The 541,041-nt window shown below is 36.5% G+C and overlaps 72 protein-coding genes, 2 long non-coding RNA genes and 2 other non-coding genes across 129 annotated transcripts; 39 read left to right on the forward strand and 37 right to left on the reverse strand.

Moving 5' to 3' along the window:
• Positions 1 to 1,335: 1,335 nt before the first annotated feature.
• On the reverse strand, positions 1,336 to 3,768 carry LOC140785601 (phosphatidyl-N-methylethanolamine N-methyltransferase). Its single transcript, XM_073133514.1, has 2 exons — positions 3,470 to 3,768; positions 1,336 to 1,708 (listed from the first exon to the last, which is right to left on the reverse strand). The coding sequence occupies exons 1-2, from the start codon at positions 3,724 to 3,726 to the stop codon at positions 1,459 to 1,461; spliced, it is 507 nt and encodes a 168-aa protein (XP_072989615.1). The 5' UTR covers positions 3,727 to 3,768; the 3' UTR covers positions 1,336 to 1,458.
• A 2,318-nt stretch (positions 3,769 to 6,086) lies between these two features.
• LOC140787093 (serine carboxypeptidase 24-like) lies at positions 6,087 to 10,532 on the forward strand. The gene is made up of 9 exons (XM_073135845.1): positions 6,087 to 6,456; positions 7,755 to 7,862; positions 7,975 to 8,070; positions 8,142 to 8,234; positions 8,347 to 8,432; positions 9,348 to 9,757; positions 9,838 to 9,933; positions 10,035 to 10,140; positions 10,225 to 10,532. Exons 1-9 carry the CDS (start codon positions 6,192 to 6,194, stop codon positions 10,366 to 10,368), a joined length of 1,404 nt encoding a protein of 467 aa, XP_072991946.1. The 5' UTR covers positions 6,087 to 6,191; the 3' UTR covers positions 10,369 to 10,532.
• Positions 10,533 to 10,740: 208 nt separating this feature from the next.
• LOC140787094 (uncharacterized) lies at positions 10,741 to 15,654 on the reverse strand. The gene is made up of 3 exons (XM_073135847.1): positions 15,327 to 15,654; positions 11,763 to 12,281; positions 10,741 to 11,174 (listed from the first exon to the last, which is right to left on the reverse strand). Exons 1-3 carry the CDS (start codon positions 15,564 to 15,566, stop codon positions 10,917 to 10,919), a joined length of 1,017 nt encoding a protein of 338 aa, XP_072991948.1. The 5' UTR covers positions 15,567 to 15,654; the 3' UTR covers positions 10,741 to 10,916.
• Positions 15,655 to 17,204: 1,550 nt separating this feature from the next.
• On the forward strand, positions 17,205 to 25,016 carry LOC140786504 (eukaryotic translation initiation factor-like). Its single transcript, XM_073134986.1, has 9 exons — positions 17,205 to 17,490; positions 18,628 to 18,699; positions 19,579 to 19,674; positions 19,981 to 20,166; positions 22,046 to 22,143; positions 22,506 to 22,593; positions 22,687 to 23,037; positions 23,129 to 23,371; positions 23,704 to 25,016. The coding sequence occupies exons 1-9, from the start codon at positions 17,344 to 17,346 to the stop codon at positions 24,742 to 24,744; spliced, it is 2,322 nt and encodes a 773-aa protein (XP_072991087.1). The 5' UTR covers positions 17,205 to 17,343; the 3' UTR covers positions 24,745 to 25,016.
• A 1,755-nt stretch (positions 25,017 to 26,771) lies between these two features.
• LOC140787388 (probable phospholipid hydroperoxide glutathione peroxidase) lies at positions 26,772 to 31,079 on the forward strand. Its single transcript, XM_073136286.1, has 6 exons — positions 26,772 to 27,217; positions 27,395 to 27,471; positions 27,597 to 27,658; positions 28,947 to 29,065; positions 29,150 to 29,317; positions 30,798 to 31,079. Exons 1-6 carry the CDS (start codon positions 26,948 to 26,950, stop codon positions 30,825 to 30,827), a joined length of 726 nt encoding a protein of 241 aa, XP_072992387.1. The 5' UTR covers positions 26,772 to 26,947; the 3' UTR covers positions 30,828 to 31,079.
• A 1,759-nt stretch (positions 31,080 to 32,838) lies between these two features.
• On the forward strand, positions 32,839 to 35,349 carry LOC140787505 (uncharacterized). 5 transcript variants are annotated; one of them, XM_073136456.1, is made up of 4 exons: positions 32,873 to 32,904; positions 32,987 to 33,075; positions 33,211 to 34,854; positions 35,135 to 35,349. In XM_073136456.1, exons 3-4 carry the CDS (start codon positions 33,544 to 33,546, stop codon positions 35,156 to 35,158), a joined length of 1,335 nt encoding a protein of 444 aa, XP_072992557.1. In that variant the 5' UTR covers positions 32,873 to 32,904; positions 32,987 to 33,075; positions 33,211 to 33,543; the 3' UTR covers positions 35,159 to 35,349. The 5 variants fall into 5 exon arrangements, with proteins under 5 accessions (XP_072992559.1, XP_072992555.1, XP_072992558.1 ...); XM_073136458.1 differs by having other exon boundaries at positions 32,839 to 33,453; positions 33,542 to 34,854; XM_073136454.1 differs by having other exon boundaries at positions 32,840 to 33,075.
• Positions 35,234 to 38,879, reverse strand: LOC140787504 (putative leucine-rich repeat receptor-like serine/threonine-protein kinase At2g24130). 4 transcript variants are annotated; one of them, XM_073136452.1, is made up of 3 exons: positions 38,287 to 38,879; positions 36,223 to 38,064; positions 35,234 to 35,919 (listed from the first exon to the last, which is right to left on the reverse strand). In XM_073136452.1, the coding sequence occupies exons 1-3, from the start codon at positions 38,768 to 38,770 to the stop codon at positions 35,504 to 35,506; spliced, it is 2,742 nt and encodes a 913-aa protein (XP_072992553.1). In that variant the 5' UTR covers positions 38,771 to 38,879; the 3' UTR covers positions 35,234 to 35,503. The 4 variants fall into 4 exon arrangements, with proteins under 4 accessions (XP_072992553.1, XP_072992552.1, XP_072992554.1 ...); XM_073136451.1 differs by having other exon boundaries at positions 36,223 to 38,190; XM_073136453.1 differs by having other exon boundaries at positions 36,223 to 38,143; positions 38,287 to 38,594.
• Positions 38,880 to 41,820: 2,941 nt separating this feature from the next.
• LOC140786193 (serine carboxypeptidase II-2-like) lies at positions 41,821 to 48,067 on the reverse strand. 3 transcript variants are annotated; one of them, XR_012108574.1, is made up of 10 exons: positions 47,596 to 48,057; positions 47,149 to 47,256; positions 46,664 to 46,759; positions 46,452 to 46,544; positions 46,278 to 46,363; positions 45,929 to 46,195; positions 45,575 to 45,708; positions 44,857 to 44,952; positions 42,039 to 42,351; positions 41,821 to 41,952 (listed from the first exon to the last, which is right to left on the reverse strand). XR_012108574.1 is itself a non-coding variant. In XM_073134449.1 (9 exons), the coding sequence occupies exons 1-9, from the start codon at positions 47,984 to 47,986 to the stop codon at positions 42,309 to 42,311; spliced, it is 1,314 nt and encodes a 437-aa protein (XP_072990550.1). In that variant the 5' UTR covers positions 47,987 to 48,057; the 3' UTR covers positions 41,975 to 42,308. The 3 variants fall into 3 exon arrangements, 1 of the variants encoding a protein (XP_072990550.1); XR_012108575.1 differs by lacking the exon at positions 41,821 to 41,952 and adding an exon at positions 44,265 to 44,370 and having other exon boundaries at positions 41,975 to 42,351; positions 47,596 to 48,067; XM_073134449.1 differs by lacking the exon at positions 41,821 to 41,952 and having other exon boundaries at positions 41,975 to 42,351.
• A 1,759-nt stretch (positions 48,068 to 49,826) lies between these two features.
• Positions 49,827 to 52,036, forward strand: LOC140786143 (protein HEADING DATE REPRESSOR 1). Of its 3 annotated transcripts, none has more exons than XM_073134368.1 (4): positions 49,867 to 50,060; positions 50,133 to 50,267; positions 51,157 to 51,506; positions 51,590 to 52,036. In XM_073134368.1, the coding sequence occupies exons 2-4, from the start codon at positions 50,207 to 50,209 to the stop codon at positions 51,797 to 51,799; spliced, it is 621 nt and encodes a 206-aa protein (XP_072990469.1). In that variant the 5' UTR covers positions 49,867 to 50,060; positions 50,133 to 50,206; the 3' UTR covers positions 51,800 to 52,036. The 3 variants fall into 3 exon arrangements, with proteins under 3 accessions (XP_072990468.1, XP_072990469.1, XP_072990470.1); XM_073134369.1 differs by having other exon boundaries at positions 49,944 to 50,060; positions 50,133 to 50,557; XM_073134367.1 differs by having other exon boundaries at positions 49,827 to 50,267.
• Positions 52,037 to 53,176: 1,140 nt separating this feature from the next.
• LOC140787742 (probable steroid-binding protein 3) lies at positions 53,177 to 53,848 on the reverse strand. Its single transcript, XM_073136836.1, has one exon. The coding sequence runs from the start codon at positions 53,777 to 53,779 to the stop codon at positions 53,477 to 53,479; it is 303 nt and encodes a 100-aa protein (XP_072992937.1). The 5' UTR covers positions 53,780 to 53,848; the 3' UTR covers positions 53,177 to 53,476.
• A 741-nt stretch (positions 53,849 to 54,589) lies between these two features.
• On the reverse strand, positions 54,590 to 61,139 carry LOC140786192 (monogalactosyldiacylglycerol synthase, chloroplastic). Its single transcript, XM_073134448.1, has 8 exons — positions 60,342 to 61,139; positions 60,099 to 60,271; positions 58,158 to 58,319; positions 57,799 to 57,940; positions 57,480 to 57,704; positions 57,104 to 57,166; positions 56,950 to 57,024; positions 54,590 to 55,064 (listed from the first exon to the last, which is right to left on the reverse strand). Exons 1-8 carry the CDS (start codon positions 60,852 to 60,854, stop codon positions 54,828 to 54,830), a joined length of 1,590 nt encoding a protein of 529 aa, XP_072990549.1. The 5' UTR covers positions 60,855 to 61,139; the 3' UTR covers positions 54,590 to 54,827.
• Positions 61,140 to 66,374: 5,235 nt separating this feature from the next.
• LOC140786939 (VQ motif-containing protein 11-like) lies at positions 66,375 to 67,186 on the reverse strand. The gene has a single exon (XM_073135661.1). The coding sequence runs from the start codon at positions 66,948 to 66,950 to the stop codon at positions 66,519 to 66,521; it is 432 nt and encodes a 143-aa protein (XP_072991762.1). The 5' UTR covers positions 66,951 to 67,186; the 3' UTR covers positions 66,375 to 66,518.
• Positions 67,187 to 68,465: 1,279 nt separating this feature from the next.
• LOC140787255 (uncharacterized) lies at positions 68,466 to 73,019 on the reverse strand. Its single transcript, XM_073136071.1, has 2 exons — positions 71,912 to 73,019; positions 68,466 to 69,923 (listed from the first exon to the last, which is right to left on the reverse strand). Exons 1-2 carry the CDS (start codon positions 72,626 to 72,628, stop codon positions 68,859 to 68,861), a joined length of 1,782 nt encoding a protein of 593 aa, XP_072992172.1. The 5' UTR covers positions 72,629 to 73,019; the 3' UTR covers positions 68,466 to 68,858.
• Positions 73,020 to 75,991: 2,972 nt separating this feature from the next.
• LOC140785784 (uncharacterized) lies at positions 75,992 to 79,146 on the forward strand. Its single transcript, XM_073133784.1, has 3 exons — positions 75,992 to 76,444; positions 78,500 to 78,649; positions 78,744 to 79,146. The coding sequence occupies exons 1-3, from the start codon at positions 76,220 to 76,222 to the stop codon at positions 78,816 to 78,818; spliced, it is 450 nt and encodes a 149-aa protein (XP_072989885.1). The 5' UTR covers positions 75,992 to 76,219; the 3' UTR covers positions 78,819 to 79,146.
• Positions 79,147 to 80,874: 1,728 nt separating this feature from the next.
• LOC140785787 (uncharacterized) lies at positions 80,875 to 84,319 on the forward strand. Its single transcript, XM_073133788.1, has 6 exons — positions 80,875 to 81,058; positions 81,138 to 81,377; positions 82,115 to 82,226; positions 82,322 to 82,496; positions 83,494 to 83,734; positions 83,823 to 84,319. Exons 1-6 carry the CDS (start codon positions 80,875 to 80,877, stop codon positions 84,101 to 84,103), a joined length of 1,233 nt encoding a protein of 410 aa, XP_072989889.1. The 3' UTR covers positions 84,104 to 84,319.
• Positions 84,320 to 85,465: 1,146 nt separating this feature from the next.
• Positions 85,466 to 92,139, forward strand: LOC140785785 (histone-lysine N-methyltransferase ASHR3-like). The gene is made up of 10 exons (XM_073133785.1): positions 85,466 to 85,751; positions 86,414 to 86,560; positions 87,678 to 87,839; positions 88,732 to 88,849; positions 88,978 to 89,074; positions 89,375 to 89,468; positions 91,039 to 91,117; positions 91,375 to 91,546; positions 91,648 to 91,757; positions 92,007 to 92,139. Exons 1-9 carry the CDS (start codon positions 85,539 to 85,541, stop codon positions 91,724 to 91,726), a joined length of 1,161 nt encoding a protein of 386 aa, XP_072989886.1. The 5' UTR covers positions 85,466 to 85,538; the 3' UTR covers positions 91,727 to 91,757; positions 92,007 to 92,139.
• A 1,044-nt stretch (positions 92,140 to 93,183) lies between these two features.
• LOC140785786 (peroxidase 46-like) lies at positions 93,184 to 95,663 on the forward strand. Of its 2 annotated transcripts, none has more exons than XM_073133787.1 (4): positions 93,184 to 93,766; positions 93,850 to 94,029; positions 94,821 to 94,965; positions 95,072 to 95,663. In XM_073133787.1, exons 1-4 carry the CDS (start codon positions 93,512 to 93,514, stop codon positions 95,485 to 95,487), a joined length of 996 nt encoding a protein of 331 aa, XP_072989888.1. In that variant the 5' UTR covers positions 93,184 to 93,511; the 3' UTR covers positions 95,488 to 95,663. The 2 variants fall into 2 exon arrangements, with proteins under 2 accessions (XP_072989888.1, XP_072989887.1); XM_073133786.1 differs by having other exon boundaries at positions 93,198 to 93,766; positions 94,800 to 94,965.
• Positions 95,664 to 100,395: 4,732 nt separating this feature from the next.
• LOC140787393 (S-adenosylmethionine decarboxylase proenzyme-like) lies at positions 100,396 to 102,027 on the reverse strand. Its single transcript, XM_073136289.1, has one exon. The coding sequence runs from the start codon at positions 101,834 to 101,836 to the stop codon at positions 100,649 to 100,651; it is 1,188 nt and encodes a 395-aa protein (XP_072992390.1). The 5' UTR covers positions 101,837 to 102,027; the 3' UTR covers positions 100,396 to 100,648.
• Positions 102,028 to 121,853: 19,826 nt separating this feature from the next.
• On the forward strand, positions 121,854 to 127,843 carry LOC140787639 (eukaryotic translation initiation factor 3 subunit C-like). The gene is made up of 4 exons (XM_073136670.1): positions 121,854 to 121,995; positions 122,127 to 122,204; positions 122,297 to 124,126; positions 126,572 to 127,843. Exons 2-4 carry the CDS (start codon positions 122,181 to 122,183, stop codon positions 127,571 to 127,573), a joined length of 2,856 nt encoding a protein of 951 aa, XP_072992771.1. The 5' UTR covers positions 121,854 to 121,995; positions 122,127 to 122,180; the 3' UTR covers positions 127,574 to 127,843.
• Positions 127,844 to 128,531: 688 nt separating this feature from the next.
• LOC140786857 (uncharacterized) lies at positions 128,532 to 133,229 on the forward strand. Of its 2 annotated transcripts, XM_073135552.1 has the most exons (6): positions 128,557 to 128,646; positions 129,637 to 129,670; positions 130,204 to 130,288; positions 131,702 to 131,815; positions 132,804 to 132,905; positions 132,989 to 133,229. In XM_073135552.1, exons 3-6 carry the CDS (start codon positions 130,226 to 130,228, stop codon positions 133,031 to 133,033), a joined length of 324 nt encoding a protein of 107 aa, XP_072991653.1. In that variant the 5' UTR covers positions 128,557 to 128,646; positions 129,637 to 129,670; positions 130,204 to 130,225; the 3' UTR covers positions 133,034 to 133,229. The 2 variants fall into 2 exon arrangements, with proteins under 2 accessions (XP_072991652.1, XP_072991653.1); XM_073135551.1 differs by lacking the exon at positions 129,637 to 129,670 and having other exon boundaries at positions 128,532 to 128,646.
• Positions 133,230 to 135,227: 1,998 nt separating this feature from the next.
• LOC140785768 (zinc finger protein CONSTANS-LIKE 1-like) lies at positions 135,228 to 136,397 on the reverse strand. Its single transcript, XM_073133754.1, has 2 exons — positions 135,741 to 136,397; positions 135,228 to 135,658 (listed from the first exon to the last, which is right to left on the reverse strand). The coding sequence occupies exons 1-2, from the start codon at positions 136,359 to 136,361 to the stop codon at positions 135,395 to 135,397; spliced, it is 885 nt and encodes a 294-aa protein (XP_072989855.1). The 5' UTR covers positions 136,362 to 136,397; the 3' UTR covers positions 135,228 to 135,394.
• Positions 136,191 to 136,680, forward strand: LOC140785769 (uncharacterized). The gene is made up of 2 exons (XR_012108516.1): positions 136,191 to 136,328; positions 136,421 to 136,680. It is a non-coding gene; the product is annotated as an uncharacterized lncRNA (long non-coding RNA).
• Positions 136,681 to 138,624: 1,944 nt separating this feature from the next.
• Positions 138,625 to 146,050, reverse strand: LOC140786584 (putative lipase YDR444W). Of its 4 annotated transcripts, XM_073135116.1 has the most exons (11): positions 145,577 to 146,050; positions 145,428 to 145,495; positions 144,679 to 144,749; positions 143,866 to 144,114; positions 142,383 to 142,546; positions 142,245 to 142,300; positions 142,087 to 142,139; positions 141,863 to 141,980; positions 139,447 to 139,544; positions 138,845 to 138,936; positions 138,625 to 138,754 (listed from the first exon to the last, which is right to left on the reverse strand). In XM_073135116.1, exons 1-10 carry the CDS (start codon positions 146,002 to 146,004, stop codon positions 138,865 to 138,867), a joined length of 1,377 nt encoding a protein of 458 aa, XP_072991217.1. In that variant the 5' UTR covers positions 146,005 to 146,050; the 3' UTR covers positions 138,625 to 138,754; positions 138,845 to 138,864. The 4 variants fall into 4 exon arrangements, with proteins under 4 accessions (XP_072991217.1, XP_072991215.1, XP_072991218.1 ...); XM_073135114.1 differs by having other exon boundaries at positions 138,625 to 138,936; XM_073135117.1 differs by lacking the exons at positions 138,625 to 138,754; positions 138,845 to 138,936 and adding an exon at positions 138,962 to 139,104.
• A 628-nt stretch (positions 146,051 to 146,678) lies between these two features.
• Positions 146,679 to 151,195, forward strand: LOC140786189 (la protein 1). The gene is made up of 10 exons (XM_073134440.1): positions 146,679 to 146,891; positions 147,000 to 147,078; positions 147,179 to 147,331; positions 148,105 to 148,247; positions 148,595 to 148,743; positions 148,884 to 148,964; positions 149,073 to 149,475; positions 150,223 to 150,370; positions 150,539 to 150,617; positions 150,740 to 151,195. Exons 1-10 carry the CDS (start codon positions 146,841 to 146,843, stop codon positions 150,849 to 150,851), a joined length of 1,398 nt encoding a protein of 465 aa, XP_072990541.1. The 5' UTR covers positions 146,679 to 146,840; the 3' UTR covers positions 150,852 to 151,195.
• Positions 151,196 to 152,663: 1,468 nt separating this feature from the next.
• On the reverse strand, positions 152,664 to 160,753 carry LOC140786387 (calmodulin-binding protein 60 B-like). Of its 3 annotated transcripts, none has more exons than XM_073134776.1 (9): positions 160,519 to 160,753; positions 160,298 to 160,433; positions 158,286 to 158,361; positions 156,584 to 156,642; positions 155,249 to 155,742; positions 155,002 to 155,162; positions 154,712 to 154,915; positions 153,730 to 153,958; positions 152,664 to 153,502 (listed from the first exon to the last, which is right to left on the reverse strand). In XM_073134776.1, exons 2-9 carry the CDS (start codon positions 160,384 to 160,386, stop codon positions 152,931 to 152,933), a joined length of 1,884 nt encoding a protein of 627 aa, XP_072990877.1. In that variant the 5' UTR covers positions 160,387 to 160,433; positions 160,519 to 160,753; the 3' UTR covers positions 152,664 to 152,930. The 3 variants fall into 3 exon arrangements, with proteins under 3 accessions (XP_072990877.1, XP_072990879.1, XP_072990878.1); XM_073134778.1 differs by having other exon boundaries at positions 160,298 to 160,495; positions 160,627 to 160,738; XM_073134777.1 differs by having other exon boundaries at positions 160,298 to 160,524.
• Positions 160,754 to 164,382: 3,629 nt separating this feature from the next.
• LOC140787754 (uncharacterized) lies at positions 164,383 to 164,829 on the forward strand. Its single transcript, XM_073136848.1, has one exon. It carries the CDS (start codon positions 164,383 to 164,385, stop codon positions 164,827 to 164,829), a length of 447 nt encoding a protein of 148 aa, XP_072992949.1.
• A 3,207-nt stretch (positions 164,830 to 168,036) lies between these two features.
• LOC140787641 (exocyst complex component SEC3A-like) lies at positions 168,037 to 185,068 on the forward strand. Of its 12 annotated transcripts, none has more exons than XM_073136672.1 (26): positions 168,037 to 168,503; positions 168,942 to 169,012; positions 169,329 to 169,409; positions 169,570 to 169,637; positions 169,737 to 169,839; positions 171,148 to 171,293; positions 173,642 to 173,759; positions 174,456 to 174,560; positions 175,481 to 175,582; positions 175,686 to 175,823; positions 176,242 to 176,370; positions 176,441 to 176,521; positions 176,611 to 176,685; positions 176,808 to 176,981; positions 177,067 to 177,193; positions 177,304 to 177,368; positions 178,183 to 178,353; positions 178,443 to 178,522; positions 178,913 to 178,994; positions 179,254 to 179,351; positions 179,569 to 179,677; positions 180,910 to 180,978; positions 183,690 to 183,755; positions 183,844 to 183,933; positions 184,272 to 184,424; positions 184,541 to 185,068. In XM_073136672.1, the coding sequence occupies exons 1-25, from the start codon at positions 168,323 to 168,325 to the stop codon at positions 184,380 to 184,382; spliced, it is 2,640 nt and encodes an 879-aa protein (XP_072992773.1). In that variant the 5' UTR covers positions 168,037 to 168,322; the 3' UTR covers positions 184,383 to 184,424; positions 184,541 to 185,068. The 12 variants fall into 12 exon arrangements, 8 of the variants coding, with proteins under 8 accessions (XP_072992773.1, XP_072992774.1, XP_072992775.1 ...); XM_073136673.1 differs by having other exon boundaries at positions 184,545 to 185,068; XM_073136674.1 differs by lacking the exon at positions 174,456 to 174,560.
• An 811-nt stretch (positions 185,069 to 185,879) lies between these two features.
• LOC140787640 (pentatricopeptide repeat-containing protein At1g19720) lies at positions 185,880 to 189,011 on the reverse strand. Its single transcript, XM_073136671.1, has one exon. It carries the CDS (start codon positions 188,854 to 188,856, stop codon positions 186,181 to 186,183), a length of 2,676 nt encoding a protein of 891 aa, XP_072992772.1. The 5' UTR covers positions 188,857 to 189,011; the 3' UTR covers positions 185,880 to 186,180.
• A 5,323-nt stretch (positions 189,012 to 194,334) lies between these two features.
• LOC140787451 (E3 ubiquitin-protein ligase AIP2) lies at positions 194,335 to 199,915 on the reverse strand. Its single transcript, XM_073136367.1, has 5 exons — positions 199,575 to 199,915; positions 196,759 to 196,972; positions 195,685 to 195,944; positions 194,841 to 195,050; positions 194,335 to 194,705 (listed from the first exon to the last, which is right to left on the reverse strand). The coding sequence occupies exons 1-5, from the start codon at positions 199,719 to 199,721 to the stop codon at positions 194,556 to 194,558; spliced, it is 981 nt and encodes a 326-aa protein (XP_072992468.1). The 5' UTR covers positions 199,722 to 199,915; the 3' UTR covers positions 194,335 to 194,555.
• Positions 199,916 to 200,419: 504 nt separating this feature from the next.
• LOC140787711 (uncharacterized) lies at positions 200,420 to 205,668 on the reverse strand. Of its 2 annotated transcripts, none has more exons than XM_073136798.1 (8): positions 205,531 to 205,668; positions 203,219 to 204,201; positions 203,037 to 203,129; positions 202,699 to 202,866; positions 202,458 to 202,523; positions 201,553 to 201,618; positions 201,401 to 201,469; positions 200,420 to 201,045 (listed from the first exon to the last, which is right to left on the reverse strand). In XM_073136798.1, exons 2-8 carry the CDS (start codon positions 203,933 to 203,935, stop codon positions 200,641 to 200,643), a joined length of 1,584 nt encoding a protein of 527 aa, XP_072992899.1. In that variant the 5' UTR covers positions 203,936 to 204,201; positions 205,531 to 205,668; the 3' UTR covers positions 200,420 to 200,640. The 2 variants fall into 2 exon arrangements, with proteins under 2 accessions (XP_072992899.1, XP_072992900.1); XM_073136799.1 differs by having other exon boundaries at positions 205,497 to 205,601.
• A 4,256-nt stretch (positions 205,669 to 209,924) lies between these two features.
• LOC140785790 (ethylene-responsive transcription factor 1-like) lies at positions 209,925 to 212,685 on the forward strand. Of its 2 annotated transcripts, none has more exons than XM_073133790.1 (3): positions 209,925 to 210,390; positions 211,370 to 212,303; positions 212,405 to 212,685. In XM_073133790.1, the coding sequence occupies exons 1-2, from the start codon at positions 210,147 to 210,149 to the stop codon at positions 212,254 to 212,256; spliced, it is 1,131 nt and encodes a 376-aa protein (XP_072989891.1). In that variant the 5' UTR covers positions 209,925 to 210,146; the 3' UTR covers positions 212,257 to 212,303; positions 212,405 to 212,685. The 2 variants fall into 2 exon arrangements, with proteins under 2 accessions (XP_072989891.1, XP_072989892.1); XM_073133791.1 differs by having other exon boundaries at positions 209,965 to 210,390; positions 211,370 to 212,297.
• A 5,515-nt stretch (positions 212,686 to 218,200) lies between these two features.
• Positions 218,201 to 229,183, reverse strand: LOC140786555 (phosphoinositide phosphatase SAC3-like). Of its 2 annotated transcripts, none has more exons than XM_073135059.1 (16): positions 228,612 to 229,183; positions 227,494 to 227,698; positions 227,228 to 227,393; positions 226,477 to 226,699; positions 226,225 to 226,301; positions 225,863 to 226,050; positions 225,679 to 225,776; positions 225,396 to 225,529; positions 225,169 to 225,297; positions 223,865 to 224,276; positions 222,612 to 222,733; positions 222,359 to 222,472; positions 220,641 to 220,835; positions 220,124 to 220,264; positions 219,421 to 219,520; positions 218,201 to 218,711 (listed from the first exon to the last, which is right to left on the reverse strand). In XM_073135059.1, the coding sequence occupies exons 1-16, from the start codon at positions 228,705 to 228,707 to the stop codon at positions 218,592 to 218,594; spliced, it is 2,520 nt and encodes an 839-aa protein (XP_072991160.1). In that variant the 5' UTR covers positions 228,708 to 229,183; the 3' UTR covers positions 218,201 to 218,591. The 2 variants fall into 2 exon arrangements, with proteins under 2 accessions (XP_072991160.1, XP_072991161.1); XM_073135060.1 differs by having other exon boundaries at positions 227,127 to 227,393; positions 228,612 to 229,148.
• An 8,253-nt stretch (positions 229,184 to 237,436) lies between these two features.
• On the forward strand, positions 237,437 to 237,509 carry TRNAA-CGC (transfer RNA alanine (anticodon CGC)). The gene has a single exon. It is a non-coding gene; the product is annotated as a tRNA-Ala (tRNA).
• Positions 237,510 to 238,556: 1,047 nt separating this feature from the next.
• On the reverse strand, positions 238,557 to 245,371 carry LOC140786849 (KH domain-containing protein At4g18375). 2 transcript variants are annotated; one of them, XM_073135541.1, is made up of 8 exons: positions 245,231 to 245,371; positions 243,928 to 244,570; positions 242,880 to 243,380; positions 242,549 to 242,788; positions 242,179 to 242,460; positions 241,988 to 242,043; positions 241,695 to 241,785; positions 238,557 to 239,923 (listed from the first exon to the last, which is right to left on the reverse strand). In XM_073135541.1, exons 2-8 carry the CDS (start codon positions 244,501 to 244,503, stop codon positions 239,792 to 239,794), a joined length of 1,878 nt encoding a protein of 625 aa, XP_072991642.1. In that variant the 5' UTR covers positions 244,504 to 244,570; positions 245,231 to 245,371; the 3' UTR covers positions 238,557 to 239,791. The 2 variants fall into 2 exon arrangements, with proteins under 2 accessions (XP_072991642.1, XP_072991641.1); XM_073135540.1 differs by having other exon boundaries at positions 245,197 to 245,353.
• A 1,475-nt stretch (positions 245,372 to 246,846) lies between these two features.
• LOC140787761 (pollen receptor-like kinase 3) lies at positions 246,847 to 249,307 on the reverse strand. The gene is made up of 3 exons (XM_073136855.1): positions 248,235 to 249,307; positions 247,880 to 248,150; positions 246,847 to 247,574 (listed from the first exon to the last, which is right to left on the reverse strand). Exons 1-3 carry the CDS (start codon positions 249,159 to 249,161, stop codon positions 246,847 to 246,849), a joined length of 1,926 nt encoding a protein of 641 aa, XP_072992956.1. The 5' UTR covers positions 249,162 to 249,307.
• A 7,621-nt stretch (positions 249,308 to 256,928) lies between these two features.
• Positions 256,929 to 259,216, forward strand: LOC140785669 (protein TIFY 10b-like). The gene is made up of 6 exons (XM_073133626.1): positions 256,929 to 257,025; positions 257,183 to 257,408; positions 257,696 to 257,747; positions 257,941 to 258,146; positions 258,696 to 258,753; positions 258,856 to 259,216. Exons 1-6 carry the CDS (start codon positions 256,993 to 256,995, stop codon positions 258,977 to 258,979), a joined length of 699 nt encoding a protein of 232 aa, XP_072989727.1. The 5' UTR covers positions 256,929 to 256,992; the 3' UTR covers positions 258,980 to 259,216.
• Positions 259,217 to 267,723: 8,507 nt separating this feature from the next.
• Positions 267,724 to 282,819, forward strand: LOC140787212 (G-protein coupled receptor 1). 3 transcript variants are annotated; one of them, XM_073136014.1, is made up of 9 exons: positions 267,724 to 268,193; positions 270,358 to 270,389; positions 271,518 to 271,687; positions 277,608 to 277,702; positions 278,713 to 278,814; positions 278,967 to 279,023; positions 280,282 to 280,425; positions 281,935 to 282,005; positions 282,188 to 282,819. In XM_073136014.1, exons 1-9 carry the CDS (start codon positions 268,014 to 268,016, stop codon positions 282,288 to 282,290), a joined length of 954 nt encoding a protein of 317 aa, XP_072992115.1. In that variant the 5' UTR covers positions 267,724 to 268,013; the 3' UTR covers positions 282,291 to 282,819. The 3 variants fall into 3 exon arrangements, with proteins under 3 accessions (XP_072992115.1, XP_072992116.1, XP_072992117.1); XM_073136016.1 differs by lacking the exon at positions 267,724 to 268,193 and adding an exon at positions 270,075 to 270,123; XM_073136015.1 differs by lacking the exon at positions 281,935 to 282,005 and having other exon boundaries at positions 267,777 to 268,193.
• A 1,153-nt stretch (positions 282,820 to 283,972) lies between these two features.
• On the reverse strand, positions 283,973 to 286,626 carry LOC140787162 (serine/threonine-protein kinase RIPK-like). The gene is made up of 5 exons (XM_073135944.1): positions 286,076 to 286,626; positions 285,845 to 285,980; positions 285,565 to 285,701; positions 284,877 to 285,000; positions 283,973 to 284,775 (listed from the first exon to the last, which is right to left on the reverse strand). The coding sequence occupies exons 1-5, from the start codon at positions 286,469 to 286,471 to the stop codon at positions 284,234 to 284,236; spliced, it is 1,335 nt and encodes a 444-aa protein (XP_072992045.1). The 5' UTR covers positions 286,472 to 286,626; the 3' UTR covers positions 283,973 to 284,233.
• Positions 286,627 to 290,223: 3,597 nt separating this feature from the next.
• On the reverse strand, positions 290,224 to 290,331 carry LOC140787824 (U6 spliceosomal RNA). The gene has a single exon (XR_012108897.1). It is a non-coding gene; the product is annotated as a U6 spliceosomal RNA (small nuclear RNA).
• A 2,391-nt stretch (positions 290,332 to 292,722) lies between these two features.
• On the reverse strand, positions 292,723 to 301,856 carry LOC140785481 (uncharacterized). 3 transcript variants are annotated; one of them, XM_073133316.1, is made up of 5 exons: positions 299,805 to 301,856; positions 298,765 to 298,831; positions 295,896 to 296,241; positions 295,475 to 295,544; positions 292,723 to 292,878 (listed from the first exon to the last, which is right to left on the reverse strand). In XM_073133316.1, exon 1 carries the CDS (start codon positions 301,632 to 301,634, stop codon positions 300,069 to 300,071), a length of 1,566 nt encoding a protein of 521 aa, XP_072989417.1. In that variant the 5' UTR covers positions 301,635 to 301,856; the 3' UTR covers positions 292,723 to 292,878; positions 295,475 to 295,544; positions 295,896 to 296,241; positions 298,765 to 298,831; positions 299,805 to 300,068. The 3 variants fall into 3 exon arrangements, with proteins under 3 accessions (XP_072989417.1, XP_072989418.1, XP_072989416.1); XM_073133317.1 differs by lacking the exons at positions 292,723 to 292,878; positions 295,475 to 295,544 and adding an exon at positions 295,594 to 295,634; XM_073133315.1 differs by lacking the exons at positions 292,723 to 292,878; positions 295,475 to 295,544 and having other exon boundaries at positions 295,707 to 296,241.
• A 4,326-nt stretch (positions 301,857 to 306,182) lies between these two features.
• On the forward strand, positions 306,183 to 309,533 carry LOC140786454 (uncharacterized). The gene is made up of 2 exons (XM_073134902.1): positions 306,183 to 306,674; positions 308,840 to 309,533. The coding sequence occupies exons 1-2, from the start codon at positions 306,427 to 306,429 to the stop codon at positions 309,330 to 309,332; spliced, it is 741 nt and encodes a 246-aa protein (XP_072991003.1). The 5' UTR covers positions 306,183 to 306,426; the 3' UTR covers positions 309,333 to 309,533.
• A 583-nt stretch (positions 309,534 to 310,116) lies between these two features.
• Positions 310,117 to 315,844, forward strand: LOC140786455 (uncharacterized). Its single transcript, XM_073134903.1, has 4 exons — positions 310,117 to 310,400; positions 311,371 to 311,523; positions 314,729 to 314,904; positions 315,259 to 315,844. The coding sequence occupies exons 1-4, from the start codon at positions 310,248 to 310,250 to the stop codon at positions 315,353 to 315,355; spliced, it is 579 nt and encodes a 192-aa protein (XP_072991004.1). The 5' UTR covers positions 310,117 to 310,247; the 3' UTR covers positions 315,356 to 315,844.
• A 715-nt stretch (positions 315,845 to 316,559) lies between these two features.
• LOC140785631 (uncharacterized) lies at positions 316,560 to 318,991 on the reverse strand. Its single transcript, XM_073133568.1, has 2 exons — positions 318,788 to 318,991; positions 316,560 to 317,273 (listed from the first exon to the last, which is right to left on the reverse strand). The coding sequence occupies exons 1-2, from the start codon at positions 318,861 to 318,863 to the stop codon at positions 316,693 to 316,695; spliced, it is 657 nt and encodes a 218-aa protein (XP_072989669.1). The 5' UTR covers positions 318,864 to 318,991; the 3' UTR covers positions 316,560 to 316,692.
• Positions 318,992 to 325,335: 6,344 nt separating this feature from the next.
• Positions 325,336 to 328,576, reverse strand: LOC140787501 (mechanosensitive ion channel protein 10-like). Its single transcript, XM_073136447.1, has 5 exons — positions 327,081 to 328,576; positions 326,862 to 326,985; positions 326,419 to 326,712; positions 326,133 to 326,335; positions 325,336 to 325,886 (listed from the first exon to the last, which is right to left on the reverse strand). The coding sequence occupies exons 1-5, from the start codon at positions 328,388 to 328,390 to the stop codon at positions 325,610 to 325,612; spliced, it is 2,208 nt and encodes a 735-aa protein (XP_072992548.1). The 5' UTR covers positions 328,391 to 328,576; the 3' UTR covers positions 325,336 to 325,609.
• A 2,095-nt stretch (positions 328,577 to 330,671) lies between these two features.
• LOC140787538 (mechanosensitive ion channel protein 10-like) lies at positions 330,672 to 334,223 on the reverse strand. The gene is made up of 5 exons (XM_073136513.1): positions 332,721 to 334,223; positions 332,497 to 332,620; positions 331,836 to 332,129; positions 331,550 to 331,752; positions 330,672 to 331,238 (listed from the first exon to the last, which is right to left on the reverse strand). Exons 1-5 carry the CDS (start codon positions 334,040 to 334,042, stop codon positions 330,962 to 330,964), a joined length of 2,220 nt encoding a protein of 739 aa, XP_072992614.1. The 5' UTR covers positions 334,043 to 334,223; the 3' UTR covers positions 330,672 to 330,961.
• Positions 334,224 to 343,515: 9,292 nt separating this feature from the next.
• Positions 343,516 to 352,082, forward strand: LOC140786457 (nuclear transcription factor Y subunit A-5-like). Of its 2 annotated transcripts, none has more exons than XM_073134905.1 (6): positions 343,516 to 343,675; positions 344,808 to 345,190; positions 348,312 to 348,418; positions 349,268 to 349,339; positions 350,879 to 351,046; positions 351,393 to 352,082. In XM_073134905.1, exons 2-6 carry the CDS (start codon positions 344,890 to 344,892, stop codon positions 351,771 to 351,773), a joined length of 1,029 nt encoding a protein of 342 aa, XP_072991006.1. In that variant the 5' UTR covers positions 343,516 to 343,675; positions 344,808 to 344,889; the 3' UTR covers positions 351,774 to 352,082. The 2 variants fall into 2 exon arrangements, with proteins under 2 accessions (XP_072991006.1, XP_072991008.1); XM_073134907.1 differs by having other exon boundaries at positions 343,518 to 343,675; positions 344,811 to 345,190.
• Positions 352,083 to 353,510: 1,428 nt separating this feature from the next.
• LOC140786456 (probable protein kinase At2g41970) lies at positions 353,511 to 355,732 on the reverse strand. The gene is made up of 7 exons (XM_073134904.1): positions 355,604 to 355,732; positions 354,995 to 355,248; positions 354,783 to 354,909; positions 354,426 to 354,699; positions 354,181 to 354,313; positions 354,009 to 354,095; positions 353,511 to 353,845 (listed from the first exon to the last, which is right to left on the reverse strand). Exons 1-7 carry the CDS (start codon positions 355,686 to 355,688, stop codon positions 353,723 to 353,725), a joined length of 1,083 nt encoding a protein of 360 aa, XP_072991005.1. The 5' UTR covers positions 355,689 to 355,732; the 3' UTR covers positions 353,511 to 353,722.
• Positions 355,733 to 358,539: 2,807 nt separating this feature from the next.
• LOC140787537 (uncharacterized) lies at positions 358,540 to 361,469 on the reverse strand. Of its 4 annotated transcripts, none has more exons than XM_073136511.1 (4): positions 360,669 to 361,392; positions 360,250 to 360,329; positions 360,050 to 360,152; positions 358,540 to 359,235 (listed from the first exon to the last, which is right to left on the reverse strand). In XM_073136511.1, exons 1-3 carry the CDS (start codon positions 361,284 to 361,286, stop codon positions 360,059 to 360,061), a joined length of 792 nt encoding a protein of 263 aa, XP_072992612.1. In that variant the 5' UTR covers positions 361,287 to 361,392; the 3' UTR covers positions 358,540 to 359,235; positions 360,050 to 360,058. The 4 variants fall into 4 exon arrangements, with proteins under 4 accessions (XP_072992612.1, XP_072992610.1, XP_072992609.1 ...); XM_073136509.1 differs by having other exon boundaries at positions 360,414 to 361,391; XM_073136508.1 differs by lacking the exon at positions 358,540 to 359,235 and having other exon boundaries at positions 359,820 to 360,152; positions 360,414 to 361,469.
• Positions 361,470 to 366,172: 4,703 nt separating this feature from the next.
• On the reverse strand, positions 366,173 to 367,953 carry LOC140786790 (homeobox-leucine zipper protein HOX11-like). The gene is made up of 4 exons (XM_073135446.1): positions 367,607 to 367,953; positions 367,193 to 367,434; positions 367,028 to 367,107; positions 366,173 to 366,866 (listed from the first exon to the last, which is right to left on the reverse strand). The coding sequence occupies exons 1-4, from the start codon at positions 367,872 to 367,874 to the stop codon at positions 366,542 to 366,544; spliced, it is 915 nt and encodes a 304-aa protein (XP_072991547.1). The 5' UTR covers positions 367,875 to 367,953; the 3' UTR covers positions 366,173 to 366,541.
• Positions 367,954 to 377,441: 9,488 nt separating this feature from the next.
• LOC140786878 (cytochrome P450 76M5-like) lies at positions 377,442 to 379,501 on the forward strand. Its single transcript, XM_073135582.1, has 3 exons — positions 377,442 to 378,039; positions 378,127 to 378,549; positions 378,752 to 379,501. The coding sequence occupies exons 1-3, from the start codon at positions 377,470 to 377,472 to the stop codon at positions 379,352 to 379,354; spliced, it is 1,596 nt and encodes a 531-aa protein (XP_072991683.1). The 5' UTR covers positions 377,442 to 377,469; the 3' UTR covers positions 379,355 to 379,501.
• A 37-nt stretch (positions 379,502 to 379,538) lies between these two features.
• Positions 379,539 to 384,913, reverse strand: LOC140786879 (non-functional NADPH-dependent codeinone reductase 2-like). The gene is made up of 5 exons (XM_073135584.1): positions 384,385 to 384,913; positions 383,491 to 383,734; positions 383,235 to 383,402; positions 381,987 to 382,213; positions 379,539 to 379,652 (listed from the first exon to the last, which is right to left on the reverse strand). Exons 1-5 carry the CDS (start codon positions 384,711 to 384,713, stop codon positions 379,613 to 379,615), a joined length of 1,008 nt encoding a protein of 335 aa, XP_072991685.1. The 5' UTR covers positions 384,714 to 384,913; the 3' UTR covers positions 379,539 to 379,612.
• A 5,341-nt stretch (positions 384,914 to 390,254) lies between these two features.
• LOC140787529 (protein Barley B recombinant-like) lies at positions 390,255 to 393,559 on the reverse strand. 2 transcript variants are annotated; one of them, XM_073136498.1, is made up of 2 exons: positions 393,041 to 393,559; positions 390,255 to 391,505 (listed from the first exon to the last, which is right to left on the reverse strand). In XM_073136498.1, the coding sequence occupies exon 2, from the start codon at positions 391,344 to 391,346 to the stop codon at positions 390,537 to 390,539; it is 810 nt and encodes a 269-aa protein (XP_072992599.1). In that variant the 5' UTR covers positions 391,347 to 391,505; positions 393,041 to 393,559; the 3' UTR covers positions 390,255 to 390,536. The 2 variants fall into 2 exon arrangements, with proteins under 2 accessions (XP_072992599.1, XP_072992598.1); XM_073136497.1 differs by lacking the exon at positions 393,041 to 393,559 and adding an exon at positions 391,832 to 391,956.
• Positions 393,560 to 394,513: 954 nt separating this feature from the next.
• Positions 394,514 to 395,477, forward strand: LOC140787071 (uncharacterized). Of its 2 annotated transcripts, none has more exons than XM_073135824.1 (3): positions 394,514 to 394,734; positions 394,828 to 394,986; positions 395,072 to 395,477. In XM_073135824.1, exons 1-3 carry the CDS (start codon positions 394,684 to 394,686, stop codon positions 395,285 to 395,287), a joined length of 426 nt encoding a protein of 141 aa, XP_072991925.1. In that variant the 5' UTR covers positions 394,514 to 394,683; the 3' UTR covers positions 395,288 to 395,477. The 2 variants fall into 2 exon arrangements, with proteins under 2 accessions (XP_072991925.1, XP_072991924.1); XM_073135823.1 differs by having other exon boundaries at positions 394,538 to 394,734; positions 394,825 to 394,986.
• A 409-nt stretch (positions 395,478 to 395,886) lies between these two features.
• LOC140786961 (probable transcription repressor OFP9) lies at positions 395,887 to 396,730 on the reverse strand. Its single transcript, XM_073135685.1, has one exon. The coding sequence runs from the start codon at positions 396,606 to 396,608 to the stop codon at positions 396,078 to 396,080; it is 531 nt and encodes a 176-aa protein (XP_072991786.1). The 5' UTR covers positions 396,609 to 396,730; the 3' UTR covers positions 395,887 to 396,077.
• A 3,941-nt stretch (positions 396,731 to 400,671) lies between these two features.
• LOC140786993 (uncharacterized) lies at positions 400,672 to 402,503 on the forward strand. Its single transcript, XM_073135719.1, has 3 exons — positions 400,672 to 401,679; positions 401,754 to 402,030; positions 402,164 to 402,503. The coding sequence occupies exons 1-3, from the start codon at positions 400,789 to 400,791 to the stop codon at positions 402,298 to 402,300; spliced, it is 1,305 nt and encodes a 434-aa protein (XP_072991820.1). The 5' UTR covers positions 400,672 to 400,788; the 3' UTR covers positions 402,301 to 402,503.
• A 791-nt stretch (positions 402,504 to 403,294) lies between these two features.
• Positions 403,295 to 404,201, forward strand: LOC140787764 (uncharacterized). Its single transcript, XM_073136858.1, has 2 exons — positions 403,295 to 403,992; positions 404,096 to 404,201. The coding sequence occupies exons 1-2, from the start codon at positions 403,295 to 403,297 to the stop codon at positions 404,199 to 404,201; spliced, it is 804 nt and encodes a 267-aa protein (XP_072992959.1).
• A 6,700-nt stretch (positions 404,202 to 410,901) lies between these two features.
• LOC140786683 (uncharacterized) lies at positions 410,902 to 413,237 on the reverse strand. Its single transcript, XM_073135294.1, has 5 exons — positions 412,784 to 413,237; positions 412,520 to 412,663; positions 412,097 to 412,420; positions 411,878 to 411,991; positions 410,902 to 411,736 (listed from the first exon to the last, which is right to left on the reverse strand). The coding sequence occupies exons 1-5, from the start codon at positions 413,123 to 413,125 to the stop codon at positions 411,098 to 411,100; spliced, it is 1,563 nt and encodes a 520-aa protein (XP_072991395.1). The 5' UTR covers positions 413,126 to 413,237; the 3' UTR covers positions 410,902 to 411,097.
• Positions 413,238 to 420,556: 7,319 nt separating this feature from the next.
• LOC140787242 (uncharacterized) lies at positions 420,557 to 426,744 on the forward strand. Of its 2 annotated transcripts, XM_073136053.1 has the most exons (6): positions 420,557 to 420,898; positions 421,357 to 421,484; positions 421,561 to 422,246; positions 422,332 to 422,421; positions 425,477 to 426,217; positions 426,318 to 426,744. In XM_073136053.1, the coding sequence occupies exons 2-6, from the start codon at positions 421,376 to 421,378 to the stop codon at positions 426,423 to 426,425; spliced, it is 1,734 nt and encodes a 577-aa protein (XP_072992154.1). In that variant the 5' UTR covers positions 420,557 to 420,898; positions 421,357 to 421,375; the 3' UTR covers positions 426,426 to 426,744. The 2 variants fall into 2 exon arrangements, with proteins under 2 accessions (XP_072992154.1, XP_072992153.1); XM_073136052.1 differs by lacking the exon at positions 420,557 to 420,898 and having other exon boundaries at positions 420,996 to 421,484.
• A 2,317-nt stretch (positions 426,745 to 429,061) lies between these two features.
• Positions 429,062 to 429,606, forward strand: LOC140787187 (uncharacterized). The gene is made up of 2 exons (XR_012108766.1): positions 429,062 to 429,200; positions 429,401 to 429,606. It is a non-coding gene; the product is annotated as an uncharacterized lncRNA (long non-coding RNA).
• Positions 429,607 to 432,485: 2,879 nt separating this feature from the next.
• On the forward strand, positions 432,486 to 436,218 carry LOC140787814 (lysM domain-containing GPI-anchored protein LYP6-like). The gene is made up of 5 exons (XM_073136921.1): positions 432,486 to 433,318; positions 435,215 to 435,332; positions 435,423 to 435,584; positions 435,661 to 435,692; positions 435,772 to 436,218. The coding sequence occupies exons 1-5, from the start codon at positions 432,667 to 432,669 to the stop codon at positions 436,023 to 436,025; spliced, it is 1,218 nt and encodes a 405-aa protein (XP_072993022.1). The 5' UTR covers positions 432,486 to 432,666; the 3' UTR covers positions 436,026 to 436,218.
• A 1,139-nt stretch (positions 436,219 to 437,357) lies between these two features.
• LOC140787731 (aspartic proteinase nepenthesin-1) lies at positions 437,358 to 439,070 on the forward strand. Its single transcript, XM_073136824.1, has one exon. The coding sequence runs from the start codon at positions 437,643 to 437,645 to the stop codon at positions 438,927 to 438,929; it is 1,287 nt and encodes a 428-aa protein (XP_072992925.1). The 5' UTR covers positions 437,358 to 437,642; the 3' UTR covers positions 438,930 to 439,070.
• A 3,199-nt stretch (positions 439,071 to 442,269) lies between these two features.
• LOC140786077 (beta-1,3-galactosyltransferase 7-like) lies at positions 442,270 to 448,927 on the reverse strand. 2 transcript variants are annotated; one of them, XM_073134267.1, is made up of 11 exons: positions 448,480 to 448,927; positions 448,190 to 448,286; positions 448,052 to 448,110; positions 447,731 to 447,933; positions 445,790 to 445,853; positions 443,741 to 443,813; positions 443,511 to 443,631; positions 443,346 to 443,433; positions 443,132 to 443,257; positions 442,951 to 443,060; positions 442,270 to 442,871 (listed from the first exon to the last, which is right to left on the reverse strand). In XM_073134267.1, the coding sequence occupies exons 1-11, from the start codon at positions 448,578 to 448,580 to the stop codon at positions 442,723 to 442,725; spliced, it is 1,191 nt and encodes a 396-aa protein (XP_072990368.1). In that variant the 5' UTR covers positions 448,581 to 448,927; the 3' UTR covers positions 442,270 to 442,722. The 2 variants fall into 2 exon arrangements, with proteins under 2 accessions (XP_072990368.1, XP_072990369.1); XM_073134268.1 differs by having other exon boundaries at positions 448,574 to 448,760.
• A 2,194-nt stretch (positions 448,928 to 451,121) lies between these two features.
• On the reverse strand, positions 451,122 to 456,560 carry LOC140787193 (uncharacterized). Its single transcript, XM_073135988.1, has 4 exons — positions 456,338 to 456,560; positions 456,138 to 456,234; positions 451,547 to 451,699; positions 451,122 to 451,468 (listed from the first exon to the last, which is right to left on the reverse strand). The coding sequence occupies exons 1-4, from the start codon at positions 456,471 to 456,473 to the stop codon at positions 451,432 to 451,434; spliced, it is 423 nt and encodes a 140-aa protein (XP_072992089.1). The 5' UTR covers positions 456,474 to 456,560; the 3' UTR covers positions 451,122 to 451,431.
• Positions 456,561 to 457,175: 615 nt separating this feature from the next.
• Positions 457,176 to 462,445, forward strand: LOC140786078 (gamma-glutamylcyclotransferase 2-3). Its single transcript, XM_073134269.1, has 8 exons — positions 457,176 to 457,424; positions 457,531 to 457,607; positions 458,599 to 458,652; positions 461,630 to 461,686; positions 461,763 to 461,803; positions 461,887 to 461,958; positions 462,039 to 462,118; positions 462,212 to 462,445. Exons 1-8 carry the CDS (start codon positions 457,316 to 457,318, stop codon positions 462,283 to 462,285), a joined length of 564 nt encoding a protein of 187 aa, XP_072990370.1. The 5' UTR covers positions 457,176 to 457,315; the 3' UTR covers positions 462,286 to 462,445.
• Positions 462,446 to 462,793: 348 nt separating this feature from the next.
• On the reverse strand, positions 462,794 to 463,463 carry LOC140785690 (uncharacterized). The gene has a single exon (XM_073133652.1). It carries the CDS (start codon positions 463,440 to 463,442, stop codon positions 462,984 to 462,986), a length of 459 nt encoding a protein of 152 aa, XP_072989753.1. The 5' UTR covers positions 463,443 to 463,463; the 3' UTR covers positions 462,794 to 462,983.
• Positions 463,464 to 464,759: 1,296 nt separating this feature from the next.
• On the forward strand, positions 464,760 to 469,381 carry LOC140787603 (uncharacterized). Its single transcript, XM_073136610.1, has 6 exons — positions 464,760 to 465,375; positions 466,361 to 466,470; positions 466,565 to 466,936; positions 467,013 to 467,794; positions 468,865 to 468,910; positions 469,000 to 469,381. Exons 1-4 carry the CDS (start codon positions 465,129 to 465,131, stop codon positions 467,691 to 467,693), a joined length of 1,410 nt encoding a protein of 469 aa, XP_072992711.1. The 5' UTR covers positions 464,760 to 465,128; the 3' UTR covers positions 467,694 to 467,794; positions 468,865 to 468,910; positions 469,000 to 469,381.
• A 1,014-nt stretch (positions 469,382 to 470,395) lies between these two features.
• LOC140787706 (RHOMBOID-like protein 10, chloroplastic) lies at positions 470,396 to 475,395 on the reverse strand. Of its 2 annotated transcripts, none has more exons than XM_073136790.1 (9): positions 475,133 to 475,395; positions 474,006 to 474,262; positions 472,456 to 472,510; positions 472,294 to 472,374; positions 472,131 to 472,227; positions 471,956 to 472,023; positions 471,157 to 471,255; positions 471,038 to 471,079; positions 470,396 to 470,956 (listed from the first exon to the last, which is right to left on the reverse strand). In XM_073136790.1, exons 1-9 carry the CDS (start codon positions 475,292 to 475,294, stop codon positions 470,813 to 470,815), a joined length of 1,005 nt encoding a protein of 334 aa, XP_072992891.1. In that variant the 5' UTR covers positions 475,295 to 475,395; the 3' UTR covers positions 470,396 to 470,812. The 2 variants fall into 2 exon arrangements, with proteins under 2 accessions (XP_072992891.1, XP_072992892.1); XM_073136791.1 differs by having other exon boundaries at positions 474,006 to 474,265; positions 475,133 to 475,369.
• A 1,611-nt stretch (positions 475,396 to 477,006) lies between these two features.
• Positions 477,007 to 482,437, reverse strand: LOC140785468 (uncharacterized). 2 transcript variants are annotated; one of them, XM_073133295.1, is made up of 7 exons: positions 481,928 to 482,437; positions 481,473 to 481,614; positions 480,976 to 481,077; positions 480,038 to 480,150; positions 478,425 to 478,687; positions 478,228 to 478,318; positions 477,007 to 477,615 (listed from the first exon to the last, which is right to left on the reverse strand). In XM_073133295.1, exons 1-7 carry the CDS (start codon positions 482,036 to 482,038, stop codon positions 477,223 to 477,225), a joined length of 1,215 nt encoding a protein of 404 aa, XP_072989396.1. In that variant the 5' UTR covers positions 482,039 to 482,437; the 3' UTR covers positions 477,007 to 477,222. The 2 variants fall into 2 exon arrangements, with proteins under 2 accessions (XP_072989396.1, XP_072989397.1); XM_073133296.1 differs by having other exon boundaries at positions 481,448 to 481,614; positions 481,928 to 482,161.
• A 4,892-nt stretch (positions 482,438 to 487,329) lies between these two features.
• On the forward strand, positions 487,330 to 491,419 carry LOC140785663 (uncharacterized). The gene is made up of 6 exons (XM_073133622.1): positions 487,330 to 487,910; positions 488,098 to 488,223; positions 489,565 to 489,716; positions 489,858 to 489,972; positions 490,700 to 490,849; positions 491,189 to 491,419. Exons 1-5 carry the CDS (start codon positions 487,440 to 487,442, stop codon positions 490,745 to 490,747), a joined length of 912 nt encoding a protein of 303 aa, XP_072989723.1. The 5' UTR covers positions 487,330 to 487,439; the 3' UTR covers positions 490,748 to 490,849; positions 491,189 to 491,419.
• A 1,452-nt stretch (positions 491,420 to 492,871) lies between these two features.
• Positions 492,872 to 498,287, forward strand: LOC140786897 (probable BOI-related E3 ubiquitin-protein ligase 2). Its single transcript, XM_073135605.1, has 4 exons — positions 492,872 to 493,054; positions 493,130 to 493,194; positions 493,295 to 493,569; positions 497,629 to 498,287. Exons 1-4 carry the CDS (start codon positions 493,008 to 493,010, stop codon positions 498,154 to 498,156), a joined length of 915 nt encoding a protein of 304 aa, XP_072991706.1. The 5' UTR covers positions 492,872 to 493,007; the 3' UTR covers positions 498,157 to 498,287.
• A 1,434-nt stretch (positions 498,288 to 499,721) lies between these two features.
• Positions 499,722 to 505,010, forward strand: LOC140786444 (bZIP transcription factor 46-like). Of its 4 annotated transcripts, none has more exons than XM_073134890.1 (6): positions 499,726 to 499,807; positions 500,150 to 501,172; positions 501,584 to 501,655; positions 502,025 to 502,054; positions 504,167 to 504,264; positions 504,631 to 505,010. In XM_073134890.1, the coding sequence occupies exons 2-5, from the start codon at positions 500,246 to 500,248 to the stop codon at positions 504,239 to 504,241; spliced, it is 1,104 nt and encodes a 367-aa protein (XP_072990991.1). In that variant the 5' UTR covers positions 499,726 to 499,807; positions 500,150 to 500,245; the 3' UTR covers positions 504,242 to 504,264; positions 504,631 to 505,010. The 4 variants fall into 4 exon arrangements, with proteins under 4 accessions (XP_072990989.1, XP_072990991.1, XP_072990988.1 ...); XM_073134889.1 differs by lacking the exon at positions 499,726 to 499,807 and adding an exon at positions 499,861 to 500,066; XM_073134888.1 differs by having other exon boundaries at positions 499,722 to 499,807; positions 504,167 to 505,010.
• A 3,231-nt stretch (positions 505,011 to 508,241) lies between these two features.
• On the forward strand, positions 508,242 to 518,068 carry LOC140786797 (zeaxanthin epoxidase, chloroplastic). Of its 2 annotated transcripts, none has more exons than XM_073135453.1 (16): positions 508,242 to 508,889; positions 511,636 to 511,798; positions 511,994 to 512,068; positions 512,160 to 512,260; positions 512,391 to 512,506; positions 513,584 to 513,795; positions 514,015 to 514,106; positions 514,318 to 514,432; positions 514,571 to 514,674; positions 515,196 to 515,241; positions 515,369 to 515,433; positions 515,525 to 515,611; positions 515,703 to 515,757; positions 516,156 to 516,244; positions 516,339 to 516,426; positions 517,718 to 518,068. In XM_073135453.1, exons 1-16 carry the CDS (start codon positions 508,381 to 508,383, stop codon positions 517,796 to 517,798), a joined length of 1,998 nt encoding a protein of 665 aa, XP_072991554.1. In that variant the 5' UTR covers positions 508,242 to 508,380; the 3' UTR covers positions 517,799 to 518,068. The 2 variants fall into 2 exon arrangements, with proteins under 2 accessions (XP_072991554.1, XP_072991555.1); XM_073135454.1 differs by lacking the exon at positions 508,242 to 508,889 and adding an exon at positions 510,185 to 510,759.
• Positions 518,069 to 519,700: 1,632 nt separating this feature from the next.
• LOC140787364 (glycoprotein 3-alpha-L-fucosyltransferase A-like) lies at positions 519,701 to 526,435 on the forward strand. Of its 3 annotated transcripts, XM_073136253.1 has the most exons (8): positions 519,701 to 519,785; positions 519,852 to 520,180; positions 521,193 to 521,353; positions 523,178 to 523,419; positions 524,305 to 524,409; positions 525,021 to 525,177; positions 525,455 to 525,682; positions 525,937 to 526,435. In XM_073136253.1, exons 2-8 carry the CDS (start codon positions 519,869 to 519,871, stop codon positions 526,190 to 526,192), a joined length of 1,461 nt encoding a protein of 486 aa, XP_072992354.1. In that variant the 5' UTR covers positions 519,701 to 519,785; positions 519,852 to 519,868; the 3' UTR covers positions 526,193 to 526,435. The 3 variants fall into 3 exon arrangements, with proteins under 3 accessions (XP_072992354.1, XP_072992352.1, XP_072992353.1); XM_073136251.1 differs by having other exon boundaries at positions 519,740 to 520,169; positions 521,179 to 521,353; XM_073136252.1 differs by lacking the exon at positions 519,701 to 519,785 and having other exon boundaries at positions 519,892 to 520,169.
• A 1,379-nt stretch (positions 526,436 to 527,814) lies between these two features.
• LOC140785703 (mitochondrial uncoupling protein 3) lies at positions 527,815 to 530,648 on the forward strand. Its single transcript, XM_073133665.1, has 2 exons — positions 527,815 to 528,204; positions 529,785 to 530,648. The coding sequence occupies exons 1-2, from the start codon at positions 527,833 to 527,835 to the stop codon at positions 530,325 to 530,327; spliced, it is 915 nt and encodes a 304-aa protein (XP_072989766.1). The 5' UTR covers positions 527,815 to 527,832; the 3' UTR covers positions 530,328 to 530,648.
• An 867-nt stretch (positions 530,649 to 531,515) lies between these two features.
• LOC140787170 (galactoside 2-alpha-L-fucosyltransferase-like) lies at positions 531,516 to 534,637 on the reverse strand. Its single transcript, XM_073135954.1, has 3 exons — positions 534,266 to 534,637; positions 533,364 to 534,177; positions 531,516 to 532,309 (listed from the first exon to the last, which is right to left on the reverse strand). Exons 1-3 carry the CDS (start codon positions 534,456 to 534,458, stop codon positions 531,670 to 531,672), a joined length of 1,647 nt encoding a protein of 548 aa, XP_072992055.1. The 5' UTR covers positions 534,459 to 534,637; the 3' UTR covers positions 531,516 to 531,669.
• Positions 534,638 to 537,314: 2,677 nt separating this feature from the next.
• Positions 537,315 to 537,815, forward strand: LOC140787566 (uncharacterized). The gene has a single exon (XM_073136556.1). It carries the CDS (start codon positions 537,351 to 537,353, stop codon positions 537,642 to 537,644), a length of 294 nt encoding a protein of 97 aa, XP_072992657.1. The 5' UTR covers positions 537,315 to 537,350; the 3' UTR covers positions 537,645 to 537,815.
• The last annotated feature ends 3,226 nt before the right edge of the window (positions 537,816 to 541,041 follow it).

Consider the following 541,041-nt stretch of genomic DNA (forward strand, 5'->3'; position numbering starts at 1 on the left):
TATCGAACAATGGTAGTGGATTAAGTATGTATCATTGTTAATTTGTTCTATATACAGTAAAGTGCAGGTTACATAGGTAATACACAGATTGAAGATTATGTATATAATATTTTAAGACTGCTGCATATTGATGATATTGTTAAACTAGTGAAGCGTTTATATGAGTTTTGGTTGGTGTAGGTGGAAAAAGAGTCCTATCTAGGCTGTAGGTTATTGAATGATTATTAAATGATTTCAATTCTGCAAAATAACATCAAATAAACAAACTATATGCATATATTTATATATATATACTAAAAGAAATTGAAGTAAATATATGATGCCTTTAAATTAGGTCAAAGATTTGGAAGAGGTAAAAGATAGGCCACTATTTGGTGGGCACTTGATACCTCCAAAGCCTTAATGGAGCAACAACTTTAGTATGTGCTAACTAGTGTCGAAAGTGGTGCAAAAGATTAGGGATACATGCACATGTGTCATGATGAGGCATCACATTTTCTTTGCAAGTTGGTAGTTGGAATCCTACTTTTCCGTGTAAAGAAAGTTATTTTATTTTAAGTAGCACCTGCCTATTATCTTCTAGCTGCTTTCTATTTCGTGCTCGGTTCCCTGCAGCAAATTGGTAAGGAAATTAACAGCTTATGTGTGAGTTACCATTGTTGCAATAAGTGGTGATATCAAACTATGAAAGTCCATGGGAGAAACTTGGGAAGTGAAGGTCATTGGAACTTCTTCCTGAAAGCTTCTTGTCTTCCTGGCATGGAGAAGAGAGATGAGTGGGAGTATGGGAAACCCCAGTAGTCCTACCTCTTGCCTAGCTCAAAATCGAAGAAGAGTTGTTTACTTCATATCAAATCACTGTCCTGAGAACACTTACTGGAAGTTGATGATCCAGTATTCGAGTTTTTAGTTTCTGTTGAACTCTTATTAGATTTACTGACAAATCTATGTTGAACTGTTTGTGTTTTGGAAGCAAACACTTGTTCTATATTCTTCTTTTTGACATCAGAAATGTTTTGAATAATGGACCAGTTGTGTTTGAGGTCAATTCTTGACGAGTGACATTTCGGAAGTACATCAATTCTCCATTACTGCTAAATAATATCCTTTTCAGATAAAGAAAGATGTTTGTATATTTTTAGCTTTGCATGTCTCAGCTGTGCCTTGGTGTTCCACGCTTCTTCCACAGATTTGAGACAAAACATCTGAAGGAAAGACGTCACAGATTGATCTGTTCGAAAGAAACTTTCTATGGAACAAGATAGAAAATATCCCAGGAGCTCAGGAAAGATTGAATCAGACACAAACTAGTTGCATGGTAACCGAAAGACTATGTTTATGGGTCTAAGAAAAATGGATGATGTCAAACTGAATTAAAGTTCAGCGGTCATGATCTCTAAAGGGTTACTCCAAAAAGGAGAAGAAATATCTAACACTAAGATCATCTCAAATAACTAATCATGTGAGAAATTTAGCCCGAGTTGCAGGATCTTCCTTGGATTCCACCCATATCATAAAAATATAACCGAGTACCCAGAGAAGCACATACTGAAATGGAACCCAACATAGAACTGCCAAAAGACTCATGACGCTTCCAACGTACTGTGGATCCTTGATGTAGCCAAAAGGAAATTCCGTCACCCATGGCACATTCTTTCCGAAGCGAACCCCGTAGTAGGTTCCAGGCTTGCCAAGCAACTGGTATACCCTAGTACAGAAGAAAATTTCAGCATTGCAGAAATAGTTAATAATCTTTCCACCAATTTGAGTGGGTTTTGTTGGAGGAAACATCAGAAGGTGAGTACATATTGATGCATAGATTACACCCTAGCTACATTTTCAAAGTCCACGATTTTCCCTTGGCTTTGCTCAAGGCAATATAAGAATTTCATAGTAGCAATTTGCATGGGTAAAATATCAGGTAATTCCCAAATATAACATATTTTATGGCCCCTGGTAAACTAGGAACTACATGGCGGTTTTAAAAGTAGACAAACTCCACATGAAACAAACTATCATACTTCAACAAAAGCATCTCCTTGAGTACTATGATGCGAAAAGAGCTCGTATCAGTTCAAGACAAACAATATAACTCCTAAAAAGCATACCTTTCTTGGCACATCTATCATTTGCATTTTGCTCAATAGATTAGAGGAGTCAGACCCCCTTTGCCACCTACCGGATTGTGGTGGTGTGACTTGGACTGTTTCACAAGCCTATGATACTAACATGGGCACAGCAATATATACTGCAAGGGAAGGTTAAATATTCTTGTACTACTATACAATCTCCATGCAGGCAATTGACAAGGTTTAAAATAAAAAATATACCAGCAATTTTTGGAGAAGCGAGGAGTAGAACTAATAACTTCAAATGATATGCATGCAAGCACATTGATGAAGCTGTTATAGAGAACTAAATCTTGGATACTAGCAAATTTCTTCTCTTTTTGAAACAAGTGTAACTTGAGGCTGCATTAGAATTGGCTGATGAGAACTTCTAAATGTTTCCTTGACGTCGCTCTAAAGATGGGCAGAGCAACACAGTTGTTACATGAATGAAAGGCTGCCTTGAATCTTGACAACTAGAAGGAAAAAATGAAGAAGCTTACAACATAAGAGGGGGCAGGGGGCCCTTACACAACTATAGAATCAATTCTCAAGTGGGCATCAAGTAAATTTACGTAGAGTATATTTATACAAGAGCCTCGCATGCTGGAGTTGCAAAATTAAAAATGGACAAGAAGTGCTAGTATTGTTCCAGCATAAATATCATAGGACAGCCTATTACGTGAAGATCTCTAATTCAAGTTAAAAGAGCAGAAACTGAAAATGTTAAATAACGCATACAGAAGTGTTTCCATTCTGGAGAACAGGATTGCTATACTACTTATGTTATGCGTCTACCGCTCCTTTGTCCTTTGCTATAGTTTCCCATTAAAAATTGCTGAGATGAAAGCTAATCGAGCCTAAATTTAACTTGAGACTGGAGCCAAAAGCAAGAGTTCATGTAAAATATTACTCCACGGTACGATCCTTGCGGTGGCCACACTATACCAATACATATAACTGTCTGTAATATTCCAACATAACACGAGTAGCAAAGATCCAATTGTTCTCCAACCTTAACAAATTCCACCTTCCAACACATGCATAACCAAATACCGGAATGGACAAACATATGAAACCATTTATGACATAGGAATTGCATTGTCTACCGTACAGGATGCTACTACGGTCTTCACAATTGGATACCATAAGACTCACACGTATCAAAGATAAGGTACCCATATGCGAACACATATTAAGATCTACAATAAGAAGTAGGAGCATCCCCAAGATACAATCTTTCTTCCATTACAATCTACTAGTTACCCATTAAAACAAAGCCTTGATAATTTCCCAAAACAATGAAGTAATTAAGAAGGAAAAAAAAAAGCTCAAAGGAACAGAGGAAAAAGAGAACTCACTTGAAATTAAGGTACTGACCCACAGAGAAGAGGAGGAAGGAGTACCACGGCGGCCACGAGAAGCGTGCGACGGAGAGGAGAGAGACGAACTGGACGGCCTTGATGGCGTGAGAGATCTGAGCCATTCGATGGCATGGGTCGACCCCTTTCCCGCATAGATCAACCCATTTCTGCGGGAAGTTCCACAAGCAATAGTAGAAGGGGAAGGGGAGGAGTACTCCTACGCTCACCAGCGCCGCCGCCATTATTCCACTCATGCTCACCTCCTCCTCCCAAGCTTAACTGAGCCAAAATGGTCTAATTAAATCCTACTTCTTGCTCAGGATTATGACCCAATTGGTCTTGTAATCGGGAGGACCGGCCCATTCTACTTAGCCCACGAGCTTCTTGTCAAGTCGGGACCTATGATAAATGTAGGAGTTATAAGATAAAAATGAGTTCAAAAATAATATTTAAATCAATATTTGCATATCATTTAGTATAAAGTATTATAGAAATAACGACATAAAATATTTGTTAATATATTCTTATATGAATCTCTAATCTACTTTTTGCATATTTTTAATGATTATCTATAAATTTTAGTAATTATCTTAAAATGAGTATATATATATATATATATATATATATTTGTTAAGTTCATTATGTATCCGAATCCCTATCCCCCCAAAAAAATATATATATATATGGACACTCATACGATTCTATGTCTCTAGTAATTTTAACAGTTTAACTAATGCCATATATTTGTTAGGATCAAATAGCTAGACCGAAGTAGCAACACTTAGTCAACTATTAACAAAAATATGAAAAAGACTTACCTTCACAAAAAAATATAGCCAAATTTGGTGACGGCAGAAATAATTTGGTAATTTATACACCAATAGTTTTCAGGAAAAAAAAAATCTAACAATATAATTTCAAGTACTTAATAAATTTCAACACTTAGATTATATGTTAAGCGAGTTATATGAACTAGTATTTCGGGTCATTTTTTGTGTTTGAGTTTGATAAATTTAGTTTCAAACTAAACATAAGCAAAACCTAGCCTGCTCACATCCGGCAATGCATTGCCACCCTAAATTTAGATCTAAGGAAGTTGTAGGTATAATTAACTTGGAGCTGAGTCAAAAAGCATAAGGAGGTAAAAATGAAATCTATCCTATTAATTAGTTAAATAATTGAGCTATTAAAAATAAAAAGCAAAAGCCTAAAGAAATGACAGATCGAGTAGAGTAATGGAGGAAGCCTACAAAAATGGCATCTTTAAAGGGAGAGACTGTTGGTTTTCTTTCTATCACTACCATCTTAAAAGGTTAATGGAGAGGTTCGATCACTACCATTTAAATACGACTCTCTTTTATTTTAGTAGATAAGAAATAGAAGAGATGCTTATATATGCATGATTTACTGCACTCGATCCACTTGTATGGCATAGTAGTTATCTATCTGTTGCTAGGATCCAAAGGCAAGAACTGCCATGGAATAAAAGTAATATTTTGTTAGGCCAAGTGGTCGAACACTACTACTGCCAAGAGGTGGAAACTTTGAAGGAGAGGGGAGGGGGGGGGGGCCCGCTACGTGTTTGATGTAATGACATAACATAACATCACGAGTAATGATATCCTTACAATTTGCAAATACTTCTGCAAACCTGTCTTCTTCTGCCCTTTTCAAAAAAAAAAATGTAGAATATTTGTTAAGTGCTTATAGGCATGCATGCAATTTAGTACCATGGAATATTTTTCTTTTGAAAAAAAAAAGTTATAGATTTGCATCAATATTCCTCGGAATCTCAAGAGGCATATATATATATATATATATATATATATATATATATATATTTATGTTAAAAAACTTAGTTAAAAGTGAGTTAAATTTCTCATCCAAAATATATCATTCATCCTCTTCCTCGTAAAGCTCCTCACTCACAACCCTCCTAATCACCAAAAAAAAAAAAACCTAACCACTAATCTAAGCCAAGCAACCCTATCCAAAATATATCATTTATCTTCTTTCTCATATTATTTTAAATCGTTGCACTACTTAGTTGCTCCTCTAAACTATTATACTGTCAAATAATTAAATTATCAATTAATTTTCTTTATAATAATTACTTGGGTACAGTCGGCCGGTCATATTACCTCTCTAATCGTAGGAAGTTATTTATCAAGTTTACTAAAGTTGGTCGGAGCTAGGCTTTGATGACCAAAGAGTGACTTCCAAAAAAACTAGTCACGTAATTAAGAGCGGATCCTTTGCCATCCCAACCATAGGCAGCCAATCACAATAACCAACTGTACTGAATTCCTGCACACTAGAACTGCAGAGAATCCTCTTCCATCTTTACTTTCTTCTTTTCATCTTAGTGGATTGGTCAAGACAAATTTCCCCTTAACTTCTGGGTCTCCAAAACTCCATCATATATCTTAGAGAGAGAGAGAGAGAGAGAGAGAGAGAGGCAGTCGCATTAATTGCGTTTGTGAGCTCGTCATTTAAAAGGTTCCAATCCAACCCCAACCCCAACCCCATAAATGAAGGACACATTAATGCATCGATATGTAGGTAACACCCAACCTTCACTTAAACAGGCCTATATTCACCTACATACATGCAACTCTAGCTTTATTAACGCATCTCATTGTCTACAAGTAATGTCGGGTCATCATACCTGCCAAGACTCTGGAATCCCATATTAACTAGAAACCTCACTTACCTTGCAATGGGAAGCCAAAGGAGTAGTACTGCTTCATTTGCTTCCATCTACCTTCTACTACTGCTTTTCACCAAAATTTCTGCCGGTTTTTTCCGCGACGACCAAGCTCTCGATCGGATCTCGGCGCTCCCCGGACAACCTCCGGTGTCCTTTGAGCAGTTCTCCGGGTATGTGACAGTGAACAAGGAGCACGGCAGGGCTCTCTTCTACTGGCTCACTGAGGCCAAAGTCGATGCAGCTAAGAAACCCCTACTTCTTTGGCTCAATGGAGGTTAGAACAACCACAGCCTTACTCGCTTTCCTTCTCCTAAGTTGTCATCAATTTCCAACATCAGTTCTTTTTAACTTTGCTCATTACAAAGGTAATTAATTAAGTTTGAGATGCAACTTTACCTCATCGATCAGTTCCTTAGGACTTCATACATCTTCTTCCTCTCCTGTCTATGTATCTTTTTTTTTCCTTCTTTCTCTTTTCTAAATGGACATGCAAATATTAAGATATTTGGGGAAATCACATTATTCCAAAATGATGAGCAATTGAGGAGACCCTATTGTTTACTGTTTGGGTTCACAATAACTACCACATTAACTGAAGACACCACTTTTTATGACCCTGTCCTTAATAGTAAGGCCAATAAAGTGGGTGCCTTGCCTTATATTACTATTCATTGGTACATTACTCCAATTACTATGGTTGATACAATCAATTAGATGCGAAATCTTTTCTTTCTATGATAGTAGACTCATGTGAGTGTATACTTAGGCAAATCTTATGTCTGTCTTATCTGGTACCCAAAGAGATCCAAATTAAGCCTGCACTCCTTGTATATATATATCACCACCACTAGATCTAGCTTTATTCCCTTTGTTTCTTCCTGTGCCATTATGATCACATTGAGGTGGAAAAGATGCATAAAAACAACAACAACACACAAGTCCACCAAATTCTTTTGCAGCATAAACCCAGAGCCTGTGACCTTTCTTTGGCTTTTAGACTGACCCAAAAGGCTGGGAGAAAGGAATCAGTGGTACTGTGCTTTTGCTTCACTGCTCTTGCCCTTCATCTTCTTCAATCTTCTTTCTCACTCTACTTTGAGTTTGACTAGGCTGTGTGTGTGTGTGTGAAGAGAGAGACAAAGAGATATATATATATATAGAGAGAGAGAGAGAGAGAGAGAGAGGTAGGCGACCGGAGAAAGGGAAAAGTCATGTAGCTTTTCCTCTCTCGACCATTAATTTTAACAAAATGTGAGATCCGGAATTTTAGGACCTCCATTCTAAGTGTATAAATCATAAATTCATAAAAGTATAGGTGAGAAATATACTTCTCCCACTAAGAAGCTGAACTAAATATTGGTATCTCGTACTCTTCAGGTTTACAATGATCATAAGTCAAAGGTTAAAAACTTCCAATAATTAAACGAAGCTCATCTAATGATATCATGATGAGTAACCCCTTAATAGGTAAATCCAATCTAACTTACCTTGATGGCGTTGACTAGTTTAACTTGAATTCTCATGCTTAAATTAGTTTTGACTCTTTTTTTCACCAGTTTTTCTATTTGGCAGGTCCAGGTTGCTCTTCGGTAGCTTATGGAGCATCAGAAGAAATCGGACCATTTCGGATCACCCGAAATGGTTCGTCCTTGTATCACAATAAATACTCATGGAACAAAGGTAATTATTTGCATCAAGTAAATATTATTCATAATTATCATCTAATGCATATATACATTCTACCCAAATTTCCTTATGAAAATTGTGATACATAACTATACTAATTTTCCAGAAGCAAACATTTTATTTCTGGAATCGCCGGCAGGCGTCGGCTTCTCCTACGCAAATACTAGCTCCGATCTCAAGACTTCCGGCGACGGCCGTACCGGTAGGTTATAAATTATTTATAAATATTCAAAATAATTATATGCGTTTATATTTATATATGTAATGATGCAGCTCAGGATGCTATAGTTTTCCTAATTGGTTGGTTCTCAAGATTCCCGCAATATAAATACCGAGATTTCTATATTTCTGGGGAGAGCTATGCTGGTGAGTATAATGCATCATGAGAAGTTTTATTTTATATAAATACTTCAACTAATTAATGTTAGCATTTTTACTTGTTATGGTTGATATTGCTTGTTAATTTCTTGCATGTTAGGGCACTATGTACCTCAGTTGGCAAAGAAAATAGTTGAGTGCAATAAAGCTTCATCAAAACCTTTCATCAACCTCAAGGGAGTTCTTGTGAGTATTTCTCGGAAATATAACCTTTAAAATTTTTAATCCTTTTACTGTCGTTCCTTTTGTCTCCTATTAGGATTGTAACCGGATCTAAATTAATTTTCGATATCAAATTGGTTCTAAATCTGACTAGCTCGAATATTAATTTTAATTTTTTGATTCATCTAATAAATGGGACTGGTTTGATATAGGTAAATTCAGATCCGGATATAACGAATATCCATATATTGAAGTTCCCATGAATATTTTTTTCTTTTCTAATCTTTTTTTTTTGCTAAAAAAAAATTCATAGACAATAGTTATGTAGTCGGATATTTAAATTATATAATAAAAGTCTTAGATTACTCTAATTACTATATAATATCAATAATTTAGAGTCGAAAAATAACTTTCACATTACTGTTATATTTGCTTAATACGTTTAGCTTGTATCATTTTTAGTGAGATAATAAAAAAAATTGTGCTCCATTTTTTAGCTATTAAATTATTATAGTTGAGTTCAGAAAGCAGTGATTTGTTTCTTTAATAATTTTTTTTACTTCATAGTATGTTGGTTATTCACGAAGAATTCAAATCCGGTCCATTGGCCAATTTAATGTGAATCCGATTTGAGTCTGAATGACAAAATTAAACCAATATGAATCCAATCTTTGGACATATTTAACCGAATCATATTCAATTACGCCCCTATTAGCTATATCACATTTATATAATGCATAAAAACTATATCGGATAAGTTTAAAATATTGTGGGGTTGTCAACATAATCAAGAGCTCGCCTCGTTTACAATTGAAATTAAGCTTGATTCATTAGTTTAGGCTCGAAATTAATTTCAAGCTAAGCTATGATGCATGCTAGATTGCACCCCTAATTATGTGCTAGTTAGTCTCATGCATGCCACTTTTCCGGCCGGCGCAGGTCGGCAACGCCGTCACCGACAACTACTACGACAACATCGGCACGGTTTCCTACTGGTGGACTCACGCCATGATATCCGACCGGAGCTACCGGTCCATCCTCGCCTCGTGCAACTTCGCCGCCGCCAAGACCTCCCGCCGGTGTGATCACGCCGTCGACTATGTCATGAACCACGAGTTCGGCGACATCGATCAGTACAGCATCTATACCCCTTCCTGCGCGGCCTCCAACTCCACCGCCGCCGCCGCTGCCCTGCCATTGAGGCTTAAGAACACCCTAATCCGCCGCCGATCGTACGGCTACGACCCGTGTATCGAGAACTATGCCGAGAAATACTACAACCGGCCGGACGTACAGAAAGCTATGCATGCAAATACGACAGGGATCCCCTACAAGTGGACTGCATGCAGGTCAGTTCTTGAGGATAAGTCATGTAACAACAAGACCCCACGTGTACGGTGATCACCATTTGATTGATTTCTAATTGCAGTGATACACTAATCAAGGAGTGGCAAGATTCTCAATTCTCCATGCTGCCCACGTACAAGGAGTTGATTAGGGCTGGCCTAAGGATATGGGTGTTTAGGTACTATATATATATATATAAAAGAGTCTCGTGCATTAAGCTACTCTTTTATAATTAAAATATCGGAATGTAATAATTTGACACGGTGATTCGGATTGCAGTGGAGATACAGACTCGGTGGTTCCGGTCACTGCGACCAGGTTTTCGGTCGGTCGCCTTCGTCTCAATGTTAAGATTCCATGGTATCCATGGTATGCAGGCAGACAGGTATTGTATATGCTCACAAAGCTTGGTGGTGGTTAATTGCAATCTTTGTTCCTTTTTAATATTTGAAGGTATAAATTTGTGTAGGTTGGAGGATGGTCAGAAGTGTATGAAGGGCTAACGTTCGCCTCAGTGAGAGGAGCAGGGCATGAGGTGCCACTGTTTCAGCCTAGGAGAGCATTGAGGCTCTTCCAGTCATTCCTAGCAGGGAAGCCACTTCCCAAGTCTTAGGAGCTGTTGATGGATGGAGAGGGCACTTTGGTTTGGAATTGATTAGGGGATTGATGTCGCTCAAAGCTATCTGATTAGTATCAAGATGTATAACTAATTCATTGGAGCAAATTCTTCCCATAGAAACTATGGGGTCAGCAATTGAAAAGCAAATTAATTGTGCATTCTCCCTCTTTTTTGAAACTTGTGGCCAATTTCAAACCAGTTCAGCAATCTATCCTCATGCAAGAAGGATGTTGTCGAACATAGTTGGAGATAATAATGCTAAGAAATCATGTTTAGAAAAAGTGCTATGGCTTTGCACTATACTTAACAGATTGAATAAGGTTTACAGATAAAAGCTCACTTTAGCGTGCAAGAGAAATAAGCTCATTGGGAAAGTATTTATGCAATTAAAAATAATAAGAATGTGTGTGATTACTTCCAAGGATAATCGCCGCAATGTTGAATATCTGCTAAGCTACAAACTTGTGGCAAAATTCTGAAAAAGCTTCAGAATTTCTGGATCTCTAACAAAATTGACTCATGAAACATATAAAGAAATGAATTTACTCAGAATCTCCACTTTCATCACTGCTTTCCTCACTCGTTTCTCCGCTGTCTTCATCTCTCTTTTTGTGAAGTCCGCTGTCTTCATCTGCTGCTATGTCTTCATCTTCAATCTTTGCAGGGCCTGGTCCTGCAGATACCTTTACCATTGAAGGTCGTAATAACCGCTCCCCAAGTCTGAAACCTTTACGAAATTCTTGAATGATAATGCCTTCTTCGAATTCTACCGAGTCTTCGCGCATTATTGCCTCATGAAGCTTAATTTTCAAGAGAGAAATGAAAGCTTGTGAGTTATGCTATTGACATGCACCAGTGATGAATAATGATTCTAAGGACCTTTCTTCACAAAGGAAACTAAAGGAGAAAAAAATTCTCCTATACAAACATTTTGGTCATTTATATACAAAAGGAATTAAATCTATATGGAGTTTCTGTTTTTAAATAATATCAATGTCATTTGTCCCAGTAACCATCTTCTAACTCTAGGAGAACCCAATTTGATTGTTCCTACAGTGCATGAGCTTAAACTGGACGATTATGCTCTTTCTGAAGCAGTTCCTTTGCATAACTAATTGTAGCAAAACGTATCAGAAATGTATGTGACAATCTCAGGAAGGGTATAATAGCAGCTGGATTGCAGGTCTCAGAAAGTACTCAAATATACATATAAGTATATTAGTTTAGCTTTAATCCCAATTAGATGTAATTGTAGATGCAAGTTAAGGCAGGATAGTGTGCATGAAACATGGTCCCTTGAGGTCTACCATCTATGAAAAATATGAAACATCTAAATTAAAGTACTTAACCAGCAACAAATTTTGTTTTTGCAGCATCAAACAACTTACCAGAGGATCAAAAGCATTGCCAACAGTTTCCAAACCTTCAACACCCAAGGAGTTCAGAATCTCAATGAACTGCTTATATATGCTTTGGTAACTGTTGTTTACTTTCTCTTCTCCTTCTGTCTCCACTTTTATTTGAGTTTTAGCTCTTTCAAAGTTGTCAAGAACAGGCAATAGGCTCTCTATAACCTCTCCTTGCACATTGGTCATCAAAGAAAGCCTTTCTCTCTCCGTCCTTTTTCTAAAGTTATCAAAGTCAGCACTGATCCTCAGAACTCGGTCACGTTCAATTGTCAATTCTTCTGTCAAAGTAGAAATTTTCTTTTCAAGAGAGTTCTTCTCATCCTCGATAGACAGCAGAAAGGCCTCTATATCAGCAACTCTGGCTTCATCATTATTAACCAAAGCTTCTTTGTATGATTGCAGCAACATCATTAAAGCTGAAGTAACCTTTTCTTCTGTACCAACAGTACCATCATCACCAGCATTACTTTCTATAGAGACTTCCTCATCTGAATCCTCCTATAGTACAAAAATTTCAGTATGAATATGACAGACATACAACTAATGACTCAGTAAATAATAAAGCAAGAAAATGGCAAAAATAGACCATCAAAGTATAGAAACTAGTATGCATCAAGGAACAATACTAGTGCATTCACTAAAGACATTCTACAAAGTATCACAATGGACTGAAAATGAATAGGAAATGAGCTTCATAATTTAATTACAGGATAGCACTTAGGTTAGAGAATGAAACAAATATTTATACTTCAATTGCAAGATAATAGTATAGAGTCCTTTTGGCCAAGGAATCTTCTACAAGGATGATAGCATCTTTCATGTTTGCTTAATAATATTTAAATGTGATTCTGTAAATGGATATATATCTGTATAAAAATAAAGGTACAAACAACAGAAACAAAACAAAAAGAACAGATTGCAAAACAATAGGAGGGATACGAAAAGCAAAGATAAAGCAACATGCAGAAAATAATGGCAGTAGTTAGTTAATATCACAAATGCCAGGATTTCGTGGACAGAAAAGCAAGATCTCTATTATTTCTTCTTCCATGAACTGAATATCAAGTTATAATTACCATTAACCACTTGTGACAAAGGAATTGAAATAGGGACAAATTTCTACAACTTCAGAAGAAGTAGAAAGAGGTTGACTTGCAATAGGCACTTATTAAAGGCAGAATGAACATCCAAAAAGTACAACTTTTGAATACCAAAAAATGTAAGTTGTGAATAGACGTGATCAAACGGCCCAGCCCGCCCGTGCCCGGCCCAGTTTGGACCGGTTTAGGCCCGGCCCGGCCCGAGCCCGAACTACCCATAGGCAGCATGGGCCAGTTCTTTGCCTGCCCGACTCGGCCCAAAAACCCGCCCGTTTGGCCCGCAACTAGGCCCGCCCGTTCTGCTACAGTATTTACCCGTTCTGCTACAGTAAAAAACCAACTAAAATTTTGAAACTATACCATTTTACATTTTTTTAAGCACACATTTAAATTTTTTTAAATAGAGGAATATAAATAATTAAAAAAAAGCTAACAGTAAATTTTTTTAAAAAAATAGCTAAAATATGGGTTGGGCCGAATGATTGGTGGGTCGGGTCGGCCCGGCCCGACCGGCTAGCCCGATCTCTCACGGGCCGACGGGCGGTAACGGACTAGACTATTCTAGCCCGGCCCGAATGATTGGTGGTCAGGCCATGAACAAATACTTAAGTCCGGTTGGCTCGAAAAGTCCAGCCCGAAGCCAGCCCAGCCCGCTCGATGATTATGTCTAGTTGTGAGTTGTGACCCTCTGCAGCTCTTCCATCACATGTCCAATTGTCAGGTTGTCCATATCTACCTAAAACTAGTAAGGCCTCCTAAAGCACAAGACTCCCACCATATCTTGCATTCTTTTTTTTTTTTTGCTACCTAACCTTAAGATTTGTTTCAATTATCCCACAAGACTTTGCTTAGATAAGTCATGACGCATTCAGTAAGCACAGTTGCTTTCTCAGAATTTTCAGTAAGGTTATCAATATGAGGATCACCATGCTTCTACCCTGAATTCTTCTATATCCCTCAATTCTTTACAAAAATAGGTTCATGAATGTATAAGAAATTTCTATTTCCTCAAGCTTCTTCTGTTGGTATACCTGCTAAGGTGAAAAATAAAATGTACGACAAATTAAAGTTTTCAAGAATACAATGTGATGGAAAAATACCCCCAGAACTTTGTTAAAATTAAGACTTCCATGCTTATATGAAAGTCATTATTAAGAGTCCTACACAAAGTTGTTGGCGGAAAAGCTAACAGCTAAACCTACTCTAAGGATCAATAGTAGACGTCTCAATCACTATTCCATCTATAAAATATATGGCTCAAAGTCTCAGATTAGGACATCACCCGTCTGTTCCATGGTCGAACTTGCTTATTTTCTCAAATCAAAGAAAAATGAGATTGATTGATACGAGCCTGAATCTGTAAAACAATGAGTTTAAACACCTTAGAATGACAGGTGTCTTGTGTGCTAGTTATGTGGTATGATAGATTTTCCAATAATGTTTGTGTAATAAAATTTAAACCATGTGATTATGAATAAAACTTATTGTGACCATAAATCGTTATGACTAGTTACTGTATTTTGGCGAAATTCACTCCTTTAGAGTTTAATAGGTGAAAGTTTGATTCTATTTATTCCAGAATGATTAGCATTTCCTATATTAGGGTTCCACAGCTCTGTTCCAAAATTTCCTACATACAAAAATTCATTTTTTCCCCCATATTAAGATGAAAGTCAAAGATTCTCTTTAAATCCTTCGAGCTAACCATGTAAGTTTAAACTCATGTAAGTTTGAATTGAGATTCTTTCACTCAAAATGTTCAGTTTGAATTGAGATTCTTTCACTCACTTGATTATTCATTTATTTCATTTGATGATGCGTTTGATATGGTATTCATTTTGAATCAACGGATTGGAGAAGGGTGTGGTTTCTGGTATTCATTTGCGAATTAACAGAATTGAGACTACAGTTCTTTGTGCATACTTGCATGATTGCACATATTGAATATGTCTATTAACTGCATTGCATTCAAGCCTTGAACAAATAATTGATCCTAGAAACAACAAACGCCCATATTTAATCATCCAATTTTTTATCACATGGGTAATTTTCGGCAAGAAGGTTAACTACAAGCTAGAGTATACATTGCAATTATCACCGCCGAAATTGAACTCCTCTTCACTCAAATGCAATTTTAATACCACTATCTACCAAGGGTTTGCCCTCCATAATGTCGGTGTCCTCCAAATGTAAAAGACAGCAAATGATACGACATCAATAAAAACCTTATCCAATCTAATCAATAATTATAGCAATCAAATTCAATACTAAGAAAATAACATTAAATCCAAAATCATACCACCAAGTGAACCAAATCATTTCACTTCTTTCCACAAAATCCAAAGACCCATATAAGAAATAGCAACAAAATAAATTCCACCAAAACCGGTGCACCACAGCAAAATTCAACAAGTACTCTTAGGGGTTTTCACCAAAATGGTACCTGAGCGGCGGTCTTCGCGACTTCCTCGGCCTCCGTTGCCTCCCCGTAAGCAGCGAAGGGTAGAAATGTTGGGAATCTTTTGATGCTCTTGGGGAAAGGAGACAACTTTTTCAGCTGCAACGGACCTGAGGGCCTTCGCTTGAAGGCGAAGCACGGGAGATTCCTAGTAGGTTCCGGCGATGCGATGCTCGAGGCCGGCGGAGGAAGGAGGAGAGACGCAGTTCTCAAGATTGAAGCCATCAGAGAGAGAGAGAGAGAGAGCGAGAGCGAGAGAGCGAGAGAGAGTACCCGAGACTGCAAGGAGCTTTATCGGAAGGTTCAGGAATTCCGGACTTCTATCTATCTACCCAGAAAAAAAAAAAAACACCGCCGGTTCAGGATCCGGTCCGGTTGAAGTAATTTCCCGGTCCGAGTTATTCTAAGATGGGTTGGTTGTTGGTGATGGGTAAAGCTCAGCTGCTGCCAATTTAATTTCCATCCAATGATTCAAACCTAATATGATTACATGAGTTATGATGAGCCTAAATTTTTGAACAGGATTTGGATTTACTATAAAACTCTATCTCTTTTCTCCTTTACCTTAATACTAAATTGTTTAATTTTCGAAATTTATAATTAACACTTTCTTTTGCATTATTAATGTTTCTTCGAAGAAAGGGGTTATATCGTTGTTCTGATTGCTAATCATCATATTTAAGAATAATTACCATCTTCCATAGTAGTTTCTCAAAGCTCCGTGTGCCAATTTATTTCTAGCTACTTGTGCAAATATAATTTTCCATAATAACAAAATTGAACCTGACATTATATCATATATATAATGGAAATTATTCTATTTGTTGCATGCAATACAAGGCCATTAGGTCATGAATGAATTTATCAAAGAAATGAGTGTTTTAATATTAGCTGAGACTATTATTATTATTATTTTAAGATATTATGTAAGAAGATTTTTAGGGGCATATTAGTCATACTGTAAAGGGTTTGATGATTTTGAATAATTACGGGGGTGGGTGAACTAATAAAGGGCCAAAAAGGGGTGAAAGTGAAAATAACATATAGTTGAGGGGGTCAAAGGGTTTTTTTTTGCAATTAACGGGTGCACCAAAGCCAGATGAACTATGGTTCAAGTCTAGATAATGCATAGGGCCGCAGGAAATTCCTATAACCTGGAATGTAGGGGATCCACGCTCCACTGATGCCATATACATATGATAGATCTTGTAATGGCAATCCATGTCTCTCCCCTATTTCTCGGAGGCATTGGTCATGAGACTAGTTCAGAGAACGGTGGATTTTAGGTCCAAAGTGGAGGTGGAGTCAGATTCATGAACTCTTGTAAGAATTTTGAGAGGAGAATGTGACTGCGCATGGCAGATTAGAAATGGCGTCAGCGAGGATTAGATAGTGTGGTAGCTGATTGAGCAGTGGACCAAAGGTATGATATATGTCATAGAGATCTTTATATAGTCGAGCACTGTCAACTTTTTCCATAAGGGAGGGGCAATACTAATTACTAAGTGAGCAAATATTAGCTAGGGGGGGGGGTTGGTCAATTGAGCTGAGCTGAGCCGAGCCGACTGTTAATTTATTTGACGAAATTCCATCTCTATAGACTATAGATAACGTCAGGATTGTAGCTGTCTCACTTCATCAGTGACGACGATACGCAATAGTTGTCCAAATTGTCATGTCCAATTTCGTCAATTCACTTGATTAAAAATAGCTGAGAGGATCCATCGTGTGGGTTACACCTAGGCAACTAACTCACGTAATTCCCCTGCTATATAATCTCAAACATTTAAAATACCCGTAATACCCTTCACCAATTCTCAAATCCCAATCCTATTCCATAGAAAAGCCCTTCTCCGTGCCCTCGCCTTTCCCTCTCTTCGCCCTTTCCCTTTCTTGAGAGAGGGCTCCGCCGAAGCCTCCTCCTCCTCCTTCTCCTCTCTCTCTCTCTAGATCGGACGGTCGGCGTCAATCCGTCACTGCCACAGAGAGGTTTGGTCGCGTTATGCAGTCGGATCAGATGGTGATTAGCTTGAGGCCTGGAGGTGGAGGTAATCGAGGCGGTAGACTCCTCGCCCCGCGCTTCGACTCCGCCGCTGGGTCGCCGGCCGAGCTCCCGTTCCTTCGCCACCATGGCGGTGCAGCCGCCAAGGTATTCCGTTTGATATTGTTAGAATTAGGGATTTTTTCTGGTTGTGGTCTTGGCTGATTGAGGATCTGGCGTTTTTGGTGTCAAGAAGTGTGTATTTTGGTGAAAGTTGGGATCTTGATGGGCCACGATTCGACTTAGATGATAAATTTTGCTTTGCTGGCCTTCTTTTAGGCATTTTCTCACCTTTACTTTAGGAGTCGTGAAAATGGAGTTTGATCACTCATTAGAAGTTAGTATTAAGCAGAGAGGGATATATAAAAATCCTTTTAATCTTTGCTTGATTGGGTTCTTCTAATATATGTTCATCATGCTATGAGGATCTGTAATCAAGTCATGATTTATTCAGCCATTAAAACTTTTGAGTGTTTAGAGTTAGTTGTCAAGTAGATTATTGATGTTATCTTGTATGCTATTAGCTGAAAGAACAGGTAAAATTTATTTCAAACAAATGATTAGTGGCCCTCTAGATAGCTAATGTTCATGGAGAAGGTATCCAGTTTTTCATTTGAAAATCAAGTTGCTAAATATTAATTTTGTTATCATACTAAGTTGGTAAAGATAACGGCATAAATTATTATTGTTGCCAGGGCCAATAAATAATATTTTTTTTCAAGTTTCCTACTTTCCCATCCATATTGTTTCTGTTATCGAGGCCACATTAATTACCTTCATGCATTAATTATGGTTAGAATTTTTGTAATTAGTTTACCAAATACTTATTTAAATGTATGGCCAATACAACTACTGCCTGTTAGTCACTAAAGCTATAACCAATGTGAATTGAGGTTTTTGTAATTAGTTTACCAAATACTTATTTAAATGTATGGCCAATACAATTTCTACCTGTTAGTCACTAAAGCTATAACCAATGTGAATTGAGGTTTTTGTACCATTATTATTGTTGCCAGGGCCTTATCCAGTACTCTTAATTTTATTTATTTTTTAATGATGTTTTATTCTATTTATTCTATTCTCTCCTTAGAGATCTCTTTTAGGATTCTTATTTGATGGTCAGTATCAGTAGAATACTTACTCATGTGTTTATTCAATCTATCTTGTAGTTTTTCAGTTTTATCTTTCTCTTAGCATGTTATCTCATAGCTCATTCTATGACTGCTTTGATGATTTTGTTTGTAGATTGGAGATTCACGCTTTGAGGCTCGTGAGCCAATCCGTTATACAAGGGATCAGCTATTACAGTTCCGTGAGGTATCATAGATGTTTTATTCTATTTCTCTAATAGAAAGTTTTCCTATGTTGCTTCTCCTGCCTACCTCGTAGTTTGTTAGGATACTTGGAAATATATCTAAATTGTAGCGAATAGAAGCCTGAGGGGAAGCATAGTTGTTTGAGAGAACTTATGGAATAGGATGATCAATAACCATCATTATTTGTATATAGTACTCTTATGTGTGTTGTTATTTTCTTTCTTGAGTTTTAATCTAAAACTTGCAAGTCCTGAAACGTGGTTACAACTTACATGATTGTACTGTTAGTCTTAAGCAAAAAGGCCTTTACAATTATTTGAAAGTAAACTCTCACTGAACAATTTTCACAGTTCTAGCTCACCGTTAGTTTGATGTCACCATAGTCAATTATAATATGAAATTTTGGAGCATGTGTGATAGCATTTTGTTGTGCTCAATTTTTTATTTTCTTAAGTTGCCAACATGTTTGTTTTTTTACCCTCTGTAGACAAAGCCTGCTTGTTATCACCTTTTCCTTTAGTTTTATGAAGAGGTCTAAGGGTAGAATGGGGACTTCGTTTCTAGGGAATTTAAATTGGCCAGACCACGACCCATCAAGCTAGGCAACTTATCTAGTCTACAAGAACATCTTGGATCAGTTTTTGCACATAAAAGGTTACTAGCAGAGGGCATCCTAATGCACGAGGCTCCTACCTACTTGGGAAGCAAATAAAGGCTCTTACAAAATTATTCTTACTAATAGTAATATTTGCAGAAACAACATCTATGCTTATTGCACGTATTGTATGCAGATGATGATACACTTTATAAGAATTATTTATTCTTAATTTCATATTATCTTTTAGATTTTGATGGCTTGATTGTTCTTTCTTCATGACAGGTTGTTGATATAGCTGAAAATATTTTGAAACTCAAGCAAGAGTTTGAGGCAGAACTTAATGGTGAAGATCAAGCATGGGGTCGCACTGATTCAAATGTGAATTCTTATTCTTACCTAAAGAATTGTGTGCATCATTTTTAATGCTTTTTGCTAAGATTTTGGTTTCTCGTGTCAATATATATGTTTGCAATTTATCGGATAATATTATGGGTTGCAGTTTTACTTCCATTATTATCAAGTGGCTATATACGATTACTGCTATTATATAATGGACTTCTTTGAATAGTATATTTATTGCCATATTTATAGTTTTGAGATAATTGTCTACGGTAATTGTGCCTCTTCATTTGTTGTATTCTGAAATATTATCTCCCCCTGATAATTCTCTTCTCACATTCTTAGCTGCAAAATCAATCACATGCTCGTTATTCCGAACCAGACAATCGTGATTGGCGTGGCCGATCAGGACAGTCATCAGTTGGAGAAGAGAAATCTTGGGATTCTAAAGAATCATATGGATCCAATCCAAGGCAGCAAGATCAGTTGAGCTCCCAATTTTCTTCAAGAGTTCAAGTTTCTGCAGGCCAGGTGGTAATTGAACTAGTATCAATGTTCTTCTTAGAATTTACATTTATCTTATTCTCCAATTTGAAATGGATAGGTAGCTTGCAACTCGCTAGAGTGAGTCTGTGGATTCTACTGCCTCCTGTCTTGTCATTAGTTATATTGTACTTCAGTTTTTTGCATTATAGCTTTTGAACATATAAATTGTCTCCTCTTCTTGATGTATGATAAATGAAGGAAATCTGACTAAATGGGTGGTAGTCTGAAAGCCAAGAAAATTGGAGTGATGTTTGAGAATTGAATTTGAAAATTAGATTGCTAAAACTTTCTCATGGGAACAGTTGGTATATTAGGAAATTATTGTTCCAGTTTGAATCATGTAACTCTAAAGATTTACTCTTTGAGCATCTATTTTAGTCAAATGCGCGGCCTATCTTTTTTCCCATTTGTTTTTTTATGCAAAATCGTTTGTATGAATCAGGGACAGTAGATCTGGCTTATGAATAGTATTGGATGTGAAGATGCTGATAAATCTTGGGAAAGGCAAAGCTGTTAGTTAGATCAAGATACAAACTGACATTACATTAATTTGTGGACCATATTATAATATTTTGCAAGTGACAAAATATTGGTAGAAAATATAATACAACTTCATCAAGAAATCTAATTCAGATAAGTAAATTGTTACTAACATGATGGTGGCTAAACAGCCTAAACTTTTATAACTATATGGAAACACAGACTCAAATGATTTCTTCGCAATGCTTAGTTTGGTGATATTGTGAGTGAAATGGAGCCTGTCTATGATAATGCTCCATCCTTTTCATATGGTTTTGATATTCACTCGGCAAATATTATGGAGAAACTTGAGCAACACCACAGGATTGCTCCCATCTATGCAGACCACAATAGTTTGTTCCAATAACATGTAATTGTTCAACATACCCTGTTATCTTAGCTTGACCTGAAAAGTAATCTACAGTGATCAGTAATTAGGCATTTAAGAAACTTAATTCTTGCTTATTACCTTGACTTGTAAGTTACTCTCTAGTATCTCAGATCGTGGGTTTTCTTGCAGTATCTCGTTGTCATAGAATAATGGTTCAGTTTTAAGATCTTTGTCATAAGAATAATTGCAAATAAAGGATTAATCAAATATAGTGTTATTAGTTTGCATTATTCTGCTGATGAGATCATTCAGTTTATTGGAAATTTGACTCCCAGATTACCTTTCAAATAAAAAATAAATTGTTAGATTGTTTGGGGTAGGTACTTTGTATTTTCTTTTCACTTGATATGTGTTTGATTAGAAAAAGACCGTTCCAGTGAATGAGGTCCCTATACAATGCAGTCTGAGGAAGGAAGAGGTATGCAACCGTACCTCATTATTGGCGAGGTTATTTGTGTGACTTGAGCCTGCAAGTTCTTCCCTCTAAATCAGATAAATTCATATCAACCTTTTGGTTGGAAGGGACAAACCTTACTATCAAACTAAGTGACATGCTCATAAGATTAATCAATTGTAATGATTGATGAATTCTGAGGACATACTTTCCATAGACTGATGAATTATAATAATTCATGTTACTCTTTTAGATTTGCTTTTCCTATAAAATATAATTGCAATGTTAGCAACTTTTACCTAAATACTGATGCAAATATTTTTGGACAATTATTGACATTAATATGCTTTACTCAAAAGGAAATATGTATCGTTGAAATCTTGAATGCAGTTCTTATTTAAGTGCGTGAACTCAAAGTTCTCATGTAGCCTCAGTTCTTTATTTATCTAATTGGTGTGTTCATTTGGTTGTTTTACATGTCAGATGATGCATGCTTCTCTTTCTTAATTTTATTGTTGTTATCATATATTCTGATACTTGATGTTCTTACAATTTATTAGGTGGGAAGTACTCCTGCTCTAATTAAGGCTGAAATTCCATGGTCTGTCCGAAGAGGCAATCTTTCTGAGAAAGAAAGGGTGCTGAAAACAGTAAAAGGGTAATAAATCTGGATTGGGTTCTGGAAAAGTCTCTTAGGAAATTGTTAAATGAACTATATAGCTCTTAGATTTTTAAGAGAAGTACTTTTCTTTTGTTCTTTTGTCCACCAAGTATGTATCTCATTGAATTCATGTTAGTGTATATTAATGCATATTCAAGTTTCTCTCATATCGAAATGTTCAAATATTTGTTCTTCAGTTTTGAAACCTTTCTTGTTGTCCCTTGTTGCGTCAATGTCTCAGCAAATTTTCCCTCCTTAAATATCCATTTTTAGTTCATCCCATACTTTTTTTGTAATTTATCACTTATTAAAGAGTCAAGTTTCTAATTTAACATGCTGACAAGAATTTTATTGCACAGTATATTAAACAAATTGACACCAGAGAAATTTGATGTTCTCAAGGGTCAACTGATTGATGCAGGAATCATTACACCTGATATCTTGAAGGTTTAAATGTTTTCTTTGTTCATCTGTATTAATAGTGCAACCTTTGTGTAGCCCATTTGTAGATCATCTACTTTGAACATACTGTTGTTACAGGGGGTCATCACTCTCATATTCGAGAAAGCAGTTTTTGAGCCTACATTTTGTCCCATGTATGCTCAACTGTGTTATGATCTAAATGAAGGACTCAGACCATTCCCTGCTGAAGAACCTGGTGGTAAAGAGATAACGTTCAAGCGTATTCTCTTAAATAATTGTCAGGAGGCATTTGAAGGTGCTGACAATCTGAGGGGTGAGGTTCGAAAGTTGACTGGTTCAGACCAAGAAATTGAACGGAGGGATAAAGAGAGACTAGTGAAGCTACGAACGCTTGGAAATATTCGCCTAATTGGGGAATTGCTAAAGCAAAAGATGGTACCGGAGAAGTTAGTTCATCACATTGTTCAGGTTGATATATCATATAGTATTAAGTCCTTATGAACTTCTGATTTTCAAGGAGCTATTATCAATAAATTCCTGATATAGCTGCTACTAACAGGAGCTACTGGGACATGATGGCAAGACTTGTCCTGCTGAGGAAAATGTTGAGGCAATCTGTCAGTTTTTCAGTACTATTGGTAAGCAGTTGGATGGAAGCACCAAGTCTCGTCGATTCAATGATGCCTACTTTAACCGGCTGAAGGAGCTGACAATAAACCCCCAGTTGGCACCACGCTTGAGGTTCATGGTCCGTGGTGTCCTTGACCTGCGTGCCAACGACTGGGTCCCTCGACGTGAAGAGGTATATATTTTTCATTATTTCTCTGGTGGTTGTCTTGGGGTTTTCATCCGAAAGGCCTGTTTGAATTTGGTCTGGTTTGGTTGTGAAACAATTGAAGGGAGGAAAGGTATATTACAGTAACAGACAATGCTGAATTTATTGGTGTAGAATTTTGTTTTAAAGGATCACATCATATGTAAAATGTTGAACTGTACTTAGAAATTAAAGGTTCTTTTCATTTTAACTGCATTATGTGTGTCCAATATTCTTGTAGCTGATCATAAGTTGGAAGTTCATCTGAGAGTGTCTGGTGTATCTATTTTTCCTGAGCTTCTTGCCTTCTGGAAATGCAGATCAAGGCCAAGACTATCACTGAAATTCACACAGAAGCAGAAAAGAATCTTGGATTGAGACCAGGTGCAACTGCAAGCATGAGGAATGGACGCAGTGCAAGTGCTGTGGGGCCCCTCTCTCCTGGACCTTTTTCTATGAATCGGCCTGGAGCTGGAGGTATGATGCCAGGAATGCCAGGGACAAGAAAAATGCCTGGAATGCCAGGGTTAGATGCTGATAACTGGGAAGTTCCGCGTTCGAAGTCCATGTCAAGAGGTGACACATTTCGCAACCAGAGTTCTATGGTTGGTAAGGTATCACCTACTAATTCCAAGCTACTTCCTCAAGGTAGCAGAGGATCAGTAAGTGGAAAGACCAGCGCACTGTTGCAGAGTGGTGTTAGCGGGATGGCAGCTCGTCCTAGTGTTCTTTCAGGTACAGTTGACTCACCAGCTCAAAATTTTGCGCAACTGAAACCAACTGGTGGTGCATCAATTACACCCCCAGTCACTGAGATAACTGAGAAGGCATCATCTGCTCCAAAAATGAGCCCTGATGAACTAAATAAGAAAACTGTTGCTCTTTTAGAGGAGTATTTTCATGTCCGTATACTTGACGAAGCATTGCAATGTGTTGAGGAGTTGAAGAGCCCTGATTACTACCCTGAAGTTGTTAGCGAAGCAATCAATCTTGCCCTTGACAAAGGCTCAAGTTGCATTGATCCTCTTGTGAGGCTTTTGCAGTTTCTGTTTATGAAGAACATTCTCAAGCCAAGAGACTTGGGAACTGGATGCTTGCTTTATGGTTCAAAGCTGGATGACATTGGTATTGATTTGCCAAAGGCACCATATTATTTTGGTGAAGTTGTTGGAAAATTGATTTTGACTGCTGGCTTGAGCTTCAAAGTAGTGGAAGATGTTTTAAAGAGAATGGAGGATGTCAAGTTCCAATCAACATTTTTTGATGCTGTGATTAGAAGCATTGAAGAACATCCATCTGGTCGAGCTATATTAGGCATGCAGGCAGCTGAGATCAGCTCTTGCAAGAATATACTCTCCTGAGCACACAGCCTTGCTATCTTTTACTCCTAGTTGCTGCTATTTATTTTTTGATGCTAGTTGTTTCCATGTATTCCCCTCTTTTTCCCCATGAGGTGAGCAAACTAGTCTTACAATTTCTGGAGATGTGAGAAACAGTAGTCTATGAACTGTATGTTTCTGCAAGGTCAGATGAGCGATTAATGTTGTTGCAATTTATTTTGCTCATCGGCTCGGCTACTTGGTTTACTTGAATCTTGAGAAGTACAAATATTAACATGAATGCTATTAAGTTATATAGTGTGCCACTTATGGTTGATTTTGATTTTGTTTTCTGTTTTTGCGTTTCTCTTGGATTTCTAGAGGAGGTATGGTTTTCAAAAGAGGCTTCTTAAAGTTGGAAATCTTTTATATGTCATGTGCTGAGAAAATGGCTTGAAATTATTTAGCCTCCCGTTCACTTATAGAATAAGAATAATTCTCGCATTGCAGGCTTAGGCTTAAACTCTATATTATTCTGCAATGTATACTTATTTTACATAAAGTAAAAAATTATTTTTTATAGTGCAGACTTATAATTCTGGATTATTTTGTAATACATAACTATTTTTTTATAATACATGATTATTTTATATATAATGTGAGGTTATTTTTTCGTAGTGTAGATTTATAACTTTGCATTACTCTGTGGTGCCTCCTTATTTTCTTATAGTGTATGGTTATGCTACATAAAGTGTGAAGTTATTTTTTTATTATTCGAGCTTATAATTCCACGTTACTTTACAATGCATGATTATTTTCTTATAGTGCGAATATATAGAGTATTTTAAGTCTTCAGTTGTAATAAAAATATTATAATTTTAGATAAATATATATATTACCAATCAAGCATATTTTTGTCATTTAATATAAAATATCATCAATTCCTAATATAAATTTATTATTCTTTAATACTTTAAATTAGTTTTACGTCACATCAAACATAATTATTATTTCATATTCTAATATTGAACTAAATATTCCTAAGCATTGTCATTAGGGCAAGAGTGTGCTGTCCTTATCTCCAATACTTAATGTATAACTAAAGGTTCTAGAACAAAGGGTATAGTGCCCATGCAAATATAGAAAAAAATCTTATGGCAAGTTAATTTGCAAGCTGATTTGACTTATCTTTTTCCATTGTTCAATAGCAGCTGAAGGCTAGATATAAGTTGCATAAAAAGCTAATCCTCCTTGCGTAGAAATGTACTAAGATTTCATTAAGTTTTAGCTAATATATTAAGTCGCCTAGTTTAGATTTTAAGTTATATGCATCGCCGAATAATTGTGCAATGCCGCTGAGACATTGCTTCAAATCATTACGTTGCTGAGCTACTCCTCTAAGTCAATCACACCGTCGAGCCATTAATCGAGTTAAGTCATTAAGCCAAATAACCACCAACCACCGACCAACAAATAATTTTCTCTAGAATAATTATTTGGAGTTAAAGTCAATACTATAAACTCTATAACAACTGATTTGACTCTTTAAATAATGGAAAACATAGGCAAAAAAAAATAATAATAATAAGAAAGGAGACAGCGTAATCTGAAATCGGGATGCAGATTCGAACTTTTCTAAACTTTATCAATGTTTGGAATCAGTTGATTTTATTTAGAAATAAATATCGTTTTAAAAGGAAAATATTTTGCCTTTATACATCAATAAAAGAAACTAAAAGTTAGTTTGAAAAGTATTGGAAAGTTAATTTACAAATCTAAACTTAAATGATGGGATTTGAATAAAATTCTAAACTAGAATTTCAAATCAATTTAAATCGTGGATTTGGAGTTTCGAATCAAAGCAATCCCTCTGTGCCTTCTCACTTGAAACTTCTTCTATTGGCCGAGAAATAACTTCTTCCAAGTTCCAGCCAAATGCTGGCAAATACCCAAATGTAAGCAATTTCTACAACTATATCTGCATACAATCATTCTGCACCCAAGCTTAAACAGCCACCATCGACTAGATATCCGTTAGTTGGACGTGTCCTGCGTCCATCCAAAACCCACGTGGATCCACTGCCCGCCATCTCCTCCGAACATATCTCTTCTCCTTCCACCGCTCCAATCTAAAAATCCCGAACCCCACCAAAATCAAAATCCCCCCAATCCCAACTCCCTTTCCCTAATCTCCTCTTTGCTACTCTTCTCATCTCCAGAAACACTTCTATCTATCTATCTATCTATGGCTACGGCCTCTTTCTTTCTCTTCTCGGCCACCAAACCATCTCTCTATGGCTTCTCCCATGGCGGTAGACCCAGCTCTTCGCCCATGGCGTTCGTGAGCCTCTCGGCCAAATTTTCGTCTGGGTCTTCGAAATCTCCCTTCTGGAATCACGGTTTGGCCACCCGGTTCCCGAAAAGTCCCAGCTTTGGGTCGAAACAGTTGAGAACCCCCGGTGTAGCCTATGCTACTGCGGCCACGGAGAAGAGTATCTATGATTTCACCGTAAAGGTACGATTTTGATGCCTTCTCTAGGTTTTTGAATTTTTTGATTTGGTTAAGCGAGTTTGATTTTTGGTGGATACATGTCTTATTTGAAGTAGTCGGAGTTGTTTTCCACATGGGTAATTCTAGCGAGGTTTTCAGAATAAACTTGTTTCTTCTAACAGTAGAAGAAACTTGATGCAGGATATTGATGGGAAGGATTTTTCTCTTAGCAAGTTCAAGGGGAAAGTTCTGTTGATTGTAAATGTTGCTTCAAGATGGTAATTTCTCTATTGCAATACACATGAACTACTTTATACTCTCTACTGCTTCTTGTATCTATATGGTTTTCTCGAGAATTCTTGGTGTCCTATTTCTAAATTAAGCATTTGGTTGTTCCTGCCAGTGGGTTAACATCATCAAATTATACTGAACTCTCGCATATATATGAGAAATACAAGACTCAAGGTAAATTACATCCCTGCAAAGTTGGATATTCGACTTTGCATTCCTTTTTCTTCCTGTATTCAATTCTGAATTTTCTTCACCTGCTTGCATCAGTGTCTTGTTTCAGAGGATTCGGATCACTATAGCAATTTTAGGTTTCCAAAAGTTGCTGGTTGTTTACATTCTTGAAGTGCTATATCCTTTTATCATATAAAACGAAGAAACTGATGATAGAATAGTTATGCTTAAGACTTTCATCCTCGGAAGGCAAGCTCATAACCTAGCATTCTCCTTCAAGAGTGTGAATATCACTTTGTGTTTGTTATATTCTGATCCTTCATGAATATAAAATATTAACTAGGTTTCTTGATTTAACTTTTGTAAGACAAAATTGTAGAAGTTGTCTTAGTTTTAGAAGCCTTGTTAGACATGAATACATGATGATTCAATATATAGATAAATGTATAATGCATGAACTTGTGCAATTTTCGCATCTCTAAATCTCAGGCACTCGCCAGCTCTATTTTGTGAAAAATAATAGAACAATTTAGTTTCTTACATAGCTGGGATTACTAGGCACTAATGAGCATCTTAACGAAGTGAGATACTTCCTTTTCATATAGGAGCTTGCTTGGTTCTCAAATATCTTTTGTTAGCTGTCAATAATGCTAGAATGCTCAGTGAATGTCTAGTTAGGTGGTAGTTGTTCAAGAATATTAATACTTTAATAGTACTGCTTGAAGTTCCCTGTGAGGAAGCAGTACAAAAATGGTGGGGTTTTTTTTTTTCCTTCATCCTTGGGTCAGCCCATTATCATGGGATGACAGATACGGTTGAATTCCTATTTGGATGCAATGATGATTGCAACTTTTACTATTCACGTACTAAAATCTTGTCGGCCTGTTCTTTTGGCTGGAATTTGTTAAAAATAAGTAGTAAGTGATCTGACATGCAAACTTCACTTTTAAAGTCTAAAAAACATATAGTTTTCTTATTACATCATATATTTTCTTCACCTTCTTGCCTAATAACAGATCTAAAATCGCAATAATTGAAATCTCAAAAGGCATATGAGCATGTGAAACTTAAGAGGATGACTTCAGGATTTTGCAGAGGTTCGAAGTTGGGACAACCTTATTAATCATAGAAGAACTTGTCGTGTAACTTGATTAAAGGGTGTTCACAGTCGGAGTCTATGACAAAAGCAAGTATAAACAAAGTGGGATGTTCTGGTTGCTTGTGTAATGCAAAATATTTGTTAATACTGGCGTGTCTTGTCCACTAATTGGTTACTACATCTAAAATATAGGATTTGAGATTCTGGCTTTTCCTTGCAATCAATTTGGAGGACAAGAGCCTGGTTCAAATCCAGAGATAAAGCAGTTTGCTTGTACAAGGTTCAAAGCAGAATTTCCTATTTTTGACAAGGTATATTATCTGAAATATGTCAACCAGATAGTGCTACACATATGTGTGGTTGGTAGAACTTTCTAACTACTCCACCATTGACAGGTCGATGTTAATGGACCAAGTACAGCTCCTGTTTATAAGTTTCTTAAGTCAAGTGTTGGAGGGTTTTTGGGTGATCTGATCAAGTGGAACTTTGAAAAATTCTTGCTAGACAAAAATGGTAAAGTTGTGGAGAGGTACCCACCAACAACTTCTCCTTTCCAGATCGAGGTAAGTGGATTGACTGTACTCTTATTCGTTATTATATCTTTTCTGCAATATCTTAATGTGTGCCATGACCAGAGAATTTATTTTTGTTCACAAGTTGCTTCCTGTGGCTGGAATATATATTGTTGTTAGTACCTTCTGCTAGTTACCGTTGCTTACAAATTTTATTAAATCATTCTACAATACTCGTAAGGCTGTGCTTCTAGTGAAGCTTTCTTTATCAAATATGGAAGGTGTTCAAGCAACTTTTGGAATAGGACTCCATAGTGACACTCTCTTTAACACTGTCTGGGCTTACCTTTTCTTTTTCTGGTGATAAGAACCAAATATTTTAGCATATTCTTCTACATTCCTAGTATGTTATTGTTAGCTCTCTTACTTATGCTGACACGCAAATACTTTATGTTCTGTTTGGATTTTCACATATTCATATACCTTAGAATCATAATTTATGCTAGCATATCATCATTTTCTGACTGTTTCTGTTGCTTTATTAAGTCATTTCCAAACCCTAAACTCTAAACCATAAACCCTAAACACTAAACCCCAAAAAATAAATGAAAAAGTTAGACTAAAGAAAAAAGAAAATAAAGATATGGTTTCTAATTTTTTTTCCAATTTAAGCTCATAATCAGGAAAAGAGCAGATGTAAGATTATTATTTCAGTGTTTACATATTTAGTTAGATGAGGGTATTTTTGACTGCATTTGACTTTGTTCTATAAAGCAATTTTCTACTGAGGAATATTAGGTTACCGAAATATACCTTTTCTTCAGAAAATCTGCTCGTCCACATACAGGGACTGCACTAGGAAATATAGGTACTTGTTCATTTAATAAATTATAGGTGAAGCCTTGACCTAAAACCATACTCCTAAACCCTAAACCCAACTTCACATATATTCCTAGATTTTATCTATTTGATAGGATAGAAACACATGACCAGCCACAAATGTCTGTTGTATTCCTATATCTAATCATATCTTAGTAGGGAAACTTGGAACTGTCTGAGATATATTCTTTTTCATGCTATTGAACTTTTGTCTAAAGTGAATCTGACACAGACTACCTGGAGCGGACCTTACCTTTTGTTTTACTTTTTTTGTGCGTGTCTGTGTGGAGAAAATCTATTACCTTGGCTGGATTGTCGTCTCATACCATACTTCCTCAGCATGGCCATTCGTGAGGCTTGATGATAATGCTTGCATGGAAATGTGCATTATATGATCAATAATAGGTGATTATGTTTTATGCTCAATTTGCAGAAAGAGACACTAAGCACACTTCTGAATGATGTTCCATCTTGCAGATGTTGATTCACTTTTTTCTTAACCAGCAATTATTGCATTGTTGCCATTCTGGCTTCAGTTTTATAATAGTTCTATACTTTAGCTTGCTGTTGAATTTTTCTATGATTGTTATACTACAAGTCTCATAACTCTCGGTATTCATCTCATAATTCATGTTTTATTTCTCTATTGCAGAAGGATATCAAAAAGTTGCTGGCTGCCTAACATCATACATTTTCCCAGTAGATGTAAATAGAGCATATACTACTCTTTTCCAAATTCCAGTGACGACCGTGGATGCATCTCTGAAAATTCTGCCATCACATAGATGGATTTTTTTTTTTGGGTCAGCCTTTGTCTAGGAACTTCTTTGATGTATTATTTGGTCTACAATTGCTTCAATTATCCACAGGGATATAAATATGTTTTGAGTTCGGTTTGCATGAATGAAGTTCTTTGTAGATTCGCTTATTAAAATTCCAAATTGGTACTATGGAAGTATACCTATTTAAACTGATCGATCTAATTCCATTTGATTCGTTTCATGAATCTTTTCTCTAGTTCTGAAGTCTCAACCGATCTCGGTCGAATTACCTGTGTTTATGTATAATTTCAGGGATAAACCTATTGATTTTTAGTAGAAGATCCATGGATTTAGTTTGGTCAGCATTTCTAGTGGGTTTTTGTGACTGTTTTTAATTTTTTTTCCTTTTAATTTTTCGTTTTCTTTAACATTCCAAATTGGTACTATGGAAGTCTGATCGAAGTAACTCTTTTGCTAGTATAAAGAAACGAACTAATTTGAATTTATCTGGCACTGTTCCTAAACAAAACCCAAAAGAAAAACACTGTCATTTAAATCACTCATTAAAATTCATCTGTAACTTTCCAGGAGATGTTCAAATCAGTATGGTCTAGGGCAAGAAAAACCTCATATTGGTCATTGGATATTTAAGATCATCACTGTAGTTAACTTGGAAGAATAGATTAAGATTCATGCATTTTAAGTAACTGAATAAATTAAATCGTTGCCTTAGTCTAACAACTGCAATAATCTTCCAATAATGTGAATGGTGTATTTATCCGTAGATCTCTCTAAAGTACCCAATGATAATTTACTCATTGCTGTACTATTAATCATTTACTGACACGACATCCTCATGCGTGATTAGTTATTCAGTACATAGGAACATTTTTCTCCTCAGTTTGGAAAATATCTTTCCAATGATCCATATTTAAGTCTTGAAAATTTTACCTAGTGTTTGGAAAAGCTAATCATGTTTTCCGATGTCTTCTAGTTTTTGTTCTCCTATAGTTTTATTGAGGAGAGATTTTGTAGGCGAGAAACTTTATTAATATCATCCGGATGATTACATAAAATTGGTAGTAAACACAATTTAGTGAACATCAATAGAACAACAAAGAAATACATTATATTAACAGGCGCAAAAGGCCTAGCTTTCAGTGTCTCTCAATGGCGACCACTGTGAACTTAGGTACGCACAATTCTATGGAGCTCGAAAGGGAAGCTTATAACGAGAACTATTAGTAAAAATATGGATAAACACCAGTGATAGAGCCCAATCAAGAGAGGGAAGAGGATGATTCGAATAAGCGACAAACACAAAGCATGCCGGAGAAAGACAACAAACATAGAAGGGCACAAAACAAAAACCTCCATCGAATCCAAAGGAGACCCAACGGAACAACAAGGAAGGGACAAAAAAAAAGAGCCTAATACCCTCTAATTCCCTTAGGTGGAAACCGAGGAGGATGAGAGGCAACGGTCGAGCTCCCTATAGGAAGGGAGGAGCCTCACCCACCTTTCGCCGGACTCTTTGATCGGAGGTCGGTGATGATGGGCACTCATGGGAGAGGGAAATAACAAACCTTAGCAGGACTATCACCTAGGGCAGGTGTTGAGACAAAAAGATAGGACTTCACTTTTTCTTCTTTGGCCTCTCACATAATCCAAATTTACTACTATCCTTTCCTTTTTTTATTAATCGTGTATACAAATTTTAGTTAATACATTATAAATATCAAATATATAACGAAGCTCGATAATGCATCGATTGAAATACCAGGGTAGTAGAGCAAATTCCTACAGCCGGGCTTGCAGCCAATCTGCACTCCCATGCCTACTCGCAGGAAACGTGGTGGCTTCCCTCTCCTCCCCAGTCATTTAAAACCTGACACAGTGGGCCGTGGTTGATATCGGACGTCCTTGCAAGGGAAATCCAAAGTTCCTCTCCAAAACAATCGAATATTGGTTGGGATTGGAGGGCCATTGGATGCCTTTGTAAATGCTCTTCCTCTTTGGGTACTCTTAATTCATTTGGTTCTCCTATTTTCTCTCTAATTTCTCCCCCACTCTTTACAAGGAAAACAAGAGAAAAAGTGAAACAAAATTTATCAGATGGGTCAAGTGTGCGCATCTATCGTTGATCATAAACATTTTGATTTAAGTAAAGTAAGTTGGTTTCACATCAATTTTCTTGCATCCTGAGTGACTGCTTTCTGATTGCTTCAAGCCATTTATTTTACCTCAATCTATATGGACTTGTCTATTTTTGATGTTTCCTTTCTTTTCTGTTTGAGTGCATAGGTTTTGATCGGATTTGCAATTGCATTTGCTAATGGTAGGAACTTTTCTTCTGCTTCAAACTATGGCTTCATGGGCTTCAAGTTCTTGGGTTCTTTTATTCAATTTATTAAGCTTGTATAATAGAAATAGGATACATAAATGTAGAGATTATCTTCATATTTATCAACAGACATTAGCTGCTTGAGAAGAAACTCCTTGTAATTGGGAACTAAATGAGCCATCTCAAGCACATCTGAGACTGAGGTAAAGTGTTGGATTGCGACACAGCTGGAGGAAAGTATCGTATAATTCTTGGAGTGAACACTAACTTGGGTGATTCTTTAATCTGAAGAGATGGCGGAACGCGAGGTAACTCGGTTAAAGGAAGCCCTTTTCGACCAATATATAATAATGAAGAAGTTATACATGGAGCTAGAGGAGGAAAGAGAAGCTTCAGCAAGTGCAGCCACTGAAGCTTTATCGATGATCTTGAGACTTCAGAGAGAGAAGGCGGCGGAGAAGATGGAAGCGAACCAGTACAAGAGATTGGCAGAGGAAAAGATGCATCATGATGAGGAGACACTGGCAATCTTCGAAGAATTAATGCAGCAGAAAGAGCTGGAGATTTCTTTCCTCAGATTTCAGTTGCAGGGATATAAACACAAGTTGTCAGGTATTACTGCTAAAATTCTCGATGTTGGCAAAGAGAGAACATCTAATAATGTATCTTCATGCGGAAGTGATGCTTCAACAGACAAGAGTAACCTTCATGGTCTTGTTAGAAGGAATGTCTCATTGCCTATTCTGAGGATGGATAAATTATATTGTGAGATGGATAACATAGATGAAAACAGCCCTGTTGCACAATTTATGTGGAGGAAACTTGGTGAATGCAATAACCGTCATACGAAAAAGTACAAAGAAAGAGAATTGATAGACTTAATCGAGGAATCCTCTATTGAAGATGGAAATTCTGATGGAGAGAACATTAAGTGCAATGAGTTTATCCAGAGGAATGCTACTCTTCATCCCGTAAGTTCAGGAGAAGCGTTGTCAGCTTGTTCATGGCACTCAGCAATGAGTAATGAGATATCATACGACGGATGCATGGAATTAAAGACAAAGGGTACAGATTCACCTTCTAAATATGAAGATCCAGGGCATGTATCAAATTGTGATGATGAGTTAAATAGAACCAAAGCGCACTCTACTCTTACTCATGACATATTTGAAGTTCCTGGTAATCTGGAAGAATCCAATCTGGAAACCAAGAGCATGATTGCAGAGTCTGACCTAACGTCACTTGAAGCTGCAGAATATATATTCACAGATGATCACTGGTTAAACAATGCATTCATGAACAGATACCAGTGGAGCAAGTTCTCCAGTTCAGATGAAGGGGTTTGTGCGCATAACAATAGCATCATGGATCCTACAATTGAATGTTCGACGTCTCAGACCGACCTAGAACAAATCAAAAGACGGTTACAGCAGCTCGAGAAGGACAAGATCATGAAAGTAGAGGATTCTCAAAGGGGAAACGAACAAGTGAAATTGTTAAAAGATATTTACGATCAGCTCAATGTGATAGAGTCAAATATGAGAACATCTAACCACCAGAAGTACTCTCAACAGGACGATGCCCGATTAGTGTCTGTTATGGAGGTATATCTTGGATATCTTTTAACCTCTAGTATTTCGTCTCAATAATTGGAACTTTGCATGTCTATGGACGCTAATTCATATTTCTGCCTTGTCTCAAAAGAATCTTTTAACTAAAATAATGTATGAAGGTGAGACATAATACCTAAAACTAGCATTCTCGAGTCCTAAAATAGACATACTACGAGTTACTCACTTTCTACTTGAGGTGGTATTGGTTTCACTACATAAGCAGCGTCTTTATTCTGATAAAATTGTTTAAGTTGATTTAATTGATCCACAGGCAGTGCTGTCTTTTTCAATTTGATACAGCCAAACCTGCAGCATGCAAGCAACATCATGTTCCCTTCTCACAGCCAACTTCAGATGTGGCACCACGTCAAGAAAGAAAAGCAAATCATTAGATGCTCATACATTTTTAATGTTACATGTTATACTACTTACAATGTTCAAGTACCAACTTTGTTAAATAAATGCCATGTTTTGAACTCATCTGAATCATGAACACTTCATCAGAAGCTTTACTCTAGTTGCCATTTGGATAATGGGTCTTCCACACTGTGTTGCCTATTCATCCGGATTGCCTCATATGAACAAACTACATTATAACATCTTATACTTCCCTTTCAAGGCATTCAAGTGCTATCACTTCTTATTCTATACACACGTTCATTTCTTCTCTTTCTCCACGCGAAGAAGTAAAGGTTGTAGCTGTCTCACCTCCGAGATAACGTTTAATCCTATCCAAATCATCAGCAGCATCAAGCATGGTGGGCCTAGAAGAAGGATCCTCTTGGGTGCACACAATTCCCAGCTCAAGAAGCTCATCAATGGCAACTTCCCACATGTTTTTGATCTCCAGGTTCTGATCCCAATAGTGATGCATTAGAGATGGATCAACGGCTTTCTCCCATTGCTGGTGGTACTGGAGCTTGACCCACCTCTGCAATCTTAGGCCATCTTTGAACATGTCATCTGTGGGTCTTTTGCCAGTGACCATTTCAAGCACAACAATGCCAAAGCTATAGACATCACCCTTTGTTGATGCTTTTCCACCATATCCATACTCTAGATGAGTTGTTGCAACACACAAAGTTTCAATGAGATTGTGCATTCAAATGATATAATAATTAGTAAATGAAGCATATATTAACATTCAATGGACCAACAAGAAGATCATCATCATATTTGTGTTTAAATCAAATTAAACTTTCATGTTACTTTCGATTCGAATATGCATGTCAACTCAAAATGCAACTTGTTTCGAATTAGTCTGATGTTATTCTCTTCATTCTAAACTTAGCAAATGCAAGTTCTCTCCATTAACTATTAATATGCTGTAACTGGGAGGAAAAAAACAAAAAATGGTACCTGGAGCAACATATCCAATTGAACCGCATAGCATGTTGGCTGTTGAGTTTGTCGCCATTTCCCCCGCCATGTTTCCTTCTTCAACTGTCATGACAAGTCTGGAGATCCCGAAATCCGACACGAGAGCTGTCATGTCGTCATTGAGTAGAATGTTGCTTGGTTTCAGATCACAATGGATGACCTGCACTGGAGAATGGTGATGCAAGTAGGCCAACCCTTCTGCAACATCGCTGCAGATGTTAACTCTTTCAATTAAGCTCAACTGCGAGGAATCTAAGCAATTGTCTTCGGTATGCAGATGGCTGTCCAGGCTCCCATTGCCCATGAATGGTAGTACCAAAGCCTTGAAGTCTGGAAGACTGCAAGCTGTTATGATCCTCATTAAATTCCTGTGTCTTATCCTCTTCAGAACCTGGCACTCTCTGTTGAAGCTTCTGGTAGAGTTGCTGCTCTGCAGCTGCAAAACTTTTACTGCAACTACACTGCCATCACCAAGGATTCCTCTATAGACATGTCCAAAGCTACCAGATCCTATCAGGCTGCGGGGCTCAAATCCTCCAGTTGCTTCTGCGAGTTCTCTGTATGTTATTCTTGGGAAATTTGATGAGAACTCTATAGAAAATTCATTCAAGTTCTCATCTTTTCTTTGAATCACCCCCGTTCGGACACTCCTATAGCTGACTACACATATGATTGTTAGAAGAAAAGCTGAGACAGAGGTTACACCTACAAGAAATAGCAAGTACTGGGAAGAATGTATAATGCTTCTTTTCTTAGGATTGCAAGTAGGAAGTCCTGACAGTGTCCCACAAAAGTGATTTCCTTTGATGAATTCGACCGTTAGAGAATCGAACAGACCACCTTGAGGTAGTGGGCCGCTGAAGTTGTTAAATGAGAGATCGAATAGTCTGAGGATGTTGCATTTTTGCAGTGTGACTGGAATTTCACCAGAGAGATAATTATATGAGAGGTCTAATGACTGGAGGCTTAGTAGGCTGCCCAAGGACTCAGGAATTGATCCTTGAAGATGGTTGTGAGATAGATTCACCAGCTCAACTACGTCGCAGCTTCCCAGATTGTTAGGAATAGCCCCAGTGAGATTGTTTGACGAAAGATCGATTGCTCGAACCATCTCCATTTTGCTTAGCTCCATAGGAATCTGCCCATCCAATAAATTGTCTGACAGATTCAAATATATTGCCATTGAGCTCAAGCTTGCAACCTCAGATGGAATTACCCCAGTTAGCATGTTGTGAGATAAGTCAAGGAGCTCTAATTTTGTATTCCCTAGTGTTGAAGGTATAGACCCTGAGAGTGAGTTTCCATTAAGTATGAGCATCCTCAGCTGAGTAAGATTAGCTAGAGTAGGTGGAATGGAACCATAAAGCTTGTTTCTTGATAGGTCTATTAGTCCCAAGTTATTTAGAACACCAGGAGGAGATGGTATTTCGCCATGCAACAAATTGTTAGCTATCCAGAGTCTTTGTAAATTTGGCAAGAGGATTAATTCCAAGGGCATAGACCCATCAAAATGATTGTTTGACAGGCATAATGACATCAGTTTGGAAAGGTTGCTGAAGCTGGATGGTATTGCTCCATGTAGGAGGTTATTCTGGAGATGTATCTCTGAAAGATTAACTCCAAGGAGGCCCACTGTTGAAGGCAATCTACCTCCAAGATAATTTCCAGCAAGCTCAAGCTCCTCCAGATGAGTTAAATTCAGAAGGGCATCAAAGAAAACATTGAGATTCGTGTTCTGTTCATCACTTGAGAGATTGTTGTTCGAAAGGTGCAGTATCTTCAAAGATGCCATATGCTTCAGAGTTTCTGATGGCAAAATACCTACAAGAAAATTGTCTTCGAGATCAATCTCTTCCATCCGTGTGCAATTGGAAAGAGATCTTGGAATGCTGCCTGTTAGCTGATTTGAATACAGGAGAAGGTTCTGTAAGACAGGAAGATGGTTTCCTAGCAGTGGAGGAATCAAACTACTCAACCAATTGTTAGACAGGTCTATGTAGCTTAAGTCAGAGCAATTGTAGAAGAGAGAGCTAGGTAGCCTACCACTGAGTTGGTTGTTGCTAAGATCAACGTAACGAAGTCGCGTAAGCATGCCAAAACTCTCAGGGATTTCATGCTGGATGTTGTTTCCTTTCATTCCTAGTAGCTCAAGGCTAGGCAAAGCTCCAATTTCGCCAGGGATAGACCCTCGCAGAGAATTATCAGAGAGTTCAAGCAACTCAAGGAAAGAAAGATTTGACAAAGATGGTGAAATTGTTCCTTGCAAAGATCTGCTCTTGAGGATGATTTTGATCACTCTTTCAGGATTCTTGCCACAGAAAATGCCGTTCCACTGGCAGACGTCGGTTGTCTCGTTCCAGTTACTGAGAGCATTCTGGGGATCAGCAACTATTCCTTCTCTGAATGCCAGGAGTGCTGCTTGATCTGAACTGATGTTGCTGCTCAGAGGAAAGGACTGTGCAGTAGAAAGGAGGAGGAGGAGGAGGAGGATAACAAGTTGGTTGAAGGCACTGGTAGAAGAAACCATGTTGAAAGCTTTGTGTTACTGTGAGTTATGGATTCTTCTGCAAAAACTCATGTGATAAAGCTGTGTGAGACTTCATAGAATCTTGGTAAGAATTGACTACTCAAGAAGCAGGAGGAAATATCTTGAGTGAATGATTTGATGTAAGAAATATCATCATGAAGTCAACTGGGATGGTGCAATGTAAAAATGTTTCTGTGAAGTTGGTGTGGGATTGCGCCTGAGCTGGAAGTTGAATGTTAGTGCTAGTGCTGTAGATGTCCACTAACTTTTCTCATTCTTGGACTCTTGATTGATGATGAACATATGACAAATAGCATGGAAATAAAGGAATATCTTTGTAATGTAGGTAGGCTCTTCTTCCATTAGTGTAAACATCAACAGCAAATTGTTCCCTTTATGTAGTCTTGTCACCATCTGAGCAACCCTTCCCTTATTTATGTGCTCACTATCTCTTAGCAAATATATATTTTTTTCTTTTATTTTTAGTAGGATGAAGAGGGAATTTGGGATTACAATTAGAGAAGATGCAATCTAAGATCATGTGCAAACTCAACAAATTCTGTTACTAGTTTACTGTGTTCAAAGCATTGAGGAACTGCTTAATTCAATGTAGTTGCCAATAGATTAGAAATTCTTTTGAGTCAAACATTAATATCATTCATCTCTCTGGTTTAGAGGGGTAACCTCAAGAAGCTCCAACTAGTGAGTAAATCCACATACAAACATCACCTAAAATTTCCATACTACATGGTTTGGCATTACAAAGTTTTGGTATGATTACTGTGAGAAAACTTCTCCTTTTTACAAGTAAATCAACTTTAAGACATAATACCACAAACTTTACTCCAAAATGTTATCTGAGATATCAAATTACTTCCACCTGGAGATTAAAGATGCTTCTTTCTGTCCATTTGTATCTAGATCTCAAACTTTTAGTAAGGACAGCTGGAATTATTATTGCAAAGACAGAGCCAAGCTACATTTTACACACAATCTGCTAAAAGTACACGACAATATTCAATCAGATCATACAAGCTGCAACTCATATGATCATATCCTGGTGTTATATTTGTCCACAAGGCTTAGTGGCAGTTGTTTGAGAGTCTATTATGTTAGCACTATAATGCATTGCAAGCACAACGTGTGTCAATATTTTTTCTCTCTTTTGAGTATGTTAGCAGCGAAGGGAAACTATACTATATCCCACCGTGCTCTTTTTTTTTCTTTTTATCATTCAAACAATTTTTTTTTAGCCAACATAGCCTTCTAATCTAAGTTAGCTCTCATTTATTGGTGTGCTGAGGCATCACTTTAAACCGTCGTACCACCGAGCTATTGCTCCAAACTAATGCACCATTGAGCCATTTGAATAAAGTTGAGCCTAAGGTTGAACCCCACTATGTTCATAGTGCTGGCCTGCTGGGACGCCAAAATTTCCTATCCATTAGGGAAGTGGATCCTCTGCTGCTTAAGATTGCAAGAATTTCCTCTAGTGTAGGTTAGTGGCAGTCCTTGCTCTGTCCAAACCATGTGCAACAGTTTTGACCTAAAAGACAAAGATAAAAAAAAATTGTTTGGTAAGGGATTGACCCAAACCATGACTTCGCTTAGAATTCCTAGAGTAAGTGGTGAAGTAGAATGTCATACAAACAGTTTAATTGAATCTCAGCTGAGAATCCAGAGTTTAATTCAAGAAAGATATAGATAAAAGTATTATTAAAAGAAACATTTAGAGTATCGTAAACTTTGTTCAAAGTTATTCATCTTAGTCGTAAGAATATACATTGTAAAAATATAGCAGGGACCTAGAGATAATAGCTTAGCTAAAAAATAAAGACGATAATTCCTCTAAATTTTAATTACAAATTTGTATATAAGAATTTATAATTATTTTTCCGCAAAGCATTTTACATTGGAAACAATGGTTTTGCAGCATATTGGTATATTGGCAAGTAAATTGCCTTTCCAGAGAATAATATATAAGTTGATCTTCCGAAGAGTAATTTCTAATTCACTTTCTATGAGAGCGTATATAAATATAACAATTTTCGTGAAAGGAATGGTTTTTATCAATCACCTAAGAATCACTATTTTAGACGGCGATTTTGATAAAAAATTTATTAGTTTAGAAAATAGTTTGAATAGTGTTGTGCTTTGAAAAATATTTTTCCTTGCAACAACAGTACTTTGGAAGAAAAAAATCAGAATATTTTCTAGAAAATGATAGAAGCCATCAACAACAGGAGGTGAACTTGTACAATTATACATTCAAGTGGCAAAAGTTACATATAGATAAACCTGAAATGGCTTAGATTTATAAAGAAAGAAGATTTATATCGTTACATAACTTTTGCACTTTAAGAGAGAAGAAGAGATGAGATCAAGAGGAATATGGTGATCCTCTTAAATATCTTTTTTCTAAACTCTTTCTTTGACAATTTAAGAACAACCAAAACAACTTCTCTTCAATAGTGTATCATGAAATCCAACGAATGCTGAGATTAGATCCAAAAAAGAAAAGAATATAGACATATACCTGCTATATCCATTTCATTTCAAAATTTGGCAACAGAAACTGTCGAGATACAATCTGTGGCCCGATCATCTGCACCAGAAAGCAGAACATGGATTTGTTTTTCAAGTTAAGCATAGTCTATAGCTCTCTCAAAGTCTCAAGGACATGGAAGCTCTTAGTGGAGATCTTTCTTTGGCTTGCTGAGTTCACTCAGGGATCTCTTAGCTAGGAAGGGGCTATTCAGATGCATTCCCCTGTCCTCTGCCCTCTCTACGGAGACATTTCAGGTTCTCTGTAGCACTTGCTTATCGAGTGTGTCTTTCTCCAATCTCAGAGAACAATATCTCTCCGGCCGAGGCTTAGGAAAGCCAACCATCACCTCTTTGATCTACTTTCATAGTTACTATGGAAGGAAAAGAAGTGCAAGATTTTCAGGCGAGAGGCTCGAACAAACAACTGCTTACCTTCTTCCTTGGCTGGCATTTGGAAGATGGGGAGTTCCACCTTTCCCTCTTCTCAAATTTCTTTTGACTCCTTTTTTTGCACTCATCCATGATCAGTAAATTTCACCTCCCCCTCTCGCTCCTCTCTTCTTCCCTCGGATACTTTCACTTCTTTATAACCGGGCTTCGCATAAAAAAGAAGAAGAAAAAAAGAATGGAAGCATCTGCATTAACAATACAGGCAAGTTGAGAGCTCATAACTGCATACTAAATAATGCCACATAATTGTACATTGATGACAATGCTTTACTTTTGCATTTGGACAAAGCACCATTCTTGGGGACAAACAAATACACACAAGTCTCTTCTAAAATGGCGTCCAGTATACAGGCCTGATTGGATGACATGAATTATTACTTGGTTGCCTTTAGCTAAACAGCATGTCTCTGTTCAAGAATGACTTAGGAATCATCTAACTGGGATAATCCAGCCATTGGGTGACCTGACAAGAATGATTTGAAGAGAACGAGAGCCTGCTTAGGTCGATGCAATGGAACTTCATGACCAGCTCCCCTTATGGTCACAAATGTGAGCCCCTCATAAACTTGACTCCATCCAGCAACCTGTTTTAACAACAGAAAAGTTTTTAAAAAAAAAAAACATAAATATGTATAACAGATTGTGATATTAGAATTGTGTTCTTTTTATTAGAGGTACCATATGAATTTCAAGTGCTTAAGAAATTTTGTCGAATAAAAAGTTTTCCTTCTCCAAAAGTGTGCAAGCAGAAAAAATAACTCAAAAAAGCATATTGGCAAGAATTGGATTATGAAATCATTTTATCAAGGCAGCCTATATTATCTTTCATCAGAAGGTTTGAGTCCAGCTATCACTTCCCTGCCTTCGATAATAAATTGTGTACTTATATTTTAATAAGATCTTCTGAGGACCCATTAAATGTGAATATTGACTTGTATCTATATGCTACAATGTCACTATACATTATGGCAGTATTTGGTTGGTCCACAAAGAGTATTTATTTGTGAATTAGGCATTTCTTATACATGTGTTGTAAATGAACATTCACTTATACACAGTTTATTCATGTGATAATACGAAATCCTATCACAGGTGGAGGGATGTGACACAGTTATATGCATAAGGATAAGAGAAGTAATTATCAATTTACCCCTCTACACTATCCAAAATAATGAATATCTCCTTATAAAATAATTAAGTATAATATGTTACTATGAACTAAAAAAATATGAACAAAAATAATATATTGTAAAAAATTAATATTCCCTTTACCAATATAACCTTTTTAACATTTTTAAGCACAAAAATATCAAAAACTAATATATTAACACTTTTTAAGTTATATCAAATATATTAAAACTAATACATCTCATAGCAGCAATATGGTAATTGACATAGAAAATAACCAACCTCATCTCTTTATCCAAAGTAATCATTACTTTGTGTCAAACCAAACACTAGAATACACATAGTTTTAAACATGTAACTGATTTGCATATAAAAGTTGTCCTTAAATGCATTATGGCACCAAACAAACGAGGCATTTATCTTTAAACGATTGTTTTACTATACAGGTATTCATAGAAAATTATGATTCTATTATTAGTTTCACGTAGCAACTATGAGGTATTCATAGCATAATTGGATGTACTTTCCATTTATGGAATTGCTTTTGATTACCAAACCAGCATGTCCATAGCAAAGGGTAAAGCTGTGTAATCCATATTTACATATCACTGACATGAAAACCAATAGAACTATAAACGCACAAATGACAATAGATGATTGAAGTACTTGACCTAAGACAAGTATAACACTACAACCATGACATATAATTGACTATAACATTAAATAATATGTTGAATTCCACTAGAATTTTTAGTAACACAAATTAGCTCAAAGAAACATTATTATCTTACACATGGCTTGGTGATGGTGGTATTCTGTTGTTGTCTTATAAGTGATGTACCGTCTTTATTTTCTTACTGATGTAATTGTTGTTGTCAGGTGCTGGTGGTAACTAGTAGGTGGTAATGTTGTCTGCTAAAGTTTTTTCTTACCTTCCTCTTCTTTTAAATGCTGTTGACGATGTTGCTATATTGGTGACAGTCGTGTTACATGTCATGTGTTATCTCTCTTCTTAATGCTGTTGTTGCTTATTACAGTGATTGTTCTTGGTGGTAGTGATATCGATGTTGTTTTCTCATAATGATGTGACCTCCTCTGTGTGTGTATGTGGAATTCCCAGCACTGATGTTTAATAGGTTGGGTTTTGGTGCCAACTAGATCACCTGGCATGGAAAGTGCCAAGCCGAACATAAATCATTGATCTGTTTACGCGATATGCTAAAAAGCTAAGATATAATATCTTGAAGACCACTGCTAATATGTTTTTGTTATTTAATAAGTCAGGAATAGTGCTATTCCCACTGAAGAATACAGTTGCAGCTGATCTTTTGACTCAAGAAAGAAAAATGCACAGAGCCGCCTAACTTACCTGACCATCATCATACCACGCATGCCAAGGAGCTATAGTAGGAAGCTTGAGAGAATCAATATTATATCATGTGGATGTCACTGGAATCACAGCATCCGTGTCTCCACTGAACAAGTTAAAGTGATATTTGCATTAGAAAGACAAAAAGAAAATTTCTTAGTGGCAGAATACCATTGGCCACTTCCATCAGTCTTGCAGCCAACAGATTGAATTTGCATGCTCACAAAAGATTGGCCAGACATTTACGTAGATATGATATGCCTTAATCTAGTTCAGCACACAATAACAGGGAGATGGTCAGGATGAATAGGTTATTTACATCTGTTTCACTTTCTTTTCCATTTCAGAGAAATTAAGATTCCCAGAAACAGAGTTTCTGCCCAAAATACCAAAAACATTTGCAAAATATATGAATCACATGCATTCAGCAATCTAGATACAAGAAAAATGTTGATATGTGAATGTTTAATTTAGATCAAAGAAATCAAGGAGAAAGAATAAAGTTGCTAGTTATGATGTTTACACTTATGGAACTACAAGTGTTTAAGCAAAATGTTACATAGGATTCTAGTGAAAGTAATGCTTGAATCACCTGAACATCCATATGCGAAGTCCAGAGGGTATAAGTTCACGGTATATATGCAGCACAGATGTTGCGGAGTCCTTCCAATTTTCATTAACTGTATCACTGCAAATAAAGTATGCTGCAACACATCAGAATGGTAAACCTCCTTATTGTGATTAGGTAATTAGATGAAATTATTGCTTTAAAAAAGAATTGAATTATACATGGTGCATCCATGTCCTTTCTTATCTCAAATGCAGATATTCTAAACTAAGTCCAAATGCATGCTTAGTAATGCTAGTTTGCTACCATAAAGTTAGTGAATTTCACCGAGTAAATGAACTGCAGATGTTTCATCTGTGACATCAAATAAGATACTCAATAAAAGAAAATATTCAAGATGGTATATCTCTTCAAGCATAAAATAACATTTGCAGTGACCAAATAAGAAGGGAGAAAGATGGACATCAAACTAGATGGTTCACATTCCCTCTTATGATATAGAACACCTCATATCATGGGCAAAAAGAAATAACACTGTAAATTGATTCTTCTTGCAGGATAATGCAAAAGATTATCCATTCATATTTTACAAAACCAGAGTGGAGCAAAAGATCATCAAAGCTTGAAAACTAATTGGTTGAAGTAATTAATACTTAATAGAACAATCTAGAGATGAAATTTATAAGAAGAAATTATAATAAATATATCAGACACTATTAGATAGCAGTTCACAAGCTGTTACCTGCAGGTTTCCCACTTAGTTGGTGCAACTTTTGGATTAACATGAAGTGCCTTTTGAACCTCAGGCAAGTTAAAATAAACAGTCGAGTGCTTCTCAGTGCATGGATCATAATTCTCACCAATTCTTCCAACTGACTGAAAATATATAAAGACTTGTTAATACACAAATGGAATCAATTAAGCTTCATAACAAGACAAACAAAATCGATTTTCCTTTGTTCTTGACTTTTTCTAGTGTTTTTACATGTATTTACTGAAGTAAGGGCTAATAAGCATTTTCCCAAATGCAAAATATTATTCTTATTAAAAACCAAAAAACACTTGAAGTACAGAGCTTGGAGAAGTAAAAGCTCACACGCAATCTTTTTAGCAATCTATTCTTTGAGGAGACAACAGCAGCAGTGCAGGATGGTGTAAAAATGCTGTAGGGATCAATATTCCCGAGTTCACTGCTAGCAATATCAAGAATCTTTTCACATTCAGAAGAGGTATGCACAAATGATTGAAAGTCGCAGAAGACATTCAGCAGCTTGTATGTCTGATCCGAGATCAAGCCACTTGCCCACATAAATTCAAAAATACCATAGTGGTCATGGAAATCATCAGTAAGAGCATTTCCCACCTGCAGAACACATCGCTAATTAGCTACACAGAAAGGCCCATATTTAAAAATCTTGGAATCAATGGACATTTTAAAGCTATACCATATATCCTATTAGATTGATTGAATTTTCTCCGGTACGCATATTATACCTCACGATGGCTTGAGCCAATTGGGGAACATAATGCCCTAAAAAGCAAGTACAATAGATGACAATTAGCTTTAGGAAAAAGTAACTCTAATCTCTCACAGACATCTTATTTAATAAATTTCTAACCTGCGTAACTCTCTCCAGTCAAATAAAATTCCCGTCCCTTATACTGTGGAAACTGATCAAACCACTTTTGCAGGAATACCAATGAATCGGAAGCTTCAACACAAAACAACATTATCAAAACTTGAAATGATAATACATAAAATATTGACCAACTTCATTGTGCAGATAAAATCATACGATTGAAAGGATGGAACAAGAAAAGTATGTTTTACCGGTCCTTTTGTCTCCATTGCTTGACAAATCTTCGGAAGTGTTTGAGTATGAGTAACCAACGCCAACAGGAGAGTCAAGAAATAACATATTTGCAACTGCAAAATTTATGTGACCCAAAAGTGATTAATTGTCTATCATCTCAAGTTCCCAAAAGGTACTTGGGGCCCTGCAGTTTGAAAAACTTTCAATAGCATACAATGTCGGTAAACAACTAAACACATTGAATGAAGATTCTAGATCAAGTCATCAAATACTACAGAACAGCAGCATAAAGTTAAAAAGAAAAGGGAGCTAAACTTTAACTATTTCATAATTTCTGCTTATCTAGATGAGAAAGACATGTCTGAAAGATGAAGAGTATACTAAACGTTTTGCAGATGCATAGGCTGCAATCGATTCCCTAAACATGATGACATTCTGCTTTATGTTATCCATAAAAGTATACAGAAAGGAGATAAAATAATGCCAGATCCGTTGGTTTTACCTTGATTCCATGAATAAGGATTCAGATATACACCCTTTCCGTCAGCATTGATATGAAAAGGCCCCACTTCCTCCGCCACTCCAAAAGCAATAGAAGAACACCCAGGCCCTACAAAACCAACTCCCATCAATAAGAATCATAAAAGCTCTCCAAGATTGGAAATGGAAATTTTTCTTAAAGAACCATTCTATTTAGTCAGAACTATTAATCGGAAACTTTTGTTGAAGCAATAAAACAAACACTAGGTACGCCAAAACATTTCAAACAGCTCCCTAATAAAAAAATTACCAACTTGCTACTAATAAGGTCAGAAATAGAAAGTGTTCATTCTTAAAAATCCAACTTTTAATCAAAAATTACATATCTTGAGCTCAACCCATCTCGATTTCCAACAGAACCACACCAAATACGACGACAAGCATGAGAAAGGGACAAAGGGCAGCAGACCTCCGTTGAGCCAAAGAACAAGGGGCTTGGAAGCTGGGTCATCGACGGCCTCAAAGAACCAGTAGAAGAGAGCTCTCCCAGACTCCTCGTTAACGGTCACGTAGCCGGAGTAATGGGCAAAGCTGACGTTAAAGGCCTGCCCAGGTAAAGTCCTCACCCTGTCCTTCGCTTGTAGCTCGAAGGGAGAAGCGGCGTCGATCGTGAACGTAGGGGAGGAGAGGAGGTAGGCGAGGATGAGAGAAATTGACAGAGATCGGAAGCCGCTCTTCTCCATCCTCTCCCTCTCTCTCTCTCTCTCTCTCTCTTGCTCTCTCCCTCTCCAATCCAGTGGCTTCAGAGTCACCTTCTTGGGCGTATGGCGAGGAAAAAGTTTGCTACGAGACTTTTGCATTCATTTCTCTGACATGCTTCCTATTAAATTATCCGGCATGGGGACTGCATCTGATGATGTTCTGATCCAATCATGTGATTCACTATCTTGCATTCATACAACCTAATAACTCTTATTTGTTCATAATCTTATTGTTGTTTGCTCATGGAAAACATATTAATTTTATTATTGCCCCTGAATTTCTTAATTTTACTTTGGCCAAAACTTTAGCACACAATGGTATAAATTTGATTATCTCCGGAACTTTAGATTTGATATTTAGTGAATTTTATATACGCATAATTTACTCATTCGCCCATTTTATAAGAGAATTATCCTAATTATTTAATCTATATATTAGAGAGAACTAATTTATTTGTCTGGCTTATAATTACTATACAGGCTCGATTAGTTAGTCTTATTTTTTAGTCTTAAAAAATATTATTTTCTTTCTTTCATATCCTTTCATTTTCTCCTATAACAACTTATCTGAATATCGAACTCTAAATCAATTTTTTTAGATTCTTTCAAAATCCACTTTTAATATAAGTGGAAAAAAAAAAGAAAGAATTTTTTTGTCCATCAAATTAATTAATTAATTTTTGTAAAAATTGTTAACATTTTTTTCTAACGCCAAGGGCTCAGTAATATAATTAAATAACGCAGGGGTGTCTGTATTCTTTTTTAATTGAGGGTTAAAATATTAATTAACCCAAGAACCCTCTCCGCAAAATAAGCCCCTTGAACTTGGGTATTAAACTATTAATTATAGAGGTCAACCATAAACCCAAACTTTGAGATATAAAAAACAAATTAGTTTGAAGTAACTCTTTCACGTGGATATCTAATCATATTGAATAGACTCAGGAAGCGAATTACATCCAACGGATCTAGTTGAATTACATCCAAGTTTAAAGGAGAAGAAAGAAAAAGACAAATTACAGTTAACACAATGTAGTTATGTGTTATGTATTATATCTCGACACATGAGTTAGAATTTTAATAGCTCTAGTTTCACCTAAATAGGATAGGTCACAATAGGACAAAACGGCATATATTCGACGTTGCGACGGTCGTCGGAGGGTAGCGGACGGCCATGGGTGGTGGTGGTGGTCGGCAGTAAGGTAGAGTGGTTGCTGGAAGGAAGTGGTAGCTAAGGTTTGAAAGCATTAGAGGTTCTACGGCTATGATCTAATCCTAGAAAGATAACGACGATCTAACGGCTACGATAAAAAATAAGGACGATAAGTAATGTAAGGTAAATAAATTTAACTTAACTCAATATTCATTCCATGATAATAAATTAGGGCTGCACTCCACATTGCTGACTCTATACCGACTTTCATTAAGATTTATCTTATTAGCTTATATTAAAGATAAATATGACTTAATTAATCCTTCGTTTCGCCAAATAAATTCCGAATCTGGAGTAGTGACAACCAAAATTGTATATCTAAAGGTTTGATATTATTCTACGCCTGTACCAAAGTGCAGGATTTAGTTAATTAAATAAATCATAACCTACTAAGGCTCTAATTAAACAAAATAAGCAAATAAGACAACTAGACTCAATCCATTGAGCCCAATATCTCCATGATGTAATCGGATCTGACCCAGATTGCATCATTATACCTGTCATTAATAGACCCATTAAATTGCTAAAATACATGTTTAATAATATTAACTATTATATTATTTGAGTAAATATAAATCTTCTACTAATGAACTAAATACCACTATTTCAGTGGGGCCTTTCTACAGACAGTTGGTGGGCATACTCGTCTTCCAAGTTCCACCAGATATTTAGAATACGAACTAAATAGTAAAATAGTAAAATAGTAAGGTGTAAACCGTAATATTCGTGTTAGCTTAGAAACAAAAAAAGTAACCTCCATACGACCGTGACCGTCCCTTTGTCATCGGTGCCATCGCGATAGCGAAGAAGCATAATAAGTGACACAAGTAGCCTCCAAAGGGCGACAGAAACATTTACACGCGCCGAGAGAGACGGAGAGAGATTTCTTCCATATGTCTTCTCTCCTCTGATAAGCTTAAGCGACAAAGGGCAAGCAAGAAGAGCTCAACAACAACCAAGGTCATAAATAACTCTTCACCGGATCTCTTTATCACCTTCCTTTTGTGATTCTCTTTCTTTGTGGATCGGCAGCGGGGAGAAGACGACAAGGGTTTGGAGGATTCTTCTTGCGTTCTTGGCAAAGAGGAGGGAGTAAGAGTTTTGGGATGGATGGGTTCTCCCCAGCTTCTCCTCCCCGGATCTTTTGGAATTCTCGCAAGAGATCAGGTAATCGGTAGTTCTCTTCTCAAATCTACCACACCCCAATTAGGATTGAGGAGAATTCTGAAAGAAAGAAAGAAAAAAAAAAAAAAAAAAAAGGGAAATCGACCGTTTTTTATTTTTATTTTTCTCGATTTAATTTTGGTTGGATAATTTTGGGCTTCGAGGGGGGGTTGGGGAAATAGAGTATTTGGGATCCGAGCGGTGTGGAGAATGCAATGCTGCCGCTGACCGACAGATGCCTGTTTATTTGCCTATATTTTTCAAGTTCGCGTGGCTTCACCGGCACGTTACGGGTATATATGCTTTGGATTCCATGCTTTTCTCGTTTCATATTAGCGCTAAATTTACGGGTGTAAACGAGCCGAGCGGCTCGAAATTGATTGGAGCCAGGGCTTGAGCTCGGCTCGCTGACATTACCGACCTGGCTCGGCTCGAGATAACTAATCAATTCGAGTCGAGCTCGAGCGAGCCAAGTTCAGCTTGAGCCCAATTTTTTGAGGTCGGCTTGTTTAGAGCTCGAGCTGGGCTCTATATGATGCAACGAGTATAATATATATGAAGTCAATTCCAACCATTTTGTTTTATTTTGGTATCAAACAGTTGCTTCCAACCACACATTGAGAGATATCATCCAACTATTTGATGCGACTTAATTCTTAGTTTTTTTTCTTTTCTTTTCTATTTTCATATAAAAAGATTCCCCATACTGCAGCTTGAAGGCATTAAACCTGGATCATTGTAGTGATATGATAGCTATTAATTCCTGCTTACTTATTACGTGTGAGAAAGAATCGGACATGGACTATAGATCTAAGTAGGGGGAAGAAGGGATTTTTTTTTTTTTTTTTTTTGATATGATCTCTTTATCCCTATTGTGATCAATTCATTTTAGCCAATGGCCGGTGCTTGGAAAATGCACTCAAGGAAGAGAGCTCAGATAGCCAGCCAGAGGACTCAGTGAATAGAGAAAACAACCAGGTGGTGAGTGCCGATGACCATCCAATGCTGGACCCGAAAGCCAACACTCTATCTGATCGCCGGAAGGCGCTCTTCGAACCGTTGGAACCAACCATGGGTGGCTTGAAAGGCGGACGCAACCCTGCAGAGATCTTACTCCCTCCACCGGACTTCGACACCACGTCGTACCCTAAGGGATGGCTAGTCGGTAAGAAGCGCAAGCTTGTCAATGTCGACGTCGTGGAGAGCATGCGCAGGATTGCAATCCAGGAGATGAATAGAAAGGTCTGGTTTCATATGTTCTTTTTCGCCGCAGCTGATGATGTTGTAGAAAGAACCTTTTAACCTAGTTGATATCAATGGAACAGGACCGCGAGATCAACGGGCTCAATGAGCAGTTGGAGGAGGATTCGCGGTGCCTGGAGCATCTCCAGGTTCAATTGCTTCAGGAGCGGAGCAGGCGGGCCGAGGTGGAGAGGGAGAATGCCATGCTTCAAGATCAGATCTCCATGCTGATGAACATGATGGAGGAGAGCCAAGAAGTAGATGAGGTTGAAGAACCACCAGCAGATTCTTGATGATCTATATACTGTTATGAGTAATTCAAGTGCAGGAATATGATGTCTGAATGCCCATGCAATTGTATGTTTCAGTCCATAGCATCAAATGGAGATAGTTGTCTCCTCCCATATGTAGATCTAGTGTGTGACCTTTTATTCTATAATTCTTTTTAGATACTCCATGTATAAGAAAATATGTAGTTCAGTACACATGAAAGGGAATTGAACCTTCCTCTGTTTCTTGCATTGTGCAAAGCATTGCTGTTCATCTTATCACTTTTCTTTAGCATATCAATCAAACAGATAACTTAATCAGAAAAGAAAGATGAAAAATACCAAAGACAATCTCACAATGGCATCTCCCTTTTTCTTTAAGACTTTCCCTTTTATACCCCAATGTACAAACTCAGGCAGAAAAACAAGTGTACAACGATTGAATTTAATCTCTTCCATACAACAAATCATGTTCTGCCCAGAAAGCTATTCATTTGCCAAAAGGACAAGCTTCAAGATAGAACAGAGAAAAGAAACAATATTTTCTTATCAAAATTATGGGATAAACTTTGGGAAGCATCTTGAAAAATCAAGAATCAGCCAAAACACCGTGTATCATTAATGAATAATTGAAAATAAAACTCCCAAGAGCATTTATGACTCCATAGTTCCACTGCAGTCTTATTCACTATGTGTCAATATCAAGCCAACCTTTGTCACAAAAAAATAAAGCCTACCTGCAGAAATTATCCTTGCAGTTTACATTGCATATAATAAGTTGAACGAGACTAGTTAAAATGATGATGGTATACCATTGCCAAATATTAAGAATATCTATATGAAGCATTCCCTCCCATAATATTTATAGAAATTTAGGTTAGATAATTCATCCCTTATCTTAGAATGAATAGTTTTTTTTTTTTTTCCTTCTGACTATTAAGTCATGCATTTCTTTAGCACAGGCAAACACATCCAAGATAAGAACTTTTCATAGTGTTTACCAAACTACTTAATCTCTTTCACTAGATAGAGCAATTTCTACATTATTAGTTAACATCTTCCACCAAATGAGCAAACAATACATTACTTAATCTATTGCGATACAAACATTTCAAACTCCCAATATGAGCAGAAGAAAGTAGTACTCAATTCATCAGAAAAGGAAAACCTCTCTCCTTAAACATCTATGTTTAAAGAAAGGTATAATCTAACACATCAAAGCACTCCTCTAGAACATCTAAAAAAAGTCTAATATGTTGACAATATAGATCCACTCACTCCATATCACCAATTAAAGCATAATTTACTGAAAAGCATAAACCCAGATATCAAGATAACAACTGATCACTAATTAAAATATTTTAAGTCATAAATAAAGTGTCCACCTTTAACACACAGATCGGCATAAAAATCTCATCTTTAAGAAAGGATTCGTCACATTACAGGGCAATTCACAACAACATTAATCCACTAAGATCACTAATTTATACGCAAACAAACATAAATCAGGATACCAACACGACCGCAGATCACTAATTTAACATCTTTAACCCATAGATAGATCAGTACTGTGATGGATACATTACTAAATTCACACTCTTATTTGCATCACTTACAGATGGATCCAAAGATACCCACATATGAATCACTCCCCAATCGGATCGGCATAAAGATCCCATCTTTAGTACATGGTCGACGGATTTAGGAGGCGAGGCGGCCGACAACGGGGTACTTGGCTTGGAACTTCTTCTCCCAGTCCTCGAGTACGCCCATCTCCTTTTCGGAGAGGCCGTCGAGGTTGCCGTTGACGTCTTCCTCGCTCTTGCTCATCTTGCCCAGCGCGCGGCTCGCCTCGCGGCCGGCGAAGACGGCGTAGGAACCGCCGGGGCCGTAGAACCCCTTGCCGGAGGAGACGTCGTAAATCGTGCCGCGGATCGACACGTAGATGGGCTTGCTCGGGTCTGTGCCATCGAAGGCACCCAGCTGCTGCGCCGTGAGCTCCATTAGAGAGAGACAGAGAGAGAGATGAGTAGGTGAGAGAAAGAAGTATGAGGTTGGGAATTGATGGGCCTGCATATTTTATGGATGCGGCATTTATTATCCAAATTACTGTTTACATGGGACAGTATCGTCTCCGTAAACACTTGATATGTATGTACGATTCCTACACAGGTACCTGCATTAAATCTATTTGGCATAACTTGGAAATATTATATATTTTATAGAATTTTTGGCGTATATGCCCACCTAAATACCGTACTGATGTTTGTTTTAAAAGGTTTGGCATGGGAAATGCAACTATAGAAATAGAATAGGGTTAAAATAGAAATAGTAATTCTTAAAATAATAATTTATTTTAGGAATAATTATTCCTATATTCACTAGTATTTTAAAATAAAAGTAAAATAATTAATTTTGATACAATATTAAAAAAATGCTGTACTTTATTTTTTTTGTAAAATTATAATAAAAATTTTTAATTTGATATAAAATAAATTAATGTGATAGATATTAATAGTAAATTAATAATTGAGTTAGTGTCTGATTATAGTGTTTGTATTTTTAAATAGAGCTATTACGATGATGATTAGTTGTTATTCTAAAATAAAAGATTATATTCTAGAATAATAAAATAGTTATTCTTAAAGATCAAGGAGGCCAAAAGTTGAGCGGCGTGTATCTTTCTTTCTTCTCTTCTTGTTTTCTGAGCGTCAGCTCAAGATAATCTCAATGCTGTCATTGAAGATCAAAGGATGCCAACAGAAAGTATAGATGTGCATTGAGGAAAATGTCATCATAGAAAGATATGAAGACTGATAAAATTCTTCGAATATTAACAAGGAGTCTGCTATCACACAAAAAATTGCCAATAGATGTGGATTATATCTGAAACATTGCCAGAAGAAAAATGGCACTCATGCATTTTGATAATCTTCTTTTGTCGGAATGAAGCGCCTCACAAAACCAATAAATATTACCGAATAAATTGTCAAGGAACAACAATACTTGCTGTATCAGAAATAAAAGATCAGCTCAAAATTTCCATGGTGAATTAAGTTGCACAGGAGAATTGTGGTACAAGACTTCGTTGTCTGACCAACTCATGAAGATCTTGAACAATTTTGAACACTGCATCAGGTCGTGCTAGCTTTAAGGCATTCTGCGACATGATTTTAAGCTCATCCGATTTTGGACCAAACCAGTTAGAAACTATCTTCGCGATCTCTTTTGGTGATTTCGAGAACTTCCCGCATCCATTTTCCACCACAAAAGGAACATTGCCAACTTCCTGTCATGCAAACAGTTGATACTACTAAGTACATGTATTAAGCAGATACTTTATAAGCACAAGAAAAGAATAAAACTAATTTACATATCTATTGGCTTGAACATAGCAAGCTTCAGAAATATAAATGCTACACTTAGATTTGAAAGTTCACTACATCTTTTAAACTTTGAAAGACAATGGGGAACTCAAGGATCCCAACTGATCTCCAAAACACCATTTAGGGGACTCAAAATAACAATACCAGAACAAGTAATTAATTTTTTTAACAACTAAATTACAAGTCAAGATACTACTTACCATTTTTTCTCTATGCATGTGAGTTACAAAAATCCTTTAATTAATATAGATATCACAGAACATGTCATCAGACTACAACAGAATGAGTAGGCAGAGCACATATTTGGATGTTGTCGAGAAATCAGTTAGAGATTTAAACAATTTTTTTTATAATGCAGTACAACAGAATGAGTAGGTAGAGCATGTACTTGGACATCGTCAAGAAATCAGTTAAGAGATTTAAACATTTTTGCTATTATGCTGTGCATCTTATTCAGAATTCAAATTTAGTGTTCTTCTGTGCATTAGAATGGTTTTGCATACTAAATTAATGTTGCTCGCTTTAGATTTCGTCATCTCTAACCTCTTCCTGCTTTCTTACTAGCAAAGCTAGTAACACCTGAAAGTTTTGAAATTAGATGTATGTCTTCATGCTTTCACTTACTCTCACAATCACCAAAAAGACAACCCCTTTCTTCACGAAAATTTTGTTCTCCAAGGCATAGGCATCATGGACACTTCATTGAGCGGACAGTCAGAATAGTGGTGATACCCCAAAGAGATAGATCGTTCAAAACATAAGAATTAAGTTCAATAAGTGGCTAGTAAAAGATATTCTACAGCCTGAATTTGCCTTGAGATCTTGGACACATCTAGCTACTTCTTTCAGAAGTTATGCATGCCAAAGTTTTAAGTACCACCAGTAGTGGATGTGCTGACGTCTCATCAGTGTGGTATGTGTTAGATGCTGCTCTCATTGTAGGATCAATGCTATTTTCTCTGTGTAAGACCTGCATGAATCTGGCCTACATTTTCAACTCAGTTAGCAAAGTGTTTCATACTTCATCAGTTTGTTCACCTCAGTGCCTCCAACAATCCACTCCCAATCAGCATTACTAGTTTCAGGGCATCTCCACCTGCATTTTACAAACTTTTAGGATACAATTGCTTCTTTCATTTTGGCCTGGGTTGAGCCTTCTCATGCCCTTTTCTGTTGGCTGGGATCGAGCTTGGCTCCGCCCAAAAGAACCTAGCAAATCTCTAAACCTCATGATGTAGGGCAAGATTCCTATCAGTGGTTGCCCAATAGGATATAAAAGTTTAGGGCTTAGAGCAGATTATTGGTTTGCTATCCTATTAAAAACAAAGTGCCAGAGTGCAAAATTTCAAGTACCTGAATGAACTAAAGGCTATTTAAACCTCCTCCATCGAGTAGATGCTCCTTACGAGTATGAAAACATTATCTAGAGATTTTAAAGTAGTTAATTAGGTTCATAGAAGCCTAATATAGGCCCTTCCATGATGCAGACCTAAACCGCTGCAGCTACAACAATATTTTAACCAATCCATCATTTGTATAGAAGTTTTGTATCATAGATAAAATACCAAATAGTGAGTCTATAAAAGAGAGAAACATCTGGAGCAGCTTTTGGGAAGTATCTTCACGTCTTATTATTTTAAATTAAGAGTATGTGTGCTTTGTATTTAGCATCCTATGGAAGACCAGACTGCTGAGCACCTTGAAAGAATTATAAATATGTTTTATGTGTCATATATATGCCATAAAAACAAGTGGAACTTCCAGTGAATATTCACTGTACATCTGTACCTGTCCGGCAATATAGTCATTCAGAATGATAGGGAGACCACGAATCATGGCTTCCGCAATAGTACCTGGTCCTGCCTGCACATAAGAATTGAACATATGTAACTAAAATTTCAATGAAAGAGCATCCCACATATATATCTGAAAGAAATTTTACCTTTGTAATAATGCAGTCACATGCACCCATGCAGTTTTCCATCTTAGAGATGAAGCCCTTCACCTGATTTGATGAATTAAAATAGAGGTCAAGCATAGCAGAAATCTCTGGCGGAAATTCAGATATTATCAAAATTATCAAAAGCAGCAACCAATACAACGGAAATTGAAGATAAGTATCATTACAAGAAGTATAATCTAAACTATGGAAATAAGAAAGCATATCTATGCTTTCTATTATATTTCCACTGGATAAGAACTCTTAGCCATTTCTGTTATAAACTATCTGCCATCTATAAAGTAGAAACAATATGCAACTACTGTCAAAATGGTGCCGAAAAACAAGTTTTTACTTCAGTTTTGGACAGTGTAGATACCTGAACAGGAATTTTCCAATTGATTGACTGCAATTTGTTGGCTAGCTTTTTATTGCGGCCACATATGACAAGGATCTGACCAATAGGTTCTCCAAGACTTTCATCATATAATGAATCTCCAAGTGCTCGAGCAGTAGCTTCAATGGGACCCATCCCTTCCCCTCCTCCCATCAGTAAGACAGCTGGTAAATCCTCATCCATACATAACTCCCTTCTCAATTCATCCTATTGGAAAAATGATAGGAGCAAAAATTAATAAATTAAATGACGGATGGACAGATCAACTCAAAAAATGATTGTGCTAAGAAAAATCCAATACCTTTGGTCGGACTGGTTTAACAAAAGAAGGACGTACAGGAAGGCCATAGACCTTTATTTGGGAAGGCTGCAATCCAGCTTTCGATGCCCTTTTGGCCACCTCTGTGGATGGGCAATAGCATCTTGTTACTAGCTTATGAAACCTGAAGTCATAGCGATAAAAATTCACTGGTAAGATGTATAATCATGTTTGTCAGGAAAAAAGGAAACAAAAAGAAGAAAGAAAGAAAGAAAAAAGAATAAGAATAGACGTATAAACATGTGCATCAGATATTTATCTGAAGAGAACAAAAAACAGAAAGCCCAATTTATATTTACTAACATCTGTCAAAATAAGACAAAATTACAAAAGTACGGTACCATGTGGGATGGCAAGTGCTCAGGTCTGTGATAACTGTAGTAAATACAATCTTCTTTAGCAGACCTTTGGCCCTAAGGATTCGGAGGGGAACGTGTTGCATCAAAGGATGTACACTGATGATAATATCTGGTTGGTACTTCATCAGTCCTTTTGCAACCTCTCTGTACAGATAACAGAAATTTTCCAAGGTTAGAGCTAATAATATTTCCTTCAGGGTTGCTGATAAGGTCTAAACAACTCTGCACTAATCCTAAGATACAATAGAATTATTGAAAAGATAACATCAAAGACTGTTGTATTGATATTGTTTCGAATTTGGGAACAAACAATTATTTATTGTTATCTACAACATAACCAAATTGCAGTGCAACCTTTCGAAACTTCTATTATAGTGTAATTACACTCTCTATTGTTCTTTTCTCCGCACACACTGAGCTAATCACTACTTGACAAAGTTGTGCGTTACTCTCATTTGCTATTTCTTAAAAAGCAATTCATAATTATATTGGAAGACATTCCTCACCTCCCTCTGAAGAGTTTTGACAAACTTATATACATACTCAAGTATATAATAACGGCTTAAATAAACATATAAATACTCAAGTAACAAACATTAACTTGACTTATTGTTAAAATATTTTGTCAGGTTAAATGGTACTAGTTAATTTCTGATGGCATCATTTTACGTATGAAGCATAAAGAAAGATTTATCATGTGGAGAAGTGCTTATCTCTGTCTCATTTGATACTTGCATAAGTGAATGACATTAGTAGGTAAGTGGTGCTACTACAAAAGATTGAGTAAGGAGCAACTGGTGATTAATGATAGAGGATAAGAAAATGAGAAGTCATTCAAAATAGCTTAAACATGTCCAATAAGGAAAACATATTGCATCATTAAGGAGAACTCATTTTATTTCACAGAAGATGCCAAAAGAGCGTAATGATTAAAACGCAACTGATAAAAAGAACTAAAATTTATACAATTGTCCTTAAATTCAAAGAGGCAAAGACCTCTGTAAAGCTGAATTCCTGAAAAATTAGCAACAAAATTAGGACATAATGCTCTAAAAATAGTTAATGCCCATCTAGTTTTCTCCAACTACACTACATTCTCTATGTCAAGCACAAATCAAAGATCCTCTCAACATCATTGGCCATATGCATGGTGGTTATCCAAATTTGGATCCATCTTCAGATCAAAGAATGATGGTATAGGAATACAAGGACCAAAGAGACGACTTATAATTTATCTAAATTAACTGATACTCTGATAGTTAACTGAAAGAGAGATAGAGGAATTAGGAGGAAGAACACATTTTCTGAAATAAAGACTGCATGCTTATGTCTTGTCTCTTAAGCATATGTGGTATGTGGTACCTTGCCTTCGCTCTTTGGGGCTTGAGAAGTCCTCAGAAGCATTCGGACTGCATAGTAATTTTCTAAGAGGCTTCTATGTATAAGTGCTTGCACATACACGTTCTTGCAAGCAGATGGGCAGAAGAATAGACAAATAAAAGTGTTTTAGGTGCAGAATGCATGTCACTCTGTTTAGACACTATAAGGAGAAGTTATAGATACCCTTACAAAGAGCTGTATTATTCTTTTTATGTGCTTGATTCTTTCAGCTTTTACATGTTCTGGTGTTTTTCAGTGAATAAACTTAAAATGTATTATATTCATTTTTGTAGTTGGGATTTGACTGTTATAGTTAGTAACTAGTCCCAGTAAATAATCCAACAAGAACAAACAAATGAATTGATTACTAACATGTTATAATATCCTTATCAGGCCAAGTTCAAAGCTCTTAGTTGAATCGCTTCTTCCTATAACTATCTTAACAGGAAATTTCCCAGCTACATAGCATTTGCATTGAATATGGTCCTATAATTATATAACAGGAAAGTTAGGAACTTCATAAGAGAGGCAAAATGGACATACCGAGCTATAAATGTCGAAGTCGCTGCGAAATGGGGCTGATGCACCAACCTAGGAGCGCTACCATAGTATGTCATTTTCCAGAGAGGTCCATGTTTCACCAGAAAATTATAACTCCTTGGCAATTGATTAAATGGCCAGGGCGTGTGATCTGTCCACAAATCTGTAACAAATACCTGCATAAATCCACTTCTATCAAGACCAACTAATCAAATACCAACTAAAAAGTAAATCAAAAATTTTGACCTGGTACTCATCGCCGAATTCTTGATTGAAAGCTGCCTTTAAAGCTTCCGCCGAAGCCCGATGACCCCCGCCCGTGTCGCTCATCAAGATCAAAACTTTCTTCGGCGTCTCCATCTCCACGCCATTAATATGCATTCCATCATCCTCCACGACCCCAGAACCGTCGTCCTTTGCTGGAATCTCCCCATTCTCCACACCGGAGATCCCAATCGATCCGAACCCGATTGGGATTCGGCTAGTATGAAGCCGGATAAACCGATTGAACTCGTTCCCAAGCCTGAATAGCTTCGAAGAGCTCCCGGAGAGCACACAGGAGGCGGCAGACCTCTGGCTCCTTCTCCTCGGGCGCGAAGGAGAGCAGAATACACTAGTGTGAGTGGAATTGAGCGGGACTAGAGAAGGCCCAACTGGGGAAATCGGGTGCGGCGGCCCGGAATCGAGGGAGAGGCATCGAAGGTGCGAGAGGAGGTCGAGGAGGTTGATGGGTCCGTGAGTAATCGAAGAGGAAGGCATGGTTTTGGGGTCAGCGTCGAGAAATTGGACATGGGTTTTATTCTACTCGTGAAAGCTTCGTGTGCGTAAGAGAGAGAATCGAAAGCAAGGAAGACATGAGAGAGAGAGAGAAGGGTTTAGCCGTTGCGGTTGGAGGATTTTGAGGTGGAAACGAAGCCAAGCCAGAGTAGTAAATCGAATCCTTTTTAGACTTTTTTGTTGCTTGAAAGAGATATAGGATCTCGGGGGTTTCCTCTGAAGCTTAAACACTATTAGAAATGTACAAAACTCCAAAAACTAATGGATGCTCATACTTTTTACACCCTGTCTTTAAAGACTCCAAATTCATACAATACAACTAAACTTAAACTTCTCTTTATTCTTAGATCTGCTGTTTGAAATTAAGTGATGCGAGTTCAATTGTTTTTTTTTTATAAATTCCAATGGATTCCTAATAATTGGAGATTGAATTTGAATGTAATTAATTTCCACTTAAAAGTTCACTTTTTCATATCCCAAATAGAACCCTTTTTTTTTTTTTAAAGAAAGCCCTTAAGCAAGTTAATTCATTTAACTTCCAAGAGTTATATCAATACAACCTGATATACAATAGAGATGAGGAATAGAGAGACGGCTCTTTGACACAAGCTCCATACTTGGCCTATGAAAGTTAGTCCAGCAATTTGAAATAGAGCATCAAGCCCGGAGTACAATACAAAATTAAAATGAAGAACAACCCCAGAAATTCCTATGAGCGAAGAGCCTCGGATCAGTTTGAGAATTCTCAAAAGCAGGAGAATTGAAGATCACCCACCAAGAAAAATAAGCTTATAGATATACAACACCTTAAATCAGCAGCAGGGCAAAACAAAATAACACCGCTATAGACCCTCAAAAGGCATGACATCTGGGACCAAATAGATATTGCTAGAAACACAAACACCAACGAGCACAGGCTGCTACTATGAACGGGTCTGAACCGTCTCCCCGTCTAGAGTAGCCTCACCCACACGGCATGGTTGTGATGCCAGTAGGCAGCTGTGCACCAAGGAGCGAGAGAGGTCAGCAGCAACGGATCAACTATTAAGCAGCAAATCGAGCACGGAAGGGGAAGAGAAGGGGGAGTGATGCAAGAGGGGGAGATGCAGCAGCTGATCTAACTCCTCTGAGAGCCAAGGAGGTGGAATGGCAAGATGGTCGGATCCGGCAAGGGGAGCTGTGAAGGGCAGGTGTAGCGGGTTTAGATCCGATGAGGGTAGGGAGAGGATCTCGAGGAAAGAGACGACTACAATAACATCAAGGGGATTTCATGCGGTGGTGAGGGGCAATTGTGGGAAGCGATGGCGGTGGGGGTAGTAGGCATGGTGGGGAGCGTCGGTGGGCGCAATGGGGAGCGTCGGTGCGCCGTGAGGAGCAGGGATGAGCGCGGTGAGAAGCGACGATGGGCACGGTGAGAAGCAACGATGGGCGCGGTGAGGAGCGGCGGTGGACATAATGAGGAGCAGCGATGGACACAATGAGGAGCAACGGTGGGCGCGATAGGGAGTAGTAGCGGTGAGCTAAGGAAGAAGAGGAAAAAGAGGAAGAAGAGAAAGGGAAAAAAGGATCTCCCCTCCCTTAGCCAGTCAGCTCGGGGAGGGGAGAGAATAAACCTAGCCGGCGACGACGATGAGGGAAGAATCCCTTCTAAAGGGAGGGAACACCTGTGCCAAACCTTATCAGATTTAGGGTCGGCGCAGAGGAAAACTTTCAAAACCCAAATCGAACCCTTATTTTACTACATTCTAATGAAATGAGTTCCTACCCTATTTACTTGGATAAATTAGGGTTAAGGTGTAAACCATCAAGCTTGAATTGTTCTCTTTCACTTTGAGCCTATTTACTGAGCTTGACTTAAGCTTTTGTTAATAAAATCAATAATAATATGTATTAACCTACCACCTCTCTATATTTATTTATCTAAATTTGCTAACCTCTCTTCTAGGGTTCGGTTCTACATGCATGAATATAATTTGAAATGTGGAAGAAGAATAAATTTTTATGGATTCCTAAGTGCACGAAAAGCACGTGAAGGCCAACATTATTCCATGTTTCATACTAGCTAGCATATGCCCGAATATTTGGTAGGAGTCCATGACAATGATATGCCAACAAAATGCGACAAGCATTGAAATCAAAAGAGAAATCCATTAAAGGGACATAAAATTGTAACATTTGCAAGTGGGAGATTTCTTCTTTCTTAGTCTAAGTTTGATCATCTTCCATTTAAATGAGATTTAATTCCATGTGTTGCAAAATAAGATTCCTAGGGGGTTTTATATAATTGATTGAAAGAGAGAGAAAGGAAAAAAGAAATATGGATTTATTTATTTATTTTTTGATAGATTCAGGTCAGATTTGATTCCACTTAAAGTAGAATAATATAGGGTAGAATATTAATGTATGCTAATTGATTCACAAAGCACGTGCTTAAATATTTTAGAGTTGAATTGGATTTTAATACAATCATCAGTTAGGGCTCAATGATTTCAGAACAAGTTTGGGCCGGATCCTCTGGGCTGAGGCCTAACTCCTTAATTAATATTCACTGGAGGAGATTCTTGGGGAGAGAGAGAGAGAGGTGGTGGCTTTGCACTAAGAGTAGACCATTAATTCAAACATAGCAACCCAACTAACCTAAATTATATTTAGACCTACTAAATTATGATACAGTATCACTTACATCCTCTAAAAAAAAGAAAAAAAAAAAAGCCTGAGGCCCCTGAATTATTTAAATGTTTTAGAATGACTCATTTGTTAACCTATTGTTTTATTTTCTGTCTAAATTTGACATGTGACTAATTTTTTTGCACTCATTTGTGCTGACATTGCTCTCCTTACTTCCCAATCTTATACTAAGATATTTATAATTATATTGTCTCGCTCTCTATCTTTGTTAATTATCCCTCTCCCTTCTCTTAATATCTATTATTCTCCTTGCTCTCAATTTCTTCTTTTTTTCCATTCACACAATATTTCTCACTCCCAATACCAAGTTCTACACTAATATTACTTCCAATTACTCATTTCCTCTTAATCTTTATCTTCTTTGTTTTGAGGGATTCATAACTTTCAAATATTACAACAATACAATTTAGTACACAAAAGAGAGAGTGATAGAGTGACAACTCTTTAACACAAATCTCATACTCGACTTACATTAGACAGCACTACAAATAAAACAAAACATTAAACTCAATAGCAGGCTAGGAGAGGGGAGCGGAGGAAGACATAGGCGAATACTAGGAAGCTCTCTAGAAGACCTAAGAAAAATGCTGTTGAAACCCTAATCTCTTATCAAACTTAGTCCTTTCTCTAACAACCCAGATGTGTATATAAGAAGAATTAAGGCAATTTTATAAAATTAACTTTGTCTAACAGCATAATCTCCTATAGAAATTATGATAGTTTAGGAGGTTCTAATGTCATGTTTTTATTTTCTTCAAGGGAATAAGTGATATGAAGTCTTAACTCAGGGGGATGAGATGTAATATAGCCTAAATTTAACTGATAGCTTAGTTGGTTTACCATTTTTTAAATTCAAATAAGAAAGCTATTTAAAAAATGGTAATGTGCTCATAATTGCATATACTAGAATGTCAAAACGAGTCATATGAGATATACATCTTAGAAACCTGATCACAAGAAAGACACGTGAAATAGATTTTGAACTCAATTTAGCCTGACACATGCTTAACTAGAATGATCTTTTTGTTTTTCTCCTTTCCTCACAAGTTCTTGCTTTGAAGCAATCAGCTTGCTTATTGTTGTTGCACACCCTTGTCCTTTCTCTACCAAATATTATAGGATCAATGAGTACACAATTGCTTCTTCTCCTTTCAATATTTAAGATTCTCAAAATAGTATTAAGCATGACAAAATCATGGGGACCTTTTGGCTCAATCATAAAGTAAAAGAAAAGGATTAGGCAAAGGCGTGCGAGTCTAGTTATTATGTTTAACTTTTGAACGCAATTAAGACTTGTGGAGCAGTCTAGATTATTCCTAATCATGACCAATTAGTGGTTAAAATATTACACGTTTCGGTCTCTTGATGGGTCAAGATAAGATGGAATATGACCCACATTGAATGGTAATAATCCAAATTATTATAAGGCTCCAAATGTGTCAATAGGTATGAGACTATGATGTGCTTTTAGTCGTTTGCATCCAGGCATTCACAAGCATGTCCTTTTCTCACCTTACTTCCTATCAGTCAAAGGGAAGTTCTCATAGTTTCCTATAGTTGATTCCTGAATGATAAAAGTATGAAAGCAACAATTTGAAAAATGAGTAAACTTTTCATACAGACTCCACTATAATGAGATGAGCAAACTTTGAGCTGTTTATATTTATCTAGCAATGATATCAAATAACAAGAATATGAGAATTATAACTGAAAAATAAATACTACGTACCATCCTGAACTGGTCGTATATATTCACTTATCCATCATGCTGGTGTGACTACTTCGTGGTGTATGAGTGTGCATGCATGAACATTCTTGTCTCTGAATGCCGGGTTCATTGTATCATGCCTTCAGATCTTTATCAATTTCTTTCCATAGAATGGAATATTAGTGTTATAATATAACAACTTGGGACTAAAAAAAAGGAAATAAACAATCATCATCATCGTGTGGTCGGCATATTTCCACTTTTAGAATTTTTTTTTTTTGGGGGGTTGATGTTCCCTTTTTACCTGGGGCGGCTATTTAGTCTAAAGAAAGGTTAGCATCGTCCACCAATATCCTTATTATATCCATTAAATTGCATGACCCAAATGACTATCTATGTATGCTCTATGAAGCAAAGAAGAAGATTAAAGCAAGCCAAGTTGCACAACTAGAAATAGCTTCTCCCTCACAAGTTCAAAAGAGAAGTTAAGACATCGCTATATATCCATCAACTTGTGTGAGATATAAGTTATTGAGAGAAAAAAAAAAGTATATATGTATAACTTTAGAAACTAATTGTACTCATGGAAGAATCGGATATAGATATGTTCAATGGAGTGGAGACCTTAAATAGAGATGATATACTTATATTTCCAAGAGGGTAGCAAATCTATCCCATGGTCAAGCTAAGCCTTCTTAGCATGCATGCATGCATGCATGCATGGAGTAGTTGAGAGTGGAAAGAGGAACAAAGATGACGTAAATGATAAGATGAGCTGCAATACTTAAAATAAGAGTTCGAGTACTGAAGATCGTGTTTGTCTCTGGCTCAGCCCACGGTGTTGAGAAGAGGTTTGCCAGAAAATGGAGTTGGATTGGTACGAGAAAGAAAACTTATTTGGTGGATATATATATATATATATATATATATATATATATATATATTTATCAGAGACTACTTAGGATTAAATAGGACAGAGTTCATATCAGAGACTACTTATGTAAACCCTGTAACCTTTTCTTTTGATCTCTTCTAAATCCCAGATATAGCTATCCTAAATCGCATATTAATAAGTTTTTTTTTAAAGAAAAAGAAAAAAGAGCACATACTAAATTTAAAATCATTTTCTAGAAAACATGAGAAGAAAATTCCTTGTCATCACATTGAGATTCGTGCCCAGATCATTCGAAAAGGACAAAAATTTGGCAGCCCTCGGATCATTTCAGACATACCCCCTCGCGGAGTTTCTCTCACTCCCCCCGCTGCTTCTGCTTAGGGGAGCAGAGCGGGAAGAGCGGGAGTAGCTCCGGCGGCGCGGCGGCACTCCGGGGAGACGGGTGGAGATAGAACCCCTTCTCCGCGATCGCCCTCTCCTCCTCCGATGCCGCCGGCGGCGAGAAGAGCGGCTCCGATCCCAAGGGGGTGACAGGACTAGGGATCGGCGACTTGCCTGCGGACCGGTGGTGGATGTCGAGGTTGCGCAGGGTGGGGCCGCGGCGATCCTGGAGCTTGAATGCTTGGCGGCGGGGGGCGACGGCGGCGGGGGAGGGGAACGGCGGATGGCGGGACTCGACCGCTGCGGCGCCGGTGAGGCGCTGGACGAGGTCGCGGAAGGTGTGAGCCTCGGCTTGGACGTAGGTGGTCGGGGAGACGGAAGGGTTAGGGTTAGGGTTTCGGTCCATGGTGGAGTTTGTTTTGATCTCTAGTAGATGCTTAGGGTTTAGCGAGAAGAAGAAGAAGAAGAAGAAGAAGAGATAGAGAGAAGGATTTGGGAGGTGACAGGGGATTTTAATTTAGATGTTGCGAAGAAGTGAAGAGGAGAAAACGATGGGAGAGGAGAGGAGAGAGAGACTGACTGGTGTGAGCGTGAAGTATTTTGACTTAACTCATTAGTTATTCTGAATGAATCTATAAGCAAAATTTATTCATTAAGTTTACTCTTTTCTTTTCTTTTGAATAGGGATAAATATATTTTCTAACATTAAAAAAATATATCCAATTTTATGAATAGGGCATGGAAAGTGGTACCACACTAAGACTATTACTAGTAGGATATCATGAGTTATCAGTGATGGCTAGTGAGAGATAACACTGTTGCAGCGCTAGGGTTGGTATGTCAGAATCAATAATTATTTGTCTCATCATCTAACTTCGAAATTTGAAGACAAATTAGTTCCATATATGTGTACCAATTTAGAGCAGTTTGCAATGAAAAGTAATCTATCAGTTTTCTTTTTGCGTCAGTACTCAGTTCGTTGTAGCTTCACTAAATCCGTAGATAAAATTGTTTTTAAATTCGTTTGATGTCAGTAAGTTCACAGCAACTTTAACTGTGCAAAATTATATGTTGATTTTTTTTCTTTTAAAAAAAAAACGGTATGTTTATTTAATTTCTGAGGTATTTGCGCTAAAAGCATGATTTTGATTTTTGTTTCTTTTAATTTTTTAGGCTCATCTTGGTTTTCCTTACCAGTGGGGGGTTTTTTATTTTTATTTTTTTAATTTTGATCTTCGAGATGGGTCCGATAGTTGAAATCTGCAATTAATGATTTTAAATAAAATATTAATTCTATTTTATAATTTTATTAATAGATTTTTTTGTTGTAATTTACAGTTATTAAATATTAATAATTTTATAAGTTTTGTAGTTTTATTATGAAATTTATAGTATTGAACACCTTATTTTTTGTTTTTTTATATTATAAATTGTATTTAATATCCACGTCAGAGTGATATAATAATACGAAAAGATCAGATTGTATTAAATAGTAGGCTTCTCTAATCTCTCTTCACTACGGGCAAAAATTAGAAGAAAAAATAAAAATAAAAACTTGGGATGCAAACAAAAAAAAAATATCAAAATAGATCTGACCAAAAATAAAAACAAAAATACACTGCATTTTTAATGCAAAGCACTGTTAATTTTTCGTTCTTTCTTTTTTGTTTTTTGGGTGGGTAATTTTAGAGGAAAAGAAGCCCGTCCTCTGCACTACCCTATACAAGAGAATCCTGTCTTGTCTGTAGTAGTAATATTCTTCATTCCTTCATATTATTTTTCTTAAAAACTCTCATATTATAGCCTCGACAGATTAAGTTTTTTAATCCAAATAGTACAAGAAAAATAACATTTCAATTTGTCACAGAAGTATCAACAAAACAGGTGGGAAGAGCACTATTTTTCTTGTACTGGGAATTGATTGATCTCTAATGACTAATGAACTAACTCTTATTAATAACCAGTCTTCCCCACAATAGAGATGAATAAAGTTGAAATGATATTTTCCTTGCAAACAGAGCACAATCTTGAAAATCATCCTGAGTTTAGGATTGCTAGCTTCTACAGTACAAGAGGCATTGAACTTGAAAACATGCAAAAATTATTGCTAAATACTTTATCCCATTATGTTTCTGACTGCTGCTTATCTGAATGATATCAAAATCTTCAGATATATAATTAACAGGAAATCTGAGCGTTTGATCACATGCTAACTGCAGGCAGGCAGCTGCTGTAGAAGCTAGAACAGAAGCTTACAGAGACTATCGGAGTTCAGAAAAAACTTTGTTATGACCTGAAGTAGAAAGGCTCACTATCATGCTTTACCACCCCTCCGGCTCACTGATCTTTGGCGAGGAATTGACTGCGCTGCCATCAGCGCAACCCTAATGGGCTCTGACGGAGAAAAACCTTGTGCTTGCATCAAATTGTGCATCCTTTTTGCATCTTCTACAAGCCCACCTGCCAGAAGACCACTTACTATCCTTTCAATCTGATCAGCTCTCAGCAACTTCTTCCTGCCTTCCAAAATCTTCAGCGATTTGCGAGCTTTCTCAGCCTGTTGTGCCCTGGAGTACATATCACAGAGGCTGACATGAATTTCAAAAGGTGCTTCTCCCATCTCGGCTATCTTGCTTAGAAGTCGTTCTGCCTCTTCCACTAGCTGTAGCCTACCCAACCAATCCACCAGGACAGTGTTCGTTGCAATCCCAGGTTGAAAGCCATCCTTCTCCAGCGTCAGCAGCAGGTCTAAGGCCTTGTCTAACAGGTTCCTCTTCACGTATGCCATCATCATGCTAGCAGTGCACCGATCATCTGGCTTGTGGCCTGATTTCATCATGTGATCAAAGTGGCCACGGGCTTGATCAGGATCGCCTGCCTGCCCATATGCTTCCACAAGCAACGTGAATGACTCCAAGGTCGGCTGTATTCCGGCAAATTGCATTGTGTTCATGATCCTTTGTGCCCCGTCAACCTGGCCACGCTCGGCAAATGCCTGTAGTAGCTCCATGTAAATTTCCTTGGTAGGTTTGATGTCCCTCACCTCCATTTCCCTTATCAACATCTCACCTTGCTTTGGGAGGCCGGCCTTTACATAAGCAGTGATAATTGAGTTATAAATCTTCAAATCTGGTTGGAAACCTTCTTTCCTTAAGTTATCAAATGCATCCTTTGCACGATCAAGGTTTCCTGCCTTGCTATACATGTGGAGTAAAGTGATGGATGTCAGGATGTCGGGCACAAGACCCCCTTCAGTCATTTTATGAAGAACCCTCTCTGCATCCTGAATGTGATCTGCTTTTGCATGGAAATCTATTAATTTGAAGTAATCATGAATGCTAGTCTCAAAAGATTCTTCAGTTAGCAGGATTTCAGCAATCTGCAAATTAGGTAGGCACATTAGAAAAATCACAAGTGAAATTAATCTGGCATGACCAAGGGCAAGTATATATGTACTATATGAAGCAAAATCATGCCTAAGCTAAGAAAATGAGATAGGATATTTTGTTAATTAAGAATTTCTTTTTAATGATCAAAGTAGCTAGAGTAGATCCAAGTATTCAACAATTTATGTAAAGGACAAAAAGAAAAAAAATATTGCAACAGTATTTAAAAAGAAAAATCTGAAACAAGTAAATTAAGTTTGCCCTGAACATGCCTATAGGTAAGGTGACCTGAATCTACAAGCTTTTCTATTGAGACAACACCATGATATATTTGAAAGAAAGGAGAATTTTGGGAATACCAAAGTTATTGACAAAAGAAAGAATAACTGCATTTATACTTCCATCCTGGAAAGTCATAAGATTGTTGCTGAAGTGCTGGAAAAATGGGTAGCTTGATAACCTAATCCGAATGTAAAATGGACAATTGGACATTTATTTTGCTAACGTGGCATATTTACCAAGCACATCCCATACCATACCATTTCAAATATGAAAGGGAATGATAATAGGAATGCGTGAATCATGGTACCTGGACAATACTCTAAGATGTAAATTTAAGGCTAAACGAACTTCCAGACACGTGACAAGCGACAAGTGACAGCAGGACTTGAATCCTAGACAAGTACATAAATTTAATGGCAGCTAGCACACAACTGCTGCAAATTTATACATTAAAGAGCTTTAGTGACAGCACTTGCTCTCTTTTCAGGTTATCTAGGCAAACAATTATTAGCTCTCACTTGCTTCTTTCTCCGTTTCTTTTTTCAAATCTACCATAGCATTTGAAGATTCTCCTGAAGTTGAGATTTTTCACTTCTGAAAAGTTTCAAAATGCTCCCCATCCTAGTAACTCAAATTTACTCATTGATAAAAATAAATCTCGTGTTGTATAAAATCACTTTCTTTCTGATTATGAGAAGAATGATATTATTCAGAGAACCACAATAAGAAGTATAGTTGTCAGGGGTTTATTTTCTCCTGGTACACAAGGTCTGAACCATTGCACACTATCACTGTGGAACAACAAGGTGCAGGCTACATATAGGATCATAATATTCTATCATATTGCGCATCTATAAATCATTTGCATCACACTTGCTGACCAGTAGCCCCATTCAGCCATCTTTTTTCCCATGCATTTACTTTGTTCCCTTCTGATCATAGCAGGATTCAGTATTCACAGAATGCAACTGACTAACAGATGGCTTATGGAGACACATAGGATCACACTTACAAACATCTAGCTAAAAGAATCACAACAACATTAGACATGCTTCTTAACAGTTATAAACCACAAGTGACAGATGTCTGTCTTATAAGCAAAGCAGTCAAAAAGAATCGAAAGGCTTCCTTCATGAGACAACAAGATGATGGTTGGATTTGTTTGAAATTAGATGACTATCAAAGATAAGGAAACCGAACAAAACTTCAAAAATAAATAAATTTGGTACATAGTAACTCGTTGTGTTTGACAAGATAAAGAGGCACTTTAGATTGTGCAACGTGGTTGATGGAGCATTAGCTCTCACTAAGACTGTCAGATGTCTGCAGTGGATTACTCATATCCTACTGAGAAAATGCTAAGTTAGCTAACTATACATTAAGTATGTACTAGTCATTGTTTTGGGAAGGCAGGTAGTAATTCATGTTCCACTCTATGATATAAGAAATATCTAAGCTTTCATCTGCCATTTCCTTCAATCGCAGCTCTCGAAACTTCACAAGTTAAAGAAGTTGTTTGAGTGAAGGGTCTTTGCCTTTAGCCAATATAAGTTTAATATTGTCCTAATCCCTGAGTATAAATGTTAACTGACACTATCTCCATGGATCCACATAAAAAGACGAGTGCTCCAGTAATTTGCAAAGATAAAACAATAAATTTGTGGAACAGATTTAACAAACAGCAATTAGCAAAACTGACCTTTGAATACAGATTCAAATTCTTCTCTTTGATCCTATCAAGCAATGCAAGCCAATCAACTCTCTTCGGCCCTAAGAGCTCCTTCCATTCTGCTAGCACAGGCACTGGATCATCCTTCCTCGCATTCAAACCAAGCATCATCTCCTCAACCTTCTTGCATTTTCCCTCAACAGGCTGCGGCTCCTCCGGCACAAAGTGCTTCTCCGCCTGCTCAGCCCTCTCAGCCACCTCCGCCCACTTCGGATCGGACAAATCTAACCCATATATCTTATACTTGATCTTCCCCTTCCTCTGTGGCAAAGCTGTCACCTTTGGCCCTCCATTACTCCCTTCCGTCAAATAGGAGCCCGAACTCACGTCCTTCTCTTCTTCCTCCAGTTTCCGCCCCTGCTCCAGCATCTGATCCAGGCTGCGGTAGAACTCGACCTCATCAAGCTTTTCTCTTGCCCACTTAAAGCGGAGCTCGCGGAGGAGAGGACCGCGCATCCCAACATCTGCGGCAAAGCGGCACATTTCTTTAACCTCATCGCAGTGGAGGTACTTCCTCAGCTCGGCGCGTATCCGATCCCTCCGCATCGCCTCGTGGACCGAATTGCTCACTTCCCAAATGGTCTTCCACAGATCCTCGCTTAAATCCACCGTCGAGTCCATAAAAGCTGCGTCCGAGCCGGAACCGTCCAATTTGGAGACGACCTTTTGGCAAACTACAAGAAGCATTCCATCGAGCACATCACGGGTAATGCCAGGGAAGGCGTCGGAGAGCTTACCACGGATGGCCCAGACGAAGCGGGAGAGGAATTCGTTGGTGGGTTCGTCGTCTTCCTCCGAGATGGGAGTTTGGTCGGGCTCGGATTGGAGGATTTCCGAAGGAGGAGACGGGGACGGGATTGGGGGCCGGGGCGGGGTGGGAGCGGGGTAGTAGAAGATTGCCCATGGAGCAATCGGATCGGGGAAGGAGAATGTGATGGAGAAGGGGCGTGGTTGGGAAATAGGCGATGGAGGAGAAGGTAGATTGGAGGATTTCTTCTGGGGTGGGATATAGAGGAAGAAAAGAGGGCTCTCATGGTGAGAGAGAGAGAGAGAGAGAGAGAGAGAGAGAGAGAACCCTAAACCCAGAGAGAGAGAGATGAATACTAGAAATAGGAACAGAAATGGATTGGGCCTGGATCAGGTCACTCATGGCATGACGGCACCAGTTAGGACTTGGGATAGCATTTTCATCATATATGCTTATGGAGAATAAATCCCAACCTCGCGTTATGAGATTTTTCGTTCTCAAATTAAATCTATTTTTTAACTTTTTTTTCCTGAGGAATATGTAAGTTTCTACTGGACAAGGAATATGGCTTCCGCTTGACAACTTCGACCTCGAATCAAAAAAGAAGATTGAGAGAGATTGAGAGATCGAAGAAGGTATAAAATATCAATATTCTTCCATATGGGTGCCCTCTAAATATTAAATGCTAACTAAACATTTAAAAATATTAAAGATAATCCTAACACAACATGACTTCAAAGTTTGAAATTTTCGTCGAAACTCCAAATATGTTCTTTAGTTTGAGTGTTTAAATGCTATTGAACAAAGGCTACTCTTGGATTCAAGCATTCAAATATCATCGGTCGAGCATTTAAATGTTTTGACGAAGATTGCTCTTGAGTTTAGGCGTTCAAACGTTGTTGGCTTAGCATTCAAATGCATTGAGAAAAATTGCTCTTGAATTATTGCATTCGAATACTATTGCTCGGATATTTGAATACCTCAATGAAGGTTGTTCTTATGTTTAGCCGTCTAAATGTGGTTAGCCAGGTATTCGACCACACGAGCCTTAAGATAGAAGTTCTCTAAAAATAATAAACAACTAATATTACGATAAATAGATTTGACCTAGCGAGCTCAATTTCTCTCATTAGGTAACTTGATCGAACGCGAATGACATAATCTTTTAGTGTAGAATTCAAATTTTAATTTTGTTTATTCCAATGCGCTTAGTTTAACTTAAAATAAAATTTTATGAATCTAGGTCAAAATTTTCTATAAATAAAAGTTTGATTTTTTTATCGGATTAGGGTTTTGAATTTTTTTTGTTTAGTCTGTAAATAGTTATGGATGGTTCTCGCCAAAGGGATAATTCAATTTGATTTATTTTCTTAATAAAAGCTCGAGAGTTATCATACACTAATCACCGAATTAAAGTTTGACCCATCCCTTTAGAAGCTTCACTGCATCACTAATCCAACCCAATTACCACTCAGAATTGAGAGTACGAAATACCAAAGCCAATAGCCATTAGGATTGAATATTTGCACTGAGTATTTTTTAGTAAAATTTCAAGGCAGGTTAATTGGACATCAAGTCACACCATTAAATTTCCACTTGTCTCTCAAAAATATAAAAAACAAAAACTTTTCCAAATAGTCCAAAGCCTTATATATATTCCTCTAATCTATATATATATAGACCTAATTAACACAATAGTCCATTTAATGATATTTTGAAGACCTTATACTTATGCATAAAATTACTTTATTAAAAAAAGTCTCAAATTAGTTCTTAGTATGACTAAGTAAGACTATTAATTTTCTCATCCAACTTAGTTAAAAAAATATTTAAATTACTAAAATATTCTAACTCATCTCACTTCAACTCATTGTGTTCTCTATACCACCATCCAACCTTTACCGGAAATTACATTGTCGCTCTTTCTCTCTTCCTTCTCCATACTCATTCTCTCCTTCGAGTGGGACGAAGGAGGAAGGTGATGAGAAGAAGGGAGAGTGGAGAGAGGTGAGAAAGAAGAGGAATTTTTTTTTATTTTTGTCGGAGAAACCAACAAGTTAATTATTACAAAATGTAATCGATTCATTAAAACATTCTCTTTCTCTTTTAGGGTAAGGAATAATGAGGGTATATCTGTCCATAAAATATAAGAAATTGAAGGAGAAACTAATTCTAAAAATTATTTGGGTATTTTCAATTAAGTTGGATAGAAAATTTAATAGTTACACTTTAGTTGTAAGTATAAGAATTTATTTGAGACTTTGTAAAATAAAAAGATAAAGTGATTTTAGGCATAAATATAGTTATAAAATTAAAGGTGATCATCGAGCATGATTTAGGTAGGCCTACAAGGCCAACCGAGATGAGCTGTGTTCACCAGCTCGCTCACAAGTGGGTTGGACTAGGCCTAATTCATGCTGGACTAGAATAATCTAGCTCTATACCACCCACTAGCACGTGGAAAAGCGAGTTCGGGGCTATGCCGGATCAGGTGGCTTGGGCTCTACTAGGTTCTTCTTCCACGGTTTCTCCAAATGAGTTCATCTTCTCTGGTTTCTCTAAATGGGTACACAATAATGGAAGAGCTACGACAAGTCTACAAGACTACAACCAAGGGTGTTCTGGTAGAGCAAATTCAACTGTGGCGACTGCCTCGTCCTTCTCAACTCCTATAACTTCTAAACTCCTATAACCTCCAAATCCAACGACGGTGGCAGCCATTGGAAGCAGATGTAGCAAGGTTGGATGAGGAGAGGAAGAGAAGTTGGAGCTACGGTGGCAAGGAAGATTTCCAGTCGGGGAAGCCAGCGATGACAAGGAGGCCTTCTCGGAGATGGATTGGAGCTTGGGGGAGGAGAAAGAAGAGGTCTCCTCGATCGCAGCGAGATCGAAATCTGAGTGGCTAGTACTGACGACCACTATGGTGGCAAGTAGGTGGGAGAGCGTCGCCTTGCTGTATGCGGCGAAAGAGAAGCACGGGGGTCGGGGGGGGGGGCACAATTTGCGTCGATGTCGGAGCGGGCTGCAGGGGAGTTGAGGAAGAAATGAAAAACGAAAGATTGAGAAAGAAGTCAAAGGAGCTAACGTACTGAGCTTTCGGGCCGAGCCGGGTGAGCAAAGCGCTGGGTTGGGCCCACGTAAAATATAAAGTTTCGATACAAAGGCTGCAAGATTTGTAGTCCGTGGGCCATCCGTTCTTCGAAAGGAGGGGATAGTCTGCAGTCCGGTTGCAAGGCTTTACTACATTCAGGTACTTTGCAGCCTTCTACTTATAACCTAACAGTGTATACAATTGCAGCAAATTCCCACACTCCGCTGCATAGATCCGTCGCCTTCTCTAGGGAACCAATCGGAACACGCCAACCTTCTTTTCCACGAATCCGCGAGCCACCAGAAGCTCTTCCGTAGTTGATCGAAACCCGATTCTATCCGGAGTCGGAGAACGATCAAATCTCGAAGAAGAGTATAAAAGAGATAGAAGGGGAGAGAGAGAGAGAGAGAGAGAGAGAGAGAGAGAGAGGATAACCACAATGGCAATCTTATGCTGTTCCTCTTGCCGCGGTCTCGTGTTCTCGCCCAAATCTCTTCTTCCTTGTCCTCTCGCGGGAGGGAGAGGAAGAGGAAAGGGGGGAGTTACAACTTCTAGAAGCTTCTGGAAGGGCTCTGCCCTCGTCGCCAAAGCTTCCATGGTCGACTCTTCCGAGAGCTCCTCCAGCTTCGCCAAGCGCGCGGAGCTGGCGTGGCTCATATCTCAGGTATCGGCCTAATAAATCCTAGTTTCCCCCTTTACATGGCGATTATTGCGAAAAGGAGAGATTTTTGTTGTTGTGCTTGTGGTTTTGAGGTAGATTTGGGAATGAATGTCGTGAATTTGTTCTGGCTGCTTTATTGGATCCCAAACATTTCAACGATCTGCGTTTAGGTTCGGTTCATGTGATGGAGTCATTGGAAGTCAATTGAGTGATTCCCGTTGGTTCTTATTCTAACTGCACCTACTGCGGCCAAATATCTATTTCCTGGCCTATTTTGTTGATTAGAATTTACATGGCGTATTAAATAATCTGCATGTTTATCTGATCAATATTTTCCAGTGCAATAATTTGTAAAAAATAATTAGTACATTATTTGTAGGATTTTGGTGATTAGATGTCAAACCGCAAGAGGCTGTCAGGGATGAGTTTTTGTTTCCCTTTGCATTGACATGCATGTATTCATCTGAGAAATCAAAGGCTTTCTACAAGTTTAAATCTGTCAGTATCTTGATGAGAGTTGATTATTGTTAAACATTCATTATAGTAAAACTAATTTGCATTCTTAGCAAAATTTATGAAAAGCATGTCTAATAGCTATTTTGTTTTGTGCATGATAATGGATTAATCAATGATTTGATGGACAGAAAGCGGATACCAAATTATGCTGAAATATATGCCCTAGTATCACTGATACTTGGAGAGGTTTATGTCTCAAACAATGCATGCTTATTGCCTATCAGCACCTTTGACTTATGTCCAACTGAACCACATGGCAAAGCTGACCATTGCTAAAAGTATATGATCATAGTGTGTTATTTACGTACAGTTACTTGGTCACCTTTGTTGATATTTAATGCTAGATTTCCATAAAGTGATGGTCCTTTCTGTACTGCACAGTTTTTCTGTTATACTTCATTATATTTGTTATAGTCCTTCACCTTAAACTTGTAGTTGTAAAACCTACCCTTTTCTTAGTATCCTACTTTCCTTCTCTGTTGTGACTAGCTTTTCTGTTAAGTTGTGATAAAAAATATGGGAAACTTTCTTTCTATTTAAAAAATTGATTAGAAGATTGGAAAAGCCTTTTTCTTCTTGCCTTTTCGTGGAGATTAAAGGGCCAATTGAAATATTTGCCATCTAGCGATACTGCTTTGTACATTTCCTTGATCATCTTTCAATTTTCTTGATGTTGTGATTGTTGATGTCTGCCACCATCATTATGTGTTAGGCGCTGCTCTCTACTTAATATGTCTAATTTATGCCTATGAAGGGTTGATAACTTGCATATTTCCTTGTCTCTATTTAGAAATCTGTTCCTTTTATTTATCTGGATCAAGATATGTTTAGTTGAAGTACTGCTGTCACGATGACAATGCTTAGATGGAGTGGTTGTATCATTGAGACAAGACATGGTAGAGGAAAACTTCTCAAACTTGGCATGAACATTTAGCTTCTCTTCTTAGAGAAATTTACATGTAAAAAGTTAGAATGGACAGATGACTATGATGATAGAGAAAACCTAAAGAAAACTATATGGTGAATTGTGAGGACAAGTTTGTGTTTGACATAGAATTCCTGAAGTTTCACTTCTGAATTCTGATAGATATACGGTATTCAGCTTTTGCAGTGACATAAGTGGCAGAGGAAATCATGCTATGGTTCAAACTGGTATTGCATCTTATGTCGTTACTTTTGCAATATTTCCTTGTGTAATGATCTTCTTGTCAAATATTAGTAGCACTTCTAGAAATCCACTTCTGCACGGAAATTCCTTTGTAAGTGTGCCCACAGATCTAGTTCAGTTTTGCTAGACCTGGGCCAGATTTTGCTCTAAGACTTTAGTTCCATGCCAAGGCATGTATGATATTGCTTGGCTGGGCAAAGCTGCATTGTTAAATATGACCAATTTAATCTGTTTGAAGTTGTTTCCTCCATCTTTTTATCCATGGATTGATTGTCACCCTGCAGTAGAATTTCATTGGTTGTAGGCATTCTTCATAGGTTGCATTGTCGAAGAATCTTTTACTAATATAGTAACACCATCCTCTCTGTATGCAGCAACCAATACCAATTGCTTGTTCATCTTGCAATTCAAAAGGCTATGTGGAATGCAATTGGTGTGGTGGCACAGGCTTCTTTATCCTTGGTGACAACATGCTGTGTGAAGTGCCATCAAGGAATACTAAATGTGTGATATGTGCAGGGAAGGTAACATGATACATAGACCTTAAATTAACTGCGATATCCTTCAATTTGGTGCAATCTGAGAGTTCTAAGCAAACCTTTTATGTGTTCAATCCAGGGTTCTGCATGCTGTGCTGATTGTAAAGGCACAGGATTCCGCGCCAAATGGTTGGACAATCCTCCCCCTCACTGATGAAAGCTCGCACTTAGTCCAGTTGTAACATTAGCTTTATTTACACCTGCTATTTGTTAAATATAAAAAAAATTAATTATTTTTCCACCTTAAATGTGAGTCCAATATGTAAGTGGTGTTATAGTGTATGGAATAACTAATGTTCATAATCCCACTAACCATAGTAGTACAATTCAATTACGGGTGTAATTTTCTTTCTTTTTTATTTCCTTCGTGTCCTTGTTCTAAGTTACAGGCAAATGGAACTGCGTAACGTCATAGTAGTTGTCCACAATCTTGTTCTTTTGTGCATTTTATGACAATGGAAACATAAGATTGTTATCCTGCAGTGTTTTTGGTACCAAAACTTGAGGTGCAAAACACCAAACTCTTACTCACTCCCCCCAAAAACAAAACAAAAGAACAAACAAAAAAAAAAGGAAGAAGCTGTGATCATTTTTTCCATTATAAATTAACAAATACTAGTCTATATTTATAACCAAATATTAATTCTCTCTAGATTAAAAATACTATTCAAATTATTCCATGCATAATTAAAGTTATTTACCCTCCTACGGGACATCTATCTTATTGATGCTTAACTTTTTTTACCTCTGTTAATTATCCATCCATCTTAATAAAGTAGGTATGTTATGCATAATTATAAAAAATAAGAACACTTTAATTTAAATTTATATATTTTATTTGAATCAATTTTTATTTCTTATTTATACTTTTACTGTAGATATTATCAAAGATAACTATTATGTCACTATTCTAATTTACAACCAAATATTAAATTAGATATACAATTAAAAAAAATAAGAATTTAGAATAAGAATCATTTTTAAAGTTGGTTCTCAGACTAATTGTGGAGTAAAATGACTTGCTGAAGACAAACATTCTACAAACAAATTACAAGCAATTATGTTCGGATGGTCAAAGTGGCTGGTGATATAAGCATTTTTAGATTTGAAGCGTTACCAATTTAATTATAAAATCATTAAATTTCCACCTTTTTTTCCAAAAAAAATAAAAATCCTTAAGTCACTAAACTAATTTGGTTCCAAGTGTAATTTTCAGTAAAGCACCGGATAATTTGCATTATAAGCATCGCTCCATTATAAATAGTACAAACTCTTTTGATTTGTAACAAAGTAGAATTACCTTTGACTTTTTAATCAAAATTTGAGTGTTAGTGGGAAGCATCATTACCTATAAACTTGTATTTATTTCTAATTAATGATCTTTGGTGATGGCAAACTGCAAAACAATCCGGCTCGACTCGTAAAATCCGACATCAGACCAAGTTGTTTCGATCCGACCAATCTGACTCACTGAAGAAAGACCAATGAGCTACATAAAACCCCAAATGGAATCCGAAGGACTCAAGAAACCCTAACAGCGAAGGACCTTAGAGGCGGAGAAGGAAAGAAGACGATGAGGGTGGTGACGGCATCCGTGGCGCAGGCGAAGCGGATCAAGCTCTCGAAGGCCTCCGCCATCGTTTCCCGCTTCGCCGCCTCCGGCGGAGGCGCCGACCCCGAGGTCGCCGCGTACTTGGGGCGCGCCGCAATCGCCTTCGAGGAGCTGGTGAACTTCCACAGAGGAGTCGCCGGCGGCGAGTGGGTTCATCAGAAGAAGGAGGAGGAGGCAGAAGACGGCGATGACGTGGACCTGACGGACGTAGGAGAGGAGAAGAGCAAGAAGAAGAGGAGGAGGTAGATCGGAATGGAGGATAGGAACTTGAGAGTTGAACGCGATTTTCTTTTTCTTTTTCCTTTTCCATCAGGATATTTTTCAAAAGTGTAGCTTACTCAATTTCAAATTGAATTAATATCTCTTTTTTTATATATATTTAGAGGTAAATAGTTACGGACGTAAGCTACTAAAAGGGTCGGATTCCTACACGGATCGGATACATGAACGCAATCCAAGGGATTACCTATGTAAACTTTTTCCTCGTTCGAATCCTGATTCCTTCACACGTGGCCCTTCGCCTTATAAGAGCAAAAAGGAACTCACCGTCTCTCCGATCGATCTCCTCCTACTCCGATTCCTCTTCGTCGAGATCGAGATGTGGGCCGCTACATGCCTCGCCTCCTGCTGCGCCACCTGCGCCTGCAACGCGTGCCAGTCCGCCGTCTCCGGAATCGGCCGCCGCTCCGCTCGCATCGCCTACTGCGGCCTCTTCGCCCTCTCCCTTGCCGTTTCATGGCTCCTCCGCGAAGTCGCCGCTCCTCTCATGGAGAAACTCCCTTGTAATCCTCTAATCCCTAATCCGTACCCGTCTCTCTTTTTGTGCCTATTTAGGTCACTCTTTGGGTTTTTTTTTTGCAGGGATTAATCACTTCCACCGGACGCCGGATCGCGAGTGGTTCGAGACGGATGCTGTGCTTCGTGTTAGCCTGGGAAATTCCTTGTTTTTTGCGGTGTTGGCGATCATCATGGTGGGAATTAAGGATCAGAAGGATCCAAGAGATGGGGTGCACCATGGTGGTTGGATGGCGAAGATCTTTTGTTGGTGCGTGCTGGTGTTTCTCATGTTCTTCGTGCCCAATGGTGTCGTCAGCTTCTACGGTAAGGTTCCAAGGGTATCTCTTTTTGTGGTACTGAAAGCTGCCTTGTCTAAGTATAAATTCGGATTCCTAACTTTTGTGGTACTGAAAGCTGCCTTGTCTATGTATAAATTCGGATTCCTGTTAGGAGGGCTATAAATTAGTTTACTGGTTACCCCGGATGAAAGTAAAAGAAAATGATATGAATTTTCTCTTAATTTTAAAAGGTAATCTTAAAATTATAGTAGAAAGATAGAGTTGTTTAGGACAATTTGAAGATTAGTGTTCACAGGCGCTCCTTATCTAGATTTGTTAGGACAATTTGAAAATTATTGCTTTACTCCTTATCACTCCATATCCTACTCTCTTGTCTCTTATTGGGGCAGAGCTGTTGGGTGAGAAACCTTGATAACTTCCCTTGAACCAACCCAGATATAGTGGTGTCGGCTCCAAAGAAAGGGTTTGTGCACTGATGAAGGCCCTTGTGAGTGAACACAACAGGTCCGTGAACTTACTTTCTTTGTCGACCAAATGGGGAAACGAGGAATTTTATTTCATGTAGTTGGTGCAATGAATTCTTTGTTTATTTGTAGGCTCTTAATTTACAATTTCGCTAGTAATTCACCAATCACCATCTTAGATAAATCTGACAAACTAAGTGCATATCCAGACTATTCTTGATGTGTCTATAAGGTTGTGCTGATTTGAACTATAGGCCTTTCATTCTCTTTCATTGACATTAAAACCTTTTCTATGTAGAGACGGCATCAAAATTTGGGTCGGGATTCTTTCTTCTGGTTCAGGTTGTTCTCTTGTTGGACTTTGTGCATGGATGGAACGAAAGCTGGATCTCAAAGGATGAAAATTTTTGGTTTGTCTAGTGATGCCTTCTTTAATTTTGTCTTGTTGGTTGTGAATTTTTGGTGCTGAATATCCTTAATTTTCTTTACTCCCTCTAAACTACAGGTATATGGCATTGCTCATTGTTTCGCTTGTCTGCTATATTGGCACATTCTCCTTCTCAGGACTGCTCTTTCACTGGTTTACTCCATCAGGACATGATTGTGGGCTCAATACATTTTTTATTGTCTTAACATTGATTTTTATATTTGTTTTTGCGGTTGTTGCCTTGCATCCGAAGGTAAGTTCTTGCCATGATTGTCAACTTTTACCTGATCATTTACAATGCATACCTTTTTCTTTCTTAAAAAGAGTATATCTATTCTACAAATGTTTATTTATGACCGATGTAATATATAGAATTTCCTGATTATTGAGTCATTGACTTTATAATGCTGGATCTACTGTCAGAATGGCCATTTGTTGCCTTCTAGTATGTCTTCTTGTTGTCTTTTAATGTTTGAAATGGTTGATGTACTTGCCATCATTTATGTTATTGTCTGTTTACAATGAGGATGATCTGATTTAAACTAATTTTATTTAGGAAAAAAACTGGTAGAAACTTTCTTGTCTTTGGAGTCATCATCAGTCACATTTTTGAATTAAAGCCTTGGTTCCTGGATGATGGTGTATTTAGCATATTATATCTAAGTGATGGTGAAGATTGTTGAAATGTTAAACCTATCAGTTTGATCCAAACTGTAGTTTATTGGTGGATGATTGCCTCATTTATTGGCTTATTATCAGTAGAATAGAGATGTAGATATTTTGCTCGGTGCATTTTGCTAGTTTGAATAAATTCTTTTTGCAATAGAAGTATGTCCACTTGGGAAATTCATGCTGCTATGGGACATTGTTGCAACACCTAGGTCATATTTTCACAATGCTTGTCTCTTAAAACCATGTCTAGTCTTGGGCCTCTTGGCATTAGAGAAGAATGGTGTCACCTTTTGTCGTAGTATAGCTAAGTTGCTGAAAATATTCTTGAGAAACTGATGCCTATTATCTTTGATTTACTCACGAGCATAGTCTTGTTGTTTGTATCTGAATGTATCAGTCTCTACTTGTGCTTACTGCCTGTTTAGGGTGCTGTGCAGCTCAAATTGACCATTCTTTGTTCTGTTGATTTTATTGGTATTGAACTTTTTATAGTTCCTGCTATCAGCAGCAGGAGTTGGGTCCCATGATTCCATTAATTTCTTATTTATGTGCATAAGTTTAGTTGGCATTTTTTTCAGGTGAACGGCAGCTTGTTGCCTGCATCAATAGTCTCCCTTTACTGCACCTACCTATGTTACAGTGGACTTTCCAGTGAACCAAGGGATTATGAATGCAATGGTCTCCATAATCATTCGAAAGCTATCTCAACTGGAAGTCTGACCTTGGGCTTGTTCTCTACCATCCTCTCTGTGGTCTACTCTGCTGTCCGTGCTGGTTCTTCGACAGCTCTGCTCTCACCACCAATCTCACCACGTGCCAGTAAGTATTCGCTCTTTGATTTTAGAACTCAACTATTGCAATAGACAACATGTCTCTGAGTCCCTTTCCCTTTTTCTACTTGCTGTAGGTGTCGACAAGCCCTTGTTGCCCTTCAACAAGGCAGATGAGCAGGAAGTGGCAAGCCCTGTTACCTACTCGTATTCCTTCTTCCATCTCGTCTTCTGTCTAGCCAGCATGTACTCGGCAATGCTTCTGACTGGCTGGTCAACTTCGGTTGGCGAAAGTGGAAAGCTTATTGATGTGGGCTGGCCATCGGTGTGGGTTCGGATCGGTACTGGCTGGGCAACAGCAGTTTTGTACATCTGGTCCCTCATCGCTCCCATCCTCTTCCCGGATAGGGAGTTCTGAGCCTGTCCAACTGCCAAGACCTGCATTCATACAAAGCTTATAGGGCCAACTGTCTAGTGTAAATATTTTTCTTGTGTTTAAATCAAACTCAAACATGGATGGTGAATCATTCTGAGTGCGGCACCAAGTGGTGATGATTTTCATTAATTGTGTTGGACTTATAGTAAGTGTGGTGCTTAATAATTTATAGAATGCAACACTTGGTCTTATCTTGAACTTTACAATCTTATTGCAGGCTATTACTGGAAAAAGTAGAATAATTTGAAGCATAAATGGTGCATGGTGCTTGTCTGTATGCTTTTTAATTTTTTACTTCCTTTTCTTGTGACAAGCTCAAAACTGTTATCAGGCTGTTCAATTTAGCTATTTTTTCAACCTTTTTAATGGATAGGCTTCATCTAGTAATTTCTGTTGATATACCTGAATCCAATCAGGATGTAAACATTTGACAATTTTTTTAGAGGAGGTTCTGCCGAGATCGATGAAACTGAGCTCCATTTTGCCACCGCAGCCTCTCGATCCGCATGTACTTGTTATCGGAGCATTAAGGCTTCTCCAGCTTGGCCACGTTGAGAGCACTAAACTGCCTGTTGCGGCTGCGACAAGATGGAAGGGGAGGCAGAGTAGTAGTGACGGTGGGGGAGGAGGGAGGAAGGAGGAGAGAGGCGCAGATCTCGAGGGAGGGAGGTTAAGTTAGTTATTAGTTGTATTGTGTCACCGTTCATTGCTATTTCACTTAGATCTAAAGTTTAAAGGGGATATTGTAACTTAAAAAATGTATGACATTTTATAAAAATTAGGTATAATTCACGGATGTTGACGATAAATAACTCTATAATAATTTATGTAGTAATATGTCTTTAAAAAGAGTCATACACTCACTATAATAAATCAACAAGCCCAAAGTTATTTATAATAGAAATTTTTTTTTGCATATAATCTCCTATCTTTTTAAGAAAAAATTACAGTTTACAACATATATTTTAACTATATACAAATTAAGCTCTATAATTTAGCAAATTTCAATAAAAAATACTCTGGTGTTACTGTTAGATCTATTAATTAAACTTAATTAAATATCTAAGTTAAGTTAACTATATTATAAAAATTATAAAAATATCTCCAATCAAGTCATACTAAAGTATTTTAGTTATTTTAGAAAGCGCTATAGTATTTTATGCACATATTCGCTAAACTACGAGATTCAATTTTAAATACTAAAAGTATAGAGTGTAAATCCTAATTTCATTAAAAAGCAAGGTGTTATATGTAAATTTCCCTAAAAAGTCGTAATCACCCCTGCTTCAAGTTCCCATCTCTTCCTACTCTTCCCGCCCGCGTCGCGCTTCAATTCGCTTCCATTTTCTCTCCCTTCCTCGCCCACGGGGAATCCGACCAATCTCTCCGGAACCGAACTTTCATATCCTCCCCCACCATGAGCTCCCCATGGAACGACCGCCTCAGATCATCGCTCTCTGCCTCCACCACGACGAGCTCTGCTCCCAAGAGACGTCGAAGAAGGAACAAGAAGGAAGCGGAAGGCCCATCTCTCGCTGATCACGTCAAGGTTTGGGTGGAGAAGAAGGTAGCGTCTGGGGATCCTGAGAAGGAATGCTCCTTGCCTTTCCTCACCAACGATCCTAAAATGGTAAGTTTCTTGCTTCCGTGGGGTTCCTTTTTTTTTCGTATCAAGGTTGGTCTTTTATCCCCTTACCCCACCACCCACCCCCCGCCCCCCCGATCTTTTTGTTTGAAGATCGGAAAGTGGTTCTCTTTTACCTATTGAAAAGGTCTTAGCGAAAAGATTGATTTCTTTTGTTCTTGTTGCCATTTCCCGTTCCCCATTTCTTGGTTCTTTTCTTCAATCTTGTTCTTGATTTAGAATGTTATGATCAGTTCTTTTATTGCATCTTGTGAACGCCCCTTCTTTCACAAGTTCATGAATAAACCTTGTGTTTCCTCACCACCGATCCTAAGATGGTAAGCTTATGTTACCTTTTTTATGTTTCTTGCTTTCTTGGGGTTGGTTGTTGTGTAAGCACTGGCCTTTAATCCTCTTCGATTTCTTCCTTTGCATCTTTTTTCTCTTGGTTAGGTATTGGCTATCATATTCACTTTGGACATCATATCTACACAATTAAGATTATGTAACTGTCGCCAAATTCTTGCTTTGATCTTATCGGGTCTAGATCTGATATTCAGATCGTATACGGCCTTGCCTCAATCTGACCCCGTTTATAGTGTTATTAAAATGGCATTTTGTTTATATTACAATTTTTTTTCTTATATTTCCTTTGCCATCTATTATAGCTCAACTGTAGGTTATGCGCTAAAAGCATCTGCCTTGGTGAGGAAATGCAATGCTCAGTTCTCCATTGTGAAGAAAACTTTCATCAGACTTGTGCTAAGGAAGTAGTTGGATCTTCTGTTGCTAAACCTTTTAAGTGCCCTCAACATGTATGTTCTTTTAAACTGACTGTAGATGTCATTTGTTTTCACCAGATTTTAGTTTCAGTATGTGAAATATCAGCATTTGAGCACATTCAGAGTGCTCTAGATGCTTGTAGACTTGTAGATTTATGCATGATGGTCTTTATTTTCTGTTAATTTTGCATGTGCTATGCCAAAGCCCTTAACTTTTTGAAGGAAGATTCTTTTACAGTTTATCGTTTGTTTTTAATTTCTGTGAATTGATATTTGATGGATCTAACTGGACTTTGAGACCTTATATTACTATTATCTAAAACAGGTAGCATAATGTTCTTTATTTATTCAGAGAATTGTTTTCTCAAAGTGACTAGTCCTCATCAGCGTGTAGACTAACAACGGAAACCATCTTTGTCAGAAACTGTTAAATTTTGAGATGGCTTTTCATCCTGCCAAGTTTTTTTTTTTCAAAATTTAGCTTCAAATATCCTCTTATTTGTTGATAGTTGCTTGTTCCTGTTGTTCATCTGCATCATCCATATGCTGCTTCACCGATGAACAAGGTTAGCTGTGTACTTCAGGACACATTCAGAGGTGAGATAAATCATGATGACAAATTTCGATTCGTGACCTCAAAGTATGAAGGTCAGTGAAGCACTGAAGCAAAAGATGTGTTATAGGACATTACTAGTCAACATATGTTAGGAAATATCTGCGAGAAAATGGTCTCTAGTGCATGAAACTTTGCCAGATTGATCTGCTCCTATTTGCTGTGACAGATGCACATATGAGTTAATTAAAACATCAGTATGTTGTATGTTATTTATTTTCAAGTTTTCCCCCAAGTTTCTGCATTTTTCATGTTTGCCTTGACTTTCCCTGAAACTAATGCTATATGATTCTGGCTGAAGATGAAACCAATGCACTCAACCTTGACATCCAAATAATTATAACTACTCATGTAACATTACTTGTAATTGGCACTATATGTTCTAACATTTTTTCATACTCAATGAAAGTAGGAATGTATTCTTCTCATGCTTTTGCAATTATTTTCATCTGAAATAGGAAAAGCAGATTATAGAATATCAATGCAATACCTGACTTGAGCATGAAATATTAATCCTTTTTCTATTTCTTCTAACAGACCTGTTACAATTGTAAAAAGAAAGGCTGTTGGCGGTGTGTACGATGTACAATTGCAGCTCACACAAAATGTACACCATGGCCAGATGGAATAACATTTACAAATCGGCCAGGGCAAGCAGTTTGTTGGAGGCATCCTTCAAATTGGTTACTAGACAAGGAGGTTAAACTCTTTTCTTTCTTTAATGATCTTTTCTCTCTAAAGTCTGGAAGAAGTGATGATTTGATGGTTTACCTGGTCTGGGATATAGATAATTTTTCTTTGCATGCAATGAAACATCAGTATATCATTTGGTAGTTACATGACTTTTATATTGCTTATTGATCATCTCGATTGTACTGTAGCAGCTCACTTATTTTTAATCTAGTCACCTTTTGTTCTTATACCTGATTTATAGTGTGTTTATTCGAAGTTTACATTTATCTATCAATATTTGTTGCTCAGATTAGATGAAGAACTAATCTCTTTGATGTGATAACAGCATGCAGGTCAAACGAGTGATATAGAGGTCCGGGTGACACTTCTGGTTATTGTTATTGTATTATTTTACATTCTATATTTCAATAAATATGGGCTTTTGATGCTTCTCAGATTTGGCAAAGCTTGTGATATAGAGACTTTATTGCATATCTTAGGGTTGTTAAGAGAGAAGTGGTAGGAAACTCAAGAGATAGAGAAGATCAAGAGACACTTCAAGACTAAAGCACCAATGCTAAATTATTCTTGAACTCTACACTCGTTAATTAATCTAATTGACTAGTCAAATGGGGTAGCTTATTATATCAGCAAGGGTTACAAGTCATGATTGGTATATGAATGTGCTGTTTCTACTAAAAGTCAAAAGGTTACAAGTCATGATTAGGGCGGCGAGTATTTGGATTATCTAAGATTTTTATCAATGATAACTCTCTTTTTTCAACCAATGATAATTCAAGTATTTGGAGTAAAAATCTTCAAGAGCGAACGAGCTATTTTGGAGAGATTTATTAGAAAGGTCTTTTTATGTTTTCACGTGATTGGTACATCATTTAAGACTTGCATTTTCCATATACAGGAAGGCTTTCACCGCCTACCTCTTCCATACATTGAGGAAGATTTCCAGATTGACTCCATACTGAATGATGTTAGGGAGAACCAAACTGAGCCAGCTCCATATGTACCTATAAGGCGCAGTATCCTTTATTGATTTCAGAATCATGCCAAAATTCTTTTTCCAAAACTTATTAGATGTCAGGGAACATATGTTTTTCTTTTTGAAGTTACCCTAGATTTCTGTCGCAGTTATCTTTAATAAAAGAAGATGTTTATCTAATCAAGAAGATACGTGATAGTGTTGATGCCGGTGTTGGATGTGATTGCAGCACCAAGTCCATGTGTAAGGGCAATTGTGAGTGCAGGTATTATTTTCTTTAGTATCATTTTAGTTATGATTTGTTTTATTTCATTAAGAATTAATGATTGTACTCTATATGCGATCCTTTCAATCGATTCTCATTTCTCAAGGACTACCTATCTACCTTGTTTTTCTTTTTTTCCCTTTCTAATGTATTAGATTAAATATTAAGTAGTTAGATTACATCACCATTTCCATTTTGTCCATTTTTCTTCCTCTGAGTATACCTTTTGCTTGCTAGATTCTGGTTCCTGTTGGGGTTCTAAAGTATTTTGAAGCTAGTAATGTGATTGCATTTTATTAGGAGTCTTTCAGTCTGCTGTTCCAAAACCTGTCGTTGCTTGGATAGGTGTACAAACAAAGCCTTCCGCAAAGAAAAAAAAATCGAGGTTGTCAAGGTACTTCACGTTGATACTAAAACAACCTCTATTTTTCAATCATGCCTGATGTTGGTATGGCAAGTTCAGTTGCACCTACCATTCTGCTGGCTGATCACAATGCCCCATGCCATCAGCTCAATAATTGTTGTTTAGCACATCGTTCAATCTATCGTTTATTCAGCTCCATTGTTTGGATGCTACAATATACTTGGAATTTCACAATTTGTAGTTAAGTTTTCCACTTCTTTTTCTTGGTCTGCGGATCTTTTAGTGATCTAGTTTTGACTTTTATATTCATAAACGAGTTCTTTTTGGTACCTATCACTATTATCCAGTAGAAAACTCCTATAAATGTCTCTCATTGTTGCTTTTTTACATGTACTTTGTTGGAACTGTAAGAACTGCTCTTCTTTTGATGATATATTCAGGGAAAGAGTTCTTTTATCTTTCTCTGGTGAGATATGTGTTTCCATTGGTTGAGCAATTTAGGTCAAATACTATTGGCCTCTTGGGTTCTGTGATCACTTCAAAATTATCAAACAGTCATCTACAAATGCTGTATTATGAGTTTTTGGACGTGAAATTTTCATAAACTAAAAGAGAGGAACATGTTGAATTTATGGACTGATCTTGCCTGTTGTTGTATTTGAGGACATGAACTTCAAATTTATGGAGGTTTGGTATTGAATTTTAAACTTGCCAAGGTCATAATGTCATATGATGGCCAGAGAGGACAAATGAACCACCAACCAGCAAAGAAATCCCTAAATATCCTCATAAAAAGAAACCCTTGAATATCATGGCGAACCTTTCTTTGCAAAACTACTGCAGAGGCCTATATGTTCATAGGTACTATGAGAAGTATCATTTCTGCAGATGTTTTTGGTTGCAGAGAACTGTAAAATTATTAAGGATTGAGGTATTCATTCCTTCAGGGAGATAACAGCAAGGGACACTCCTTAGGTCTAAATTATGAGGAGGGCCATCTTGATAATCTTATTTCTTGGTCGTGTGACCTAGGTTTGAGTTATCTTGGTGAGAATTAGTCTTAAGCCCTCATCATCATAATAGGAAGCCAGCATTAACTTACACACTGGATCAACTAATCTGGGCCATGATTGGTCTATCCTGTTATTATGTTGTTTTCATTTTGATGTTCTTTTAGTTACTCATGAAGTAATGTTGTTAAGTTTGTCATGGGAAGGAAATTTAGGAAATAGCGTCTCTAGTAGATGCTAATTTGTGGAGTAGTTAGTCATCGTACTAGGAGGAGGATCCTCTTGTTCTGAGCTGATTAGCTCTCTTCTGCAGCCTGAACATCTCATTAAATTTTCTAAGGTAAATACTTCTTACATATGACAGAGACCTTTGTCCCACTTCTCATGCATGTCATGTGAAGAAAACATACTTGACTGGTGAAAATGCTATGCTTTTTAAAAGTGATGTCCTGAATGAAGCCATGTACATTGTGGTGAGCTGGTGATGGATAACACAATGTTTTGCTGCAAGGAGATATTCTGTCAATGCATTATGAGGTTTTTTTTTTGACATTTCTTTTTAATCACAGTATGTGTTATATTCTTTGCAGACAGAATATTGTGGCTGGGGAGCTGTTGCATCAGAAGCCCTGGAAAAGGGTGATTTTGTGATCGAGTATGTTGGAGAAGGTATAATATTTGCTTCACTTTTTTTTTTAACAATTTGGTTGCATATGTGGCAACTTTTCTGGTAATTGGACACATATTTTATATATACATATGCAGTTGGAATGGATTTTATATCTCCTTTTAGTTTTTGCTCCATAATCTTTCTCCATTTTCCTCGTTACTTACTATGCTGTTACCCCTACCATTTGAGAGAACCTAACTATGAAGTAATGTTATTCATGTCATCTGCTTTTGTTTCCTTCCGTTTCTGTTTTCAGTTATTGATGATGCCACGTGCACACAAAGGCTTCAGGACATGAAACACAGAGGTGATCAGAATATCTACATGTGTAAACTTAATAAAGACTTCATAATTGATTCAACCTATAAAGGAAATGCTTCGCGGTTCTTCAACCATGGTTGTAATCCCAACTGTAAATTAGAGAAATGGTAATAGCACCTACTCAGCAATTGGATTCATCCAAATATTCAAGCTATGAATCCTTTAAAGCATGTCAATTTCTATATATAATGGACAATTTTACGTGCAGCATGCTTCCGTTGTTTGTTGTTGTCTTAGGCGAGTTAATGGCGAGACACGTCTTGGCATTTTTGCTTCTCGTTCCATAGAAGTTGGAGAGCCCTTAACATATGATTACAGGTACTTGAAGAGCAGTTATCTGCTATTCCACTTATTAATATCTCATCAATTTCTTTCTAAATTTAACTTTTAGTTTGCTTCAAAATTGTTAGTAATATATATTGTTGCATATAAACTGACTTATATCTCTTCCAACTCATAACATGATAGTTCATCTGAAGTTACTAATATGTTAAGCTCCTAATTGAATTCTTGTTCCACATACATTAAGTTGGACGATAGGACAAGTCATGTACTCGATTCTCTCAGGTTACTGCTTTTTGGTCCCATGATTAAGTGCTACTGTGGAGCTCCCAATTGCCGAGGATATATAGGGGCCAAGAAAAAAGCAGCTCAAGTGGCCTCTTTCAAGATATACCGAAGGAAGGAAAGCTCCAAAGCTTTCAAGATATACCAGAGGAAGGCAAGCTCCAAGCTATGCCATCATCAAATAAATAACTCTACATAAGAGCATAACAAAGGTACAAATTTGATTAGTTGACTGTCTTCCTTCTACACATTTTGACGTGCATAAGAAAAGACGTCCCTCTTTCATTCAATTGTACATATGATATCCACGACGCATTAGTTCATAGCAATTCCAATTCCTTCAAATGAGTCTTTCTGAGCCTTGGTATACGGGCAATGCAGTTGTAACATTTTTTTTTAACTCATTGATTTAGTGTATCAGTTGTATCTTCGTAATTGAAATAAAGCATCAGATGGAAATAGTTTTCATACTTATTATGTCATTCGACGCTTTAATAAAATTAGGCCATTAACTTCCAATTAGCTAACTTTTCGCATAAGGACCATTCATCTTGGTGACTTCTTTTGTGACCTTTTACCCTCTGGCCTGCTCAACTTCTTCTGCAGAGTGGCTCATCTAAGCTTCACAATATATTTAGTTTTCCAAAACCTACTGCTAGAATCATGCGTAAAGTGTTTAAAACGTTTACCACAGTCTGTTGATTAGTTATAGCAACAAATATGCTGAACTTATTCTGTAAGAGGGATTCATTGTAGTCTTTCACCTTGTGGCCCTTCTCTATATAGTTCACAGATAGATTTTTCTACCTTGGGGGAGTCACAACACTGCAGGCCTGCTTCTTTTTTAAGTTTTAACAAAGAAAACTATGGTCCACATTGATGAGGACACAGAGAAAGTCCATGCATTGGAAATCCACAGTGGATCCCAGACTTAATTACTCTTCAAACTTACAAAAGAGAGCATCCTATCTTCCCCTCTATTAGTAATGGGACATTTGAATATGTGGTGACAAAATCAGGACACCACCTACCACCCAACTTCCTAGAGTTGGGACTCCAAGAGGTCATAAGTACAGTTTTAATTCTAATTATATTTATTATAAATAAATTACTTGGTAGTTGGTTGTTTAGTTTAATTTGACGGTTCAATTTAATCTTCCTATGTGTTAGCTTAGAAGAACAACTTTTTATATTTTGACTAAAAATTAGTAGAGGTTTACCTTTATATTAAGAAATGATTTGTTCCACGTATATCTAAAGTTCAGGTTTTTGAATGATTAAAAAAAAATTCAAGGCTACGTTGGAGATCTCAATCTTTCCTCTTCCTAGCTGTCAACAGAGCAACACAACTAATGCAGCCATAAATACACCCTCCTCCCACCTTCCTCCCTCCACCATAAATGCTCACAAGAACCACTGCAGCACCATTGCACTTAAAAAAAGTTCGTCTTCTCCTTGTCTCAAATCTCTCACATGACATTGCTTGAGTTCCTATTACCTCCTTGATGGACATGAGGCCAATGACACCTCCTTGTTGCTTTCTCTCCAGTGCCCATCTCACATTCTCCGCTCTCCTTGCACTCCTCCTCTGCTCATCTCTGCTCCCTTCCTCTTCCTCACAGCTCTCTCCAGATTTCTACACACTCTCCTGCCCCACCGTTGAGCTGCTGGTAAGGAACACTGTGCGCTCTGCTTCCTCCTCTGACCCCACTGTCACAGGCAAGCTCCTGCGCCTGCTCTTCCATGACTGCATTGTTGAGGTCTGAGTCAAATTCTACAAGCTTACTTTTCTCAACTTAAGAGGCAGCCAAATTGTTCATGATTAGTCTCTCTTTTGTGCCAGGGTTGTGATGGGTCAGTGTTGATACAAGGGAATGGGACGGAGAGGAGCGATCCTGCTAACAAATCTCTCGGTGGGTTCCACGTCGTGGAGACGGCGAAGAGGGTGCTTGAAGTGCTCTGCCCTGGGACTGTGTCTTGTGCTGACATTCTAGTCCTTGCTGCAAGAGATGCAGTAGAAATTGTAAGTTGGGTCGTATTTTGTTGATATGAATGTTCAAATCCATTGGTATTGCTTTAGTTTTTTTTTAAAATTAAATTCTAGACTTAAGCACACACAAGCCATCATGTGAACTTCTGTTGACAAATTCATCAATTTGCAAAACCAATGCAATTGAAAACCTTTATGACACCACCATTAGTTGGGGAGATGCGCATTTTGGGGAATGAGAACTTCGTATGATCTTATTCAAGAAAAATCTTGTAACACTAATTTAGCTTGAGCAAATATATAAGCAATGTCCTTATGTTCTCCCGCAAGAAAGGCTAGGTACGATTGAGCATATATATACTAGTTTTTATAGGCAGTGAATATTTGATTAGGCCCATCTAACAATGAAAGAAGCTACAATGTAGAAGTCCCTAAATGAAATTGAGATAGTATGCTTTTGGTCTTGTGTTGAATGAAACAATGTGGAATTGTTTCTGATGCAAGATCTATCTATGCATGGTTATGTTAATCTTATGGGAGAATTAGGTTTATTATATTAATTGGATGGCGTAAGAAATCCGCAGGTCTCACAATTTACAGATGGATATGAAATATGATGTTTGACTATTGTTACCGTCATACATTGTTATTCCTCTCACAGCATCTGAAAGATTATAAGAGAATTAGATTCTCTTACGTTGTGATAGATTCTTCAATCATGTAGCATGATAAGAGCCATTATTATTGCACCATTTGTTCAGGTTCCATTACTTATGCATGCTTTATAATCAATTTGATCACAGGCTGGAGGACCATTTGTTCAGGTTCCATTGGGACGAAAGGATGGTCGGATCTCATCAGCTTCAAATGTAAGGCCAAACATGATAGACACGAGCTTTTCGCTTGATGAGATGACTAAGCTCTTCTCCTCCAAGGGGCTTTCCATAGATGATCTAGTAATCCTTTCAGGTAATAACTAGGTGTGTACATGTTTTTTCCTTCACATCTAATGATGTCAAAATTAATTTCAGAAAGAAATTTTCACCACTGAACATATCTTACATCGATATTGTAGGAGCTCACACAATTGGCTCAGCTCACTGCAGTTCATTCAGCGAGCGATTCCAGCAAGACTCGAAAGGAAGTCTCGTGCCAATTGATCGCTCCCTGGATAAAAACTATGCGACCGAGCTGATCAAGAAATGCCCAGCTGATGCTAGTCCTACAGTTAGTGTCGACAATGATCCCGTGACCGCTTCTTTGTTTGATAACCAATACTACATTAATCTTGTTAATGGTATGGGCCTCTTCCAATCAGACTCTGTGCTTGCAAATGATTCTAGAACAAAGGGAATTGTAGAGGATTTCTCTGTGAGCCAGGACAGCTTCTTCAGTAGCTGGGCTGAGTCGTTCGTGAAGCTTACCAACATCGAAGTGAAGACAGGTGACGATGGGGAGATTCTCAGTTCTTGCAGTAGCTTAAATGGTTGATGCAATTAGAGTTTGTGAGGAAACTTGTGTGTTTACGGTTCTGTTGGATTTGCTGTATTAACCTAAAGCTTTGATATTTTGTTTGTTCAGACCATAGAAAATGTACCTAGAGAAGAAATTGTAAGAGAATGTTGTTTATAATCAAAGAATTCAGCAAGCATTGTTGCTAGTTGCCACCTCTCTCTCCTTCGAGGTCTCAATTTGTATAGTTTTTGCTCTCCAAGAAGATTTTCTTAATGGATCATGAGCGGTACGCAAATTATAGGTTAGACAAAGATATTCGAATAATAGAACCAATCATTACAATAAAAGAGCCACAATGGACAAATTGTGTGCATATATTAATTTAATAAAAAATCTACTAAATATCAATTCTAATGTTAACGGGGAATTAAACCCGCGATATTTTTCATGTCGGCTCCGGTCATCTCATACTTCATCAATGGGATTTAAGACATAGACGAACTAGAATTTCCATTTAGACTAGAACTCTTCATAAAAGTTCAATAAAATGGATTTGGTGCAAGTCGATTCCGATGTGTTGTCACATTAGTTATGTACATCCGGTGTATCAACTCTAAAACATAAGGTTTTCCTGTAGAATGTATTGGCCTGCACTCCGTCTCTGCCTCAAAGATGTCATAAAAGACTATACTAAAGTTGGGATTCGATAAACCCCTATAATTTGTTTTGAAACATGGTTAAAGTTATTTGATGCATAAGATTAAGACATTGACGTGCATCGGACAGACACCAAAACTGACCCACACGAATCGGCTCGGACTAAAACACTGCTCACCACAATGGCACTACTCTACTTCAGTCAACTTTTTCTCTTCTTAGCCTACTAATAAAAGAACAGCTTACTCTCGTTTTACTCCACAAGTTGCCTGTGATTAGTTGAAAAAACGAACGGATTTATAATTTAGAGATTTTATAAACCACATCCTATATTTTATCTATTTTGTGATTCATACCCTGTCTTTAAGAATTTTGTAATCCGACTCCTTTTCTCCTATTCTCCTATGATTCTCACTTAACATCCTGGGTTAATTTAAACGGTACTAGAAAATGAATATTTTATTATAATATATAAAATAATTTATAAATACTTAAATTATTCCTATCTTTTTCATCCTCTTTTTTTTTTCCAAAAGAAAAGAAGAGAAAAAAAAGAAGGTAGATAGGGAAGATGGTAAAGGGATATAGAAAATAAGAGAGAATGATAGGAGTATTTTAGTAACTTGGTCGATGTTGGTTAGGGTATTAAATAAGAATTATAAGAAAACATAAAATGTCGGATAATAAAATCCTAAAATATAGAATATAAATCATAAAATAGATAAAATATATGGTGTGATATGTAAATATCTATATTATTTATTACAACTTATTCGATCCGAGCCAACCGCCGATATTGTTGGGATATTGTGGGATATTTTGGGGAAGTTGTGTCACGGGGTACCTGCTATAACTGCTGCCTCTAATACCAAACCCACCCAATGCTCTCAGATGATATCCCATTATATCAAGACCAATAAAATTTATAAGAATAAAACTAAAAATATAATCAGAATACTACATGTCAACTGAAATTAGCGAATGATTGTTTTTAAATAACGAATGGATTAGTGAATGGTTCCAAAACACTGTCAGCACTGGCAAAGTGGCAAGTTGACGTCCATCTATAGTGACAAAACTGCATGCGTTGATGAGATTTGTCCAAGTATGAACATTGCCAATTTGCCATACTCTATCTATCTAAGCCTAAAGTTCATATATATATATATATATTTCAAATATTATAACTTGATATCAAAAGGCATTAATACTTGGTCGACATACAAACCGATCAATTGAAGAGCATAGTCTCAAGCACAAAGAAAAATACACATTAACAGCACCATAAGAAGAATCATCAAAAAGCTAATTTATGTTAACGTGAATTAACCTTTTCCACTCAAACCAGCTTGTCACAACCTGGGGGCATACGTCTTTTTCCTCCTCCACTTGGCAGTCCACTTGCTCTCAAGGACTTAATTAGTAGAAGAAGCCCATTTTGTATAGGGACCCTGTGAGTGTACATAAAGATACCCTTTAGTTTAGTAGCTAATTTTTCATGGCAGTGAATACTTCGAATTGCTCAAATGATGTCCACTCCCTCTCTGGTCGACAACCCAACCTCCACCCTTCAAATGGATCCGAAAAATCCGGAGTTGCTCCTCGACCTCCAATCGTCCATATCAACTTCGGACGGAAAAGGGCATTCCGGTCTTTTCACTACACATACCTAGGTTCATAGTATCATAGTAGTATTCATTGGAAACTATTTCATTTCGCCTGTGGATTATAACAGCACGGCAGAGAAATAAATTTAATAGCAGAAGGAAACAGTAGAGGGAGGGAACGGTTAGTGGGGCCAACAACAGAGAAAGAAGAAGAAGAAGAAGAAGAAGAAGAAAGTAAATTTAATTACTTGGGCTTCTTTCTTTCTTTCTTTTTGGTCTTTCAGGATAGGAGAAGATGAAGAGAGCCATGGAGATCAAAGAGCAAGTGCTCCAAGCTAAGGAGAAGAAGAGGAGGAGGAAAGGTTCGGTTCCAAGAGGAGGGAGAGAGGAAGAGAGGCATCATCATCATGCATTGCTCTTGGGAAGAGGAGGAGGGTAAGAAGAAGTGGTCAGCTTTTGGTGGTGGTGAGTTCTATAGGAGAGAGAGAGAGAGAGAGAGAGAGAGAGATTCATGGTGTCTTCGTGTGTATGTCCACTTGTGATAGTGGGAGTAGTACTGCGATATTGGCGAATTAGGCTCAATCATTAGTTCTCTTTTTGGCCTTTTGTTTTTGATTTCTTTAAGACTTATGGTTAACCTTCTTGTTTCAAATTTTGCATTATTTTCTTGTACCTCTTATCGGATTGCAAAAAAGAATATCGACGTGCTTTTTTGTCCTTTTCTTTGATTACTTTGATCATTCTCCACGGCTGTTTGTGGGACTAGACTAGAGATGCTTTCGTCTTCCTTGATCTTCTAATAAAAAATAAATAAAAATCTCTGATCTCCTCCTATAAGATGCTCAACTAGCTTGGAAAGGGTACAGTTTAGGGTTGAACAATGGGAATAAACCTTAATTTAGCCACAAAGGCTATACAAAAGAATGTGATTAGTAAATTGTCCTTCTATTTGTAGAATAATTTGTAAATTATTTATGAGCATATGATTAAGCGACTAATGATAGAAAGATTATACTTCGGCAGAACACATGAAAGAGTTTTAATAAGTGGAGGAAGTTTGGCATGCCTTGAGCTCATTACTTGAAAATCTTTCAAATTGAAGCCAGCACTGCTAGTAAGAGGGAATACTTAGTCACTGGTACCAGGCTTGTTTGGCCACATCTTTGAAGATTATATGTATATTGCGTAGCTCTAGGCTTGTGACCACCTTGCAATTATCTTCTAGAAAGATAAAAGACTAGAAATTTTGTAAACGCTAAAAATGAGATAATAAATGCACAAGAATTTGATGCTATGGGAGTGTAGAATAATCCCATGTCACACATTTGAGCCATCAGAATAGCCTTTCTTTTTTCTTTTTCTTTTTTTAATCAAGACAACAGTGCCTACAACTTATCCTCAAGATACCTCTAAAATTGAAGAAAAACTACATATATAAAATATAATAGAATGAAGCTAAGAGCGGCAAAAATTGACCTAACCCAATAGTTCAACTCATAATCAGTTTTGAGTTTAGTCTAATCAGGTTTTGATCTAAAAAAGGTAAACACGCTTAACCCGATTAATAATCAATCATGTTTGGATTTGTACTATTGACCTAGATTGACTCTTTTGGCCCGTTTAAGCATACGAGTCGGGTAATATATATATATAAGCCTAACCCTAAGTCACTTACACCCTTACCATCTCCAAACGTCTCGGATTTTGTCTCCTACCTCTTCCTTGCAACCATTGTCCACGACACCTTGTCTAATCCCTCATCCTCAACTCCTCATCCAATCTTCCTCTCTCTTCATTAGCCTCTCGTGCCACTGTTTATTGTAGTCTTTCTCATTGTTGCCGCTCACCACTCCTAGAGTTTCAATAAGCTCTTCTTCTCCTACCTAGGGTACATCTTTCCTTCTCCGAGACGGAGAGTTGGATCCTCTGGTCCTCTCAACCACTCCTTGTTGAAGGATTTTAGGCAAAGGATCAACCTCACGAGGCGGAGTCGCAGTATTCATCGAGGCATTTACAACGATGCGGTGTTCACTGAGCGGTAAGAATCGAATTCACAGGATCAATTCGTTGATCTTGCCCAATTGACTCCCCTCACTTATAATAACACGGTGTAGATTGCCAAAACTCTGAGGGTCTATGATGGTGAATAATGCTAGTGGTGAATGTTAGTGATGAATCTGACGATGGTGAACAGCAGCAATCTCATTTTTTTTAATTATGTTTTTATTTTGTATTGAGTTTTGTCTATGTTATTTTGTGAATCAAGCCGCACCAAATTCCAGAAGATTTAGATTAATCGTATACAAAAACCAAGCAGACAGAAAAAATACACTATAAACTAGATAGCCACAATTCAATTATTATAGAGCTCCAGGAATGCAAACTTGTGGTGGCCTCCAAAGTGGCCACAAAAATTCAATTGCTTAAAAGGGTAGAGAGTAGAGCACATTCATGATCATTACTAATTTGAGACGTGTGCACAACCCCACCAATTAAGCATAAAACTAATTGGATCATGGCTTTTATCATGACACAATCATAAACGCACAAATGGAGGACAGAAAGGAATTTCTATCAGAGTCAAATCATGTTATGTAAAAAAAAAAACTGTAATCATATGTCATGCATCAATCATTGTCCAAATGAACAGTCGTTGATTACTAATGATTAAAACCAAATAGACCATGAAAGTAGTAATTTTATTTCAATGTCAACTTCATAAATCATAATTACTCTACTAGAAGAACAAACTGAAACTCATTGTGGCAGACGTACGTAGCAAACCACCTAGAGTTTTTATTCAAATTCCACATAGCAAACCATCATCTATAGCGGCGATACTATTAACCTGGCTGGCTGCTTCACTAAATAAACCAAAAAGAACAAACACACAGCAGAAACTTCCGTCAAACTTCAATATCAGAACATCCCTCTCAGAACCTCATTTCGTATCTCTCTTCCTTCTCCTCCACCACCTCTTCCTCTCCTTCCCAGCAGATACCCAACTTATTAGCTTTCACAGTCTTCACATCCTCTCCATTCCAGTAATACAGGATGGACCTAGGTGACACCGCACTCTCAGTAGCAGCAGTAAAACTCTGATACATCAGTATACCACCGCCAGGCAGCTCCTGCTCCACCGTATTGTTGCAGGTATATGCATCAATACCAACCTTCTTCCCCCATGATCCTGCCAACCCATGCCCACCAAAGATGGTAACCGCAACAGAGAATTCCGAAGGGCCAAAGCATCTCAGAACCCTCTTGACCAGTCCCGCATAATCCAATGAGCCAGAGTCGAAACCCATAGCTTCATAGCTAGCATAGCTGAAACCTTCCTCTGGAGTCACATGGATTGTGGAAAGAGCAGATCCATAGATGCCGTTCATTGAATAACCACAGGGATCGAACTCAAAATCACAAATATCCATTTCAGGGATAATATCAGAGATCCCAGATAGTTTTGTCATCTCCTTGGCAGAAGAGTGACCATCAGCTGAATTCTTGAAGAAGATGGATGCTCTTTTACTGTCCAAACCAGTCATGCACATCTCAAGAGTGACCATGGGCATCTCCGGTTTCTGGGTGGCATAATAAATGTACCATTTCTGCTTGGGTTCTGCAGCATCTCCAATCACATAAGCATTACCACCTGATGTGAGACTGCCGAAGAAGCAATTAAGGCAGGAAACCTCCTCCGAGAAGCTGCGGTGGGGAGATGGCTGGGCACCGGGGAAAATGAAGGTTCCACGGGAGTACTTTGCAGCTAAAACAGAGAGTGACAGCTCCTCAGCAAGCTCAAGAATTCTTGGAATGGAGTTTAGGAGCTTTGTAGTCCCGCAGGTTTTGAGAATAATCTTGTATGGGAACACAAAGAGGCTTGATTCAGAAAGGACATAGGAGTCAAAATCCTTGTTCGAGAGCTGAGACACAATGGTGCACCGTGCAAGATCCAGAATAGAGTCAATTTGAGCCCGTGAGAGGGCACGCAAGCCCCGGCCGTGGGGGTCCACGAAGACAGATGCCCCAGAGAAGGTGATCTCTAGGCGCTTCTCATAACCCTCAAACCCAATTGCAGAGACTGGGGGAGGGTTCATGGAATCAACTGCTAAGGGCGCCATCGGATCAAGCACGAAAAAGAGTGTAAGGGGTCAAGGAGAGGAGAAAGGAAGACAGAGACGAGATCGAGAGAGGATTGGTTATCAGAAAGCAGCTAGCCAGAGAGTTTCTTCAAAGCAGAAGGCAAAACGAAAATATAGGAAATCCTACACTAGTGAAGAGGGCATCCAAAGACCTATCAGGATGGCTTCCTCGCGCACTGCAACAAGTGAAACAAGAAAATAGATTAGAAACCAAATATAAAACATCAAATGCATAAATTTGAAGGAAGATTGATGCCTTTCTTCTACTTACGTTGGAGTATGCAGCAGATTGGAACTTCTTAATTCCTCCGGCAGGTCGAACGTCCTCAATGCTGTATCCAAGGGGAGCTTCGTACTGTAATGAGCCACTACTACTACTAGACTTCTTCTTCCCACCTTTAGACTCCATTAAAACATCAACACTTCCTGCAATCAAAAGAAGAACAAAACAGTGTGAACAAAAAACTTATCTTTGTCCAGGATAGTAACCATCTATTAAATTCCAAAGATGCACACAGTAGTCAGAATCAACGTAAATACCCATTTAGAATGATTTCAACAAACAATTCATATATAATAACTATATGGATTCGGTCAAATTTTTATCACATTTTCATTAACTTCAAGACTAAAAATTAGAGGACTGATCATAAAATAATTTGAATAGCTAATATAGATTAACAGGAGATATATTAGAACAAAAAAAAATGATAATCCCAGTTGACAGATAATGATTTATAGCCATTAAAAACTATTTTCATGCCTATATATTAAAAAAAATTCAAAATACAAAGACACATAACAAAGAAAAGTACATACATGTAGAAAAGAATCGTAAAGGTAAATCAGAAAGAAAATGAAAGGGAAAGGGAACAAAAAGTATCAAACTACCAAAAGAGCTACACGAATTCTCATGTAAAAATAGCAACAAATAAATGATGGACGCTGATTCTTCACCGAGATCTACCATCAAGCATCATCAGATTGAAAACAATCTCATGAAGGATTAGATAACAAAAAAAAAAATTTAATTCAATACAACCTAAATCCAGAAATCTTAGACAATAATCCCCGACAAGAAAAACAAGAAAAGAATTCAAATCAAAAGAAGATAACAGGGAAAAAAAATTAAAAAAAAAATTACTTACACGGTTGCGAATAAATCACAGAAACAACAAGTATTCACCTAAAATGAATTCATAACGCAAGTCATGTTCCTCATCCAAAATTAACAAGGGAAAGAACTCATCAATCTATAGGAAATATATCCAACCAAACAGTACAATATCAGATCATTGTTTTTCCGTTTAATCTATCCAAAACGTTCCTTTATGCATTAAGATCAAATGTTCGAAAGAAACCCTAAATACCAAGATCATTAAGAGAAACATCAAAGAAAAAGGCCAAGGAAAAAATACGTTGTGAATAAAACATCCAGATCTACAAACCCAATAGAAAGAAGAGAAGAAAACTTACACAACACCGGGAATAGTACTTTGTTCCGATGGCGTCAAAGAAACCCGAAGCTCTGAACGATCCCCCGCAAGCTTATTCGAGAGGGAGAGGAGAGGAGCCAACGAATCTAAGAACCCTGAAAAGAGAGAGGAGAACAAAGGGAGGAGGAGAAGGCTAAGAGCTCTCTGTTCTCTTTCAGCGGCCAAGGTATTCGATGCTATGTTCGAGAGAAACTAGCCGTCCATTGCCTCCTATTTATAGCCCCGTGTGAGACCCATTCACCACGGAAACCCTCGGAAAGTTTCATAACCGCATCCCAAGTCCTAACCCTAGAAGGAAACGAATCGCGTTTTCCGGAAACGGGTGGGGACCCGTGACGTCGAGATTCGCATCCAAAAAAGTAATCCACGGCTCACGGCTCACGGGGTTCCAGTACGTTCTTCCGGTATTTACGCACAACGGGTGCAGACCCGTTAACTACTAAGTAGGATTTAGCGGATCCGAATCTTTTCTCGATCCGACAAATTGTGTGGCCATAAAAGAACGGATGGTGTGAAGGGGTTGGTCAAAAGGTATGGGCGGGAGTAACTACCTTCAAAGGACAAGTGGATTGCCTGCTACAAAGGATGCATCCTCTATGACAGGTGTTCGGCCCTGGACCAAACACGTGGATAGCGTTTGCTGATTCCGATTTGCTCCTCGCGAGCTGTCGGCACGTGGCATCCACGCATTATTTTTATGGCACATGTGAATAGTAAGTAGGGTGTAAGTTGCCGAATGGGATTCGTTCCGATATGTATAAAAGTTAGATTCATATCCATTTAATCTTATTAAATTTGAATTTGAATTCGAATAATATTTTCAATGGATAATTGGGATCTATTTATTTTCGGATCACGTCGGACTCAAATCAAATTCAAATTCAATTAGATAATGAATTGAATTTGAAATCTCACAAATAATTGTGAATAGGAAAAATATATATGTTATAATTTTGAAACCCAATTATGATAGTTTTGCAGATAAAAATTATTGCACAATATTTTAATTATTTTAATATAAAAAATGACAAAAGTTGGATATATTAAATAAATATAATAGAAGTAAGAAGATTATTTTTTAAGAGACTCAATTATCATAACTATTCAAGTATATGATTACATAACTATTCACGAAAAGCCTTGCTAGAAAGTGAAGGAAGAAAAATAATTTCTTTCAAAAACATCTTTATTTTTTATGTTTTATTTTGACTTTTTTATTTGAAAAGAGAGAGAGACATTTTATTAAAGTCAATCATTTGATTAAACTCCACTTTGTAGTTAGGGTGAAAAAGTAAATATAGAAAATTACTAATGACCGAGGCTGTCTATTGATTACAAATATATGATTATGACATTTCATGGTATCAAACCATTTGTGGCATCAAATTGTATGTCTAATATTTTATTAACAGATTTGTGATCAATCATCATAATCATAATATTATAAATATATATCCTCTTCTTATATTAGTCTGTAAACCTCTTGGTTAGAGAGAGTACATGTGTCACCAAATAATAAATTGTGGCAGATCCTCCATAGGTTGCTTGTGTGGTGAGAGAAGCATATCATATGTAGCTGCTCTCAAATATCACATGATGCTGACTAGTGCCTCACAAAACATTTGGAAGACAAGGAGAAAGACAGGAACTATTGGTCTCAATCTACCTCTGTTGTCTATACCACATAAAAGGAGGAGGAAAAATAATGGAGGGATAGGTGGAAAAGAAGAGGGAAAGGATAAGAAAAAGCTTTAATGAGATAAGAGAAGTGAAGTATTGGCCTCAGAATTTTTATTTTTATTTTTATTTTTATTTTTACATCACTGTCCTTTTGATTTGCCATAGTTTCTGATCACATAATCTTGACAAAATTTGATGAATAAGATTACAATTGCATGTGTGGTGGTGTGAGGATAGATGTTTTATAAGGACATTGGAGTAAATTTATTTAGTAAGAAGGTTAGGTTAGAAAGTGTCTTAGTGTATTATTTATAACTGTATTTATAGAGTTAAAAGAAATTATAGTCTAGGATTACATAGTAGTCAAAATAACAACAGGATGTTATATATATATATATATATATATATATATATATGAGATCGAGATCGAACTATAAATGTAGAGTGTTATTTGAGAACCTCTCAGCAAAAACAAAAAACAAAAGCAAATGATGGTTCCCCAACTTCTCATCTTTGCGAAGATTTCAAAGGCCATGACAAAGCAAACAAGATAGTCATTGGGCAGATTAAAGAACTCATGTACAACATGGTGGAGAATTTATTAAAGATCCCAATCTTTGTAAGCTTTGACGTGGATCTCCGTCATCCCACAAGAAAAAGAAGGAGGAAAGAAAAAGGAGGTTGTCTTCTTATTATATATTCTTATTCAAAAATGGTGGTACCAAAGACCAAAGACCAAAGACCAAAGGAGGAGCTAGCTCCTATCCTTTTCTTAGTCACGATTTTTGTATGTAAGCTTCGCTTTGCTTTGCTGTACATGCACCAACGCAGTATGTAGCTCTCTTCACTTTTGTTGATGGAATTGTATATTTCCTTTACTAACTTTCTCTTATTGCTAACTTTCCATTTGTACTATTCTTTATTCCTTGGGGTTAATGACTCTAACATAGGGGTGGCAAAATTTGACCCGACCTGATAACCCGACACGATAACCCGGCTCTTAATCGGGTTTGGGTTTAGTATAATCGGGTTCGGGTCGTAAACGGGTCAACCCGTCTAACCCGTTTAATAATCGGGTCGTGTTCGGGTTTATACTACTGACCTGTTTTGACCCGTTTGACCCGTTTAAGCATACGGGTCGGATCGGATCAGGTCGGGTCAACCCGCTAACCCGTTTAACCCGTTTAACCCGTTTAATATATATATAAACTAAAACCCTAGATCTAATTACATTTCCCTAACACCACCTCTCCACTCTTCACTCCTCTCCAGCCGCCTCAACAAAAAGGGGGGGAAAAAATTCGCCCGCCTCCACCTTCGCCGCCTCCGCCTTCGCCCCCGTCTCTGCCGCCTCTACCTTCGCCTCCGTCTGCTGCCTCAACCTTCGCCTCTGTTTGCCGCCTTCGCCTCCGTCTGCAGCCTTCACCTCCGTCTGCCGCCTTCGCCTCCGTTTGCCGTCTCGACCTTAGCCTCCGTCTGCTGCCTCGGCCTTAGCCTCCATCTGCCGCCTCCGCCTTCGCCCCCATCTCTGCTGCTTCTGTCTACTGCCTCTGCCTTCGCTTCCGCCTCCGTCTACCGCTTCTGCCTCCGTTTGCCGCCTTCGCCTCCGTTTGCCGCCTCAGCCTTAGCCTCCATCTGCCGCCTCCGCCTTCGCCCCCATCTCTGCCACCTCCGTCTGCTGCCTCTGCCTTTGCCTCCGCCCCGGTCTGCCGCCTCCGCCTTGTTAATCGCATAGCTGGGAGCTCTGTTCCCTTCTCCCCGTCGACTTCAAATCTAGCAACTCCTCCCGGTGGCTGTCGTCGGCACTCCTCTCGAAGCGGCGGCTGCCCTTCTTTTTGCTCGGGATCTAGCTAAAATTAATAGAACTGTAATTTTTATGTTTGAATGAGTTTGATGATGAAAGTAGGTTAATTTGTTTCTTAAAAGCATTATTTTTATAGAATAAAATTTAAATTTTATATAGGGTAATCAGGTTAGACGGGTTGTGTTATCATGTCATGTTAACACGACATGTTTATTAAACGGGTTAGACGGGTCGTGTTACCGTGTCGTGTTAACACGACCCGTTTATTAAACGGGTTAGACGGGTCGTGTCGTGTTACCCGTTTAATAATCGGGTCGTGTTCGTGTCTAATAAATGCAACCCGTTTATTAATCGGATCGTGTTCGTGTTAGGATAAAGTTGACCCGACCCGAATCTGACCCGACCCGAACCCGCTTAACCCGACCCGATTGCCACCCCTACTCTAACACCCTATGAAGTATACCCATTTTTTTCTAGGATTCTCTTTTTTTTTTTTTAGGTTACAATGTCAATCCTAAATTTTGGAACAAAGTAAAACGAGTAACGGTGATGACGAAAAATACGTAATGACCAACTATATACCGCTAATAAGTTAACAATTTTATTAAATTTAGAAAAATAGTTAATTGCCAAATCATCTCAATGTGTCTCTTCTATCAAACCCACGCCGATCACCTCGTAGGAGTATGCGGGACAACGCCGTCGGGTTCGAGGAAGGCTTGGACGAGGCCAGAGAGCACGGCCCCGCTCGCTACCGTTGCCGAGGCTGCTCGCTTCCTCGCCGGCGCACATGTGCAAGCGCCCGATCAAGAAATCGGCTGGCTTGTGCTTGGCTATCGCAAGTCGACGGCAGGGAGGCGAGGTCGATGACTAGCAATGGTGAAAGGGTGGTTGGCGACGGTGAATGGGTGATCGACGATGGTGAAGGAGAGAAGTCGATGACGATGAATGGGGGAGGAAGATAATTATTTTTTTATAATAAGTTAAATTTAATTATAATAATATATCTTTTTATCCTAATTAAATAGTTTATAAGGGCATCTATGTCATTTTTGGGTTAAGTCGCCCAATTTTTCTAACGATAGACAATAGAAGGGTCACATTGAAATTTTCTAAAAGTTTAGCGGTCTCCGTCAAAACCGAATTTAGTTCAAGGGGTGTTAACCCTATTCCTTGCCATTTTATATCTATTGTTTGGAATACAATGTTAGAATAACCATATATTTGAACATAAAATTTATATAAACTTTGAGTCCACACATTATTAACGATGAATAGAAAGAGCTTAAAAATATTTTAATGTTATATCATATATTTGTTGTTAATTTTAGAATTTTAGTAAATTTGAAATTAGTAATTAAAGAAATTTAAAACTTAAATGTTACAAGAATTTTTTAAATTTTTGTAAAAGTCATAACGATCATTTTAAAATGATTAATGAGCTGAATTTATTTGGGGATTACAAGTTTTGAAGAAATTCAAAAGACCTCAAATATCTATAAATACCTCATTTGTTCATGAGAAATATAACAACAACACAATAATTCGAAGTCAAGTTTTAGCTAATTTCTCTCTTAATTTTTTTTATCTATTATTTTGATCAAATTAGAGGAGTGCAGTTCTCATAGAGAAACATCGAAGAACTGTGCTATTCGGTGACGCAGCAACGAGATTCTAAGTTGTACCTTAGAGGAAAGAGAGGTAAGTAACCCTACATAGAGGGCACCATTTTCTTTTAGGGCAGCTATATTTTGGTGTGCCTCATAAGCTAGAGTTCCCAAACTTTTAATTCTTATTTATATTAAATAATATTTATTTTACTTTTCAAATACAAAACTAGATTTTTTTTCATGCATAAATATTTTATGTTAAAAAAACTAACAATTTTCACTCACTCATTCCAATCTATAAAACGAATTGAATGAAAATTAGTTTTAAAATACCTCATTGATTATTTGAGAAATATTTATAAAAACTATAAAATACCAAATTATGCATGGGCTTTGAGCCTCAAGGGTATTCATTTTAATAAGTAATAGAATCTATAACTACTCATTTTCATAAGTAATAGAATTTATAATTCACACATGCGCGTGCCGCCCGACTTTATTCAATTTTGATCTAAAGATGTGCATCTCGTCATATGAAATGGTTAATATATTGCGAGAAGCAACAGGTCATTTGGCTTGAAGAAGTGCATTATTTCGTGATCTAATGAGTCATTTTGTTTGAATCGAAATTTTGCATTTTTTTGTCATAATTATTCATTTTTATAAATTGATGTAAAGTCTGCACCTCAAATAAAGGCTTTCTTTGGTGCAAAATAGTTGTTATAACTTAGGGAGTAGATGGTGAATTGGTCTTAAACATATAATTTTCAACGCTAGAATTAATTTATACAGAATATTACATTGTAAAAAAATTAAATTTATTATTATTATTGATCAAATTTGTGACGGCTTGAATTAAATTATTATTACCACCATAATGTAGAAAAGATTAGAATCTATCATTTGTTTTTTTTTTTCCAAGAGGAGGTTCTGACTTCAATTTTATAATTTACAACTCACGAGTTTTGATAGAAACCTATTTTAATAGGAACTTAGTTTGACTATTCTTTTGACTTGGGCAAACTTACAAATAGATTAGACGCCTTCTTGGAATTCTCCTTTCTTTTATGTTGCCGGCAAGCTGAAACAAATTGACCATAACTTTTCTTTTCAAAGTCACCCAAATCTAGCCATGTCTTTATCTCTTAATCCAATTAAAACGGAAGACTTTTTTAGATCACAGTACTACTAAAACACTATAATCATCTTTCATTTCAACAATCAAATCTTTTGTACTTCGCCAATGAAACGATTCAAATCAGCGTACTGTTTTGAGCACTGAGAGTTTTGAGTAGTTGACAAGCTATTTTACCTATGAGCAGATGCAGTAGGCGAAAGGCTGTCACTTTTGTCAACTTACGTACTAACACTACTTATTCACAGCAATAGTCTTGTTGCACTAAGTGAAGACTGAAGAGCAGTGAAACCCAGAAGACAAACTTAACTCTGGATCAAAGTGCTTAGAGAGGTCGAAGAACTTTTGCAGCAGAACTTTTGAATTAAATCGGATAGATTTTAACCCTCTTTTATCACTTTATGACATCACTTCTCCTCTTATCTACTGTTATATATGATCTCTGTAGCATAATGCTCATAGCTGCGGTGATAGCAGGGAACGAAAAGATGTCAGGAACTATCAAATGGGTGATTGTTATGAACCTTGCAACTAACATGTCATATATTAATTGGAATGTTTCATTACTCAAAAAGTTAATTATCCTCCGTGATTGCGCTCCTTAACCCCAAGAAACTTTCTATCTGGAGTGGATGAAATGCTGCAAGAATATGTTTAGACGATGAGCAGGCAAAATCATCTACCAAAGTATCTCTTCTTTCTTTCCCAGTTTTATGTTTTGGTCGCAGAGATCATAAACTAAATCACCATAAAATTAATTGACAGAAAAGAAAAATAAGCATAGTCTATCAAACAATATTATATCATTCCAAATTCGTCCAAAGTCGTTTGTTACAATATTTTTCCACACAATACAATGTAATACTCAAGCTCAAGAGGGATAGATGGGGAGATAGAAGATGGAAAAATTAACAAGAATGAAGATAAAGTTTATGAAATTAAACGGGAGTAGAGAGCGGCCATATGTATTAACTGTAAGATAAAAAGTCTTGCAAGGTCAAGAAAAAAAACTTACAACATCGACCTATTAAATTAAAAAAAGAAAAAGAAAAAAGAAGAAGTAAAAGCTCAGCAAGGATAGCACCATTCACAGATAGCACAGCACGCACAGTGGCCCTTCAACCTTCTCCTCTTAAACCATCCGAAGCTGCTTTCAAGAATGACATCCCATAAGCATAGATGATCAAAGAGGAAGGCAAAAGGCATGGTAGTCTTGGACATTTTAGATGTAGATGTAAACCCTAAGCTAAAGTACTTGGGAATTAGAAAGACTCTGGTGCATGTACTAAGTGTTGGAGAGGGGGAGGCTTCTTATATAGAAAGAAAAAGGCACTGTGGGAAGAGTTAATGTGATGAGGTGAAAAAGGGAAGTAGGCTGACAATCCAATGCATGCACCTGTGTGTTTCTCCTCTCTGCTATCAGAAGAGAAGTTGAACCCATCACTCAACTCCACATGTAAATTGATACAGAAACCAAGGCCATAGGATGGCAAACTAGGAGAAGAAATGGCAAGGAAAATGGATGGTGACTGTTCAAAGACTTAGCTTGTGTTACATTCACATCACAATATATATCACATCTCTTCTCTCCCAACTCACGCAACTTAGGGAGCAAAAGGTATTGGTTGCTGAGATAAAACGAGTGAGTAAGAAATAAATCTCCCCCTTGTTTCAGAAAAACAAACACCTAACAAAAAATCGTGTATTTCTTTTATGTACTCCAGTTCTGAAGAAAGCTATAATAAAAAGAGAATTTATCCTATTTTTGCAGATTATTTGTTTGCCCTTCAATCTTTTTACATGATGAATGGAGTTAAAGCTACAGAAGGACTAAACTAGGTGAGAAGAGGTAGATGAATTGGTCACCTCTCATTAATGTTGACTTATACTTCTTTGGAAAAAGGAGCAGTTGCTAATAAATAGGCTATGATGAATGCCTTTAACTAGAAAACCACTCATGCTTTTACCAAGCAAAAAAAACAAAATACTCAATGCATGGTTTTCTTATATATATATATATATATATATTTAATGTAACCTACAACTGAGCCACGGTGCATCTAAATTATATATATAATGCTATAATAAATACTAAATATTAATCTAATATTTATGGGAAGAATCAAATTAATACCCTTTGTAATGTCGTGATAAGAATGTCACCTGAGTCACTAAGATATAGCAATGACTTTCGTGTATGCTTTTCATTCATATGTTGTTTCATAAAAATTGTTTAGGGTCCAGGTGTATCCCTAATGTCACAAGTTGAGCCTTGAATCTTAATGCTTATGCATGAGTAGCTACATTTTTGTAATGATGCCCCTGGACTTAGTTTATTATCTCACAAATGTTACTTATACGTAATTTGAACATAATTAACGAGCTTGAAATAAAAAGTTAATTATGTTTCACAGTTTTATTATAAATTTTATTGTAACTGAACAATTATATTTTCTGTTTCAAAGTTTATTTTTACCTTATTCACAGTTATTAAATATTTATATTTTTGTAAAATTTACAGTTTTATTATGTAATTCTCAGTAATTAAATAATTATATTTTCTGTTTCATTCTTTTATTACAAAATTCACACTTATTAAACACTTATAATTTTACAAATTTTATAATTTTATTATGTAATATATAGTTATTAAATATTTGTATTTTCTGTTTTGCAGCAGTTAATAAATATTATGGTAATATAATAATATAATAACACAAAAAAGTTAGATTATATAAAATGCACATATTTTCTTTCTCACTATTTATTAAAGGGCAAAGTTAAATAAAAAATGAAAAATAAATTTTAATATGTTAAGGGACAACCAAAATAGGTCTAACCTATGAAAACGAAAATGCATTATGCTTTTTTGAAAAGAAAATTCATAAATTTCATTTATATATATCATGTGGTAACTATGTCCATGAATGCATTAAACGGAGAGATTTTAACGAGAAATAATTAATAGAAAATTTTATCAAAAATATCGTAGGTCTTGGTTTTATTACTGCCTTTTATTTTAATATCTCAAAAATATTATGGTAGTAATTTTATTAATGGATAATTAGCACATAGATAAATTAAATGACATATAAAATATAAAACGATCTTAACGCCTCTGAATATTAAGATCAAAGTAAGAAAAAAATGGTAATCAAATCATATTTTGAAACATATAAGGTTTAAAGTATAAATATCCATACGACTAGACGTGACATGAATGTAGCATTACTTTTGATATAAAAAAAATATTTAAGAAATAATATTGCATGGGGTACAGTATCAACTAGCCCACGTCACACCAGCGTATCAAGATTCGTGCTTAGAACTTGGACCGTACAAATACTATTCATGGCATGCGCCTGCGTGCATGCGTTCACATGCACGTACAAATTAAACACACACACAGAGACTACTCGTCATAACCCCCCTCCTATCTTTTGCTCAGCTTCACAAATAGAGAAAGATCATAGACAATAATATATATATATAAGAAAATTTTGTATATAATACCTTACTTTTTAACAAAATTTATAATTTATAATTTATATTTTTATTATTAATAAATTAAACATTATAATTTCTAAAATAACTAAAATATCCTTAGTATGACTTGGTTTTTAATATTTTCATAATGTTTTTTAGTATAATTAACTTAATCAAAATATTTAGTAAAATTTAACTAACAAATGAGGAGTTATGCAAATTTTATAATATATAAATATAGCTAGGATTTTATAAGATATACTGTAGGGTTTCCTGGGTTCCTGAGTAAGTGTTAGCATTATTGAGATTGTAATCTAGCCTAGGTAGCTAGGTAGCTAAGCCCTATAGCTTCTTTGTAGGATGTAATGATTCCAGTTTACAGAGAATCCCTGCAACAGTACACTCATGCATGTGTAGACATACTTCCAGGAAGTGACAACACAGCTAGTGAGTGGATGGATTCAAAAACAAGGAGATAATAGAAGAGATTTGCATGTTGGTTTGCATGCAGGAGTAATTACTAGCTTTAGGTACCAATCAACCAGGCGGGTAGTTTTAGTAGCTACTGCTACTGTAGTAATTATTTGGAATTGAATGGGTTGGGTAGCTAGCATTAATTAATGCATGAGGTTTCTTCTTCTTTTTTTTGGATAATTTGTACCTAGAGCTTTTGATTCCTCTTCCAATTAACATTGTTTCTTTTGCTCTCATTCCTCTCAAACTCTCAATCTCTCTCAACTTCCCCTAATCCAATCCTATATTTTATCGTGATTTCACTTCCAGTTTTTTTTTTTTTTTTTTTTTTTTTTTTTCTCTCAATATGTCCCAATCTCACTATTTTGCAATCTCTATCAAACTCTCCTGCTTCTTCTACATCACAAAATAATATGCATAAATATATAGAGTAATTTTATAAAATCAATTTTTTCGTAAATAGCATAACCCTCTGTCACTCTATAAAGAGTGTAATAATTCAGGGGCCTTAGTGTTATAATTTCTTTTCTTAGAGAATATAAAGTTCAGGAGGCTAATAGTATTAATTTAGCATGTCTTTTTTTTTTTTTTTGGTTGAAGAGTAAAGCCTCGTATGGTTCATGGATAATAATTTTTAATAATAACTTATGCACACTTTTTTTAAACCTAAATTAGGTACATCTGTAAATTTAATCATAGTTTATTGTTTAGTCATAAGCCATACTTATTATTTTGAATAAATTATATAAGAATTTATGTTTATTTATTAAACTGTAAATAAGCATGTTAGTCGTAATGGAAATCTTATTTATAAAATGTGCATAACTTTATCTCACTGTGTAGGTTGGCAAAAATTAACCAACCTAGATAACCAAGGATAGTAACTTAACTTTTAGACGAGTTTGAGTTTGGATTTAGTTAAATCGGGTCTAAGTCATAAATGGGCCAACTTGCTTAACCCAATTATTAAACGAATTATGTTCGTGTTTATCACCTCAACCCGTTTAACTTATTTATGACCTGACTCGCTAATTCATTTATGACACAATAACTTGATTATAACACGATAACCCGATTGACCTGTTTATGATCTAACTAACCTGTTTATAATAAGAAAAAATATTTATAACCCAAAAAAACTTGTTTATAACCTAGATAACTTATATAAATTTTAATAACTTATGCCACCTGATAACTTGTTTATGACCCGTTTAACCCATTTAATAATAAGTCATGTTCATGTTTAGAATTCTAACTCGTTTAATAAATAATTCATGTTTGTGTTTGCAATATCATGACCCAAACCTAACCTAACTTGAATCCGACTAATCCGACCCAATTGTCACCCCTAAGTAGTCGTGATAAGATAATATGTATAATTTGTTACGTGACTTATCTTACGCAAAGTTTGACTAGAAAATATATAAAGATAATGTTTAGTTGTAAATTATATTTAGAAGATACCTAATTCCATAGTTATACGAACCAAATCGAATATTGACCTGGTCAAAGGTTGGGTCACTAGGTTATTAGTTCAACGAGTGATTCACCCAATAAAATTGCTATTTTAAAAAAAATTAAATAAGATATAGATAGTGCTAAATAATTCAAAAAATAAAGATATCTATAAAAACAATATAATTGTTGTATACACTCAAAACATATGTTATTTATATAGATATTCTCCTAGTTAATTTTTAAGTTATGTTATTTAATAGAAAATGATAAAATTATCCTTAAAAACCAAAATAAGGATATTTTTATCTTTTTATATTTAGTTATTCATATTTTAATGGTAGTTTACTCTACGAATTCATGTAAAAAATGAAGATTTTAAAGAGTATATATCACAAAAATTGTGTAATCATATAAGTAAATACGATATTTTTTTAAGGGCATATGTGCAAAAATAATAATTTAAGACATAATATATGTATTTTACTAAATATTATCAAAATTTTAGAACTAAAATACTCTTAGAACAAAGAATAGAATAATTAAGTAATTGTGCAAAATTAGTCGAGTTGCATTGATTGATTTTATATGTTATTATTTTTTTATACTGAGAGATATTTTGATTGGTTTAAAAAGTAAATTTAATTTAACTTGTTTTTTTGTCTAACACGAAAGATTGATAATATGATGGTCACACAATGTTTCTTACCAAAAAATATATATTAATAGTAGATGAATAATTAAGTGTAAAAAAATAGATTTAGAAGTAATTAATCTTAGAAAATGAAAGAAGCAAGCTCATGAGTCTCTTTCTCTCCAGCCAGAAACCTCTAATATACACTCATATATGGGTGTAAGGTGTATGAGGGGGGGATCGAGGGGCCACCGGTTTGCACGTGCATAGGATTTAATTCTACTCACGAGAGAGAGGGACGTGCACATGCACCGATAAGACCCACTAAGAATCGGATAAGCAAACTATCCGAGGATTTAAACCCACTTTTACCCACGTTGATGTTAAAATTGGATCTGATTTGAACTGCCCGTCATAGTTGCTAGGGTTTCTCAAGTTTTCCTCTACCTGAGGGCTTCTCTTTCTCATCCCTCTGTGCATGTTATCTCCTCCTTTTCTTTCTTCTTTCTCTCCTCAACGTTGACTTTGCCCATTCATCATTCTTTTCATCGTCTCTACATTCGCCACCGCTGATCTACCCATCTCTCTCCTCCTTCGCTATCTCATGTCGATAGTAGTCGGAACCAGTCCCGATAGAAAGATTTTTCTTCGATGTCGTGGACTGGCCCTACTGGCCATCCTTTCTGATGTCGCCCTCGATATTGCGTACCGATGCACATCCGCTCCCACTCTAAACTCCTCCATATTGATCCGCCCACTTTCACGTCTTCTCGTTACTGTCGCCACCACGGATCGAGTCACCAGAGTGTTTTATATTGTTATTTTATTATTTGGGTGTGGATTGTTGTTGTGATCTTTTATTGTGCGACATGATTATTTTTTATTTTGTCTTTTCATATTTTGCGAGCTTGACAGAGCAGCAGCAACATTCTTTTTTACTTGACTTTTATTGTGCTTCTATGTGGTATTGCCTATCTTAGATAAAATGTAGGGTTATTTCTAAGATCGTCTCTCATTCTTTGTTTTTATTAGCACGAGTGCTTGTATTATTAAGTATATGACATTTGTTCCTGTTGTTACTCTATCTGTTTCTTAGATGACTTATTTTTACATTTCTCCTCTCTTTCTTGGGTATCAACTTGTAACCAATTTTTTGAAGCTTAAATATACTAAAAATATATCTAGAGACATTTTGTAAATAAAAAAATTAATATTAGAATTGGGTCAATGTCCCATAATCTAGACAGGAATTAAGCCAAGCTAGCTATTCTGAAGGCAAATTGAACAATATTTTGACTTCACAAATCCTAATCAACAACCTAAGAGGAATACACTACTTCTTTATGTAATTTTTAGATGCCGCATTTACCTGCAGCTATAGATGAAAAACCAACGTAAACAAAAATCTTAGATCATTCCAATTTTCTTCTCGCCAAAATTAAGAAATGGTGCTTTTAATTTAAGTAGATGTCAAGATGCTATGCAAGAGTCTAATTTGACACTTAGAAAGATTATACTATGGTATTAATAAAGTAAAAACTGACTTTTATATCCCACTCGATGTGAATAAATACAGTTAATTTCTTCAAATTATAAATGAAGCCAAATGACCCTTAAGTTGAAAAGGAAACACAAGTACATGTGTAATTAACTCTCTTGGCTTCATGGATAAAACGAGAAAAGGAGTTACATGTACACTCACAAGAGGATTCTAGTTTGTAAATTAAATATATTTTACTCTTTATAATTCAATAGTATTTTTCAATCACTATAGTTGCTCGAACTTTTAATTGAACAACTACTACTATATTCGTCGTTAAAACGCATATGACAAAATGACTTATAATAATTTTTATTCAGCTCGATAATACTTTCTCAGATAGAATAAAGATACAGACACCATTAACTTCGGTCCATCAAAACACCTACTGTTGGTACTTAAGTCAACAAATGAAAGCACTTAGTTATACAAGAAGAAATTTATTTTAACCCTTAAAACGTGTTACTTACCAACTCATGTTCTATGAAAACTTAGTGCATAACCCCCCCTCCAGCATAGGTGCCCAAGTGAACTCTTGCCTTAGTACCATATTCTATATATATATATATATATATACATAATATCCTTTGGCTATCTAAACATCTCTTCTTGTGCTTATCTTGCATATAGTTTTAGGGCTCTGGAGATGAGAAAGCCTTTGACAGTGAGGAGAATTAGAAGAATGCTCCTTTTGAAGAATAAGAGGAAGAAGAAGAAGAACAAGAAGCCTTTTCAACTTGTGGTGATAAGGAAACTTAGAGAGCTCAAGAAGATTGTTCCTGAATGCCGGAGTGTTGATGTAGAGGCGTTGCTTCAGAGGACTGCTGAGTATATTTGCCTCCTGGAGTTGCAAGTGGTAGTGCTTAGGAGTGTCTCAGACTTCTATGGTGTGTAAGGGTTTCTTCTCTTTTCTTCTTAGTTTATCTCCTCCATCAGAATAAGCACTGGTAAATGGAAGGCAGAGAGATGCTTCTCTCTTGCATGTCTTCCAACATATTGTGTTTCATTTCCTTTCCACTTCTATGATGACTATCATTAGCCTAGAATATATATATGAAAATAAAATATTATAAAGTATCCCCTAAACTTTTATTTGTGATACTTAACCTTCTTATATTTATATATAGTTGGGTAGTCGATCTTGCTGTTTATTTTGATAGGCATAGTCATTTTTAAACTTAGGAGAAGATCTTTTCTCTCTTCCTCATGAGTTGAATTGTATCCTCCTTTTTAATATATTGGGAGGTAAGTCTCTCCATAAGCGTAGATAATAAATAGCTGGCTTAGCAGCTCTATTCTTTTTATCTTAATAAAAAAATATCTCTTTATAATTTACTTAGCGTGTAAACTATCAAACTTTTGATATTAATTTTTGCATGTTATTTTATCTCTTTGGGGAGTTTGCAAATTCAAATTTAAAAAAATGAGAGGGGTTCAGGTGAAAAAAGTATAAAACTTAAAATTGTTTTTCTACATTTCCAACCTTCTATATAAGTTAAAAATAGACATTTTAGTCTTTTTATATTAAAAGTAATGTCCGCGGTAAATTACAATTTCTCCGGTATATATTTCTTCGAAGCTAAGTTTTTCTCAAAAAAAGAAAAGAAAAGAAAAGAAGAGAAACTTATAATTAGCTCAAATCGTTGGAAAGACTAAAGAGTGTGAAATATATTTTAACATAAATCTTTAAAATCATCTAAAACTATTGATAGCTTTTAGGTAAAAGCTCAAGAGTATACATAAATTATTTCTTTCTTTCTTTCTCAAGTGAGATTTTTTTTAATGGAATTAAACCTTTATATGTGATTTTCAACTGTACACGATACTGTATGTACAGAGAGACCAGCAAGTTTTCATTTTTTTTTTCCTATAAAAACAGAGAACTTTTATTAGCTAAGCACCGCGATCATAAAGAGCGTCGTTAACATTGACAACCTAAAATTATACAAGAGGGTTAGGATAACCCTTTCCCATGTACATGAAGAGTATATATAAAGAAAAGCTTATTTGAGTACTATTATAATATTATATTTATAAACTGAGGTTGAAGAATAAATTCAAACCCAAGGCCAGATTAAAGTATAATCCCTCGAGGCGAAAATAAGAATATTGCGTTGGTGATGAGAATTATGATAGTATTGGGTCAGAAAATTCACAATTGTGGAAATAATGTATAAAAAATACAAGCTAAAATTGTAATCCTCTATTCTTCTTCTTCTTCTTCTTCTTCTTCTTCTTCTTCTTCTTCTTCTTCTTCTTCTTTTGTGTGTGGAAATATCAATTCTCGGACTGATAATTAATAAGTTCAGTATACTTTGAGGTGACATACTGTTACATTATCATCCACCTAACCAATGCTAACTACTATAAGGTATCATATCTAGGACCATGCATTAATTAATATAGATCACCCAATCAACTCCTCTCTTTTTTTCCCTTGTTTTCTTTTGAATGATTAAGAAGCATATCTACAATGTCAAATTGAATGTTTGCTTGGGTGAAGAAGCTGCCAACCCTACCTTATATCATGGGAGCCACATGACAAGCACCATGCATTTCCAAAACCTAGACAAGCCCCCACCTAAAAATAAATAAATTCACAATCCTCTTTCATTTTTTACTTCGACAAATCCGTCGGATAAACGGTTGACCCAAAAAGTTAAGTTGATCCTATATACCATACTGCTAGAAAAAATTATTAGGTAACGGATCACTAATATATATTTTTAAATGATCGTTTGAGAGTGCCCTAAGTTAAGGGTCACTGAAAAATAATGCTAATTAGGGTCCCCCTAAGCTCAATTGATGTATAGCTCTTTGTTGGTACAAATGGAGCCCATATCCATGTGTAACCATGTGTGCATTTGGCCTATCTATATTGTGGCCTAGTAAACCACAAGAGCATGTGAGTAGTGATGTATGTTTGGCTCCTATGCCCATATATGCATGGTACAATTAATGCTAACATACTTGAATGCCTCACATTTGTGGTCCTTGAGTATTCTTGCATTGGATGTTATAGGTAATTCCAACATATTTAATTTAACTTGAGTTCTAGTGTGACTAGCTAGCCAACTAGGCATGAGCATAAAAAAATAATTTGGAACGTATTAAATGTGGATTAATAGGAGATGAACTGCTTAGGGGTTAATCTATTGGTTGGCTATGATTTATATGAAGCTTTCCTAGTTTTTCAAAGGTGATTTCCAAATACTTAGCACAGGATAATTTGGCAACATTTCTCTGTCAAAAAATGAAAAGGAAATGTAATAAATTTTAACTAGTGATCTTATCCATACATAGTTAAATATGCAAACTTATTTATACGGTTTTGGAAACGATAATTTAGAGGTGTACATTCGAACGAACAAAATTTTGTTCCAAAGCTATCGAGATGACCTCCTAGCCATTTGAATGCTCGTTGATTTAGGGTTTATTTTCTTCTGTCTCCTTTTTAATGTGATTAGCACCTTTGGGAGACTATTTATATGGTGTTTTACTTTTGTATTGTGATGATTATTCTTTTTTATGAAAACTCTAATTTGCTCGGAAGGATCTTGTTTGTATATCGGATGTGTGTGTGTTTTTTTCTTCGTATCATCTGAGTCAACCTTTAACCATCACATTCTAATTGGTTTAGTTCTTATGAATGAAATTACCAACTAACTTTGTAGATCCAAAATAAAGACAACAATGAGATTTTACGTAAAAAGAGCTTATATTATATGAATATTTTCGAATTCGAATATCTACGACACTAGTTTAACTAAGACATAATTAAATTTTTACTAAAAAAATACGAGCTATATAATAATTGTGAGGAGCTCATGCAACACTTCTTTATAGATCCAAAGACATCAAGATTAAAATCTAATATATTTATTTTATAGCTATATGTATATAGTTTAGATTTATTAAAAAGGATTAACTAGTATGCATTATACAATATTGGCCTATCAAATTAAAAGAAAAAAAAAACTTAATTTGGAAAATAGTATGAAAGAAGAAAAGGTAAAAATTTGGTTCTAATTTTAAATATTTTTGCAACTCCCATATCCATCTCTCTTTCATGTTGCCATTATTATGGATACCGTGAACAAAGTTAGGCCATCCACTTCTACTTAGAAGTAGTACCGCATTCATTTGGTATGGCATGTACTCGTGGGCCCTTGGATACCATGTGCATGCATGTGATGTGTCTTAATGAGAAGATTTTACCTCTTTGGATCTTGAGGAGCGATTTTGCCCTACTATTGTTTAGTATAATTTTTTTTTAAATAATTATTTAAGATTGGAGTCGATTCTATAACATCCTTACTAATGGTAAAAAATTAATATTAAAATTTTCTTCTGGAATTTACGAAGGGTTTGTCGGTCCAACTGAACTCGGCCTCGGCTGACACGTGGCCTGTCAAGTCGTCCTTTGGGTTGGGCCAGAACTGAAAGGCTTTCGAGACCATATATATTTGGGCTGGCTCTAAGCCCACATGGATATATGTACTCTTCTTTCTCTTTGGATCATAACCAAATTAAAACTCAGTCTTCAACGATATCACCTCATTGACGACTCTTGTGAAGCCTCGGGTTATTGGTTATTTTGTGGGGTTTGGAATATTGGGTAGGTTAAAATTTTTAAACCCGTTAAGCTTTAACCCTTTTACCTGTTACTCACTAATGAGAGAGGAAAGATTAGGGCATCTATTCCTTTTCCTCTTTCGTTCTATCTGAAAACGGCAGCCCTAGCCTCGTTCTCTGGCGACGGCGTCCTTCCTCTCTCGGCGACACCGGTCTTCCTCTCTCTCGACGCCCGGATTCTCCTAGAAGGTATCCCTCTTCTTCTCCTCCTCCTCCTCCTCCTCCTCTCCTTGGCTTTCCTTGTCCACTTCTTCCTTCTTTCTCCTCTCCTCGCATGGAATATTTCTCCCCTCTCTAATTTCTGTTTTGTATTGCATCAGTCCCTTCTCTGTTTTGATCTTCATAGATCTTAGAAGAAGCAAAGAGAAAGAGCCATGGCTTCTCGTTTCTGGACACAGGTGCGTTCAATCTAACCCCCATACCTAGTGCTAACGCTCATATGCATTTATCTGCTCCTGTTCATCATGTAAATGTTCTGTCTTGATTCCAGGGCGACAGCGACACGGAGGAGGAGGAGGAGGAGGAGGCATCCGAGTACGGCGATGGCAGTGAGGCCGGGGCACCGGCTGGTGAGGCCGCCGGGGCCGCGGCCATGAGCCGCTATCTCAAGGAGTCCGGGAATGCATCTGGTAGCGACGAATCAGATTCGCAGCGCCGTGTGGTCAAGTCAGCACGTGACAAGAGGTTCGACGAGATGAGAGCCACCGTCGAACAGATGAAGAACGCCATGAAGATTAATGACTGGGTCAGCCTCCTGGAGAGCTTCGAAAAAATCAACAAGCAGCTCGAGAAGGTTGTTCGGGTTACGGAGTCAGAGAAGGTCCCTAATCTCTATATCAAGGCCCTGGTGTTACTTGAGGACTTCTTGGCGGAGGCGCTGGCTAATAAGGATGCCAAGAAAAAGATGAGCAGCAGCAATGCTAAGGCCCTTAACTCGATGAAGCAGAAGCTCAAGAAGAATAACAAGCAGTTTGAGGAGCTGATCATAAGTTACAGGGAGAACCCACAGAGTGATGATGAGGGCGCGGAAGAAGAGGAGGAAGAAGATGAGGACGAGTCTGGTTCTGAAGTCGAAGAGGACCCATCTAATATTGCAATATCTGATATGGAACGTGATGATGAAGATGAGGATGGTGATGAGCAGGGTGAGAGTGGTGGGGCCTGGGAGAAACAGATTAGGAGAAAAGATAAGCTTATGGACAAGCAGTTCATGAAGGACCCAAGTGAAATTACTTGGGATCTTGTTGACAAAAAGATGAAGGAGATTGTTGCAGCAAGGGGTAGAAAGGGAACAGGGAGGATCGAGCAAGTTGAGCAGCTGACATTTTTAACCCGGGTAGCAAAGACACCTGCCCAAAAGTTTGTGATTTTACTGTGTGTTATTGCAGCACAATTTGATGTGAACCCTAGCTTGCTTGGGCATATGCCAATCTATGTGTGGAAGAATTGTGTAAGCAATTTGCTTCTTCTTCTTGACATTCTTGCACATTATCCGAACATTGTGGTCGATGACTCAGGTGAGCCTGATGAACACGAGACACAAAAGGGTGCAGACTACAAGGGAACAATTAGGGTGCGGGGAAACCTAGTTGCACTCCTTGAACGTCTGGATTCTGAATTTTTTAAGAGTTTGCAGTGTACAGATCCACACACTAAGGAGTATGGGGAGAGGCTGAGGGATGAGCCTTTGTTCTTGGTTGTTGCTCAGAACATTCAGGACTATCTTGAAAGAGTCGGAGATTTCAAGGCGGCTTCTAAGGTTGCCTTGCGACGAGTTGAACTAATATATTATAAGCCTCAAGAAGTTTATGATGCAATGAGGAAGCTGGCAGAGCAGAGGACAGATGGGGCTGAAGGTGATATGGAGGGTGCGGCTGCAAGTCAAGCAGCTGATGGAAGTAAGGGGCCAGCACCATTTGTTGTGATTCCTGAGCTTGTGCCTAGGAGGTCTACGTTTCCAGAGAGTAGCAGAAACTTGATGGATGCATTGGTATCTCTTATTTACAAGTATGGGGACGAGAGGACTAAGGCCAGGGCAATGCTTTGTGACATCTACCATCATGCTATCTTTGATGAATTTCCTGTTTCTCGTGACTTGCTGTTAATGAGTCATTTGCAGGATGGAGTTCAACTCTTGGACATACATTCACAGATACTATTCAATAGGGCCATGGCGCAACTTGGCTTATGTGCCTTCCGGGCTGGTTTGATAGCAGAAGCTCTTGGGTGCCTGTCTGAATTGTATTCATCAGGAAGAGTAAAAGAATTACTCGCGCAAGGCGTACAACAAAATCGTTACCATGAAAAAACTCCTGAGCAGGTAACAACACATGTTTTATTGTATTTTTTTTCAGTATATGTTTATATCATGCATTGTTATATAGTTGCCTTGGTTATGCTAATTGTAAGACTCCATCTTGAAATATCACTGTATTTCTATCACTGATTTTTGGGTTCTACATTGTGAACTGAGTTCGGGCATAAGAATGTTTTTGAGGTAATAACAGTGAGAATACTTTCTCATGAATCTGGATAGATCTTCTGGTAACTAACATTGCTTTATTTATTATATGTTTGCTTTTCTTCTTCACTGCTATTGGACTGAAGTCCATACCTAATTCTTACCTTTCAAATTTTACTTGCCAGGTTGAGAGTTGTGAATTATTAAATATAAATAAACTAGAATATGACTGTTGCTTTCTGTTTTATAACAGGCTGGTATTTGCAATTAAATATTCTTAGAGATACAATCATACAATTATGCTCTCTTCACATGCATCAATTTGGCAATAATATTTTAACTTTCTAATGGTAATTAGTTGCTTATTAAATCTCTTGTTGTAGCCAAATTTGTGGAGAGTGCTTTTAATTAAGAATTTGTGTAACATGTTCAGAAGGCTACAAATGACTACACACTGATTTCATTTGCAAAGGTTTATTTAGAAAGAGTACCAGCTATGGACAATGGAGCAAGCTGAACAATATTTTGCAAGTTGCTTATATCACCCCTGCACCCCATTTTTGTTATTTTGATACACAAAGGGTGTTGCTTCTCCTGCATGGTTTCCCTGCTAGAAGTGATTTAAGAACAGGATATAGGACTATCCAACCAATATGACTATAAGAGTATGTTTTATTAGCACAGTCATGTAGAGAGCTGATATTTGGGAAACCTTACGGACCTTTAGCCATGATTACTTGTCTGTTTTAGGTGGAAGTATTTTCTTTTTTTCATTAATGAAGTTGGCCTCCTTATCATTATGTTGGCCCAGAAACTTAAAAAGGATTGTTAGTAAGCACGCTATCTGCATATGATATGGCGAAGTACCTCATGTACCGTTGATTGATTACTGAGATGAAATTGGTTATTTTTGTCACTAGAGGGGTATATGTGAAAAGTTCACAACTTTATGAAGTTCAAATATGCAGTGCTGATTTATCAAAGTTTACATGAAAATAAAATAGATTTTTGCATTTCCATGCAAAAGCCTCATTCTGAAATAGTATCTGCATTGTTAAGGATTGGAATGGAGATTAATCTCATTTAACTGGATGGTACTAGCAGAAGGTAATTATTATTGTTATCTTCTTTGGATTATCTATTAGAAATTACACATTAAGAAGTTGCTGAAGACCATCTTTTGCAGCTTTAGTTGTCATATAGCTAGGACAGAGCCAAGGTTTTTGCTTGCACAAAACAGTATGAATACTACTGCAACACTAGCTGGGGTGGAAAGATCAATATCACTAATACCCCATATTAGCTTTTGGAAGACTATTTGGATGAGGCACTCCAATTGTGTTTTGGCATTCGTAACTCCGAAGATTTTGTAGTTATAGATTGTCAAAACACATACAACTTGTTTGAGATAGAAATAAGGTGAAAAGAGCAAGGTAAGGAACAGTAGATGCTATTCTTTGGTTTCTTATGTCAAACTTCTGCAGAACTAGACAATAGTGCAAGGGCTAGACTCAGACAGGATGTCAAACTATTAATTGACTGAGTCGAGCTCATCTTCAATAGCTAGACGAAAACCTTATCCTACATCTCATTATTTAACCAAGAATGGACTTTGGATTTACTTTATTGGGGTTACTATATATATACATATCTACTTGGCATTAGTAACTAAATGTTCTGTTTGGTGTAAAACCAAGATATCCACTTAATAGGTGCTATTTGTGGCATCGTAGAAATATCTCAGCAGAAAATGTGATGCTCTGTTTCTTATTCTTCCTTACCATGCAGGATAATGCAATAGGATCTTGTGCTGAATTTCATGTCTTTCTTTACATGTTTGTGCATTGAGTAGGTTACCAACCAGGTGAGACATGTGAACATACTGCTGATGGTCGGTATGTCTCTTTAGTTGAAATGGGATGAAGCATTCACTCACAAGTTTCCCCCTTTTTCCTTCTGTTTTACAGTCAACCAAGCCTTTGACACTTTAGGCCTATTGGAATTCAATAGAATTTTTTTTGGATTTGTTCTTTAATTTGTTGGCATATGTATGTTGTTGGTTTGAAACAAAAAAAGAGGAAGCATGTCGTCCAATATGTCTGGATGCATGCATTCTTCCTTTGTTATTTAGTCTCTTTATTCGGCTCTGCTGTTTGCCAGAACACTCTGGTATCATTGTTGTGTCAATCTGTTACTTAGAGTACTAGGTAACAATTTGCATTTCATTTTGGGTTGTTTTATCTTGTTCTTATTTTTTTTCCAAGCGTGTGATTTAATGTGCAATGCTTTTTGTGATGTCTCCAGGAGAAAGCTGAGAGGAGAAGGCAGATGCCTTACCACATGCACATAAACCTTGAGCTCCTGGAAGCTACTCATTTGATATGTGCAATGCTTATTGAGGTCCCAAACATGGCTGCTCATACCTATGACAAGCGGAAACCTGTAAGCAAAACGTTCCGCAGGCTTCTTGAGATAAGCGAGCGGCAGACTTTTATTGGTCCACCTGAGAATGTGAGGGACCATGTCATGGCGGCTACAAGAGCTCTTAGCAAGGGTGACTACCAGAAAGCTTTTGAAGTCATTAAATCACTAGAGATTTGGAAGCTTCTACGAAACAAAGAGAGTGTCCTCGAGATGCTGGAGTCCAAGATTAAGGAAGAGACTCTGAGGACCTATCTCTTGGCGTACTCATCCTGTTATGACTCCTTGAGTTTACACCAGCTTACCACTATGTTTGACCTATCTGAGGCCCAAGCCCATAGCATAGTGAGCAGGATGATGATCTCGGAGGAGCTCCATGCTAGCTGGGACCAACCAACAAGGTGCATCGTGTTCCACAATGTGGAAAACACTAGGCTGCAGGGGCTTCTGTTCCAGATGGCAGATAAGCTGTCTATTCTTGTTGAGAGCAATGAGAGGGCCTTTGAGGCAAGGACCGGTGGAACACTGGATGGGCTACCGACGAGGCGTAGGGGAGAGAATCAGGACTCTTCTTCTTTAGGTAGATGGCAGGAGAACTTCATCACATCATCACAAGGAAGGCAGAGTGGTGGGTATGGAGGACGGACTGGATATGGTGGAAGGTCAGGTGGTTCAGGGCAAGCAGGTGGAGGATTTGCTAAGGATCGGAGCGGTCAGGGGCAACGCGGGGCTGGTGGCTACTCTGGTGGTTATGCAAGCACCCGGTATCAAGATGCTTATGGAAGCAGTGGGAGGACTCCCTACCAGGCAGGTTCATCTCTGAGGGGCTCGCAGGGTGAGAGCACAGCACGCATGGTAAGCCTCAGCAAAGGCGGCAGAGTTTAGAGAAAGAATAAGACTGAAAAGACAGAGAAGTTAAAGTCTTGCTGAAGTTTTGGTTCTGCGATCTTTACAAGTTTAACAGTTGCTTTTTGGCAACCTTTTGTTTCGTAATATTTTATTTGAGGACTGTATTAGCTTTCTGAGGATATATTTATTAATACTGTACTAGATTTATTTCTGAAACTATTATTTAGGTGTTTGTTCTGCTCCGGAGCATATGGACGACTATTTTGGTTTCAATCTTATATTTCATATTGAGTTGCTACTTTTTCACTCCCCACTCCTGTTCTCAGGTTGATTGATTGTTATTTCACTCTGTTACTTGTTTTATCATCATTGAAACCACTTTGGGAGGGGAGTAGTGTAACACAATTTTGGTAAGGCAGGGAATGGCTGATATCTTTTCAATGTCAACCTGTTTCCTGCTTGTGGAAATGCATCTTTCTGTTCTTAGATTCTGAGTCTAGTTTTATTAGAATCTAAGGTAAAATTTCCTTTTTATTTCTGTTCAACCTTTTGTTGTATAACCCCATGAGGATAGATGCTTGGTAACCCATATAAATGCTATCTTATATCCTTCACACATTTGTCATTTAGGTGTATCTACATACACCAAACGTAGACCACATAAAAAAAAGTATGCTTGAATAAGAAGAAGAAAATTGAGTTTTTTTTTTAGGATTTCTATATAATTGGTCTCTGAAAACTTTAAAAAATATCATAATTATCGTTCGTTTCTTTAAAATATCATAATTACTATAAAAAAGTTTGTTTTAATTTAGGTTTGGTTTTAACGATGAAAAGTTAGATTTAACTAGCCGATTATTGTTTGAAAGAACACAATAATTTCTTCCTTATTAGGGATATTTTGAAGAATGTAGGGGTAATTATGTTATTTTGATAGTTTTTAGTGGCAATTATATAAAAATCCCAAAGTTTCAGCAACTATATCGATGGGAATACTACAGCCAGAAGAGAGATTTGATGGCCTCTCTCTTGTCCTATGTCGCCCCTGGGAGCTCCTTCTCGTCTTTACACATGAAACCCATCTCCTCATCTCCTCCGACGGTCCTCAGGTAACATCTTTTCTGGATTTTTCTCTACTTTCCCATCTGGTATGTTGAAACTTAGCATCTCTATTATGCAATGATGCAAAGTTTTGATCATGTATAAGATCCATATATGATTTGATTACAAAGATGAGAATTTTCTTTTCAAAACGCTGTCTGTGGGTTGAATTCTTGCTTATACTTGGAATTCTTTTACATATTTCTATGAAATTGGTCAGTATAGAGCTGCCCAACTGACGAGAAAGAGGTTCTCCCTTGCGTTCGATCGTGTAATCTTCCCAATGGTTGATTAAATTTTCGAGATTAGACTCTTGAATTTCAAGGCGTTTCACTTTTGTGAAGTGCCTGCTCCAAGTATGCCTGTGTTTGATCTCGTTTTGTTTTCAAAATTCATGCAATATTTGACCTGCCTAATCTGTTACCACATTATTGCTTAAATCCTTTTGTCAGATAGGCTCTTCTCTTTTGCAGAATATCATATAGCAGTCATAAAAGTATACTTGTGCTTTTGGAGTAGCAGCAAATAGAAACTAAGCAGTGAACATTTAGATTTCACATTCTCATGAGCTAGGCAACTTGAGTTTTACTAAGTTAATTAGAATGATATATCCTGTGAAATTTGGTGTCAGAATTTCACAGAATTAAAAGAAAGAATAAAAAGAAACATAGTAACTGAAGTTTTAACTGTTATCTTTTGTTAATCTTTACCATGATTAACTAGAAACAGTTTATGGATTTCATGCACTTTGCTTTGTATGATTCTACAAGAGAAGCATTTGACTGATTAATCAGAAAATATCATAAAATCTCATAGGATATGGCACCCATTTGTTGGTCTCTACTGGTAAGGATGATACTGTCTTGCTACAATGACTTTAGATGGCAAGAAATACTTCATTAGAAGAATCTGTATCTTGTCTGTTTATTGCTTTAGTGCCACAGTTGTGAGAAGCTAGTATATACGTTATCTTACTATATTTATGCTGGTGATGGTAGGTGGATCTGGTGCTACAACTAATGCCTTTTACAGGTTATGATATATAACTTTTTGGGTGTTGTTGTCATTTCTTTATAATCTGTAAACCATGTAAATTTTAGCTAAATTTATTGCAAGGATCTATCATTGGCTATGAACCAGTTGACATTTTTATGCAAATATCTGAGTCATAATATTCATGTCTTGGATTTTGATTGATTTTTTGGGAAAAGTTCATTCAGAATAATTGAGATGAAAATTCGTCGGGATGACTTACATCTAACTATAATGTGAAGAGATGTTATGCAAGATGTATCCATCTTTGAAAATTGTTGATCACAATCCTTGGGGGTGTGACTCACATTTAAAGGCTTTGCAAAGTTTTCCTACTTCATGTCATTCACCTACCACATTTATGGTAGATAACAAAATTTGATTCATCTAGCTGCTAGCTTTTGCATCATCTTTTGGATTCTGGCTGACTTCTGCAATTAGAATTAGATCTACTTATAAGGGTCACTCAATTCTTGATGTTTTTTCTATAGTAAATAGTCATCTGAAATATCTATTTATCTCTCTTGTGATAGCTGGAGCTTGCAAAACAGAAAAATGGCATCTACTGTATCTCGGAGAAGCCAAAGGCAATCGTTCCTGGTTTATGCTAATGCAAATGTATGTATCAAGATTTCTTTGTGTAAACTCAATAGTTTTTGTTTGAATATGATTGACATTTAGTAAGTATCTTTTATTCATTAAAGATATTGCTTCTTAGAAGTTCCACTTGGAATGAAGTATCTCGCAACCTCTTAATAGTCGGTTGACTTGGTTTTATGTAGTGTTCCCTCATCTTTATTTCTAAACTGCTCGTAGTAAGTCATCTGTTAGGTTTATTTAGTTTTTGCCAATGCAAATCATTGTAGCGCCAACAATGGTTGGCTAAGTATGCTCAAGGTTTAGTAAGCCTTCTTCTGTTCATAGTACAAAGTAAAAGCAATCCTTCTTAGTGCAATCTATGGCTTGCTTTGTCTTCCTTGCTAGTTCTTTAATCATATATAAATGGTTCTCTCATATCAGAAAGGTTCTTATATAATTGTGATCTGATTCAAATCTGGTAGATATTACAAAGGTGTAATCACCTAAGAGTATTATTATAGTAAGCTTCTCTTAGTTCGCTGCGATGTCTGCCTTTGTCCATATTTGACCAACTTTGGTTAATTATGTATATAAGTATCATCTCAGATCATTTATTGTGTCATTGGCATGCCTGGCATTCTTTCATGTGTGCCTTATGTTCAGCCCAGCCAACCTTCTTACCTGTAAGTGTATGTCCTTAAAACAGATCTCTCTCAAAGAAGCAACTCACGCATCAATATTTAACTAAAAAACATTTAAATTTAATAAAACACCAAAAATATTTATCAGATTTAAGAGTAGATCCTCATTCCTACAGTTTGGGCCATTATTGTTAAAATTTGACAAGACTTGAAAACCAAGTGACTAAACACTGCTGACAAAAATAGGTTTAAGTTGTTCTTGTCTGAAAGTCAATCTGACATGCTGTAGTCAGTCTGTTGCTTGCGTTGACATGCAAGTTCCACCTAAAGAATATTTGCATGTGTATGATCTGAGCATGAAAATTTTGTTCTCCCTTTTCTACATCCAACAGAAGGTTCTGCAATACATGGATTGCCATTCTGCTCAACACGGTTGGCACGAGTCAATACAGCCAGTGAATTTAGAAATCAAAGGAAAATTTCAGTTTTCTCAGGGTGTTTTACAAATAACTAGGAATTGAGCATGTCTTATTTTAAACCAACATATCTCGGGGTGTTTTTCATCCATTTTGATATCTCTTTGCATTTTGTGCTTGATTTATAAAAATCATACTTCAAAATTTAGAAATCAAAGGAAGATTTCAGTTTTCTCCTAGTTATTTGCCACTTTTTGATAAAAAGGAACACCTATGTCTTGTAGATAAGTTGTATATTTATTTCTATATTTCTCTTAGCGAGTTCCAATATCTTCTTGGTGCTTTATGTTGTTTCTGCATATGTAAAAGCTAACATGCTACCTTAAATGCGCTAGGCACGTCAAAGAAAAGGAAGTTCAAATGATGACAGTATAATGGTTGATCCCGTGGAAGCCAAGCACTTAGCAGCGAAACAGATGCAAGAAATTCAGGCCAAGGAAAAACTAAAAGTATGAGAACCTTTTATTATTGCAATCGTTACTAAATGAGACACTAGGAAATAATATTTTTAATGGTACCATCATGGTTGAATTGATCAACAAGAATGTCAAGTAATAATAATGATGGCAATGAAATCCAGTTACTAATTTTGTTTTAACTTTGTGTAGTCATACAATAAGATTGCTGTGAAAGTAATTACGTTGAATGATATAACTTGCTTTCTAGATGTACTTGCAGAGCAAATTGTCAGTTTGGTTGTAAAATATATGGAGAATATGAATTTGCCTAGCGTTTGTAGTTATCACTGAAATAATGTGTTGGGCACGTTTAGAACCAATTCTAAGTGGATTTCAATTGATTTCATTTGGAGAGAATTCGATTGATTTTATTTGGAAATAAACTGTCTGGAAAATAATGAACCAATTCTAATCTTGTTGTTTGGAACGAGGTAAGAATTCATTTCATTATGTTCATTTTTCGTGTTATACACATGAGTTTCAATAAGAATGTAACAGATTAACAGTTAGTTCTGAGGTTTGGATAAGTTAAACTTAAGTGGCAAATAAATTCTATTTAAATCTGATCTCAAACATCAGACATCATTACATACACCGAAATCTGTCCAAATCCGTTAAAATCAATTGAAATCTCAACACTCAATGCTTCCAGACAGTGGACTGAGTGAAAATTAAAATTTCAATTCAATTGCATTATACTGATTTGGTGATTCAAAATAGGTGTTAGTGTTCCACCAGTAGTCAATTTGCAAAGATTTGAAACTAAGTTATAATCTTCCTTAGGTTTATCAGTTTGGTTCTAGAGCATTCATTCACAACAAGGCACTTAAGACTGTTTGAAATCAATTCTAGAAAGAATTCAATTGAATTCACTTAGAAATGAATTCTGCTGTTTGGGAAAGAATGAAATGGACTAGTTTCTTCATATCATCTGAAATAAACTTGTTTCTTAAGCTGTCAGTAATGTGTTCTAATTCAGAGACGTCGTCGAGCTGAAGCGATCAACGGTGCATGGGCAATGATCGGTCTTACCGCAGGTTTGGTTGTCGAAGGTCCAACAGGAAAGGGCATTCTGGGCCAGGTAAATTGATCATGTAATTGGCATAAAATTCTTATTAGTTATTCAAGATTGCATTGTACTTGACGTATATTTCACCCTTTCAGCTGGCTGGATATTGGGCTGCCTTTGCGCGTTTGTTTGCACGATAAACACATTGCGGCGGAGGACCCTTTTTTTTTTCAACTGATCCATTTAATCAAAAAAATCTCTATGTACAGATAATAGGCTTGGTCATTCCTTTTACCTTTTATTAGGAAATCACTGCTGTAAAGAAAGAACTTCATTTTGTTCAAAAGTTGGAACAGGACATTTTGGAATTAAGAGGAAATTTGAGAGTTGCACATATACGTTATTTCGAGAATTAATAGGTGCCAAATAGCAGTTATCAGCCCCTCAATGCATATGATATTGAGGTTTTGATTGAATATAAAATATTAAAACTATCGTTTTAAGTTTTTAGAATAGTTGGTAAATCAGCATGGTATGATGGGTTAAAATCTTACTGTTAAAATGCCTCTGCCGAGGAATGCTATCTAAAGGTTTAAGCATTTAAAATAGCTTGTTTTTCTATTATTATGGATTGATAGAAAGAAAAAGAGTGATGGTAGAAAAAATAACAAGCAGAGCTAAGAAAATTGAATGCTTTTTATTTTTTATAATAAAATGCACATAATTTATACAAGACGAGACTACAAATCCCTCCTTGAGAAGCAAGAACCATCGACAAAGGCCAATAAAAGGCTTGCCGCACATAGCACGATGATACAAGCAAGCATAAACTAAAAAACAATATAAAATATAGATATGTTATCCAGCATATATTGACGAAGCTAGGGGTGTAAAAACAATTATCTCATTTTAAATTTCGAGATAATTTGATATTACTTTTATTATTAGAAGTGTAGTGTTCTTATAATTTACGGTTTAAATTTTAAATTTTAAGCTTTAATAAAATTTTACTTAATTGAACTATTTAAGCTTAATTTAGCTTGAATAGTTCTTAGCTCATTTTAAGGTTTGCTGGCTTGGGCTCGGTCTACCTCAGTTTGAATAATAGGATTGGTTTAGCTTTAGCTTAAAATAGCCTAGTTTTAAGTTTAGGCTTGGCTCGATCTCAATTCGGCTCAACTTAAGTTTGTCTTGAAAATAGGTTCGATTCTAAGTTAGGCTCAATTTGACTCAACTAAAGCTTGACTCAATTTGAGCTGAATTGAGCCTAAATCCAAATCTAGGTTCGAAATTAGTTTTGAGCTGAGCTTAAGCTGGAGCCGGCTCACTCAAGCTTGGCTAGTTTACACCCCTAGATGATTTGCCTCAAAATATCTAGGAAAAAAAAATCAAAATGAGAGAATTCTAGATGACGTGATTGAACGCAGGTTAGAAGACTATGGAAGACTTATTGACCCACTAACTTGCAGCTGATCCCCAACCTTCCATCACCGGTGATAACTACGATGGTGTCAAAGGATGCAATAGCAACGTCAACAGCAAAGGCATTCGGAAGGAGAAGAAAGAAAGGAGAGAGAGATGGAGGAGTATGAGCAAACATAAAAGAGAGAAAATAAGAAGAGGAGGAAAGGTATATTAGAGTAAATCTCCCTCTTCTACAGTAAATCTCTTCACTTTAAAATAATTATCCTAGCACCTATCTTGCCCGGCTAACAAGTTAAGGCTCATATGATCTTCGGTCATTGTTCGGCTAATATCTCATGATCTAGCCATCCAAACCCTGCGATCTTAGATTCGTTGTACATAAGAATACAAAAAAAATAATTATTAATTATGTAGAATAACAAGTATAATATCTGATTATAAACTAATATATATTATTATAAAATATGAATAAAAATAATATATTAAAGAATTAATATTTTCTTTACCAAAATAACGGTTTTAAATGACAAATAAACATGTGGTTCAAACTCATGACATTTGGTTTGATACCATATTAATTTATCAACTATTCTAATAAAAGCTTAAGTTGCTAGAAAAAAATATTTTTATACTATAACAATTAGATAATCAAATAAATCAAAAGTTTAAACTATTAAATAAGAAATCAATAATAACATTAACCCTTTAGCATGCTCAACTACCCATTTCAATCATTGAACCACTTTAAGGCAGGAAAATGATAACTAACTTGATTACAAGATTTGAACAATAACTACTTCAAATCTAAACCAAGCTCCACTTATTTAAACCGAGTGTTATCTTGCCGAACTAATTATTTTAACAGCCCTAATTACACTAATCCTGCATGGTTGCACAACCAATCTTAGTTTTATAACACAGAATCGATCCGTGTGGTTAGTTTTGATGGCCGTTAGATGCACATCAATATATATCTAAGATTGTCGAATATTAGTGAGCGCGATAAAAAATATTTTTAAAAAAAATCCGAGCGCAACCACCGTACGGCGGTGGACCATGCAGAGGAAAGTTGCTTGGCCGTACTAGCTTCGCTGGCCATTTAGAAACTATAAATAGCACCCATAGTGGTACTAGTTCTAGAAGGAGGGCACAGCGCGGAAGTCGGGGTCGGCCACGAGGGCGGCGACGGCATCCGCGGCGTCGGAGTAGATCCTCCCGACCTCCTTCTCCACCTCCGCACGCTTCACGAACCTCCCCTTTACCCTCGGCCTCGCCTCCGCGTACGCTTTCCTCGACGCGTACCGTATCGTCTTCTCGAACCTTCGGCTCTTCCTCTTCTCCCTGTACCGCATCACCCTCGCCGTCCGATCCGGCACCACCCCCACCTCCGACGATGACACCTGAAACTCTATGGATCCAATCAAATGGCGAATGGATCGGAGAATTCGAATCAGTGAGGTGAGGGTTTGAACGATTAGTTACGCTGTGATTGAGAGATTGATCCGTGTACGAGGCGTCGCTTTGCTTGGATTCGGCAAGATCGAGGAACGGATTTGGTTTGGGGGAGATTGAGGTCTTGATGTAGTCGAGATCGAGGTATGGATCGGCGTGGGGGAAGTAGAAATCGCCCGATCTAAGCTTCTTAGGATTCGGATTGGCGTCGGAGAAGAAGAACTCGCCCGATCTGAACTCGAACTCCTTAGGGTTCAGATCGGTGATGAGCCACTTCTCTGCCTCCCCCTCCGCCTCGTTCTCCTCGTCGTCGGAGAAGAGATCCCTGGCCCCGGCGGCGGATGAAAAGGGCCTGGACGCGGAGGAGAGCGGACCGAGGGACGGAGCAACGGGGCGGCCGGCGAGGGAGTGGCCAGCGTGTATGTCAGCGTCGCACGTGACGGCGGCAGGGGACTGTTCGCACACCTCGCGCAGCCACACGCGCTCGTGTGGGACGGGGAGGCCGCAGTGGTGCACGCGAGCGTCGCACGTGCCGCAGAGGTAGGCGGAGTCGGCGACGCAGAAGATGAGAGCGGCAGAGTTCTGGCACGTGTCGCACGGCCTCGCGGATATGCCCCAGTAAGTGCTCCACTCCTCCCTTTCCCTCGCCATCTCTTTATCTCAGTCTCCCTCTCAGTATCTGCTCGTTATATTTGGCGGGGATATGGTAGTCTCTCTCTCCATCGACTGTGGAGTTCAGTTGGGGGGACGTGGAAGGGCGTAGGCCATGCATGCATGGGGGCGGTGCCGGGATCTTGATGGATCTCACTCCATGTGGGGCCCTAAATTGACACCGAACTTTTCTAAACTATAAGCATCACGTTTTTGTGGTTTTTGTTTTCATATATCTTGAAAACTATCTTATTATATATTGGGTATGTCTTAAAAACTATCTTATTATATATTGGCTATGCCCCTCTAGGCCTCTACAGCCTTACCTCTCAAAATGTGGGTTATTTGCATGGTTAGCTATCTGATTATTTGTTAAGGCAAGTCTCAATAATTTAATAAGAAATAAAAAAATATCATTAACTAATTTTTTTTATGGAAACTAAAATTAAGATATTTTAATTTTTTATATCTAAATTGCTTAAGTTTTAGCAATTAGTTAACTCCGAGAGTATTCGTACAAAAAGATAAAAAGAATTTTAAAGGGTATATACACACCAACGGGTAAAAGTTATCTATTTGAGAGTATATATGAAAATATCAAAAAAATTTAGGAAATATTAAATTAAATGGAAAGAATTTTTTTCTTTTGATTAAAATATCTTAACTATCATGTCCAATGCAGGCACTGCCCATACCCAAATTATCATGAACAATAATAGAGTCCAACTCTGGAGGCAAGTCATGAGATTATCCCAACTCTTGCCTCTTGAAGTTTTCCTCCTAAGCTTAGCAAGCGAGTCGGTTGTTCTATTATTTTCTCTATAAGTATGCAAAAATTTATCCTCCCTAAAGGTCGACACAATCAAGAGGCAATTGGAGAGTATCCCCAAAGCCATCATAATCCAATTTCTAGCCCACAAAAAGCTTTAACTAAAATCTCTGCATCGGTCTCTATAATAATTCTGTCTCATTTGTCTTTAGCTTTCAAAAGCGCTATCTGTATAGTCCAAACCTCACAATACGTAGTCAATTTCTTGATGGTTGGCTCCGCTTTAGCCCAAAAAAGGTCGCATCGCTTATTTCTACCTACAACTCCAGCACCACCGTGATAGTTACCCCCATGAAACGCCTTATATGTATTAATTTTAATCTATCCACGTGGCGGAAGCATATTGTCTCTAGGCACCAATTTTAGGAATTTCTAGCATCCGGCTACTTGCCAGCTCTTTATTGGTTGCTGTAGGACTTGTAATTTAATCTGGAATAGAGCAAATATTGCCGTTAGAATTTTTTTTCTTTGAGAGCGACTATGTTACCGTCAGAATTAACTCAACAACTAACTACACCTTCTTGAGATGGAAATCCAATTAAATTTTCCTTTAGCATTAGATTGGACGATTCCGTGAGGTTTTGTTTAGGTGTGTTGGAAAATTCTTGTGTGGCCAAGTAATGCTTAACCACACAGAGCATTTTAGTCGACAACTTCCAGTGAACTTTTTGTATAGAAAAATGCAGAAATGTAATATATTTCTCGTGTTTAGCGACTTTCTTAGGCAGGATCATGATCAACGTTTTAAAATCTGTTTAAAGGTTTGAGATAAGGCCTTGATTTCAAGGATGACTAGTCGCCGTAGGATCAGCGACTTGGGTCGTCGCTAAGAAAAATTCTACTGAATGATATCGTGATTGGGATGATGGCTTTTGTCCACCAAAAACTGGGTGCCAACTGTAACGATAAGCAAGTCCGTAGACATTTGTTAGACTAACTAATAAGTGCAGTGAGATTGAAAGATGCCCTCGCAGTCTCGTGTTTCAAGCTTTCCAATTTGTAGGCTCGCCTGTCAAAAACTTTGGGACCAAGATCATATAGTCCATGGAGGCGACTGATGTAAAATTGAGTTGGTTGCACTTAAAAGGTCTAACAACATGACATACGATTCGACATTGTGACTCGTGGCTTCACACTAGCAGATTTTGAATTTTGCGAACGCAATTTTATTTTTATGTTACGTTGTTGGGACTGGTTCTGCGAGTATATTTATATATGCCCAAAGAAGAAAAAAGAAAAGAAATAAACAAAAGGAAAACTATAAATTAAAGTTATTTATCTTGTCCTGAAACCTTTTGGCTGCTGGAAGTTTGGAATTATCTGAGCTGTATCCATTTGGCTGCTCAGGCATAACAAATTTTTGGTGTACTGTGCATAGACTAAAATAGGGACCAGCAATCTGATAGTCTTAGTCTGAGCACACAAATGAGGATATGGTAAATACAACAGCACCTTCTTCTGCATTTAAACTGTGCAAGTACTTTTATGTTTACTGCACAATGAATCAACAAGCACTGTCTGCAAACAAATCACCACAAGTTCCAGAAAATTACCGGAAGGTAATCTACACAGAACAAATAATGAACAAGACATTAATTTTACATGCAAAACTGAGGTCTTGCAAAATTTTATACAAGATACTGCGAGCTGAAACCTGTAAAATTTAGCATGGGACTAGGTGAGAAAGTTGTCTATCATATGGAAGACTACGTCTGCACCGTCAGAGTTCAACCAGTAAGTATTCACCTGAATATTTTCTTGAGTAAGTAAAATATCAAGGAAGGGACAGTACTCAAGGAAGATCTACATATTTACCAAGGCATCACTACTAAGCTGGTCTGCGAATTACAGCATTTAGGGGCATGAGTATAATAGCTGGAAGGTTCTTCCTCACAGATTAAAGCTTAAGATGCTCTAAACCAACATTAGAAAAATTCAGAAATGAACATAGGCAAGCATAGGTTTAAAGAAATGATATCAACAGTGCATCATTGGCTAAAACATATATGCTCACAGACATCAAAATATCATGGCAGATATTAGATGGTTGGATAGAAAGCAATGACTGCATCTGAAAATTGGTACATTTAGTTTTATATTAATCAGAGATGGCTAAAGTGTTGCCCTTTGATAATGCTATTTTGCACCTTCTTAGAAAACACTGACAACAGTAATCAATCATATTACGAGTCAAGATCTAAATGAGTTAAAAAAGAAACACCTCGAATGCAAACAAAATCGTAAAAGAGCTTTTACCTGGATGGTATTATGTGCAATGTATCTTTGCCTACTCTTTTGGAAGCTTACATCCACACGTTCCCAAGATACTTGTGTCAGACCTCTAATCATCTCCTCTGCATGTGAAGGATAATCTATTAGAGCTTTCAACAAAGCAAAGGAGAAACAGTATTCATTGTCTATATAGTACTACGTAACATCTAACTCCATTCTATATTGGGGTTAAGATGTAAATTGCCAGAGACATTGCTGTTACAATTGAATACCTCCATAAAGTCAGTGCATACCCCATCATATGTTTGAAGTAGACCAAACAACTTACCCAATTGTTGACCCGAGAACATGTTAAACTCAAGGTTTAAAAAATCGGTATCTAAATCTGTTTAGAAAAATAATATATATTAGACGCTCATATCAGATCAGACTATTTTTTTAATTATATAAAATTTTAAATATTTTATAAAAATACAGAAAAGTTTCTATCAAACTCTTTTTTCCACTATCTCTCTTATTAATTTTCTCCCCCACTGATTTTCTCTCTCCCTCCCGCTAACTCTCTATCTCTTATTAACTGTCCCACTATCCCTCACTACCACTACCTCTCACTACCACTCCCTCTCTCATTAACTCTCTCTCCCCCCTTCACCAACATGCTTCTTTCGATCTCTCCCTCTCCGAATCTCTCTCCTCTCTATCTCTCTCCCACTAACTCTTTCTCTCCCTCACCGACTCTCTTCTCTCTCGGTCTCTCCCTCTCTGATTCTTCTCCAGAGATGCCACTCTAACAAGCTCCGATGAGGTATTCTCTTTTTCGCTCTCACTCCCTTTGATGAGCTCTCTTTATCTCTCTCACTCTCTTTGACGAGCTCTCTTTATCTCTCTCACTCTCTTTGACGAGCTCTCTTTATCTCTCTCACTCCCTTTGACGAGCTCTCTTTATTTCTTTGTCTCTCATCTCTTTCTCTCTTTTTTTATCTCTCCTTCCTCTCTTTCTCCCTTTCTCTCTCTCGATTTTGACCAATACGGCCAATCCCAACCTGAAACGGATCTAGTATCGGCTAAAACTTGGAATCATGATTACTATTCAATTTTGCAAATTAATTGCTACTTAAAAGAGATCTTCAGTGCAAATCTGGCTTAAACAGTACGATAAACTCATAAAAGATAATATTTATCTCAATGCTAATAGGCTTGTTTTTTCTCTAAATAAAAAAGTGCATTTCTAGTAGGATACTTGAGTTTGTGACAGACAAATAGTTCCCAAGTACCTACCACATAAAGTCGATTTTCAGAAAGACCCGCCATGGCATTGGGTGCAATAGAAGATGCTTCCTTAACCCACGAATTCCAAATAATTATTTCTTAGTTCATAGGTCGAAGTATTTCAATTGTTATTAAGTTATTTCATTCATGCATGGTGATATAGATGCTACACTTGCTGTTTAGTGAAGAACACCCAAAGTCACACTAATAACATTATCCAAAGTTCTGATTGCTGATCAACTCTTCAAGGACTAATGGGAGCAATGCTCAGCTTGATTTTTCCACTTCCAGTTCATTACTCATCTCCAAATATTAGATTTACTGAAAGCCTGCAAGCAGTGTGCTACTAGAAGCAGTTTGTCAGTTAATTATGTTTGCTTAGATGGTATGAAGGTTATGCTGAGGTACTGATACCTTTTGACTGCATATCAACATGTCCACACCTAAATAAGGAGTCTGAATTTTCTAGGGTATTAAATATCCAGGCCAAAACAAAATGTGCTACTTCTTTATCTTCAGGCACAGGATCGAGGAATCAGCAGAACCTTTTGGTCAACAAGCACTGGACTTAGTTCCATAGTTGCATATATGCCAAGGTATCTTTTTTTCTGGACAGTACCTTGTCAGCTGATTAACATAAATACAAAAAAGAACATTAGGATGAAACCATTAGATCTTAAATAGGAGAAAATTGTTGTCAGCTGTAACCATAATTATGTGTCTATGTCTAGTTAATTTCCCACTATATCTAAATCTAATGAGTAGTACAACACCAGCATGTGGATTGTTGTCAGACAACCTCTAAACAGCTGACAGGATGTCTAATCCCACATGAAATGCAGCACATCTTCACAAAGAAACATCCTATTCTTTGGTCAAAGGACTTGCCTTGTGTGATATATATCTTGGATAAATATCTGAAGCTTTAAAATAGTTACCTGTTATACTAATCATTAGCCCTTGATCAAAAACATGAAATATTGACTTGAGCATAATTATCATCTACACTTAAAAAACGACCGAGTTTCACCTCCAAAAGAAATTTCCATCCAAAAAAGATTAGGATACTTTCAGAAGGTTTAATTCATATTATGCCCCTCTAGAAGCAACTGCATATTAACTCTAACATGAATAGCAAGATATTAAACGAATAAGTAAAATATTGCCATACCTTCCAGGTCATGACGCCAATCTTTGATAACCGCATGTTCTTTATTATTATTCTCTATTTTTTCCTTATCAACATAAACTATATGAGGATACTTCTCATCATGTACAAGATGTCGACGCTGAAATAATAAATGAAGGCAAGAAAGTTTCTTTTAGACACATAAAAGCAAGAGTTTCAAAAACCTAAACTGAGAGCCAAAATTAAGGGTAATTTCTTATACATACTTTTGGCAACTCATGCTGACGCCGGATTGATGATGTTCTCCATCCCACAATATCTATTTAGTAAGTTAAATGCAGCAGATTCCATACTTTATGATCAGAATTTTAAAAGGAAAATATCATGAAGCAAAAACTGTTGAAAATTAATGTAAACAGGATACGATCATAATTCACATTGGCATATGCAACACGTCGCTTAAAAGAGCACAAGGCAGACCTGCATAAGAAAATCAATGTGATGAGCAAGACTCATAGCAGTCAAAATTTTACAAGAAAAGCAATAACAGGGATAGTAAAACCTGAATTTTATATCATCAGAATCATCAACCATTTGAAGGAGAAGTGGCGGTTTCCCATCATCATTATCTGTGAGGAAAAGATGCTTTCCAGTTCTTCCAACTATCAAATGTGCAGTTTGTGATGCCCTTCGCTCCAAAAAAGGAATACCACAGAGAAAAGGAAGCTGGTAGAATATATAGGCACAAGGCAGAAAAATCTGAATATGAGACCATTATTTACAAACTAACAGATATTGCAAAACAGCTCGTTTGCTCATTAATCTTTTTGCACCATTATGAAGTGGGCATGATAGAGAACTATGTTCCATTGAACTATTGAAGTGATACAGTGTACACGTGAAGTATTTATTCTTGTCCATACAAGTGAGCACAGAAGCCTATATTAAGTAGTTGATTAGGAACTATATTAATTAGTTGATTAATATACGAGAATCAAACTGTACTATATTAATTAGTTGGTTAGGAACTAAAAGAGAGTGATGGAATTTTCTCTCCGAAGTATCCATAAGAAATCCTTGTATTCAGTGGCATACAATATTTGGAATGACACAGATATGAAAAATATGATGCCCAATTACACAAGGTTCTCGCCAATGTAGGGTTTAAAGAGAGAAGATGTATGCAATTTTACCATCATTTCTAAAGAAATTATTTCCTTGACTTAAACCCATTCCCTATTGGATGCAAAAGGTAAGCCTTACCATGAGATTAAGTGATAACCCTCTCTGAAACAACATAATTATAGAAGAGCAAAAGGAGGCTTGCCAAAATTGAAATGTGGCTTTAATCTTTCTATAGTGTGCAACATCATAGAATGCTCAATGTTATTTAGCCCGCTCTTAATGGGTCAATGATTACTTGAACAGAATATATAAAGAAATTAAACTCATCAACATATTCAAGATGAATAAACATGTTTATTATGGTGGTCATTTCTACATAGACCAAGCATATAAATGGAGAAGCAACACTATTATCTTTGAAGGTTGACATAACTAGTTTATGCAGTTGTCAGACTGAGTTCTAGAAAGTGTTAAGAAACAAGATTAAAATGACAGAATAACAAACTATAGGGAAATATATCACATGCCTTCAATAACAAGTCGAAACAACAAGTTTTCTGACTTTCCAATTACATCAACTGACAAATGACTCTTGATGATGCTCATGTCAAAAGGTTTTTCACCCTGGGTATCCAAGGTTTCAATAAAATGATAGTTTTGGCATTTGCACATAGTAAGCTTCTTTCATAAAGAAGCACCCTGAATAGATATACAAGAATGAAAGGGTAATAAAGGTTTGCAGCTTGCAGAACTCTCAAATCACACTAATACATAATGTTCAGATTTATGATAAGTGTGTAGTTATGTACCAATCATCTTTCGCTACACATCAAGAATAATCCAAGTCCAGCTAAACCAAAATAATCTTGAAAGATACATGTAAAGGTGCACATAATTAGCAGACAATTTATCCATCTTACCTGTTTATGCCCCATTGAACCCAAATGAGGAGTGGCAGATGTTATAAAATTCATAGGTTCCAAGCCAACTATTCGACCTTCCAGACAATTGCCTTCATCTAAACAGCCCTCAGCACTAGAAGAAGATTTTGCTCTGTTCTGAGGTTCGTAAAGCCTTCCTATTGCATATCTGGCTACCAGCCCACCCAATGAGTGGGCCACAAATGAGATCTTCTGAATGCCTCTTCTTCGCGCAATAACTGATCGAACCTATAACAAATCTACTAGGTGCAATCATATACTTATCATGAAATGATAGTTACCTTCAACATAAACTTCATGAGATATCATGGACACATAAGTTGTGAGTAGAGAAGTGAAATGCAACATGAACACCCTTGGGGTAAACCAGTAAGTAGCCTTATGAGCATGGTTTGAACTTTGAAGTTTCATCTGAAAGTGAGATATTGTGCCGAAACGCTTCACATTTCGGTCTTATCCAATCCAGAATTGCCCTCTGAAACTAGCATCCAACTGAAACAACTCTATAACAATTTTTTTAATATATATTTTAAATTATAATATGGATTTTAATCATTTCACTTGAATCCAGCTTGTACTTAAATTCAGTGTCAACCTCATTGCTTAAATGCTAATAGATTTTATATGATGTAAGATAAAGACAACTACTTATCAACAGAAGTACAAAACTGGAACTGAAATTGACCGAAACATTTCGTTTTTATTAACCAAAATAGAAACCAAAACTTCAAACCATGCTTATGAGCACAGGAAGAGAGAAACCAAGGGCAATGCCTTAGTAAAAAAAATTACCTCTGCAGCTAGTCTCTCACCCATCATATCAACTCCATCATAAGTGAGTTTAGAATAATTGCACTCACTGCCTGCTTGAAGGAAATCATATAAAAATCCTTAGTAATAGTTAAACAGTAAACGATAATGCCGTAACATACTTGATACTTGCATCGCTACCTAATAATAAAAGAAAAACGAGAAAATCTTAATTTCTTGTAGAAACCCAATAAGATGGCATACAAACAGTATGACCTTAATGTTTTACGTTCTTCATATTTAGCAATTTTCAACAATATAGTGTGTCTCATAGCTAAGGAAAGCAACTAAGGAAGATGGTAAAAAACTTCCCAAATAGTGCATCTTATTCTGGGCATTCTGGTATTATCATGTCAGGTCACTTATCTCAGCTAGCATAGTTTTCTAGATCATAACTAACTGCTTGAAACTTCGGATAGCTAACAAAGGGGCCATATGCATTTTACGGTAATCCCCTCCCTGCATTCATCTCTTTTCTTTGAGATTTCAGCACAGCAAACAAAGTAAGCTAAGAGACCTAGTCAAAATACTCTTAAAAACTACACCTTGAACTTAATAATTCATCTAATGCCTTATTTCCTTATTCCACATTTTTCTTCAGTTAACAGCTAATCAGGATTCATGCCCCATGTATAAATGTACTGAGATTAATTAGCATTTCTATCAACAATTCAAATACAAAAAATGCTAACAAATATGGAGAAACAGCAGCTAAGAGTATTTAAACTCACGATGCACAAATACTTTATTAGGAAGCCTCTTCACAAACTGCTCCGCCGCAAACTTCCAATCCTCCGGACTGCATTCACGCATAACCAATCAAGATCGACAACTAATTCCACAAACTTCTATCCAAAATTATTAAAACTGATATCAATACCTTCCAGACAAGCCGTTAATCATCACAACGAGATGATCCGGAAAGCTATCGGTCTCCGGCTCCACGGCCGAACTCCACATGTCCTCCCCACCGCTTGCAGCCTCCACCTCCACCTTCTTCTCCTTCCCCTGACTCGCGACCAAAGGCTTGAAGCAAGCAATCCCGAATCCTAGCCTGAGGCGAGGCCACCGGCTCTGGCGGCCGCGAGGAGTCGCGGAGCCGGCCATCGATCTGACGGCGAGCATGAGATGGAGACGGTGGGGATTCAGGAGAACTGGAGATGGAGACGAGCGAGCATGGTACCGATGGGATCTAGAAACCCTAGATAGTTGGAACGGATTGTAGACGGGAGACTTTTTAGCGCAGTGTGTTCTTGATCTCGGTTTTGTTTTGGCGTGCTTTTGATCGAAGTAGACGAGTCTTGTCATGTCACTGTAGTAGTTTTGTGATGTCGCGAAAGAAAGAACGGCAAAGAGAATAATTATATAAAATAAAGGGGATAATTACAAATATATTTCTCAACCTCATATATAACCCCTTGGTTAAAATATTTATTTAAAAATAATATATAAATGTTATGTGATTAATTTTAGATCCTTAATAGATTATTTTACTTTTAATTTTAAAAATACTTATTTAACGTTTTCAGTTAATATCGCGGTGAGAGACTTTCTATAGTTCTAAAGAGTTAATATGTATCAAAATAAAGATAAATGAGTGAATATGAAAATAAGTAATAATTCTTAGATGTTAGGAGTCTTAATTAAGAGAGAAAACAGAGGAAAGTAAATGAGAGACTTTTGGAATATCTTTTATTATAATAAAAGTGATGGTTATATCTTAGTCTAAAATGTAAAGGGGGTAAAATTACACAAATAAAATTATAATAATTTTTTTAATTTAACTTAATTTTATAGGCGCATGTGAAAAAATGTGATAGTTCTAGGATACAAACATAACTATCTCATTAAAAAAAAAAGGTAAAAATAAAAATAAATAAATAAATTAGCCTCTAAACTAAGCTAAGCATTTACAGCTCGAATCTAACCTTAAAATTGGAAGTAGGAATTGAAAGAGAGTGGCACTCGAATGTTAGCACACCTACTTACTCTGTGCCGCAAAACTATAAAAGACATGGTAGCAGCGAGCATTGTATTTGTATCTTCGAGCCGAAGCCCTATTCCTCTGTTCGAACCTTTAAACCCTAAACCTCTATACCTATCTCTCTCCGCTCTTTCTCCTCCAATCCAATCCCCTAACAACAATGGCGGCGGTTTCATTGGATGAAGCGAAATCAAAGAACGTCCTCCGCCAGGTTAATCGAATCGCAAACCCTTTCCCCTTTCCCGAAGTTCGTAAAGGAAGCTCTTTTTTTTTTTCTCCTTTCTACTTTTCCTGATATTTTTTTCCCGTTTTATGGTAGGTGGAGTTCTATTTCAGCGACAGCAATCTCCCCCGGGACAAATTTCTAAAGAAAACCGTGGAGGAGAGTGAAGATGGATGTATGCTTCTCACCAAGTTGTTATTTTTTTTCGCACTTTTAGTTGGTGCCTTTAGGGAGGTTTCGTCACTATTATTGGTTTCTTTGATGTTTGATTCCAGTGGTGAGCTTGGCACTGATATGCTCCTTTTCGCGGATGAAGACACATCTCGGATTGGACGCCGCCGTGAAGCCCGATGAGGTGCCTGAGGAGACAATGCTTGCGGTGGCCGAGGTTTTGCGGCAATCTTCGGCTCTTCGAGTCTCGGAAGATGGTATGTTTCTTGTAATATATTGTTCCCGGGTCTTGTTTGCATTGGGAGTTAAACTTTTCAGATCGGAAGGAGTGGGCTTGAGTAGATTTACATGTTCGAATTGATTGTGATTCCAAAGGCCACGAATATGGACTCTTACCTCTTCAGCTAGCATTGTTTTTATCTTTTCCTTTAGTGAATTTAGATACAGTTTCAGTCCTTTATACTATCCAACGCAAAAGATTAGGGTTCTCTCCTTTGTGATGTTTATTTCTTAATGGTTTCTTCAAGTAAGTGTTGTTTGCTATAATAGAATTTCTCAAATGGCAAGAGTTAATTTTCTTCTCCTTTTGACAATAGAAGCTTCAAGTTCTTTTCTTTTTCCCTGTTGATTTAAATTATTATATCCAAGAACTGCTACTTGTTGAGCTTTAACTTCTTAAGCTTGTATTGCAATGTGATCCTTGTTTCTTATTTAGTAATTAGTCTATATATTATTTAGTAAGTAACACTACATAGGGCAAGAGATGTAGGATCCGCATGTTTTTCTCTTCAGTTATATCATTTTCTTGGATTATTCTACTATTCTCATCAAGTATGTGTTGCTTTCTATGTTAATATCTTCTCATAGGCATGCAGATTTATCTCTTCTTATTGTATTTATATTGCGGTTAGACCAAAGGTCTATCTAAACTAATTATATGTGCTGTTCAGAAAATTATTGTTCGGTTTTCACTTTAATGGGTATCCTATGATTCTATATTCTTATTGCATCTTCTTTGTTATCTATGTAGGAAAGAGGATTGGTAGAAGTACCGAGTTGTTGAAGCCAGAAGAGGTTTTAGAGCAAGTGGATTCAAGGACAGTTGCAGCATCCCCATTGCCTTATGATGTAAAGCTGGAAGATGTGGAATCTTTCTTTGCTCAGTGTGCAAAGGTTTTTGACATGAATGACATTATACATAGAATATTTTCATCAATGTTTTTTTACTATAATCAAATGATCTATGTAATGACCATTTTGTTTGCTTTCTGAGTTGAAACTGTGGAAGTTTCATTTAGTTAATACGTTTCATACCCTCTTCATGCAACAGGATCTTCATAACTTTTTGAACTCTTCCTGAACTATTTTCTTTTTCCTGGTTTAATTGGCAGTATATCATATTGGCCTCTTCAGATTTCCTTGTTTTAGTGCTTAGAAATAGTATTTTCTTAAGGTGCATATATTTATTTATTTCCGTATTGATTATTTGATTGTTCATTATAATTCGTTGGAATTTACAGGTTAATAGTGTAAGACTGCCTCGCCATGTTTCAGACAAAAGGCACTTCTGTGGCACCGCGTTAATTGAATTTTCAGAAGAGGAGGATGCAAAAAATGTATTGAAAGAAATCTTGACCTTTGCAGGAACAGAACTAGAAATAAAGCCAAAGTACCCATCCTTTTAGCTCTATCAGCGTGAACTATTTTTGTTGATCCTATGACATTAGTTTTAGTGTCATAATCAGCATGTTTCCAGCTCTATCATTTTGTGCAAATATTTTTGAAATTCTATGTATTTCTGTAATGCAGGAAGGAATTTGATGCTGAAAGAGTGAAAAAAGCAGAGGAATTTGAAAAGGTTTGTGCTAATAAGAATGCTCCAACTGAAAGGTAAAAATCTGGAGATCATCTTGAAATGTGCAGGTCATTTCAACTTCTCATTCTGCAATCAGATTTTTCATACTGACTGGTGCTTCTTTGTGGCCTATCTGGTCATAGCTACCCTAAGGGTCTAATTATTGCCTTCAAGCTGAAGAGTATGTTAGATAATGGTATGGCAGAACAAGGTGATGAAGAAAAGGTGAACGATAGTGCAGAAGGCTGCAAGGCTGTAGAAGTTGATAATTCCAAAGAAGGGGCAAATGCAGATGATGAGGAGAGGGTTTCTGAAATTGTTGATGAGGAGGGGAAACCATCAGTTGATGTTGAGGAGGAAAATGGAGAAAAGGCCACTGAGGATAGCAAGCAAGCTAGTGAAGGTGCTGTACAAGAAAATGAAAACAATGCTACAAAAGGTTCATCAGGAGAGACTGGTGACATGAGAAGTCTGCCTGTTGATGACAAGAACCTAGTTAGGAGGGAGGATCTAAAAGAGGTCCTTCAGAAATTTGGAACTGTTAAGGTCGTTTCTTCATGCAACCCTGATCTTCCTTCTGTTGCATTATTTTGTGCTGAAACAACTTTTATTGATGTACTGTTAAAAATGTAGAACAATGCAATCTTTGCATGTACTTCACTTATAGATGCTTATTAACTAGCATAAAAATGTGCCGTCCTAAGAGCTAAGCAGTGGACTTCTTTTAGTTACTCTAAAGTAAGCTACATAATAGTAGGTGAGGACTTCACTTAAACAGACTCATATGAGGTCAAATCCTGAGAAGAATACTCTTTTCTTTCTGCTTACACTACTGTTACCAATTTACGAGTATATGCACATGTCGTTGTGAAATGTGAATACCTATGTTATTGATAGTGAAGCATTTTAATGAGATAATGCTTTTTTTTTACTTTTGTTAATGTTTATGGTGCATAATCATCCACCTCTATCTCATAGTGATTAGTGCATGTAAATTGACAAGGATATCCTTCATGAATGAAGGAGGTAAATACTAAATTATGATATTATTTAAGCAAAGTGACCAATATTATGGGAAATTCAAGAGTCAAAATTGTTCAAACTTGGAGTTTCTGGACACTAATCTGAGAATGTTAAGTAGGCTAGTGATGTATTTAGTACATAATTTCTATTTTTGATTCTCCTTCACTTCATATGAGTTTGCACATTGCTAATTCACTAGCTGTGAGACGTGTGATCTGTTATCCGTATTTCTTGATCTTATTCATGTTCCTTTTCATTTCTTTTTTGAAGTATGTTGACTACAAAATGGGGGAAGAATCGGGATACATCCGGTTTGAGGATCCTGAAGCTGCTGTAAAAGCTCGTGCAACAGCAGTGCTTACTGATGAAGGAGGCTTTGTTGTGAAAAATCATATTGCTATCTTAGAAGCCCTGACTGGTATACTTCATACAAGACATTAGAATACGAATATTCTTATGAGGACAAGAAAAAGTTATACAACTGATCTTACTACTATCCTAAAGACATCACAAGTTAGTTTAGAGTTATTAAATAAGTTTTTTTTTTTGCTGTTTTGTGTGATACTTGTCAATGATTGGGTTTCAGGTGAGGCTGAAAAGGACTACTGGAACTTACTACGAGGCAACCAAGAGAGGTCTAGAGAAAATAAAGGCTACAAAGGGAGGTAGTCCTCTCATCCTCATTCTGTTTTCTGATGTTTTTCTCCTTCGGATTTGTAGTTCATTGAGTTGTCCAGATTTTGAATAATTTGATATCCATGAAGCTGATGTAAATTATATGTTGCAGGGGAGGAAAGAATAGCAGGGGTGGAAGACATTTTAACGGCAAGCGTGGTCGTCAGACAGATTTCGCAGATAGGCGCTCTAATAAAGCCCAGAAAATTGATGCGAGCTCATGAGTTCTTAAATAACCTCGCAGACAGAACTCTTTGCAACATATGGCAAGTTTTGCTTCTCTGTAACTTGTGCAATATAAGGCGATTTCTTTGGGTGTTTCTTTTTCTTTTATGGGGGTTGTTTTCTTATTATTAACTCTAAATCATATTACCCTTCTCATCTGGAAGACTACCCTTCATATTTGCTTCAGGGTATGGCTCATACTATCTAGAGTAGCAAGCCATAGAGATTTTGTTTCCTCTAATATTATTTGTGTTGGTCGGATTGCTTAGCTGTTTATTCTTCTTCCTAAGATCACAGTTTGGATACATTGCTTTTTGTTTATACAAGATTACAAGTGCGTTAAGTTGGCGTTGGAATATTTGAAATGGACTAACAGGGCTTCTCGCTTTCTCAGTCTGCCAGCGCAGTTTGGTTGTAAAACAAGCTGAGCTTATGCTTTAGTTCTAAAACTCATAAGTTTCCCATGTCAATTGCAAGAATGCAAGAGTCAACAAGAATACTAAGAATGTGATGTCTTGTTTTGGATGATTATTATGTCAATGAGGTGACTGTAGATCTTATATTTTCTCGTGAAACTACTTGGTGGCTTAATTTTTCTTATAAAAGAGGACTAAATTGAGAGCCAATATATTGCTTACATCTTTGAGGATAATAACCATCATCCAGATAGCCAATAGGTAAAGCGGCTCATGTTATACGAGCGATTTCGGATTCAAATTCCAACTGCATCTGATGATCCCTAGAAGAGAAGAACTTGATTAGTATATGCCTCCAATTATTTTTCTGCTTTCAAGATCAGTATGGGGAGGTGGGGTATAACAGGATACGCACGGTTGTACCCACCTCGAAAAGTTGGGAGCTGTTTGGGTGGGAGTTTTTTTAGATGTTCATTAATAGATACAGTATTTAATTTAAAATTTATTATTTAGTTTGATACACAAAATTTAAAAAGAATTATTTAAAAAAACTAATTAGACTCGGATATAGTTTTAGAATTAAATGGATGTCAAAAAACTGTATCTAGCAGTTCTAATTTGACCCCTCTCTCTTGTCATTTCAATCCCAGTCTTAACCCATCTCTCTTCTTTTCTATTACCTTCTAATTAAACACAGTTTACTAAATATATCATTATAAAATATAATTAATCAAACATGTGTTTAACAAATACAACGTTATAAAATTACAATCAACTAAATAAGCTTTTTGTTTATTTAAATACAGTATCTAGAGAAACATGAATCTCTTAATACACATATTTCTTCACCCAGTTTGAACCTTCAACTTAGCTACCAGCGAAGTGATGAATCCAACGGCAAAGTATAGGTGCTATGTTCAATCACTCCTTATGGCAAATATGCTAGAAAGTTTATGTAGAAATTGCAAGACGCAAGTTGGATCCACAGAATGCAGTGAAGTGGCTGGCACCCAATTCATGGATGAGATGATATAGAAGTGTAGAATAGGTTGGAGTGGTTCATGTTTTCCTAGATAGTCGATATATACTCTTCAGGTATCAGGAGATCAACACTGTTTGTCATAACGATATCGTATCCATCCTTTGAACGAAAAGCTACCTAAAAAATTACCAATCTGCACCTGTCTGCTTTCAATATCATATTACCCTCCAGGAAATTGGAACACACATTCAACACAAGACTAAGCTATTCATGGCTACTAAGCCATTCAGGTTTTTCTTGTAGTGATATAAAAAAAGCAAAGAAACTATGCCATACCCACCATCCAGCGTTACCATTGTGGCACGCTTACCAAATTGTGAGGCATCCATCCAAAAGGATTGCGGAAGCTACTATTGATGAAACTGGTAAGTAGGCTGTTAAATTCTTTGTTTAGACACAACATTAACTCAGCAGTCAGAGTGTTGAATAAGAACTTGCGTTTACAGACGAGAACATGTACATGCAGTTGCTGCCTACAACAAAGAGTCATATTAAGAACTTAAGATCTGCATCATTCTTGATGGTATATAGGTTGCGAGACCAGCTGATGTTGGTAAGAATTATCACCATCTATTGGTACAATTCCAATAAATTACTACCTGCCTTGATGACCTGATTTCCTAATCGTCCAACTCAACTAGCTGAGCTCTTTTTTCGGCTGCTTTTTTCCTGATAAAGATGCCCCATCTCATAGCAGCCTTGATCTTAAGCCATCCAACAACTGCTTTTCCGGATGGTTTACGGTCTTCGTCAAAGCTGAAGTTCGGGAATGGTGAAGGCATGTAAGATGGGAAACCATACCCATCTTCAGGTGTATTTGCTGGAGCTCCACCCATGCTGAAAACACGAAGTAGCTGCTGCATTTCTTCATGCTCTAGTATCTCGTGGCTTCTCATCCGAATCTCTTCCTCTGTCAAGTAATCATCAATACCGCGGTTGACTGGTTCATGAGACCAACCATTATAGGAATTAATGTCATCTGATTGCAACTGGTCCACCGACTGAGTTTCCAAGTTTGACTGTTGTGGTGGGCCCAATGCTAATATGCTACTATTTCTTGTAGAATGGAATTGGCTTTCTGGGGCAAATGGAGCACTTTCTAACTGCATCTGGGCATTCGATGTTGTATGCTGAAGATTAGTGGAGTATCTTCCCAACTGGTTCTCACTGTACTCATCTGTAGCTCCATCTCCTGAACAAATATACATGTTTAGCAAAAGTAAACATCTATAAAGTTCCTTAGCATTCACAAATTTACAAGATATGTACGCAGCTAAATAGCTAATGAGAAATGTAAGTATCAGTGCAACGTGCAAACATATGAGTTAGATGATACCATGTTGTACAGAATCCAGGCACCGTATGTCAAGCCCCATAAAGAAACACATACGAAGGCATTTTGCCAGTAGGATTCATTACCTCTAATGGCCACTATTGAAGTTTGCTCTACAGGCATTGGAACTGACAAGTGCTGTTGTGATGCTTGCTGATCATATAAAGCATGACAGTTTGTTGAAGTAGATGCAGGTTCCTTTCCGGTAGCAATTGACCTTTTATTCTGCTTGAAGCTCAAAAGAGCCTTGCCATCATATTCTATAACATGCATCCAGTTATCGTATGCCTTCTTTACCAGTGCGTCAGCAAACTCCTACAATAAATTAAAGAATATTTACAATCTTTTTAAGAACTCATTATTGTGTTCTACGTCATTTGCATCTGATGATGTAATCCATCTCTTCAATGTATCAGAACAGCAATATATTTTTTTTTGCCTTTAAATGGATCCTACAGTTAATAACCACTTCGTAGAGCACAAAGAAGCTGGTAGAATATGGCATTTTGGATTGGCTTTTTGAATATAATAAATATCCTTTTCAAGATTAAGCACGAAGTTATCTGTATGGCAGGTTTGTGATCTTTCAAACAAATGAATTCCAGCATAATAGTAGTGGGAAAAACAAAGAATAATCCTGGACCTATTATAACAAGAAATACATTTACTACCTATCTTGTGTTACCTGTACATAAGGTAAGCAATACAACTGAACATATGTCACACTGTCTGACACGTTGACTATTTCTAGGTTGAATGATCATTAAAGATAGTTACAAAAGCTGGCAGTATTATATTAGTGTTTGCCATAGTCTTAAAATTCTCGGTAAGCATTGTGTAAGCAGATAGAATAGTTACTGGCCACAGTAATAAATTGAACTTTGCAGCCATAAAATTAAGCAGACATATATAAGTTCATACTTGCATTAAAGCACAATAACCATCTTAGCTCTTCAAAGGATCTTTGGACGTTAACATCTAGAGATTCAACTCATTGGTAATACTATGAGCGATTGACCAGATGATTTTGCATTATCCGATATATATATAAAGACTAAAGATACTAACCCTGTGGCTGTCAGGCAGAGCATCAGCTGAATAAAACTGCCCACCAGCAATCAGCCCGCTGAACTCGTAGATATTATTGAATATTGCACCAACATTCCTTGTATCATCAGAGTAGTATATATAGTGCTTTCCACTCAAGACACAAGTCTTGGCATGATCGACGAGGCTTTCCCACATTTTATTTGACATGCCAGTTCCAAGGATCTAGGAAATTACAGAAAATATTTCAGAAAGCAACAAATAGTAGATATTACAAGATTCTACTGGAAGAAAATTGTAGGGGATTTTACATTTCTCAGTTTCTGTGGATCCCGAACAAGCAATCGAAGAAAATCTTCTACTGTAAGGATTCTACTCTTGTTCAGCTTCTTATGAAATGCACCATCCTTGCCAATCTTTTCCAATCTCCAAACCTCATCCTTTAAGGCTGGTGGATAGTGTTTCTTGTATACTACAGAACAATAAAAAACATTGACATTTTTAAAACCAAATTTAAGATGAAGTCGGCACAAGAACATGAGTTATACGTAAACCTACATTCCCCTCGGTGGTCCTTAACAGTAAATGCTTCAGTTTTTCCCTCCCTAATACGGATTCCTTCACAAAAGTCTGAGGCAACCTTTAGACCAAGCCTAAACTTCCTACTCCTTATCCAGCTGGAGTTATCAGTAAATATAAGTTCCCCAAGGGTCCCAACACCTTCTTTTAAAGATACTTGTAGATCCCCAGTTAAAAGTGGTCTCTTTCCTTCACGTTCTCTGACAATGTGGCTTTCAAATTCTTCTTCTGTCCAGTCATCATCATCTTCTTTGTTAAAATCTCCTTCAAGCACAAGGACGTCCAGTTTTGCAGATGACTCAGGACCTGATGTAACAGCACGTCCAGTGTTTGCATCAAGCAGCACAACATGAATTGCTGCTCCTTGCTCACCTTCTACTTTTCCCCCTGTAAAAAGTGGAAGTGACAACCTTGACCTAAATTGTAGTCGCAGATTTCTTCCATCACGCCCTTCTATTCGTTTAGGAGAAGACCTGTTTTCTATTTAAATATTAGAAATATCCATACAATAATAAAACAACAGATAAGTATCTCTATGTCTTTCGTGTATACATATTAAATATCTGTTATTTTGTGCATGTGCATGTGCATGTTTGCATATCCTAAAAGGCACATCATTTCAACACAATAAGAAACATCATAAAATCATTGGAACACTACCAAAGAACAATTAAATAACAAAATGAAATAAATAAAGAAAATATAATTTACCAATATCCATAATGCAATGGTTACTAACACTTTTATGAACTTCTATGATTGGAGGATGCGGCACAGTGGAAGTATCTTTGGGATGAGCAAGAGGAAGAGAGAACCATCAACAGTTGTGATGCTGCCACCTCACCCTTTCATAATAAGATTGTAAGAAATTACACAGGCATGGCACTGCTCATTAAAATGAAGTCATTCTAATGCCAACTCTCCCATCTTCTATTCCATTGAAAAGTGGCACATTTTGCACAACTACACGTATAAGTGGAGATAAACTAACAATACTTGGTCCAAATGCAGCATAAAGGCATAAACTTAAAGTGAAGTTTCATTTATTTTTGGATTATGGCACTAGGAATTAACCTGATCATGCAACAATGAACATTTCTAATTTAGAGTCATGGCTATCAGCCTTTAAGCATTGGAGATGAGTAGCATAAGAAGATAAAGTTAACACATGATAAGTAAGCTAGTAGTATCTAACTACTTAAAGCTTGAAATACAGAAAGTCAAAAAGAAGTCAACAACATTATCCCATTATTTAGAATGCAGAGATCCATTTGATCATTATCCAACAGAATCATAAACATTATGATCTCGCACCTTCCTTGAAGACTAGCAGATCCCAACTTTGCTAAAGCGCGCTCCACCTCTTCACTAACCTATTTAAGCACATAATGATAAACAAAATAATCAGGCAAGAAAGAGAAACACACAAAACACTGATCAATAAAATGTTGACAATTAGCAAACAATTAGAATAAATGAATGGCCAATTAAGCAGACCAAACTGCAGTTGTCCCTCCAATATGCATAAAGGTAAAAACAATGACAGTTTATAATTTTGAATCTTGATCATGCAAAGAACAGAAGCACTTTTATGATCTATGCATAAGCCATATAGGACTCCTCCCTCCCTCCATTTAAAAGTGCAACTTCCTTTCTTAATAGAGAAAAACACAAGGAAAAAAAAAACTCCAGCAAGCAAGCATTCAGTGCTAATGTTCAAGTTTAAAAAACAAAAAGATAACCAGAAGAGCTCTAGAAAAAACACACATATAGAAGAAAAAAAAAATGAAAAGATAACCAAGACAAAAACTCAGACCAAGAAAACATGGACAAAGACATACATTCATTTTGAAGAATCTCACTAGACATCAAGTTGCGTCTATTTCAGACTCATCATTCATCAACATGAGGAAATCCCTCACATAAGAAACATTGAGAAGTCAATGCTCTCTCCCACTCCTTTGCTACTAAAATAAAAGCAAACCGTTGATAATGATGGAGATCACGATGCAACTAACAGTAAATAGAAGAAGTAATAACTATTCAAGCAGTATACTAGATAGAAAGGAAACTTGTGATATAAGATATTTTTGATGCAAGGAAGTATGATTATTAACCATAAAAATGTTAATTATATCAAAATTGTAAAGGAAGGGTGTGAATGATAAAAGAGGAATACATAAAGGAGTAACTAGTGACAAGCTCTCTTACATGATACAATTTTTCTCCTACAGACTTTCTCTATTTATTGCTATTGTAGAAATGGGAGTAAATGCAATACACAACCTAGAGACCAAGATGAAACCTAAAAAGGAACTAACAGTAAACGGATACCAGGAAAGGTAGATAAAGTCTCACAAAGAGCCAAAGTGTCCAACTGTCTCTATTTTGACAAACCAAAGAGATCTGCATGGGCATACAATTCACCAAGTAACAAAAGTAAGTAAATGATGCCCATGTGTCCAAATATTATGAAGAATGAAAGAAGTGCTTGCAAGGATAGGCAAACACCAATGCTGCTTGATATTGTGCAGTATTGGATCGGTCCACAAAGATGCTTGGAATCCAACACCTAGTGTCAACATTTCCATATTTTCAGAATATTTTTATTTTCTCAAGAATCAAGATTTATCATGGGTTCCAATTTGAAAGCATACCCATACTAGGAAGCTACTTAGTTAAATATAGCTTCGGCGTATTTAGTTTAATAGTTTATTGTTATATATAGATGGCACTACAACAATGGGCATTACTGCGAGATAAATAAATTAAGTTCTCATTCTACAGATGGGTCATCAATCTTCAGCATATATTATTGAGAATATAGGAAGTGCTAACCTAAAACAAATATGCATATAGTGGTGTGGGATGAACTAGAACACAAAGTATTCCACAGCTACAAAAGAAAGACATCACAAATATAATATGGAAACTAGAATTTAAGTCCACAACCAATAAGTTCATTAGTTGCATAAACACAATAAAATGGAGCAAGAGTTTAAGCAACTGAACTTACAACTCTACGAAGAATTGGCTCCAATGATGAACAGAGTTTCTGCAGACTATCCACCTTGAGAGCTTCTACAATGACACTGCAAAGTAAATGACTTAAATATACACAAGAAAGAGAATGGTCACATTTGTTTAGTAGTAAAGCTCAAAAGGCAGAAATACAGCACAAATGGAGCTGATGAAGCTAGAACATTATGAATATACACATCTAACAAGCAAAGTACAAGAGCATAAGGATGACAAAAATTCCATCTTCACCATCCTAGAGAACCTATCAGCTATATAGCTACCAATTATAGACATCTCACACAGCTTCTTATTTATTTATTAATCTCAATCATTGCCGGTCTAATGCTTTATGTGTTACCAGCCTAGAGAAGATATCAGCTATAGCTAGCAATTATAGACATCTCATACAGTTTCTTATTTATATATTAAACTCAATCATCACCGGCATAATGCTTTATGTGTTATACTACTAATGTCAACATGCCAAACCATTTAGGAGCAAATAAGCACCAAAGAAATGCTTTCTATCTGCTACCTCTTCGTCTGTATTGTTCTTCTCCAGTGAGACTCATCATACTTAATATGCTGTTCAGTGATCTTGTCTTAGACCACGTACCTCTTATTGATAGTTTTGAGGAGCCAATAGTACGCAGCTAGGTTTTCAATGCCTTCGGTGGGGACTTCTTGATTGCTTTTCTTCTATTTGTCCTTGGATGTGAGATGGATGCAAGTGCAGCCTACATTTCTATTCATAACGAAAAGATTTAACAGAGTGTGATTGGTGACGTGATAGTGGATCTCAATGTTGATGGACAGGCAAAAATAGTTGGCATTGCTTAACTTGTTGAACTGCATGTCGACAGAGAGATTTCTAGCTAGCAACGTACTCAATCAAATCAATGTTGTGGTGCAGGAGGCCTTTGGAGTTACAATCCTTGCTGAGGGGTAGGCTGGGGCCACACCTAGTCATAGGTAGGGTTATAGGCTGCACAAGCTCTAAGGAATCAGGTATGCAACAGAGGTAATGGAAAAAACTAGCGGTGATGAGGATCATTGTCATTAAGGGGTGAAGGTCTTTGAAGGCAATGGATGGGTATGGACTATGGAGGAGATCAACTTCAAGATCTGACCATATTAATCAAGGCGGCAGAGGTGGGTTTGATCTCTGCAAGTGTGCTTTCGGAAAAACCAGGGGATGCATTTTTTTTTGTATTAAATAAGATCCTCCATGCTCTGACAAAACCTTGAAACTAGAATCTGGCTTTACACTATGTATCCAAACAATTACTAACTAAAATCATTCTAAAAGAGATGCAAAGTTTGCTTTCCTAGCAGCCTACAATCAAACAGACTACTGTTCCAATACACAGGCATGCATGATTCTACACTCAATTACCTCCTACATGATTGTGTATCGATGGAGTGCACACACATGCGAATACACCTACAAAACCCCCAAAGTAATTTCCTTCTCCAATCTATCAGTTTCGTAATGTGGCAACAGTAGGATGAATCTGAAGTCAAAGTTCCTCGAATATCACATTCGATTGTAAGATGACTTGCTATGTTGAGTATTTTATTTCTTGTATATTCTTACATATGGAATTTTCAGTTGCGTGAGCCCAAATATCAATCAGCCTAAATTTTGCTTTGGCCAAGACTTCAGCTTCTATTCTTGGAGGGTTGATCGGGCCAGTTGTTAAAGAAAAGTCTACTTACTCTGCTCTAGCCTTCTCAGATTTGATTTTTGCTCAGATCCGACACCATAATGATAGGAAATGACTGCATTAGATACTGAAAGCTATTTTATTACAGCCACCGCTATTTATCGCAAGCCAAGTAGATAAATCAAATTAAACCCTACAGAAACACATGACGATAAAGAGACAAAGCTCCATTCGCTATGACAAAAACTGTTTCAACTACTGCAAGAACCGCACCTCTTCACCAACACCAAAATTAAACTTATCAATAAGAGATTAGCATCAACCAAGATGCCTCTCATACCTCGCAAGTGCCGGAACCTTTGGCCGCTTCGTCTCGAGATGCGCGTCCTCGCCGTCCCCGCGATCCAGCCGCCGCTTCTCCCAAGTCATCGTCCCCGAGCGCTCCAAGTGCCTGCTCGCCCTCCAAAACCCTAACCCTTCAACATCCAAGACCGAGCTGGAGGTCAAAATCCCCGCCTCCGATAAGAAGAAGATCGGACTATAAATCGCACGGATTCGCACCGAATAATTCAGAAATCAAAGCCGCAAACCGATCAGAAATCCTCAGAGGATAGTGGTAGAAGAGAAATTTATTTGGAGATAAGGAGTTGGGTTGGAGAGGAGAATTACGTGTTCGGGCTTCTCTTCTCTTATCTTTTTTCAGTAGTAGATAAGTAGAGGTCGAAGTTAAAAAGGATTTTTGGGGTTCAGCAACCGAGAGAGAGAGAGAGAGAGAGAGAGGAGACTGAGCAAAGACTTTCGTAAGGTATGGGGTCGACTGTGATGGTGTGCTTATCTAATCCCCCTTGAATTATGATGACTTTAAAATTTATATGGTAAAATTATAAATAAAAAAGAAAGAAAGAAAACATTTTAATTATCATCGGCTGGCTAAAATTTTGCCACGTCACATCGATGGCGTCGATAGTATTAGAATATGGTAAATACTGAAAGGAACAATACGAGAAGAAAAGTCTTTTGAGGCATGTAGGCTTTTGCATGTCTGCGAACACGTTTGTGATTGGTGGGTTGAAGAAAACCAGTCTCTAGGACCCACGTCAGGCTCGAGTAATAACTTTACAACTGCATTAACTGTGGCCCAATGAGCAGCTAATCAATTTCTTTTTATAGGTTAGATAAATAGCCTGCTATATTCGATGAGGAACGTATTTGGACTGATTCCATCACAATCATTGGATTACTTTTGTATACCTATTGATATAAGCGAACGCCTATATCCAATTAGCAATTTGACTTTGATCTCTTGATTGATTTATTTTTTATTCATAAATAAATGGGAAGATACGTTGAAGCCAGTTAATTGTAGCTTTATCACGACTCTTATGAATTCTGAAACGGTGTAGCTATAAAGACTCCCACATAAAGTAGGAAAGAAAATTAAATAAAAAAAACAAAAAAGGCATAACTGAGGTGAAGGCTGTGATGATAATGGGGGCAGTGGAGAGGAACAAAAAAGGAGGGGGAGATAAGATTAGGAGGAAAAAGAAGCATATATAGAAGATAGAGGGAGGGAGAACAAGGCGGGAGCAAACGATGGTAAAAAAATTGTTATTGTTGCTAGTAAGGAAATCGTCATTGTCGTTAGATAAGGAAGGTAGCTTGTAGGGGTGTAATTAAGTCAATTTAATAAGCCTAGCTCTGATCAAGCTTGAATTAAAAATAATTTTAAGCCTATATTTGTGATCAAGTTTAAATTAAAACTATTTTGGTTCAAGTTAATTTTGAACTCGAGCCAATCATAAGCAATTTCAAGCCTTAATCAATTAAAGTCAAATTTCGAGCTATATCAAGCTTGAATTAAATTAAGCTTAATTTAAGATTCAATCAAGCTTAAAATAAGGTTTAATATTAACTATAAAACTTTACAAAAATATAAATTAATATAAATATTTATGTATTAGAAAAAGATATGATAGGATAAAATTTATAATTAAACTCTATAAGATCAAAATATAATAACAATTCGGAGTGGAGGGATAAGGATTTTATTACTATATTGCCCTCATATAAGAAATAATAAATTTAGATATATAAATAACATACTAAGAATCTTAATTACTCAAAATTTTATTCTATTTTTTATCTTTTTATTAGTATTTTATATTTTATATTTATTTGAGGTATATATATATATATATACCCTTTGAAACTTTTATTTTTTTTTATCATAACTAACCATTAAATTTTAAAATTTTTTAAAAAATCAAATATAAAAAGATGAAACCAATTTTATTCTAAGTTTTTATAATTTTTCTTATATTAAAACTTAAGCATATATCAACTTTAGATAGGCATATAAGCAAATAAGGGATATTTTAAGGGTATACCTGAAAAAAAACTTACATTTTTATATCTTATTCTATTATTTTTATTACTTTTGGTCACGTTCATTTTTGATAATATCATTTCTATTACTTTTGGTTTTAAATTATTTTGAATTGAATGTGTTTAATTTTGATAATTAACATAATATAATTTACTAATATTTAATCATATAGTCTAAGTTTAAGATAATCAATAATAGTTTAACAATGTAATTTTATTTAGTTATCACATATATTATCTTGTATAACTAAAATTATAATATAAGATTAGTAATTCTAAAAGATATGTTATTCTTTATATAAGCATAGGAACGACTTATTCCCACTTTATATCCAATACGACGATCAAACACACTCTTTTTTAAGTCCTTTTAATGGTGTCGCCTGACTGATAGAGATAATCACCAGATTTATAATAAGGTATGTAAGCTCTGGCTACATTAAATGGAATAAATTGCATCATAACAAGTAGTCAGTCAAGTTGATGAAAGAGTTGTACGTACTCGATACGATCTTCGAAATCGTCCAAAAGCCTGAGGGAAAATGAATACCATGAAGATGACTTCATGCACAGCGGATCCTGTGGACTGGCTTTATTTCTGAGCTTTGACATAGTGGGCTACCATTAAATGATAGCTGTATAAGAAAAAGAAAGGTAAAGCATAATGATAATAGTGTATATATATATATATATGTATATATATTATTCTTTTTAGGTTCACTGGTTCTCAGCCAATCAGGCTAGTTGGCACTTACAATAGCTTACATGATTGAAACTTATTGGGTCAGATGTTGGGGGATTTTTAAAAACTAAAGACCTATTCCAACTTTCTTTAATAGTTAAATTATTAGGCAAATTACATTTGACACCATGTAGTTCGGTCCATTTTCAATTTACACTCTTGAATTTTAAACTTATTTTGTGGAAATGAGAAAACTACCTTTATTTTATTATTGGCACTGATATTTTCTGCCATAAGCAAATTGCTCATTGGCAAAATTACCCTTAGTTACCATCTTCAAATCAAATTGCATTTTTGTTGGAGTAATTAAGTCTTTTCATATTCGAGTTAAGGATTATAAATTGCTCTACTTTATAGGAGGTTAAAAAATTAAGTTTAAAATACATAATGATAAGTTAAAATTAAGCTAAGACAATGGGATAATGCTTAAATTGTTGAAGGAATCCATGTAGCATGAGATATCTCTAAGTTCTAATCTCAGCAGCGCTCTCACTTATCTTGAAAAGAGTTATTAAATTGTAACTTCCTTCAAATAATAATATTATTGTTAAAAAACATATGCCTCTCTTAACAGCATTGACAAACGAAGTATATCCACCACTAACTTTAGGAAGTTGGGAGAGTATCATGCACTCTTGCAAGGTTTGATTCCAACACTAAGCAAATTCATTATTGCGGATTATTTGATTGTTACTGGGTTGGCTCGACTTAGCGACTTGACTTAGTTCAATAGCTCATTGGTATATTGATTTGGAAGAGCAATTCTGCGGCACTTAGAATGGTAGTTCAATAGTATTTAGCTTGAAGTAGTAATTTAGTGGTGCAAAAGTTTAGCTTGGACAACTTAGTATATTGGTTAAAGATTGGTGGGGCTAGATTAATGTTTTATCTAATGTCTAGTTTTCAGACTCTTGAAGAAAAAGAAAAATAAAATAAAGTCCACACATATACGTGACTAAAATATCATTTCTAGTAGAAGACTAAAATATTATTAACCATTCACTAACAATTGGAGAAGTCCAGCCTAAACCTTATTGGATATTTCGATTAGAATAGTAGATGAAAGCAGTCGACTTGGTCTATATATATTTCCACTAGTTGCAAGCATCTTGGATGGAATTCATCTACCACGCCTCCGTCCTTAAATTGGCTGGCAACTTCCTAAAACCGTGTAGCTTCTCGTCGCTACCAACTAGAGCTCTTTACTTCTCTCCTTCTATATAAGTTATCAATGCTCACCATCTAGTTCATCTGCAATACTATTTTTTGTCCCTTCCTGAGACTTAATTTTCTCTTTCATGGCATCTGAGAGCTCTGCGGTCATGAGTCGCCTTAGAGAGGCAGTTCAAAAGGTGAGGTTTTTGCTATCATTGAGTGATACTACTAGATGGGTGATCACTTCTATAGCAGGATCATCCCCCATGCGTCCTCGGCTTAGCTTTAAGAGGCAACTGAGCCTTTTTGATTGCACCGGCGACGGCGCGGAGTATTACTATGAAGTGGGCTCTTCGCTTTCAACATCGAGGACATCGTCGACGGTGGTGTCGAGGACTAGTAGCTCGATATCGATGACAAGGACGTCGAGTGATGCGTCGACGGCGTCGGGGTATGATATCGATAGAAGGGCGGATCTCTTTATAGAGAAATTTCGTGAACACCTCAGGATGGAGAAGCAGGTGTCGCTGGAGATAAGGTATCGGAAGGAGAAGAGCTTGGAGAGGACTTGGTCTGATTCATATGCATAGAGTGAGAGAGGATTGAATGGAACAGTGACCAATATTTGAGTGGTTATTCTTTCCATCGATCACAGTTGGGAGACAAGAGCTACAGCTAGCCAATTTATTCTTCCTTTTGTTTGCATGCCTTTCTTGATGATTTCATATGTTTGTTAATTGTTGTAATATGATTCCTTGTAGTTGAGTAATGATCACTTGTATAAATTAGTAACTCTATCCAAGTTGAGTCTGGTAATTAGTCATCCTTCCTTATCCCAAGCAATTATAATTATACTAGATAAATTCGAATGTTATCTCGAGGTAATTTATAATTGATATAGATACACAGACTCAAACTCAAAATGAGAAATATAAATTTATTTGATAATATTTTCACATAATTGCTACTGATTTTTTTTTAAATATTATAATTGCTACTACATCTCAAAATATTATAATTGCCACTAAATTCATTGTGTCGTTTCAAAAGTGACATTGAGTTAGTTAACTCTACGTGATCATGATTAAAACACAACTTAGATATGATAAAGATTATTTTACTTTTATATAAATTATTAAAAATAGTTTAAAACTTAATCAAATATTATACCTAATATTATAGTACAATGAAGTATCTTTTATTTTATGTAAGACAAAAATTATTGATAAATATTTTACATTCTAAATTTTAAAAAACTAGAATATTTTAGTTATTATATGTGTTTATTAACTTTAATAATAATATGCTATGAATGTTATATTAAAAATTAATCATAATGATAATTTTGAAAAGTCAAAAGATTTTAGTGGCAATTATGATACTTTTAGGAATATAATGGCAATGATGATATTTGAAAGTGTTCGGGAACAATTATATAAAATTCTCTTACTTGATATTTGATATTGAGGAGTTTCGGATAATAAAATTTTAAGCATATTTATCAGTTTATCATTCACATTATTGGTACTTATGCCTTGCCATTATGGTTATGAGATACTTAATTTTATCTATTTTTATGAATTGCTTAGATTTGAAATTTTAAATCCATGCTTTAGTATTATGAATTATATTGGCTTTCGAGTGAATTCACTCGTTGAACTAAAATTATTAGCTCATAAAACACCCCCAACATTCCAGATGTTGGACAACAAAGATAGCATGGTGCATTGGAACTCTAACTTTACTTGGGATTTAATTTTTACTTTTACTTTTACTTGCATTGGATGTTTCTATTTCCATTTCGACACTATCTGTTAGCTTAGTTTTATTTTATTTGGGAAGGCATTAGTCGTCAAATTTGGATTTCCTAATGGAGCTTTATTAATTATTGATTTAGATTTGGTAGTTTATATTGAATTCTTTTATAGTGTGGATTTCAAAATTTTATTTATTAAGGCTTCCTGTATTTTAAGTTCATACCGAATTTTTCTGAATTTTTCCTAAAAGATTACTTAAAGACTATCTGTATCCATATCCGGATTTATAGAATTTTTTTTATCTGTATCTGATCCAATCCGAATCTAATAGCTGGTTGGGTCGAACTTATTATATAAGTAACCACGATTAAAATACGATTTATTATATAAAAGACTATTTTGACCACCAAGCGTGGTATCCTTCCTCTTTCCCATTCCGTCTGTGGCAGTCCGGCGTTAGTCGGCCGTCGGCAAGGCCTTCCCTCGTGGGGATGGTGTCTAGCAGGGAGGGGGAAGAGCCCCTCCCCACTAGTGTAGTGTCCTAGCTAGTCTAGATTGGTCTAGCCCGAGGGTGCTGGTTACGGGTTGGCCTTCGCCTAGCCCAAGGGTGCTAGTTACGGGTTGGCTTTGGCCTAGCCCGGAACCAGGCCGAGCCTTTGGTTATTGGGCTGGGCATGACTCTAGATCGATTTTTTATTAGGGGAAAACACGCCTTTGTGGCATTTTCTTTCCTCATTTTTTCTCATTTTGTATTATTATTTGTTTTATCTTATATTACCCTTTTAAACATCTAATATAGGTGCTGACCTAGTTATTTTGTCATATAGCCCCCTAGGATCAGCTCACGCTAACTATGATTAAAGTGGCACTACTTATCGCTAAGGATTTTAGGAATTCAAGCAAGTGGTTTATCAACCCTTATTATTATTGCTTGATGTGATGCGATGACATGCTAATTTTTTTACCATAGTGATATATGTTTGTTTAACATGGTGCCTGATGTAACTTCTATTATTTTAATTGTTATGTACATTCATCAGCATGCTTAGATATGATAACTCTTCTTAATGATTATTATTTTGCTAGTCATGTTTACTTTATTATGCCATTAGCACACGAGCACAACCATCAAGGGAATAACCTCTACGTCTCGACAGTATTTGACATCTCTCCAATTAGGATTAAGGGCGAGAGATATTTATATTATTACATAATAGAGCTCACGCCTAAGATTTTAGTCTAATGATACTGGGTAAGAGCATCCATGAGCCACGACTTATGAGTTTTCGTACGGTGATGTGATGATGTGGAGTCGTGGGCTCAGATGATCGTATTGATGTGAGATATTAACTTATGTAGAGTCATGGGCTCAGATGGTCATATTGATGTTTAACATGGTGCCTGACTCGTCTCAGAGCAATACAACAAAAATTTCAAGACCAATCACCTTTTGGCTTCTTAATTTACAAATAGATGTATATAGGTTCAGAGTTCTTTGTCTAATGTTATATCCGATGAGGAGGGCAATCATGAAAGCATCGAAACATGCGGGAAAAAAAAAATATAAAAAGAGCACAAAAACTATAAGAAAATTTCAATTATTAATATTGATTCATAATTGTGGACAATGAGTCCTTATACTTTAAAATCTTTGCATGACAGTTTTATTATTTGAGGTTATATCAAAACTTTTAATTTAATAGCTATATCTATTGAGGTTGAAGAAATAAACGAACACAAAATATGAAGTAATGATCTATCAAGTAATTTATCATTTTACAAAAATCAAATTAGATGCTCAAACATTATGTAGTAACACGAACACTTATTATTACACATAAGAATTGAGATTAATCTATTTATTTATAGAACTAGAGAGGGATGAATTAGATTGTATCCTACCTCCTTATCGAGTTTTCTAATTTTTTAAGAAAATTAATTGAAAAAGGGTATACTAGAGGAATTTCAGTAGCTTTATTAATAGGAAATTTATTCAAAATATTTCACTATAATTTTTTATTTGATGGAACTATCATTTTTGTGAAGAAGCCCACCCACGTTTGCTATTCCTCGAGGCTCGAGTATTAGAGCTAACGAGAGATTAAGCAGGGGTCAAGCGGCCGAATTGCAGAATTATACAATTTTCCTACCATTCTGCCTACAATTTTGCAGTCTTTGAACGTGGCTCCGCCATTGCATCTCATCTCTTCTTCCGATAGTGAAGCGCAAGAATGGCGGAGGAGTCTTTCCTATCTCTTCCAATCCCAATCTCCGTCATCTTATTGTTCTTCTCCCGTTTTTTCTCTCGCTCGCTTGGCGCAGTGTTATGGCGAGATCGAGCGCGGACGACCTCGAGCTGAAGCGGGCGTGCGAGGCGGCCATCGATGGCGGGGGCGGGAAGCAGAAGGTGGCGCTTTGCATCCGTGTCGCCAAGAGCCGCGGCATTTGGGGCAAGGCCGGGAAACTTGGACGCCAGATGGCCAAACCCAGGGTCCTCGCCCTCACCAGTACGCTCCCTCTCCCTCTTCTTTTTCTCCCTTCTCCTGCATGCCCCTCGCTTTTCTCATCTAGCGTATAAAGGATGCCTCTTTGGTTGTCGGGCGTTCATGGAATTGTTCTTAAGGGCTTTCAATCTCGTTTGTTGATGAAACGACAGTTTCTCCTTTTCTCTAGTTCCAGATGCGCACCGAATGACTGCACAACGCTTTACATAACGACGCATTTCTTACTTCGATGATTCATTAAAGAACTATATATTTAGATTGGGAAGTCTCGTTTTTTCAACGAGAATTTTTATAAATGTGCATCTCGTTTCTTGATATCTTAGAATGCAGAGTACTCTCCGTTCGATTGATTTGTTCACTTCAGAAGCTTCTGAAATGTAGAAAAATTTCTTTGAAAGTTCTGTACGTGGCACGCACGGTAACGGAACTTTATTCATGCAGCTAAATCAAAAGGTCCAAGGACTAAAGCTTTCCTTCGAGTTCTGAAATATTCTAGTGGAGGAGTTCTGGAGGTAATTAAGTGCTATCATCATAATAATATGATCAAGCAAATATTGATTTTATCTAATGTATCTAGACTTTGATACACAATCAACCAGTGAAGTTTCATCACGTACAATTCTTATAGGAAATTATGAGATCTTCCACGGCTACACGTGCAAAGGAGGAAAACATAATTGTTTCCTTGTGGGTTTTAACATGCTTAAAATTTCGTCATCTTCATGAAAAGTTTTTTCAACCTGTTATCTTTGAGTATAATTAGAATGTACTAAAAATAGTTAAGAACACGATATTGTTTTGTACTAATGCCTTTTGTTGCATGTACAGCCAGCAAAAATTTATAAGCTGAAGCATCTTTCCAAAGTGGAGGTTATCCAAAATGATCCCAGTGGGTGTACATTTATGCTGGTATATACTAGTCTCTTCCATTATAGAACTCTTGGTTTTCTTTTTGTGAAGACATGTAGTTCTGGTTCTTCATTAAAAGAGAAATAGAATTGCTTTATTTTTCTATATAGATTTTGTTTATTTACCTCGTGTGTTTTCTATCTTGTTTTGTTTCATTTAGGGATTTGATAACCTTAGAAGCCAAAGTGTAGCCCCTCCTCAATGGACGATGCGCAATAAAGATGACAGGTGATAATAGTGAATATGGAAAGGTCATCAACATGCATTCACATTAGTAATTTCTAGCAAAGTTCAATTGCTGGTTTCATTTGTTCTCGTCCCTTGAAGGAACCGGCTGCTTTTGTGCATTTTAAACATGTGTAAGGAGATATTGGGCAGTATCCCTAAAGTTGTTGGTATAGATGTTGTCGAGATGGCTCTTTGGGCAAAGGTACATTTAAACAGACTTCTTTGGCCTTTCTTGCACTTGCCCACAATTATTATTTAGTACTTACAATGAGTTACGGTTGCAAAGGGTCAGCACTCAGCAACCCTTATTCGAGATGCACCTCTTAGTTTCTTATTATATGTTATTCATATCCTAGCAAAAAAGTCAGAGTTGAAGTTCCATGTGGAAACAGCTGTGCGGAGATCATAGTGAACTAACATTTAAATAGAGTTATCTAACAGATTAACTTGAGAAACTTGGGACCTTTATATAGGAAATAATGCCTAGAACACAAAATGACGGCATGGCTTAACCTTACAAACCTGATCAGTACCTTTTAACGCCAAGATGAACTTGATTTATCATCTTGCATGCTTTTTGAGGTGAGTGAATTACTAAATTATCTTAGCCCAATCACCTTAGGACAAAGTATCACGAGGATAAACAAATAATTTTCTGATGACGTCCTAATTAGAATAAGACATGTTGCGGCTTTCTTGCACATGCTATTCTTGATTACTAGTGGTATGCTGTTGTTTGATCATTGGATCTCTTGTTATATTTATATCAAGTTCCAGTTGCTTCTAAGTCTGCCACTTATGGTCATTATTAGGGAACTTGAGATGAAATAAGAGGAAATCAAGCACACTTCATGCATTAAGAAAGTCTGTGAGTATATTACTGAGTTTGAACTCTATTTTTACTAAAGTAACAAGCTCGAGGAATATAAATTATATGTTGTAATGGAGGGCATTCAATTCATGAAATTTGAGAGTATTAAGTTTACTATAAGGAATTATATGAGATATGATGCCTTAGGTTCATCCTTGTAACCTACCCGTAGTCAGATTTGAAATTTTAGCTTTACCTATCACCTATTGGCCCTAGACATGTTTCTTTAGAAAAGTCCTTGTGAAATTTGTTATTATCTTAAAGGCCTTTTTACCCCTTCCATACTGGGTCATTTTTGTGGAATTATCCTGTCCTGATAGATAAGACTTTAAGTCATGTTATGCTGTTGCTGAATGAAGCTTTTCAATTCTGATTTATCCTAGACAATCTCATATTTGATGTCTTGATGATGATGGTCCATCATGTACAAGATATAGTAAAGTGGTGATTACTTGTCTTGTGTTAATCTGTTAATTACTTCATTCTCTATTTGTCTATATAGTGTTAATGTTCATGTACATAACTAAGCAATACTGAACATTCAGATATCTTCCAAATTCATGGTTCTCTGATCATCAAATATCTTAGTTATGTATAAGTATCTTACTGTCAATATAATCCATGTTAAGTCTATTTCAGGAAAACACCCCTGCAAAAAGTAATCAAGTGAGCACCACACATGGACCTGAAACATCTGTTATGGCAGAAAATGATTCACAAGTTAATGTTGAAAGAGACCTTGTTTCACAAGCTGAAGAAGAGGACATGGAGGCCCTTCTTGGGACGTATGTTACCTAAATACTGCAATTTTTCAGAAATTTATTCTCTCTACGAAATACTTGTTAACTTTCAGTCTGCTGAAAATCCTCTGCTTTTGCAACTAATAAAATGGATCTGACGTTCTTTTCAAGCTTTGCATCTTTCTGAAAGTTCTGTAAATTTTCTCTCGTATACTCTCTCTCTTGTGGCTAGTGTGATGGGGTAATCTAGACTGTGTTGAACAATACATGTTTAAGCCTTATGTCCATTGGGTACTAGCTCTTTTCTCAGTTTTCCATATCTATGTGCACAATTAGCTGATGACTGCGCTGTAAGGAATGTTATCACACACTTGGCTAGCATGACGGGGTAATTTAATCTTTGGAACAAGGTGTGATTGAAGCCCTATGCAAAAAGTACTATAGATTAGAAAGGTACTAATGTGCGCGGCAGTGGGGACTAGAATAGTGAGCTCGGTTGATGGAGAGTGGTGAGCTGGTGGAGGCTGTGATAGAAGGGAAATGGTGGGCTCGGCCGAGCACCAAGGCTCTTAAATCAGCTCTTAGACCTCTCATCTCCTCCTGAGATTTCTCTCTTGCAGGTCCAGCAGCTTTTGCAGAAGAAGAGACACGAGCAATTCAGGTGGTGGAGTTCCTCCCGCTTGCGGTGTGCTCGGCACACTTGAGAAGGCCTAGGCCTCCATTGTCATAGTTGCGATGGAGGTGGTCAGGAGCTCCCCGTCCGCTGGCGCCTCAGCAGCGGCTCTCCTACTCACCATTGCTTGTGTGGTGGTCATGGTAGAGGAGGGAGTGACTCTGATACCATTGTGGTGGTCGAGGCTGTTATGAGCTAGTGCGGTGAGCTCTGCGCTCGGTGAGGCCGAGTTGAGGTGGGATATGGTGAGGGTTGAAATGAGGAAGATGACCGCAGGTCGGGGCTTGAGGTTGAACAGGGTTCGATTAGAGAGTGGTGGGGGGGGATTTGGAGGGAGATAGGCTACGGTATTAGCTTGATGGGGTGGTAAAGGGGAGCATCTGAGATGAGGGGAGGAGGGAGAGTAGAGGAGCTAGGGTAAGGACAGCAACTAAGGTCACCTCAAAGGATGTGTCGTCAACTACTGTGAGGTGATTTTTTGGGGAGCGTGAGTAAGAAAGTTAGGGTAGTTTTTCTTCATGACTTGGGGTGCGTATCACACCTCATTTATCTATCGCTACCCAATTTTAGGTGACTTGCCCTCCACGTAACGCTGTACTATACTCAACCAACTAAACCAACTCATCAAGTGAGTTTATGACCCGACTAACCCAACCATAACTCTACCACACCAAACAGCTTTCTGCTGGTTCACAAATGTGCACGACGGTGGGGACTGTAATAGTGAGCTCGATTGATGGAGAGTGGTGAGCTGGTAGAGGCTATGATGGAAGGGAAATGGTGGGCTCGACTGAGGAGATGAAGTGTTATGGACTGCTGGTGAGTTGGTAGTGGGTTGCTACTGGAGGTGGAGGTGATTTGGTTGTTGATGGTGAGTTGCAGTGGAAGGTGGAGTGCAATGGGTTATAGGTTGCAATGGAGGTAGCTAATGCGAGTAGAAGAAGAGGGATTCAGCTGGTGGTGGTCTGGGTAAGAGCGTCGCTAGCTATGGATGGACTAAGAGAGAGAGAAGAAAATTAGGGTAAGTGTTCCTTGATTTCCCTTTGGGGTGCTCACCATACCTCATTTATAGTGGCTACCCATTTTAAGTGACTTGCCCTCTAAACAAACCTAGATTAGACTCAACTCAACTAGACTAACCCACCAAGTGAGTACATGACTCGACAAGACCAACCAGCTTTGAGTTAGTTCACAACAAGTACACTTAGATAATCTGAGCAAATACCACACCATTTGCAATGCTTGTTCATATACAGATGATTGAGACATCATGATAAAGTATGTATGTATGCCTATTTATGCATAGCATCAATATGTATAGCGATAATAAGATTCAGAATAAATAGATAAACTATGAGGGGAGCACGAAGTACTTTACTATCCAAGACATGTTGGACTTGGATATTGCGAATTGTTACCCATCTTTTATTAGTCTTTCTCATGATTTTGATTATGAGGGTCATTAGGACTTGCAGTATTGTGCTTTCTGTTTCTATGATACGAGTAATTTAATATCGATACTCTATAATCTATATCTTCGTGATCATCTTTTCCTCATTTCAAATTATGATATTACTATTCTTGATAAATCCAAATCAACTGTTGTACTAATTCTACTTATTAATAGTTCTATTACTGTTGTTTTATGTTGTCAATGAAGCCTTAATGTGCCTAGTTTTTTTGATAAATTCAGATTGATGACCTTGATGTATTGGTGCAGGTACGTCATAGGCATCGGTGAAGCGGAGGCATTTTCTGAAAGATTGAAGCGGGAACTTCTTGCTCTGGAAGCAGCAAATGTCCATTCCCTTCTGGAAAGTGAACCTATAATAGAGGAGGTCCCTTTTAGTCTTTTTCTAACAATTATTGAAAAACCATGATGATTTATTTTCTGATTGACATGGCTTTGGCTACCTTCATCCAAGTTTTACATGGCTGTTCTTGAGAGGGATTAGGAAAATCTAGCATCTTGAGAGTGCAGCCTTCATAGCAATGATGGCTAAGAAATGAAGTGCCTATCCTAAAGATAGAGTAATTTTTTTTTTGCTATCATTATGCTCTTGCATTTCTCAGATGCTATTTTACTTTTGTGATTTTCTTCTTTTGATAAATGAGAAGAAAGACTGTAATCCATAGGATTTAAGGTCTAAAGGAAATTATTTCTGGACAGCATGTTCCATTCTCCAAATGAGCCTGCTAGAGAGTCTACTTAGCAATTTAGTGGATATGCAGGTCTCGGAAGGTACTTTTATCAGAAGTTACTGCCTATAACTTTCTAGCACAAGTGCAATTAGTAAAACCTTACCAAATTCCCACTGTTGTTACTTCAGCTCCCAACTTAACTCCAAGGCAGACAAAAGTGCTCGTATCAACTTCCTTCCACATAGTTAATGTGCATTTGTCAATTATACTTGGTGTTCTAGACTTCTAGTAAATCTGTCTAAGATTATTAAATTTATTTTACGACAGTCTGAAGTCTGAAGACCCAATGGTAGTTTCTTACTTGTAATTGTTGAAAATTTCAAATCATGCAGGTATTGCAAGTTCTCGAAGCAGCTAGTATATGTGTGGAAGATATAGATGAATGGCTAGGTATCTTTAATGTCAAGCTCAGGCATATGAGAGAAGATATTGAATCAGTATGTTACTTGATAATCTCAATACTTTAAGAAAAAGTCACATGACTCACATCTTAAGTCACATGACTCATATCTTTGTTATAAGTTGATCCATCCAATTCTCATTTACTTTTATCTATAAAACAACATTACCCCAGAATGTTACTTGAAATGTGATTCTGTTAAATATTTATGATAGAGTGGGATTTGGGGATAATGAAAGCATTAAACCTGACCTCGTTTCCTGACCTGTCTTTGATGGAGAAAATGAGAAAGCAACTAAATAAGAAGACTATTGTATATTCATATGTGCTTCAGGAAATTCTGGGAGTACAAAATTAATTATAGTAACATATTGTGCTCATGAGAAGCTGACATTATTTTAGAATCCTGACAGACTATCCAAAAGAATCAGAAATGTCTAGCAAGTGCACTAAGAAACATTGAATGAGTTAGTAAAGGAAAACTTTATGCCATGTGGTCTCTCTATTCCTCTTTTCCCATTATTCATTTTCCTTTACACTCTATACCTCCTCTCTTTCTTATATACCTGTACATAGAAAATCATGCATGCAGTCCTTCCTTGTGCAAATGAAGATGAGAAAGGTCTCACAATTTTCTCTAAAAGCTTAACCAGTTAGAGGACAATGGTTTTAATCTTTTCTATATAGGGCGCTTACGCCATTTCATACAAATTCTTCAGAAGGCAATGGAAAAAAGGGAACCTAGCTCTCACGAATCAATGTGAATAGTTCTAGTTCCACTTCACAATTCTATTAAAGTGCTAGTTCTTTTCTCTGCACACCACATTTCCCTTCTGCCTCTTGTCTTTGTTGCAAGCAAATTTTCAAGTAACTGGTAAGATATTTAGTTCCATGTCTGTCAAAGTTTCTGTCTCTTTTATATCATTGTGGAGCATGTATTTCCTGGTTGCGTTGCAGATAGAGTCTCGTAACAATAAGTTGGAGTTGCAGTCTGTTAGTAACAAAGTGCTTATTCAAGAACTCGATAAATTACTTGAGCGCTTACAGATCCCTTCAGAGGTTTGTCCTCCAGAAACAAAAATGTCATTGCTTCTTATAATGCATCTCGGTTCAGACGGTTTTTCTAATGCTGGGATTGTTGGTACCATGTGATGAATGACAGTATGAATCAGGTCTCACTGGAGGTTCATTCGATGAAACAAATATGCTTAAGAACATTGAAGCTTGTGAGTGGTTAACCAGTGCTATAAGAAATCTTGAAGTGCCAAATTTGGATCCATGCTATGCAAAATTAAGAGCTGTATGTATTTCTTCTAATTTAAGTTAACAATTTCTCATCACTGACATGAAAATTAAATATTTATTTTCATATGAGATAAATTAAATAGGCAGGTTAAATCTTATAATCATAGGTCTGATGTCTGGATTATGTCAAGGATAAATGTGCATGAGAACTAGAAGTAAACTCCTTCAGTCCTTTGCCATTCAAGTTTGTCTTTTACTTTGAGGTCTCCTATCTCCATTCACAAAAGTTTAATCTACAACTGTAGAATAAATCAGTTATTATGTTCTCAATTTGAGAATCACTTTATAAAATGGTAAATGACCCATTCATTGCAATATTCCTGTTAGCAAGGTTGCAGCTTGCTGCATTTACCTTTGGTTACATTTACTTTGCACCTGTAATTGAGATGAATTTATTAACTCAATCTGTACAGGTTAAGGAAAAACGGGCAGAATTTGTACTGTTGAAGTGTACATTTGTTCGGCGAGCATCAGAATTTCTAAGGAATTACTTTCCTAGTTTGGTTGATTTTATGATAAGCGACAAGAATTATTTTTCTCAGGTAATTCCATTGCTTCATCATTTGTTTGGCCTTAAATCAAAGTTGAGATTTTATCTCTGAATCCATGCAGCGAGGACAGTTAAAGCGACCTGATCATGCAGATCTAAGGTACAAATGCAGGATCTATGCACGACTTCTTCAGCACATAAAGGTTAATACTTCTATCTAGAATTTTTATGTGTGAGTATAACTATTAAGTTCTTAGCCTTTTCCATTCTCACCTATCACAACATCTCTCAGAGTCTTGACAGAAACTGTCTGGGTCCATTGAGGAAAGCTTACTGTCATTCTCTCAACCTGCTAGTTCGTCGAGAGGTCATTCTCTCCATTCTCTTAACAAGTTGGTTCTTGAATCAGATGACAATAATAGAGAAGCATAAAAGATGAATGTGCTTTTCCATCATAGTAGGTGACAATAATTGGTTTCTGTTCCATAGGCCCGTGAGTTTGCTAATGAACTTCGTGCTACTACAAAAGTGTCAAGGATTTCTACTGTTTGGCTTGAAGGTCCTCCAGGTTCAAGTCAGACGTCAAACAATGCAGATACTTCTTTGGCTTCTGAAGCATACTCGAAGATGCTCACTGTCTTTATTCCTCTTCTTGTAGATGAGGTTGTTTCATCTATTTGTGTGTTGCATCCTATGCTAAGCCTATAAATGAGTAGATTACATCTCTGAACTTAATGCTCTTTTGTAGAGCTCTTTTTTTGCACATTTTATGTGCTTTGAAATTTCTGCATTTGCTCAACCTGACACTGCTGGCTGTGCCAAAACTGGACCTAGTGGCAATGATTCAACTGGATCTACTCAGAGCAATACAGAAGGTATTGGAATGATGTCAAACTCAGATATTGTATCAGTGTTCTGCCGTTCACTTTTCTTATATACATTGCATGCATGAACTAATGGAGAACTCTTTAACTGCTTTAACTAGGTAATAACACAAGTGAGTTAGCAATTTTGAATGAATGTCTTCAAGAGTTGCTTGACGGAATCCAGGTAAAGTATTTATGGTCTACATTTCATACTTCTAGTGTCAATCTATGTCATTAAGCATCTTCACATGATATGACATCTGTACATTGAGGTAATTATGAAAGTTTGCAACTTTATTATGCTTGCCTGTCAAGTATTCCCATTATATTAATCTTTTCTCTTCAGATAATTTTGTTGCTAAAGTAAATATATCATGGATGGAGAATACTCATTTCATGAAGATTTTCTATGGAATTTTAGAAACAAAGCTGAAAATTTTAGCTGAAAAAATTTATGGTTGAGAGCTGTTAGACACATCTAAAACTTCAGTTTGGATACCCTTTGTTGGGTTTTTCCTTTGGTTCAAGCACCTTCCTTGTTACTTGAAACCTCTATAGGACTCTTTGGTATTCTTTATGACAGAAAATTTCATGTAGACCTTAACTGTGTAAAATTGACTTATTTGAGATAGTTTATTTCGTTATTTAGTGAATAGACTTCAATTTTAAGCTATTCCAAAGCATCTGCTTTGTTATTGAGATGCCAAAACCTGTTGTTAATGATATAAGTATGATACCCTTTAACTTTTTAAAGCATTCTTAAAAGTTGTTTTCATCCACCTTTAAAAGGAAGAGGTAAAATGTTTCTTCCGCACAAACTATTTTAATACAAATGAATCTGATCTCTCTTAAAGCAATACCATATATATGCATATTGTGATGATATTACATCTTGTAAGCCACTTTATAAAGAAGTAGAGTTATATAATAGATTGTCATAAAGATTCCTATGGGGAAAAGATGGCAAGACTTGCTTATTTTACTGCTTCCTATTTCAGGAGGACTTCTATTCAATAATGGATTGGGCATGCAAGATTGATTCTTTGTGTTGCATATCGATGCATGGGGTTACAGAACGCTACCTTTCTGGTCAGAAAGCTGATGTTGCAGGATTTGTGCATGTGTTGCTTGATGACTTAGAGACCAGAATCTCGATGCTTTTCAGCAGGGTATAGTCATATATAGCACCGGTCCCTTCACTTGGAAATTAAATTATATCAAACATCTCACTGAACTTTCTTTTTTCTTATTATTGTAGTTTGTTGATGATGCTTGTTATCAGATTGAAAAATATGAACGCAATGTGCGGCAGATGGGAGTTCTACCATATATTCCAAGGTGTTCAAATGTCTTCCTGTTAATTTTTTTTTTCTTTTGGTGGGTGAAGTGTTTGAGTATGGCTACCGCTGAATATCCATCATCCATGTGCCCTTAGTACTGTAATTTCATTTGGTTGATAATCGAGTAAGAAGAGAAAAGGAATAAGAAAATGAGAGGGACCTGGAGTTCTTCACAATAATTACTATAATAACCTTGGAATGTTGAGCTCCTCAAAGAGGACCAGTAATTCTGAACCTTTAAACCTAGATTCTCCTTTTATATGTTGTGTAAAGTTCACTAAGGACTCTATAATCTATATGCTCCTTGTTACATTTTAATCCTGATTTATGCGTTATCCTTAATTTGAAATTTCTATAAGATAGATCTGGTTCCCTTTTCTTTATATAGGTTTGCTGCCCTTGCTACACGTATGGAGCAATATATCCAAGGGCATTCCAGAGATTTGGTTGACCAGGCATATACAAAGATTGTGAGTATGCTTTGCACAGTTTACTAGTTTAGCACTCAACACTTCATATCAAAATTTTCCTTTCTTTTTCTTAGAAAGAAAGAACAAACTATGTTTACTACATCTTGTTGAAACTTAATATCAGCTTGAAAACCAGGCCTTTTCAATTTCGGAAAATTTTAAGATGAGATCTAACCACGTATTTCTTGCTGACCTCTGGCTAAAGTAATTTTCTATGTTACTACTCTGGGGTAATAATAGTTTGATACACTGAATTTAGGTCAGCATAATGTTTGTAACATTGGAGAGGATTGCACAATTGGATCCAAAGTATGCTGATATTGTACTTCTGGAGAACTACGCTGCTTTCCAGAACAGGTGATAAGAAATTTAAGTGCAGTATCTTCTATGGTGTTTACAAATAAATAGGACATTAGGACGTGAGTTGGTTATTATAGACTTTTTACTTTTTATCCTTATGCAGTCTTTTTGATGTTTTATTGTTTTTTACAGTTTGACTGAGATTATATATTTAATCTGAAAAAAAGTAGCCTAATGCAAGCTGGATTGGTGCACATTGTTTACATTGTTGCAGTCTCTATGATTTAGCCAATGTTGTGTCAACACTTGCCAAGTTTTACCATCAAGCTAGTGAATCCTACGAACAAGCTTGCTTGCGCCACATCAATATGGTCATTTACATTGTAGGTACTTTTTGTGTTATATCTATCTCTCCATCAAATCTTATCCTAATAAATAATTTTTTCTATTTACTTGATTTTGGGGGGTTTTTTTACATAATTTTCACTAAAAACTTTCAAAATATCAATTGCCATTATATTCTTTGAAATATTATAATTGCTTCTAAAATCTTTTAACTCCTTTAGAATTTGCCTATGGTTAGATTTAAAGGAATATATCTACCAGATTATCTTTTAAGTTATAAAACACATGTAAATGACTCAAATACCCTTTTCATGTTGTATAAAATATTTATCAACGATTTTTGTCTTGTTTCTTGTACTATGATATTAGGTAAATGATGTTGGATAGCTTTTATACTATTTTATACAATTTTATTTAAGGGCAAAATGGATTTTTTTATAATCTAAGTTTTGTTTTAATTATGTTTTAACTATGTTTTGAAGGAGCACAATGATCGGTGGCAATCATGATATTTTGAAGAATGTAGTAGTAATTATGAAGGTTTTGAAAGTTTTTAGTGGAAATTATGTAAAAGTTCCCTTGATTATTAAATTACCATATGGGAGCCTTAAAAGTGGGTAGGCACATCTACATGCATCCATGAATACATATGTACATATTAGTTGGACTGCACAGTTCACTAATCTTTTTATATTGGACATAATCTGCAAAGTTCACTAATCTTTTCATATTGGACTTAATGGTCCAAAACCAATTATAGGCCATCCAATTATTCAATCAGATCTTATGATTGCACATCTTAGGCGATAGCCTGCACCCTATATAGTGACGTAGAGCATCTAAAATTCACATCTTATGAGGGGACATCTTAGTTATTGGAGATCTCCACTCAGTGAAACTTAGTTACTGGAAACCATGAAGCGATCCTTACATATGCAGATAAATATAATATAGAGAGGAAAATGATCAAGATATAGAATGTGGAAGATGTAGAAATGAGGGACATTTTGTTGGTCTCTATGGGTCTTACTTATGCATAAAAAGTGAACATGTATACCCACTCAACAACAATCATAGAACATGTAATTAGTATGGTTTCTTTCACTGAATGCCTTTGCACTAGAATAACAAAGCGAGTAATCCTTTTTATAAATGCTTTAGTTCTATTAGCAATGGTCCAATGGTGTAAATTTTCTAGATGTCCTATAATTATGTATATGTTTCTAGGCATGCAAGGCTGTTTTCTTATCTACAGTTTTATTTCTTGCAGCACTTTGAAAAGTTATTCCAGTTTGCACGGAGAATTGAGGAGCTAATGTACACAATCACGCCTGAGGAGGTGAGTAAATCATTGAATTGGGCTCACGTCCTATTAGTAATTTAGTATGTTCGGATTCTTGTATTTTGTGTTCAAGACTTCAAACCCTACCCCTCTTGCCTTAGAAATATGATGATTGACCTTCCCTGGGATCTTCTCAGGGCAGTATTCATCCTTCCATGTGTTACTTTACTTCCTTCCACAATTGGGAGCATACTAGAAGTAGAGCAAATTAAGGTCTCAATTATCACGTGAAGCAGTGATAATGATACTGTGCTAGTAATAAGATAGAAAGTTAGAAACTAATTGAGCTACTTATGTCACGACCCAAAATAGGAATCATGACCGGACATGCATCTCAATCTGCTTGAGATGCACGAAGCCTTATTAATACTCTCTACATGTACGATGGCAAAATAAATAAATAAAATGAGATAAAATAATGTTAATGTTTTTGAGTCTCTAAACTAAATGAAGAAAACTTCTAATCTAAAGCATAAAATTAAAAAGAGCGGAAAGGTAAATAGGTGAATTCTAAGTGGAGGTGGAGTCCGGGTACATCTCGCTCAGTCGCCCCGCTGACTATTACTTGAAATAAATAAACAAATACAAAAACAATAGAACCCATGAGCCAACAACTATAGCTCAGTGAGTGGAATCCACTCGAAAACCAAATAAATTTTAATTCATATTAATGCTGAATAAATTAAACTAAAAGCAACAATATTCATAACAATATGTAATAGGCATGCTCTCTAAATAATAACATTGATAACAATAGAGAGATGTCACAACTTGTAACCTTGCATGTTTTCAATATATTAACATCTTTTGATATTTATACTACCATGTGTCTCAATGGGTCTAAACCCTGTGGATCCATATCAACTAGAAGTCACCTCGAGATGACGCTCGGGACTTTTTTTCATATCTGATCCGGTTAGGGTCATCAGAGGGTATTACCCTGTGATCAACACACTCTATCTTTTTCTCTAACCGTTGAGAGAAGTTAGAGTCACCTAGGAAATTTTCTCATTCATCTTAGGACTGTTCCCTAACCCCGCCAGAGTCACCTAAAAAAGTCACCGCAATGATCTAATTTAGGACTTTCCCCTGGACTTCCAGATAGATTTGAGTCATCACGGAAAATCACAAACAATTTATACCAGGACTGTTCTCTAAGTCGTACCAATACTAGTCTCATTTTTCTTTTCACAAATTTCAATATTTGCACGAAGTATGGTGATGCACTGAATATAATAATTAAATGCACACATAAAATATAACAATTAAAAATTTCGCATGTACGGATAAAATAAATAAATTTACACAGAGAAATTTCAACAATTAAATTTTTACACGTAAGGGTGAAATAAATAATTTGCACACAGAATTTACATGGTTTGACAAAGATACGAAATATAATAAATAAATATGTGAGTGAACTCACTCATCTGAGTCTACGCAAGACAACCGAAATCTCAAATCTCTAGCTCACGTACTAAAAATCACTACCTTAAATAATAAATAATAATTAAAATTTTAATTTGAGTAATAACAGTATTTTTAAAATTTAAAAACCAAAAGAACTAAAAATGGATTTAAATTTACCCATTTGATTGGGCTGGGCTACTGCTGGCCCGGCCCATTCCAAAATGAGGTTAATTGGGCCTTGGCCCAACTAAAAGAAAATGGATTGGGCTGCGGGTTAGCTGCAGCCCATCCAATTTAAATTGGTTCGGGTCGGGTTCCTTGGATTCGGATCCAACCCGACCCGAATCCAATCACTTAATAGGAGAAAGCCAGACTCGGGTTGCCCGAGTCTGTCTTCTCCAACCCGAAGAGAGAGAGAGAGAGAGAGAGAGAGGAAAAGAGAGAGAGAGAAAGGCGTCGGCGACCACCGCGGCGACGGTTTGCCAGCCGCACCCTCAGCTCCCCAACACCCATACGGTGCCGCCATCGTCGCGAGGTGGGGAAAAAACCGCATACAGCGATCGATCCCATGGCCGACAGCGACCGGAGCCACAAGGGCTCCAATGGTGAATGCCCACGGCACGAGGCCAACGGCAAGAAGCTTCCAGACGGAGCGACTGCGACCCAAAGCCGTCGGCCGGCCAGATTTGCCGGTGGAGCCGAAATCCCAACTTAGGTATTTTCGATTTACCCTATTAAACTTTAATTAAATTTTATGGATGGGAAAGGGCTTACCAACGAGTCGCGTGGTGGTCTCCGATGGCTCCGGCGGCGCTCCGGCGGGTCAATCCCACAGCGACAACTCCGACAGTGAGGAAGAAGCGAAAGAAGGGAGGAAGAAGAGAGAGAAGAGGACTGAGATGGTTAAGCAAAGAGAGAGAAGAGATTAGGGTTTTAATTTATAGATTAGAAGATGATCAAATCTAATCTGATTCGAATTAGATGAAATCCACCCTTATCTGCGCTTCGTCGCGTGCCGGAGAGGGAGAGGGGAGGGGCTGCATGTGCAGAGCATGTGCACCCTCCTCTCTCAACCCCAATTTTTTATTTTATTTTATTTTATTCTGACAACTTAGATTTATAATGCAATACCATTTGTGGACATGTAGATGTTTGATAATCTTTGTTTCCAGCAATAAATAGTTTCTTTAGTTTTGGAGATTTTTATATCCAGTTTAGGTTCCTTGGAACATTAATTGAAGTGAAGCTCTACTCATGCATACTGCGTGGCTGAAGATGTCTACTGCTTGAACATACAGATTCCCTTCCAAATTGGAATGTCTAAGATGGACCTCCGGAAGATGTTAAAATCTAGCTTATCAGGGGTATATCAGTGAACTATTACGTATTATTAGCATCACATTTATGTCATTAGTGTACCTGTAATCATTTCTTTTCTTTCGTCTCTGACAGCTTGACAAGACCATCAATGCCATGTATAAGAAATTGCAGAAAAATTTAACTGCAGAAGAGTTGTTACCCTCCTTATGGGATAAATGCAAGGTTTGTTATGTCATCTTCTAATAGGAAACTAGTTAGTAGAATTAAACAACCTGAATGTAGCAATATGCAACTGTAATTCTTCGAATGTATAGGAGTTAAAAGTTTGTTAAAATTGTGCAATAAGAGGTTAATTGGTATTTAGGAGGAGCTTTCTTAGATAGCTTCAGGATGCATTTATCCTTTCTTCCATGACCAAGTCCGGTGGGCTTTAAGTGATTTGGAGGGGCTGCGAGAATGCTTTCTATATCTCAATTAAAGGAAGTAGATTTTTGAAAATATTGTTCTGAATGTTGGCCATTGTAGAAACTAATTCATGTTTCTTATCTTGGTTACTGCAGAAAGAGTTTTTAGACAAGTATGGAAGCTTTGTCAAACTGGTAGCAAAAATATACCCAAGTGAGACCATCCCTTCCATGGCAGAGATGAGAGATTTGCTTACTTCAATGTAGATTTATACTTCTCTTTTCCATGTCATCCTCAAGGAGTAAAGGGTAACATCAATGTTATTGGTTTTAATTTTCTTAAATAGTTTCTTTCACTTATTTGACATGCTAGTTTATGAAACTTGTTTTATAATGAATTGACCTAATCTTTTCTTCTTTTGTAGGCAGGTACCTAACGTTCATATATATAATGCTTCCTTGCTTCTATTAGTGAAAGTGCAGCTACACCTTTGTTTCGAGGCGAATTCAATTTTAAGGGTATCCTTGCGCATTGTAAAAAAGTCTCACTTTGGACAAGACTGTTAGACCTTAGAAGAAGAGGAACTCTCACTCCCTCAGCCACGATGGGTTTTTATCCCCTTATAAAAGAACATCAATTTTCTCATATGGCTCTAAATGGATAGCAGCATCCTTCTTTCTCCTCAAATGATGCTGTTTAGCTTGCACAAATAAAAGAATCTAGAATCCTTGGAAGATTGATGTGTATTTTCTTGGATGCGTCCTTGCAAAAACTTTCTAGATCGGTAAATGGTGATGTTGTACCTTTCTTCTTTTCTATCCATTGGCATCCATGTTCTGAAGCCTCTTCATATATGTTGCTTTTAATAAATGCTTTGAATCCTTGCATTCAAAATCATTGTGCCTAGGTGCACTGTACCACAAGTGATTCCTAGATTTCTCTTTGTGATGCTGCCATTAGTCTCTCGTGCTGAATTATATTGTATTTTATTGACATACATACATACATACTTCTGCTTGGTTGCATCGTGAGTTTTAGGAGAACACAAGAAGTTTGAGAACAAGCATGCAGTTTTATGATTTCCCCATGATCTACCCTTGTGACAAAGTGCAAAAATATTGGAAGGATTCCAGGACTACAACCAATTAAAGTAAAGGCAAGAACCTTTCCTTTCGTTATTATTCAGGGGAATAGTAGGAAAGAACCACAAGACGGATCCAATGCTGCCAACCAATTCACGAATTATGGGAGGAGACAAAAATCCAAGCAGCTGATAGTATGCATTTGAATACGGAAATGACTTATTCCAATCTGTCCAATTTCAAGATAAGACGAGTACTATTCCTAAAGTTTTCTCTCATCAATTGCACGAAGAGAGGGATAAACTGCCTATCTATTTTTATCAAGTTGAATTACTCAAGGCCCTTGAACAACTATTTGCACTTAAACTGGAAGGATGGCTGAGTCTCCACTTGATCCAATGCTGCCAAAGATGATAGTAGCATCAGATAAGCAGCTTAGAGGGGCCTTTACATTTATGATTTATATTCTTCTTTCGCGGAAACGAAATGACTGGAAATGAAACAATCAGTTTGTCTACCTTCTGTTCAAGGCTTGGACCAACTTATGAATGCTTCTAAGTCTTCCTCATGCAACCTCGTGCACCAAGGTCCACCCAGGGAGGTATAAACAAACTCATGATGTATAAAATAGCAAATGGAAGAAGAAATATATATGTATGTATATATATATACACACACACATTTTATTCTGAGGCCAGAGGTCTCATAAATGGCATTGAGTCAAGAAATTTACACAGATGTTTGAGAGTACATCTAATCTTGTATCAATCGAATGTACAAGGAACTATACACAATCTCAAGAATAATGTGAGAAATATGACTAGTGCTTCCGCCATGCTGTTGTCTACAAAAATTAACTTACACAAGAAGATGTCTGGATACGTGGAATATCAAATCCATCTATTTATTTGTCATTCAGATTATTTGACTCTTTGATTTTGTACCTTCCCTGTTGATCGAATTTCCAGTTACTGTCTTCTAGTCACCAAAAGTCTCTACAAGAACATTTTCCATCTTTGAAGCGGTGCAAGCATTTTGGATCCTTTATCAGTATTTCCCGTCTATGTAGCTTTGAGACAGACTTGGCAAAGGTGTGGCAGTGCGAGCATATTCTTACACTTTTGATTAGATGCATGCTTCTAAAGCTAGGAGAATTAATCATCCCAAAAGCAATCGCCAACTTCTCACTATGGATGCCAGCAACTTCTTCCTTATCTTCCTCAAATTCAAGCCAAGAATCACAGGCGGCAGGCATCACTAACTTAGGATCAGCTGTCACTACCTGAAGTTCAGAAACTGCAGTTTCTACGTCGACATTAACGCCTGTTAAGAAAGAATAAACCTTGTTTCTAACTTCTATCCAACAACAACCATGAGAATCATCAAGCTTTCTCTCTTTCTTAGGCTTTCTCACCTGTGACATATCACCTAAATTTACATGTAGCCTGCGAATTACAGGATCTTTTGGCTCAAGTTTAAACAGGTTTTCTGCTGCAAGGTGTGCTAACCTGCTATTTCCATAGATTCTGGCTGCCGTAAAAAATGCATTCCAAACTGTGGAGTCCGGTGTAATTGGCATGTTCTCAATGAGATTAAATGCTTCTCTCAGTCTACCAGACCGACCGTAAAGATCAACCATTCTGGTATAATGTTCCAAGGCTGGAATTAGCTGGTACTCTGTAATCATAATAGAGAACAGATCCCTTCCTTCAGCCACCATTCCATCAAGACTATAGGCATTGATCATACTAGCAAAAGTCGCATGGTTTGGTTGTATGCATTCTTGTTTCATCTGATGAAATAGCTCCTGTGCAAGGGAAGAATATCCATGCAGAACACAAGCTGCAATAATTGAGTTCCACGAGATGAGATCCCTCGATTGAAGGGCATCAAATACTGCTTGGGCACTGATTATATTACCAGATTTTGCATAAGTATCAATGAGGGCATTTGCAATGGAGACATCATTTTGCAAACCATTGCGAAGAATGCAAGCATGGAGTTCCCTCACTTTCCATGCTGCTATTAGATTCCCGCAAGCTGGAATAATGCTTAAAATAGTAACAGAGTTGGGCCTCATAGAAACCAACTGCATCTGCCGGAATAACCTTAGGGCTTTGTTCACACGACCATTCTGCTGTGAACCAGCTATAAGAGTATTCCATGAAGCTGTATTCCTCTTAACTCCATCTGCTTCCATCCTCTGAAAGAGTTCCATGGCTTGGTCCTCATCCCCATTCTTGATGTACCCAGAAATCATCACATTCCAAGTTACAACATTTCGCCGGACGCCTAAGCTCTCCATCTTAGAGAAGAGTTCATAGGCTTTACCACAATATCCAATTTGTGTATAACCTCCAATCATTGAATTCCACGAGAAAACATCTTTCTCTCCAATTTTCTCAAAGACCCCCTGAGCATTTTCTAGTATCCCACATTTCGCATACATGTCAATCAAAGAATTACCCACCAAGACACTCTCTGCGTTTCCCATTTTAACAGCATATGAATGGAGCTCCATTCCTCCAATCAAATATTTTAAAGATGCGCAAGCTGAAATTGCCATTGCAATAGTTATGCCATTTGGTTCTAATCTGGAGAGCCGCATCTCTTGAAATAGTTTGAGTGCTTCACTCTCCCTCTTATTTTGAGCAAATCCAGATATCATGCTAGTCCAGGTGAAGACATCTGGAGCAATTCCAGAATTCTCCATCTGGTTCATGAGTTCCATTGCAACTGTAAGATCACCCGATTTACTGTAGCTCGTTATCAATATATTCCATGTGACAACACCTGGTTCAACTCCACCAACTCTCATCAGATCAAAAAGCCGTAGAGCTTCATTCCTCTCATTGTATTGGCAATGGGCCCAGATTATCAAATTCCATGACACAACATCCTTGATACCCATTTTAAGGAAAAATCTCTTCGCACTGCTCAATTCACCACTCTTTGCATACATCGCCAATATCGAATTGCTAACATGGTTCTCCTCAGATGGGCCTAGAAAACCCCGCCTAACTGCAAAAGAATGCAACAATTTCCCCGTCTCCACATCACTTGTCTTCGCACACGACTGCAGTATTTTCGTGAGCAAGAATCTATCAGGCACCACGCCCTCATGCATCATATGGAAGAAAAGGTCAACAATCTCCTCCCACCTCTGTTCCCTAGCGCAGCCGCCGATCATCGCCGACCATGTGAAGAGGTTTCTTTCACGCATTCCATCAAAGACTCTGCGAGCATCTTCCAAGCTCCCGCATTTTGCATACATGCTGACCAATTTAGTCTCGACGAATGGATTCGTCTCTTCCACTGATGCAATAGAAGAGTGGAGCCTCCTCCCTTGCTCAATCGAGTTCGTGTCAATGCAAGATTGCAACAAGGAAATGTAAGTCCTGGCTCTTTCTCTAGGCACCTGCTCCAGAGCAAAGATGGCTTCTTGGAGCTTTCCATTGCGGCAAAGATGGTTCAACTGGCGATCAATACTCCTGTGGGGTTTCGGAGGGGGCTGTTTTGAAGGGTTGGGAGAGCATTTTTTAGCAAAAGAAAAGATAGCTTGGATTGATTTGGAGGGAATTTGAGGTGGACTTCTGTGTTTGATGAAGAGATTCAGAGATGAAAGCTTTGCTTTGCAGGGTGAGAGTGGACTGTCCATAGGAGGAAGTGGAGGAGAGGAGAAATCCTTGCTCTATTTCTCTGTACCCACTCCTCTTAATTTTGGCCTACGTTATCTGAAAATTTTCAATTGGTATTATCCGTTAGAGATGGTGGTAAGAAGATCCTTCCAGGTTGACATCATGATAAGGGAAATCATGATATAGACATTACAGCGCTTCTAAGTTCTATCCACGATCATGATATAGACATACATATTTTCTAAAAAGAATTAGGAGTTTTTACAAATCAAACCCAATATTTTACTTATTCTGAGATTCACATCCCATCCTGAGAATTTTAATCTGATAATTTATTTTACTCTATAATTTTTATTTAATATACTGATATTATTTTGACTAATTAATTTTGATCAAGTTACTAAAATACTCTCATCATTTTTTATTATTTTATATATTTCTCTACCATCTTCTCCGCCTACTTTCTCCGTTGTAGTTGTCGTCGATGTTGCTGCCACCATCTTTTCCTCCTCTTTTTCTCCTTTTTTTTTTCTTCTTTTTTGGTAAGAGAAAAAGAGGATAAAAAATAAATATAATTCAAATATTTATAAATTATTTTATATATTATAATAAAATATTTTTTTTTAAGACTGTCTAAATTAACTATGAGAATTATAAGAGAAAATAAAAAGGTCAGATTATATAAATCACAAAATATAAATTAACTATGAGAATTATAAGAGAAAATAAAAAGGTCAGATTATATAAATCACAAAATATAAATTAACTATGAGAATTATAAGAGAAAATAAAAAGGTCAGATTATATAAATCACAAAATAAATAAAATATAAGATATGATTTATAAAAATTTCAAAAATTTATATATATATATATATTGTCACGGTTATAAAATATTTCATTAATATCTTAGGCTAAAATTTGTATAGTTGAGTCAAGAAGAGCCTGTCCCAAGTACAATCGCAACCGATATATCGAACCATTATACGAGCCCTTTGTCGGCTTCATAATAAACATGAGAGATCAAAGAAGAGAAAATGAGGAGATAACGATAGTTTTTTTTTTTTTAAGGATGGAGGCTATAGACCAGGAAGCTTTGTGGACATCATTCAAGACATTAAACAGCGGAAGGGAATCACATTTGACGAGAAGTGACATGCCCCTCAACTGATGCAAGGCTAGAAGAGCTTCTTTTCGAGCGACGACCTCTGCCATTACCATTCACTGATCTTGGTTGGGAGTTTATTCCAACAGAGGTTCTAGAGGAAGAGTTTAATTTCATAGGCAATGAAGAAAAGAATACACATAATTCGTAGTAGCCTAGCCTAGTAATCGGAGCCCTCCCTAATAGGGATCCTGCGAGAGGGCCCCGGGTCCGGGCCCGGCCTCATGAAGGAGAAGGACCCATCCTGAAATTAGGATCTATCTACAATGAAGTCAACCACCTTTCTTAGCTCGCAGATCCATAGGTCAATGAGGAGGTTCATTAATATTTTTCCAGGACAAGCTTGAGAAGGCCCTTCCCTATGACCTTGATATGAGCCGCCAATTCCAAGCTGGTTTCATCCTAATCTAGTAATCTTTGGGGACCAAGGGTGGAGGGAGCCATATTTGGATCGGACAAGCTTGACCAAAAATTGAAGTCAGAATTAAGCTTGCAGCCAGAGGCCTCATGATCACAGATTAACAAGCGTAGTTAAAAGGAAAAGACTCAAGATGCGTATTGAGAATGATGCTAATCTAAGCAATAAGAGACGGGTCAAGGCTAATGCTGAACATTTTACCATGATTAACCTACAATACGTTGAAACTATGTGACGATTTCTGTAAGGCTAAGCGACAGCTTTGCAAATGGATTTGGTTGCATAGTCAATCATGCGTGCAACAAGAAATTTATGCTTCTATTAACAATCGCAAAAGCAAATAGGTACAAATTGGTGTCAACAATCATGATTGGATGGCCAAGGGAACGATTGCAGTGATGGAGTTGCGATGGCGTTGCTTCCGAACTAGAGAAGCTCATGGCGAGAGTGCGTTGAATAGGACTTTCTACAAGAAATAGAGAGAGGAGAAAGAGAAGAAAATGGAGATAAAAGAAAGCCAAAGGATAGAAGAATAATAGGACTAGGAGTTGGTCTCGAAAAGCGAGGGGAACGCTCTACGCTACTTAACGGCTCGAGGAGGGAGAAGGAGAAGACGAACCCATGAACATGTTCCCGAGCATATAATGATTGGGAGTGCAAGCTGTAACTTAATATTATACTTCGAGGGGTATTTAAATTATCAACTAGTCCTGAGATTCTTGTTTAATTTACTTTCCTGATTTCTGAATCAAGTTTTAGTTTTTCAAATACTTTTCTGCTCATTTCTCAGTTTTCTACTCACTACTTGCATCACAGTAGTTATCCTGTATCTTTCTAATTATATATCAGAGCGCATGTACTTTGTTTTATTCTAAAGAATCCACGGTATTATTTAATTTTTCTCACACTGTGATCACAGTTGAAGCGTAACTGAGATTTTTTTAATAAAAATTCAATACTTTCTATTTAGAAAATAATAATAATTTGAGAAATTAAAAATCAAACTCAAAGCAGATCTTTATTTTTCTCTATCAAAGAAAGCCGTTTGTCTGATTTACAAAGCATCTCCACACACAAGAGAAAAACAAAAGAACTCAAAAAGCCTTTTGGAAACAAACTATCTGCACAGTTATCAGAGCTGAAAGTGCAACTAAGTTTTTTTTTTTTTTTTTTTTTTTTAAAAAGAGAGTCAATACTTTAAATTCAGAAAAAAAAATTTAAAAGGGAACAAAATAAAAGTCAAGAGCCACTTTGTCAAATCTTTTTCTTTGTCTGATTTACATAACATATTTCCACAAAAATTCAAAAAGCCTTTTCCAAACAAACTAAAAGAAGAGCATGAAAATATGGTCTACAAATTAGGTAATTATATTTCCTTATGCTGCAATCACCATTTTCGCAGGCCGATCTACTTGGCGAGCCTTTGATCTAGCATGGCGATGATAGGATACCCGACGCAGCTCTCTTTTCGATGCCTCAAGCTCCTTCCTTTCATCTAGAGAGATCTGCCGACGCCGGCATTCCTCGCTGCAAAATCCTTGATCACCTCTGCATGCATTAACACCATATATAATCAATTACTGCAAGATGTTTGTGATCTCATAATGAAGTATGTTAGTACTCTAGATTGAATTGAAGAGTTACCTATACATGTACATATCCTTTTGAGAGTTGAGCTCCTTCTTGCACATGAGACATGCCTTTAGGAAGCCAGACTCTTGAGGGACTGCTCTTCTAGGAAATTGCCAAGCCTGAACGGCGATCATACGCGATTTTATCGATGGTTTTACGACTACGTTGGATCCCTGCGTCTGATGTTGTATCAGAATCTGAAGCCCTACTAGGGCTTCTGATGGTTTCATCAAGCTTTTTAGTCCTCTAATGGCTACCTCCTTCTTGTGAATCTTATCACCCTCCTCACCTAGGTGGAAGATGCTCTTGGCTCTTGGAAGCATCTCAGAGAAGGAGAGAAGAGATGAGAGAAGAGAAGGAAACAGTGGGGATTATGGGTACCAAAATTAAAAAAGCAATGCGATGAGGGTTGAACAAAGGGTGATAGATATTTAGAGCAACTAATAATAATAATAATAATAAAAAGATATGTAGAGCAACTTGGTGCTCATAAAGGATCCTATCACTTATTTCAGTTTCACATGATATGATAGAATATTAAAAATGAGGATTAGTCCAAGTGGGTACTGGCCAATGAACTAGTGGGCATCGGTATCATCTGCAGCGCTATATCTGCATAAATGTACTGCAATCGATTACTCGGCAGCGAATCAATTGCTTGTTATAGAAATTCCTGCAATAGAGAATGTAGGCGATCTAATCCTATCACTAGTTGGAGGGCCTGCAATTGCCTTTTATGTGCATAATTTATACAAGATTTATTCCTAATTGGGACCTTTTAATAAAATAAGGGGAAAGTATAATTTACCCTGACGAGGTTATGTCAAAATTTGAGTGCCTTTTTTCTTTTCTTTTTCATTTTTAACTTTTTAGGCAAAACCATTTGAGGCTAACCCTAACTTCATTAGTTTATTTCTTAGTCTTAATTATTTAAAAAATAAATTTAGTTAGATATAAAAAATAAATAAAAAAAATATTAGTTACTGAACCAATTAAAGAATTTTGAATTAGTTCGCGAGTGTCCTTGGACTCAAACCAAACGAAACCTTATAATTCTATTGCTTGACATTCGTTAATTTTATATAAAATAACTAAAATACTATTTTCGTTTCATGAGCAACTAATTAGAATTTTTTTTCTTTTTATTTTATGCTTCTTTCATCTTAATTTTTTTTTTCTCTTTTCATTTTTGCAAAGATTTTAAAAAAATTAAAAATAAAGGGAAAATGATCAAAAGGTTAACAATTTAAAAAAATTATCTTTACTGTTAGTTCTGATAGAAAGATTAATAGCTCTATATATAGATTAAAACTACAAGGTTAAGTAATACAAATAAAAGTTTAAGAAAACACTTTAACATTTGACCTAATTATAAGGGGGAAGTATACCTTCTCAAAAAAATAAAATAAATGGTGCTTATATCATTCGTAACCTTTGATAGATCAATCCAACCGCAATGAGGATGCTGATAATAATGAGTTAGGTATCTCAAGTGGAAGAGCTGAGTAAACTCGACCTCTCATAACTAAATCTTTTATGAGCTAAGATCCCTTTTATTTTTATCATATTAAATGTCAGTGATTTAGTATGAATTAAAAAACTTTTTATAAAGAATATTTAAAAATACTCCGCAATAATAAAAAAATTCAGTAGTTCAGTTAATCTTAACAATGCCACTGGATGCGGCTGACAGGCTAGGCCATGGCCTCAAAGTCAAGCTAGGGTTCGATACTTTGGCCTAAGTCTAGATTCTATCTTTTAACTTGATAGATTATAAAGTAGGTTAATCATAAACTAGACAAAAAGCGCTGGCCCTCTCTGATACATATAAGTTGGACAGCATAATGAAAAAATTGGAGTCATGACCAGAGGTTTATGGTCCGAAAAAACTCCGACGCTAGGTTATATTAATGACCTAAGCCAGCCAAAAGTTGATCAAGCTTATTCTTTTATTTTCAGATCAAGCCTGAGCTAACAACTACAACATATAGAAGCAAAATAATCATATCATCATTTAAGCTATCATGACTAGAAAACGAAGCACATGATCAAAATTAGGAACACATGCAGGGCTGGTGATTCACTGATTTCCTCTTGCCCTTCTTTTAGCGGCGTATTTAATTAATTTAAGGGTAAAAATATCCATTAAATGGAATTTTGGAAGAAAATTCACCAGCCTGCAATTCCAAGAAGTACATTTGATTCTAGGTAATGAATTCGGGCGCTTCAGAATTAGTAACAGGAGCATATTTGGCCAATCGAGGAATCTGCACAACAATCTCTGTTTAGGTCCACTTTTTGTCAAAGTTTACTCATTGAATCTAGGGGCAAATCCTCAATGCAGAAAGCTACATTCACTTTGTAAACAATAAATGAACTGAAAAATTAAGTGAGAAACAACTCAAAAGATCTCAGAGCAAGCCTAACGTATGGAAATCATAATGATATACATGTGTCATAAGTTACCTCAGATTATTCCAAGTTTTTTATGTATATTCTTTGACATCAAACGTACATAAATTCCCCTCCTCGAAGAGCATTTCTTGCACCCTTCCTTTCTTCTTCTGCTTCTTTTTCTCGCTCTTTCCAGCTCTCATAGGCATGATCATCGGTTCTCAGCTCATATCTACAGGTTGGACAGGAATTGTGCTCATCCTGCCAGATTAAAATGTTAGAAAGATGGACCAAACATACTACATAGGAAGTGAATGTAATTGGAACTCATATTTTTATGCACCGCTTCTGTTTTAGGAATAAATTCAAATATAAGCAAATGTTGTGGAGGATTACCAGCCATGGCTTAAGACATGGGGGATGGAAGAGATGCTTGCAAGGCAGCTCCTGCATCTTGTCATCTACAACCAAGTTTTCCCGGCAAACAGCACACTGTGTTTCACTACCTAACTTAGCAATGACCTCCTCAGTGACATTGATAACAGGAAGATTCGCAACAACTTCCTTTGAAGCTGGTGGTGGCATGTGTGGCCCAGCACCTATCTCCTGAAAATATGAAGCGGTATCAGAATTTGACTCTGCCTCTATCATTGAAACAAAATTTATCTAATCCTCTTGAACCTCGACTAAGTTTCCTATAAAAAGAATTCTACATAGTGGAACAACTTAAAACTGTTCTTTTTCTAAATAATTGACCTAAAGATATTTCATTAAGTAATATAAACATAAGACTGGTTGCTCAAGGGAGAGGAGAGGCTACAAAGAGTTGTCAGGGGCCCAATGACCAATTTGAAGGGTAATTTCACTGGTCCATAAAGATGACTTACTTTTGCTGCTGATATTACTGATATTAAAAGGAAGAATATTGAGATTACAAGTGAGAAAAAAAATTGCTGCTGACATGATCTCTTTTAACATTACTTTCGCTAAATTTTATGGGCCTTACTTTTAGACCAAAAAGAAAAAAAGAAGAAAAAGTAAAGCCTACTATTCTAATAGAATCTCAACATGTCTGGCTCTGGGACTCCTTTCTAAAAGATTCTCAACATACCATGACCTACCAAATCTAACAAATACCAATCACATAGAATCAAGATGCTAGGGAAACTACATTGTCATTAAGCCAAAGGGAAGTTGCAAGCAAAAAGAGTGCACTCTCCCTGCGATTGATAAAAAGTACCTGCAATGATGCTTCAATAACACTATCAAGGTCCATGGCATCTTGCATATTGTTTATAAACTCTCGGATGGACACAGGGATTGGGTCAGTCCTAGCATTCTCTGATGTATCATTGTTCTCCTGGCTTCCAGAAGATTCAGGTACAGAGGTCCAATCCTGTGCAACAGCTAGAGTTGTAAGAAGATTCTGAGCCACAAGCCATGCGGGAGGTGGTGGCTCAGGTTCCATAGTTAAATGCCCTTCAAAAAGAAATCTGGAATCTGGAGAAAGACACAAAATTAACAAAATTGGATAGCCAGATGAGGGATTAAAAAAAATTAACAAGATAAACACTGTAAGCAAAGAATATTTAACACTAAACAAAATTTTCCTCCACTAGTATAGCTCCATTCAACAGTTGAAACATAAAAAATAAAAAATCAACAAGACTTCAGCAGAAAAAAGTAACTTTTTAGAGGATTAATAACTTGGTATTCTCAGCGAGTTTCTTCATGAAATACCATACAGAAAAAAAAACCCCTCAAGCTCCACCAAAAAAGTAGTGAGGTCACATTGGCAAGTAGGGGTATTTCTCATCAAAGCCTCTTACCCAAGCAAATTGCAACATGATGTGTATTATATACAATCATCAGATATTAACAGGGGCATATACGTAATTAAACTTCTTGAGGGTTGTATGTACATCAACTTTAAAGGTATTATGCAAAAAAGTTGTTGCAAATATTCCAGTTGCTTGTCTAATAACATAGTCCCCATAACACTATCTTCTTTTTATCTTACCCATTATACAAAAGTATCGTATAATTCATATTTTCTGCACCATTCGTTCTAGCATCCCATTTCAACATATAGCTGACTAAATCCCACCGACTACCCAGAAATCACTATTGTATTTGAATCCACAAATGAACTCACAACATCAGCTTACTCACAAAAAAGAAGGATCTTGATGATTTGACTATCAAGTATACAATGGAAGCATCAAACAAGAAACAGTTCCACCATAAACAGCCATATTATGGTAAACAGTAACTGTCAAATTTATACCATTTCAAGCTACTATTTGTGATATACCTCTTTGTCTGTTGTTCACTGTTGGAACTTCATTCTCTCTTTCATGAAGATGCTCCCGAGCCCTAGAAATGCATTTTTTCAAGTGCTCCTTCTCTGAGGATTCAACTACGAAATTCTCTGCTTCTTCAAAGAGCCTTAAGCCAGAAAGCCAGAAACCTGGTGCAGTATATCTAGTCTGAAGAACAGTTGCAACACGACAAACAGTAGAATATATCTGCCAAGAAAAAGGAATCATATGTATCAACTAAAAGACTGGCATAAACTATATAAAACTAGTGATAATTAATCTGTCAGAAATTAGCAAACTTGGGAAGCATGTTAATAATAAGTAGCAGATAAGCTAAGCTGGCCAACATCTGAACTTGGAAATGACTGTTAAATAAGAATTCAACAGAAGGACAAACGAGACAATGCAGTTCTCGAACTGCAACAAGAAAGTGAAAAAAAAATTAGTGAAGCTATTCACAAAAAAGTGTGAAAGGAACAAGTAAACCAATCACTATGATTACAACATATGTCAAGATTAACGGATTTCAGGGCAAATTCACTTTCTTTAGGGTAACAACAATGAAAATTGGACAGTTATAACTTATAACCAATGTTCCAAGTATCATAATTGAGATCGGAATCGGCAGTCCGAGAAAACAATATGTATCGGTCGTATCGGCTGTATTGGTAGTATCAGTCGTTCGTATCAACATGTATTTTAAAATACATAAAATTTTAAATATTTTAAAAATAATAGTAATAAGATAAATATATAAATTATTCATATATAAAATCTAAAAATAAAATAAAAATAGCATTTTCTCAATCTCTCTCTCCCCCTTTCTACCACTCACTCTCTCCCTCTCCAACAAAAAAAAAAAAAAAATATTTACCTTCTCGCCCACTAATTCTCTCCTTATCAAACTCTCTCTACCACTAACCCTCTCTCTTATCAAACTCTCTCTTTCACTGCCTCTCTCTCTCCCACTAAATCCCTCTCTTATTAACCCTCTCCGTTAAAAAAAAAAAACTATACCTCATCCTCTCCCTCTCTCACCCTCACCGACTATCACATCTCTCCCTCTCCAACAGTTTTTTATTTTTTACTTTTTCTCCATATCTCTCTCTTCTTTCCTCTCCCTCTTACTACCACAGCCCACAAACTCTATCTCTCTCTCTTCCTTTTCCCTCCTCTCTCTCTCTCGCTCTCTCTCTTTCCTCTTTTTCCCCCTCTCTTTCTCTCTTATGCGTACCTGTCTCAAGCTGGATTGGCCGATCCAGCTTATACTCACCAAAACCAATCAATAAATTAGTTTTGGCCCATGATTAGGATCGATTACGGTCAATTCCAATCCATTTCGGCTGATCCCACTTGGGATCGGCTGAAACTAGGAACCATGGTTATAACCTAGTTTGCTAGCAATAGCAATAGAAGCAGCAACCATCTCCACTTGCACATGAAATCACAGTCTCAATTATTGGGACAATTGAACCCTAATTTAAGGGACTTTCTTTTAGTTCACTTCAGAGTTCTGATCTATCCAAACTTAAATACGTGAAAGAATATTGATAATTAACAAGCTTGTGTCATTCACTAAAAGATAAAACATGTGTAACTTAAAAAGATCCAACCTCCCAACTTTATGTAGAAAAACCTACATCAACTACCGTATATTTATTATAGCAAATGAACTCAACTAGGCAACTAGAAAATTTATAATTATTGAAGAGGTAGACTATGTGGAGCTTCTTTTTCGCTTAGACAACATTTTCCCAATCTCAACTTCCAACAAGGGTCATCAATCACTAGCTCACTATACCATCATCCGAACATTCTAGTGTGTAATATATCCCACTATTTTAAAACTTTTATTTTATACATTTACATATTCTGCACTTTGGTACCATTTGAGATGAATATAGATCGCAATATCAGCATAAAGCATAAGCTTTCATGTTGATTTGCAACTACCAACTTACAGTTTTACAAGAATCCCTTCCAGACTTAATTCTCCACACTCCAAAGTATAACAATTAGGCTTTCTAAGGTCGCCATATCATCAGAAGATATGGAGTATGATTAACTTGCTGCTAATAGGGCAAGGAAAGAAGAAACTAAAACAGCATTGCAAAATAGGCTCACATCAATGCTATAAATAGAGAACTGTAATACCACACAGGCACTTTCAAAATTTTCTTCACTTTTCTTGCATACATGCCAGATCAAATATTATATGCCTGCCATGACTGCACAACATTTGGCAAAAATATCATCTTCATTTATTCAATCAGAACACATAAATATCTCATCTTTGACTTTCTATTGTTACATCTTCGGTTACCTACATTCAACAAATATCCGTGACACTTGTGAATAAAAAGAAGAGGCCTCCCTCAATATAACCGGAGTCGAAAGGGGACATTCCTACTAGTACCCAAAATTTACCCCTTTAAGCAATAAGTAATTCAATCTCTTCAAGTTACTCTCACGCCAACAATTAAGTGCTAGTAATGTCTATCCAAGCAGCCCAATTGTTTCCAGATTATGATTGTGCATCCACTATTTTATACATCCTATACAGTGCAACCAATTGTTTTTGTAGCTTTTAAAGCCTTATACCATGCTTGCAAGATAGATCTATTTTGTTCCCTAAAGGCTCACCATTCTTCAAAAAAGGTAAAAGTATTTTCTGAAGATATTATTCATGACAGAATTTGACATAAACGACAAGCATAGACAACATTAAGCAATTAAAAGAAGCCAAGATGATAAATTGGGATACTACAAGATCAACAAGCCTAATTCAGCATAAAAGAAACAAAAATACCGATTTGCGAATGGATGGGGAGGAAGACGAGTAATTCTCTCGGAGGAGGGTCGCTAGGGAGGAGACAGCCTCCTCGAATGACTGCTTCTTTCCGAGCTTCCTCTGCAACGATTGCAGATTCTCCATTAAAGCCTCCTCGGTCGCCATGCTCGCTGGGCCAAAATTCGTGCTTGTCGCCGACTCGAATAGAACAACGATCGAAATCCCAACCCTAGTTGACGACCGCTCTGTTCTTCTCTTTCTTTGGCTCTCTTGGTGTATATATAATGAAGCGGTTCTCTTCTTTCTTGAAGGAGAGGAAACGAAATAGGAAGACGGGTCATGGAGAATGGAAGTTTCGTGTGTGTGAAGAACAGCAGTCAGCTAACTCGGCGAATAGTTCGTTTGCTGTGATATGGTTTTAGATCCGACCCGTGGTTGGGTTTGGATTCGGATTTAGATCCGCATGCATCCGAGTTCAAATAAATGATCTCTGTTCATTTGCTTTGATATGATTAACATGGATATGAATTCGGATGCTAAGAATTAAGATCCAATTACATGTGGACTATAGATTTGGTTTCCAAAAATATTTAGTTAAAGACAATTTCTCCTAACTGAAAATTTTCTCAATTATTTCAACTCTGGGTTGATTCTTGTAACAAGAAGAGAGATCAAATAAGCCTTGACTTGTAACTTTTTGCCGTAGAACCTCTTACTTCGATACCATTTAATCTAAAAGCTTAAATTATCTGAGTTTTATCTTCAAAATTTTAACACTCAAGTGTTCCTTTGATCACTTCATTGCTTTTCAACTAAAGAGAACACCTATTGGATGTAGCATCTTTCTGGGAAAGTTTTGCACATTTCACATCTCAATCAAATTTCCTTTTGATTGGCTCATACCAGGAATTATGTTACACATTACTGAAAAAAAACTACATTCCCAAGTACATATATACATGAAATAAGTACAAGTTCAACAGTGCTCTAAGGACAATACATCGGTAAACCAAGTGAGTTGACAAATCAAACATCCTTTTTAATAGCAAACTATTTAGTAGGAAAGATAAAAGAGTTTTTGAAGTCAGTTTGCCTTTATACCTTGAGTTTTCAACTCCATCACATTGTTGATAGACTTTGAAGTCTCTTCCTTTTTGGAATCATCGCTTTTGCAGCCATTGGCTCCATCATCTGAAACATTTTTCTCCATGTAACTCTGGCTCCATTGGGTGCTAACACAATGTTCTCCGTCCAGTTTCCTTCTTTCTGGTCGAATGGCTGAGCAAGAGGTGCCCTTTTTATTGGATATTGCAGCAGCAAGGGCAATAGGCATGAGACAGAGGCCTTTGTTCTGAAGGTGCTGCATTGCAGTTGTCACATTGGATTCCATCAGCTTCACAACTTCTTGCTCAAAGACTAAGTTATCCTGCAACTCGGATAGGCCCGGTCCTCCCTGAACTTCAGATGATAGGAGCTGATTACGAGAGTCCTGCATGAATGTAACAGTATTGGCATAAACAAGGTGCTTCCAAAGAATTCTAAAGCTGTTGATAAAACCTCAGAAAGTTACATTTCGGTCATTGCACTGCATATGCATATGATAACTATAAATTGTATTGTTAATATATCTATCTTTGGTAAGTTTTGTAGAAAAATGTGAAAATTGCCAAACTTGATATTTAATGAAGTATCACCTGCAAGTTGCTTGTTATCTTTCTCATTGTCACTAATTCAAGTCAATAGAATTTGTATTTTTCTTGATTTAACTAAATTTACTTTTATCTCCTTTTGTCCTTTCTAGTGAAGAAAAATTGACTTAAATAGGAAATAAAATGAGATGGCACCTCAGTTTGTGAATCTATAAGAAGGGGAACAACTGCTCCAGCTGCACCTAACCTGCTCATGCTTAGAACCTTCAATTAAGAATCCAAAAGAATGTCAGCATTTGAGCATAATTAAGTTATCTATGATGGTTTAAAGAAGCCCATGTGAAAACCTTGACTTGCAGCTGAAGGAATTTCACATAGTCGATAATTTCGTCAAGCATTGATGCTTTGTCAGCCTGCTCATCAGAAACAGAAGATTCAACAAAAACATTAACTTTTTAGCAACAGAGAATATGGAAAAGTTATAGTTTCCGAGGAAATGAGCCAGATATTAAGTTGAGAATAAGATCATTAGCAAATGATTGATGTCACTTCTCTAAATAGAAAGGGGAATAGATGAGGTACCTAACTTCTAATGGGTCATCCAAAGGTAAATAGAAGAAATCGCTTAGACTTCTACATCTACGGTGAAACTAACAATTTTGACCAGCAATGGTTAAAGAGGGTCTATAGCATATGATACCATTTGTGCCAATCCTTTGGGTTAACATCCTTAGGACTACTTGGTAAGATAAGATCAGGTTCAATTACTAAATCAGGTGTGTGTCGCCCGTGATCTCCTTTCAGATTCAACTTGTTTACAGGGTTATTTACAACCTGTGCACATATTCTAAACTAAATTAATGCGCTCACAAAAATCACATTATGTCTATTGCAGATAAAATGGCACATCAACTTTAAAATGTACTAAATTTTATAGGTGGAAGATTGTGCCACACTGCAGAGAAAATGGCACATCAACTTTAGAATGTACTAAACTTGATAGGTGGAATGTTGTGCTACACTGTTACTGATGGAATCTGTCTTCCATTTCCTTTCTAGAATTGATTGAAAACCTTATCAGCTGCGATCATCACTGATAGTGTGCTCTCAAGATACTCAGTCTTCAAAAATTGAGTAATCACAGTTCTAAGCATTAATCAAATTATTATGCCAGCAAGAGAAAACAGTTATAATGAAGGAGCCAATAAAATATATCTATCATGATCTGCACATTAATTAGAATGGAAAGTACCTTGTTAGAACTTGGGACAAGTTCCTGAAGATTCTTCATTCTTTCTGTAATTTTTTCTCTTCGAAGCTGCATTTCATGGGAAATTTCAAGTATGTAACATAATCACTCAACAACCAGAAAGGAAACCATTTGGGAATTTTTAGTGCAAGAAAATCTTTTATTCTGACAAACCGTAGAGAAAATCTTTTGATAAATGATGAGGCTTACCAGCCCAAGAATTGATAAATGATCACAAACTTACCCGTTCTGCAATACTATGAGGATCAGTTGCCTGACCACGCCGTGCTCTGGTGCGCGGCTTGGCAGCTCCACTATCATTACCATTAGCAGGAACTAAATGAGATTGAGTACCAGTTGAATGGTCTATTTGATGCTTGCTAGTGTTTCGCCCGATAGTCTGTGATGACCACTATTACAAAACAAAAGACCACTCTCAAAAGGGAAAAGGTAAAACTATGGTAATTTAACACTCAAAAATTGCCAGTGCACAAGTCTTGTGAAAAATTTATGTTCCCATTTTGTATGAGTAGTAATTATTACACTTTTTTATCTAAAAGAAAAGGATATCAAATTTTGCACCTGTTGATGAGTCCTCATATGATCACTGGCCAAATTTATCTGTCGCCCAGCAGTGAAAGAAGGCAGATTGTGTCTCTGAAATTCATTGTAATCCTGAATGTCATTGGAATCAGAAGTCAGATAACCTCACTAGGTAGAGTATGGCATAATTCCATTCTATTTATATAGAACTTTACACGTACAGAAGCGGAAGGTGAGTTGTCTATCTGTATGTTTCCATTCTCATAGCATATTGCACTCAATGTATCATCACTTTCTATTCCTGGAAAACCAAAAACTTGTGATTTTCGTTCTCCCATCAGTGAGGAAACATTTGAATATGATGAATTCCATATAGCTGAAGCCGAAGAAAAAGAGGGTGTATCAGAAATAGGTGGAAATCCAGATAGCTGACTATCATTGCTTTCAGCTGAACTAGACATGGCCAATGCACCATGAGGCAGAACTGCAGTGTATGGTGCATTCAATATTTGGCCATATGATTGGGCTGTCGAATTACATGCGATTGCACCTGGCAACGTTAGATTGTTTTGAGGAGTCTCACTATACTGTTGCACTTGTGGTTCCATTGTCTCTTTGTGAAGCTTATGCTGGCATATAGTTTCACAAGGAAAAAGGCCTTTGTTTATGCCATACTTCAGATCCCCATTGATGAATAATGATGAGGTGTCATCTTTCTTATCCGATCTAAAATCCTCAGGATATGTACTGCTTATTATATGACTTGGAGATCTCATGTAAATAGGAGGATTTTTTTCATTTCTTCCATAAGCTTCCTCTGGATCAGTGAGCAAGAAATCACTTTGAGACACAGTGTTGCCGACGCAAGATGACAAAATAGATGCATTAGCATCCGACCATGTTGGTGATGAAATGAAGGATTCAATAAGATCATCCATCGAAATTTCTTCCTGTTGTTACTTCAGATCCTCAGTTTGAGAAGGGCAAAGGAAATTATTCTATCAATTGAATAAAATGGAATACTGAGATATTGCCGCATTGTCCCACAAAAGCCACTATATCCACAATCAAGTTTCAAGGCAGAGAGAGATGTGATACAAATCAGATACTCTCTGATAAATTATGAATCACCAGATCACCCATGACTTTGGAGTAGTGAATACCACTAGATCGTGTCTTCTAAACCAATTCTCTCATCTCCTATCTAGCATGGCAAAGAATTACCATTAGATAATTTAATGTTACATGATTGTGGACACAAATTATAAAGATGTTCTTCCTAACAATAACTTACAATTAATATTTTATGGCATTATCATTCTCTACGTATGAACCAAAGAAAGGACGGGGCAACAAGAAGAAAAGAGTATAATAATATTTAGTACAATTTCCCTAAAGGAATGTACAAAAACTAGCACACAACAAAATCAATTTTATTATTTTTGAAGAAAAACAACAAAACCAAATTTAAAACATATAGTAGTGTAGTTGTTATATACCAACCTACAAAACCCAAATTTTGCTTTTATCTGGCCTCAAATACAATTAATATGGAAGTCCTCTATATTGTTCTATCTTACTCGTTAACACACTTCAGGAATATTCTTAGAATCTAATTCAAAGCTTCTAACGTGAACCAAGCTTCAAAATTTAAGTAATTATCCAATTGAAGTATCAAGTACAACGTCAATTGGTCTATGTATCAAGTTGCTTTCAACTAAAAAAGCTGGTCAATTTGCTTTCAGCATGCCAAATTGGTATTATGCATCAAACTAGCACTCCTTTGGAAAATATTATACCTTACCACTAGATGAGATTGCACGTAGATACTAAATGTACATCATACAGGTAGACTATGAGTTAAAGGTGAACGAGCTATATGTTTCCTAAATTTCTGAAGTTCATGTCTAAGTGAATGAGCTAGACTTTTCAACCCATGATAATTGCGATTTCTTTCTTTAATGGTTTTCTCGTTTGTCGTACATTTAACAAATTCACTAATTTCATCTTTCACCAAATAGCCAGATTTGTTTAACTTGGGAGACAGCATATGTTCTTCTTTCTCTAATATTTTGCATCAAAACAGAAACACCCACACCCAATTCCAACCCGAACTAGGCGTAGATTAACCCATATATTCTAATCCTTAACACTATCAGGATGTTCTATCACATACTATTAACTCTAAATAATAAAAAAGCACAGAACTGATTAACTATCAGATCGAAAAGAAAAAGACATTGTTAGAAAAGGAAAGCAACGGAGCACCCATTTCACATTACTCTGCACGATCAAATCAACTAAAACGTAACTTTTAATCAAATCCGACCCAAACCCATATGATTAAAACAGCAGAACATTAAAATGAACAGAATAAATACAAAAAATAAAAGACCCCGAAAAATTCTACCTGGAAATAACACAAGAATTGCAGCAAAACTATGAAACAGTGCCATTAAGAGAACAAAAACAATACAGAAATGAAGTGCAGAGCAGTACCCACAAGCATCTATAATTTGTTCAATATACTCACCAAAAAAAGATCAAGAAAACAAGCTTGGAAGAAGAAGAAGAATAGAGGAGAAACTGTTTGAGCTTTGCCCTGCTGAGGAGACGGAGACTGATACACAGTTATTATTTCTCGACTCTACGGATAGGGAACGAGTCTTATACATGCCATATTGTTTTGTGTAGGCGATTCCATGTGTGGCTTTCTATTCTTTGCTAGCGTTTTGTCTATGGGTGTATGTGATCACCACTTGTGAGACCAAATGACTAATCCTTCCGTTAAGCCTATAGTTTAAAGATAATTAAACCCACCCCAACAAGGTGGTAAACTTACCGGCATAACTAAAGTCGTACCTCTTGCGCGTTCGGATTACCGCCTCATTTTTATAACCTCACTTTTTTGGTAAAGTTCATACACAAACGACTTGCGTGTATGGGTCTCACACGTAACTCTCTTTTTAGCATTCCCTTTCTCCTATCACTTCCTCGCTTCGGAAAAGACCCTTTCCTGACACGCGGCGTATCGTTATTGGATCGTCTCTCTGATAGCAACCGTTTCCACGCGGCTTTGAATGGAAAAAGATCGAACGGCAAAGGCCCATCGAATTTAAAGGTGGGAGGAAATGACGATAATAACCCAGTAGGAGGCGGTTACGGTTTAATGACGATATTACCCCTGAATTTTAAAAAGAGCAGGGGCCAGGGGGTGGTGAGTTAATGTGGGTAGATTAGTAACTGAAATCTCCGTTTGACCCGGTACCGTTTCCGTTATCTCGGGCGACGCTTACTGCGGGCTCGTAACGTTGTTTGTAAATTATCTTCCCGTTTTTAGACTTTCTCTTATCATTAGCACTAAACATTTTGTTACTTGTATATTTAAATCTCTAAACTTATTATTCCTAATATACTACTAGTGGGGTTTTAGGGATTAAAAAAGAGAGCGAGGGCAACATGGTAAATTTAATTCAGACGAGGTCTTATTAAACCCGGATAAGATGGAGGGTGACCGTTTAAAAATTCGGGAAAGCGAGGATTAGGACGAGCGTGACCTTCTTAATTATACTATAATAACCAGCTACCTACTTTTCTTATCTTGCTATGGAATGATAAGCTTTGAAGCTTTGCACTTGGGGACTTATTATACTACTAGTCTCCAATCATATCTATTCTTAATTGGACTCCAAGCCCATACCACTATTGCATTGGACCATAGGTATATGTTAATATCCAATACATGATAAAAGGCCCATTTGTCTTCTGATGTAAGTTTATAGGCTTACAGCTTCATAACCAGTTCTTGGATATACACTCTGCTGTATTAATAATAAGACAAGACTTTCCACATCCATTATTGCAATATTTTTTCTACACTAGGACTAATTTGGGGTCTCATTTTGGACCTCAGCATGAGTAGCTAGTGGCTCGACCGTTTTTCCGGTTTGAGTCAAAAGACTAGCCAGCCAACCTAACCCGCCCGCCCACACTATATATGTACTTTTTATATTAAAATTTAAGTGTATGTTATCTTTTGAAAATATTTATTTGATCTCATTAGTTTCTTCTCGGGTCATTATGCTAATGGGTCGAACTTAGGTTTGGATTTGGGCATTTCTAAAATAATTGGGCTTGCAAAAGCTTACTTTATCTCCCGGGAGATTTGGGGTTCAAATTTTTCAAGAATGAATCGTTTCATTGGCTCAATTGTTTAATCTAATTATCAGAGAAAGTAGACTTTATTGTTTAGTCTATTACCTGCAAATAATTTTCTAATATTTACTTAATAAAACTATTCATGTTGCATAAGTTATGACATAATGCTCCATAATTGGCACGGAATGCTCAGGCATTAGAAATGGGCTCCAAGCTATTCGAACACATCATCAAATCCTTAACTTATTCCAATCCAAGTTAAAGTACTTTAGGATGTATTGCTTTTCTTTCTGGATCTATAAAAGAGAAAACACATTTGAGCATTTTTGGAGAAGATCATAAGAGGAGTTTTTGATCATTGTCAGAGTGGAGGTAAATTTCAAGTTTTCATTTTAGTCAAGTTCCCAAAAAAATTAGGTCATCATGTCCGCTGCTGTCTCATGGGTCACATTAATAGACTAGCTATTAACCTTGAGAGTTACTGATTTTAGTTAAAAAGGGGGAGTGGAGCAAAGTCACTATAGACTCACATGTAACTATAGACTCACGTGCATCGACAGACTATCTATAAGTCATCTTGTAACGGTTGATTAATTATAGTAATTCTAAAAACTATTTTATAATTCTTTATCTTTAGTTGATAAAAGAGTTTTTTCACGTTAAAATCTCTTTAGTATCTTTATGTTTGTTTTCTTCCTTACGGTATCTTCCACCTATTATACTACTAATTTTGATTTACAAAACTATCCTCTAATTGGGTTTATAAATTTCATTATGGCATCATTGTGTGACAAGCAAATGTCACCTTCAAAGGAAATATATGCTTGCGTAGTTGTTGCATCTCCATGGATCCCTACAAACTGCTTAATTTGCTTGGCACTCAAATCAATTCGTCTCACATTTGTCTTCTATAACTACTACAAGGGTAGGGTCCCCCAACCCTTCTTATCCCTACACTCCCTATCTCTTTCTCACTTTCTTTTTTTCCCATTTGTCTTGTCCCACTCCAGGTTACATGCAATGCATCCTCCTTTCTCAATCCGTGCGTCAACCTTCTCTCACTCACCTCCCCTTTTCTTTCTCTTAGACAATTTAATCTTTACCCTCAAACCCATTGCTTAAGAGGTGTTGATGAAGTTTACCTTCTGTTTGTAATAAGTATGCTGAAAAATTATATATACGATGATGCAAGATGTGAAGAATGTGACTATGTTATGACATAGTTTGATGGAGCCCATTTAGATTTTGTATCATCTAATTATTTAGCCCACTTAGAGTGATTAACACAAAAGAGGTTTCAGGATTGTGATATATGCTAGTGGCTCTAATTGAGGATTTTTTATTTTTATTTTGAAAAGAATAAAAAGGAAAAGAAGAAAGGAGCACCCATCTCCAAGTTAGAATATATATATCTAAGCAAATGAGAAACTCGTAGCATATTTGCATGATTGCATCGTTTAGGTTTCATCACTTGTATGTATTTATTAACTTTAATAACTAAATATTTGTAATATTTTATAACTATTTTATTAAAAATTAATCATGATATTTTATAAAATCTATCATTATAATATTTTAAATTTTTTCAGTGCCAATTATGTTGAAAAATTCAAAAAGTGAGAAAGAAAAAGAAGAAACAATAGGCACAAAAGCTACTAGCAATATTTATGAATTATAAAACTTACATATGTGAATGTCAACAATCAATTAATATTTGTGAGAGGAATCTATGAGAGATCCAATATCCCTTTTACCTTTTGTTGGTCATATAAGCAGTGGCTAGTAATTTTTATATCTGATATCATGTATGCTGTAGCCTTTGTCTCAGATCTCAGTGGAATATATGATTTATTATTAAAAAGACTACCAAGAACACCAAATTAAACCTTTTTTCACCACAAAAGGGGCTCTTATATGTATTCTCTATATGGCCCAAGTTGCCATACTTTCATACTTTGGAAACTAACATTAGGCAAACCATCAAAGGCACTATCAACTGATGATTTCAATTAGAGACATCCACTATCAAGGCCTGATTTGATAAGATTCCATTTTGTCATAGAATCCTTTGGTTTTTTTTCCCAAATCAGGTATCCCATCAAATTTAGATATCACAATAGGCGACCTCCAAAATTTAATATCATTCTAAGTCATTTTTTCTTCTGTCGACGCTCAGTTTAACTGCTTAGAAAACAACAAATAGAGAAAGTAGTTCTCTGAGTATAACGTTACATCCTGCTGCTTAAACCGTTGATATATTTAGTAATTAAATTTATATATAAATGCAACCCTCCAAATTACTATTATTTTAGGTCACTTTTTTCCACGTTGACTGTCAGCTTTCTAACCGCTTTGAGAATAGTTCACACACAAAGCGTTTTGTATAACATTAACGCCTCCCACCACATTTATTTAAAAGCAACACAATGTCACTTAGTGACTGAGTATTGGCACCACGTGAACCGCCGATATAAATTAACAACTCTGTGAGCGCTCGCTCCTGTTTATACATAAACCGCTTTTTATTGCTGATTTTCTGGACAACAAAATAAACTTATATTTAAGTTGTCAAAAAGTGATCTAGAAATTAATTAAATTTGAGAGATGGTCTAAGGTGATATTAAGATTTAGTAAAATGTCATAAACGTAACATAAGTAATATACCTTTTTCTGGTAATTTCCACCGTATCAACAACTTTTACTCATATATTTTCAATCTCTATGATTCACTTCACGATAAAAAAAATTTATTCCGTATTTTTCTCAGTTGCCACTTGCCAAATGCAACCCCCCTGTTCTCTCTCTCTACGAACACCTCAATTAATGGGACCCCAACCATCTCTCCCATCTCCTCTCCTGTCTTCGTATAAAGAGGAACCTTTGGCTTCTACTCTTCTATTCTACTCCATATGCCATTTCTTTTACTCCAGCTACCTTGTGTTGCTCTCAAAGAAAGGAAAAGTTGAGGTTGTTTAAGCTAAGAAAGCAAAGATGTGTGGAGGAGCAATCATCTCCGGCTTCATCCCACCGGCGAAGTCTCGGCGGCTCACCGCCGACTACCTGTGGCCTAATCTGAAGAAGGCGTCGAACAAGACGGGAAGGAAGCAGAAGTCGGCGGAGGTCGACGACTTCGAGGCCGACTTCGACGAGTTCGAGGACGAGGCGGAGGAGTCCGAGGAGGAGGTCGTTGAGGTCAAGCCCTTCTCTTTGGCTCCTAGAGGAGCACTTCCCGGAGGTAATTACAATGGAAAAGATCGTGCTTTTACCTTTTTTCCACGCTTAATTTTGATTTTCGGAAGTGGGTTTTGCTCGTTTCGGTGTTTCTCTTGAGTGCACGTAGAAAGCTGGATTCTTTTCTCCTTGTTGGTTTGGCTTCAACGCTGTGAGTTAATTTTTCCTGCGGTTTTTGGCTTCAATATTGATACTTTGAGATGGGTTTTGCTCTTGAGAATTCTTCTTTTGGGGGGGTTTTCTAAACTTCTTTCTTTTGTGAATCATATGTCCTCAAATTGGTTCCGAAAAGATGACAACTCTGTTTAATTCTTTCCCCATTTCCCTTCAGATTTTGAGATTTTGTTTTTTGGAGGAGAATCATTTTTGGGTGAATCTAGAGCATATTATTCTTTCCATCTAGTTTGGAGTTCCCTCTTGTTACTTAAATTAATTGGTTGGTTACATTCGTCAGATCATATTTCGAGTTCCTCCCCTTCTTCATTCTGCGGTTCGGAGTTTTTCTTTTTTTTTTCTACTTCTTCTTTCTGCTGTTGTGGGTGATCAGATCCTGAAACTATCTCATCTACCTATTGTAGGATGTGTTATGTAATTATGTCTCCCTCTAGGTTTGTTAGTTCCAGTCCTTCCAAGTCTATGAGAACCTTTTTTCTTTAAAAAAAAACTAGTAAATAAATATGTGCTTATGATGCTCTATTTATTAGTATTCGCCTTTTTGTATTCAGTATTATTTCTCATCATATTCAGTATCTGTACCTATTGGAAATTTGTAGAAATCATGCACAAACCATTCATTGGTCTTAAGCTTGGAAGAGTTGAGGCCGCGAACTTTTTCATAATTTGCATCTGTTGTATTTTGGTTAGAAAGTGATCTGAGTTTATATCAAGAAGATGGTAGATACTTATTTGGTCAAAAAAAAAATTATTTTTCCTCAAAATATTTTCATTGTTGATGCATCAGATATGCTGTATTTCTCCTGCAGATGGATTAACCACTCTGAAGTCTGCTGAGTATGATGGACCTGCTGTTAGGTCATCATCTAAACGGAAGAGAAAGAACCAATATAGGGGGATCCGTCAGCGTCCTTGGGGCAAATGGGCAGCTGAAATCAGGGATCCTAGGAAGGGTGTCCGTGTTTGGCTCGGAACATACAACACTGCTGAAGAAGCTGCACGGGCTTATGATGCTGAAGCGCGCCGTATCCGTGGCAAGAAAGCCAAGGTGAACTTCCCTGATGAGGCACCCGCAGGTGCTCAGAAGCGCCTCACCGGACCGATTGCTGCAAAAGGGCCTAAAATAAATCAAGCGGAAAAACTAAACATCAATCAGCCCTTCAGTTATCAGAACAATGCAGATGCTGATCTTTACTCGGCTTTTGACTTTGAAGAGAAGGTACCCGTTCAGCAATTAGAGAGCCTGACCTTCTTCCCAGCAATAAAACCTGTTGCACCAACCGAGAGCTCCGAGAAGAATTTATACTCAGACAAGGGAAGTAACTCTTTTGGTTGTACAGAATTTGGCTGGGAAGATGAAGCTAAGATTCCAGATATCACATCAGTTCTTGCTCCCACTGCCATCATAACTGAGATTGATGTGTCTGCTTTCCTGGAAGATGGCAGTCTTCCAAAGAAAATGAAGAACAATTCTGGTGAGGCTGTGCCTCCTGCAGAGGAGAACGCTGCATTCAAACTCTCCGAAGAGCTCAATGCATTCGAATCATACATGAAGTTTCTGCAACTACCTTATCTTGAGGGGAGCTCAGACGAATCAATCGACAGCCTCCTGGGCAATGATGCAACTCATGACATGGTGAGCGGTATGGATCTTTGGAGCTTCGATGACCTGCCCATGGCTGGCAGTGTTTACTGAGGAATCATTGCTTGCAACAACTGGTGTTTCTGTAAATAAGGGTATATGTAAGCATCTGATGTTAATACATAGTTTACCTATCTTTGGATTTTGAGTTTCTTGTGTTTCACTTCTTGAAAAAGATATTTCGTATGCTCTTATGTTTCAGGAAGCTATATTGCTGAGAAGAAGAAGAAGCAGACATATCAGCTGTGATGAATCTAGGGGAACTTCTATGATAGTACTATGCTTAGATATATATATATATATATATATTTATGGTTTATGCTTAATGTCATTGTGAAAGTTTCTGTGTAAATCTAGACTTGGGTCCTTCTTATGTTGGTTCCATGATGGCTATCTCTGAAACTAATCAGGACTGCTCCCGCTCCCGGTTGTACTTCTGTTACTGTTATGGAAAGATGCTTATGAATAGTGTGGTTGTACTGCTTTCGCTTTGTATGCTTGATGTGCTGCAGTTACTTTGCTATACTATGGGAATATTACAAATTTTACATCAAGTAAAAGGTGACGAGGTCGTTGCGGCATAATAATTCTTCTTCTGTTTCGCTGGAATCCCATCATTGGTTTTGAGGTGGTTTCCAGCTATGTGAAACTTTTTGTTTAGATATACATTGGATCTGCAAATTAGATTCTCCTTTCCTTATCATAAGAATGACATAAACAGAGTTCACCTTAGATTCCCAAGTCCGGATTACTTTGTTATCGGTTGAAATTGGCAGCTTGTGCTCTAAATCCTCAAATTTAGAGGATATTATAATGGTTTTAGGCGAGTTTTACAATTTGCTTTTGTGGGGCCATCTCCACCCAATACTTTCAGCTCTGACTTTGTGGTAATAACTACTTGAGTGGGAACGTGGCAAATAGGGGTGTAAAGGAGGCGAGCCTAAACTTCAAGCTCATTCAAAATTACTTTCAAGCCTTATAATTCTGCTCGTACTCGGCTCAATTGAACTCAAGTCGAGTTCAAGCTAAGTCTAACCAAGCACGAGCAGAGCTCAAGCTTGATTAGAAGATGAGGAGACGGTGGCGTCATGGACGGCGGCTTGTCGAAGGAGGAGTAGGAGATTGATAGAGGAAGAAGTCGACGGAGAGGAGAAGGTGATGGCTCGCCAATGGAGGAGGAGGTCGGATGAGATGGTCAATGGGGGAGGAGGAGGAGGAGGAGGTCGGAGAAGATGGTCAATGGGGGAGGAGGAGGAGGCAGACACCGAGCCCAACATTGATAGAGGAGGAGGTCGCTGAAAGAGACCAGAGGAGATGGTCGATGGAGGAGGAGGATAAGGAGGCCGACGAAGAGAAGGCCAAATGGGTGAGGGCATGAGTGGTGGGTGAAGGCTATGAGTGGTGGATGAGGGTGAAGGTAGGGTAGGTGAGGGTGATGGGTTCATGTACCCTTTCATGAGGGTGGTGTATGTAGACTAGACTCTCAAATCAGGAACATAATGCCTATCGAGCCTATCGAATCGAGCTTGAGCGAGCCGGCTTTAATTCAGGCTCAGCTCAATTTTAATTTTGAGCCGATTTCAGTGGCTCGAATTTGACTCAGCTCTGACTGAGCTGAGCCCGAGCTGCTCGTCAAGCTTGACAGCCCCAATGATAAATACATTTGAAAAATCTAGGATGTAAAGCTTGATAAACAGTGAAGTAATTGATGCAAAATTTGATTCCAGTTATAAATGCGAAAACACATTTCACTCCTTATAGGCCAAATTTTAAAGTATCTTCCTATCATTTTACATGAGTTCTTAGTAGTTCTAATCTAATTATTACTTTTTCTATCCAAAACCAACTATGAAAGTAATTTTCTATTAAAATTACTAATTTTTTTGCTATATTGTTCTTTATATTATATATAGATATTGCAATATTTACTATGTCTAAAATATACTAGTGAAAACGACTGAGGTGACAAAAGGGTTGTCACAAGAAAAAAAAAATTCTCTAATTAACTGTTATAAAACAAAAAGGGCATGTTAGCCTTTTTTTTAATATTAAATCAAACGTCTATCCAATAGTTACATATAAGTTATAAAAAAAAGGTTTAAGTGATACAAATAAACTTTTTTTTTTAATGTTCGAATTAATCAGTGCATCAGCAAAATCCAACTAAATATCCTGGGAGACTAGTAACAGTGCTCTCTATAGAAAACAGAGATCTGAGACTGACATATGAGTGGTTTAAGGTTTGCAGATTAACCTGCGGATCAAAAAGTTGTTCTCGATCATAAGTCTTGGCCCCCATTTCCTGGTGGTAAAGAAGGGAGATGAGGATAAGGCATTAAAAAGAAAGGACATGATTATTGGTTGGCTTATGATTGTTTTTTTTTGGTCGGGAATCACGTCCTTGCATTGCAAGTTGCAATGAATTCGTATCATATCATCCGGTAGGCGGTAGCTAACAAGATATTTTCCTGAGCTGTTTATTATACTTTCACGCAACCAACTTGGCGAGCCCATTCTTTGACATTTGGGTACTCTTCCAAAGTACTGCTTTATTAAATCATTAGCAACTCTTTTATTTTACTTTTTTAATCAACACAGAAATTGCTCTACCAAACCTTATCTCCTCGGACTCAGAGTTAGCTGCAGAGAAAGAAGTTAAACAGTCTTCTTTACTGTCGACATATAACGATGATAGAGTAGATAAGGGGTAGTTGTTTTCGACGTGTAAGTTCGACAATTAAAATATTTATTTTTAAAAATAAATAAATTTATCAATCTTAGTATATAGGAAATCGAACCATAATCTTTTGGCAAATAGCCCCCATTTAAAAATTATAATCTTAATTCAACGGTACCGATTTTCTCAGTACCAATTCCAAAACCACGTTATGTAAAAAAAAAATATTAGTCAAGAAGATTTAATTATGTGTGCCTAACTTCCCAATTTCTCTATTAATATTAATCATTAGATCTTCATCAAACTGATTAATAAATAATTAACTTTACCGAAGAAGCGCTCTACACGTTTTTTTTTTCCGTTAAGATTTCTCTCTTAAATATAATTATACCTTAATTATAGAAGATATCATTTACTATTAAATAATTTAAATTTGATTATTTAGAGATAAATGTCAATTTAAATATAATTCTCTATCTCTATCTATTAAAATTTAATTTAAATTAATCTTAAACTAATGAGAGATATATGTAAATAATAAAAAATAATCAAACAGATAAAATATAATTAAATTTTCATCAAGTTAATTATAAAAGACATCAATACCCTTATTTTGATATATATATATATATATATATATATATATATATATATATATATATATATATATATATATATATATATATATTATTCTCAGTTAAGGATATATATATCTTTTACTTGATAAAATATTAAGATAATATAATTGTCAAAAAATAATATGCAAAATTATATATCTAAAAAATAATAATTACCTACTGAACCGGTAACCCTTGAAGATCTTAACTGTTAGATCTTTATCAAACTGAATGATGAAGAATTAACTCTAAGGTACACTCTAATCTTTTTGGTAAACTATAGCTGTTGGAATTGGAACAAGATCAGCAGCAGATATCTCTAGTCTTGTTATTACTAAAATAAAATTTTATTTTAGAAATAATTATTCATATGTTTACTTGTATTTTAGATTAAGATATATTAACTAGATTTGATGTGATATAATGTGAAGATAAAGAAGAAAAAATTACTTAAATACCGTTCAATTTAATTTAAACTAGATTAATGCAATAGATGGTAAATAAGCTAATATATTTTATGTATGTAATGTTTGGATATTATATTAATATCATATCAATTAGATATTATATTATGAAAAAATTTATAATATTTATAATAATAATACTTTTTAAAATGTGCTTATTCTTATGAAATATTAAATTATTAACATTTTATGTTATTTAAGTTGAATTTTATTTATTTAGTGTAAAATAAAAAAATATCATAAGAGAGGAGAGAGAGTAGAAAGGAGTGATAAATTGTAATAAGATATTGATAAAAAGATAGGAGAAAGGAGAGAGAAGTAATGAATTATGATAAGATATTTGAAAAAGATAAAAGATAAATGATAAATGTAGTAAAATATTTAAGAGAATTTATAGTCAATTAAAGGTAAATTGGTAATTAGATTAATGTGGTTTATAAGATGTAATTTTGATAAATAATATTTATATTCTGGAGTAATGTGTTGTATTTATTTTTTATTTCTGAAGTGAACTAGGGATAATAGAATTGAACCTCCTATCCCCTTAGGAGGGTCAAGGCATCGAGAATAAGAAAATTAGGGAATGGGATCTGTAGACCCCAGCAGAAAGCCCCGAGCATACTTTAAATTAGGTATCTATTGTACATATTTATGCATATTTTATTTCCAGTTTGTTAGTCTCTTAGTATAGCTGTTAGCTTATTACGCAAGCTGATTAGTTTGTTAGATTAGTCGAGTTGGAGTTTGGTATGTGGCAGCTCTATATTGGTTTGGTTCTTATATAAATAGTCATCGTTCATATTTTACAAAAGGTTTTTTTTGGAATATATAGAGATAATTTCCTCCATCTTCATATTTTATTTGGAATTTTACATGGTATGCATTGCAAATTGGAACTACAACTGTGCATAAGGAACTAATGAATACTTTTAACGGAGATCCAATAAATTTGGGGAATTTAGATCATCCAGGAATGCAACTTGTTACGACTCCTTTGACAGGTAACAACTATTTATCTTGGAGTAGATCCATAAAAGATAGCTCTCTGAGCTAAGGTGAAGCTTGGATATATCTATGGAAGATGCTGATTATGATCAGTGGATTCGTGTGACTTGTATGATTAGATCATGGCTTTTAAACTCTATTTCTAAGGAAATAGTGGAAGCTTTTCTCTATACATGAACGGGTAGAGAACTTTGGTTGGAATTTGAAGAGAGATTTGGTGAATCTAATGGGGGTTATGGTGTTTCACTTAAATTACCTCGAGAATACTCGGCTGTTCAATACTACTAGTTTAGTTATGCTTATTTTTTAAATTTATACGAGAGAGATTATATTGATTTAGGTTATTATAGTGTAGCAGTGTAACTGATATGTTTGTTGTGATGTAAAAAATAGAGATATTTTAGCAACTAACAATGAATAAGGATAACGCGGAGAAGAGAAAGGGGGAAAGAGAGGAAAGGAATGATTGAAATAGTAGTAAGTTAAAATGATGTCTTTTCAACAATAAAATAAATGGTAGTAAGTTAAAATGATGTCCTTTTAACAATAAAATAAATGATAGTAAGTTAAATTGATGTCTTTCCAATCATAAAATAATAATTAGTAAATATCTATTAGATAGAAGACGAGAAGTAGATATTAGTAAACTAATATTGAAACAAGTTGTTGTTTGGTTATATATTTATTCGACAAGTGAAGGAAGCCAGAAGCTTCTTATTGTATTACAAATAACTAGCTAACAAAATGCAATAAAATCACAAGTACATAAGAAAATCAATAGACAAGTTCCAACTCTCGCTTCTCCACCCCAAAAGGAGACTAGAGATTTCACAAGTAAAATATATCATCCAGCTTAAATTAATTTTATCTTAAATCATCTTTCTTATAGAGGATAAGGAGTTTACCAATCAGAAAGCATAATAAGATAATAAATTGCCAAATTACAACCGTGGTAGTTCGATAGAGCTAAAGGAAGCATAGTACTTGATATTTGAAAAGTCTTTAGTGTCAATTATATATGAAAAAGAAAAGGAAAACTGGCATAGAATACTCAAGTTGGCATCAAATACGCCTCACCTTATAACAATCTTTTAAGGCAAGCGACGTTGCAAGTTTTGCAACATCGTAGGATGTCCGTAGTGGACTCGACACAAAGTACACGTATGTTGATGTCTTACAAATTTTGGGGAGCAAACATCACAACTTTTGCCCAAAAAGGGAAAAAAAATCATAGCTGAAGCGGAAAAATGCTGCCGTAATTGTGAAACTCAACTGAGTACAAGTGTGTATATAGATATTTACATGATAAGAATATGTAGTTCCAATGATGAAGCAGAACTCCGAAAAAGAATTATATCTATTTACTCTCAACTATTAGCAGGACATGAGGGCACATTGTAACCAACTGGAGACAATATTACATGACCTGGAAAACTAGCGGGCCGTCGGTAATGACTTACATATTACAGAAGAACACTGCTTGTCATACCCTTTTTGCTCATCTTTGTTCTTCATGTGATCAATCGCCGTATCCTTCTGGAATTGATAGCTTTATATCCTTGCAGAACCGACACCTCCCACCAGGGTGGGATGGGACAACAATTGAGTATAATCCAGAAAATGATACTAGTGACATAGAGTCTCCCCGTGGAGAACCCAATCCACGAAGGTGTCAGAGAACTGACTGAGAATATCTGCATATTCGACACCGGCATAACCTGTCAACATTTCTTCTCTCTGTTTCCCCTGCCATAAGTTAAGAGTAGAGACAACTTTAGATGAATTGGTGTCTCCATGTAATAGCAGAATCACACCCTTAACACAATCTTTCATAAAACAAAACTTGATCATTAAAGCAAGGTAAAGAACAAAGGTGAACTGGTGAAGAAACCATGAAGTTATAACTGCAACAGATTTCTCTATTCATGCTAAAATTAATTAGATAGATTCTTAAAAATTATGTCCAAAAGAAGCCCATTATTGAGGTTAAGTACAGCCCATTCTCGCTCGCATGGGTGATAGGTATGTGTGTGTCAATAGAACTATTTCCTCGTATCCCATTTGTTTATTTCCGACAACTTTGGCATTCAAGTATCAAACAGCATAAAACTTGTATGAGAACTGCGGGTAAAAGGTAACAAAAAACTACTTAGTAAATTGGAACTAACATGATGATGATGATTAACTAGCTTATTCAAATTAATTTGAAAATTTTAAATTCAACTGATATACTTTTCATTGTTCTCTTTGTTGAAACTGATATAACTGATATTAAAATGTTGAAGTCACTTTTGTACATAAAAGTGTTAGCGTCATAATCAAGTGTTCACTAAGGCTTGCATATGATCTTGCACTCACAGTCCATGTCAAGTTAAAAGGAAAAGAGATGCATATATTTGTCCAGGGAAGCTCATATCACATGAAATTAAATTACTACAAAGTAGAGGCTACTGACCTTTGACCTATTCCCACTAAGAGGTGTTGTCTCAGCACTTATGTCATTGAGGACATTCTCAGTGGAAAGGTTCTCAATTGGAGAGCTCACGACTGTGGACCTGCAGGCACATAAAACAGTAGGTAAAACCTTCCTCAAGCCCTCATTCTCAAGCAGATTTTAAGAGAACAAACCCTGTCAGAAATGCGAAAATTGAAATAATACCAACTTAATTGCACAACCTACATCTATTCATGCGAAGATAGCTGGACTTGATCCAGAATTAAGCAGCTTCTATCGGTCTAAAGACATCTACTGTTGAACACCTACCCCGTATTCTTCTTTCCCACAAATGTTTACTAAATGCAGAAGCACATTTTGTTCTTCTGTTTGTGCTTGCATGCTTGTCATTATAAGACTCAGAGCTCATGGTATCAAACCAAGTGAAAATAAAACCATAGACAGGATTGGAAAAATGAGAGTTAAAGGAATTAAAAGCTAAAACTTCACAAGGCTATTATCCATGTTATAAAGACAACCTTTAAACTATCAGTATTGCACAAGATTTCATAAGGCCAACCGGAAAGGCTGGAAGCCTGGAACAAGTCAATAACACTGGAGTATGTAAGAAAAACTTGATTGCAGATAAAGATGGACAGGAAGGAAAAAGATAAGTGTTGACATGAGCTATAAAGATAGAAGATTAGAGTGGTTAGAATATCACCTTCCATAATGTTCCTCCTCACATGAATTTCCAGATGAGGAAAGCCAATCAATGTCCAGAAAATTTGAATCTCCACTTTCATGCAAATAACTATGTCCACTATCAGTAAAAAGCTGCCTACGAGACATTGTGGGAGTGTACCTACAAATGAGAGACAAAGTTTAATCTACTTTCCGACCAATAAACAAATCAACAAGCAAATATGTCTAGATGTGCTATAGTGCAACATAAGCTACTTCATAAGTAGGAACATCAGTACTACAACATGCAACACTCAGAATTGCAAGTTAGCCAAAGCAGAGCTACTCCATACATTTGAAAGCATACTAAAGTTTCATGATAGTTTCTGTCAAAATGAAAGCACTAGAGTGGTAATTTTTTTAATTAAAAAAAATCGAAGAGACAGAAATTGATAAAACTGGCATCTTACTTCTGATAAATTCACTTATGTGCTCCTGACATCAGAAGGTTAAAAGGCTAAAATAACACATTTATTGCAGAAATTTCAATAGCCAACCTGGAGTATGATACATCGCTTTCGCAAATTGAACTTTTCGGAGAATCAGACAGAACCTTCATATCTCCCATTTGGTGCTTCCTATCAGATAGTGCTGAGGTTAGGAGTCCATTTATACCAGCATCACATCTGGACGCCGTTGTATTGCTTTCATGAAGAATGTTGCCATCAGATAGAGACCTTTTAATAAATGACCTATGAGACCAAATATGGATGGTCAGTGAGAAAATTCAATTTCTTATGAAATCATCCCTTCCAACATATATAAGTACATATACATCTATAAAATATATCAAAGAACAAGTACTTGTGAAATGTTCTATTTAAAGAAGATAAAAAAGGAAATAATCCTCTAAGAAGAGAGATTACTGCATTTGTCAAGCTTTTTTAGGTAGCCTTGTGACAGTCGAGCTCACTATAGGCAAAATTGAAAACATCTGATATCATTGTGAATTTTCTGAGTTTTGGCTAATAACAATTACTTAATGAACTTGCTAGATCTCAATTTCAGGAATCGTCACACGTCTCACTATAGAAACATACAGTTTTAATGATCCACCAAACTTCTACGATTAAGCTGCAATAAAAACATGACCTAGAACTAGAGGTGATCATCGGGCGGGCCGGACCGGATTTCGGCCAGGCCAACTGGGTTGAGCAGTCCGTTTGCCAGCCCGCTCGTGAGTGGGCCGGGCCAAACTAGAATAGTTTAGCCCATTACCGTCCGTTGGCCTATAAGAGAGTAGGCTCAGGCTAGGCTTAATGGGGCGGTTAGGCGAGATACTGAATGATTGAACGAGCCATCCTCCATCGGGCCAAAAGTGACAAGCATTGAACACAATACTCAAACATCCGTCATGCATAGAGCCCAAGTAGGTGACTTCTAATCCACAGAGGACAACTATCCCTATTATCACTTAGTAGGACCGCAATCTGGTCAGTACTAGTTAGTACATAGTAGGACCACTAAGGATAAAATTTTGATCTTAGTCAAGATTTGAGAAAGATATGCAAGTTAGGATGCACGAAAGTGCAACTTGGCCAGTTCAATAAATGGAAAGATGTTTTATAATTAAATAAGTAGTTATACCAAAAAAACAATTGCGGGCTTTGGGCTGAGTTTTTGGGTCAGGCTGAGAGACGAGCTTCCAGGACAGGCCGCGCAAGCAAGGGACTAGCCCGTGCCACCCATTAGCAACTCGGGCTCGAGCCAGGCTGGGCCGAGCATGGGCAGGTCGGTCCATATGATCACCTCTACCTAGAACCTCTAGATATCATTGTCAATTTTCTGAGCAGTGGCCAAAAGATCTCAAACTGTCTCAGGAATTTTCACACGTCTTTCCACCAACATACAGTAAATGATTCACAAAGCTTATATAAGTGAGGTGGCTCAAAAGCATGCTTGAACTTTTAGATCACAATTTTAATTTTTCTAAACAGCGTGCAGACTGACAATTGATTTTACAGTCTTGCTAGATGCTTTTGCATCAACGACAACTCGAAATGATTACAGAGCTTCCATGATTACCCATTGAGAGAAGCAATCAAAGATATGAAAAATTTGCAAATCTTTGTCAACTTTCTGAAATGTAGCAGTCTTTTGGTACTGGTCTTAAAGGCTTTCTAGACTCACAAACAGTATTCTAAATTTGGAATTATTACAGTAGAGGTAAAACTAAATAAGAACTCTTTATCATGCATAGAAAATGGCAAAGTACCTGAAGTTTTCTTCTGCAAAAGCATGATCATTCTTCCCTGCGTTGTAATGCTGATCAGAATCTAACTCCCAAAGTGCAGGTTTACCCTGTTGAGGTTGGAAATAGCCCAGGAATCTGAAACATTGGACCAAAGGATATTAACAAGGAAAAATAGTTGAAGATCCTACTGAATCTCTAAACAGTTGAAGCACCAGTGTTAAAAGTAATAATAAAATATTAGACAAAAACAAATTCTTAAGTAGCTAGAGCATACAAGTTTATTGCAGCTTGTTTATCAGCATCCATGTAGGCATTGCTACAGTATCTCTGAAGTGTTCTGAAGAATTCCTGATACTGGATTACTGCCTTCGAGTGACCTCTCCTCTCAGAGAATATCTGCAAACCATTCCACATGAACTGGTGTTACGATATGATAATTTACAACACCCATTTACTAAACTAGAAAATTTAAATCACACAAAGGGAACAATATAAGGTCTAATTTAGTCGTATTTAAATAGATAGAAATATTTTAATTTCTCTAAATATTAATCAAAATTAAGGACAGATCCTTTATTTAAAATGTTGCCAGATATTTACTAATAAGTGGTCAGGAACCAACAATCCACGTTAAAAATCAGGATTAGCAGTCTCTCTAGAAATCCTGCACAAAGAAAAGAGTTGATGGGAGATGCATACTAGTCCTGCCTTGATCTTTCCAGCTTCTTCCCACATTTAACTTAGCAAATGCACAGACAAAAGGAAACAAGCACCTATCTATTAGGAATATGGAAGCATCAACATTCGGGCGCAACAATTGCAAGCTCACAAGCCTAGAACCACTAACATATACTTGCAGAATTATGTTGTGTCTAATTATCTTCCTAGTGTATTTTCTAATGTGAAAAATAGCTTAATAAGAAATCATCACATTTTCAAGCTGGTTGGCCTTTCTATGACATAGCTTTTTAAGAAATTTTATCAAAAGATTTCTTTTGACCAAGCTCTTGAAGAAACTACATTGATAATTCTATGGATTCTGAAATACTGTCAACATTCTCTAAGTGAATCAGATCGCCTAGAGGAATGCGAAGAAAATGTGGATAGATCGAAGGATCCTCTTCTCAAAGTGACAAACTTTATAGGGAACCCTGTAGTTATGAGTGCATTCTAACTCATTTTGTGCCATCAAATGCAAAAAGCAGAAGAGATTCAATTGTTTTCTTATATAGTAGGAATACATCAATCTCAACTATCTGCTATACTGAAAGAGCTCCTATGCACCCTCTACAGTTCCCATACCAAAAGACTCATAATCTTCTATTAGCATATCATAATGCTTTAACCATAAGTTTCTATACACCATATAATTTTTTAATTTTCTACAACATTAAACCAAACAAGATGCAGTAAGCTACTCCTCCCCTTGTAAAGCTAGATGTGCATCTTCTTATGAAATGTATGAGAATGAGAACAAATGTAAATACCATGACAGAACAGCAAGACAATAATGCCCTTCAAGCATACCTTGTTATGAGCAGCAGAACCACCATACTGTTGAGCAAGTGTATCACCCATTGTCTCATAAAAGCTCATCAAACAATGAGCCAAAGAGTCATCTAGATCAATTTCTGGAATATCTATAAAACCCAGTACATGAAGTTGATGCCCAAGAGCAGCTAATCCATAGGCATATTGTGCAACATTAGTTCGGTCTAAGCAATCTATGCAATTTGTACGTAGGATGCCTTTCTGGAACTTCGGTGATTTGACAAAGCATATTTCGCTGTTTCCAACTCTATCCTCTGTAATTCCATGTCCAGAGGTATCAGAGCTTACTGAGCTATCTTCTTGGGACCCATCAGCCAAGATATCAGCATCATCAGTGTTGTCGCTGTTACTAATTGTATCACATGAACAAGGACCTTCATTCCCATTCCTAGATAATAACAACAATAAAAGAGGGTGTCAAATTGCTAAAAGCATGGATACTTGTAAATGACCATTGCGAACTTCTAAAGCAATCAGTGGATGTGTTGGTTGTGACTTGTAAATATTTAAAAAATTGGTCAAAGACTACAAAAATTAAACTAGTTACATATTAGAGAAATGAAAAGACCATTTATAAGAGATGCCTTATATTCCAGGAACTTATGTTTCCTACCATATAGATCCAGTTGGGCCCGAGAACTCAGTGCTCCTCAGTTGACTGGATCACAATATGGGCTAGAGAATGGCCTGGCTAAGCTTAACTGATCCAAGCATAACCAGCCCAATAGCCCATGATAGATAGACTCTATTTAATATTTGTCTCTGTCTCTCAGGTGTAGATAGGCTCTATTCAAAGTTATCTTCCTATTATACTCCTATAATACTTTCAGCCATAAACCACCTTCCATTTAAACTTGAAACTGACTTTTGGAAAATAGGTGACTAAGCATGCAGATGCTGACAAATTGACACTGCAATAAACCAAGTGCAGAAAGGATAAGTCTAAAATGGACTCGAAGTCTCCAACTATGCAAAACCTCGTATAATCATGTCTGAACTCTGAAGATGATCTGATATAAGAGAGTCTAGTTCAGGAGTTTCTGTTTGTAAAGATGAGGGCAACGGGTGTCTATCAAATGATAACTATAATCTGGAATTTGAGCTCAGATCACTTTTCAGGTTGTGATCCAAAAAATGCAAAATAGTCTACATTGTCAAAAAATAAAAGAAAATTGGTTGTCTAGTAGTAAATTCACTCAAAGGAAAGTTAATGCATGTAAAGCAGAAAATTAAACAAATATTTACTAGAGAAACAAGCGTCTAAAATAATCAATACTTACAAAGTCAAATGCCAATCAAGGCAACCATCTGGCCTAAAAACTTGGGGCACTTGAGAATGAAAGAAGCCAGTCAGATTCAGGGCATGTGATGCCACTTTCAGCAGGACAGTAAGGACATTCTTTGCCTTGCTGAAATAGCATACTTTTTAAATTTAGTATCCAATCTGACAAAAGAGTAATGATCATGTCAAAATTCAGAAAGACATGAATGTAAAAAAGAAGAATACCTTCGAGAATTCTTATGAAGATCCCAATGTAAGAATTTCAAATGATTTTCCTCAGACAGATCTTTATTTATGAACTTGATTGCTTTATCAAATTCTGTGTGGAGTATAGATTCTCGTGGTTTCCTCTCACGTCTCTGTAAAACATAAACATAGATGAGGCAAAGGGGCTAAAGAAGGGTGTCACTATAATGAAATACCTTCGATAATGCAGATGTATAAATAGCATCTGGCAACATAAAATTTCTTAAAAGTTGGTGAAATAAAAATTGATAGTATGACTCACCTTAATCAGGTTGAGAATAATTATCGGATTCCCGTATCTATTTACAAGATTCTCAAAATGGAGCCTAGTAGCTTCATAGATTTTGTCCTTTTTGTGCACTGAAAAAACAAAGACAATTTCAAAACTTCGAAAGGAATCCGGTATTCTTATCGTAGAAATCAAATAGCATTATTTGATAACTTACAAATAATATCAGGCTTAATATTCAGTTTTGAGGTCTCCTGGGACCAGAAAAGAGGAATGGAACCCCTATTCTGTACAACAGAACTTATCTGTGAAGGAATTCCTTCGGGAATGTCTTCAAACACTATTTGCTCAGTCTCAACATCATTTGCTACTCTACCCTTCTCATTAACACCTCGTTTTAGATACCTGTTCCAGAAAGGGAGAATTGATGTACAGAGGAATATTAACGATGCATCGTGATATATGTATATTGCATTTCACTCCCCATTCAACAAGTTTAGGAGTGATCTTTGAATTTATTTCAAATCAACTTAAACAAGCAACAAAGAAAACTAAAACCAAACATTATAATATGGGCACCTGGTTCCAGCATAATGCCTTGAGCGTCTAGCAATGAGTGTCAACTTAAAGACTTTCCCTGATATTGAAATTTTGTCCTGAATTCATAAATAACAAATTACGTTAATACTATATTATGTATTTAAATCTAAATGAAAATTACGGCACTTAAGAGCAAAAGGATAGCAAAAATGCACTTCCATGAAACTGCATAGTGCAATATAGAACTGTTATGAAACTTCGTAAAACTTCCTAATGTTCACCCTAGATTACCTGTCTAAAGAACCCATATACTAATGCAACCGTCCAAAGTGTATTTTTCAGGTGATTGCGAATCCCTCGTGTTAAGAACTCATTCCATACAAACATAGTTTCATATAGCACCTGTCCATTCTTCACATCACACAAGTTATTTTGAAGGCTTCTCATGATGCGGTATGAATAGCTGAAAAAGAAGTCCTTTGTGAGATCCACTGTGGACAAGAGCTTCTTGTACCTGCACAATTGATTATGAATGAGAACAAGGTGTACGCAGAAGGGGCACTTCACTGAGAATAAAGCATGAAGCAATACTGTAAAAAAGTGATGAAGTCATCGAAGGAAATTGGGAGGAAACAAAAATATCTGATGAGTCTGTCTAAATTTTGATACATTAAATCAAGTAATGTTTAGTGGCTATCTTACAACTCTATGAAGCCTGCCACAGTGTATGACCAATAACCAATCATGCATTTAAGCTCCCAGTAACTAAATAATTAGGTAAAAATAATATGCAGATTGACATAAATCTTAATTACTGAAAAGAATGTCAAAAAGTTAACATTGACAAATACTACTTTTCTGGTACCAACTGACAAGTAAAAATGTATAATTAAACAACTGTTAAGAGTTGAAAAGGTAGAATTAGCTAGTAAGATATTTACCCTACAACACCAACAACAACATGAAGCTGTAAAAAAAAAAATGCTTCCATTAGGATTATCATGGACATTATATGTCTTGTTGGATGCAGAAAGCAGGAAACCTGTTCTCATTCTTAGAGTCGACCAGATATCGGTGCACGGTGGAATTTGGAAGGGCAATCATTTCACTCTTTGTGACCTTATACACTGCATGACCACAAATTGCCCCAATTTTCGTTCTTTCAGTAATAACCAGCATATAATATGGACCCAAGAACTTAACAAAACCTGGGACAAAGAAATGTTTGATCAAAACATTGTTAAAAGATAGAGCAATTATTGCAGCAGTGTTTCAACATTATGTAATTTGATATGAACTTTAAGTTACCAATGATGCCGTAACAGTTGGTTACAAACTTCAGTCCTCCGGTTGACCTGTTTCCTTCATGTATTCTCTTCAACAGGTCAAAACATTCATTTTTCGAGTATATGGTGGAGTCCTCTCGAATGTTGAGTTCAGATGGCTCCAACCTATCTATCTTTAACACTCTCCACAATGTCTTGCTTTTGTCTCTTCCAATAATATAATATTTCTGCAACATAATGTAGACACTATAACTCATATATTTCTTTTAACTAACGCAGAGTAATCAAGCATAATACTTATTAAATATACATTTTTTTGATAGTAGGATCAGTTAGTTCTTTTGTACCCTGTAGTTCTATGGAACAAATTACTTGATCATGACAGTTAAGATGCAAAATCTAAATTTCTGTTATAAGAATCTTTACAAAATTGAACAATACATCCTAGGTATTTTATTAAGTAATGAGGACACCCAATATTTTTTTCAATAACCTCCTTAAGATTAGCAAGCAAAGTAAAATAGGTAAGTATAACAGTAATAACTAATAACTAATTTTTATCTTGGTCTAAGAAGAATGGAGGAACGCAGTATCGCTAAACTAGAATGAAGAACTCATTTTTTGTATCATTATGCAAAAAAGCAAATAAAAGAACAGAAGAGTAAAGTTTAAACAAAAGATCTTGTAACAGTTCAGATGCAAGGAATCACAAAAGGCAAGTTAATATATATTCCAGCTTATGAATTGTACAAAGCATGCAACAATACCTCATAGAAGATTATCAGCACAACGTAGTCAGTAAGCATAAAACAATTAAATCCCAAATCCTTGATTGACAACTTATTTGGTCCAGATAACAAAAGATTGTAAACACCAAGAAACAAAATTCAACAAAAAGAAATGGCAGATTGGCACAAGTTGGCAAGAAGTTAGGCAACATCGAATTATCCAGTCGATAGATCTACGAACGTCAGAAAAGAACCTAGTCTTCATTCCATATTGTTAAAACAAGCAAAGGTATCATTTAAAACAAATAGGAGCCCAAAAAGAATTTTTTTGTTGTTGAACATAATCGACCGGAAAATCACTGGTGAGCTTAGAAAATAACCAACGATGGAGCCTTTAAGGCTAAAAACTTACTGATCGAGTCTCGTAGAGCTTAAATTTCTGCAGATAGCAGCTCGACACATCATGCTGGCTATCGATCCGAGCCGTCCCTCCATTCTCCACGGCCATTCTCACCAGATCCCGAGCCCTCGGCCCGGGCCAGCTCACTCAAACATCCAAATTCACCCCCAAATCACCACGCCTGTAATCGGAACCCTAGATCACCCCAAGGCTGCTTCAAATATAGCATCTCCTCCTCCTCCCTGCTCTCTCCTCCCTATCCGCACCGTCACTCCAATCTCTTCTCTTCATAAAAAATAAAACAAAAACAAAGAAGAAGCTTCGAGTGCAAAGGAGAGGGCGCTGGCTCTCGTCGTGATCCCGGGAAGAAGAGATCGAAATCGAGATCGAGATCGAGATCTAACGAGGGAGAATTCCGCTAGGATTCGGATAAGCGTTGTTGATCTTTGCTTTCTCTAGGGCTTGCGTTTGGAACTGGGGGATGGAGAAGAAGTAATTGCGGGGAGAGGGCGAGGACGGTCGTGAGAGCGAAGGAACGCTACAGACCACACAGCTTCGTTCGACCCCCCAATCCGCAAAAAGCCAACGATTTAGGAGGGAGAAGGAAAAATAAAATAAAGCCAATTAGGAAACTATACTTATCATAATAAATGATTCATTCTATTCTACTCTATTCTATTCTATTTTATATTAGAAATTTCTTTATTTCTCACACTCCACACCCTATACTTTCACTATTTACTAATCTGATATGTTTTCCCCAAATTACATCATAGACTTGGGTTGAGTTACTCACGTTCGAAAGTTATCCAAATGCCCTCCAAATTAAATATATACTAAATTACTCCCTACCACATTTATATAGTTTTTTTGTTTTTATTATTCATGAGGCACCAAATACTTGATATGTGCTGAACAAATGGCCAATTTTTCTTACATATAGAGGCATTTAGGTCTCACCGAGCTTTTAACTACTTAGTCTAGGCTTCAAGCTATATGCGTCGTCGAACAATTGCTTTGAACCAATCACCACTGAGATCTTCTTCAAGCCGTTAAAGTGTCGTGTTGTTTCTCCAAACTAACCGTACTGTCGAACCATCAACCGAATCGAGCCAAGCCACTAAACCACTAAACAATATCTCCACAATATTATTTGGAATTGGAATCGAATTTATAACCTCCTTAGTCGTAAAGAAGATATCCGCCAACTTTACTATAGTTGGTTGATACCACCTTTATATAATTGTACCTCCTAAAAAATAACTATAAAATCCTATAAAAAATCATAATCTCTATAGTATGCATAAGATGAATTGTAATCACACTGGGAGATAATAGAAGAGCTATTTCAAGATGAATTGTAATCACAGTGGGAGATAATAGAAGAGCTATTTCGGAAAACATTTGAATAGTTTGAAAAGTATTAATGTCACACTTTTTATTTTATTTTATTTTATTTTATTGATATAAGGTCGTTACTTAGTTGTAATTTCATATTTCTCTCTTATTTGTTGCTTTCATGAAGAGAGAGAGAGAGAGAGACGGAAAGGGAGTTTTTGTTTTTGTTAACCCTCGTGGAAGATGCTGGAAATGTTGTTCCCGGTGCTCCAAGCAACATCTGATGATTGGATCAAACGTGAGTTTATTTTTATTTTATTTTTAGTCGTTGGATATAATCGCAATTAGGAAAAAGAGTTCACACCTTTAATTAAATTTAATATCTTTGCTCATGAATTGTATTTTGGTATGTGAACTTGAGCCAACTCGGTTAATTCCTGGAGTTGACCACGCAATATAATTCACAATATTCCCGGAGCTGGCGTGTACGTCTCAATCATTTGCATGTTGATGATGAAAAGCATCACGTTTTCTAGACCCACAAAGTTGATCTTTGGTTGTTATGGTGAATAATTATATATACTTTCTTCGAATTAAGGAATGCATACATTATTACAAGTTGTTAATTTGATTCATTTCTTCTTTGTTTGTTTCGCTTATTTTAGCTTTGGATGTAAAGGAAAGGAACGAAGAAGCGAGAAAAACTATTTCTTTTTTATATCTCTTCATTATAAATAGGAACGACCAGAGCAACTAAAACTTGGTTTATTTTTTTCCTCGTTCTCTTCTCATTTGAATTTGGATATTGAAGCTAGCAATCTGATTCAAATAGTTATAAAATTTCATCTAATAACGGTAATAAAATTAATTAAATAAACTTACAAAATTGTAGAATGTAATATTCTATGTAAATGGAGTCTAGTATTTGATACTATCTTTTTAAGACCATTTTGTTATTCGAATGTCTTATCGAACTATAACAAATATAGTACTCTCTCTCTCAGATGCAGAAAACTCAAATAAATTTTGTTAGGTTTTTATTTGTTAGCAATTGTGTATAAAATATTCTAAGTGTATTTTTTTCATGTATATGAGCTTTACACAAGTCTAGAATATCTCTGGTTTGAATAATTGCAAGATTATTGGAGAAAAGTCGTTGAGTTCACACCGCGTTCACAAACGCGTTATAACGCGGAATCTGCGTTCACACAAACAAAGAGTCGCGTTCACAAACGCGTTCGAGCGTGGAATCTGCGTTCACACAGACAGAGAGCCGCGTTCACAAACGCGTTCGAACGCGGGTACTGCATTCACACAGACAAAGAGCCGCGTTCACAAACGTGTTCGAACGTGGGTACTGCGTTCACACGAACCAAGAGCTGCGTTTACAAACGCGTTCGAATGCAACCTGAAGAATTCAAATTGTCGCGTTCGAACGCACTCGTGCCCGTTCAAACGCACCTGAGATCAAGTCATGCCGTTCGAACGCACCCGAGCCGCGTTCGAACGCACCAATGAAGTTTGATAAAATTGGACTTTCGTGAGTACGGATAAAACTTGGATTTGGCTCTATTTTGGAAATCATATATAAGAATTGTGATGCCCTATCTCTAGGGAGGTTGAAGAAGTATTATTGAAAAAAACTTCTTGAGGCTACATCGATTCTTCAACTAACAAGGTTCCACTCATCATTAAAAAGTTAATCTTTCGTTTTAAGGGTTATCTAGACGAAAGATCAATCTCGAGGGTTACTAAGATTGGACTTCAATCACGAGAAGCAGTGAATCGTGGGTTCTAGCGAGCAAGACTGAGAGAAACAAAGTCGTTTGGATCAACGGGTTGTTTTGTGAGTTAGTCTTGTAACTGCTACTATTCTAATGATTGGTTTTGATCCGAGTTTGGATCCGTGGTTTTTTTCCCGTTTGGGTTTTTCCACGTTAAAATCTTGGCGTTCATCTCTGCTTTCGTTCCTAATATTTCTACGGACTTTTACTTAAGCGAACGAGTGATATCATTGCCTAATATTTAGATACATACTTGTGTCTAGGGGTTTTTCAAATTTATTGAATAAAAATAATTACTGATTCAATTATCCTATTTATAGAAATGAACAGATGAAGGGGTGTGTTAATTTAATTGATGGTGTAATATTCAAAAGGATGCATTATTTTCCGTTAACAGACACATCTGCTCGAAAGTCAAAGCAATTCTACCGCTAACTCGAAAGGGCGCACCTTTCGGCTAGACCAAACCAAAATTCTATCTAGCAAAAATAAATTCGGGTCTTGATCCACATGAATAAAACCAAGCTAGGCAGCACGTATGTATGAGTTGATTACATATATTCATTTAACCACAAAATTGGGTATCTCTCACGGCCCAAAGCCTATGTGAAACTTAATATTTTATATATCCTACTAAATATTTCATAATAGTCAATGTGGTAATAAACTCACTTTCCTTTTATTTTTCGTTGCCATAATAATTACTTTTAACCAATTTTTATTCACTTTCTTTTATGTATTTGAATAAGTGAATATATGATTTCATAGTATCCCTTAAGCTCCTTTATTTTCATCATTAATAATATATGAACCTCACTTAAATTTGGGCTTAAAATTTATATAAATTTTATGTTTTTTTTTCAAGTAAAAAGTCCTTGGACTATTTCATTAAGATTAAGGGGCATACAACAGGTTTAGCTCTAGTCCAGACCAAAGCTTACACTTTTTTTCTTCTCTTAAGGCAAAATGAGCTAGTGCATGGGCTTTGCCCCCTCTGCTAGTGAATCCAACATGTATTTGAGGGTGGAAGGATAAGAGAGCTTTTATCTCACAGATAATCGAGTGGGTTGCCAATCGGCAATGTCCACTAGTCCATTAACTGTCTTCACTATCATTTGGTAGTAGGTAAAGATCCAAACCAGTTGCTGTCCACAAAGCTTTAGGGCTTCCTTTAACCCACGCAGAATGGCCATCGATTCTCCAAACAAGGTATTAGCGCAAAATTCAAGGAGGATAGAGTGGCCTGTTCTTTCGTTGGGGCCACCCTGGTGGAGGAAGATTTCTACTCCCCCTAGGGAGTCCCCTTTCCAACTGGCGTCTACCCAGACCAAGAGATCATCTAAGTTAGGGTAAGCGGGCCCATTTTGTGCTTTATTCACTGAGATCTCCGTGAAACCATCTTACAACGAGTTTTTTGTCAACCACGCTTGAGTAGAGAAGCAACTCTCAACAATGGTTTGGGCTTCCTTCACCACGTGAGAAGGCGAGGTTGTGATGTTGCCATATAGATGGCATTACGAGCATTCCATATGCTCCATAAAAGGGCAAAACAAAGAATCATGTCTTCTTTTGTGAGCATCGAACTGAGGAGAACCACCCAACCATCTAAGTTCTACTTCACCACACAGGTAACAAACATCCTCAATTTAAGGTATAAACCTATGAAGTCTTGCGCAAACATGTAGGATATTGGAAATACATCGCCACATAAAGACTTTGATTCTCGGTGCCATCACAGGGTTCTTCCAAATGATTTTCCATAATCTAGGGAAGAAGCTTGAAGATGAAGAGCTCATCCAATGGCTCTTAGACAACATGTTGTATGCAAATTTGCATGAAAAGGCACCGAATCTCGTTGTAGTCCAGACTAGCTTATCTTGTTGTTCTTCTTGGGCTTGGTTGAGATGTATCTGTGAGATTAGAGTCACACATTCCGGAGGAAGTAGCTCATTAACAAGTCGTCAATTCCACTCTGAGCCCACCATTAGGTCCTTGACATAAACAATCCCCGGCCGAAGACTGATATCATGCATGTTATCCTTAGTGATATTGATGTTCTCTGTGTTGCCCACTATCCAACGACAGTTTTGGCGAAGGGAGTCCTTCATTTGATGAATTACTTTCCATGCCCATGATCCACTAGACCTCACTAGAGCTTCCTAAAGAGAGGAGTTTTTAAAATATCTTTCTTTCTTGATCCTTGCCTAGAAGGCCGAAGGGTTAGCTATAAGTCTCCAAGCAAGTTAAGGATAATAGCACTATTGGTTGTCGCAAAATCTTTTATTCCAAGGCCTCCTCTATCCAAGGGTTTACAAAAGCTATCCCAACTCTTTAGATGGAGTTTTCGACTACTGCCATCGAAGCCCCACCAAAAGTTCCTGATGATAGATGTTATCTTGTTTATAAAGGAAGTAGGGAGTATGACTGTGTTCATGAAGAAAGTAGGGATTGAACAAAGGACAGCTTTGATTAGTACTAGCTTTCCTGCGTAGGACAGTGTCTTAGATTTCCAACCGGCAAGTCTTGAGCGCATCTTATCGAGCAGGAATTGAAAAGCCTCATTTTTAGAACGTGACAGAAGTAGTGGGGTGCCCAAGTATTTCTCGCCTATGGTGAGGGAATTGGCTTGCAATGCCTCAAGAATGAAGGTTTTCCTAGTCTCGTCGGTCTTGTTGCTGAAGAATATAATAGATTTATCCAAGTTGATAATCTGCCCTGATAACTTGGAATAAGTGCTGATGGTGTTCGAGATAGTTGAGGCTTCATTCACAGTAGCATTACCGAGTAGGACAAGATCGTCAGCAAATAGCATATAAAATTTATTCCAAATATATGATATTTCCAATAATCTCGACATGAATGAATTAGCTTTAAATATACATAAAATACAAACTTAGTTGTGAGTACAATAAAAAGTTATCATACTCAAATAATGTTTTCACATCTATTTGATGTATTATCAAATTATATAATGCTACAAAAGTAATTGTTTATCGAATATACATTATTATTATAACTAACAACATATCAAAGTAATCTATTCCTTTTATCTGTCTATCTATACCTTTTGATTAAAAGTCTCGTCTTATATTTGTCAATTGAATCATCTTCTTTTATTTCCTTTTGAAGATTCATTCGTAGCCAAAAGATTTACACTCTATTGGATGATAGATACATTAATTTCTAAGTATGATTTTATAAGATGAATTAAATTTCATTATCGATAGCTTCTTTTTATAAAGAAGCTTCCGGAGTAGATATTATTTTCTTTGAAACTTTGAAAAAAAATTCTAACAAATATGTTAGCAATTCAAAACCAAGAGATAAAAGTTCTAGCCCTCTTATTGTCATGTCTTTCTTACATAGACTCTAGGTCATGCTTATTTCTTTCTATATTTTCACAAGTATTTTTGAGAAAACCTATTTCTAATATAACTTACATTTTAAAGAATCGATGCATTCGTAAGCTCAATAATTATATTCTTACATAACTCAAAATTCTCTGATTTCTAAACTTGTGTTGTTCCGAACATAACCAATGTGGTTATAAAATAGTTTGCAAGTAAGTAACATATACTTTTGACTTTTGACCCATATTTGCTAATATCATCTTGCAAACTATTATAGATATTACCAAAAACAATGAGAGCACATGATTAATTTTATACAAATTAAACATATATAACAACGGAGGATTTGCATATTTTTTTCCCAAGTCAAATAGCAACCCTATTCATGAACATATTGAAAGCATGTGAACCCAAAAGACGAGTGCTAGGGGAGAAAAAAAAAAGGAAGGGAAAAATAACTCGTGATTCATGCAATAATGAACGTGGGCCACAATTGCAAAAAGGAAAAAAAAAAAAGTATTTCAACCCATTCCAACTTCCTAGAGAGAACTTTCACGATTAAATGAATCATGACGTCTTTTGGGGCCCAGAGTTGGGATACAATCATATTATGTTGCATTAAAAGACTTTATTTCAGACTTTAGACATGCAAGACTTTTATTGGATGACTTATCATGCTTTATTTTATTTTGCTTTCGCTTTTTATAGCTGAGTCTCTTTTTAACCTTCCTTGGATCTCACACTAACATTAGTAGGAGTCTCGTCTCTCGTGCATTAGATGCCACTTTGGAAAAGCGATTGGATAAATTACATTCTACCCCTTTTCTCCTATCATTTTGCTTGATTCTAATTTAGGATTATTATATTTCACCACCCTATAATTGAGCTCAATTATATAACATCTCTCAGTATTTCTAACTTAAGTATTTAAAAATTTTAATATGGATAAAGTTCTAAATATTCTCAGGAAAATAATTAATCAAGTTAGACAAATTAATTTATGTAGCGAAAACAAAATTATTTAAATTATTTTGTCATTCTGTAAATGATATTTATTATTACAGTTCACTCATAATAATACAAAAAAAAGGTTGAGTGAGTAAATAAAGTGATTTTGGTCAAAAGAAAAAGATTACTCAGGATAAAAGTATATTTAACCTTGTAATAAATCATTTGACATTTGAAAAGGTCCAATATGTAACTATATAAATTACTTTGGAGTTTCAAACCCCAGGGCCTTTTTTGTAACTTTCCCATGCTTAACGGATCCGACGACGCACATCGTGGGACCCAAGGAAGAAAAGTTTTGGACACGTAAGCACCCCGGGGGGTAAAAGAAAAAGGTGTCGCCGTGTCGGCCATTGTGATGGATGACGCCACGTGTCATATTCAAGCTGGGCCAAAGTAACTCGCGGCAGTTTATATAGGTAAAAAATGTTAAATTTAGTAACTTTAAATAAAATACTGATAGGTTTAGTCGAGTTTATCTTATAGAATGATGACCAAATTAGTGTCTTATATGTAAGAAAACGATGATCAACTTAGTAACTTTTTCTCTTTAAAATGTTAATAAACTTGCCTTTTTACGGATAGTTACAATGAAATAAATTCCTTTTTTTAGAAAAGGCCTAGTTTGGTCAAAAACTCTACCAACCACCTATTAAAGTAGTAAATCAAACCACGTGCGTATTTATCCATGTGGGTCCCACTGTCACTATTCTGTGACAAAGATTTGATAGAGAGAGAGAGAGAGAGAGAGAGAGAGAGAGAGAGAGAGAGGAAATCAATAATTGATAAGAGCGTTGAATCTTTCACAGGCTTGCAAACAGTAGCTAACTACCAAAACTAATCTTTTCCATCAATTTGTTTTTTTTTTAAAGGATTTTATCTTGATTTCTTTTCCTTATGAAATGTGATTCTTTGGTGAAAAAAGGTATTATATGGATAAACTTATTCTTTCTTTATCTATGAATCCAATTGATAAAATATTTGGAAATTTGATCTCGCTCCATTATTCTACCTATAGAACTTTATTTCCGTCGGTCAGTCAAAGGTTTGTTGGTTCTATAAATAATTAAACAAAGACTTAGAGTAAGTTTGGTGGAGAATAATAAAAAATTTCAATGTAGATTTATAGAGAATTATAGGGCTATCATAAGAATCTTATGGTGGATACCAAGTCGCTCACCAATTTTTTATAGAAAAAACTTCTTTAACGCTCTGCAAGATTTGACACTACGGCATTCAAGTGCAAGCTTTTGCCATCACCATGTGTACAAAATAATCCATAAGATCCCTCTTATTTGACCTTTAAAAAAGAATTATTCTTAATTATGAAATGAAGTTCCTTTTAATACCATCACCAGGGGACGTAGCTCATATGGTAGAGCGCTCGCTTCGCATGCGAGAGGCACGGGGTTCGATTCCCCGCGTCTCCATATTGTTTTTACTATATTTATTAAGATTTATTTTTCATATTACAAATTAGTCCAATTCTAATTAGCACCAAACAAAGTGACAAAATTTAAATTCATTTTCTTATTTAAAGGCTAACAGGAAATGTTTCTATCAATATACCTACTATCATATGCCCCAAGACCTGTCCTAAGGGATACTTTGATTTTTGACATTTCTCATGGCTGGTCAGTGGTCTGGCATCTCAGCCAACCAACCTGGAATAATTAGATGATATGGTCAATTGTATTTATACCCAATAGCTTTCAATCATTAATGGGCTTCTTATAAGCAGAAATATGAGAATTCGAATATTGACAAGAGAGCATTAATTAATTTTTTTTTATCTTGGAATATTTCATCTTAGTAGACATTTTATTCTTGACCTTAAAGTATGCCATCAACTTAAAAGGAAAGTCAATCAAGATATTGAATCAACTGACTATTTCTACTGGAAGGTTGCACAACATAATCCCTGCCACTGGAAGGTTTTGTATCAGTTGCTAATACCAAGCCACCAAATGTTTGTTTAGGATAAGTAACACAAGCAACTAATTTAAACATCTCAAAAGCCACACTCAAAAGCATAGAAGTAATATATATCTACGGTAACGTTTAACTTGTCAATATGAAAGTTTCCGGGCATGTCATGTTAGGTTCTGCAGTGATTGATTAACCCTGGAATGGAACACATAACCTACTGCTGAAAGAGAACTATCTCAGATTCTCAGGTCCATCTAAATGGATGGAAATGTTTTACACCACACCAGCCCATAGCTAAATAAATAATAACATTACGCATGAAAATTGAAAAAGAAAAGTCACATATTATATAAACACAACTTGGCTTTTGTTTGCCATGAGGTTCTAATGTCTTTCAATTTACCAACCTTCTTTCCCCATACTTAAATATGTGTACAATTTACAACCAAATGGTATTTTCCAGAGCTGAAAAGCAGTAGAAATAAATGAAATGGAAGAACCTATCCAAAGAACTAAAACTCTCACAAAAGAGAACAAAAGCTCATCGATACAACAAACTGACCTGCTCATGGTTTCAATAATAATTAAATAAAATGCAAGGGATTTTACTTGTCATAATCTTGTGGACTGGTCCTTCCCAAGAATTTCATAAAGGAATCAAGACTCAAGAGACATTAATATCAACAAGTCAAAATTAATAACACCCAAGCAAGTGGGCAAAGGACACATGAAACAAACAGCAGCTCATCAACATATACACATGATTACCTCAGTAACAAGATCTAAACATCTTAAACTCTAAAAGATAGCTTCTCTATTGCAAAATATGTGGTTAAACTTAATCTAGGCATGAAAGGAGGTAAAAAACAAAAGAAAAAGGAAAAACAAAAGAAAAAGGAAACGCTACATATAGTCGTTAGCATTTTGCCGAGAAGGTATTTATTAGAGGATACAGCTCAGATATACCCAGTGCAAAGATGCAATAGGTAAATTGGCATTACAGAAACACTTTGGTTCATTTAAAAAGTTGAACCGGAGTTCCAAAAATATAGAAAAAATATTAAAGGAGAGCTTAAAGGAAAGAGGATCAGAATATCGAACATAAAGAGTGAAAACTGAAACAAATAGCACCAGCATCTACAGCATACCACATAAATGGTATGATCAACAGGAAGAAGAAACAAAATTAATCCTGTAAATTTGGTACAAGGAGATGACCAGGAAATATTCATCAAGCCTCCAAAACTATGTACCAGAAGAATAATGAGAGGATCTTTGAGATGCATGACTCAAGATTCAAGTATATAACTTCCAAATATTAATTTGTTTCTAGGATGACAATCTACGAAAACAATTAATGAGCAGAAAAGTTACAAAATTGTCATATCATGTAGATGGATAGATAGCCATATTACCTCGGAAGGAATCAGCATGACAGGGTTATAAATATAACCATACTGACTGATCAGTTATCGAAGAGTAGTCATAAACAGGAAACCTTGGCATTCTAGTTAAACGATTCACAAGAAAACATCATCAGAGGAAAATATAGGAGGGCCTAAGGATAGTAGAATAATTAGAATCGACAGATTCTGCAACAGAAAGGGAATCCTCAAAGACAAGTCAGCATTAGATTCTTCAGAAACTTGAATAGACACTGAGGAAAGGAAAGACACTATGGAACTACTCTGCAGAAAAAACCTTAAGGGAAGTGAAAAAGATCAGATGTGCATGGCAACAGACCAAAAGAACATCTATTAGCGCTTGAAAGCACGACTGCATCTTATGTTGACATTATGAAGGCCTTAATTAAGTTCTCCGCTGATTGCTTCTGCTCAGTAGTGCCTGAAATCTGAGCAATGCGTTCAAAATGGGATGATTTGGAATCAACAATGTCTATGTGAGCACCAGAAATCTGCAGCAATATAAAAGTAAAACGGACCAGTCAAAAAAAAAAAAACCAGAGGTATATTAATAAAAACTAGTAGTCACCAACAAAGCACAAGGAGCAAAGATGTTCTAAGGTCAGGTTTTATAAGATAAAAAAAGGGGGCAACTTTCAGATCATGCCCTGCATTATTGACATATTCTGGTTCAAACCCAACCTTTAACTATTTCTAAATTGAATACTCCATTTGCCTTTAGTTCAACAAAATCACTAATACAACTGGTTTAACTTGATATCAGCCAAAAGTACAAATCTACTTTTAATTAAATCCATCCGATCCTAACAGAACATTGCAATACAGTAATAGTCACTTGGAGCAAGAAAATAAGTGATGATTGATTTGAAAGAAACAAATGAGAGAAATTTGGCAAATACTAACATCTACAGTCAGGTGTCTTCATGATAGGATCTATTAAGTTAAAAATTAGAAGTTTAGAACCACAATGTTATTTGCATATTTTTAGGAAAATACAGGGCTCAATGTAGAAATTATGAAAAAACATTGTACATCTAACAAGATAAAATAAGATTCAGTACAACTTGTTCAGCTGATTATGTTGGGTGGAGATTCAGTGTGAGTCAACTCCTGTGGGTCAGTTCGAGCACACGTGCATCGATCGTATGTGTCCAATTGTCGTGGTTAGAGCTGTCAAAATAAACAAGCCGGCTCGAGCTCGGCTTGATAAGGCTTGACTAAACCTCGGCTTAGAAATGAGTTGAGTCGAGCTTGATACAAAATATGCTCGAAAATAATTTCAAGGCAAGCTTGATCATGCGGCTTGATCAAGTAGGCTCAATAAGGCTCGAAATAATTATAATATATATATAATATGAGTGATACTTTTTATACTATACTATAATTATCTTATATTCTAAGATTTACGTAAATGGATAGTTATGTATTCTGATCTTATAAAGTTTAGTTTTGAATTTTAATCCTATCATATCTTTTCTAAATACATGGATATTTCTATTAGTTTATAATTTTGAATTAGGTCTTATTTTAAGCTTGATTCAAGCCTAAATCAAGATTAATTTAATTCAAACTTAATCGTGCTCGAAATTTGGATTAAATTAATTAAAGCTTGAAATCGGCTCGTTTAGGCTCAAGCTCAAAATTAGCTTGAAATTGGCTCAAATTGAAATAATTTCAATTTAAGCTTGATCACAAATATAGGCTAAAAATTATTTTTAATTCAAGCTTGATTGAGCTAGGCTAGATTACACCCCTAGTATGGTCACGCTCGAAATTGAACACAAGGGACCCACAAGATAAAGTGGGTGATTACAACCATCGGATGTCCACAATGATGCACACATCTAACGACACACTTGGACCTACTCAAATGGTATCGCCCACACCAAATCCCATTTTGATTATGTTTTCCTGTTTTCCCAAAAAGAGGGAGGAATGAAATTCATCAATAAGAATATGAGAGATGTAATAACTTTTTCTATTTAGATACAAACAAAGAAGCTCGTGAAATTCCTTTTCGGATATTTTCTTGGAGTTACCAAGAGCCTCAAATTTAATGATAGTAAAAATGTGGAAGAAATTAAAAGTTAAAAAATAAAAATAAAAACTTGTTAAACTCACGACTACTAGGGGTATCAGGACAGGTCTTATTTTCTGTAATACAACTAAACCTTACTTCATGTGTCTTTCATTCCCTAAATGTTATAACAAAGTATAAAATAACCTTTCATTATATAAATGATATGGGAATAGCAAACTGACCTTCCTAATGTTCTCCAAGTTTGTACCACCTTTTCCCATAACTTTAGCCAAGGCGTTCGCAGGAATCATCATTTCACTATATGGAGGCAATCTGCCAGGTAGTGAAGCAAGAAAGTAATGAAACAACAATTATAGCACCTATAGCAATAAAATAAATCATCGTACTGGAGTATCAAAGATGTGGAAAATGATAATGATCAGATCTCTCGTCACAGCAAGTTTCCAACCATATATCATATATAAAATGCAGTGCCAGATTTAATTTTCTAAACAAAGTGAACAGAAAAACATACCCTCCATACGTCTTTGATGTATATGATGAGACTGATCTATAACCATTCTCTCCAGCCTAAGAAAAAAATATACATACAAGGCACCAATGTCATTTCATATGCAAACAGTTATAGAAATATGAGAATAAGTTGAAGGAAAAAAGGCTCCTTTGCTGCTGACAAGTAATGAAGTGAAGATGCCCATTTTATACCTGCAAAGAACTGTGCCCATACAAACTGCTTCCAGGATAAATTCCAAATCCTCTTTCAGCCTCAGCTCTTTGATCATAGCTCAAAGGGGCCACTGGTGGAATACTAGGCAACATGGTAGGCAGAGAAAGCTTACTGCTGTATAAAGGATCTATTGAATGTATGGTCTGACTGCCATCCTTCTGAACATTCTGGCTGCCCTCTCTGTCCCTCAAAACACCTTCCCTGAGCTTTAAAACTATCTGAGCAAGTGCATCACGCAGCTTACCCACCTCTCCAGACACCTGGATGCAGTCAACAGATAAAGGAAAACCCCCATAAAAAATCTACCCTATGAAACCAAAGAGAAATAGGGAGGCAGAGAAAGAATACCTCTACAAGCTCATCACTGGAGCCAGCACGCTTGGGCTTTTCTCCCTTTGAGATGCGAATATCAGCCTTAGTCTTCTTGCGCATATCATTTATAATTGAACCACCCTTGCCAATAAGACAGCCAATAACTTTTGATGGGACAAGAAGGCGGATATTAACTCTTTCCTCATCTTCATCATTAATCTTTCCTTGCAGCAGCAAAACAGCTTCAACTGCTGCAGATTTCACATCAAAGGTGGACTGCAGATGCATGTTACAAATCACATAAAACCTACTGCTCAATAATCATGAATAAAACAAAGTTATAGGGGTGAAAAGATACTGGTCAAACCTCAGGGGATGTAACAGTAATTACACACTCTTCTGACTCATCCTTTGTGTCATCGACATCAATACGTGCACCACTGTCCTGCCTTACACTCTTTATGGTGCTCCCGCCTTTACCAATAACCCGTCCAATCTTGTCAGATGGACATAAGACACGAAGTACTAGCTCCTCTGACTGTGACGGGCCACTGAACCCAGAAATAACAGGAAGTGCAGAAGGATAAACTGGCCACGCACTAGCAGCATCTGAAAACCCAGGAAACTCTGGAATATGAGGTGTTGCACCTATGAGTGGTAACCCAGAGCTTGGCGGGGGAACAATGGCATCAGCACTGTGATAGAAGCTACCGGCTGGATAAATAGGGACATCTGAAGGGATAATTATACTTGTTGGAACCTCTGGAACTGAAGTTTCAAGGGAGATCTCTTCTTTTGGTGAAAATTTGTACATAATGGCAGATACAGAAAGTAAAGCTCTTCTAACTGCTTCAGAATCACCTGTTATCTGGTTAAACATGAAACGGATATCAATACAGATGAAAAAGAAAAAAAAGAATGGCTTAACTGATAATGCACGGGAAAAAAATTTAAATAACATGCAGAAAATGCTAGCAAGATATGAGAAGACTCTTTCATAACATATTATTCCCAAACTGACCAATAGTAACAGTGAGAAATGCCACAAAGTCATCCTACATATCAAAGTTATTGACAAAGACAAACTTAATGCTCTTAAAAAGCACAGTAAAAGAAATCAGCTTTTCACTAAAAAAAAGTTGAGATGAATGACATCACTAATCACAACTCTACCAAGAAAATTGGCACATGCAAATCATAAAGCAATGAGAACCAGTTGTATTAACGAAGCTTCCATAAAATACTTCTCAGATAAAATGTTTTATTCTATCTAGCTACCAAAATAGAAAGAATCAATGTTTCTACCTAAAGATCATATAAGTAAAATGTTACACACGGGATAGAGTTACAAGTAGCTCTGCAAGTGATAATGTAGCATCCTGTCAATAAAAAGTTACAATCTGAACAACATTTACCTGAACAAAGTTGTCAAAACTCATTGCACAGGAATGAGTAGCTTCATTGGAATCTTTTGGGTTAACCTTGATGTTTGCTTTAGTCTTCATTCTCAATCTCTTTATTGTGGCCCCAGACTTGCCAATTATATTTGCAGCTTGGCTTGCTGGTACCAATATATTGGCTTCTTCCTTGTTATTCAAATCAGAATCACTAGTATTCGCCAAAGCATTAACTATAGCATCATGCACCTTAAGCAGTGCATCCTGGGCAGCACAAAGAGGTTCTGTGACATCCTCATGATCATATACATGATCTTTATCCTTAACATAACAATATATGGTGATAACCCTTTTGTCTGAACCAGGATAAGGATCAACGACCTTTATTTTAGCACGAGTCTCCTGCCTGATTGAGTTTATTACTTTACCACTCTTACCAATCACACTCCCGATAACACCATTTGGACAAAGTATGCGATAAACAACCAACTCGCCATCACCAAAACTATCCTTGTTGACTGGCCTTTTGTTCTGATTTCTCCCTTCATGATCGTCACCCCTCTGTTGCCTTGAACGCTTCCCAGTCTCGCCCATATTTCAATGGACCAACAACCTATGGCTGACCTCAAAACACGCGACTTCGTGTGTTTTGGTCAATGCCCTGACATGCAAACACAAAGCACAAACCAGGACGTCAGTCATAAGATTCTTAGCAGGAGATTCACAAAGAGACTTACTACTACTACATCACAGATACACAGAGAGCATCTGGAACAAACGATACCCTGCCTACGTCTTCAAACTTAGAGAGAAATAGAGAAAGAGAGATGCATCCGTTAGGGAACAAGGGTAAAAATGAGCATGATAAAACTAGCCTACAGCCCATGGAAAAGATGGAACTTGGAGAGATAAATCAAGATACAGAGGCTCACATAATAGATTCTAATTGCCCAGGCTATGAATTCACCACTATACTAGACAGAAAAAATAAATCAACATTATTAAAAAAAAAATCGCGCAAAAGGCAATGTTCTCGTAACAATCGTACAATCATCATCGCAAAGAGGAATTTTTTCAACATTAGCAAACTCCAGCACAATAAAAGAAAAGAAAAGGAAAGGAACTTTAAATCAAGAAAGCCAAACTCTAGGGATCACCGGCACCGAAGCTTGCAAACACAAGCCAAAACCCTAGCTCTACAGAGACCCCAGCAAAACCGCCATCAAGGCGCAAGATGTTGAAACTCTAACCCTACAAAAGAACGTACGGCGGACGACGGAGACGTACCTTAAATTGAGAGAGAGGGAGGAAAAAACCTAACCCTAGGCTACGCCAAGGAAGACGAAGGCGTTTGGAGACGAGGAAGCCGTCGCGATTTGGGTTTTAGTAAGAAAGGAAAGGAATCGAAACCTCGGTGAGGAGCCAACCTGAAACCTCCTTATCTTACTGGCTATTGGCGGTTACCGGATCAAAGCAGCTCGGATTCGGGTTTCCTCTTGGGAACGGGTGAAAACTGTAGCTTTCTATGTGAGGCGGTAGACGATCAGAGCTTGGAATAGATTATAGAGAGATCATCGGTGACGTCAGCTCAACACCCTCGACGTCATCTTCGTGTTAAGTTGTAAGTTTTGATGGAAATAATTTTACCCTAATTATCTCTCTGATTTGTATTATATCATAATTCTCTTCAACATTAGTAAGTTGTTATTATTCAATTTTTAGTAAAAAAACTAAACATTACTTGCCTATGCACAATCAAAAAGGGACTAATTTATATATACTATAATAGAAGCAATCAACATAATTGAGAATTAACAATTTAAATAAATAATCACACCAAGATTTTACGTAAAAAATCTAAATCAAGACGTTGCCGTGACAAATTTCTTTATTATGTGTACTGAAATACAATTCTTCTCTCGATAACACTAAAAGTAACCACACATTTTTTCTTAAAAATTATTATTTTTTGAGCTACAATCTCATCTTAATGGAACACTAAAAGAAATAGACTAGTAAGAATATCTCACGAACCATTGGCCAAAAGCAAGAGGTGTAGTAAACTTTGGAGAGATCAAAAGATGACTAGTATTGAAATTTCCTTACAAATTAGCAAAATCTCCTCCAATAACATTTTCTTTTTCTCTCCGCTTGACGAACCTCTTCCTTTCTCTATTTTCCTTTTTATACATGTATCATCTCAGTATGCTATATACCCTCTCATTCAATGTATCAATAGAGATTTGAAAGATGATCAAATTTACAAATTTGCTACGTGAGTGAATTCAAACTCAATCTCATTAAACTCAAGCCAAATTTACTATAGGGACCAAATATAACCGTTTTTTTTTTTGGCTCTCTATAATAAGTTGGTAGTTTTATTTTTTGGGTTTGAGTTGGTAATTAATGGTCCTCTTATTGTAATTTTACTCAATTTAATTTGTAATTGAGATTGTGACGTGTGGTTGCCTCGATCGAGCGTTTGCGTTGTACTACCAATATATTCTTTATCAATCTTTACAGGGAAAATTTAGTGCTAACTGCTAACTAAGCTTGATGTTGTTGAATATTATATATAATTTTGTCGAGCTTAAATGAAATTTACAACAAATATAATCATATTTATTTTTTGATAAATGAAAACAGATTATTCTCCATACCGGATACAAGTCATTTAAAAAGAAAATCTATTTAATAATCTTAATTTAAACAGCTGCACTGGCTGGCCAAAAAACTGCTGGCCTTACAAAATCCTTCGCTTATTAAAAAAAACAAACAAACAAATATATATATATATATATATATATAACAATTTAAATGTGTAAAAATATCCACAAATATGAGAAGATCAGCGTCACTTGCTTGCTTCGCACCTATCAGATGTCAGTCTTACAGTAACGCCACTCGACCGGACATATCCTACGCCATATAAAGTTGTCATGAGATGGCGAACGATGAGTCGTCGTCGTTCCGACGAGCCGACCGCTCACCGATGCTCCTGGCACGGCGCGCCGACCGCTCCCCTACCCCTTCTAGCACGTAAGCTGCGTGCGTGTTCCCCACCGGTTGTAGCGGCTGCACCGCCCTCGTGGCCGCCGCCGCCGCCAACTCCTCGATCCTCTCCGCCACCTCCCTCATCCCTGGCCGCCTTTCTGGGTCGGGCTCGACGCAGTCGACTCCCACCCGCATCAACTTTCTCATGTCCTCGACCGCCGCCTTCACCACGATGGCCGGATCGAGCAGCTCGGCGATGTCCCCGCCCTCGGCGGCTGCGGTGTTGACCCACATGATGAGGTCGGTCCCACCCTTGGCGTTGTGCAGGTACTGGCAGGGGAACTTGCCGGTGAGGAGCTCGAGGAGGAGGATGCCGAGGCAGTACACGTCGGACTTGGGGGACACGTGGCGGCTGCGAAGGGTCTCAGGGGACTTGTAGGCGAACATGGCGGCGGAGGCCTGGGAGGGGTTGAGGAAGGGGAGGAAGCCGTAGTCGACGAGAAGGGGCTCGAAGTCCGGGGCGAGGAGGACGTTGCCGGACTTGAGGTTACCGTGGGGGACGGCCACGGTGGATAGCTCGTAGTGGAGGTAGGACGCGCCGCGGGCGATTCCTCGTGCGATCTTGAGGCGCGTGGGCCAGTCAAGCGCGGCGTGGTCCATACCACGATCCCCTGCGCGCAATGTAAAAGAATATTACATTTCGCACCCTATCATTTTATATATTTGCAATTACTAGCCACATTATTTAGTCTTCACATTTCAAATTAAAGTCACCAAAAAAGAATACTCCTTAGAAATAGATCTGATATTATGAAAATACTCCTTTCATAATTTTCGCAGAGAGAGAGAGAGAGAGAGAGAGAGAGAGAGAGAGGTATAGTTAACTTGGAATGCATGCTGAAACGGGCTCAAAAGGAGAGGGTGTGAACCATAGATTCTTGAAATTATAGGTCCTAAAATGTAATATATATCTCACCATGAAGGACGTAGAGCAAGCTCCCCTTGGGGATATACTCATACACAAGCAGCTTCTCCTCCCGCCTGTAGTGGTAGGCTAATGGCGGCAGTACGTTGGGATGCCTCAGCCTCCCGAGCCGCCTCATCTCGACGTCGAATGTCTCCTTCCCGACCCGATTCATGTCTCTCATCCGCTTCACCACCACCGCCGCCCCGCTCCTCATCACCGCCTTGTACGCCGACCCCAGCCCTCCGCTCCCCATCACCTCTGCCGCCGCCTTCATCAAATCCTGCAACCCGAACAACCCCTTCGCCTCATTCACCATCACCAAATTCCCTCCCTCTCCTCCTCCCCCCACCTCCTCCTCCCTCTCCTCCACTTCATCTCCATCATCACCACCACTACCACCCTTCTTCGACCATTCCTTCTTCCCCGACAACATCTCGCTGGCCCTCGCCTTGTAGCTATCGACGCCGATCACCTCGAACACGGGGATGCGGTTATTTTTAAACGTCTTAGAGGCGATGACTATCGCGGCTGCGAATATCATCAATAGGATGAAAAGCATCGCAAACTTAACTGACGGGGTTAGCGCTACTTGTGGCCTCTTGCACGGTGTATCTATTTGCTTCTCGTAGCAAAGATATGGATTGTGATCGAAAGCGCTTGCGTCGAACTTCTTGAAGCTATCTGGCACGACGCCGTCTAGATTATTGTATGACGCATTGAACGAGGAGAGCAACCGCGGGAGCGGATGCGGTAGCTCGCCGGAGAAGTCATTCCCCTCGAGGTGCAGCTCCATGAGGTTGTTGGCGTTGGAGAGGGAGGAAGGGATGGGCCCGGAGAAGGCGTTGCCGTCGAGCCAGAGCTTCTTGAGATGCGTCATGCGGGTGAAGAAGTCGTCGGGGACCGGGCCATAGAAGCGGTTACGGGAGATGTAGATGGATTTCAACGCGTCGAGGCGTTGGAATGCCGGCATCGGGCCGGCGAAGGAGTTCCCGGAGAAGCTGACGGTGCGGAGGCCCTTGAAGTGGGAGAGAGCATCTACGTCGATGGCGCCGGTGAGGCCCATGCCGGAGAGGCGGAGGCCTGTGACGATGCCGTTGAAGCAGACGACGCCGTGCCAGGCGCATGGCGCGGAGGAATTGGAGGGAGTCCACGAAGAGAGGTTGGCGGCGTTGCTGAAGGATTCTTTGAGCAGGAGAAGGGCGTCGGTGTCCGACATCGGGGGCATGTTTTTGTCGGAGGTGGCGAAGGGGAGGAGCAGGAGGAGGAAAGGGAGGAGGAAGGTGGCGGCCATGGATGGGGTGGGAAGGGAGGGGAGGCCGCTGTTTGGTGTTTGGTTCTTGGCCTTGGTTTTGTTTGGCTCTCCTTCTTCTTCTTGTCATTTGTGGTGGTGCGTGGTGGAGGTTTGGAGGTAGGGATGGGGAGGACATGGTGGACGAAGGGAATCAGCAACTAAGAATAGGAAGACAGAGAAGGGAAGAGATGTAAAGTTACCACGTGGCAGTCTTGACCAGGTCAAAAATGAAATGAGAGCAATTTACGACTTTGAGGACTTTGAGGCCCGAGGCTTTAGAGCAACAATTTCTTTTACAATAATTATTTAGGTTAAAGTCAACGGTCATAAAGAAGAGTATCTATCTATCTAGTGAGCAGTTTACCAGCGAAAACAGCGGCAACTAAAACTTCCTTATTTCTATTTGTTTTAAATTTTTATTTACTTTGATGTTGATTCCTTTTTGTTGCTTTTTATTTTATTTTTTGATTAATAACTTCCACAATTCCTGTCGGTATATAAATAGACTACACGAAAGTAACCTCCTCGTCCACATTCTACTGGATATTTCACTTGCTTTCTACGAGGCCAACGACTTCCGCTTGCTGCGAACTGTGAAATTTATTTTACAGTGAACTTAATTATTATATTTATTAAGATATCCATATGTATTTTTGCTTCTGATATTACTGTTAAACATCTATTAAAAAATTATAGATTCATATAAAAGTACAAAAATATTATTTATGTTACTATTTTATAATATTTTTAAACAACATGAATAGTAAATATTAATTTATGTTCATATCTATATAGATAACCTGAAAGACGAATAATTTTTTGAACTCATGTCTAATAAAACTTAGAGATATAACTAGATCGACCACTTTTTTTTTCTGTATACACGTAGGACTTTTGTCTCCACAAAACTCTCCAAAAGCCTAAAACACTCCCCAACTAACCCCCTAATAATCTCCACAAGTAGAGACGAGTCAAGCTCAACCTCTACACCCTTTAGCCATGGCCATCCTCAAGCCTAAGCGAAGACCCCATGCTTTAGGCAAAAGCACCGAGCCACCTAAGGTAGGTTCTCATGAAAGAGCTATTAAGCTGTTAATTTTTCCTCGCAGGACTACAACTATTAAAAGGAAAGATTTTTAGAAGAAGATCTTTGATAAAAGATTATTTATAATTATTCATGAATTTAATCAAATATTATGTTGTTATTATATATATATATATATATATATATATATATATATATATATATATATATATATATATATATATATATATATATGAGAAATTAACAATGATATCTATATGGTGTAAATTGTTGTGAATTAAGTCAAATTATTGCTTTGCCACAGATTTCTAGAAATAATCGTGACATCATAATATAATAGTTGTAAAATAAAATCATAATTTAGATTTAGTTTTAAATTTATTTCTCATCTTTCTCCAAATAAAGAAAAGATGTAAGATCAATTCAATTATTTTCATCCCACTACTAATGCTTCTTTTTGCAACCAAACACGGAAAAAAATTAGAATAATTTTTTTAAAATTTTTGCTCAAGATAGTAGAATAAACCTCAATATAAGTTTAAGTATTATTTATTTTGATAAATAAAATTTTTAAATAAAACTAGTTTGGCCAAATAACTCTAGTTTTTTAATTATTTTTTTTTTATGGAAAGCACTTAGTTGCATTTTAGTCAAAATTTACAACCTTGATACACAAAGGAAAAAGGGCGAAATTTTGGAGAGCCCCTTTAACAGCACAACAAGAAAAATAAGCATCAAGTCCAAGGGCAAATAGATTCAAAATGATAAACACCCAAATCACTCAAACTTAACCAGCTAGCAAAGCATTAAAGCTATAATCTGCAAAAGCTAAAGCCCTAACAAAAACACACACACCATGGCATGGGATAAGCCCAACCAAAACCTAAACCGCTCAGCACCAAACAACCTAACTGTAACAACCCAACCTTAAAAAAAAAACTAATTTTATTGCATGGCACAACGTGGGCAAAGGGGAGGGCGCCACACACCCCAGCCGCCAGCCCAGCCAACTTGGTCGAGCCAGCTGGCGCAGTGGGCCCCGCTGCCGCTGTTATGGCCTCTCTCCCCACCGCCTCTCTCTCTCTCTCTTATTTCTCTCCTCTCTCTCTCTTATTTCTCTCCTCTCTCTCTCTCTCTCTTGATCTCTCTCTCACTCTAACACTCTTTTTCTCTCTCCCTCTACTACTACCGTCGTTGCCTCGCCGGCTTGCCACTGCTGCCACCCTCACTAACGCTGGTGAGCCTCTTTCCTCCTCCTTCTCTTCCTCCTCCTCTCTCTCACTCTCTCTCTCTCTCTCACACTCTCTCTCTCACTCTCTCTCTCTCCTCTCTCCTCTCTCTCTCTCCCTCCCTCGCTTTCTTTCTCTTTCTCTCTCGGGTTCGCCTGAATCGAGCCGCCAGCGAGAGACCGGCCGCTGGCTGGCCAGCAACGACCGAGCCCCTCCCTATTGGCCCGGCTCCTCCTCCTCCTTCCTTTCTTCTTCTCTTCTTCTTCTTCTTCTTCCGCCATTCTTCTTTTTCCTTTCTCCTTTTTCTTCTTTCCTTCTTCTTCTCCCACCTCGATTGCTATCTCCGGACTGCAACAGTGCTGGGCTCGGCCCAGCACTACGTCAAGGGTTTTATTTTAGCTTTATTTCTTTTCCTTTTTAACTAAATATTTTATGTAGTTAATGCAATTAGTTTAAATAGAAATTTAATTATATTGATATATATATATATATATTTAGTAATATAATTATTAGCTAATTATAATTAGTAGAATTAATAGTTTATTATATTATAGACACCTAATGGTATTATTTACATATAATATTACTTGCATATAATAGATTAATACTTAGCTTCATTAATTATAGTCATGAGATTTATAAATATACCCTTCATTATATATATATATATATATAATGTATTTCTAGGACCTCATTGATATATAATATTTTGTATAAAAATAAAATACTAAACTTTGATAATCATTTTTATATGACCAGATAATAATCATTTTACCTGTATTTAGCGATTATTAAAGTAAAGAATAAGAACCACAAAAATTAACTATAATTAGGTTTTATCTATACTTATATTTTTATAATTATATATATATATATATATATATAAGTATATAAGCCTCTTATTATTACTTTATAATTATATACTTAGACTACTTTTATGTAAAAAGAACAAACCTTTTAGTCTTATTCCATAGATAGCATTTTAGAATAATAGCATATTTATATTACCAAAATTATATCTAGAATTAAATTTAGATATTTAATAAAATATAAAAAGAGGAATTCTAAATCTAATAAATCATCATATTTTATATAAATTAATTCTAATTGGATAAACGGCTAATATTATACTACTTAAATATTTTCAGATCCCGAACCCTTTATTTGAAATCCCGTGGACCTTGCTAGCGATGAGTGTCACTTGATTGCTTGGCGGATGTGAGGGATTCATGGTTTGCGTCTTCTGATCAGTGTGAATAGTCTTATCCCCTATACGCATTTCTCAAATTAGGATATATTATACATTATGTACATGCATGTTTTGACCTCCAGCATGATTATATAACTTTATCTAAACATGATTTTAGTCAAACATATTTTATCATGCATTTGATTAGGCTGATCTAGGATATGAGTACATTGGTGATATATAGAGATGATTATAGATGATTATACTGTTATGATTTTATATCGAGATGATCTCTAGTATGAGTGTGCATTTGATAGACTAGTAGTAGTATGCATATGTTAAATACACGGTTGGAGACTACATTGCATCATTTTTTTTCTCTCTTGATTCATATTCCACCTAAATTCTTATTATGCATTGACTCGTTATTGTACTAGATATATGCATATGATCTGACATTTAAAAGGAAAGCATGAAATGTGATTGATATGATAGTTGATAGAAAGCGTGAGGATACCCAAGTGGGCGCGAGGATTAGGGTGTGTGCAGTAGACATTCAAACACATGCCGTTCGCCATTGCATATGTGGCGAGTTATTCTCATGAGGTTTTTATTAGCTAGGAGGGTGCCCAGTCTAGATGGATGTTGATACCCTAGCAGGTTGTGGGGTATGGTTATATTTGAGATACTATTTACGGGTGACGGAGTATGCTCTGAGCCTTCGGACATGATGTTGAGATTGAGTACCGGGTATTGACTATGCATAGTAGTCTAGTATGATGATGATATACAGAGATGATATTGATGACTAAGATGTTGAGAAATACATATGATTTTATTATTATCTGATTATCTGATTATCGAGTGGTCAATATACATCATAGATAGTTGCATTTGATATTATAGCATGGTCATGGTTGACATGCATCATGTGCTATATTTGAGAGAAAGTTATGATAATAGTATGACATCGAAATTTATTTATTTATTATCGAGGATTATATTTTTATCAGTTATGATATAATATCTACTTTTTATTTATGTATTATTGAGAAATATTCATATACTCATTGATGATATGATGCTCTTTCTAATTCATATTATTCAATACATGATTTACTCTCCATTTGATATCACTGATTCGGGGTAAGATCTATTCACCGAGCCTTTTGTTCGTGACTCTCTTTATTATTTTTTCTAACCCTCTCAAATATGTGGTACGTGATAGTGACACTAGATATCCTAAGAAGATATTTTAGATTGATGATGTGAGCTATAGGTGCGAGACAATATAGATGATAGTTTGTATAAGAATTGAGTTGTATCATTGATTGTTATATTTGTACTTTATTGTATTAGATGATAATTTGTATTGTATATGTTAGATTATAGTGTACTTGTGTATTAGTTGTTTAGTTGTATATTGATTGTTTGTCGTGGCCTGTGTGAGTCATACTAGATTATGTAGTGGTTTAGTATATATTATTATAGATTTGGATATTCATATATTAACAAGTCTATTTGGTTGATAATATAATTTATTTGTTGTTAGATTATGTGAGTATGGATATGTTAGCAGATATTATTTGATGATGTCATGATTATGTGTGCACAGGAGTATATCTGTGCGTGAAGGGCCCCGCCCGTCCTATCGCGTGCACCGCACGTGCCGTGTAGGCAGGTGGGCATGCATGTGACCGTGTCTAGTGGGGGCGGTGCACTGACCGTGGCCAAAACATCAAACAACCTAAACCGCTCAACACCAAATAACTCCACTTGGAGTGAGTAATTTATTCCTAGGCATAATACATGGTTTTAGGTTTTTAGTGTTGGCAATTATGTATAAAATATTTAGATTGAAGAATTTCAAGATTGAGAGGAGAAATTTTTTTGCGTTCGAACGCACCTAGACGTGTACGAACAACAGACTCAAGTGTTTGCATCGACAAAGAACGCGTTTAGGCCGTTTGAATGCATGATCAGGCGTTCGCAAATACAGAGGACGTGTTCAATCCATTCGAACACGTGTTCAGGCATTCGCAAATACAGAGAACATGTATCGACCGTTCAAACGCACTCATCATACGTTCATAGCGCGTTCACACATATAAAAGAGTATATTTACGCGTCCGAATGCAACTAATGAAATCAAGTTATTGCATTTGAATGCACTTGGCCCACGTTCAAATGCACTTGAAAACAAGTCAACGCGTTCGAATGCACTCAGACCGCTTTCGAATGCACCTACGTAATATGCAAAATTCTGGAGTTACATGAGTCCTGATATAATTTACATTTGGTTTTATCTTATTAACCTATATAAGGATTGGGATGTCCTAATTTTAGAAGGTTGGTGATTGCTTTTGATAAAGAGTTGTTGAGGCTACAATGTTCTTCTACCAATAAGATCCATCTCTTCTACATCACACCAAGCTTTCATTTTAAGGGTTATCTAGACGAATAATCAATTTTGAGGGTTACTAAGATTGAAGAATAATCATGGAAAGCAGTGAATCGCAAACTCTAGCAATCAAGATTGAGGAAAATAAAGTCGTGGGGATTGACGGGTTATTTTGTAAGTCAATCTTGTAACTGCTATAAATTTAGTGATTGGTTTTGATCCGAATTTTGATCCGAATTTTGATTCGTGATTTTTTTTCATTTGAGTTTTTTCAAGTAAAAATATTGGTGTTCATCTTTGTTTTACTTTTTAATATTTATTCCGCATTTATTCAAGCAAATGATTGATATCATTGCTTAGGGTTTAGATATATACATGTGTCTAAATTTTTTCACATGAAATTTTACCTTGAACTTTTATGTGAGCTTTAATTTAACCCATTATACATGCAGTTGTTTAATATTAGATATTCCCATGATAGCTTTGTTTTGCCTAACTTGTTGGTCAGTAATGCCTTCTCAAAGTTCAATATTGGCTTCTCTAAAGGACCAGTTAAGCTTCATTACTTTTACAAAATTCTCTTGCTCATCTCAAAGTAAAATTATTATTTTTTCTTTACAAATAAGAGCATCGATTTGTAAATAACAAAAAGGTATATAAAATTTTTCTTTACAAATAAGTCAATTTCAGCATTTTCTTTTTTATATTCTAGATTATAAACATTATTTAAATTATTCTACACAAAAGTTTAATTATAATTTATTTTTAATTTGACTAAAATTATTTTAAAAATTATCTCATCTCTTTCCTATACTAGCCTATCTCATTCCACAAAATAAATTTTTAAAATTTTATTATCTAATTTTTTTACTCAATTTTTTCTCTTATTTCGGCCACTCTATCTCAGTTGCATACTCAAGTGTGTGTATGTAATAAATACATATAATAAATATCTTATACTTTAATTTAACTTTAATAAAAAATTATATTTTACCCCCAACAGTTAGGTTTAAATTCATCGTTATAGTTTTATTTGTGTCAATTTATTCTGTGGTTATGATTTAGACTAAGATGCAACTGTTATTTTTTAATAACCTTTATAACACATTTAAAATAGTCTTGTCATATTTTTATCATATAAAATATAATAAATATTATTTTAAATGCATTGAAAAGCTTATCCAATCCTTTATAATTTTATCACTAATAAGTATTTTTAAATTTTACTGATGACATAGTTAATATGCTAAAAAAAATTAACAATTTTTGTTTGGATCTAACTATAAGAGGATAAATTGACACAAGTGAAAATATAAGTGGATAAAATAAATTTAGGCCTAACTAGTACAAGGGAGCAAAAATATAATTTTCCACCTAAATATAAATACTATACTATTATTTTATTACAAGTAATATTAAAATATTGTATTCTAGATTATATTAGAAGTATAATGTTAGCAATAAATTCGTGTAAAATAAACCCCCAAGTTGGACTTTAATGTGCTGTCTGTTGTTGAACCATAATATGCTAGATATTGTACGAACGCCGACACGTGCTTCTTAAATGAGCCAAAACTAATTTTTCCCCTCTCTCTTCTTCTATACTCCAAAAACACGTGTTATATCTCACCCATCCTTATCTCTCCCTCTCCTAAACTGCTGTCTACTTTCTTTCTTTCTTCCTATTTTTTTTGCTAATTGGAAAAGTTTATAAATCATATTTTATATTTTATATTTTATCTATTTTATATATTTTTATTTAATACTTGATATTATTTTAACTAACTAACAGCAACTAAATTATTAAAATACTCTCACATCTCTACCTCTTCTCTTTACTCCTCTTTTATTTTATCTTCCCCTAACTACCTCCTCACTCGTAATCCAGTCACGATCACATTTTTCTTCCCCTTCCTCCTCCTCCTCCCTCCTTGTTTGTTCTAGCAAGTACCAATCCCAAGAAGAAAATGAGAGATAACGAAAGAATAAAGGAGGCAAGGGTAATTTAGGTATCTTATAAAATATTTTTTTGTCGATACTGCTTATGATAATCTAGGTTTTAAAAGTTATAAAATTCTAAAAAGTAAGGTGTGAAAAAAATAAAAAATAAAATATAGGGTGTAATTTATAAAATTTCTTTTCTTTTTATCATTTTAGTCTCTCTCATACCAATATAGAACCAGAGGACAGCGCTATTATAAAGACAAAGGAACGCGTAAAGAAAAGAAAAGAGATAAAAGTCCAAAAGAGAGGATGGAAGAAGAAAAGGTGGAGAAGAAGGTGGAGAAGTCTCCTAACTTCTCATTAACTCGTAGCCTTTTGAGCCAGTACATGAAGGAGAATGGAAGCTTTGGTGCTGGCCTTCCCCTTGGGATGCCTAAAGGTGGGATTTCCTTCTTCTTCTTCTTCTTCTTCTTCTTCTTCTTCTTCTTCTTCTTCTTCTTTCTAATTTATAGTTTAAGTTCAATTTATTTCTCTTCTTCTTTGTATGAGAACTTTGGTGGCAATAAACATATATATATTTACTTTCCGTAGTTCTAGTTCTTTTCTACAGGAATCATATACTTTTACAAAAAAATTAATTTGAAGTTTTGGTTTTTAATAAAAAAAGATTAGCTTTTGTTCTTGGAGGAATATTTAGAACAGTAACTACCGTGAACTTATTGCCAGGAGTTACAGCATCAAACAAGGAGGAAATAACAAAGAGTGCGTCAAATTCTAAGTAAGGCTCTTTAATCTTTATCTTATTATAAAGTGTTTGTTACAGTAGTCATGCATGGAAATATCTTTATATATATATGTACTGCTATTGCCATGCAGAATATTTTGACTGCAAGAACTAACTTGCCCCTAAACTTAGTCTGATATATGTGAACTGGAGAACTAATACTTCTTGATCTCATGGCATTTTCTAGGGATCCAGAGAAGGCCCAACTGACGATATTTTACGGCGGAAAAGTGTTGGTTTTTGACAATTTCCCGGGTGATAAGGTGAAAGATTTGATGGAAATGGCAAGCAACGGGAAGTTCTTAGCCCAGAGTTTTAATGCCGGAGCTCCTCCACTCATGCCAAGGACTACTTCTTCATATCACAAACTCCCACTGCAAGCCAATGCTTCTGGTAATTAATGATCCTTTCTTTGAATACTACAGCTGATTCATTATCTACAAACTATTAGAGCTTATTAGAAATTTTTTTTGGTGTATTAACTGATGCCATATGAAAGACTACATGGTGATTAAAGTCACATGTGAAGTGGTGGCCCAAAAGCAAAGAGAATGAATTTACATAGTATATGTACCTTCCTCAATTAATTAATCCTGTGAGGTGGAAATTTTTGTCCCCTCTTATTCTGAAAAAGACGACCATTAATTGTGCAAAGAAGTTGTTCCTCTCCTTCCAAATCTCCAACGTATGGCCGTAGCTTATTAATCATGTCTCGCAACTATTAAGGTAGGTGTGTTTGTAAAACTATGCTATAACTATACATACATACAAATATATATATATATATATATATATATATATTTATAATCTTTTTGAAAATTTCATCTTGGAACTCCATTCCTCTCCTAAATATTTCTTAAGATCTGACGATGTTATTAATAAACAATTTTCATCTTTCAATAATCATTAGATATAATTATCAAGTCTTTTGTTTGATGACAGATATGCCCATAGCACGAAGAAATTCGCTTCATAGGTTTCTTGAGAAAAGAAAGGATAGGTGAGTAAATTTCTTGTCCACCATCAATGTAACTTGCACTTGCACAGTGTGTTTATATGAGGATAATAACTTGGTGATCAAATAACATATGCATATGCTTAGGGTTGGCAATAAGGCACCTTATCAAGTGATCAACGGCTCTTCATCGATGAAAAATGGCGCAGGGAAACAAGAGGATAACAAATTATGGCTTGGTTTGGGCCGAGAAGCTTCAGGGACAAATTAACTTCTGTTCATGAGATAGATCTTGGAGTGCAAAATAAATTATATCTAATTTTCATGCAATGGCTGAGCTCATCTTTTGATATATCAATCACGTACTATTTCCATTTGTTACTACTAACAAATGTCATCTGTTCATGGTTGCAAACTTGCATTATATGTCGATCTTACTGTGGCTTTCTGATGTAATACAGACTCCTGTTAGGTATATATATATTAATGCACTGATTAAGTTTCTCAATCTATGTTGATGAGTTTGTTTTATTGATTTCCTCTTCGATGTTTCATTCCATAAATTAGAATATAAAATATATAAATTATTATTTTCTAATAGCTTAAGCTGAGAAATTGGTGAGCTAAAAAGAAATATTCGCTCTTGCCAATATTACAATGATAAATTGAATAGATGACAAGTAAAACAAGAAGAGTTTAATGTATTATGTCATTTGCTCAAAATATCTAATTAAATTTTAATTTTGAGGAATCATTTCTTTTATATTTTACTTTGCAAATGGAGTGCTAGATTCTTTATTTAAATGATAAATTGAATATATGACAAGTAAAACAACTAAGAACTTTTAATTTATAGATTTTGTTGTTAGAGAATACTAGTTTTTGATGTCATGCTGAGTCTAAACGGGTCACTTCAAAAGAGAGACATTGAGTTCATAGTTGTTTTCTATTTTTACCTACCATTTTAGTGAATCTAGACTTGGATACCTATTAATTATGGGCTCAAGTCATTAAATTGATTAATGAGTCTAGTTGAGTTAATTAAGTGGTCTAGTCTAGTCTAGTCATTAGATGTATTATAAGCTTAAGATTAGCTTCTACAAATATATGGAGAACAACCCTTTAATGAGTCTAGTTGAGTTAATTAAGTGGTCTAGTCTAGTCCAGTCATTAGATGTATTATGTCATTTGCTCAAAATATCTAATTAAAATTTAATTTTGTGGGATCATATCTTTTCTATTTTACTTTGCAAATGGAGCACTAGATTCTTTATTTAAATAATAAATTGAACATATGACAAGTAAAACAACTAAGAATTTTTAATTTATAGATTTTGTGTTAGAGAATAATAATTTTTGATGTGATGCGAGTTTGATCGGATAACTTCAAAAGGGAGACATTGAGTTCATTGCATTGAGCCATTTATCTTAGCTTAGTTATTTTCTAATTTTATCTGCCATTTTAGTGAGTCCTAGACTTGGATACCTATTAATTATGGGCTCAAGTGATTAAATTGATTAATGAGTCTAGTTGAGTTAATTAAGTGGTCTAGTCTAGTCCAGTCATTAGATGTATTATAAGCTTAAGATTAGCTTCTACAAATATATGGAGAACAACACTTTAATGAGTCTAGTTGAGTTAATTAAGTGGTCTAGTCTAGTCTAGTCATTAGATGTATTATAAGCTTGCGTTGAGCCATTTATCTCCTCCTCTCTCAATTTCATCCTCCCTACCCATCATGTTCTCCCCATGCTATCGAAGACCTTCACAAGTGGCTAAAGGTTCTCCTCCTCGGCTCCTCCTCCTTTCATCCATCAATCCCCTAGTCCCTAGGGCCAACCAATTATTCCCTTTGCCCTTCTAAAGTATCGATCTACCTATTCATTATTTTCATCAGCAACCCTCCACACCATCTCTATCACCTCCACAAGCTGCACCACTATTGTTGCCCACCTAAATCGCAACATCACATATTATTCGCATCACTCCTAAATTGAATTACCATCACCGTTGCCCTACTCCATTCAGCACCACCACTTACCAACACTAAATGCCTAGCCCACCCTAAACCACCTCTAATCTCATTATCCAACCCTCTCACCATGTCCTCCCCCAGCTGTCCCACGACAACACTATTGTCACCATTGCTATGACGAGCTTATCACCAAACCACACCGTTCTTCTCCACTAATTGCACCACCAACATCGCTGCCCTAAACCTTAATTCCTACCATCCTTCCACCATTATAATTTTCTTAACCAGGGACATACCACTTTTTTATTATTCTAGAATATAACTCTTTACTTCCGAATAACAACTGAACATCATAATAACCTCATTCTAGAATATAAATACTATTTATCAAAAATTACATCTTATACTACACACTAACTCAATTACTAATTTACTCTTAATATATATCCCATCAACCTACTTTATATCAAATCAAAAAGATATTCATAGTAATCTCATAAAAAACAAAACAAAATTTCTCACTTTTTATTCACTTTATATTACATTAAATATAATTATTACACACTTATTTCAGAATACAAATGAACACACGAATAGTTATTCCTGAAATAAGTATCTCATTTTGAAAATAAGAAAGAAGAATATCTATTCTAGAATTGATCTTATTGCTAAAGTAAACAAAGCCTTACGTTATATAGAAAATGATAATTTTTATATTTTATATTCTAACAAGTAAAAAAAAAAAATAGCTCGGTGGTTATTGCAGGGAAAAACAAAAAATGAGTGAAGTTGCGAAATAGAAATATATATATATTTTTTTGGTGCATAAATATATAACTCAAAGTAAGAAATACTAGATTCAAATTGCTTTCTTCGTCATTATCAGTCACTTTCCTGTGACTATTGCTGAAGAAAATTTCGCAAAAGAAAAGGAGACCGATCGAGACTCTTCCAAGGAACATCCATAGACAAAGGAAAAGGAAAAAAAAGCTTGACCAAGATAGCTGGAGTCAATACTATTGATTGGAATATTGAAACAGGAAAAAAATAAAAATAAAAGGGTATCAAAGCAAAAATTTATTCAATGATTTCCCAAGATTCCTTGAACCTAAGGCAGTTTCTGGACGTCTTAATTAAGTACAGTATCTTTGGTTTTTTCTTTTTGGAATTATTAGTGTACTAGAGATGTACAATAAGTTGGCAGTGTAAAGAAAGATGAGAGGTCGCTCTCGTGATATTATCATTTCATGCTTTAAGATTTGGGCAACATTGTTTTAGTTAAGTTGAGATATTAAATACTAGTTAGAGCACGAGGACATCAAATTAGAGCTAATTAAAAAAATTAATTAGTTGGGTGTGGAAAAGACAAGCTAGTATTAATGCCATCCCACCAAATCAGGTGAACAATCTCTTCCCAAACTAGGTCTTAATTAGTTTTATAGACTTAGATAATCTAACAAGTGAGATAATTAGTTGGGGTTGTAGTTTTTAAAACAAATAACATTTTTTTTTTGCTTGGTTTTAATTGAAGAGAAAAACTCCATGCTAACTACGGTCTAACTCTTTCTTATATTAAAAGTAAATAATTAGACAAGTTCATTAAGATTTTGGTACGTTGACCAAAATTAATTCTCTCCAATCCATCACTTTTAAGATTTATCCATGGTAATTCTTGTACGATCTTATCCTACCCTCTAAAACTTATATAGGTGATAGGATTCCATTTTTATTACATGAGAATAAGGACCATTTTATTCACTCCGTTATTCCCGCTTCCTTTGTCGGCGATCAAATTAGACCCTATAAACTGTGTCATGAAAACTACCGAAATATAATATATGAGAATAATGATTAGGGTCTTCTTCTTCATATAATTGTGTCATGAAAACTTTTAAGATATCATATTTGCAACTATATTTTAAGATATCATGACTAAAATACCTTCTTCTTTTTTGAAGTTTAGTGTAAAATATTTATTTACTAATTATTTTTTAAAGAAATCTTTACATTGGCAAAATTATCCTTTTGTAATCTACCATTGAGCTTGATGAGCAACTAAGAGGTGGTGGTTGCTTGGAATTAAGCTCCACGGGGAAGAAAGAAACTTAGAAATCATGTGATGAAATAAGGAGCCCAACTAAAGAAAAGGGAATTGGCAATGGGTGTGGATTTCTCTAATAGTAGAAGGGAACCAAAGGAGTGGACCAACCAAAAGATACTGATACAATTAACTATCAAACACCAATTTGAAGGAGACGCCTTTCATTGTCTTAAATAATGTCTTATATCACTCACTATATATATATATATATATATATATATATATATATATATATATATATGGCTCAAGCTTGGCAAGATGAAACTCAGCTCAAAAATTGGTTGATTTAAGCTTAACATGCAGAATGGACTCAAAATAAATTTCAAGCCAAGCTTGATCAAGAGTCAGCTCCATCAATAGTGGCTCGCTAAAACTCAAAAATAATAATATAATATATAATAATATAATATATAATAATATGACTAATATAAAATTTTATATTATGATCTAAAAGCTCATAATATCTATACGCGAAATTATATTTTACACCGCCAGATAATGCCTCAATTTATTTTACTCCTCTATAATTTTATTTATACCACTTTATTATCTTATGATTATATTTAAAGTGAAATTGTTATGTTTTCCGTCATATTTGACTAAACACATGTTAAATTTGACGATGTTCATTAGAGACAAAGCTGTTGATAATTGAATAAGCTCTCTGACGCATCAAATATATGTTTTTGTTATATGTGTCATCTGAAATTCGATCGTATATTAATTTAGATGCATTGGAAGTTTATCTAACTCTTTATAATTTTGGCTCTAATAAGTATCTTCAAATTCGACTCGTGTTTAATCAAATTAATAGAAAAATAATAATTGCACTTTAGTCTAAATCACAAAAAAGTAAAGTAACACAAATAAAACTATAGTGGGGTGAATTGAATCTAAGCCTAACCACATGGGAATAAAATGTAATTTTTCACTAGTGAATCAAACCTTGTTCAAGCTTGATTCTAGGCTGATTCAATTCAAATTTGATTGAACTTCATTTAGATTTGACTTGATTCAAATTTGAAATTGCTTATTGATCGACTCATTAAGGCTCGAGCTCAAAATCAGCTTGAAATAAAAATTATTTTAATTCAATCCTTGGCTCGATAAACCGTTCGTTACTTATATCAGATATGTTTTATACCTTTATGTAGTACCTTCTATGTTTAAACCGTATGCTAAGGTAATTTATTAACATCTAGTTTTTACAATGATAAAGCCTTATACACAAAGAGTAGAGGAGAAAGAGCGACGATTCTTTGACACAAGTTCCACACTTAACTTAACAATAGACAACACTATAATTTAATCCAGAGGATTAAGCTTGGGGGCACAACATAATATTTAAATGAAGCACGACCCAAGAGATTCCTAAGAGCAAAAAGCATCGAGTTAACTTGTAAGTTCTGTTAGTCTCGTAGTCCAAGACACGGTCCTAAGAATCCACAAAAGCATGGGGATCGAAGATCACCCACTTGGAACACAAATTGAAGAAAAAATATTATAACACCCAAATTCTACTGTAGAGCAAAACAAAATCATACAGCCAAATATTGCAAAAAAAACATAATATCTGTATCCAAATAAACACAGACGCTGACAAGCATAGACTACTACTGTGAAGATGTCCCAGACCTTCGCCCTACCTAGAGGGGCCTTACCCATCCGGCATGCGGTGAGGCTTGTAGGTAGAGGACACCATTGAGCGACGGAAGGTTGGCAAGGCGGAACTACTATGCTAGCAGCAGATTGGGCGGAGATCCGACAGAAGGGTGGCGACCAAGCTTGGATCCGGCGAGGGAGGGGAGGAGAAGAAAAGCAGCGGTGATGAGGAGCGATGGTAGGGAGCGGCAGCGATGTGGAGGTTTTGGGCAGATCCGAGCCAAACGAGGGAAACTACAATGGGTAGGGACACAACAAGCTTGGATTTGGCTGAAGGGTGGCAACCAAATACATATCCAGTGAGGGAAGGGAGGAGAAGAAGAGCGGCAACAACTGTGAGGGGCGGTAGTGGGGAGCGACAATATTGAGGGAGTTTTTAGCAATGGAAAATGACGAAGAAGAGTGGCTGTGGCTAGCGTGGTGTTGAGCGACAGCATGGTGGTGACAAGGAAGATGGCTCAAAATTTTGGAAAAGGAAGAGGAAGAAGAAAGTGGGAAAGAGAGAATGAGGTTCTCCCCTCACCTAACTCGTCAACTAAATGAGGAAAGTGAGGAAAACTTCACCGGCGGCGCGGCGAGAGAGATTTCCTTAGAGGTAGAGAGAAGACTCTGCACCAAATCTTAGTAATGCTAGGGCCGACGCAGAAGAAGCAAAGTGTTATTTGGATGTTGTTACTGAAACTAAATTTATTACAACTTTTTTGGTCTCGTGAATGCAGAATATATCTCTCATTTCTAAATTCAATTTTACATGTAGGTAAATTTTTTTATTCAACATGGATAATTCGGGTATACGGTTGATATAAATATAGTAAAGAATAAGAGAGAAAAATAGTTCCCTAATAAAGCAGTCTAACCTTAATAACGGTCCAACAATTATATGTAAAAGCATAACCCAAAGTACAATCGAAAACTAGCATAGATAATCCTGATAAAAGCGGGTTCACATGCATTCCATGATGGCAAATGCATAATTACATTTAAAGCTTAATTTGCGCAAATAAGAAAGTAATAGAAAAAAAACTATCAAAGAGTAGTTGAAAATATGGCTGACTCATAATATTTTGGGACAGTAGGCGAACATATTAATCATGCCCTTCTAAAATTTCACATAAAAATACATAAATATTATTTAAAAATTTTATTCTAAATAATTAGATAACTAATAAAAATATTTTAAAACACTGTGTTATTTGAATAGATAATATGAAAAATATAAACCAATGATTAAAAACAAAAAAAAACAAAATTCCTATATTATTATACAAACCATAGGTCAAGTAAAATGACAGGCAAACACTAACCCAAGGTTGGGAGCAAATTCCAACTCCATCCCTCAGTGCTAATTAGGGACGAGGAGAGTCTATCAAAGAGTGAAGAGGATTAAAATAACATGTAACCTTAAGAGGGGAGGTAGCGAGATATAACTTACCACCTCCTCCTTTTGAGGAGAGATGTCCTTGAGTGAAATCCAACGAGGGATCCAGTTGTGGTATAATCTAATCTGGATTGAAATTCAATTCAGGTGCATCTTTGAATATGCGCTAACACATTACTTACATGTATCAAATGGCTCCAATTGCATTTGCTAAATCTTATGGCTTTTTAGTATTCTCTTTTGAGCGTAATCCAAGCGTCAAATGCTAAATTTTATTTAATTATTTGTAAATATATATAAAAGAGAAATGCTGAATATATACGCATGTGTTATTCATCTTAAAGCTCATCTAATATTTTGAGAAGGATATAGAAGCTCTATGCAATAATTTATGAATCACTATGAACTTTTATTATGCACAATAATTTAATTAAATATTATTATTCTAAAAAGAAAAAAAAAACAAAAGGAATCATTCTAAATCTACTTAGTGCACTGATTACTTGAATAATTCATGAATCAAAGAATTACTGTGACAAAAATAGATTATAAGCTGTTGTTAAAAGTATAATATATATTATTAGTTTATTACGTAATAACTTAAGTTTTTGAGTCAATTGATTATTTAATATCAGTATCATCTTTAATTTTTTTGAGATATTATAGATTAAAATTTCATCAATCTACTTTTTTTATTTCTATTTTTTAGTAAGCTAATATACAATTATGGGTTGCACTGTGTTATCTAGCACACAACTATTTTATCACCTCATTGCTCTACAAATATGAGGACCTCATTTTTATTTTTATTTTAATTTTTATCAACTTGCTTCTGTTTTATTGAAAATGACAACTAGATTATATACTTAACATTCATGGCAATGAGATAGTGCTCATTGGTTAAAGAGCTCACGTCGTTTAAGAGTTTATCGACGCAAATTCCAGTATCAAAATTTAGTAAAACACCATTAAGTTCTTATTTTTCAAATAATTCATATTAAGTGAAATGGACCTGAGGCCCACTAAGTTTTCTAAAGTGGGCCTGTAAATTAAACATTAATCAATCTTTCAAATATATTATAAAATAGCCTTTCTGAAAGTCTACCATTTGTTTTTTTTTTCCAAATTTAATTTTTACTCTCATTATAAAAAATATATGCATTTAGAATATAAAATATAAGCACTCAGTCTTACTATTATTAGATGAATTTAACTTTTTTCTTAAACCAGTTTAGTAAACACTAAATCAGTTTTGTATTTGTATTTAAACACGAGTTTAAATTAAGATAGCTTTAAGAGCAACCTACTTAAATGAGCTATTTGCATAAGGAAGTTTTTTAGGTTTTTTAGTAATAACAAGATTAAGCTCTTGAAACTAAATACATTTTATTTTTATACTAAATGAACATTGTTTTATAATAAAAATGCAGATAATATACACAAGAGATGAGGGCACGTATCTTTATTTTAAAAACTAAAATATTTTTTTATGCAAATCCCCACATGCTTAAACCCTATTTTTTTTTATCATTCATAAGCCGAAGGTTAAATATGGGCTGGACAAAGGATTAGATACAAGGGCACTTAGATTCCACTAAACTTTTAGCTGTCTATTCTAGGTTTCAAGTTATATGCGTCGCCGAATAATTACTTCGAACCAAACACCACCAAGATCTGCTCGAAGTCGTCGTGTTTGTCAAGCTGTTTCTCCAAACTAACCGTACTGTTGAGCCATCAACCGAATGGAGCCAAGCCACTAACTACCAAATAATTTTTCCACAATATTATTTGAAGTTGGAGTTGAACCCATACTTAAATCCATTCTTTTCTCTCCTCTCTCTCTATCCATCCAACTATTTTACATTTATATTTCTAAAATAATTTAAAATACCTTATTCAAGATACAAGAAAAATAAGATAAACTAGACCAGTTTTGAAGCCAAATTCAATCAAGAAGCGAGAAGAGCAAACTCAAAGGCAGTGCCGGTCTCAAATCTCTTCTCTTTTCCTCCAAAAGTCCCAATGAAACATCGATCATAATACGGCCTTAAGGTGATAAGGGTTCGCAAATCTCCTCTGCCAAAATGAGCGGGTCCGTTGCGTCCCGTTAACTGCAACTCTGTCTCTCGTTCTCTCTTGTACTAAAGAAGGGGAACAAACGAGAGGTGAGATCCGGCGATCTGAGCCTATGAAGTCGCCGTCGGCGGCGGCGAGTCTGACCGTGGCGGACCGCCGCGCCCTGGCGGCGGTGAGCACGGGAGCGGCGGCGCTCTCCCTTGCCGGGTCGGGATTCATCGTGATCTGCTACCTCCTCTTCAAGGAGCTCCACAAGTTCTCCTTCAAGCTCGTCTTCTTCCTTGCCCTCTCTGTAATCTCTCTCTCTTGCGGGCCTTGCTCACTTAGATCTCATTCTACCTTTTCGTCTTTATCTACTTAGGTTTCTTGGATGAGATTTTGATATTTGGGGACTACTAATGATAGATTTAGTTGTTATCGATTTCGTAAGTGCCGGTTCTTGATTACTTTACCAGAGAATTGATGTTAGGTGTTAGTGAGATGTAAGTGGAAACGCCAAATAACATAAATTTAGATTCAACAGTTGGTTGCATTCTGTACCATAATGTCCTAAAAGGTCTGGACTTTTATCAATTCCAACGCCTGCATTGTGATCTTTAGGATTTCTAGTGGATTATCTATCCGAGAAAGAAAATTGTGACTTCTAACTGACAATATCGTTGTCCTTAATGTTTTTAATAAAATTCTCTCCATAAAATAGGATTATGTCATGGATAGTTGTTTCTCTTGAAAACTTGTTCATAGATATCTTGAAAACTTGTTCTTTGCGTGTGACCAGTTTCTTACCTATGCGGATGCCACCTCTATTCTCTTCCTCCAATTCATCTGTAATTATTACACATAATATTGTTATCTTTTTATGTCTTCTAATGTTGCATATGTATTTATTCTTCTGCATCTAGCTCTTTGGCATGTTTGTGCCCAATGGATTAGGAAAACTTCCTGTATCAAAATCTATATTCTTTTTTCCTTTTTCTAGAATCTTCCATGTTTGGAGGAACTTTGGAGAGTTGGACCTAAACTACAATTCTTGAAGCAGAAAAGTTACTTGCTAAATGGTCCTGCAGACCAAGTATTCTTGTCTTAGCATTCATCAATATCAGTCAGTGGCTGGCATGACAAGTGCAGACCTTCAATGGTTCCAGTTTCACTGGCTTGACTTGTCATGCTCCGGCATATTCTGGCACATCAATTCAATATGATTATAGAAGGGTCTAATCAAATTAGACGTAAGGTTTTTACAGTAACATACTGTGTAAATAGTTATATTTTGTAGTCGTGTACACCATAGGTATTACTATCTTCCGTTGCAGTATTAATCTCACACACGCACACACACATATACATCCGCTATCTAAAATTTTCATTTCAGACTGATGGGAGTTTGTTGATATGAGGTAGATCTACATGATCTTCCTTCAAGTATCTACCAAATCTATATAAGATCAAAGGTAGTTATTACATCATTGTTGTAATTTACAATTAAACACCATAGTTTTCTAAATCAGATTAGAGGTACGATTAAGAGTAAGAAATGAGAATAATTAACTATATGATATTATACAAATCTCAGTGTCTAAGAATCATCTCTAGATATCATATCCATAGATTCTAATTCACCACATGATAATCATGGACAATAGGGCATGTTTTGAAGCTCTGTATTGACATTAGAGGGGTACATTGGTTGGTGCTAGGCCATATTCCATTGGAAGGACACATGCCTCTTTGTGCTCATTGATGTTGGTGGCACAAAATTTTAAATTTCCTTGCTATAGACCTCATGACAGTCTACCCCTTGCTTGACTTTTTTATCTTTTCTGGACTTCAGCTCCATCTCTGGAGAGGTAAAATTCAGTTGGCAGCTTGTTGGGAGACAGATATAAAAGCATCATATTCTTCGGGTGCCTTTTTGGGCCGGGCTCTAGCTGGACCCATGTTTTCTGGAGTTATTTGGATGATGATATTTTTTGGAAAAAGTAATCTTACAGTTGCCATGTTCATAGCATCAACCTGTGCAGTAGATTAACCAAGTCATATACTTTTCTTTATCCAGTCTATATTTTATTTTCTGATCAGATGTTATTCTTGCTGTGGTTCATATGAAACTCCTTGGAAGATGCATGTTTCTTTTCATTCCTTACAATTCTCAGATATGATCATGTTCCAACAAACTTTTGACATGTTTTTCTGATAAAATGGAAGCCTATTGCAAATTGTAGGTATATCTTTATATTTAGAAACTATATAAGCACTAATTGCTTGCAAATCACTGCCTTATATAAAACTCCTTGCAAGATTCATATTTCTTTTCAGTTCAGTTATGATGCATTTGGTCTTGGTTCTTTCTAAAATTTTTTAGAGCTCTAAACAATGTTTTATTTGCACCTTGCTCTGTATTTGTTCCAACTCCTGTGTGGAATATCATATCTGATAAGATGCTCTTTATCTTGCAGGATATGTTTTGCAGCCTCTTCACCATAGTGGGGTATGCTTCTTTCACACTGTTGGTTTACTCTTTTGATGTTATCAATCTATAAATTTAGATATATTTATGTTTCTGTCGATAGTTGGGATTGCCATGCTGAAATTCTGCTTTGTTTGCTTACCACTTGATTTTTGTGGCAAAGGACAATATCTTTCTTTTTTGGTTTATTGACAACTGAGGTCTCTCTAGTTAAGGTTGATGGCGACAGTTTGAAGGCTTTCTAGGAATATATATATATATCGTCTCATTGTCTGATCAATCAGACCATCAGATAGCTTTTTTCATATTTTAATTTCTTTCTGTTCTTATCATTAATCAGGACACAACCACTGGTTGGGTGGCCAATAAATTTTACTTGCTAATTGATTGAAATTTTGCTTCAGTGAATAGCTTGTTAAAGGTCAGAAATATTTGGTTAAGTGCAACCTTCTTATTTTAAGTTTGAATCTTTTTATTCTGCTTACAGTATATTCTTGTCCAATTATATTTTGAACTGCAAGGACAAACTAGATTGGGATAAAGCCCACTATTATTCTATAGTAGTAGGAATTTCATGCAACTGTTTAAAGTAAAATTATTCTTAATGAATTGGTTTCTTGGTTGTCATGAAGCTTTTCTTTCAGAATTTCCCACAGTTGTTTCCAAGGTTTCAAATATTAGTATCATGATTAGCCATCCGGAAAACAATATGTGCTGGCCTTATCAACTTTCTCGGTATCAGGCTATTTATTTAATTATATAAATAAAAAAATCATTATAAATGAGGGAAAGATCTAGAAAATTAAGAAAAAATGTCAGGAAAAAAGAAAAATTGCCCATCCCCCCCCTATATCACTCTAGTATCTCCCTCACTCTCCAACTACCATCTCTCTCTCTCTCTCTCTCTCTCTCTCTCTCTCTCTCTCTCTCTCTCTCTATTCCTCGGTGACTGTAGCAGCAAAGATAGAAAAAATATCCATGCCCTGTTGTCTGTGGAAGTTCAATTGACTTCTTTCTGTGACCATATATATAGATGGACTCCATGTTATCAATCATTATCTATTGGTTCTTGCTGTGACTGTTATGTGATAATTATGATTCAAAATGGAGATTCTTTAAATGATATGCCATCCTTATTTGATCTTGCAGGGATCCTACAAGTGGATTTTTCTGCTATGCTCAAGACTATAGTGCACACTTCTTTTGTGTGGCATCCTTTTTGTGGACTACGACAATAGCATTCACTCTTCATCGTACAGTTGTTAAACACAAAACAGATGTTGAAGACTTCGATTCCATTTTTCACTTATATGTGTGGGGTATGCTTCTGTTTACTACTCAAAATAGCTTGGTTTTTCTCACCAATCACTTCAGCACAGTATGAACTATATGATCATATTTCTTCTCTGATATTTGATTTATCCTTTTCTTCACAATTTAGAATAGATGTTTCATGACATATTGTGTTTGTCTTAGTGAAATTCTGATGTTTATAAATCTGGAATGTGTTATCAACTAAGATATATTAAACAAGAATAGTTCAAAAGTCCTAACGTTCCATGACAATTCTGTAAGTTCTTGAAAGTCTCATAGAAATTGAATCCATAGTCTCCTTCAACAGAGAAATGATATCATTTATCTTATTACGATCCAATTTCTGCTGATTGGTTTTGTAATGCCATACAATAAGAGATTATAGTTCTTGCACTCTAATTGAGGACATCATCAGTGTGATGATTAATGCATTACCCATGCACCTTGGTGGTGCAAGTTCTCACAAATCTCCTAGCAAGGGTAGAACTATGTCCACTTTCCCTCCCTAGGCCCTGCATGGAGCCTAGTATTTAGATGTCCAGCTTTTGCCTTCTTAGTGTCCGTCGAAAGGAAGTTCCTTTAGAAGCCTTTATGCTCAAGCCACCCAGATGTTCATGTATCATTTCCTTACAATAATAATGAAATGCTTTTAGTCATGTATGATCAAAACAATAATTTTTTTTCATGCGTGACATAATTCTTCTCCATCCGACATGAGTGCTTTCATTATCAAATTAATCTTGCACACTTCATATCTCTTCTGGGTTGCTACTTTGGCATAGTTGATGTAGTGGGTAGCACGAAGGGGACTACTAGAGATTAAAATATCTCTAAAGGATAATGACATGGAAATCCTTCTGAAACTTTCAAAGAGAGGACAATTTTATAGAAATATTGAATGAATAATAACATAATGGTTCAATCCCTATTTATAGGAATCAAATACAACTCCTAGATAAATTCGGAATCAAATATAATAGATAAACTCAAAACAAACCAAAACTAACCAAACTACTAAATAAATAAAAGATTGCTATTCCAACTAACATTTGTTTTGATTGGGACATCTTGTCCATGTATCAGTGCCCCCCACTTGAACATAACTCGCCTTTGAGTTGATACTTGGACACATTTGCTTGTTACTCCACCAATAAGAGAACCTCGTCCACCAACTTTGTCGACCAACACTTGCTAGTCTCCTTGAGATCCTCCACTAATTGCTCCTTTATTATAGTGAGAAAAGAATTCCCCTCCACTTTAGAAGCTTAGGAGTATATCTTTCACTCATTAACACTAGTAGAATGTTTTTACCTTGCCATCAAAATAGGTAATTTGAAACACCCAAACCTCCAAATACATGTGTAAATCGCGTGGGTAAATCCCCCTACGCGGTGTATCACATGACCTGTCAGTACAAGGATTTCACAAGGCACACAACAGCACAATTTCACCATAAATAAACTCAATTATAAGAGTCCGGAGACAAGTCCACAGGCCACAACAAGCCTTCCAAATATACATCCAAAATACAATGCTAAAGTCCAAGAAAATACAACGTCATCATCACACCCTCGCAGGGGCTTAATACACTAATATACGTCTTTTGGAAAGAAAAGCGGCTACTCCTCGCTACCCGCACTTTGCGTCCCCTAGCTCGAAATAATACCGCCATGAGGGTGAGCTTACGGCCCGGCGAGTAGGATTCATACAATCTAAATTAATGACATCGCATGTATATATCCAATGTATGCCCATATTTGCTAACGATAACGATATGCTTATTTAAAAGACTTACCACAATTTACTAAGTCAATGCAATTGATAAAGATTACCGATCACTATCCTGGAACATGCTAGATCCTAAACGTATTATGATAAGTTCACACGAGATATAAAGCTTGAGACAATCTCTTTTCATACACATCTCAATCATAGGTTTTACATATTATGCATAGCAATAAAATAGCAGTTTAGTCATCTCATGTCTACCAAGGCAATAATCATACTTATCATCGCTCACCGAGCTATTCACCACACAGGGTAAATACTCTTAAGAAACAATCATCCATCATCTCATACATCGAGAGGGGGATATATACACATCTAGCGGTAATGTCACCTATACGTGTATGGCGACACTACATGTGACCGGTTGTCTGTGGCCATCGGACTCGGGACCCTGGCCGTAAGCCCATATCTCACTCTCTCTAAATCATCACCGCCCTCGGCGGAGAATCGGGAGCCCTCGGCTCATCAACGAGACGCCCTAACCTGCGTCGTCGGGTACCGCTAGAGATATATCCCCGCCTCACAATCATGTTCTTCTATCATCATAATCTAGTCCTAACTATGCAATATAACTACCTGAATGCCACACAGGCTTCCCGACCTCAGGTGTAGGCCGCTAATAGTATAGTCATATAAGATACACTCTACCCTTAACCCCGGGCCGAGTGAGTAGGGTACTTGCCTAGTCGAATTCGACTACTAATGATAGGTGGAAGTGGTGCAGTGTTTATGAGTGCATAAAGCATGTTATAGTCATCATGATCATTACATTCTACGTTCACAGCAATCATACATCTATGCAATGGTATACCATACCGAACACATGTAAAGCATTATCTTACTAATGTTGATGTCACATTAACATTCTCATAATACTATGATGAACATGTTATAAATAACTACGTATGCAAAAGATATAATAGGGAGTACCAACTGTATGCATTAATACCGACATTTCCTACACAGGTATAATGACTGTAATTATGTTATGCTAGATTTGTATAACTCTACTCGCCTGGGGGGGTCTCCACGGTATGGTAAAACTCGTCAGCTAGTCCGGGATCCCAAAATCTTCCTCACGCGGTGTCAATCCTATTAATTCATGCAAGTAAAGTCATTAGCGAACTAATAGAATCACTTATCTTATTAGCACATTTATGTTTAAGGGTATCCTAGGAATCTTATGTTATCCCAAAATTAAGGATCAGGCTAATCAAAACATGTGAAAATGATAAACAGGGTTATAGGGTCCAAATGACCCCAAAATGGCTAGGCTAGAGGCAAAGGGTAGGCTCAAACCCAACCCACAAGCAAAAGGGCCTTGGTGGTTGGAATAGTGGGCTGCAGACTGCAGCCCACTCCACAATGGGCTAATGGGGCTGCGCCTGCAGCCCACCCGGATCTAAGGCTAGGTGGGCTGCGGCCTGCAGCCCACCCGAGTCTTGGTGGGCTGCGGCCCGCAGCCCACCCAGACCGGGCTGGTGGGCTGCGGTTTGCAGCCCACCCCAACAGATTAGTGGGCTGCAGTGGTCTGCAGCCCACTAGGGGGGGGGAAATGGGTGGGGGTTTAACCCCCACCCATCCACCTCATCTCCTTCCACTACCGATGGAAGGAGGGTGAGGCGGAGGGAAGCGCCCACGAGGCCGGCGGCGCAGCGCAGGGACGGCAGCGGCATGGGTCCGGCACAGCACGAGGCCGAGGAGGGGAAGGAGAAAGGGGAGAAAGGAAGAAGGGGGAGGAGCTTACCAGAAGGGGGGGGGGGTCGGCGAGCTCGGCAGCTGGCGGCAACCACGAGGGAGAGAGAGGAGAACGGAGAGGCTGCGGTGAGGGAAAGAAGAGATGAGGGAGATGGGTGGCGTGCACGGCAAAGGAAGGGAAGAAGAAGAAGAAAGGGAAGGGCAGGGTGGCAGGCTCGGCACGTGCGTCAGTCAGGTTTTTTTTTTTTTTTTTTTTTTAAATGGGGTGTTACATAATTGTTATCTCAGCCCCTGTATATCACGTCTGTGTCATGTTTCCATGGATGCTCGAGTAGCACATATCATGCATCCATGTCGACCACGTCGCACACCACCTTGTCCTTGTAATATCATTCGATTGACAGTGGCACCTATCTATCCCTGGTTTCGCTTTCTTCTTGATTCACCCAATCTTGATAGGAGATTGGTGTTTATCTGTCCTCAATTCGATTGCGTGGACTAGTGCAGAGGAGACGATGTTCTCACTGTTGCCACTGTCAATGATCACGTTGCGCACTATTTTATTGATTGTGCAACTGGTCTTGAAGATATTATGGCACTGCGATATCCCCTCACTTTTGGAACGAACAATATGCACTGAAATACAAAGGAAGTTGGATTGGCCATGCTCAGTCACTGCAATGTCGCCGTCCTCAACTTGCTCCTCATCTTCTTTGCCTTGACCTTGGTATAATACCCCTTCTTCATTAGTGGCTTCGACCATATTGATCTATTGCCACTTCGGACACTTGTTAGACTGAAATCCGGCCTCGTGACACATGTAGCACTTTATTGGCAACTACTTCTCATAAGGGTTGTTGCTGCCCCTCGGTGTTGTTGACAGCTTGTTGGAGCTTCCGCCTCCTCTGGTTGTTTTTGCTAGTGGCGGCTGATTTGAAGTGGCCATTACCTTAAGAATGTTTTGCTTTGTTCAAGGCGAGGTGTGTGGAAGCCGTTCGACTCACCGACTGCAACTGGTTTGTCCCTTGTGCCACTTGCGCCTCAAGCTTTAAAGCTTAGTTTATAGCCTCAGATAAGCTCCACATTGGATATAGATCTACTTGATCTCGAATAGTTAGCTTCAAACCTCCGTCGTGTCTTGCCATCTGTTGGTTCTTTGTCTTTGAAAGATTATTTTGGGCGTTGAGATTGTTGAATTCATCTGTACATTTGGTCATTGTCTGAAGCCCCCGTCGACAATTTTGATATTGATTAACATCTGCTCGTAGTCAGAAGGAATCGATCTTGCAAGAATTTCTTCACCTTGTGCCATGTGGTGACTTGCATTTCGCTTGTCGCATGCAGTAGCATTGTAATTGCTCCCACCATGCAGAAGCTCCGCCTTTTAGCTTGTATGCGATAAGCTTTACCATTTATAGTCTGGTGTTGTGACCCAAATTCGGTTACTCGATCACGCTCGGGTGTAGGAAGGCTGAGCCTTTGTCTTCTTCGAACTCGTCGAAGGTTGAGCCTTTGTCTTCTTCGTCGGATGATTCCTGGTAGGCCTAATGCCTTTGTCGAGGGGGAGGGTCGCGCACCTGTACCGATTGATCACAAGGTAGATTCTCGCCGACCTGTACTCAGTTTCTGTTTGGTTTCCGGGTTATCTCAATTCACAAATTGTTGAATGCCTGTTGAATATCTCGTAGGGCACCTTCAAGATTGTGAACCTCTGCCTAGAGGGCCGGCACTCCATGATCTTCATTAACGGGGTGGGTGCCTACAATGTTGTCATTTACCATTGGAATAAGAGAAGTCTGCTCTAATACCAATTAATGCAACGGCTAGTGCAAAGGCGACAACTAGAGATTAAAATATCTCTAAAGGATAAAGACTCATAAATTCTTTTTAAATTTCAAAGAGAAAGCAAAATTGTATAGAAATATTGAATGAATAATAACACAAATGTTCAATCCCTATTTATAGGGATCAAATACAACTCCTGGAAAAACTCTGAATCAAGTGTGATTCATAGATAAACTCAGAATCAAATATGATTCCTAGATAAACTTGGAATCAAATATAATTTGTTTTGATAGGGATATATCATTCCTATATCAATAGTGGTACTAGACTTGTCAAATTAGTTGCTGCCAGGATGATCATAATTAATTTCAAAGATGTGACCATTGTTGATTATTTAGATAGCTATGGTTTCAACTGCTGCAGAAGGTTGATTTTTTCCTATTATTACTTACAATGCTTTGTTTCTGAGTAGCTACTTATCAAGGGAATGCTGAATTTGCAAGCAATTACATAGTAAATTGAATATGTGGTTAAGGATTCAGTTATTATTACTATTATTATTATTATCATTATTGTTATTATTCTATATTGTTTAAGTTTCAAAAGTAGGTTTTGTGATGCCTTCATGTCTAAATGTTAATTGTCCTATTGCAGGGACCTCACTAGTGATGACTATTATACGCTCTATAGGCAGTGACTATGGACGACCAGGTGCTTGGTGTTGGACTGAACTTGCAAGCACTGGGAAGGTGTAAAATGTGGTGATTTATTTCAAATGATAACCTCTTAAAGGATGCTGAAGTAAAATATTCTGAAAGTATTTTCTTTCTGAATGATACTAGTGAATAGCAGTGGTGCTAAGCATTTGTTTCCCATGTTTATGCTTTGGTTACATTTGATATTTTTGCTTTAAATTTGCCAAGTTGCTGTTATGTATATACTTTTATGAACAAATATGTTTTGTATCATTATGTTTTTTTTCTTAGATTGGACTTTGGAGGTTGACATGCAAGATTGGCTGTCTCTCGTGTGTAGGTGGATGTTTGATAACGAAGTGGTGGGGGAAATCTGTTTACTTTGAAAGTTTAAACAAACCAGATATAAGTGATAAGAAAATGTAGACAGTTTCCTTGGGCATGTTTACAGCTTCATATTCTTGTTCTTGTTTATTTAAAAATTGAAATGTGACCATAATCAATGCCCCAAATTCCTTGCATAATTAGTGTAAGTTGCATATGTGAAGTTGCGTAGCCGTAGTAAATAGAAATTCGCCCGATAGCAGCATTAATGATGACAAGATAGATTAGGAGTTTTGCATGTTGTATCTCAGTAATCTTGGTGATAAGAATCATCTGAAAACCACAAGAAGTCAAGTCTACTCCTGTTAACTTGCATGTTCTGCTCTTTCTCACCAGTATGCAACCTGCTTCTGAATATCTGTGACCACATAAACAGATTTGTTATTGGATCCAGAAATTGTTTTTTTTTTAAAGTTCTTGACCTCTTTCTAAAGTCAAGTTTTTCATGTACAAAGTTATAACTACATACGATAGTATCAAGTGATAAGTATTAGATTTTATTTTATTGACTTCTATTTGCATTATTTATTCCCCCCTAAAACCTTTATTCTTAGCTAGTCTAACTGCTCATTTGTTTTTATAAACTTACTAATTTCATTTTCTCCTCATGTCAATAACTTATCAGACACGCTGAGGGAAAGTATGTTATTATCTCTGATTTCACTTTTACTTCTTTGCAGGTAGCACACTTGATAACATTTTACGTTCCACTCTGGGGTGCAATTCTTTACAATGGGTTTACGTACTTTCAAGTAAATCGCATGTTAAACAATGCGACACGGGTATGTTATCCTTACTTTCAGCCAGCTTTATGATACTTTCATAGTTGCAACTGCTTATTGGAATATTATATCATTGAAAAAGCTTGAGAATGCTGCTCTTTCCCTGGACATATTAAGGATATGAATCTCATGTGTCCTGTACAAACTTGCAGATGGCTGTTGGAATGGGTGATCGATCAAACCAATTTGACACGAGAGCAGATAGGAAGGTCATTTTTTACTGTAGTTCTTTGTATTCGACATTCTTCAGAATTCATATTTTTGTGCTGCTATTGGATTGCTCAATGACTAACACAGTATGAATTGATAAATTTAAAAGTTGAGGAAAACAGGGCATACTATTAAAACACTCTCTTCTTTTCCAACATGAGATGTCCAATTCTTTCAAATCCATAAAAAAAGGCTTATATGGAGATAACATTGCTGAAATTGTGCAACCTTTGTAATCATCATGACATTCTTATTACACAGTTAAAATTAGAAAGAAAATTTTGGTAAACCGTGTTAATGTGGTTAATAAAAATACTCCTGCATGGCTTGTGTTACTTGAGCTCTAAAGTTCGCCTTACTGATAGTCTGATGCCTCACATGCCATGCTATGCCCAAACTTTCTCAAACATTTTGCGCTTGGCTAGTATGAGTAAACTGTACATCTATTTGAAGCTTCCGGACCACCTTTTTACTTTTTATAGTTACTGTGACTTGTGATAAAACAGTTATACATTCTTAATCATAGTGTTCCAAGAGAAAGATTTGTTGATCATTTGTTTATTATTCAGGTTGGCCGAAGTTTCTTCCACAAACCTTTCTGGTTATCTTCTCATTGAATATCCTATTTGAGTGAGAGATATTTTAATTACTCATGAAGTCAAGGAATTTCAAGGCTGCTCGAGTCTTGAGGATTTCATCGCTATTTCTTTCGTTCTCGTAGGAACAGGATTCTAGTGCAATTAGGCATTGTGTTTGTATCTTGAGCTTAGATATCTAGTTTCATACCTTGTACCAAGGCATTTGAAGATGGGCGTGTGGTGAATAATGTGATACTCCTGTATTAGTCCACTAACTTTTACATCACATGACAGTTTTTTTTCTTTTTCCTGTAATTCATTTAAAAGATATGCAGAATTATTAACTTGAGCTTATCTCTCTTACATCCCCAAATATTTGGGAGTAAATGCTTAGTTAATACGGTAAGATTTCTTACAAGCTTCCATCTGACCATATGCACAAATGTCTCATATTTATTGCAGTTTTCCTTAAATCTTACTGATTATTGTATACAGTTGCTTCTGAAAGTGAAATGAAAATTATTTCAATTTATTTATCCTTAAATTTGTTGAGTTCGTATTCTGATCAATTTTACACATTTTCTTAGACAGTAGAACATAAAATTGCCAGTTTCCAGTAATAGCAAAGTATATCTTAACACCTCTGAAGGTGGTGATTGATTTGTTTTTCCCTTTGCAGGCATTTAATAGGTGGGGTTACTACCCTTTGATTTTAATAGGGTCTTGGGCTTTTGGAACAATCAACCGTGTATATGACTTTGTAAATCCCGGCCATAAGATCTTCTGGCTTTCATTTCTAGATGTTGGATTTGCGGGACTTATGGTAAGTATTATCTAGACTTTTGGAATTTTGCTTTTTTTTTTTACAAGTTCCAAAGTTAGCATGATTGACAATGTTCATAGGTTTTCATTCTATCTCGCAGTCCTTAACAATATCCCTTTATCTTAGCTAGGAGCAATAGCATGTCTATTTTCTCATTGCATTCTTTTCCCAATGCTTCCTAAGATGTATTTGTTCTGGAATTTGAAGCTAAGTTCATGGGACTCTGTGATACATGCGTCTTATATGGGGCTGAGTTACTGGGAGAAAAGAAAAGGGAAACTTATCAGAGCTCTCTATATGTTTAGCAAGTATCATTGAGATAATTTTCAAAACCTTTTGGTTGTTCCGTCATTTTCAAATATAATAATTTTTACAAATCACACCCTATATTTTACTTACCTTGTGATTCACACCCCGTATTTGATGATTTTATAACCCGGCACCTCTTTTTTTCGTATAATTTTTATGTAATACCCTGTGTTAACTTAAACAGTACTAAAAAAGAAATATTCTATTATAATATAGAAAATAATTGATAAATATCTAAATTATCCCTGTCTTCATCCTCTTTTTTTTTCTTCCCAAAGAAAAAGAAAAAAAGAAGAAAAAGATGAGGAAGAGGAAGGAGGAAGATAAGAAAAAGTGGTAGTGGCGACGCGACAGCAACGGTGGAGGAGGTAGGTGGGGAAGATGGTGGAGGGATATAAAAAATGAGAAGAAATGGTAGAGATATTTTAGTAACTTGGTTGACGTTAGTTAGTCAAAATAACATTAATATATTAAATGAGAATTATAGGAAAAAAAAGAGGGGTCAGATTACAAAATTTTCAAAGATTGGATGTAAATCACAAAATAGATAAAATGTAGGGTGTGATTTGTAAAAATCTCTTAAATATTTTACATATTAGTATCATAGTATGCGATATATTATACTTGTCGAAACTGAGAAAAGGATAAACAATCAACCATGAATGCTTGTGCTGTATCTAACATCTATTATAATTTAGTTGCATCATGAATTTACTAATTAGTAGCTTGTCTTAGCGTTGTTCTACATGAATGGTATATAATTGAGCTTCCAAGGTCTGCCAGTATACGAGATGTTAAGAGTTTTAGTCTGAGGTTTTGGTTTAAGTAGCTCTTTATGCCAACATTAACATCTAAATTTTGTTAATATTTATGTTATTAGTAGTTTATGTCTTTATGATATTCTTGGATTCTACGAATGATTAGGATTCATGTAGCAAATCCAAATTCTTGGACTGATAGAAACTTATACATTTATCCTATATAAATAGATAATAAACAATTATATAAGCTACACTAGAGAGTTTATGTTAAATTTTTGGCAAAGTATTTGACATTTATCTAGCCACAGGTTCACCTTAGGTCCTAATTCCTAAGATTCCTTACTGGGAGGTTGAAAAGCATGAGTCTTGAGATTACTACTGCTAGTGCTCTTTGCTTTTTCTTTCCTTGCTAACAGTGTCCCATTTCTTTGTAATATAGGGACTATTTAATTCGATTGCTTATGGACTTAACTCTTCTGTGCGAAAAGCGATTGCAGAAAGAAGTGAGATGTAAGTTATGACAAGGACTGAAGTATTAGAGGCTTATTAATTACCTTGTTAGTGTGTATGAATTGATGAAAATATCTGGATTCTCCTTTAGTGTAGAAAACAATCGTGAGTGCTCTGATGAGCTCAAGATTGATTATCAGGCAGCCATTAAATTCTTATTATTGGATTTCGTAATTTGCCAGGTGGATACCTGAGAGGTTCAAAAGGATGTATACCACTTGGTTAAGACCCAGAGGACAACAAGAAAATGAGCTTGTCTCGCTTATTGTTGAGGGCCAGAAATAGTAAAATGCTGGTGTACTCTATTAGTCCATTGTGTGGCATCATTTCCTGTAGATATTCAAGTTTATAAGCGGAGCAAGAGGATCCAGAGGAAGAATTGGACTTTCGAGTCCACTGCTGCTCCCCTGATTTCATATTAGTTGATTTTTTTTCCATGAATAGAAACCTCACCTTGTAATCAAGTTTGTCGTTTATGTTCTCTCTTCATTCTTGTTTTGTAAGTATCAGTTTCCTCAACATCAGTGGAATTTAGGAGTTTTGATGTGCAAAACTTTACAACATCTGGAGGCAGAGAAATTACTAGCAAATGCACTTGTTAGCAAATGAGGGGGTGTATACTTCTGTATTAAGGCCATTCTTTTTCCTTTTCCTCTTTCATTGTCAAGTTGTTACTTTCGTTTATATTAGGAACAACTACAATCTTCGGAGTTATTCTCGATATTAGAAACTGTAAGTTTTTCAAATATCATGCAGGAAAACGTTGCCTTGCTTCCTGTTATTTATTGTGAATCCCCTGTGCCTGCTGTTTTAACTGTGCAGCTGTTTGGTATGTTTCTATACTAGATGCTAGCCACATTTTTTAATATTGTCTAAAATGATCTAGGAAAAAAGTCCATTAGATCTGATGGTGTGAAAAAGAGCGTAAAAATGTAGACTGCTGAAGAGAACAATATGAACTCACTGCAGGTTTTCTCATGGGATAGTTACTCTGGACATGTTTTTTTGGTTATTCATGGGTAATTTTACAACGGGAAGTTCCACTGCAAATGCTTCGATACCGAGATGCACAATCTGCTCCTTTGTAGTAATCCAGATGATAAAAATCTCTAATTTTGTAATAATGGTTGTAAAACAAGGACATCTAATTGCAGCCATCTGTTACCGTGCTAGTAATTTAAATCAGTGTGCAATTAATACTTGCAGCAAAACTGATATTGCATGCTCTGAGGGTTCCAGAAGATACCTTGACGCCAAGTTTCTGATCAAAGAAATATTCCCCAGCTGCCATCAAAGAGATGCCTAACGCTACCAGGAAGGAAATGTCATATCCATTTTGCCCACAGGAACTCCATTTTGCTAACGAGGATCCAAACAAAACACAGGAGGGAGACTTTAACCCAGTCCTGATCTATTTTCATTTTTTAGGCCATTCCTCGGGTTTTGGGAGCACAAATATCATCTATCGGGTAGTCATCTGTGAGTTTGATAAAGATGTTCTGTTGATTATGATAATGGATCCTCCTATGTTAGAAGTGGTTCAAAGTAGTTATGCTGTCCACCACATATGCATATTAAATGCTGTTTCAATTATTAATTGGTTCTAGAACTTAACTTTGGTGAAGGCTATTTTGTCATTAGTTAGGCATGCTAGCTTTTGAGTCAACAATTCCACATTTGTTTGTTTCCTCATGTAGGTTGAGGTCACAAACAACTTGTAGCCTATGCAATGAAACAAATACAAGGGGGAGAATGTTGGGAGTCACATGTGAGGATTCAATTTAACATGAAAAGTTAAGATTAAAGTGCTGATGTAATCCATAATGGTTGGACTTTAAGCTTTTTTTAATACTTGATTTGAATTCCCATGAAAAATAAGATCAAAGTGCTGATGCATGTCAAATTCTAATTTGATTGTGGTTCCCATATTCTGCAGTGATTTCTTTGTCATTAGCAGACCCCAAAAATCTAGCCTTTATGTTCTATTTTATTCGCATTATTTTCAAAGTAGAAGCAAGTTCTGCGAACTATAAACAGGGAGCATATTTTTTTTCCCAGTATCAAGACAAGACTTAACATCATACTGATACAGTGATACTGCTCTCAATTTGAAACACTACAAAGAATCAAAAAAGGAGAAGAAAAAAAAGTTGTTTTTCTTTTATGAACAAACATATTTGCTATCAAGAAATCTCTATATCCAAATTGTTGTTGATATCTGCAGCAATCTATGCCCCTCTCTCCTGCTGCCGGCTTGGTGAGCTCCTCTGCTGTCTCAGGCTATTCGCGTAGGAGCAATTCCTCTCCCTGTGAAGGGTGCTTTCAGCATGAATCGCTGAATTTGGATACTTCTGCTTATGCCTGTACTTGTGATCTTGCTGCTTGATATCAATCTTCTCCTTGTCATCTTCCTTGCTGTCTTCCGCGGTAAATGTGTAGACGAACGTGCCGGTTGGCACATCGTTCAGCTCCAGAAGCGGCTCGAGGACCTTGACGACGTCTCTCATGCAAGGGCGAGATTTCTGGGCATGGCTCAAGCACTGGTAAGCTACTTGAGCAGCCTTCTGTGCACCCTTTGTAGAGTACAAGGATTCAAGGCTAGGATCCATAATCTTGTATAATTTGTCTGGCTTTTTCAGGTAAGGCCTAGCCCAGTCAACCAAGTTCTGTTCTCTTCCACGCCGGTGTCGATCGACACACTGTCTTCCGGTCAGTAGCTCAAGTAGTACTACTCCGAAACTGTATACATCACTCTTTGCAGTAAGATGACCTGCATACAAGGATCATTTGGTTAGGCATCTTTGTTTTCAAGTTTGCAACTGGAAATGAACAGAATCAGTTGTCAGTGCAGAAGAGGTCTATAATTCTTACCGGTCATGATATACTCCGGTGCGGCGTAGCCGTGCGTGCCCATGATGCGCGTCGTGACGTGCGTGTCATCGCCTTGCGGGCCATCCTTCGCTAGCCCGAAATCCGAAAGCTTTGCAGTGTAGTCCTGTGGTGTGAAGAGTAGAAAATTTAGTCATTGAGAGAATGAAAACATGTGAATTTTTTGTTTTTTGTAGCAGCTTACTGAATTCTTTCCTACAAAGATGCAAAGGTTGCTTTGCTAGTTGTAATAATTGTTAGATTGCTGACTTCAAAGTTAGAAATGCTTGTCAACATCTTCCTACCTAGACTCTATCTTTTTCTAGTCCAAGAATTAGGAGGTTAAGCAGCAAAGCACAGATTATCGGATAGTATTAATTAATTAATTAATTCTTCTCCAGATAGATGAGAAAGGAGTGCTCAAGTTGGCCTCCATCACTCTCGTTGGCATACAAGACTACTTTCTAAGAATCTTCAGACATGGGGGGAGTCAAACTTTGCTGATGAGACTAAGCCAATGAGTTTTCGTTGACATGGAAGCAAGCAAGTAGGTAATCTCATACTGCAAGTATAATATTATTAATACTATAGTCTAAAGTCTTTAACACTAGTTTGCCATATTTAGATATAGAGAATATATATATATATATATATATATATATATATATATATAGTGGAGATTGAAACTTACCGAGTCTAGTAATATGTTTGATGCCTTGAAATCGCGGTAAATAACTGGCTTCTCTGCCTCATGGAGAAAGGCCAATCCCTTTGCAGCTCCTACTGCAATCTTTAATCTTGTCGACCATGGTAAACAATCAAGAACCCCTGCATATATCCACAAGAAAAAAATTTAAGCTTAATAACTTTCTTTCCCAATCTTAATTGCATCAATAGCTAAGTCATTGAATCAAAAATATAATCTTAAAAAGTGGGGAAAAGAAAAAATTAGAAAACAAAATTAAACTTACTCCTAAAGAGATGGTTCTCCAGGCTTCCTCTGGCCATGTATTCATAGACAAGCATCCTGTGCTCATCCTCATAGCAGTAACCTATCAGCTTCACCAGATGGAAATCCCTCAATTGCCCAAGAAAGAACACCTCAGCCTGCACAAAAATTACACCAACATCAAGATCAAAAACTGTTCAAATCCAATGAACGAACTACCATCAAAATCTAAACATTTGTTGTTAGCTCTTACCAGCCACTCCCTGTGGCCCTGAGTCCCTTCCGAGTCCAGGTACTTCACCGCCACCGGCTGCGCCTTCAGCCCCGGCCGCAGCTTGTCGTCGACGAACCCCTTGTAGACCGGCCCGAAACCGCCGGAGCCGATGAAATTAGTCATCGTGAAGTTCTTCGTCACGGCCTTCAGTTCGGCGATAGTGAACGCATGGAGATTTGATCCGGCAAGCGTCAGGGACAAGTCCTCAGGCGAGAGTTGTCTCGAGGAATTACTAAGGCTTGAGAAGGAGACCCTCGAAGGGGAGCTCGAGCTGCATCTGGACTGCTTCTTCTCCTCGGATTCAGCTGCTGAGCTCTCATCGAGGCTTAAGCAGCATCCAGTCAAGAATGCCTTCCATGAACTCTTCTTTGTCATCTTCTTCTTCTTCTTCTTCTTCTTCTTCTTCTCCTTCGTGTCTGAATCAATTATGAGAACAGAGCATTCACTTGGTAGGTGGAAGAGCTATTGGTCACAGATGAACTGCCTTCGCTCTACCTTGGCATATATAGTGGTTGGCTCAAAGAAAGGAAAGGGAGCAGGGGAAAATTACACGAAGATCCCTTGACTTTTTCCAAATGTGCAGAAGAATTTCTGTGGGCCAATTTAAAAAATAAAACAGAAAAAAAACGGAGGGAGAGGGTAGGATTGGTCGGTTGACTTCATCTTTTTGAATTAAAAACAATACAGTGTGAAGGATTGATTTGAATAAAATCACATGGTCAGTTTTACCAGAAGTTGATAGGCTACCTTCCTTGCAATCTCCTTTGCAAAAGGAGAAAGACTGCCTGATTAAAATAAAACCCATACGTGTTTGGCATTTTTATTTAGGATTATCCTTCCGTTAGCCTCATAACCACACCCTTCTTGGGTTCCACCACCTAATATGATATTATAGTAGTAGGGAAAATAACATTAATGGACCTTAGGTTAACCATTTTTCTTTCCCTAGATAGGGATTTCAGAATATTGTTTTGTTGAAGGAATATTCCTTTATCTAATTACTCTCAAGTGAAATATATCAAAATAGAAATAATTAATGCTCTTCGTTTATTCCTCGTGACATTTCGACTCCTTTGACTATATAAACCTCTTAACTATTATTTATAATAAAATAAAAATAATGTCACCCGATCAACTTTAGAAAAAAGAAAGAGAGAAAAATGAAGAGTAAAATAATTATTTAATACTTTATCTACAAGTCAACTACTCGGGAGATATGCTGGAGCGTCGTAAGAAAATAAATGAGGTGGGTATATATAAAAGTGAGCAAAAGTTTAATCCATAAATATATAAGATTCAAAATAAACTATATGAGTTTGAATTCACAAAGATGAGTATAATTTTTGAAGATAATAAAAGTTTTGACATACCAAAATAATAAATTGTGAAGATAATAGTAGATGTCTTTTATGATCTCTATCTAATCAAGTCCTTAAGAAAACTAAGAGCTTGCTTGCATGCAACTCCTTTTTGATACCATATGACATGTCAATTTCTTGAAAGCAAGACATTTTATGTATATTTACAGATAAGGGTCAGTAATTTTAGCTTCTTGGCAAATCAGGGTCATTTCTTCCTGCAAATTCATTCCACCTAACCAAGGCAATGGTTTGAAAATGAAACTATCTGATCATCTTTTTCTAAAAGAATTTTAGATCTCTCTCTCTCTCTCTCTCTCTCTCTCTCTCATTAATTATAAATAACACCTCCTATATTTTTGTTGCTTTTATTATCTAAAAATACTACAAATTTGAATGCACTTGTCAAACAAAACATACATAAATATTCGATTTTTTTTAAGGTTAAGATTTAATCGAGCGTAGTTTTCAAACAATAAATGCAAAAGACAAGAATTGTACTACAAAGATTCGCAGGTAAATGATAGTAAACTTAATATATAAGATGTTATTTCTAATGTTTAATATTGTTTGAGTTAGACTCTTAGAGCAGGTCTACGTGATCACTTATGGTGACACTCACAGCCTAGGAGCAAAATTTACTAGAAAGAAAGCAATATCTTTATCCACAAGAAAGCGAGTTCTTCTTCAATGGGGAAGAAAAATCATACAAGAAACCCTTTCAAAGTGTGTTCCCATTTCTCTTGATTTTGTTGTCCTCTTCCCAATTAATTGAAAAAGAAAGATCAATGAGAACAATCTTGGAGAAGAAGATTATGGTTGAAATTTTTTCCGAGACTTTCTCGAAATTTCTATTTCACATCTTTCTATCGTAAATTTATTCTTTAACGGGAACTTTCCTATCTCCCGCGTCCGATCAAATGATGACAATGGAAGTCAATAAAAATAGTTATAATATATATATATATATATGCATATAAAAAAAATAGACCTGAGTTAGATGTGTAGATGGTAAATAAAATAGGGGAATAATTTTATTTTATTTTTGTATTCCATAAACCAACGAAAGCATGAGGTAAAAATGAGATGGAATAAGAGAAGGTTCAAGATTGTATTATTTCTAATTAAGAGTCCAAAAGAACTCAAAAGGTCAAAAATATGTGCCACTAAGTCGAGCAGAGCAGCGGAAGGTTCTCATACGACTGTAATATATTATCTTGCAAATAGTAGATTATGTAGCATTCTAGACTACTATCTCATTCAAACAGTTATTATTATTTAGATCACAAGCCTTTAGATATAATTATAATAACAAAGAGACATATGGATCAAATACCCAATTGCCCATGAGCCAATTCTCTCTTGTCATCTGTGCGTTCCTTATCAAGGAAAGCAGTGGATTTGGCCGTCCTAAATTGAAATTGAAATTGAAATTGAAACAAAAACAAAAACAAAAACAAAGTCTACATCAAATAATATTAGTACTACATGGTATCCAAATCACATTTGTTTCTTTCGTTATTGGTAGGCCAAAGTAACACGTGCTCTTGCGTTTGCGTTCCTCGTATGAGGGCCATGCTGTTTGGTTTCTTTAATGGCTCCGATCTTATCAATATATATATATATATATATATATATTTTAAGTTAACAGAAGAAACTCATGATTAATGTTTCTTTATTATTATTATTGTTGTTGTTGTTGAGAAAAACTTTCGGACAAGAGAAATTATTGTTTCTAACTAGATGTTTGTAGTTTTGATATACAGAGAAATATAGGGGATAGTTTGAAGAAGTCATCGATACTTGGTGAGAAGTAACAAAAAATATTGTATCAAGCCCAAAAGGCGCACAGAAATAAAATCAAATAATTCTGCCGTAAGCTGCTATACTAGAAGGAAAGAAATGATGCGATTTTGTTATGATCACAATGGATCCGAGCTAGCCAATATGTATACCTACACAAAACACAAATAGAAAATAAAAAAAAAAGACTTTTAACGAAAAGGAGGAAGGAGGCAATGACGGTGTCTGATCTATGAAAGGGAGGAGCGAAGTAGTGTGTCAATTGTGGCAGAGTAGGAAAGAGAAGTGGGCAAAGAAAGATAAGAGAAAGAAGGGGGCAAAGATTTGGAGAGAAAAGAAAATAAAAAAAGAAAAAGAGAGAAAAAGAAAGGAAAATTTTCTAGGAGTAGAGGACATCCCTCCCCAACTAGCCACTTGGCGGGTAAAACCCTCAAGACGAGGAACCACAAAACTCTAGCAGATGATGTATCGTTCAACATTCTAGAATGTCTAATATGGGCTCTCGTGTGTGTGATCCTAGTATAAGGCTATGCTAATCTTCCTCTTTCTATCTTTGTCTCTCTTACTTTGACTCTTTCTCTTTCATAGTCTTTCTCTTAAATCATTGTCATTCTCTCTGTCTCTTGCCTCACTCTTCACCACCGCCACCATTCTCTTCCTCTCCTTTATTCCTCGACAACCATGCTGCCATCTTTCTCTCTCACTCTCCTGACCATGGTGGCCTCGCCCATCACTACTCTCCACCTTTCTCTTCTTTACCGGTGACCATCTTTCTCGCCATTTTTTTAATTTTATATATATTAAAAATGCTAGACCACATAGTTGCTTGCATATACAATCGCATATCACTTAGGCACTATACATCAGGGAGACTACCCGCATAACAAGGATGTCTTTCAAAACATTAATATTATTTGTATAACCTCAAATTGCACTTGTTTCTTTTGCTATTTGTGTTAAATTTTAAGATATCTAATATGTGTCCCCATTCATGTGATCCTAATCTAAGGGCCATGCTAGTCTTCTTTGTATCGTTCCAAATTTAACAAAATGTTCTGAATTATTTGCAGAACTTATGACCATGTTGATAGGGCACCAACCCTTGCTACATTGAACGCTACTTGCATCACGCAATAGCACAGTCTCATTCATTTCTTTAATTATTTGTGTTGCCTTTAGCAATAATACACCATTAAGAATCTGAAGGCATTTAACATTGTGCGTGTAATACACGTAGAGGGGTAATCATAGTCTTCCTTGTATCTTTTATAAACTTTTTTTTTAATCTAATTCAGAAACAAAATATTAGATGGCTACCAAAGTGTAACACCATGTTCAAATTAGGCCAATATCTTAACTTGATACTGATACAAATTAGATATGAACTAGATTTTAATTCAAACATGAGTGAATTCTAAACATGTCCGAATTAGTAGGAGGATGGATCCTAAGAGAGAAAGTTTGAGGAAGTGCAAACCTATTACAAATCCATAATTAGCAGTGGAATCAGACTGACTGACGAGCTAAACATATTATAGCTAAATTAATTAGGAGAGCTATCCAAATTATATAGCCGTGGATAAACAGATAATCAAATTCAAATTCGTTATCAAATGAGTTAGGTGGAGCGTTGCCATTAGATGAAATAAAGAAGAAGAAGAAGAAGAAGAAGAAGAAGAAGAAGAAGAAGAAGAAGAAGACGACGACGACGATGACTTCCAAGATGGAGTACTTTGCAGACATCTCTGTGCCGTAGACTGACGGCCATTATTAGAAGCATTTCTCACGTGGATAAGAAGAGAATTTAAAGGAAGCATCCAATGGCTGAGCAACTGAAAGAGATGGTTTCCTTTAATTACTTTCCACACGACACTAATCATAATTAGTATATTAACAAGAATCCAAGTCCAGAATCTAATCCTTTTATCTAATAAGAATGGAAGGTTATCATTATTATTAAGCCAATATTATGACACTAACACATCATATACTTACGTGATATTATATATACCTTGTTTTTATTTTGTTAAAAATAAAAATAAAAATATTAGAACAAAATCAAAGTATTTTGAAAATACTTTTTGACCATCTAGAGTATTAACCTAACCCAACAAAAACTATTGATCAGCTTTAGCGGTCAACACATTGTTTGTTTATCTTCTTTTTTTTGAACAATCTCAGCTGCTGATCCTAAGTAAAGAGAGACATAAAAATCTCTTAGTCCAAAACCTACCCCCTCTTGTGAACTTTTCTTCTCTTTTGATAGAAAATATAAAATGTAAATAAAGATAAGGATATAATTCATATTTAATTTGCAAAGATAAGAGCGATATCAAATTAGTCAAATATGTTACACAATATATATTAGACATAACCAAAAGTAAATAAAATGATTCCTAATATATGTGTAGCAAATATCTTCATCAATGAGGCCACAAAGATAAAGGTAGGAAGGATGTGGAAACCATCCCCCACAAGGAAACAATTGAATGAAAAGGCCAAGAAAAGCAACCACATAATTATTCCTTGTTAACCCCTCGTTATCAACTTCCCCAAAAGCTATTCTTGTGAAAGGAACAGTGGAGCTACCATTGCCCACTGAGGGTTTGGGGATTCCTCCAATTAGTTAGATTAGGGTTAAGATAGATTAGCTCAGGCCTAAACATTTGGACCAATACCCACCCAACTACTCCCACTCACCTTCTTAGATTAAGGGTTAAACCTAATAATTAAATTTCCAATCTCTTGAGTGCTTCCATCACTCAAACATTCTATTATGACTATATATATATATATATTTAAAATAAAATTCGAGTTTTGAGAGGTTATAGGCTGAACAATAGAGTTAGTCATCTCCGATGATTAAGTAGGGCAACTGGGTCGAGCTGCGATGAATTTATTATAATTCATCTAACATCTTAGTTGAGGAAGTAGGATCCCGACCATTTATGTTAGTCGACGAGCTTGAGATATGTTCACTGTTTGAGGGTTGTATAGAATCCGGCCAGAAGAGGATTTCAATTTGCCTAATCTGATCTTTTGAACCCTAACAAACAGACAAGACAACTTATTCAAACCCATTTGCCCAAAACCATCAGCAGTTTCCTCCAGCTCCTTTCTTTGAATCAGGCAACTTTCGGTACTTGCACAACTTGTTCAAATAAATCGTTGCCAGAAAAGAAGAAGGAATCATTGCGCCCACTTATTTGAGTGTCTCTAACCAAACACCAATCTCAATCTCAAGTAGAGAATCATTTGATAAGATACTTCTTATCTTATTATCATTATTTTATTCTCATCCACTGTTTACCAGATGAGACTAAAAATCTCCCATCCTTCCAGGAGTTTTTGGAGCAAGTAATTAGTTAGCAATAAAATAAAGAATAAATCCTTCAGAAGCTCCTCTGCTAGGCTGATAATTTCATTAATTCCAATCAGGTTTTATAAACTTGATACATAGAGGAATCGGAAGATATATTTTAAAAACCGCACTACCAGCACTAGACGAAAAGAAAAATAAACATCAAGCCAAAAAGGCGTACAAGATCTAAATGAGACAAACATCCATAGCACACGAGCACCACTAGCTAGATCTTGTAGCTATAAAGGCCCTGCAAAAAACTAAAGGAATGCAAACCAAGTGAGAAATTATAGATTTTAACCCTAAGTATGATTCTCAACCTTTTGTTTAAGTAAATAAAAATGCGGGAGAATAATCAAATGAAGCAAATAAAGATGAACACTAAGAGTTTTACGTGAAAAAACCTCAAACGGATAAATAATTACGGATCCAAACTCAGATTAAATTAATCACTAATAAATTGTAACAGTTTACAAGATTAACTTAAAGATAATCCGTCAATTTCTATGACTTTATTTAACATAGTCTTAGTCATTCGACCTTACGATTCACTGCTTCTTATATTTCAGTATCTTTTGAGATTGATCTTCCTTTCGCGTGTAGAAGATGATCAAGCTTCCGTCGGTGAAAATCAATGTTTCTTCAATAACGTATTCTCAAAGTAATGACTGACAACTCTTAGGGTTAGGGCATCCTAACCCTTATATATTTTATCGAGATAAGTCCAAATATTAGACAAATTAGTTCTCATAGATTCCTAGATTTTACAAGATTCGCAACCTTTTCGAACAACCTACCTTGAGTCTTTGCATCTTTAAACGACTTTGAATGATTACTAGAGCGTGTTCGGACAGCCAAAACAATGTCTCTGTATTTTCGAATAATTGCAAGAGTTTATTCAAACGACCAAAACTATGTCTTTGTATCGTAGAATGACTTTCAAGATGTATTCGAATGCTTTTCAAACAACATGACTTATTTGTTATAAAATTCAAAAATCTTTAAACCAAATCTTATTAACACTTATATATGTGCTTATTTACATCAATAAAATACTTAGAATATTTTATACACATTTATTAACACTTGAAACCTAACACAAGTGGCTTGACGGCTACTAAAAAAAATCGACCTATGGCATCGACTCCCCAAAGCGGAAAGAGGTACGTCCGATAAGGGCAAAGAGATTGTAACAAGAAGGGCGACGAGGTTGACATAATGAGGATGATGTGGCAGGAGCAGTGAGGGCAATGACCACTACCCAACGAATTAACCACTATCGACACAAGACAAAGGTGGAGGAGAAGGGAATTGGTTAGAAAGACAAACAAAGGTGCATTCACAATGGTGGGAAGGGAGAAAGAAAGATGACGACTAAGAGAAGAGGGAGATGAGAAAGGCGAGGGAGAAATAATACTAGATATGCAAGGGAAAAGCCTTCCGTCCTAGCTTCATGGGCTAGGGGAGAAGAGAAAAAAACGAGGGGGAAAAGAATAGTCCAAACCCTAGCAAAGAACTCTATTAGGGCTAGCGTGGAGCTGCCTTCCTCTTGTTCTTGTATAGGTACTCTTAGGGTGTACATAGTGATACCGATACCCTTAGACCGTACCTAATTGTGAAGAATGGGAGGACTTTAAAATATAAAAGAAAAGGAAAGTAAAAGAAAGTGACATCCCACTCCTAAACAGCCAGCTTAAAAGTCAGATATTTTCGCTCAAACTTAAGCCTTAAAAGATACGTAAAATTAACATGGTTCATTTAACAATCTCCACAAACTCCTTATTCTAATGCAAGTCTCTTAACAATCATAAAATCTTAAACAATTGACGAGTAATTAAGCCAAATTTTGTACAGTGGTCATTACGTAGGTTATATGTAATGCTTAGTCACTTCATAGGTTGTCTAAACCTTGAAAAGAGAATACTAAATGAGAAAAGAACAGAAAATAAACCCACACGTAATTTGATTAAGAAATGCTGAGTCACATTAGTGGATAAGTCCACAAGGCGTTTGAGCATTAAGCTGCAGGTCCTTTTCTTCAACAAAAGGTCAATATTATGCCATATATAACTAGATGTGTTCCAAAAAATATAATTAGATCCGTGGCGTTCTCGAAGGCCTAATTGTTACGCGGATAAGTTTTCCAATCTACCAAACCTGATTAGGAAGCTGGGTTCTCAAAATTCTTTTTCTTTTCTTTGTTTTTTGTTAATAAAGAAGGGAGTAGGAGGCTTTAGTTAAGTTAGTTGAGTTACCATAAACTTGACCACCTGATAAATATCTTAGCATATCCTATCAAAATCATGGACAATAGATTGAGCCTCTTGGTTATTGAGTCTGACAAGTAATCAAGTTTTTAAAAAAAAAAATTGCTTTGGCATATCCTTCTAATAAATTATGAGATTGTAGGCTAATTATTGATTAGGGAAAAGGATTAATATTTATGAACAGATTCAATGCAAAAGAACAGAAAAAGAAGAAAAAAAAAGTCCACAACCATCAACTAAAACATAGGAGTTATTCTTGATTTTCTTACTCTTGACTAAAATATCGAACAAGTTAAATGTAGTTTTCTCTACAATGGTCGGAAAAGGAGAGAAAAAGAAAAAGAAAGGTATTTTCGCGACAAAGAAATGTATAAGGTGGTCTTTGGGCAAACAGAATTTTCAAAAATAGACTTGGGGTTGTCTGCCACACAGAAGAATCTCATATAGTCGCAGAGTAATTACAATAAGTTGCAGCTTAACGGGAAAAAGATCAGCTGGTCATATGAACGTTGGATAACAAATCTCTGCGTGTTTCCCCTTCCCCACCAAATGAAAGATAGTAATCAAAAGAAAAGAGTAAAAGTAATACCTCTTTTTATTTGGAAGTCGCAGATGGAAAGCAATGTGGACTTCAAACTTTAGAGTCTACTCTTCATCCACTTGAAGACGCACAAGGGAACAAGCACAAAACGTTAGAATTTAGAATAAGAAAGGAAGAGGTCAGCGACAGCAAAGCAAAGTCTTCGTTCCTGCGTTCTCATAGATATGCATCAGCAGTTGGTGAATGTTTACATCATTCAAGAAACAAAGATAACAGTTGCTTCAATAGGTAGAACTAATTCATTCAATAACAGTATATTCAAATGCATCAAGCTCTCATCAGCATGATAAGAACTCAAACAGGAGTTGGATAACACCAAAGGAGAGCTTGCGTGCCTTAAAGACAATAAAAAATTGCAGATAATTGAACATTTCAATGATACTATATCATTGACAACTTTTCACCGTACCTTTAAAATATTTGGTTATGGAAAGCTGAGATCATACTATGCAGTATACAAGTATATCAAACCCCCACCTAATACCAACAAGGTTCATGGAGCTCTTCCACTTCAGATTCTGTTCCAAAGTATGTGCACTCACAATACCTTTGATCAATTTCAACCCCTAGCAGGCACATCAGTTTGCATATCAAATGAATAGACCGTCCACAGTACATTTCCACGTCCATAGCAGTAGAGAAATATCTATGCATGGATAAGAATTTAGAAGGCTTCACCGCTTATTTAACTGTTGTGCAACAGAATGGCTGGAAATAGAAAGCACGGCCTCTGAGAATGTAAGATGCGTCGCTGCCTGCAGGAGTAAATTGCATAAAATATCAATCATGTTGACCGATTTCTTTACTAAATGTGTAACCTGTGGAAGAATGTACCTCTAGAAAATAACTGCCACACTACTATCAAATCAGGAGATGGAAACCATGCAAGAGGTTTAGAGAATGATGATAATGCATAATGTAAAAAAGCATTTATAAATCAGCAGTTAAAGAAAGGAATAAATTTGCCCGCAACGAATGAATATGTAAGCATTGCAGATGGCTAATGCGGGTGTAATGTTTCGTAGGACTGATCGAACACTTAGTACTCAGATTCCAATACGATTTACCTCAAATTGACTAACTTCTCCATAATATAACAAAGAAGAGGATACGTGCGGTGCTGCTAAAATGATTATAAATAATGCCGAGAAAATTTACGTATAAAACATCAACAATCACCACAATGTGTTTAACTGTTTACTCATAGCCATTCCTCTGAAATACCTAAAACAGAAGAACAAAAATGTTCAAATTAGTTTGTTTGCTTTCGAGTAGACTTGAGCTACACCAAGGCATGAAATAGAAAATGAACATTAATGCTAATGAGATTTACTTCCATAGCACATTTATATTTCAGAAAAACAATGCGCTGAATGGATTGTTCTTTTCTTTCGCTATCCTAGATAATTTATCAACTACTCCCTAAACCTGACACAAGTCACAACCAAACTAGCAAAGCTTTATAGATCATCTTGGAGGTGCAGACTCTAGAAAATAACATTGTTAACACTACCAACGCTTGCAACTTTTTCAGGTTCTGTTGCGCAAAAACTTTATCATTTGGTTGCACAGCAACACTAGAGGATTAACAGAGTTCTGCTTTCTTATAGTTTGTTAATAGTTGGGTTCCATCAAACCAAAGAGAAGAAAGACAATATGGAAAGTGCACGTACAATAAACCCACAGCATAACCATAACAAGATCATATGATATTACCAGTATATTTGGGACATATTGCACACAGAAGTGCTTCTGTAACTCTTTTCACTGATGTTAACCAAGAAATCCTTTCCATCAGGACATTGAATAAACACAGACAATGTGTTACATTATGTCTAGCTTCTTACTACTTTTAATTCTTAACTACCAGATCAGATAAAGTAAAAAAAGTTCAGTCATCAATAGGGATAACAAATAAGACAAAAGAAGAGACAATGTGTTACAGTATGTCTAGCTTCTTACTACTTTTAATTCTTAACTACCAGATCAGATAAAGTAAAAGAAAAAAGTTTATTCATCAATAGGAATACAACTAAGAGAGTAGTAGTTCATATTATATTATGAAAGTCCATTCATCAATAGGGATAACTCAGACAGTAGAAGATCATATTATACCATGAAAGATGTTAAATATAAGGGGTTATGACCTCATGGAGGGAGAACGAAATATCATTTTGACATGCGCATTTTTTATTTTGAGAATTCATTTGGACATGAGAATTTCATACAGCCAATTCACATATCAAAGAAATCAAAATTAAAACTTGCATAATGGTCCATCAATGCGCATTTTTTATATTTCTCATGCACGTACTTTTGACATGGCTATCTTGGTCCAAGATTATGTTGATTATAATATTATATCAGGATTAAACCCTTCGTAATAAAACAATGTACTCAAATATGTGGTTAGTATGAACATTTTTTTTGTGCTTATAATTGTGTAAGAAAAGGAGCCCCTTAACTGCTTCAGCAATACACATTCTAGCAATCACATGCTCTAGGTAAACATTTCTTTTACATCGAGCAAATTCCAACCACAAGTGACATTCATAATTCTTAACCTATCTTGATATCACAAAAATAAAGATCATATTGATTATAATAGTATATCAGGATTAAACCCTTCATAAACAGTATACCCAAGTATGCTATTAGTATGAACATTTCTTTGCTTATAAATTATAATCACTTAAGAATGGGAGCCCATCAACTGATTCAGCAACACACACTCTAACAAATTACTTGCTCTAGGCAAACATTTTTTTTTAATTTAATAGATTTGGAGTAGCAGCAAGCCTTTTTCCAATTCTGGAATTTTCGACTAGTAATAATCATCAATAATCTAGTGTCACTGCAGGCTTTTCAAAGTACCCATGTACTCCATCCAGTGCAACTCAACCATTATTTCTGAAATGTAGTCCTTTGTTTCCAAAGCGCCTATATATAATAAGGTTTAAGATTTAGGGTTTACGTCCTTAAGGGATATGAGAGAAAACTAGTTATGATTGCAAGTAGTAATAAAAACATAATAGCACTTTATTTCACAGAGAACTGACAGTAAATAGAAGTACCCAGCCTAGAACTGTTATGACTAAAGGAATTGTTGTCCTTGGTATTGTTATCTGCTAAGTTGATATCAATTCACTGGCAGAAAGTTCATGTGTTTGATAGTTTAAATGCTAAAATAGTGGGGTTAAAGTACATTCTTGTCTTCATCATTGTTCCCTGGAAGGATTTTGAAAATATCAAAATAAACAATGATAAATTTTGCTCACCTATTATAATGATCCAGGAGACTCCCTGATCAGCTAAAAATGTCTTCCACGGTTGCACTCATATCCCCTGGATTTTCCATTAAGAAAAAGTGATAAACATGTCATGAGGTACCCCGTCAAAAAGTTAAACCAGAAAATCTAGAGAATTTTGCATAGGTCTGGATTGGAACTTTAATCTAAAGCATCCGGAAGGGCTAAGCTGAATCTACAATGAAGGGTCAAGAGCTTCCATAAACTAATAATGTATAACAACAAAGAAGATAATGGAATTCTTTTGTATTTACAAATTTACTATTATTTAGTAATGTAAGATGCTGGAATTATTATGAAATACAGTTATGAGAGCCCATTAACAAACTATCTCAATAGGAAACGTAAGAGCCAAGTTGATATAAACAGTGGTTTGGCACAAACAATTAAGTAATTATACATCATTTAAAATATTTTAATATATCTGTTAATTTCCAGATAACTAAATCCTAAATGTTATTAAAAGTGAATGAGAAATATACTTTACATTACTACATATAGGAGGAACAGCAACAAGATAACAGTATCTGAGCAATGAAATAGTTCTTTCACTTCAAGGAAATTCCACGTGATGAATACTGCATAGTCAGTTAAGGATATGCCATTTTCTAGCCTTCAAGGCATTATTAAAAAATCGTATATAAAAAAATGTAGGTAAAAGATTATAATGTCTAGAGTGTCCCAACTGTCCCAGGTTGGCAATGTTTATGAGACCTACAAAGTGATAGTTCCTCCATTGATCCGAAAAGCATTCTCACCACAATTTTTCTGAAGCATATGAAATTTGAACAAGGACATATGCATAATATGATTTCTAACACTAAACTCATTTGTCATTACATAAAAAAGAAGAAATTTCAGAAAGCACCACATATATGAAAAGCCTCAAATTGAATGATGAATTTACAAAAGGTGATACTAAACTCTTGGCAATGGGTAAACATGCCAACAGAATTAAGGGAAAAATGTGATGATATTGAAGTAAGATTTATCAAGGAAAAAATGCATACTTCTTCAGACAAAATGTGGCACACTTATTGCACCCTGATTCCACTATCCTATATTCCTAAGTCAAATGGGGACCAAAACTCTCATTTGTAGCCAGAGGCATACTATCAGAAATACCAATCTTTATCTTGGTTGTTCACACTTGGCAAATGTCAGACATCCCCCACATAATAAGAATTATAAGTTAGTGCTCTTCCACTTCCTGCTTGGAGAGCACCAGTTTTTCTCAATGTGGAGGGCATGTCCTGTGTAGCTGATATCTCTAATCATGAGATATTTCTAGATGAGATAAGCATAATGCGATTAACCTCACTAGGCATCCCAGCCCTTAAGAGACATGATACCAAACAACCAACTGTTACATCATCAGGGGCACATCCAGTAGCCACCATTTTATGGAAAAGGGCAATTGCTTCGGTCATTCTTCCCTTCATGCAGTGTCCAATGATCAATATAGTATATGTATATTTATCAGGAAAACACCTCTTCCCCTCCATTTCAACCAATATTGCATTTGCTTCATCAACATTTCCCACTTTACATAGCCCATCGATCACAGGATTGTAGATAAAAGCATGGGGCACAATATCTCTTCTCAAACTTAGTTTCTTCAAAAGAACCTGAGCTTCATCTAATCTATTCTTCTTGCAGAGAGAATTTATCATGATTGCAAAGGTGTAAACATTAGGCTGGAGTTCTCTGTGCTCCATCTCATTCCAAAGCTTCATTGCATCATCCAGCTGCCCACTTCGACAATACCCATCGATCAATGAAGTCAAGGTCACAACATCAGGTGTACATGCACAGGTTTCCATTTGATTATACACTGAAACTGCAGACTGCATATCATTAACCTTACCATAGCCATCAATAAGCACATTGTAGGTGACCCTACTGGGCTTTACTCCAAAACCAATCATGTCTCTAAAAACCACGGATGCCTCCTCCATCTTGCCCATCTTGCAGTATCCAGAAATCAAAGACGTGTATGTCACCACATTGGGAACACAAAATCCATCCTTCTCAATCCTCCTCAAAATCTCATGTCCCCTCTCTACCTCTCCCGCCCTACACAACCCATCCACAAGAATGTTATGGGTCACTGTATCAGGGGAGCACCCAAAACTCCCCATTTTCTCTATAAATTTGAAAGCCTCCTCAACATCTCCCAACTTACATAGACCCTTTATAACTATATTAAAACTCCACCCATCTGGAGTAAAACACCCGGAACCCAATTGTCCCTTGAACAGTGCTACCGCATCGTGCGCTCGATTCCTCCCCACCAAAAGACTCATGACCTTATTAAAAGTATACGTCTCAATGCAGCAACCTAACTCCGCCGTTCTGGTGATTAACTCCATGGCACAATCCAAAATGCCGGCTTCCGCACAGGTACTGACTAAAAACTCAAGAAAGGAAGAATCCGGACAATGCCCCTCGTCAATCATTTCGTCGAACATCTTCAAGGCATAATTTTGAAGGCCCGAGCGACAAAGAAAACCAACCAGAAACCGGTAGGAATCAACAGAGTGGCTGATTTCGAATGACGAGCGAGCGAGCTCAAAGAGACCGAGAGCAAAGTTAGGGTTTTGGATGCGACGGATCGCCTCGAACGCCACGGAGGGAGAAAGAACGCCGCGGAACGAAGCTAAACGATCGGGGGAGGAAGGAGAGAGGAGATATGCGGTGGAGAAAGCTTTGGCGACCCAGAGATCAGAAGGGACAAGGGAAGGGTTTACGCCATCGAAGGCGGAGAGGTGGAGGCGAGAGGAGAGGATGAGGAGGTGGTGGTGGAGCACGTTAGGGTACGGTGGGGCGCGGAGAAGCATTTAATGGGAAGGCGTTCATCAGACCGGGGGTGGCATGGGAAGGATTTGGGATCCGGTCACCACCCTTCATGGCGGTGAGAGAAGGAGCGGCATAGCAAAGACGAGGGGAAAGGAGAGTGGTGGTGATAGGCGATAGGCGATAGGCGATAGCTGAGAGAGAGAGTGAGATTTTGGAGGGGTTTTTGGGCTGTTGATTGTCAGTGAGAAAAGTTGGGATGCAGACTAGACTCTTATTTTTGGGCTTAAGCTTGGCCTGAACTGGAAAATGTATGGAAAATGAATTTTACATATCACACCCTGACTTTTAAGAAAATTTTTGGTTCAAGCTCTACATATGCATGCTCTCTGTCTCCTTTTTTTATATTAAAAAAAAAATGAAATATGCAAAAGCCTTTATATATACTACTATTCGACTAATAATGAATGTGAATGTTTCCTGTCATCAAAATCATCACATATTGATGCAATTATTTTCAATGATGACCAATTAGTATGAATATTACCTTCTTCTATCTCGGTTTCTTCTTGGGGAATGAAACTTAAACAGGTTTAAAAAAAAAATTAGAGCCTGTTGAGAAAAAATCTTTTTAAAAAAAATAGTCTGATGTTGGGATAATTTCCTGTATGAATTTTAGCATATAAGAAAGAACAAGTACAATTAGAGGATTCTATGTGATTTTTCTTTCGTGTTTGATTTGAGTTCAGAGCAAGTCCCTGAACTTGGTCAAGAATTTTTAATTGTGTTTAGCAACTAAATATTATTTTTTCTCTAATATAATTCACTCGAGAACATAAGAGAGAGAGAATTATATATAAATTTTAAATTTATCCTTTCCATATCTTATTAATTCTCATTTTACAATGACGTGTGGGGCCCGTACTTTATACTTGTGATATTTGGTAGCTTAAACAAATAATAATGAACCAATACATCTATAAGGTGTTATGGTCGGACTTTAAATTAAAGTGGATAATCTATATATGCATCCAACCTATTAGGACTCTACTTTTATAAATAGGAGTGATCATAATTCATTTGAGATTATTAAATATTGAAATAAATATTAAGTTATTTATTTCCTTTATTATTATTTATCTTTTAATCTTAGCTGTTTATTTTTTTTAGGAGTAAATCTAATTAGAAAATTTATTTCCATCATCAAACTTTAGCCACTATCACCCGCCATGAGTTATCCTATCCTATGGCCAACCACAACTGTCACCCTTAGTCGTCTGACACCCTTCGACGATTGTCGTAACGCCAGATATTTAACTTTCTGACCTATTTCGACTTTTCTTTTATTTTTTCAATTTTAACTTTTCACTCTAATTCTAGAAGCTAAAAAAATTTCAGAATTTTCTCATAAAAGAGCAAAAAAAAAAAACCTAGAGGCTACCACTTTTTAAAATCTTAGAATTTTCTTATAAACAAATCGGTCCAAACCTTATTCATAACATTAAGCCATTTATAGGCTCACAACCACATAAATCTGCAAGTCCAATAGTGCTTACGGGCTTAAAAACTGGCAATGAGTACAATCTTTAATATTTGATTCATTAAATGAGCTCTATCGTCAAAGTTAAAAGAATATTTTAGTTCATTAATTTTATATATCATCTATTTTCCTCTAAAACCAATAATTATTTTAGTTTTTCATATTATATCAAAGGTGATAATTATACTCTTAAGCTTAATTCACAATCAAACACCATACTTTTCAGTCTAATTCAAATTATCTAAACCATGGCTATAAAACGAGTCAAGTTAGCCCCGTTCAGAGTTAAGACTCAAACCAATTTAAATTTTATATTTCTAACACTCTCCCTCACTTTTAGTTAAAAAATTTTGGTAGACTTAAGAAATAAATTTAATTTATGAATTTCTATATTTGAGACAAAGATGAGACTGAAGTAGGAAATAGTATCTAAATTTCTATGAAACTCTCCGTCAGTTCTATGAAATATTAAAATATCATTTAAACACTAACATAGGAGATATATTTAATTCGTAAGTATTTTTGAGTCATTATAAGCAAAATATATAGATCAAACAATAAATATCCATATAATAAGAGTAAAAATTAAAAAAAGAAAACTTAAAATGTAGGTTCTGTTAACTTAACATATATAGATAAGTCCTACCAACCAAACCAGTGATATTTTGTATTTGGCTTGGACTTGTGACACATCAAACAATTTTTCTTCATGACCAATCTCATTCTTCTTCTGTCCAAATGAAGTAGATGTAAGAATAAAAGAGTTAGTCTCCAGATAAAGACTCTCATAAGAGTTAAAGAGTAAGATGTACGTAATCTTATCCTCGTCGTAATGCAAAGTACGTACTGTTCCGTGTTACCTGAGAACTAAGTTGGATGAGATCGATAGTTGAGCGTAAATTTATGAAGAATTAATGCACATATTTACGCGTGGTCTTGTACCTTAGAGCGTGTCCCATCTGAGACCTGAACCTAATCCAGATCATGACCTCCTGTTGCCATCCTTGGCTTTGCAAGGAAGAAAGAAGAGAGTTTGAATGGCCATGAGAGGGCTTTGTTGTGATGCATCACTATGCAGTACTACTATGTATGATTGTGAGATGTAGTTTTCTGTCTCCATCCATCAAAGGCAAGGAGATGAAGACCTCTACAGGTGTTTAGTTGTTTTACCCTCTAATGATCCTCCAAAACAAAGAACGCTAACAGCTTCTACTTTTTCATTGGATCTAGAACGTGATAAGATTCTACCTGACCTAACCTAGCTATCCTCGTTGTTGAATAGGTTGATTGGACTGCGACCAATTTGAGTTCTCATTTATTTTAAATAAATGTTTATAAGCTTCATACACAGAAAGATGAGGAGATAAGATTAGACAAAAGGAGGGGTTAAATTGATCTAGAAGATTGAGGTGGAAGAAGAAGGTAGGGGCGACGATAGTGAGAGAATCATCATTGATGTCGTCGGAGAATGAAAGAAGCTTATAGAGAGAAAAGAGAGATTGAAGATAAGAAAAGGTGTGTGTGTGTGTGTGTGAGAGAGAGAGAGAGAGAGAGAGAGAGAGAGAAGGGATGGACGAGAGACGAGGAGAAGCCCTCACATGTAGGTGAAGAGAAAAACCCAAAACCTTAGCAGAGCTTTCTCAAAAGTCAATTTCTAACAAAAATTACCAACTCATCCTCTCTATTAGTACTATTACATAGGTGATAAATTCATGTACACAAAACACACTCTAAATTCATGTACACAAATAGAAAGTATGGCACCAAATCAAAGCTTCGAACCTTGTGTTGACTTTAATTCATATTTCGAACTCGTCTTCCTGCAGTCCCTTGAAACAGTCCCAGTTGCAATCGCTGGAGCTCAACGTTAATGACTCCTAGCAATTACTAGGCAGATTCCGGTCGAGCAAGATTTATTCTACAATCAGCTATTGGTGCTCATCTCCTCATTAATAGTCATCACAGTTTGTTCAGCTGATGTAAGTTATATAGTTATTTAAAAAGTTAATTATACTTAGCCTCTCTAAATTATTATTGTTTTTCATATGAATTAGATCTTTGACCCGACAAAATTCTTAGTTCAAATGGTCCATGTAGTTATTATTATTATTCTTAGTTAAGGGGCTTATGTGATACGTTTCTTAGTTCAAAAATTTTATATGGATAATAAAATAGTTCAAAGGTATATATGAAAAAATTATGATTATTCATAGAGGCTGCGTGTAATTATGTTTTTTAAAATATCACCCATTCAGCATTGTGGTTAATTTTTAACAGACTATTCATAATAGATTATTGTTAAAAATCACATATGAATAACTAAAAAAAAAAATGAAAAAGAGAAACAAAAACTGTGACATTGATGAAATATTATCGCTTTTAAACTATTTTAAATAATTTATACAAGGGGAAAATATTTTTTTAAAATTTAAGCTTGATTTTAATTATGATTAATTATATTTAACTAATATAATAATATTTTTAAAAGAGTATAATGATTTTAATGATAATTATGATATTTTGAAGAATGTCCTAAAAAATAATGATAATTTAGAAGTCTAAGTGGAGTTATCCCTTAAAATTAACTCAACTTGTTACGAGGTATTAACAGTAAAATATAAGACAATAAGAGTGATAAATATCCATATAGTAGATTATGAATGATAATAGAGATAACATGCAAGAAGTTTTAATAAATTTTCTAATAATAATAGTAATTAATTAGTTGTTCTATCCTAGTATTTCTTTTGATTTCTTCAAGATTCTAGTTTCTCTTTTCTAGTTAATTATTATTTGTCCTATCGAATTTATTATGAAAGTTATGAGCTGATCTATTTGCAAGAAACCGCATGCCATTCATTACCTACTGCTTCTATTTGTTAGTAATAAGAGCTAAACTCTAGTAACAGATACGTACTGTAAAAAATAAAAAGAAAAAAAATTCCACTCCTATGTGCAGTTTCCGTCTGTTACTTTATAGTAATTAAGTCTAATTAAGGAGAAGACAATATAAAATCCAGAATTTTTATCCTAATCCAATCTAATTCAATTCCTTATCCTTAATCTTAATAGCTATCGGAATTGATAACATTTTATTTGTTACCGATTTAGCTCCTCCTAAGCCTCCTCTTTAAATTTTGGCTATAAATTTCGCTCTCTTTCTTTTTTAAGTCCTACTCTTTCTCTCTCTCGCTCGTCTCTTATCGCATCCTTTGTCTTTGGTGATCATCTCGGGCCGCGGAAATCACCGCGTCGATTCTTGACATCTTGGTCGGAACTCCGTCGTGATCGGACGGATGTCAATCGCGCTGGCTAGGGGAAGCGAGATCGAACGGTCGAAGTTCCTCTGTGGGGTCCCCTCCTTCTCGGTGTACGAGGCGACGGCGACGGAGGAGGAAAAGATGTGTAGCTCGTCGTCGATTGGGAAGGACAGTGACAGCTCGGCGGCAGGGTCGGATTCCGACAGCGAGGAGGCGGAGGTGCTGAGCTCGTTCAAGGGGCCGCTCGAGACGATGGAGGCTTTGGAGGAGTCGCCGCCAGTGAGGTAAAGATTGCTTCTTGGGATCTTGGATGAGTTCTTCTGGGCGGGTCTCTGCTTGCTGGTTCTAAATTCTCTTTTTGAGACGGTTTTGGTTTTTTCTTGTTTCCCAGGAACATGCAAGAGAAAAAAAAAGATATTTTGGGTCTTTTCCTTCTTCGTTTCACATTTGGTGCTTTCGAAGCGACTTGAATGAAAATTTTGGAGTAATTTCTGGGAATTTTCTTGTCGTTGTGAGTTGGGGTTTTCCTTCTTTTATTTGAACATGCAAGCGAAACTTGAGGCGAGTTCAAATTTTCGAAGATAAAGATTTTTTCTTTGCATTGTTTCCCCTCTTCTTCTGTTGAGTTTGTCAAATTTTTCTCGTGTCCTTATACTGCATTTCTCTTTCTTGGTGGAGTCTATACGGAAGTGTAGTCGAATTTTACAAATTTGAAGAATAGTCCTTTTTTTTCACTTGAGATTTGCTGATGGTTTGGAACATGTTCTTGTTCTCTTTCTCTAATGATCATAGGGTGCTTTGATCGCTTTTTCTACATTGTGCTTTATCTCTTTCAATATGTCATTTTTTATTAGTCACGAGATGTAATATTTTATTTAGATAACCCTTCTTGAGATAGTATTTATATCTCTTTCAATTTGGACCGTATCTACTACAACTTAGCTGCTGTTCTATTCACATGTTTACTTGGGCGTATAACATCTGTATGATTGAAAGAAAACGAGATTGAAGACCCGAGAGACCTATTTCGTTATGCTTTTATGTTGATGAACCATATTCTATTCTAGTTGGATCCTGAACAATTTGCAGAGAATCCCAGTAATAATAAAGAAAGCAAGCTGGGAAACTTATATCATGATCTATGCTAATGAAAATTTTATTATGGTTTTCAGCGCGTTGAATTGTTCACTTGCATCTTATAATACTAGTGTTCAGACTTTCTGATTTTTTTTTCTTCAAAAATATCTTTGTTGCTATCTTCTTGCGAGGTTAGTAAGTTCTTCATGGATATAAGTACCAATTACAAGATGCCGCTGGTCCCATGACTATTTGGTGTTGACTTCTTGGTATCCATTGGGATTTTTTTTTTAACTTGCTAACTGAGAGGGGTGAAAAAGGATTAGGTAGCATACTGACAAATGGAGTGTTGCTGTTTTCTTGTTAAATGGAGTGTTGTCCTTTTCTTGTTAATTGTACAGTTGCATCGGGAGGACTCTTTTAATAAGCTTCTAAAATTCATCTATTCATCTAACTGATGCTACATCTATCTGAAAAGAATGTGGTTACCAGTTAGTTGTTGATTTCTTTTTATATACATAAGCTAAACATGATCTAGTGTTTACTGAATTAGCCTTATTATCTTCTGGGAGGATAGTACATGGTGGATGACAAAGACTGATGCCTTTGATCAGGCTCAGATTTCAAACGATGATTTGATACAGCTCACATAATTCATTATACTAGAAACTAGTTCCTTAATGGCCAGTATGCATGTTACTGGTTTACAAATATAACTTTAACTAGAAAATGTGCTTCAGAATGATGGAATTGGGTTCAGCTTGTTGTGCATGTATCAAATATACAGTCTTCCCATGCTATACTCATCTGATAGCGATTTGTCATAGAATTATGAATTATTTTATCTTTGTGCATAGAACAGTGATTATTGGTGTCGGCTTGTTCGATATAGAGGATATTGCCTCTTTAACAAGTGATCCATCTAGATATTGCATTATATATAACCTGTTAATCTCGTGAATTTCTGATACTTGCAATTTATACAGAGTAGAGATGTATTTTTCCGTCGGGATGTGCTTTTAAATGATTGAATAGATTTCAGCTTGTCTTGCTTTGTCAAACATGTTATAGTTACACCTACACCGTTACATTTATTTATACTTTTTGTACTGAAGTAATGAACTACAAGATGATACAACATTTGTTTATTTGTTCATGAAGTGGTGAGCTATCTATGTGATCTTGGTTGTTTGTTTATATGGCTATTTATTTAACTGTGTGGTCCAAATGTGAAATATCCACGTGTACTCTTTAAATACTTGTGTTGTTCTGTCCTCAATCTTTTCCTAATTAGTTGTTCAAAATCATGTAAGGAAATTTTGTAGTTTATTAATAATGTGTGTATATATATATATATATTTAATATTGGCAGGCGTGGCTTTTCCAAGTTCTACTGCGGCAAATCGAAATCTTTCGCAAACTTCGCAGATATTTCCTCATCTACCTCTGTGAAGGATCTCGCCAAGCCAGAGAATCCCTACACCAGGAAGCGGAAAAATCTCAGCGCTTTCAACGCAATGTGTGAGAAGACACAGAATAAAGAGCTGATGAGCTGTGAAGGTGGCATTGCCAAGAGACCCACAAATGCCAGTCGAAGCCCTGGAGCCCCTGTCACAGGGAGCAGCTCTGCGAGCAACAGCAGTGGCAGCGAAGAGGAGCATGAGCCATCTCGGCTACTCCCTCCGCTTCACCCACAGGGAAAACCTGGTGCTAGTGCTAGTGCTAGTGCTACTGTGAACTTTGCTTCTACATTCCCGACGGATGCATTCTCTCCTCCTACGCGGTCCATCTCCATGGCGGATTTGAAGGGTGTGCCTAGTTCAGGTTCCTCGACCGATGACAGAGATAAGCAGAAGAAAAGTTAGTAGCTTGAAGCTATTTTTGACTGGCTTGCTACTATCCATTCTATTCTGGCTAAGTAGCTAGTTTCATTTAGATCTAATAGGGAGGTTGATGGATATGGTGCTTATAAACGTGGCATTCAAGTACTCCTCCTCCTCATCTGTACATTCCTAGAGTTGGTTATATGAATGGCCTCAATAGGGCTCCTCGTTATCAATGATGTATGCATGTTGCCATCTGCTTTACTTTGGTGCTAATAGGGAGGTTGCGGTTTCTTTTCTTCTTCTTTTTTTTCACCCCGATTGGAAGTTGTTGCAATACTGCATCTTTTTGATGCTTCATGACTTGCTCAAAATCAGGGAAATGAGAGAAATCATCGTTTCAGATGATGAGCTATTAGATATTTTTCTCCTTGTTTTTTTTCTAATACTCTTTATTCACCTATTGCTTCTACATGGATGCCCTTCTAATTTTTCTTTTCAATAACGATGATGAAATAACAACAGTGCCCTTGTTGAGAGCAATATATGCAAGAAAAGAGGGGGGTTTTAATCTTTTAAAAATTTAATGGATTTAAATTTTAGCTGTTGGTTAACTTTTCATTAGTATCTATAAAATAAGAGTTTTAAAGAGTATTCATACAAAAAGCAAGTGTTTTGGAACAAATATTATAAGGGGTATACACTTATTTTAAGGATGGTAATCAGTGCTTTTCAAATTATGGACTCACACGGGTTATCGGATCCGGGTAGCCCCAACACTGCAACCGAATCTATTAAAAGATTCATAAGATGCTGCCACTCATCCATTCTCTCTTCCACTTCCTCTTCCTCTTCCTCCACCGTTTTACTACCAATACGAGCCAGTTCTTATGTAAAGCAATAACTCTCTCTCTCTCTCTCTCTCTCTCTCTCTCTCTCTCTCTCTCTCTCTCTTTGATGATGGCTTCTCGCCCTGGCAATGGAGGTGTCGAAGAAGGAAACGAGCCGGCCACCTTAGACGAGCTCTACAACATAAACGTCGTGCCCTCCGAACTCTTCTTCAAGTTTCGCAAGGAGATGGAGGGTTTCCGCCTCGGCGTCAATCTCGAGGTCGCCATCTCCCCTTGTACTCTCTCTCTCTCTCTCCCGCAATCAAATTTGATGTTGATTTCGAGTTTATTTGAGGTCTATTAATGATCGTTTGGGGGAATTCCTTTGGGTCGGGAAATTCCGACGAAAAAGTTCATCTTTTGATTGGAAGATGGGAGTCTTCTCCTAATATTTGTGGTTCTGATGAAAACTTTTCACGATTTTTTAATACTAGAAAATTTTATGTAATGCATTGAGGATCAGGATTTTCCATATGGAAAATTAAAGAAGATGGAGATGTCCACACAGACTGAAAAATTCCATACTCCTTTCCATGTCAAGTCATTTTTGTTATCGCCCTAAATGTTAATAATCCGGTTCTGGAGGAATCACTGAATAGTGGGCATCTTTCATTTCTTCTCTTTTATTTTTGTTTTTATCTCATCGCAGTTGCTATCTCTGTATGGTTCGGATTTTAGTACCCAATTCTCTATTTTGATGATTTGATCCCAATTTTTTTTTTTTTTTTTTGAACTAGCTGGTAAAGGTCTTGTTGGGGAAAGCATCTAAGTTTCAATATTTTGGTTCTGGAATTTGACAGGAAGTAGTTCTACTATTTTAACAATCATCTTTCTCAACTTGTTAAATGCATGAAGTGCATTTCATGTTAAATCTTAATAGTTATAGATTCCATTCCAAGAAGAAAGAAAATACAAGATTTATCTGTATTTTCTTCTTACTTACTGACCACATCAAAGTAGTGGGCGATAAACTTTCTTATAAAAGTCTTAACCTCTTTTACTTAATGCATTTCCAGTAGTCAAGTAATTAGTCCTACTTATATAATATTGTCTAACTTTGCCACTTCTTATAACTTGTTTCTTCCTTAATTAAATTTTAAACCAAGCATTGTCGGTGAGTCACTGGCTAATTATGAAGGTAAAACTGTTCATGGTGCTGGGCAATAATATGTATTTTTTTTCCTTCCCAGTTCTTTAATTTTGAGAGTAATGAATTTGAGGCAAAGATGGTTCTGAAGCCATTGGCTCTTGATCGGAGGTGGAAGTTCGTATACAAGCCCATACAAGGCGATGTACAGTTGCTTTCAAAGAAGATCCCTCTAACTAAATATCTGAATCTCCAGGTTTTATCACATTTCCCTTTGGTTATTTCTCAGAGTTCCTGCAGCATAATGCCTTAAAACCTGTATCTAAGAAGGTTTTCGATGATGATCTTCTCTACGAACTCAAAATGCATATCCTTTCGTGTAAAATTTGATAGGGGTAGTGGTAAATTTCATCGAATATCATCGGTGTTATCTATCATCTTTCTGCTTCTTGTCAAATGTAACGTGCCCCACTGGGATATTATACTACAACATATACACCATATTCAATTACATATGTTAGCTAATGGATATTGAGGAAAAGAGCAACTTATGCTGTATAAAACATTTTTTCTGATTTTTTTTTTTAAATCTATCATGAACTATTGCATTTCTACTTGATCAGAAAATTTTCCAAGTCTCAGAAGCTATTACCCATCTATTCCTAGGGTTTGATCAACTTTAATGGAAATGTAATTTTTGTTTCATCAGTTGACTGGTGAAAGAACAAGGGTGAAATTTGTGCTTTTTGTATGAGCCTTAACTTATGGAAAGTCAAGCTAAATAGAAAGACTTGTCCAATCTTCTGTTTTCTTGTACCCTATTGATTCTTTATACCTGTCACTCTTTATTTTTTCTTACGCTGAACTTAGTCCTTCCAGAGTCATTCATGGCCTTAAAATCCTCTGTTTCTTCGATTTTGGGTTTTTAAATCCTCTTACAGGTACAATATATAACTCAGATCATCAAGAAAATATCATTTTTGAAGCTCAATTTTGCAGATTTAGCAAACTAAATATCACTTCATAGGCATTTTAGTCAATAGAAAAGATGTGAATCCTTATAATTTCCCTATTTTAGAAGAAAGAAAAAAATGATACCTCAGAAGTAACTATCTAGTTATACACTAAAAGTCCTTGAGTTTTTAAGACATCAAGTCTCAGGGTATAAACTTAAGTTAGCCCTAAAATAAGTCCTATAGCCTCAAAACATGGTTAATTGGTACTAAAGACTGTTTGGATCAGACATCTTGAATGAAGAGGTTTATTAGCTTGTCCCTGTTAATGAGGTAGACCTTGTTCATACATTCAATTAAACTTGAATTTTCACTCTGTCATAAACAATTAGACATATATACTTTTAGTTCTATACACACACACACACACATTTGAGACAATTTTATCAATAGAGTGTGTCACTTAATCAATATGTTGAAGCATTTATAATAAGCTTACTCTACATATAAAGGGTTTGACGATGGAGTGGCCTCCTAGTTTCTGTAGTCATTCTTTTACCCACCAAGCGAGTGCATACAATGCATAGCTTGCTGCTCTGGTACCCTTAAGTTGGAACTTATATGCAATCTAATGATAAGTAATATGTATAATGCATTACAGGTTTACCCCCAACTTATAATAAATAACTGCTTTTTCTAATTTTTCTACTTACACCACTTATCTGTCTCAATATTATCATATCAGGTGGTCATTTTCTTGAATATGCTGTTTGACAACTGGCTAACATTCAATAGATTTAAGCATTGCTAGTTTCATAACTCTACTTGGTATATCTAAACCCCCAAAGCAATATTGAGAATCTTCAAATATAATGTATAATTTTGTTTACATATGGGGATTGCCATGCCAATGAGGGCATGGCACTCGGCATGAGTTGTGCCAGTGGCATAATCCCGTGCCAAACTGGTACGTCCTTGTGTTGACTTGTGCTGCTCGGCATGATTCTTTCTTTTATATTTTAAATTTTAAAAACTTTTATGGGAGCGTACAAATAATAGATCTAACTCAATTTAAAATTAATATGTCAAATTCATTCAAAACTTGGGATAAAATTGATATATAAAAAGATTAGATATACATTCAACTATGTTTTGGTTTTAATTTTTAAAATTTTGTCAATTAACGAATGCATTCAATTATATTATGCAATGAATTATTTTTCTACTTGACTATTATTGTATCTTTAATAAAATAGGTCATTCACAATATTATTTAAGGATAAAAAACTCTAATGTAGACTTTAATACATATACTCAAACCAAAAACTAAAACTTATCGTGTTGAAGACACCAAAAATATCTCTAGATACCCGAAAAAATTTATTATAGGTCTGCCAAGGGCATGTGTGTGCCAATGTCACGCATGGGCCGAAGATCAGCATGGCCATCCTTGTACTTACCCACTTTTTTCACACAATTTTTAAGCCTCTCCTTTGCTGTTCTCTTTGGGATGTTTTATATTTTTCTTGTGACAGTGAACTCAATAATGCTGATATGATTTGTTAAAAAAGATAAAATAACAAGGTGAGGTTTGTTCCTTTTGTAGGAAGCCCTAGGCTTAACATAGTATAAGTGAAATTCCATTATTTCAGTTCAGTAGCTTTGGTAGTGTAATATTTCTGTAGGAAATGTTGAAGTGCTTCTATATAAGATGCACTGCCATCTTGGAGGAGGGTCATGGTTCTTTAATTTTTGGATTTTGTTTCTTGGTAATGTATAAACACAGATCCCGCATAGGGCAAGGCCTTAATGTTGTTTATAAGGCCTTAGATGCTGAAGTTTTTTTTTTAAAACTTGTTTTAACCTACATGTGATGGGGTGATTTAGATGTAGCAATGTAGCATGCAAAAGCATCTTGCAGCAATAGGTAATCAACTGCACAGCAAAGATGTTCTCATTTTTAGTTCCTTTGGAAATGGAAATAGTGAGGATATTCTATCCTGAGCTTGTTTCTTTGACCAGGGACAAGGACAAATTTATGGGCCACTGTGGATAAAAGCAGTCCCACCTTTTGGTGGAACTATTTATCTCAGAAGAATGGAACAAAAAAACACAATTAGTACAACCATAGGAATAAACTGGGGATTAAGTTACTTCATCCAATCACAATTGGTACAACAATTTATATTTTCAGTTGAAGTCCTCAGATCCTCTATGGTTTTGTGAATATGACATCTTTCCAGACTGCAGCAGGTCAATTTGGAATAGGTAGACCATGCAGGACCCAGTATCTTGTTACTTCTCCTTGCATCAATCTCTTGCAAAGGGACAAGATGTAACAAGATGTAGGATATTGCTCCCAAGACAAAATGAAACATAGCCTTTAACATTAGCATTTATGCATGTTATACTGCTTTTTCGTTGTTGTGGTCTTGTAATTTGTAAATAAGCTTTCTTGATGAGAAAATGCTCCTACAGATCTGTACTTAATTAATGCTGTATTGACAGGTTGGCATAGGCCACAGTTTTCGTTTAAATGCAATTGGATGGAAGTGGAAGCTTTCTACGTGCTTGGGTGGTGATGGTGTCTCTCAGATCAGAAACAAAACATCACTTGGCTTATTTCCAGGATTTGATTTGAGGATCGGTTGGAAGGCTGAATACATACTTCCTGAGATTCATGGGTAAGGCCTAGTTGCATTATCAAAAGACATGGGATATATTCAGTTAGAAGGATGATTCATGCACTGAAAATTTCTGTTGTGTATAACTGTTTATTACTTTGGTTGAATCATTTCTACTATGAAAGTTCTTCAACTGCATGATTTTGCTTCTGTACCCACTCGCCTTTAGGCCAATGCAATACATAAGAATTTTAAGAGCACATATCACTGTTAAATCGTTCTGAGACCATAATTAAACTTCTCACCGTGATTTTACTGAGGTCTGAAATTTATTATCTCATGCCGGTCATATAATTTTCTGTGTTAATTTTGTTTTCTCATTATGTCTCTATTATGGGGCATGCATTTTTGCAGGGCTGTGGGAACTGGAGAACCCATCTTCTGCATGAACTATGGACGCTTGCATGCATCAATAGATCGGGTGGAAGCGATTTTAACTCATGCATCTTGACTTCTATTCCGAGTTTAACATACCAAATTGTTTGGAGGTTTCGGTTTTTTTGAAAAATATAACCCAGTTCTAAGGGAACAATGGAAGATGCTTATCATTGTTAAGATCAGAAAGTGAGCATGGGAGGTAGGTTGGATAATTTTGCGGCCAGTGCTCTATCTTTTAAAGGCAAGTTGCTGATCCATAGGGAGTTGTATTACAGTTTGAGTCATCATCACTAAGCTTATTAAAACAGTTAAATTAAAGGATCCTGAGCTTACTTTTCCTTTCATGCCTAGAAAAGGCAACTTTATTTTGTGTGGCTTCTGTCTTCTCATTTTTATGAATTCATCTGTATCTTTTCCTGTAATATGACTCCATCATCAGAGTCCAGAATTTCCATTAAATTGGTTGGTTGTAAGCCTGTAAGTGCCATTATGTAAGCTGCCGGTACATGGATAATTTGTTCCTCGCCCAAAGATCTTATATAGATTATATAGAATTGTGTAATAGTTGCATGAGTATTATTTAAAGCATTATTTCTTATCACCTATGGCACACTATTGAGGTTGTGTTTGTCCATAGTTTATTGCCATGGGTTATGAAGCCTTTCTAGTGTATCTCACTACCAAAATGCATTGTTGGGTTCTTTGTTACAACTCTTTATCTTGCTTATCTCACCTCCGCTTGGAAGTTGCCATTTTGTCTAATTGTTTTCATCTCTATTCAGAAATATGCATCCCATCAGCTGATATATTCAGTTGTGAAACCGCTGGTAGCATTCTCTTTTATTCCGTTTTTACCTTTTGCAACTTCAAAATTTGGGAACCTACAAGGCAGTAATTTTTCATCAACAAAAATAAAACAAAGATGGCCAGTCTTCCATGCCTTAAAAATCTATTCTGAAAGATTTAAACAAAGTCTAAAGTAAGCCTAATTATATGGAGCTTATTTACAGAAGTAGTTGCGTTGGTTCACGATCTTTATTTGATGATTGGATAGTGATAGCCTTCTTAGTTTACAACTATTCTGGGCATAGTTTGCATCCAGGTTTATGTTTTTTTTTCTACATTATAACTTCAAGCTTTAACTGGAATTATTATACCAGTCCATGAAAATCTTCAGTGTTAAGTCTAATACGTTTTTCTAGCTCCATATTTGATCTCTGGCCATATCTGCTAAGGTGTCTGGATTGGTATTTCATTACAACTTGATGCAGACATGCTTTGAATCAATTGGACTTCCATCAAATGCTAAGATATAATGCTGGAAAACAAGACTGATACAGTGCCCAAGCTTCATGAATGAGAAAAAGAATAGCAAACAAATAATGTCTTCCTTGCAGTACAGATAGGCAATCACAAGATGAAAGCATAAGCTACGGCAGATATGAGACATGCAACCATCGGCCACAGGCCAGCACTATGTGTGCTGACACCACTGCAGTCATCGTTATTGCCACTAAAGCATCCTGGACCAGCGGACTTGGCCATTCCTCCTCCGTCCACGAGGAAGCTGCTATTCGTCTTCCCATTGCTGAACAAAACACACCAGAAATACGGCGATCCACCGTCTGTGCCACTGACAGCTGCTCCAACCTCAGTGTGGTTCTTGCTGTATATAATCTCCAGGCTTCTGGCATTCTTGATCAAGATGTCGAAGGCCTGTTCAGGAGGGACATACTTGGTCTGGCAACCGAGCAACCTCCCGGTGATTGGGGTGAGGCTCTGTGCCTGTACACCGCAGTTGGGGGCGAATGTCTCAGCGAAGCTAGAGTCTGGGGGCTTTTTGTTGTCTCCCACCTCACCGCACTGTCCCTGGTAGGCTTTGATGTACTCCAATGCAAAGCAACCGAGGCCTTGGTTATCGAAAAGAGTAGATGATTTGTGTGCAGTCCTGTTGCTGTTGATCAGCTGGACAAGCTGGTCAGCAGGATTGTCTGCAAAGGAAGAAACCATTGAGAGTGTAGAAATCAAAGAGTTCAGCATATTAGGGCTCAGGATCTTGAATCTTGGAAGGTTAGTTTAGTGATTAGCTACCAAATTGAAGAGCTAGTACTTGTTCGTAGTTCATACTATAAATTCCTGCTAGTTTTAGACGTAATTCTACACCACAGGAATGTCATGCTGCACAATTTTTAGATTTACATTTGAAGGATTGTTTAAGAGAAGTTGTGAAGCAACAGGCCTATGTGCAGAGAATATCCAATACTCCAAAGAAACCCTGTTTATAGCAGACGAGGTAAAACTTATATTACAAACAGCTGATAGAACTTCTTATGATACAAGTTTTTATGCGGATCCATCAGTGAAAATAACAGCACCAGGAATTAATACATGTTGGGAAAAAGGGCCTCAAAAACATAATCAAGCATAGAAGCGATGCTTTTTCATTTCATAAGCCCACGATAATGTTACGGAACTCGACTCTTGCTGTATGTACAACAAATATCTCAATTCTTGTAAGAGGATAGGATCACAGAACAGTTTATATTCCAAAGTGAAACCTCTTTCTAGCCTAGCCCAAAGATCTGTTGCTTTCAAAGAGGTAGCTTTCCCTGTCTCCAGCCAATTAATATCTTAATTAGTGAAAAGATAAAAGGGAGATTTGAATGCCTGTCAGAGAGGAATCTGATATCCCAACAAAAAATGGCGATAACCAAAATAAGTTGCTTAATTGGGATTGGTAAACTATGGTAGTTCATCAGGAAGAATCCTCCAAGACCAAAGCTCCATTATCTTCAAACTCATTGCTAATCTGGTGTTGCTCTCTCAATCAAACCTCCCCAACTTTCTATTTGCATTTAGTTGTTGTTTCTCCAAATCAATGCTATTCGGCAACATTTCCACATAATATCCAGAAATTACATGTGACCAACTAATCTCTTCTTTGAATCTTCAAATTCCCAACAGATTTAACCTCAGATCTAAATCACAATAGAGTAATATCCCAATGATAGCTCAGACTTGAAGAGTCATTATAACAAACATTCTACGTTATGAATCTCTATCATAAAATGGACTCATGCTTGCTATCATCTAATTCCACTTCAATGTAGCTCAAGACTCAAATAAAAAATAACCAGATCTTCCCTATCCAGATCCAAAATTGCGCCCCAAATCAAATATTTCTCGCTTCCAGGAAAGCTCGACCACCAACAAAGACTACTCAATGCCGTCTTCTCAATCACCCATTACATCCACCAAAGTACCAAATCCCACTCCCAAAGGAAGCGACCACAGCACTCCATCATTTAAGCCAGAACAGGAAAAATTAGATATTTAAGCCAAGTTCCACCAACAAATCTAGGAATGGCAAGTAGAAGTTACTAACCGTAGCAGCATCGGAGCAAGATCAAAATAAAATAAAAGATGGCAACTTTGGCATTATGAGCACATATTAGAGAGTTAATTGCATGAACATAATGCAACAAGAACTCGAGAGAGCGTTTACTTTTGCTGTCGGCGGCCGAAGCTGGGGAGAGGAAGAAGAAGAGGAGGGCAGAGGCGAGAAGCCAAGCAGATGTCATCTCTATTTGGATCAAAGGTGGTGCCTTTGGTTTCGTAGTGTTTGCTCGCTATATCTTTTTTAAGCTTTGGTTTGCTCTCCTTTCCCTTTCTTGGTGTATTACCAAAAATGCCCCTGCCGACTATTAGGTTGCTGCTCTACTGGTGGTGGGCTTGGATGGAAAAACGCAAATAATCTGCAAAGAGAGTTTGTCTGGTCTTTGATTACTATCAATCAGAAAGATATTTTGCTATTTTAAGCATGTTTGAAAGAATGCCCACGTGGCTCCATCACAAGACCTACAAGTTTGAAATGGGAAGGCAGGAGAGAAATTAATATTTATAGAGCAAGAATTATTATCAATAGAGTAACTCTTTTTAGGATATTTTTTCCAATAATATAAAATATTTTAGATTTTGTTCTAGATTTTTGGGTTGGTGATTGTTCTTTAAATTCATCAAAATTTGAATTAATTTTTATACTACGAATTTTATAATAGTCTAAACTGTATAAATATGATTCATTCTTCAATGTATATTTATATCCGCAGAGACTATCCAAATTTAAAATTTAAGACGGATAAACAAGTTAACAGTCTACGGATGTAACCATAACTTTAATTATGGCACTAATCACGTGAGATGAGATGTTTAGTAGTAGAGACTACCTACTGCCAAATATAAAAAGGAAGTCCAATTTGGCAGACATTGCATGTGTTAAAGAATTATTATTATTATTATTATTATTATTTGTTAATTCTATCATTTGCAACTAACAACTGTTATCAATTGCAAACTAAGATGTCATTAAATTTCATACACTGCTTAATGTTTTTTTTAACGATTTCTTGTATAAGAACTCTCTAAATAGCACGTTTTGATGATTTAATAAAAAATAATAAAAGGGGCTAAATTAAAAATTCGTAGAGCATCTCCTATTAGAAAATATATATATCAAAGTTGGTCTGTAGCATTAACTTAACGGTTTGACTCTATTGATAGCTTGATGGTGTAGTTAACTTAGAAGAGGAATTCAGTAGCGCGACGACTTATAGCAGAAAATAAAACCTTCGTCCGAATCAATAAAGGTACCAGCAATGTGACTAGGTAACCTTTAGTAACTACTGCACATTGACTTAGTTTTCAAATAGAGAGTTTAAATTTCAAATTGTTTTCAAAATTTTGGTGGAGAGTGGCGGGCCATTTAGGTTGGATTTGGGTCTTGGGCTGGGCTAAGGTAGGGCTAGGATACCGAGCTTGAGTCTAATTAGAGGGCCTGGTCGGCCCAGAACTATTAGGCTTCGCTTAGATTCGTTCAAATATAAAAATATAATTCATACAACATGAGCTCTTTTAACCATCCTTTACGTATGTCAACCTCTCCACCAATGATCTACAAATAACCAACTACCAGTCAGTGATAAGTGATTGAGGTCCATGACCAGGAAGGTTGTGGGTTTGAGAGCATATGTGTTGTTGACTATGACTTCTATGTAGATAAATTAGTCTAGTTGTACAACCTTTTATCTGAAATATAATGAACTCAAATATCTTATATGTTAGAAAAAGCTTCCTAATCTAGTCTATGAATATCTTACTGAGTTTATAATTATTTTCTAAAAAATCAGTAAATTATAAGTTATCTCATTGGATTATAGCTAAAATTAAACTGCCTCTTAAACTTTCATCTGTACATTATGTAGTCCATCACAACATGATGGAGAAGGTATTGAAAAATTCAAAAAACCCTCTTGGGGGATGGGATTTCCTTTTCCCCACTATGATTTTATTTATATTGCCATATGCTTCCATTAATATTTACTCACCATTAATCAATTTGGCATCCTTCAAACTTGCAACAAGATGTCATTCTCCTTCTATCCTCCTGCTACACAAGCCCAAGCCTCTAATCCTATTTAGCATGATCATCTAATGACAAATATCTCAATTATCTAAAAACTTAGGCACAAGATTTATGGTTTGCTCGTACCATAAGATAATTAATTACAAGGATATTATAATAATTTAATAGCTTCATTAACGGTTATTTTATTTAGCTTTTTTATATTAGTTCAGATCAGAGGGGAGGGACTGCACCATTGAAAGCAAAACTATCTTCTTTTTGTATTTTAGAAAACCATTTTTTTGATACTAATCCACAGCAAATTACCTATTCCATTCCCTAAACTAGGTAAATATATTTATGTTTATACTTCCTTTTTATTAGTATTTAAAAGTTATAGTTTTGAAAGCATCATCTTTGCATTTTAGATAGAGAAATTTCTTTGAAGGATAGAGAATCTACAATGCTTCAAGTTGAGCATCTCTGGAATCTCCACAACCAAATTGAATCCTAACAGTCCAGTAATTCTGATATAGATATCACACCTCAAAGACCAAGAGGAATCTAACTATGTAATCTTACAGAGGAAAAAGAAAAAGAAAACAAAAAGAATGATAAAGTAGAGTAATATATTACTCTACACTGTTCCATTTCTACAAAGTGCGTATTAACCAATCAACTTTTAAAAATTAGTCCAGATTTTTAGCCAGAAACAAGTAAAGAATTCAAGAGAAAAGAAAAAAAAATCCAGTTTTGAGGAAAACCCAAATCCCCAAATCCGCCGATCACGTCAATGGAGCATCGGAGGAAGCATCGCTTCTTCTATCGCCCCTCTCCAGCCTCCCCAACTGCCGTCTTTTATAGACCAAGAAACCCCCGAAAGCCACCTGCATGATTAGGGCGACGCCGACGAAAGCCAACCCGACTGTCTCCCCCGAATTGAGCCTCCTCTTGCCGGCGGCCGGCGGAGGGGAGACGCCTTCATGATGCCGGGGCGAAGGCCGCGGAGAAGGAGATGGAGAGGGCGAAGGAGAGGGAGAGGGCGAGGGAGAGGGAGAGGGAGAGGGAGAAGGCGAAAGCGAAAGCGAAAGCGAAGGGGAAGGGGATGGCGAAGGAGAAGGAGAAGAGTGAAAGGAGGCGGCTGCGGCTGCGGCTGCGGCTGCGGTAGCGAAGAGGAGGGAGAAGGCGATGGCTAGGGCTAGCGATTGTGGATCGAATGAGGAGTTAGGGTTAGGGTTTCCGGCCATGATACGGTGGCGGAGATCCGCATAGAAATTAGAAAGAGAGAAAAGAGAGGCTGTGGAGGTCTTTCTGATTTCGATCTTTGAACAGGTATGCAAAGAGTGGGGTTTAGCTGTCTGCTTCTATGCAGGGAAACAACGGGCTGGATTGAATGTCTCAAAACCTTTTTTTTTTTCTTTTTGGCTCAACTGACATCTTAATATTATTATTATAAAATTATTATTTTTTAACAAAAAAACTTCCATTGATATATTTTTGATCAAATAATACTTACTTATACACAAGAGATAGTTTTGTAGTAAGTATTACTCAAAAACTCTTTTAGTTCTATATTTAAATCCTGCCATCTAGGATAATTTAAAAAGCAAAAGGATCACACTAATATTATCAATGTGCTGACAACTCCGTTCCAAGAAAATTATAAAATTAGGTGTATCTATAATTTTACTCATATTTTATTATTTAACTATAAAATATAATAATTAACTTAAATAAGTTTATATAATAATTTGTGTTTTGTTACTAACTATGAGCAAGTATGTTAATTGTTCTAAAATTTAGGCTTTTAAAACGTGCATAACTTTATTACGCCTTTTACCTGTGATAATATACATAAGTAAGTATTTAGTTATAAAATATATTTTATGGAATCCTAATTTATCCACCCACCCTTTTTTATTATTAATTTTGCACGAGAGCAAGTAGTAGTAATAAAGTGTTAAAGTTTAATTACATTTTTACCTCTAAATATAATTAAGTATCACATTGGATCCTTTATAAAATATAATTGTACAAATTTAGTTTGGGAGCTTATATAACGTTATGATCTTTATTCTTCTAAAGGGTAGCATTGGGTTAAATTGAGACTTTTGTCTTAAAAACTCGTAATATATTTTAAATTACACTTTCTCAAATTTTACGTTTTCATTTCAAATTCTCTTATTTTACTATTTTTTTAAACTAATTTGCCCTCTCCTTATCTTTTAAAAGTTTTTAACAATTTTATTTTTTATTTATTAAAATATAAAGAAATTATAAGACATTCTTATTCATATACAAAATATAGAGTAATTTAGAAAAAGAACTCTCTTTATTAGGAGAGATTAGATGTGAGGAAATAACTGTGACAAATTTTTGAGTTTTTTATCCTCGTCCCTATCCTCATTCTTATTATCTTTTTTCTAGGATCTTTTCTGTTATGAATTTTGATAAACATTATTGTATATGTGTTATAAAACTTATTTAATTTTCTATAACTTCATCTTTAATGAGTATCTTTAAATTCGACACTTTCAAAGATTTAAAATTTAAAATTGTCAATTTGAATAATAAGATTATCTTTTTCATAAGAACTTTAATCAATATTATTTTAAACTTTCAAAATGGTTGAATTTAAAGATACTCATAATATATGAAGCTGTAGATGACTAAATAAGTTTTTCGATGCATATAAAATAATGTTGATAAAAGTTGACATAAAAAATAAAACGATCAGAAGCCGACCTCCAACAATATCTCTCTACATTAATGTTGTTGTCTTGCAAGCTTCCCTCAAGCGCCATGGCCATGTCTCCCTTTGATTTGTTTTCATGTGCGTATGCGTATATATGTATATATGCTATGAACGTGTTTGTATATACTTTGAATGTTGATGTAAATGCGACGCTCCATCCTTCGCCCTCTTCCACTCCGCCGGTTCCAATTTTTTTTTTCCTCGTATGGTTTCGTAGGTCCATGAGTGTCAGACTTTAAGTGGTCTTAACGAACCTACTAGACTGTAACCCTAGTGAGCATGTATTCTTTCATGGCAAACCTATTGTAAAGCTTCAGCCTTATAGGGCTCGTTATTCCTAATATATAGTGCTAATGCTGTTTTGTCATGTATGAATGCTTATATAATACTTTAATACCTTTAGGCAAGTGTGATGCTTATGTTTAAAGTCTCCCTAATCTTTCCTTCACGCACGTACGTATATATATATATATATGACTATGGGTGTAAAAGAGCAGAGCTTGGGCGAGTTGGGCCTAGCTCAACTTGACTAGAGAGGGTTTTTTTCTTTTTTTCTAGCTTGAGCTTGACTTGACTTGAGCTCAATCGATGAGGCTCAATAGCTTGTGGGCTAGTGAAGAAGAAGGGTTTAAAGTTCAAAGACTTATGCAAGCTTGGAGCGTGAATGTCGATAGGAACTTGAAGATGGCCAATCGATGATGTCAGTGGGAGCTTGAAGCTTGGAGATGGCTAATGAAAGTTTAGAGATAGTTGATCAAAGCTTGGAGATGGTCGATTGAATCTTGAAAATGGCCAATTGAAGCTTATAGATTGAAACCACCAAATTCTAGTGGTGAATCAATGGGAGCTTGGAGATTGAAATGGGTTAAATGGTGAAGATGGAGAATTAGATATAGGTTTCGGTGGTGAAGAGGGTTTAGAGAGATGAAGATGGTCGAGCTGATGAGTTTGGAGAGATTAAAGTTGAAAACTTGGAGTAGAGTTTTTTTTTCTCTTATACATATCTTACAAACTATTGAATCTAAAATCCAACTATTCTAAACGTTTTATATATATATTCTATACGAGTCTCATCCAGCCGAGCTTGAGCAGAGCTAGGGGGTCAGCTCGATAATCTTTTTGAGCCTAATTCGTTAGCTCTGCTTGATTAGACTAAGAAAGAATAAGCTAGGTGACCGATTTAACTTAATTGTACAATTGGTCTATGAACTTTCTCTAACAAAAATAAAAGCAAAGGCACCGGTGGTAGGACGACATATGGGGCCTAAATCCAGGTCACACTTTTTTGTGAGTAGGTGAGGATTAGTCCTGGCACTCATTGAAGTTTCAATAGGATCATAAACACTGCATCTCTCGTGAATACATTCCAGATCAAGGTACCCTGAGAGCAGCTATCCTTGAAGTTTTCGTCCGTGCTCTGTTTGTTTCTACATTTACTTCTTTTGGGGCATCTACCTTTAAAAATATCTCTTATTTGATTATATTGCTAAATATCCTCTCGATTACCTTTTAAACTCTGGATAATTTAATAGATATAAATATTTCTTGGTATATACGCGGAAAAAAAGAACATTTTCTTAAGAGCTTGATTCTAGTGGAGAACAGAGCAGAAGATTAAATTTTTTTAAAGAAAAACAGAGACTATGAAAAAACTTGCATTAACCAAAGAGCATGAAGTCGTTGAGTTTCTGGCACAAAAGAACGAACTAAATTATGCCAGTTTCAAACTTATATACACAAGCAGGTGAGCCATTGGCATTTGCCGTTTCAATTTTAGTAAATCGTAAATCGCTATCATTATTTTGTGAAATGTTTGAAAGAATCCTATCCAACATAACAGTCACTTGAGGGAATATTTTCGCATATGTTTGGTCAAAAGGCAATTATGCAAGCTCACTAAAAAAACGAAGAAAAGTAGTCCTTGCAGTCCCACATTATTTGTATGGTATCACACAGTAGGAAGTGTTACAAGAAAGCAATCAAGCAAGAAATTTCAACAACCACAACAGCCATATTAGAGCAACCAACCATTATTTGTTGGCACTGCACGTTACAAGCCAACAGAAAGAGTTAAAACTCAGACCACAACGATAGAAATGAAGAATGTTGGCACATTTTGTCAGCTAAAACTCAGAAGTAATTACTTGTCCTCCCAGGGAGCTGGATAGAATTTAAGATCTTTCGCCAATTGATATAGGTAATGGAGTTGAGCCAGCATAGTTAAGTTGAACTTCCTGAGGCAGAAGGCGATAACTTATTGACAGCTCTTCAAATATCTTCTTCAGCTCAAGGACAAGATCGGACCTCCTGCTGTTCTTCTCTATGATGTTCTGAAAGTTCATAGTGTGATTAACATATAGAGCCATCTTCATCTTGTTGACATTTATAATGTCCTTCACAACAATGCTGTGATTAGGTTGCCAATGATTGGATTTTCCATCGATGTACCTGAGAGATCCAAAAACATAGTTACTCCAAAATATTAGGAAAAAAAAAATGACGGAATCAAGTGCATTTGTGCTTGTTAGTCTAATAGCAGAACTAATTAAAGAGTGTACATGTAGAAAATATACAGAAGAAACAATGAACTCAAGAGTAAAAAAAAGAAAATTGAAAATCTTGATAACATATGCCCTAGTTATATGCAGAAGTGGGAAACAAGACCCAAAGTGATGATAAATAGTTGGAACTTACGCTTTTAATTTAGATTTTAAAACCCCAATGCTCTCCACTGAGGTCGACATGTCAACAATGAACTCAATAGAATCGCCCATGTTAGGGCTTCGGTAGAAATTGCTGATTGGTTTTGTTGCTAAGACAGAATTTGGATAGTATATCTTCTCATTGTCATATCTCAGGAAAACAGTAGTCAGTATATTCATTTCTTCTACAATCATCTGCAAGAATTACAAATATATGTATATATTAGTATGTATAACTTGCAAGCACCAGCAGGAAGGTAGCAAAGCCTGAACGTTACCTGTACTCCATCAACAACACAACGATCACCAACATCAAAAGGATGCATAACAAATACAAATATGATGGCTTCAAATGTAGTCTTGCAGGTGTTTCCAAACATGAAAGCCACTACTAGTAACTGAGATGAGATAACAACAATCACTTGTGTCGTTGCAATGCCCATTAAAAGTAGTGTGATGATTATGACCACAAGAATTACTAAAACCGTCGTAAGTTTGTGTAGTTGTCTGACTGCAGTTTTAGTATCGTTTAAGGAGTGTGCAAGCGATTTGCGATCAAGGTAGGCCTTCACCTGGAAAATCAAGTACAGTACACTTATTCTTAGATGTCCTTACTAGCTTACTATCATCGAGTTCAAGTGCTTATTTGAGCTTGTCAATAGCTTAACATCTTACAATAAGAACAAGTTTAAATATTTGAGTTAAGAGAATTTTAGATTACCACCCAGTTCCTCAAGGCAGACTTCTTAATCCTTCCAGTCTCTGCAGCACCTTCAAACAGCGGAAGCAAAATGTCCACTTCCTCCTTGCTCAAAAACCTCAGAAGATCCTCCGCATCAATATATCTATATATGTCCCGGGACAAAAAGCAAACAGATCAGGAAAAGCAAATAAGAAAAAGTAGAAAAGAAGAATATGAACCATTAAAAGATCTCCTCACTTGTGATGAGGCTTCGCAACATTCTTAAAAATCCGGTAAGCCGCAGCCTTTGCTTCCCACTCGCTGTTTATCTCCTTATCTTTCTGCTCCCCACACTCCTCATCAAAATTATCGATAGTGTTTGAAATTGTCGAGAGCCCAGATGTCCTAATCACATTAATGAGCCCCCTCATCGTCCAAGCTGAAACCTTCTCCTGATTCATCTTATGAAGCTTCCCCACATCAATCACTGCCTGCTCCTCCTCTCCTTTCGCCTTCCCCTTCCCTGTGCTCCTAAAGCTCAATTGGCACATAATCTTGTCCCTTCCAATATTTTCCGCCAACTCCATCACTGGAGGTCCCGAGAGCGTCTGAAGCACATATTGATGAAAGATCGACTCTTGAATTCGATCGAAGAATGTATTCATATGAAATGAAGAAGCCAGTATCTTCATGAGTAGAGTATTCATTAACCATACCACCGACCCAATTAGAAGCGATGCCAGGAATCGCGACACATAATTGAGAATCTTCTCAGTCTTCTGAGATCTATCAACGCCTTGATCGAAGAGTAGGGACCAAGAAAGCAACACCAAACTCAACCAAATGCATGCCCTGACACTACCTCTCAATCCATACACAAAGTAGAGCACTTTCTTCTTCAAAAGGAAGTTCCTTTCTATCATAAAAACAAGAATAGTCATCAACCATTGGGTAACCAATCTCCCGCAGCATATAACAGTGACCATCAAACACCATTTCCAAATCTCTAAACCCCAGATAACAAAACCCTGCAATCTATGCACCGTCAAGCTCGCGACGAGGCACCCCATTGACACAATTAGGATGACCCACTCTATCAAACACTTAGCTTTCAACTTCCGACGCCTCTTCGTGCTCTCGGGGCAGTGCTCCTTCTTATATATCTCTTCCTCTTCCTCGTCTTCCACGTCCGCTGCCGCCGAAGGGTCCTTCGGCGTTCCATGGCAAGTTGGGTGGCCCTCCTCGACCGGAGTTGGAACTGAAGGGGGATGTGGCTCGGCAAATCTCGATTTTGGTTTCGAGATTGACTTCCTTCGAACCAGGGTTTCAGATTTCGGCGGTCTTGGAGGCTTCTTTGGGCTGGGGCTGGACTTGATGATCTCAGGGGAGTGGTGTTCTGCTCTATAAGGGGATTTAGGAAATGGGTCTTTGTAGGAATCTTCAAAAGACTCCGCCTTTGCATCGTTAATGGAATTCTTGGGAGGATTTGGAGGTGTTGCTTCCTCTCCTGAGATCATAAGCACCACTTCCACTTGCTTTCTCTCTTGAGTGTCTCTCTGGGGATCCATGGGAGCGGGAGCTGCAACAGCTGAGAAATGCTACTAGAACTTCAGAGAAATCTCAAAAACCCTAGCTTTGTTGTGAAGATGAAGAGGAGCAAAAAGAAGCCAAGTTTTGCTCTCCTGAATTTCCTGTCTTGGGAGAAGGGAAGCAGTGGGGGTGGGGGAGTGGGCGCAGTGATGCAAAAGGAGCCGTTAAATCAATTTAAAAACACGCAGCAAGGTCTAATCCGAGATGGTGAAGTGGATGTGATCCAAGTACCTAACAGCATACTGGAATATTTTCCTCTCTACATCTGGCACGTGGTATAATTCAGGTGGGTCCAGGTGTGCGACTGGTAGCAGCAAGGTCGCATGTCAGATTGTCGCTGTCGCTGTTGATTTTTTCCGACGCAAGGGGATTGTGATCAGCTTTATATTACTTCTGCATTACATAAAACAGAGGGAAATTGGGTAGACTTGCGCCCCAAAATAAAACAAGGTGAGGCTTTCCTAACCTAAACACCAGACTGGAGTGGATGATCTTTTCCATATACTACCATTAGAACTATAAATATTTCTAACACTAAAATGCTTGACTCTAAATACACTCACACCCATTTTGTACAAACATGTAAAAAAAAGAAAGAGAAAACACGAGAGAAATATCTACTAGCATAATCGATTATTTTTACTATAAAGAATATAAAATATAAGTAGAGAGATTTCACATTTCTATCATCATGAGCATTAAGACCCCGAGCTTTAAATAAGCCGAGCCGAGCTGAATTTTTTAGCTCGAAAAGTTTAATCCCGAGCTTTAAATAAGCCGAGCCGAGCTGAATTTTTTAGCTCGAAAAGTTTAATTGAGTTGAACTAAGCTTGAGTTAGCTTGCTCGAGCTCGGCTTGAAAATGTTTGATATTTAATATGTGAGAAAATATTATATATATTTATATATCAAAATAAAAGTATAAATATTATATAGCATAGTTGGTTAAAGCAACTCTTATTCTTTTTAAATATATTAAAATTAGTTATTAGATTAGCTTAATACAATACTTAGATTTTGAATCGAGCTGCCAGCCCATAAGCAGCCTAGTCGTGCTCGAGCTCGAGCTGAGCTGGGCCTAACTCGCTCAAGTTCGAATAGTTTACACCCCCTAATGGGCATACAACATTCCAATAGAAACTCTTCTTGCTTGATCCTCATTTCCAACTAAGTTTGAGAATCTTAGATTAGTAAGAAGGCCTAGTTAGAGAGCAAGTCTCAAGTTCCTCTCTTCTCAACGCCGGAAAGAGAGTACAAAAGAGAAGCCTTCTCTTATCTACCAACCCTCTTGTATTTGGATTAACCCAAACTCTCTTATGCATTCTCCCACTTAATTTAAACCGTATGAGTCAAGTGAATCCAGACCAACATAACTTACTCCATGAGTCTATTAAGCCAACCGAAATGACTACTATATTTGAATAGTGAGTTTGTGGATGCAACCCCAAGCGGATCGCCCACACCTTCTTCGCCGGTAAGTAAAGCCGACCGCCTGACATTCACGAGATTGGCTCCCATGCAACTTGTCCTATGGAGGGCTGCGCCACCACCTCCTTGGAGCTCCCTCAAAACCAACAAGTCATCGGAGTTCAGTTTCACCCAACTAGATCGATCGGAAGGCCACCGCTCGAGACTTGTGAAAGCAGAGAGGGGGAAGCCAACAGGGTGAGATTGCTACAGTCATCATCAGTTGCCAGGTGGGACACCCTACAATTGCTGACGCCCATGGCTGGACCACAGCATCGCAAAGCCATCTGAAAATATAGCATGACGAACTTGCTGCAAAAACTCCTTATTTAAAGTCGTTGGTGTCTCCAAGATCAGTGGCGTTGGCCTGATGGATCTCGATATTTCTGGTCCTGCCTACTCTGAGAGCGCCTAGATCGAGTGCTTGCTTCTCTTCCTAGTGCGATCTTTTCTCAACGGCTTAGATCCTCCATTTGCCTGCTCTTTCAAGCGGCCATTAATATTTACTTCTTGATCCCCTGGTAAGGAAAAGTCCCCGGCGTTATCGTTTTCCAAATTGTCGGCTGTCATGTTACAAATGAACATTTTAAAAGTTTTTAGTGATAATTTTATAAAAAAAATTGTGCAGTTGTTCACTAAAAAAGACGAAAAGAACTACTTGCAGTGTCACTTCTTTTGCATGTGTTAAACAAGCAAGCAACAAATTTCAACAACCACAACAGCCATATTCGAGCAATCAACCATTACATGGAACCATGACAACAATAAACAACACTGACTAGGAGACAGTGCATGTTGCAAGCCAACAAAAAGAGTTTATTGATGTAGGTAATGGACTTGATATTAATATTAGTCGAACACGGATAGATATGAAGAGATTGCAGCACATTTTGCCAGCTAACTCTCGACGTAATTACTAGTCCTCCCAGGGATCTGGATAGAATTTAATATCTCTGGCCCATTGATATAGGTAATGGAGTTGAGCCAGTATAGTTAAGTTGAACTTCCTGGGGCAGAAGGCGGTAACTAATTGATAGCTCTTCAAATATCTTCTTCAGCTCAAGGACGAGATCTGGATAGAATTTAATATCTCTGGCCCATTGATATAGGTAATGGAGTTGAGCCAGTATAGTTAAGTTGAACTTCCTGGGGCAGAAGGCTGTAACTAATTGATAGCTCTTCAAATATCTTCTTCAGCTCAAGGACGAGATCGGACCTCCTGCTGATCTTGTCTCCGATGTTCTGAAAGTTAATAGTGTGATTAACATAAAGAGCCATTTTCAGCTTGTTGACATTTATAATGTCCTTCACAACTATGCTATGATTTGGTTGCCAGTGATTGGGCTTTCCATCTATGTACCTGAGAGATCCATAGAAATAATTATTCCAAAAGATTAGGAAAACAAATGACAAAATCAAGTGCATTTTTGTCCTGTTAGTCTTGTAACAAACTAATTAAAGCGTGTACATGCAGAATATTTACGGAGAAAACAATGAACCCAGAGTAAAAAAAAAATTGAAAGGCTAGATAACAGGAAAAGAAGGTATTCCCATTGTCATGTACTATAAGGGCATTACTTTCCAAGATATGTGCAATTTAAGTAGCAGGAAGTTACGGTTATGTAAATTTGTAAGCAAGACCCAATGCTATGATGAATAGTTGGAACTTACGCTTTTAATTTAGATTTTAAAACCCCAATGCTCTCCACTGAAGTCGACATGTCAATAATGAACTCAATAGAATCCCCCATGTTGGGGCTTCGGTAGAAGTTGCTGATCGGTTTTGTTGCCAAGACAGAATTTGGGTAGTATATCTTCTCATTATCATATCTCAGGAAAACAGTAGTCAGTATATTCATTTCTTCTACAATCATCTGCAAGAATTACAAATATATGTATATATTAGTATGTATAACTTGCAAGAACCATCAGAAAGGTAGCAAAACCTGAAAGCTACCTGTACTCCATCAACAACGCAACGATCACCGACATCAAAAGGGTGCATAACAAATACAAATATGATGGCTTCAAATGTAGTCTTGCATGTGTTTCCAAACATGAAACCCACTACGAGGAGCTGAGATGAGATTACAACAATCACTTGTGTTGTTGCAATGCCCATCAAAAGTAGTGTGATGATTATGACCACAATAATTACTATGACCGTCGTAAGTTTGTGTAGTTGTCTGACTGCAGTTTTAGTATCGTTTAAAGAATGCGCAAGAGATTTGCGATCAAGGTAGGCCTTCACCTGGAAAGTAAAATACAGTACACTTATGATTTGGTATGGGCATTTAATGGTCTCCAAGAAAAGAAGAAATAAGTAGCATCTTCTATAATACGTGCATATATGTATGGGTATGAAAGATAAAGACAGAGATAGCATATGAATCGACAATGTCAATGTCAGAAATGACTTTCTTCCCCAATTGTTAAGTGAAAGCCCAGAGTAGCTTACATGGGTTCTTTAATCAAGCAACTCTGAGGTCCTCTTCTTTTAGTACCATTGGTTCTTACTAGCTTACGATCAATGAGTTCAGGTACTTACAATTGTCAATAGCTTAACATCTTACAACACGAACAAGTCTGAAGATTTGAGTTGGAGAATTTTACATTACCACCCAGTTCCTCAAGGCAGACTTCTTAATCTTTCCAGTCTCTGCAGCACCTTCAAAACATGGAAGCAAAATGTTCACCTCCTCCTTGGACAAAAACCTCAGAAGATCATCCGCATCGATGTATCTATATATATGTCCCGGGACAAAACGCAAACAGATCAGGAAAAGAAAACTCTAGGAAAAAGAAGGAAAGAAGAATATGAACCATTGAAAGATATCCTCACTTGTGATGAGGCTTTGCAACATTCTCAAAAATTCGGTAAGCCGCAGCCTTTGCTTCCCACTCGCTGTTTATCTCTTTATCTTTCTGCTCCCCACCCTCCTCATCAAAATTCTCGATAGTGTTCGAAATTGTGGAGAGCCCCGATGTCCTAATCACGTTGACGAGCCCCCTCATCGTCCAAGCTGAGACCTTCTCCTGATTCATCTTATGAAGCTTCCCTATGTCAATCACTGCCTGCTCATCCCTTCCTTTCGGCTTCCCCTTCCCCGTGCTCCTAAAGCTCGATCGACGCATACTCTTGTTCCTTCCAACCTTTTCCACCAATTCCATCATCGAAGGCCCCGAGAGCGTCTGCAGCACATACTGGTGAAAGATTGACTCTTGAATTCGTTCGAAGAACGTATTCATATGAAAAGAAGAAGCCAGTATCTTCATGCATAGAGTATTCATCAACCATACCACCGACCCAATTAGCAGCGATGCCAGGAGTCGCGACACATTACTCAGAACCTTCTCAGTCTTCGACGATCGCTGCATGCCTTGATCGAAGAGTAGGGACCAAGAAAGCAATACCAAACTCAACCAAATGCATACCCTGACACTACCTTTCAATCCATACACAAAGTAGAGCACTTTCTTCCTCAAAAGGAAGTTCCTTTCTACAATAAAAACAATAAAAGTCATCAACCATTGGGTAACCAATCTGCCGCAGCAGATGATAGTGACCATCAAGCACCATTTCCAAATCTCTAAACCCCAGATAACAAATCCCTGCAATCTATGCACCGTCAAGCTCGCGAAGAGCCAACCCATGGCCAAAATTAGGATGATCCACTCGATCAGACACCTAACCTTCCACTTCCGACGCTTCTTCATGCTCTCGGGGAACTGATCCTTCTTATAGATCTCTTCCTCTTCTTCGTCTTCCACGTCCGCCGCCGCCGAAGTGTCCTTCGGCGTTTCATGGCAAGTTGGGTTGCCCTCCTCGACCGGAGTTGGAGTTGGAGTTGGAGCTGAAGGAAGATATGGCTCCACAAATCTCGATTTGGGTTTCGAGATTGACTTCATTCGGGCCAGGGTATCCGATTTCGGTGGTCTTGGAGGCTTCCGTGGGCTGGGGCTGGACTTGATGATCTCAGGGGAGTAGCGTTCTGCTCTATAAGGGGATTTAGGAAATGGGTCTTTGCAGAAATCTTCAAAAGACTCCACCTTTGCATCGTTAACGGAGTTCTTGAGAGGATTTGGAGGTGTTGCTTCCTCTCCCGGGATCATAACCATTACTTCCACTTGCTTTCTCTCTTGGGTGTCTCTATAGGAATCCATAGGAGCTGCAACAGCTGAGAAATGCTAGCCAATCAACTTTAGAGAAATCTCAAAATCCTAGCTTTGTTATTAAGATGAAGAAAAGTTCGAGAAGCCAAGTTTTGCTCTGCTTGATTTTTCTTCTCTTCGGAGAGAGACGCAGTGGGCGACTGGGGAGTCGCCCGAGTGGGTGCCTTTTTGCAACTTAATTGTATTTTTCCTCTTTTTTAAAGAAAACTTAATTGTATTTCGTACATTATGTACACACACTCAAATATAAACATAATCTGTATCTAATGTTAAAGTACGTAGGTTTTAATATCCAAACTTGCTATCCTTTTAATAATAAATAATAAAAAAAGCAACAATTAAAGTTTGCGAAAAGCCCGGGAAGGGGCCGTGGTGATGTAAAACTAGAAGGTGCCGTCAAGTAATTTATATATATATATATAAAAAGATCTCGTAACAAATTCTAAGCATACTGGGATATTTTCCTTTGTACATCTGTCACGTCCTTTGATTCAGGTGGGTCCGGAATAAGAGGTAACGACAAATGACGTTCGGTCAAGTGTCCTAGAAGATCTTTAGCTACCTTAATGATGCAGCAGTGGATTTCCTTATTTATATTCTTCACTGATGTAGTAACCGACTTTACCGTGACAAGTGAGACACTAAAATTTTAGGCAGTATGATGATCACATTAAGCTTCTCTTCTCCGTAAACAATCGCTAGCATAGTAATTCAAGAGAAGAAAACACTCATTTCTACAGTTGGTAGCATTGTGATGAATAAAAGTAGCTATGCCTCTCCTAAATAACTCTTTTTCTATCTGGCATCCACTTAGGCGTACATCCACATCACTCAGAACTATCTTAATATAATACCCCTCTCCCCAACATATCCAAGACCACATACTCATCATGTAAGTCATAATATTTCTTCAACTTCAAATTGCTTGCTCTTCAGATATCAAGTGAGACGAAACTCAGCATTCTTGACCATATTGATAGGGCTAGCTCTAAACTTTCGTCGAGCTTTCCAAATATTCTAGAGAATCTTGAAAACAATAGATCATATCCTCAGTAGCTAGATGACGATCAGTAAAAGCTATCCATTTATCTCTCACAAATCGTATCGGCTTTCATAGAAAGACACCTTAGAGCGAATGATCGATGATTTCATCATCCTCGTCACAAATAAAAGTAGAGCTTATCTAAACTATTTCTGTCAGATCAGCTATAAATAACCTAATAAATAAATATTGAATTCTTCAATTTTTTATATAAGATATAAAAAGTATGCAGCCAATGGATGATGAGATTTTGATTGATAAATAGTTTGAATTAGACAGCATATTTTTTTTTTCTATACTATTTGTTTAAACGATCGTAGCGTTAAACCAAATAGATAGTTGCTCTATAAATAATCAATAAACTAGAGGATGTAATTTTTAAATATTAAAAAATACAAGGTGTAAAAGCAAATTTCCCTAATTTTTGAAGAGCAATAATTCTTTAAGGACAGTGAAGCCAATCTCTAAAAGAAAGCGAGTCGTTACACGGCAATATCATTAAACAAGCAACACGATGGACATGCTCTAGAGCAAGAGCTTCCATCATTAGTCCTTTCGAAGACTCCTGTTGGTCGAGTACATAGGATTAAGTTTTTTTTTAGTGTGTTCAAATAGCCTATGGAGAACTCATATTGTATATAAATAGTTTCAAATATAAAAAACTAATGACGACACCGGTTTACCTCTGGAAAACCTCAGCTCACCGAAAGTTGCCTAGCCACCTTTCACAATTCCCAATTGTTGTTCACTTTAATGTGATAGAAAAGCCTTCCAATAATATATACTTTTCTCTATAACGGAGATTGCATACTATCGTCTTAATTTTTGTCGTCTTTGGTTTGTCTGGGTCACTGACTCAGTGCGTTGAGATGGAGAGATGAGTGAAAATTAGAGATAGAAAACTAAAGAGAGGTTTGGAAAGGACGTTGCACGATCATTCCCCGGGCCAAAGAAAGAAAGAAAGAAAGAAAGAAAGAAAGAAAGAAAGATTGAAGGGGATTTGCTCGCTTTTAAGATCAGAGCAACAAAACAGCTAGAGACTTCTTTTCCAATTTTCCCATTTTATCTCGCTTTTGAGAAAAGGGAGTGATGAAAAACAATTGCTATAATTACTGGGTGCGAACTATTGGATTGATTCCGACCCCATCCGATTTGAACTAATTCGGTAGAAAATTTTCTAATTAGATCCTAATGAGGGTAATTTAAAAAAAAATGAATACATATATATTTTTTAATAAAAATCCTGATACGAATATGAATACGGTCCGGTGATATATATTCTAAGTTATTTGTATAGATTAATTTTGTTAACTTTATATGTATTTTATATATGAATTTTTTTTAAAAACTCTTAATATTTTAATTATGTCAAAAGAAATATCATAAATTTTAAAAAATTCAACCCGTATACATCTAAGATTTGATCATCTATTTAAAAATTATTCGTATCAATTTAAAACTAAAAATATAAATCTGAATATTAGTTAAATATATTTAATCCTTGGGGTACCCTAAGGACTCTCTCTCTCTCTCTCTCTCTCTCTCACTCTCAAATCGTATAATTGATCTCTCAGACTATTTAAAACTCAAACGGCACGTATTAAAATCCCACCTGATTCCTATTTCGTTTTGATTTTTAGAGTGGTCATAGTCACAGATTATTGTCGTAATGGCAGTGCCTCAAGCGGCAGCAATGCATGCATGTCCAAAAAGGCTGCTGAAGCTTTCCAATTGGTAAGGCACTTTTCACTGTGCAACGTGCACTTAGCCATCAGCTTTATTGGTGCCCAATTCTAATGCCACTCTTAGTCTATCTATTTAAATATGTGGCAGTATTTTTCTCCAACCTTTTTTTTTTAAAAAAAGTTGCTTGAGAATGATGGTTTAATCTTAATTTGTGCTCTAACAATTAACAGAGGTTAACTATGAAAAATATAATGTGAAGCGAAAAACTAGACTTGTTACAATATTAGAAACAAACCAAATAATATGTAATGCACCTGAGATCCATAAACTGTGGCTAGAGTGGCAATAGAGAAGCATTACTATTAGAAGATAATATTTATATGGTTCACTCAAATCCGAGCTACTTTTATGGTTGGAACAAGCAAAGTTTATTATCAACTCATATGGGCCTCAGGAGAAGAAACTCAGACCTAATCTTTGGGCCGAGTTTACAAATGGTGAAGAGAAGAAGAGGAATACTAGAGGTAGAAGAGATTGACGGTGATGGTGAGGAGAGAGATGAAAATGATGAGAAGGGTAGTGATGGAGAGGGAGACAGAAGAAGAGGGAAAAATTTATATATGCAATATCAACTTTAGATGAATATATAAAACAAAGAAGAGATTTTTGAAAGGCATATATGCACACACAAAAAAACTTACATGTTTACATCTCTACATATAGAGGTAATTAAGTAAAAATAGTCAGATGCCATTATGGGCCAACTATTCATGGGCCTCAATCCAACCGACAACCTACATCTCTATGAGAAGCTTTCAATTATTCTATTCACTAATCCATCCCTATCCCATGACGTATGAAGATATAATACCATGACAGAGGTATACTTTTTAATCCCTCACCAACTATTTAAAGGATGTCTGTGTGGAGATAGATTCCCTGGTGCTCGCAAACATCATACATCTTCATCCTTGATCTATCGAGTCTGCAGTGGATGACATACAATTTCTTATCAAACAATTTCCAAATTATGAAATCAATTATATATATATATATATATATATACACACACACTAGCTTTGCCAAAAAAAGAAGGAAGTAGTGATTGGCTTGCCAATATGAATCAAATTGGTAGATATGATTGTACTTGGGTTGAGAAAGCACCCTCTCCTCTTTGGCGGTTTTTGCGCTCCAATTTTAATGGAGCTCTCTGTAGTGCAGAGGGCTACTACTGGTAAGTAGTAGTAGTAGTAGTAGTAGTAGTAGTAGTAGTAGTAGTAGTAGTAGTAGTAGAAGGAGAATAAGAAAAAGATTAATGGAGGTGCATTATTGTGGTGGGCTACCTTAGTGGGGGCTAAACTAGGTTGTTGTTATTATAAAGGAATTCTAGTAGGGATGATGAGGTGGAACATTGTGAGTATCTTCAGCAAATCTCACATAGTTACTTAAATTTATCGCGTATCTTTCTTTCTTTTTCTACTTTTCTTTATTTATTTTATTATTATTTTTAATAAATTAATGAGTCTATATATTATTCTTAGGCTAGACAAAATAATTAGCCCTCATTAGTAAAAAAGTTAGACAACGAGTAGGAGTGAAAACAAATCGGATACGAATCAAATAGTCATAAATTCATATTCTGATTCATATCTTTTATTTTTATAATTATATTTTAATAAAATAGATATAAATAATTTTTGGATTAAACAAACACATTGAATTTTAAATGAACTATGATTTTTCTTTTGGAGACAATTGATACAAAATATTAAGAGTTTAAAAAAAAAATTTCTTGCGTGTCAAATACATGTAAAGTTAACAAAATCAATCTCTACAAATAATATAAGACATTCTTAGTAAAAATATCAGTATTCACCATTTAAATAAGAAAAATTAAAACTTTAAATCATTCAAAAAATATGCTAGCACAAGCTAGTTAAAAACTTTTTTTATCTAATTTAAGTCCAAACCAAATCGAATAACAACTACTAAGCTTAACATCTTAAGAAGCAAGCCCAAGCAATGTGCACTGAATATGAGTCCCCAACATCATTAGAGAATTAAATCTGTGACCTTTGTCATGGACAAATATAAGATTTAATTTTATATTTATAAAAAAAGAAAAAAATAATGTGAAATAGACTAATAGTCCCTACAGACTCTTTTTTGGTCTTCATTTTATATGATAGTATAAGATTTTAAATTGAATCAATTTTCAATACTACGCCTCTCTGACTTCGATTTAGACTCCGTCTTAATAATTAGTATCAAAGCAAATTTTGACAATTTTAATATACTCATAAGCATGTAGAAACATGTGTGAGTTAAGCCCCAGAGAATAAAGTAAAAAATATTCATATAGATTTTTGCATCTTTATCTAACAACTTAAGCTTTTGATTCCCTCCAACGAAATGTAGGAACATATAATCTATTAGATAACCAATCGATCCAAAATCTTTAGTTAATTAGCTAATAACATACCAATAACTCTGTATGATGTCTTAAGAAGAGGTGCCATTTATAAATAAATCAAACATAATCCTCAAATCCCAACCTATTCTATTTTGTAAATCTGCAACCATTGATCTCTATATCCCATGACAAACAAAAAGAGTCATAAAAGTTTGGATGAGAGACTAGAAATAGACAGATGTGTGTGGGGGTGGGGGTGACTAGAAAGGAGGTTTTAAAGTGCCAACGTAGGCATCAAGCATATTACTCTTTCCCACACCATCCCCAATTATATGTGCACAAGGTAGGCATAACCTAAGGCTTATACACACACACACACACACACATATATATATATTATAAGTTTTCTAAGGATAGAATACAAATGCCATCACCATTGGCACTAAGTCTATATGACCCCACTACTAGAACTAACTTAATTACTTCTATGATTCTTATTCTTTAGCCTTACGGCAATGATCATTTTAGGATATGTACTAGGGAAATTATATATATAAAAGAAAGGTTGCTAAAAGTAACATTCGAGGTGTAGAAGATTTAGGAAGCAAATTTGCCGGACAAAGGAGTGGCTCTTCCACAAATCATGGAGCTATTATCATGCTATGGTTAATTAAATTAATCCTTTCCACTAATTATTGGTCTATAATTCGATGATTGAGTTCTACCAATTTATGACTGAAGTCATGTCTTATATTTCTTCGTGGATACTGAAATTAATATTTATTAAAAAAAATATTTGAAGCGCGATATAACCCGTAGCATAGTTTCTTATGAATCATTTCTTAAAAGAATTAAATTTAATTATTTAATCTATATAATAAAAAAAAATAGTAATTATTTAGCCTATAATTAACCTACGAGATTATTATGATCTTTTAAAAGAAAAGGTAAAGCTATTACTCTAAAAGCACTTGTGAGCACCTCAAGAGGGGACGAATGCCATGTTAACGACTTTTAAGTTGGCATGCCTCCCAAAATCTCAACCCCTCCTAGTTGGATTCTCTTACTTGATTATATCCATAAGATAAAAGTTTGTGTGATAGTATGGTAGACTATCCATTCTTCTTTGAGAAAGTTGTAAGAATAAAGTTAATGTGGTGTTGCTTTGTTTGTTTGGGTATAAATTTATTAGTACAATATACTAGAAATATTATATATTTTGTTTTTATCATCGTTCACACTCTAAACTAAGAGTAGCTGTCAAAATAAAAAATATTTTATTCTCTTTTATTTTAATCTTAATCTTAAAAAACTCACTCAGAAATAACAAGACTATTTTATAGTAATTATTTACGTACTTATAAAGACATTTTTTAAAACAATAAAAGTAAAATTATAGGCGTCAATGGTAGAACATAAATGATAATAAAACTAAAATATAGGGAGGGTTTAAAAATGTATATACAAGTTAACTATGTTTGTTTTGAAGAATAAAGTGAATGCAATATAATTTTTTTTTTCGATAAGTAAATTATACTCATAATTCATCCCAATTACTGTTTATGAACATATAAAGCTTATGATAGAAGTCACCTCAAAACCACCATAAGAAGAGATGGGCTTTTGGTATTTACCCAATTGGATCAAACAATGGATTCTTAATTTCTTATGGCTTAAATAATTGTGGGCACTTTGGGATTGAGACAAAAAGAAAAGAAACAAAATCTAAGCAGTTAGCTCAAAGATGAAGCAACCATATGTTTGCCATGTTGGACCACATCACCAATAAGAATAAGGTGGCTTAAATAGGTAGATGGTCCTTATCATGATGTGCATTAAAGAGAGGTACATGAAAGGAGCTTTGATTCAGAAGATAGCAAAGTATATCAGCTAAGTGAATTCCAATCTACTGTGATTGATGTAGAGAGTAGGATGGAACTTGCAAGTAAATCTTTGGCTTTTATTTATTTATTTATTTTTAGTTTCAGTACATTTATATCATCTATCACTTCTTGGCCCTAAGCTTAGTTCTCATAATTATGTAGCTAAAATTTCTTAAAACAGCCAAATGTTTTAATATATACATACATATGCAACATTAAAAACAAGCTTTATTGTTGCTCTTTTTAAAGTTTAATTTAAATTGTTGCATCAACTTAATTTGAATACTATTAAATTTTCACTTCTGTTAAAAAATAATAATCTATTTATGATGCAACTAAGATAAGACTCTTTACATATGTTTGAATGTTGTCAAAATGTTTTAGACTACTTAGTAAGTTAGTATATTATAAATTATATTAGAACTCTCTCAACTTCATTAAAACTATAGGGGCACCCTTTGATATAATGTGGTAGCATAAGATCCATTAATATATTTGTAAAAAATATATGATTTAACTGTTAATCTAATATGAGCTACTCATGGGCTTCTCCCATGGCTCTTCTCCCTTGAAGAATATAAATCTTGCAACAGGATTTACAAAATTATTAAAATTGTACTACATTTTTCTATTTTAAAATTACACATTTTTTATATCAATTTGGCTTCAAGGTTGGTAGTAAGTAGGGCAGGATTATTTTAGTTAGCTTGGGCCAAGCTTGACTTAGCCACATAATAGGTAATTATCTAGGTAATTTAAAATTATTAAGGTCAAATCATAAAATAATAAAGAATATACATAACTATACATTTATATACATAAAATTTGGCATGACATTGGCTCAGCTAGGGACTTGGCTAGCTTTTAAGTCAATAACATTTGGGTAGATTTAACCCTGACTAAGCTGATTTAAAGTTATAGACCAATATATAGTATGGCTGGTATAAAGAGCATAATATACATTATCAATTCACATCTAACAGTTTAAGTTATTGGGTCAACTAAGTATTTAATATAATATATATATATATATATATATATTCTTTTAAAATCTCAATTTAAACTTTTTACTCAAATTTGTTTATTGATAAGGTGACAATATTAGTTGAAGCAATCTTATGCCACTCTCTTTTATTTTGGTTAAAAAAAGAAGAAGAAAAATCACTACCTATATTTCAAATGTCAAAAGGTAACAAACCAAATTTATTTCACTCCAAGTCCAACCAACCATCAATGCCATATTCATTTCATCAGAAAAGAAAAGGCCATATCAATTTCCTATTCCAACAACTAGTTTGGAATCACATCAACCAAATGGTTTCTCTCTTCCCCACCCTATTATTGATTATTTGTTGATGCTGTCAAGTCTCAACCTATTGGGTTTTTTTTTTTTCAACCTGTGGGTTTGAAATCTTGCATGGTAACAACTTGTTGGTCTAATTGCAGTATTGTTACTCACTAATTATTTAATCATCTTTGTAGTCAACAATTCAAGTCTATTTGGGTTGTTGCATTTGCCACTAATATAGTTTTAGTTTTTTATTTAGTTTATTAACAACATGATGAAGTATATATACACTCAAAAATATTTAGATGTCAAAATATATCATGTAAAGATGGTTTTGAGACTACTACTATTCTACTAGACAACCATCCTAACATGTGAAGCTCTTTGCAACTAAACCCAGCTAGTCTTTTTTTTTTTTTTTTAAAAAAAAACTATGTAGATAGTGTTTAACAAAGTTTGTTTTATAAGATACAAATGATTAAAGAATAAGTTTTGATCACTAAATTAATGACTAAATTTATGATTTATAATTGAGCTAAGGCAAATTAATGACTCTGCTCAAATAATTAAAATGAGTCATGTTGTATAAATAGTTTTATACTTCAATCCCAACATTTAATGTGTTAACTACTAACGTAGTAAAAGTTTTTCCTTCTCTCAACAAAAAATAAATAATAAATTTATCAAAAACACTTAATATATTTTATTTTTATTATCATTCGGTATATTTTATAGATGAGTTAAATTAATTATATATATAAAATATGACGTTAAGAATAATTTTTATAATGTTAATAATAATAATAATAATAAAATAAAGAGAAATTATATTTTGAGATCAAATAAGGAATATTTTTGATATTTAATTTTTTTTATTTTGAAAAATAATGAAATATTTTTTTTATTTTGTCAACAATTATTAGATTAAAGTTAAGTTAGAATATTTATAATGTATTAATGATAAATATCTATGCCGGGAGTCTAAGCCTAGTATGAAGTGGATTGTGATAAATTTTCTGGTAACTAAGAATAATTGGCAAGTATTTTCAGGGTGAAATAATAGATAGAGTGTAAATAATGTCTATATTCTTTCTTAAGCATCTAAGTTTATTAATATTATAAAGGGGACTATTATAAGGAAAAGCTATTATGGACTTTTTAAATGGTTAAGAGAGGTATATATCAGATGGAGCCAAAGCAGGAGGAGGAGACGAGATAGCAAATAGAAGAGGACTAGAAGAGCGACAAGAGATCGGGGAGGAGGCAGGAAGGTTGAGGGGTTTCGAGCTGGGAGACATGCTTCCCCCAAAAGGTTCTCTTCTTTTCCTCGAATACCCATTATTTTATTTCCGTTTTGGTCACCTCCCACTCCGCTTCTGCTTCGCTGTGTTTGTTGGTCTCGGTTTTGCTCTTGTTTTCCCTCTTGCTTGGTCTTGTTAAGGTGCTGGATTTCTCTCTCTTTTTTTTTTTTTTTTTTGGTGGTTGGTGGAGGCGAAACTGGTGAAGGGTGAGGTCTTATGCAACTTCTTGAATCGTTCTGGTTGAAAATTTGATTCCGGTGATCTGGGTCTCGTTAAAAATTTAATCTTGGGCATGTTTCTTGCCAATTCGGGGCTGGGTTTTGGTTGATGTAAGCTGGGTCTCTTTGTTTTGATCTCTCTTGGGATTTCTTCTATTTTGTTCTTTCTGTTTGTTACCTCAAGCTATTCCCAATTTTGATGAGATGCTTTTATGTTTTGAATAATTTGTACATGTCTGTGATAACTTGGATTTCTTCTTGTGATTTATGAACGTCCAAGTTTCGTACCACTTCTAGATAGATCCTTGCATCTATGTGATATTCTTGGACTCGTTTTATATAAATTTTCTTGTATAGTGGGGTTAGAAAGTGCTATCATAGGATGCTTAATTGCTACATGCTAATCTCTTTCTGGTCCAGATTGGGACCTGTTTGGATGAAGAGAATAAGAGAGAAGAGAGAGAAAGTTAGCTGAGAAAAATGTTTTCTCTTCTTTGGATAGAATTTTTAGGAGAGAATGGAGAAGGGGAGAAAGAAAAAATAGTCTCGAATGGTCCACTTTTTTTTTTTTTTTTCTCTCATAAAATGGAGAGAATGGGAGAGAAAGGAAGATAAAACCCAACTTTTTCTCTTCCTTTCTATTCTTTCTCTCATATATCCAAACAGAGGAGAGAAAATTATTCCTCTATTCTCTTCTCTTTCAATCCCTCCATCCAAACATAGTTGGTGCTTGTAGTTGTCCATGGTAGGGGCCAGACTTTTAAAAGACATGCTTTATTATAAATTCTATATTTCTTTAGGCCCCTTGGTAATGACTTTTGCGGTCTTGTTTTTTTAAAAATTGAATGTTTTCCTTTCTTTAAGTTTAACTGCATCAAATTTTAATTGAGATATTTCTTTTTTGTCTTGTCCCTTATGTCATCAGTAGTTCCATAAAAACCACAATAAGAATCAATTAATTGGGGCTTGGTGTGGTGTACACCTGGAGAGGATCTTGGATCTTCAGAATGCAAAACAATAGCAGCAAAGATTTGGAGCAGAGTTCAATCCGCTCAACATTTAGTCAACCAACTAATTGCTCATCATGGTGGAATTCTAGCGGCATTCAAACTTCAGAGCCATCTTATTGCAAGAAGATAAGTATGAACAAGGCTTCAGTAAAACAGTATTCTAACCAGAACAAGAAACTAGGAGATAAAATTCTCGATCAAGATTCGGTGTCAAGTCAATTGACTGGCCAATCTGATCTTGAGGTGTCAGAAAAAAGCGATGGCAATGTCCAGGAACAATGTGTCTTGACACATTCAGGTATGAAGTTCTCTAGTTAAGATTTGTTTTGCAAGTTGCTATTTGCTAATAGCTAGTTGCAATTTTCAAAGTTTTCCTATGTTTTCCTAAATGTGGTGTTGTTGATTACTTGGGCTAGCAAATATTATTCATGTTATTGAAAGCTGATTTCTTAATTGTTGTTAAATCCAGTTTGTCCTTAAAACTATCTCAAGTTATTCTTTTCATTTCAGTAATGTAACTCATGGGAGGATAACTTACCAACCATCTGTAATCTTTAAAGCTATCTCAAGTATTTTTCTCTTCTTATATTGCACCTATTTTAATTCTGCACTATAAATTGGTCATGTTGCTCAATTTGTAGTTTTTACCTTTTTTCCCTCTTTCCTTCTTTTTTCCAGAATGATAGCATCTACTAGACCATTAAATTCCGTGGTCCGGCTTTCTGTTCGTGTATGCATTCATGCGATTCTTGTCATTTTAAGATATTTCTTGTAATTTACTTGTTATAAGTCCCAATTGTTGGTTCTTAGTATTTTTCTTTCTTACAAAAAATCTGCAAAAATATAAAACCCAGACTTATTGATTATAAATTGCCTATAACCTTTTATGGCAACTTGTGGCTTGAAAATTATACTGATTGCCTATAACCTTTTATGACAATTTGTGGCTTGAAAATTGTATTGGGTGATAGATGTGCTGCAAATTATAATATCATTGCAACTTATGTTGCAAATTACAATCTGTTTACAATCTAAAATTTTAAGTTGTACCATTCTTTCAATATTCTTTCTTGATTGTTAATATATAAGCTTATAATAGGTAGGTAACTATGACTCTTGTGTCATCCATTCCTAGATCCTGATTACTTGCCTAATGTCCAGAGGTAATTTGGTTGATACCTAGACTATGACATCACTTCTATAAAATTGAAAAAAATTGGATGGCTCCTGCTCCCCAACAAGGGGATGAGGATTTATTTTGCAGTCCTGTTTTTCTGTAGCAAATGCTCAAGCTGTGGAATGTACGGTCATGTCATGATTTGCCCTATAACCCTGGTGGCTTTTGTTCAAGTGATAACGATAGTGTCTTTAACAAAGGATGCAACTCTGTATCCTTCTGGACCTTGTATTGGCATGAGCTTTCTGTTTCGGAATGCCTTTTGAATCCTCTTGCAATTTTTGCAACAGTAGATCAGGGACATCACTGTAGCTTTACATATGATGTAAATTCTGCAAGAGATCGGAAGCCTTATATCGTGCAAAGTGGTCTAGGTGATTAATTTGTTAGATTCATGAAAAAAATTGACTTGGATAAAACATCGATATTTACAACTGACATTTATTACACTTTTGTGACTGTAGTTTTGTATACTTAGATTCATTTTTATTTCCAGGTTCTCACAATTTTATTTGTTTATATAGTTATCATTATATCAGCTTCAGATATATTTGTAAAAGATCTCTTCAGTCAACTTTCCATTCATGATTATTATCTTGTTTTGTGTAGCTATGAGGTATAACTTCTCTCGCCTTTTCTTAATTTATTTGTTAACTTTGGAGATGATTTATGATACGAACCGGCTAGACCCGATTTGGATCAGTTTCTGGACCGAAATTTGTATGGAAATTTTAAGAGAGTTTTTGGTAGATCTGGTCATTGGATCGATATGAAATTTTGATAGGTTGTAGCCTTGGAAAGATCTTTCTAATAAATCTAATTTCTTGTAGATCGGATTGCTAGATTAGAAGATATCTTCAGAAAAGTGGATGAAAGCCGGAGGGTCAACTCTGATACCAATGTTACGAATCAGATCTGTACCGATCCGGACGTAAGAAAATTATGAAAATTTAGGTAGTGGTAGTTTCACGAGATAAGGTTCTAATGGCTCTAGTTTCACGTCAATTGGATGTTTGGATGAAAAGATATAATTAAAATAGTGGAGCAAGGTCAGAACGGGGCAGAACGGTAAATTTTTGATGTTGCGGCCATTGTTGGAGGGTGGCAGACGACCAAGGGTGGTGGTGGATGACTATAAGGTAAGGTGGCTCGTGGAGGTGATGGTGGCTTTGGATTGGAGGTAGAATTAGGGTTTCTAACTTAGATTTACTCATAGAAAAATAAACGAGTATGATTAATTTACTTCTATTCCTAGATTATCTTACTCTTACTCCTAAGATAGTCTAAGGTTAAAACATAATTTTTAATTTTTCATTGAATGCTTGGATACTTAGATGAATAAATAAAGAAGCCCAACTTCTCTGTATATAGAAGTCGGGTACAATGAATTCTACTCAGACTCAGCCCTAAAAACTTATACGACTCGAACTAGAATTTGTTTTAGAAGTTTACATGACTTAATTGAATTTGTTTTAGTGGCTTATATGACTTAATTGAATTTGTCTTAGTGGTTTTACGTCACTTAATTGAATTTGCCTTAATAGCTTACGTGACTAAATTATACTTGCCTTAATTGAATTTGTCTTAGTGGCTTATATGACTTAATTAAATTTGTCTTAGTGGCTTACGTGACTTAATTAAATTTTACCTTAGTGGCTTACATCACTAAATTATACTTGCCTTAAGGGCTTACATGACATAACTAAAGTTGCCTTAAGGACTTACATAAGAAATAAATATAAATCAATTAAAAGATAAATAGACTCGATCTATTAAGCTCAATATTCTCATGATACGTTCCGATTTGTCCCGATTCGCATCAATTTAATACCTTGGATCAAGGTTATCCACTGGAGTAGTAATCTATGCTTGTAATATTTGCATATTTGTTTCAATGACCGCCAAAATCTTGAGACCTTTTGTAATATCTAGGCTATTTGTGTTTGTTGAATGATGGTATTTGATCACATAAGCATTCCTCTCTTGTGCTCTTGGTAGACTTTCTAATTTTGGAGACCTAGGTGCTATGGGCTGCGTTTAGGTTTACACTGTTTAAAACTTTTCTTCTCTCCTTGTTTTGTTGACAAAACGTTTCAAGCAGTGCCATTTGAATCATGATTCTCTGATTGAGATGGGCTAACCTTTCAGAAGAAAATCATTAGAGCTTTTCTATTCAACAAATCAGAAGTATTCATACCTTTCTGTCATTTGCAAAGAACTTATTGTTTAATTATTTTACCAGGAGACAACTCTGCGAAGAAAGTTAATGATCATGTAAAGCCGGTTATGTATCTTGGCAGTGCTGGAACTGTTTTCTCACCTCCAAACATTGATTATGGCCAGTCAATTGTGAGTTATCAACTTATCATTGTTTTTGAACATGAAATTGAATATCTCTACTTAATTTAAGTTTTTTTTTTTTTTGGCAGAGAAAGAGTGAATGCTGTGTTTTATACCACCATCTCCAATCAATGTTCACAATTAATTAGAAGATGCAACTGTTTGTGTCGTAGGGTGTTTTGAACTTAAGGTTTTAGTATATATCGAAGAAACTATATAAAAAGTACAATTATTATTTGATTTTTGTAAACAAAAATGCCATGGACCCCCTGATTGTCTAATTTAAACTATTTTTTTGTGGAAGACACGTTCTACATGTTGTTATGGCTCCATTGGTCATCAAAGCATTACTGCTAAGCATCAAAAGTCTAATCATATCATATATTGTGGACTTAAAATACTATTGCTTATTAATAGTACTCTCATCTTACTGAAACTTTCATGTTACAAGAATAAAACTTGTTGAAACAACCTAGGTCAGGTGAGTTGAATCTTGTGTTATGTCTCCATACTGAGCTACTTTTCATGCTATGAATGTTTATAGTTCAGAAGAAAAATCACCATATATATATAGCTACCTTTTACCAATTATTTTAACAGTGCTGAGTCCTAACCAAAACAACCAAGGAATAATGAAGTTATCCCCATAATTGTGACACTTCAATGAGCAATCAGCAACTAAATGAAATGTTGATCTTGTTTTCAGCAATTTGGGGCCATTGGACAGATCAGAAATGAAGGAAGGAGAAAATTCGCCCTTTCTTTTTATCCTTAAATAAAGCGTGCCTTAGGAGCACGTCTTTTCACATTTAACTTCATTCTAGATTATCTGATTGTCTTATTGAGTTTCTATTACAGGCTTGTATTCCATACCCTTATGTTGATCCATACTTGGGAGGGGTTTTGGCTGGATATGCTTCACATTCTATGGTATGTCATATCATGCAAAATCTTCTTTCCTAGCTTTTTACACATGGTTATTCTTAAATATGCCAATTGTTTATCAATTGAACCTGTTTGAACTTTAGGAACAGGATTAGGGTTTAGAAGCAAGATTGGGAATCTCTAGCTCTAGATAATAATGCTCATTATATTCCATTGTAGTGAATTAGGAGATAAAGGAAAATTGTTACTGTGGTTACATCAGTTCTTTTCTTTCTTGTGGTTGAAATATCTGACAGAGGGACAAGAAAGTAACAGACAAATTTAGTTGAGAAAAGGAAGATGTAATTAATGGATCTTGATTTCTGATTTTCAAAATTAGCTTCCATTGAAAGTGAATGTGAATGTAGCTACTGTACAAGACAAAAGGCAGTAAAACATTAAAAATTATTATTCTTTGAATGGTCTTTGCTTTTGTACTGTCCATGTCTTTTGGCTGATAATTTTGATGACAAAAAAGGGCAATAACTTCTGCTCAGGATGGATTTTTTTTTTAAATCTCTTGTCATGTTTGATTCAGTTGCACATTTTTCCCTACTAACTTTTTCAAAGTGGCTTGTCTAATCTGTATCCATATTCCTATTAAATTAACCTTCTATGCTATTTTTTTTTACTCGCACAACCAAGGAAAGATGAGCTTAGTGTTATCTGCACAAGCAAGCTGAATGTGTATTTTTTCTAGAAAAGGTGCATTAGATATGCTATTATGTTAGAAAGTGCATTAGCTATTGCTGAAAGAGAGAAATTTATTGAGAGTGATTTTAACATGCAAGTTAGCTATGCATGCCGTGTGTGTGCTTATGTCATTAGATTTATCAGGGTGAGAAATTTTTTGCATTAAAGATAAAGAGTCCTGGATAAGAGGGCAGCTACTTAATTTTACCTGGTATCGTCAAAGGTTTCATTAGACGTTCTTGTGCAATTACTAAGTTCCACATACTGATGTGCTACTATTATAATGTGAAGTGCAGTAGAACTGAGTCCTGAAACAGCAGCACTTGGACACCCATGTAGAAAGACAGCTATATATAAGTTCTCTTTAGATGCATTCCACTCAACCTGATGTCTGCCAAACTATTCGCATCTCTAATATTAAATTTGTAAGTTTAAAGGTAAGAAACATGTCTTTAGTTCAACAATCTGATAGAGACGGATCTAGGGATTAGTTTTAATCTAAAGGGTGTGAAGGTAGAAAAAGAGGAGAAGAATAACTATTGTTTGTAGTATTTTTCATCACCTACTTGTTGTGAGAAGCGTTTTCATTATTTTTATTCCTACCTAAAGGTAATGACTTTCTAGGTTGAAACTTATTTCTAGGGTAATTATTCCCCAGTAATTTACCAAGTTGGGTTTTTGATTTTGCAAGATAATTTATGTTTTTCAGTTGGAAATATATCTTTTTAATGCTCACCGAGGACTTCTACAACCAATTAGGATTTTTTAACACAGACTCATTTCTGTTTCCATGTTTTATTTTAAAGAGATTTTTTTTTCTTTGGATATTGCTATTTTCCATCCCTGAAACAGATTCGTCAGCAAACTACTGGGACAACACCTTCCCGAGTTCCACTGCCTCCAGAACTCGCAGAGGATGAGCCTATATATGTTAATGCTAAGCAATATCATGGAATCCTCCGTAGAAGACAGCTGCGTGCAAAATTGGAGGCTCAAAATAAACTCTCAAAAGGACGAAAGGTAGCTTTCTCATAGTTTGCACTGGTTACTTATCTTGATCATGTTTCTTTTAACTTTTGTTATAAAAAAAGCCTAGACTTCCTATATTGTATTAGAACTTCTATTAAATAACCTCAGATTATGCTTCTGTTCTGTTTATGTTATCTTCATTCTTCAAGAATTTGTCAATCATGTCACATCCCAAAGTAGGTTCTGTTCCATTATCTTTGTCCCATGGAGTTGTACTGCCTTATTTTTCGATCCAAAGGGAGTATGATCTTTGTTCCACTACTAGTAAATTCACATGGTCTGTATTTGCATGGGAACATTGGGATGATCATTTAATATCTGTCTACTTTGTTTGCAGCCATATCTTCATGAATCTCGGCATCGCCATGCCATGAAGAGAGCAAGGGGATCGGGTGGCCGATTCCTCAACACCAAGCAGCAGCAGTCACAAACCAACTCAGCCAACTACAAAGATGCTGTGGCCTCAACTGTGCTGCAGCTAGGTGGTGTAGGGGGAAGCAGCTCAGTTTCAGAAACCATCTGCTCCGGGAATGTCAATATAGGTGCTTCTTCCACTCCCAGCTGTGCAAACGTCAGTAATGTTATCAATGGTGGGAGCTCGTTCTACCGTCACGATCATCATCTCAGCTTCGCTGGTGACTTTCATGGGGGAAATGGTCAGGCTGGAAGTAGCATGATCCATGAAGGTGCCCGGCCTCGGGTTTCTGTTATGAGGTGAGCATGCGCAGATTACCTGACAGTTGTCTGGACTTGAGGTCTTGTGTCTGTCTGGTGTTTTGTGGGCAATTCATCCTTGGCTTTGTTGTTTTGCTTTGCGAATGCATCAAATGTTAGCTGAATCTTTTACTTTGTTGGTTGTCTCAAGTGCTGGTTTGCTGCAAGATCTGACGCTTAAATTCACTGCTTTTGGCAGTAGTTGTGGGCTATTGTGTGTATGTAATCCCATATTTGAATGTTAAGCAGTGAAAGTACATCTAACTAAGGTATCTAACTGTTTAACGGCTGTTAAATTCAGCCATGAGCTAAATGCTCTCTCCCCTGTTAGTTGTCTGTGATTTGTTGCTAGCTTATTCTTTTTCTTTTTCTTTTTATGTTGTAAATCTACTTAAGGATCTTATTGATTCCTCAAGGGATTGTCAAATTCCATATGTTTACTGTGATCAATTAAGGTCCTATTTATGTAGAGGTATCAAACGGGTTTTTTACTCAGCTTGGTTGGAGTTTTCACGCTAGTGAACAGTTGGTGTGATGTTGATCTTAACTCAACCCTAGGGATGCTTGATCTATTTTGATGTTCACTATCTGGATCTCTTTATGTACTTTCAGCATTTGTTGTATCATGTATGCTTGTGCTTATTTGTTTGTTTGCTGCAAACAAAACAACTATCCATGTATGGATGTTTGTATAATGTATGTGTATGCATGAATGCATTCATGGTTCATTAGTTTGTATAAAACATTTATCCCTCTTTCCTCAAGGTGTTTTCCATTTGGGAAAGTAAACTTTTTGAAGCATATAAGATATTAAATAAGGAATATCTGGATCTCTAATTATTATTATTTCTTTACATCTAATTAAAATTATTTTCATTGTTTAGTTTAAAATGTCACCAATTCTCGATATATATTCATTATTCTTTATTACTTTAATATAAATTTGTTGTCGCATCAATTATAATTATTACTCCTAATATTAGTATTCAACTAAATAATATAATTGCTTATAATATTAACTTTCTTCTTTTGCTATTAAAAATTAAAATACTTATTCAAAAATTGGCATTATTAAGGTCAGCTCCATTTTACACCCCTACTATTTGTGGATCCCTATGTTGTATATTCTTAGATAAGCAATTGTTTATTATCGTAACTATTTACCATACATTTTGATTCATATTCATTCACTTAATTCTTTTATCCTAACGCCTTATACACAAGTACTCCTGTGTATTTAGAAAAACCATCTCAATAGGTTAGGATTTTGAAAATTAATTATTTCCTAAGAATAATAAATCAGATCCCATTACATATATTGGCATTAACTCGATGCTTTTCCCCTCTACTTTTCTTTTTTAATCAACTGAGAGCAAAAGTTGGTAGGATTTAGATGCTTTTTGGCATGCAGCTGAGATGCTGAGCAAGGTGTCCCAGAAATGATTTCCTCTGAGATTATATTATGTCGATTAATGCCTAAAAATACACCGAAATTTTCTAGCAGTTGACGAAAGCAATCAAGATATGCAGAGATGAACATGGAGTAGCACTATCATGTTTAACAGAAAACTTGCAGTACTATAGACTTTTCCAATATCAAGGCTTTTGATTCGAATATATGTATATCATTCTTCGAAGAAATTATACCTTAGCTAGCAAAAGATTTGATGTTTACAGTGATAAATAAAAAAGAAATAAATGATTAAACTGATCAAAATTACAAATCAAGACTGGTCATCAGAGTATTGAATACCAACAGCAACATCGAATGATCTGCGTGTTTGATGGGAGTTCCGAATACAAAATATCGAGAGCATGCAATAGTTTATTATGTATATTTTCCATGATTAATGCAGACAGAGAGTCAAATTTTCATTCACAAAACTTGTTTAATGCAATAGGGGGAGTGGTTATATGGAGTACAAAAAGAATAGTAACATTGTGGAGATCAAATCAGACAGTGTGCTCTTGTCCAGGTTTGGTATTAAGAAGAGGTTGGAGAGCCTTAACAACAATTGTCATGTTAGGTCTGAAATCAGCTTCATACTGAACACATAATGCTGCAACTGCTGCCATCTGAACCATGTTTTGAAAGCAAGCATGTCAGAGAACCTTTAACTTTTGAGTCCTTAAGTAAAAGTAGAAGTTTTCAACCATACAGTAACACATTTATATTGACATGTCAAGCGATGTGGGGGTAAAAGAAATCGACAACATATTAAAGAGGAAAAAAGGTTACCTTGGCAACAGCTTTAGGAGGGTATTCATTGTTTAGCTTCGGATCTACACACTGTTTAACTTTGTCCTCGCTCAACCTTGGAGTTGCCTGATCATATTGCAAGAAATGTAAGATGATAATAAAGTTGAACAGCCAAAGAGATGATTGTTACAATGGAAGCTGGGGAAAATACCCAAGTTACAAGACTTTGCTGTCCTTTAGGCATTGTATGGTCTACTGGCTTTCTTCCTGTGAGAAGCTCTAAAAGAATAACACCAAAGCTATAGACATCGCTTTTCTGAGTCAATTGTCCAGTCATAGCATACCTGTGGTTGTCAGTGATTTAAGAGCAACGCAACCTAACTGATTAAATCTTTTTAAGTATAGATGTCATAAAGATAAAGACAATTAATACATCTTCTTTTGAGTGGAACTTACTCAGGAGCATGATAGCCAAAAGTTCCTAAAACTCGAGTTGAATGTAGGCGAGCTGCTGTGTCTGGAGACTGGTTTGTAAGATTAAAATCGGCAATCTTGGAATTATAATCATCGAACAGAAGCACATTGCTGGATCTGACATCTCGATGCACGAATGGCGGCTGAACTTTCTCATGAAGATACTCAAGACCTCTCGCTGCTCCATAAGCTATCTTCACTCGTTGGTTCCAGCTCAGAAAAAGAACAGGTTCAGCACCTTGCACTCCTTTCCTTCCTGCAGGATAGATCTATGACTATCCTAGATCTAACCTGTGCAAGTATCAATTTTTTCTAAAAATTGAAAGGGGACAGACACACCATGCAAAGTGTCGTGCAAGGAACCTTGCGTTGCGAATTGGTGCACCAGTATCCGGTTACCATCCTCCAAACAGTAACCCAGCAACCCCACAAAATATTCGTGCTTAAGTTTTGAAACCATGGCGAGCTACATCAGAACAAGAGAAGAAAAATAATAAGACGTACATCATATAATTCTTTATTGACAGCGAGATGAGCGAAGCAGAACTCACCTGAGCAGTAAAATCAGAATCAGGCTCATGGGACACACTAGGATCTAACTTCTTTATTGCAGCAGGCTGGCCACTACTTAGAGTTGCATAATAAACGCGACCATACGAACCTTCCCCAACTAAAGCCTTGTCACTAAAATTGTTCGTTATTCTCTGCAGCTCATCCAATGGTATGATTGGTAGCTCAATGTTCAGCACCTTCTGGGGACCTCCACTTCTGACAGCATTGGGACCCCTTGGACCTCTATCATTACCTACATTAGGAAAAAACAAACTAGATTGACTATCTGTCGACATTCTACAAGGTTGCAATTACCATACACAATCTATTACATCTAAATCAACAAACCAATAGTATCACAACAAAGAGAACAATTAATACTAGAATGTGGAGTGGAAAGTTCATGGCTAGATATGAACAAAGAGAATCCATTTTATAATTCAAACTAGAATCAGATATAGAGGGAGAAGGAAAGTTATAAGAGCTCCAAATACCACATACATTATATATTATCAAATGAATAATATACTCATGTCATGGCCAAATGATGCAATAAAAAGAATCTTAAAATCACAAACAACCAAAGTGAAGCATTTCTTCAACCATACCAGGGGCGTTATGATTTGGCGGCGGGATTGCTTGATTAACATGCGGCCCAAAATTTTCTTCCTCTGTATCTCCACAGCAAAACATTGTTAGTCACGACGGTGTACACAAATCTACCATCAGGATTTGTCAGCAACCCAATTCATGACCTGAGCTTCACCTAAGATATTTGTTCCTGCTTTTCCAATCAGGCTGGAAGACAAAAAGGATAAGAATGATTATAAAGAAAAATTAGGAGATCTCATGCAATATGATAAATTAGGATGAAATGAAACAAAAGGTTTTATAGATCTTTTTAGCAAAAGATTGAGATACTAACTGCCATACAAATTAGCGAACAACTAATTCTATAGAATAATTCTCAAATTCCCAAAAGAAAAGAAGAATATCTCAGAAGAAATTGAAAATCCTTATGTTTAATAGAAGGAATCGTTAAGAGAGAGAGGAACATAGGGATATTGGGAGTTATGGCGGGAGAAGCGCTTCTTTTTTTTTAGGTCATCCACTTCACGGCTAATAAATCACCACATCAGCAATATGAGAGGCACATTTGTTCTCTTGGGAGGAGAAGATACTTATAATAATTAAGTATTTCATAAGTATTTTTAAAAAAAAAATACTTATGAAAACCATCCTACATTTTGCTTTATAATAATTAACCCCCTTAAATATGGATATATATCATTTTCATCCATGCATTTTATCTAAAATATCTTGCAATTAGTTTTGTTAACCATTAGTTACTGTATAGATAAGTAAAAATAACTATAGATGCAAAATCACTATAATACCCTTGAATATGTTTTTTTAGGTTATGGTGAAAATAAATGGAAAACTAAAAAATTTTAAGTTAAATGAGGGGGTATTTGAGATTTTCTATTTTTATTTTAAAAGTAATGGACATTCTCTTCTTGTGTTAACTACTATTATGATACTATTATAAGAGCCTCAAATACTGTATACTTCATATAATATCAAATAAATAATACACCACAATCTTATATAAGTATCCAAAAGAATCTTAAAATCATAAACAACCCAAGTGAAACATTTCTTCAATTATACTAATAAGGGCGTTATGATTTGGCAATAAGGCTGCTTAATTAACCTGCGGTTTAAAATTCTCCTCCATTATACCTCCACAATAAAGCATTGTTAGTAATGACGATGCATGTAAACCCACTACCAAGATTTGTCAACAACCCAATTCATGAACTGGGTTTTTTATCTAAGAAAATTCATCCCTAGAACCGGACTGGAAAACCAAAAATATTGTTCCCAATAGTTATATTTCTTACAAACAAAAAGGATAAAGAATGATTGTAAGCAAAAATTAGAAGATCTCTTGCAATAAGATGAATTAGAGTGAATGAAACAAAAAGTTTTATCCTTTTAGCAAAAGATTGAGACACTAAAAACAACAAATTCCGAAAAATAATTCCTAAATCCTCAAAATAAAAGAAAATTGTCTTATAAGAGATTGAAAATTGTTATGTTTAATAGAAGGAATCATTAGGACAGAGAGGGACATGGGGGGGTACATTGTGAGTTATGGCAAAAGCACTTCTTCTTTTTTTCTTAAGCAATCCACTTATTAGCTACTAAATCACCACATTGGGAGGAGCATTTGTTTTGTTAATAGGAGAACTGCTTCTATTTGAAAATGTAGGTTTTGTGGCCTGCTAGCTGCTCCTTAAAAGAAAATAATAAAAACTATCATATATTTTGCTTTACAATAGTTGATACTCCTACCATATGTATGGATATTTATCATTTTGATCTCTCCGTTTACTTAAAATATCTCAAAAATATAATGTCGTTAGTTTTGTTAACGGTTAGTTACCGTATAGATAAGTAAAAATAACTATAGATGCAAAATCACTATAACTATTATTATGATAAAATTAACTTATAGTGTCATTAAGTCATTAAAAGTAAAATGGAGGGATCAAGTGATAAATAATCATATGGTAGAGTGTCTAATAAAAATAAAAGACAAAGTGTTTCTAGTAAATTATTTACTTAACCTCTAAATTATCATCTATTTCCGCATACAAGAATTAAATCTCCTTTTTATATATAGTCTCTAAATTATTAAAAATCTATCAACCATTTGACGCCATAACAAAAAAAAAAAAAAAAGGGTAAAAGATAAAACGTTGTGTATATTAATTGCACAAGGGTAGTTAACCATAGTACTGAGTGATCACGAGAAGGACAAATTTTTGACCCTCTTGCACCTATGTTTTTACTTGGGCCAATTTTATTGAAGATTGTTGGAGCTCTTTAGTCTCTGCTGCTAATGATGATCAAATGGGAGGCTTATTTATAGAATCTTCATCCTACCTTTTCTATTCTTAGTTATGGATGAGTACTTATATATATTATTATTTATTTGATACTATATTTTTATTATTACCTAAGTTGTTTCAAGGATGAAGGCCAAAATAAAAACGTAGAGTTGCTTTTGGTATGTAAACAAATCATTTATTTATCCATGTATTTCTTTTGATCAAACATTCTCAAAGTGTATTTTCTTCCCTTATTTTCTAGCAGCCAAACATTAAATATGGCATCATTAAGTTCTCATTTCTCTCAAAAAAAAATATAATAGTTATAAAATAAAATAATAATTTAGATTTAATTTTAAACCTTTTTTCCCATCTTTCTAAATACATATATATATACTTAGAAAAAGGATAATAAGATTAATTTCATCATTTTTGTTTCTTAATTCCAACTATCACAACCAAACACTATATTATCCTATATTTTTATTCCAACATTTATTCTTTCTTGTACGACCAAACACCAAATTAAAATTGAAACAGATCTTTTTATTTCAAAATAAGTTCTCTTTTAACTTATAAAAATACTAATAATAACATATGTTACAAGTAAATTCACAATACATTTTATAACAAAAAGCTTTGGTCACAATATGTACTGAAAAAAAAAATCTGATGCTTTCATTTCAAACACTAAAAAGTGAGAGATTTCATCCTTACAAACTATCTTCGCAGATTATAGAAAACTTTCTTCAGCCAGTGAATTGCTTGCTCAGTACAACAAGATCTCACACTTCTATGGATAGGACATTATAATTTGAATTTTGGATGATAGCAAGGAAAAATATCATCATCAACACCAACAATGAGGTTATAAGTTCTCTGAGTGCATCATTGGATCAATCTAATTTGCCTACTAGAAATTTCCCATCAATAACACGACTACGACTTTAGCTAACTAGAGCTGAAATAGGACCTCTTGTGGTATCCTTGAGAGTGATTTTGTCCAGGACACAGTATTTGAACCTAAGATTGGAAAAAAATTCAGAGCAGAGAGAATACCTCTCAGCTTGATGTGTATCTTAAGGAAAACAAAATATCTGAGACCAAGTTTCCAGCTATTGTGGCTAAAATACTTCCTTGTACTTCCCAGAACTCTGTATCTCCACAGCAGTGAAAGTACTCCCAACACCTGGGAATTAACACATACAGATGAACTGCAGCATCCTCGCCGGTTTACCTTGTACTATAAAAGTCAAGGATCCAAACTAGAGCAAGCAAAGATTTTCTTGTATTCAAGGAGTGGTATTACAAGTCTTCATGTTTGTCATCTCTAGAAGCATCAACTGAAACTTAAAAGATGAACCATATCATTGTCGGTTTTCCAAGAACTACACTAATGAAAATGACTCACACATCTGTCAATTGTCACAGCAAGTGTAGAAAGAATCAAATCTAAAGGAATGCCATTTTGAATTCACAATTTAAATCTGATCCAAATGAAAAGATAAAGGAGCTGTTATAGAAGTATCAGAAAAGGATATTAAAAGTAAAAAGAGATCCAATCTATTACCATTTCCTTTCACATGCCATTTCAGAATATTAAGAAGATTAAGACAAGTTCCATTGGCAATCAATTGCAATAATGTATAGTTCGCCGCAACCCCATCTTGCCTATATCAAAGTCTTTTCTAAGGCATCATGAAGGAAAGCCACAAATATAATGCAGAATGTAATCCATGTGTACAGAGAGACATAAATGTCATTTGATTTTATCATTATAGCATGCATATTGACATTGTAATGGTGACCTTTAGGAGAATTTACATCTCATATAAGAAACTCAGAACCTAATATTAATAAGGCTACTTTTGATAAAAGAACAGTAATAACATAGAAGACTACTTTTGATAAACGAACAAATAATAACATACTAAACAGCATTAGCTTTATTAGGTGAAGGTTTCTAATTTATTTCCCTCTCAAGTCAAAAGTACATGGAAATTGACCAAGCACAGACTCAAACTTTGCACTAACATGGGTATATGGTATGTTGTCCACAACCAATTCAAGCTTTCGCACATTTTCCAATTCAAAACTCAATGAGAAAAGAAGAAATCTTAACAAGAATTAACTTTCAGAAAAAGAGAAAGTTCTTGCCAAATTGCTTCACATTCCAAATCCAAAAACAGCGCGTATCTTGTGGAAGATTAGCTCCCTCCATCCTCTCTCTGTGTTCTCCACCACCGTCGCATTCCCATACCTGCAAGTCATTCATAGATTTAGCAAAATCCAAACTTTTTGCACACAAAAAAAAAAAAAAAAATCCAAATTCCATGACAAACTAAAGAGTTACTAACTTGTCTTCCTCTGGTACATTAGTCTGTGTTAGCTTCACAACCGTCACTCCGGCCTCCTGCTCATCCAATGATAGCTTCACCTGCATTCCATAACCAAAACGATTTAATAACCAGTACCGGCAAAAGGAATCATCTCCTAACACCAACAGAACCAAGCAACCCACAATCGAATTTATCCCGTCCGGCCAGCTCCCAAACCTCCACTTCTGGACGATCAATTTCCCCTCCTTCAACTCCTCATTCACCCCGGTGATCGACCCATCGAAGAGGCTAAACTCCCCGCCAACCTCCTTACTAATCCTTGCATTGCTCTGCGTAAATCCTTTCCATCTATTCTCATCCATCAAGATCTCATACAAGTCACTCGCTCTACAATTAAACCTCTCCGTCAAAGTTATATTCTTGAACCCTTCCTTCACCTTTTTCTCCTTCTTCGCAGGCGCAGAGGGAGTCAATGCCGTCTTCGCATCCAACGCAGCCGCCTTCGCCGCAGAAGTCGGCTTCTTGGCCTCAAGCTCGTCCTTCGCGGGGCCGCCCTTGGCCATTGCTTGCACGTAAGCTCGGATCTTCTCAAAAATTATAGGTTTCCCCTTCGCAATGAAGGCGTCCTTGATCCGTCGCCCGATCGGTCCGTCGTCGTCGCGAACCGTGATCCTAACCTCCGGGTCCTCACCGGCGTTCTCATCGGCGAGATAGGGCACCTCAAGCGTTCCGGAGATCTTGAGGAGGGCCTCCCCATCGGCGGAGGAACGTGCCTCGCCCTCCCACGAAAGCGAGAGGGAGAGTTCGTACCCAGGGATGACCTTACCCTTGCGGACGTTGACGTAGGCCTCTCCCTCGAGCTTGTCTACCGTTTTGGTGCGGATCACGAGGCCGCCCTCACCGTCGAGGACAGTGATGCCGGAGAGGAGGGAGGAGAGCAGGGAGCGGGACCACTCGAGGCAGTCCCGCTCCGACCAGTGCCAATTATGGACGTTGGTCCCATCTGGGCGCTCTTCTACGATCCAACGCTTGTCTCCTTCGCCGTACTTGGCCATGGCGAAAGCTAGGGTTTTGAATACAGAGGAGGAGGAGGAGGGGTGCTAGTAGCTGTTCGACGAAATGCGCATGAAAGCTCGTATAAAGAAAGGTTCGCATAGAGTGAAAGGGGGGCGGGGTAAATATAAGAAGTTTGTCGGGGCGAAAAGGAGAAAAAGAGAGGGGCTTCTGGATCCTTCGCTATTAGAATAGTCTCGAAGGTCTGCTATATGAAAAGCGTACTTGATAAAATTAAGTGAGCCTCTTGAATAGCTAGCTAATCACTGAGGCTCAAATTGATTTCATTTTATTCCATATGTCACTTGTTCTTGGTCTTGGTCTAATTGTCCCAGAATCAGACTCTTTCTCCTCCTCAACATTTTAAATGATGTAACTAAACCTACATGGTCTGGTCTGTAAAGACTATAGTATCTGACATTAAATTCCTAAATTATAATTAATAAAATGATAAAGTTAATTATTATGTTGATTGACTTGCTAATTTTAGTAGAATCAATGACTATGGTTGTACTTGAGATATGAGAGTTTTCATTTTAATCGCCTCCGATTCTAACGGAGCTTTTTGTAACTGTAAAAATTAATTTATAAAATCTTTTTAAAAAAAATAAAAGAAAGATTATACAGTCAAAAGGCAAGTAGCTAGGCCCAATATGAGAAATTATTTATTATTGCTAGTAATATTATTAAGCGATATTTGATGAGATAGATGATAGGAGAATAGATGGAATACCAATTGTACTTAGTAGGACATGCAAAGTCCTGTACATTTCCTTTTCCCTTTTATTTTTAATTTGAGAAAAGACCTTTGAATTCCTTGTACTACTCATATATAAAAATCTTACACGTAATGTTGCTTAAGAACAGCAACTTGTTCATGAATTTTCTGCTACGTCCAATGAGCATATCTGCTTGAGATTTTAATTGAGGTTTTAAGTATATATATCTCTCTCTCTCTCTCTCTCTTAGCATAAACTGTCTTTATGGGCTTGGTACTATTATCCGTATCATTACAACTAATTTTAATTAGGGTTTAAATATACTTTAAACCTTTAAATAGTTATACTTTCTGCGTGGAATCACTTTATCTCTGTATGATTTTTTGTACTGTACATATACCGATTTATATATTTATGACTAAAATAAAAACTATTATCAAAATACCCACCTAAATTATTAAAATGTCTTGTTATAACAAGGGTAACTTGAGTTAGGTTTTTGTTTCCTTACCTATTCTATGTTTACTTTACAATCCCGTCCAATTTTTCTTTTTCAAAATGCCAAAATTAATTTTGCGTCAAAATTAATTTTGCACCAAAATTAGTGTTGAATTATTTTTTTACTTCTCTCCCTTCTCTGCAATTAAATATTAATATATCTTGATTTTGTGACCAAAAAAAAAAGAAGTAAAACTTGTTACATTTCTAAAACCCCTCAATTTTTTCTCCACAATCTTAATCTCTTCTTCTCCCATGGTCAAGCAACTTCCACCAAGGCCTCTTCCATTCTCCTTCATCCTTTGTAAAAAGAATAGGTTTTGCTAAAGAATATCTTATCTTATTGATGCATCCTCCAAATAAAACATTGAAACAAGTTCTAAAATTTAACATTTGTTTCTATTCAAATATATTGGTTTATAATTTTATTATCACTACATAGGTTGATGAAAAACCAAAACTTAAGTCTTTTTTAATAAAGGTAAAAATTTATGTGGATGATTTGCCTCTCTTTAAAATTGGAACTATTTTTAATAATCTACTATGATGACAGTGGTCAAAATAATTTTTTAATATTTTTCTATTTGTACTCTATTATTCTTTTATTGTAGTAAATTATATGAAAAACATTCCTACTATGTATATAAACTAATTCTAAATATTCTGAGTTATAATTATTTTTATTTTTTCAGTTTATAATAAGATGTGTAATATGGGCGTAAAACTGTCTTCTAATATAATATTTAGTAGTAATATATCACTACTAATTTTTATTTGGTATGGATACGTTACAATTCATTCAAAGGTGTCAAATATAAAAATGATATAAATATTATGGTACATACTTTCAGTGTGTGAGGGAATTCGTGCGTAGATATTAATTCTATAATACACAGGTTTATTGATGAAATACATAGATACATCTTTATTATCTATAATTACTTATAAATACTCTACAAACATAATAGATAGATGATCGAATGTGGATTATGACATCCGTAGAAATTACGACAATGGAGTCAAGAATGAAAGAGAATCTAGGTAAAGACATAATTGCCACAATTTCAACTATCGTGTTAAGACAATCAATGCCGCACCTGACAATTCTTCAACAGCAAAATACCATAAAAATCAAGTCCATTGTACCAATTTGTTGTAATTAAATTATTTTGGAACTATTTGGATTTTAGAATATGTAGAAGAAATTTTGTTTTGACATACAATACTAAAATATTTAAAATATAAGATCAATATATATCTCTTTGCATACAACAACAGAGTAGTGTGACATACAACCTATATAATTCATATATGTTATTTTTTAAGATATTTATATACGACAATAAAATATTTTGATACACAATTTATATAATTCTATAGTTAATATACTAACTCTAAATTTTTATAGTTATTAATTATATATTCCATTACCAAAATATTTGGGGCGTACACCTCGGCACGAGTTCAACATATAAATTCATATGTTACCGGATCAAATAACACTCGAGTGATAGATAATAAAAGAAAAATAAAAAATATTTTTCGACTTAGAATTTTTTTTGATACCAATTCCTCTGATCAGTTTGTCTAAAATGTGTAACATAGTTATTTTGGTAATTTGAGTATGTAGAATAAAAATTCTAATAGTTTTATTTTTTGTCGCAAGTATTAAAAAGAAAAAAAAAATATATATATATATATTGAAACCAACAAACCTTTTTCCCAAACTATGCTTAATTAATCACCAAAACATTGGGTCGAATTCAACAAACAACGAAGGGTGCATGCGATGCGATAAGACCGTTGCCTTTTCTAAATTCCTTACCAGCCTTTCAAGATGTCAAAGGCCTTCTTCTCTTTTTCTTTCTTTTTGAAGCGAATTCTTAATAAAAAAAAAGAAGAAGCCCATGAGCCTCCCAATCATTGCCTCTTGCGTGTGGACTTTGGAGACATGGCTCTCTTCCATTATAGGAGACATATGCATCACAATCTTCTTCCTTTTCTGCTGCCCCACCTCTCTTTTGGCATCACATCGAATGAATCCTCTCTCTCTCTCTCTCTCTCTCTCTCTCTCTCTCTCTGCAAATATATATATATATATATATATAGATAGATTATATTCATTGGGTGTGTATCATCTTTGATGTGATATGAAGCTTGAATATTCTTTGGGGGTGTTTGAACTAATAATAATGGAAGATTAATTGGGCTAGTAATGATTTGCTAATGGTTTGGTATTTTTACTTTACATGACACCATGAATAATATAGACATCTAATATTTGTGTTTGGGTCTTCTACATAATTGCCAAGAAGTTTTCAAAATATTATAAGTGCCACTATTATAACTAATTTTTAATAAAATATTCTTTCTTAAAATTTAGAGCGTAAATAATATCGATAATTTTTGTTTTACATAAAATAAGATGTTTTTAATCTAGAGGTGAAATAATTTTAAAAGCCGAATGAAATAAAAGGAGAGATAATAATAAATTAATATATCATAAGAAACTAAATTGTTATTTAATTACTAAACGGGTGCATATATATTTTTGGTTCTAAATTTATGATGATTAATATATAATTTTTATTATTTAGCACAAAGTATGAGAATGCTTTAAAAGGTGTGATGAATAACAACATAAAGGATAAAAAGGAAAGGAAACTCAAAAATCTTTAAAAAAAAAATTATATCTTTGTATTTAGTTTGTGGTGATTAATAAATTATAAATGTCCATTCAATCATTCTTCATTGACTTCAAAGAAATCCACAGAATAATAGCAACTCATGATCACTGTTTTTTTCTACAGAATAAATTTCAATAGGTATCTCGACCAAGTTAATTACTGGGTCTGCGACGAATTAAAAAAGAGCCTCTCACTATCTCATTGTGTCATCCATAGAATCATGCTAATACTATTCCATATCTTTGTTTCGTATTCTCCCTCGCCATGTAATGATAGAGACTATATTATATTGCTAATATTGTTTATAAATGTGGAAACTCGAAACCAGCTTTCTAACCCCTGGTACAGCTGAACTGTTAAACTATGTTCCATTTGATGTATAAGCTACGATTTGACGTGAGTTTAGAAACAAATTTTTAACAACTTGGAGTCCAATTGGATTCAAAATACTTACAATAATGTACTTGGATGAATGGATTATTAAGGATCATCTTCCAATTAGGTGACAAGTTAACTTTGGTTTCTAACATCCCCAACTGCTTCAGAAATGAATTATTTTGACACAATCTTTTTCAAAAGGGCCATTGGGTGGTGGTATTCACTATTAACTTGCTAGATGAGTGATGTGTATGTGTATGTATATATCTATATATATATATATATATATATATATGTAGGTATACTTTTTAACTGGATATATATATATACTGTTAATAATCTAATCTCCCATTTACACATAAATTCCAAGAATTTTGGGGCAGAAAATTCGCAAGGAAATCAATATCACATGAGCTAAAGACTCGCAATCAAGTGGCTTTCTCTTTTTGTCTCCTTTCACCATCTCATGTGTTGATAGGAGGGAAAGCCATTCATTGGGTTTGCTTTGTGTGTTAGATAACCATGTCAATTACGACTTGACAAAGTTTTAAACTCTAATAAACTATGTTAAAGTAAGTAAGCATAATATGATGTGTTTTAGAAACATTGATGTTTCAATAGATGAAACGCATGCTGCATATATTAATTGCAAACAACTTTGATACATGAGGCTGGTACGAAATATAATTATCAACCTGCGGACCTAGGAAATTTCCTATTAGAGATTGATTTCTCTAATAATTCTGATGATTTAAATTTTTAAACCACGTAATAAAAAATCTATCAAAGCACTAGGAATGTCTTCTATCTCTCTTTGTCTCTGTCTCTGTCTCTCTCTCTCTCTCTGTCCAAATAGAGGAGAAGCCAATCTCCAAAGCATATTAATAGGAGCAAAAGCAGAGAAAATTAAAAGAAAAATATGACAAAAAGAGTATATTTACAGAACTTGCAACCTCGGGCCATGCACGTTGCGGCTCAGGATGCGGCCGACGGCTGGTGGTGCACCTCCGGCTGCGTCGCGAATTTGTCGAAGCGAGTCTTCGCGAACAATGCGGCGAAAGACGAGGGCCGGTGGTCGATGGCGGCGGCGGCGGAGGAGGAGGAGGAGTTGGATGCCACGCGCTCACATTTTGGGCACATAGAGAGCGTGGTGGCCGGAATTTGCATGCAGAAGGGGTTGGCCTTCTTGAGTGTCCTCAGCTCCGCTAGCTCCTTCTGCAGCCGCCGGTTCTCCTCCGTCAGCGTCTCGCAGCACCGCTTTAGGTACTCGCAGTCCACCTCAGTTTGCTTCAGCTTTGTTCTAGTCATTTCGTCGAACACTTGTGAGATTTTGCGAGAAAGAAATGGATATGAAAAAACTAGCAGACAGAGAAAATTCCGTCGAACACCTGTATTCCTTCTTAAACATGAACAGATTAATGAATAAGAAAGCGAAATAAGGGAGATTTCTCAAATGGGTACCTGGCTCTTCTATTCTGGAACCAGACTTCGACTTGTCGAGGCCTAAGATTGAGCTGCTTAGCCAGAGCAACCTTCTGCTTCTGTAACCAAACAAGCAGTTAATACCCATAAAAAAAAAGGAAAAAAAATGAATTTTTAAGTAGATTTCCGGTTTAAGAAGCATACTGGGTTGAGAGTGTTGTGCTCCTTAAAGCTGTCCTCGAGGAAAGCCGATTGCTCTTTAGTCAGGCGCAGCTTCTTCCTCGCCGAGCCGTTCTCCTCCTCGTCGCTTGCTCTCGATAAGGTCTTCTCTGCTACTGCCGAGATGGTGCTATTGGGAGACGAGGACATAGCCCTCCCTTCTTCTACTTCCTCCTCTAATGGCGTTTGGTTCACATCGAATCCTCTCATGCAGACTTCCAAATTCCCTAAAAACACACGAAATCTTGGTAAAAATGGATGGAATAAGAAACCAATCAATACCCAAGTATTGAAAAATTCCTCCTTTTGAGATAATTTAACAATACCCATCTCCCAAATCTCGCTAAAATGGTCAAATAAAAGAAGAAGAAATCTCCTAAATAGAAAGGATGGTCTTACTGTTATGAGGAGCCCATGGGAATCCAAGCTTTTGCTTAGGCAAGTGAACCAGGGGAAGAAGGCTTAGCGGCACCAAAGGCTCAAGGTTATCCTTTTCCTCCATCTCCTCCATCTCCTCCTCCTCCTCCTCCTCCTCCTCCTCCTCCTCCCTTCTCCCAAACCCAACTCCTAATCCCAAAACCAAGCCTTCCTTGGCCTCTCCCACTGCCTTCTCCAACTCAAGGAAAGACTTAACCGGAGCCTCCCCCAAGCTCAAACCCAACTCCATCTCAGAGATACACAAGAGAAAGAAGAGAGGAGACCGAGAAGAAGAACAGAGAAGGGGAGAGAGGAAGGCTTAGGGGCTTTTATAGAGCCAAGGGAGGGGGTAGAGGGTCTTGTCTGCTCATCTGCTGTAATTAATAGCAAAGGCCAAAGCAAAGTTTGACCGACTATCCCAGGTTGACAAAAAACACACGTGACCCAGGAAAAGCGTAGCTCAAATTAATACTAGAATAATAAAAATACCCTTTTAAGCATTTCCCAAATTAGAATTGGATTTACGGGGGGCGAAAATTAAATAAATTGTTTAAGTATTAATCATTGCAATTACGCCATTTAATTCGTAACCACGGTTAATTACTTGGGTAAATTATAAATGTATGCAATTAAGAGGAGGAGGGGGGGTGCTGTGGTGTTTAACGTACGTAATTATTGATTATTTTTAGGTAAATAATGTCGAATAAGTCTATAATTAACTATAAATTTTCATGCATCTTATATGTGTTTGTTTATGTGAAAGATATTTCCCCTTTTTATATACAGTCGCTACTATAATCATAGGTTATGATGGATGGTGGTGTGTGCTGTTGATGAAGGTTCATGATGGTGATGGTGATGGTCACAAAAATTAGTATGTGCTTGTAGCTTAAATATGAAATAATTCACTAAGAAAAATAAAAAGAAAAAAAAATTGTACTTAAAAGGCATTTGAAAATAGGGAATTTTTGAATGGAATTCCTTGCAATGAAAGCAAGAAAGAAACAGGGAGTAGAAGGTAAGACACTTAATTAAGCATAATGTTCCTTGTTTTATCATTGTGACACTTAATTAAGCTTATTCTCATTAACTTGGTAGATTGAATTAGTCATTTGATTGGCAACTAATTATTACAATGAAAAACTCAAAGATTTGACGGTAATTTTTTTTTTAATAATTTAAATTAGTCAATACTTTGTATTTTAATCTTTTATACAATAAAATATGCAAGTACCAATCACAAATAACTTCCAAAATACTAATTGAATACCAAGCAATTTTGTGAAAATAATACAATATGCCTTATAATGTGTGACGTTTCGATCTATGCATGATATATTATTAATATTATTATTGTTTCTATAATTGGCACTTATAGGCCATCATTTACTTCGCGTGTTAGCTACAACATTGAATTATTATGAATAATATTTTGTATAAGCAATATTTTTATTTTTCTAAACAAAAGTAAACTAGGAAATTGGATCGAATTGGTAGACCTTGTAGGTTTGACTACTAGCATAATTGACATGGTGCACAAAGAGTATTAATTTTCTCAACAAACATCTTAATTAATTCCTAAGCTGCCTCCCAAACTGTTATTATGTTATCCTACAAATTGAGAAGAAAATGACTACAAAATTATGTAGATATTCGCCACTAACAATATTTAATTTAAGTATAAAACTTTTAGACGATGCTAACTATTTATATATTTGTTCATGATCTTTCAAAGATTATTTCTTCTAAATCAATTTTCTGATTTTTTTTTAATTGGACATCATTGCAACATTGGTTTAGGTTTATCGAGCCATTAATCTCCCTAAGCTACCGCAGCATTAAAACAATCAAACAAAATAAAGTATTTAAGAGGCTGAGGCATTTCACTACTACATTACAAATAGATGACTACTGACTTTAAACTCTAAGCCTTCTAATAACTCACCAATTATTCTAAAATTTTAGGCTATTAGAAAACGTTGATTTTTATATTTTATATTCTAACACTCCCCTTTGCTTTTGGGCTGAATCATTTTGATCTGTCCAAGAAGTGATCTTTCGCTCTGATACCATGTTAGCTTACAAATTATTCTAAAAGCTTAAGCTGTTAGAGAACACTAATTTTTATATTTTATATTGTAACACTCCCGTTCACCTTAGGAATAATTTTTTTTCTTATTCCATAATAACTATATTTTAAAATATAAATACTATTCATCAAAATATCTTATATTATACACTAATTCAGTTACTAATTTACTCTTCATATCTATCTCATAAACCTATTTTATATTTAAAAAAAATCAAAAATATTTTTTTTATCTTTTTTTCATTTTATATCAAATCAAAAGTAATTATTATATTTTATTCTACAATATAGAAGAATACAAAAAAATTTATTCCTACAATAAACAGTTTGTTTTGGGAATAACAAAAAGAATTATCTATTCTAAAATTGATCTTATTCCTAAATTAAATAAGGCCTAAAAATATAAGAATAGGATATTCCTACACAACGAGATGTATATGGAGGAAATCTCAAATGATTCCAAGTATAATTTACGAGCTCCTTGTCTTCAATTCCAGTAGAACACTATCTAACTTAAGATCTCAGTATCGATTCACCTTGTTAGACTAATGAATATATTATCTTTTGACATCAATCTGCTGTAATATATTAAAATAGAGACATTCTCCGGAAAATAAAAAAAGACACTCATAATTGAACACATTACAACAAATTAACTTATTCTCGATCAAGAAAATGAATATGATTTTTGGTGTTTTATAGCTCTTTTAAAATAGCTTTCAAATTGATAATAATGTACTATTATATATAATTTCTAAGAAAATATCTCAAAATTTCAGCTTCAAAAATAAAAGAAAAGAGACCGGCAAACACCGGTGACCGCCCTGCTTCAGGCTTGCAACTGCAATTATTGAAGTCATGCAGTTATTATGATAAGAGAGAGAAAACTTTGGTCATTGAAAAGACCGGCTGCAGACAGTAAGTAGCTACCATTTAATCATGATCAGACAGCAAGAGATAGCAATAAAGAGCTACTAGCCCACTCTGTTCAAAAGAGACCTTTACGTTATCACTCTAATCAAGTGATTGAGTCTATCAATTTAATATTTAGTAAATTTATAATACATACAGTTGTATTTATTGTGACTTATTTTTATTTTTTACAAGAGTTTATTTTCATACAGCTTCAGATGAGTAAGCAATGCACAATTTTTTAAAGAAATTTAAAATATAGATGGTTATTTGCAAAAAGAACCCCAAAAGAGGATGTATTATGTAAAGAGGAGAGCAGGCAATTTAGTGGCAGGCTTTGATTAGGAAATCTTTTGGTGGGATTCTCTCCGCAGCGTAGGTTGCAGTCAAACATTTGATGGGATGTAGCGGATTTCGCAATCATAGAAGTTGTGCCCCTATCATCTAGGTCAGCCGACAGCCCTCTGATCAAGATCAGAAGGTTGCCGGGCCTAAGAATAATAATCTAATTAGATTAAATTTGGGTAGAAACAACTCAAATTTATTTTAATCTTTCAGTAAGAAGATTAACATATAAACCAATAAAAAACAGGGACCAAAATTTAAAGTTATTTTAATTTATTATTTTATAATTAATTGAATATATATATATATTCTCCATATGTTAGATAGACGTAAAAACTAAATAATATAAAATTGATTTCTAATAAGAAAATAAAAATATAGGATGTTTTTTTAATAAATATATATTAAGTTTGGTTATATTAGTGATAGTTGTTTGACCCTTTCTTTTCTTTCTTTTTTAATTTATTTGTAGAGGCATGCTCGGAGGTAGGGGTATTATAGTCACTCCGAGAAAGTATGACATCCTTTCCCGGGTAATCACGTGACGGGTGCATGCGATTTGGATTCCCACGGGCGTGCATCTTTGACAGAGAACGTGGCAGACTTATATTGGCTTTAAACGACAAATTGTGTGGGGCCACGAAGACTCAATCATGAGCCCTTGCATCTTGGCGCGGGGACAGCTGTCTGCCACGAGGGAACAACGTCCCCCAGGTGCAATCATTAGTACAGGCACAACTTCAGACCCGACCTCTTATTATTTCTACCTGATTATTCCGGTCTCTTTTGCTCTTTCGCTCACCCTTCGGTGACCACACCAACCTTCTTTATTCATTTTTATTATTAAAAGAAAAAACTCACTATCTCAGTTCTCAAATCTAAATTATATTATTAAATTATCAATTTGAATTAAGTTTAATATAAAAATACTTATTAAAGAAATTAAAAAATGAAAAGATTTTTAATATAACAATACTTCAACAAATATAAAATATAAATATCAATAAAAAGATCATAAAATAAAAAAAATAAAGTAATTAAGATCATTAGTTTACCACATCTAAATTTTTTTTTATTATAGAAGGGCAACATATTAATACCATATTTATATCATCTCACTCAGATGTTATATTATTCTTTTAGACATATGACATCGATCAAGACTTCTAATTCCGCACACTATTTTCGTATCAATTAAGAGATTATATAGGGCCCACAGAATAACCAATCTAATCCAATCTTTATTATCTCCTTAAGCTGAGAATTTTCTATTTAGGTTGTATTTTAGAAGAAGAAGAAGAAGAAGAAGAAAATAAATAAATAATAAAGCAATTACACGTTGCTCCAACCAATGGGGAGAAGACACGTAGCATCCCAGCATTCCTTCATATGATTGCTCCCAATGGATCATGGAAATTAACAAGCATAGATAGCTATCACGATAGTAGAAATTAAATAAAGTTGTACAGTTGGAGATATGGATGTGTGAGGAGGTAGCTCCGGGGAGTTGATAATTAAGCTCTCAAGGCCATGCCTCGGCAAGCATGCATGCATGCATCCATCCATCCATCCATGCTCTCCTTTTCCTTTAGAAAAATGCCATGCATGCATGCCGACTAATAACTAAAAACAAAAGGAGTGGTCTAGGAAAAAGTTGATGGACATCATGATTTGATGCGTCTTCATCTGTCATGCATCATCCCCATCCGCCATCGTCATTATCATCCGCCTAACATATGCTTTGTACTCGCAAAACTAAAGAATGGCCGACATCCATTGACATGCACGTCTCTCTCTCTCTCTCTCTCTCTCTCTCTCTCTCTCTCCTCCCTCACCCATTAATTATTGTCATGCATACTGTAGTAGTATGTATTAATAGTTTGTACTATGATTCAAAGATTGCCCAAACTCCTTTCTTGTCAATCCATTACGGATATGACCATTCTCCGATCTCATTTTCTTTTCCAAAAGAGAAACAAAGAGATTAATATTCTACAACTTTTGACACCTTTTGTAGTATCTTATTCAAATTATTTTTTTTTTGTCATTGAGTTAGTTACAAAAGCTCCTATTAATTATTCCTCCAAATTAATTTAAGTATGGACTTCATCATGGGTTTGGTCATTAATAAAGCACAAGAGACGTGCATTCATGCATGTCTCTTTCTCTAAAGCACAGGAGCCATAGCTTTTTCTTTTGTTTTTTTTTAAAAAGTAATTACTACTAAAATTTTTCGCAATATCATAATTATCATTATTTATGACAAAAGTAAAATAATATTTTTTTTAGATCTATTTTTTATTTTAATCATGATTAGTTAAATCAACTAATGATATATTTGAAAGAACACAATAATTTCCATAGCAATTATAATATTTTAAAAAAAATTAGTGATAATTATGTAAAAGTCTGTTTTCTTGGGGGGCTGGAACCCATTATAACTATTATTTGCTGAAACCAAACATTAGGATTATTTGAAAGAACGAGAAGGATTAAGCTAATTAATCAAAGCTCCATAAAAAGTTCTTCCGAGGGGAGAGAGAGAGAGAGGGAGAGGGAGAGGGAGACAGCAGCAGAACAAGAAGCCATCGCATGCCCAAAATCGATGGTACCCGTTGAGCAGTTAGAATCATAGTCCTAATATAGTCCAACCATATAATATATAAGATGGATAGTACAAAGGGAGAAGGAAAACAAAGAAGAGATTAATTAGGACTTAGATAGGTGTGCATCTTTGCAGTGATCATCTGGGTATCAGGGGAAAAAAGAAAGTAAGCATGCATGGGCCCTTATCTTTTAGAAATTAGATTCTCCTTTTGTCTTTGTTTTGATCACAAAGTACACGTCTAGGGTTGAGCAATTGTATTGCTTTGCTAGAAATGTCATTCTGTGCAGGATTTTGACCTATTAGGAATAAAAGGATACTTGAGGCGACATTAGAAAAGCAATAATTTACTGCTCCATGCATCAGAAGATCTTGGGAAGATAGTTTTGGAGAACATAAAACATTTTTCCTTTAGTGTTATATGTGTGTGTATATATATATATATATATTATGAGATTGAATAATGCTTAGATACTTATAAATTTAGTTCAAATATTGTGGATAACTGGAATTCTCGACTTAGATATCATTGAATTGGCAGTGATATTAAGCGAATCAATATGTATTTTTGGGGCATGATTATTACAAACGAAGTGGAGGTTTTTCTTTAATGAAATGCTGATAGACTAGAATGATTCGGTAACTTTCAAAGAGTACAACATTATAGTGGTAGCCCGATACATAGAAAGGAGGAGAAGGCTTAAGCGACAACTATTTTACACAAGCCTTATATTTGGCTCGTAATAAGCAGCACTATAGATAAAAATAGGGTATCAAGGCCGAGGACACACAAAGAGATAAAAAATGGAGCATAGTCAAAAAAAAATTACAAGAGCAAAGAGCCTCGAGTCAACCTTTTAGTTTTGTCTAGTCAGCAGCCCAAGCAACAGTCTTATGAATCGTTGAATAATGGAGGAGCAAGAGCTCGCTAGCTAAAATTGAAAGAATAGTAACAAACATCTCCCTGCAAAAAAGGCCAAAGTAATAAAAAAAGATTAAACTTTTTCCCAAAAAGAAAGGTGTATGTGATAGACTAAGATATTGACATCATACTGTAACCATGCAATGAAAGGAAAGGGAGAGGCAGCACGACAATCACAGCTAAAAGGCGACAAACATCAGGATAAGGAAGGGATAGTAGATAAGCACCAGTGAGAAGGGAACGATTGCAGCAAATATGGAATGGTTGTGATTGAGCAATGAGTGAGGAGCGATGGAGTAACCAAACGATTATAGTGGAGCACGTCACAGTAGAGCGAAGCGGGGGCGGTTGAGCGTGGGGAAGTGCAATGCAGTTGAGGTGCTTGACACGGTTTCGGCCAGACGAGGGAGGAGAAGGAGAGGACCAAAGAACACTGGTTGGGAAGGAAGAAATGCTGAGGGGGGAGAGAAATGAGAGGAGAAATTTACTTGCCAACAAATAGGGGCCACCAAATATATGGCCCATTAGCAATGACAGGTCCATTGGCATCGGCAATGAGGGCTTCAGGCCTTAAGTGCCAAACCCATTGCCAATAAAATAATGAAGTATAGAGCTATCATCGCTACGTCCGAGGCATTTGGGAAAAAAGCTCCTGCATAGTTTCTATATAAATTATGTGCAGTTTATTATAGAAAACTATGCATTTAGTATCACTTATTTTATTTTATTTTCTATTAACTATTTATTAACATGGTAATAAATCAATAAAAAGAGGAATCAAGAAGTTTGCTTAGTCTAACATAGGCTGTAAATCATTTCAGGTTACTTGGCATAAATTGTTGCCACAGCATCAGGTATCTATATTACTTTATAAGATTTCAGGTTAATTATAGACCATCCGAGATTTAATTCAAGCTTGATTCAAGTCTAAGTTTTAAATTCTGGCTTAAATTAGGCTTATCAAGCCACGCAAATTAGACACGAAATAAGCTCGAATTGATTCTAACTTGATATTTTAGGCTAGGCTCAAAACTTTTAATCCAAGCTTAAAAAGAGCTGGGATCTATTAGCCCAGCTCAATTACTGTCCCTAATTACATTGGGACCAGTGCGATAACAAGGAAGGTTTCAGTATGGGTCAATATGTATGGCCTGGTCCGGCTTCCGTTAGATGTATCAACTTATCTAATAACTCAATTGCATCCGAAAGATAACATCAAAAATGTAGCATTTGAGTAAGCATGATCGAGGCCGTCGAATGCGCACAATTAATATTGCAAGAAGACATATTCAAGATCAGCATGCACCCAACCGAAATCTGCGACAGTATGAGATAAGGTGGTGAGACACATTATATCTATATAGGGCCTAAGTTGGAGTTTGGTCGCGATCTAACTATCTTGTATGTGTTGGATAGACGTGATCATTGGACAGGCCGAACTTTTTGAGCCAGATATACCAGACACCTCTATACCAGAAGAAATTAAAATAGATTGCTAAAGACCTAATCTAGATATACCAGACACCTCTATTATATTTGCTTAAAAGATGATATTTTATCTTGTATTATGATATAGGGTAGTTTTTGAACTATTTAAATAATTCATGCAACGGTAAAATAGCTCTTTTTTTATACATATGTTCAGTTTTGATTATGGTTAGTTAAATTAACTAAGTAATAATATTTTTAAAAGAGTAAAAGATTTGGGAGGTAATTATAATATTTTGAAAAATACACTCGCAATTATGATATTTGGTAATTAATCAATTAAATCTAGTGGGCCAAGAGAGAAAATTTCTAGAAATCAATGGGTAGGCAATTACCCTCCTCCCTCTCGCTCCACCATTGATCACAGTTATAAGGTTCATGAGATGGAGTATGATTCTAGATGTCTGAAACAATACAGGAGAAATTATAAGAAAAAAAAAATTGGGTGCCTATGTGACCGGCACATGTGCTGAACTCTAGGGTACGTGCACACACGTGTGCTCCTTTTCTCTTTTCCTCCCTTTTGCTTTCTTCTTCTCTCTCTTTTGTCTCTTTCTTCTTTTCTCTCCCACGATTGTTATTTGCCCTTTTTCTCTTCTCGCCTCCATCGGGTGTCGTCGGATTTCGCTAACCCCATGAACCACGTCGTGTGCGAGTCCTCTATTTCCATCTTTAATTAATTCTATTATAGTAGCATATAGAATCTCCTCTCTCTCCCATATTTTGTTGATGCCTTCCTCAAAGGGATTGGCCAGCCGATGACCTTGAGTTGAAGTCATGTTGGTCCAGGGAGCTTCACCTCTCGAAGCTTTGCTAATTGCCACCCTTCATGGGCTTTCCCCGCTCTTAGGAGAGGCTACACCTTGAGGCCTCTCCCCACTTAACTTTCAAACTATTTTTCGGCTACCTTGATGCCGACCTTGCTCCACATTCACTCAATAAGCTTCTCCTACCATCAAATAAAAATTACATTAAATATTAATTTCTATTTTTTGTGTAATATAATTTTGATATTTTTAGTTAATGATATGTAATGCTTAGATGTTTATTTTGTATAATATAATTTTGATACATTTAATTAAAAAATTAGTAATTTAAAATTACTTCTAAAATTATTGGATATTAGTCTTATTTTAAAATTACTTCTAAAATGATTTTCCAACTATATATTTTTTATTAAAAAATAATTATACTAAGAGGACGTATATATTATATTATTATTTTTAATAAATATGTACATTGGAGTGCCTTATGGCTCCACGTCGGTTGGAGAATCATTACTTTTCGCTATATTAAATTGCAACGTGTAATTAAAAATCTAGCCATTGGGACACGTGGACAACATATCTAACCATTCGATATTAAATGCTTTAAGTTCAATGTACAAAAATAATAGGTTAAAATCGGACCGAAATACGGTGATAGCGTTGAGGATCTGAGGCGTGAAGCCGTGGTACAATCCCATTCAGGCATTTTTGTCTTACATGCGGACAGACAATCAACATGTGTTAGATATTTTCCATTGTCAATCCAGCTCACCTCATCTCCTCAAATTAGTCACGCATCTCGTCGAACATCGATCGTCAATTATCCCCAAAATGGAGTTTCCTGCCCTCCTCCTCTGCATCCCACTCGTCATCTCCCTCCTCTATCTCCTCCTCTCGCTACTAAAGAGAAGACCCAGCACTCCCCCACCGGGCCCGACGGCTCTTCCCATCCTTGGGAACCTCTTCGACTTGGACTCCTCCCTACTCCACCGCTCTCTCGCCCGTCTCGCCAAAACCCACGGCCCAGTTCTTACCCTCAAGCTTGGTCTCACCACCACAATCGTCATCTCCTCCCTCAATTCCGCTCGCGAAGCCCTACAAAAGAAAGATCAAGCCATCTCAGCTCGTTGGGTCCCCGACGTAGCCCGCGTCATTAGCCACTGCGAGAGATCTATCATATGGCTCCCCACCTCCAACCCTTCATGGAAACAACTACGAAGCATTAGCGCGACGTACCTCTTTTCCCAACGTAGCCTCGAAGTCAGCCGACATCTTCGCCACCAAAAGGTTTGTTGTTAACGGGTTGTGCGCAATCTACTATATATATATATATATATATATATATACTCCTTAATTTTCCCTTTCCTGCCAAAGGTTCGCGAGCTCGTCGACTACGTCCGCCTGCGCACTGGGCGCACGATAGACGTCGGCCACGTGGTGTACGGGACGATGATTAATCTCTTATCGAACGCTCTGTTTTCCGTCGACGTTGTTGATCTAAATAACGAGTCGTCTCAGGGATTTAGAAGGTTGATCTCGGGCCTCGTTGAGGTGTCTGGGACTCCAAATATCTCCGATATTTTCCCCTTCCTGAGTGCTTTGGATTTGCAAGGGATGCGGCGTCGTTGCGGTGCGATGTTGAAGAAGTTTTATAAAGCTATTGATGATATAATAGAGGAAAGGATGAGGAGCTCAAAGTGTGGGGAGGAAAAGTTTCGTGGCGATTTCTTGGACTCTCTCCTTCAATGCCATGCTAAATCCGAACTCAGTCGGCAGGAGATGGTCTCTCTCCTTGCGGTACTATTCTGTTACACAAACACAAGCTTTACATACATTTTGTTCTTAACATTATTGATAAATTGCAAATATATGTATAGCTTTATTATATATAAGTTATAATTAAAATAGTCAGATAAGCATAATCGTTAAGATGGCATATATTTGAGTCCACGACGGACCGAGCTGCACGGAATCGGACTCATTCCCAACCATTGTCCAGGACTTATTTGCTGCGGGGACCGACACGAGCTCCATCACAATCGAGTGGGCCATGGCCGAGCTGCTCCGCCACCCGAATGTCCTATCAAGAGCCCGATCCGAGATGCAGGAACTTGTCGGATCCAAACAACTAACCGAATCCGACATCCCCAGGCTCCCCTACCTCCAAGCCGTGGTGAAGGAGGTCATGAGGCTCCACCCAGCCGGGCCGCTCCTCCTGCCCCACATGGTGGCCGAGTCCGACGTGGAGCTCTGTGGCTACCGCCTGCCACGTGGCGCGAGGGTGCTGGTCAACGCGTGGGCCGTAATGCGGGACCCGGAGGTGTGGCCGGACCCGGAGGCGTTCAAGCCGGAGCGGTTCTTAGATCCGGATTCGGATCTCCAAGGTCGGGATTTTGGGTTTCTTCCATTCGGATCCGGGCGTAGGTCGTGCCCGGGAGCGCCGATGGCGACGAGGATGGTGCCGTTGGTGTTGGGTTCGCTGCTGCACGAATTTGATTGGATGCTGCCAGATGGGGTGGGGCCCGGGGACGTGGACCTAAGTGAAAAGTTTGGTGCTACGCTTTCCATGGCTGTTGGTCTCAAGGTCGTGCCAGTTTTATGAGGTGGATTAGACTTTGAAATTTGTTTCGGTTCTTTAATTATTGGAACAGACTACTATGTCATATGCTCTTCAAGTAATAGTGTTCATGAGCATGGTTAAAGTTTCAATAATAAAATGCATACAGTGGTGGTCGAATGGCAAACACAAGGATAATGACTCAAAAAAAAAGGACTTATTTAGCCAACTCGTAGGTACCTTTCATTAACGGTGAAGCTGGACGAACTTCTCCCGTCTCAATGGAGCTGAAGATCCAAACAGCTAGACTTGCAGAGCTTGTAACACTCGCCCACTACTACACCTGAGACAGGCATGACAAGATGGAAGACTCTTTACTTCAAACACACACACACACACAAAAAATATCTATATGGACTCAAGATATTCATTTAAGAGACGTTTTATCATAAGAATTCATATATATGAAGATATTGACTTAAAATTTGGTAATATATATATATATATATGGTCTCACCCAATTTAGAAATTACCAAAACACAACTTGAAAAAGTATTGATAAGCCATGTCTCAACAAGTTGGTTGCTTTGTAAGTGGCTTGAACAAGAGTATCCAAATAGATGTACAAGCTTGCAATCAGCAACACTTTTAGCTACAATTGGCTTATTAAGATTGTATGCGTCAACGTCAACGGTTCAAAGCACAAAACAGTAACCAAAGTGGTGATGAAGAAGCTCAATCAATTATTGAATACTAACAGGTATATTCTACCGACATACTCCAATATTGGTGTATTGGCAAGGTTTATCGCCCGACAGATGTAACTTAGGAAACTTATAAAAGATTTGCAACTAAAATTTCTTAATGTTACCCTTGAGGATAAGGGTGTTCATGAGGTGTGAGGAATGTTATTATAGTGGATAGTTACACTACATCCTTTTAGTGTAGTGCATTCTCTTATGTTTGCACATGTAGTAGTGGGTTAATGGATAGTTAATTAGTTTGAAGTGTTGGTATTCTTTGGAAACGTGGGGTTGTAGTTGTAACTAATGAATCCTTGTATATATGTTAAAAACATGTATAGAGCCAGGCTTATGTCAGTAATCTAGGAGGATTATGGTTTCCTTCAAAGCAAACTGAAGCTCTACCAATTACTCTTAATTCTAGGGCTTGTTAAAATAAACGAGTAGTTGAAGTTTGGCTCGAAAGGCTCAGGATAAATCCGCACGAATTGATTTGAGTTGAGCTGAGCCATTAATTTAGGTTTGAAATTAATTTCAAGCTGAGCTTAAGCGGAAGTTAGCTCGCTCAAACTTGACTCAATAAACTTAAATTAATTTTATATATTAATAATTTATTTATTAAATATAATTTATAACCATTTAGATCTAAGATCCAATGATCTATTCTCTCCCAAAAATAAAAACAACTCCAATAGCCCTCAACCAATCCAAGCCAACCTAAATCACGTATCCCCTCTCTAAATCCCAAATTCCCTCCTCCATGACCACGTTGGCTTCCTCCTCTATGACTCCATCGAACTCCTCCAAGACTCCACCATATTAGGTAAGGTGTGTTGCAAGCATGGGGACACTTACAAGTTTCGCTTGAGGTGGGAGAGCAATATGGTGGAGAACCAGCTCAACGCCAGATGTTGTGTGGCTCTCCGAGTTGGTTTAGTGATAGGTCTCGTTGTGCTAAATTTTCGTGAATGCTAAAGTTTTCTAGATGTATGTAAAGAAGATTGTGGCTATGGCAGTTGGTTAGATCCATTTTGTGCAGGCCTCTTTTAAAGCTTGTCTATGCTCAAGCTCAGTTGTGGCTTGAATCCAGCTGAGCTGGGTCTATACGAAACCCCCGGCTCACTCAGACTTAGCTTATTTACACCCTTCCTTGATTCTATTCTACTCACAATAAAAAAAATTAAAAAAGAAACCCTAACAACTAAATCTCTCATACTGAGTCAGATTGTCACTCGATCCATCTCGTTAGTCTGTAACACCTATGTATTGAAAAATGCTAACTTCTTTGTCTAGCCTACAATTTGCGGACGAGCTCTTAATCTATCAAAAAACAAAGACAAATACAAGAAGTTGGACAGAAATAGTCTCCAGTGACTCAAAAACACACTAATGATAACAATAGTTAATATAAATGAGTTAAACATAATGCCTAATGACCATAATAGCTCTGTATAAGTTTACATATTCTACTCTTTTTTCTGGGACTATATTTGGCAATATAAAAAGATATTTTAACTTTTTTATTTTAAAAATAACATAACATTCTCTATTTCATCAATAGCTGGTAGATGTTTATAAGACAATAGAAGTAAAACACACTGATTAAATGAAAAAAAAATACATATTTCTTAGAATGTTAATGATACTAAAAGCAAACACATCAGGTAATTTTTTAGATACAAATTTCCTCTTTTGATCTTCTTCATTTATCATTATTTCTGTATCCATCATTCGCTGGATCACAAGTTCACAATTAATGCATCATACCAACAGATAAGGTGAAAAATAATACGAAAAAAATTATAAATGATATAAAAAGAGTACCTGTTTAGTTCCAAAAGATAAGGCGAAAATGATACCATAAATATTATAAATGAATGAAGTTATTCACCATATGCTTGCCTATGTTTGTCTGATAAGCCTGGCTTACTTACATCTCAACATTATCGATGTCCGAGAGATCAACTGATTTGAGGGAACCTTGTGGGGAGAGTATCTGCAATACAGAAATTCTCTTATGCTGTGGAATGCGACTAATTTTGAGATGTTCCTCGTTGCTCAATTCCCAATCAAAGATTTCAAGGTTCTCCTTGAGCCTCTCCCCCTTGAAGCTCTTAACTACCATGCTGACACCTTGCTCATAAATCCATCTCAGTGATACCTGAAGGAGGGAGAGATAATACGGCAGCAAATCTTTAATAACTTTAGGATGTCATTTTATTAAATTCAAGTATATATTATTTATCAAGGAAAAAATATCTGTATGTATTCACTTTATGTAATGCATATCTAGAACAAAGTGACCAATAATTTACTACAACAAAGTAGATTTTGTATCTTCTTAATTAGTAAATCAACAAAGCATTTATGTATCATTTACTTTTATAACATTGAAACTCAGGATTTTATATTTCTTCAATGATGAGGAGAAATTGTGTCACTGTATACGTACATTCTAATGATTTCTATTTTGTTGCTGACATCCATTTTCAGCATTAGCTTTATAACTAGGATTTGTAAATTGTTTGGTTTGAACCTTACTAGAGATTTGAGTCATATATTAATAATAAGATGATGAAAGCTATCCATCACATTTTTATATCTATTGGAAGATCTACTATGCCTCATGATTCCAACAATTCGGTCATCTGACTAACTTTCCTTTCCCCTGTGTTCCCATTATTCCAGAAGAATGCTATCTTCCCCCCTATTCCATATTAGCAAAGACTAGATGAATTTCCAAGCGACTTATCAAAAGTTTGAGTGTTGTCAATTGTGAGATCCTGCTCCATGCTAATCAGGCATTTTATATGTATAGCAAAGAATAACTAACTAGAAATATATCTGACGAGTGACGACAGTTAGCATCACAAGTACCAAAAGATCTAGTTAAATCAATCAGTTTAATGGGCATGATCCTTTATTATCGCAGGGAAGCAAGTGAAGACTGAGGTAAAGAAACTTTTAAAAGTGTTGGAGAGCATAGTTTTCTAACTTCAACAATGACACCATTGTTTGTAAATACTGATGACCTGCAAAACTTACTGAATTAACATACAGCATCTACTTCTACATACTAAGTAGTTGTATTCAATCCCAATAACTAGAAGAGAGAAAAGGAAAAAGAAGCTTTCCTTAAGATTCAGACGGGAAGTTGTAAACTAAGAGCATTTAACCACTACCTGAGCAACAGTCTTTCCTCTAGCCTTAGCTATCTCTTTGAGCACCTCACAGTCCATCACTGCCATATTTCCTTGGCCTCCCAAGGGAGAGTAAGCAGTCACAACTATACCCTTCTCTGCACAAAATTCCCGCAACTTCTGCTGCTGCCAAATTGGATTCATCTCCACCTACAACGCAAATCGAGGCTTGCTCAATATTTCTTACCTGAGAAGTTTAACACTTTCTTGCTTCTAATAAACAAAGCAATCAATGGACCTGGTTCACCGCTGGGGGTATCTTAGCATTTACGAGCAGCTCTTCTATCTTCTTTCTTGTGAAATTGCTAACACCTATCGCCTTTGCCAGACCGAGCCTTTGACACTCTTCCATGGCTTCCCAAACGGCCTTCAAGTCCATAGGGACAATGGCCTCTCTGTTTATAGGTAAAAGAGATGTCCCAGGCTTTACACTCACGGGCCAGTGGATCAGATAGAGATCAAGGTGATCCATTTGAAGGTTCCTGCAACCGGGGACCAACATATAAGTACAATTTATTCAGATATTAGAGAATCCTAATGTGAAGATTAAATCGAAATATATTCTTAATGGATGAATATGGACATAGGACATAGTTTGGCCCCAATAATCAATATCTTGTAAAGTATTGCATATTGAAAATTTTCATCGTTTCAGAGTAAAACACTCGATAGCAGAGTCATGATCAAATCAAGAGGTGCACAGACACCTTCCTTTCAGGGACATTGACCCCTTAAACCTTCCGTTCGTTGTTATATGTTAAGAAATTGGCACGTGATGGTCACCATAATTATTTTTAGGCGCTTTAGGACTATTTTACTTTTATTTTAAAGGAAAAAAGAAAGAAGTTGACGTTTTCTTAACACTATTAGGGGTGAAAGATTTAGATAGTTAAAATAGTGAAATTGTTAGAAGAAAAAAAAAAACAGAGAGATTATGTAAATATTAGCAATAGTTGAGGGTCTAGCCGCAATTAATCATCAATTTAATGCTTAGATTCTTACTATTTGTTAGCAAAAGAAGTTCTTTTAAGTATCAAAGAACTTGTTCAATAAAGTTCATAATCTTCAAAATTTCCTCGACGAAGAAATTAATCATTTCTGAAGCAGCCCAAATAGACCCGAAAGCCCTAACCTTAAGCTCTTCTTGATCGCAGGGAGAACCAACTCCGGGTGGCAATCGTGGCACCAAACCTTGGAGGTGACGAAGACCTCCTCCCTCGACCTTATGAGCCCGAGCCGGACGGCCTCGATGACGGCGTCGCCGAGGGGCTTCTCGGAGCGGTACAAGGAGGCGGTGTCGAAGTGGCGGTAGCCGAGCTCGACGGCGGCGAGGATGGCGGACTTGGTGTTCTCCGGCGCGAAGGGGTACGCGGCGGTGCCCATACCCACGAGCGGCATGGCCCGGCCATCTCCGGAGCTCAGGGCCACCTCCGGTATGTGTATGGCCGTCGCGGATGCCATAGTGTCTTCTCTACGGCGGTGTTCGTGTGCTACGAAGCGGTCGGCCGGAGGACGGTGGTTAAAGATACAGTGGAGGGGAAGGAAAATTACGTTTCTAACTTGGAAGGTTCGGATTGCCGGTCAAAAGAAGCGGCAGGGCAGGTGGTGGATTAGGAAACATGGGAAGTATCGGCTACGAGACTCAGGAGGTTCAGGCAGACAGCTATCTAACAACGTGGTGGTAATAAATAAAACAAAACGGCAGGTAGGATGATAAAATATAGAGTGAATTATATTTACACCCCCCAACTTTAGTTAAAATAATATCTTCCTTCTCTAGATCTACGTGAAGCCAGCATAATGAGAGTAACGGAATCTCCACCTTAAACTTTAGATTTTGGTGAAACGATAACGACAGAATATCCACCCTAAACTTTTAGATTGAGGTGAAACCATAACAATAGTGACGGAATATCGTCCCTAAATTTTAGATCTAAGTGAAACGGAACACTTGATAACTACAATACCCCTTACAAATATACGTCATTAATTTCTAAATCAAAATAAATTCAATGATATAGTTACCTTCAGGCTTCAACAAACTGGTTGTGGTGGTTCAATGCCATCGGGAGAGATATTTTTTTATTTTAAAAAGTGCATATTAATTCATTAACTTTCAAGAGTTATATTAATACAGTTTGATACATTAATAGCCAGTACAACAATTTAAATAGAGAATCAGACCCAAGGTATATTATAAAATTAAAATAAAAAATAATTATATAACTTTTCATGAGCAAAGAGCCTCGAGTCAACCTGCAAGTTTTGTTAATTCGATAATCCAAGACATGACTATAAGAATTCTCAAAGACAGAAGAATCGAAAATTACCCACAAAGAACAAGTTAAAAAAACAAACATATAACACCCTAAATCAGTAGCAGAGTAAAACAAAATAGCACCACTATGGACCCTAAAAAAGCATGACATCTGCGTCCAAACAGTGTCGGTGAGCATAGACCACTACTGTGAATAGGGTGCAGGACATCAGCGACGAAAAATTCTAAGATGGACGTAGAGAATAGGTTTGAGCTCTATGTCCATGGGAGCATCGTGAAACGCGTCAGCAGGTTATGATTCATCCATAGATAACACTGGATCTATGAAGATTAAATTGTTCAATATGCCAAGCTGTGCCGTTGAACTGAGATTTGTGTCTTCTGTTCCCATACTTTCTCTTTTTTACAACACATGCAAAGATCCGAGCTTTGTCTTTACGAAAATGGATGACAAAGGAGGAAGGGCCAAAGCCACAAATTGGAAAGTGCAACTCCATTTTGAAGTCTACGAGAAGAAATTGAAAGCAGTTCAATAAAAAAATAAAGGAAAGGTTGTAAGATGAGGGGAGGAGGGAGAGAAGAAGAGAAGGAATGGGAATAAGAGAATGGAAGGGAGGGGGAGAAGGTAGCGAAGGGGAAAGACGGGATAGGAGCTAGTTGTGAGTTATCTACTTATCCTGTATTATGTTCTCGACGTAATTGAAACTAGGGCTGTCAAAATAATTGAGCCAGCTCGAGTTCGGCTTGATAACGCTCAATCAAGCTTGACTCAAAAATAAATTGAGCCAAGCTTGATCATTAAAGCTAGGCTCGAAATTAAATTTGAGCCAAGCTTAATCTCGAACCGGCTAGATAAGGCTCGAATATATATATATATAATATAATTATATGAGTAATATTAAACTAATATTAACCATCAAATCAAAACCTTTTCACCCATTCAAAATTTTTAACCATTATTTTCTGAAATAATTATCTTTATTGTTTGTAATTTATATTTTAGTTGCTTATAGTTTTTTGACACAATTATCTTTGTTACTTGTAATATATATTTTAGTTGCTTGTCGTTTTCTAACCTATTTATTTTTATTGTTTGTAATATATATTTTGATAATATTTATATCTTTATAGTTGAATTAGGTATTATTTTAAGTTTGATTAAGCCTAAATTAATTCAAGCTTGCTCATGCTCGAAAATAATTTAAAATTGATAAAGCTTGAAATTACTAATTTAGCAGCTCGTTTAAGCTCAAAATTAGCTAGGATTGAAATTATTTCAATTCAAACTTGATCGCAAAGACAGGCTTGAAATTAATTTCAATCCAAGCTTGATTAGAGCAGGCTCGATCAAGCTTAGCTCGTTTACACCCCGAATTGAAACTGCCAAATGTTTATAATCGATGCACATATGGCAATTCATGTCCTCTCTCTGACTCTCTCCTATATTTTGAACTTTATTCTTAAGAAAATATCCTATAAAAAAATTACATTATAAATGAGCTCAGAATTAAAACATTTCAGTTAGCCAGTGGAGTTAGTGCAGGATTTGGAGCTACTAAAGACGGAAGATGGTTATCACGTTACATATATAATTAATTATGACGGAGTCTTCCCCTTGGTTAAGTTCCTCTTAACTGCATTAGCCTCAGTTTGCTTCTATCAAGATTAGAATCAAATGTTATAAGTGATGCTTAGTTTTAAGATGGAATCAAAAGCTAAATAATTTTTTAGCTTATGATTCATATGTATGCCCTAGTTATGTCAATCAACCCTTTGGATTCTGGATGTTATGTAGCTACTGGGTTTTACTCAACAAAATATCATTTGCATTAATCCAAATCGAGCATCTAAAGAATTTTACTAAACTTTCATACCACCACCACCAATATAGCCTCGCCGGCCTCCATCATCACAGGGCCATCTGTCTCTAATCTCCATTATATTACTGAGTCCAACGACCCAAACTCATGTGAAAAGTGTTTTTGCATTCAGTAAAAGGTAAGAACACTAACATTTGGCCTGTAATTGGGAAAATTTGCTCTGGTCGCATAGAATAACCAATGCTACTCTCTTTCAAAACCTTCAAGTTTTCAAGAATAAGATCAACTTCCAACTCCGGCTAGGAGTCAAAATTATTCCAAAATGCCTACTTACAAAGTGTGCTATATCTAGGATCAGTATTAAGTTTGGCTCTATGATATTGAGCAAACCTTATAAAATGCTGCGTGAGCGAGCTTTACCTATGCTCGAATACCTGATATATCTACCAAAGCCAACAAATAGCTATCATCTCTAACAGAAAGGAATCAAGAACAGCATAAGGAAGACGAAATAGAAGGTCAAAACCCCTCGTGTACCTGAGAATCTGATTGAGTCATATCTCAAGCAAGAAGCAAGAGCATCGATCATACTGATCAGCACAAAGCAACAGTTGGGTAAATCAGGATCTAAGAAGTTGTGAATGCAAGATATTACTCTACTCTATAGAGTTAAAGAGTATCGATCAGGTCTGTGTACCAATCAGGTCCTTCATAACCTATAGTTCAAATTCATTCCATGATGAAGTAGTTTACACCGAAGGTTAATCGATTAAACAAGATAAGTCCAGTACTAGAAATGTCAACACAGGATTTATCATGAGAAGTACATTAGATACAAATGTGAAATGCTATATTTCCTGCTGTTTCTGATCCAAATGAATTGAATTTCTAAGTTAGTGACTAATAAAAGAATATAGAAAGCTAAATTTGTTCAACAATATATTCTGAAGTATGAACAAATTCACGCCAATAGGTATGTGTCATAAAACCAAATCAGTCGTACAACTCTGTAGGTACAGTCACACAACCATTGTAATATCCTCAAGAACAAGAATCTATATATAAAAGCCAGTCCATATGTAGAAAAGCTGAGGCATAAGAGGATGAGACCCTAAAACTTCAAACACAAATCTGAAACCCTGAGCTAATAAAATAGATCGGAAAGGAAAGAATGTGTTGCAAGGTACCATTGCCATATATTTCAACATAGAATAGTAATGAGCTCAAGAAGAACTGGAAAATCATTTGGGAGTTCAATAGGAGCTGCAAGCATTAAATGTGGTTAATAACTAGAATCAAATTGCAATCACTTCAGCTACAAGTATTAGCTTTGCTTACTGTTATTCTTCAATTATGCGTATAACCTTGAAGTTTTATATGCCTAATAGTCTGCGAATCTCAGCAACAACTGACAAGCAGCATTTAAAAAAAAGGAGCACTAAATAAATAGATGGACACTTTTGAAAGAATATTCTTGAAGTCCTAACATTTCTCAGGATTACTGATAAATATTTAGAAGCAAGAGATTCAAGAGAGGGTTACAACATAATCAGACAGAAATTAGACAAAGTAATAGAATTAAATGTAAAGATAAAGTTGTATCAGGCTAAATGGTGATTAGTGAAAATCAGCAATGACTAACATAATAAATCAAAATAGTAAAAGAAGAAATCTGAAAAATAAAAGAGAGAGAGACACAAAGCATGTCGGATGAAATAATTCACTGTATTGAGTAGTGTGCAGTATTCTGGGAGAATTTAAAGATCAACTTCAACATGGACATGTTGAAGAGTATACTTTTAATAACATCAACCAACAAATGCTAAGTGAGAAGAAACGGATGCCATGTAATTACATATCACTTGATTAACTAGAAAACAGAGAATACAAAGTCTCAACATTTGTGGCAAGTTGGGAGTCCAATTAATTAAAGATAATGTGCGAAAGTATTTAAGACAGTATTGCCATGCACAATGGATACCTTCTGGTGCATAAATGTAGGAGCAAGGAGGAAAGGAGAGGAAAGATTATCTTATCATTGAAAATTGATAGAAATATCTGGCTATCAGAGTCAAACTGATGACCATCACATTTTATTCAGGTGGAATGTGAGGAAAAACAAAAAAGGACTTGGTTAAATCCAATGGGAAAAATAAGAGAAGCTTTTCCATTTATGGTGAACATTACCAAAATTAAAGGATCGACCCCAGATAGTAATTAGGGCTTGTAGGTATTATTGTTGATGTTACTACTGCTTTCAAACTGTAAATAGGACTCTCATTGAATGCTTTACTTGGACATATGACAAATATAGCAATCCTTAGCTTGGCCTAATTCCATATTTTGATAACAATATGCTATGCTTTAATCTTTGTAATACCTTTCTCTGTACAACTTGCATAATTTGCATTTCACAGCTCCTCAAACTAACCTAGTATTCCCATTGGTAAACTAACCTAGTATATAGTAACTAACAAAGAATTATCATATATGAACAAAAATCCTGTTCACAATTGAGCTTGACATAAAATCCCCAAATAATTTGTATCAACAGAGAACATACTGCTACAACAAACTCCTCATCAGCACTACTAAGTTTCATAATTTGAAAAGACAACCAAGATATTTGGAGTTGAAGCAAGACATTCTTGACCTTAACCATCAGGATTGATAAGGACGACTTATAAATAAACATGAGTTATCACCAGAACTTCTTGGATAACATGAAAATGAGCGCTTGAATCGCTGTCATACTTGAAGTTCAACATTAATATTTGCATTATTAGTACAAGCATCATAACGGCAAGAGAAAAAGCTCTATTTTTACTCCTATGATAACATGACCACTTCATGTGAAAACTAGTCAGCATCCAATTCTATGGAACAAGACATCAGAACCTAGTATTAGAATCCAACGACAGGTATTTTATCCGTTGACTGAAGGGCTATCTAGATCAGATAGTATTCTTTTGTTATGACTACAAGTTGCAAAGATGAAAGGAAAAAAGCATTGCTTCCAGATCAACAGAAGTCTAACCTCAGAAACATGTAAACTGCAAATAAAAAACATCGACTTAACTGCACGCAAGGAGCCCCTGCAGAAAGGCGACATACTTGCATGCACAGGAAGACCAGACCAGATGCAGAGCTCAAGTCCTGGTTAAGCTAACCAACACTTTACAAGGTTTACCTGATTGTCACAAACTTGTTGGTTCCATGCTTAGCCCAGTGAGTCCGCAAGTCAATTGGGTTACTGAGGTTATATCCTTCTCCTGCGAGCTTCTCTAACACTTTCCTAAATGCACCTTGACTCATCTTTCGCCCAGCAATACGTGCCCCCCTCCTCTTCGTGCTCATTGGAAGGGGATAGGTGGAAATGCTAGTAGTACAGCAGGCAGACTGCCACCCTCCAGCACCCCACCGGTAGCATTGCTGGGGAGTCCCCGTGCATGAGCACACTGGAGTGGGAATTCCCAATATATCTAGTTCAATCCCATTGATGACCATATCAGTGCTCTTCCTCCCAACATTCCCACGAGCCTCTCTAGTGGAAACCTTCTTTGGCTTCTTTTGCTTCGGGGTCTTCTCAGCTCGAGCCTGAGATCTTTTCTTTGCAGGTGCACCCTTTCTGACTTCCGGCTCTTCCACTAGCGGAATCTCCTCCTCCTCCTTAGGCAGTTGTGGCGGTTGCATCATTGGGAAGGCATGGGCTCCGTGGGCATCAGTCAGGACACCATAAGTGGAGTTTATGGGCAGCATGTGGACCATCTTGTTCTCTCTGTGGTTCATCCACCCATTCCTCACAAACTCCATCGGGACAGATGGAGAAGGGACAGTGCATTCCCTGCGGTGATATCCTCCATTGGAGAGAAGCGGCTTCGTCTCGCGCTCGGCTGCCACCGATGACATGAGTTGCAGCCCTAGATGCCCATTTCCCTTCAAGGGCTGCTCGTAGTAGGCCCAATTCCGCATGCCAAGTCCTCCATCATCATCCATAAAGGCAGGAATATGTCGAACCACCAACAGTATTGTGAACAGGGGGGCCAAAAAATCTCTCCTTTTTTTACCAAATCTGATCGATTCAGCTACCACATTTCCTTCTCACGGCCAAAACTAGAAACTCCCATTGCATCAAAAGACCCACAGCTCAGAAAGCTGAATCAAATTAAACAAAAGCTGCTAAGCAGAGATATCAAAAATGACATTTTTAAGCAAACCCTAGTTTCAGATCTTCTCAAAAATGAGAGGAGGCCTTGAGGTACGATAAAATGCCCGACAAAGCCTCCCTCTCTCAGAATAGAGAAAGATTGCATGTTCTAAGGATGCAAGTTTAGATCTTTCCATGAAAGAGAAATTGGGTGTGTTCAAAAACATGCCGAGGTTAGAGAACAAGCAAGACATCGAGAACTTTTCTGGGCAATCCTTAGAACAGAAGAGAGAGGAGAGAGAGGAGAGAGGAGATAATAAAGGGTAGTACTTACTTTGGCTGAGAGCTGTCTTTAGGGTTCTTTGCCGCGCAATGATGGAGAGAGAGAGAGAGAGAGAGAGAGAGAGAGAGAGAAGAGAGAGAGAGAGGAGAGAAGGGAGAAAGGAAAGAGAAAAAGATAGATTTCTTATATGTATGAAATGGTGGGACATCACATATAGTAATACTATTTCCTATTGTATTTTATTCTTCTCTTGCAGATAAATTCTCTTTATACTTACATAGTAAAAGGAAAGAAATTAAAATTGTCAAACTTCTTTTCCTGTGCTTATCTATTGCTTCCCAACTGCAGGAATTTGCTGCAACCAGAGTATTTGAAACTCCAGTTGTAGAAAATTGATGTAGTTTTGGGTTGGAGACGATCTTCTTCTTTTTATATTGTTTAATTTCTTTTTGGTTTCTTACTCCTTGTTTGCAACTTGCAAGTGGGACATGACCCTAGGTAGCCTCACGATTTGGATTTTGAGGGTAAGAATGGGCCTACCATGTACCAATTTGGCCAACTTGATTCGATCCCAGCTTAGTTTTATTCAATTAAGATCCCCAAAATTCTTCATCTAATAACCAGTTGGTCAGATCTGGATCCGGATGGCAAAACACAATATAGTCTGAGTATAATAGTACGTGCCACTTGGGGGGTACACTAGACAGTACACCAAATACACTCATTTAGTACACCCAGTACTAATTAGGCTAATTTTAGGGTTTAACCTTTGATGACTTAAAAAAGGGAGTTCTTAATCATCAAAACAGTTGGGACTCTACTTCAATTACTCAGAATATTGTGAGTAAAGTTTTTCTATTTTCATCGTCCATAAGCAGAAAGGCTAATACAGGCCGGACAAAAGTACAATCATCAAATACTTAAACCCTATCAAGTTTTAGCTAAGATAATAAATTATTTAGTTTAAAGTTTAAGTTATGTGCACCGCTAAACAATTAGCGCTTTTCCAAGCCGCCAACTATACCGTTGGAACTATCAATTAAGTTGTGCCAAAAATAAATCATCAAATAATTATGGTTCCTCTTAACTCTATTGGTTAATAAGTAGTATGTGAAGTTGTTTAAATAGGCAATGTAATCAAAACATGAGATATTTGTAAAGACTCGTTTTTATAAGAAGTCGATCGACAAGATATACGAAGAAAAAGAAAAAGTTTAAAGATGCGGTTATGTAGAAGCAATGCTGTGAGTGTGAGTGGACCTTTTCGTGCCGTTCTTGGCTTTAGCAGTGCTCAGCTCTAGGCGAGCTCCTCCCTCTTCCCTTCCTTAGTCTTCGGCCGGTCTCTCTTTTCTTCTTCCTCCTCGATTCTCCCTCTTCCCTTTTCTCTTTCTTTCTCTTTATTTTCTCCTCTTGTCTCTCTTCACCTTTCTCTATGGGCTCCCTTCTCCTCCCTGTTTCACCTTGGTTGAGGTCATCACGGCCGTGGTGGCCGACGCCATGGTAGCCGCCGAGGCTAGGGTCGTCGTTTCCATAGCGATCGAGGTTAGAGTAGTCGCTTAAGGAGCCGTCGCTTCTCCCTTCTCGCGAGGCTACGATGGCCGCTTATAGTGGTTCGCCCCCATCCTCTTCATTGCTCTGTAGCTTGTCGGTGTATGTTTCACTCGGCTTCTCCCCCAATTCAGGCTCTTTTTGCTTAAAAAATTCACTATGTCCAACTATTTTGTTATTTGAGTTTTGTCAGCCTACTCCCTTACTGGAATCGGAGTCGATTTTGGCATTAACTCACTTAATTAAATTGGTTAATATAAAAAGACTTCGACATTAGCTTAGTTTGTTCGTACCTGGCCCTACTCTAATTAAGAATTATTATATTTTGTCTGCACTGTTTGTTGATGGGCCTGTCAGACTCGAAGTGGATTTTATTTAAATCCAGCTGGACTCCAACTTGATTCACAACTGAATTGATCTTTTTTTTTAGTTTACACGTTATAAAATTAAATCAAGCATATAACCAAATTAAATCTCATATATTATACATATAAAGTGAACCTCACTGGACTGGCACACTTTAATCATAGAGAATGTTTACAGTTTTTAAGATTACTCATTAAAGATTATACATGAAAAGAAATTTATCACCACCACAAGAGAGATATGTCTGTCATCTCCTTCTTAATATCTCCTTCTTAATAGCCAAACAAGAAGATGATGTCTAAGAACTAGAGCACACTAACGAACATGAACCCAAACTTGATCACAATCTCTCTTTTCTTGTTCTCTTCTTTTTTTTTGCCAAACTAGACACTTCTCTCAAGCATATAAGAGAGGGGAAAAAAAATTTCTCTCCTCTCTTAATGATAATATAAGTTAGAAAACTCTTAACTTAGAAACCTTTACCATAAGAAATGACACAAGGTTCAAGCGAAAGATACAAGTATGCCCTTGTCATTATTCTTTTAAATCACTCCTCACATATCCATAAATACTCTCTAGTACACTTCTCAAATAAGAAATTGAACTCATAATTGGTACTTTTTTTCTTCAGAATTGGTACTTCAAAGATCCTATCCTTTGCCACTCTTGTACAACCTCAGTGTTTAATGTTTCGATGGTCTTTTGCATTAAGATCAAAATACAACTACTTATTCATGGCCTTCTATTAATTCCCTCTGATCACAACCTTTTCGGATCCAAAGCGGATCCCACCGCATTGAAAAGTAGCCGTTAGCCTCCCAATACAAAACAAAACACAAATTAGACCGTTGCAGTAAAACACACTGCTCTTTTAAAATGGCGTTGAATTAAGAGACAGGCAGGCCCTGAAGGCAAAAAGGCAAAAAGGCAAAACAACCAGAGCTCACACACATCTCTATCTCCGGAGAGAAGAGAGAAGAAAAGAAGGCATGGTTGGGGATTTTGAGCTTTCCATGAGGCCCCACCCATCTCTTCCTCAGGTGGGCATTTTGATTCGCAGTACGATGTGATCTTAAATCCTTTTATTTTCTTGCGTTTGGTGTTTATAGTTTTGGGTTTTGCTTTGTAAGGAGAAAGAAGACCGATCCATTGAAGAGGATGGGGAGAGTGAGATTGACACCAATGGCGATACGGAGAAGGAGATGGGCTTCAAGCCACTAGAGCATCCATTAGAACCCATGGACGAGGACAGACCCATGAAATGCCCTATGCTGAATTGCTTCCCTTTAACAGTAAGTAGCTTTGCTACCATCTTTGTAAAATAGAATATGAGTTGCGGAATTTGAATACGGTTTCCATTACTTCAATACTTTACAGGATAAAGGTGAATGGAAGGACACATTCACAGAAAGCTTGTGGAAGGGGGAGTTTACTGCAGAGAACAATGAAATGGAAGATGGAAGACGCTCTTTACAAGCCATTCATAAGAGGCATCATCACATTAGTAGAGATCCTCCTCATATGACATCTCTTAAGCGTCCACAATATAACTTTTTCCAAGTGTTTCAGCAATGTAAAGAGTATGGAGCTTGAGAAATATTCTGGCCTTATCTTAATTTCTACAAGTATTTGTATCTAGAGGTGTTTGTGATCTCGAGGTGGTTCAGATTATCACCCCCTAGATATTTTATGTCATTTTTATAAGATTATTTCCAAATAATTATATAGTAGCTGTGCTGTAGTAGACCACTACATTGAATTTTAGATTAGAGAGTTTATGTCATAAGTATGCATGATTAATCCTTATCCTGTGAGATATAATCATTGAATCACCACTACGCCAGTAAAAAGTAAATAGTTTCAGGAAGTCAGAGTAGTACAACCACTACAAATCAAGGTGAAGCTTTTCACGAGGCAGACAGCTTTAGTTTGACACCAATCATCCACAGCATAAGAAGGACGTAAGCAAACAATAAAAGATACAAGGATGACGAGTAAAGCTAGCAAGAAATGTTCATAATTCACACGGCTATCACTTTTTCAGAGGCCAAATAGTTAAGCTAGATTATGTAATATGCATTATATCTTAATCTAAAAACTTAAATCATTAGAAAACAGAAAGTGAATTCATAATATGCATTGACAAACTTAAATTGTTAGATAGGAAATGAAAAAAGAAACGAAATGAGAACTAAAAAATAAAAGAAAAATTAAAAAGTGATAGCTGAGCTACAATTTGAGATCCAGAGCCATGCTTCCTTGCAATTAAGCTCAATTATTGTCACTACACCTTTCACATGCACGCTATATTTACTAGAACATTTTGATCACTTAATTATTTGCCAACAGCTACAAGCTTTACACTTCCTGCCACATGGATAATTCACCCATTAAATAGAAATAGAGAGGAGCAAACCTCATGAAAGGCCTCAAGTATGAACTGCCTATGCTCCCTGGAGTTCATCGACAGGTAACTGTTGAGTAAGCTTCTTAGCTCTCTTGGCTCCTCCATCCGCTTCAAAGTGATCACCTCCATGATGGACTTCCTAAAATCCTCCCTAGGATCATAGGAATCCTTATCCAGGGCTATCAACACAATGCATCTACTGCTACTACTGCTGCTCCGACCGAGAAACCGGTCCCTTCTTCGCATTTCTAGCTTATGCGTGCCCTCGTCGATCATCCGCTCGAGCCTCGCCTGCACCATACCGTGAGCTAGGTTTGACAAGCAACCTAGTTGCTCGGAATCCGAGCTTCTTAAGCCTTCCGCAGAAGAAGAGGAGGAGATACTAACCCTGGAACCGCAACACAGCGCGCCGCATCTCGTCGAATTCTTCCTAAGTTTGTCTTGACAGTACTCGTGCTTATTATTCGTCGTCGTCTTCTTCTTCCTCCCGGCCATGAAAGCTTGCATCTTTCATTATTTCGCTCCAAAATAGAGAGTGAGTTCATGACTCATATGAAATACATATGGAAAAGTGAGTTAGAACGCAGCCTTTTCGTTTAAGTAAAACTCATCTTTCTCTCCCACATGTCTATATATTTATTGCCTTTTTTGAGATGCATGAATGATGGTGTCTCCTAGCCAAATCGTAGCTGGGTTTTGTTATTGGAACTATGATGTCATTTTTGACATGCTTGTACTAAGCCTACTCCATCTTCTAAGGGTTAGGTATGGAGATAAAAGAAGAAGCATGCTTAGCTAGTCTAGCTTTAGGGATTTGTTAATGTTAAGCTTGTCATCCTCCTTGCTACGCTTTGAAGATTAAGCATGTGAGGTGAGGTTGGTTGGGTCATTCTTTGCCTGCTCTTTTTTCTCTTTGCACCTATTCTTTGAAGCTGTCGGAATTGAATCATTGTTTGTGGGATCCAGTAAAGATATTGGAGAAGATTGTGTTAGCCGACATGCAAGTTGTTGTATATAACCTTGGTGATGGTCGAATATCGTATGTGGGCCCCGGAGTTAGAAGTGGAACGATGAGTTGGTGGTGGAAGCCAGGTTGGGTGATACGGATGACACGTGTCTCTTCTAGATGTTCTTGTTTTTTCTTTTTTAATGATCATACTAGAGCTTCTTAGGCTTTGATGATGAATTGGACAATGAGATAACCCTATTCAATTAAAGCTTTTCTTTTTTTAAGAAATTATTTAAATAGTTGAAACCGCTTGAGTGTTTGGTTTGATATTAGATTAATTTTTTATTAGAGTATTATACGTGCATGATTAAAGCCTATAATGAGTTGAGAAGTTCTAGTATATGTATTTATGTATAAAGTAGCACTAGAGATTAAACCTGTTTGGATTTGGTTTAAAAGTTTTCTTAAATTGCATTATTAAACACTAACCTGATTTTATAACCAATCACCAGTTTATTCTAAGACTAAGTTAGTGTCGACCTACTTCTCTCTAACAATAAAGTCAAATTATCTTGTACTTTATTAATTTTAATAAAGTATCACTTCAATCAACTATCACGTAATTAATTATTTTTCTCTCTTTCTTTAAAAGCAATTTAGTGATATATCTCTTTTCTACGGGATAGTTTGGTCAATTGACATAAATTTTTTTTCCTAAACCCACTTCTTATTCTAGTTTAAAAAATACTTTTTCACGTCAAATCAAAAACTTAATTTTTTTAAACACGTCTAAAATATAAATATTTAAGGTTAGGAAATAAGAGTAATCATCTAAGTTTTAGAGTTTAAGCTTAAAAAAAATGCTATCTTAACACATAAGCACTAGGTAATAAGCCTTTTGGTTCATATATAAAATTTTTTAAGAATAATTTTATGTACGCCTTTTAAAAATAAATTATGTACATCTATAACTTAATTCACATTTTACTGTTTATTTGTAAAACAAAATAATTATCTTGAACAAATTTGTCTAAAATATTAGATTTAATTACTAAACTGTGAATAAATATATTAAGAAATTTTACTTACAAAACGTTATAACTTCATTTCACTTTTCTATATGTGATAATATTATATATATAATTTGTCATATGACTTACATTATATAAAGTTGAGCAAAAATATATATAATTAAGTATTTAATTATAAAAATATATATTTAAGGGGATCTAATTCATGAATTAAGTATCCTTATTCACGAACCAAATGACACTTTACTTGTAAAGCAATAGAAATATATCACACCAATTGGGCCCGGGATGCTGGAATAGCCCGGCCCGTGTGAAAGATGGATATGGGCTAAACGGAAGTAAGCCCAACCGAGCTCAAGAGAGAAATGGAAATGGCTAATCTGATGAGTCCTGCTATTATATGCGATTTAAATATAATCGGAGAAGCGTCGAAGTTATCCTTGGTACAAATCATACCTACTGCTTCTAATTTATTATACGTAGCAGGATATAATTTCCTCAGAATTGTGATTTAAATCTTATTCTCTTCTATAAATTCAGATCATACTTAGTTATTTCACTACCTAAAGTTCTCTATCTGAATTAATTTATTCTTTCACGTTATGTACTTCTACTGCATCAAACTAGTTGTGTAGGGTGCTTAAGGAAACTACTGCAGAAATGGACAAGTAATTGTTCTTTGCAATCTGTGAAGAATTGTGATTTTCTTAAACATGATTAAATAATATTACACCTTTAGTGAGAAAGGGAAGCAACAAAAAGTTTTTAAGGCTGCCCAGCTCTGCTAGGGTTTCGACTTTCTTCTCCCGTTTTGAAAGTTTTCCTTGACGTCAGAGTTGGTCGCTTATAAGGGTGTAAACGAGCCGAGCTTGATCGAGCCTGACTCTAATTAAGTTTGGATTGAAATTAATTTTGAGCCTGTCTTTGCGCTCAAGCTTGAATTGAAATAATTTCAATTCGAGCCAATTTCGAACTCGAGCCAATTTCGAGCTTAAACGAGCTGCTCAATTAGTAATTTCAAGCCTTATCAATTTCAAACCATTTTCGAGCCTGAGCAAGCTTGAATTAATTTAGACTTGAATCAAGCTTGAAATATAACCTAATTCAACTATAAAGATATAAATATTACCAAAATATAAAATACAAGCAATAAAAATAAACGGGTTAGAAAACTACAAGCAACCAAAATATAAATTACAAGTAACAAAGATAATTGTGTCAAAAAACTACAAGCTACCAAAATATAAATTACAAACAATAAAAATAATTGTGTCAGAAAATAATAGCTAAAATTTTAAATGAGTGAAACGATTTTGATTTGACGATTCATATTATATATATATATATATATATATATATATATATATATATATATATATATATATTTGAGTCTTATCGAGCCAACTCGATCTAGCCGGCTCGAGATCGAGCTTGGCTTGAATTTAATTTCAAGTCTAGCTTTAATGATCAAGCTAGCTCAACCTATTTTCGAGCCGAGCTTGATCGAGCATTATCAAGCCGAGCTCGAGCCGGTTCAATTATTTTGACAGCCCTAGTCGCTTATACTTCCTGTGCCCTTCCCTTGCCAAGATTGTTAAAAGTTAAACATAAAACTAAAAAAAAGTTCATTTTGTTCTTGTATAAATTGTTTAAAATAGTCCAAAAATTATATAATGTAATTTGATATCATATTACAAGAGAATACATACAAGAAAAAAATGTGATAACTATTTTACATCATAAACTTCAAGAGAGAATGGTAGTTTAGTCATTTATATATATATTTGTTGACTTTAACAATAATTATTCTAAGAGCAAGATTTCACTGTGATTATGATATTTAATTTATGCAATGGTCATTACAATATTTTAAAAGTTTGAGTTTTTTTAATATTATTACCATTACTTTATTTAAAATATCATAATTAGCACTTTAGTCTTTTAACTATATCAAAATTAGCATTAATTTTTAAGAAATATTCATAACATATCATTGTTTACTTTAAAAAAACATATTTAGATGACTAAAATATTATTCTTTGTTGAAGTTTAGGGTGTAAAATATTTATCAATATTTTTAATCTATCATAAAATAAAATATTATTCGTTGGCATTGCGTAATTATTTAAAAATCCCTGTTTCTTTTAATCCATAAGGAAAAGATCTGTAATGCTGAAATATAGGTGGGAATATGGAAACAAAACCCACATGAAAAGAAAACAAACGAAACAAATCAAACACCTCCGGGTTTACATCGAGAACAAAGAATTCGGCATTTATATTGGAAATCATATTCCTCCACTGTAGGACGAACCCCCAACTCCTGGATGTGCCCAATATGTTCTCCGAATAAAGCAACTCCACCCACCCAGCATGATACCCACAATAAGATGTTGAAATTAAGATGATAATTGTATAATTGTCAATTTAATTTTGAAGCAATTGTTCTAAAAATTATCATTTCTCAACCAAATTAACGCAAATTCTCTGCTACTCCAATCATTGCTCATTAATGTCTATGACTATATATATATATATATATATATATATATATATATATATATATATATATATAAACCATCCCTTCTCTTTCTATAAATAATTAAACTTCCTTCTCCTCCTCCTCCTCTTCCGCCGCTATCCTCGTCCTCTCCCGACTCTCCGCTCCCAACCAAACAAACGAAGGAAAGACGAAGAAGGAAGATAGATGGCGAAAGGGGGAGTCGTCGTCGTCATTGACGCCGACGAGACCACCACCACGTCGTCTAGGAGGACGCCGCTGCTCTCGCATAAGGAGTCGGTGTACACCCGTTGCCTCTCCCACGCCGACGACGAGCTGAAGAGCTTCCGCTCCTGCCTCAGTTACCTCTGCGTCGACCAATCCGACCTCCCCCACGCCGTTGCCTCTTGGTCGCTCTTCGTCTTCCTCGCCATCCTCGTCCCTCTCTTCGCCCACCTCTTCTTCGTCCACCACCGCCGCCCGTACGACTCTGTCGTGCAGCTCTCCCTCTCCTCCGCCGCATCTCTCTCTTTCCTCTCCCTCTCCGCCTTTGTCCGCCGATTCGGGCTCCGGCGCTTCCTCTTCCTCGACCGCCTCCGCCGCGACTCCGAGCGCGTCCAGCTCGGCTACACCGCCCAGCTCTCCCGATCCTTCCGCATCCTCTCCTTCTTCGTCCTCCCGTGCTTCTCCCTCGACGCCATCTACAAGCTCTTCTGGTTCTACGAGGTCTTCCTCTCCTCCCACTCCGCCTCCCGTTTGCCTCTGGCCGCCGCCGCCGCCACCTGCTTGCTCGAGCTCGCCTCGTGGATCTACCGCACCGCCATCTTCTTTCTCGTCTGCGTCCTCTTCCGCCTCATCTGCCACCTCCAAATCCTCAGGATGGAGGACTTCGTCGGCGCGTTCAATGATGAAACCGATGTCGCCGCCGTGCTCAAAGAACATGTTAGAATACGGCGGCAGCTCAGCATCATCAGCCACCGCTACCGTGCTTTTATTATCTCATGCCTCGTCCTCGTCACCATCAGCCAGTTTGCCACCTTATTGCTCACCACCAGGCCGCACGCACAAGTCAACTTCTTCACCGCCGGCGAGTTAGTGGTAAGTAAGATATTAGTTTGATTGTTGTCATAGATTCATATCATTTTGCATTCATTCGCATCGCTGACTTACAGCTCTGCTCTGTCGGGCTCGTCACCGGAATACTGATATGTCTACGAAGTGCTGCAAAGATCACACACAAGACTCAGGCAATCACCAGCCATGCTGCGAAATGGCATGTCTGTGCTACCGTCGAATCTTTTAATGCAGATGCAGAGGATCCCTCTGTATCGGAGCCACCGATGAGCAATTCCAGTGACGACACCGACGAAGATGAGGACGACCTCGACGACAGGAAGCTCATGTCTTCTACTGTCAATACCATCTCCTACCATAAGAGACAGGCACTGGGTCAGTACTAAGCTCTTCTCGTTTGTTCTTAGTTTCTTTAGCTATCAGTCTCTGAAAACTTATTCAAATTATCATAGTTATCTCTACATTCTTCAAATAGGTTGTTGAACTTTAGTAATTTTCTTGATCGCAGTGACATATTTGGAGAACAACAGGGCAGGGATCACAGTGTTTGGGTTTGTTGTTGATAGGACTTGGCTCCACGCATTGTTCATGATCGAATTCTCTCTTGTAATGTGGCTGCTGGGGAAGACAGTTGGAATCTCCTAGGGCTGCTGCTCCTTTGCCCTTTGCTCTTCAATTTTATTCATCTTTCTGGTTGTAGATTGATAGATTCTTTATCAACCTAGTACTAAGGAAACAGTAACTGGAATGGAGTTCTACCTTCACCCCATGGTACCTTTGTACTAGATGTAATGTACGCTATTTCGCAGTATATGCTGAAGTTGTTTAGAAAAGTTAGTTTACTAAAATATTATTATCAATGTCTTTCCTGGGCTCGCTTTAGAATATATATGGAAAGCTTGAACTATGCTAGTTCTCATATTTAGCTTGATTTGTTCTATAGCTAGCTTGCGCTAGGTTAGCTCCGCTTAAATAGTCAAAACAAGCTACATTCAGATTGCTTATAACCCACCAGGCCTAACTCAAATAAACTATAGAGGAATGCTCAGCTCCCACAGAGCTCGGTCAGATTAATTTCATGAAGCTAGCTTTATTAGGAAATAGTGTACATTAGCACAAGTAACTAAAGGAAACAGAGATCATTTAGAAATCCATCAGATGAGGTATTTTAATCTATTCCACAACAAATGTCACAAGAGGCAGGATTTTTTTTCTCATGATAGCTCAAACGAAGGTGAACTTTTATTCGTGTTAACTGCTTTCAGATAAAATGAAATAATCACAGATTACTACATCTTTCTCGGACAGTTGTAGTATAAAAGCGCATGCCGAGTTGACTATTCTAAGGTGCGTTTCAAAAGAAAAGAAAAAAAGAAAAAGAAAAAGAAAAATGAAAAGTCCAACTAGCCGATCTCCAACAAATTTAGCAGCACGTCTCGGTTCATTTACTCATTCTTCCGCGGCCCCGAGCTATCCGCAACGGTCTACACCTCCACTGCAACAAGAGCCATGCGTTCATGTGTTTTTGAAATCCAATCCTTTCTCCTCTCTTTTAAACCACTGCACTAAAAAGAAAAGAAACAAAAAAATCTTCTTCTTCTTCTTCTGATACTTGGTGATCAGATCATATTAGTTTAGTATGACGGTGAAGGGCGGGACGAGCCAGGCGTGCGCCGCGTGCAAATACCAGCGGCGGAGGTGCACCGCCGAGTGCCCGCTCGCGCCCTACTTCCCTCCCGACATGCCTAGGCAGTTCCAGAACGCGCATCGCCTCTTCGGCGTCAGCAAGATACTCAAGATCATCGACAAGCTCGATCCACCGTATAAGACCGAGGCGATGAGATCCATCGTCTATGAGTCCAACCTACGTGAACGATACCCTGTTCGTGGCTGCGTCGAGCTCATCAACGCACTTCTGTTTCAGATCCGCCACATGAAATTCGAGCTCGATGCTGTCAATTCACAGCTCGCCACATATCGTCACTATCTTGAGTCCTCCGACTTCGAGCCGAATTCGTCGTCGTCGTCTCCTCCTATTGCAGCTGCCGCCACGACTAATTACTTGCCTCTTCTTGACCCCGACTACATGAGTATCTCGGTCGCTGACACCACCAAAAGTGACATCGAAGACAATGGAACAGATGCTAATCAGTCTTTCTGGACTCACGATCAATTGGATGTCAATGAAAATGCTGATAATAACTCGGTGATCTCCGTTGCTACCCCAGGGTTTCATGCTCCATTAGGTGTCCAAGCTGGGGCTATAGAGCATGATTATTATGATGAGATGCCGTCCTACTTTGATATCATAGATGATGACCATGCTTTTGAATCGAGGTTAGTATATGAAATTTTCTATTACTTAACTCTACCTTAGCATATGCTAATTATTTGTGTGTTTGCCTTTTTTTTTTTTTTTATCTTTTGAAATTTTCACTAGCTCGGATTCATCGCAAAAGGATACGGTGACAATAGAGAATTATGGTATGGATAACGAGTTGAAGAATGCGGCGGCTTGTTTCTCGCTTACCAGCGTCATCAATTGACATAATAGATATTTCTTATGGTTGCTTTCAAATTGTGCTTTATTTTAGTTCCCAATTTTCCATTAAAAGTAATTGGGTTGATTCATCGGAATTGTGTCTATCCATCAAGGACCCAATGTCAACCAGCTTCGGTTACTAAATCAAATTGCGCTACTGTTTACTTTTTTCAATGATGAATAAGAGAGCTTTGTGCAGGATTGAGATCTTTGAAATACTTACGCGTATTTTTAGACGTGATCATCTAGCAGCACTGGCCTACCGTGCCAATTGGGCTGGCCATTGTGTTCGCCAGCCCGCCCATTAGTAGGTCGAGCCGAGTCGGGCTAGAATAGTCTAACCCGCTACCGCCCTTATGAGAGATTGGGTTGGCCCGGCTAGTTATTTATTTCTATTATAAGGATAAAATGGTAAAAAAAAATTAGAGGTCCTATTTTGCTAACTTTTTAGAATTTTTTAGTTATTTTTAGAATTTTTTTTTACCGTTAGCATATTTTTTTTAAAATATTTCTGTTCTTCCCTCTTTAAAAAAATTTAATGCTAAGCTGATCTGCAATAGGAGAGGTGAGCTAAAAAAATTACAAAACAATACAATGTACAAAATTTTCGTTGGTTTTCACTGTAGCAGAATGGGCGGGCTGGGTCGGGTGGACAAAGGGCTGACCCGTGTCGTCCATTGGTAGTTTGGGCTCGGGCCAGGCTGGGCCCAAACTGGGTCCGAGCCGGGCTTAGCCCGATCCAAATCGGGTTGGGTCAGGCTAAGCACGAGTTAGGCTACGCCGTTTGATCATCTCTACCTGTCTTCTGTGAATTCATATATTATTTTGCTCTATATATTTTCTCCATACATACATATATATATATATATATTGAAAAAGAAATGAGAATTTGTTGTTAAACTGCTAAAATTTAAATGCTCAAACTACATATAATATATATGAGTCTCTTTAATCATCTGACTACTATCTCATATGTTATATTTTCAAGTACTATTTAATTAATTTGTATATTTGAACATAAATAAAATTAGAGATAGATATTCACAAATTACAAGAAAATATATAAGTATAATGTTTAGTGTGTTATCCTATTGGGTAAAGAACAAAATGTTTAACTAAATAGAACACTCCTAAAAAGCTAGAAAATGGGCAAAATTATTTTGTTAGAACGCTGGCTACGATACAAAAACTACAATAAGTAATCATCTTCATACCTTATAAGCCTTTAGTAAAATATCACAAGTAAGTTTTCTAGATTACTTGAGCAACAAAATATAGACTAACATGTGAACCCTAATTCATCATTTTTAACACATAATCACAATAAATTGAACTTTCTAATGACAAATAGGAATGAGATTACACAACATGTTATGTAGCTAAACTCAACTCATAGATTTGCATAAATAACGAAGGAAATTAAATTGAGCTTGTTTATATCCCAAACTCAAGTAATTTATAAAGCAACATAGGGTTGCTCAATTGGCTTGGTAATCTAAAGCCCATCTAGACCTAGTCAAAGTTTTTCGGGCCAAAACCTGATAATGAGCATGATTTGTACTTGACCCTAGCCCAACCTCAAGCCTTGGAGCTTATACGGTTGATATTAGGTTAAGAGTACGATCCATTAACATGAGACTCCACACATTAACCTGGCCGAGCACCCCCTCTCCTCCCCTCCACCTCTCCCATATCAAAACCCCGTTTCCCTCCAACCCACCCTCACATCTAAGGGCCAACAAGATGTGGACACAACTACAATGATAATTTTTGTTCTGATATTAACACAAAGATTTTAATCATAGATGTTTTATAACTAGGTTCCAGATCATAAATGAGTTGTTCGGACTATCCTTATAATTAAAGGGATTGTTCTCTTATTTATTATATAGATTCATTTATGACCCAACCTACTAACCATTTGTGAAACTGATTATGACGGTAACCTGATTATGATGTAACTAAACTGTTTACCATCCAAATAACTCATTTATAACACACACAAAATTTGTTTATAACATGAATAAACATATTTATAACTCGAATAATTTATACTTAAAGTAATTGATTTAATAAATAGTTCATGTGTTTTGTTTAGAAAATTCAATGATTTTGTTCATGTTATTAATAGCTTGACCTATTCCAAACCTTGCAAAACTGACCTGATTGCCACCCCTAGACAAAGTAGTAACAATCCGATAGACAAACGATAAGCGAAAATAGGTGATGGAGATCATTACTATTTATATTATTAAGACTAAATTGGTAATGTGTAAACCCCATATCAGACACCCTATAGTTTTAGATCTATCATGCTTCATTTGAGCGCAATACCATGTATCTTTACCTATTTCCATTCCTCTTCCAACCTCCGAACGACTCATCACCACATTCTTCTTTTAGATCTACCACATGAAATTTGAGATTGATATCGCTGATTCAAACTGAAAGTAAATGAAATAAATGATGTTGATCAATCTTTCTAGGCTCATGATCAATTGAATGACTAGGGATATTTAGCAGGATTATTACCACGAAATATCTCGACATCATGGATGATGACTATACTTACAGATCTAGGTTAGTGTAGAATTAATTATCTATTATTCAATTTGAGTTTACCGTATGCATATAGGGCTATCAAAATAATAGAGAAACTCATACTTGTCAGCTCAATAAGCTCAGAATGATTAATAAATTCATACTATACATAAATTATAACCATCTTAATCTAATAGTAACATTTCCTTGATAGCTAAAACCCAATTCATTTATTTTATTTTATTTTATTTTATTTTATTTTGGTCATTATTTGTCTTTCTATCTATCACAACCTTCCCCCAATTTTGCCTCCTCACTTTCTTCCCTGATGCCCAAGTTCAAACCCATCACAGGCAACTCATCTCCCCCAATCGATTTCTTCCCCATTCTTCTCTCCCACCTCTCTTCTCTCTTATTTTTAGTTAGGGCCGCACTAACAACCATCGCGACCCTAGTCTCTTCTCTATTGGGCTCATTTACAGCTTGATCTCAGCTCGAGCTCGAATTGACTTGGTTTGAGAGTAAGTGAGCTGAGCATAAATAAATTGTTTAGGCTCAAAGTTAATTTTGCTTTATGAAACACCCCCAACTTGCCATGTGCCTCCCATATGGTCTGGAGAGCTCACAACATAAACATCATCACCATATAAGATCAAATAGTAGAAATAACAGTAAAGCCCATAGGCAGTAACATATCCACTAATAATGTAAAATTGGGCGGAGTCTCAAATGCAAGAGTATATATTGAAATTAAACTATGAATGAGCCTAACGTTTAGTAAGTGACAATATCACTAGTAAAATGACATAGATATAAATATACTCAACTTAGGCATGCATGAATATCTAAATAGATGATTAGTCTCATGAAAAAACTAGTCATACACATAATGTATTTATTTAGCACGGTCCGATCTAACACATGCTAACCCTATCCACCATGTTTACTTAACATGCTTAATATCTGGTCCATTGTCCATCCACATATTCGTCCGACATAAACACCCAGAGGGGGGACTTTAGTAGTGGAATTATCTTGTCCTATTACTTAGCAAATAACACGAATAATTATCTGTCACTGCAGACTAAGGGCCTCAATTGTAGACCCGTTACCATGAGTCAGCATCGCAGCACGATACTACCTATATGCGCCCTAGAGGGTAGATTCTAGTGGTGGAATTATTTGTCCTTTACCTAGCAAATCACATGAATAATTATCTATCATCGCAACCTAAGGGCCTCAATTGTAGACCCATCACCATGAGTCAGCATTGCAGCACGATACTACCCATATGCACCCTAGGCTAAATATTATTGCACCTGGCATGCAAATATCACGACTAGGGGTGAAAACGGATTGGATACGGATCAGATAGTGCTCAACCCACATCCGGATCCATATTTTTACTCCGGATACAGATTCATATATGGATATTAGACGGATAGCAAAATTTAAAATCATATCCTAACTAAACAGATCCAGATAATTTTTCAGATAGAGGATCAGATCTTAAATAGATATTGATCAAATTTTAAAAGAATTATAATTTTTTATTTAGACATAATTAACATAAAAATATTAAGAGTTTCACAAAAAATAAATTTTTGTAGGTCAAATAGATATAAAATTAGAAAAATTAATCTCTACAAATAATATATAACACATCATTAGTAATAATATCAATATTCACTATTTAAATAAACAAACTAAAATCTGTAAATCATTCAAAAATATATTCGGGTAAACGAATATCCGATATCCGTTTTCGAATCCGTATTCGATTTTTTTTTCAAAAATTCTATCCGTATCCAATTCGACTCAGGTCGAATAGCGGGACGGTCGGAGTTAATCCAACCCGTTTTCACCCCTAATCACGACCCATTACTCAAGTACACCCTTATCCAACATCATCTTACCTCTTCAACTTAAATATCCTAAAGTATTTGATTCCCATCAATCAATAGTATATTACCCTTTGCTTAGCGAATATCAAGACTAAGACATTAATTTTGAGCCCTACTATATACTACTAATATAATTCCCTCGTCCCTTACTTCAGCTGGGGATGTGTCAAGTAAATATGCCACGAAAATCCAAGTTTTTAAGTAAACATAGGCAATAAGTTAAGAGTGTCTAGTTGTAATTTTTTTTTCCTTTTTGGCAGAGATGAATAAGAGAGCTTACTGGACTCAACTTTCATTCATCGAATAGCCTGCTTCATCTCATATTGTTAGTTATAAGAAATTCTCTTGTCATTTAGCAATAGAAATATTCCTCTCCTTTCTGCTCTAAACGCTTTGTTTTATATGTTATATAATCAAATAATATCATTTTTGCATGTATTCATATAGAAAACAGATGGACATATATATAGCTTCTACGGTATAAAACATGAAAAAACCCATAGACACAAGTATGTATCTAAATACTAGGCAATGATATCACTTGTTCGCTCAAGTAAAAGTCCGTAGAAATATTAAGAACGAAAGCAGGGATGAACGCTAAGATTTTAACGTGGAAAAACCCAAACGGGAAAAAACCACGGATCCAAACTCGGATCAAAACCAATCACTAGAATAGTAGCAGTTACAAGACTGACTCTCAAAACAACCCGTCGAACCAAACGACTTTGTTCCTCTCAATCTTGCTCGCTAGAACCCACGATTCACCGCTTCTCGTGATTGAAATCCAATCTTAGTAACCCTCGAGATTGATCTTTCGTCTAGATAGCCTTTAAGACGAAAGATTAAGATTTGTAGATGAGAAGAGCCTTGTTAGTTGAAGAACCGATGTAGTCTCAAGAAGTCTCCTTCAATAATGCTTCTTCAACCACCCTAGAGATAGGGTTTCACAATCCTTATATATGATCTCCAAGATAGAGTCAAATTCAAATTTTATCCGCACTCATGAAAGTACAAGATAGAGCCAAATCCTAATCTTATCCGTACTCACGAAAGTACAATATTCTTAAACTTTGTTGGTGCGTTCGAACGGGCTCGAGTGCGTTCGAACGCAACAGCTTGAATTTTTCAGGTTGCGTTCGAATGCGTTTATAAACGCAGCTCTCGGTCTGTGTGAACGCAATACCCGTTCGAACGCGTTTGTGAACACGGCTCTCTGTCTGTGTGAACGCAGTATCCGCGTTCGAATGCGTTTGTGAACGCGGTGTGAACTCGACGGCTTTTCTCCAATAATCTTGCAATTCTTCAAACTAGAGATATTCTAGACTTGTATAAAGCTCATATACATAAAAAAATATACTTAAAATATTTTGTACACAATTGCCAACAAATAAAAACCTAACAAAACACCTTGCAAAAAAGATATGTGAGTACAAGCTTTAATTACTTATCCTTTTAGAACAAGAGGGATTGATGTTTGGTGCTATCAATTTGTAAGCAATCCGTGCTTCCCCGCAACTAATATAAGGTCTAGGACTGTATTAGACTCTGGTAGTGTAATATCATGGGGTAAAAATGTTAGTTTTTGTTTCTGAAATTTAATATAAAAAATAATAAATATTATTTAATATAAATAATAATAATAAAAAGTTTAAAGAAATTTAACATGTGAGGCACATCGAAGTGTAACTGTCATAAAGGAAAGTGACGCCCTTTGTGCAAGGTTACTGACTTATCTTTCCTCTAACGTATAACATAAAACATCGTTCTTATGTTGTCAGATAGCACAGACCTGCGACGCTTCTCTCTGAGAATCGTACTCCTCCAATCCGATTAAAATAATATATAAGAGAAAAATTAAGAAAAAAGTACCCGATGCTTTTATATTTGAATTAGAATTTTGTGATATATTTTCTCATAAACAAAGAGGAGTATTTCTAGTTGTTTAGTGCTTTCGAATTTCTCTAAAACTTATAACCCTCAAATAAATTCAGCTTATTAATTATTTTAAAAATGACCGCTACTAGTCTTTTAAAATTTTTGTAACATTGAGTTTTAAATTTCTTTAATTTTTAAATTTAAATAACAAGAAAAAACTTGAAACACATATAATAGTACTATTAAAACAAGATGGTCAGTGGCTAAAATTATCTTGAGAGCAATTAGACTTTGTAAAGAATAAAAGTTAGAAAGAGAGAGATCTTGAGTTGAAAAATGAATGGGAGATCCAAACATATGCTGTTTACTATGTGAGACCAAAACTTTTTGAACTGATAATGTTCCATGTCTCAAGTAAATTTAGACGTGCTTTTCAATCGAAACAAAATCTACTCAAAAGCTGTGAAGATTAGAGCCCAAAAAAAAAAGTTCCAACAAAATGTGCAATTTGATGTTCCAAAACAAGAAATAGTAAGTAGCCTTTTGTGTGAATCTATGTAACCAACACCAAATAGATCCTTTACTTAGGTGAGAGGGACTCAATCGCCCACTTATTTCCAGTCTTGCTACTCTCCCCATCCTTGTGAGCCAAATTTGGGCCAGGAGGTTGCACTGCTTGGCTATCCTTGTTGATGAATGAGTTGATGGCGGCCGCGACGGCGACCGTAAACTTTGGATCCGAAGAAATCACATTGACATCATCTGCCACTGACTTCTCGTTGTTCCATGCCCCTTTACCTCCTCCCCATGAGCTTGCACCGGCATTGTTATGACCACTATAAGAGTTTAAAGCCCATGGTCGTTTCAAATTGAGTGTTTGATGAGAAGAACCGGAAAGGTTGAACGGTTGTTGTCCGCGATCGCCGCCGCTAGCTATAGGATCAAACATAGATGAAATGCTTGTAGAGCTCGCGAAGCCATTCATGGTAGGTGGATGAGGCGAAGGGTTTGCTAAGAAAGGACTTAGGTAAGTCATGGGCATTTGGCTAGAGACGCTATCGGAAATGGATGGCGAGGAATTTGCGCCGGATAACAGCATGAAAGTTGCGGCAGCGGAGGCGGTGGAAGCCATGGCAGTCGCTCCTACCGGCAGCGGGTGGTTGTGCGTCCCTTCGTACGTCGTTATTAGTATGGACATGTCCTCGAGGCATCTCTGCACCTATTTCCACACAAAATTAAGCAGGCATCATCATCATCAGCTAATTAAGGTTTCATCCAAGTATTTGCTCAGATAGATAGATACATGGACTGATAGATAGATAGATTAAGAAACATATATAGCCATGAGTTGATTCCTAACCTGCTTCCGAACTGGGCATCCCGGAGCCACCGTGCATCGATAGTACGCTCTCGGGCACGGGTTCCCTTTCGCGACCTTCTGCCCATACTTCCTCCATTGGCATCCATCATACATCTGCACCTCATATATGTACAAGTTAGTCTGCAACTATATATACATCACGCAAAGGTAAGAGTAATATGGTGTAGATTAGTTAGTGCTCTTAATTATGCAACTTACAGTAGGACCTTGGCATCTCGCTCTGACCGAAACCCTAGTTTTCCGGTTAGCTGGATTGATGCTTTGGCTCGTAATCCCTGCAGCCAGCTCTCCAGCTTGTAGCTTGCTACTCTCTAATGGCGCCCAGCTCCTTATCCCCATGGAATTGTCCTCGTTTGCCTCTTCCTTTTCGTGTGGGTCTTCATAGGTTTGCAACCTGAGAGACAAACCAAGCTGCTTGGCTTCACTTTCTTGATAACTACCCAGCTCCATGCTACCGCGAGCCCTTTTCGCCTCTTTATGACGGTCGCCGCCGCCGCCAAGAGAAAGAAAGATTTGAGGCTCCTATATAATTATATACATATATATATATATAAAAACTAATCGTATTGCAAATTAATAAGAAAAAAATCAATGGAAAAATAGAAGATTGGTAAGCTATACTTTTGGTTGATCTGATTGCTGAGCGGTTGCGGCGGTGAACTTCGTTTGTAGGTCGTAGTAATCTTTCATGGCACGATCGATAGCCTCCCTCAACAGCTTGTTCTCTTCCTTCATGCGATTCATCTCCGCTTGCAATATGCACAACTGAATCAAGAACTAAAATATTCAGAGAGAGAGAGAGAGAGAGAGAGAGAGAGAGAGAGAGAGAGAGAGAGAGAGAGAGAGAGAGAGAGAGAGAGGGAGAGAGAGAGAGGTGTAGCAAACCTCATCTGACACCAAGTTGTCTTCCATTTGTTTCTCTTCGTTCTGGTCCTGCACATCCTTTTGGGTCTCTTCTCCCTTTTCATGGACTACTCCTCCTTGGTCCTCATCTACCACAACTACCTCACCTTCCTCCTTCTCTTGATCTTCTATCTCCTCATCCCCCTCTCTTTCTTCTTCTTCTTCTTCTTCTTCTTCTTCTTCCACCTCGTCTTCTTCAACAGCATCTCCTCTCTCTTCATCCTCTATCTTCAAGGAGAGATCAATTTGCACCACCTCCTCCCTCTTCTTCTTCAATGACATCTCTTCTTTGCTCTTCCTTCCTTTCTCTATCTCTCTATCCATCTTTCTCTCTCCTCCCCCGTTGGGTCAATGTTGCTCTCTCGAGGCATCGAAGTCAATGCACTCGCGTGTTAAACGTACCAAAGGAGCTACATTAAGAGAGAAGACTCTCTCTCTCTCTCTCTCTCTATTTCTTTTTTTTTGTGAGGAAAAAAAAGTGGGAAGACTCTTCTTCTCTCTTCTCTCTTCTCTCTTCTCTCTTCTCTCTTCTCCCTTCTCCCTCCTCTCACTTCTCTCTTCTCTCTTCTCTCTCTTATTATTATTTTAAGGATTAATTAGATTAATGGTGGCTGCACGAAACTGTGATCCATCTGACAAGGATACCAAAGTCAAGTGGGAAGAAGTCATGTGATTCAAGATCGTTTCTTTCCATCCTTTGTTTGGATTGTCTAAAGATTGAAGTGTTCCATCCCTTTAAGTCCTTGGTGGGAGCTCTTGGTCAGCTCTTTGGAATTTTAGGGCATGCAATTGCTACCAATGGGAGGAGATTAGGAGAAGCACTGCAGCTCCTTACCCTTGTATGCAGGAGTTACGTACACTTTGTTTTACTTGGCAGTACTTGGTTGGGTGAGGAAGCTAAAAAGAGTCGTGATTGTAGGAAATTCTTGCAGCTGGTGCTGCGGTGAATCGGGTCAACTAAAACATTTTTTTTAAATAAAACTAAACCAATTAATAACACGTAAACCCGTGTACAAACTACAGGAGGCTATGGTAGGCTGGCGGCTATCATATAATACCCGATACTCGATACGAAATATTAAACTATATTCGTCCTAGAATTCTTTTTATTATTATTATTATTTTTTTTTAGTGATAGAGTTCATATTAGATACAGTAATTTTCCATCCGCTTTCCTACTAAGATAAATAAGAATTCTGGAGAATTAGAAAGAAAAAAAATGAGAATTTATTGACTTATTTTGATTCAAGATACCACATTTTTTCCCCAAGAATAATCAAATTAACAATTTGCGTCAACTTCGTCTTAATGGATAAAATATAAATGCATCACAATAAGAAAAATAAATCATTTACTATTTCTACATGAAGCCATTTCTTTATAACAATATTCAAATCGCGTCTTGGGTCAACTTCATCGCAATGGGTGTATCCATCCTGCAACTCATATTAAATCCATTTATTTTCCATCTCTTAATAACCTAAAAGAAAATTCTGCAGAAGAAAGATGAAAAAAAAAATAAAATAGAAATCATTTAAAACGAAATAAAAATAGAAAATTTCTAATAAGAAATAGTAGACTTACTGCAAAGCTATAGGCTACGTGTGTGATGTATTTAATTGATAAAAAGTAAGAAAGGAAAGTAAGATTTTTTAAGTTTAGTTATAGGCTTTGTGATGTTTGAACGACCAAAATTTTATTTCGGTTCAATCCACTTTCCAGTCACTTTCTAATTTTTGATAATAATTATTCGCTTTCAATTAATACTAATAGATTATGACACTTGCTAGAATTAATTTGACTAAAAATTTAAACTACTCTTTTTTTTTCTCTCTCAACTTCTTCTTAAATAGATGATATATAAGATGTGTTTGATTGTTAGAAAACAAAATTTAGTAAAAAAAAGATTAGAATTATTTTTAGTAGGTAAGTAAGTAAGTAAGTTACTTCTTTACTGGGGCGATTCTATCTTAATAAATTAGAGGAGTTTGAGTTATTAGTGACCAGTTTAAGATCCTTAATGATTGTGGTCAACTGCGGTTAGTAGTAGACTTTCAGCTGTTAGTATGAGGGCGTGGTTACTGGTTAGGATCTAAAAAGAGTTAGATTAATCAACCATCATCTCAACGTGGAAGGAAGAGCCCTGTACGAAATCCCAGGACAGCTTTGGGATCCACTCCGGTAGTTCGTCAACTATAGCAGTAGACCTCCCCGCTTCAGCTTCGTATTCTCTTTGCTTTTGTTGTGGATCCTGTGCAGCTCCGGATGCAGGAATCTCTTCAGCTAATTTACTGAAAAAAAAATGAAAATTTTGCACAAAACACCCCGCATTTAAAATAAATTTGGTGCATGGAATCCGACACTTTATTTGTTACGTTAATTTAATGCATTCACTGTAAGCGTAGCTTGACTCAGGACCAAAATTAGGCTTACTTCGTGAAAATAAAAAATCTAACTCCGAAGTGTTTTTATTTTTATTTTTATAGTGGAGTAGAAACTTGATGACATTTTAATTAAATAGATATAGAATTCAAACTAAGAAGCACTCATATCATTAGTTAAATACATACTCATTCCACTTAATTGTAGACTGTTATATATTTTCAAGAAATTTATTTATTTTCCTGTTTAATATGTCAGTCAATTTTAGCCTGAACAAAAATATAAGACTTTAAAATAGAAAATTAAAATAAAGAAAGTACTCTTTATTTGACTTTAAAGATGGTTCTCCTCTCTACCTTTGACCTTAATCTTAAAAAACTTAGTGAGGGATATAAAAGACAATTTTGCATTAGAATCGACGTCAGCGTAGTTTCGAAGTAAAATGTAGGGTTGTAGCCATAATAAAGGTAAAACACAGGGGGTCTTTGATAAACTTTCCAAAATTTATAAATTAATCTTGCAATGAGCCAATAGTGTTTGTTATATCTTGGCACGAAAATACGAGCTACAGCTGCCAATATGCTATAAGTTGATAGTTTCAAGTTAGCTCCAAATCCAATGACAAAAACAAAGTTCAATTTGTATCCATTTAGAATCTTGCCCCTAGGGAATGCCTCCATGGTTTTAATTCCCCCCCTTCGGATCTTGCTATTAGTAAACGATCACAACTAATATTAATTCATTTCGAGGCACTAAAATATTAATTTCCCTCTTCTAACCTGCCACATAACTCATGCCTCATTCAAACTTGTATGTATATATACCCTTCTGATCATCCCTCAAAATTTGTATATATTTATCTTGAGTATTTATTTTATTTTTTTCCACTGATTACTAAGATTTTAATTTACAGAAATTAAGAAGGGCATACATATAAATAAGAAATTTTGGAGGGGTATACATGGGAAAATATATATACTAATCTAAAACTTACCTGATTCAATAAATGAGTTAGGTCTTGGAAGTCGTGCTTATCTAATTAATTCATGTTAAGAGGTATCCCAACTTGATCCATGTAAACTATGTTATATATAATTTAGGTTGGTTTGACCCTTGTTTAGTCTATCAACAAGATAGGGATCAACCCACTGATTTGCCTATTAAGCAAATCCGGCATGTTATCCCATTACCTATCACGTTATCATGTCACATAAATGATACCCTCGTTAAGTACAAAGACTAACCTCAAGTTTAATCAGTTAATCCTTAATATAAGGCGTTAATCGATCATGTAGGTCTGACCGTTGGTAAAGAAAATTAAACTATGGTCGTTTGAAAATAGAAAAAAAGAATTACACTTAATCTCGCGAACTAAGTAGTACATATAACATTTTTATATCCACATAAAATCTTTGAATTAAGAAAAGTGTTCATATAACTTCTGAACGAAAAAAAATGTAACTATATGGATATGAAAAACAGTGATATTTTATAACCCTAGAACTACCTAAGCATGTATAATCTCTAATCTAAGAGCGGCTTTGTTACAAAATAGATCTGGAATGATCATTTTGTAGGATGATTCTGAGATTTTGAGAGGTAGTAATATCGGAAGTCTAGGATCTAATAGATTTAGAATGAAGTCAATCGGAAATCTGGATGGAAAGTTATTATTAAAATAGTGGAGCAAGGTCAGATCAAGGCATAACGGTAAATATCCGATGTTGCAGCGGTCGTCGGAGAGTGGTGGACGGCCAAGGGTGGTGGTGGACAACTGTAAGATAGGGTGGCTGCTAGTGGAGGTAAGTTGAGATGCTTCTACAACTATGATCTACTCTTAGAAAGATAAAGACAATCCAACGGTTAAGAGAAAAAAATAAAGACGATAAAAAATATTACCTAAACTCAAATTCACTCAAATTCCTAGCAGATGCGGATTATCCAATTTATTTAAAATTTAAAATATTAAAATAAATCTAAATAACTAACTTGACTCAATTCAAATTAACTCAACTTAACCCACGTGGTCGAATCGTAACATACTTCTACTAGGTAGACCAAGATTACTACAATTATAGGTGAATAGAGCCAAGGCTTTGTGATCTTAGACTCAACCATTTCTCTTCATCCTAACATATATTTTTATTAGGCATCATTTGGCGAAACAAAAAGATAATTCATAAATAATATTATGCTTATTTGTTATCTATAGTTTAGAGGAGAGTTATCCTTATTTTGGTTGTAATAATAGAATAGAAGATCTCATGGATAAAGAGGTATTTAATTATTAAAATATAAAATAAGGATAATTATTAAAATATTAAAATATCCTTGATACTTTTAAAAGCGTGTAGTTATTCTTTATTTTTAGTAGTATTTTCTTAAATATCTATATTAATTTTAAATATTGTTGAGTCTTTTCTCCCTTATTCCACCTCTAAGTTAAAATAAAAAAACAGGGATAATAGATATGGTATTCATGATATTAGTAGTACTATAGGGATATATATTTACCATATTATTGAGTATACTAAATTTAGATGGTGTTTGACCATAAATTATGAGTAAAAGATCTAATTTATGGATATGTGTTTCTTATTTTTCAACTAAATGAACACTTATGATATCAGAGCAAGAAGCCATAAATTAATCATATAATATTAATCTTTTTCTAAAGATATAAATTATTTATTCATTTAATTGGGTTTATCAAAATGTCTTGAGCGCAGAAGTAAAATAGAGTGTTGAAATACAAAATATAAATTAATTATTCTATAATAATTTAATATTTTAGAGTAGTTGGTAAGTTCTAATCACCTAACACAACTAATGCTTATTGTTATTATTAGTGGAAATGTATTTAAAATGTCTGTGGAACTATTATTTTTTCCATCTTAATTTAATAGAAAAGCTCTAATAAATATTTGCGGCATTTTTACTACCATTGTTTTCAATATTCACTACAACCTTGCCTTTTATACTACCAGTTATTGGAATTAAATATAACCTTGCTTAAATACCACTTTTGATCTAATATTACACAAACTAAAAAAAGAAATAAAATTATCATAGTAAACTCATATATAAAGATATAAGTGGAAAACTCTCTTGATAGAAAAAAAAAATCACTAGCAACATTTAATCTATTATGCAAGATATAAAGAGACTTTAAAACATATTGAATGATGTACGTATATTATCTCTCTATAGCTATAGAGCAACTCATAAGTATTTTCGTGTTTATCTTACATCATTTGTGGTGTTAAACACCTCGCACCACTATATGACTTTCTATGCACCATCACAAATCTATCGCAAACTCTCGGTCTAACTACCATAAATATTTGTTTGCTATCCGAAACTCGAAAGGCTAATCATCTAATACTTCTCACTATCTCATATTTCATCAAGAAGACTAAAACATAGTGAATTAGTACTAATGCATTATTCATCGACAAACAATAAAACTAATAATAATAATAATTTATAAAACCACACTTATACAAAGAATAACTAATAACATATTAGTTAATTCCGTGCGAAATCATGGACAATAGAACCATTAAAATAGGATGCTCCTTCCAAGTTCCTCTATTGATCCCCACTAGGACAAGTAAGATAGGATATTGGGAGTCTATTGATAGGTATTGATATAAAAAATCAATTGCGTATAGGAACAAACATAAGCAGGCCCACATTATCCACAAGAAAATTGCAAATCTATTTGAAGTAAACTATCTACATCTCTATACAACTTTAGCCACAAGTTTACATAGATATTCCGAGGTCTAGTTTTATGCAACACTCTCAAGTCTTAATTCTGAGTGGGATAATATGTCAGCTTTAATTTGCCAACTTCTTAATTCTAAAAGGTAGCTGAATTGGAAAGGTTGATGAATAATTGTTACAGGATTATGTTCCTAATTATAAAATAATAAGGTGGAGTTTTCTTTTTTGTGGTGCTTCTCGGATTAACATTGATTTTGATCCTTCATTTGTTTCTAATTAATGAGATACTTGGAGCAAATCAAATATCAATCCCAATCTTAGACCGGCTTCTGACGTGCTTAGTTTAATTCTCTTAACTTCTATGAAAAATTCTCTTCTTAATATTTAATCTCTAGATATTTTTATTATCTTAATGCATGTACGACAAGAAAAGAAAGAGAAGATATTTGACAATAATGCTGATCTCTTGTGCTAATTAGAAAAAAGTAAAAGAGATAAAGAAGAGTTATGCTAATATATTGAGATGTATATTAGTATATAGATCATCTTAATTGATAGTAATATATTTACACCAAATATGGGAGGATAAATATGCTATGAAATAAAAGACATATCTTGATAGTATCCAGAGAATATTATGATATAATAAGTCACAATAATATAATACTATAATGTAAGAGATTATGATATTTTAAAAGATATTCTACATTAATAAGAAGAAAAAAAATCTTAACTTTCTCTTAAAAAAATGTTAGAATTTAAAAATATAAAAATAATTTTCTTTAATAGCTTAAACTCTTAAAGAAATTAGTGAGTTGGCAGATGTGCCTAACATAATATATGCTTTAATACTAATTATTCTAACATTTAAGTTGTTAAAATGATGATTTAATATTTTAAATTCTAACCACAAAAAAAAAAAAAAAAAAGAAGAAGAAGAAGAAGCCATGTATGAAATTCCACATGCTAATGAACAATTGTTAAGAAATGAATATTTGATGCATGGAATCCTCTCATCTAAAGACTGCGGAAAGTAAGGTAGGAGAAGTCTTTATGTTGTACATTTCGAAAGCCAAGAAGAGCAAGAATGGTTGTTGGTGTGGTTAGGTGTGTGTATGATATTATTTAATTTCAAACATAAAAGTGATTTATTATTTTAAAAACAACATCTTTGTAACAAAATATCTTAAAGCTCAAGAAAGTATATTTGTAAAGTAATTCTTTTGATTAATAAAATAATTTAAATACTTTTATTTATGCTAAATATATAATATTATAATTTAGTCAAAAGTTTACTAAGCCATAGTAACGCAAACAAACAACTTAGTAAAAGTTTATGGCTCTAAGTACAGGAAATAAATTGTAGATAACCCTGTCCTTTTTGTTTGTTTAAAATATAGAATACTATTGGATTTTTAATACAGGAGCATATTTACAAAAGTATCCCTAAGGCCCATCTAGATGTAGCCGGCCCGAGGCTATACGCTCGACGTTACCGATTCCAGGCATCCGGGGAAAATCTACCCGTCCGTCACCTGCCAACGATCTATTCCAACGGTCCAGATTACACGACGAGATCAAGGCAAGTTTGTTCTCTTCCGTGCCACAGCCAGAATAATAGGGTTTTCCACATCCTAATATAGCAGCAAAATATAGATAGAGATACTAGTAGAGGAATAACTTAGATTATATATTCCAAGTTTTTGATTTAATTCCAAAGAGAGATAAACTCAATCTGCTTCCAAATCCAATTTCTCTTTTGCACTTATTCCTAATTCCTCCTCGCTATTCGCCTCCCGATTCCGAGACCCGGATAGCATTTGGGCAAGAAGGACTACGTTTACAATTACAAGCATCGGTGAAGAAGGCTTCCATTCCCTTCTTTTTATCGCCGCCGGCTCTGCCGTACCAATCACGGCCTCTGGTTCTTGGAGCTGGAATAAGGGGGAGGATAAAGCGGCAATTAGAGAGAGTCGTTCGTTCGCTGTAAGCGTTTCTTCGTCTCTTATTCTACCAATTCACGTAGATAAGTGCTGCGCTGGGCTTTGTCTAGGGTTTGTTTGGGTCGGCGATCTCCTTTTCGTGGGTGAGAGGGATCGGTTCTTTTGATCCTTTTAGGGTTTCGGTGTGTGCTCCCGTGGAATCATGCCGAGGTGAGGGGCTCCTGAAGCCGTTTTGTGTACTTCGATGAGAATGCTGGATGTGTAGATAGTTTTTCCTAATCTCTGGATAGGCCGCCAAGGATAGCGAATTCAAATTCTTTTTTATTGAACGATTTGGTCAAGAATTGAAATTGGAAGGGGCGATTTAATTCCTTTTTCTTGCTGACCCTATAGCGGGTTATTTGGCTTCTTTTGGGATTGAGTATTTTTGCAAGAAAGTTGCAGTTAATTGTTTGTTTTAGAGAAGGATTGTATATTGAAGTGGGAGTAGCATATATATAGATGGTGGTCCTTGTCCGTCATGGATAGAAGTGAGCCCGCGCTCAAGCCGGAGTGGTTGAAATCGCGGAACGGGGTTGTGGCCAACAATGGCACTTTGAACCATCAAACCAGTACTTCCTCACTTTCAGGTCTATTATTTCTTCTTGCGCATGTATGTTACTTATAGTTGGTTATTGTACTAACTAGTGGTTTTGATTGTTGTAGTTGAACACCATATAGGGATTTTTTCCAGAAACAGATCATGTCTTGTTCACCATGAGAGGAACTTGTCATCCTCCTTGCGGAGGTGTTCAAGCTCAAATGGCGCGAGGACCCATGATAAGGATCGCGCTGGGAAGTCACGAACATACAGTAGTTTTGGTAGGAGCAATCGTGAGAGAGAGCTAGACAAGGATTTTAATTTCCGTGACAGAGGTGATAGGTCAGTTTTGGTGGACAATGGGTTCCATGACAATTTGGAGACGTTTCTCACAAGTAGTTCTGAAAGGGATACCTTGAGGCATTCTCACCCCGTGGTACCAGGGAAGACGATTGGGACATTAACCAGAGGACTAGGACTTAATTCAAGTAATGGTATTAGGGGGAGGACAAAGAGTGCCTCCTTTGAAAAAGATTTTCCATCTCTCGGAGCTGAGGAGAAGAATGGACACCCAGATGCAAGCAGGGTATCATCTCCTGGTATTAGCCTCCCTATTCAAACAACTCCATTAGGTACTGCAACCATACCTGGGATTGATACCTGGAACTCCGCATTGGTAATTCCTGTGAAAGCTGCAGAAAATGGATTAGGCCTCTCATCCAAACAGCAGACTGCTGCTACTCCTGTGACAGTATTAAATATGGCTGAAACAGTGGCACAAGCTCCATCACGATTTCGCAGTGCTCCCCAGGTAGACTGTCGGATACTCTATTATAAAACTTTTTCCTTGCTTGAGAAATTTTCCATGTCGTCATATTACAATGTTATTTTTTCAGTTATCAACTCAGACCCAGAGGATTGAGGAACTAACTCTTCGACAGTGCAAGCAGCTCATACCTGTGACACCTTCAATGCCTAAAGCATCTGTAATATTTTTACCTTTTGTTGTAGCCTTAGCTATTTCTTTCTGATTTTATTAGAATCTTCTGCTTAATATTTTGTATTTATGATGGATAGTTATACCATATCTTCTGATTTGTTCTTACTGGAAGACATACTCCATCAAGGGCCCTTCATTGTGGTCATCTCGCTCCAATATGTCCTAGTATGCTCTCATATGGAGAATAATTATCTATTGATTGTCGTGCATTTCTGTGTTTATGATGGATAGTTACACCATATTTTCTGATTGTTTTTACTTTTTACTAGAAGAGATCTCCATCAAGGGGCCTTTCTGCTTTGTGGTCATCTACTCATCACATTCCAATATGTCCTAGTATGCTCTTATATGAAGAATCTTTGTCTATTAATTATATCTGAAGAATTGAGATTGCTTTTCTACGCACATTTATCTATCAATCTATCAATTTCATATACATTGGAGAAGAATGTTATGCATGTTCATTTCAGCCTGATAGTTCGCTTTTAGTATTGCCTTCCATTAACCTATCCATTCCTTTGACATGTTTAGCATCAGTTAATTGATATGTTAAATAGTTGTAAGTAGTTTTTGTCTTTTTATCTTAGAAATTTGGTTATACTAGTGCTAAGTTTCATGGTAAATAGCTGAAGTTTTTTATCCCAACGTTTATTACATCCTCTGAATAGTCTCCTCTGATAAAGACAACAATCTTTTTGTGTAGTCGAAATATATTTCATTTGGTGACTAGATATTTAGAATTGTTGTCAGGAAACATGTACTTTGCTTGTGGGCTCTTTTGAATAACTATGTATGGATATTTATGTTTATACTGTTCTAGCATGTGTTTCAGTAGGCTTTAGTTAAGTTAATTTTCTCCTGGGCACTTTAGATATGTTATAACATTATCTACAGATACACATGTATTTAAGCATATGGACATGTTACAACATGCACGATACATTATTACCTTATATATATATATATATATATGAGTTGCGGCAGTACATGCGTGCTCACCAAACTACCATTCTTCATCTCCAGAACCCTAAAGATCCCCAATCCCCATTGGCTCCCTTCATCTCAATCTGATCCATATCTATTTTTATAACAATTAGCTACCACTCCTCCCCTCCTCCAATCCCCCTGATCCCGAATTCTCGAACGATTCAGTGCCCTTAATGCTTATTTATTAAAGTCCAATAATAAATTCTCTCTCTCTCTCTCTCTCTCTCTCTCTCTCTCTCTCTCTCTCTCTCTCTTTCTTACACACATGGGTGTGGCAATGTGGATGGGTGTATTTCTGTTTGTATATGAGTTTGTGCATTTATGGATGTTTATATGGGTTTAAATATTTGCTTTGCAATACTTTACCATGGAACTAGTCTTATTAGATAACTGCTGTAGCTTTAGTAGGAACAGCCACAATTGGTTCTTTACAATGATTTATAGTTTTATAGTTAGCTCTCCTCTTGCAAAGCAAGTCTAGTATAACTTGTTTGATCTGATTAGGACAATTGTTGCTGAGTTCATGAGGTGGGATTTGAGATATTTACTTACATCTTTGTATGTCAGATACTTCATGTGTTTATCTTTTCCCTATGTGTTTTCCTTTCAAATATTTGAGTAGGTGAGTAGATAATTGATAGGAACTATTCTACTTCACTGAGAATTTAAAAAATATTGCTGGGTGTTTTTTGTTTCAATGGTGGATTTCTTGAAGAAGAGAAAACATTGGGAGTTCTGTCTAGTCTCAAGTCTCAACGGCTCATATCTGATTGCATATTCCTTCGACATTTTCTTTTGTCTTATTTCTCTTCTTTTTCCTTTTTCTTTTTACTACAGTTACTTGGGAGCTGACTGTGGTCAGTGGGGGTTGTTTAATGTTTTTAATAAGTATGTGGTGCATATCTTTTCTCTTACCATGTTTAAGAAACAGTTGAAAGAAAGAATTGTGACATCCCTAAGACATAGTGAACTGATGAAAGCTGCTAGTGGCATGGTCTAAAAGGAAAGGTAGCTGTTCTTTGTGAATCGTGCACAAATAATGGTTTAAAATTATTAATTGCTCTACTCAACTTATCGAGCTGTATCATTTCATATCTGCAGTTGCAAATTATCTAGTTTGTCTTGAAAAGCATGGCCTAGAAAAATGTCTATGTCAATTACATGAAAATGTAAATCACACATGTTTACGGAGATTCAATGATACTGATGCACAATTTTCATCAACATGTAAATCTATCTATACTGACTCGAGCTCGCTCAACTCACACTGAGTTTCTTTAGCAATAGTTCAAGCTCTTCTTGATTCCAATATTGAGCTAGCTTGGCTCTGTCCAAAAGCTTGTGAGGAAAATGGTGTAAAATTCTAGCTGCAGTTTTGATTGGTTCCTAACATGACTGAGGAGAATACATTTTATTTAAACAGAAGATAGCATATTTGCTAGAGTTTAGCCAATGTGGGACTAAATCTAGTTGGTTTAGGAGGAAAAACGTTATATTAGAAGCCGTTGCAGTTTAAGTTAGTGACTTCCAGCAAAAACTAGTACCACCAATTTATTGCTTTTTAAGTATTTGTTTATCACCAATCTACTGAGTTAATTCAGGTTGAGATTGTGCCCAAGTTGTTTGTCAATCGAGCAAGCTTGAGCTAAGCTACAAACAAGCTGAGTTCAAATGCTAGTTAGCTTCATTCACACCCCTACGCGAAAGTGGGAATATCATCCCATGAACTTCATTCGCACCCCTAAACCTTGATAAGTATTTGATGACGTTGTTTTATTAAAAGCATAACTGACTATTGGTTGATTTTTTCAAAATTTCTCTTGCTAAATTCTGTAGTTGAATCTTAATTTGATTTCTAGCATTTGCATAGAATGAGAGCTCTTGTTTGAATAGATACAGTTGAATGCTTAGGATGTGCAGTTTCTGTACTCAATTTGCTACTGCATCTTTTTTCCTTTCTTCTCTTTTTCGTCGAAGTGGTAAGATTACACACAAATTTATTATTTCATTAAGAATGTTTTAGAATATCACTATTCATATTCATAATTTTTCAGGCATCGAACTCTATGGAAAAATTGAAAAACAAAGGAGCAAGAGGAGGAGATTCTAGTAATGTCTCTAAGATTGGGCAACAATTGTCATCTCAGCCTGGCAGCCTTGCACCTCGTGCCCAAGTAAGATCTGATTCTACGAAGACATCTGTACTGGGAGGTTTTCAAGTCCTCAATCGAGAGAAGAGTGGTACCTTCCCTGCCACTAAAGATGGCCCAAGTGTTAGCAATGTTGTGAGCCCTGTTGGTCTAGCTCCATCTGCTTCAATACTTTCATTGAAGAGTCCCTCTAATCAAAAGCTTAAAGGTGAGAACAAGGATGTTACATTGTCTTCAACCCATAGTCCATTTGGTGAAAAGAGATCACATTCACAATCAAAGGAGAGACATGAATTCTTCAAATACATACGGGATAAAACATCAAAGGGTGCTATCCCTGAGCAAGATTGCATCACATCCTCATCTAGCTTAGATGATTCAGGGGAGCATAGTCCTCTTAATCATGAGAAGGTTGATATCTTGTCTGATTCTGGCTTGAATTGTTCAGAAAATGGACATTATGTCACTAAAACTGCAGATGCTTGTGGTGAATCTAAGAGGCTTCCAACAGAAATTGAAGAAACAGATCCATGTTCAGAACCTGTTGATCCAGAAGAAAAGGCTCTACTACGGTTACTAGGGTGGGATGAGAATGAAAAGGTGGATGCTCTGACGAAGGAAGAGATTGATGCTTTCTACATGAAGGTAGTTCCTTTTTTATTAATATATATATGTAATCATATTTGTTGATACTGCACTGCACTAACATTTTATTTTCTTTTCCCCCCTTGCATCCCTTTTAAAGTACAAGGAATTAGAGCAATCTTCAAAGCTGTCCCAGCAGAAGATCCGACCATTAAAGGAAGTGCTAGCAGAAATATCTGCGGGCAATATAACGGTGTCGATGAATTGAGGTTGAGCACCTCAGGCTCTGAGACAGAAGCATGAATTTTGCTAAATTGCATCTACTTCCAGGCTTTAGAAGTAATTAGTTATACTGAAGCTTTTTTTGATTCTGAGGGATATGAGGTGAGAGTTGAGTAGTTCCAATATTCTTGTTGCTGAAAATGAGGAATTTAGTATTCTCCCCACTTGTGATGCTAAAGGGATGGGAAGTTCACAAATAAGGTGCAGGTTCTTCTGGACTTGGAGCAATGTCGTTGAGATATTGTTTGAAAAATAGGTTGGTTTCTTTTGTTCTTCCTTGAGAAATGAGGGTAGTTATCATAGAAGGTCTGCAGTATTACCTTTGGTTGATATTTGCCTAGTTGGATAATTGGTAGTTTTCAAAAAAAAAATTTCCATTCCACTGTCGTGTATCTCGGTTTTTTTATCTATTTGCCAGGTCAAGGTTGTGAGGTGCTGCTATGGATCCTTGCTGATAATAATAATAATAATAATAATAATAATAATAATAATAATAATAATAAAGTTTGAATTAGGTAGCGTACTTACTATTTAGCTTTGACATGTGAAAAACCCTAATCATGTAATATGAGAGCACTAACCCCCCGAAGCAGACGATTGGCAACTGGCAAGTCATTGAACCTGAAAAATTCGTGAAGAAAACAAGATGGACGGTTGGGGTTCGATCTCGTCTTACACTGCCCCCACCTGGGCCCACTGGACGAGTGTGTGTATAATTGTGCCACGTGGAACTGGGTCGGATATATGGACGTGGGGCCACCTTTCAAAGGACGGCTCGTCCAAGTGGGGATACAATCATGTGCTTAATGATGATGCATGTGATTAGGTGTTAGCATCTGAGGTCTATTTATTGCTGGATGCTCTTCTGAGCGTAATAAATGTTATAGACGTTACATGGAAACACCATCTGCCAGTCACGGTTTCCGAGGTGAAAATTTTCTGCACCAAACTACCTTGTGAGGTGAAATTTTATCCTTTTTTCGAGTAGTGCTGGTGCTAGTAAATGCAGGATTTTTTTTTGGGGGGTACATCTGAAGTGCCCTTTTGTAATTTATTTGTATTTAACTTTTTAATTTATAATAATAGATTCTAATATGTATCACACATGTATAAATTGTGTTTTCTAATAAGTAAGATGCTGAAATAAACACATTTTTTAACACCTGAACATGAGTTTTACAGTTTAATTATAGGGTAAAATATATTTTACCTTTTTTAACTTATACCTAAGATCACATTTTACTTTCCCTTAGGTTGAAAGTCATTTTAGTCCCATATACAATTTTTTGTATATCTGAATTAAAGTAAGTTGATTAAAGGGTTAAATATATTTTACCTCCCTCTCCTCTTTTACTTATGCCCAAAATCACTTTACATTCATGTACTTTGAAAAGTCTCAAACTAGTCGCTGTACTTACGACTAAAGTGATACCGTCATATTTACTGTCAAACTTTACGGAGCGCGACCAAATTACTCTTAAAGCCAGTTGCAAGATTATTTCCCTACATTTCTAATTTTTTAAAAAACCAAACTACTCTTTCCTCGCTATTCTTTCTCTTTTCACCCATTTTATTTTCTTCCTTTTACTTTCTTTTCCACCTATGGCCTCTTTCCAACTATTAATGTCGCCGTATGATTTCGACGATCTGCGATTTTTGTACCAAATCTTAAAAACCCTATGGAAGGAGATGATGTTGCCCAAACGAAAACCACGTCGGTCTAGCCTAACAAACCAACGAGGTATTTTGGTCATTTGGCCACACCCCGTTAAGTTAGACAGTAAATATGATATCACTTTAGTCGTAAGTACATAGACTACCTTAAAGTATACGAAAATAAAGTGATTTTAGGCATAAGTAGAAGGGGTAAAATATATTTAACCCTTGATTAAATTTTACATCAAACTTAACATAATCTATCCAAATTACTAAAATAACTCCTTATATTAAATATAACAAATAAAATAAAATTATTAAAATAGTTAAATTACCCTTCTTCTTAATCAGGTTGTCTAAAATGAGTAATTTAGTAATTTACATTGAGCTATTTTAAGTTCGATGAAAATTTTAAGGGAGATTGACAAAAAAACGTCTTACATTTTGCTTGTAATATTCTCTACACATAACTATATGGATATATTTTTAACACCTGTATATTGACCCAAATGCCTCAAAAACACCCTCTCATTAGTTTTATTAATGGTCAATTACCATGTAGATGAATTAAGGTAACCATAAATGCAAAATGACTGTGATGCTATTGAATAAGATTGTTTGTATGTTTAGATGTTAAGAGTTCTTTGTTAAACTGAACTCAGAACTGTCCTTTGAGCCAGTAAAAACAAAAGGTACTGGTCCAATGAGAAATATCCTTATAAGGGTGCCAATGATAATAAAGACAAAACTTGGTTGTTTTATGATAAGTTTCCCCCAAAAAATTAGAATAAGCAAGCAGGGCAAATTCGTGCCAAGTGTATCTTGGATAATAAATAGCAATTAATGAAACCCCCCCCCCCCTCTCTTTCTCCTACCCCTCTCTCTCTCTCTCCCCCCTTGGCTCACTGAGTTATGCATATATAAAGGAAGGCAAGGCCATGGTCCTCTTAAAGCTCCCTCTTCTCTTTTGCCAATTTAGTTAAGACAGTTTTGGTTAAGGGGGTTGTTGTCTGGTTCTAGGTCTCCAAGATAAACCTAAAAGTGTAACTAGGAGATCTCGGACCAGGCTTCAATCCCTTTAACCATCATTTGCTCCTCAGCTATAGTAAGCTTCGTTCTTCTTTCTTAGCTTAATTGTCTTGCTTTGCTCTCTTTTACCATCTTTTTGTAAATACTTTTTGAAAAATAGGTCCAATTTTCAAATTTCTCAGAGAAATTGGTTAAATAGTTTTCATTAGAAATGAATCACACATTCAACGACGTCAAAGATTTTTTTTTTATTTTTTATTATGTTTTTGGCTGCAGATAACAACTTTTTTTTGAAAAAAAGTTTCAAGTGAAGAATTAATTACTGACTTTGATAGCGAATGGATGGCTTCAGAGTTTGAAAAGAAGACCTGGTTTGCAAATAGAAAAGTTAATTGTAACTCTTGTGAGTTGATACCCGCTGTTGTTTTGTTCAGTGTAGGAAGTCTTTCTTTATTACTGCTGGTTTCAGTTATTTTATTTTATATTTTTGCATTTCTTATCCTGCTATTATTGAGAGCTAAGTCTGAGTATATGATATTTTTGAACTGAATTAGTATAAATCAGAATAAATTTTTATCTTTCTACAAGATAGTAACTTATGAAACTAATTGTCACGCTTTATTATATATCCTACCTCTCTACAGAAGGGTTATCATGGATAAAAGAAGACACCCAGAATGCATAGTTCTTACTTCTTACCATTATCGTTGGTTTTTTTTTTTACCGGTTTACATCTAACTAGAACTTACGGATGTTACTTGATTGTGTGAGTGCAAATCTCTCTCTCTCTCTCTTCTCACTTGCTTATGTGACTATGTGAGTGAGACATGAACTTGCCATGCTATGGGCATTGCAGAAGGTAAAACGTAACTGACGAGGACTTAAATAAGCTTTGTTTGTACATGAGGTTGCAAAGGATGCCTCATAAATGTAGTCTGAGCGAAGTGGATAAAGATACCATATATATATATATATATATAATATACAGATAATGTTAACAAGATGAAATATTCATCGTAACTCCATTCCATGGATCATGATTTACCAGTGAATTCCATAAACGCATACATTCGTTGGTAGGGTAAAAAGGGGAGAGAAAGTGGCATTTAAGAAGGTGAAAAAACTATGGAATCTCTACTTTCTCTCGGTATTATTGGAGTAGCAGACTGCAGTAAAGGCCAGGGATAGATGCCGTTAGGGACTATTAATTTGGTGTCATATATTTGAAGAAACTGCATCTACCCATGAACATGATATCCCTTTCATATTGATGCAAGTTGAACTGCTGTGTATCATTCTCAGGTAGTAGCGAGGAAAAAAGGAGAGCATCTAAGCCTTTTTTTTTCCCCTTATGTTGGTATCTCATTTAGTATTACAAATGCAATATCTTGAAACACACAGGTTATTGTTAGTTAGAGAGCGCATAGACCCTAATAAATGTAGCAAAATACGCCATTAGGATTAGGAGCCCAAGGTTTGGCACAGGATGTATGGTGTCGAACCTATTTAGTTTCACAGAGTAATCAATTTAAAAGAAAATAGTAAGGGTATCTTTCTCTCTCTCTGTATATATATATATATATATATATATATATATATATATATCTTTTTCTAACTCAACTACAGTTTTTATAATCACATATCAGTAACATCTTTAAATATTGGGGCCGTCCATGGTCCTATCGTAACATTTAAGCCCAGCCCAAGAACCTGGTTATTTCTTCTTCTGGCTATTGGGTCAGCCTTGGGCCCTCTAAATGTACTAGTAGCCCGGGCTTCTGTTGGACAAAAATCAAATTATGATTAAATACATTTTACCACTTTATGCTTCGGAATAGAACTATTTTACCATCTGAATTTTGTTTGTATCGCTGCTGGACCTGGCCGGGTTCGGTTGGCTGAAGCCCCCACCCATTGGCATATTAGAGAGCCCAAACCTGACCCAATAGCCGCGTAAAAAACTAAGGTCTTGTTTGCTGTGAAGACTCTCCTCTCTAAACTGATTTAGGGATCTTTAAACTGGTTCAGTAACCAAATATTTTTTTATTATTTTCATATCTAATTAAGTTTATCTTGAAAAAAATTAAGACTAACTAATCGAATCCGGGGCTTAATTTCAAACCAAACAATGCCTAAGAAGATAAAATAAGCTTTCACAAAACTTTTTATAAAGGTTTAGAGAACATATAATAAGATTTATAAATATGTGTATTATAAAAAATATATAGTGGATGGGCTCTATATAAACGTCATCAAGCCCTAACCCAACCTAAAATTTAATGGAGCTTAGACTTTTCGGCTTCACCCGGCCCATTAGGTCTAAACACTTCAACCTAATTCGTTGGGCTGGTGGGGTCAAGCGGGCTGCGCTACCATGCTACGGCCGAGTCACTGCTCTTCGCTATACTTTTAGCTAAATTATCAATATATATAGTATTAATCGAGATAATCAAATAATCTAAATGACCATATTTTGATTAAATAAATACATATAAAATTAAAGTTTTAAGGAGATGAAGTAATTTTTGTGCAAACTGATAATAATTTTTAAACTAAAAAGATATGGACATTATTAAATTTGAATAGAAAAGGCTAACAATTACAATTCAATTAGAAGTGCCGAACGTAGACATGATCATCGGGCGGGCCGGGCCGGGTTCGGGTTTAAGTATTTGTTTACGGCCCAACCCACCAATCACTCGGGGCGGGCTGGGTTCGGGCCAGGCTAGAATAGTCTAACCCGTTACCGCCCGTCGGCCCGTGAGAGATCGGGCTAGTTGGTCGGGCCAGGCCGGCCCGACCAACCAATCACTCGGCCCAACCCATATTTTAGCTATTTTTAGAATTTTTTTAACTATTAGCTTATTTTAAAAAAAAATATTTATATTCCTCCGTTTAAAAAATAATTAAAATAAATTAAATTTTTTTAAAGGTGTGCTTAAAATAATGCAAAACGGTGCAATACCAAAATTTCAATGGCAAAAAATACTGTAGCAGACGGGCAAAGTACTGTAGCAAAACGGGCGGGCCTAGTTGCGGGCCAAACGGGCAGGCTTTCAAGCCGGGTCGGACGGGCAAAGGGCTGGCCCGTGCCACCCATGGATAGCTCGGGCTCGGGCCGGGCCAAGCCTAAATCGGGTCCGAGCCGGGCTTAGCCCGGTCCAAACCGGGCCGGGCACGGACGAGCTGGGCCGTTTTATCATGTCTAGCGGAACGAAACAAAATTAAGGAAATATAAATTTTTGGCCAAAAGTAAGTACTGAGTAGAGTGTATTTAACACATAAATTTGGAGTCCTCTTATTTGAAAAGGCATAAACGTAGATAAAAGTTAAGACGGTAACGTGAGAGAGAAACCGTACCAGAGCATATAAACAAAAGCTCCAAAAATAAAAGTGCCACTTTCCATCGCTCAGTGAAAAAATCCAACAAAAACCTCTGCTGCCCCCCGTTGTCCACTACCAGCCCCTTTGCTCCCCCCAACTCCACTCTCCACTCTCCACTCCCCAACTCCAATCCCACTCTCTCAAATCCCAAAACCCAAATGGTAATGCCAGCGACCCTCTCCTTCCTCCTCTTTCTCTCCTCCTCCTTCCTCCTCTCCGTCTCCAAATCCACCATCCAACCCTGCACCACTTCATCCTCCTGCCCTGCCCTCCTCGGCTACACCCTCTACACCGACCTCAAGGTCTCCGAGGTCGCCGCCCTCTTCCAAGCCGACCCCTTCGCCATCCTCGCCGCCAACTCCCTCGACTTCTCCCTCCCTTCCTCCCCCAATTCCATCCTCCCCTCCGGCCTCTTCCTCCGCATTCCCACTACCTGCTCCTGCTCCGACGGCATCTACAAGTCCGTCTTCACCCGCTACACCACCCGCCCCGCCGACTCCCTCTCACTCCTCGCCGACTCCGTCTTCGCCGGCCTCGTCTCCGCCGACCAGATCCAGGAGGCCAACGGCATCGCCGATCCAAGGGTGCTCGACGCCGGGACCACGCTGGTGATCCCGCTCCCCTGCGTTTGCTTCAATTCGACCGATAATTTCCTCCCGGCGGTGTATCTCTCGTACGTCGTGCGGGATGGGGACACGGTGGCCAGCATTGCAGCGAGCTATTCGACGACGACGACCGACATCATGAATGTGAACTCGATGGGAGGTGCCGTCGTCAGTCCGGGGGATATCATCGCCATCCCATTGCCAGGTGATTGGAACTTATAAGTTAGTGACTAGAAAAAAGTGTTTGATAAAATCAGCAAGCTACATTCTTTAAGTACCCTAATGTGCGCAAATGCCAGGTAATGATATGATCTATGATTTTATTAATGTTGATTATTGTTCTGAACGAGCATATGTCACTTTGGCATGCATTTTACAAACTAATGTACAATGACATGCATACATGGATGTACATTGAGAACTTTATATCCTAATTATGTTTTGATAATTGGTTGGTAAATGTGTATCACAGATACCTCATCCACGATAAACTATTAGTGCATTCTTTTGATTCTAAGCATTGAATAAAGTTCTCACTGACAAACAGAATCATCATTATTCAGTAGGTTCTTTTAGCATCAATGATGTTTCCTGTCCTGCCAATACACCTACCCACCGTAAGACACGGAGTTAACATATTCGTCATGAATTACTTATGCCATACTTTAGCAGAGTCCTCAGGATGGTCCATCTGAAATTTTGATTGTACTAGATTTGATTTTGCAACTGCAATAGCTGGTTTCCACATTCTGATCCTTGAACTTAACTTCTCTTTATTATGGCTCATGGATAAGTTGAACTTGCCAATTATTAATTGTAAGTACATGCAGATAATTTCATATGCAGAGCCACCTTCTTCAGATATATAACTTTGAGGATAATCAGTCTCTCCCCTTGTTCTGCAGTTCTCTTTATCTGTAAATTTTGTGTTGAATATTCATGCATATTTTGAAAGTTCACGCTTGAATCTGATATTGCATGTCTGTCGTCTTCTTGCCATTTTTGTTTAACTTACCTCATAGAAATAGTTAGCTATCAAATTGAGCATCTTGATACTGTCTACTGGAGCACTTTCTGACTTCTCCAGAGTCCAGACATCATCTATTTAACCAGAAGTATATGTTCTATTGGCTTCTACATACAAGGGGTGGGATAATCCTTTACGAAGACTTATCAGGTTATATCGTTATAAGAAAGAGGTCCCAAATCATTATTTGACCTTCTTATGAACTGCCTTAGGTTCCTTCGTGATTGATTGTACTTTCTGTAATAGCTTTCCACCATATGATTCAGACAATAGTAAGCTGGTGCCAGATGCCTAAGAAGTTTCTAAGATGATGAAATATGAGTTAGATCATCTGGAGATTACATTGACTAGATTTGGCTGATTATCTTTCTAATTTTCCAGGTTATTATGCACATCATATTGGTGTGTTTGGTTATCTTGAATGAATTATGCAAAGATATATTGTTATTGCATTTTGTTAGAGAATCAAAGCATGTTCTCTAACTATGAAAGTTTAAATAATCCTTTTCTCATTTTAGCATCAAGGAATCAATTTATTTTCTTCATGCTTCATAAATGCATGGGGTCGAAACTGAGTGTTGGCAGTTATGTAAATAATTATTTTGAAGTTTTGGATTGACATGTCAAAAATGGAGTAGCATCATTGTGGAGTTACTTTATTCAATATCAAGCCGCTGCAAATGAAATTGGGAAACTTAAATGGTGACAGAAGCAGAGGGAGAATGCATCCTGTCCCTAACTTATGAAGGGCATGGACTTGAAAGAGTTGCCTGAGGGAAAAGATCCGTGTAGCCTACCCCCGATAGTTGCGGTCTAACGTTTGTTTTTCATATATTAGATCACTTGCTACCAAAATTCCCTTTGGTATATGTATCAGTTTATTTTGATCTTGTGGGCCAACATTATCAGCTCTACATTTTTTCCTCAATAGTTGACACTTGAGTTGGGTGATTGTGATCACTAGATGCTTGCCAGGTTCTTCATTTGCTAGTGGATATTTATGTTTTATCCAATCAACATTAATTCCTTTTTCTGCTAATGGTACTGATGCTTTCGTGTATTGCCTTCATTTAGCATGTGCTTCGACCTTCCCAATGTATGCCACAGACTACGGATTGGTTGTGGCAAATGGGACTTATGCAATCACTGCTGGTCGCTGTGTCCAATGCAGCTGTGGACCAGGGGATCTCAAGTAAACAATGATTTCTTTTTTTCTACCCTATATGTTATTTTGCCATCATTTTATCTTATTTGAAATGTGAGGCTCGTGTTTTTATTGTAGTTTATACTGCACACCAGCCTCGTTGGCGGCATCATGCTCGAGCATGCAGTGCAGTAACAGCAATCTGATCATCGGAAATTTCACCTCCCAACCCACTAGTGGTGGTTGCAGTGTCACCTCTTGTAACTACAATGGTTCTGTAAACGGAAGTATCATCACTACGTAAGCATACATCTCAGAGTTGTGTTTCTTAAAACGTTCCGAAGGAAGAAACTCTTACTCCAGCTTTAATTTGCAGGTTGGCCACATCTTTTCAACCTCAATGCCCAGGTAATTCATTTTGGTTCTCTATAGTTCTTACACTAGTTAGTTGATTATTCTAAATGCTAACACTATCTAACTGTTTCAGGGCAACATCAGTTTCCTCCCCTCAGTAAGCCACCAACTTCACTGATTCATGGGTCATTTCTTACGCCATCGCCATCACCAATGGCACAAGCAGGTGGTTCTGCGACAACACCAAGGTCATCCTTTCCATTCATCGGTGTTTCTCCTGCATATGGCCCTGCTGGAAGTACTTCTGGCGGCACTCCTACATTGGAACACTTTGGTGACATTCTAAGTGTACTTTTCTTTTATCTTGTACTCGAGCTTGTGCTGTAAAATGGGGACGTGATTTATTTTTGGGGTTTGAATTTGTACTGTAATATCTGTCTAGCACCGGTTGGATTATCTTTGGTAAGCCTTTTTGATTGAATTGTTTTCTTGCCAAAAGGCACAAGATTAGTTTCTTCTAGGTTGAATGGGGACATTTGTAACATTTTGTCAAGCTATGGCAACTTCACAATTTTGTGCAGCGGTGCATCCCTCATGGTTTTGTAGATTGTGACAAACTGAGATCAGAAGGAAACCTAAATTGTACTCCCTTCCACCTATATCTGCTGTCAATTGTCAATCCCACAGTTAAAAATATACTTAAAATATCTCTAAGCCCCAGAATTTGAAAGTACGTTCTACCTGGTTGAGACGTCTTACCTTCAAACCTCTCACAATATGTCAAAAAAAAGTTTTTGAATTAAGAAATACTTTATCCCTAATATAAATGATCGAGTATCTATGTATACAAATTCTGGAATATTATTTCTGACTAGAAGAACTCGAAAAAAAAAAATCTGAATCCTACTCTGAAAGGAAAATCCAAGTTTAATTCGAAAAACGTGTTGCATCACTCAATCCACTAACCTACATCAGAACTTCCAGTTGAATCCACTAACCTAAGATTAGGTTCATTAAGTCAAGCTTTAGTTTAATTAAACACTTGTAGTCATATCACATACTTGACCATTACTCGAGCAGTACTACTATCTATAATTCTAGTTCACCTACAAGATTCTTTGTTTGGGCAACATCAGGATCAAAGATGCTTAAATCTTGAATTAGAATATTGTAGTCAGGTAAAGAAATTGATCTATTCTAAACAGGTGGGACTTTGTTTTCATCCCAACGTCGTTGATGACATTTAAAGAATAGAAAACACGAGATTGATAGCTCACCAAACGCCACCAATTGATACAACCTTCTAATCTCTTTCTAATACGGCTGCTTCTGCAGCCGTAGATTGCAGGAACTTGCTGCATTCGGGGGGGTACTCGTCAACCCATGATTGGGTGCCAAACTTAAAAAGAAAAAAAAATATCCATATATTGATGTATATTAAATTCAAATGAGTATTCTAGGTTAAATTTCAACGTGGAAAAGGGATACCAAATATAAATCCAAATTTAATTTGTTACGAGTACAAATTTGTTGCAGCCGGGCGCTGCAGCGGATCCACTCCCATTGCTTGCAGTGGAAAACAAATAGCTTTCCTGCCCACTTCTGATGGGCAGGTTGTTCACCAAACCTTAAGCATCTCTCTCGTCTCTTGATCTAATAGACTTAAACCTAAAAACTTCTAATATTTATATATTGTAATAAAACATCGATCAAGATCGTTGATTTTGGGAAACATTAATAAGAAAAAGAAATATAGAGATAGACATAAATCCTACCTACCAAAGTTCGAAACAAACTCACCACCTCTCTCTCATCTCTTCTCATCAAGTATGTTAGGAATAACATAGCCTAGCTTTATATGATCAACTTTCAAATATCGAGACATACCTAACTATAACTACTCTATTAATCAATATGCCTATATACGTTTGCCATGAGCCATAATTGACCATATCTATCGTCTCTCTCTCCTTCTTCTCCCTCTTTTCCATATTGTTCACAAACATGGTGACATCCAAGGTGCTGCAAATTCTAGTATTATTCATACTCTTTTGTTTCACCCAAGCGAGTGCTTCTCATCCAAAGGGTCTCAGAGTCCATCTCACCCATGTAGACGCCAATGGCAACTTCTCCAAGGTCGAGCTAATCCAACGCGCCGCGCGTCGAAGCCACCACCGGATGTCGAGGCTAACTGCCAAGACGATGAAGGCCGCCGCCGACTCGAGCTCGAAGGTCCAATCGCCAGTCCACGCAGGCAACGGTGAGTACCTCATGGACTTGGCCATTGGCACTCCAAGTCTCCCCTTCTCCGCCATCTTAGACACTGGGAGCGATCTCATCTGGACCCAATGCAAACCCTGCGTCGAATGCTTCACGCAGACAACTCCATTGTTCGACCCATCAAGCTCCTCCTCCTACAAAACTCTCCCTTGCACCAGCAATCTATGCGAAGCTCTTCCAATCTCTTCTTGCAAATCGAAGTGCGAGTATTTGTACACGTATGGCGATACGTCATCCACACAAGGAGTTCTTGCAAGCGAGACCTTAACATTCGGGTCTACAAAGGTGTCAAACTTAGCATTTGGTTGCGGTGATACGAACCAAGGCGATGGATTCACGCAGGGTTCGGGCCTGGTAGGACTCGGGCGTGGACCCTTGTCTCTTATATCCCAACTGGGCATGGGCAAATTTTCTTATTGCTTGACATCTTTAGATCAATCTAAGACGAGCCCACTTTTCTTTGGTGCATTAGCTGACATAAAAGCAAGTGCAACTAATACTATTCCACTAGTTAAGAACCCTATGCAACCATCCTTCTACTATCTAAACTTGAAAGGGATCACAGTGGGTGGAACTCAATTGACCATTTCGAGCTCAACCTTCGCCCTACAAGATGATGGCACTGGTGGATTGATCATAGACTCTGGCACGTCCGTTACGTACTTAGAGTTGGCTGGGTATAAGATGGTGAAGAAGGCCTTCATATCTCAGATGCAGTTGCCGGTCGCCGACGGCTCCGATATCGGCCTCGATCTTTGCTTCTCCTTGCCGTCGGATTCGTCGTCGGTGGAAATTCCGAAGCTGGTGTTCAACTTTGACGGTGCTGATTTGGATTTGCCGGCGAACAACTACATGGTTGTGGATTCGAGCACTGGTTTGCTTTGTTTGACTGTTATGGGATCTAGGGGGATGTCCATCCTCGGCAACTTCCAGCAGCAGAACTTGCAGATATTATACGATTTAGATAACGAGAAGTTGTCGTTCGCTCCTATTCAGTGTGATCAGTTGTAAATTTTTTTTTTTTTCTTTTTCCTCCAGAGTGTGGATTTATCGCTGGCATTGTTATCTGTGGTTACTGAATGCTAGCTACTTAACTACGTTGATTAAGTTCTAATATTCGTTCATATATTTGAATACATTAATATTTGGTTTTTTTTTTTTTTGGTGCTAATCTTTGCGGAGACGAAAGAAATTATTACAATTGAAAACAGATAGATTAGAGAATTTTGAATTTTGACTATGGAAATTAAGGATAAGGCCTTTCTTTGTGGTTAATAAATTTTAATTTACGAAAAGAAAAAACCCCATGACGTCTGTACTAAGGTGTAATGATTATTTTGGATAATTTGACATCAAAATGAATACGTTGGCACGTACAAGAAAATTGATGAACAATGATTCAATAAAGCCCATGATGCTTAAATTGTTGAATTGGGTAGATAATCTTATACGTAAGGCCCTGATCTCTGTAAAATTATAATGCTATATTATTTTTCAGAATTTATTCTATATAAATCACAATAGTCAATATCTTTCCAATGGATACAAATATTAAATCGAGGCACCCATTAAAATAAAATAAAGCATTGCCTTCTTTCCCATATCTTGCATCTATAGTTCTTTTTTAGACCTCGTCATGATCTGGATCAGAGTTTGAGCTTGCCACAATAGAAATCACAACCTTCTCGTTCTCCAGAATACAGAAAAACACCCTTCCTACAAACACTACATAAAGTCTGCGCAATTAATTTACACTAGCAATATACTCTTTTTACACCTCTCTTGGAAGCAACTCAATCTTTGTCACCATCCCAAATGCTGATATCCAAATAAAGTAAGTTTTTAGATTAATTGATTATCTAATTCATTGTCAATTATTTTTCGATGTTGAGATTTAGTACTGGCCAATCCAAAGCAAGTGCATTTGATGCACCATTTGACTATGCCTGCTCAAATCATATGTTTCCTATATTTACTTCGAGCGCAATCTAAGCCATTATATGCAACCATCAAATTATTGAAATTAGGAGTGTATTTGGATCAGATTCGATTTGATATTTTGAAAGATTGAATTTATATCTATTTAATTTTATTGGATTGGGACTCGAATAAGATTCTAAATGGATAGGTAGTTATAATATCCGTATCTAGTCCATTTATTATCAGATTATGTTAGACTCAAATTGGATTTAAATTCAATCAGACAATGGACTGGATTTGGATTCCTCACAAATAACTGCAGCTGGTTTGTTATAAAATAAAATGAAATTTACGATGATCTTATTCCAAAGCAAAAAGTCACTGCTTTTAGCACTAAAATATAATAGTTTAATAGATAAAAATTAGACCGTAATATTTTAAGCATCTCATCAAAAAATGTCACAAAATTAACATATTACGCAAACATAATATAATACGAAGCTTATTTTTTTGAGAGAGTCGAGAGTGTTCGTACAGGAATAAAGTAATACAAGACTTCTACTTACATAATTTAAGTACATGAGTATGTAATCATTATTTACGGATTTTAAAAAAATTACATATTTATAAGAGCTCTAATGGATATTCACTCCGAATTCAAATCCAAATTTGATCAAATATGAGATACTTATACTGAATCTAACTTATTTACTATATGGATAGAAAAATTAAGATTCATATGTAAGTTAGTCGGATTCTGAGTAGATTCTGTATGGATAATTAGATTAAGTTTCAGTATGGAATCACTATCTAATTATTTGGAGGTAATGACTTGGCAAGCCCTATTCAATTCTCTATTTCTATTACTAATTAATTACCTATTGTGTTTGGAGTTGTAGATTTTTTATCTGTCACCCATTAATCCTATATATTTTCCTCTTTGTATGGAAAGCTATTTTTTGTGGAAAGCCTGTAGATGGCACAATTCATTAACAATCAACACAAATATAAAGGAGCCTGCTACATAGAAAAAAATAGGATATTAAGCAACAACTCATTGACATAAGTATTACTTAGTTACAATAAGCAAAACTACGACATCCAGCCAATAGGTAATGATGTTTATGTTGCTGGCTTTTTCAGCCTCCATATAAGGTCCCACATGAGGGGCACCTAGCGAACCCGAGTGTTTCACCAACTCTGCACCTTCTGTAGACTAGAGAGGCTAACTCTTATGACAGTGTTCAAGAAGAACAAAGGAAGAGTGAAGAGAACGAGCTAAACATTAGGCTGAAAAAAGAAAAGAAAATGTTAGGCTCTGCTAGGGTTCGGAGAAAAAAGAACTGCATGAACCTTAAATTTGAAAGGCTTTACGGTATCCTACATATTTTTCTAATCTTTGGTCAAATTGCTTTGCAATAAATCGATTAACCATTTGGAAGAAAAAAGTTAAATACATTTTAACCCCTTATGCTTATGTCTAAAATTGCTTTATCCTACGGTATAATTTTTGATAACAAATTAGTCAATGTACTTATAACTAAAATGAATTGTTAGAATTTTTATCCCATTTTAATAGAGCCCTCTAAATTATCAAAATACTCATATTGTATTTGTTCGAATCGAATTAAAGAGAAAATTAATTTGATTATTTTGGTAATTTAGGCTGGCTCCGCTAATTTGAATGAAAATTCTAACGATTTCGCTTTAGTTTGGTACAAAAAATTATACAAGGGAGGGGGGCGGGGGTCGTAGTTACTATTATATATTTTTAATATTAAAATTGCCACTAAAATCTTTTGACACTTTTAGAGTTACCATTATGATTAATTTTTAATAAAATATTCCTAATAGATTATTATTAAAATTATTAGACACATATATAACTAAAATGCCCCTCTTTAAAGTTTAGAATGTAAAATTTTTATCAAAAATTTTTACCTCACATAAAATAAAATATAATTCATTAAACTATAATATTGGATAGTTTTTAAACTATTATTAATAATTTATATAAGAGCAAAATAGTCTTTGTTTTATATGCAAGCTGTGTTTTAATTATGTGATTTAACTAAATAGAATGGTATTTGAAAAAGAAATCCAATGATTTTGATGGCAATTTTGATATTTTGAAAAAAATAATGACAATTTTGATATTTTGAAAGTTTTCGGTAATAATTTAAAGTAATTCTAGGCATAAGTACGAGAAAATAAAATATATTTAACGATTGGCAATTTCCATAGCACAATAAGTATTTACACGGACTGGATTACTTCACGCTAATCCCCTACAAATGCAATGCCAGTCATTTAGTACCTGATGATATCTCCTGGTGCTCCAAACTTTACTGTTACAACGGATTGGGCTTTTGCTGAAGTATTGGTACTTATCAAAATTGGTCAATCATTAAGTTGTAGAACATCTGTGTAATTTCACCAGTAATTCCATTCAGGTATGGCTGTTTGCCAAACTTTATTGGCAGCTGTAATCAAATGCTAAAAGAGTTATACAAAATTTTCACAAAGTTCAAATAAAAGAATCAGACACAAATCAAGCTTTCTGCAGGATGGAAACTCCCCATGTACATGTGCAGCAGAGTGCATGCCCTATATTCAACACCATTGGTTTAAGCCCTTTCTCCTTTCCTGTCTATAGTCTTCTCTGTATCTTAACAAGTATTTGTCTAACTAGCATTCAAACATCAAACCTATCACCTAGAAACAACGGTCTTCACCAAATCAATCTCTTTGAATGGAGAGTTTGAACCCAGGATACAGGTGGCGTCTACATTCTTACCCATGAGTGGTTCTTTTGGAGTTGTATTCTTTTCATGGGCTGCGGAAACCACATTTTCAGTTGCCAGTAGTTGGCAATGTACATTTGTTAGAAGAAAGCATTCCAAACAGCATCATCTCCTTCACCACACTTTGCATGAACATACTTTATCCTCTCCGCTGACTTGCAGATTCCACTGCATCTCCAATCAAATGTTGCAATGCAAACATTTCCAGCTTGCGACTTCCACTCACAGTCTGGAGGGTTATTTAAAATGGATATGATAAGAAAGCTACTTCCAACAGCGATAGTCCAGTATCTAATAAGGAAACCAACCTGGTGGAGTTCCGCAGCACATGTTCCTCTCATCAATATGTTCAACTTCAAGGCCAATAAACCAAGAGCCCAGAGTTACATCTTCGTTAGCATATTTGTGCAATATAGGCCTGCAGGAGATGACTTACTCATCAGTTGTTTTATATCTAACAGATATGATTACACCACTGTATAATCTTACTGGTTAATTGAGATGTAGGTGGCCAGATCTTTTGAGATAGCATATATCTGCCCAGTTGCATGGCGGAAGTACTTGTTCCCTGCTTCACCAAACTTCCAGTACTCAGGCTCATGGTACTTCACATTCCTGCAGAAATGATCAAATAAATAGGTATGTCAAATGCACTAGAGGCTGCTACAAGGTGATAATACTATAAAGGTTGTAGTAGAATTACTTATCAGACAGAACAGGTCCAGACTTCATGCAACCTATGTAAGTTCTCGGTTTTGATCTATGTCGGAAAAGAGTTGTGGCTAGCATTCCTGGATTAGATATGTCAAGTACCAGTAAGTATCATCAAACAAATTGCTTCTAATACTCTGAAGGCTGCAATATTCACCTAGATTCACATGGATATCATCGTCCACCTTGACATAAAAGTCGGCATCCCATATGGCAACTGCAGCGGAGAAAAAAGTCTTTGTCTTTGCAGATAGTTCATGATACCCTTCAACATGATCCTGCATGAAGGAATAGATAGATGGACAGTTTGAGAAGTTAATAATTATTGTGCTTATACGATTGTTCTGGACGTTGAGTCAGTTAAATTTTCAATTGGCTACACCATACCAGCCTAAGAAAGTCATGATGCTGAGCTTCCTCCGAATCTATAGCCTTATCCAGAATACTGTTTGATGTAGCACTGTATAATAGCAGTACTAGTTAGTCTTTTACTAAAAGTCAGATATAACTGCCTTGATCCATCGTAGTAGATATAAATCTAGGGAATAATGTTGTCATAATTAAAAAAAAAAGAAGCCTGAGGAGTTTCAATGAGTTTGCATTTCAAGTTTTCAACAACTCAATCAAACGATATATACGTCAATCCCTATCTACCATTCAACTCTATTTCACAATGTACCTGGGTCCACCTAAGAAACCATCAGAAGTAACAAAGTCATTGAAGACTTAAAATGTCAACTAGTTAAGGACAGCTACATGATTTCCTTGCCACCATTTTACTCTACTTCAGGCAGTGTGCCCTGACCAACTTTCCAATTCTCTTAGTTACATTTACCTGCCCTGTTGATCTTCTTCAATCCCATATAGCATCTTCTGCTTAAATTGACTTAACACATAAAAGCTTAAAAGTGGGCTGCTTAAAAGTTGAAACATTGCAATTACAGATGCACAAAAAATTGTTCTTCTTCTAGTAATTAAAGTGTTAAACACATTATAATAGAACTCCAGTAGTGTTTGTAATTTTGTATGCCTATCATATTTATAGACTTGGAAATTCGATACCTTTACTATTGCCCAGAAGTTTCTAAGTACTTCTTGATTCAAGATTGCAGGTTACTTACGTATATTCAGGTTTTTAATCTTTGCTTTTGAAAACACTGAACAGGTTTTTCAATAAGCCATGTCCTTAATGATAATCAGAGTAGGCGATCGTGATTCCTACCATAGAATGGGTTTCCACAAGTGTATATAATGATTAGCTTCTCAAACAAGTCTTCCACGGGCCATGTGCTTCAAATGAAAAAGTAATGATACCTATGAAAACCCATACCTCAAACGCTTAATTCTTGTTCACTGTCACCAGTACAACAGTAATACTTCCACAGAAAAGTCTTCCTACAATTCCTTCTTGACAAAAGGCAACTCAAATGACATAACCTTTATAGAATCACAAATAGAGGTGTTAACTATTTATCTTATCCTTCTCTCTCAAAAACCTATTTATCTTAACCTTATCATCATTCGTTATGTCCATGTTTCTCATTTTCAGTGAATTGGTTAAGGAGTGAAGTGTAAATAATATTACTTACCTAACAATATCCTTGAGGTCAAATATTTCTAATCTGGATTCTCTTGAGTCAAAGTTGCCAAAACTTCCAGCAGTTGGCATGCATAGTGTACATTGTACACTAGTAAACGACCATTGATTGGCAATTAATTGAAGATCATATTATCTTATCATAGAATGATGCCTTAAATAATGTTAATCCTCTGTTTGCTTACAAAGCAACGCATAGCATCATAAAATATTTTTCATTGTCCAACACTTAGTTACTGCAAAAGACAAAACTACATATTGTGTCCAACACCAGCCTTATACATGTGCCCCCAAGATTTCCACTCTTGAGAAAAAGCTAAATATAATGGTTTTTTTAAGTTAAACAAAGGGGAGTAGAAATTAACAGAGATTAGACGTCTTAAGGAATATTTGGCCATGGGATGTCTAAAGTCTTGCTCTACTATTATGATAAATTACCAATTACTCTAAAAGTCTAAGATGCCAAAGAGTCAAAATCTTCCCATAATATTTTAGCTCACTTCCCATTTAGTTCTGTAAGCAATAAAATGACTATCTCTACCATGTTATCAATAGCAGTACTTCAGATATTCACCCTCCATCCTCAGTTATACTGTCAAAGAGGCTTGCATTGAAGATATCTGCAGATTACCTTACATTCATATGCCTGGACTACAAGTAGACCGGAGGCTTTACTTTGTAATTTCCATCCAGTGGAACTACCAGGAAATATTAAATGAAAAAAGGAACTAAAGTACTTTTACCTTATATCGACTAAAACTTGCATATCGATTTGATTTAAAATATGAATCAGGAACATGCGTTGGTGGACAAGAAATTACTATTACGGAAACATGTACCTGTGTCCAATCATAAATCGGACGACAATTCCTTTCTTAAGTTCCAGTTCTTGGAGTTTCTCACCTAATTAAAAACAAGAAAATAGGAGAGATCATGGACTGAGCTACGTAAAAGTGAACTTACAGGAAGGATATTATTTAGCCAAATAGATGATATAATAAAGTAATAGCTCTGAAGATAATCTTCTTTGTCATTAACTTCTCAAATTAAAATGTTATTGCTAGTAACCTTTGTATATGTTGAACAAATATTCTACATGCTCCAAAATTCAACTTTAAGTCTTGCCACACATCAAGGAACCTTTATTGAACAAAGTTGCCCTCACAAGTTCAACAAGAAATAAAAAGGTTAGGAATGGGCAAATAATTGTTATAGACTTCCATGAAAGTTAGATTAATTCATGTAAATATGTAACCAAATTATAATAAGAGGGTGAACGCTGAGGCTGAAAGATCTTTCAAGTTCTCCTTGTGAGCTTTTGCTGATAGTTTCATGGTAGTAATATTATTAAAGACCCATATATCTTCATGAAGTTTTGCCATTCAACTCCATATATCATGCTCATTTTAGAAGAACAGGATGATTCTTCCCACAATTAATTAAAGACATTTTCATCTTTCCTACTCCTTTTGGGGTCTTCCACATGATATCAGTCTTTACTGATGAATTGTCTTCATCAATCATGTCAAAAGATATTACCAAGATCCTGAGCTTACAATTAAGTACTAATTTTAACTTGGCTTGAACTCAACCTTTTCTTACACTAGCATTTCACTTTACAGCACTCATTTATCACAGTATTGGCATAACATCAATAATGGTTTGATAAGTACAAATAACCATGCATTCAACTACATAACATGGTTAATCTAGTTAAATTAATTGATATCCACAATTTTCCTTTAACTTAAACGGCATTTGCAAGCAACACACTAGGCAAATAATAATCTTCAGCTAGGTCTATTTGCAATATGCTAATATCCTTTTTTAAAGGTTCACCTAGTATGGCAGAATCAAATAGAATAAGTAGAATAAATTTCTATCAAGTAAAAAAGTTCATTTAGCTAAAGGTGGCAGGAAAAATTTGAAGCATTGCTCAAAATTAAATATGTTACTGTCAATAATCAAATAATGAACTAGTCCAGCAGTTTTGATTATAATTATCCTCAAGCAACTACATAATTCAGAATTAATTCTGTCTATTTCCAGAATCTTTACTCTTCAATGATCAATTACTACATCTAGACAAAACAATTAGAGAAGAGAACTTCCTTAGATATTCTGCATCAATCAACTTAATTTTGAAGGAAAAGTCCTCAATCTGACAACCATAAACCTTTCATCTAGATATGTGAGCTTTTCTTGGTTAATCACGATTCATGAAAAATGAACCAATAAAAGAGAAGAACAAGAGTGAAAATATGTAGATTGCTAGAGTATCTTAGGGAAATGGAAAGTGGGAAACAAAACATAGAATTATGAGCAAACTGCTCTTCTATTGCTGGCTCTCTTAAACTTGAAAAGTAAAGTTGATTTTGCGAGTGGTTCCCTTGTCCTTGACGAGGCCCAAGGTTTCTCTTAATGCACGCATTGGGAAACATGAAATTCAACAAATTTTCATGTAATTTAGGTTCAGAAATGTTAGATTTAACATCTTTACAACAAGAAAGATAAATCAAATATTCACTCACCAGAAGTTTCTCACCATTTAACTAATGATCAGAAAAAACAAGAAGATTCTAGAGCTAAAAAATAAACAAATGGCAATTGCTTGTTACTTTAAATCGAGTCATTAGCAGCGCAGAAACTAAATGATGGATGCTGCACAAGTACCAAGTCACATATACACTGCACATAAAATTGAAGAACCTTGATTTCCAATATATTTAAGACGAAGATAACGATTCTGATAAATAAGAAGGATTGTTAATATAAAGTACCTTGCGGCATCCATGTCTCCCTGACAGAATCCCGCCTCTTTCTGCTGCTAAATGCAGTATTAATCCCAATTACAACAAAAGCCTTCTTTTTCTTCTTATCAGCTGCCGAGGACAATGGTGAACCGCGCAAACCAAGCAACTCTTGAGAGCTTCTCTTTGCAGCCAACTCCATCTGCAGCGTAGAGATCGTCTTATCTAAAGATCTGATAACATCAAATGCCAACAGGACTACCAAGTTTAGATCCAAGAACAAACAAACACACAAGCAATTCTTCAAAGAACAAAAAGAAAAGAAACAAGTTATAGCACTCGGAAACACACTGTATGGCTTCATGTGTCTTGCTCATCTCGCCCATTATATCATTATCTTGGCCGTGCCTCTAAAATCAACAAGAAATTTCAATCAAAAAAGGCCCAATTAATGCGGCACAACTAAATCTGAAATGGACGACCACTCACCCGTTCGGTGGCGCAATCCTCTGAAACAATTTGAAGCTCTTGTTCCTTCCGCCGCCTAGAAATTATTTGACTGTCGGATTCAGGGGCCTCCCGGAACCTACCACATCAAAACAAACCCAAAATTCCCCTAAAATTCACCCAAAAGAAAAGGAAAAGACCCAACCGAAATACACATGCAATGCCCGATCTTTCCGCGAACCCAGATCTCAATTCGATCCGAGGAACAAGGAAAAGAGCAAAAGATCAAATCTTTGCGCATAAAACAGCTAGAGACCGAGCGAGAATCTAACCAGTCTGTGAACAGCATTCCGAAGCCAAAGAAGAAGATACATATAACAAAAATCCATCTCACGGATACTTTTTTATCACTAACGCTATTCCTACCCTTCATCTATTCTTTAGCTTCTTCTCTTTCCTTCGTGCCTTCCTCTTCTCTCTTTCTCTCTCCCCCTCCTTCTCTTAGTTGGGCAAAGAACAAGAGTATTTAAGCTTAAGAAATCGAAGAGGAGGGAGATGACCAAAGGAAAGGAACACGTTGGTCAGAAATCCAGATGAACTATCGACGAAGGACACCAAGAGGTGAGAGACGGAGATTGGAAGCGTCAAAGGAGCACTACAAGGCGATGGCTTCCATTAAAAAAACAAAACAAAAAATTGCAATAGAAATGCGGTATATTTTGTATATAAAACCCTATAGCTACTCAAATTCGTGATCTCTACCCTAACCCTTTCACTTTTTTTTTTAAATTTTTTTTGTCTTACGGTGTTATATGCAAATTTTCCGTATGCCGGTCAACTCACCACCTTCTGGTTCACGATTGGAGGAATCCCCTGCGGGAAAGGGGCCACGCTGTCCTTCTGCCACGTAGCATACGAAGGGAAAGCAAAGGCCACCCTTTTCTCCTCGTCTTTTTTCTCTTTTAGCTCTATTTTTATTTATTAAAAAATCGTCTCATTAGCAATCTCAGCGTACCCTAAAAATATATAAAAATATATATCTATAATATTAATTAAAAACTCATGAATGAGTGCTGCCATTTGTCGTACACGTTTGTATACATGCAGGTGACAAACCTTATGGGCCAACGATCAATATTATTGGCTACATTCTAAATTTCCCAAAGAATATAAGTTGGTAGCTACGTCTGGATCTCAATGTCTTGCTTGGTTGGAACCATGTCATAACTTACACAATCAATACGACAGTGTGCACGTTACAAAAGGAGATTAATGTCCAATTCATATATATATATATATATATATATATATATTATTATATTTGAACTTGGGAATTATATTATTTGAAAGTGGGGCCTGAACTCCGTCGCTTGGGTCATTGGAAAGCGAACGGTGGGTTGGGAAAAATTTCATTCTTTATCTTGCAAGGGAATGTCGAGATAACACCCTATATTTTATTAAGAGAAATTTTCAAATACCACCTTATACTTTTGTACCTTTTCTTTTTGTATATAAATTTTATTAGAGACAGGAGTATGTAGTTTTTTTTCTACCAGCTCTAAACCTAAGAATGGCAATATACCGAATTTATAAAATAAGGAGTTAAATAGCAAAAATAATACTTTTTAAAAAAAAATTTGGGGAGGAAGGCTAGCTTACAGAGACGATACTGTTTCCTGATACCAGAAGCTTCAAAATTCTCCAAACATAGTTTATGTTATTAGATAGAGTTTATAATGCATAGATCACGATCAAATTGTTAATAAATTATATGGTAAATGATGATCACTAATGTGACCTCTCCTGAACAAGTGAACATTCTCCATTCATTTATTTTGCATGGCTAAAATTTACACTTCAAAGATTTTCTAAAGATTTATCTAGCATGTGGTACTGAAATAATTTTAAATATTTTTTAGATAAACAAATTTCGGCACGCAACTAGTCGATAATCTATGTTTGATTTATAGATGGAAAACTTATAAAAGATAATATCCCAGAAATCTTAGAGAACTTTTCTTTATATCAATTTTGAATAGGACTCCTTCTAAGGATATTAATATATCATCTCTCATGACATCACTAGGAATAAAGAATTCTCTTGCTTTTTAGTGTTTAGTTCCTAGATTGCTAATACTACTTCTTTAATTCATCATTTAAGTCTTTAAATTTCATTTCTCCTATTATACTCAAAATTTTGAGGCGATGGAAAATAATTTCTTTTGCGAATTTCCCTTATCCCGTTATTTATTAGATCTTATGACGAATTCATTAATAAGAAATCACAACCTTTTGTTTAAGAGGAAGACCTAATTAACAAGGGTGTCTGCACCAAAATCATTAATTTTTCTAAGTTGGTGAATATATAAATACAAAAATGAGTTAATTAAGGTAAATTTTGAATGTGGACAAAGTTAATTACTTCCTATGAAGCCAGTTTTTTACACACAAAAAAAAAATTCTTTGAAAGATGAGACAAGTGGATACTTATGAGGCCAACTTAAGCCACAGAAGCAAGTCAAACAACTAATGGTCATCGTTTATGTGCTAAAATTTAAAGCTTAAAATGCTTCATAATTTAGGGTGGTACTTGCATGATGAACTTGTACTCTAGCTCTAGCTTAATTGATTAATTGAAGTTCTTCATCTTTATAGTAATATTGCATGCTTTTCCTATTATATTTATTTTAAACTTTTCATTCTGAGAAAGATGACATCCACTTAGCAAACTTATTTTCCTTACTAATTCTTCTAAAACAGAGTCATTAGCATCCAGATTACCTATATACATAGCTAGCTGCAAGGAGAAACAACAACTAATGATTTAATCTATACTCTGTTCTTCTAATACATGATAATTGATTAATGACAATAGGAACAAGTGTGTCTATGCTTCTTTCCAAACTGCTAATTCTCATTGAAAATTTGAAATCTAGCACTTTTCATGGTGTTTATCAAAAACTCAGTGCCGTCCTGAGACAAATAGCTTCCAACTCCGTTAATTTCACTATTAGACAGAAGCAATACAGAGATCCAGGAGAACAAGACTATGTTACTAGTTTATCTCAGCAACTGTTCAGGGTAAACTCATGAGAAAAGTTTTTGTCAGACAGTGACCATTAAAAGCACATCTCAAATGAGCAATGCATGATCTTTTTTATTTACAGAATGCTATTAAAGCCTATAAAAGTATATCATATGCAGCACATATAGTCACTGTTGGCCCAACAAGTTTATAGCTATTCGCCTTTACATTTCCACCTCGCGCAGGAAAATCCTTCAACTTAATCTTCAGAATGGCAAGCCCAGTAGATTAGCCCACTGCGAGGTAGATCGGTGTCAATCAAAATGGAATTCCATGATGGAAAAATGCATGAGTTTGAAACCATGTGCAGTTACCTTATCAAGACAAATACACACTGCAGAACACCAGCAACACCAGTCCATGCAGAGGGGCCCTTATCTGTCAGCGCGTCTTGTATCAACAAGCCGACTGACCCTGCCAAAGAGACAAATGACACAACGTATGCCACAAAAAGCCAAAGCTTCAACCTGCAATTTCAGGAACTTGCATTATTATAAGATAAAATTTACAATGGTTGAAGCCTGCAGACATGCTCAAATCACCTTAGGGAGTAGTGGAGAAAAAATTGCACAAGCTAGGCAGGCATTAGTCTACAGGCACAGCCAGATCACTTAATGGTTTGGTATCAAATTACGACAAAATTATAAGGAATACTAGTTATTAGTTTGATGATCCAGGAAACTAGATAAATTTTCTGGCATATCTTTTCTCACCATATCTGAATTAAAAAAGAAAAGCTATTCCACCTCAATTTCACACAGACACAAAGGCCCACTGTTCCGGACTATTAAACCCACCTGTTCTTGTCATGCAAAATGACCCTCTTTCCTTTGTTCTCATTGTAATTGACGATAGATTTCAATTATTCAATAAGCTGGGGGCACTCTTGTTGGTATCAGACCAGAAGGGCACTGTTTATTGTTCATTCAAGTGCTGAGAATCATACTTCAGCTTTTCGACAAGAAGACAGGAGCTCTACATTTCTACTGTGTGAACAATAATGTTTTATACTGTTATATGTCAAACATCAGGAAGGTTGTCAAAACAGCCATGTGCATAATTTTATACGTCAAACACCAGGAAGGTTGTCAAAACATCTATGTACATCATTCGATCCAGATTTCATGAACAAGTAGACAGGGCTGACGACAATAACCAAGTTGACATAGAAATGTTGCCGCCAGCACTAATTTAATACACCTTGATAAGACTATGCTCTGCTGGCAACTACTCAGCCATGGTAGCAAACAACACAATATGTATATTAGAACTTGACTCTTATATTACTATGTTTCCTGCAATTTAAAAGAGAAGTACTAACATAATGTTTCCTATTTGAAGTTTATAGATACTGAAGCATAACAAATCCTCTTTTTGGTGAGGGTGAAATCTAAATAAGAATTTCTCATAGCCACATTCTTGTGTAGTACAAATAAATGTAGCATCGGTTATCCCAGTGAAAACCATCTACAATCCTAATGGCTCTGTCATGTTACAGGTGAAGCAGGGTTACTCCCATCTCTTAGCCCACTGCATGTTTTAATCAAGCAATTGAAAATAGCTCTGACATTCCAGTTGAGAAACAAAAAATCCTAAAAATAAATAAATAGGCATGATAACAAAGCATATCCAATCAATATGCTATTCCACGAAGAATTTATTTTACTACACCAACTATGTTTATGCTGCAAACAAAACCCAAATTGTTACTCTAATTTTGATTATGATACAGCAAGAAACATCAGCAGTGTGATATGCTTTGAAACCTCAATAATAAGACAATGGAACAACAAGTCCAATATAGAAAGGTGGTATACACCAAGCAACTCTTATAAAGGAAAAGAGCTGATTAAAGAAGAATTAGCAATTCTCAGTTTGTGTTAAGTATGGTCCACTAAAGTTTTACATGAACAATTTAGAGCTAAAACATACCACAGGATTCACCTGTCAACTCTTACATGAACAATTTATCTAGTAAGAGATAAATATCTAATATCATCAAGATTCACCTATTTTTTGTCAAGAAACTGGACCAGATTTATGATCCAGATTACTTGCTATTTGGGGCAGTAAAAGAAGTTACATGAAGGTCAAGTCCAATGAAAATATTAACATATAACAGTATGACGGCATATCTCAACCAATTTCCCATAGCCAAACATCATTAAAAATACTAGTAAAGAAAATTAGATGATAGTAACTTTCTAATGATCTAAATTGGCTGTTCTGCAGAGCTAGAAATGCACAAATGATCCAAAAAGGCCAATAATGCCAAACTCCAAGAACATAACATGGGCAAAGTATGAGGAAAAGAATAACAAAGATAAATACAAATTGGATTTGTATTTAATTGATGCAATAACTTGTCTAATCCTTTTCCGAGATAATAATAGAATACACTATAGGCAAAACTAAGTTAAAAAGACCCCACATCACATAGCCTTGAAACCCTAGTAGATGGACATCTATAAATCCCATGCAATTAGCAATAAACAAAAAAACAATACTATATTTTTTAAATACAAATATACATATCAAGGATTCAAATATACATATCAGAGATAACTTTAATTGAAACTAATTTCATACTTCCAATTAAAGATGGCCGTGCTGACTGACACGCGGCGTACCAGCATGTGGCATGAGGAGTGCAGCACGACACCCCTCCTAGCGGCGATCTGCTCACCGCCGAGCTTCCGTTGTTGGCAACCTCGCCGCCGTCGTCGCCTATTGTGCCAGAAAGCTTGACAGATCCGCCACTTAAGTCTTTATTCACCCGCCTCGACCCGTCCGAGGTCTTCTTCCTCCTCGGACTAAGGCTAGGGCATCCCGGCATAGGATGCGACATGATGACGCCTTCATCAACGGAGTTCTTCGGCAGCGAACGATAGGCGACGACCATATCGAAGAGCGAAGCGCTGCTAGTCATCCTCCTCTTTTTCTCTCCTTCTCTTATGGCACGGCTGGCAAGTGCCGCGGCACATACCGTGCTGGCTGGTGGCCGGCATGAGCCGTGCCTGTGGCACGATCATCATACTTTCAATAAAATGCATTGTCTTAAATTTGGTCCAACAAGTATTTTGACATTTATCTTATGGTTATTTTAGTTTATACTTAAGTTTGTCCTCTTCCCATTAACCAAAACTTCAATAACTATACCACTTTGAAGCATTGAAATTTAGGCCTTAACCTTGATGTAACTTCTATTATTTAAGTATCCATCTCTCTTGCCATCAATACTTCTCACATTTCTAATTCGCATTCTATTTGCTAGTGTTTGCTATGCTAGTTTTCGCTTTCTAGGATTGTCAAAATAATCAAGTTGGACCATGCTTGGCCCAAGCTTAGCTAGATGTAGGCTCAATTATGCAGAGTCAAGCTTGATTCACTTTTTAAGGCCTCAAAATTAATTTAAATCCAAACTTGATCATAGGCTGCCTTGGTCAAACTCACCTCAATAAGGCTCAGCATACCATATATACATGTACGTAATTCATGTGGTAGCTAGTCTCTTAACCAAACTTGATATTCAGCCTACTTATCAATTTAAACTTTGATCAAAGTATCTAGTGAAGTTTGATTGAGATATCAAGGTTGATTCAAGTTTGATTCTAGCTTGATCTTGTACAAGGCTTAAATTTGACTGATTTCAAATAGGCTTTATTAGGGTTATCAAGTAGCTCATTTAGGCTCAAACTCAGCTCAAGTTAAAATAGGCTCAAAATGAAACAAAACGAGCTGAGCTTGATTGTACATCTTAGGGTCAAAATTAAATTCAACCCCATCTTGATCAAATCTAGGCTCACTCAAGTTCGGCTCGTATACACTCATAAGTCACTTTCAAAGATTTCAATTTCTTCCAGATTACTTCTACAAGTACCAAATCACATGCTTCATCTAATTCCATAAGAAATTACAGTTCTTTTTTTCACCTTCTGCAACATGGAAAGAAAATACCTTTTATTATCAAATGTTTTGCAATATGAGATTTTCATAATTAATATGCTTTGTTCTACCACTTGCTCTCTTGAGCATTCCTTGCATGATGTATTGTATTATTCTCGTCCAAATTCCAACATCACCTCAATATTAGAATGCTTCTCTAGTCATCTAGAACTTTCCAAGTAGGGCAATCATATAACTTAACCTCTACCACGGTTTACTGAACTTTTAAAGGTACTTATTCCATTCAAAGGCACACAACCAACAATTCTAATAGGACGGTGAAAAGCACCTAAAACCCATGCAGTCGTGTCTACAAAATATCTTTCAGTAGAGCCCTCAGCCTCAATCAACTAATCAAATGGTATTTCTGTCCAAATTTTTGCACCTAAAACCAGCTGTTGAAGCTTTACTTGAAAGGGTGCTTTACTGCTCTGTAATATCCCAAAATAGTTTTTCTTCACCTATTACTTGGAATTCTTAGATTGCACTTATCAGTAAAATAAACATATTCCTACCAAAAATAAAAATAAACATATTAAATATCAGACTTTTTCCCCATTAAACATTAGTTTGTCCTCCATTTACCAAGCAGAAATTTCTTAAATCAGCTCCAGTATCTGCACTGTGCCACTATCTTCAAGTGCAATATATAAAACACAAAATATGCCAAAAGAGGAAGCAAGAACAAATGTGTAACAAAGTATCTATCCCATGCTATAAGGTTTTATATCACCGAGCAATATCTACCTAATCTTCCACTCTACAAGTGACCTAATAATAACTATTTCTTTTGTTACCATAATAAAAAAATCTCCGATTCACTTCCTTTCCAACCGAGTTTTAAAAATAAATTAGACCGCAATAATTTGCATTGATTAGGAAATGTAGCGAATATCTCATCATTCGATAGATAAAAAGTCCCAAAGGCAAATAGTTTCTTTCGATCAAGAAAATTCTAACCTCCATTCCGTATCGCCATAAGGGGAGTAGTAATCGTAGCTGATGTCTTGTCTATTGACGCAATTGAACATTAGGGCGGCGAGGGAGGCGAAGATTCCTGCGAATTTGGGAACCGAGAGGAAGATACCCTAGTTATGGCCTTCCTTAAGATTTGACAAATAGTGGAGGAGAATTCAAGAACGCGATCGGGGTAAGAGTACCCGGGAGGTAATGGAGGAAGGAGACCTTGACGGCGCTGCAGACAACGGCGTCGACCCAGAACCACCACCCGGCGCCGAATACGGCACCGGCGACGCCGGGGCCGACGATTTCCCACACGAGCGAGAAGTTATCCATCCGGGTTCCTGGAAACCCCTTCGATCGCCCTCTCTCCAATTCTCCTCAAGAGAGTGAGCAGTTCGACAGGAGTGGCTCGAGTCGCGAGGGTCATCGATCGCCGCCTTTATTTCCCTCATGAATAATGTTGGAAATTTCTATTACCGCCCTGTTTTCTTGAACTTATTATATTTCACACCCTGCCCTTTTTTGTTTTGTATGCGAAATGATCCTTCCATTTTGATTTTATATTTCACTCATACCAATCTTTCTGTTTTTTACCACGATTTTTTTCCCTCTAAAATTTAATGGTTTAAGTAAATAATAATAATACTGATTTCTAATCCAATTGGTCGAAAAAGAAAGATGATAAATAGAAGTTTCCTAACAAGTCTCCCTTACTATTCTTTTCCCTGTTTTAATTGATTGGAATCCCATAATTAACTGGATTTAACAATGTGCCAAAGGACCAAAACCTCACTAGATTTTTTTTTATGCTTATATATTTTCTATAATAAATACCAATATATTCGCAGCAGTTGAAGGGTATCGATTGCGTGGGAAAGAAAAGGGTATTTTTTGCACGAGTAATTTGTCGAATTATGCGATCAACGAAGAGCAATCTTTTGAGTTGGGCCGCACTCAAATACGAATCCTAAATAGGAGTTTTGTCTTTCTCTAGGGTCTTTCTCATAAAAACAACAAAAAAAAGGAGAAAAAAATAATAATTATTGTATTTATTCTGCGGGCAGTAGCCAATCAGGCTTCATCACAACTTTCGCCGTCTCGCTTTGCCATCGTCCGTCCGGAGAGGAGAGGTCTCATCCCCCATCCCCCTTTCTCCAGGAGAGAGAGCAAGCGGGATGGCGATGTGGGTATTTGGTTATGGATCTCTCATATGGAAGCCGGGCTTCCACTACGACGAGAAGTTCATCGGCTTCGTCAAAGGCTACCGCAGAGTCTTCTACCAAGGCATCATATGCTCCTTCCATACCATATGCTTGATTGCCTTATGATGGATTATTGACTTGAGATTTGATATGGGTTGTTTTGGTTTGTGTGTTGGATTCTTGCGCAGGCAGCACGGATCACAGAGGGACCCCTGCCTTTCCTGGGAGAACCGTTACCTTGGAGCCCAATCCTGGAGAAGTTTGTGTATGCCTCTTTCCCCTTTTACTGTAAAATTACTAACTGATTGAAGGGTATACATTAATTATTCTCTGAGATGTTTTTTTCCCAAATTTGAACTCAAATTTTGGTTAAAGTTAGGAACATCTGAAAATATGAGAAAACTGGGGACTTAGATCTCTTCAGGAGCAACATTTGCAGTTTGCAAGTACCGGGATGACATATATTGAAAATGAAACATTAATGGTAGTCTCTTCTTATATTCAAATTGGAAACAAGTAACAGTAACGGTATAGGTAAAATCTAAGATATGGTATCATCTTAGACAAATACTTTTGTAAAAGATAGTAAAAACGAAGTGAGTCTCCATATCTTATTGGTAAAATTGAATACTTGAATTTTAAAGGGACCCTTGTTTGTGTCTTTTTCTTGTGGAATAATTGAATTAGATGAAAATATTTTATCATAAACAGTGTTTCTTTTCATGGAATTTTATTGCATATAGTTTCAACAATTTGGATGAAACAAGGATGAATAAAAATTTAGCTTTTCTTTTTTTAACAATTTGGATTTAATTAGGGTGAACAGGCCCCGTATCATGGATGCCTCTAAGCTAGCTCCATGCCATGGAATGCCATGCCACAGTAGCACATTGCTGGGCTGGCACATGCTGGTGCTATGCACGACAATCCTTGTTTTATAGTTATATGTATATTTTAAAAGGTTCATGCATTGGAAGGGTATAGATAACAACAGTCTCTGTACTATCTTTAATTAAAGAGAACTTGATTCTCTTATTGATTAACTCCTTATGGTAATACACCTAGTCAGTTACATATTAATACTGCATGCAATTCCACTTTCATTCAAGCATATTCGTCTGTATTATAGGAGTCTTTCATCTTACTTTTGCTTCCAAGAACTTCCTTGAATTCCTTAGTAGGTCTTTGAATGTTCTAAGATAACATGTGCAATAAACTCCCATAATAATTTTAATCTGCATTCTGCTTGATTACAGTGGGGAGTTGCCTACAAAGTTTCCAAAGAGGAAGACAAAAAGACTGCATTAGAGGTTAGAGCACTGGCTTGATTGTTATTATGATATGCTCCAAATTCAGTCTACTTGACCTGAATTACTCCATTTAGTTTCCTAGATCAGTAACTCTTTCCTTTTCTACTTAAGATATATCAATTGGAAATGCTCATTTTAAAAGGCACATTGTTAACTTGCTAAATTTACTGATGCCGAGCTCGGCACCTATTTAATTGTTCTCGTATAAGTTTAATTCACAATCTACTTACACAAAGGAAGACTTGAGGATTATTGCTGGAATATGGACATATCCTATTTATCCTTAGTAAAATGTTTCAAATTTAGAGCCAACCAAGAAATATTTTTCCCTTTTTTCCATAATTATATCTGTGATAACTGCTGATTTAATCTTAAACCATATTCGGGTCTCGAGTATCTCAGCTGCTATCTATATTCCTACAAAGCGACTTACTAGAAAGGAGCTTGTCATGAAATTATACAGTTTGTTGAAAATTTTGTATTGGTTTAAAAATGAAAAGGAAGGGAGATTGGCATAGGAATTATGCTAATAAAGGAACACAAATTCATTATCAACCAGTCCGTGCAACAAAATCCAAAACTATAGATCATATTTACGTTAAAAATGGTCTAAATAACTGCTAGGGACAGAGAATCCCTGCAGTAGAGGTTCTCATACTCGTGAACAGGGATAAAATTTTATAAAAAAGGAGAAAAGGTGCAACTAAGTATTCAAAGCAATTATAAGCAGAATATTGCTGGTCAAGCTGCTATTTAGGTGCTTTAGCAATTTATTTGTTGTACAGTTGTACTACTAGTGATGATATTATAGTTAGATGATTGGAAATGTCATCAGATCTCCCATCACCCAGTGGTTCCTTGAATGTACAGGGGGACTGGAAATATGCTTTAGTGGAGTATTATAAAAGAGGTTGTGTTTCCTTTACTTTTTTCATTAGTTCTATCTTCTGTCCTTACTTTTTGTCCTCGTGGCGACACTCAGTCTTTTCATCTTTAGTTCTCTAAAGCCTTAACTTCTATTCCTTGCTTAAAGAATTTTTTGTTGCATTGCTTGCTACCTTTTAGAGCAAAACAGATCATCATCATAAGTATATCTGAAATATTTTATTGCTATTACTGCTACCATGCCACATGACATATTTACTCAGATCTGATCTTTAAGCGGCAATCTCTTTCTCCAACGACTTCATTTTTTTTTTTTGAGTTGTCAATTCAGCAACTTATCCTGTGTAGCCTCTAAATGAATACCAAATCTTAGTTATAACTGCCAATAGGCCAATACCAAGAACAATACCAACTTGCTTACAAGTTCTCCCTCCTTGTAGCCACTGATATTGCCTAGTAACTGCCATATCTATCACAGGCATCAGAAGAAGAGATGTTGGTGCATAGCTGAACCATCAAACCCAATGCTTATTTAGTGCAGTCCAATAATAATTCTCTCTCTCTCTCTCTCTCTCTCTCTCACACACACACACACACACACACACAGAGTTAAAAGCACAATGCACACTAGGGCTGTCAGGCTTGACGAGCGGCTCGGGTGAAGCTTGAGTCCGGCTCGGCTCGGTCAGAGCCGAGCTGAGCCCGAGCCGTTGTAATAGGCTCGAAATTAATATCGAGCCGAGCCTGAGTTGGAGCCGGCTCGCTCAAGCTCGGCTCGATAGCCTGACTAGCTATAACTAAGGACACGTGGCATAAAGAAATATTGCCACGTGTCCCTCACTAACCCATCCATCACCCTCATCCACCCTCACCTACCCCACCCTCACCCATCAAGTCACCCTCCTCCATCACGTCACCTTCCCCATCCTCACCCATCAGGCTATCACCCTCAATTCCCTCACCCACCCCACCCTCACCTTCACCCTCACTCGATCACCACTCATAGCCTCACCCCACGCGCCGCCACCTCCTCCCTCTCCGTCGGCCTCCATCGGCAAGCCACCACCACGGCGCCATGTCCTCCTCTCCGTAGGCCTCCTCCTCCTCCTCCGTTGGCCTCCTCCTCATCTACTCCGTCGACTTCCTCCTCCTCCTTCATTCACCATCTCCTCGTCGTCGCCTCCTCCTCCATCCGTCTCCGACTCCTTCGGCAAGCCGCCGCCCATGCCGCCACCGTCTTAACCTCTAATCGAGCCCGAGCTCTCGGGCTCGGTTAGGCTCAGCTTGAGCTCGGCTCGAATTGAGCTGAGCTGAGCTAAGCCTGAGCAAAATTATGATGCTCAAAAGTAATTTTGAGCCGAGCCTGAGCCAGAACCGGCTCGCTCAGGCTCAGTTCGTTTACACCCCTAATGCACACCTCTCACATGCACAGACACGCAGAGTTAAAACACAATGCACACCTCTCACATGCACAGACACGCACAGAGCTAAAACACAATGCACACCTCTCACATGCACAGACACGCACATAAAACCAAGAGCCATGTTAGCATGCATGCTGTAATTGTAGCAGCATGCAACAATAACATCATGCATGGCAACCTTGAATCTGAGAAGCACCATTGAGCTCTTCAATTGTTCTTTGATATCTTTCCTTCTGCCAGTGTTATAGCTCTTCAATGGCCTACTTCCTCATCTTACAATACCCAATAAGTAACACTATATACTTTATTCACTTCTGACAGATGATACTAGTATCTACATTATTCTCGTTTTCTCCACTCTGAATTTGTCTATAATCAATGAGAACAATCAGATGATTAATATGACAAGACAAAATGAATTTTATCAAGTTATATATCTTTCGTGTTATCATGGTAAAGTGCTTTGTTAGAACATGCTACCAGTAGTTAATCTTTCTAGTATATGTTATATTTATTAATTGATTCAAAAAAAATGAAATTGTATATGATTCTTGGAGCTATAGAAAGGTATGATGCTTACTTTATACTTGATGCGTCAAAAATATATCTATGCTACCTAAATTGATTTTACTATATGTGCATATTATGATTGCATATTTGCATTGCAGCATCTAGAAGTAAGGGAAAAGCAATATGACATGAAGCTTTACCTTGATTTCTTCACTGTAAGTTCCATCAACTTTCCATCACCTCTCATGTCAAAAATTTTGAATACCAATAGTTATGCAAAAAATATTTCAGGACCCTTCTTTGGCGACTCCTGCTATCAGTGGCGTGATGGTGTAAGTGGTGGAATTTAGGTAAACTAAATAGAAAACAAGATTTTTAACTTATGAAGCACAATCTGACGCGTGTAACAAATTAGATACCTAGCTTCCACAGACACAAAGACCAACAAGAACTATTTGGGACCTGCATCTCTAGAAGCAATGGCCAGGTATAATGTTAATTTGCTCTATCGGAACCTGCACTTTTCTTAAGACTAGAATAACTTAGTGATGTGTTAATAATGTCTAGGCAAATTATCCATGCTGAAGGCCCCTCAGGACCCAATCGAGACTACCTTTTCCATCTTGAAGATGCATTGAACAAATTAGGTCCGTTTCTTTTTCTCTTTTCTTTTTTCTATCTATCGTATTGCAACTTGCTTCTTTTTTATTTCTTCAATTTGCTTCTTTTAATTTTCACAGGATGTGAAGACCCACATGTGAGAGACCTTGCAAATGCTGTCAGAAGAATACTTGCAATGAATGCACCATGCTAATAGAACCTTCCAAATTTAATTTGGAATATAGCAAAAAATTTGATACTCATCCATTCAATATTAGTCATTTATGATCTCCATAATCTTAAACCTGGCCTTGTAGCCATAACTTGCAATACAAACTTCTGTTGTGAAAGCAAATTGCTCGTTCCTTTGCCAATTGTTCTTTGCTGAATACTTGCTCTTTTTCTTTTTAATCTTGATATTGTACTTGTTCCTGACTAGGTGCATCTTTCCTCTATTCTTTTCTGAATGTAATACATACTTCAGGAGTTTTTTTTATCAGACTAAATAGTAAAAAAAATTTACGGGGAATTACATTTTTTTTATTATATTTGATTAAACTATAAGTTGAATTTAAAAATAATAATTAGATACAAATTTCTAAAGAATTGGATAAGATTCTCAATGCAGACAAAATAATACTTATTAGATTTCAAATGATATTGAATAAATATATATTTTTATCATGCATTACTGTATTCGTGTGTTTGTGTATATATCTTGATTTTAGCGAAGAAACTATCGTTCAATATTACTAAAGATAATGATTACAGAATACAGACCAATTTATTCTATCCGTCAAACCAAACAAGTCGATGACACTGCGTGGCGAAGACCGATAGCAACTTATTACGATATACGAACAAAGATACAAAGCATTCGTCTCAGACCATTTCGATACAACATCAACCAATCTAAGAAGGGTAAATCTTGGACGCCGCAAACGCCGCCCCCATGTCGGCGATCGCCGCCTCCATCGCGGCGTCCACGTACTTCTCTGATCTTCCCGGCGCCGCCACCGCCGCCGACCGCTCAAGTGCGTCGTAGAAGCAATCGAAGTCGGCCATGGAAGCTTCCACCAGGGACTCGAGAGACGACTCAGCTTCTCTCATGGAGATCTCGGCGTCGCTCGAGGCCTTCTCGTGCTCGGCCGCGGCGGCGGCGAAAGAGGAGTTGGCCTCGAGCCCAAATTGGGCTAAAAGGGATTCGATTTTGGAGGGGTCGAAGTGGTTGTCGTCGAGGGCTTGGTTCGCGAGAACGGAGAGTTGGGCGAAGAGGGATTCCATCTCGGGTCTCTGGCTTCGGCCTTCGGGTTTGCGGAAGGGAAAGGTGATGGCGTTATGTTTGACGAAGTGTGCAACAGAATAAAGCATCGTTTCACCACTGACACCCCAGTGCGGAATATGTATCACTTTTTGAAGGTGGAAAGATAGTCACAAATTTCCTGAGATAATTTAACTTATTTCCAATTTGATAACGAAAATACCCTAGTCTCTGAATATCTGAGAATATCATTTAGTACGTAATACAACTACAAGTTTTTAATAACTTAGGTCTCCATCACTTTATGAATAAGATTAATTCTAGAATGAGTATTTATCTTTATTATTTTTAAAATGAGATCTTTATTTTAAAAATAATTATTTTTATGTTCACTTGTGTTCTAGAATAAGAGTATAATAATTATGTTTGGTGTGATATAAAGTGAAAAAAATTAATTTATTTTCTTTTATAACTTTGAGAATATAAAGTAGGTTGATGAGATACATATCAAAAGTAAATTAATAATTGGATTAGTGTGCGATATAAAATATAATTTTAATGAATAATATTTATATTTTAGAATGAGATTATGATGATATTAGCTGTTATTCTAAAATAAATAGTTGTCGAAATAAGAAAAAAATTATTCACGAAGTGAAGGGAAGCTTAGGGTGCAAAATAAAAACTTTCCATAGATTATCTATTTTCTTAAGTAACTTTGAGAATACAATTTTTTTTAGAAAGAAGATGGCTCCATGTAGACTTTTCTGCCACCTTATTCCATTTCTAATAAACAAGGATGAGCTTAATTTTCGAACAACCCGCCAAAAGCCTAAGATAGTCATCAACAATCACTTGGCCCTTGTTTGCTTTGAGCTTAGGAACTCTCCTGATGGGGTTAAAAATTTTTAAACTCGTTCAATAACTAAACATCTTTTTATTTTTTTTATATCTAATCAAATTTATTTTTTTAAAAATTAAGACTAAAAATTAAAACTAACTATGAGTTCGGAGCTTTAGTCTCAAACAACAAAGTGCCTTGAATTCTCCATGTGCTCTCAGATTTCTTATAACAAATATGAATTTGTGTGGCAGAGTTCAGCTAAGGCCATCTTGAGGCTCAAATGGAGGGTAGGCTCCGGTCTAAAGCACTAAGTCACTTGAGGTTAGCTCCCATGCGATGGCAGTTGGATTAGCACCGGATTCCCCAAAAGATTGCCGCTATCATCTTTTTTATCTGCATATCACTATAGTTAGCCAGCTTCCAAGTTTTTGTCAGCCAGTCCAGTCCATCTACACTTCGAAACCAAGTCCACAGCGTTGCCCAGCTCCAAGTCCACTTGCCCTCACACCTCCCTGTTGTATCGACATGAGAATGGTGGTGGGTTGCAGCCCACATAGCTTGCAGCGATCCCTTTGAGAATACCATTTCTTTTTTGGATCGTTCCTTTGAGAATACCATTCTCTGCATGAGGCACCACTACCCAGCGCTCAGCGCCACCTCATCATCAGTTATGAAGGAAAGCATGAAAAAGGAACAACAAGCTAGTCGTGGATTCCGCACTCCACCAAAGAAGCCCAAAAGAAAAGTAGTAACGCACCAAAGAAAAAAAGAAAAAAAGACAAAAAGAAAAAGAGAAGGACAAAAATAGTCACCCCGCCCCGCCCCGACGACCCCAATGGAACTCGGTGGTGGTTCCTCTTCCTCTCTCCCCAACTCCCTCTCTCTTCTCCTCCCTCTACCTTCCATTCTCGCAACGGCGGAGGAATCAGTAGTCGCATCAGATGCCATCTGAATGGGAAAGCCCGGGGATCTCGAGCTCGCGGTCCCGAACACCGAGGTCGGAGTCGGCGGCGCCGGAGGAGGCAGTGCTGGATTCTTCCTCTGGCCTTGCTCCTCCTGGATCGGCAAAGTCTTCACCTTTAAGTGTGTCCTCGTGCTTCTGCTCAGCGTCGGTGTGTTCCTCTCCGCCCTATTCTGGCTTCCGCCTTTCTACTCCCTCCGCTCCCGATTCGTCTCCGATGACCCCGTCACGCTCTCCGGTAATATTTCATTTTATCTTTTTAGGGTTATTTTCCATTTCATTGGAATTCTTCGAATTGGGTGCTTCCAATTTAGGTTTGCTGCGGAAAACGTGAAAGTTGGGGAGTTTGGTTTTTTTAGTCGCGTGCTAATCTATTTTAATTAGGGTTTTATTCCATTTCTGTGGGTTTTGGGTAGTTTCTGTGTTTTTTCTAAGAACCTGTGTCAAGCTGCCATTTGATGTACTGTTGGTGATCATGTTTCAATTATTAAAGTTTTGGAAGAATACTATCTATTGCTTGTTTAGATATGCTGCACGAATTCTAGTTTAGCAAGTTGTGCCTATAAATGGTGTCTCTGATTATTTAGTTACTTGACTCATTGTATAAGAACTTGTGGATCGTTTTATTTTCTCCGTTTTTTTTTTTGTTCGGGGGCCTATGCAATTTTTATTCCAAAAACGTCGAGAATGTTCATTTAGCACAATTTCACATACATGTTTCACAGATAATTTTGGGAAGGATAGGATTACACCTAAGAAGGTGGGTTTTCTTTTTCAACTTTCTTCTTGCATTTGTGAACATTTCATAATGTCAAGAGTGCATCAGTGTAGTGAATTTCTTTTTGTTGGGAATTTAGAACTCTCTCTCTCTCTCTCTCTCTCTCTCTCTCTCTCTCTCACACACACACACACACACATGCACACAAGAAGGTCCTCAGAAAAGAAAGCTACAATGGAAGCTCTTCTTATTACTTAAATAAATAATTTAACAATATGGATGATAGTTAAACCTTGAAATCTTCTGAAATAACATTTTGTAGCCTGCTTTTGTTACCACAGTGTTTTGCACCATGCTAGTTAGGTTTTACTCTATCTCCCATGTTCTCAAATAGCAATTTCTAGCCGGTATTTTTACCACAAGGTTATTTTTACACCGTGCTGGTTAGGTTTTCTCTGTCTGTCTTGTTACACATTTAGTTAACCATCTCACCCATTTCTTTTAGCTGAAATACAAGCCAGTTTCATTTTGCAAAGGCCGGTGTCATGGCTTGCTGCACATACCGGAAAACTGGAGTATGACATATATGTGGAAATTGGAATACCGAATAGTAAGGTGCGACTTCATAGTTCATAGTATTTCTGTAGTTCAATTTTTTTCTATCAAGTGCCTAATTGCTGAACTCCACTTAATTATATCCTCTTTACAGGTTTCAGTCATCTCCATGCACTCTTTGGCTCCAGAAAATTCTACTTATGTAGTATTTGGGGTTCTTCCCAACTCCAAATATGCCTCAATAAGTTCACCAGCCTTAAGTGTTTTGAGATCATCTCTAATTGAGCTGGTTCTCCAGCAACTGAATCTATCTTTGACACCATCACTTTTTGGGTATCCGTCTTCTTTTGAGATTCTGAAGTTTCCTGGAGGGGTTACTGTGATCCCTGTGCAGTCAGCTTCTATCTGGGAAACAACTCAGATCCTTTTTAATTTCACACTGAACAATTCCATCGATCAGGTTCTGAGAAATCTTGACAAGCTAAAGGACCAGCTGAAGTTTGGGTTGAATCTGAGATCTCATGAGGTATTATAAAAGAATGTTTGAAGTATGTGTTCCTGATGGGAAAATTAATTTTTGATGTATAAAATTTTGTGTGCAGAATGTATATGTGCAGATGACAAATGAAAATGGTTCAACTGTAGTACCTCAACTTACTGTCCAGGCTTCAGTATTGTCAGATGTTGGGAGCGGGAGTCTCTTACCATACAGATTGAAGCAACTAGCGCAGGTCATTACAGGGCCTGAAACGAAAAATCTTGGCCTTAATCACTCTATATTTGGTAAAGTTAAGAGTGTTCAGTTGTCATCATACCTACAATACTCAATCTCTTCTCCAGCCCCTGGTCCATCTCCGTCTCCATCTCTGTCTCCGTCTCCGTCTCCGTCTCCAATGCCATTTGAGGATACGCCTTATGCCACACCCCCCATTTCTTTTGAATCCCCGCTCTCTTCTTATGCTCCATCCCCTTTAGTTAACCAACATCACCAGCCTCCATGTTCTTGTTGCCATGCCTTACCTCCATTCAAAAGTTCATCGTCATATTCACTTTCTGCTGGAAATGGTGCCTGTGCACCTTCTCCATTTATGAACACACCAGGACCTTCAGAGACAAGTATTGGTTCTTCGCAGAAACATGGCCCAGATCTTTCTCCTTTACCTCCTGTTAATTCCCTTCCAGAAAATTACCCTCATCAACCAACATCTCCTAGCCATTCACCAATTGCAACCAGTACTCCAGTTCTGAGACCTTTGGGACCAACTTCCAAAATGACCCCTTAAACCTTCACCAGTTTTACCTGCACTTCATGGCTCCAGTCTATCACAAGAGACAAGAAGTGACACCGTGTCTATGCCATCATCAACCTTCTCATCTTAATATTGTGAGTTGCTGATTTTTTATAGTTGCTTTTATAAAGAATAAATGCTTAGAATGCCTCTTTTTTTTAGTTTCCATTGCTTGATCTTTTGTTGCTTATAAACAGACGCCTTAGGCCATGAGAATCATGATAGCTGCATTAATCTTATTTGATAGTAATTTTGATTCCTCTCTAAAAGTTGTAAGTTAAAAAGTTGGCGGTTTGACATAAGCAGAAATGACAAAATACACAGCTAAGCTATGCTTATGTAATATAATTTTACTTTGTCACATATTCTACTTTGGTTCTGTTTATGACATGTTAATCTGCCGAATTTTCTATAATAGTATGGCATAAAATGTTATTAATACCTAAGTTTTTATCATAAATTATATATTGCATATTGTTAATTTTATGTATTATCTTTAGGGCTGTCAAAAAAGCTCGTCGGCTCGTGAGCTCGAAATATAAATGGGTTGAGCCGGACTAAGTTTATGGGCTCAAAAATTTATCAAGCCGAGCAGAGCTAGAGTTAGCTTGCTCAAGCTCGGCTCAAATATGCTCGATATATAATATGTGAAATTATTACAAGTTCTATCTAGCATAGCTGGTTAAGGTGGTTTGTTTTAAGCACCCTTATTTGCGTTCGAATCCTGGCATACTCTTTTTGTTTTTGCTATTGTTTCTATAAGGAATATTTAGTCTTTAGTCCCATATAGAAAAATTATTAGGATTCCTTTGCCCTTATAAGCATCCTTCTCTCTAGTACATCAAATTGGCTTAAGTGGATCAAAATTTATAAGTTATCAGCCATTTTGGCTCAAGCTGCCAAACTGAGCTGAGCTTTTCTGGCTCGAATTGAGCTGGAGCTACAAAATTTTGGCTGTCGAGCTGAGCCGAGGTAGGCGCTCAAGCTCAACTTGTTTACTCTCCTAATCATCTTGCATATATGGCATGCCCTATGAGATAAACTGTACTTTTTATTCTTATTATCTTTTCATTGCCCTTTATGTTAGTGTACACCCTGATTATTTTATTCATGCCTAGAGAACTTTTATTCTTTTATGCTGATCATATATCTGTAAATGTCACAGCTCATGCTATAACCTGTCCTATATGGAGTTATGGCTGATTGGATTGGTGAGAATCCTGATCTATCTTTGGTTATGCTGGTGCATTGATACATCTAATACTAATTAGAAGCCTAATTTTGGCTGCTTATACTCCAGGAACTGTTACCAATAACCAGGTCAGATTATACGGTTGTTCTCGTCCTCCAGAATGTGTTACTGCTGATGAAAATTTGTGGCTTGGATAAAGGAAAGGTCCTCTACTTGGTAGCTAACTAAATGGAGCGAACTAAAGGGAGGATTTAAGAGGGCTTGAGGCAAATCTCAACAAGTGTAGATACTGATCCATAGGAAGGCGGTATATATTTAGTAGGGGCGAAGCTGCAAAGGTGGCTGGTCTTCTTTCTGAATTGGAAGTTCTCCTCAAAGGACTGGAGCACTTCTAACATCTAAACTGTTATTGTATTTGAGTAGGTTACTTTTCTTATTTCCTATGTTATCTAAATATCCCATGCTATCGATTGTCTTTTCTTGGTGCCAATAGCTTGATTTTTTCTGGCATTTCTTATCTCCTATGACATCCACTAAACTACTCATATTTAAATTACAGATGATCCTGAAATGTACCTTTTACCTAGTGTTATGTGAATCGCGGCTATAAGTTTTAATGTTCAGCTATTGCATCCCTCGTTTAACGTGTGCTAGTGATCAAAATGGTAGACAGGTTACAAATCTAAAGATACCTCAACATATGAATCCCGTTTAATAAACAATATTTTATTTATTTATTTCTTCCAGAAAAGGATTTTGGGAAAGTGGGGAAGTACCTTGACATTTTGAGGATAGGGCCTATTTAGATAGCCCTTTGGGAGTTTAGCTTTCCTTACGAAAATTAAGAGGAGTAGGATTTTGTTTCTCCCTTCTGAGGTATTTGAATAATATTTTTAGGAAAGGTTTTTCATAAAAATACCCCTTCCACAGGTAAAAAATAAATAAAAAAGTCGGTGTTTTTTTTTTCCCTACTATCTCCCTCACTCTCTTCTCTCTCTTCTCTCTCTCTCTCTCTCTCTCTCTCTCTCTCTCTCTCTCTCTCTCTCTCTCTCCCTACCTTATCACTACTCTCCTCTCCTCCTCCACCTGCCGGCCACCACCGCCTCCTCTCAGCAATCTTTATATTTTTTTTCCTCTAAAGTATCCTGAACTATCAAATCAAGCTAAAATAAACTAATTCGAAGGAAAAAAAAATCACATAAATCCCTTTGGTGGCAACTTTTTCATTCTTACACGTTAAAATTTCTATGGAAAACTTTCACAATTTACCCAAATAGGCCCCCAAAACTCCATTCTCCACAAGCCTTAGCAAAAACCTCATGCTCTGGGGTATCCTGTAGGCTATTGGAACCCAACTGCAATCTTCCACTCTACTGCAATAAAAGACACCCTTAAATCGACTCAATATTTTTGCCAATATACTAAACACAACTATCAGGAACAATGTATACAAGTAGTGTCCATATCTAAGATTTCAGAATGTGACGCCATGCCATAAACAAGATTTAGAGGCAATTTGGAACAGGTAGAAATTGCTTCCAATACCCATCACACACTGGAAATGCCAATAAATTCCAATCAATATATCTTCTGACAACTTTGTAAGCTGAAAATCCACCGGCTGGCTCTAAATGACAGCTTATACCATCCTTTCTTGTATAATAATGACATGCTATAACTAGTACATGGTTGATCAAATTGATACAATAAAGTTCGTTTCAAAATGCTATAAACATTGTAATTGGAACATATAGGATGCTCGAATCCTTTGAAAAGTGATCTTAAACCCCCAAGACTGCTACTTAATAATAATTATGCTTTTTATCTGGTATTCGATGTATTCCCTTGTAAAGCTCATCTCCATATACTTCTTCCTCTTACACTTTGGGTTTGACTATTGCTTATTTACAAAGGGATCCCATTATCGCAACCTTTTAGTTTTGATGAAACAAAAAATCGGAGCCCTGTCTGCAAAAACTGATCTTCCATCCTGTGTCTTGAATTCATAATGCCAAGCTGGACCAATGAACCATGATATAGCTGCTCCTCCAAGCAAGCCACCTAGCTGAAATTGCGTGTTTCAGTGCAATTTCTTTAGAGAGAACAACTCAACTAAGAACTAAATGAAAAAGTTCGTAGGACCTACATGACCCCAATTATCAATGCGCCTGGAGAGAAGCCCAATAACCTGTAGAATATACTTGCCTTGAAAAAGAGGAAACGCCACAAAAAGGCAAAGTACTACAGAGAAAACAAAGTAGTTACCATGTTCAAGGCAATCACATGTGCAATATGTTCCAAGTCCTGCTTTCCACCACCAACTAGTTTTCTGTGCCTCAAGACAAACACAGCAAAAGAACCAACCTGCCATATCAAACTTAATGAGTAAATACATTATGATAAGCCCACAAGTAAATCTGCAGGAATATAGAAGGAAAAGTATGTATAAATCAATCCTATTACGTCCGATATATCTGGACAGAGAAAGATGATTCAAATAAGACAAAGTAGAGCAAAGACAGATAGTAGGTATAAATCAATTAAATGGGAGAAAAAATCTGGTGAAAATTTATAGACCAAATAGATTAGTACATGCAAACAGGGAATAAAATTAGTTAAGTTGTTGGCCAGACAACTGAAGTTTCAATAGTAATTGAAAAGATAAACTACAATTCTACATATCTTGTCATTTTCTTGCAGTATCAAGGAGAAGTGCCAGTTTGCCAGGTTGAAAATAAGAGCTTAATTAGACCACTGGTGAGGGAAATTAAAAGATGCATCATGCGACAAGAAAAAAAAATCAGATATAATGCTAAAAAATATGTAGATAGGTAATTAATATAACTAATCAAATGAATTATTAGGTTCATCTTGTAGAATAAATGGAGTGCTAGTAAGAAGAATGACAAGATTAGTCTTCATTGAGACAGACTAATTTATCATCAAGATGTCATTTTATTACATTTCCTTTTAGTTGGCTTACCTGTGACCTTACGCCATCTCTAAGTATGAAGTATGAACAAATGAAAAGAAAAAAGAAGACAAATTTAGAACATAGACATACCAATCCAAAAATGGCTCCTGATGCACCAACAGCAGGTGATTGACTGAACCGATAACTCATCATGGAACCTAATTTCTCACAAAATTTGAAGATCTGGGACTTAAAAATTAGGTGGAAGACGTAGTTGCACGGGGATTAATAATCAAAATATCCAAAACAGAGTATGAGTTGTTACCTGCTAGTGCGGAAGTAACATAGACAGCAAGAAATCGTCTTGGCCCACTGAGTTGCTCCACGGTTGGACCAATGGAGTTTAAAGAATAACAGTTGGCCTGATGAAGAATAATCTCAATCTCACAATTATGAAGTTCGTTAAGATGAAGAAATCAATAACAGACCATGAGGTGAGCAGCATTTGCATGCAGCAATGATGATGTGGCCAACCTCCACAGTTGTCCTTTATCAATCAGGCTATTGACCTTCCGATACAACATATGGTCGTTATTGCATTAAAATAAGAACCAACAGAACTAGCGGACATTTAATCTAACATTTCAAACCTTAGCTCCCCATAGGAGCAGCTTTCCTTGTGTTGCAATCTGAGCCACATAAAATCTGAATAAATATAAAAGGAGACAACACTCAATCCAATAGACAGGCAAGATCTAAGTAGAAAAGCAAGATAAGAAAACATGAAAGTATGATGGTAGAAATGAGTTTTTAGTTTAGCTTAATTACTTTTAGAATCTCGGACTGAAAATAAACCTACTTTTGCTCATTCTTCATATCACATGAGATATTCTACTCAAAGCTTCCATAATTAGATGTCTCTGTGATCTTTAGAATGGAGCTATGCCCTTGAAAACTTAAATCTAAAAAGTTCATATATTCCAGGGCTGATGTTCAATAAGATCCTGAGAAAATCATCTAATAGTTCAAGTAGCTGACACCATTCACCAAATCATCTAATACTTCAGAAAGAAGCACATCTTTTCCTGCCCAAATTTTGTTTTCTTTATCAAAAAATAAAAACGGTTGGCCCAATGCACGACATTCCCACCTACACAAGATCTGGGAATGGGAGATTTATGTAGCCTTACTCTCATTTAAGGTTGTTTCCAAGATTTAAACCCATGACCTCTTGGATATAAGGAGAAGGCCTTATTGTTACACCAAGTGTCGCTCTCATTTTCGATATCAAATATAAATGGCTAACCACTCCATTCATTCATGGAAATAGAATTCACGTGTAGAAGCCATAGCGTTAATATGAGGCATGTCTCAAAACCAAAATATTTATTAACTAAAAAAACAGCAATCAGTATTTTCAGTAAATAACTTATCATCAAAAGCCAGAAAAAAAATATTTTTCTTTACCATCAAGGCTTTCTAAGAGCATAATTTATTTTACTCTTTCATGCCCGAGTTTCTTCATATGCATGATTACCCTTTGCAATCATTCTTTCCATGATTAGAACAAATTACATGGACAATTTGTTAATCATTCAATTTTATTCCTAATGTGCTTTCTGTCAAGAGTGTCAAGACAAAACTGGTCTTATTTTCGGTTCAAAATAACAGTATTTTTATAGATAATTTAACAAATATCATTGGTTTTGAAAGATTTATGAAAAATAACACTCCCCGCGTCACATAGGATGTCACATAAGCCAGTGGTTGGCAGGAATGAATGTAGAAAGCCTTCATTTTTTAGCGTTTTATGAGACTTCCAAATTTAGGGGGTTGTGCAATGCAAAATAATGTGTTGAAACTTTAGGCATCTTATAAAATACTTGAAGTTTAAGCATTTCTATATGTATAGTTTCTCCATGAGTGTATTGATAATTTGTCAACCAAGTTCCAACATGCCAATGTGCTTTCCACATTCAAGCAGTAGAAAAGATTTGCAGAGACCTCATGAGAGTACAACTTCATAAATATTATGAAATGATGCTATTCTTAAGGTACTGCATAAAATAGTGTTAATTTGAAAAGAAATGCTAATGAAATCATTCTCAGGTTGATATAAGCAGTTAAGGAACAGGAAGAGTCCATATAGTAAGTACGCCAAAAGATGAGTATGTTTGATGTACTTAGAACTTGGACTTACAAAACATTAACCGCAATAAGAACATTTGTCCATAACCTTCCATTGGAAGAACTCCCTTGAGATGTCTTAGATTGCCACTTGCTCTTATCAAGATATTCCTTTTCATATTCCTTTCCACCAAAGAGAGAAAACCAAGAAGCATATGATGTTGAGAAAGCATTCCCCAATGTTTCATGAAGAGAATATCTCTTCAATATATTTGGTTTCCTACACCAAACATCTTTGATTCTGAGCAAAATATCAGAATGATATGCTTCCTGCTAATAGAAAGAGTGTGGACCAAAATCAGAACAATATATACCATGTGAAGACAATCAGTACAGGTAATGAAGTTGTTACCAAATTCAGGATGCTTTAGGCACTAATAGATCTTCATTTATCAAGACTGATATTCAGGTGACTTTATTACATAGATCGGCAATTTTTGTACAGGATAAATTTTACTATAGGAGTATCACATTCCAGATGAGCAATTTATCTTTATATCATTTGCAGAATCAGGTAGACTTTTCAAATTGATACACAAGGCAATAATTCCACCAACACAAGGAGCTTTTGAATTCGTAGTACTATGTGAAACAATTGATGGGTGCTTGAATACTTGAAAGAGTTCTTTATCTATAGTTCTAAACTTAAGACATAGAACTGGACCCCTTAAGATCCTTCCATAAAAATAATGCATGACATGAATTGCTCTTAAAACAAAGCATCATCTTTACACATTGGACCCTCTTGATTCACTCTTGCGAATGAATTTTAGACTACAAATTCAAAGTGTTGTGTTAGCGTTGATAGACACAAACCTACAGCCGCATGGATAAAAAGGAGATGGCAATTATATGCCAACACTAATGTGCAGTACATTAGAAGGAATGCGTCAAGAAAGAAATTTGGAGACAGAAGATAAAGCAAGCAGGCAAAAATGTATCTCAAGTTCAATTCTCAATAGTATCCAATACTCCAAAAACCATCTATGTATGGATTAAGTACATTTCTACCACACAAAAAGAAAAGGAAAATTCCACTTACAATCCTACATTAGGTCTAAGGCCATCACTATATCTCTACCTTGAGGTGGAAACGAAAGATATCTTATGGCAAAGATAGGGTTTTTTTCGAGTTCGTACCGGGGAGGCGGAGCAGAGGAGGAGGTGGATGTGGTGGGTGCAGCGGCGGCGGAGGAGGCGGCCGAGACGGATGCCGGTGGTGACGGTGATGACGTGGATCGGCGAGGCTTCGCCGGAGGAATTAGGAGCCGGGACCCACGGAAGTGAAGGGATCGACGCCATTCTTCGTTTCTTTAATTCGTTCAACACGAATCCCCCATTTTGTGCGTCCCAAACAGGGCTTATGGATGGCTGAAAGAGCCTCAGACGTCCACTTAATAGTTTACTTTAAGGAATTCTATGAATAAGTTTTTTTTAATTAGTTTCAAAATGATATTTTTTATTTTAAAAATAATTATTTTTATGTTCATTTTTATTTTAAAATAAAAATATAATAATTATCTTTGATGTGATATAACGTGTGTGAAGAGAAGATAAAAAATATTTTATCTTTTATAAAATTACCATGAATAGCCTTTAATTTAATATAAAATAAATTGATGAGATAAATATTAATGGTAAATTATTAATTTAGTTGGTACGTGATATTAGATATAATTTTGATAAATAATTTTGTAATCTAAGATGAGATTATTATGATGTTTAGTTAATATTCTAAAATAATGAATTGTAATTTAGAATAAGTAAAAGAAAATAAAGGAGGCTTACAATTTGCTGAATTTTGGTAAATTTTTTTCTTAAAAACAATGTAAAATAATGTGCAAGATGAGGAACACCAAAAGAATAAAATTTTAATAATAATTTATTTTATTAGTGTTGTATCAGATGAAATGTTTATTATATAAAAATCAGGACAGCGATTTTAAAACACACTTAATGTCATACATAAATTTTTAAATATATTAAATAAGTATAAAAATTAAATTCAGACTTAAAATAATAAAAAAATCAAAAGTATATCTAAACAATAGGAGGAAAATTTATTTTTCTCCCTTTTTTTTAATCTCTCCTCTTTCTCTTATCTTCCTTCTCTCATATCCTCTCCATCCAAGCATAGAGCCTCCCAAATATCTATGCTGTCCAAAATCATTTAGCCTACTAACTCTATTTAATCAAAGAAAAAGAGGGTAAACTATATGTTAGATTCGTAATTTATGCACAAAATCCTAATTGATGTATTTAAATTATTATATATGAGGCATAGACGATGATATAGAGGTTATGAGACTGTCAGTCTTGCCTCCACCTGAGCTCTCTATCATATTCTAAAGATCACCGGAGATTTTTCAGAGGCTAACGGTAATGAAAATTATGTGCAGCATTGGATTGCAAATAGAGCTTTCCATTACCATGCAATTTGCTTAAGTTCTCAATAGATATTTCAATTATATTTAGCAAGATATTATATATATATATATATATATATACACACACACATATATAAATTATCATGGATCTTTGTTAGGGTACTTAGGTGGAATTTAGTTAATCCTGATGCAAAGATTAAGTTCCTTCCTCATCCTCAACTAGTTGATGGTGCTGCGAATGGAGGTCCATGCACTTGGGGGTAGTTATTGTAGCTATCTGAAGTCTTTTTTACTTTAGCAAGTCTCTGTATGTGCTTGTAATGGTGTATAGTGTATCACTAATCGCTCATCTCTTCTCTTTCACTTGTGCTGAAAAATTTCTGGACAATTCATTAAATTAATCGTGCATCTACATGATTACATCTGTCCCTACTCAGTATTAAGATTGGAAAACAATCAAAAGAAGAGGATTATACCTCCACGAGGAATTTTATTTCACAACAATCTTATCAACTTCAACATGAATCAGTATATGTATGCCATAGCTTATGATTCCGATCTCTCTTATATCACTAGAATACCGATATGCATATGCTTTTGGATAAACAAAATATTGTGAACGATTCATATCAAAGATGCTTCATATAATTTGGCTACTCAGAACCCTGAAATAGTTGTTAAACTAGAACTACATACATAACTAGAACCATCTGAGCTGTGATTAAGAATCAGCTGGCCATTCAGAAATATATCACTACAACATACATTTCTAGTGATGTTGAACATGACGTTAGCTAGTTAGGTTTCAAGAGCCTTATTATTGTAGTATTACAGACTTCCAAATTAGGGCCCATTAGCCCCATTAATCGGCATTGTTAATGAGACTAACTCAAACCTGCCATTCTGCAGATCCTTCTCAGCATCCACAGTAATCTTGAAGTGGAACGGACTGTTCTCACCCTGTCGTAGAAGTACTTTGATCAAAATGAGCCAAATATGATAAAAATTGGTCTTCTTTCTACTTCCATCATTCGCAATACAACGTTTCTGATTATTGTCTTGTAGTCCTCGGCTAGAGGCCTCTGGATTGGAAGTTCTCCAAAGAATAGAAGGATGTTCTCTATCCTCGAAATAGCTTCTACGTACATGCTCTGCAGTGATATTCCCAAATAAGATCTCTGCAGCTTTGTTCTTTACTAGAAGAGGAACTTGTCCTGTTTGGTCCAACACATATAACTGCATTCACCACAATTTCAAAATAACTATAGGCAACTTGTAATGCAAACAAGAATTCAATGTTAACTTGGTCGCAACTCATTTACTTTGAGCCAACTAACAATACAAAGTGCTCTATATTTCATGTAAACTCCTTTTTTAATCTTTTTTTCTTATTCAAGAATAAATTTTTCCCCACCATACTCCATTACAGTACTTCCTCATAGCCTTAATAGCCTGATCATACCACTGCAAGAATGTTTATCGCCCTGAACTCAGATTTTCAACTTTATATTACGAGTCATAAGACCAACTTCCCATTTTCAACTTTATATGAACTTCTATCTGCTGAATAGTTCTCTTAGTAACATTCTCAGGACATGAAAACGGTCCCAGGAACTCTCCTGATATTAGTTGGCAAACTAATTTTCTGAAGATATGTAACAAAGTTCTGGATGTAGAATGCTGATCAATTCTTTTGAAACAACAGAGTATCATGTGATATTAACAATTTAGAGTGCAAGGATGATGAAATTGTAGATGACAAAACCTAAATTCTTGCTGATGTAGTTGATTTCAAGTTTTCAACAGTTTGAATTATCACACATGTAGTTGTAGGTACAACTTTCCTACCAGGAATGGTCTGTATATGAAGCATATATCATGAAGACATTTGGAGCTTTTTTGACAATAGAGTGGAAAATTGTTTATTCCAGATACATTCCTGCAAAAGATAACCAGATTATAATGCTTCAGGATGAATTGATAATGCTAAACACAAAAAATGCCCCAAGTGTAAGAAGAAAGTTGAATCTAAAATCAGAACACACCTGGAATCCACAGGGGAACCACATAACTTGCAGCCAGTACTTATAAAATCCTCCATAATTTTATTCTCTGCCATCATAGCCAGTCTCTTGCTGGCAAACAAATTCCCCTTTTCATCAGGACTAGGGGAACATGGCAACAAAATCTCACCTATCCAAGCGTAAAAGTTGGAATTACATGAACTGGTGAGATTTAATGCTTCCGAGGTTGTCACACAGTCTGTTGTTTTCATTTCTTCAGATTCCTTCCAGTTCTTTAACTTTATCTGCCATGCATGACATTATAAGGTACAATCTTGTTAGTGTTGGAAGCCCAAAATGATATATATTACCGAAATCATATAAAGGTTACAATTGTTTAGAATACGAGGAAACTTGTTTCAACTAGCAATCTTTATAAATAAATTGAATTTATAATTTTGTATTACTAAACAAAAATGTGGCAATCACATTCATCCTCATTCCAGTGACAAGTCACTCAAACAAATCAACATATCCACCATGATGTCTTGATGGACAGACTTAACTCTCACAGTAATATCTTAATTTGAATTCAGACTTAAGTCTCTCGAAGCCCGTTTGACACATCATTAGTTAATAACCACAGATATATCTTTTGCAACATAATATAAATATCTTAGTCATAAATTTGAAATAAAATGTCAAATCCCATATCAGTAAAAGGAAATTTATTTAACAAATAATGGATATATTTTAGTAAAGTAGATTTGGATAAACTCAATTAGTTCGAGAGAGTTGTGAAGTACATTTAACACCAGAAACAAACGGATCGAACTAGTTTTAATCCTACAATCAGTTTAGATGTTTTAGAGTCATATTTCTATGTTCGTGGAAGTACTCTAGCTGAGGATATGATCACTACGACAATGTGGTGTACTCTATTTGAAAAATTGATTTGTCCTGTCACCTGAACAAGTAACCATTTGATTCAGCTACATCAACAGGTTGATCAGATACTTTTTCCACCTTCCCTTATAACAGAATATCATTGGTGCAGGGACCCCACCAATGCAGGGTCTGAGACATTATGACCAAGTATAACAGTCTGGCAACTGATATTGGTTTGACCTAACAGAATCACACTCTACTGGCATAACAGTTAATGTCTTGCTAAATAGGCATCTTAGGTTTCCTTATCAACAGCAAGACATGCAATCTGTAAGGTAGCAGGAGTTGGATATGGTGATGGGATAGCCTTCCGGCACTAATGATTTATAGCAAGTAACTGGATATAAAGATTACACAAATATTCATGTAAACAGCCAACTTTACCTGCCTTTTTCTCAAGTGAAATATGATAGTTATCTAGACAGGCATGATGTCTATTCTTCCACTACTGTTGAAATCAACTCAAAGGCCCCTAGGAGTGTGACATATTTCTTGGGCTACAAGGAAACACATTTTACCCTGTTGTGCCAAACCACGTAACCCGTACAGAAATTGACGAGATAATTTCTTAACCTTCAACACAAACTTAAGCCAGTTTGGCAAAGAAACACTCTGAAATTAGACAATCTGATTTTAATAAGATGAAATACCACATTTACAGGTCAAAGTACGAAGGATCTCTATCAATTGTAAAGGTTAGTACTAACTTGCTGAACATGTTGAAGTGCAGATTTGTTATGCAGCCACCAGTCTATTATTCTCCTTAACTTTGCTCTTGTTGTTTCTCCAAATTTATTATGCCCCTCAAATTCATAACCTCCTGTCCAGTAAGATCACACAGAGAAAATGACTAGAGTAAAGAAACATAAATAACACAAGAATAACACAAAAACATATGAGAATTTACTCAAATAGGAAAAAACCCAATAGAGGGGTGCTGAAGGTACACCTCATAGGACCGTACCATGTTGCAAATATGGTCGAAAGGTATCTATCGATCACACAGGCCTGCCCGGCATGGTAAATACCAACTGTGTTCACCCTTACCATTTGCCATAGCAATCCATAGGCATCCATATACAGGAGTGTGAAGCCATATTGACCTAAACGAAGCCATGCCAACCACATCACAATGTGTTGGCGGTCTACACTGTGCCAATTAGTGAAGACTATCCAACCTCGTACTAGTCTATTTAAAATAGGGATGCACCTCCCATGTCAAAGTGCACCAATCAGCATGCCCTTTGCTGGTAATTATGACATAGAGTTATGCTGTATTTGTTTCCCAATACTATCTATTAACTATTACCATCACTGGCTTTTCCTATTGACGTCATGAACCAGGGTAAGATCTTCACTATCAAGTAATAAATTTCTTAATAAGAATGAAGCATTTCTCACTAGTCATCTTGCCTTTCAACTATTGTACTTATATGATGATCAGTAAGTATTTGTAACTCAACAGTGCTACTAAGAAGTAAAGCACTAAAATTGAGTAAATAAGAGTTCTTAACTTTTCATGATATCAACAACTAAAAAAATAAGTATGCCCACAATCTGCCCTTGACCTTTATAACTTATAAGTAAAGGAAAAACATAAACAGATGAAAAAGAATCCAACAAAAGGTGAATGGAAGCAGCATACCTTCAGAGGCCATTAACTTGCTCGACTGTATCAAAACTCTAAGTGCAGAAATCTGGACAGTTGTGGCCTCCAATACATCCCTAAATTTTACTATTTTAACATCTGGCATAATAAGAAATGGATTGAATTTCAAGCGAGAAAAGAAAAGCTAGCATTAGAAATTATAAACCCCATTCATATAGAAAATATCTGATGTGTGTCAAACAACAAGAGAAAAAGAAAAATGTACAACATATTGCTATAGCAAGTTAGTAACCATAAAAATGGTAAGAATAGCAAGCAACATGAAACAACATGTTTTCCAACATAGATATTTGAAGCAATGTAGATTGTAGAGACACACTGATGCATGAAGAATGCAAGAAAGATCCACTATAATCGCTCTAGAATTGCATTGATTACAAGGTTTTCATTCATAGATTGTTTACATATTCTAAGAATTATTAATATATCATACCAAAAAAATAGATACCTAGCTTACTGCAAAGGGTCCTCACTTTGTAATAATATGACATCACCATTGACTATCATCGATCCTATGTGCCTGGACCAAACAGATACGGAGAAGTTAGACCTTGTGTCATCACCAACTTGAATCATAGTCTTTAGTAATTTCCCTCCATGTGATTCGCTTTCTTTCTGCCAAAAAAAAAAAAAAAAGAAGAAGAAGAGAACGCCTTGGAGTTAAAATAAATTTCAATATTGTCACCATTAACTATGCAGTAAACTAGTTTGCAAATCTAAGGCAATTTGAAAGAGCAAACTAAAGTAAACTCACACAACCATAACAACAAACAGGTAATGATCATTAATTGAATATCAAAAAGCAGTCATTGCTTAGGTGAGTTCTTCTCTTTCACTTTGCAACTACGAGAACTACGAGAGCATTTAATGGTCTCGCCATTGCTACATTGCATAAGAAAAGGAGGAAGTCTCGGAGAAGAGTTCAAACCAGGATGGGCTCGCAACGGCGGACGAAGACGATAAGCTGGACGAAGTGGCCAAGGTGGGAGCCCGCCGCCGAGAGGTCGACGAGAGGCCCGTACCAGCCGACCGCATCCATGGATTTGGTGGCTATCGTCGATACAAATTGAGCCCGTGTAACTTCATAAGAGGGCCAAGGAGGTTCGATCTACTTCAAACTCCAATTGTTTGGTAGTTCGTCGTGACTTAGGTTCGATTGATTGCTGACGGTGAGATTTATTTATTTATTTTATTGGAAAAGTTGAATTCAGCTAAGGTTTACATCAGAGGCCTTTTCATGGCCCATTCTATGAGAATACAAAATGATTTCCAGCTCCACAGGAGCAAATCTGAATTACTCCAAATTCTCCCTAAAGCTGATTGCCTACCTAACTGGGCTAGCCAATCAGCTACCCTGTTCCCTTCCCTATACATGTGAAAGAACTTGATCCTTTGAAGGATGACAACATACTGAAGCAGTTATGAATTGCCCCCCCTTAGGTGCCACGGACCGCTGTCCTCACCTTTATAAATTTTGACTACAGATAGTGCGTCAATTTTCACAATCATCTACTCTCATCTCCCATTAGCTTTTCTCAACCCTGCCTGCAGCGCCCAGACTTCATTGTAGCTAGCCAAATCCGTAATAGATGATTTCGTTGCCGCCTTCAGAAGGGTATCATTTTTATCTCGAATGATAAACCCGACTCTGCCCTGATACTCTCCTACCTTTCAAGATCCATCAATATTGATTTTAACCCACCCCTTCAGAGAACGTTCCCATCGAACATTAATAGTGACATTCTTCAATCTCGCTAGAATTTCACTATCCTTCAAATAATCCTGAGCTAACGAAGCTGCCTTGATAGCCACTACCCACGCCGTTGAGCTCTTCTCTTGAAAAATTCTTTGGTTGCGTTCCTTCCAAATTCCCCAAATCGTTGCCGCCATAATTGACTTCATCCTTATGTCTGATTTCTGATTTGGCGCCCACCTCCCATCTAACCAGTCTGGTTCAACTGACAGACTTTGCCCATTTTTAGGCTTAACCAGGTCTGTATAGCAATCCCACACTTCCAACGCGAACTTGCAGGTGTCGAAATAGGTGCGTGGTTGATTCCGAAAAGAGCCCACACATTGTACAAAGTACATTAGGCCCACAATTTAACCCATAGAGGTAGGCTCTCGTTGGGACTCGGTTCCACGGGAGCTTCCACACGAAAGCCCGAATGCGAGGTGTCGTGGTCAACTTCCAAAGCTTGGCCCAACCGGTCCATATTTGGCTCTCACTCCTCCTTAGGAACTTATAGATGGTTTTTGTTGTCGCCTCCCAATTGACCGATGGGGCCCACACCCACATATCTTTAACTTGAGCACCCCCTACTTCCAACTTAGTCACATCGAAGGTAGTATCTATATTGAAGGCAGCATGCAACTTATCAATGTCCCACTTCCCATTCACCATAAGAGTATTGACTTGGGTGCTATTCGAGAAACAATTCACATCACCAGAGAAGGTTGTCGTCCAAACAGAATTGACGATGCCCAAGCCTCCTCTAACACCGGCTGCTGTCTGACATAAAGCCCTCCAAATCCACGATGACTTAGTTGCAGGTTTGGCTTCCCACGGGTTGAGAGCGCCGCATTTGCTCTTGAGAATACTGACCCATGGCGTCACGTGATCGCGTAGAACACTAAGAACGTGCTTTCTAAGGAGCACCCTCTTGGCCGTTCGGAGACACCGTAGCCCCATGTCCCCTTCCGTCTTGGGCTTGATCAATGTGTCCCAGCTTAGAAGATGTAAGCCGCACATGTTCTCCCCTTTTTTCCATATAAAAGATCTTATTATCCTCATTATATTCTCAAGTATGGAGTCTTGAATCCATGTAGACCCCATCCAGTAGTAAGGGAAGGCCAAGAGCGTGGATTGGACAAACATGATTTGATCGGCCAGTGAGAGTGTATTCCGCTTCCAGCCGTCGAGTCTGCACCTTACCTTGTCCACTACCTCTTGCTGACTAGCCACTGAGATGCGATGCCCCGAAATCTTCACTCCTAGGTAAGTGAAAAGCATCTTTGCTTGCTTAAGCTGCGGTATCTCTCCGATATCCTTCTTTGTATCCTCCTGAACCCAAGTCAGGAGGTACATTTCTGACTTCTCTATGTTCACCCTCTGGTTTGTTAGCCTTGAGTATTGATCTAGCACTTCCACTAACACCTTTGCATTCTCTTTCGTAGCTCTCGCCACTAGTAGCAGATCATCTGCATAGAGGAGGTGTATAACTGTTCCTCGGTCCGTTGTGTAGCCCTCCAGAAGACCAGCATCCACCATAGCATTCAGGATAGACGACAAGACTTGAGAACATATTATAAACAGGTAAGGCGATAGGGGGTCAGCTTGCTGCAACCTCGGTGAGGCAAGATCCATTCCCCCGGAGAGCCATTGATAATAATTCCAAACCTGGGCGACTCAATGCATGCACATATCCATTTGATCCATTTTGAGGGGAACTTCATTGCTTCAAGCATCCGAGTCACCATCTCCCACGAAAGCCGATCATAAGCCTTCTCCATGTCCATCTTCGCCATCATTAGTGGTGCGGCAGACCGATCATTCATCAAGGAGTGAGCGAGCTCCTGAGCAGCTAGCGTGTTGCCCTGTATAGATCTATCTGCCACAAATGTCGATTGCTCTTGGCCGATGAGCTTGCACAATAGGGACTTCAACCTCGCAACAAGAACTTTTGCAATCACTTTATATGCTGTGTTACATAGTGATATTGGCCTGTGATCCTTGATAGAAGTAGAGATCTCCTTCTTTGGAATAAGGACAATAAATGTCTCCCCCTATTGCTTCGGCAACCTACCAGTGTCAAAGAACGCTAACACCGCTTTACAAAGATGCACTAAAATGGAATCCCGGTACGTAGTGTATACTTCAGCTTGTAGGCCGTTGAGCCTCGAAGCTTTTCCGTGAGGTAGACTCCAAACAGAAGCCCTTATCCCTTCGATAGATACCAGAGTGATCAACTCTAGTGCTTTTGTCTCAGATATTGCCGGGAGCCCGGGAAGATGGCGCCATGCTTTCTGCACCGAGCTACAAGGATATTGAGGGCCCCACAGCTCTTGGTAATGGTTCTAAAAACAATTTCTGATCTCCTCTTGGTCCATTATCCAAACTTCGTTTGTCTTCATCATGCCTGCGATGCGATTCTTGCGGTTTCTAATTGTCGCCGATAAATGGTAGAATTTTGTATTAAGGCCTCCTTCCTTAACCCATTGAACCCGAGCTCGCTGCATCCATTTTATATTTGTTTGTCTACTCAAGGCACATTTTTTATTATAAAGACTATGAAGGAGTAGAACCTCAGCACTGCTCAACCCACCTCCAACATCCTTCCGCTCCAACTCCTCAATAGCCACCTGCGCCTCATTTAGTTTTCCTTCTACCGACCCAACATAAGCTCTGCTCCACGTCCGGAGAGCTTTTTGCAACGCCTTAATCTTATGGGTGAAAGCATGAAGTGGGTTCCCTTTGCTTCCTGAGTTCCATATTTGCTCCATGATGGCTTTGCAATCTTCATACTCCGTCTAGAGCTTTTTGAACCGAAAAGCCCGTTGTCCCAGCCGTGCTTGTCACCTATAGACTTACCAACAATAATGGTGCATAGTCTGAGCCAGAGCGATATAGGTGAGTTACCTTACTATGACGGTTGATGCTGAGCCATCCAGTGTTCGCAAGAACTCTATCCAACCTTATCCATATTCAGTCCTCCCCCATCCTATTATTGCACCACGTGAAAGGGATCCCATCGTATCGATGTAGTACTTGGCCAGGGAAACGCCACGTTGCAATTTTGATCCCCGCTGCCTAATGCCCTCAAGGTTGTCGCTTCTCCCGCTCCCATCAATTCTGACAAAATCTTCATCTTCATCATTTAATGTTAAACCTTGAGCTTTTTTTTGGCTAAGTCAACTTCTCCTTTTCTCTTTGTATGGCAGCCCTTCTTGCGCAAATAGATCTTCTCATTCTTCGAAACACCGGCCTTCGCAAACGATGATTCATCCTGCTCTCACCTGCCTTTAGATGATTGTTCCCCATGCATAGCCTTTTTCCCCTTCTCAGCTTTCCTTTGCGGCAACAATCCTACTCCCTTTGCACCTTGAATAGCTGCCTTCTGCATGGATGATATGTTAGCTAAGTATGTCACGTTGTCTGAGTTCTAATGATATGCATTGACTCGACCAAGCAACTCACACCATTGACTCGCCGGAGCCCGCTGTTTTCTGACTCTCCCCACTAAGCCGAGCAGCCACCCTCGCCGAGCCTCTTTGCCCTACCAATCTTCTGTTAACATGGCTCTATTTAGGTTTCCTGGTAACCTTCATCCAAGGGTCAAATACTTGGTTAACTTGTTCCAACTTTTCCGCTCCCCCATCCTTTGTCTTCCGGCTTGCTGCAGCACTTTGTTGATCTGGTTGTGGAGTCTCTTTCTTGGTTTTTTGCTCTGGTTGAGTTGCAGGACATACGAGTCTGTCATGACCCAACCGGCCGCAATTGAAGCAAATAGCGAGCACTCCTTCATATATCACCTGTTGTTTAAGATTGTTTTCTTTAGGCCCCAACTAGACCACCTGCTTCAAAGGCTGGCCCAGATCCACCTCAACACAAACTCTTGCAAACCTACTCCTAGAATGGTCGAGGGTTGTTTCATCCACCCGCAAAGGTTTGCCGAAGTAGGCGGCAACTAGGATCAGCGATTCTAGCTCCCAATATTCTTGCGGGAGGTTGTGGAGTTGGATCCATACCGGAGCTGAGGTAAACGCTTTCGGTGATGAGCGAAAATTAGCTCTCCACTGTATGAGGTTGAGCACCATGCCCCCTAACGTCCAAGGGTCGTTTGTGAGCACGTGCATCATGTCTTCCTCCTTGTCAAAACGGAAAAATAGAATCATTTTGGTGTAGCAGCTTATCGGTACGATGGCTTAAAGTAATATCGCAGCGACGTTTAATCCGATACAATAGTTAGACCTAACATACGACTTAAAATTTAAAATAGGTGAGTTAATATATTAGCTAAAGTTTATCGTATTTTTGTATCCAGAAAGAGTTTGACGTTTTATTCTGTCCATATCTAACCGTTCGTGATAAAAATAAAAATTTAAAAAGTTTAATATTAGTTTTAAGAGGTTTTAAACAACAAATTCATATCCAAATAAGTGTAACAGATTCAATACCCAATGTGATATCGCCACGCAATCGAAAAATTATTCACATACAACTTGGATTGTATTGGATCCGCTTCCTTGCTTACTCACTCCGTCACTCGTCCTTCCACGTTCACCTCACCGTGATCCCATCCCCGCCATGTTTAAAACGCTCTCTTCCGTCCTCCTTTGCACTCATCTCGTCTCCTTCCTCGAAACACTATTATAACTCCAATGCCGCGCTTCCTAACCCGGAGTAAGCTCACCGCCCCTTCTACATACCAACCCTCACCATGCTACTGCTCGCTCCCACCCACCTGGTTCTGGTCACCGCCGGTCATCTCACCCCCACCGCTCACTTCCGCAAACCTCCGTCCTCATCTTCTTTTCCCCTCCACCTCTCCACTCCTAACCCTAGACCTAGGCTTCTCCTTCCCCCTCCAAGATCTGCTCTTTTACCCCCAAATCTACCCAAGGAGAAGCCTTTCTTGAACCCGACTCCCTTATTGGTTGATGGATTCCTCTACCTCTGCTCGTTGGTCAGAATTCTTCCTTCCGATTTCCCCGAGAGATGGCGGAGTCTCATGGTGATATCAGAGGAGGCGGAGTCGAGGCTCGCGGGGATCCCGGACCACTTGATCCAGGCGATCATGGCGTCGGAGGATCGCCGCTTCTTCTACCACGCTGGAGTCGATCCCCATGGGATTGCGCGTGCCGTTGTGAATTATCCCAATGGCGGTGGTGGGAGCACCATTACCCAACAGGTAGAGAGTAATTTTGCTATTGGTATAGGAGTTCATATCCTGAGGGAAAGAGAGATGTAAATTTTGGCTATTTCTTTATCTACTTGAATCACTGTAATTTCACCGGCCATAGTAAAATTATGCTGTCCTTTGTAGCTAAATATATTTCTTTTATTCACATTCTTATTCACCAAGTTTTCTGTTACAGCTCATGAAGAGAATTTTTCTGACAAGTGAGCGCAAAATTTCTAGAAAATTTGTTGAAGGCTTTTTATCACTGATAATCGAAAAGAGAATGTCAAAATGGAGAATACTGTATTCATATTTGAGTAAGGTATGTTTCTACTTCACCAATTACTTTTATTTGATCACCTGAGATGGTCTGTTTTGGAACTCTCGATCTGCTTGTTCAAAAGGAAATTTTTGTTTGATGTAGTGCTTATAGGGTATATGAGTTTGAACGATTGATTAGCAGCTTGCAATGTTCTGACTTCCTCTGCTACCTTATAGTTAGTCTTATATAGTTTATATTTCATTTCACAAGTGCTAAGTATATAAACAGTGGCATACCCCTTATGTATGCATATGTGGGTGAATAGATAGTCTGCTTCTTTCTGATCCCTTACCAGTTCACTAATCATTAATGTGGTACGATCAATATCTTAATGGCCATTTTTATCAAGCTTATTTTCCTTTTTCTCAATATCATATGCTTGTAATTTTCGAACAAGTCTCTCTCCCTTTTCCAGTTTTCCCTCTTTTTGATAAAGTTTTTCTTCTGTCTTATTTTTTATGTAGCATTGGATGGCAGCACGTGCTACTCTATCTTATCTTATATAGATGATATTTTGTCATATCAGATGATAATTTTCCTTCTTTTAAACAAACTTACTTCCATAGGTCCATCATGGATAAATTACACCTTTTTGCTCACCTAGAGCCTATAGAGGTTGCTTGTACACAATAATGCTTCAATAAAAGTTGGACTTAGGAAATAATTCGGTTTCCTTCATACGTATATAAATTTACCAAGTTTAAGAGAACAAGACATTCTATTGTCTTTGTTTGTCTCTACAGTCATTGGTGGTTTTCCTGTTGTCCGCATCAAATATTTCTCATAAAGCTTCTATATCAATAAAGATAATGATGATGAATCTTGTTTGTAATGAGGATTGTTGTATGAGACTACAAGTGTTCATCCATGAAATGTCCTCTATTGATATGTTCAACTAAATGTAAAAGATATATAAAAGTTGCAGCTTGCATTGGTGAAGATATCTTTAAGTACTTTCTTTATCCTTCAAATGAAAATGTTGGCATATTGAGAATCAAAACTTCAATTGCTATACAGTACATATTGCATCATTTGCGCTAGTAGAAGCAGGTTGCTAGTTAAATCCACTATTTGGTGCAGCCATATATCCTTTTAACATGAAAGCTGATATGAACCTTGATTCCTATGACTGAGACTCCTTATTTCATTATTAAACCTGTTCATATATTCAATAAGGAGTACCATTTTTTATTTTTTATTTCTTTTCTTAGAAATCTTAATCTATGTAAAATTTTAGAATGTGAATGGCATAATTTTACTTGGTCTCATGCTACCTTTTGGTATTAGTTTCTACTAGTATCCTCGTTTCATTGCTATTTAGTTGGAATTTCAATGCAACAGATGTACTGGGGACATGGAATATTCGGAGTTGAATCAGCATCCTTGTTTTACTTCGGTAAGCACCCTTTCTTTCTCACTGTGGGAGAATCAGCTCTGCTCGCTGGCATTTTACCTGCTCCAGAGATTCTAAACCCATTTACAAGCCCAAGCAGGTTGGTGTAAATCATTGTCAGACATTCAAAACTTGGCTTTTTTTCTTGCCATTATCGTTCTTCCCAGCGCAGGCTTTTCTCAGATATGAAGAAGGAAAGTTTATTTCTTCCTAGAAAACTAACCTTTTAAGTTTCTCAAAGAGGCAAGTCCTCACAGTACAGGGTCCTTAGAAGGATGGTAACAGAAGGATTTCTTGATGTGGAAACGGCTCTTAAGGTTGCAAAGCAACCTGTTTGTCTGCGTACGGAAAACAGGGTAATATGTTTAACTGCTCTAGAAAATATTTCCAGCAGATGTTTTTTGTTACTTTTAATAAACTCTCTTAATATTTGTTCTAGTTCTGTTTTGTTGGTTATGGTGAAAGGATATTCTTCTGATGTGTTATGAATTTGGTGACAATCTGTTTAGAAATCACTTGTGTTACCCTGTACCTCTATCTGATGGAGTGGTACTAACTGATGCACATATGCCATTCATTTGAAAGCCTCACTCTTGAACATAATTTTCTTGCCAAATGAAAATGTCTAGTTTTCAGTGAGAAATCATTTCCCACTACTTAATCCTCATACATTATGTTGATTTGTCTCAACGGCTTTCAACTATTGACATGTAATCATTTTCCTATTTACTTTCAAACCCAGAAAGGCTAATGCTTTCCATGATACACCATTAGGTCATTGTATGCCAACTTTATTATCTCCCTGTAATAGTACTTAATGTTAAAATGTAATATCATTTTAATTTGGTTGTCTTACTTAATGTTAGCTTGATTTATTTTTTGTATGGGGCTAGGTACTGCAGGGCTCAGAAACAATAGGGTCACTAATTTTGTAAATCTAGGCCTCCTATATATGCTTTGAAGTTTGAAGTTCCAGCCTCCATGATCAGTGTCCATAATTTTTTTATATTTTCACATTAGAGGAATGCTTTTCTAAGTAAATTGTTGATGTTCTTGACAATATTTTGTTTTCAATGTTACCAGACAGCCGAAAAGATGGAGCTGCTCATGAATTCTTCATGCCTACAATGACAAATTTGGATCTGCTGTTTCCTTTGGAAGAATAAAGCAACACCACTACGTGAGGTCATCATAAAGTTTGCCAGTGTGCAGAGGCTAAAGCCAATATTGAAGGTATATATGTAGTTTTGTAATTCAATGACTACTGACAAGCTTATTGGTAATTCTATATGAAATTAATTTTGCTTGTCATGGACAACAAAGAAAGGGATTCGTTTGCAAGAAGTTGAATAGTAAACTGCACTATATACATTGTTTCCAATCAACACTACTCTTGGTGCAAAATGACTATTGGCAACTGCAACATTTAGATTATTGCATGAAACGGGAAATGTCATGGCTGAATTTTTGAACCAATATTTTCTTTCAGTGCGTTCAACCTCTTATTTGCGGACTAATCATTTTTTATTTATTTGGGGGTACAACCAACACTTACATACTTCTTTTCTACAGGTATGATCTGGCGAATAAGAATTGCAGTTTCTTTGTTATTGTATAAGAACATTGATTGCTCAATATCAGCATATTGGAGACTAAAGTTGGAGTAGCCATAGGTGTCTTAGTGAACTTCTTTATATGTTCTCTGGATGGTGAGGTGCGGAACATTTGGCAGCTTCTCCTGTTGTAACACTAACATAACATGTAAAAACCTTTCTTCAAAGAAAGAATTTCACTTTGATCAAAGTTTATTTAATTTCAATGGAAACAGGGTATATAGTCAAATGACACGAGGTACACAATTCCAGTGCAACGTCTCCCACAATTATATAGAATCTTTGCACAGCAGAAATATATAAATCCTGTGTGACTGTGGATCATGAGCATAAGATTCTGATATTTTGCTTTTTTTAACTGCCGAAATGTTCTATAACTTCTTTTTTTCTTACAAAGTCTTTTAAGTATGCAAAAAATTGCTTCAATAGCAAGAAGAAGTTGGATGATTGAGTATTCGGATTTATTTTAGAAAGGTTTGATAGTCATACCAGATTTCCGACCTTGACCCTTTTTTCCACTAATAATAATATAGTTCAGTTTCGAAGCTAAAATAATCTCTTTTTCTTCTCAAAAACAGAATAAAGAATTATAAAAGTGAATGATCTCTTCAGTTTTCACTTGGTTAGTAGCACTATACACAGGCAGAGTATGTATAAATAGATGTTGCATCTAGATATCCAAACTTTTATTTAATTGGGTGTATATTGTGTTCTGAACTTGGAGAGAGAGATAGAGAGAGATGGTGTCTTATCTGTGGGCATGATATGTATACTGCTTATAAGCTATTACTGTGAGTTATGATGTTTTTAGGTGCATCGAGGCATGCATGTGTCTCCTTTGCTATAAAGAAATTATGTACCTTTCTTTGATGAGTAATGTATTATCCCAAACAGTACAAATTTTTTACAAATAAGATGACGTGGCTGCCGGTTAATAATTTCTCTCTCCATTTTAGATAAATAAGATAATGTCACATCAAAAATATATCTAGAATATTTACGAAAATAATAATATTATTTCTAAATGCCTATTAATTTATTATAATCGTAAGAGTTGTAACTATATATATATATATATATATATATATATATGGCTTACCAGAAAATTTGCACCAAAGAATGCTCTTATGCCTAGATTTCTTTCATCCAAGGAGTTATATTATATATATGGACTAATTAACACACACAATCTCCTTTTACATCCACTAATTACCGGTCCATTTTTGTAGATTAGCTTCTTTTATTAAAAAAAAAAAGGATAAGTCGTATTAGTTAATGACCATGGCCCCAAAACACCTCACTAACATCAGATATCAAAATTTTTACAAAAATATTTTTCGGAATACTATTTGATTTGATGTAAAGTATGTTGATAGGATTTGGTAAATTAGTAAATGAGTTAGTGTATGGTATAAGATGTAGTTTGATGAATAATATTTGTATTTTAAAATTGAGTTATTATAATGTTTAGTTGTTAAATAAAAAATTGTATTCAAGAAAAAGAAAAAAAAGAGACTGAGGTTGGGCTTGGGTTCCGACATGGACTATGCCGTCTGTGGGCCTTTTGAGGAGTCCAAATAGCATTAGTTGGGCCATGGTGGGCTGGCAAATCCTAACCCCCACCGATTGCTAACGCCCTCGACGGAGTCGTCCCTGGATAGTCCGATGCGCACAAGAGAAGACGCCGAGTAGCGTCGGAGCCGCGCCTTTCTTTCTCCACCGACCCCCTCACTGTTTATACCTCTCTCTATCTCTCTCTTCCTCTTACTCCGTCTAGAATGGCATTCGTCCCTCACCGCAACCAACAACCGCAACAACTCCTCAGGTATTCTCTCTCTCTTCTCTTTTTTCTCTCCCAATTGCAGAAAACTCAAAACCCTAACCATTCGATCCCTCGCAGGAACTTCTCCCTCGCCGACGGGCAAATATCCTCCTCTGTCGCCCTCTTCAACCAGGACCAATCCCGTAATCTTCTTCGATTTCTAGGGTTTCTTACTTTTTCTCTCGTTGTAATCTTGCGCGATTTCGTGATTTTGGTTTTGTTGTCGTGGGATTTTTGCGGCAGTGGCCAATTTCTGGGAGCCAGTAAAGAAGCGACCGAGAGAGCAGGAGTTTTTCCATGTGGAGAATGGGAACCAGGTCGCTGCCGTGGATTACCTAAGGTCGTGGCCGCCGGCTTCGACTGGGCTGGAGCTCTCGCTCGATGCTCTTCCCCATGTCGCCTCGTCGACTTCGGTGTTGGACTCCCCCCTTAGTCTCCGGCTCCCGATGCGTGATGATGAGGTTGGGCGCGAGATCCAGAGGCAGGAGGCTGAGATGGAGCGGTTTTTCAAAATTCAGGTAAGAAAGGTGTTTGTTTTGGGGATTTGTCGATTTATTATTGGATAGGTTTGATTGTTATTGTGCTAAAAAATGCCTGCTTTATTGGCTGACAAGATTTGTATTGGTGTTTGTTGGATAAAATAGTGAACTTTTATTTTTTTTGAGGGGTTTCATAGCTAAGATGTTATGTAGGTGAGAGAAGCCGGAAAAGTTGAGAGTTGTCAGATAAATTCAGAAAAAGAAATAAAAAAGAAGAATAAAAAAATATTCAAATTCAAATATAACAAGACAAATCACTTCTATCGTAGGAACTACAATGGAAATTTCCATCTTGAGACTGCATCAGCTAAACTATATTTGAAATTTGAATTGCTAACATGAGTGACTACTTTGATCTGGTTAATTGATATTAATCTTTCTGAAACTGTGAGGTACTATAGCATGTACTAGTGCATAAGTCACATGAGATTCAAGCCTTAGCACTCTTTTAGTATGAACGAAGTGAATAACTTTATTACTGCATGCTGTACTCTATGTACTAAACAGGGATTACACAAAATTTTCATATCCTGGTGTCATAATGAGACAGAGCCCTCTGTGCTTTATGTCATTATACAAAGATTTCAATTAGCCAAATCACCATACAATGTACAATTTGGTTACATTATACAAATTGAATCTCTTTAATTTCCGCATATAGATCTAATGGAACATCAGTTGATTATTCAAGCAGAGGTATTGACCCATAATTGGCTACTACAAAGCTTGCCTTGTGCCATTCCTTTATCTCCAACCTATCTTGCTTTCTTTATTGAATTTACTATTTCATTACTTGTGCTTCCTGGTAATAATTTTATGTCTTTTTTTTCCAACAGTTTTTTTTCCCTTTCTTAGATCATTGAATTTTTCCAACCATCAACTCCTCTATGTTGTACTAATTAGGCGTACTGTGATTCCACTTCCCTACTAGTTAGTGGGCATGTTTTTGGTAGTCATTATTAATATATTACTATTTGATCCCTCATGTGATACTTTTGTTATTTTTACTAAAAGTTGCAGGTTTTTTATAGATTTTGTCACTGCAAACTTGAACAAGTCAAACATAGGCAAGACATGAATTTTCAGAGATTAGTTCTCCCCCTTTTTGTTATAAATTGATAAGAAAAGTTCATGAGAGAGAAGATTGCATAAGAAGAAAATGATGCATAAATTTCAAATTGATCAAAGATAATTTGAGGTTTGAGCCCAAATGATGTGGACATTATTGATATATTACACGGACACATGTATCAATACAATTTTTCCTTCAGAAAATTAGTCTTGAGTTAATTATTTTATTATACATTTATTATTTATGGTGTTTATGCTTATATTTATTTTTCTTGCAATTGTTTAGGGTGTTATTTGCTTATTATCATTTGTATGGTTTATATATGAGCCAACTTTTTACTTGGTCCAGGTTAATGAAGATTTGAAATTTTTTAAGGTCTACCTTGAACTTGAGTTTTGGGTGTGAAACCCTAGTTGAGGATGAAGGTGTAAAACCCAACCCCATCCTTTCCTCTTTCTAACCATAATTTTCATAAAACTCTAACGATTCTGTTGTTTCACATCACTAAATCAATCACATATTAAACTTAGGTCAAGACAATTAAGCATATCATATGCAATGCAATCTCCGGGACATACAAGATGCATGACACTAAAATTTATTTTCATGAAAAGCTCCAAACATGCACTAGATATTAACATAGATCAACAACATATGATGAAAAACTAGGGAGTCAAACAACCTATAACACATATATAAAGCTCATTGTTACATGGAAGGCCTTCACACTTATAAGGTAAGGATGATCATTTCCTTAAATCTTTTCAACCAAGCTTCATGTAGGAAATATTATTTTTGGTTTTTCTTTTTTCTTAATTTTTCAACTGGTTTTTTGCTTTGTGAAATGCAAATGAGTCTTAAGATTTTCCATATAATTGGGTACTTTATAAATTACATTCATGAGTCTCTAGTGGAGATGTACCTCAAAATTGATGAGCGGACAATGTATTGTCACCTACAGAAGTTACTCTTGACATCTTGGGTCTTCATCTAGAACAAATAGTTACAAGACTATGCAGGTAAGAAACTAAGAGTATGTGTAGAACTATTTATTTAGATTGATTATCCACTCTTCATCTAGGATATGTTCACTTTGCTAGCTCAGATACCTCTATAACGCTCAACTCTTTGCCACAAGTCTTTAATATGGTTAATCTTAGATACTTGCCAAAAAGTGCATTAATTGTAGTTAAAATACTGTAACAAAGTATAAAGAAACATGCATGTGCTAAATAGATTAAATCCAGGAGCCTTTGTATTACCTAATGCTTGACATCATTTTCATCAAATACCCTATTTCTTAGTGATTGCCAATCTTTTTGACGTAATATTTATATCTAGAATTTTCATTACTGCAGTGCTTTGCAACAGCTGTAATGATCTGAGCCTGATAGAGAGAACATGTGACTTGTTTGGAAGAAATCTTTGTTTAGATCTAGAATTGATGAGCAAATAATATATTGCCACCTATGGACGTTGCTTGTGATGTCTTGAGACTTTATTTAGAACATGTGAACATGTGAATTGTTTGGAAGAAATATTACCTACTACACTTAGATGACAAGAATTTCTATAGGGGATTTTGCCAAAGTAATTAATCTGAAGTACAAAGTGTAACTACACTGTAATACCCTATGATGGTTATCTGATATGTTTCTCCACATTGTGTAGCTAACTAATTAGTTTGTAAACATTGAAGATAATCTCAAATACTACGTATGCTCTTTTACGGATTATCTACTTGTAGATCTTCAAGCTTTCCCTGTCATTTTTATTTGTTTCTGATATTTTGATCACTGGAACACTTGCTATTGCTTGTAGAATGTGAGTTTCTAATGTAAGGAACCAGAAAATTTATGATTAATCAATCTAACGAAGTTGCTATTAAACATTAGTGACTCTTTTGCATGGTATTATATTTGACATGACTGTCTGCTGTTCCAAGGACACAGCAAATCTAGTTATGAATCACCAGGGCACAAATAAAGTTTAGGGATTTGCAACAAATAAAGTTTAGGCCACAAATCTACTTTGGGTTATTATGGTTCTGACCCTACCTTACCTTGTAGCTTTTTCCAAAAAAGCTCTTACCTTTTACAAAAGATGCCCATTTAACACCTTGGGTAAAAGTTAACTTGCATCACCTTAACATATGAGAATAACAAAAACAAATCTAGGAAGAAATATTCTATCTATTTTAAGGTCATATGTTTAAAATTTCTAAGTTTCCCTTGTCACTGCCCATAAGACCTCATACATAATAATTTTACCCTCAGTTACTATAATTTTTGTTTTTGAGGGTTTGCCTCAACCTTTTAAAGATGTCATTTTGTTTGACCAGTCTGGGGTGGCTGTAGATTGTGTCATGTAAGCAGTTTCTCTGCTAACTTCTTCAATATATATATATCGTTTCAATTCTCCTACTAGTTTTTATATTTTTCAATTTTAAAATTTTCCTATCTCTATGGGTATTCAAATTGTTATCTGGTAGGGTATGTTGATAATTTGAGAAGTGCAGTTACTCAAGTTGTGACATGGGTGCTCTGATAGTAATTGTATCATGTTAATTAGATATTTTTTGCAAAAGGCATGGATTTTTTAAGAAAAAGCGATAAGGTAGAGTTCGAACTGGAAGAAGTCTATAATGCAGGGGTTCTCTTAAATTTCTCTGAAGTTTATTTGCTATTAATTTCTTTGGAAAAGGAATATACCTTAGCTTTCCCTTGGTTATATTGTATCATGTACTTAAATTTTATTGAGGTAAATTTGGCTGTTCTATGTTGAGTCACTGACTAAAATTTGCTGTATTTCTCGTGTTCTAAGTCTAATTTTCAACTTTTTATTTTTGACTTGCCTTCTATAGAAATGGACCATTCTTTCATTTTTTTTTCCTTATTACTGAATATCATTCCAAATCTCCTGACATCATAATAATGGCCTATATGTTTTTTTTTCCTGAATCACAGAGTGAACGGATGAGAAAAGAAATATTAGAGAAGATTCAGGCAGAACAGCTTCAGATATTGACGTCTGTTGAGGACAGGATTCTCCATAAGATTAGAGAGAAAGACGCAGAGGTTGCAGATATTAGTAAGAAGAACATGGAACTCGAGCAACAGATGAAGCATTTGAGTGTTGAAGTGGGTGCATGGCAGCAAAGGGCCTTATACAATGAAAACATGATTGCCACCCTGAAAGTAAATCTCCAGCAAGTTGTTGACCAAGGCAAGGACAACAAAGAAGGGTCTGGCGACAGTGAGGTAGATGATGCAGCTTCTTTCTGCAATGGCAGGGCAGTTGCTTTACAGCTTTTGTCTGAGGAGAACAAGGAGATGAAGGACACCTTGGCTTGCAAGGCATGCGGCATAAACGAAGTATGCATGCTTTTGTTGCCATGCCGGCACCTGTGCCTGTGCAAGGAATGCGAGTTTAAACTCAGCTTCTGCCCTCTATGTCATTCTTCCAAGCTCGTGGGCATGGAGATCTACATGTGATGAAATAGTTGGCCTTCCTGAAATCCATAGTCTGCCATACCGTTGATTTAGTTGCTTGTTTGTGTATATCTTTCGAAATGTATAACATCACTGGACATCTGCCATGAAATATATTGATCATAAACTTGCCATGTCTTTGATCTGCTTACGTTTCTCTTATTATTGGAAACCTTTTGGCGGTGGAGTATCAGAATTTAATAGGTACGTTTCCTCTTTCAGTTCCATTCAAACATGCACTGAGGCAGAGCAACTTTTGTTTCAGATGGTGTTTAAATGCAATGTACAAGCCATTGTCACTTTTTTTTTTCTTTCCAATAACAATATCTAAAAGAATTTGCACCAACTTTTGCAAGATTGTGGCATTCTTGTCCTAAGTCACTATGTCAGATGCTCATGCAGTGGGACATGAGCTCCATGGCAGCTTCTTATTTGTAGATGTTTCCAATCTCCAACATTAGGAATCTGGCAGTCAAGATTAGTTTTAATCAACAAAGCAAAAGAATAAAAAGAAGAAAAAAGACAGTTGGCAGCACCCAATGAAAGGCTTTCAAGTACTCCAAATTAGTAACTTCCTCTATTCGATGCTGCAGAAGTTCTACTCATCGTTCCTTCCAAAACTCCAACAGTCACGTGGTCCCATTTTAGGGCATGCTTAAAAAATGTGTATATCTGCAGATAAATTCAATCTTTCGTGTTAATAGAATTATGTTCTAATGATTAAAGAAACTCATATTATGTAACAAGTGTTTCTGAGTATGAAATCCAACAATGTCGATCTAATTGGGGCACAATGTAAGTCTCCAATTCTCTCTTAACAAAAAAAATCCCAATGTAAAATTAAGATATCATTGGGTATATATATATATAGTTCAAATTGCTATTATATCCTAATCTAACCCCTCACGCTGCTAACTTCATCCGCGCGTGCGTCAAACTCCTAGTTAAATAAATAGGAAATTTGTATTTAATATCATGTCTCTTAGTGAATTTGTGATTTACGGCATGTATTTTAATTATTTATAAATCGAATTTTATATTTAAGTAATATATATATATATATTATACTTTGTTGTTAGATCTGTTAATTAAATTTAACTAAAGTAATTTTACTAGAAAAATTTAATATAATACCATTAACAAACATATTTTGACTTTAAAGAGAGGAGAAGATAAAGGAAAGAGAGCATTTTAGTTATTTTTTAAAAAAATATTAAGTTGATGGAATCTTTTTTTAATGCCATATGCGGTATGGCCAAACAGTGTTAGCATAAATTTAACTCAGGATATTTTTTTTTTTGTATACAAAAAGACCTAAAACATAGGGCTTTGTAAATTTAGGAAACAATAGGGTGTAAATCACAAATTAGTTGAAAGGCAGGGTAGGTAGGGTAGGGTGTTAAAGGTAAATTCCGTAAATAAATAAAGTAAATCCGACCGTCCTTGATATTTGTCGGGTTGTCGATCCGACGGTAAAAGGTGCTCAAAATGTCTATCTCTTATTGGTGAATACGTCACATCGCCTTAACTCAGAGTTCTCAAAACTCGCCACGTTTCCATTAGTTTACGCGCAGTCTCCATTTACTCTTAAATCAGGACACCTGTCCCTCCCTCCTGACCCCGATCAGCAGCACCAACAGCATACTGAGAGCAGGTACTTTCTCTCCTAAATCCATGATAAGTATACAAAATTATCTTTTTAATAGTGTCGGGAAAGTAAATTAACTACCACTCCTAAGCTTCTTAACGGAAGAAGGAGGACATGATGCTTTAATTATTCGGCAAGAGAAAAAGGGGAAATTTTTTTCTATTTTTGGCAAGTAAGATCTCCTATATTATACTCGTCCTGCAACTCCCGGGATAATGCTTGCTGCTGGAGAGTTCTTGCTTCCCTCTTCTTTAGGAAAGTAGAGGTTAGGGTTTTCTGGAGCTTGATCTCTTTTTAAAATCCTTGCTGGCTTTCCTGATCCCATTGGTGGATTTTTGTGTGATTCAGGGTTTGGTCTACAAGGTGTTTGCTTTATTCCCGGAAAGAGAGTTGATTGAGATAGACTATTGAGAGAGGTGGAAGTAGGAAGATATCATATCAAGAATGGATTCGAAGAACATAGGCTTTGATTCACGGCAGGGATCGATCTATTCCCTGACCTTCGACGAGTTCCAGAGCACGCTCGGGGGCGCCGGGAAGGACTTTGGATCGATGAACATGGACGAGTTCCTCAAGAACATCTGGACCGCCGAGGAGACCCAGGCGATGTCTTCAACCCTCGCCGGCGTCGGAGCTGGAACCGGCCTCCAGAGACAGGGCTCGTCGCTGACACTGCCGCGGACGATTAGCCAGAAGACAGTTGACGAAGTATGGCGCAATCTCGTGACGGAAAATGGTGGTCAGGAGTCAGCAGCTGGCGCCCCTGAGTTCCATCACCAGCGTCAGCCGACTCTCGGGGAGATGACACTTGAGGAGTTCTTAGCCAGAGCTGGGGTGGTGAAAGAGGATCTGGCCACATCAGTGCTTGGTAGCAACAGCAATAACAATAGTAACAATAACAATAGCAATAGTAGGAGTGATCTGTTCTATGGAAACTTGCCAAGTTCATATGATACTAATAGTGGGCTTGCTCTTGGTTTCGGTCAGACTGGTCGGAGTAATGGAAATGAAGTGGCTAATCCAGTTACTGGTCCCATGGCTGGTTTTGGGCAGCCGCAAGAGAGCAAAGGGGGAGGAGGGCTGGGGATTGGGAATCCAGTGATTAATAATGGGCTGATGTCAGGGATGGTTGGCTTGGTGAGTGCTGGAGTGACGGTTGCAGCAACAGGAGGGTTGCCTGCAAACCATATGAGTTCAAATGGGTTTGGAAAGGAGAATGGAGATGTGTCATTGTCGCCGGTTCCATATGTGTTTAGTGGAGGTTTAAGGGGAAGGAAATGCGGCGGTGCTGTGGAGAAGGTTGTAGAGAGGAGGCAGAGGAGGATGATCAAGAACAGGGAGTCAGCTGCTAGATCACGTGCACGTAAGCAGGTGCATGTTTTTGCCTTTCATCGTGCTATATTTTGCTTCAAATCCATCATTTGGTTCTAATCTGATTGCTTCTTTGTTTGTAATGGTTTATTTTCTTAGTTGTCTATCTTTGTATATTTGCATGCCTTGGGTTTAACAAAGTGAAAAACTTCTTTCTAATGAATTCATTGTGGTAGCTGGTTAGCTGGAATAATTACTATTACAGTAACACATACTCTTTTGATCAAACTTCCCCACAAATTTCATTCAGCTTGGAAATGTGGTCTCCCTTTTTGCTATGTTGCACAAGTGCTTGCATATGATGCATGAGATATCCCACTATCTTAGATTGCCAATGAAACTTGTATAATGTTAATCTGTGAACTCAGATATTTATCATAATTCTATTTTGCTATCAATTCAACGTGGCAGGCTTATACGATGGAGTTGGAAGCTGAAGTAGCAAAACTTAAAGAACAGAATGAAGAGTTGCAGAAAAAACAGGTACCTTTATTTGATTTGATGTCCTTAGTCAGAACTGGATGAATTCATGAAATTTTTCTTCAATTTGTTGAAAACTGACTGCCATGTGATTCTGGTCATTTCCTCCTGGGATTTTGGTGCACTCAGCAATGTGTTGTATATACTATTATACTCCATTATGATTTAGGTGGCATCATCAGTCAATGATGCCGGTCTATTTTGGAGTTCTTGAGAATTTAAAAGAAAATTTTGGATGATATCCCTTAGGAAATACTAGTTCTTATGTGCACTTTCATTAACAATAAATAGCTTGAATTAGTTCCACTGGACAGTATCTTCTTCTTGAGACATGACATTTCAGTAAAACTAAATAATGTTATAAATGTGCAGGTTGAGATGCTGCAGATGCAAAAGACTAAGGTAATTGTTTTTGTCATGTTTGAGCCATTAATGATTTATTCTATATATGTGATGCATTTTGCCAGTAATGCTTAGTTTTTATTAAATTTGAATCTTATATCTGTTTACTACTTTCATGAGAATGTCCCAAAAACTCACTTAGAAAGTTGTTCATTGTTATTGTTATAAATCGGGTATTATTTCAATCATTTTAGAGGATTGCTGTGTGTATATAATTTATATATATGCGAATTAGCCAGCCCCAAAATTTTAGTTGTCGTGTTAGTTTTTTTTTATTTTTATTTTTTATGCAGTCTGTTTTGCGGGAGTGCGGGCAAGAAAAATGATCCTTTCCTAGGAAAAAAGAGCTTCAAGAGTCAGTATTGGAAATTGATAACCTATCCAAATTTCAAATCATACTTTGGGTCTTACTTCTTTAATGTGAATTGTTTGCTAAGGGCTTGTAAGTGATATACTTTGAGATTGATCAGCTTGTAGCTTTGTCATAAATTGTTATTTAGTTTAGACCTATCTTCCAACTTCTCTTTAATTTATTTGCTTTTGCATGGTAAATCGGCTTATTGGAGAGTTCAAGATTTTCAAATTCATTAGCCATTAAAACAAAGTTCATCTGTGGATTCTAAAGTTTCCAAACTATCTGTGTCAGGATTAAATTTACTACTTTATGGGCAACTTTCTTGAATAATTTATTTATTGTTTCTTTCTAGTAATAGTTTCTGAAATCCTAGTACTTTTATTACGATTTTCTGCCTCACAGTTGGAATATATTATTTCTTTGCTTCATATCACTAAATTAATTAATGGAATCTGTTGATTGTGCTTACTATGTATTAATCACAAATAGTTTAATCACAGTCCTGCCAGCAGCACAGGTAGTGGTAATCCCCTAAAGGCACAAGCTGTAGTGGTGTGGTATGTGCCTAAAATTAGAAGTTATACAAGGAATTATGAAATCCTTCCCTTTTGCATTGTTCTTACTATCAAATTCCAATCACCCAACAGTTCATGGTGAAGTTTAGGTTTCTCTGGATGTCTCTGTTGTGACAATTTTGAATCTGCACTTTCCTGCTCCTTCAGAATCACAAAAGCTTGCATGAAACTGATAATAGATATTGGTAGTAATATGACGGTTGAAAGAAGTTATTATCTCCAAAGGCAACATAATTTTTTATATGATCTTGTTGTTCCGTTTTTTCATATATAAAGGAAATTCTGTGTATCTAAGTAGAACAGCTGGTTTAAAATCAAATCTGATTGAAAGTTTCCTCAGAAGCTGAGATATGGAATTTCAAGAGTCAAAACTTGTTGGAGACCAATTTTCTTCACTTTAAATGGTAGAATCTTGCTGTAGCTTATTAAGTTTTGTTAAATAAGCAATTACTCTAAAAATTTAAGTTGATAGATGACGGACCAACAATGCATATTATAACTTTAACACGTTCATTATGTGTGGTTCCTATACACCACATGTGAATAAAACAAAGACAGTGGAGTGTGCAGCCTTCCACGCACAAAAATAAATAATAGAAAATATAGATTAAATGGGACTACACGAGATTTAAATTTCAGACTTCTAAAAATTCTGGCTTTATCAAGTTTAGGCTAATTGACTAAGAAACTTAAGCTGATAGATAATGAACCAATAATGCATATTATACATTTAACAAATTTAGGCTTATCTTACCCTATTACACTATCTGGAGGTTTCTAATTAATGTATAATGAGTTTTAAAATTTTAATAAGCACTTATGTGTACTTGTGTGATTTTAATGTATAATCATTATGGCATTAAAGGTTTCAAGATTAAAGATCTTGATGTCCAGCAGTCTAGGTGGAATTACTATTGTTTCTTGAAATTATGTTAAGATCCTTCTAAACCCTAAACCTTAAACCCTGGAAATGAGGGGGATATGTAAATCATAACTATGCAATGGTAGTAATTTAATGAAGTTATTTCAGTCCATCAATCATAACTTAGAATTCTTTTTTTTTTCATCTCTTAGTTTTGCAGTTTTAGGTAAATGCATGCTTGCCTTTATGCAGCTGGAAATTTGCACTAGATATTGATTAATTTTATGTCTTAAGAAAGAGCCTTAATGTGATGTCAACAGGTACTGGAGCTCATCAATCAGCCACGTGGGCTAAAGAAACGGAGCTTGGAAAGAACACAAACAGGCCCCTGGTGAAATGAGGTGTGGGACTTGACATGGTATGCATATATTGTGTTAGGATGGCAGTTGTATATATAATGGGGATTTGCGTCCTCTGTTGTAAATCAGATAATACCAGACCTATCATCTAGAGTTAAGCTTCCCATCTGTCTGTATCTTAGTTTGCTCCTCCTTTCTATATTTGGTCCTGGATAAATTCACGGTTTTTGCTGCTTAGGGCTAATTTCCTTCATTCCCTCTGGGTGATGCATCTCTCTTTGAATAATGCCCATTATACTTGATCCTTCCTCTTGAAATCCTTTTTGATGGGTACTGAACACGTAGGCTTTCTATTTGGCATCATGTAGCATTACAGTTTGTTTGGAGTAAAAGTCATATAACTGCAGGGTGTGGTTGTATTGCAGTCTAACTTCCGTCGTTGTCATGCTGCAATTCTCAGCACCAGGTATTTGAAGCACTCCTGTGTCTAACTTTTGAGAGGTTCCTTGCTTTTTTCTGTCTTCTTCGAAGTCTCTCTAGCTTGGCTGCTCTTGCCTGTGAATTCCAGTGTCATCTGAACTTGTTGTGGGGCATCTTCTGGTTATATCGTTAGATTAGAGTTCACCTTTGCTGTGTATCTTGGTGGCTTCTAGGTTGTTTCCTGATGGTTGTTAGGTGTATGATCAATAAGAAAGGTGAAGGTATGTTGAATTTATATGTAGGCTTATGTTGGACTCTTGTGTAAGCTTGAGATGGGGAGCTTCTTTCTCTTTGTTATTAATAGTATGTGGGTGATTTACTAGAACTTTTTTTTTCGAACTTCCGTTCCCCTCTCAGTTTCTTTTGTATTTCTTAAAAAATTCAGAGTTATATGCAGATTAAGTAATTGGGCACAGTTAACCGTAGAATAAATTAACCTAAGAAGACATAAATACACATTGATAAATTTTATGAGCAGAGTAGCCCATTCTGAATATTCCCTACAATTTGATATAATCTAATATATGGAGATGATTTTTCAGGATCACAGTTGAAAAGGAAATGTTTCACATAGCTCAAATTTTGGGGGGAAAAAAAGAAAAGGAATGAAGTTAATTAATTGTTATAATTTAAAACGAGCTTGATTCAGGCCTACTTCGTGTAAAATTTAATTTTTATTTCAACCCAAATCGAAACCGCGTTGATGTTTTATTTATTATTATTATTATTATTTGAGAAATATTATTTTCGATTATTTTGACACTTAGCCAATAAAAATCTCAGATCTTTTGAAACTTACGGCGTGTGGCCCGCACCCCAAACTTGAGACGCTGGGTGCGACAACGTGTCTGGTTGACATGTCGTTGTGGTTTCTGGCTCGAAAGATACCAAGCAATTACGTCACAAGTGGCAGAGGCTTTTTTCTTTTCTTTTTTTTTATCTTTTTCTTTTTTGTTGATAAAAGGTCAGTTCAAACTTCAAACGGCAGAGAATTACTTCGAGAAAATATCCTCACGGTTACCAAAATAGCAGTCAAGGAAGCTACTCTCCTAGCAGCGGGTAATCTATCTATATTTTGCAAGCCAAATTGCATAAAATTTCACTCTGCAGTCTACTTGGCACCCCCTAATTGGTCTCAAAACCGATTTAGTCGCCTATTACCTCCTGCCAAATACTTGAATGCAGGAAATTTCTAAACCCACGGTTGCATAAGATCTGCTGTCTATGTAGCGGACCAAGTTCATATCCATAAAAATCAGCCACCAACCAACTCTAGCTACGGCTCGCAAAATAAAAGAGCGGCTCGGGCTTGGCTCGACTAAAGCTCGAGCTCGGCTCGGCTCGGCTTAGTTAGAATTGAGCTGAGCCTGAGCCGGTTTAGATGGCTCGAAAAAAATTTCGAGCCGAGCCTGAGCTTGGAGCTGGTTCGGCTCGATAGGCTCGGTATGAAATAGTTTCTTTCTCACAAAACCCTAGTTCTCAAATCTGAAATCCCAACTTCCCTTCATGATGACAACTCTCTCAAACCGCTAGCTCAACTCGCATCGTCCTTCTCCACTGCAGCTCGCCTCCTCCTCCCCCTTCGGCAACGACAAGCCGACTCCTTATCATCCTCCTCAAATCACCGCCCCATGCTCGTCTTCCTCCTCAACCTGCCGCCTCATCCTCCTTAAGTTGCCATCTCGTCGTCGTCCTCCTCCTTTGCCAAGTAGGGGTGTAAACGAGCTGAGCTTGAGCGAGCTAGGCCCAACTCGGTTCGGCTAGAGAGGTAGAAAATCTCAGCTCGATTCAAGCTCGATTCGAGCTGGAAAAGTTGAGCTCGACTCACTAGGGAGGATTTGGGGCCGGGCATCGATGAGGCGACGAAGTAGGGGGAGAGCTTTGGCATTGTCACCGCAGCCTTGTCAAAAAGAAGCCCTAGTTGATGGCCAGGAGAGATTGCACTATGGCCCTACAAATGCTTTCGTCGTGGCCAGAGTGGAACCCTCACACCACCATCCTCGACCGCATCGATCATTCCTCATCGCGGCTCCGATGAGGACGCTCGGTGTGGCTTCGATGAGTATGCTTGAACGGTGGAGATGGATTTTCGATGGTGAGGTGATGAAGAGGGTTTGGGGTTTGGGGGTTTTAGTGGAAAGGGTTTGGAGTGTGGGGGAGATGCACTGATGGGTTTGGGGAGATAGAGTTAGATTAGGATTTTTTTCTTTTATTTATATAGATCATACCAACTGTTGGATCTTAGATCCAATGGTTGGTATTTATATATATTTTTTATTCGAGCCGAGCCTGAGCGAGCCAGTGCTGGCTCGACTTAATAATGCTTTCGAGCATAAAATCCTAGCTCGGCTCAGCTCATTTAAAGGCTCGAGCTGGGCTCTTATCGAGCCAAGTCCGCGAGGCTCACAAGCCCATGGGCTTTTTTGACAGCCCTATTGCCAAGCCTCTTATATCTGCGCACAAGCTCACATCATGCTTGATCTCATCAAGAACACTTTGTAAACACTAGGGTGTACCAAATTAATAAGTGGTGGAGGAGACCTTCGCAAGAGAGTACTAAGAAGAAACCAAGAGAAGATAGATTTGCCACTGTTCTTGGGACCATAGATAAACACAACTGGTGGCTGAGAGGTGGCGCAAGTGATGGCATCCGCCGCCTTCCCCCTCCATGTCGGTATGTTTACCTCCCGGTGAAGGTGAGGCAATGGCTCGCTTGCTCCCACCTTTCTCTCTCATAGGGTTTTGGGTTTTATGGAGATGCGACTCGGAAAAGCATCCAATTTGGCTTAGTACTCCCACCTGGCCTACCCCGTGCCCCTCACATGCACTTCGAGCACGGGTTGCACATGATGGACCAAGGACAATTGCAACTGCAACAGCAACCAGCTTAAATAGGATGTGGCTCGGTCCAGCTCGATTCGGCTCGGCTTGAATGAGGCTTGATAATAAGCTCATTTTAGGCTCAGGCTCGGTTTGGCCCGGCTCGAGTTAAGTTGAACCAAGCCTAAGCAAAATTATAAGGCTCGAAAATGTATTTTGAGTCGTGCCGGAGCCAGCTCGCTCAGGCTTAGCTCGTTTAGACCCCTAACTCTAGCAGAGTTGGCTGGAGTTGGTAGGTACCTTCTCTATGACTAAGGAGATCATGGGTTTGACTTTTCGACTCTAATCCCAAATAATATTGTGGAGAAAATTATTTAATGGCTTGACTTAACGGTTTAGCAGTGCGGTTGACTTGAAGGAGCAGTTCGACAGAATGATAGCACATGGCTTGAAAACTAGATCTAAGTGTCTCTGTATCTAAAGATGATTGACTCTTTATCGAGCTCATATATAGACTTCCGGCTCATGAATGCTCCAAGAAAAAAGCCACAACTCGGACCAAATGAGCACAATACTTAAAATAAGCTCTCACAAAAAATTTTAAAAAAATCAGAATAATAAAAAATAACAAAACAAAACAAAAGATCTCCCGTAGTCCAATTCACACAAGCAATAGCAACTTACCAAATTCCCATATCCACAATCTAAATTGCAATCTAATGATTGGCTCCCATTGGCCACTTCCGCATCGCCACCAGTTTCTCCCTTCTCCTACCTTCCTCTCCATAACCCCAAGGAAAGAGAACGAAAAAGAGGAAAAGAAATAAAAGATCCCAAATTTTCTCATCTCCCATCGACTCTCCATTGCCTCTCTTATGGCATTGCTTTATACTACCCCAACTACTTCCCCATCATCCTTCCTCAAGATCAACTCCCTCCTACCCATACCCAGCTGCAATCTCTGCGACGGTTTCCCCGTACCTTGGGTACAAAGCAAGCGCCTCTTTAGCAAAACCAGGAAGCAGAGGAGGAGATGGGCCAGCGCTTCGACTCCGGATGCGGCATCCTCAACTGGGTCTTCTCCAAAGATGGAGTCCGCCATGGCTGCGACGCCCAAGCTTCGGATTCTCATCGCCGGAGGCGGGATTGGAGGGCTGGTGTTCGCGCTGTCGGCGAAGAGGAAAGGCTTCGACGTGATGGTGTTCGAGAGAGACGTGAGCGCTATTAGAGGGGAAGGGCAATACAGAGGACCGATCCAGATACAGAGTAATGCGCTGGCGGCGTTGGAAGCCATTGATATGGATGTCGCGGAGGAGGTGATGAGGACGGGATGCATCACTGGGGATCGGATTAATGGGCTTGTGGATGGGATATCTGGGAATTGGTAAGTTTCTTTTCTTTCATCCATGCTTTTTGAATTTGAATCATCACAATAACGTTTTACTTACATCTTGATTTAAAAAAAAAAAAAAGAATCTTATATTTGTTAACAATGATAAGATTCTCAGTTTAATAAGACGACTTGTTAATTGTTATTGGTACCAAAACTCATTTGAATGACAGCCTCATGGTGCATGAGTTACGAACGCAGATACTTCAAAATTCTTGCCATGCTGGTATTGAATACCGTATCAGATACAGTAAGACTTCCTTAGTATGCGAATTTTTGGAACTTACATTAATATTATGAAATACTTCTTAGATATCAAATCAAAGGACACTACCACCTTTCATTTCTTATCCAATCTAAAAGATTTTTCTTAGTGAAGAGATTAATTTTTTTATTTTTTATATAATATATATTAGAAAACTATATTATAATGGCTAATTTCTTTTGGTTTATAGATTGAATTACTTATTTATCTTACATTTTAGTTGGTAATATAGTACATAATACTAATTCTTTGTATCGAAGGATAGTTTTTTAATAAATTAATTGAAGATCTCATTATATAAACTATCATACACAAAAATAATATAAAATTTCTCAATCCTAAGTGGATTGTATCCTTATATCTTAAGATTTATCATACGTATATGCATCATTGCATCATATTATATCAGTATTACATATCCATGGGTGCAACAGTGGCAACAACCAATCCTTTTAATCTCAATTATTAGGGTCAGTGATCCATCTTCTCTAAATCAAACCTTCATAAAGAAACATTGCTTATTTAATTTGCTCTCCTATTAAATATTCTGTTCGCATGTGAATAAATGTCTGTGATGTCCTATTTTAATTAATCAATATGTTTATAAAAGAATCATTGGTTTCAAAAATATTTACCGAAATAGCATTCTCACTGCCACATATAGGATGCTATGTAGATTGGTGGATCGAAAGAGTGAAAATGAAAAGATAAAATTTTCTTTATCTTGGAAAACTGTAATCAAAAGCCTAATTTTTATAATCCTTAAAAGCTGCCTTGAGATTACCATTTTACTCTGACTACTGGACTAGTGGAGAGATGGAAGAATACCGAGTTTATTGAATAAAGACATAGCCAACCGCCCCAATTAATCATTGACGGTTGACCACCGTCCAGAAACATATTATAGATTTTGTCTCAATCCACCTGAGCAGTATGAAGATGCCACGTTTCCATTCCCACATCTTTACTCGGTGGGCGCAAAAGGAAAAGGGAAACCACTGTTTAAACCCAATTCCAACTGCAACTGCTATGTCTATGCGACTATGCCTAGGAATCACATCCTCCTCCACTTTGGGATCTAAGTTTCCTCTCTTCTTCTCCATCTCCAGTGGCCATGGCACTATACTACACCTCACCCAGTACTGCGCCGACCTTCTTCTCAAAGACCCACCTCTCTTTTCCTCAAAAATCTTTACCTTCTACTGTCCAAAAGAAGCATCTTTGCAGTGGCAGTAGTTATCAGAGGAGGCATGGTAGATTGGCAATTGCAATGGCATCTGGAAGTGGGTTAAAGGAGGTGGTCTCTTCTAAAACTGCAGCTGATTCTCCCAAGATTAGGATTCTTGTAGCTGGGGGTGGGATTGGTGGGTTGGTGTTTGCGCTTGCGGCGAAGAGGAAGGGGTTTGAAGTGTTGGTGTTTGAGAAGGATATGACTGCAATTAGAGGAGAAGGGCAGATCAGGGGGCCAATCCAGTTGCAGAGCAACGCATTGGCTGCGTTGGAAGTTATAGATTTGGAGGTTGCAGATGAGGTGATGGAAGAAGGGTGCATCACCGGAGACCGCGTCAATGGGATTGTTGATGGAGTATCGGGCGATTGGTATATGATCTCTTTGTGGCTATCCACTTTCGTAGTTTCAATTTGGAACTCTTGGGCTTGAATTATTTGTCAATTTAATATGTTCTTTTGTCCAATATTTCTTTTTAAATCTAGTTGTTACTCACTACATATACCATCTCGATCATAGGATAAAAGAACTTCAGCTTTCTTCTTTTTTCTATCTTTCTGCTTACTTCCTATGCAAACAACCGTTCCTGTTCTTGTAGATAAAATTGGTGGGATTTTTGCTTCATGTGCCTATGTATGTACTTTTTATTATCGTCATTCAATGCCATTAGCTTTTCTTTTTTCCTTGTATGCTGCCTTATTCTTTCACGAGGAGAAGGTAAGAGGCAAGATTTTAATATTTGCCTTGACTTAAATAGTCTTAGAGAACAGAGAGAAAAGTCAAGGCTGACGATTATTTTCAGCACAACCCTATAAAATTGACTTGGACTCACTGTTTTAACAGGTTATTATAAGAGACTACTTTACTATGAAAATAGAGTGCATGATACATGCTCCATCATGTCAACTTTATGCCCTTGGTTTTCATTATTTTCACAATTTTCTAATTGACGAATATCTGATCCATTAAATACTTTTTCTTATGTAACTATTCAATTATGAAGTTCCTTATGTGACATTTCAGATACACAATTTTCGTGTATTTCCCAATCTGCAACTTGGCTAATCATGCCAATGGTGTATATTTGTTCACACTTATTTGAGGATGCGTTAATTAAACTCGTTTGTTTGAGTAAAGACAGATATCAGGCAGCTAGATTTATGTTATGGCTTAAACATAATTCTTTCGTAAATGTTTCCACATGTTGTCTTGGTTGACATATCAAGTGACTTCAAATTGAAATTCAGGTACATCAAGTTTGATACATTTACTCCTGCAGCAGAACGTGGACTTCCAGTCACAAGAGTTATTAGCCGCATGACTTTGCAACAAATACTAGCTCGTGCTGTTGGCGATGATGTTATATTCAATGACAGCAATGTTGTCGATTTCGTTGATGATGGAAATAAGGTGAGGTAATTAGGTCCTTTCGGAGTAAAGTCATTGATGTTAGATGGGGTCAAAACTTAAAAAGTTCCATAATTTCCTTCCGGTCCCTTGATTGTTTAGTCCTTGCGCAGTCTGTAATAGTTTAAGATTCCAGGAATATAATATTGGAACTTTGGAAGTACTCTTCAGTTTATACTATAGTTATAATGGATGCAGGTTACAGTCATACTTGAGAATGGGCAACGGTATGAAGGTGATCTCTTGGTTGGAGCTGACGGAATATGGTCAAAGGTTTAATAAATAATCATTATTTTTTTTAATAATTAAGAATCTTGTCAAAAGATCTTCTCCAATCTCATAATCCTATTCTCCTTCTAAATAGGTGCGTAAGATCTTGTTTGGACTGACAGAGGCATCTTATTCTGGGTACACCTGCTACACTGGTATTGCAGATTTTGTGCCTCCAGACATTGAAACTGTTGGGTATGTCTTATATCTGTTAGTCACTTACTAATCTTGCACATAGAAGTTATTTGTACTTAAAACGTTGCAGTTAAGTTGATTACAGATTAAAGTCATGATCTAATGCCTACATGGCCCTTTCTATCTCTAGGTATCGAGTATTTCTTGGTCACAAGCAATATTTTGTTTCTTCTGATGTTGGTGCTGGCAAAATGCAATGGTATGCATTTCACAAGGAACCTCCTGGTGGCACTGATGTTGCAAATGGTAGATATTTTGGATTAAGGTTTTCTACATTAGAAGATTTTTATGTTATGCTAACTATTCCTAACTGCTTTATTTATCCATTATTTTCTCCTTTAATATTTTGAATTGATGATATCTATTGCAGTTTATGTTGACCTGGAAAATGATTCTGAGTCATTGTCCTCTAGTTAAGCGAGTTAATTCCTCAAATGGACATGTGATTTTCATTAGTAGAAGTGTTGATGAGTGCCAACAACTTAATTGTCAATAGAAAGATAAGTATATCATAGCTTGTGCAAAGACTACTCAAAAGCAGAAAAAGAAAGCTAGATCAAAGTAGAAGTTTGGGTTATAACCAAACTCCATCAACTTATAGCCTCTGAAACTTACAGTGAATTGAGGATCTGCAGTAAAGAAGCAATTGATATTTTCTTAAAGATCAGCTGATACATAGGAGAAATTATATGTCCAAATATTGTGACAATAATTAATGTATTTATGGTCAAATATTACTGTCATACTATTCTACTATTACAACATTCTCCTTTGATGCTTTAACTTCTATACTTGTGGCTCAGATTGCTTGATCTGGGCTCTTAGATATATCAGATCATTGTTGCCTAATTTATTTATTGGAGGTTTCATGGTTAATGGGATTTTAATGAACCAGATGTATTAGTAAAGTCGAAGAATCTGGAAGGACAAACAAGAAAAAGTAATGGAGCCATTGTGATGTTCATTACCATCTTCAATTATGATTACAAAAAATGTAGTGATGAAATAAGAGCTCAGACTTATTTGTATTGCATCTGTGCATATAAAAAGAAGCAGGGAAAATCTTTGCTATCAGATGATGCATTATAATGGATTAGTCATAACTGTGTGCATTCATCAAAGAAGACAATCTAGAAATCTATGTTACTGGCTGACGGTTTGGAGTCCACTGAAACAGTTAAGTCTAGTAATTCTGTAAAAGTAGATACCAGGAAGATAAATGTCAATATCTTGGTTCTGGAACAACTACTAATTATATCTGCACCACCATATGCTTTAGCCATTTTCATCTTTAATGCTGATCGATTTTGGATCCTTTTGCAGGTAAAAAGGAGAGACTTTTTAAAATATTTGATGGTTGGTGTGACAATGTTCTAGATTTAATAAATGCAACTGATGAGGAGGCAATCCTTCGTCGTGACATCTATGATCGTATACCTATTATGAGCTGGGGAAAGGGGCGTGTGACCTTGCTTGGGGACTCTGTCCATGCTATGCAACCAAATATGGGTCAAGGAGGTTGCATGGCCATTGAGGTATGCAAAAATTTTCATCTTGGTGTGTTGTTACTACATAACTATGATTGCGACTTGAAGATATTGGAACTTGATTTCATTATTGAGATCCAAAGAGGGTGTTATGGCCAGAGCATCCTGTCTAGAGAGCTCGATAAGTTTGATTTTTTCCAATATATATGTATTATTACTTCAATTTCAGCATGATTCCAGCATTGCATTCTTTTTGTATCTTTACAGGATAGTTATCAACTTGCCTTGGAGCTGGAGAAATCATGGATACAGAGTACTGAAACTGGGACTTCTATGGATGTACCAGCTTCTTTAAAGCGGTAAATTAATTCGCTCTTTCAGTAGGATTCAGTTCAGTGTTTGCTAGGGAGAAACACAACTAGTCTAAGGGCTTTGTGAAAACTATCTTTTCCTTCCATGCATTTTAGGGCGCAGCTCATTAGAGTTTTTTCATTAGATTGTGAATATTTAGACCTTTTGCACATTCATCCACTAATGTACAGGAACTTCTCGTGGTATGTTTTGATTCAGTTACGAGAAGGAGAGAAGAATCCGTGTTGCCATTATATATGGAATGGCAAGAATGGCTGCAAACATGGCTTCAACTTACAGGCCATATTTGGGCGTAGGGCTGGGTCCCTTGTCGGTACGTTATGATTTAAATTGTAGAAGCCAACTTGAGTATACATTCTCAAAAAGATGAATAGTAATATAGAACTGAAGGATTTTAGTATCCTTTCATTGTGTAACTAGATCTTTAAAACAATGGTCTCTCTTTTTGTAGTTTCTGACCAAGTTGCGGATACCACATCCTGGAAGAGTTGGAGGGAGATTTTTCATCAAGATTGGAATGCCACTGATGCTTAGTTGGGTTTTAGGCGGCAACAGGTGTTCATTTATCTTTTGAGTCCAACCTAGTTAGTTCTACCAGTCATATACATGCTTCAATTGGCTAGATATGATCTGAAAAATGATTGTGTTTTAGTTGTCTTATTCCTGATTAGCATATTTGGGATATAGAGTTTAGATAAATTCCTTGAAAAGCTATCATCTTTATACAGTCTAATCTTTGTTTGCTTAGGGAAAGTGTTGGAAGGCTGCTTCCGGCTTTCATTAACCTAAAGTGCAACCGATAGGGTTCTATAGATGTTTTAACTTAAACAATATTCGAATAACCCATATATTGGTAGATGTTTTACATTTATGTCATGTTATGAGTTATATTATTTGTTCCTCTCCATACTGATTAGCATGCTATATCCCTGATTAGTATGGTCAGTCCAATGTGGGATATGGAGGTAACATCTCAATAGCATTCTGCAAGGGCATTAGACACGTAATGCAGTATGCCTGCCTTCAATTTTATATTTACTTCTGAACTAATCTACTATACCTATTCCATTTTGCAGCTATAAACTTGAAGGCAGGTCATTAAGCTGCCGACTCTCTGACAAGGTATGTTTGTACAAATAAAAAATTACTTTCCCATATATAATAATATTTGCTTGTACGTTGAGAGTTTAAGCTTCATGTGTACATATATTAGTATAGAAAGTTAGTAATATTTAGTAACATATTGAAGGCAAGCAACCAGTTACAGAGATGGTTTGAAGATGATGATGCAATGGAACGAGCTCTGACAGGAGAGTATGTCACTTTCTTCTTGAGAAATTTGATAGCATTATTTTCTAGAACTTTTTGAATGTAATTTCTTACAACGAGGTACCTTCTTTCGCAGGTGGTATCTCTTTCCCATTGAGACTGGAAATAATGCCTCACGACCCATTCATTTGATTAAAGATGATGAGAGACCACTAACTATAGGGTAATTTTTTAAATGTGTTTTCTTTTGTTATTTTATTAATACTGTTTTCTTAAAATGAAAATCTTACATGATGCATGAGTTTATATTTCAGAAGTCGGTTGCATGCTGGCATTTCAGGAGAAACATTAACTTTGCCTTCATCACAGGTTAGTAGACAATATCTACATTGTGGGACAAAGCATTCATATATTAAAGGGTTTCGGCCTCTCTGCTGGTTGGTAAAACCAATTGATTGACATTTGACTCAATATCCTACAATATGACATCTGAAAATGTCTCGTGGCATATCTTGCATTATATGGAGATATTGTGAATTGTTAACTTATTTTCTCTAAAACCTAAGATGCCAAAGAATGACAGTTTTAATCTTTGATATTCTAATACTCTCCCTCATTTCTGCGCTCAAGATATTTTAATAAGCCTAAGAAGTTTATTTGAATTAAATGTGTGGAGATATCCTTATCACTGTTTAACTAAGTTATTTCAGAGTATAGTGAAAAGTTCTTATTCTTGTTGATTAGTTCAGCTGTTTCTCTTTTCCCAGGTATCAGATGTTCATGCTCGTATAACTTGCAAGGATAATGCCTTCTACTTGACTGATATGCGGAGCCAACATGGCACCTGGATCACTGAGTATGTTGTAAATTAGATGACCACCTTCTGATTAAAATATTTCAGATTAGCTAGCATATCGAGTAATTCATCTTATATTGCTCATTCTCTCCAGCAATGAAGGGAGACGGTATCGAGTACCTCCAAACTTTCCAGTTCGATTCCACCCATCTGATATCATCCTATTCGGTTCTGATAAGAAGGTGATCTACTTACTTTGTACTACGTATTACCTAAAAATCAGTGATTCTAATCAGTATGAATTGGATTTTTCAAGCAAAGTATCGGATATGTTAATTCAGTTCATCGAGAAACCAATGCATGATACGATGATCCATTCCTTTATGCACCATTTAATATATATTGTTAAATGAGGCTGAGATGCGGTAAGCATAAAATATGAGAATATGAGAATTATAGGCCATCCGAAGGTAAATATAAAACCAAAATAACTATATTTTTTAGCAAGACAATAACTAATATTTCATTGTGATCAAATGGTTAGTAACATCGATCTATATATTTCAGCATATTTGACAGTAGTTAGGGATTTATTTGCTTCATTGAGCTGCATATAACTATATATAACTCTTGTGTATTCGTATCCATGAATAGGAATGGCTGCACACTTAATAGGGGTTCTGTTTTCTAACTCATTTTTTCATACAATAAAGTGATATGTTGAAAAGTGATATGTATTTATAAATTACAACATATGTTTCTTAAATGATTATTAAGTATGTAGGGAATAATGGCTATAGATGTCACACTGATCCCAATCGACGTAATATAAGATAGAAATATGCTTGTTATAGATTTTTTTCACTTATTTGAAATATTGATAATATACAGAGCAAATATACGATTTCTTATATTCGAAAATCTCTCCCAGTTCTATGTACCAATTACTTGACCTTAACATGGACCTGTATGCTGGGCATCGTGCTGCGATACATAACAGATGAATAGTCTTGCACATTTTGTATACAGTCCACAGTCCACAGCATGCCATGGTGTAGTTAAGGCACTTGGAATGCCATTTACCAATCGATTTTATAAAGATGATCCTTTTTGAAGCAGTAGCTGCACCATATCTTGAAGTGTCAATCTAGGGTAGCAACTAGTAAGTACACTAGCTTAAACAAATAATGTTGTATCATTTAAAAACTCACTCTCTACTCTGCAAAACAATATATTCCTTTAAATTGAGTTTGCACATTGTTAGTACCTGTTCAGAAGCCAATAACGAAGCTTTCGGAGCAGTACAGGGAGATACTTATGTTATGTAAATAACTCATGGCAGCAAGTCAGGCAATACTTGTCCTACTAGGTCCCAATTTCTTGGAGCAAATCACCCAACATGTATAGTAGTTATCTTTATTCGAGGATTTTTCTTTCTTTGCTTCTATTGCAATCTGACTTCGGAGATTCTTTCGATGAGCTTTAGGTAAAACAAGTGCATCTATAACTTTTGAACTACTTAATTATATGCAGGCTATGTTTCGAGTGAAAGTTCTGAAGACACTTCCTGAGAACTTGATTAGTGGAGGGCCACAAATCCTGCAGGCAGTGTGAGAATGAGCTAAAGATGGACTTGTGCTACATAGTGACTGTACAGCATTCAACCACACACGGAAACGATGTATATTATTGCAGAGCAAGGATACAGGAGAACGCTTACGATGTACTTCAACATTTATTCGCCTTCAGATTTAGAAATGAAAGGCGTATGTAATTTGTAATCTCTTAGCTTCTTTTTTTTTTCTTTTTTTTGCTGCTTTTTGGTTTCTTCTCTGTATGAACTTCCATGGAACAAACAGCAGTAAAGTATAGAAATGTTGCTTATCTTGGTATGCTATCTCTTGCATATTGTCTCATTTCTTATGCTAATGGAGAGTGTTTTTTTTTAAAAAAAAAACTCCAGATTCTTTATGCACAGATTCATTAGAAGTATATGTAGCACCAGCTATCTGTAGAAAATAAGAAGAAAAAAAGTGGGGTTAATGACATTATTCATCATGTAGTGTGGACAAAAATAACTTTACCCATGACTTACTGATGCCAAAAAAATAGAGAGTGAAAACTAACAATTTGCAACTTTGCAACTCTAATTACAAGTTTAGATAAAAATTTAGTAATACATGATAGTGTTCAGGGAGCTCCAATTTATTCAAAGTATATATTTAAATTAAAAAAAAAGGGTGAATAAAGAAGGCATAGTGGGTTATTGGTTGATGACACTCAATACCAAAAATTATTAACATAACTAAGATGAGCAATTAATTGAATTAGTGGTTATAATAAACTGTACTAGAATAATGCTTTTAATGAGCTTATAATAGCAACCAATAATTAAATTTTAGCATATAATATTTTGTCCATTATTCCGAAATATGAACTGTCTGCAATAATAAACTATACAATAATTCAATATATTGCGTAATGATAGATAGATAGATCAATGGATAATAAGGAAAATGCATTTTACCCCTTGTGGTTAGGCTAAAATTTAAAATGCCTCTTTAAATTTTATTTTTTAATCTCCTTATATTTCTAATTTATGTGTATTTGTTAGTCTTTCTTTGCCATTTTGCTCTTTATATAAATCTCTTTGGAAATATTTCTAGTATCCAAATATAAAAGTGAGAAAGATTAGATAAAAGAAGCACAAGACTAAAGGTTTTTTTCCCTAATTAATTGTTATAAAACAAAAAGGAGCATTTCATCTTTTTATATTAAAACTAAAGTCTGTCATGTAGTTAAATATAGATTAGAACTATAATGGAGCCAAGTGATACATAAAAAAAGTTTTAGAGATGCAATCTAAATTAGTATAACTTATATTTTCCTTTAGATATTAATACTACTTATAGAATGTGCACAATAGACAAGCCCAATCAAGCTAAAAATTAAATTGAAAACTACACCAGATAACTTCAGATTACGGAAGGGGATTGGCTCAATTATTTAACTAATATATAATTTTTTTTTAATCATTCAAGAGCCCGAACTAATATGAGCTAAATAAAAGACTAATTCTTTCTTAATACAAATACGTTTAGCTTCTACTATATTTTTTAGCCAACATATTAAGCCACTCAATTTAGGTTCTAAATTATTGTGCCGCTGTATTATTACTAAATATCAATGATCCATCGCTTCAAATAATCGTATTACTGAGCTATTAAACTAAGCCATTGAGTGAAGTCTATGCTAGTAGTCGCCAACTTTGCAAAGTTTACCTTGTAAAAAGATTTATTACAGCGTAATAAAAATATATAGAAAGCAAAGCCAGTGAATTTAATAAGGTTTTTTTACTTTAAAAATTTAAGAAGTAAATACTAATAAGAAAATTAATTAAGAAAAAAAGAGATTTAAATTTTTTTTTACCACTGGGCCCACCTAAAACTAATCCAGTTAACAAAATCTAACAACTCCACTTCTAGTCACCGGTACATTACCCGAAAGTCACGTCTTTTGTATTGTAGTCGGCAACCTCCAATCTCCGACAACAGAGAAGCCGGCAGCGACCTACTCCAGACAAGCGTTTCCCATACGACTGGTAACAACTCTCGTCAATCTCCAGTCTCCCTCTCTTAAATCTCGTTAATCGTCAAAGGGTTTCTAGGAGGAAGCGATCGATCTATGGGTATCTCTTCTTCTTCTAGCCAGAGGAAGAAGAGATGGTCGAGCCTACTACCCCTCGTCGTAGCTTTCGTCGTTGTCGCGGAGATCGCCTTCTTGGGCCGCCTCGACATGGCCAAGAACGCCGCCATGGTCAAGAACTGGACCACCTCCTTCTATTTCTCCACTGACGACGCCAACGATGTCGATTTTTCCTCCCCCTCTCCTGATGATGAGATCCACCGCTGTCAGGAACGGTTGGAGAGGGAGGATGCCGTTCCTTACTCTCGGGATTTTGATAAAGATCCGGTTTTGGTCTCTGGTATGGCGAAGGTTCGGTTTATTCTCTAAAGTTGGGAGCTTTTTGTTCTTTCTTACTCGTAAAAGTATTTTGGTTTTTCGTTATTGGAATCATAGATATGTAAGGTTCAGATGTGAATTTGAAGTAAATAATAAGAAGATGCTATTGGGATTTGTGATAAATATGGGATATAGTTTGAAGTGAACAAACTAGAGGCATGATGGTACTTGTTGAAAACAAGTAAATTTAGTATGTGAAATTTCTATATTGGTAGATGTATGTCTTCTTTTTTTCAATCAAACTTCTAACCTTCATAGTCTAAGTGAATACAGATGCTAAGTTCGTTAAGTTAAGTTTCACAAATTGTTCTGATAGCAACTGACTGCTATCCAAGAGTTCGTACTAGTGAGTTTAGCAGGAAAACAGTTTGTACTTGGCTACTAGCCAACTGCAAATCCTTTGAACACATTTTGACAGAGCTGTTTGCAGACTCATGAGACCTGAAGGATAAACTTACGGGACAGTAACTACAATAGTGAGTCATGTCCCTGGCCAAATTTCACTTCTCATTATATAAAAAAGCAGCTTGATTTCATGGTAGTACCTAGTCTACCAAGGAGGTCGACCAATTCTGCTGTACCCTTTTGCCTCTGTTTTCAGACATTTATAGAAGTCTGATATTGTTCTGTTATTTAACCATAGCTAATATCTACTAACTTAGTTTTGAAGTAGTTTGCTTCCGCATACAACATACGGCTTAAGGTGATTATAAAACAGCACGGAAATGAGAGATTCTTTTATTTAGTAGATATAAACAATTTCACTGCAGTATTATTTCAATATGTTCTCTATCTGCATACTCCTAATGGTCCTTACTCCTTAATGATGCCCCTAGATATGATTAGAGATTGAAACATACTGATTTCTGGATTCCTTTTCCTAATCTGAGTAATCATAACAGACAGATGACACTATCTAAATTTATTGTAACTTTTTCTCATTGTTAGAGCTCCACTGAACAATATATTAGCTTTTGTCTTTCAGGATTGGACTACATGTTCTGTGGGCTGTAAGTTTGGATTTGATGATAATAAGATACCTGATGCAACTTTTGGGATTTCCCAAGATCCAGGAACAGCTAGTATCCTCCGATCAATGGAATCATCACATTACTATGCAGACAACAACATAAATGTGGCCAGAGGGTGGGTAAGCAAAACTTAATTCCTCATTAGCATTTGCACAAATTAATCTGGAAAAATCACCCTTTTTGGATATTTTTCCATCTTGGTTGATAAAGTCAATGTCACTCATAATACAACTTTAGGACTCGCTTTCAATCTTCCAGATGCAATAAACATACGATAGTCTTCTGTAAACTGTAGATAAATTGGAGGGTAAGGCTGAACCTGATGAACAACTGAACAAGCTAGAGAGAATGAATTTAGTCAGATTAAGGTAGCTCTCAATGAGGGTATACTTATACAGAAATACTGTAACCAACCACCTAGCCTTTTTTTTTAAAAAAAAGTTCCTTTATATTTTTCTTTGATTTTATAGTTTGGTCTTCAAGATATAGTTGTAATTTTATCAGTTAGACTGGAGAGCATGCAGTTTATTAATAGCTTCTCCTAAATCTGTTCTGAAGTTCTGTAGTTGACTTTTGGTCTGTACCTATGTAAACGGCCTAGTCACCTATATTTCTGTAACTGGAGGACAAGTGGGTGTTAGGCTCTTAGTCATCTTACGTATTCTGATTGAATAACTTCACTTGATTGGCAGCATGCACGCCTCTTCCTTTTCCTCTCCCATATCGACATGATATTTATTGTTGCTCCTCTTGTTGGTCTTTGATCTGCTTGTGCTTTTATTTTATGACAATCTAGGATATTATGACATATTTCCCTTGAAGGGAAATTTACATGCTACTCATGAATTTGTCTTTCCTTTTCCACTTGGGATTTTCTGTGCCTCACAAATATATACAACTCCCCATGTCAAGTGTTGCCATCATTCTAATTTCCATGCTTTAACTCTGGATTTATGAGCCTAAACTACAGTTAAAATGTTAACTTACCTTACTGGTTTATCGATTTGTAGCAAACCTCTCTCTCTTGCCTAATTATTTAGTAGCCTAGAAAGAGAGTCGTTTATGCGCACACGCACTTGCGCGCGCGCACACACACACACACGTATGTAGGTGAATTGTCTCCAGTAACCCAAAACTTTGTCCATTCATCATTGGACCCTTCTCCTTGTCAAGTTTTTTTGCATGCTATCCTGGTTCTTTTGAGAAAAGCTTGCTACTACTTAGTAATGGTGGTGTTGTATAAATTATAAAGATACACGACAAATTATGCTTCTTCTATTTGGCATATGTATATACCACCATTAACTTCCAGCTGTGATGCCCAGCTTGTTTCCACAGATAGAAATAATTTTGTTCTGTGGCCCCAAAGTTAAGAAGCAGATGACCAACAGTAAAGAATCTATGAGATCACTTGGCGATTCTTGCATTATAATTAGTACATGAAGTTTGACAATGTGCCTGAGAAGAACACTTGGGAGTAAGATTACCAGGGCAAAGAACAATGTTGGATTTTAACTAGCTTATAGCAACAAAATACCTGAGATGCTTGGCCTTTCAGCCTGAGCATTCATGGAGCAAGATCCTGCAAGACCAACTACCCTTGGGAGTATATTATATTTGTCTAACTCTAGAGCAACTTCATGGCATTAACTAATAGTTAATAGTTTATAGTTTTTCATGATGTTTTTTAATTGTTTTAATATTCAGTTATTCACCATTGTCAGTGGTATTGTTTTGCTCGAGTTTGGAGCCCTTAAATAGTTAACAGATCTTCATGGAAAAACAATCTGCACTGCATTAAAAGCAGATGCATATATTTGCTTCTGGCCAAGTTACTATACAGATTATTATATCTTGGCCTTTGTGCTCTTTTCAGTATTTTGAGCATTTTCTAACTTAGAGATGATGGATATTTTTTTCTTTAATTGTTGGATGATAGGAGAGGATTCAAAATAGTAATGACAACTAGCCTTTCCTCTGATGTACCGGTTGGTTATTTTTCATGGGCTGAGTATGACATTATGGCACCTATGCATCCCAAGACTGAAGCAGCCCTTGCAGCTGCTTTCATTTCAAATTGTGGGGCGCGCAACTTCCGTTTACAAGCCCTTGAGATGCTTGAAAAGATGGATATTAAGATTGATTCATATGGCAGTTGTCACCGAAATCGTGATGGCAGAGGTACCATATTTCTCTCTTATAAGGGTTAAATACTGAATTATGTATAGACTGAAATCTGTTTCAGTCAGAATCTGAGGGGGGTTGTTGAAATTTAACATACTAGTTACTTGGAAATATGCATCCTATACATCTATAAATAGCTATCCTAATAAAAGGGAAATAATGATTCCATATAATGATTCAATATGCAAATTGGATGATTAATTTGTTGTATGCTTGTTTTCTTAGTACTTTTTAGTTATGAAGGATCCAAAGGTTTTTCTCTTCCAGGCTAGCAGAACTGGTCTGAAAGAGGTTATATATTAATCTTGTCTATTATTTCCTTTTGTTAGGATAAGTATATAATTATATATAGATGTGTAGGTTGCATATTTCTAGGATAAGTATATAATTTTATATAGATGTATAGGTTGTATATTTCTAACTTCGAAGTAATCTATATGTTAATTTCAACAATGCGAACTCAGTTTCTGACTGAATCAGATTCAAGCTATGCTTATAACTTATTCTTGGTGTGGGTCATTTAAACATTTGTGATTGTGATTAATTTTTTACTTGTGCTCCACCTCCTTTTCTTTTTTCTTTTTTCCTTTTTTTCCTCTTTCTCTTGTCTCCCCTTCTTTTTTTTCAACCTGTTCTCCTTTTAATATAACATAACTGGGTTATGTCCACTTCTCTCAAAAATTCTTATTTGTTTCTTGGTTCTGTATCTTCTAGTTTATTTTTATTTTTAAAAATCCTGTCTTTTCTCTTGTTGAGTTTAGGCACAATCTTATCTAAACAGTACTCATTACGTGCACTTCATGTCTTCACCTTATCTTTGTCGAAGAATACTATGTTTTATCACCTTTCCAATTTATCACGCATGTCCTTCTCTTAATGCAGTTGATAAAGTGGATACTCTAAAGCGCTATAAATTCAGCTTGGCTTTTGAGAATTCTAATGAGGAGGACTATGTAACAGAAAAGTTTTTTCAGTCCCTTGTAGCAGGTATGTTTATTCATCTGCTAGTGCTTTTAATTTGGTAGATCTTGACCATTTGCAAGACAAACTTTTTTTTTTCTAATTTATGCCATGGTATAGTTCTTCTTTCTATGCTTAATGTCCCTGAACAAATGAGCCTGTAGCTATGTCCAATATATTATTCAGACTTTCTTCTGTTAACCAATGTCATATGCAACTGGATGTTTTGTTCAAGAATGTAATATGTTGTCCAATAAGGACTTCATTACAATTCTTTAGTTCTGTTGATGTACATGTTAGATGATACTTCTTTCATTTGTCTTCATTCACCTTTCCATGAATACTGTATTCTTGAATGGTTTATGTATTGGATCACAGAATGTCCTAAGAAAGGTAAAGTGGTCCCTTGTCCCTTATAAACTTGGTCACTATTATTGGTCAACTGTAAAAGTAATTTTCTTTTAATTGATCCATCTAACGTCATTTTAAGTGCGAATTTTTTCTGACAGTCTTTTGCTTCTGTGTGTATGTACCTGATATCTGAGTTGTAAAGCAATGTCCTGAATTTGTGAAACTTATAGGTGGAATATTACTTTGGTGCCTCTGATGTAATCACTAATCACATTTTAATTTTGCAGGGGCTATCCCAGTCGTCATTGGTGCTCCAAATATCCAGGACTTTGCTCCTTCCCCTGGTTCTGTATTGCATATTAAAGAACTGAGTGATATTGCTGCAGTTGCCCAAACAATGAGAAATCTTGCTACTAATGCTGATGCTTATAATGAAACTATGAGGTACCTTACCTCTATCTTTTAACATTTCTTGCAGATGATTTCCTCTAATATCTTGAAAGTAAGATTTTGCTTATCAGTTATCAGCGCAATAAAAAATGTCTACAATTGCTTCTTCTTCTCAATTTTGTCCTGATTTGTAGTAACTCTTCATACGGTGTTTATTTCCGTTTATCTCATTGGCAATCTGAAGTACAGAAGGCCATCATTAGAGTTTTCAGGACATTGACCTTTTCCTTCTTTCTGACGCTTCTTTTATTTTCTTGTGTTCTATGTGTAGATGGAAGTATGAGGGTCCATCCGATTCATTTAAAGCCCTCATTGACATGGCAGCAGTTCATTCATCCTGTCGGCTTTGCATACATCTTGCAACAAAGATCCAAGAAGAAGAGGATAAGACTGCTATGTTCCAGGATCGCCCTTGCAGTTGCTCCAGCAAAAAGGGAACTGTATACCATTTGTTTGTTAGAGAAAGAGGTCGATTTAAGATGGAGAGCATTTATCTCAGGTACCTATTACTGGTTTATATTCTCTCTTATTTCTGTTACATTTTTAACAGCCCATGAAAAATCAAAATCCCCTAATAGGCACTAAATGATGAGGCAATTTAGCATTCATTGCTCATATATTACATTAGTTTACCCCTATTATTGGCCATAATTTCATGATTCAAATCCAGGTGTTGTTTTCTTGTTCAAAAACTTCATAATTGCTGTCTCATTTTAATATTTTCTTTTTTCTTCTGTGTGTTCTACATGGCAGATCCGGGCAGTTAACTTTAAGATCATTAGAGTCTGCAGTGATTGCAAAGTTTAAATCTCTAAATCACATGCCTATATGGAAAAATGAAAGACCAGCAAGTATTAGAGGTGGAGATGAGTTGAAGATATATAGAATCTACCCTGTTGGCCTTACCCAAAGACAAGCATTGTACACCTTCAGGTTCGAGGATGATTCGGAACTCGAGAAACATATCAAGAGCAACCCTTGTTCAAAGCTTGAAGTAATTTTCGTATAGCCATGGGCCTGCTACTTCTGATTATTTACTCCCAACTTTGTACTAGTGTCTGTAACTTAGATTTTTGTAAAGCGATTGATATGTACGATAACACGCCAATAGCTTGATGATATTCTTAATCCATCAAGGGAAAAGTGTTGTAAAGGATAAACATTTTTCTTCCATTGTGATAGAGTGGGAGTTAGCTAAGGAGGCACCTCTGATTCTTCCTCCATTATATGATCAATTATCTACTTTCTTTTATGTATGTGGATGCAAAGGACAAATATTTTCCTTATTTTGTCGTAGGTAATATGTACCCATATTTTCAAGGGCACCAGCCCCACGAGAGCGCTCTGGTAGTGTTGTTTGGGCCTCCTTTTCTCCTCTCGAGAATTTCTCTCCCTCCTAAGTTTCATAGCACTTCTTCTATTGTGGAGAGGTTGGACATGTTCGCATGCAGTGTTTCTTATTAGTTGGCGAGCTGGTCATAGAATAATAATAGTTTTCATCTAGAGTAAGTTTTCTTATTTTGGTATAGTAATTAAACAATAATTTTTTTTTCGGTATACTAATTCATTACTCTTTTATCTTATTACATACAACTTCTAACAAATAATTTAATAATAATTTATAATTATTATTTTGCTCTTGAATTAGATATCATTTAATTACATATTACTTTAGCTATAGTTGAGATTTTTCTCTCTCATCTCTCTTCTCGGTTAAGTAGGTATGCCATAGAAATAACGTACATATCTGTACTGCCATGAAGTATAAGAGTATAAGTATGCATAATAACCACAAAAGTTTACACTGTCACATATTATATGAATATATATTCGCATAATAATTATATAACTTCGTATTACAATATAATACATAGTTATGTATTCACAGTAGAATGACATAAGTTGATGCATACTTGTAAATTTTATGGTGTAAAAAATATTTATGCTGTAGATACTTAGAAATGCGAAGAAGTGATGGCGCACTAGATGTTTGTGAGAGTAAGTGCGAATTTAGTATGCTGGTGCGAAAAAATTGTAAAATTATTTATTTTCATATGCGATGCAAGGAAGTTTTGATTAAATACAATATAGTGTGGCTATATGGAGCATTTTAAGTCCGAAGTTATAAAAAAAATATTATATATATATATATATATATATATATATTACTACTACTATTTTATATCCAATCAAATATATTTTTATTATTTGATATAAAATATCACCAATTTCTAATACAAATTTACTATTCTTTAATATTTTAATATTAACTTTATATCACATTAAATATAATTATTATTATTTATACTATCATTCAACTAAATAATATAATAATTTATACTAGTATTAATTTTATTGTTCGTGAACACACCTCAGGAGTTAAATAATTTCTTAATTTATTTGGATTTACATAAATTATTCAAATTATGAATGAGATTATTTCTGTTATAAATAAATTATTGGACGGGTCACTGCATTTATAATAAAAATTCTGATTATATTAATCCTTCGGAATTATGTCCATCAGAAATTTCTGCCCTTACGATTACTGTTGCAATTAGAGAAAGAATTATAATTTTACCGCTAATTTCCTACATTAATTACCTACAACCAATCACCCTCCCTCCTGCCAATGCCATTAACCCAAAGATGGGAAGCCGCACCAATGGCGGCGGAAGAGATGGTGAGAAGATCCACATCATCTCCAAGATTGCTCTCACCTCTCTCTCAGCTGCTGCGGCCGAGACCTCCACCTTCCCAATAGACACCATAAAGACGAGACTCCAACTCCAATCCAAGACTACCACCACTACCGGAAACGCCCTTCGAGTTGCCTCCGAGATCTCAAGGAAAGGCGGGATTGTGGGCTTCTACAGCGGTCTCTCTCCTGCCGTGCTTCGCCATCTATTCTACACCCCCATCCGCATCGTCGGCTACGAGTATCTTAGGAGTGGCGTCGCCGCTGATGGCTTCGTACTCGGGACGGCTCTCGCGGGAGGGGCTTCCGGCGTATTTGCGCAGGTACCAACTTAACAAGATCCGGTTTTTTAAGTGGTAGAACAGTTCTTTAATGAAGAGATTAAAGTGGGATATCGTCAAATTAGTTCTTAAATTATCAGATGTGTTCTTTGGTATTTGCAAAGATATGTCCTGTTGTTGATTGAAGTCGCTAAACTCGTTTTCCCAGCGTAAACTGGCTATCGAGGGAAGGAACTCTCTACCTACGTTGCTATGGAAGGCCCTTACAATTGTGAACATGTCAAAGATAATCGTGAAGACAAATGTGCGAGAAAAGATTAGGAGTGAACAAATGGGATTACAACAATAGGATTAAATGCTTTTGTTGCCTGCCTGCATGAATTATAAAACACCTAAGACAAATTACTTGAAAAGAGATCACATGGTAGGGATTATGTGTTCTTGATAAGATGAAAGCGAAGTTAGAATTGGAATAAGTAACTTAGAAATTGGAATACTAAACCTTGTGATAACAAAGAAAGAGTAGTTTATAAGTTATGCATAAAAATGTAGTAAAATAATTGAAATGGAGATCCTTCGGCTAGTATGTGATTGCACGGAAATGTTTATAAGATGGCTGGAATGTTAAGCAACAAGGAAAGAATATGTGCAAAATCTCGGTGCTACTAGGAAGGAGATGTTGGGATTTGAAAAGTGGTTTTACTAGAACAGAGAAAGTAAAAAAATTACTTCTTATTGGACAAGCCACGGGAGCATAAGATGTTAAGAATTTTAAGATGGTCCAAGCATGCCTAACAACAATCACTAGTTTGCCGAAAAGAAGGAATGATATATGCCAGGTTACATGTAGCTTAAGAAGGAGAGGATGAACCAAACACTCAAATGGTAGGATGAAAATACTGCATAGCTCTTGCATCGACAAATTGAGCTTTATCTTATCCTTTATTTTGTCCTTTGTCTGCTTTAAGTCCATTTTTTTAGAAATTTTCTAGGGATCAGCTGACTTTAGCCTCCTCTTCTCTGAACTAATTTAGCTCTAGCTTGGAGTTCCATTCCAACTTCTAGAGGTTTGTTTACCCTGAGAGCTGGTGATAAGTATCTGCCCTTGATATTTTGATTTTGTTTTTGTTATAACATTTTATAAGCAAAGTATGACAAGAAATCTGCAGCACTTGTTTTCATATATAATGAGTTTGACACAGCTGAACAAAGAAAAGCAAGCAAGTAAGGCATGCTCGAATTATTGAATTTTTTGTCTATAAAATTGAATCATCTAATAGGATTCCGACTTTTTAGCTTATTGAGTTACTGAAAGATTCACATGTTTGACGGTCATATGGAATTGAAAACAAGACTTTTGGAAGTGACTTGTTTGTAGGATGATCACTTATTTACTCCAAATAAGTCTAGAATGGTAGGGCAGCTGTCCCTGATTAAGTAAACTGCCACCAAAATTTTCACAAGGCACATAACGTCAGTGTAGTTAAACTTGTAAAGATGTCCATCTATCAAATGATTCTATATAGTTAAAACAGCTTAGCATTTGACCATTATGTTGCTTTCTTGACAACTGGCATTGACATATGATCTACATCATCTGACTTCCACTACTTATAGTGCAGGTGGTGGCAAGCCCAGCTGATCTTATAAAGGTTAGGATGCAAGCAGATAGCCGTCTTTTGAGTCAAGGCCTCCAACCTAGGTATGCAGGAATCTTTGATGCCTTCAGAAAGATTGTATGGGCTGAAGGCTTTCTAGGGCTTTGGAGGGGGGTGGTACCTAACGCTCAAAGAGCATTTCTTGTCAACATGGGAGAATTGACATGCTATGACCATGCAAAGCATTTTTTCATTGATAAAAGGATTTGTGACGACAACATATTTGCGCACACATTGGCATCCATTGCATCTGGTCTTTCTGCAACTGCTCTGAGCTGTCCAGCAGACATCGTCAAAACTAGAATGATGAATCAAGCTTCAGGCAAAGAAACAAAGACTTTATACAAGAATTCTTATGATTGTTTGCTTAAAACTGTCAAATTGGAAGGCATGACAGCATTGTGGAAGGGTTTCTTACCAACATGGGCAAGGCTTGGACCTTGGCAGTTTGTATTCTGGGTTTCTTATGAAAAGTTACGACAAGCATCTGGCCTTCCATCATTCTGATGAACATCTTCAGCTAAAGTGCTCACATGTTCATTCTGTTTTTATTTATAATCATTTAGTCATTAGTAAAATTAAGAAGGGAGATCACTATTTATTTTCTTTAGCTTTCCATACACATCATCTGCATCCATTTAAAAAACAGATTCAGCAAATGCAACAATATTTGAGCACCAGGTTTATGACCATATACAAATGCAACCCCTGTTAGCCTGTAGGTCCTTTTCCATTCTATGTATGAATAAACGGATGTTAGATTACGATAGTCTCCAATTAATACCTTTGGATTCTATCATTCTACTATTGATAAATGGTTTTCTCAAATGCATTCTTGATTCTTGTGCATCCTCTGTTATGCATCTTCTCTGCTTCTTTTGAAATGTATTTTATCTCTTTCGGACAAAGCTGCGGACAGTGAGACAACAACTAATTCTATAAGGGACGTTAGTTGTGTACTTCATGGTTCTTCACTTGAAGGCAACATCTTGCATTCCTATTCAGCATTGTATTGGTTTTCTACTAAACCAAAAAGATTTCTCTGAAACTATCCGTGCAGTCTATAGTAGTTTCTGCATTTATAAATATCTATATGGAAAACATACGTAGATTCTCTTGTGATAATTATGTATATACTTTTTTCGGCAAATTGAATCATAATGCATGATATATGTCTGTATTTACCGAAACAGGCGAGACAATGCCCATTCTTGGACAAGAATCTTATGGTTTGACTCGATTTTAACCAAAAAATTAAAAAGACAATCTGCCTAGCAGCAACGATGGTAGGGTAGTTTGGTAAATTTATAAGATTAGTTTTGGATGGATGCAACTTGGTCTGAATGACATGAAGTATTAAGTATTTAAATTTAAAGTACGTAGATGTAGGTTAAAATCGATTGAAAGAATTTGCTCAAAATTATATTATCTTACCATTATTAATTGGAATGCCCTCAAAGATACTTATTAGACATTTGTAACACAGATTTAGAACATAATTGCTCCAGGATAGGAAACAGAGCCTTCTTAACTCACAATTATATTCCAACTCACAAGGATAAACTAAGAAGCTGATCAGTGCTGCATATCTACTTAATTCTGAGCCTTAATTTTTCAACATAGTTATTAGATGTGCAATGCTATCGTTGTATTGGAAAAGGCGTGCGTAAATAAATTCTTACTCTATTCAAATTACTCATAAGATGCATGCTTTTGCACTAATATGTTTTAGTGCAAGTATGATATAAACTGGCAGCTGATCACGCCGCCACAAAGTTGAACTGGTTGACATCTTTTGTTCTTAACGAAGGTCGTTGAAAGCAAATGTTTAGATCTATAATTACTTAGCTTAATCAAACAGCTTAAGGCCATGATCTACATCCTCGCAATGTCTCACATGCCTCACCAGCGTCCCCATGTCAACATTCTTCTTTGCTTTGCAATCAAACGAGGGAGGTGCATGGAAACAAGGCTCCATCGACATGGCTCGGCGGCACGGCGGCTCCGGCGCCTTCTTCTCCTTTGGGCTCAGCAATATCCATGGCTTCAATCCTGCAAGGCCTTGACCTAAATATCCAAACGTAGACCACCCACTTGTGATTAAAACATCACAGTAGCTTAACAAGAATATCTCGGCCAATGCTTTCTGGTTGTGTGATTGCTTCTCCGAGTTCTGCTGCTCCTCATGGCTCGGTTGGTATACGCTGATGACTTCGCCGCTGCTGGTAGTGTGCTCGTAGTACATGGATCTCAATTTGTCGGAGTAGGTGGAGTACAAGGAAGTCACTAGCACTGCCTTTGTTCTAATTGCTGCATCTTTGGTTGCAGGAAAGCTTACATTGGCGTCGATGTCAGGAAGTAGGTTGCCTTGGCGAGCGCATGCAAGGATTTGATCAAAGAAATCATCGGATGAGATGGGATGCCGTGAAAAGGTTCGGATTTGGATCCCCACCTTCTCTTCAGCCTTGGCAAGATAAGATATATAGTACCTGGTCAATTATAAGTTAGTTTTATATATATATATATATTCTATGCTTGCAAACACTATACAAACATTTTACAAATAGGATGCATGAGATGGCAACTTGTCAGCCCTTGTAGTTTGTCACTACCTCACAATCATCTCCTTACAGAATGATGCCAAATTTATCTAATGTTTGTATTGTTGATGGGTAAGGAATTTTTTTCTCTTAAATAATTATTGTTAGACGTTTTTTGGGGGTATTTGTTAAACGATTTTATCCGAAAAAAAAGTTATTAAGTAATAATTAATAATATATATATCATAACTTTAACACACTTTTTCACGTGCACAAAAATATAAAAAAAATATGGGATTAAATGAGGTTAAATGAAGTTTAAATTGTGCTCTAATGCTATATTAGATATTTAGTCGACCAAAAACTTATAAAATGTTAGACCTGGTTTATTTGAGGTTAAGCTCCGAATAAGATTAGCTAATCTTATTTCTTAATTTTGATTTAAGTACTTTGAACTAATTTAAATATATATAGCATTTGATTGTGAATTAGACTAAAATATAATTATTACTTTTTGATGCGACATGAAAATTTTAAAAATATATTAGTTCTAGAGAAAAATAAATTATATATTAAATTAATAGACTAATAAAGTCTTAAATTATTAAATTGTTACTGAAAACATTAACAATTGCTACTGAAAACTTTTCAAATAGTATAATTATCAGGACATTCTTTAAATTATAAAAATAGCCGCTGAAATTATTGGATTCTATTGAAAATGTCAATCTGTGATTTCGAGGATCTAGATCACGATCCAAGTATTAATACTTTTAACAAAATCAGATTTCGAGGAAAAAAAAATAGCATTTTCGTCGTTTGATGCATTTGTTTACTTCAAATGCAAGCCTTCCATGTATATTATTTTAAATTTAAATATATAAAATAGTAGTTCTGGAAGAGTCCAATGCTTCTAATGATAATTACAATATTTAAAAAGAAGTTTTCAATCATAATTATGCGAAAAAATATGTTTAAGGAAAAAAAAAACATATGTAATTACCTGGTGATCATTCCCCATACGGAGTTGGTGGGGTGGAAGAGATACCGACCCAAGTGGTGGAACACCGTCTCCCTCTCCGGAAACAACCATCTCAACTCGTCTTCAAACTGTGGGATTAAGAACAATCCCGGAACGAAGTACATGTCGGACTTGAGCAGCAACCAGTTAACCTTCCCAAGTACATGTTGGTCATGATCACAAAAGAACAACCGATCCAAGTGCTGGTAATCGTGCTCCAAATGCAGATAGACGTAAGGCGGCATCGACTCGGCCATCACACCATCACTGGTCTTAATTCTCTTATCTTTCATCAAATTGCCGTAGCTCCTCTCCGAGCCCAGATGAAGGCCACCCAGATCTTTGACCGGAAAATCCGCCGACGGCAGAACCCACGTGGTCCCCGGAAACGGCTCGCAGAAGAGGTCGGCCAAATCGTCGGTTTGGTGGATTAGGAGGACTCGATTGGTGAGGAGGGCGTAGAGGAAGGCGGAGGTGATTGTCAGCATACGGTTACCGAGGCCGTTGAAGGGTGACCAGACGACGTAGTTGCACTCCATGAGGCCCATGCTGTGACCGGAGGTGAGCTGGGCGATGGATTTGCGGTAGAGCGGGGTGTTGGGCCCGCATCTTTTGTGGAGGGATTCGTAGCTACGGAGCTTCGAGGCGAGGTAGGAGGATGGGGTGTGGGGTGAGGCCTTGCGGTAGAGGTCCGATTGGTAGCGGCTAAGGCACGTGGCCTCCTCGAAGGCCGGCGAGAGGAGGCCGCCGATAAGTCTATCCCTCATTGCTGCAGTTGCTGCTGGCTCTTCTCTGCCTATATATATATCGATCGATCAAGTTAAGTTAATTACAAAACGTTGATTAGATGGGATTAATAGGGAAATTAATTAACTGGCACGTACCTTGTTGCACCACTGTGACAGTGATTCCCTGGAGCCAAACCAACGACGAGCTCCAACGATCCCCGGAGAGGAAGACGAGGAGTGGAAGAGTCGTAAAGATGGCCACCAACACCATCCCAGGCCTCGCATCTCCGAAGACCGATAGCACATCCCGTGACGGCTTCTGGCTCTTGTTGATCCTATTCATATCCATACCTTCCTCACAAAACTTGGCGAGCTCTTTCAAATCGACGTCATGTGGATCTAAATCACTTCCAAGTATTGCATGCGATCTTAACTTTTGAGTGTTCCAAAATTAAGATGTTTTATATTAATCTTAGGGGAAACTATTACATTAGATCTCAGTAAGCTGCTCTCAATAACAAAAGACTTGCAGAGAAATTGTCTCAACTCGAGACTTGTGTCTGCACATGTGATCACATGCGCCTTGGACTTTGCACGTAGTCCAGTTTCCCACTGTCATAAATGTGAGATTATTGAGACTAATATATGCTATTACGTACTCAAGGTTGAGCTATTATTTTGACTCTCCATGAGTTGACTTTATAACCGACTAGTACTAGTCCTGGCAATCTGCAAGATCTAGAAGAGAAAAAGATACTAATTAATTTGGAAGGTCCAACATATATCTTGATATATATAGATAGATAGAAATGAACCTATCCAATCCTTTTTAATCACGAAAAGTTTTACCGATCTAAATGCATGTTAGATAGGTCCAATCACAAAAGGTAATACCATAGAAATGGACAGAGGAAGAGTATGTGTGGGTGTGGCACAACCCACCACATATGACCTATCACGTACGCCAGATTGAATAGAACTGTAACTAAGGAGAGCTTAATTGATCGGGCCTAGCTCTGATCAAGGCTTGTTTAGTTTTACTTCACGCTTAATTTGAGCCATCATAGGATCTTTTAAGTATTATCGTATAGGAAAGTCATCAACAGTACGTTTACACACTATCCTATCGATATTAATCTTTCAATCCTTGCATTTTATCTGAAATATCTTAAAAACATCCCGCCATTCATGCACTATCAATTGTCATTTTTTAGTTAGGTTAAGATAAAAAAAAATTAACTTCAAAAGTAACATAATATTTTTCTATTAATTGTAATTATCGTAAATTTAATCCAGAATGGTTTTGAGACATCAAAAGGAAAATCCTAGAGCCGAATGATGAATAATAATATAATATAATAGGTTTTAAACAATAAAAAAATAAAAATATGGTGTTTTTTTTATGTAAAATATCCTATCATATATGAATGAGAAGTTTTTTTTTTTTGGTCCACGCTTAATTTGGTATGAAACCCCGAGATTGAAATAAGAAATAAGGTTTTATCTGAAACTTTACTTATTAATGGACATATTAAATCCTCTGAATAATCTATTTATTTAAGGATATTATAGTATTGCGAATAAAGGCCTTGTATGACCGATTTATTAGGAGAAACTAGATCTTGGTTCGTAGCCTTGATTGCAAAATCTAGAAAATTATGTATAATATCTGGATATAATATTCTCTGTAGCAAGACATAATAATTATAATAAACACAAAGAAGTTCTCCTTCACTTGATATGATGAAAGACTGGCAGAAGGATCCTATTCGCCTTCAATATATAAACACGATGGTGGATAAATATCAAATCAAATACCTACCCACCTTGAAAAAACTTTCCCTTATTCGATTCCACAGAAAGACTAGAAAAATGGCGAATAAAATCAGCGTCATCTTTTGCTTCTATTCTCAGCCTCTTATCAATCAAAGATACCAACCCTGTTCAAGCCACCGCCAATAAGAATCTCAATTCTCTCATCATTTACAATGAAATATATTACTCATTGTACCTAACTTTTTCTTACGTAAAGGCTCGTCTTATTTACTATAACATGCACATAATACTCATTGTGGTGCTCCTCTTAATTACTTCTATTTTCATAATACTGTTGTTTATATTTTTTGACTTCCTCAACTATTACTTTATATCACTTTCTTCACGGCAAAAAGTGGATAGATACACTACATGAATTATTTAATTGTATCACTAAGTCTCTCCTTTATAAATTCTATTAGAAAATATTTAAAAAATTAGTTAACTAATTAGATGGATAAAAATGATCATACTTTTTCTTCCTCTCTCTTGTTACAAGTAGATTTTGAAGAAATTAGAAAAAAAAATGTTTAGATCTAATATTTGGAGAAATTGCCATAGATGTCACTAAAAGAAAATATGGAAGTATATGGAAGTAAACAAGAATATTTTTGTATTTTTATTAAGTTAGTCCAATTTTTTAAATTAATTTTATCAAAAATTTAATTGATATATCAATGCGGGGTGCGTATTGATATATTTAGAGGGTTTATCTGTCTATATTATTTTTTTGAGAGGATGAAAATGATACAAAATAATAGTTAAAAGGTCAAACATCAATCTGTTTATTCGTGCATGAACTTCTCATTTTCAATAGCATTAAAATTCTTACATTAATTCCGGGTACCAATTATAAGACTCTATTTATTAAAAATAAAAATAAAAGGTAATTCAAACTCACAAATTGGATGTAATTCATCAGATCTAAATAATTTTTTCTAAGAAAAAATTCAAACTCCGAATTTGAATCATTTGAATACCAAAAACATAGCACTCTACTACAAAAATGCCATGGGAAGAAAAGCTGGCACAAAGAAGAATAGCATAAATATATATTGAAAATAGATCATGCCCTTCGGTAACCGAACAACCAAAAGTAATTAAGCATTACATATCACATAAAGAAATTTCCTAGTTCTCTCTTCCCAGTGACCAAACACCTGTAAAGGAGAATATTTGAACAATCTGATGATGTCAATGGAATATATTCTTGAATATATGTAGAAAAATCAAAGGCTTAAAGTTTCATCTCAACTTTTGAATATTATCTTCTCTCGCCATCCACACAACTCCACGCTTTGATAACTTTTGACTCCACTTGCATTAGATTCCTACTCATCCAATATGCAAGTGTACGTAGCTTAGCTACTACTTGCTTATAAAAGAGCAGTAACCAGCTAAGAGAAGAGCACACAGAGAAGCAGCAATGGCTATCAAGAGCATGAACACGACGGCCCGTGCCTTGGACGGCGGCGACATGACGGTGGAGGAGTTCAAGGAATGGCTGAAGAAGTTTGACATGGACAAGGATGGGCGAATAAGCCGCGAAGAGCTGCAGAGAGCCATCCGCAGCGTCCGCGGCAGGTTCAGCGGTTGGAAGAGCAGCCGTGGCATTCGGCAGGCGGACGCAGACGGCGATGGGTATATAGATGACAATGAGATTGACAACCTTGTGGAGTTTGCCCAGAAGAGGCTTGGTTTGAGAATTGTGGCCTTCTAGTTTTGGCCACAACTAAAGAATAACTCCTTGCTAGTATGGCTATTGATCATAAGTGATCATATGAAGCTTTCTCTGTGTGATCGTGTATGCTTTGTTTATGTTTACTTCCCTTTTATTTTCCTTTATTGTTGTTGGACATCGTAATTTATATTATTATTGCTTTTTTGACAATACTAGTAGCTAGAGATGGGAGCACTGTTTCGAATTAGAGAAAAGTTTAAAGTTAAAATATCCATAAATTAATGAATCAATCAATACTTCTTATGCCTAGTATGTTAACACTAACAGAAAGATTTTTTATTGCAACAATTAATTACATTAATTTCCTAGAATTTGCAGCATAGAAATTTCAAGGAGCCAATCTTTCTGTTTTTAGTGTTGGAAAGATGAAGAACAATAACACCTTCTGTAAAATGGCATAAGTTGACATAAAAGAAGTTTTTGTTAACATTAACTATCATCTAAGCATCTTTAGGGAATTCGATTAGTGACGTTTTGGAAACAAAAAAAAAAAAACCGTGCCAGTAAAAACAAGGAGAAGAAAAAATAGACAAAAGATATGATAAGAATTACCTATAGGTGTATCATAACCCTACACTTATGCTAAAGAATAACGGAATAGATAAATTTATATCAATGCTTTTGAAAATATCATACTTACCACTGCATTTCTGTAAAATATTATTATTGTCAACGAAATAGATTAACTATTTGGTTTATAGGTCGCTCAAAGTGTCAAACAAGATATATTGGCAGTATTTTGACATCCATTTAAAATAAATATATGTCAAAACACAAATTTTCAACCTTTTATGATAATGAAAAGGTGTTAAATGTTCTTGTTACTATTGTATGGAGTAAAATTGATGGATATGTTCTATTATTGTAGATTTCATAGTATATGCTGCTTCTACAGTTATAACATCTTACAGTACATCAATCCAAATGGCCCCTCAGCTCTTTCAAAAACACCACTTTGTTAGTTAACTAATTATAATTAAAATTGAATATAGATTAATAAAATACTATTCTGACCCTTGTATGAGTTGCTTAAAATGACTATATAATATTTGAAAGCATAGTAGAATAAAGTAAAATCTAATTTTTGAAGAGAATAAAAAATTAATAATAAATATTTTACACTCTAAATATCAAAAGAAATGATATTTTTGTATGCTTTGTTCATTTCAATAACTATCTATTAGATATATTCTATGAATATTTTATTAAAAACTAACTATAATGAAAATTCTAAAATGGACAACAGATTTCAAGGGCAATTGTGATATGAAGGAATATAGTACTAATAACTTTTAAAAGTTTTCAGTGGGAACAGGCATGGTGGCTAGATTCATTCATTTTAACATAAAATGTTTAACAACAATTCCTTTAAGATGGTAATGAACCTGCCATGATCAACTGATATAGGTACTCCACTGGATCGATTCAAGGTCAAGAGTTTGAACATTTTATTTGCATGGGAGATAAGTGATCAATTCAAATTGTTTTTCCCATGGCTAAAGCTCATAGTATATATATATATATATGGTTACATCTTAAGGACAGACTAGAATTCGCTCTAGCTAAGAGAGGAGATATGATTGTTGGGTCAATCTGGCCTCATAGAGATAAGGCCCAATTATTTCCTTCTCTTATTATTTTAATTATTATCTGACGATAAATATTCATACGGTAAAATGTGCATAATAATAACAACAGAAAGTATACGATATTTTTATATAAATTTCTCAAAAGTATTTACGAGTTTCTTCAACCAACAACCCTAGTTGTATTAAATACTTAAATATACACAGTGCTCCAAATGTAGCTTCTAATGTTGCCAAACTTTAGAGTTTAGGGTAGCAATTACTCAATTGACTCTTGACCAGTAACGCTTGTTTGCATCCTGATACACCTAGAAATATACAGCTCTGATGCTAGAATAAAATAAAATAAACCAACACTAATCAATGACCTTTGGATCAAACTTTGGGTTAAAGAGAACATATAATAAGGATTAAAGACACCTATCTTATAAGCCTTTTGGATCTATTAAATTAATCCGGCATTGCTACCAACGTAGGAGACCAAGAGAGATGGAGAGAGAATCCCATCCCACGAGCTCCTCTTTCTTTATTCCAAAAGGAGGAGAGAGAGAGAGAGAGATCCATCTTGGGTCAATTTGACCACACACATACATACGCACTTATGACCTCCACCTGGATGATGTTGGCTTCTGCCACGTGTAGCAGATGCTAAGGAACAGGCATGTGAGTGCCAGCCGTACGGTTAGGTGGGAGTTAAAAGCTTACACCTAGATGTGCAGTTCTTCCTTTGAATATGGTCAAATTAACACTGCCCTTCCAGCCTAGCACACAATTTTATACTATCTTAAAAGCCATGGCAGGACACACTCAAGTACTGCAAATTTGCCACACAATCACACCAAAAAACCAAAAAAAAAGAGGAAAAAAAAAATCCTTGTGAGGAATTTTTTTGCCCTTTGATCCTTTCATGTTTTACAAGCCTGCCCTTGTCTCATTTTCTTTTTTTTTTCTTCTAAAAAAGAGAGTTTAATTTTATATATATATATATATATATTTCAGTGTTATTAAAAAATCACTTTAACTCTTACTAGATTAATAACATAAGTAGTTGCAATTTCTTTTAAAGTTTAAATGATGCAGTGATACAAAAGAAACAAAATGGGTAGCTATGTCCATCCAGAAAACAAAATGGCCACTATTCTTTCAATAATGCATGCCAGCTTGGGAGTTACTCGGATTGATCATCTCAATCTCATTTCTGGAGATTATAAACCCTTAATATAAATAGAATATGCATATCAAAGTTAACCAGGAGACAGTCATGCACCTTTACGCAGCTTAAGCAAAGAAATGAACCACAAGGCTGATTGTTTGTTACTCCTCTTGGGATCTCGTGATCTTATCTAGCTGTCCACCTTCCCATTTTTAAACTTTGAGCTTTATTAGTTTGTTAACTCCAAGTGCTTCCTTAAAGTATGGCATAGACTGGATTATTGGCATTGGATGTGTCCATGCATGCACACCCATATCCAACAAGAAGTACGTACTCTTAGTGATAATTGATTTATTAACTTACTACGAATCATTTGCTAGTTGATGGAGTATAATTGTCCTTAGATCACATTGAAGTCCTTTGCATGTGCTATCTACTTACAATACTGCATGCTACTAAGTATTACGAACTCCTAGGTAGGGAAGGTGACAGTATTGTGCCTAGAAATTGAACTTTATGTAATCCCACTTGCAAAGAGAGGAAACTAATTGGTGCCTTCCCTCTCTTTATTAACAACCTACGTATGTCATATATTTTATATATATATGCATATTTGTAGGAGTCTATAGCTTTGATT

The sequence above is a fragment of the Typha latifolia genome, chromosome 4, assembly GCF_019914945.1.
Source record: "Typha latifolia isolate L0001 chromosome 4, TyphaL0001v2, whole genome shotgun sequence".
NCBI classification, from domain to species: domain Eukaryota; kingdom Viridiplantae; phylum Streptophyta; class Magnoliopsida; order Poales; family Typhaceae; genus Typha; species Typha latifolia.

Excerpts from the sequence above, each read along its gene's own strand:
- LOC140785703 (XM_073133665.1), top strand. The coding sequence starts at position 527,833 with ATGGGAAGCCGCACCAATGGCGGCGGAAGAGATGGTGAGAAGATCCAC. Across the intron at positions 528,205-529,784 it reads CTTCCGGCGTATTTGCGCAG|GTGGTGGCAAGCCCAGCTGA; the intron begins GTACCAACTTAA and ends CTTATAGTGCAG.
- LOC140786897 (XM_073135605.1), top strand. The coding sequence starts at position 493,008 with ATGGCATTCGTCCCTCACCGCAACCAACAACCGCAACAACTCCTCAG. Across the intron at positions 493,055-493,129 it reads CAACCGCAACAACTCCTCAG|GAACTTCTCCCTCGCCGACG; the intron begins GTATTCTCTCTC and ends GATCCCTCGCAG. Across the intron at positions 493,570-497,628 it reads AGCGGTTTTTCAAAATTCAG|AGTGAACGGATGAGAAAAGA; the intron begins GTAAGAAAGGTG and ends CCTGAATCACAG.
- LOC140785601 (XM_073133514.1), bottom strand. The coding sequence starts at position 3,726 with ATGAGTGGAATAATGGCGGCGGCGCTGGTGAGCGTAGGAGTACTCCTC. Across the intron at positions 1,709-3,469 it reads GGTCAGTACCTTAATTTCAA|GGTATACCAGTTGCTTGGCA; the intron begins GTGAGTTCTCTT and ends CTTCTGTACTAG.
- LOC140787364 (XM_073136251.1), top strand. The coding sequence starts at position 519,869 with ATGGGTATCTCTTCTTCTTCTAGCCAGAGGAAGAAGAGATGGTCGAGC. Across the intron at positions 520,170-521,178 it reads AGATCCGGTTTTGGTCTCTG|CTTTTGTCTTTCAGGATTGG; the intron begins GTATGGCGAAGG and ends ACAATATATTAG. Across the intron at positions 523,420-524,304 it reads CCGAAATCGTGATGGCAGAG|TTGATAAAGTGGATACTCTA; the intron begins GTACCATATTTC and ends CTCTTAATGCAG.
- LOC140785663 (XM_073133622.1), top strand. The coding sequence starts at position 487,440 with ATGCTACTGCTCGCTCCCACCCACCTGGTTCTGGTCACCGCCGGTCAT. Across the intron at positions 487,911-488,097 it reads GGAGCACCATTACCCAACAG|CTCATGAAGAGAATTTTTCT; the intron begins GTAGAGAGTAAT and ends TTTCTGTTACAG. Across the intron at positions 488,224-489,564 it reads TGTATTCATATTTGAGTAAG|ATGTACTGGGGACATGGAAT; the intron begins GTATGTTTCTAC and ends TCAATGCAACAG.
- LOC140787538 (XM_073136513.1), bottom strand. The coding sequence starts at position 334,042 with ATGGATTCCTATAGAGACACCCAAGAGAGAAAGCAAGTGGAAGTAATG. Across the intron at positions 332,130-332,496 it reads CTGCCTTGAGGAACTGGGTG|GTGAAGGCCTACCTTGATCG; the intron begins GTAATGTAAAAT and ends TTTACTTTCCAG. Across the intron at positions 331,753-331,835 it reads GCGTTGTTGATGGAGTACAG|ATGATTGTAGAAGAAATGAA; the intron begins GTAGCTTTCAGG and ends TAATTCTTGCAG.
- LOC140786143 (XM_073134367.1), top strand. The coding sequence starts at position 50,207 with ATGGATGGGTTCTCCCCAGCTTCTCCTCCCCGGATCTTTTGGAATTCT. Across the intron at positions 50,268-51,156 it reads GAATTCTCGCAAGAGATCAG|CCAATGGCCGGTGCTTGGAA; the intron begins GTAATCGGTAGT and ends AATTCATTTTAG. Across the intron at positions 51,507-51,589 it reads TCCAGGAGATGAATAGAAAG|GACCGCGAGATCAACGGGCT; the intron begins GTCTGGTTTCAT and ends TCAATGGAACAG.
- LOC140786797 (XM_073135453.1), top strand. The coding sequence starts at position 508,381 with ATGGCATTGCTTTATACTACCCCAACTACTTCCCCATCATCCTTCCTC. Across the intron at positions 511,799-511,993 it reads TCGTTGATGATGGAAATAAG|GTTACAGTCATACTTGAGAA; the intron begins GTGAGGTAATTA and ends TAATGGATGCAG. Across the intron at positions 515,612-515,702 it reads GAGAGACCACTAACTATAGG|AAGTCGGTTGCATGCTGGCA; the intron begins GTAATTTTTTAA and ends TTTATATTTCAG.
- LOC140787764 (XM_073136858.1), top strand. The coding sequence starts at position 403,295 with ATGACGGTGAAGGGCGGGACGAGCCAGGCGTGCGCCGCGTGCAAATAC. Across the intron at positions 403,993-404,095 it reads GACCATGCTTTTGAATCGAG|CTCGGATTCATCGCAAAAGG; the intron begins GTTAGTATATGA and ends AATTTTCACTAG.
- LOC140787603 (XM_073136610.1), top strand. The coding sequence starts at position 465,129 with ATGGGAAAGCCCGGGGATCTCGAGCTCGCGGTCCCGAACACCGAGGTC. Across the intron at positions 465,376-466,360 it reads TGACCCCGTCACGCTCTCCG|CTGAAATACAAGCCAGTTTC; the intron begins GTAATATTTCAT and ends CATTTCTTTTAG. Across the intron at positions 466,471-466,564 it reads TTGGAATACCGAATAGTAAG|GTTTCAGTCATCTCCATGCA; the intron begins GTGCGACTTCAT and ends TCCTCTTTACAG.
- LOC140786192 (XM_073134448.1), bottom strand. The coding sequence starts at position 60,854 with ATGCCTTCCTCTTCGATTACTCACGGACCCATCAACCTCCTCGACCTC. Across the intron at positions 60,272-60,341 it reads AATTCGGCGATGAGTACCAG|GTATTTGTTACAGATTTGTG; the intron begins GTCAAAATTTTT and ends GGATTTATGCAG. Across the intron at positions 57,705-57,798 it reads TTAAACCAGTCCGACCAAAG|GATGAATTGAGAAGGGAGTT; the intron begins GTATTGGATTTT and ends TTTTTCCAATAG.
- LOC140787711 (XM_073136798.1), bottom strand. The coding sequence starts at position 203,935 with ATGGATGATCTTATTGAATCCTTCATTTCATCACCAACATGGTCGGAT. Across the intron at positions 202,867-203,036 it reads ATATGAGGACTCATCAACAG|TGGTCATCACAGACTATCGG; the intron begins GTGCAAAATTTG and ends GTTTTGTAATAG. Across the intron at positions 201,470-201,552 it reads TCCTTCAGCTGCAAGTCAAG|GTTCTAAGCATGAGCAGGTT; the intron begins GTTTTCACATGG and ends TCTTAATTGAAG.
- LOC140787388 (XM_073136286.1), top strand. The coding sequence starts at position 26,948 with ATGGCTACGGCCTCTTTCTTTCTCTTCTCGGCCACCAAACCATCTCTC. Across the intron at positions 27,218-27,394 it reads TCTATGATTTCACCGTAAAG|GATATTGATGGGAAGGATTT; the intron begins GTACGATTTTGA and ends AACTTGATGCAG. Across the intron at positions 27,659-28,946 it reads TGAGAAATACAAGACTCAAG|GATTTGAGATTCTGGCTTTT; the intron begins GTAAATTACATC and ends TCTAAAATATAG.
- LOC140786584 (XM_073135116.1), bottom strand. The coding sequence starts at position 146,004 with ATGACAAGACTCGTCTACTTCGATCAAAAGCACGCCAAAACAAAACCG. Across the intron at positions 144,115-144,678 it reads GTGAGAGACTAGCTGCAGAG|GTTCGATCAGTTATTGCGCG; the intron begins GTAATTTTTTTT and ends GATTTGTTATAG. Across the intron at positions 142,140-142,244 it reads TGCCAATGTGAATTATGATC|ATATTGTGGGATGGAGAACA; the intron begins GTATCCTGTTTA and ends CTTACTAAATAG.
- LOC140785669 (XM_073133626.1), top strand. The coding sequence starts at position 256,993 with ATGAGAGATAACGAAAGAATAAAGGAGGCAAGG. Across the intron at positions 257,026-257,182 it reads AAAGAATAAAGGAGGCAAGG|TCTCTCTCATACCAATATAG; the intron begins GTAATTTAGGTA and ends TTATCATTTTAG. Across the intron at positions 257,409-257,695 it reads TCCCCTTGGGATGCCTAAAG|GAGTTACAGCATCAAACAAG; the intron begins GTGGGATTTCCT and ends ACTTATTGCCAG.
- LOC140787754 (XM_073136848.1), top strand. The coding sequence starts at position 164,383 with ATGGCATCTGAGAGCTCTGCGGTCATGAGTCGCCTTAGAGAGGCAGTT.
- LOC140786849 (XM_073135541.1), bottom strand. The coding sequence starts at position 244,503 with ATGGGCGAGACTGGGAAGCGTTCAAGGCAACAGAGGGGTGACGATCAT. Across the intron at positions 243,381-243,927 it reads GTTTTGACAACTTTGTTCAG|ATAACAGGTGATTCTGAAGC; the intron begins GTAAATGTTGTT and ends ATGTTTAACCAG. Across the intron at positions 242,044-242,178 it reads ATGGGCACAGTTCTTTGCAG|GCTGGAGAGAATGGTTATAG; the intron begins GTATAAAATGGG and ends TTTTTTTCTTAG.
- LOC140785631 (XM_073133568.1), bottom strand. The coding sequence starts at position 318,863 with ATGACATCTGCTTGGCTTCTCGCCTCTGCCCTCCTCTTCTTCTTCCTC. Across the intron at positions 317,274-318,787 it reads TTCGGCCGCCGACAGCAAAA|ACAATCCTGCTGACCAGCTT; the intron begins GTAAACGCTCTC and ends CTTCCTTTGCAG.
- LOC140786444 (XM_073134888.1), top strand. The coding sequence starts at position 500,246 with ATGGATTCGAAGAACATAGGCTTTGATTCACGGCAGGGATCGATCTAT. Across the intron at positions 501,173-501,583 it reads GATCACGTGCACGTAAGCAG|GCTTATACGATGGAGTTGGA; the intron begins GTGCATGTTTTT and ends TCAACGTGGCAG. Across the intron at positions 502,055-504,166 it reads TGCAGATGCAAAAGACTAAG|GTACTGGAGCTCATCAATCA; the intron begins GTAATTGTTTTT and ends TGATGTCAACAG.
- LOC140786455 (XM_073134903.1), top strand. The coding sequence starts at position 310,248 with ATGATGGCTTCTCGCCCTGGCAATGGAGGTGTCGAAGAAGGAAACGAG. Across the intron at positions 310,401-311,370 it reads GCCTCGGCGTCAATCTCGAG|TTCTTTAATTTTGAGAGTAA; the intron begins GTCGCCATCTCC and ends TTTCCTTCCCAG. Across the intron at positions 311,524-314,728 it reads CTAAATATCTGAATCTCCAG|GTTGGCATAGGCCACAGTTT; the intron begins GTTTTATCACAT and ends CTGTATTGACAG.
- LOC140786993 (XM_073135719.1), top strand. The coding sequence starts at position 400,789 with ATGGCGAAAGGGGGAGTCGTCGTCGTCATTGACGCCGACGAGACCACC. Across the intron at positions 401,680-401,753 it reads TCACCGCCGGCGAGTTAGTG|CTCTGCTCTGTCGGGCTCGT; the intron begins GTAAGTAAGATA and ends GCTGACTTACAG. Across the intron at positions 402,031-402,163 it reads CCATAAGAGACAGGCACTGG|TGACATATTTGGAGAACAAC; the intron begins GTCAGTACTAAG and ends TCTTGATCGCAG.
- LOC140786961 (XM_073135685.1), bottom strand. The coding sequence starts at position 396,608 with ATGCAAGCTTTCATGGCCGGGAGGAAGAAGAAGACGACGACGAATAAT.
- LOC140787255 (XM_073136071.1), bottom strand. The coding sequence starts at position 72,628 with ATGCTTCTTGTAGTTTGCCAAAAGGTCGTCTCCAAATTGGACGGTTCC. Across the intron at positions 69,924-71,911 it reads ATTTGAATCTGTATTCAAAG|ATTGCTGAAATCCTGCTAAC; the intron begins GTCAGTTTTGCT and ends CCTAATTTGCAG.
- LOC140787639 (XM_073136670.1), top strand. The coding sequence starts at position 122,181 with ATGGCTTCTCGTTTCTGGACACAG. Across the intron at positions 122,205-122,296 it reads CTTCTCGTTTCTGGACACAG|GGCGACAGCGACACGGAGGA; the intron begins GTGCGTTCAATC and ends TCTTGATTCCAG. Across the intron at positions 124,127-126,571 it reads ATGAAAAAACTCCTGAGCAG|GAGAAAGCTGAGAGGAGAAG; the intron begins GTAACAACACAT and ends TGATGTCTCCAG.
- LOC140787170 (XM_073135954.1), bottom strand. The coding sequence starts at position 534,458 with ATGGATATGAATAGGATCAACAAGAGCCAGAAGCCGTCACGGGATGTG. Across the intron at positions 534,178-534,265 it reads TGTCACAGTGGTGCAACAAG|GCAGAGAAGAGCCAGCAGCA; the intron begins GTACGTGCCAGT and ends ATATATATATAG. Across the intron at positions 532,310-533,363 it reads GTATGGGGAATGATCACCAG|GTACTATATATCTTATCTTG; the intron begins GTAATTACATAT and ends ATAATTGACCAG.
- LOC140786879 (XM_073135584.1), bottom strand. The coding sequence starts at position 384,713 with ATGGCATCCGCGACGGCCATACACATACCGGAGGTGGCCCTGAGCTCC. Across the intron at positions 383,403-383,490 it reads TACCCCCAGCGGTGAACCAG|GTGGAGATGAATCCAATTTG; the intron begins GTCCATTGATTG and ends TTTGCGTTGTAG. Across the intron at positions 382,214-383,234 it reads GAGGAAAGACTGTTGCTCAG|GTATCACTGAGATGGATTTA; the intron begins GTAGTGGTTAAA and ends TCCCTCCTTCAG.
- LOC140787505 (XM_073136458.1), top strand. The coding sequence starts at position 33,544 with ATGGCGGAACGCGAGGTAACTCGGTTAAAGGAAGCCCTTTTCGACCAA. Across the intron at positions 34,855-35,134 it reads GATTAGTGTCTGTTATGGAG|GCAGTGCTGTCTTTTTCAAT; the intron begins GTATATCTTGGA and ends ATTGATCCACAG.
- LOC140787641 (XM_073136672.1), top strand. The coding sequence starts at position 168,323 with ATGGCGAGATCGAGCGCGGACGACCTCGAGCTGAAGCGGGCGTGCGAG. Across the intron at positions 169,638-169,736 it reads ATGCGCAATAAAGATGACAG|GAACCGGCTGCTTTTGTGCA; the intron begins GTGATAATAGTG and ends CGTCCCTTGAAG. Across the intron at positions 183,934-184,271 it reads CCTTATGGGATAAATGCAAG|AAAGAGTTTTTAGACAAGTA; the intron begins GTTTGTTATGTC and ends TGGTTACTGCAG.
- LOC140787529 (XM_073136498.1), bottom strand. The coding sequence starts at position 391,346 with ATGGATGATGATGGAGGACTTGGCATGCGGAATTGGGCCTACTACGAG.
- LOC140785790 (XM_073133790.1), top strand. The coding sequence starts at position 210,147 with ATGTGTGGAGGAGCAATCATCTCCGGCTTCATCCCACCGGCGAAGTCT. Across the intron at positions 210,391-211,369 it reads TAGAGGAGCACTTCCCGGAG|ATGGATTAACCACTCTGAAG; the intron begins GTAATTACAATG and ends TTTCTCCTGCAG.
- LOC140787193 (XM_073135988.1), bottom strand. The coding sequence starts at position 456,473 with ATGGATAACTTCTCGCTCGTGTGGGAAATCGTCGGCCCCGGCGTCGCC. Across the intron at positions 451,700-456,137 it reads TATGGCGATACGGAATGGAG|GTTGAAGCTTTGGCTTTTTG; the intron begins GTTAGAATTTTC and ends CTGAAATTGCAG. Across the intron at positions 451,469-451,546 it reads TGTGTATTTGTCTTGATAAG|TGGGCTAATCTACTGGGCTT; the intron begins GTAACTGCACAT and ends TCTACCTCGCAG.
- LOC140787242 (XM_073136053.1), top strand. The coding sequence starts at position 421,376 with ATGGATAGAAGTGAGCCCGCGCTCAAGCCGGAGTGGTTGAAATCGCGG. Across the intron at positions 421,485-421,560 it reads CAGTACTTCCTCACTTTCAG|TTGAACACCATATAGGGATT; the intron begins GTCTATTATTTC and ends TGATTGTTGTAG. Across the intron at positions 426,218-426,317 it reads TTGATGCTTTCTACATGAAG|TACAAGGAATTAGAGCAATC; the intron begins GTAGTTCCTTTT and ends TCCCTTTTAAAG.
- LOC140785468 (XM_073133295.1), bottom strand. The coding sequence starts at position 482,038 with ATGGATGCGGTCGGCTGGTACGGGCCTCTCGTCGACCTCTCGGCGGCG. Across the intron at positions 478,688-480,037 it reads CACTTCAACATGTTCAGCAA|ATAAAGTTAAAGAACTGGAA; the intron begins GTTAGTACTAAC and ends CATGCATGGCAG. Across the intron at positions 478,319-478,424 it reads GGTTCCCCTGTGGATTCCAG|GAATGTATCTGGAATAAACA; the intron begins GTGTGTTCTGAT and ends TATCTTTTGCAG.
- LOC140787814 (XM_073136921.1), top strand. The coding sequence starts at position 432,667 with ATGGTAATGCCAGCGACCCTCTCCTTCCTCCTCTTTCTCTCCTCCTCC. Across the intron at positions 435,333-435,422 it reads TGTGGACCAGGGGATCTCAA|TTTATACTGCACACCAGCCT; the intron begins GTAAACAATGAT and ends TTTTTATTGTAG. Across the intron at positions 435,693-435,771 it reads TTTTCAACCTCAATGCCCAG|GGCAACATCAGTTTCCTCCC; the intron begins GTAATTCATTTT and ends TAACTGTTTCAG.
- LOC140787451 (XM_073136367.1), bottom strand. The coding sequence starts at position 199,721 with ATGGCGACCGAGGAGGCTTTAATGGAGAATCTGCAATCGTTGCAGAGG. Across the intron at positions 196,973-199,574 it reads CCCCATCCATTCGCAAATCG|ATATATTCTACTGTTTGTCG; the intron begins GTATTTTTGTTT and ends TTTTCTTGGCAG. Across the intron at positions 195,051-195,684 it reads TTATTGAAGCATCATTGCAG|GAGATAGGTGCTGGGCCACA; the intron begins GTACTTTTTATC and ends TCATATTTTCAG.
- LOC140787162 (XM_073135944.1), bottom strand. The coding sequence starts at position 286,471 with ATGACAAAGAAGAGTTCATGGAAGGCATTCTTGACTGGATGCTGCTTA. Across the intron at positions 285,981-286,075 it reads AGGGCCACAGGGAGTGGCTG|GCTGAGGTGTTCTTTCTTGG; the intron begins GTAAGAGCTAAC and ends ATTTTTGTGCAG. Across the intron at positions 284,776-284,876 it reads ACCGGAGTATATCATGACCG|GTCATCTTACTGCAAAGAGT; the intron begins GTAAGAATTATA and ends CCTTGTATGCAG.
- LOC140786387 (XM_073134776.1), bottom strand. The coding sequence starts at position 160,386 with ATGACTTGGGAGAAGCGGCGGCTGGATCGCGGGGACGGCGAGGACGCG. Across the intron at positions 158,362-160,297 it reads AAGGTTCCGGCACTTGCGAG|TGTCATTGTAGAAGCTCTCA; the intron begins GTATGAGAGGCA and ends TTTACTTTGCAG. Across the intron at positions 153,503-153,729 it reads TTCAATAGTGGCCATTAGAG|GAGATGGAGCTACAGATGAG; the intron begins GTAATGAATCCT and ends ATATTTGTTCAG.
- LOC140787093 (XM_073135845.1), top strand. The coding sequence starts at position 6,192 with ATGGGAAGCCAAAGGAGTAGTACTGCTTCATTTGCTTCCATCTACCTT. Across the intron at positions 6,457-7,754 it reads ACTTCTTTGGCTCAATGGAG|GTCCAGGTTGCTCTTCGGTA; the intron begins GTTAGAACAACC and ends TCTATTTGGCAG. Across the intron at positions 10,141-10,224 it reads CATGGTATGCAGGCAGACAG|GTTGGAGGATGGTCAGAAGT; the intron begins GTATTGTATATG and ends AAATTTGTGTAG.
- LOC140786456 (XM_073134904.1), bottom strand. The coding sequence starts at position 355,688 with ATGTTTTGCTGTGGAGATACAGAGGAAGAAAATTTTGGGCCGCATGTT. Across the intron at positions 354,314-354,425 it reads TTTGGCTATCATGCTCCTGA|GTATGCTATGACTGGACAAT; the intron begins GTAAGTTCCACT and ends TGACAACCACAG. Across the intron at positions 354,096-354,180 it reads AGCAAAGTCTTGTAACTTGG|GCAACTCCAAGGTTGAGCGA; the intron begins GTATTTTCCCCA and ends CAATATGATCAG.
- LOC140786939 (XM_073135661.1), bottom strand. The coding sequence starts at position 66,950 with ATGGACCGAAACCCTAACCCTAACCCTTCCGTCTCCCCGACCACCTAC.
- LOC140785481 (XM_073133316.1), bottom strand. The coding sequence starts at position 301,634 with ATGCTTCTCCGCGCCCCACCGTACCCTAACGTGCTCCACCACCACCTC.
- LOC140786790 (XM_073135446.1), bottom strand. The coding sequence starts at position 367,874 with ATGGAGTTGGGTTTGAGCTTGGGGGAGGCTCCGGTTAAGTCTTTCCTT. Across the intron at positions 367,435-367,606 it reads CCCATGGGCTCCTCATAACA|GGAATTTGGAAGTCTGCATG; the intron begins GTAAGACCATCC and ends GTGTGTTTTTAG. Across the intron at positions 366,867-367,027 it reads TTCCAGAATAGAAGAGCCAG|AACAAAGCTGAAGCAAACTG; the intron begins GTACCCATTTGA and ends CGAAATGACTAG.
- LOC140786683 (XM_073135294.1), bottom strand. The coding sequence starts at position 413,125 with ATGGATAGAGAGATAGAGAAAGGAAGGAAGAGCAAAGAAGAGATGTCA. Across the intron at positions 412,421-412,519 it reads AGCAATCAGATCAACCAAAA|GAGCCTCAAATCTTTCTTTC; the intron begins GTATAGCTTACC and ends ATAATTATATAG. Across the intron at positions 411,992-412,096 it reads CGAGATGCCAAGGTCCTACT|ATGTATGATGGATGCCAATG; the intron begins GTAAGTTGCATA and ends TATGAGGTGCAG.
- LOC140787501 (XM_073136447.1), bottom strand. The coding sequence starts at position 328,390 with ATGGATCCCCAGAGAGACACTCAAGAGAGAAAGCAAGTGGAAGTGGTG. Across the intron at positions 326,336-326,418 it reads GTGTTGTTGATGGAGTACAG|ATGATTGTAGAAGAAATGAA; the intron begins GTAACGTTCAGG and ends TAATTCTTGCAG. Across the intron at positions 325,887-326,132 it reads TTAAAATCTAAATTAAAAGC|GTACATCGATGGAAAATCCA; the intron begins GTAAGTTCCAAC and ends TGGATCTCTCAG.
- LOC140786555 (XM_073135059.1), bottom strand. The coding sequence starts at position 228,707 with ATGGCCGTGGAGAATGGAGGGACGGCTCGGATCGATAGCCAGCATGAT. Across the intron at positions 227,699-228,611 it reads AGCTCTACGAGACTCGATCA|AAATATTATATTATTGGAAG; the intron begins GTAAGTTTTTAG and ends ATTATGTTGCAG. Across the intron at positions 222,734-223,864 it reads GTTCTGCTGCTCATAACAAG|ATATTCTCTGAGAGGAGAGG; the intron begins GTATGCTTGAAG and ends AATGGTTTGCAG.
- LOC140787706 (XM_073136791.1), bottom strand. The coding sequence starts at position 475,294 with ATGGCGTCGATCCCTTCACTTCCGTGGGTCCCGGCTCCTAATTCCTCC. Across the intron at positions 472,511-474,005 it reads CTTATTGCGGTTAATGTTTT|ATTTTATGTGGCTCAGATTG; the intron begins GTAAGTCCAAGT and ends ATATTTATTCAG. Across the intron at positions 472,375-472,455 it reads TGCTCCTATGGGGAGCTAAG|GTCAATAGCCTGATTGATAA; the intron begins GTTTGAAATGTT and ends TTGTATCGGAAG.
- LOC140787504 (XM_073136450.1), bottom strand. The coding sequence starts at position 38,770 with ATGGTTTCTTCTACCAGTGCCTTCAACCAACTTGTTATCCTCCTCCTC. Across the intron at positions 35,920-36,222 it reads AATTGGATATGTTGCTCCAG|AGTATGGATATGGTGGAAAA; the intron begins GTACCATTTTTT and ends CAACTCATCTAG.
- LOC140786193 (XM_073134449.1), bottom strand. The coding sequence starts at position 47,986 with ATGCAAAAGTCTCGTAGCAAACTTTTTCCTCGCCATACGCCCAAGAAG. Across the intron at positions 46,760-47,148 it reads TCCTTATTCATGGAATCAAG|TTGCAAATATGTTATTTCTT; the intron begins GTAAAACCAACG and ends TAAATTTTGCAG. Across the intron at positions 42,352-44,856 it reads CTTCGCATATGGATGTTCAG|GTTGCTGGATGGAGTCAAGT; the intron begins GTGATTCAAGCA and ends TTGTTAAAACAG.
- LOC140786077 (XM_073134267.1), bottom strand. The coding sequence starts at position 448,580 with ATGAAGGGTAGGAATAGCGTTAGTGATAAAAAAGTATCCGTGAGATGG. Across the intron at positions 443,258-443,345 it reads GGACCTGTTCTGTCTGATAA|GAATGTGAAGTACCATGAGC; the intron begins GTAATTCTACTA and ends TCATTTCTGCAG. Across the intron at positions 442,872-442,950 it reads GTGCTGCGGAACTCCACCAG|ACTGTGAGTGGAAGTCGCAA; the intron begins GTTGGTTTCCTT and ends ATAACCCTCCAG.
- LOC140785785 (XM_073133785.1), top strand. The coding sequence starts at position 85,539 with ATGAGCTCCCCATGGAACGACCGCCTCAGATCATCGCTCTCTGCCTCC. Across the intron at positions 88,850-88,977 it reads ATATGTACCTATAAGGCGCA|ATGTTTATCTAATCAAGAAG; the intron begins GTATCCTTTATT and ends TAATAAAAGAAG. Across the intron at positions 89,469-91,038 it reads AAAAAATCGAGGTTGTCAAG|ACAGAATATTGTGGCTGGGG; the intron begins GTACTTCACGTT and ends TATTCTTTGCAG.
- LOC140787094 (XM_073135847.1), bottom strand. The coding sequence starts at position 15,566 with ATGGCTTCAATCTTGAGAACTGCGTCTCTCCTCCTTCCTCCGCCGGCC. Across the intron at positions 12,282-15,326 it reads TCGCGAAGACCGCCGCTCAG|GAGGATTCAGATGAGGAAGT; the intron begins GTACCATTTTGG and ends TTTGTACTATAG. Across the intron at positions 11,175-11,762 it reads GCAATGCTTTTGATCCTCTG|CTTCATGAGGCAATAATGCG; the intron begins GTAAGTTGTTTG and ends TTGAAAATTAAG.
- LOC140787761 (XM_073136855.1), bottom strand. The coding sequence starts at position 249,161 with ATGGCCGCCACCTTCCTCCTCCCTTTCCTCCTCCTGCTCCTCCCCTTC. Across the intron at positions 248,151-248,234 it reads ATGATGGAGATGAAGTGGAG|GATTTGATGAAGGCGGCGGC; the intron begins GAGAGGGAGGAG and ends TTCGGGTTGCAG. Across the intron at positions 247,575-247,879 it reads CTTGCTCTACGTCCTTCATG|GGGATCGTGGTATGGACCAC; the intron begins GTGAGATATATA and ends CATTGCGCGCAG.
- LOC140787212 (XM_073136014.1), top strand. The coding sequence starts at position 268,014 with ATGAAGTCGCCGTCGGCGGCGGCGAGTCTGACCGTGGCGGACCGCCGC. Across the intron at positions 277,703-278,712 it reads AACTTGCAAGCACTGGGAAG|GTAGCACACTTGATAACATT; the intron begins GTGTAAAATGTG and ends ACTTCTTTGCAG. Across the intron at positions 279,024-280,281 it reads ACACGAGAGCAGATAGGAAG|GCATTTAATAGGTGGGGTTA; the intron begins GTCATTTTTTAC and ends TTCCCTTTGCAG.
- LOC140786454 (XM_073134902.1), top strand. The coding sequence starts at position 306,427 with ATGTCAATCGCGCTGGCTAGGGGAAGCGAGATCGAACGGTCGAAGTTC. Across the intron at positions 306,675-308,839 it reads GAGGAGTCGCCGCCAGTGAG|GCGTGGCTTTTCCAAGTTCT; the intron begins GTAAAGATTGCT and ends TAATATTGGCAG.
- LOC140786857 (XM_073135551.1), top strand. The coding sequence starts at position 128,555 with ATGGCCTCTCTCTTGTCCTATGTCGCCCCTGGGAGCTCCTTCTCGTCT. Across the intron at positions 128,647-130,203 it reads TCTCCTCCGACGGTCCTCAG|CTGGAGCTTGCAAAACAGAA; the intron begins GTAACATCTTTT and ends CTCTTGTGATAG. Across the intron at positions 132,906-132,988 it reads GAAAGGGCATTCTGGGCCAG|CTGGCTGGATATTGGGCTGC; the intron begins GTAAATTGATCA and ends TCACCCTTTCAG.
- LOC140785768 (XM_073133754.1), bottom strand. The coding sequence starts at position 136,361 with ATGGCGAGGGAAAGGGAGGAGTGGAGCACTTACTGGGGCATATCCGCG. Across the intron at positions 135,659-135,740 it reads ATCAATCTCTCAATCACAGC|GTGTCATCGTCGGAGGTGGG; the intron begins GTAACTAATCGT and ends ATAGAGTTTCAG.
- LOC140785786 (XM_073133786.1), top strand. The coding sequence starts at position 93,512 with ATGGACATGAGGCCAATGACACCTCCTTGTTGCTTTCTCTCCAGTGCC. Across the intron at positions 93,767-93,849 it reads TCCATGACTGCATTGTTGAG|GGTTGTGATGGGTCAGTGTT; the intron begins GTCTGAGTCAAA and ends CTTTTGTGCCAG. Across the intron at positions 94,966-95,071 it reads TGATCTAGTAATCCTTTCAG|GAGCTCACACAATTGGCTCA; the intron begins GTAATAACTAGG and ends TCGATATTGTAG.
- LOC140785690 (XM_073133652.1), bottom strand. The coding sequence starts at position 463,442 with ATGCTTTATTCTGTTGCACACTTCGTCAAACATAACGCCATCACCTTT.
- LOC140787537 (XM_073136509.1), bottom strand. The coding sequence starts at position 361,286 with ATGGCCAAGTACGGCGAAGGAGACAAGCGTTGGATCGTAGAAGAGCGC. Across the intron at positions 360,330-360,413 it reads CGGACGGGATAAATTCGATT|GTGAAGCTATCATTGGATGA; the intron begins GTGGGTTGCTTG and ends TATGGAATGCAG. Across the intron at positions 360,153-360,249 it reads AATGTACCAGAGGAAGACAA|GTATGGGAATGCGACGGTGG; the intron begins GTTAGTAACTCT and ends AATGACTTGCAG.
- LOC140787731 (XM_073136824.1), top strand. The coding sequence starts at position 437,643 with ATGGTGACATCCAAGGTGCTGCAAATTCTAGTATTATTCATACTCTTT.
- LOC140786878 (XM_073135582.1), top strand. The coding sequence starts at position 377,470 with ATGCGGACAGACAATCAACATGTGTTAGATATTTTCCATTGTCAATCC. Across the intron at positions 378,040-378,126 it reads GACATCTTCGCCACCAAAAG|GTTCGCGAGCTCGTCGACTA; the intron begins GTTTGTTGTTAA and ends TTCCTGCCAAAG. Across the intron at positions 378,550-378,751 it reads AGATGGTCTCTCTCCTTGCG|GACTTATTTGCTGCGGGGAC; the intron begins GTACTATTCTGT and ends ACCATTGTCCAG.
- LOC140785787 (XM_073133788.1), top strand. The coding sequence starts at position 80,875 with ATGTGGGCCGCTACATGCCTCGCCTCCTGCTGCGCCACCTGCGCCTGC. Across the intron at positions 81,378-82,114 it reads TGGTGTCGTCAGCTTCTACG|AGACGGCATCAAAATTTGGG; the intron begins GTAAGGTTCCAA and ends TTTTCTATGTAG. Across the intron at positions 82,497-83,493 it reads TTGTTGCCTTGCATCCGAAG|GTGAACGGCAGCTTGTTGCC; the intron begins GTAAGTTCTTGC and ends CATTTTTTTCAG.
- LOC140786457 (XM_073134905.1), top strand. The coding sequence starts at position 344,890 with ATGCAAAACAATAGCAGCAAAGATTTGGAGCAGAGTTCAATCCGCTCA. Across the intron at positions 345,191-348,311 it reads ATGTGTCTTGACACATTCAG|GAGACAACTCTGCGAAGAAA; the intron begins GTATGAAGTTCT and ends TTATTTTACCAG. Across the intron at positions 349,340-350,878 it reads GATATGCTTCACATTCTATG|ATTCGTCAGCAAACTACTGG; the intron begins GTATGTCATATC and ends TCCCTGAAACAG.
- LOC140787393 (XM_073136289.1), bottom strand. The coding sequence starts at position 101,836 with ATGGCGCCCTTAGCAGTTGATTCCATGAACCCTCCCCCAGTCTCTGCA.
- LOC140786189 (XM_073134440.1), top strand. The coding sequence starts at position 146,841 with ATGGCGGCGGTTTCATTGGATGAAGCGAAATCAAAGAACGTCCTCCGC. Across the intron at positions 147,079-147,178 it reads GGAGGAGAGTGAAGATGGAT|TGGTGAGCTTGGCACTGATA; the intron begins GTATGCTTCTCA and ends GTTTGATTCCAG. Across the intron at positions 148,965-149,072 it reads AAGAATGCTCCAACTGAAAG|CTACCCTAAGGGTCTAATTA; the intron begins GTAAAAATCTGG and ends ATCTGGTCATAG.
- LOC140787640 (XM_073136671.1), bottom strand. The coding sequence starts at position 188,856 with ATGGACAGTCCACTCTCACCCTGCAAAGCAAAGCTTTCATCTCTGAAT.
- LOC140787742 (XM_073136836.1), bottom strand. The coding sequence starts at position 53,779 with ATGGAGCTCACGGCGCAGCAGCTGGGTGCCTTCGATGGCACAGACCCG.
- LOC140787566 (XM_073136556.1), top strand. The coding sequence starts at position 537,351 with ATGGCTATCAAGAGCATGAACACGACGGCCCGTGCCTTGGACGGCGGC.
- LOC140787071 (XM_073135823.1), top strand. The coding sequence starts at position 394,684 with ATGGTTGGGGATTTTGAGCTTTCCATGAGGCCCCACCCATCTCTTCCT. Across the intron at positions 394,735-394,824 it reads CCCACCCATCTCTTCCTCAG|GAGAAAGAAGACCGATCCAT; the intron begins GTGGGCATTTTG and ends TTGCTTTGTAAG. Across the intron at positions 394,987-395,071 it reads TGAATTGCTTCCCTTTAACA|GATAAAGGTGAATGGAAGGA; the intron begins GTAAGTAGCTTT and ends AATACTTTACAG.
- LOC140786504 (XM_073134986.1), top strand. The coding sequence starts at position 17,344 with ATGCAGTCGGATCAGATGGTGATTAGCTTGAGGCCTGGAGGTGGAGGT. Across the intron at positions 20,167-22,045 it reads TTCAAGTTTCTGCAGGCCAG|GTGGGAAGTACTCCTGCTCT; the intron begins GTGGTAATTGAA and ends ACAATTTATTAG. Across the intron at positions 22,594-22,686 it reads TTACACCTGATATCTTGAAG|GGGGTCATCACTCTCATATT; the intron begins GTTTAAATGTTT and ends CTGTTGTTACAG.
- LOC140785784 (XM_073133784.1), top strand. The coding sequence starts at position 76,220 with ATGGCAATCTTATGCTGTTCCTCTTGCCGCGGTCTCGTGTTCTCGCCC. Across the intron at positions 76,445-78,499 it reads TGGCGTGGCTCATATCTCAG|CAACCAATACCAATTGCTTG; the intron begins GTATCGGCCTAA and ends CTCTGTATGCAG. Across the intron at positions 78,650-78,743 it reads GTGTGATATGTGCAGGGAAG|GGTTCTGCATGCTGTGCTGA; the intron begins GTAACATGATAC and ends TGTTCAATCCAG.
- LOC140786078 (XM_073134269.1), top strand. The coding sequence starts at position 457,316 with ATGGCGATGTGGGTATTTGGTTATGGATCTCTCATATGGAAGCCGGGC. Across the intron at positions 461,959-462,038 it reads TCTCTAGAAGCAATGGCCAG|GCAAATTATCCATGCTGAAG; the intron begins GTATAATGTTAA and ends AATAATGTCTAG. Across the intron at positions 462,119-462,211 it reads AGATGCATTGAACAAATTAG|GATGTGAAGACCCACATGTG; the intron begins GTCCGTTTCTTT and ends TAATTTTCACAG.